Here is a 576,716-nt window from a genome sequence, read left to right as displayed (position 1 = left end):
ACTGCCTCAGATTCGATGAACCTAAGGTCAAGAGGTAGGCTGTTCCAGAGCTTGGCAGCTGTAACGGTAAAAGTTCTACCGCCACATCGGGTAAGCCTGAATCTGGGGACATTCAATAAACGAAGGCTGTTAGATGTCAGATGTCTTACCGAAGATGATATCTTGAGTCGTTTGCTCAGATAGGCCGGGCCAATTCCATGAATTGCCCGAAAAGCAAGGATCAAGGTTTTAAAATCAATGCGTCGGGCTATGGGAAGCCAGTGTAGCTCATCCCGATATGCTCTAACCGAATTGCGGGCAGGGATATTTCCAATGAGCCTTGCTGCAGCGTTCTGAATGATTTGCAAACGGTCTATAAGATATTGGGGGGCACCGGCATATAAGCTATTGGCATAATCAAGATGTGCCGTGACAAGTGCCTGGACAACCGTTTTGCGGGATGTTTGGGGGAGGTAGGGAAAAATCTTCCTAATCATACGCAGCTTATTAAAACAGGCCCCTGCCACTTTATTGACCTGGGTTTTACAGGACAAGATGTTGTCAAATATGAAGCCAAGGTTTCGGGCGGACTGCACTGGTATGGGTGGAGGGTTCAGGACAGTAGGCCACCATAGTGTTGCAGGGGGTGTCGATTTCTGGCTAAAAAAAAGAACCTCAGTTTTGTCGGTGTTTAGGGCAAGGTGATTGGCAGACATCCAAGCGCAAATATTGCCAAGGCAGTTTCTGAAGTTGGTAAAGAGGGAGTCAGAATGGTCTCTGAATGAAAAAACGAGCTGAGTATCATCAGCATATGAGACCACCCTGACCCCCCAAGACTCTACTACTTTGGCAAGCGGGGCCAAGTAAGTGTTAAACAATAATGGGCTTAAGGCGGAGCCCTGGGGCACACCGCACAAGAGGGGTTTATCCTCTGATTCAAATGGATGCATCAGAACCCTCTGAGACCGTCTGGACAGAAAAGATTTAGTCCATGCCAGGACTGTACCACCGATCCCCAGCTGTTGTAGACGGGCTGTAAGTATGTTGTGGGATACAGTGTCAAATGCAGCGGATAGGTCGAGGAGGACCAACATGGCCTCCTCGCCCCTATCCACTGATTCCCTGATAATCTCGGACACTTCCAATAGCGCCGTCTCGGTGCTGTAGCCGGTTCTAAAACCGGACTGAGAATCGTGCAGCAGCTGATTTGTTTCAAGATACTGAGCCAGTTGTTTCTGGACCACTTTCTCCAGTACCTTGGCAGGTTTAGGCAGGAGCGATATGGGTCGGTAATTGCAAAATTGTGAAGGGTCAGCGTCAGGTTTTTTCAGAATGGGAAGTAGCCTAGCCTGTTTCCACACTAGGGGAAATTGACCGCGGGTCAAGGAGGAGTTCCAGATGGAGAGGAGAGGTTTGATTAAAACAGGGGCGAGATTGCCCATTACTTTAGCAGGGACAGGGTCTATAGGTGAACCAGACTTGACTTTATACAACAGCGACAGCGCTAAGTCAGGGGTTAACTCACTAAAAGAGTTGAAAGAGCAGTGAGAGGAATATGGAACATCAGAATGGTGGTTAGGTGGGGCGCTATCAAAGGAGGAAGAAAGTTTAATGATTTTATTCTGAAAAAAGTCAGAAAGTCCGTTGCACAGGTCTTGAGTAGGAACGCATTGGGTTTTCATGGCAGGAGGATTCACAAAATCCTTCACAATGGTGAAAAGAGTTTTGGAGGAATTCTGCGCCTGTTGAATGAGATTTGAAAAATAAGCTCTCATCGAGGAACGTTTAAGTTTTTGGAATTTATTTAGGGCAGATTTATAGGCCAGTTTGGCCAAAGGGTCATAGTTTTGTCTCCATTTGCGCTCCATCTGTTTGCTCTTACTCTTTTCCTCACGAAGCAAGGGGGAAAACCAGGGAGCAGAGGGGCGAGATCTGGAGGAAGTCGGCGGGACAAGAGGGGCAATGGAATCCAGAGCGGAGGTAAGAGTCGAGTTATATCTTGCCGTTTCTTTGTCAAGATCTTCCAACTGATTAAATTGAAACTGAAGACGGGAATCTATGGACTCACAGGTGACTTTGGTCCATTTGCGACCACTGTCTCTATTGAGGGAAGAAAGGGGAGGAGGGGATGGAATAGTGATAGTAAAGGGAAGAAGGAAATGATCTGACCAGGTAAGGGGGAGGGGGGAAAGGGCAGAGATACCAGGATGATTAGAGAAAATAAGATCAAGTGTGTGGCCTGCTATGTGAGTGGGGCCTTTAACTAATTGGGACACGGTAAGTCCTTGTAAAGTATCCAGAAGAGAGGATGCTTGTGCACAAGACGGGTTATCAATATGGAGATTAAAGTCTCCCAGCACTGTAAAGTGGGAGTGCTTAAGTGAAAAGTCCGCAATAGAGTGCGTCAGGGCATTGAGAGAAGAAGCAGTGGCTGCAGGGGGATTGTAGACCAGAATACCGGAAAAAATGATACTTGCAGAGTCCATGATCGTAAAGTGCATGGCTTCAATAAGGCCGGGATTGGGAATTTTTGTGATGTTCAGTGTAAGGTGGGATTTCGCAATTACCGCGAGTCCCCCCCCCCCCGGGTTTGGAGTTTTCTCGATTAATGCCTAAAAGACGGTAGCCAGGGGGAGTGGCCAAGTTTATGTCCGGTTTGGACGAATCTTTGATCCAAGTTTCTGTGAGAAATAATAGGTCCCATTTGTGAGTGTCGAGCAATAGCCGGATATCAGAGGCGTGAGCAGGAAAAGATCTGCAATTAATTAAGGCTGCTTTTAGAGTGACCGGGGGCTGGCGGTGAGCACTCATGGGCTGATGAGACAGTTTGATAGCAACAGGGATAGTGAAGTTACATTGTGAGCAGGAATATGCAATAGTTTCCAGGCTATGTGGATTACAACAGGTTGCGGGGTTGCACGCGCCTTGACGTAGGTGTAAAAGTTGATCGGAGGTCCAGGAGATTGTTGGGGTGCAAGATGCAGGGGTTCTGGCGCTGGGCGCGGGCCCGGCGCAGACGGGCGCAGACGGGCTTGCCTTAGGCGCGCCATCGGCGCGCCCGTCCGCTGCGCGGGCGAGATGAGCCCTTCCTTTTATCCAGGTCCATCTAGCGGTGGGAGGAGGGTGGGAGGCGTCCAGGAGCTGGAGCGCTACCCTGCCTCCCCCCAAGATGGCGTTTCCGCGTTCTCCCGGCCGGCGAGAGCGCTGTGCTCGGCTGCGCCGGGGGAGAGAGAGCAAGGTCGGGACCCCTGGGACGAAGCAATCTCGTCCGAACAGGCAGAGAGGTCTGTTTCTGAATTAAAAATGCTCCGGTTAAAATATCTACAGTATTAAAAAGGCCGATCGTAGTAGCGTCTGTACGCTAGTTTTAAATCACCAAGCATACAGAAATGTAAACATCACATCACACTCACACTGCAATAGTTATCCGCTAAAATGCACAAAGAGAGAGGAGATGCCCCCGGCTTCCGCCTCAGGGGTGAAACAAGTAATCTGTAAAGAGGTTTATGTTGTTGAGTGTTGAAAGAACTTTCCTCTGCGGAATAAATTAAATGACCCTATGGGGATGACACAACATAGACGTCGTATCACGCTCGAAGCGTTTTAAAGTGCTTTGTGGGGAGGGGTTACACTAGAGGCACAAATCATAGTACTATCACGACAGAAGCTGGGGCAGATAACAGAAAGGAACTCTATTTCGCAGCAATGAAGCTCTTTATGCAGCGCTGTGGAGAGAGTTTAACCACATATGACATAGTAACATTCCTAAGTGATTCGGGCAGATAATAGAAAGGCACGTCATATCGCGGACATAGAGCGGTGTATGCAGCGCTGTGGAGAGAGTTTAACCACATAAGTCATAGTAACATCCCGACAGTGGCCCGAGGAGATAATAGAATGGCATTCCATAACATATCGCGAACATGAAGCGGTTTATACAGCTCTGTTGAGAGAGTTCACACCCACATAAATCATAGTACAATCCCGACAGAAGCTGGGGCAGATAACAGAAAGGAACTCAATATCGTGGCAATGAAGCACTTTATGCAGCGCTGTGGCGAGTTTAACCACATAAGAGTGCGAGGCAGCAACCATATGGAGAGGGAGGGGGTTGGGCTGCCTACTAATGCGCGTGGCAACAGAGAGAGAGTGGCGTGCGCTGGGAAAGCTCTTGGCATTGCTGTGGGGGGGGGGTGGGAGCGTATTGCTTTGAAGTCTGATGCGGGGGCGGGGAGCGACAGCTTTGAAGTGTGAAGGGAGGCGGGAGGCACAGACAAATGGTTGTTTGTGACGTGACTGGTTTGTGAACGCGCATAGGTCACATGAACTGTGCCAAATCCGCCGTTGGTAGACTGTTCGTTTGCCCAATTACTATAATCTCAGCCAGCAATGCGCAAGCACATTGGCAGACTGAGACCTAAAAAGGTCATTCAACAGGGAAACAAGAAGACTGCGTGGTAACGCTCCAATAATGAGCGAAGGTGCGAATGATCAAATCCATCAGTTATGGCGGAAATACAAACAGGAAGTATGGATTGCAAAGAAATCACATCAGACAAAAATGTGGCTAAAGCTGCTGCAGACAAGCAAATCAAATAAAAGCAAGAAGTTCTAAGCAGAAATAAATATAGCAAATGGCTCCTTCCGTCATCATAATTCAAACATCCTTGAGGCAGATTGGATAGCCCATCTGAGTCAAAACAACAAACATGCAGCTACGGAAACACATCAGTATGCCAAGCTCCAACCGAAAAATGATCATGCAGAAATCGAGGTCAAGGATATTAAGCATGGCGCCACGGATAAACATCAGCATGGCTCTGCACCACTTGAATAATGACCATATAGAAATAGTGTGGTAGGGCAATTGGATTCGAACCAACCAAGTTGAGACAGTCCTAAAAACAAGTATTTGCAATGCAATAGGTCTCGCATTTACGCAAGTTTAAACTATTGGCATTCTAAATGACAATGCCTTTTATTTAGGTTTTAAAAACTAAAACTAAAATAAAAAGGCAGGCTTGTCAAGGCGCTTCAAAGAATATGACCTTTGTTGCTATGTTTTGTGACACGTACTGACGGCTAAAGTGATAAACTGCCCCTCATACTGCCCCCCCCACCTGTACCCTAACCAGTGCCAGCCCGCCATTCTGTACCTACCTGTCCTCCCTCTCCCAGTGCCAAAGCTGAACTTGCTAAGCTGCCCCCGACCTGAGCCCACAGCCCCTCTCGGTGCCATAACCTCTTGAAAACCCCTGGCCATCTGCACCCCTTGGCAAAAAGGTAAGCTTTCCCATTGAAGTGATACGTTAGTGTCAGCGCAAAAGTGCCCACCTGGGAGTGTTTAGTAACTGAAATGACACTCCTGAAGTTGCCGGGCACCCTTCTCACGGTGTCTGCGCTATGGGGCCACAATACCTTAAAAAGACCCTAACGAATGTGCTCTAAAATTCGGATCTTTTTTGATGCGACAGAAGGTCATCCTCTGAAGAGCGTTTTTTCAGTCCCGCCTAGCAGAGATTGTTGACAGAGGCTGCGCCCAAGGTGCTTTGAAAACAACGGAACCGCAGTAACACCAAGCGAATGTCAGTGCTGAGGTTGGGGAATCACTTTCCAGCCTATATCTGCAAAACGTACTGTGCTTAGCTAAATTATGAGTGCTGTTCACCTTCCAGCCCTGCAGCAGCGAAGGAACCTTAGTATCAAGAGAGAGCGGGAAAAGAGAGACTATGAGAAAGAGCCGACTAGAGAGAGTGATAGAGAGAAACAGGGAGAAAGATAGAGATGAATAGAGAGGAAGAGAGACAGTGACTGAGAATGGGACATGGAGAAAGAGAGAATGACAGTTTAAGAAGACAACCAGGCGTGTAAAGTGACAGAAATGTAAGAGTCATAGATGTAAAGAGTAATACAGACAGATCGACAGGGCGAGAGAGTGTAAGGCCCGGGTAATTTCTAGCCTTCCCCTAGATCAAAAGTGACTATAATCTACTATTATTTCAGTCTTAGATAACTTTTCGTTTATTAATAAGGCTTAGCTATGAGCTTTGACAGGGTTTAGTGCCTTTTTACCGTTAGTTAGGCCTGTAGGCCTAAAACCAGAGAGCAGCCATTTTGGATGGCTGTCGCATCCATTTTAGATAGCTGCCTCGTCTGTGCGAGGCGCTTCCAGAGTAAGAATAATATTTAGATCTAACCGGTTATTCGCTAGCGGGAAAACCGGCCGGGACCGGCCCTTATCAGAAGAATGTATTTTGTTCACTGGTGGAAGACGCAACACGCAGGTGGCCACTGCCGACGGCGTGAGAAGCCAGAGACTGGTACAGGAATTTGGTGGGAGTCGGCCTACGGTTGGAAATTTCCATGGTGAATGACAGAGATATTAGCGAAGAGCAAGGCGTAGATAGTGAGAGAGCAACGTGCGGAGCAGACCGATGAAGTTGGTCCGAGAGCTGGTGATTAATTGCTAGCTTTTACTGAAGAGGAGAATCCTGTAATATCAACATGCAGGAGTGGTAGAAACAGAGCGAGTCCAGAAAAGGGTTCGAGTTTTGGAACCAAGGCAGCGTAGACGAGGCGTAGCGGTGCAGACGTGTATTCGTGAGCCATAGTGGGAGAGCAGAGTCCCGAGCGAGTGAAGACCCAAGACGGAGAGAGAGAGGGACCAGCCCCGCTGCTGAGATGGAAAGACGCACGTCTAAGGTGAGGCGTTCTAAGCTAGTGTAGATGACCCATAATTAATAATCCATCTTTCTTCCTTTGCTAGGTTGTAGATGATGGCTAATTGCAACTATAATTATCTTGCTATTGATGTGTCTAATTGTATAAATAAATGATGTTATATCCGATCCATATTTGAGTGTTTCCATGACAGGACTAACCTTTCTTTTTAACCAGATACTGGCAGGGTAGATGGTGAGTAGACCCTTCTAGCAGGTAACTGAGAAATGAGAGATTGTGTAGCCTATGGCTGGAAGGAACTTCCAAATGTTCTAACGAGATAGCTCTTCTAAATTGAGACTCGTAAATATCGTCGGTGCACCTTAGGAGTACCGCCGACCCCTATAGAACACCCCATTGGGGAATAACAGGTTCACCAGTGGGAAGTATAGATGCTATTGATCCTAAGGGTTAGGGAACCGTCTGGCGACGTTAAATCAAAAGTCTGGCGACGTTAAATCAAAAGTCTGGCGACTCTAAATCAAAAGTCTGGCGACTCTAAATCGAAAGTCTGGCGACTCTAAATCGAAAGTCTGGCGACTCTAAATCGAAAGTCTGGCGACTCTAAATCGAAAGTCTGGCGACTCTAAATCGAAAGTCTGGCGACTCTAAATCGAAAGTCTGGCGACTAAATCGAAAGTCTGGCGACTCTAAATCAAAATAAGCTGCCCTCCGACGCAAGAGGGGGTAGGTTGGTCCAGGTCAGCTTGCCGTGGGGCTAGAACATAAGAATCATAGGATATAAAACATGGAATTCCTTAGATGTTAGCTATAACTCTAATTGTATAGGCTTGTAAATAAGTCTCTTTTCACCTTCTCAGGTGAGTCTTCTAACTGTCTTGTAAATAGCGGCCTGAGAAGAGTGTGTTTGCGTGACGACTGGGTTAGCCACGGCTGGTGGCTGCCTATCCTAAAAATCCGGTCGTTACAGAGAGACAGGAGGAAAGAGAAAAAGAGAGAATGAGAGATATGGGTAGATAAACAGAGAAATAGAGACTGACTTATAGAATGACAGAGAACGAGGGAAACAAATAGAAGCGAACAAGCGAGAGGTGGGAGTGTGTGAGACAGAGAAGAGACGCCATGCATGTGCACATCGCCTGTCCGAGCGCTCTCATGGTTTGTCTCCCTTTGCGCACCAAACCGACAACAAAAGTCTCGCCAAGGCGAAGCAGCGCATGCGCTGCATTCGGTAGGCAAGACCTAAAAACTCAGATCTAGTGGAGCTCCGGTCCCAAATGGCTTGCTAAATTAGCTTTTTTAACAAGATTAATGTTTCTAGGCTGCGTTTCTCACACCGCTGTTCAATTACGCTTTCCAATGAAACAGCATATCAGCATCATGTAGAGGCAATTTTCTCCACCCGATTTTCAAAGCTGCCACTAGATCCGCCCCGGCGAATTATAAATGAATGGCGCTCATTGACGCAGAAGTCAAACTATATGCGTCAAATCTCCTTATAGATCTTGAAGAATGGGTCACCTCCAGCAAGATCCTTCCAATCTCACAAACAGGCTTCAGACCGGGTACAATATTGAACCTTTTGGCCCTGAATCTCCTTGTCGAAAAAGCGCAGCGAAAGTCCATCAAACTGTATACGTGCATTGTCGAACTGAATGCAGCGTTCAACGCGGTACCCTGAGAACTGCTATAGCAAAAGATGGCAAAATTGGGCATCCCACCACAGCCTTTAAGGGCCATAGTCAATCTGTACTCTGCCACTTGGGTCCAGAAAAAATTAGGAAACAGGGAAAGAACCACAGCAAGGACAAACACACGTAGACCTAAAACAAGGGTGTGTGCTAGCCCCCAGCCTTTTTAATATATTTACTGCAGATCTAGATAAAAGGCTCACAGAAGTCCAAAGTGACCCTCCAAAGCTATCTCACCGCAAAGTAATCATAAAATCTTTATTTCGGTTTATAATACCTTAAAAAATACAAACACATACATCCTTGTCAGTGGTATTCACAATTAAAAAAATAAGAATATTCCTTACATCAATCCCGGAGAGTCAAATAATTCATATTAAGATATATAAACATGAAAGGAGATTAACAGAAGACAAAATTTCAGTCAGTCAAAATACTTTATTTTGGCTGTACAGTCATAAAAGCACAATACAATTTACATTTATACAATAAATCAAAATATACACAAAAGAGGACAGTTAAAGATAGATGATCAAAAACTGCCAATCGGTAGTAGGCAGAGATGTATATTACATCAATACCACAGCCATAGCAAACAATAGAGGACTACCCGGCCCTCGTATTCATGGCGAGCAGGGTGTTGAAAAAAGCCCAGATCTCATAGTTAAAACGTTTTTAAACTTTTAAAAAACAATGTCAGTTCATATACAGAGTTAATTAAACCACTTGATAAAAAATTTAATTAAAAGGAATAAAGTTAAAAATATACATCCCTATACAAACAAGATGGAGGCAATTATCATCATCACATTCTCTGAACAATACTACATAGCAGCAAAGGGCTATGGAGAGATGATATAAAGGGCAACATCTACTGTTGCCCACCTCTTTCCCCTTTAAAATTCCTCTACGGATACACCACATTGCAAAGAGGAATTTCCAGGTAGCAGCTACAAATAATGGTAAGGTTTCATATTTAAGTAGCCTAAAAACCTCAATATGGTTTCGTAGCCCTAAATTTCTGCACAACTGGAGAACCCACTTCGATCTAGACCTATGGTATGCAGGGCAAAAAGCATTACATGGAGTTCTGTCTCTTCCGAGGCAGAACAACCGAGGCAAACTGATTTGGCTGTACCCTTCCATTTATTCGTAAATGCACCTAGCGGATGGGTTCAATGCCTAAATTGTATAAACAGTTTTTTTTGCCATAAGTGGTTGGATGCTATCCAATGTCTTTTCCAGTTTGTACTGCTGTTTGGCATCAAGAAACCTTGATGTCAAGGAGCATGAGGTCGTGCTTCGAGTTAATTGGGCAAGTTTAAATTCCTTCAAGGCTAAAAGTAGAGCTTTTTTAGAAGTACTGGAACAGGTCTCCTCTGGGTTTGACCACAGATTGCCATGACCCAGTGAAAGACACAAATTCCTAATATAGGACAGCCATGGTAGTTTTATGGCCCCCAGTTAACACATAACATCCCTCAGTTCCACCCTATAATTGATTAACTCTGGCGTGCTCCAAATACGACGCCAGAAAAGGAGAGGACGAGCGGCAATTAGATCTGATATGGGGCCAATACCCAGGTACATCCTAAGGGGAGATCGGGGCGTGCTTTTCGGGAGACCCAGCAATTGTCTAATGAATGTGTTCTCAGTCACCTGTAAAGGATGGGATGAACAGTGACCCAGAGTTCCGCACCATAGAGGGATGCTCCCCTTGCTTGTATTTTATAGATTTCAGCCGGGGGACCAATCACCTTTTGGGAACAGTTTTTATGCACTTTAAGAATTCCTCTCGATGACTGTGTGAGTTTCAAGTTAGCCTTCATTATTTGTGTCCGCCAATCCATTTTGTCATTCAGTGAGATGCCCAAATAATCGAAGATGGGCTCTCTCTCTAGGGGTCTACCATCCATTTGGGGATGTTGACAGTTAGTTGTTTTGGCATGGTAAACCATATATTTGTTTTTTTCAATATTTATCACCAAATTCCTTTTCCTACAGAATGAGCTAAACTCATCCAAAACACGCTGCATCCCCATAGATGATTTAGACAGGAGCAGCGTGTTGTCAGCAAATATTAAAGCTGGAATTTTCCTATTTGCTAGCCTTGGTGATTTTATGTCCTTCACGGCTAAGAGTTTATGTCCTTCACGGCCAAGAGTGTATCAATTAAGCCGTTCAGAAAGAGAAAAAAAAGAGTTGGGGCTAGCACGCATCCCTGCCTCACCCCTTTCTCCACAGGAAAAGGCGCAGTCAGTTCTCCATTCTTGCCAAACCTAACCCTTGCATAGGTGCCTTCATGAAGGCGCTTTAAAAGCTGGTAGAGGTAAACCGGCACCCCCAGATCGAACAAGAGGCCCCATAACTGCTCCCGATGGACCAAGTCAAAAGCGGACTTGAGGTCCACAAAAGTCAAATAGAGACCACCCCCTCCCAAGGTTACCGTCTTCCAATAGATTAGTTGTAATCTAAAGATTTGGTCTATGGTCGAAATTCTGGACCTAAATCCTGCTTGAAAGGGCAAGAAAGCACAACAAACAAGGTAGTGGTGTCCCTCATAAGAGGAATATCTGCACAATCACAAGCACATGTAAAGTTGACGGCAAAGTAGAGGACAATAAGTATTAGACTAGTATCAGAAAACTAGCGGAGTGCAACAACAACCCATGTCACTCACTACCAGGGGTGACCAATATATTGAGAAAGATTCTCAACATGTAAGTACCAAGAAAAAAGAACTGGGTAAAGTGTGCACCATCCTAAAAAACAATAATACAATTATGCAATCTGATAGTCACCATTAGGTAATGTATTAAATATCAATAAAAAATACAGGACAAAAGAATTAGTCACAATCCTTCATAGTTTGAGAGTCTTCTTTTTCTTTTATTCTTCAATTCATCAAACAGAAAACAGCCAACACGCGTTTCGTAAGTACTAAATAAGTACTAAAACTTTCTCAAGGCTGAAGAGAAGTATATAATTGGTGTGAAGAGAAACTGGCAAATGAGAAGCCGGAGTCGTATAATTCCAGAAAAGCTAAATAGAGGATTATTCACAACTCTTCACAACATTAGTCCCAAACCAACACCATATGTGGTTGCATAGAATGATAAATCTCTGATATAAATGCTCGATATTCATCGTATGGGACGCCGTTTCTTTGACATTGGCTTCAAGGTATTGGATAAGAATACCTGGAAGTTTATGGAGCCCCGCATTAATACCTTTAGTGGCCAGATACTTCGCCTATTTGCTTGGACTCCAAAAGACACGACAATAGTCATCAATTTGACTCTACAGATGACTTACTCATGAATATTTATTCTTCGATACCTTGATCTATTACACATCTCTGGACGAATTGTGGAAGAATTGTGAATATACACAATGTTTTGCTTGCATGTAACTGTCTGGACCTTTTGGATAATTACCATTCAGAGATTTATCATTCCATGCAACCACATATGGTGTTCGTTTGGGACTAATGTTGTGAAGAGTTGTGAATAATCATCTATTTAGCTTTTCTGGAATTATACGACTCCGGCTTCTCATTTGCCAGTTTCTCTTCACACCAATTATATACTTCTCTTCAGCCTTGAGAAAGTTTTAGTACTTATTTAGTACTTACGAAACACGTGTCGGCTGTTTTCTGTTTGATGAATTGAAGAATAAAAGAAAAAGAAGACTCTCAAACTATGAAGGATTGTGACTAATTCTTTTGTCCTGTATTTTTTATTGATATTCAATACATTACCTAATGGTGACTATCAGATTGCATAATTGTATTATTGTTTTTTAGGATGGTGCACACTTTACCCAGTTCTTTTTTCCTGCTTGAAAGGGGGTTAAAATGTCTGACTCGTCCATCCATGCTTGCAATCGCCCCAAAAGGTTGCGGGCAAAGCTCTTTTGGGTGACATCAATGAGGCTAATCGGCCGAAAGTTTGCCGGCTCTAATGGGGAACTTTTTATAAAGATTGGAATAATCTTCGCGCCAACCCAGGTCGCCGGGAACTCCATACCTTGAATAACAGAATTAAATAAAAACTGCAGGTAGGGAGTCCAAACAATCTGTTCAGTTCTGAACAAGTCACCAGGGATTCTGTCCAGGCCCGGAGCCTTGTTAGGGAGTATCCTGCCTAGTGCCAGAGTAACTTCCAACAGTGTGCAGGAAGGTGGTGCCATATTTAGTGGAATGTGCGAAACATCCACTAACCCTTGCTTTACAGTATCGTTCAGGGGCCTAGGATATAACATTTTAAAATGCGATCTCCAAGCTTCTTCAGCTAGATTTGGAGCAATGGTCATGTTGCCTTCGGTATGACCAGTCTTCACTAAATTCCAAAAGCAACGCATGTCTCTAGAGTTCAAAGCTTTCCTGATCGCTTCCCATTTTTCGTTCTCCCAGGCTGCTTTGACCTCAGCCAGGGTGCTTTTAAAATGAGACCTGGCTGGTCTGGTACCTAGGACATCCCTATTCTTAACTCCTTGTACCAGTGCAGTTTTAGATTCTCTGCATGCCTTATTAAACCATGGGTGTTTCGGTTTGGGGTCGGGCTTATTATTATTTTCATGTTTGTAAAAAAGGCTGCCAATTTTAAAAACACCTCATGATGGTTAGTTTTCATCATCATCACCACATATTTTTGGTCTTGATGGTTTTTGATCATAGAAAAGGCAAACTCTAAGAAAGGGAAAATCTCAATACACAAGGAGGCCATTTTCTCGTCTGATGCAGCTAATGTACCCCAGCGAACTCTTCTACCACCTTCTCTTACAATTAGGTTTGGAGGAGCTTGGGTGGGACGGCCTTTAGCTTTCCTAAGGTGAGGAATGCATAAATCAACTATTAATGGATTATGATCGCTTTCACATCTTGGTTGGACAGAAAAATCCCGAATTTTAGACCAATTCTCAAAATCAACCATGATATAATCAATTATGGAGGCCTGTCCTATTTTATTAAAAGTTGGGTTTCCCGGATTATCTGATGGGAATCGACCATTACAGGTCCTAAGCGAGTGAGTGAGTGTACGTGAGGTCAACTGGAGAACAAGGGGGGACCACCCCCTTGTTGGATAAGTATTACAGTGAGGGATTGACCAGACAATCTTCTCCACTTGTAATGCTGGGACGAATGTCATTGAGAGGTTCAAAATGGCAATTAAAATCCCCCCCACAACTAAATGGACAGACTCCGAAAGGGTCGAGAGAGAAGAAGACAAAGAGTCCATGGTCTGCGAGATTTTACCCAACTTCACTGGGCGAGAGTATACATTTATAATAGCCAATTTAAAATGATCATTAAGCGAGAGGAGAATACAGAGTATGTCCAAGGATCCAGTGTCGAGGACTTTAATAGAACAACCCAAGTGGGTAGCAATCCAGATACAAAGCCACCCGAGGGTCTCCCCCTTTGGCCCTGTGGGGCTGAAATTGAATAAGCAGCCAATCCTAACCTATGTTGTGGGGTGGCAGACCATGTCTCTTGAAAGAGACATATCTCATGCTTGTCAATATAGGCTCCCCAATCAGAATGATCCAACTTAGAGGCAAGACCGGCTATATTCCATGATTGGACCTTTATGTTACATAAATCTAATGAATTTTCAGTCAGGAGGTCAGGAAATTCTTCCTCCTGCTAAATTGTTGGACAGGTTGTCCCCTCATAATCTTGTGAAGTTCCAGATAAATCCCCTGGTATACTCAATGGTGCTCCCAATCTGTCCGGATCTTCTATAGCTTCAAGTAACTCCCCAGAGTAGCAAACCCCTTGCTCAGTCTTTTCACTTTTTTGTAACAATGGTGACTGGGTGGTTATACCTTTAACAGCTTCTACTGGGGGATCCAGTCAATCAACTAGATCTAGGCTGCTAAATCTGTTACTAACTCAGATATTAAAAGACGGGGTGTTTCGTGGCCCCATCTCATTCAGTGGGAGGTCAGTCTGCGCTCTCGTTTCCCATTGTTTTATATACGCCTCCCATTCTTTCTATCAAGGGGGTGGGAGGACAGAAATAGCCAAGGGGAAGGGTCCTTATACCACTGGTCTCCCTTGCATGATCCCAATTTAAGATATAGTGGACCGCCCTGGTGTCCCTAAAGTTAATTAATACACAATCCCCCAGTATATCTTTCTTCTTTTGTCCCAGCCAGCTAACCCTTCTAGCAAAAAGAATTTCACACTGGATTAAAGGGGGCAATGATCTATTTTTGTTTAGCCAGAAGATGACTATTTTTTAACGCAGGGTATAACTCTGCTCTGTCTGTTTCCAGCTCAGGTACTCCGGTTAGGATAACAGTATAAGGAGTTGAGGCAGGAGGCAGGTCTACACATGGCAGATTAGGTTTGGATGTAGGTCTATTGAAGTTATCATGGTTTCCATAATCTTCTCTATTTTTGCTGGGAGAATCACGTTCCACTAGCTTTTCCCTTGTTGTTACCATTGTCATCAGGGCTTGTCCTTCCACCCCCACCTTTGTTACCTTTGTAGCCCCAGGTCGAGACCCCACCCAAGACCATGGAAGGGTTAACTAGAGAGAGGGGCTCAACTACATTGTTAGGTTCTCTATTGGGAATACAGGGGTATATATGGTCACCTGGTTACTCTGTTGAATAGAGGCCTTTTCAGAAGTCTTCAAATAACCCAAGGTATTGGAGAGAGCATCAATTTTACTCCCCCATGAATCAACCATTGAGGTAAGCTTCTCTAGATGCTGTCTAAGAACTCCTATCTCACTATTAATATAGGTTTCCAAATGCTCTTTGATTTCTCTTGACATATTTAAAGCCCATGGCGGAGGCTCCAGTGCTAGTTGACTACTTCCACCAAGTGTGTTACTCGCAATCTGGATCTTTGGCGCTGCTCTCAGGGAGGAGTTTGCTTGCTTCCCTCCCTTATTTGCCTTTTTTATTCCTTGGGGCACCTTTCCTAGTAGCCCCCCCACGGCAGATTTGGCAGTAGTGACAGGAGGAGCCATTTCCAGAAGTGGCATTAAGTCAGAATTTAAGATAGGTCTACTATCTGAGATGAATCAGAGACTCCCTCTTCCAAGACCAAAAATGGGCATGGAATGATTGGCGTCAAAGAGAGCCTACATTCTGTGCGCTCTCTCATTTGAGAACGCTCCTATCGCCTGCCGTAACATTTTGTCTATAGCGGCAGGTTTGATAGTAGGGGTACGCGCAGAAGCTTTATGTCGCGTATTAGGCCTTGAGATTGGAGGCGGACTCTCCCCCATACTTAAGCGGTAACAAAAGTTTCTCAACAAAAAATGAGTAAAGATGGGGATTACAATAAGATAAATACACTCCCTATAGTACTTTTGGAGGCCGCTAACATTGCACTTACTAAACCCCTCGGCAGATTGTAATGAACAACAATTTAACAACACTCAGGCAGCCACAATAGGACTCACTTTACACAGCTTATCAGAGGGGTGACCCAGTACAGTCTCAGACGGGCTCGCCCTTTGCCCGGGCTTCGCCCAGCGCGCGGGCGTTCAATGGTGCAAGAGCCCTACTCCGCTTTATCAAGCGCCTCCTGGCGCTTGGTGATGGCGTAGATTGCAGGCGCCACACAAAGGATGCCGGTACTTGGAGTCCCTCGTCCGTCCCGCGCTGGTGGTGGCGAGGGAGCGGCAGGGAACCGGGGGTGAGAGTTATGTTGCAGTCACCCAGGACCAATAGGCAGGTGAGTGCGACAGCGTCCAGGCGTTAGAGATGCCCCAAAATTTCACTCAAATATGTTATAAAACTAAAGTGCAAGTGCATTATTAACTGGCAATTGTCGAGTTGATACAATATATATCCCTTCTACTATGAACCAGTCTTTTAAGAGCCCTTTGCTGCACTATACTATGAAATCAAAAAAATAAACACATTAAGAATACATTAAAACCAGATTTAGCAGTAATATTTAAAAAATGTAGGAGACTCTCAGTTCCTAGAACTCCCATTCATTTGGACTGTGCCACTCGATGATGCAGTCACAAGCCTACGCCTGGTTGCCCAGAACTGGCCGAGGAATTTAGCAACTGCACATACAAAGAGTGGTCTTGTGTCGGATTTAAGAATACGAAGAGCTTCGTTAAAACTGTAGGTCCCCAACTGTCTACATACGGGTGCCAGCCAAGAACTTCTTGGCTGGCACATGCAAAGAAAACATGGTCTATGGATTCATGCGCATATGAGCAAGCTGGGCAGCCCTTGGGCTGGATGTTATCAGCCATCCAGGAGTTAGTGTGAGCATTAATAGGTAGGCAGCCATATCTAAACAGAGTATACAGTTTCCTGTTTACCGGCTCCTTAATGATGTCAAAAAAACGCTCAAGCAGTTTTCCAGATTTAATATCCAGAAAAGCATCAGTTAGGCTACCTTGGCGTGTTTTCAGGTAAATATTCTGCTCGACCCATGACCAGTATAAAGATTTAATTTAATCCTTAGAGTATGAGGGCGGAGAACCCACAAACCCATTCGGGAGACCAATAGCTGCCCAGATATTGACGTATTTGATCCACCCAATTTTTTAATTTTTACCCAATGCTAAAACTTTGTTAAAAGCAGCGACATAAAGGGCCAATTCGGGAGTGGAGACCAGCCTGTACCAAAAAAGTAAAGGCCGCAGTCTCACTAGGTCATTAATTGATCTAATACCCAAGTCCAATTTCAAAGGGAGGAGGGGGGTACTTTGGGGAAGTGATACCAGACTCCTAAGGAACTTATTTTCCACTGTCAATAGCGAGCTGGCGTCCACTGATCCCCAGAGTTCTGCCCCATAAAGCAGACTACTCACTGCCTTAGAGCTATATAGGTTTAGGGCTGGGGCGATAAACTTGGTATATGAAAGACAAAGATCCCGCCGCAAAGCCCCAGTTAGCTGTGAGAATTTCAGGGACACATTGCCTAAAAGGTTCTTCCAAATAATTTTATCAGACAGTTTGATGCCCAAATACTCAAAAGAGCTGACCCTCTCTAACGGGACATCATATAGAACCAAATTTATTTTAAAAGACTTACAAGGGTTCGTCATCATCAATTTGGTTTTCGTAGTGTTAATGACCAAGCACCTCATGTCGCAAAAGGCCTTAAATTGGTTCAGGAGCTTTTGAAGGCCCATAGAGGTTTTAGATACCAGGATGGTATCATCGGCAAAGAACAATGTAGCTATTTTCTGGTTTGCCAGGGAGGGGGCATCAGCCTCAATAAAGCACAGGAGATCGGCAATTTGTTTTATATAAAGGGAGAATAGGGTGGGGGCCAAGACACACCTTTTTGTCCAGGGGTCCGAAACAGACCCTGGAATTGTACAATCTCGTAAGTGTGTTTTTAGTTTTGTGTCGTGAGATTGGCTTTTGCCTGCGTGTTTGTTTTTAAAATATCACGCAATAGGCCAAAGGCGAGCGCATTGCTCCGCCCATGGCCTATAAGTGTCTATTACGTGCATTGCTGCCATATGATTTCAATTATCGTGCCCAGACACAGGCGCAATAATTGAAACCATATGGCTCGCTATGGCGCGCGCACCACTCGCGGCTTTCTCTGTTTCCAAAAGCGGTTGCTTTCAGTTTCGCGATCGCTTTACTTGTACTTATACTACTGCATTACACAGAACTTGAAAAGCATGTGGAGGCCAAAATATGCAATAACCTCTCTTAAACGGCACCAAACAAGGTAAAACCACTTGCAGCACCCATCTGGCAGGAACTGCTTGGGATACATTTACATAAATTAAACGCAGTGATAATTGTCAGACAGTACTTTTGAGCGGTGTTTGCACATATTTATTGTTGTCAGCCTCAGGGATGTGAGTTGTACAGCCATGGACGAGTGGACATGCCTATGGGGCCTCCACGTACACATTAAAACACACACTCTGGAGCAGAAAATGGCACCAACACACTTCACTATTACATTTAACTACCACTATCAATATACGACAGTGCATTAGCCATCTAAACATGAAGTTCACTGATGGGTGACACACATGGTCCTTGTCACCTGACTCTCCTATCTTTGTTCACTAGCTGATATTGCTGAAAGTGGTACCTAGTCCTCAAAACCCGGATTAACTTTGGACTTCCAAGCTCTTAAAATTAAATTTTCTATCCACCACCATTGCACCATATAACTATTTTCATTGCAGAGAAGAGTGTCTCAAAGATCTAGGACTTAGACCAAAGACAATGGCTTGTTCAAGGTTACTCTGAAAGTCATGTGCAATGTCAAGAGAATATGTGCCCAGAAACCCTGAAAACAAACAGAGTTTGCACAGTCAGACTTGAAACCAGTAGGCTGTAAACAAAAAATCCAAAAAATTAAAATTGAGTATTCTTCGTGCTCAATTCAGACTGCCTTAAAGGTCATTGTAGTTTTTCTCCTCTTTGCAACTGGGATGTCAGCTTTATAATCTCCACCCCAAGATGGTAAGCGGGATGACTATGAAGGGAGGGCCAGGCGTAACAACGTCCGCATTCTTGGGGTGCCCGAGAAATCAGAAGCTCAAACACCGGACCTGTTCGTTGAGAACATTATTCTTTATCACCTTAAGCCTAAGGGACTAAGCAATTTCTTCACGATCGGCCGCGACAGAGATGCGATCCTACAGACGGCACGAGCGGGGCCCCCCCTGAAGTATGAAAACGCTACCCTCTCCTTCCCGGATTTTACTCAAGCGGTACAGAGACAACGTCTGAGCTTCTTGTCAGTGAAAAAGAAGATGAGACAAGGGGCTGAAATACGCCCGGATGTTTCTGGCCCAACTTGACTTGGGAAGACTTGGTTTTTTGACAATCCTGAGGTGGCGTTGGACTGTTTGGAGAGTGTGCACTCGACAGACGGAGAATCGAGGTCGGGAGGAAGCAGATGAACAATAGGAGAACTCATGACGACCGCAGTACCTAATTTGCAGTATGTTATGACCGAGGGTTGGGACAGGTCCGGAATAACTCTCAGGGTTAATTATCTTAGATTAGAAACTATACTGGGCCAGTCCAAGGTGGAGAGGTAATGGCGAGATTGGGTGAGGGAAGCGGGCGGGTCGTTTGGGCCTCCCCCCCATTTACTACTTTTAGTTAGTTGTAGACTAGTGTTGGGGCGACAGGCACACTGCTGGTTGGGGATGGCCGCAAGCTACATGCAGGGTGGAGGGTGGGGGGTCAAGAGTTGTGGGGGGGGGGGGGTTTGGAACTACAAATGTAATCAGTGCAATATTATTAGCAATATGTTTTTTTCTTTTGCATCAGGTGACAGTTTTGCAATTCAATGCTAGCGGTGTGGGGTAAATGTCTCGCACTAGTCAGGGATCGGGGATAAGAGTGTTGAGCTGGAATGTCAATGGTCTGGGTGACTAGATCAAGCGAGGGATGGTGAATCAACTAATTAGAAGACACTCCCCGGAAGTTGCACAATTGCAGGAGACTTATCTTGTTGGGAATCGGTCCATGGCCCTCCATAAAGGGGGATATAAACTAGTGGCTCATGCTGGGGTTACATCCGGGTCTAGGTATCCTCATTAAAAATTCCTTTCCGTTTGAACTGCAGGCTACATGGTCTGAACAGAGGGGCAGATACGTGGGTATCTCGGGGCAGTTGGGAGGTAGGACGGTGACCTTCTTGTCCATATATGTACCGCCAGGCCTTCAATCGGATTCTTTTAAAGATTTGAGTGCCTTCTTTCTAACCATGCCTCTGGGTCTCCTGGTGCTGGGGGGAGATTTCAAGGCGGTACTCGATGAGGGAGTAGATAAATTCCTGGCACGAATTCATACACCATCACAGAAGTGGCTCCCTGATTTCCTTGAATCGCTGGGGTTGGTTGATAGGTGGAGGGTGCGTAATTCGACTCAGACACTTCACTCATGCGTCCGCCGCAAATAATAGTATGTCCAGATTAGACTACAAATTGATAACGGCGGCTATGGCAGACAATAAGAGAAGCAAGATACCTGGGGAGGGGCATTTCGGATCACACCCCAATGTGATTACAGGTTGAGATCGGGCAGTCAGCGGTTGGCAGAGTAGCTCCGATTAATGCATGGCACTTTAAAGACCCTGCCACAAAAAAGGAGATACGCCAAATTTCGGACCACTATTTTCAGGAGAATGTGGGCACAGTCGACTCAGCACAATCTCTGTGGGAGGCATATAACAACCAGGCAGAGGTAACCAACATGGAGGCGGAGGTTGTGGGGTTGAAGAAACAGGTGGCTGAGACTGCTGCTCAGGGAGACCTGCATCTGTTGAAATTGAAGCAAGATGAATACAAGGGCCTCTCCCGGGAGAGGGCAGTCTCTCATAACAATGACATACAAAGTAGAGTATACGAACATGGGGATAAGGCCGGTAAGTTAATCGCCTGGTTAGAACGTGGAGATCGGGCCTCTCGTTTGGTGCCTGAGCTAGAAGAGTCGGAACCGGATAGAATTACAGATCCGCAGGCGGTGGCAGACGCCTTTTCCAAGTATTATAAAGAAGTATATACCTCGGCGAATGGTTTTACCGAGAATGGTGAAATGATCAGAGATATAGACAATAGGAAATATTTAGACTCCTCCATTACGCATGATGAAATTGCGCAAGCAATTAGAAGCTTAAAGTCTGGGAAGGCAACGGGTCCTAATGGAGTGCCTATAGAACTATATAAATTGAATGCCCATAAAATCGCTCTGCATATCCGTGCCATGTTTCTAGAAAATAGAGAGTTGGGATACCTTCCATAGGACTAGCGGGTGGCGAATATCGTGGTTATTCATAAGGCAGGCAAGACCAGGACATCCCCTTCCTCATATCAACCCATCTCGCTTCTCAATGCAGAGCCCAAGATATTGGCGAAATTACTCGCCACTAGGTTGGTCAAGGTCATTACAACCCTGATACACCCCGATCAGTCTGGCTTCATGCCGTGCCGTAACACAGCCCTGAACTTGCGGAGACTCCACGGGATTCTGGGTGGCTCCCGGAAAATACTGGAACCGGCGGTCTTGGTGTCCTTGGATGCCACTATGGCATTTGATAGGGTTGAATGGGCTTATTTATTTGCAGTTTTGACTAAGATGGGCTTTGGCTCGGAATTTATCGGGTGGGTTCACTTGCTGTATGCCGTGCCTTTGGCCAGAGTGATCTAGTAATTGTAAGTCAGCTGATTTTACCCTCGGGAGGGGCACGAGACAGGGATGTCCATTGTCCCCACTTCTCTTTGCACTGGCGTTGGAGCCTCTGGCGGCTTGGGTCTGGTGGGACCGGTCGATACGTGGCTTGCGGTGGACACCTGAGTTGGAGGATAAAATCTCGCTTTACGCAGACGATATCCTGCTAGATCTCACTAACCCCAGGGCATCCCTGAGTAATTTCTTGGATGTCCTGACTATATGTGGTAGATACTCCGGGTTTGCTATAAACTGGACAAAGTCAGTATTATTTGTTATATCGGGTGAGCCGCCTGTGGTCCCGCAGTCCTGCCCTATAAAGATCGAACTAGTGGGATTTAAATATCTTGGAATATACATAACACTAGACCCAAAGGCGAGATATGCTAATAATTTAGAACCACCCTTGAGTCGGTTCAAAAAGGATGTGTAACGTTGGAGGGCTATCCCCCTGTCATTGCTTGGGAGGGCGGTGCTGTTCAAGATAATGGCCTTGCCTCTGTTCCTATACATACTCCAAACCACAATGGATCCAGTGCCTGTTACTTATTTCAGGGAGATCGAGACACTTCAACGGCTGCTCCTCTGGGACGGCAGGCCCGCATACCTTTCGTCAAGCTGACTCTTCCGTGGTATGATGGGGGCATCGGTCTCCCGAACTTGAAGAAATACTACTGGGCCTCACATCTTGCGGCATTGAATCATAGGATTTATGGCGCCCCGGGGGACCCAGGCTATGCTATGGACCGTGGGCAGGCACCAGGTGGAGATATCATTAAAACCCTGTATGCCAAGCCCGGAAGATTTACGTTGGCAGGCCCGACGTCACTAGGTGTACATGTCTGGCACGCGGCTACCAGAAGTTTGGGATGGGAAGGAAACTGACAATGGCCACCCCCCTGTCAGATTAAAGATGTGTGGGGGAAGGGCTGTGTGCAGACTTTTGAATCTCTCCAAAAACAATACAGCCTGCATGGCAATGAACTTTCGGTATCGGCAGATTAGACATGCCCTTCTTGCCCGCGTACCTAGAGGCACGGACCTTCCGGAGGCTTCTCCCCTTTAAGACAGAGTGCTTGACGGTCACATCGCAGAAAAAACCATCTCCCTAATATATAGGAGGTTTGTAAATAATATGGAAGACCCACTGGGGAACATTAGAATAGCGTGGGGAACGGACGGATTGGAGTTGGATGATGAAGATTGGGTGGAGGCCGTCTCCTCCCACCAAGTGGTTGCGGTTCAGATGAGGCTTAGGTTGGTGCAACTTAAGATCCTACATAGATCATATATCACAGGGCCTAGACTAGTGCACATGGGGCGAGCGACGAGTGGCGACTGTAGGAGTGGTTGTGGAGAACTGGGCACTTTCATACACATCCTATGGCACTGTGAAGATATACAAAATTATTGGATGAAAGTACACGAGGTGATCAATGAAGTGCTGGGGGAGGAGATACAAACGGAAGCCCGGAGATGTATATTCAATATCTGGGAACCCACGGATTTGAATAGGTATCAGAAACAGTGGGTGACGTTGGCCTGTATGGTGGCGAAGCATAACATTGCTCAATTGTGGAGAGCCAGCCAGTCACCCCAGACTACCAAGTGGGCCCAGGATTTAGACTGGTGTAGGTTTAGGGAAAGGGCAGTGTATGTGGCATGAGGTTGTCCGGAAAAGTGGGGAAAGATCTGGGGGGCCTGGAATAGTCATGGCGGCGATTTGTGTACACCCCCGACGTGACAAAGAGATGTTGAAACACAGGAATCCCAGAGATCCCAAAGTTTATACATATTGTAATTTATGATTCTGTATGAATGACAATTAAAACCCTGCAATGATGTTATATGTTGTTCACCTAATGCTAATGTTTTGTTTGTTTCTTTTTCATAATAAAAAGAATATAAAAAAAAAAAAAAAATCTCCACCCCTCTCCTTATCTAACACTTACCCATTATAGGTTAAAACGAAAATAAATGAGCTATTAAAGCATTATTACTGATAAATCATTGTCCTAAAATGACGGAATAATTGAGGTGTCAAAAATATATGTATTACAGTTATTGCAGTCGTAATAAACAGTCACATAATAGTCAAGTCAAGTCATAGAATTTATATAGCGCACTACCTACCCAGAGGGTCTCAAGGCGCTTAGAAAGGGGAGGAGGATTATTTGTCAAATATCCACGTTTTAAGTTGCTTTCTGAATGCTAGGTGGTTCTGGGTGAGGCGAAGGTGAGCGGGGAGTGAGTTCCATGTTTTAGCAGCCAGGTATGAGAAGGATCTGCCTCCCATGGTGGTCTTGTTGATGCGAGGTACAGTGGCGAGGGCTTGGCTGGAAGAACGTAGTTGGCGGGAGGGGGTGTAGAAGGACAGTCGTGAGTTGAGGCATTCTGGTCCGATGTCGTAGAGTGATTTGTGTGCGTGGGTTAGCAGTCGGAAAGTGATTCTCTTATTGACGGGTAGCCAGTGGAGGTCTTTCAGGTGACCAGAGATGTGTTCGTTGCGCGGGATGTCTAATATGATCCTGGCTGATGCGTTTTGGATTCGTTGGAGTTTCTTCTGGAGTTTAGCGGTAGTACCTGCGTAGAGGGTGTTTCCGTAGTCCAGTCGGCTCGTGACTAGAGCATGGGTGACTGTTTTCCTTGTTTCGGTGGGAATCCAGCGAAATGTTTTTCTGAGCATGCGAAGAATGTTGAAGCAGGATGAGGATACGGCGTTGACTTGTCTGTTCATTGAGAGTGAAGAATCCAGGATGACGCCTAGGTTCCGTGCGTGGTCTGTCGGGATGGGTGCTTTTCCCAGGGCTTCCGGCCACCAAGAGTCGTCCCATGCAGAGGGGGATGTACCTAAGATGAGGACTTCTGTTTTGTCTGAGTTCAGTTTCAGACGGCTTTGTTTCATCCATTCGGCAACTTCTTTCATTCCTTCGTGTAGGTTAGTTTTGGCGGTGCTGGGGTCATTGGTGAGAGAAAGGATTAGTTGAGTGTCATCCGCGTAAGAGATGATGTTGAGGTTGTGTTGACGGGCGATGGCCGCGAGGGGGCTCATGTATACGTTGAAAAGGGTGGGGCTGAGTGAAGATCCTTGTGGTACGCCACAGATGACTTCAGTGGCCTCGGACTTGAATGGTGGGAGGCGGACTCTCTGGGTTCTTCCGGTGAGGAACGAGGTGATCCATTCAAGTGCTTTTCCTTGTATTCCGATGTTTTTGAGGCGTTGTAAGAGGGTGCTGTGGCAGACCGTGTCGAAGGCTGCAGAGAGGTCAAGGAGGATGAGGGCGACTGTGTCTCCATTGTCCAGTAGAGTTCGAATGTCGTCTGTTGCTGCGATGAGGGCGGTCTCAGTGCGGTGTTTAGCTCGGAAGCCAGATTGTGAGGAGTCGAGGGATTTGTTGGCTTCGAGGAAAGCGGCGAGTTGGTTGTTGACAGCTTTCTCGATGACTTTGGCCGGGAATGGAAGGAGCGAAATGGGGCGGTAATTTTTGAGTTCGGTGGGGTCCGCTGTGGGTTTTTTCAGAAGGGCGGTGAGTTCAGCGTGTTTCCAGCTTTCCGGGAAGGTGGCTGAGTTGAAGGAGCAGTTGATGACGTCTCGGAGGTGCGGTGCTATGATGGAGTCTGCTTTGTTGAAGATGTGGTGAGGACATGGGTCTGTGGGGGATCCTGAGTGGATGGAGTTCATCAGGCGGATGGTGTCCTCAGTGGAGATTGGGTTCCAGTCGTTAAGGATGTTCAAGGGGGGTGAAGGTCCTGCAGTAGGTTGGGTGGGTTGGTCTCCGGGTTGGTTGTCGAAGCTGTTGTGGATGTCTGCAATCTTGTTGTGGAAGAATGAGGCTAGGGAGTCGCAGAGGGCTTGAGAGGGGGTGATGTCGTTGGAGTTGGCCGAGGGGTTGGAAAATTCCTTGACGATGTTGAAGAGTTCTTTGCTGTTGTGGGCGTTGTTGTCAAGTCGATCCTTGAATGCTGTTTTCTTGGCCTTTCGGATTAGTTGGTGGTGAGTGCGGGAGGCGTTTTTGAAGGCGTCCTTGGTGCTAGTGGTTGGGTCTTTTTTCCAGGCCTTTTCAAAGGAGCGGCAGAGTTTCTTGGACTTCTTAAGATCATCGTTGAACCATGAGGCCTAATAATAGAAGTATTTCAAGATTTTGTTACCATATATTTAAATGAAAGTCATTTAAAGGTTCTGCTAGCATTCTCATCACAAATACCTCTGCTCTTTTTAATTCCAAGGTTCAACCATCTTTGTAATTTACTGTCTCACTATTGATTTATCTCCTTCAATCTTTCCTAGGAGGAGCCTCTAAATGGACGCTAAGGGCCTGATTACAAGTTAAGACATTATTTATCGCCCCTGACAAATGACGGCACCACAGGGTATGGTACTTATCGGGTGAAATAAGTAACACCTATTACGAGCTCATTGGAAATAACATGCAGGTTTTGGTTTTTAATTCGACAAAATCTGCGCGATATGTTAAATACGGTTTTTCTCTGTTATATTTCAGCAGGTTTGGCCTCCTGCCAAGACTATATTCTAAACCCAATACACAGACCTTCCTTGCATAACAATATTACATACAGTTGTACTAAATACTTTGCGATGCCAATAGAAAGTGTACGTATATGTATGCAAACGAATGCTTCATGCACATTCTACAACATTGGCATAACGCAAAATAATATGGTCCCCCTGCAGAATGTGAGGAGGGGCCCCCGTGACTCCCATATGTCACATATATTCATCAGCTTTGGGCTGAATTGGAGCCCCATGAAGGCATACCCCCATCAACCAAACACCCATTCCCCCCTCACACCCACCCCCCCCCCCAGCACCCCCCCCCGGGTCTATGTTACTCCCTTGGTCTAAAAAAGTGTCAAAAAAAGAATATAGCTGCCATCACTGCCATAATTCCGCAATCATGATTGAAAGCCATCACTGGTTTTGCTTCATTTGCAGCCCTTAAGACGAAAACCTCTGATACATTGTTATAGTGTGGACTTCACACAGTAACAAACTTTAGAAATGCACGAGTCTAGCCTCAAACTAGCGCTTTACGTAGCTTGTATTTGTGAACTTTGAAAACAGAATAAAAGCCTCCACAGCAGATAATGCCAACCAATCACGCGTTGAGAATCGCTGCAGAGGAGAGCTACAGACAAGAGATTACAGTTGTGCTTTTCTTTTTTGTTGTTCTCATAATTATGAAGCATACTTGCAGCTCTATAGTTTGTGTTTTCCAGTTCTGTTTAATTTTCTTATAAAGTGTCCACTTCCCATTTTTCATCTTCAAAGATAGGTCTCGCGTTATTAAAGTTTGAGCTATTGGTGTTGCATTATTTAGCAATGCCAATAGCTCAAACTTTAATAATGCAAGACCTATTGCATTGCAAATGCTTGTTTGAATATTGGTATCACCTCTGCCCCCTTCCAAGAATCCAGGATGCTTCCCCCTGCAGCAATATCATTGGCCAATTAAAAAAAAATAGGTTGTCCAGTTAGCCCTATCGGCACGAAACAGATCACCAGGGATTCCATCGGGGCCAGGTGCTTTAGCAGGAATAATGGCATCTAGAGAACTTGTGATCTCTTCCCTAGTGAATGTGATGATACTTGTTTGAACACCCAGGTCTGGGGGCATCTGGAATCCATAAGAGAAGTTACAGAAGGAGTATAACTCCCCAAAATGTTTATGCCATTCTATTCAGGGATGTTATTGGCCAGAGGAAGTGAGTGCACAGAGCTAGATTTTGACACAAGGGACCAAAATAGTCTAGTGTCCGGGTGTCCAATAGCCTCTCCTAAGGCTTCCCACCTCCTTTCATCCCATTCCTTATTCGCTTTGCCTTGGGCCTGGTTATATTCCTTTCTATTCTTACGTATACTGACGAGGTCCCAGCTCTTGATCACTTTCGTCAGCCTCCCTCTCGCAGCCCTACATTCTTTATAGAACCAAGAGTTATTTCCTAAAATCCTTCCCTGCAGGGGCCTGGTCTTGTTAGTAGAGACAAGAAAGAAACAAGCCAATCAATCAAAAAAATCCATGTGGAGAGTACTACAAATACTCTGTAAGGGCAAGTCCCGGTTTGTTGTTTCTAGCATCCTTAAGTTGATGGCGAGAGTTTCATTAATCTTTTGGATGTTAGATTCATCAGTCAGGACCGCAGGCCCTTTAAGTCGACACTTATCATTTGTAGGGATTAACTCCCTTGTGCTTAATGATGATATATTATCTACCCCAATTCTCCCCCAGAGATGACGAATTGTTAAATGTAGGGAATTATGATCACTATCGCAAAGCCGGAGCTATAGACATATCCCTTACTAGGGGCCACAGAGTCAGATCCACTAATATATAGTCAATCCTACCTGACCCGTTTGATCCCATGAAGGTCATCTCATCGCCTTTATCTGAACTGGTTCGGCCATTGATGGCCCTTAACCTGTATTCTTGGGATATCGCGTTCATTTGGAGAGCAGCTTGTGACCATTTTTTAATTGGAGATAATTCCAGAGGGGGCACCATCCAGGCTTTATCCTCCTCAGTCACGACAATAGACTATACCCAATCCAATGTCTCAAATGTAACGTTGAAATCACCACCGATAATTAATGGGTGGCTAACATTCCTACTTCCCAACAGGTTATCCAGGATAGAAAGGGTGGACGAACTGCCAACTCTAAAGCTCCTGGCATATACATTGTAGATGTCAACGGATTGGCCTTTATCGTCGGTAAGCCTAATCCCCAGAATATCTAGACAGTTAGTGGCCAGCTCCTTTACTTTGCAGTTTATGGTAAGATTTACTAAAGCGAGCAGTCCCCCTGAGGCCCGGCCTTGTTTAGACGGTATTGCCGGCTTAAAAAAGGTCTTGATCCCTGGTAGGCAAGTTGGTGTCTGGCACCAAGTTTCCTGGAACAAGCATATTTCTTGCCTAGTAAGAAGGTCCAAACAGTGTGGATAATCAAGCTTCCTACTTATACCCACCAGGTTCCAGGACAAAAGCTTTGTCATTTCCCCACTACCTTCTGGGGGCAGGACCTGGGGGGGAAGATGGTGCGTTCAATATAGGCACATCGCCACTGTCAATCATTGTGACTAATTCATTCACCTCGGGACCTGCACTCCGGGCCAATATAAAGTCAAGGTCTTGGGTCATCTCTGATGGGCAGGGCGTGGACTCTTGGTCAATCTGGTGAATATCATAGTGTAAGTGCAGGGAGTCAATTGGAATCATACAGTCTACACTAGATATACTCTTATGGTTGTTGGGTAGTACTGTGGACAGTCAATCATTCAGTGAAAGTGATGAGGTGGGGTGTCCACACATTCGAGGCTCAAGTTATTGTCTTGCCTAGGTGGGGGGGGGGGGGCGGTGGGGGAGGTACAGGCAATCTCAACCTAATTTTCGTAGAAGTAGGTATGGAAGATCTGGCTTCGAGGGCAATTAAATTATGCAGAAGGTGGTTTGTGGCTAGGGTCAGCTCGATTGCATCAACTAGACTCTGATCCTGGATACACCTTTTGGCATATATAATGTCCTCTCGCATTATTGATCTACACCCCCTGACATGTCTCAGCCAATGTATGGCTTTGTTTTTGAGGACTTCCCCATTCTCGTTTCTAAGGCAGGTGGAATCTATTTTAGGAACATTAGTCATGAAAATTGGTATTACTGATGGGGTGTTTGCCACATGATGTAATGCCTGTGGTAATATGTAATGTAGAAATACGCTATTGTAAGCGAGGGTGGCTGGCCTTGTCAGTAGGCCATTGCCTGCCCTATCCAGTGACAGACCCGCAAACTTCCTACCTTGTACACCCCATCGCCCATATTGGTCCAAAGGGGCCCCTAAAGGTTCCTCCTGTTCTGTATGGCTGTTGGTTATCTACTTCTAAGGGCAACGTATTTAGGTTAGTTTGTTTTTCATAGAAGGTTTCGGGCCTCTTTATTGAGCCAGCCTGGGTACGCACGGCAGTTGATGAAGGGGCTACTGGTGACTATGGACCTTTGCTCTCATCTAATTTTTGACAAAGTTTGGAGACTAGCATGGTTAGTGCCTCGATACTACACTTTAAAACTATTTCCTTCTTAAGATCAAGATTTGATGGTATGGTACCACTGCTGCCTTCCCCTACCCCATGTGTAGTTTTTAAGCTTAGATCGTTAGTCTCTAGCTGTGAATTTTCCAAATTAGTGTAAATTTTGGCTATAGATGGGTCATCACTGAGGGGGGCAAAACGATTGTTCAAAGAGATTTCTTCTAATATTCCCAACTTCCCCGGACTAAGAGGTACTTGATAAGTTTTGAATACTAGGGGGCAGCTTTATTAGTCTTCACTACGACTGGGGGTAGTTTGTTTTTCCTAACAGCTTGCTTAAATAATTCGGGAATATTCCCATACCCAGTATCTGTTAACCCGCTTAAACTCTTGGAGGTAGGAGGTTTGGTCTGGCTAGTGTTAATGAGCGAGTCATTGGGGCTTGAAGGAGGAATGTCAGCAGAACTTCACAATCAGTAACAATATTTTCTATGCGGGCTACAATTTCCTCTCCAGTCCCCCCCCTCGCCATATACACTCTCAGTCTCTTGTATGGTTGTCTGGGATCGTTTTTAGGGCTCGCCTTTACCATTCCGAAGGAATGGGAAATGGCGAGAATTCAAGTGCTCGAAATGATCGTGAAACCAGCGTTTTCTTCGAGTGCACGTACAGGCACGCGCTTTTGGCCCATACACTTTCATGGCCATCTGTTCCTCAATGTCCCTCCCACCCTTCGTTTGATCTTGCCGCGAGTTCAGACTAATGGCCCTCTCCCAGCACAGAGCGCGCATCGCGGCCGCACAGCACATCAAAGGGCTTCTCCCAGCGTGTGCTGTGCGGCTTATCCTCCCCTAATTATGTGGCCGGCCGTACTTGTGTTTCCCGGCCGCTCTTGTTGGCTTTGTGAGCTGATGGCATGTTTAGTTTACACACACAACGTTTCTCTCGATTTTCTAGTTGTCTGTATTAGGAATATATATATTTTTGGGCTTTTCTAACAAAACGCACCTAGCTGTTGGCATTTACTTTAGAATTCACGGATACACACGGAGCAGGTACAGCACAGGCAGCAGCAATGCAAGCGTCCCTCACACACAGAGCAGGTACAGCACAGGCAGCAGCAGTGCAAGCTTCCAACACACATAGAACAGGTAACAGCACAGGCAGCAACAGTGCAAGCTTCCCTCACACACAGAGCAGGTACAGCACAGGTGGCAGCAGTGCAAGCTTCCCTCACACACAGTGCAGGTACAGCACAGGGAACAGCAATGCAAGCTTCCCTCACACATAGAACACGTACAGCACAGGCAGCAGCAGTGCAAGCTTCCCTCATCACGGAGCAGGTACAGCACAGGGAGGAGCAGTGCAAGCTTCCCTCACACACAGAACAGGTACAGCACAGGCAGCAGCAGTGCAAGCTTCTCTCACACACGCAGCAGGTACAGCACAGGCAGCAGCAGTGCAAGCTTCCCTCGCTCATAGAACAGGTACAGCACAGGCAGCATCAGTGCAAGCTTCCCTCACACACATAACAGGTACAGCACAGGCAGCAGCAGTGCAAACTTCCCTCACACACGGAACAGGTACAGCACAGGGAGGAGCAGTTCAAGCTTCCCTCACACACAGAGCAGGTACAGCACAGGGAGGAGCAGTGCAAGCTTCCCTCACACACAGAGCAGGTACAGCACAGGGAGGAGCAGTGCAAGCTTCCCTCACACACAGAGCAGGTACAGCACAGGCAGCATCAGTGCAAGCTTCCCTCACACACATAACAGGTACAGCACAGGCAGCAGCAGTGCAAGCTTCCCTCACACACAGAACAGGTACAGCACCGGCAGCAGCAGTGCAAGCTTCCCTCACACACAGAGCAGGTACAGCACAGGGAGGAGCAGTGCAAGCTTCCCTCACACACAGAGCAGGTACAGCACACACAGGCGACAGCAGTGCAAGCTTCCCTCACACACAGAGCAGGTAGAGCACAGGCAGCAGCAGTGCAAGCTTCCCTCACACACAGAGCAGGTACAGCACAGGCGCCAGCAGTGCAAGCTTCCCTCACACACAGAGCAGGTAGAGCACAGGCAGCAGCAGTGCAAGCTTCCCTCACACACAGAGCAGGTACAGCACAGGCATCAGCAGTGCAAGCTTCCCTCACTACACGGAACATGTACAGCACAGGCAGGAGCAGTGCAAGCTTCCCTCACACACGCAGCAGGTACAGCACAGGCAGCAGCAGTGCAAGCTTCCCTCGCTCATAGAACAGGTACAGCACAGGCAGCATCAGTGCAAGCTTCCCTCACACACATAACAGGTACAGCACAGGCAGCAGCAGTGCAAACTTCCCTCACACACGGAACAGGTACAGCACAGGGAGGAGCAGTTCAAGCTTCCCTCACACACAGAGCAGGTACAGCACAGGGAGGAGCAGTGCAAGCTTCCCTCACACACAGAGCAGGTACAGCACAGGGAGGAGCAGTGCAAGCTTCCCTCACACACAGAGCAGGTACAGCACAGGCGGCAGCAGTGCAAGCTTCCCTCACACACGGAGCAGGTACAGCACAAGCAGCAGCAGTGCAAGCTTCCCTCACACATGGAACAGGTACAGCACAGGCAGCAGCAGTGCAAGCTTCCCTCACACATGGAACAGGTACAGCACAGGCAGCAGCAGTGCAAGCTTCCCTCACACATAAAACATGTAAAGCTCAGACAGAAGTTCTACTTGTTTCTTCTCTCTCACACTCACACTCACACACACACACACACACACACACACACACACACACAGATATAGCACAGGCAGCATCAGTGCAAGCATCCCTTGCATAACCGGTGCAGCACAGGCAGCAGCAGGGTGCGCGCGCACACACACACACACACACACTCCCCCCACCCCAACACCATCCCCTGCATAGAGAACAGTTACAACACAGGCAGCAGCTGTGCAAGCTTCCCTCACGTCTAATATTCCAGCACTGACAGCAGCACTGCTTGTTTCTCTCACACACCAGGATATAGCACAAACCGTAGCAGACAAGCTTCCATTAGTCTCAGTACAGGAAGAGCCTCCTTCATATTAATAATTATAATCATTATTAATGCAATTATTTTTAAATGAACATTCGTATAGCGTTAACAAACACTACCAAAACAAAATCTCTTGGTGCTATTAAGTCAACAAGGACTACAAGTAGAAAGGGCGTGTTTTATGCACCGCTTGCAGGTTGTCAAAACACATAAATTAAAGGCATTGTCATTTAGAATGCCAGTAGCTCTCAAAATCTCGCAAATACGAGACCTATTGCATTGCAAATACAAATGCAGGCAAAGACAGAGTTCAAAAGTCAGATGCTTTCCGAGAGCGCCTGTTCGTGCCCGAACCCCCTTCCTGCTTGCTGCTTCTTTTCTTCTTTCTCCCCTTCGTAATAAAGTGGCAAAGATGAAAGACTCCTCCATACATTTTTAACTGTTTTAATCCTTGTTCAAAGCGCTATTTGCTCTACACTGTAAAATGTTTTGTACTTAAAGGCGCAACACGCATCTCAAGTCTGTCAATTCAAATATTCAATTGTTTTTTTTAAGGAAATGCATTTCGCAGTCAACCATGAAACTGAAGCCTTATGCCAACAACATCCTACTAACTCACTTATCGCCCTGCATGTCAATTTCAAATTTATCACAAGTGGTTATAGAATTCAAGGTTCTCATGATATACAATAAACTGGCCAAAGTGCAACTCAATGTCCATGTCTAAATATAGGACTGCACACTCTATAGAAGACTACATGTCAAGTGGATTACAAAGAAATTGAATTATCAAGGCATTTTAACCAGCAGGAATATACATGAGATGATTACAAATAACCTTAAACCATTGCAGAAATAACTATTCTAGTGAAATAGTAAAAATTGCAACTCTCCCTATGGAGTAGGATTGAAAGCATTACAATGACAGTCTTACCATGGTCCAACTATGCCTTCGATATACTACCCTTAGGAGTACCTTGAACCACAACAAATTGTATAAATTGTATAAGGTTGCCAATTATCAACAAGCATTGGTATAGCCAATAGGTCTCACTTTTGGGAACTTATAAATATTTAGTTATGCAGCACAAAATCCTTGGTGCAACAACATCAACTGTTGCATGGCTAAACACTTATAAGGTCCAAAACGGCGAGACCTATTGGCTATGCCAATGCTTGTTTTGATTGTTTCTTACTAGCGCCTCCCAGCCCTACTTCAATCCCTTTCCCCCATTGTGACTGCTGCTAGTCAACAGGGATGTTACCAAAAGTAGGGACAATACACAACAATAGCAGGGCACCATTACACAAGGAGGTGTTATAAAACGAGGTGTAAATCCAATTTGAAGTCCTGAGTGGTCCACAATTAGTCCCGCTGGATAAAAGCTAACAGTGACAGTAGCTTTGCCAAGTAAGGATAGCCAGTGCCTCTGAGCCTGCAAAAGTCAGGGGGGTGGCCCGGCCCGGCCTTCTACGGGCAAGGACTGGCCCAGGCTTCGCCCGCGCTGCGGTGTCAGTGGTGCGCTTAAATGCGCTGGCGGCTAATGCGCTCCTCCCTCCAGAGAGAGCGCGTGTTTCCTGGGACACGTAGTTTCCCTTCTCCGGTCCGGCAAAGGAGCAGCAGCAAGGTGACCTGCGCCGCGGGTGCAGTGGTGCGCTTAAATGCGCTGGCGGCTAATTTGCTTGTCCCTCCAGGGAGAGCGCATGTTTCCTGGGACATGTAGTTTCCCCTCTCCGGTCCGGCAAAGGAGCAGCAGCAAGGTGACCCGCGCTACGGGTGCAGTGGTGCGCTTAAAAGCGCTGGCGGCTAATGCGCCCCTCCCTCCAGGGAGAGCGCAGGTTTCCTGGGACACGTAGTTTCCCCTTTCCGGTCAGGCAAAGGAGCAGCAGCAAGGTGACCCGCCAAGTCAGAAGCCTGCAGTATGCAGATGACCTTGTCCTATATAGCCAGACCCCAGTAGGTTTACAGCACCTGATCACTAAGCTGTTGGAATACACAGAGGAGCTCGGTCTACAGCTAAATTAAAACAAAACCAAGGTCATCTGTTTTTCAGCGAATACCCATAGAATAAAACATAAGTAGCATGCAACAGGGAACAAGCATTTACAATGTAATAGTTTCGCCTTTGGAAAATTTAGAGCTATTGGCATTGTAAATGACAACATTTGTATTTATGTGTTGGTTTTGAAAATAAATAAATAAATGGCATTGTCATTTACATTGCCATTAGCTTAATCTCTCGCAAATGTGAGACCTATTGTACCCTACGGACGAGCTCAGCAGACAGCAATTACTACCACACACACACACACACCTAGAGCCACACACACACACCCAGAGCCACACACACACACCCAGAGCCACACACACACCCACCCAGAGCCACACACACACACACACACCCACCCAGAGCCCCACACACCCACCCAGAGCCACACACACCCACCCAGAGCCACACACCCACCCACCCACCCAGAGCCACCCACCCAGAGCCACACACCCACCCACCCAGAGCCACACACACACCCACCCAGAGCCACACACACACACACACACCCACCCAGAGCCACACACACACACCCACCCAGAGCCACACACACACACACACCCACACACACACACACACACACACACCCACCCAGAGCCCCACACACCCACCCAGAGCCACACACACCCACCCAGAGCCACACACACCCACCCACCCACCCACCCAGAGCCACCCACCCAGAGCCACACACCCACCCACCCAGAGCCACACACACACACACACACACACCCACCCAGAGCCACACACACACACACACACACCCACCCAGAGCCACACACACCCACACACACACAGAGCCCCACACACCCACCCAGAGCCCCACACACCCACCCAGAGCCCCACACACCCACCCAGAGCCACACACACCCACCCAGAGCCACACACACCCACCCAGAGCCACACACACCCACCCAGAGCCACACACCCACCCACCCACCCACCCACCCAGAGCCACCCACCCAGAGCCACCCACCCACCCACCCAGAGCCACCTACCCAGAGCCACCCACCCACCCACCCAGAGCCGCAAGCACAGCGAGGGGGCAGGGAAGCAAGCACAGCGAGGGGGCAGGGAAGCAAGCACAGCGAGGGGGCAGGGAAACAAGCACAGCGAGGGGGCAGGGAAGCAAGCACAGCGAGGGGGCAGGGAAGCAAGCACAGCGAGGGGGCAGGGAAGCAAGCACAGCCAGTGGGCAGGGAAGCAAGCACAGCCAGTGGGCAGGGAAGCAAGCACAGCCAGGGGGCAGGGAAGCAAGCACAGCCAGGGGGCAGGGAAGAAAGCACAGCCAGGGGGCAGGGAAGAAAGCACAGCCAGGGGGCAGGGAAGAAAGCACAGCCAGGGGGCAGGGAAGAAAGCACAGCCAGGGGGCAGGGAAGAAAGCACAGCCAGGGGGCAGGGAAGCAAGCACAGCCAGGGGGCAGGGAAGCAAGCACAGCCAGGGGGCAGGGAAGCAAGCACAGCCAGGGGGCAGGGAAGCAAGCACAGCCATGTTTCCAGTGCTTGGCTATTCTGAACAAACCACACGTGAGGGTGTTACCATCATAAATTGATTACTGCAAATATTCCTCTCATAAATGTATAGCTGCTCCAGTAATGTGGATGCATATAAATGTTGATATATTTTAAAAGGAAAAATGTATACAATTAATTTTTAGCTGTTTTGAATTATTCCTTGATCAATTCGTACTGTGATAACTACTTGTACTTTTATGCATTTACTAAATGCGAATAAAGTTATTTGACTGATTGATTGACCTTTGTACCAGTGTCAGAGAAACACTCGACATTACCTTTAATACGTAGCTCACACCTGTGACACACCTGGCACATTTCTTCCTTGCCTAGTTAAAATGCCCCCTAAACGCCCATAATGCGTCGCATGATGTCATGACGTGAAACTCAGGGCAACACCGGTGTCATGATGCCAGCCCCAGAGTCACCTTCATCACATACCAGCCGGTCCTGTGGCTATTCCAAGGGACACAATCTTAACACCAACCGCAAAGACCCCATCAGCACATGCCCCTTATGCCAGCCACGCAGACACATTCAGCCCATGCCAGCCTACTCTCATGTCAAACCCAGAAAACACTCTTCGTATGCCATTCCTCGTTAATGCCAACCTCAGAGTAACACTCAGCACGTGGCTTCCTACCTTATGGCAACTGGAAAGACACATTCAGCACGTAATGCCTACCTCAGAGGAATACCTAGCACATGCCATGGTGCCCTCATTCAAACCCATGCCTACTTTGGGCATGCCATCTTAACTTAATGACAAGTCATGAAAGACCTTGGTACATTCCATCCTCTAATTTAAACACCTCTGAACTCTGCCAGGGGGCCATGATGCCAAACCCAGGGTTACATTCTGCACATGATGCGAGCCTGTCTTAATGACAACCTCTGAGGGCACGATCACGACATGCCACTCTGCCCCCCTTACATCTTGCTCAGAGTCACCCACACCACATTGTACAGCCCGGATGCCACTGGAGAGGCAGTTCAGAGTCAGCAAACAAGCACCTCCTAACAGCAGTGCCCCGGGCCACCACCCGCCATCAGCTGCCCCCTTACCGGTCTGGGCGCGCAGCACAGGATCCCAAAGGTGAGCCAGAGCAGGGCTCGCTGCGGCGGTGGGTGCCAGGGTGCCATGGTGGCGCACCCTCCCGTGCTGGACAGGACGCAGCCTGTCGGTCGGAACTATCCTTGCTCTCCGGACTCCCCAGCCCATCCGTCTCTGAACAGAATATATGAGCTACTGTGGCTCTCATCTGAATCTGGAAAACCAGCAGCTAAAACGGATCCGTGGATTGATGCAAACATTCCCCATGTCTGTGTGTGCAAACTGAAGGTCAAAGGTTCGAATCCTAGTTGGTGCATTGGGTAAAAGTAGCATGTGCTATTTAGTGCTACGAGCTTCCAGTCCGTGACAGAAAGAGCTCTAAAAATAAATGATTGAAAGATCTAGAAGCTGAGTTTATAAAACACGTGAGCCCGTCAGCAATCGCAACTCTCCCCCAAAAATACAATTTTGAATAAAGGACGACAAAGGCACCCCCATTCCACATGCAGTCAGAAGCTTTGAATGGTCCAGGGGCACTTACGTTGAGCAGCTCGCGGTCCCTCTGCAGCTACCTTCTCTTTCACCAGCTCTCTTTTGCCGGCTGGAAATGTCCACTTTCCTGTCTTGTCCTGAGCTCGCGGACCGGCATGCTCTGAGGTGCTCCTGGTATGTACGACCAGTCTTGCAGAAATTCAGCCAGACTTTCTCCTGGCAGCTTTCACTAGCCTTTGAGGAAACGCCCCATCCCATCCCAGAGCACACCCCCTGCAGGCAGAGCCATTCCAGGCGGCGCTGCTGATATCACAGGCTTTTGTTGTAACCCGAGAGCCGGCATTCCTTCCCTCACACTGTCAACAGAGGCAGCGAGGGGGTCTGTCCGGGGGCTGCTGGAAAACGTACTTTTGGGGAGAGAAGTTTAAGTGTTTCTAAGCTTTATACAGTGCACTAGAGTCAGAAGATGCGCACGTATATTTGTGACTGTAGTGTATTATTTATTTAGCGATCCCCGTTGACGCAACATGAAGCTATAAAAGCAAGTTCCACTTCATGTATTAAACAAGCACCTACGGGCACACGGACAGCGGGAGGGGGGGCGGGAACACGAACAGCGGGAGGGGGGCAGGAACGGGCACAAGGACAGCGGGAAGGGGGGGGGACAGCGGGACATCGCGCAACCCACCCCTGCAAAGGACACTTCCGAAATGGCGAAAACAAAGCTGAATTTTTTTTATATATATATATATATATATATATATATATATATATATATATATATATATATATATATATATATATATATATATATATATATATATATATATATATATATATATATACACACACACACACACGCCCACAGCCACATGACATAGGAAAAGGGGTGGGATGAATAAAAATCATGGGAACGCCCACGAATCTGCTCCGGCAATGACGGACAGATGTCTGTTCCAATGGCTAGCCTCCATTTATGGAGCTAGCCAATAGAACAGAGGGGCGGGACTACACACAGCATACTCTAAACAAAAGTTGTTCGCGAAAGTCTGCTTGCGCAGCTTTCGGCGAGGCGAAACCTAAAAACGTAGAGCAGAGTGGCTCCTACAAATATCTGGGAGTGGTTGTGGATTCAAGATGCACACTTAAAGAACATCTAATTAAAAGAGGAGCACAGGCAAATAAATTACGCTTCTTACTAAACACCCTGAAACAGAAATTAAAGTGTCCATCAAACTCCCTCTTACTAAAAGTTATTGCTGCCAAGTTTCTTCCAATCCTTACCTACAGTTCCGAACTATTTAAGGGCCAAGATGTAAATATTCTGAATTCTAACAATCTGGCCTATTCAAACGAATTTTTCGGATTCCGCAATTTAAATCTCAGGCACAAGTTTGCTTAGAATTTGGGTTATTAAATCAATTCCCAGAAAGGGAAGCTGCATTATTATATTAAGCCGGAAACTAAGAGCCGCCCAAGAAGAACCCTTGCTGGGGCATTGCTGGACGGAACTGAAGAACTAGCCAAAAGGAAATAAAAGACTGGCAACAGCACTTGAACACGCGTTACTTACGCTTAACCTGCATGAAACCTGGGAAACAAACTATAGCTTCTTTGCATTTAAAAAAAATAGCAAATAATGCGGCAAAACAAAACGCCTGGCTATTGGACAAAGCCGCCCTGGCAAAAAAAAAAAACGGCTGGATGGTTTTATTTTTAGGTGATATCCAGTCACCAAAGCCATATCTTGTCCAACACAACTGCAACTGTTCAGCATTTTCTACTCTTGATTCGACTGGGAGCCTTTTGCTTAAAAGATCAGGTCCGAACATGGAAACAAACATGGCCGACCACCCAGTGCAGACTCTGCAAACAGGCGGAAGAGACACTCCTACACTTTGTGTGCATCTGCCCAGCTGTGAACAACTGGAGACGGCATTTTCTACTCCGTGCTTTCCGTACGCTTTAAGTGAGATCATGTAGACCGAACGTAATGGCATTATTAAACAGCCAGTTTTTACAGACTTCATGCAGGGCAGCTAAATTTCTGCAAAGGGTCAGCACATTACTACAAAAATCAAACAAATAGTGCTTACTTTATCTATTACATGACCGCCATATTAAATTCGCATATTTTGAACACAATTTATTAAAGAGGTGGTGTCTAAAAAGGGCTCTTTGCACACTGTTCCTCATGTCTTAATGCACTTAGTGCCAAGCTGTTTTAAGATAGTGCCATCTTCAAATTAATATGCACATTTGTATTTTGCACACAAAGTTAACTACGAAATTGAGGATGATCATTATCCGGTATTAACTTGCATAAAGTTCACTTTCTCTTGGGTTTTAGATGTATACCGCCAATTTTTCAGACTGTCGCAAAGACTTGAACAATTATTTGCTTCGACGGAGAGTTTCTACACAATCACTGGGGAGCAGCCAGCTGACTTTTTTTACAATCTGTAATAAATTGTGCTGATTTGGCATCTAATACACCAGGTTCAAGTTTTTATGTAACTAGATCAAATGAATTTTTTTCATCTTTTGAGACATTGAAAATGTAAATAGGAAAGTTTGTCACACTGATGATTGGAAGGTCTAATTGTAGTGGTTTTAATTAACTATACACAATACATTTTCACTAATGGCGTTTTTATAGACTCTACTTTCTTTTGCACAATTGTGTCTTGTGATTCTTTCTACACATTTGCAGAATCACCTTTCCCATAGTTCCTCAGAGAACCACGGTGCAGAAGGAGTAGCACAATAAAATATAAAGGACTTAAAGGGTGTTAAGCCAAGTTCAACCCAGTTACTGAAGTTAGAAGAGGTAGTCATAATATTCTCACTGATGTTCCAGGGTGAGTTGGTTAAAGCTCCCTACGGATTACAAGAGGCGACAGTGGACAGCACAAGGCAAGGCTGTTAAGAAAGCAATCTGTGTGATATTTGTTGGAACTGGCCAAAGAAAAGGAATCAGAGCATGATCTTTATTAATGCTCTGCAACGTCTTAGGAACAAGTTCATCTAGGGTCTTGGATGGGAGGTTACATACTCAAAAACGTCCCTAATCCAAAGCAGATAATCCTAGAATTTAATGTTATCAAATAAAATATATTGCAGTCTTATTTAAAAACTTTTCTTGAAAGAAACCCGTTCATATATACGTAGGTGTGAAAGTGTAACAACTGTGCAGAGTAGAGAGGAGTCATGGATTCATGAGAGAATGCTCGAGTACAAGCACATGATGCCCCTGCCCTTCCTCAAAAATAGTATTACCCTTCAAACATCACATACATCATTTTCATACAAACGTATTTCACCATAACCAGAGCACACGGAGTTCAATCAATAGTTAGGTAAAAGCACAATAAACGCATTATGGCACCATCCCAGTTGTTTTCTTCTGCAAAGTGATTTCAGAATGGATTCTGTAAGTTACTTAGTAGGCTTTTCTCAATTCAGTAAGGTGTACTGTAGAAGTCACATGAAATTAGACATCTGCACTGCAGTATTGACATTTATTAAGGTTCATTTATTTAGAGAATTCTTGTAAAAACTATGTTTTATTTGGTCACATTAATTTTCCCTCATGTGGCATGAATGCCATTATGTCTAGGACCACTGACAAACTGCAGAGTAACACAAAAGGCGCTTTTATTACACACAAAGGGTTATGTAAGCTCCACGGAGGACATTTCTAGGGGACAACATAGCATATTCCTTATTAATCAAAGCATACATCTAATTAGTATTTTTCACATACACCATACCCCTCTCCCCAGAGGCATTTCCATTGGGATATAGGCTCTGTCAGACGATTGAACGTTCAATTACGTCCTGTTTTGCAGTGTTACGAGCTAGAAAGGCTTTTTGAAACCAAGCTCAGCTTCTTCATATGGACAGTTTAAGGACAAGGAAATGAAGAAGGGGTACCCCTGTTTGTTACAGTTGTCACTTAAAATTATGGTGAAAGCCTCTTACAATTTTGTTCCTCGAGATTTCAATAATGTCAGGGGCATAACCTGTAAAATGCCTTCTACAGATCACATAAAAGTCTCTTGGCGCGCCATATATGTGAGGAACTTGATAATGTAAGAGTACATTCCTCAGAAATTTGTTTTCATTTAATTGTAATGGTGTGGTGTTTGCACAACCTACTACACCATAGCCCTAACAGCCATTTGATTGGCTCTATATATCCTAGCTGTGGCAAAATAAGTTTAGTTTCAAACCTAGCCGCAGAGATAAGCACTGAAAGTCAGTAGAGCTTGCTCTGGCTGCTGATCTTTTGGATTTGCCAATGCATGTTTTGCTAGGCAATGGTTTTGGTTTCCTTCTAAAACTTTGTAACAAAAACCATTTAACCTCATAAGAGCGTCGAACGTTCAGCGCCCAGTGCTGAACGTTTGAATAACGAATGCTGGCCCGTCGGCCAACGGTCGTGCGCAGCACTGGGGAGGTAGTGCACGCGACGACCGTTGGCCGGCGGCAGCGCTTAAGGGGTTAATACACAAGCAGACACATGCATGGGCTACCATCTTAAAATGTTTTTTGTGATAACGTGTCTAAAAACTGTTAACCTCTTAAGCACTATGGACGGGACCTCCACGTCCACAGTGATCTCAACCGGCGCACTGTGGATGTGGTGGTCACGCCCAAGTGCCATGGGAAAGGAATCCCTCTGGTGATAGCTCTAGAGGGATTCCCTTTTTCCCCCAGGTTGGGCCCCTGGGAAAGAGATTCCCCAGCAGCCTTTTGCCGATCAGCGCTTATTCGCGTTGATGTCATTGCTACAAAGAGTGAAAGTAAAACGAGTAGATCAGCTTGTTTTAGTTGCATCAATGCTTGGGGGTGTATCTCACCAGGGAAAATAATTTTTAAAAAATGGAAAAAGCACTGGGCTAGGCATCCAACCCAAAGTGAACTGTACAGTCTTTCTACCCCCTCCATCTCTCCTAGAAGGCAGTTTGCCCGGCTGCCCCAAATCTGTCCAACGGGAAGGTAGAAATCCCACTAGACAAAAGGGAATATTATATTGTAACTAGCCACATGGTGATGACCAGTAAGTCATAGATAGAATGGAAAGACTCACGAGATGGCCCCATGAATGGACATTGAAGCAGTAATCACATACCTGAAAGAGACAATTGCTGTTCATTATAGTTACAGTAAATAATGAAGACCATATGTTCTGTGTTTCTAAATAACCAATAAATGCATAAATGCATAGTGCGATAAATTAGGAAATCTCAATCAATCAACAAAATTTGTAAAGCGCGCTACTCACACGCTAGGGTCTCAAGGCGCTGGGGGGAGGAGGAGACGCTACTGCTCGAACAGCCAGGTCTTGAGTTGCTTCCTGAAGGAGAGATGGTCCTGGGTCAGCTGAAGGTGGGTGGGGAGGGAGTTCCATGTCTTGGCCGCCAGGTAGGAGAAGGATCTTCATCCGGTGGTGGTTCTGCGGATTCGTGGGACGGAGGCGAGGGCGAGGCTGGCGGATCGAAGCTGGCGGGTGGGTGTGTAGAATGTGAGGTGGCTGTTAAGGTATTTGGGGCCCGTGTCGTGGAGAGCCTTGTGTGCTTGGGTGAGGAGCCTGAACGTGATCCTCTTGCTGACGGGGAGCCAGTGCAGGTCTCTCAGATGGGCAGAGATGTGGTTGTGGCGGGGGAAGTCCAGGATGAGTCGTGCAGAAGCGTTCTGTATGCGCTGGAGTCTTTTCTCGAGTTTGGCTGTGGTTCCTGCGTAGAGTGTGTTCCCGTAGTCCAGTCGGCTGGTGACGAGGGCCTGGGTGACCGTCGTCCTGGTTTCGGTGGGGATCCACCGGAAGTTCTTACAGAGCATTCGCAGGGTGTTGAAACAGGATGACGAGACGGAGTTGACTTGTTTGGTCATTGTGAGCGAGGAGTCCAGGATGAAGCCCAGGTTGCGTGCATGGTCCGTTGGCTTGGGGGCGGAGCCCAGGGCGGGGGCCACCAGGGGTCGTCCCAGGCAGAGGGGGAAGGTCCCAGGATGAGGACTTCCGTCTTGTCTGAGTTCAGTTTCAGACGGATGAGCTTCATCCATTCCGCGACGTCTTTCATTCCTTCCTGGAGGCTGGTTCTTGCGGTGGTGGGGTCGTTGGTGAGGGAAAGTATCAGCTGGGTGTCGTCAGCGTAGGAGATGATGTTGAGGTTGTGTTGGCGTGAGATGGCTGCAAGGGGGCTCATGTAGACGTTGAAGAGGAAGATGACTTTGGTGGCTGCGGATCGGGGGGGGGGGGGGAGGCGGGCTCTCTAGGTTCTTCCGGCGAGGAACGAGATGATCCACTCCAAGGCCGTTCCCGGTGTTGCTGAGGCACTGTACTAGTGTGCGGTGGCAAACGGTGTCGAAGGCTGCAGAGAGGTCTAGGAGGATGAGGGCGGCTGTTTCCCCTTTGTCGAGCAGGGACCTGATGTCGTCGGTAGCTGCGATGAGGGCGGTCTCGGTGCTGTGGTTTGCTCGGAAGCCGGGCTGCGAGGGCTAGAGGGATCCGTTTGTCTCGAGGAAGGCGGAGAGTTGTTTGTTGACGGTCTTCTCGATGACTTTGGCAGGAAAAGGGAGGAGCGAGATGGGGCGGAAGTTCTTGTGGTCCGTGGGGTCCGCGGTGGGTTTCTTCAGGAGGGCGCTGAGCTCGCCATGTTTCCAGCTCTCCGGGAAGGTGGCGGATGCAAAGGAGCAGTTAATGATGTCCCGGAGATGAGGTGCGATGATGGGGTCTGCTTTGTTGAAGATGTGGTGTGGACATGGGTCGGTTGGAGAGCCGGAGTGGGTGGTGTTCATCATGCGGGTGTTGTCTTCGGTGCTGACCGGGGTCCAGGTGCAGAGGGTGGTGGTGGGGGGCGCTGGTTCGGTGGTTGGGTGCGTGGACTGTGCGCCGAAGCAGTTGTGTATGTCGGCAATCTTGCGGTGAAAGAACGAGGCAAGTGAGTCGCAGACGTCTTGCGAGGGTGTGATGTCGTTGTTCCCGGCGCTGGGTTGGAGAGCTCTTTAACAATGCTGAAGAGTTCCTTGCTGTAGTGGGTGTTGTTGTCCAATCGTTCTTTGAATGTTGTCCTCTTGGTGGTGCGGATCAGCTGGTGGTGTTTGCGGGTGGCGTCCTTGAGGGCTGACATGTTTTCTGTTGTCTGGTCTTGGCGCCATGCTTTCTCAAGGGTGTGGCAGGTTTTCTTGGAGTTTATAAGGTCGTTGGTGAACCACGAGGCCCTCTTGCTGCCGGGTCTGCTGGGAGGGTTCTTCAGCGATGCAAGGTCATCGGCGCAGTTGGTGAGCCACTGAGAGGTTGCGGGCTGCTTCGTTGGGGTCCTTCGTGTTGGTGGGAGGGTTCTGGCTGAGGGAGTTGGTGAGCTGGTCGGTGGTGATCTTGCTCCAGCTTCTGCGGGGAACCTGTTGCGGGTGGTGGTGGGTTGTGGTTCTTTCGAAGTTGAAGTGGACACAGCTGTGGTCTGTCCAGTGTAGTCCGGTGGCGTGGCTGAAGGAGATGTGCTTGCTGGAGGAGAAGATGGGGTCTAGCGTGTGGCCGGCGTAGTGGGTGGGGGTGTTCACCAGTTGCTTGAGTCCGAGGTTGGCGGGTTGTCCAGTAGGGCTGCGGTGTTGCGGTCATTGTTGTTCTCCAGGTGGAAGTTGAGGTCCCCTAGGAGGATGTAGTCTGAGGAGGTTAGGGCGTGCTGGATGATTAAGTCTGCGATGGCTTCGCTGAATTGGGTGCGTGGTCCCGGGGGTCTGTAGATGAGAGTACCCCTGAGGGTGGTCTTGGGGTCGGTGTGTATCTGGAAGTGAAGCTGCTCGGCGGTGGTGAGGGTGTCGTCGGAGTTGGTAGTGAAGCGGATGGCGTTTCTGTGGATGATGGCGATGCCTCCTCCGGTTTGGTTGATGCGGTCCCTCCGGGTGATCTTGTAGCCATCCGGGATGGCTATGGCGATGTCCGGGGCTGAGGAGGCGTTCATCCATGTTTCTGTGAGGAAGGCGACGTCTGGTGAGGTTGTGTCAAGGAGGTTCCAGAGTTCGACGGTGTGTCTGTGGACGGAGCGGGTGTTGAGCAGGATGCACTTGAGATGATTGTTGCTGGTGTCTGGCTTGGCGGGTGCGGTGCAGGTTCGGAGGCAGGTGAATTTGAAGGTTTGGCAGGTGAAGGGTCCGTGGGTGCGTTTCGGGATAGCTCGGTAGCAGACGGGGTTCCGGCCGGGGTGAAGTGCGTGGATGGTGGCAGCATCGTAGGTCGTCGGATGGGATGGCATCGTCGAGGGCCAGGGGTCCTGGCGCTGGGCGCGGTCTAGGCGCGGACGGGTGCAGACGGGCTTGCCTTTGCCGCGGTCGCTGCGGGGTCTCCATAATAGGGAGGGGGAGGAGGGGTCAGCTGGGAGGCGGGAGGGCAGGCGAGCCAATGGGCACGGGGGCGGGGCCGCAGGGGGGTCAACGGCGGGAAAAACGGGGGAGCAGCGGGGTGAGGGGTTACAGGGGCTACAGGCACACGGGGGGGTACATAAAGAAAAGACGGGGAGCAGGCACAGGCACACTGGCAGGCGGCAGGCAGGAGGATCGAGGTCGCAGGCAGGCAGAGGTCGGTGGCAGGCTGAGGAGGCGCTGCAGCGGTGGAGAAGCGACCTACCCGGAGGGTCAAGGGTCGCTCACAACCAAGGCGATTACATAGGATGTTCCCAGACTCCCCCCACAGATGTCCATGATGCGGGGAGGATGAAGCCGGATTCCTACACATGATCTGGTCGTGTGTGTGCGACTCCGAGAGTATTGGTTGGGAGTGTGCCGGACGGTAACGCACCTACCATTGCCGGAGGAAGCCTTGCCTTGCCTTGCCTGCTGGGGCTGCGCAAACGACCTAAGACGTCAAAAGCCCAATTGAAACTACTGGACTTAGCGCTCCTAATGGCACTTAGAGCCGGGAACGCACTTATGGCAGGCGGAGGTGCTTAAGTGGGGGAGGGCAGAAGGGGCGGCGCTCAGGAGAGAAGAAGCGAGGGGCCACCGAAAATTCCCAATTGCTCAAGACTGGGAGCTGATGCTCATTGAATTGGAAGACATTGATCTTGCCCCGGAGCCGGGACACGGATCCCAGAATTGAGGGGGTGGATTGAGGCTGTATTGAGGAAACAAAGGGATTCTAGCTTAACTAATCCCGAAGCAAGGACCCAGCACACATTGGTACCCATGGGAGCCAGGAGGGACACATGTAGTCATATGGAAATGTTAGCCTACCAGGAGACATGGGGTGGGGGGTGGGGACCACATGAGGGAGTGGGGTGGTAGGGAGGGGGGGTTACAGTTTGTTTGGTTATGTTTTTCTCTTTCACACAGCGAATGTTCACAATGTCATTTAAGAGAAACGAGGTACGTTACTCCTGTCGTTGCATGAAACAGCATACGTATGTGAAGGGACGATCTCATGAGGGGGTGGAAAAGATAAAATGCCAGCTGATGTATCGCGGGGACAATGATACTGTAATTCTGGTCAATGAAGCTGTGAATAAAGATTGTTAAAAAAAAAAAAAAAGGGTCGCTCACGAATCTCACAATTTTATTTGTGGTCAAACACATTGAACCATTAGACCACCCCAACTTCTAAACTCAAACAGTGTAGGGTAGAACTGCTCAAATGCATGAACACAGGTGTACAAAATGAGACATAAGTGCCTGGATCAGGCAAACCTGTACAACCCAACTGTGAAAACATGGAGACAAATATGTAGGTAGGTATCAGCTAGGAAACGTCAAAATACTGGACGAAATATGCACCCCTGAGTTGGAACTTATGATTTTCAATCTCCAATTCCCAAATAAAACTAGCAGGAAAGGAGCATTAATATACCGTCCCCCTGGCCCATGCATTAACACATCTGTAGTATTGATGGAAGCATTGGCCCCTCATATATATGACAACTCAGATTTTCTCCTACTAGGTGATTTTAACATTCATAGTGAGTTAGATAATAACTCTGAGACGAAGACTTTCATCGCAGACCTTAACTCACTGGGTTTAAGACAGGTCAATAACGGGCCCACCCACAAGGCAGGACATACGTTAGACCTAATTTTTACGAATTCTCTTCAAATTGAATGCTCTCTCCCCTACCAAGTAGAATGGACAGACCATTATGTTCTAGAATTTTTAACTTCCCCTACCTTGTATGGCCAAAAATATCCCGTCCTACCCAGTAAAAGAAGACCCTGGCATAAACTGACCCAAGAAAATTTTCGTAAAGCGTATATAACACCCAAATTGAGTGGGAGCGAGAATATTGACAAAGCCCTACATGACTATGAAGTGACGTTGCTTAACACAATAGATATCATCATTCCGCTAAAAATCTTTAAACCGAAACCCGCTCCTAAACAAGAGATCTGGTTTTCTGAAAATCTAAGACGATCTAAACAAGCTACACGGAAGCTTGAAAAGAAATGGAGGGCGTCACGTCTAGACAGCGACAAACAATTATATAAAGAATCTTTGAGAGTATATCATAAGGACATCCGCTTAGCACGGAAAAACCATATAGCTTCACAGCTACTGGAGGCCAGTAACAATTCCAAGACGCTATACCAGATTTTATTGACCTTCACTAAACCCATAGCCTGTGAGAGTCAAGAAGTGGCCTCACAACAATTATGTGATGACATCTCCCACTTCTTTACACAAAAAATTTATGCCATATATGATAACATTTTAGTCTCCAACTTCACATGTAGAAAGGACAATGAACCCAACATAAATTCTGATATACCACTCCCTCTAGAGAACTCCCTCTCTGCATTCCCCCCCATTCAGAATGAAGAAATACTGGCATTTACATCCCAAATAAAGAGTGGCTCCCCCACAGATACTATCCCTGCCCGGGTTATGCCTACTCTAGTTACGGAGCTGGGACCCACCATCCAGAGATTAATAAACAGCTCGTTAAGCACGGGGCATGTCCCACTTGGATGGAAAAAGGCATTGGTCAAACCGCTCCGGAAAAATACCACCATTTCCTGGAACGAGCTTAGTAATCTTAGACCAATATCTCTACTCCCCTTTTTGGTTAAAATTACTGAAAAACACGTAAATAAACACCTGTCGAGTTACATTGAATCCGCAGGAGTGTTGGACCTTTCACAATCCGGCTTCAGGCCCAAACATAGTACGGAGACCGCTCTAATGTCAGTCGCAGACGATCTGCGTATGTACCAGGATAGGGGCTTCTCCGTTATCCTGGTGCTACTAGATCTGTCTGCGGCGTTTGACACCGTATCCCACCCCATCCTCATGGCCAGGCTAAAGAACATCGGCCTGAAACATGAAGCTCTTGCATGGTTGCGCAGTTTTCTAACAAATCGAACCCAGCAAGTAACTATGGGGAGTTTTCGGTCAGAGGAAGTTGAGATCTCCAAAGGGGTGCCACAGGGCTCATGCTTGAGCCCAACTTTGTTCAACATATATGTGGCACCCCTGGCTAACATCTTGAGAGCATATGGATTTATCCCAATATCCTAAGCGGACGATACTCAACTCCTCTTTCCTTTTAAAACCTTGACTCCCGATGTTAAGAACTCCTTCTCCCTGGGGATGAAAGCAGTGGCTTGCTGGATGTCTTCCAACTTTTTACAATGTAATGTTGGAAAGACGGAAGTCATGTTTGGGGAGGTAAAACGACTCTGGACTCCGGACTGGTGGCCACAAGACCTTGGCCCAGTACCGGAGCCTAAACTTACTGTCAAGAATCTGGGGGTTCGTTTAGACCAGGAACTTAACCTCAAACAGCATGCCAACCAGGTGGTAGGATCCTGCTTCCACATAATTGGCATGCTACGCAAAATCTTCCCCCTCCTACCAGACAGTAGTAGAAGGATGCTAGTACAGGCCTTAGTCATGAGTCGTTTAGACTATTGTAACGGCCTGCTGCTATCTGCCAATGAGGAAGTCATGACCAGACTACAGGTGGTCCAGAACACGGCTGCCCGTTTGGTCTTGAATGTCCCTCCCCGCACACCCTCAAAGTCCCTCCTGACTAAACTTCATTGGCTGCCCATTAGACAGCGGGCAAAATTTAAGGTATGCTGTACCATACACAAGAGTCTGAATGGTATGGGACCTGCATATCCACAGTAAGCAATTCAAATACCCACTGCAGACTATTAGTACATATTTCTCTATCTTTTAAAACAAGCATTTACAATGCAACGGTTTCGCCTTTGGAGAAGTTAGAGCTATTGGCATTGTATATGACAAAATTTGTATTTATGTGTTGGTTTTGAAAACAGATAAATAAATGGCATTGTCATTTACATTGCCAATAGCTTAATTTCTCGCAAATGTGAGAACTATTGTACCCTACGGACGAGCTCAGCAGACAGCAATTACTACCACACACACACACACACACACCCAGAGCCACACACACACACACACACACACCCAGAGCCAGCCACACACACCCAGAGCCAGCCACACACACACAGAGCCAGACACACACACCCAGAGCCAGACACACACACCCAGAGCCAGACACACACACCCAGAGCCAGACACACACACCCAGAGCCAGACACACACACCCAGAGCCAGACACACACACCCAGAGCCAGACACACACACCCAGAGCCCCACACACACACACAACCAGAGCAGTCACATACACACACCCACTGGAGCAGTCACATACACACACTGGAGCAGTCACATACACACACCCACAAACACACTCTGGAGCAGTCACATACACACTCTGGAGCAGTCACATACACACACACACACACACTCTGGAGCAGTCACATACACACACACACACACTCTGGAGCAGTCACATGCACGCACACACTGGAGCAGTCACACACGCACACACTCTGGAGCAGTGCGCACGTACGCAGCTCTTAACCATATGTCAGACAGCAGGCGGCAGCTTGTCATGCACCCCCCTACCCCGCACAGCGCACCCCTCCAGTAACCCACCGAGCTAATGGAGGTCAGTGGAGTGACGTGACCGCCCCTCGTTACCACATTGTAAAGTTGTATCCGGCCTCATTGAAGCCGGGGCGTCTACAGTACAGTGTGAAAAACAATCTACTGACTGACACAGAAGACAAAGGATGTTAGGTGAGAAAATTCGGGATCACCGCAGATGGGGTTTCCCCTCCAACCCACAGGGTCAGCGGACAGAAGGGAACAAAGGACATTGGCACTGCAGCGGGCTAAATATGGTTCAGATAGAACAAAGAGGGAAAGCGTGACGGGTTGAGATGCTTAAGTTATTAACCTGCACAGGGTACGTAGCTTGGTCAGTAAGACCGAGGGGGTGTGAGCTTCAGGTTTTCCAACAATGGCACAGGCATATAATGATAAAATACATTCTAGAACAAGCAGGGCACATGAGAGGGGCTTAAGGGGTAGTGAAAAGGGAGAAGAATACAGCTTGATAGGGGTACTGAGTAAGGGAAAACACAATATTTTGTAAACTAGCCAAATTGTTTAAGACTTTCGAAACCGAGGGAGAGTGTGTGTTTTTTGTCTGTGTGCATGCGAAATCAGAGACACATCACCATACCTGCCCGAAAGCACCGGTACCTAACTATTTACTTGAAAATACATTTATTAGGGGGGTGAAACACACCAAACAACCCCCCCGAAGCTACGTCCCTGACATCAGACTGACTTGAGTACTCCATCGTTTTTTTTTAAATCTCTGTTACTATTAGGGTTAGGGGCCAACAATATGTAAGTCAATTTTGGCCCTTTGCACACACACACACACACACACACACACACAACACCCCACCCCACCCCACCCCAAGACCTCTGACTGGATCTTATTAGTTAGGTTGGCAGCCAGCTGGGGGCTCCTATGGCACTCCAGGGATGGGTAATTTGTATCGCCCGACGCCCGAGACATTAAGATTTATTGCAAGGGCAAGAAGTTTTAATTACGGTTTTGTCCGAAGGGCAAGTAGACTGTAAATTATGGACTGAGATCAAACTATCCTCGGACCTCTTCAAATTAGCAGTCCGTGTCTCGTCCTCAGTGTAATCACCTAACCCAGGCACACGAGTCATGACACAATTTATAGCAGGATGCAGAGGAGACTATTTTTGTTTATATAATTTTCCACATGGAGCTTTTGCAGCTGGAGAACACTTCCAGCAATGGCAGGTAGGAGACAAGCTTCTTTGCTCCTTACTTTTACCAGACTTTTTAAAAAACGTAATTAACTTTTCTGATGCTGCCCTTTCTTGGCTGCACCCTTGGGCCTCTGTGCTGAACCCAGGTCGCTCTCCTCCGCTCCCCTCCTCTCCTCTCCTCTCCTCTCCTCTCACCTCCTCTCCCCTCCCCTCCCCGCCTCTCTCCTCTCCTTGCATCCGAGGCTTTCATTAAGGTGCTTGGGATTATTTTGTCATGCGATTCTTGGGGCCCTCTCTGCGCACATTGCTTGCTGTCTGCGCTTGAAGTCTCAGCCTCTTTAGTGTCAACCAAATCTACATTAAAGCACCTTACTTTCCCTGTGGGGCTCTCGTGCAGCCCACAGGCCACCCCTGTTGCTTTCATTTTCACGAGCTCTAATTTGTAAACCAGTGTCTGCACTATGCTCTTTTCTTTCCCCTGTGGCTCTGCATTTTTTCCTTCACCAGCACACAGGAATTGGAGGCCAGAAAAAGAAAACAGAAGGGGCAAGGCAGAGTTTGCCAGAAGGCAGGTTTGCAGTGGTATGTTTTTACCACAAACTAAAAGCCCAAACCTTACTGTCTGTGATACGATGTCACCAAAATCTTGCACCTGAAGCTGAGAGGCTTTATATGCTGTTCTGTGCAGCGCCAAGCATGACTTTAAAGCAGCACTGGGGCGCTAGACTAGGGGTGATTTCTTTAAGTCAGAAGAAATGCCATCCATTAGCATCTGCTACATGATGCGACCTCAGGCCCTCACAATGACTATAGCCAGGGCCACTGGAATTGTGCTTGAACGTCTGCAGTATTTGCCACATAATCCATCATCTGCTGCAAAATTTGTTTCTAGCTCAAACGATAAACAAGTTACTAAAAATGCGACTGCGTTTTGCCACGCAGTGGAAGCCTCTTTGTAAAGCCGGACTGGTCACCTTTCTGTTGATTATTGCTGTATTTGGATGTTCACCTCATACTAACGAGTTGCAACCAATGCCCACAGGGTGTTACCAAGTTTGAAAATGATGAAATAATAAACGAATACGATTACAAAATGTGTCGAATTATGTCACATACTTTGCATTTTCTTGCTGCATAATATACTCAAGCCTGCCACATAATTTCGTCCTCTCTTGCTGCATAATTCCAGTGGCCCGGACTATAGCTCTGGTCTGACTGACAACAGGCGTTCCCGCATGCGTTCCAATATCCCACATTTTACCTAATTTACAACAATAACAGACAAAGCTCTTTTTGTCCCTACTACCCCTAGCAAACACTTTTAAAGTTAGGCTTAAAAACAGTGCTCCGTTGCTGTTTAGCAATTTACTGCAGTGTTGGGTAGCTCTTATTAAAATGAGTTAACCTTTATGTGAACACTGCTAATCTTGCAAGATTAGGAAATGGAGGGCCGGAAAAATAAAACACTTGCCGAGGATCACACAATGTAGCTAAGTGAGGGTGAGTCTAGGTTAGAGGCTCAGCACTCTCATTTGGAAGCTGATCAGTCACAAGAAGCTGGTGCACTGCACGCTAAGATAAGGCAGGTATGTGGAATGGTTGCCTCAAATGTACCGGGAGAGGTAAATGACCAAAGGAGCATGTATGGCTGGATAGTGTGTTTATGCAGTACATAGAAATGGACTTCTTAAAAGTGTACAGAGTAAAGCGGACATAGTAACGTAAATGTGTCCAAATAAATCCTGCTTAGAGTAGATAGGTTGGTGAGGCTCTCTGTTGCTTCACAACAGCAAGACTTGTGGCTTTCAGGCTGTAAATGCCTCTCTGGGCCTAGAAGTCTGTCCTTTGTGTTGTGCTGGCTTTCTCTAGCCTATGCCCTGAATTCTATATTACAGCTACATCTTTGCAAGGGAGCAGTGCTTGAAATGGCACTACAGAGGTACGGTCTGTACCCCAAGGCAGTGAGGAAGGATTGTTTTTTATGCTATTGGAAAGTAATCACATGCAAAGCAAGTGAATAGACTCCATGTAGAATGTCCCGTTAAAAGCTGCGAAACTCAGAAAGAGCTAACGTTACAAACCTCTCTGGAGATGCAGCAGAAGAAAGTGAAATTGTTCTTATGATGTGTGCTTTAGTTTATATCAGAAATCACAAAATGCCATCAACAGAACCTCCCCTACTTTACACACCAACCACATCAACTTGTGTTAATGACACTTCCTTTTCATATTTACTATCTCAGCACGCTGTCATTTTTCAAATTCCCTGTCCAACTTGTCTTTGTCTTGCTGTCTCAACCTTCTGCCATTGGTCTTGTGCCCAGTCTAAACCTCATGTTATATTTCTTTCCCCATCTAAGTCGCCTTCATTCTCTTCCTTTTGGATCTAAATCCTCACACATCTCTAGACCACGTTTACTCTTCTTTCTTTTGCTCCCAGTTGGATGCTCACCTCTGTCCCCTCTCAAACCCCTGATGTAAAACCACCATCCCCCCACTTCCCTTCCCTACTGCTCTCCATCCTGCAAGTAAAAACGATTCACAAACTATTGCGGGTGGTCACCTCTACGATGTCTGCACCCATACCCTCTCAAAATGCCCCCACAGTTTGATAGGTCAGTCTCTGGTCTACAGCTGAACAGGGGAATGTTTTGAAAACAAAACCGTTTTTACTTCTGGCTTTTTTTTAATAGACCCCTGGTTCTTTTTGCTAGGAGATTTGTCCTGCAAGATACGTTCCTCATGTTTTTCCTGGGTTTCCTCTTACACCACTGTATACTTTATTTAAAAAGCAAGTCACCTGACATGTTATTTTAGATCATGTGCAGTTCAGTATATGAACTGCCCTTGTATTGGTTCCATATAGCAGGCTGGGGCAGGGTAATTCACCCCTGACCTCAGCTGTTCGATTATGGTGTCCTTAAGGAGTGTCTGCCACTGTTTTATGACCCTGTATAACAAATTGAGTCTTGGGCTTGGTGGAAGATAATACTACCCAGCAAACCAGTATTGAAGTGGACTTTCGAGCTACTGCAGATTCTTTCTTTGGGAGGCTTAGATAGACGTCTCTGGTGCAGTAAAGATTCAAGCTTAGTGATTTATTTCACATGCAGCTGCAAAGGGCACTTCATTCCCTAATAATGCTTCTAGGACTGACTGTGTAATGTTGGTAAGACTTCTACAGCATAGGTCTAAGTGTGCCTCCCCACCCCCAACTTCCCGCTATGTATCACAATGTCAAAGATTGAGTCATCCAAATGAAAACCTTACACACTTTCAGAGATGATGTTTTGATCTAAGTGGGGCTGAAATCTGAAGACCCGTCCCTTTGGAAAAAAGGAATTGTCTCCTACCCTTCCCAGGACAGCTAGAAATGTCATGCTTTCCTGAGCAGGACACCCTAATCTAGACATAATCACAGATCACATTCATATCCACCCCTGACTATTGCATGAATCTTAAATGCATTGTGGGTATCGGTTTGGTTCTAGCCGATATGTGACTGTGTTTTATATTGTTTGTAAATACCTTAGGCAAAAATGTTATCCTGTAAATATGGAATACAGACTTACACATTACCATGGTGTACATTATACTGGGAATTTCTGATTCGAATATGCAACCTTTGTTGACACTGTTCTCCCAAATGGAAGATTCAATGTATTGAATGTCTAAAACGCACGGTCTACAACCTAATTTACACTTTTGCCTGTCTATCTTATTGATTCAGTAAAGAGGTAAGGCAAGTAGATTTTTTTGCAGGACAAGTAGATTTCTATACAATTTTGTCCCTTGGACAGGTAGATTTTTTAAACAATTCCACACCCCTGCACTCCCACGTAGGGAGACTGACTTAGACAGCAAACGTGATTGAAATGCTTTAATTAAGCTGGACCATGGACATTCCCCTGGCAGGTTCCATTGCAAAGAACTCAAGGCTCTTCCCGTGACTGTTATTGCTGGCCCAGGCTCCCACCCTCCTTCCTCAGTCTAGCATTGGTTAAAGCTCGAGTAACAGAGCTGCTAGAGTATTACAGACCTGTGGTGAGGGTCACTGGTGACATCATCTTAGGATAGCCAAGAGCTGTTATGCAGGTATAGTCCAGTATGTTTACAAGCCACAAGTGAAAAGCATGTTTTTCAGGGTGGTGAAGGACCAATGTGATTCATGCTAATCCTTATCTTATCCATCGCCGCTGCAGTAGGATTAAACATGCAGAGGCAGCATGGCCGCTGGAGAGGGAGGGAGGGATGGGGGCCCGGGGGAGCGGCAGAGCGTGACGGAGGAGGGCAGAGAGAAGGGGGGGGGAGGCCAGCGGAGCCGAGCAACTCCTGAAAGCAACCACGCACAACATAACACGGAGACCACAGGCACAAAAACGACAGCCACGCACGAAAACCGGAGCACAGGCACAAAGACGACAGCCACACATGATAACCGGAGCATACATACCGGGCAAAGACGGAAGACGGAGACGACAGCCACGAGCCAAGCACGACATAACACGGAGACCACAGGCAACCAAATGACAAAAACATGGCTTGAAAAAGAAAAAAAATAAACACCGCCCACCGCCGCATGACGTAGGGAAAGGGGTGGGATGAGTAAAAATCGCGGGAACGCCCACGAATCTGCGCCGGCAATGACGGGCGGATCTGTCTTCCAATGGCTAGCCTCCATTTATGGAGCTAGCCAATGGAAGACAGAGGCGGGAGAAAGCTCCATACTTCTAAACAAAAGTTTTTGCCTGCGCGATACTGCTTGCGCAGTGAACACCAGGCGAAACCTAAAAACAACTCATTGAAAGCCACCCAAAAACACTTCTAAATGCCAATTTCTTGAAATCACCTTGAGCTTGTTCTGATCCCTTGCAACATTCCCCTACCAGTCCCGAAAATGTACAACAAGCATTTACAATGCAACGGTTTCGCCTTTGGAGACGTTAGAGCTATTGGCATTGTATATGACCAAATTTGTATTTATGTGTTGGTTTTGAAAACAGATAAATAAATGGGATTGTCATTTACATTGCCAATAGCTTAATCTCTCGCAAATGTGAGAACTATTGTACCCTACGGACGAGCTCAGCAGACAGCAATTACTACCACACACACACACACACCCAGAGCCAGCCACACACACCCAGAGCCAGCCACACCCAGAGCCACACACACACACAACCAGAGCAGTCACATACACACACACACTGTAGCAGTCACATACACACACCCACTGGAGCAGTCACATACACACTGGAGCAGTCACACACACACACACTGGAGCAGTCACATACACACACACTGGAGCAGTCACATACACACACTAACACACTCTGGAGCAGTCACACACACACACACACACACACACACTCTGGAGCAGTCGCATACACACACACACACACACACACTCTGGAGCAGTCACATACACACACACCCTGGAACAGTCACACACACACCCACCCAGGAGCAGTCACACACACACACACACTCTGCAGCAGTCACATGCACGCACACACTGGAGCAGTCACACACGCACACACTCTGGAGCAGTGCGCACATGCGCGGCTCTTAACCATATGTCAGACAGCAGGTGGCAGCTTGTCATGCACCCTCCTACCCCGCACAGCGCGCCCCTCCAGTAACCCACCGAGCTAATGAAGGTCAGTGGAGTGACGCTGACCGCCCCTCGTTACCACATTGTAAAGTTGTATCCGGCCTCATTGAAGCCGGAGCGTCTACAGTACAGTGTGAAAAACAATCTACTGACTGACACAGAAGACAAAGGATGTTAGGTGAGAAAATTCGGGATCACTGCAGATGGGGTTTCCCCTCCAACCCACAGGGTCAGCGGACAGAAGGGAACAAAGGACATTGGCCCTGCAGCGGGCTAAATATGGTTCAGATAGAACAAAGAGGGAAAGCGTGACGGGTCGAGATGCTTAAGTTATTAACCTGAACAGGGTACGTAGCTTGGTCAGTAAGACCGAGGGGGTGTGAGCTTCAGGTTTTCCAACAATGGCACCGGCATATTATGATAAAATACATTCTAGAACAAGCAGGGCACATGAGAGGGACTTAAGGGGTAGTGAAAAGGGAGAGGAATACAGCTTGATAGGGGTACTGAGTAAGGGAAAACACAATATTTTGTAAACTAGCCAAATTGTTTAAGACTTTCGAAACCGAGGGAGAGTCTGTGTTTTTTGTCTGTGTGCATGCGAAATCCGAGACACATCACCATACCTGCCCGAAAGCACCGGTACCTAACTATTTACTTGAAAATACATTTATTAGGGGGGTGAAACACACCAAACACCCCCCCCCCGAAGCTACGTCCCTGACATAAGACTGACTTGAGTACTCCATCGTTTTTTTTTTTAATCTCTGTTACTATTAGGGTTAGGGGCCAACAATATGCAAGTCAATTTTGGCCCTTTACACACACACACACACACACACACACAACACCCACCCCACCCCAAGACCTCTGACTGGATCTTATTAGTTAGGTTGGCAGCCAGCTGGGGGCTCCTATGGCACTCCCACGTAGGGAGACTGACTTAGACAGCAATCGTGATTGAAATGCTTTAATTAAGCTGGACCATGGACATTCCCCTGGCAGGTTCCATTGCAAAGAACTCAAGGCTCTTCCCGTGACTGTTATTGCTGGCCCAGGCTCCCACCCTCCTTCCTCAGTCTAGCATTGGTTAAAGCTCGAGTAACAGAGCTGCTAGAGTATTACAGACCTGTGGTGAGGGTCACTGGTGACATCATCTTAGGATAGCCAAGAGCTGTTATGCAGGTATAGTCCAGTATGTTTACAAGCCACAAGTGAAAAGCATGTTTTTCAGGGTGGTGAAGGACCAATGTGATTCATGCTAATCCTTATCTTATTCATCCGCCGCTGCAGTAGGATTAAACAAGCAGAGGCAGCATGGCCGCTAGAGAGGGAGGGAGGGGTGGGGGCCCGGGGGAGCGGCAGAGCGTGACGGAGGAGGGCAGAGAGAAGGGGGGAGGCCAGCGGAGCCGAGCAGCTCCTGAAAGCAGCCACGCACAACATAACACGGAGACCACAGGCACAAAAACGACAGCCACGCACGAAAACCGGAGCACAGGCACAAAGACGACAGCCACACACGATAACCGGAGCATACATACCGGGCAAAGACGGAAGACGGAGACGACAGCCACGAGCCAAGCACGACATAACACGGAGACCACAGGCAACCAAATGACAAAAACATGGCTTGAAAAAACAAAAACACCGCCGCATGACGTAGGGAAAGGGGTGGGAGGAGTAAAAATCGCAGGAACGCCCACGAATCTGCTCCGGCAATGACGGGCAGATCTGTCTTCCAATGGCTAGCCTCCATTTATGGAGCTAGCCAATGGAAGACAGAGGCGGGAGAAAGCTCCATACTTCTAAACAAAAGTTTTCACCTGCGCAATACTGCTTGCGCAGTAAACGCCAGGCGAAACCTAAAAAGGGCCATGATGAAACTCAATAGAATGAACATTTTTGGGAAGTTTTGCGCAGATTCATAATACGGCTCCAAAGTTATTATGAAAACAAAAATGCTTTTAAATTAAAACTCTGATGTAACTATAATTACAACAATGTCTTCTGAATGACTCCTCCCACTACGCTAGTCACACTGCATGACGTGAGCTGGCCTGTCTTGGTTCCCGACCTACGACATGCCTGTTTTATTTTTGCTTTCTTCCTCGTTCTCACGATCCCATCTCCCAGGAGTCTGAGGTGTTGCAGCTACCCTTAAGGCGTTGGTCCACTATGGTAGTAAAGCTAGCTCTCTTGCCGCGACTGGCAATTTAGGGGCAATTAAAAAGGAGGAACCTGTGCAGAGACAGGGGCATGTGACTGAAGAGGCACCAGGACAGGAAGACAACATACGGCACAGCTTGTGACTTAGTTGGGAAGTCCAGTTAAGCCAAATGCTTTACGAGCCTGCAAAAGTGCATGGCTGGTAAGGCCCTGGAAAGTTCAGTAAGACAAAAATGCAAAAAATGTTTTCACTGATTTGAGTAATTTATGAAGTCTATTGTGAAAACTGTCAGAAATTAATAATTGTTTCTGTCATGATTGGTACGAGTTGATGCAAACTAGTGTGGATGTTTGCCTCCATTTTTGTTTGGAACTTTTTGCAATTTTGTTTTTAGTCTAATCTATTCCTGTCCAAATTCCTTAGTTACTGGGCCACTGATGAACGTGGGCTACGCGATGAAGTTTGAACTGTTGATTGGAAATGTAAGAAATGTGATGTCCTCCACCAGTGCTTTACTGGTTTTGCCTATTCTATTTCAGTACTACTATGGCACCTTTTAACCCCTGTAGATATGTGATTCCAGTGGGTCACTGGGACCATCCCCTTGGGAACACTCTTCTCTCCTCTGAGAATCAAAGGATTTCACACATTTTATTCAAGTTTATATTTTCATTTATTTGTAAATGTACTTCTTTTTTCTTTGAATATTATTAAATCATATTCAGTCTCTTGTGGTTGTTTTTACTGAGGCATCATTATTTTACATGGTGTCCAATGCATTTCGGGCTACATATAAGGCCCTTCATCAGGGAATAACACTGTGGATGAAAACAATCGACTGTCACTTGTTTGTCACCATCAAGAAATGTGAGGTAAAATATAAGGAGTACATGCAATCATCATAATCAATTCAAATGGTTAAATTGTCAAACGCTATAGTCAGTATATACATTTGGTCGACAAGGAAAATCATGAGTGTGTCATGTTAGTAATGGCGGGTGCGCAAAAAATGATTAAAATGATGACTTACATGCCTGTATTCACAGACCTTCGGGTTCTAGCGTTGAATGAAGCTAAAAGGGAAAAGTAAGCCGTGAGTGTATTGTTTCCTCGCCGTAGTAGGAAACAAAAATTAAGCGAGTGGTTGGGTTTCGGGTAAAACTAACCTGATGCTCGAAGAGCGAGGAATTGAAAAAATCATGGGCGCGGTATCCACCGCGTTCACTGTTCGTTACTGCAACAATGTTGCTATTAGTTTTGTATTTTTTTTTTAACTTGATCGTGGTCACGTGGTGGATAGAAACTGAAGCAATACTAGTGAAGCGATCGGCTGGCGGTGAATGCTTAGCTGTGATAGGTGCCGTGAGGTGGAGGTAATGGCGTTTCCTCTAGCTTCTTGAGCACAATAAAGTTTAGAAAAACACAAGTTAACTGAATTAATGGAAATCGGTCGTGGTCACGAGTATAAATAAAAATAAAAATAAAAGAAAGTGTATGGTCTCTCATAGCGACCGAGAACCGTGTAGGTGAAAGTGAAAGCATGTTAAGGTGATCGAATGTGGTGAGCTATGTGGTGACTCAGGCGAAATGGGTGTCAAAAGTATGATGGCTTGTACAGGAGTGCCAAGTCGAGGCACGGAAGCAATTATGCAGTTTAAACATTAGAAGTAACATGCAAATTCTATTCTTTCATTGAGTCCAAAAGGTTTCTGGGTACACAGTTTATAGATCCATGCGTTTTCTCTTTGAAGTAGGTATTTTGAGTTGTCCATTCCTTCTGTCTTTTTGATGTTTTCAAGGATCAAGAATTTTAATTGAGCAATGTTGTGTTTTAGTTCCAAAAAGTGCATTGCCACAGACGATTTCACATTCTTCAAGCGTATGTTCGATTTGTGTTCTGTGATTCTCACTTTGATTCGGTGCTCCGTTTTGCCTATGTATAGTTTGCCACATGGGCACTTTAGAGCGTATATGACATTGGATGAATCACAAGTGGCATTGACTCTTAGCTTGACTTCATGTCCTTTCATGGGATGGTTGATTTTGTTGCCTCTAATGATGTTATTACAGTGTCCACAGTTATGGCATGGTTTAGTTCCATTGTAGATTTCTATTATGGATCTTCGTGGTTGCATCATTTCCCCTATGTTTTTTGTTCTGGTGAATGCAAATAGCGGCGGATCCTTAAAGCAATTGTTGAAATCAGGTTCCAAAGTGAGCATCTGCCAGTGTTTGAGTATCGTTTTCTTGAATTTCAAACTTGATGTGGAGAATTTAGATATGGCGACTATCCTGGTTTGATCTTTTGATTGACTGGGTTGTAACAAAGATCTTCTGTCCCTATGTTCAAGTTTTTGTCTAGATTCCAGTATGATTTGATCCGGATATCCCCTGTTTCTGAATTTATTCTCCATCTCCGTGATCCTTTTTTGTAACATAGAAGGTTCAGATGTGATTCTTTTTATTCTTGCCATCTGTGAAAAAGGTAGAAATCTCTTTAGGTTGTGTTCGTGGAAACTGCTGTAATGGAGCATGTTATTCCTGTCAGTGTCTTTAATGTGTAGATCAGTTTCCAGTCCTCTGTCTGTGCGGTTTACTCTGACGTCCAAGAATGTGATAGTAGTGTCGGATATTTCCCAAGTTAATTGGATTCGTTCATCCACTTGATTAAACTCGGTCAGAGCTGTTTGTAATTCTTCTTTGGAACTGGTCCAGATGATGAAAATATCATCGATGTATCGGATGAAGAGTTTTAAATTCTTGTGCCATTGTGTTTTGGAAAGTATGTGTTGTTCCTCATAGAACTTCATGAAGAGATTCGCATATGCCGGTGCTGCCGAATTGCCCATGGCGGTGCCAATCAGTTGTAGGTACCATGTGTCATTGTGTTTAAAATAACTTTGGTATAGGGAGAAGAGCATTAGTTCCATTAGAAATATTTGAAAGCTCACATCCAAATCTGTGCTCATGAGGGCATTTTCTATTGCTTCTATACCCATAGAGTGGGGTATACTTGTATACAATGACTTTACATCCGCTGTGCATAGTATTATAGGCTCGTTGGTTTCAACTTGAATAGTTTCCAATTTGAGTATGAATTCGGTGGTATCCTTTATGTATGTCACCATGTTTCTGACTAAAGGTTGTAGGTATTTGTCTAATAGTTGGCCAATGGGTTCATGCATGCTGCCCCTGGTTGAAACTATTGGTCTTAGTGGTGGGTCCCATAAGTTTTTGTGAATTTTGGGGACCATGTTCAATTTAGGACTTCTAGGGTTATCTTTCAATAGAAATTTCTTTGTTTTGTCATTTATTACACCCATTTCGTGTGCTTTATCAACTATATTCTTCAGATTTCGAAAAAATTCCATGGTGGGGTTTTGTTCCAATCTCATATATACATTTGTGTCATTCACATGTTCCAATACTTTTAATTCATATTTCTCTCGATCCATTATCACGATTGCACCTCCTTTGTCTGCTTTGGTACAAATAATTTTCTCATTGTTTGATAATTTTTTGAGAGTATCCAAATCTTTCTGGGTTAGGTTTTTGTTTATGCGTTGATGATGTTTGATTTTGGTGAGATCTTGTTTGACCATCTTCTCGAAGATGTCAATGGTTTTGTGACTGATAGGTGCTTGGAAAGAGCTGGTAGGGCGCAGGCCTCGCAGTTGATCTGTGTCTTGTGATGTTGGTTTAGGTAGGATATTGTCAAAAAAATGATGTAGGCGTAGTTTGCGCATTAATTTGAAAAAACTGACCTCCAGTTCTAGGTCGTCGGTTACGTGTGTTGGTACAAACGATGTGCCTCTCTGTAGTAATTGATACTCTTGTTGGTTTAATGGATGTTTACTTATGTTGATTACTAGTTGGTCTTTAGTGTTTTCTTCTTCTCCTTGTTGGAGCCCGTGGCGCTCCTCGTGATTGGTGCTTCTTTGTCCTTCTCTTTGTCTTTTTCTTGATCTGGTATTCTGTCCCCTCCTGGGTCGCCTCTTTGTGATTGGCCCTGTTCTAAAAAATGGCTCTGCTGGCTTTGGACGAGAACTGTCGGTTGGATACTTAGTTCTGAGTTAGTGCTTGTAGATGGATGCAAATTGCTTGTTGTGGATTGTTCCGTAGGTTTTGTGGTTTGTCTCCTTCTTTGTGTAGTCGGTGAAGTGTACACTTGGGCAGAAATTTATTCAAAAAAACGAGCCAACAAACCATATACTTCACAAACTGAAACATCTTCCTCAGACAGTGACTCTACACAAAGAAGGAGACAAACCACAAAACCTACGGAACAATCCACAACAAGCAATTATGCATAGTATGTGGTTTTTATTGCAATATTTATTAATGTTGTCCTAATGAAATTTTTGATATTTGAAAATGTTGAATCAAGTTAATACTTTTGTCATATAATCCAGGTTTCTTTCCTGTTGTGTATAGGACTGTTTGTCTCCACGCAGTTCCCATGTTTCTTTGCTCCCTGGGGACTGGATTAACAGTTTCCTGTGTTTCTTTATCTCCGAGATATTGCAGATCTACTAAATAATTCAGGCAGTGGTATATTTTTTTTACTGTCCGCGGCATTTGACACACTCTCCCACAATACCCTCATCAACAGACTCTACAACATAAGCATACATCAAGACCCCCTCAAGTGGATCGCTCTCTTTCCTTGCAGGATGCACAAAGAGCATCCGATTGCCTCCCTTCACCGGTGCACTCAAAGACATCCTATGCAGCGTACCACATGGATCATCCTTTAGCCTCACTCTGTTCAACATCTACATGAACCCCCCCACACCTAAGAGGTCGTCAGATCCCATAGACTCAACATAATCTCCTACGCAGACGACACTCAACTGATCCTCTCTCTCACCGGGACCCCTCCAACGCCAAAACCAACTTCTGAGATGCCATGACCACCGTGGCCAAATGGAAGAGAAAGACTGCCTCCAACTAAACTCCGACAAAATTGAAGTACTGATCATCACTGCTTCCCTGGGCAACCAAGATCTTAGAGAAACACATCAACATCAGTGTAACTCAGTTCTTCGAACACAACCATCTGCTCGACACCTCCCAGACAGGCTTTCGCCCAAAACACGGCACGGAGACAGCTTTGCTGGCTGTGACAGAAGAGACAAGGCGGATACTCGATCAGGGAGGGTCAGAGTGGCAGTGATCCTCCTTGATTTGAGCGCCGCCTTTGATACGGTTAATCATAAAATTCTTTTAAACCGCCTCCTCGACATGGGAATTTCGGGAGAAGCCCTGGTGTGGTTCAGGTCTTTTCTATCTGACCGAACCTTCCAGGTCTTGGAAGGCACATCAGTCTCTTCGAGCAAGCCTCTGGGATGCGGGGTTCCGCAGGGCTACTCATTGAGCCCTACGCTCTTTAATGCCTACATGAGACCGCTGGCTGGAATTGTGCGTCCGCATGGTATTAACATCATTACCTATGCGGACGACACCCAGCTAGTGGTCTCTCTTGCACAAAAGAACAACCCACTACCGCAGTCCAACCTTACAACATGTCTGGAACAGGTCAAGAGTTGGATGACTAAATCATGTCTGAAGTTCAATGATGACAAAACTGAGCTAATGCTCCTAGGCCCTCCAACTCCTTACACCTTGGAGTTGTCATGGCCTCTGAGCATGGGCACAGCCCCCACCCCTAGAGACAACATCAAAAGCCTGGGGGAGTGGATGGACAAATCATTGACCTTCGACACGCAGGCAACCAAAGTCTCTGCGACCTGTTTTGGCCTCCTAAGGATGGTTTAAAAAAATCCTTCCACTTCTTCCCTTTGAGGCCAGACAGATAGTCATACAAGGCTTAATCCAATCTCTCCTTGATTTTAACAATGCTCTGTACCTTGGGGCGCCGGAGTACACTATACAAAAACTGCAGTGCACCCAAAATTGTGCAGCTCGCACATTGCTTGGCACCCCCCGCAGAACCTCAATACAACCCGGTCTAAGAGCATTGCACTGGCTCCCCATTAAAGAGAGAGTTACATTTAAATCTCTGTGCATTGCACATCAGGCCTATTGGAAATCAGGTCCAGAGATTAGCCACTCCTTGGTATCGCCATACAAACCTACCAAAGCCCTTCGATCTTCACATGCCTTCCTAGCCCAAGTCCCTAGGATTCACAGAGCAAGGGCCGGAGGCCGTTCCTTCGCTTACAAAGCCCCGAAAATATGGAACACCTTACCGCTCCATCTTAGAGAAGACTCTAACCTGCTGAGCTTTCGCAAGCAGCTTAAAACATTCCTTTTTAATCAATAGGATCCCCCCTTCTCCTTTCTTCTCAGAGTACTGATGGTAGTTTTTAGCGCCTGGACGCCTCAGGGAAGCTGTTAGCGCTTAATAAAAACGATTTTAATTTCATTGGTGTGAGAAAGTGGCTCTATATAGACTGGACTAGAAGGAAGTACAGTGTGTATAGAGTCCAACCCCAGAGGTATAACAGAGGTTAAAGTCAGAACTGACCTTACTCTCGAAAGTGGTAGCTTGGTCGAGCAGTAAGGCAGTACCAGAGGACATTGTAAAGCATTTGTTGTACACACTCAGTCAGCAAAAGGTTTCACACACTCAAGGACTGAACTCCAGGCCGATTGTTTGTATATCCAAAGATATAGTTTTATTTTTATAACCAACAGTTATAAAAATATACCTTTCTCGATATGAGTATTCTCATGTAATTACTTTGCAAGGAAGCAATAAAGGTTGTGCACACAATAGTTACAGTATGAGCAGTAAGCAACACAGTTCTGAAACACACTAGCATTGAGCTCAACGGGCTTTCATAGGCAAATACAGTTGATTACTTTATGGATTACTTTGGTAGTTCCTGGACTAGATCATAGATTCAGTCCGGGGGTCTAAGCTGAAAGCAGATTAGCAAAAACGTTTTAGTTACTGTGATGAATTTTCAGGAATATAAAGCGGTTTTAAAAGTTCACACATAGAAACTTTTCAAGGTAAATCTGACAATGTCATTCAATGGGAGGAAATTCAGGTTGCAGGTAAAGTACGATTGAGTTACTTTTGTAACCCAGCACTAGTCTCCTATGGCGAGCACTGGGGGCTTAGCTCAAAACAGGTAGGTAATTGCGTTTCAGTATTTCGTACAATTTTTAAAGAATATTTGCAGTTTTCAAAAGTAGACACTTAGAAGAAATTTCATAGAAAAGCAGACAATGGGTTCCTATGGAGAAAATACAGGTTACTAGTAAACCCGCAAGGGATTACTTTTGTGGTTCAGTACTGGGCTGAAAGGTACAGTACTGGCTTCTCCCCTGATCACAGGGGAGTACTTTCGAATTCGGACTTTGGCTGATTTTATAGTAATATTTTCAGTTTTCAAAACTTCACACTTAAAAAATTTTCGAGTCCAAATGGGTCAATGTTATACAATGGCAGGTAAGTAATTTACCGGCTTCCAGGTGAGTACTTGGTTGGTGACGGTAAGGTTCTAGGCACAGACTCAGGGGTCCCCCAGGGTCAGGTAGGTACGGTTAGTACACCCTCAGCGGCACAGGGGCGGCCGGGTGCAGAGGTAGTTAGGCCCAATGTTAGTCAATGAGAGGCAGGGGGCCTTCGGTTGGTGGCTGCTGGCTAGCAGGCCACGCAGCTGTGGGAGCTGGGCTCCTGGTCACTTGCTCAGGGCAAGGGGGGGGGGGGAGTAGATTAGGACAGATCACAGCCAGCGGCACTCGGGCAGCTGGGTGCAGGGTGCTTTTGAGCCATCGGGCGCTCAATGTTATCCAATGAGGATCTTGAAAAAGGCTGCAGGCTCGGGGACGGAGACTCTCCAGGGGCGATCATCACTTCGAGAGGTAAGTTGGGATCTTGGAGCACAGGTAGGTACCCCAAAGGGAGGCACAGGGGGCTGGAGGATGCCGGGTGCAGGGGTGACGGAAAAGCTTACCCATGGCTGGTCGCAGTTGGGGTGGCCCCTGGTTCTGAGTCTGCAGGCGTCGACTGGTTCGTCGAGGAGGATCTTTGGGCACTGGACTTTGGGTCCCAGTCGCCTGGGCAGAAGACCTTTGTCTGCTCTTACCAAGAGTCCATGGATAACTCCTGTGCAACCTTGCAAAATAGCTGCAACTCTGAATGCACGCTTCTTTCTTTGGGCCACCAAATCACAACACAACCTTTCACCTGACCCAAGATTACATCTTCCTCACTCGCACTCTTTGACTCCAATTCGGAATAAACTTTAAGCTCCACAACATGCACAGCCACAACCAAACATTCCTCTTTGTCTGCATCATGTCTGTCATAACAGCAACCTGGACAGTACATCTGTTGTGACTTTAGCTCTCCCTGGTATGAGCGCAACCTCAAAATCATATTGAATTAGTTTAGCTGTAAGTCGGGCAAAATGTGGTGTTGTATACCTAACCCTTTCACTATTCAGAATGCACATCAGTGGATGTGATCAGTCTGGAGAACAAGTCTCCATCCCCATACATAGCATCTGAATTTTCCTATGGCCCAATAACAGGCCAGAGCACTCTGCACGAATAGCCGACACACTGAGACAGAGATTCTAGGTCTCTCTTCACCGGCATCAAGGTGACCGCTTCACCCTCGCCAGCGCTTACTCTGAGTGCCGCTGATTCCTTTTCTATAAGCCAAGAGTGGCTCAGGCCGGGCCTACTGCAGTCACGGCCTCAGCACACCATCCTTCTTACATCCGAATCGCCCTGACGAAGTTCATTCCTTGAACGAAACGCGTTGGCTGATGCATTTTAATAACCACATGGATTATCAAAAATAAAGATTGATACAATGAAGACACTGATCGAGCTTCTTTATTGACTAAACACTTTCCTGAGAGTGCACAGCTCCACTTTCCTCACAGTTCTATTTTCCTGCTTGGCAGGTGGCATCCCACAACGGCGGGTGCAGAAGCTGATTGTGCACACCAACTACCATCTGATATTTGAAATACTCCCTGGGGGAACACACAGAGAAAGTGCGGCACTTGGAGTCCGTCGTTGCCTCTTTTAACAAGCCTTGGCATCATACTCGACTCCTAACTCACAGTGAACTGCCAAATCAACGCCATGTACTCTTCATACCTCAACACCCTTCCCATGCTCCGCAAATTCTTTAAATTGATTTCCCCCTCCGCGACTCCAGGAACACCATCACCTACGCACTCATCACCAGCAGTCTGAACTATGAAACACTCTCTACTCTGGAATCAACAAAACACTCCTTCGCAAACTCCAGACCGTTCAGAATGCCGCAGCCAGACTGGTCCTCGGCATCATCCCGCGGTTTGACTACATCACCCAGCACCTCCGCGACATCCACTGGCTCCCAGTTAAAAAGAGAGTAACATTCAAACTGCTCACAAACGCAGTGGCGTAGCGAGGTCAGGTGGTACACAGTGCGGACCATGACAAAATAGCAAAAATGTGTGTTTAAAACACATATTTTACAATTTCGTCACGCCCCCTTCAGTGATTACACCTGGGGTGGCCCGCATCCACCGCACCCCCCTTCGTACGCCACTGAAAACACGCCTACAAAGCCCTCCACAACACCGAACCCCAATACCTCAACGGAAGAATCTCCTACCGTCCCAAGATAAACATACGCTCTGCCGACCTAGTCCTTGCCGTCGTCCCCAAAAGGCAGAACAGGGGGCAGAACGGAAGGCAACCACATCCGGTAAGGCAGAACGGGGGCAGATTCTTCTCCTACATCGCGGCCAAGACCTGGAACGAACTCCCCCTCAGCATCAGACGATGCCCCACACTGCAAGCCTTCAGTAAGGACCTCAAGACCTGGCTCTTCGGTTGACCTCGGAGCAACCCAAATACCCCCACACCCCCCAGCGCCTGAGACCCTTAGGGGGGAGTGCGCACTATAAATCCCTGATTGATTGATTTTCTCCTTTCCTTATTCCCACCACATTAGCTTACGCTCGTGGTGGAAGGTTGACGGGGGTTTGGACGGTTGGGAAGCGGGGAGATTCATTGGGTGGTGAGGCGGTTATACAAAGAAGAATAAACCTGTGTCCTCCCGTAACTACAAGCACATCTGACAAACTCAAGAGCTCACAATACACAGCTAACCTGGCTGGTTCCGATTGTAAGCCAGCTCCTAGTTATGTGGCAGCCTTTCACTATCAATTCACAATTAAACTGCTTCCCATTGTAAACCTGCTCCTACTTATCTGGCAACCTTTCAGTATAATTTCACAAAGATCCCGTGCGATCAAGAATTATATTCATCATACACGCGGTGTTTTACTTTTGACCAGGGTTTAAACGGCACCGGTTGCGATAAAACTCGCCTCATCCCCACTTCCCCTCACGCGCACGCCTCCCGGTAACTGCCAGAGCGCTGAGGCAGAACCCCCTCGTGCCGGTGCCTGCAGCCGTTCCGTCAGCAGCGCGCGCACCGTCCCTCGCGCTGGGTTTCCGCCGCCGTTATTCCGAGCGGAGCCCTCCTCGCTATCCGAACTGTTGTCTTCGCTGCGCCCTACTCACATTCTGAGCCTCAGGTTTCTTCTGGTTCTGCGCCACGGAATTCACCACCATCAGTTTTTGCTTTAAGAACTCTACAGAAGTGGCGATCTCCTTAGACGACATCTTGCCTGCTGTCTCCGGTCAGGTCTTCCTCTCCCCTCCACAAACATAAAACACACATTTGTGGGAGGGTTGAGAACGAGGCTTGAAACGCAAAGACAGCCCCTTGTTTACTGGGCATGCGTACATACGGGAAGTCCTAGCGTCTCTTTCCTGCGAATGAGCAGTAACTATGGCGGCTGTGCTGTAAGAGCGATTGTGCCAGAAAGAGGACGCAGGTCTGAAGAAACCGGAGAACCAGAGAATGGGGTACACTGCAATGTTGAATTTCCGTAGAAACAAGCATTTTCAATGCAAAGGTCTCGCATTTACGCAAGTTTAAGCTGTTGGCATTGTAAATGACAATGTCTTTTATTTATGTTTTAAAAACAAAAATAAAACGCATTGTTATTTGCAATGTCAATAGCTCAAACTCGCGTAAGTGCGAGACCTATTGCATTGCAAATGCTTGTTTAAACTACGAACAAAGACATTGTTGTGGTGCCACCAGGGCTTTAAGTGGAGGCTTTTTCAATACCATATACAAGCCACAGTTGCTGCTTATTTATCCTATGCAACTTACAACCATTAACAAAGATAAAGAGTCCTGACTTGTAGGTATGATATTACTTGTTGATCATATATCTGGATACAATGACAGAAACAGCAAAATACAAGTCAGGCGGCACACTATGCTAAGCACAGATTTTTCGCTTACATGTTTTTAAGCCACGCCCTTAATTACATTGGCCATGCCCCTTTTCATCCTACTTAAAGCCTTCTTTAGTAGATGGGTCAAAGCAGCAAACCTGCAGCCCCATCACTTCGTATCTCTGTACAATGCATGCTGAGCGTTCGTGTATCATTACTATGAGCTACATCCAGTTCTCTCACTGCCGTACTGTCAGGGCTTCGAAGCTGCCTATTGGCAGTTTAGGAGCTATATATAATCAAACAGCAAAGTACACTAAACTTTTGGTTTTGTATAATCCATTGCTCTGTATGCGGACAAAAATATGTTTTTCCGATCAGATTAAACATTAGCTCTCAAACTGAAATCCAGGGTCCCGCTTGGGTCACGCTGCCACCGGCAGCGCCAGGAAGGCCGGTGCAGACTTCTTGGTGTTCACCATGAGTCTGGGTCGCTGGGAGAAGTGACAGCTAGAGAGCCAGGCACAGTGCGTCTAGATACGTTCCCCGGGCACAACTCTCTTCCATAAATGCACCAAAACTCCCATAGGATCAGAGCCCCTGCTCCAACCCACTAGTTACTCGCTGTCTCGTACCAGTATCAACTGGAGGGTGTGCCTGTGCGTGAGTGGGTATGTGCGTGGGTGTGTGTGTCGGTATGGATCGTGTGCGTGTAGTGAGTCATTTAGTGGGCATGCATGTAGGAATGCAGTGTGTTTGTGGGGGGGGGGACATGCAGTATGTGGTGGGGTGAGGCATGCAGTCTGACTGAGTGGGTGTGTGTATGTTGTTGGTTGATATGTAGTGTGCGCGGGGACGTGACCGTGGGGTGTGTGTGTGTGTGTGATGGCCGCTCTTGTCTGTGCGATCTGCTTCACAGGTGATGCCGGTGACAGACTTACAACTCATTTGGGAGCGGCTCATGTGAAATCTTTGAAACACGCAGTGTTCTCTGAAGAGCAGGTTACACCGGTAACCACTTTTACAGCAGTTACGTGAACGCTCTCTGGCTCACATGACTGTCATTTACAGCATGAGGTTGACACATCACACAAACCCCAAATGACACGAACGTCATCTTGTCACTTGTCTGGATGCAAGGAAATAAACAGGCAGCTGGGTTGAGCCGTGGGAGGTGTTTCCACGTTTTGGGGCCACCCCCATTACGGAGTTGGGAAGATGGTGGGCGGGTTCTTGGCGGGCAGACTTTGCACTCGGGGCGGGCATAAGCAGCGTGTTCTTGAGGACGGGCTGACGTGTCTCTCCGGGATTGGCCTCTGAGCATATACCCTGAGCAGGTCGCGGGCCTGCTTTCCAGCATGCTCAGCTTTTCCGAGCGGCAGTGGAGTCCGGCCGAAGTGAGTACAGACCCATGGGAAAATCAAGGGCTTAAGGTTTCCTCTCCGAAGGTCTTGGGTGGGGGGATAGCAGGACTCCTCGGAAAAGACTGACGGGAAAGGCTCTGATCTCCCCTCCGTTGGAGCACAAGTGTGGGGGGGATGTTTGTACAGAATTATTTATTGTTAACACAGGTTAGGGGTGGGTAAAGTAATGACAGTGAAAGCCCCTGACATCCGTGTCTGTGATCAGGGTGTCGTGGGAAGAAAGACTCTATATGTGTCTCCGAAAGATGTGTACGTGGAGCCGACGGGGGGAATGTAAAGTGAAACTGCATGCTGACTTGCCTGGGAAGCGGGACAGGAGATGTGCACACCGCGTGGCTGTACATGCGCGTCCACAGACCCCAATCGCCAGAAGCCCTGCGCGTGGCCATCTCTGTCCCACTGTGGAAAAGTAAATTTTGCCATGTTCTGTGTCCCTACGTGTCCCCCATCTTATGTTATGTGTGCATGATTAATATGCATATGTATTCCCCATGTTCGATTAAAGACGCAATTATAGTTGTGTCCATCCCTAGTATGCCAGTTTTCAGTTCTCGTGAACACTACGAATATCAGGCCTATGTAAAGTTACGTTGCCACGTTTCTCAGTGTGCACGTTATTTCATTGAAAAGTCCCCGTTTCTAGGCCTCAAAAGGGCCCGGACACCAGATTCAACTCCTGTCTCCTGAGCCCTCGCTGAGGAGCGATACAGCCCCCACCTGTGTTCCTGACCCTTCACTTACTTCCTGCCTCACAGTGCCCGGTTCAGCCTGGCTCTGCCCACGAGTCTGCCAAGAGTATGTTATGATTCTAGTTATCAGTCCAGCCCTCCTTCTCTGCATTCCTAAACTACTGAATCGCATCAATAGTTTCCGTCATCGTCTAGCCTTTACGTCTCCATGTAAGAGAAATACTGTATTTATGGTCATTTAATATTATTCATCACGCACTACATGTAGAATAATGCATGCACCAGTCTTAGAGTCTGTTAGCCTTTACCCCGATAACTTTTGGATTCTATCAACATGTTCTCTAAACATCAGATACTAGATAGTGTTTAGGTACATGTCACCCTGACTCTCCAGACTTCAGTCTCTGCTCCTAGTACAGAAGTCATAGCCCCCAGCTTCTCCTAGTAACACGTCATTGTCAGTTTGCGCACACCATTAGGTTAGAGGTCCCGGCTCCTTAGGTAGCCCCCTCCATGTTTCCGCCCCATTTATGACATATTCTGTTACGTTTACATCACATGTCTATGTATACGCCTCCTGTTACACCCACTTTCACCCTTATCTTTCGCGACTGCTATTGACCACACCCACTGCTCCGCCTATTGTATGTATTGTAATGCAACTGTTTTAGTATATATGCTTGTGTACTGTTATTAAAGTTAGCGCGCGCTCATCCCAGATCCAGCCCCGGCAGCTGCCGGGCTCTGCCATCCTATTCCTGTGCAGGTTGTCCTGTTCCTGTCCTTTATGCTGTATTAAACCTGCAAACTCCTACTACCTCGAATCTTGACTCTTATTTATTGAGCTATCTGTTATTGCTATGTCCAGTCAAACCTAGATCCGGTATTATTTATTTATATACCACATAATGGCGCCCGAACAGGTACTTGCCCTTTCCCCACGCGCCGGTGAAGCCACGTATGCCCCCTGACCCTCTGCAGCCGTGACGGAACCATACCGGCCACGTGCAGATATTTCTGCTTCAAGTATCCCTCAGGCCCACGGAGGAGACGGAGGTTGCGGTCCAGCATCCAGACGAGGCGGTGGAGGAACGCGGCGAGTCCCGACCAGAGCCCAAGCCGAGAGTCCAAGGTCCGAGGTATCCGGAGGCCCACCCGTAACAGAAGTCCGAAGTCCGTCTGTCCGGCGTCAAAGCAGTCCAGTCCAGTCCGAGGCCTTCCGTTCTTTGCTGCCCGGTGAGTACCGTTGCTGGGGTAGTATCTAGACAGGGTCAATCTAATTGTCCCTGGTCCGTGGGGTTTGGTGGTACACAGATCCCAAAACGAAGTGTCCACTTCGGTGGATACGGGTCCTGACGTGTCTCTTTATGAGACCGGTAAGTTTCGTACTGTTTCAGCAGTGCATCTAGTCTCTGTTCTAGCCAGTTCTGTTCTCGAGAAAATTCATGTATTCTGTTTTCCGTATTCCAGGTAGTATTCTGTTCAGACTGTTATTTTTAAATGTCATTCATGTATTTTAATGTCGTGGTATGAAAGTGGTGTAATTATCGTGTTCATTGTGTATTATATTGTGTCTAGATTACAGTTCCGTCATGCCGTTGTTCTCGAAACTACGTCAGTTAAAAACCAGAAAAGGTCTGTTAGAAGAAGCAGTTCCTGTCCCGCCTAGGGACAGTCCAGGTCATTTTATGTATCAGAAGCATGGCATAAGTGCCATATTATATCTAGATTTATGGGTAGAGTACACCAAAGAGTTAGAAGAAAAGTATAGATGGCCCGTATCGGGTACGTGGGATGCCGAGTGCATCATGCGAGTAGAAGAAGCATTATGGAAAAAGAAAGCCAGACAGTCACAGAAAGATGCCATCGAGTTATGGCGCAAAGAATCTCATAAAAGAACCGAAAAAGAAATCAGAAAGTCAGAATTAAGTAGAGAATCCTTAGAACGAGCCCAAGAAAGGGAATTAATCGAGATAGGTGAACGAGTTAAAACCGAACAGTCAGACAGACAGAGGAATGCCCTCATTAAGGGTATGTATCCTCTTCTTGCCGAGGGCTTGCCAAAAGCGACCCCGGAGGCATCCAGTAATTTTCCGCCACCATTAGTTCCGACCAAGCTACGTCACAAACCGACCGCAGCTGATATTTTCATCTCGTCCTACTTGGACGACACAGTCCCAGAATATGCAAATCCTGTTCCGTCAGTCCCTGTAAATCATGCAATTCCTGCTCCTCCAGACACCGGAGTACCTGCTACGGTACCCCCGGTCCAGCCTACATTGCAATTTCCCGCCGCGCCAGCACGAAGAGTATCAGTCGACGATTCCAGTTTAGGGGCCGCAGGAGGAGGTCCTCCTGGTACCCCGCCACCACACCAACGAGTAACGTTAGTCGAGTTACATGAATGTGCGTTACAGCGTACGCCCAAATATAAGTCCGTTGCAGATATCCGACGAGCTCTTACTGAATGCCGCTATGATCCAGTTGCAGGTGATGATAGTACGGTTATATATTCCATACGTGTAAGACGGGTGACCGGGTATTTGGACACCCTACCGAATATGAAAGAGGATCTAGACAGAATATATTGTTTCATCCGTACAGGGGATGATCCAGAAAGTATTGGCGAAGCCATGTCCCAAAGGAAAGCTGAGATCCAGCTCATGCTATTAAAGTTTCTGATTAATTGTTTAATAAGAGAACAAGATTACCCGTCCAAAGATCCGGCCGAAATGAGAATCCTGACAAGGTGGAGTGATAATATAGCCGAGGGTAAACACAGAACTATCAGCAGTATAGAGAGTATGTACAAGAGAATTCGTAAGGAAATAATAAAGTTACACGAACAACGTAAAGCAGCACAAGTAAGCGAGAAAGAGAATGACTCTTCTACTGAAGAGGTAGACGACGAGAATCCCGCCAGAATAGCGTATGTAGGAAAATCTAGATTTCCAGACCGCCATGTACGCCTAGAACACAAGTCAGTTTTTCATCACCCAGCACCAGAACAAGGTTCTCTAGAACAAGTATTTCAAGCTATCGATCATATTCTGAAATCACGAATCGGTTATAGTAAGTTAAGTACTATGCATGAACAAGAACTAGCCCGATCAGCAGTCCGATGGATTACTGATTCTACCACTTTTCCAGACGAAATAGTGGCACAAATGTTTCTGAAACTGCCCCCAGCCGAGCAACGACTGGTGGGTATGTATATGATCCAGCACCTCATTACTCTGTATGAGGGTCAACATTCTGATCCAGGTCCGTTACACGATGTCCTGAACGAGTTACTCCAGTATAAATGGAAAGGTGTAGGTACCGATTTAATTAGTGTCATTCTAGAACAGCGCCACAAATATAGAACGTTCCTGAACCCGCATTTTGTTCACGTCTCACCTCCAGAAAGTAAACCGTTTTACATAGATAGACAGAATCCGTTGCGAGAAGTACACCCAGTCAGGACAGCAGATGGTGAAATGCAAAGAGTATTTGTTTACACCCCGATTACAAAGATGGAACTCTTAGAGATGAAGAAATTAGTTCCCTGTCACGACAAAGATCCAGCAGGGTTCCACCGAGAATTAAAAGACATGCTCCGTATGGGAGAATACACGTATCCAGATATTATTAAAATGCTAAAGGTCCTGTTGCCCGCAGGGGTATACGAGAAACTCAAGGAAAAAGAATGGGAGGTGGGAGAGAAAAAGATCGATTGGGCAGTTCTAGAAGCTGAAGATAAGATACGAGTACCAGGTACCGGTCTTGGAGAGAAATGTAAAGAATTACCAGAACTGTTAATACAAGTTTTGCCCAGATTATTAGCCACTAAAAAGGAAGACTGGGATGCAATCTCAGCCTGTAAACAGAAGCAAGACGAAGACACTAGTGATTTTTATTCTAGATTTGAGAAATGCTTTATTATAAACAGTCAATAAACAACTAAGGGTTGGCTCTAATCAGTATGGCTGAGCCTTCATAGAACATAACAAAAGAGAAATTGCCAGTACTGATGATACCGCAGTAACATAAATTCAAAAACAGTACTTGAAAAAATATTCAAAACTGAGTGCTAGTTGATAGCTTTTATTCTTATTTATGATTTCATCAAAAGATACTTTTTCATTTTACAAAAACCAACATGTAAAAAACAATTTACTACCCACAATCAAAAATCGGAATGAACATTCATCATAACAATCATATCACAACCATACAGTCAACAATCAATCAAGGAGAGAAGGAAAGCACTAAATCAGAAAACTACGACAAGTAATAAAACATACAATATTTACAATATAATACAGTACAGTACTAACAAAAACAAGAGAAGCCAATGTCTGCAAAAGCACTTAGAAAATACTTTTTTCTGATATACAATCAATTTTGGCGTACATTCCTATAGTTAAGTATAAAGAATACTTCTCAGTTCTTTTGGGAAAAGGGGATAATGTACGAAAATAATAAGTGATAAGCAACAATTATCATAACATTCACGCTTATCACTGCAGCAGACAGTCGAGTGGCTTGGGCCTACGCGTTTCGAATCCCAATGACTTGCAGGGATTCTCTTCAGGGCCTTTTGAATTTTCTACACAATAGAAAGACAAAGAAAAAAGGGGGGAGAAAAAGGATTAAAACACAACTCAGACAGGTAAGGTTAATTGTAGTCACCAGATCAACATCAGTCGCCTGCACTCAGTGAGGACCCAGAATTTCTTAAACTAAGACTATGCACAAACTCCTGACCAATACAAGAAGTCTTAAAAGTACTGCAGGCAAAATAGACTTTACTCACATTTTTTATTTGGGAGCATTAATGGTCTCAAGGTGGAGATAGGTAGAAACCCTTGAAAGGAGGTAGACCTATAAACGAATTTAAGATTTGTTCAAAAGAAGGGCGAAATTATATGTTACATTAGAGGTGCTTGCCGTTTAAAAGAGATTCTCACCTAGTAAGATGGTGAAGGAGAATGCGTCTCAACAGGCTGTTCATTTATTGTCACTGGACGTGTCTTTTAGAAAAATAAAGAAATGTCACATTTAGTATATCCTAATGACATAGTCTGAAACCGTAGTGAACAGAACAACAGATGTCAATCATTTACCGAAAAACGTAGTTGTACGAAGTATTGAAGTAGCACTTGTTCGCGGAAACCGTCTAAACACGAGGAGGCTTTCAACGCGTAGCTCGTCTGAAAAACAGTGAGTCTCATTAGCCGCCAGCGTGCTTTCTCAGAGAGACAGTAAATTAAAACAAAGGCGGCCGCTTACCAGCACAACAAGTCAGCTACGAGTGGCCACGATAATTCGGCACACGGTTGTTCGGAGATCAAGACGCCTAAGGGCGGCACATTTTCGCGATCAGCGTTAATTTTTAAACTAGGAAAAATAATAAGTGAAAATGCCAGAGTGAAAACGTGAATTGAACTCTCCAAACAGAGCGTAATACCGCGAGTTACCAGCTTAAAGTACTTACTAGTTTTAAAATGAATCCGGTTTTCAAAAAAACGGCAACGTCCAAGACAGCACAAGCTCGCGTCTCCTCCGCAGTAGCAGACTCAGGTTAAACTGCTCTGCTTAAATACCTGGTTAAAGAGCCTAGGACCCGCCCATTCGATGGCCAGGGTTGCCTGAAAATACTGGGCTGGAACCAGGAAGGGGTTGGAGTTTCAAAATTTAAACGAAAAAACACCAGTGTTTACTTAGATACATATCATCACAGTACTTTGAGATGGATTATGGGCCCTTTACAATTTGAAGATTTCACTCAATTCATTGAGTCCAGATACTGCCGTATCGAACTTCACGATAAGGAAAGCTTCACGTTTTGATAATGTCAAATCTAAATCGCCACCTCTAGGATTTCGCTCTATCTTAGAGATTACTGTCCACTTGAGGTCACTCACAGAGTGCTGCAATCGCGTCCAATGGTGCACCAAGGGAGCATTTTCAACTTTCCTATTGATCCTTGATTTATGCTGCGAGATCCGTTGGCGGATCTCTTGGTTTGTTTTGCCAATATACAGCAGTTGACATGGGCATATGATGCCATACACCACATATTTGCTCTTACAATTACTCATCGTGTCATGTTTCCATGACACCCCATTATGCTGGAACAAAGAGCCTTCAAAGGTTGATTCACAGCATAAACAGTTTCCACATTTGTGGTGTCCAAGGATGGGTGGCATCCCCATCATTTGGCGCAACGTTTGTGGTTTGGGTATCGGCATGGCAGCGCGAACAATGTGGTTCGCAATGTTATTCTCTTTCTTGAAGGCAAATAATGGTTCATTGACCAGACTCGAGTCGAGATTCTTGACCAAGTGCCAGTTCTGTTTAATTACCCTTTTCAAGTGATTGGCATTAGGGCAGTAGGTCGTGACACAGACTTGCTTCTCCAGGGCAGGTTTAGATTTACGCTCCAAAAGTATTTCCCGTGGGGTCCATTGGGCCCTTTTCTTGCAATTTTTAACAAGTTTCTTGGGGTAGCCCCTCTCACATAACTTGGATGTGAGATTTTCTGAATGTTGTTCGAAATCTTCTTTAAAGGTACAGTTTCTGCGGACTCGCAGAAACTGCCCATACGGGAGATTTTCTCTTAGATTTCTGGGGTGATTGCTGGTAAACATAAGAGACTTGTTGCGGTCCGTAGGTTTAGTATACAGAGTGGTTGCTAGCTTGCCTTTGGAAGGGAAGACTTCAACGTCCAGGAATGCAATCCTGCTGGTGGATTCAGAAATGCTGAATTTTATGTCTGCTGTTCTATCATTCAGCCATTGGTAAAACTGATTTAGAGTGTCCCCATCACCTTTCCATGTCAAAAAAATGTCATCAATAAAACGGAACCAAGTTCCGATGTATTGAGAAAAAGGGTTGTTGTTATAAATGTATGTATTCTCATACATGGCCATAAACAGAACTGCTAATTCTGGAGCAAAGGGGCAGCCCATAGCCACCCCCTTGACTTGGTAATAGAAGTCACCATTAAAGCAGAAATAATTCCTTTTTAAGGCGAAAGTTGCCAGGTCCACTATGAACTTAGTGGGCACCCGCGCTGGTCTTGGCCTGGAGTCAAGATAATAAGTGAGTACTGCTATAGCCTCATCCTGAGGAATCTGAGTGTATAATGCAGTAACATCTAAGGTGACAAGCCTGTCACCGCCTTCATTGAAATCTATGTTTTCAAGTTTTTTAATAAAGTCAGTAGTATCCTGAAGGTAGGATCTGACCTCAACCATAAATTCCTTCAAAAAGCAATCCACATATTTTGCCGCTGGTTCTAATACCGAACCACACCCCGCCACAATGGGTCTACCTGGTGGATGGTCGGGATCTTTGTGTATTTTTGGCAACACATAAAACATAGGAACTTTAGGATGTTTATTTTTCAAGTATTCGGCTTCCTTAGGGCCAACAAAACCTGAGTCAAAACCCTCTTGCACAATGGCAAAGAGCTCATTTTGTAATTGCATAGTAGGATCTTTGTTTATCTTGCGGTAACAAGCAGGGTCTTGAAGTTGTTTCAATACTTCAGCGGTGTAGTCTTGGATATCCCACACCACGATTGCCCCGCCCTTATCTGCCTGCTTGATTATAACCGTGTTGTCAGTTTTAAGATTATTTAAAGCCGTCATTTCTTTTTTAGTGGTATTGAACTTGATGTATTTTTTCTCCCGTTCCATAGCCGATATGGCAGAGAGTACACTTTTCTCAAACGTTAAAAGGTTTTTCGGGACTTTATTAGCTGGGGGGCAGAAGGTAGACTTATTTCTGAGACCAGTCACCTCTACGGATTGGATAGTAGGGTTCTCACTAAAAAACACGGTCAAGCGTAGTTTTCTGCAAAACTCAATAAACTCAGACTTCATTTTAACGAAGTCGGTTCTTTTGGAGGGGACGAATGACAACCCTTTTGCCAAAACACTAACCTCGTCCGGTGTCAACACTTTTTTTGAAAGATTAAAGATAGGCGACGCGTTCAATTTTTGTAGTGTTGTCGTCGCGTTTTCATCTCCCATTGGACGTTGCTTCTCGCTCGGCCCCTCGGGAGTGTTTGGCCTCTCCCTAAAAAATTAGCCGACTGGTTCTGCTGTTGCTGCTGGTTACTGTTCCAGTTTTTATTTCTATTGGAACGATTATAAGAGCTTGCAGCGTCACTATCTGTTCCAGAGGAGGAGGTATCAGAAAAAGAAATAAATTGTCTTCGCGATCTACCCTGGTTTCCTTGAAGGAAACGTCTAGATTCCGCTTTGGAATAAAAATCAGCCTGTAAATAAGGATATATATTGTCTAAAGAAAAACCTTTTTTATCTTTTTCAAATTGGTTCGACTTTTGAGTAATCGTGTAGTCCTTAAACTCTTGTACTTCTTTCGCGACTTTTTCTAAAAGTGTCTTGGCATCTGCTATGGTGGGGTTACCACTAATTTCAGACTCTAGCTTGGCGATCTCAGCTAATTCTTCCTTAGATATTCTCACAGCTGTTTCAACCGTTAAGACCATAAGATCTCTACTGCATTTGGTCTCTATCATAGAGAATCCTTTTTTAAATATTGGATCTTCTGTAAAGATTACAGGTATATTCTTAATTTGTAGCCCAGCCGGAATGGTGCCTTCTCGGAGGTGCTGCAGCAAGAAGTGACCGTGGAGGTCTGTCCTGATCTGCTTCTTTTTAAGACGAATTAATTTGTCAGATTCGTTTGATGTGGTAGCTGTTTCACTTAAGGTGACTGAAGAAAAAATAGGTGGGTCACTGAGGAAGTTTCTGATGTGATCTTCTGAGTAAGCAAAAGTGTCCTTCTCTGCCATTACTCCTAGGGATGAACAGAAAAAGAAGGTGAGGATAAAGAAAAATAAATTGAAAACATATAATAAAACAATTAACGTGACACAGTACACACGAACGGTTCTAAAAGAACAGGGTGGAGGTAGGTACCTAGTTGGCCTCCGCACCCAGGTGAATGGGCTGGTAATGGGACCTCGCGAGCCTGCGCTCGCTACAATAATCAATAAACAACTAAGGGTTGGCTCTAATCAGTATGGCTGAGCCTTCATAGAACATAACAAAAGAGAAATTGCCAGTACTGATGATACCGCAGTAACATAAATTCAAAAACAGTACTTGAAAAAATATTCAAAACTGAGTGCTAGTTGATAGCTTTTATTCTTATTTATGATTTCATCAAAAGATACTTTTTCATTTTACAAAAACCAACATGTAAAAAACAATTTACTACCCACAATCAAAAATCGGAATGAACATTCATCATAACAATCATATCACAACCATACAGTCAACAATCAATCAAGGAGAGAAGGAAAGCACTAAATCAGAAAACTACGACAAGTAATAAAACATACAATATTTACAATATAATACAGTACAGTACTAACAAAAACAAGAGAAGCCAATGTCTGCAAAAGCACTTAGAAAATACTTTTTTCTGATATACAATCAATTTTGGCGTACATTCCTATAGTTAAGTATAAAGAATACTTCTCAGTTCTTTTGGGAAAAGGGGATAATGTACGAAAATAATAAGTGATAAGCAACAATTATCATAACATTCACGCTTATCACTGCAGCAGACAGTCGAGTGGCTTGGGCCTACGCGTTTCGAATCCCAATGACTTGCAGGGATTCTCTTCAGGGCCTTTTGAATTTTCTACACAATAGAAAGACAAAGAAAAAAGGGGGGAGAAAAAGGATTAAAACACAACTCAGACAGGTAAGGTTAATTGTAGTCACCAGATCAACATCAGTCGCCTGCACTCAGTGAGGACCCAGAATTTCTTAAACTAAGACTATGCACAAACTCCTGACCAATACAAGAAGTCTTAAAAGTACTGCAGGCAAAATAGACTTTACTCACATTTTTTATTTGGGAGCATTAATGGTCTCAAGGTGGAGATAGGTAGAAACCCTTGAAAGGAGGTAGACCTATAAACGAATTTAAGATTTGTTCAAAAGAAGGGCGAAATTATATGTTACATTAGAGGTGCTTGCCGTTTAAAAGAGATTCTCACCTAGTAAGATGGTGAAGGAGAATGCGTCTCAACAGGCTGTTCATTTATTGTCACTGGACGTGTCTTTTAGAAAAATAAAGAAATGTCACATTTAGTATATCCTAATGACATAGTCTGAAACCGTAGTGAACAGAACAACAGATGTCAATCATTTACCGAAAAACGTAGTTGTACGAAGTATTGAAGTAGCACTTGTTCGCGGAAACCGTCTAAACACGAGGAGGCTTTCAACGCGTAGCTCGTCTGAAAAACAGTGAGTCTCATTAGCCGCCAGCGTGCTTTCTCAGAGAGACAGTAAATTAAAACAAAGGCGGCCGCTTACCAGCACAACAAGTCAGCTACGAGTGGCCACGATAATTCGGCACACGGTTGTTCGGAGATCAAGACGCCTAAGGGCGGCACATTTTCGCGATCAGCGTTAATTTTTAAACTAGGAAAAATAATAAGTGAAAATGCCAGAGTGAAAACGTGAATTGAACTCTCCAAACAGAGCGTAATACCGCGAGTTACCAGCTTAAAGTACTTACTAGTTTTAAAATGAATCCGGTTTTCAAAAAAACGGCAACGTCCAAGACAGCACAAGCTCGCGTCTCCTCCGCAGTAGCAGACTCAGGTTAAACTGCTCTGCTTAAATACCTGGTTAAAGAGCCTAGGACCCGCCCATTCGATGGCCAGGGTTGCCTGAAAATACTGGGCTGGAACCAGGAAGGGGTTGGAGTTTCAAAATTTAAACGAAAAAACACCAGTGTTTACTTAGATACATATCATCACAGTACTTTGAGATGGATTATGGGCCCTTTACAATTTGAAGATTTCACTCAATTCATTGAGTCCAGATACTGCCGTATCGAACTTCACGATAAGGAAAGCTTCACGTTTTGATAATGTCAAATCTAAATCGCCACCTCTAGGATTTCGCTCTATCTTAGAGATTACTGTCCACTTGAGGTCACTCACAGAGTGCTGCAATCGCGTCCAATGGTGCACCAAGGGAGCATTTTCAACTTTCCTATTGATCCTTGATTTATGCTGCGAGATCCGTTGGCGGATCTCTTGGTTTGTTTTGCCAATATACAGCAGTTGACATGGGCATATGATGCCATACACCACATATTTGCTCTTACAATTACTCATCGTGTCATGTTTCCATGACACCCCATTATGCTGGAACAAAGAGCCTTCAAAGGTTGATTCACAGCATAAACAGTTTCCACATTTGTGGTGTCCAAGGATGGGTGGCATCCCCATCATTTGGCGCAACGTTTGTGGTTTGGGTATCGGCATGGCAGCGCGAACAATGTGGTTCGCAATGTTATTCTCTTTCTTGAAGGCAAATAATGGTTCATTGACCAGACTCGAGTCGAGATTCTTGACCAAGTGCCAGTTCTGTTTAATTACCCTTTTCAAGTGATTGGCATTAGGGCAGTAGGTCGTGACACAGACTTGCTTCTCCAGGGCAGGTTTAGATTTACGCTCCAAAAGTATTTCCCGTGGGGTCCATTGGGCCCTTTTCTTGCAATTTTTAACAAGTTTCTTGGGGTAGCCCCTCTCACATAACTTGGATGTGAGATTTTCTGAATGTTGTTCGAAATCTTCTTTAAAGGTACAGTTTCTGCGGACTCGCAGAAACTGCCCATACGGGAGATTTTCTCTTAGATTTCTGGGGTGATTGCTGGTAAACATAAGAGACTTGTTGCGGTCCGTAGGTTTAGTATACAGAGTGGTTGCTAGCTTGCCTTTGGAAGGGAAGACTTCAACGTCCAGGAATGCAATCCTGCTGGTGGATTCAGAAATGCTGAATTTTATGTCTGCTGTTCTATCATTCAGCCATTGGTAAAACTGATTTAGAGTGTCCCCATCACCTTTCCATGTCAAAAAAATGTCATCAATAAAACGGAACCAAGTTCCGATGTATTGAGAAAAAGGGTTGTTGTTATAAATGTATGTATTCTCATACATGGCCATAAACAGAACTGCTAATTCTGGAGCAAAGGGGCAGCCCATAGCCACGCCCTTGACTTGGTAATAGAAGTCACCATTAAAGCAGAAATAATTCCTTTTTAAGGCGAAAGTTGCCAGGTCCACTATGAACTTAGTGGGCACCCGCGCTGGTCTTGGCCTGGAGTCAAGATAATAAGTGAGTACTGCTATAGCCTCATCCTGAGGAATCTGAGTGTATAATGCAGTAACATCTAAGGTGACAAGCCTGTCACCGCCTTCATTGAAATCTATGTTTTCAAGTTTTTTAATAAAGTCAGTAGTATCCTGAAGGTAGGATCTGACCTCAACCATAAATTCCTTCAAAAAGCAATCCACATATTTTGCCGCTGGTTCTAATACCGAACCACACCCCGCCACAATGGGTCTACCTGGTGGATGGTCGGGATCTTTGTGTATTTTTGGCAACACATAAAACATAGGAACTTTAGGATGTTTATTTTTCAAGTATTCGGCTTCCTTAGGGCCAACAAAACCTGAGTCAAAACCCTCTTGCACAATGGCAAAGAGCTCATTTTGTAATTGCATAGTAGGATCTTTGTTTATCTTGCGGTAACAAGCAGGGTCTTGAAGTTGTTTCAATACTTCAGCGGTGTAGTCTTGGATATCCCACACCACGATTGCCCCGCCCTTATCTGCCTGCTTGATTATAACCGTGTTGTCAGTTTTAAGATTATTTAAAGCCGTCATTTCTTTTTTAGTGGTATTGAACTTGATGTATTTTTTCTCCCGTTCCATAGCCGATATGGCAGAGAGTACACTTTTCTCAAACGTTAAAAGGTTTTTCGGGACTTTATTAGCTTGGGGGCAGAAGGTAGACTTATTTCTGAGACCAGTCACCTCTACGGATTGGATAGTAGGGTTCTCACTAAAAAACACGGTCAAGCGTAGTTTTCTGCAAAACTCAATAAACTCAGACTTCATTTTAACGAAGTCGGTTCTTTTGGAGGGGACGAATGACAACCCTTTTGCCAAAACACTAACCTCGTCCGGTGTCAACACTTTTTTTGAAAGATTAAAGATAGGCGACGCGTTCAATTTTTGTAGTGTTGTCGTCGCGTTTTCATCTCCCATTGGACGTTGCTTCTCGCTCGGCCCCTCGGGAGTGTTTGGCCTCTCCCTAAAAAATTAGCCGACTGGTTCTGCTGTTGCTGCTGGTTACTGTTCCAGTTTTTATTTCTATTGGAACGATTATAAGAGCTTGCAGCGTCACTATCTGTTCCAGAGGAGGAGGTATCAGAAAAAGAAATAAATTGTCTTCGCGATCTACCCTGGTTTCCTTGAAGGAAACGTCTAGATTCCGCTTTGGAATAAAAATCAGCCTGTAAATAAGGATATATATTGTCTAAAGAAAAACCTTTTTTATCTTTTTCAAATTGGTTCGACTTTTGAGTAATCGTGTAGTCCTTAAACTCTTGTACTTCTTTCGCGACTTTTTCTAAAAGTGTCTTGGCATCTGCTATGGTGGGGTTACCACTAATTTCAGACTCTAGCTTGGCGATCTCAGCTAATTCTTCCTTAGATATTCTCACAGCTGTTTCAACCGTTAAGACCATAAGATCTCTACTGCATTTGGTCTCTATCATAGAGAATCCTTTTTTAAATATTGGATCTTCTGTAAAGATTACAGGTATATTCTTAATTTGTAGCCCAGCCGGAATGGTGCCTTCTCGGAGGTGCTGCAGCAAGAAGTGACCGTGGAGGTCTGTCCTGATCTGCTTCTTTTTAAGACGAATTAATTTGTCAGATTCGTTTGATGTGGTAGCTGTTTCACTTAAGGTGACTGAAGAAAAAATAGGTGGGTCACTGAGGAAGTTTCTGATGTGATCTTCTGAGTAAGCAAAAGTGTCCTTCTCTGCCATTACTCCTAGGGATGAACAGAAAAAGAAGGTGAGGATAAAGAAAAATAAATTGAAAACATATAATAAAACAATTAACGTGACACAGTACACACGAACGGTTCTAAAAGAACAGGGTGGAGGTAGGTACCTAGTTGGCCTCCGCACCCAGGTGAATGGGCTGGTAATGGGACCTCGCGAGCCTGCGCTCGCTACAATAATCAATAAACAACTAAGGGTTGGCTCTAATCAGTATGGCTGAGCCTTCATAGAACATAACAAAAGAGAAATTGCCAGTACTGATGATACCGCAGTAACATAAATTCAAAAACAGTACTTGAAAAAATATTCAAAACTGAGTGCTAGTTGATAGCTTTTATTCTTATTTATGATTTCATCAAAAGATACTTTTTCATTTTACAAAAACCAACATGTAAAAAACAATTTACTACCCACAATCAAAAATCGGAATGAACATTCATCATAACAATCATATCACAACCATACAGTCAACAATCAATCAAGGAGAGAAGGAAAGCACTAAATCAGAAAACTACGACAAGTAATAAAACATACAATATTTACAATATAATACAGTACAGTACTAACAAAAACAAGAGAAGCCAATGTCTGCAAAAGCACTTAGAAAATACTTTTTTCTGATATACAATCAATTTTGGCGTACATTCCTATAGTTAAGTATAAAGAATACTTCTCAGTTCTTTTGGGAAAAGGGGATAATGTACGAAAATAATAAGTGATAAGCAACAATTATCATAACATTCACGCTTATCACTGCAGCAGACAGTCGAGTGGCTTGGGCCTACGCGTTTCGAATCCCAATGACTTGCAGGGATTCTCTTCAGGGCCTTTTGAATTTTCTACACAATAGAAAGACAAAGAAAAAAGGGGGGAGAAAAAGGATTAAAACACAACTCAGACAGGTAAGGTTAATTGTAGTCACCAGATCAACATCAGTCGCCTGCACTCAGTGAGGACCCAGAATTTCTTAAACTAAGACTATGCACAAACTCCTGACCAATACAAGAAGTCTTAAAAGTACTGCAGGCAAAATAGACTTTACTCACATTTTTTATTTGGGAGCATTAATGGTCTCAAGGTGGAGATAGGTAGAAACCCTTGAAAGGAGGTAGACCTATAAACGAATTTAAGATTTGTTCAAAAGAAGGGCGAAATTATATGTTACATTAGAGGTGCTTGCCGTTTAAAAGAGATTCTCACCTAGTAAGATGGTGAAGGTATTTAAGCAGAGCAGTTTAACCTGAGTCTGCTACTGCGGAGGAGACGCGAGCTTGTGCTGTCTTGGACGTTGCCGTTTTTTTGAAAACCGGATTCATTTTAAAACTAGTAAGTACTTTAAGCTGGTAACTCGCGGTATTACGCTCTGTTTGGAGAGTTCAATTCACGTTTTCACTCTGGCATTTTCACTTATTATTTTTCCTAGTTTAAAAATTAACGCTGATCGCGAAAATGTGCCGCCCTTAGGCGTCTTGATCTCCGAACAACCGTGTGCCGAATTATCGTGGCCACTCGTAGCTGACTTGTTGTGCTGGTAAGCGGCCGCCTTTGTTTTAATTTACTGTCTCTCTGAGAAAGCACGCTGGCGGCTAATGAGACTCACTGTTTTTCAGACGAGCTACGCGTTGAAAGCCTCCTCGTGTTTAGACGGTTTCCGCGAACAAGTGCTACTTCAATACTTCGTACAACTACGTTTTTCGGTAAATGATTGACATCTGTTGTTCTGTTCACTACGGTTTCAGACTATGTCATTAGGATATACTAAATGTGACATTTCTTTATTTTTCTAAAAGACACGTCCAGTGACAATAAATGAACAGCCTGTTGAGACGCATTCTCCTTCACCATCTTACTAGGTGAGAATCTCTTTTAAACGGCAAGCACCTCTAATGTAACATATAATTTCGCCCTTCTTTTGAACAAATCTTAAATTCGTTTATAGGTCTACCTCCTTTCAAGGGTTTCTACCTATCTCCACCTTGAGACCATTAATGCTCCCAAATAAAAAATGTGAGTAAAGTCTATTTTGCCTGCAGTACTTTTAAGACTTCTTGTATTGGTCAGGAGTTTGTGCATAGTCTTAGTTTAAGAAATTCTGGGTCCTCACTGAGTGCAGGCGACTGATGTTGATCTGGTGACTACAATTAACCTTACCTGTCTGAGTTGTGTTTTAATCCTTTTTCTCCCCCCTTTTTTCTTTGTCTTTCTATTGTGTAGAAAATTCAAAAGGCCCTGAAGAGAATCCCTGCAAGTCATTGGGATTCGAAACGCGTAGGCCCAAGCCACTCGACTGTCTGCTGCAGTGATAAGCGTGAATGTTATGATAATTGTTGCTTATCACTTATTATTTTCGTACATTATCCCCTTTTCCCAAAAGAACTGAGAAGTATTCTTTATACTTAACTATAGGAATGTACGCCAAAATTGATTGTATATCAGAAAAAAGTATTTTCTAAGTGCTTTTGCAGACATTGGCTTCTCTTGTTTTTGTTAGTACTGTACTGTATTATATTGTAAATATTGTATGTTTTATTACTTGTCGTAGTTTTCTGATTTAGTGCTTTCCTTCTCTCCTTGATTGATTGTTGACTGTATGGTTGTGATATGATTGTTATGATGAATGTTCATTCCGATTTTTGATTGTGGGTAGTAAATTGTTTTTTACATGTTGGTTTTTGTAAAATGAAAAAGTATCTTTTGATGAAATCATAAATAAGAATAAAAGCTATCAACTAGCACTCAGTTTTGAATATTTTTTCAAGTACTGTTTTTGAATTTATGTTACTGCGGTATCATCAGTACTGGCAATTTCTCTTTTGTTATGTTTTATTATAAACAGTGGCTTGAAGACGAGTAGCGAGTCGTACCCTCATCTTTTTGTTACTAAATTAGTCGAGAATTCAAGTCCACAAGTTAAGAATCGAGTTTTGAAAGTCGAAAGTACATGGCAAGCTAGTACCCCGTCCCAGATGTTACAGATGCTCCAGTACCACCAGAATAGAATCAGAGAAGAGCAAGAACACGAGAGAAAACGTATGAAAGACACGAAAATGAAAGTACTAGTTGCACAATCTGTTCCTCAAGACAGTCAGAAGAGGGGTCCGAATCAAGCCAGTCATCCTGCAGCTCCCGTTAAAGGGACCTGCAATTATTGTAAACAGCCAGGTCATTTCATAAACGAGTGTGCAGTTCTGAAACACAATATAGCTACTGGTAAAACTAAAGAAAGACCACGTCCGCCTAGACAAGAACAAGTTTCACAGACTTCTCAGCCACAGAATGCACAACAGACAGTTCCAGCACCGCAGCCTATTGCTGCAACACAGCATGTTACACAGCAGATGTACCAGTATGCACAGTCTGAGTATCCAGAGTATCAGCAGTACTCATGAAACAGCCTAGAGAGGGAGGTAGGCTTGCCTCTCATCGAAATTCCTGTAGATCAAGAAGGTCCCTATGTTCATAGTCAAGTACTAGGGAAAGACAGAAAGTTTCTGATTGATACAGGGGCAAGTAGGACGACCATCAGTCACGCCGAAGTTCCAGGGGCTCCGCTCTCAGGCTCTAGAAATGTTTCCCTTGGATTTTCAGGAAAGCCTATTGTAAACGAGATATCTAAGCCAGTTACTCTAGAAGTAGGTCCATTGTCCCGCACTACTGATCTGTTACTTACGAAGTCATGTCCAGAAAATTTGTTAGGCATTAAGACACTGAAAGAATTAGGTGCAGTTATTTGCTGTTCCCCAGAGGGAATACGACTGTTTCTACGTGACTTCAAGGGTCACTATGTATTACGAGATTTTGATCCAAGATTGTCCAATGTTCCGCAGCATCTATGGGCGCAAGGTCCAACTGATGTCGGTTTCATGCAAATCACACCCCATCGTGTGACTCTCAAACCAGGTATAGTCCTGCCACGAATCAGACAGTACAGATTGCCACCTGAGGCTGTAACAGCCTTATCCAAAATTATTGACGAGCTCATGGCTCAAGGAGTAGTTGTAGAAACTGACTCCAATGTATGTAATTCTCCGATCATTCCAGTCATGAAACGTACTGATCCAAATGCACCCCCAGTATATCGATTAGTGATTGATCTTCGAGAACTTAATAAATGTATTATTCCCCAGTACCCAGTTGTCCCAGATATCTCTTCCCTATTGACAGCCATTGATTCCAAAGCCTCATTTTTTACAGTCATAGACCTCAAGAACGCGTTTTTCAGTGTCCCCATTCATCCAGACAGCCAGTTTCTTTTCGGATTTTGTTTAAATGGAAGGAGCTATATGTTCACACCAGCTCCTCAAGGTTTCACAGAAAGTCCTAGCATTTACAGTCAAGCGCTTAAGAGACAACTAGACAACATTCACATGCCAACAGACACTGCCCTGCTCCAGTATGTCGATGATCTACTGATCACAGCCCGTTCTGAACGTGCTTGCGAGCGAGCATCACTTACAGTCTTGTATTTCCTTGCCGAGATGGGGCACAAGGTGTCCCCTTCGAAGCTTCAATTCTGTGTCCAGCAAGTGATCTACTTAGGCCACTTACTGTCCAAGTGGGGTAGGCAGTTGACACCAGACCGTATCCAGTTAATAGCGAGTCTTCCTCAACCCAAGACACAGAAGGAGGTACGTGCTTTTATCGGCCTTACTTCTTACTGCAGACAATGGATTCCTCAGTATGCATTTCTAGCTAAACCACTGATACAGTTAACGACACAGGAGGCAGCCCTATCGACTGTCCTCCCTTGGACATCTGAACATACACTTAGTTTCAATGAGTTGAAGAAAGCTCTATGCCAAGCTCCAGTTTTAGCTACTCCGAACTACAGTAAGCCTTTTACACTTTTCGTCACTGAACGTGAAGGTACAGCATTATCTGTTCTCACACAAGATCAAGCAGGACAATACAAGCCCTGTGCTTATTTCTCTAGCACATTAGATCCAGTAGCCCAGGCTCTGCCTGCGTGCCTCAAGTCAGTTGCAGCCACAGCACTAGCTATCAGACAAAGTGATTCCATAGTATTAGGACATTCCTTGACAGTACAAGTTCCACACTCCGTGGAAGTTCTTTTAAATCGAACACAGACTCAGCACTTGACAATTGCACGTTTAACAGGTTATGAATTGACACTGTTCCAGCCACACATAGAAATCAGACGCTGCAACGTTCTAAATCCTGCTACACTGTTACCGTCAGTTAATTCGAACCCTGCCACACACGACTGTGTGGAAGTAGTTAATATTATGACTAAGCCAAGACAAGATCTGACAGATATTCCATTACCAGATCCCGACCTGACACTTTATGTGGATGGTTCATGTATGAGAACAAGTACAGGAGAACTAGTAGCCGCGTATGCAGTGACTACTGACACTGAAGTTATAGAAACACACCGTATTGACACCCTGTCTGCTCAAGCAGCAGAGCTAGTTGCTCTGACACAAGCCTGCATACACGCCAAGAACCTGAAAGTTAATGTTTATACAGATTCACGTTACGCATTTGGAGTCGTACACGACTTTGGAGTGCTCTGGCAGGAGAGAGGTTTCATGACTTCTCATGGAACCAAGATTCAGCATGGTCTCCTTATTCAAGCTCTGTTAGATGCCATACATTTACCGACATCTATTGCTATCATGAAGTGCAAAGCACATACGAAAGTTACTGACATTATTTCTCAAGGTAATGATCTAGCAGATCGCACAGCCAAGCTTACAGCACAGACTCCAGACATTTCAGTTAATCCGACACAGACACATACTCCAGCTCCGACTACCTGTATGACAGTTAAGGACCCTACTCAAGATGTCATAGATATCCAGTTACATGCTACTCCCGAGGAAATCAAGAAATGGTCCGAACAAGGAGGGGTCCAGACAGATCAGGGTTGGGTAACAAAGGGTAGAGCCACATGGTTTCTCCCCGACTCAATGGTTCAAGTCATTATCAATACCGCACATAGTCCAGCCCATTTAGGAGAAAAAGCTATGTTAGACAGTATCCAGAACATTTGGTTCAACAAGCATTTACGAGCTGCAGCCAAGCAGAAAGTCCGTACCTGTATGATATGTTGCCAGTTCAATCCAGGTAAAAGTGTCCCGGTGGAACAAGGTGGATTACAGCCCCCTGACCACCCTTTTGAAGTCCTCCAGATGGATTATATTCAGATGGAGCGATGTCGAGGTTTCAAGTATGTCCTTGTAGTTGTATGCGCTTTGTCCAGGTGGACAGAAGCATATCCAGTCCCAGATTACACAGCCGCGACCACTGCCAAGCAGTTGGTTCGTGAGTTCTTCCCCCGTTATGGACTCCCTAGAGTCGTATATTCTGATAACGGCCAGCCATTCTCATCTGAGCTCATGAAACATGTTTCCCTGTTGTTAGGGTACCAGTGGAAGTTCCATTGTGTACGCCATCCAGAAGCAGCCGGTCTCGTAGAGAGACATAACCAGACCCTGAAAATCCGCATTGCCAAAATATGTAAAGAGAAAGGTGTGGACTGGCTAGTAGCTCTGCCAGTCGCTTTGTTTTATATGCGCATGGTCGCACATTCCAGATCAGGTCTGTCCCCGTACGAGGTCGTATTCGGCCGCCCCCCTAATATGTGGGGTACACCTAGACCCCGAAGTATTACCGATGTTTCAAGTAATATGCTGACAGATTACCTAGCTTCCTTGATGTCTGCCCTACACTCTTGTCGTTCACAGGTTTCTGCCGCATTTCCAGACAATACCGAGGTGGCACCGCATGACATCGTTCCCGGAAGTTTGGTTCTTGTCAGGAACTTTGATCGTTCAAGTCCGCTGGAGCCTCGCTGGAAGGAGCCAAAACAGGTCCTCCTGGCCACCCGTACTGCCGTCAAGCTGGAAGGCAGGAAGGGCTGGGTCCACCTGTCACATGTGAAAAAGTTTTATGGATTAAAGACTGTTTCCAAGAACATTTCCCAGGATTTGAAAGACTGCCAAAGTACTATTCTTAAGGACTGTCCCGCAAAAGACAATGATACTAAACCCTCCCTGTTAGAGAAAACTCCGCAACAGGAGTATAAGCTAAAATTAAGGTCTAGTAAAATAAGTCAGCCAGTTTGATTGTCTAAGTCCTCCCCTAGGTGAAACGGTTAGACCGGTTTCTGACATGTATAAAATAGACCCCCATAGTGAGAGAGTTAGTCAAAACTCAATCCGATGTATCGTTTTTCTAAGTTTCATATTGTTTTTCAGCCTCATGATTACCTGCACAGGTTATGCATTTTATTTGTGTTTTCCAGTTTCTCATGTAAATAAGTCTTCTATTGCTACAGTAGAGCACACGTTTAGTGATCTGCCTCCTCATGAACTATCTTATCGTCTTGCTATGCGTAATAATTCCTTTATCCGCATGTTACATTATTCACACCAGACCAGCAATGCCACTAATTGTTGGGTGTGTGGTCGACTCCCGCCTTTCCAGACACCGAAGGGAGTTCTGCCACTCTTTCCTTATCCATTTTCGCATAATGGTTCGTGTGGAGCATGGTCCACGTTAACGTCATCCTCAACAGATATGTCTTTTCTTAACAGTACATGTTTTCCAGACAAGCAAGGTCTTCCCCACAGAACAGGGTTAGATCTAGAAAATGAAGTTTATAATTTAGGTAATTATTCTTCGAATTTCATGGTCCTGAATGTTCAGTCTGATATTACTCCAGTCTTACCTGCTATGTCAGTATTACCAGTCAAAGGCGAATTATGTGTCCGAAAGAATGGTTCCGTACATGTAGGCCATAGTGATTGTACGACTATTGTCAAGTATAGTGACAGTGGGAAATCTATTTTCAAAGCTTCACGTCATTCTTATTTTGTTTGTGGTCAGACCGCATATGTCCGTCTGCCCCTCGATTGGGAGGGAACCTGTTACATTGCCTTCCTACTGCCACCAGTTTTTCTAGCCCCACCTGACTATCATAGGAATTCCCACCTAGTACATATCAGACACAAGAGAGACCTCCCGATTGTCGATTATACTGAAACTGCTCTAGAACAATACATAGATATCAATAAAGGTGTCTTCCCTTATTTAGGTACTGTTGTGAATAGTAAACTGATACGTAGATTAACCAGAACACTCGAAGCAGTAGTGATTGAGACTACTTCTGCTCTAGGTAATTTAACCGAGGAGCAATCCTTTATGAGAATTGTCGTGCTCCAGAATCGTCTCGTCCTTGACGTCATACTGGCCGATAGGGGCGGGGCTTGTAGAGTCATCGGATCTAGTTGCTGCATTTTCATTCCAAATAACGCGCCGTCTGTTTATTTAGCTATAACCAGACTCCATAAAATAGCCCATATGTTACACCAAGATCCAGGCACCTGGACATGGTCCGGTTGGTTCTGGAATATAATTTCCGCCTGGGGATGGAAAGTATTGTCCTTTCTAGGTATTGCAGTAGCGATCATATTCAGTTGCTGCCTCTGTATACAATGTGGCCCTGCGATTTGTGGCATTTGTGTTACCTCTTGTATTCCTAGTCCCAAGTCCCGTTCTAAATCCCGTTCCAAGAAAATTCGAGACGAGCAAATGATACTGTATGAAATGATAGATGGTATCATGAGTATTGATGTTTCCTGATGGAAACGTAGTGACAAGGAGGGAATGTGGAAAAGTAAATTTTGCCATGTTCTGTGTCCCTACGTGTCCCCCATCTTATGTTATGTGTGCATGATTAATATGCATATGTATTCCCCATGTTCGATTAAAGACGCAATTATAGTTGTGTCCATCCCTAGTATGCCAGTTTTCAGTTCTCGTGAACACTACGAATATCAGGCCTATGTAAAGTTACGTTGCCACGTTTCTCAGTGTGCACGTTATTTCATTGAAAAGTCCCCGTTTCTAGGCCTCAAAAGGGCCCGGACACCAGATTCAACTCCTGTCTCCTGAGCCCTCGCTGAGGAGCGATACAGCCCCCACCTGTGTTCCTGACCCTTCACTTACTTCCTGCCTCACAGTGCCCGGTTCAGCCTGGCTCTGCCCACGAGTCTGCCAAGAGTATGTTATGATTCTAGTTATCAGTCCAGCCCTCCTTCTCTGCATTCCTAAACTACTGAATCACATCAATAGTTTCCGTCATCGTCTAGCCTTTACGTCTCCATGTAAGAGAAATACTGTATTTATGGTCATTTAATATTATTCATCACGCACTACATGTAGAATAATGCATGCACCAGTCTTAGAGTCTGTTAGCCTTTACCCAGATAACTTTTGGATTCTATCAACATGTTCTCTAAACATCAGATACTAGATAGTGTTTAGGTACATGTCGCCCTGACTCTCCAGACTTCAGTCTCTGCTCCTAGTACAGAAGTCATAGCCCCCAGCTTCTCCTAGTAACACGTCATTGTCAGTTTGCGCGCACCATTAGGTTAGAGGTCCCGGCTCCTTAGGTAGCCCCCTCCATGTTTCCGCCCCATTTATGACATATTCTGTTACGTTTACATCACATGTCTATGTATACGTCTCCTGTTACACCCACTTTCACCCTTATCTTTCGCGACTGCTATTGACCACACCCACTGCTCCGCCTATTGTATGTATTGTAATGCAACTGTTTTAGTATATATGCTTGTGTACTGTTATTAAAGTTAGCGCGCGCTCATCCCAGATCCAGCCCCGGCAGCTGCCGGGCTCTGCCATCCTATTCCTGTGCAGGTTGTCCTGTTCCTGTCCTTTATGCTGTATTAAACCTGCAAACTCCTACTACCTCGAATCTTGACTCTTATTTATTGAGCTATCTGTTATTGCTATGTCCAGTCAAACCTAGATCCGGTATTATTTATTTATATACCACACCACTTCCGAGGCAAGTCAGCAAAAATAGATCTCGCTGGCGACAGCGCTTCGCGCTGCGTTGCCAGGTGCGAGACCTAAAAAACAACAAGGCGGGTAGCCTTGATTCCATCTTCGCCTGACTATTTATCTCACACTTGCAGGTTCCTGCTTTCTCGTTTAATTTGTTCGTCTTTCTCTTATTCCTTTCCCTCGTGTGTTTCTCTCTCTGGCTCAGGAGCAAAGTCTCGAGGAAAAATAAGTGCCGTGGGCCCCACCTGTAACCCTTTTCTCAAATTAAGCTTTGGGGGCCAGAGCAGGAGTACATGGTGGCTCTAAGTGGGATGAAATAACTGGGGAGGGGGGGTTCTCTCAAAGGGGCGTGGCCAATGTAATTTAGGGTGTCGCTTAAAAACACCTAAACTAAATTTGTGCTTAGCAGAGTGTGCCGCCCCACTGGTATTTTTCTGCCTATGTCATTGCATCCAGTCCAGATGTATAATACAACAAGTAACAATACACCTACAACAAACCAGGGCTATTGGCATAGTCAATAGTTTATTTATTTATAACGTTTTATATAGCGTGAACATGATCCCGAAAGATATCAGAGTGCTTTACAATTGTGGGGAAAGGAAAGTAACAGTTGCAGTACATGTGTCAAATAGGAATACAGACAGAATCACATATCAAAAAAAAACTCACAGGAAAATAACGGTTACAAGTACACGGGGTCAGTACTATCTTTAAAATCAATATTGTTAGTTGTAGATAATAAATAAGCAACAACTATGGCTTTGTTGTATATAATATTGAAAATGCTTCAGCTCTGAAATGATGAGACTGTGAAAGAACTAAAACGAGTCTCTTTGAAGTTACATCAAAGTCTTTGAGCAGTGGTACTGCTGCAGAGTTAAGATTTTCTTTTCCAACCTGAGGGCGAGCGCAGAAACGGAGAGCCCGATAGGGACCCGTCTCAGCACCAGGTTTTTGGAACTGCCGGTGTTCAGCACCTGCAAGACCCGGCCCACTTAACGCCCTGTCAGGGACCATTGAGAGAGAAGGCCACAGGCCAGGCGTACTGTGCCCATTGGGCTAACAGGACTTCAGTCCCCCAATTCATCCAGTGATTCCCGTTGTAAATAATGTATGGGAACTGGGTGGGTAGAGGAGTTTCCGGGCAGGCGAACGAAGTGGATGAAAAGTAAAATTATTCTGCAACTATTTTGCAGGCCTTTCGCTGTCAGTTAAATACATATAAAATATAACACACTACTTCAAAAATAGAAGTCGAAGTACTTGGTTGAAAATGCACTGTTTGCGGGGTAGATGACCCTAAGGGGAGTAGGAAGGATAAATGTAATATTGTTTGCTTTGCACCACTTCTTCTTGTAACAGTTGTTGGATATAATCGATGGACTCTGACTGGAATGCACCTGCTGAGTTGTTTGTTGTTTTGTTCAAAAATAATAAAAATATTTTTAAAAAAGAGAATGCAGTTTATGAAAGCTCAGTTAGTTACTGCGATCATGGCAGATATCTATGTGTGTAACCAAAGTGTCACTGAACTGAATCCTAGTTGGTACACTGGGAAGTAGTGAGGTGTAGTTATAGTGATTCAAGCTCCCAGCCTGCAACTGAAAGCACTGTTGATATGCAAGTCATTATTTTAAAAGTGTATTACACTATGATAAGCTGCTACAAACTCTGCAGTCAGATTTAGGCTCTGATTACGACCTGCCTCAAGCCTCCAGCCGACGCCTGCAGCCTAAATTCAGAAGGTCCCCTCAACCTTGACCAGGAGCTGGTAAGAAGATCTGACCCTAAAAGGCACCCCTGCACCTGACGCCCAACGGCCTTGGGTGGCCCAACCGATGGTGCCTAACTAACCCCCAGCATCCCAATTACCTCTCCAAGTGGTGGTCGCACATAGAAGACCTTCGTCCCCAAGTCTGCTGTGTGTTTGCAAACCGGAGACTCTCTATTGAAAGCTACAGGGCGCCCAACGCCAAAACAGCATTCTGCACCCGGCCGTCCCAGGGCCGCTGAGGGTGCACCTTTTGTGCTGGCTTGAACCACCATTTGCTCTGAGCTTAAGTCCAAGAGCTTTGCTCCCACAACCCCGTGGGAAGCTCATAAGGAGCCACCAACCAAAAGCCCCATATCCCCCATTGGATAACACTGGGCCTCAGCACTCTGCCCCCTGGCCGCGTTAGTGCCGCTGAGGGTTTAACAAGAGTGCATCCTTGACCCCGGGGGACCCCTGAGTCTACCCCCAGAATACCAACTCCCACAATAGAATACTTACCTTTGAACCGATAACCCTATTTTTCTCCATAGGATAGCATTGACTGTTTTTCTGTGAAAAGTTTCTAAGTGTTGAGTTGGAAAATCTATTACATCCTTTTTAAATTGTAACTAAATAACCAACACACTTTTACTTACCTGTTTACAGGAAATGTCCCAGTGTAGTATCCAGGTATCCTACACTGTGTAAGAAAAGTAATCTGTAAAGTAATCTACTTGACATTCTACTAAAAAGCCAATACAAAGTATATGTACAAATATTTTAAAGCATTGCATTACTAGTAGTTCTACTGTAATCAAACCAAAGTATATATACAATTGCAATTCAACCTGTGTACATACTGTTTTATTACTGCAAAGTACTTTTCACTTACCTGTGCTAATCTTGCTTGGTTCCAGGAAATCAAATAACTGAAATAATATTTTTATACAAAACCAATTGGTCTGAAGTTCAGTCTTTGAGTGTGTGATATAATTTGCTGACTGAGTGTGTACAACAAATGCTTAACACTACCCTCTGGTAAAACCTTACTGCTCGACCACACTACCACAAATAGAGAGTAAGGTGCTATCTACTTTCATCTCTGCCCACCTTTGGGGTTCCACTGGACTCTGTGCACACGATACCTCTCTTTGGTATAGTATATACAGAGCCAGCTTCCTAGAGTAGCCACCAAAATCTGCAAGTTATTCCACAAAACTCATAATAGGTACTATTTATCACATCAGACAAATAACATACCCCAGGGTATCATTATTTATCTAGTGTAATAAAAAACACCCAGATTCTGACAAACTCTGAATCAGGGCTGCAGTGTTTGTGATAAAACAAGTGCATTCAACATATGTTTTTAAAAATACAAAACAGACTATAGCTATTGAAAATCTTTTTTATTATAAGTTTTCATTAGAAGGACACACTTCAGAACCCAGGTAATAACACCCTCTCATTACCTCTCAAAAAGAAAAAATCTTTGTCACCATGGAACCTTAAATGACAACATCAATTAAAGCTATAAACCTGATTCCAAGCAGCCTTTAGATTTACTGATTAACCAATTGCACACATTTACATTTTTTCAGGCAGTATATATCTGGCTCCAGTCTGGTTAGAGCAGTCGGAGATTTCTGACTGGAATTCTCTTCCATACTATTATAAGAGGTCAAGTGTTCATGCATCCAAATTTACTGGTTGGTAGTAATCCAGCAGTTAAAATCACTGTGGGAAAATGCTACATTGAAGCCTGGACTCCGTCTATGACCCCTGTCTGTACCTCAGTTAATGCTTGTGCTTGGGGGAGCAGTACCTGCTCCCCCTGCCAGACCACATTCTTCACTCCCTTCATCCTCCACAACACCTCCCCTCAGCCGTCTTACAACAGCCCCAGCACACTTTACCATCTGCGTAAAGCAGGTGGTAAATGTGTGTGTCAAGCCCCACAGAAAAGATATTACCAAATGGAATCCCAGTTGGTAAATCTGGTTTCTCAAGTATTTCCCATTCAGTTTGATTTAACTGGTAACTGCACAGTACTGATGGGTTGTTACGGCTCAGTCCCATCTAATTACTGGCGTGGAGATTGCACCCCTCCAGTACTGTCCTAACTTGTAACCAGGTCATGGTGGGCTACTTAAAGTGCCTTGAAATAGATCCACAGGATAGAAGGACAAGTTATCAGATCTCATTACATGTACAAATACATTCACCACACTTAAACTTCAACAAAAGCTCAGATATGGCAGATATGTTGCTCTGTTTTATATCTTTATTTCTTTGTAACACCAGTCACTATTTAAACAAACTGAATGAAAAAAATATATAATCTGTGATTAGGTTTGATCACTGATCCTGATTAATACCCCAGCCCTCCAAATCCTACCTGCTTTCCTGATCACAGGTGTTGCATTTAACAAAGTGTAGAGTGAGTGCTGTAGGCCCTGTAACAGTTGAGCAATGACCTATTTCCTTTAGGTTGTGTGCTCTTGTAGGAGCGAGGTGTGATCAAAGAAACAAATTCGCAATCCCAAAGAAAAGTCAGATTCTAAAGAAGATATTTAGCAATACGTTTATTTTTGCACTATAGGAAAGACAGAATCTCTCCATACTTCTACACATTCTGAGCTACACTTTTGTTAATCTGACTTGCCTTGAACAAGTTTTAATATCTTTCCACCACAAATTGCTAATTGCTTTTGGTCTGTTTAATTTTGCACTACAGATTCTGTTTTCTCAATTCATATCTGAAACCATTCTTTAAATATGAAAGTGCAAAATACCAAGACTTTAAGCAGTATGTGGGAAAGGCAGTATTGTTACCATGTATTATAAGTAGGGCTCCTGGTTTTATGGTATTTATTTTTTTGCCATTTCCGTCTGTATTTATCCATATTTCTTTTTTAGGCATTTTTTCTGTATTTCTCCCCATTTATTTTTGCCACAAGCAAAAGACGACGCTACAGCTAGTATTTTTCCACATTTATTTAAATTGACAATTTTATTCGGTTTCTAGTACAACATACTCTATATTATACTAGAAAACAAATAAAAGATTGGTAAAAAACAAGCATTTACAATGCAACGGTTTCGCCTTTGGAAAAGTTAGAGTTATTGGCATTGTAAATGACAAAATTTGTATTTATGTGTTGGTTTTGAAAACAGATAAATAAATGGCATAGTCATTTACATTGCCAATAGCTTAATCTCTCGCAAATGTGAGACCTATTGTACCCTACGGACGAGCTCAGCAGACAGCATTTACTACCACACACACACACCCGGAGCCCCACACACCCATCCAGAGCCACACACACCCACCCAGAGCCACACACACCCACCCAGAGCCACACACACACCCACCCAGAGCCACACACACACACTCAGGAGAGCAAGTACAGCGAGGGGGCAGGGAAGCAAGCACAGCGAGGAGGCAGGGAAGCAAGCACAGCGAGGGCAGGGAAGCAAGCACAGCGAGGGGGCAGGGAAGCAAGCACAGCGAGGGGGCAGGGAAGCAAGCACAACGAGGGGGCAGGGAAGCAAGCACAGCGAGGGGGCAGGGAAGCAAGCACAGCGAGGGGGCAGGGAAGCAAGCACAGCTAGGGGGCAGGGAAGCAAGCACAGCGAGGGGGCAGGGAAGCAAGCACAGCGAGGGGGCAGGGAAGCAAGCACAGCCAGGTGGCAGGGAAGCAAGCACAGCTCTTCATACAAGGCGGAACATCATGGTTCACCTAGCAAGTTTGTTTTATACGAATCAGTGGAAAAAGTGAAAACAAACACATAACCATGGACATTTGATTAATCTACTGTGGACATTTTTATTTATTTTTCATTTAATTGTTCATAGTCTATATAAGACAATTTTTAGCTACAGAGGCGCGGTTATGTCTGAGTACTGTGATTCATTACATCGATGTCAGATCATGTCACCAGAGGGATTATGGGAAAGGTAGTCGCTCTAAGAGTGTCAGTTCACTCAGGTGTGTATTGTGGGTGTAGCAAAGGGGCGGGTCTTAGCCACGAAGGCGGGAGTTTGGAACTTATAATGATGGAGTGTAACTGGGTGGGGAGAGCTTCCGTTTTCCACCGAGGACGGGAGGATGTTGGCAGTTAAGCAGGTATGGTTAATGTGTAGATTGAAGAGATCGGGACGAGGGTGGTTGAAAAGCGGGAGTGAACTAGAATTGATGGTAGATGGTGGGGAAATGGAAGGTGTTGTTGATAGATGATAGGAAGCCTGAGGGTGGAAGGGGGTATGGAGAATTAGTACGGAATGAAAGAAGAGAGGATATTATAAGACCCGCAGTGAGAGCGAACAAGCCCGTTTTTCCGTTTTGTAAACAACTAAAGGGAGTGATGTTAAGGAGACGGATTGAACAGAAATAGGGTAATTGAGAAAGTACAATATGTAGAACGCTTTTAAATAATACTTATGGCTAAACACGTGGTAGACAATGAGAATGTTGTTTTTTTCAAAAATACTAGAGTTCATGGTTTAAAGTGTGGGTTGCTAATAAATGCTTTATTGTTATTTACAGTATGTTCCCTGACGAAGGACCCAGAAAGGGTCCGAAATGCATTGGATAAATAAACTAACTGCTTGAATGGAACCATGCATCATTACGTGTTTTTGGTTGAGAGGTTCGGATGGCCCGCCATTACATGAGAAAACTTGGGAAATTGGCAGTCACCTTGTATGATGAGAAGTTTAAAAAAGATGACTAAAAGTAAAACGATCGCACCGCGTATAATATAAGGAATTAAGTATGAAATGAGAAAAAGGATTAACAGAAAATAATGGAAGCATTGGCATTTCTAAAAATGAGGTTGTCGCCGCTGCGGTGGGGTCAAAGTAATACCCCACCAATTTTTGTGTTTATGTTGTACACGTGCTGTGTGGGCTTGGCACGAATCAGCGAGCACGCCATTCACAAAAATAATGGTTGAAAAAGTTACAGTAAATAAGGTTTAAATAAACGGTGTGCAACCCGTTCTCCTACGTGACATTGTTGAAATTTAGCCCCAAGAGGGTTAGCACCCAGCGGATAAGAGTGCTTTATTCATAAGAACATGGAGAAAATATCCAGCTCTTCATACAAGGCGGAACATCATGGTTCACCTAGCAAGTTTGTTTTATACGAATCAGTGGAAAAAGTGAAAACAAACACATAACCATGGACATTTGATTAATCTACTGTGGACATTTTTTATTTATTTATGGAACCATGCATCATTACGTGTTTTTGGTTGAGAGGTTCGGATGGCCCGCCATTACATGAGAAAACTTGGGAAATTGGCAGTCACCTTGTATGATGAGGAGTTTAAAAAAGATTACTAAAAGTAAAACGATCGCACCGCGTATAATATAAGGAATTAAGTATGAAATGAGAAAAAGGATTAACAGAAAATAATGGAAGCATTGGCATTTCTAAAAATGAGGCTGTCGCCGCTGCGGTGGGGTCAAAGTAATACCCCACCAATTTTTGTGAGGGAAGCAAGCACAGCCAGGTGGCAGGGAAGCAAGCACATCCAGGTGGCGGGGAAGCAAGCACAGCCAGGTTGCAAGGGAGCAAGCACAGCCAGGGGAAGGGGAACCAGGGGGCGGGTTGTACAAACAACCTCAAAAACATGAATATACTTACTACAACGTACATGGTATATTCTACTGTATGTACTTAAAATCTAAGTAGTTCGCCTCATGTACGTTAATATACTATAAATTAATTGGCCAAAATATGACTCCCGTTTAACTGATATAGCTCTGCAATAACACAAACAAAACCATCAATAAGTAAAACCCTGCAACTGAAGGGGGGCGCCCGTCTCTAATAGGCCAAGGGCGGCTCCATACAGAGAGAGAAAAATGAAAAATAAATCAAGATTTACAGCAAATTAAGAGGGCTGGTGAGGAGCAGGTGTCAGACTGAGGCAGCCCTGAGTATTTCATCACCACCCGTCTACACATTAACCAGTACAGCACCTGAGCACCCCCGCACAACACATACATCGCTGCAGACCACCCCAGCCTCAATAAACCAGTGCTGCTGCTCCCCCACGCTCTCAAAGAAATCAGAAACGCAGCTGTACATGGTGTCAGTGGATCGTTCTATCGTGGTTCACACAGACGTGCTGCAGACCCCCTTAGCCGTGTATCAGCCCCCCGTATAAGACTGGATACCCCCGACCAAGCACATTTGTGCAGGACCACCCCTCAAACAGAAATACCTTGGCTGTAGCGGGCACCCCCCCGCCCCCCCCAAAAAAATCTGATCGCGAACTACGCTGGATCCACCAATAACCCCTTCCCCCCCCACTCCCACTCTCACCAGGGGGGTCCCACTCTCAGTGTGTGACCCCTCAAAAAGACCACACACGAACAGACTTGTAGCTGCACAGAAACCCTCAACTCAGAAAGGCAGCGATACAGGATCCAGGTAAAGAGGGTACCCCACCACTCGATCCGCAACCCCGTACACACATATACATCTACTTGTACGGGATCCCTCCCTCACATACGCGTCCAGGCCCCCCCTCCGGCACCCAAACATAAACTGTCCAACACTTACCCAGACCACACGTTAGGTGAAGCCTAGGTGTACACCCACTCCCATCTCAAAACGGGTCACCCCAATACAGTCACCCTACTTTTTAGGAGCTCTGACTATTTGAAAAACCAAGAACCCCCGGCTTCACTCTGCTGCTCAAGCCATCTACGGAGACCCAGATATTATAGAACACCCCCCAAAGGAGGGCCTTCTGCCCGCTGCTGCCGGGCACGCGCGCCAATCCCCCCAGAAACGGAGCCGCTTGGGACCCATGATGCACTCCGTTTCTCATGGATCGACCGACGACACAGTCCCCTTCACCCCAGTCCTCCATTACCCTAACAACCCAATCGGAAAAACACAATCAAAGGAAGCCAAACAGCAGAAAGCAAACGTCCCCGAGCACTCCCGCCCTCTGGCCACCCCAGGCCGAGCAAGGGCACCCCCACCCTCGCAGATGAAAAATATACGAGCGATAGCGCCCCCACACCTCCGCCACGGTGGTGAGCCACGCGCCCCACCTGGTTTAAACCCCCCCCCGTCCCAACCCCGGAACCTACCCTCATGGCGACGCACTCTCCCCCCGTCCGTCCCGAGGTCTGTGCAACTTACCCCCACCCCCACCCCCATCCACAGGTCACTTCCTGCACCTTCTCATTTCCTGCAACACCGTTTCCTCCTTTTCCCATAAATCTGTCTCTTATTTTCCCCCATTTGTTTGTTGCTTGTTTCCTGCGGCTCCCACTGACCTGCTGTCTGCAAATGGATCCCTTCTCCCTCCTTCTGCCCCCTCCCCCCACATCCCCTCCCCTACTCCCAGCCGTGACTGACTCCATTCACTACAAAAGCCCTTGTGCTCCTCTCTCTGGGAAGGAAGCCGAAGCCTTCCCCCGGCCAGCCCCCCACTTCACAACGAGGGTACACCCCCCCCCCGGCATACACACCAGGAAACGCAGAAAAAAGTTCTCTTTCCCCTTCCAGACCAAAACCCCGGCCCCGATCGCCCTGCACCTGCTCGCGAAAACTTCACAGACACACACATATAAATACACAAACCTGCTCTTCCTGTATCCCCGTTTTATTCACTGCCCACCACCCTAATGAAGGCGCAGCGAGGATGAGGAGGGCAGTAGTCACACTCGGGCCCCGATGAAGGCTGTTCTGCTCCCAGCTCTGCTCAGGGACAAGGAGCGGAGCTTCTGCTGCTGCTTTTTTTTGTTGCTTGAATTAAACACAATTTAAAACAAGAGTTGTTCCCTTCTGACAAACATGCTCGGTAATTATAAAGCTCAAAGTACATTAGCGGGGAATGACGTCACGTGGGTGTCCTGGGCCGGCAGATTCGGGGGCGTGTTTTTCGTGCTCTCCCCTTCCCATTGGCTGGAAGGTAAAATTCCAGCCAATGGGAAGAGGAGAGGGCGGGACTTAAAAAAAGACACGGAAATGCCCCCGAATCACGTTCCGACGGGGAAATAGTGACTGACAGCCAATCTCTTCCAATGGCTAGCCTCCATTTATGGAGCTAGCCAATGGAAGACAGAGGCGGGACGAAGCCCCATACTGTAGGACATAAGATTTCGCCCTGGGCGGAGCACTGCTTCGCAGTGCTACGGCCAGGCCGAAACCTAAAAAGGGAAGGAAGTGTAGGGTGGAGAGAGGAGCGCGAGGTGGAAGCATAACTATAGAGCCTTTGGTGTTTGGTACCCCGGGGGCTTCCAACAAAAACTCTGTTAATGAATCCTAGCTCTGTAGACAGGCCTCGAGACTGCCCTGCCTCCCCCTAGGCTCTACCTCCTTTGTTTCAGCCATTTTCTGTTGCATGGAGGCTGCTCAGGCTGGGTGTCAGCTGGTCGCCATGTTGTGTGCTGGTCCCTCAATTAGCCTTTTTTTATCAGTAATCACAGCCAGACCTGGTCTGCCTCATACATTTTCTTTCGACCTCCGCATACAGTCGGTATGCGCAGTCGTAAGGGCGGGAGTGCCTGGTTTTGGTGTGACAGGTGCCGTGCCGCCTCATTGATAGTGTTTCCTCTTTAAGGGGCTGGTTTTGTTTGTAACGGATAGACGGTCACACAGGATACAACACTTGTGCTTCTCCGGCCTTCGGCAGGGGTTCCTCCTAGGACATTATTCCTATCTGAAATGTTTCTAAAAATGAATCATGCAGCTGTTCTACAAATTGAAATTGTCTATCTTCCATCCAATAGCTGTCACTGAAAAATATGCCCCTTTGAAGAGAGACCGCTTTGTCTCACCTACAGATTTTGTTAAATGTAGAGCGTCCATGTTTGAGTCAAAAAACCCATGTCAGATCTCTGCAGTGGATTGGGGAGTTCTAGACCTGAAATGTACAGTTGCCATTGCAGGAACTCGCTAGTCCAACATAGGCTTCCATGATGTCATGTGCTCGCCTACAATACAGCATAGTAGATGATCTACTTTGTATAGTTTAGGACAAAAAATGATAGATCTTGGATGGCTAATTAGTGGGCTGTGCTGCTTTGCCGTTCTCGCTCTCCTTCCTGCTTGACTATGTATCCCTTACTCCTAAAGGCAATGCGACATCTCCAAAAGATTGTGCTTCAAATCAGATGGAGTTTCTTGCTGCGCGAGATAATCAAGCTGACAAGGTGCACCAGAGTACTTCACAGGTTTTTAAAAAGACCATTCACATGTTAACGAGGCTTTGTTGTGTATTTCACCTCTTCTTACCAAACCAGGGGCAGCGTCTACCCCCTGTGAGCTGCCTTTTACACGGGACACGGATGGGAGCTACATGCCCATATTTAAAAAGAATTTCAACAGAAACAGTTGCGGTGCTTTTAGCGAAAGAAAAGAAACACAGCCCTGAGATGTCTGGTCTGAAAGGAAACGGGATGGGGGCCATGAAGCCGGAGGACAGCAATCTATACAACAACCCTGGGCCGGGCGCCTGACACCTGTAGAAAATGTAAATAATAATAATAATTACATTTATAAAGCACCTGGTTACACTGAGGCCAGTGTGTCCCCGTGCTTCGGAGCAGAACAGCAGAAGTCACAGTCAACTAGCAGAAGAGATCAAGGTTAGGGAGCGGGGAACAGATGCGTTTTAAGTGTGGCAAATGGCTAATGATGAAATGGAAAGGCTGCGTGGAAGCCATTTAGGCTTTAATTGACAGAGTGACATGAATTTTCACAATGCATCGAGCGCAAGTGTGGGAAGCCTCTACTACATCAGGCATCCCAAGTCCATTAGCCACACTCTGCTTCCGCCTGTCTGTGTCCCTTTATTTCTACCCGGTGCCCTGCTCTCCAAAGCCCTCGTCAGCACGAGACACCATGACCCGCGAGTCACTGAACACAGGACACCCCCACTCCGCGCTGCCAGCACAGAAGCCGTCCTGTTTATCATTCATTCAACTCTCCCAGTCTCGCTCCGTGCGGGGTGCCTTCTTCATCCAGCACAGTCTGCCACGGGTACAAGCGCCTTATCTTCCATTCCAAGTGCCCCGTCGGTAGCAAAATACCCGACGGCAGCGTGGCAAAATTTACTAGTATTTTGCTATTTATAAATATAAATACAGACAAATGAAATATAGATTTCCGTCTGTATTTATATGTATAAATCCGTAAAAACGGAAAACCGGGAGCCCTAATTATAAGGAATGAAATACCCTCTGTCATATATTGTGAGGCTATTGCACGTCACCTAGGAGTTCTATGACCTTATGAAGGAATTTTGACTATGACCCTGATCCAATATATGTTGACCAAACTCCTTGGGGACTTGCAACATCCTTAAAACGTATAACAGTGGGTACTTTATGACATTTATCTTCCTGAAGCAGATACATAGTTGCATCTTTATAGGTGCGACTGTCGAGCCAATGGCTTTGTAGAAAAAAAATATGCTAGCATTCACGCTAAGAATTTGCAATTCTATTAAGGGCACAGAGGCGAGGATTATGCTTTCTCTTTCTTTACTGAAATTTACAGAAGCCAATGAAAAAAAACGTTTAAAGTACAACAGAAATTTGCCATAATGCTAAGTAGTAACACCAATGACCATAGAGACAGTCCCTCTATAAATCTATCTTCAACCTGAGCACTTTCTCTTTCTTTGCTTTGAATGAGCATTGTCTATGTAAACACATAACTTGACCAATGATGGCCTAACACTGTAGAAAAAACTGCAAAACACTTGGCACGGTCGACTCAACAGGAGCCCATATAGATGAAGGATGCGGAACATATCATCCACGATATCCAAAAAGCGACCGCTTATTCACCTTTCTGCTCAGCTCCTGAAACAGAAACATTAGATCGTAATAACCGTGACACCTGAGTGTATCAGGGTGGGTAAAATAACAGTCATGAACATGCAACATACCCTGGGGTGGATAATCCTCACCTCTGTGTCCTTAATAGAATTGAAAATTCTTGGTGCGAATAATAGCAATTTTCTTTATTCTAGGACCGGACTGGTGGCTTCAGATTATGCTAGTTTAACGCTTTACCAGAACAACAGAAGAAATATTGCCCACAGGTTTATATTAAAACTGTTTAAATGTAGAATACGATGACCAATCAGCTGCTCTCATTATGTCTTGCACACTGGAACATAGCATAAAGAACTTTGACGCCACAGCGCTTCTCACCGAATGAGCACCAAACATTTTAGTATTAATACCAGCTTCAGTCATGATATATATGAGCCATCTCACAATGGTGGCAGAGGAAACCGGTTTAAAGGGCCGTTGTAATGCATTAAAAGCCTTGAACAACCTTCCGGCCTGAGAGGTCGGGTACATTCCTCATAAACTTTTAGGCATTTGACCACACACAATTTCTCATTAGCAGAAAATGCATTATAATCAATAGACCGAGAAAAAGTTTTAGTCCTTGCAGAAATCACAAATGAAACTCCTCCAGGGGAGAAAACCCTACCTATCAGGCCCAGAACTCTGTTGTCAGAAACACGCCAACAGGCAGATAAACATAGAAGCATAGCCAATTTAGAAGATTATTGTTTTCTAGGTAAACCTGCATTATCTGGCCAACTGTCAAATAAATGGAATACCTTAGAAACATCCCATAAAACGGAATACGTAGCCTTAGGAAGATTCACCACTCGTATTCCTTTGAGAAGTTTGCAAACCATAGGATTTTTTTTTGTAAACAAATTTTATTGAGCATTTTCAAAACACATATCAATACAATATAGACCTTAGAATGAGCATATGAACTAGCATGGGTCTTTTGTTGATAAGTATGCAGCTCCTCGCTGCTGTATAGTCCGCATAGCCATTTAATAATCTTACAGGAGATTCATCCACGATGGAATTCGCATCCCACATATACAAGTACTACAATAATAGAACCGAACCCCCCGCCAAACGGCAATCCCTCTTATTCAATCCCCTCTCCCCTCCCCCCAGGCATGTCTTGGAATACCGTGCTCAGATAGCCTTCCCAAGTCCACTCTCTAGCCGTTTCCACCTCGTCACCATAAGAGCTGGGGCCTCCAGAGCACCACCCCCAAGGATACACCACAACGTCCTTTCTCTTCTCCCATGGAACCATTGAATGTCGCTTACAATACGTCTGCTTGTGGGGGCGTTCCTATTATTAACAAACTGTAGTATCCCGGTGCACTCAACAGAAACACATGTATTCTACTAGTACTCAAAAAGTTTATGGTAGGCGCCACATCCGACGCACGTAGTCAAGGCGTGCCTTCAATGAATCATCAACGTGGAGTGGGAAAAGAGTTTCTCACAAGGGTGTGCGCTCTGATTTACAGGAAACTAGAAAGTTTCTTAACAGTTCAAACTGAAGATATATTCAATAATTGATTATTGGTCAAAAAAAGGTTCTTTTCGCATTTATTCCAATGTTTTCAGTCACATTGCGTTGTGGTGGATTCCAAAATTTGATTGGTAAACATTCATTTTAGATACCCAATGCATTTCGGGTCTCAAACCAGGGACCATTCGTCAGGGGTCTATAGGAAAAGGAAAATACAGGACCAGGGTAAATATTCACTCAGCAAATACAATTTCAACCAAAATTACCGAAGTGACTAAAAGAATCCAACAAAAATACAAGCCAAGAGCATGGAAAAGTGATACTGTGTACGGTCAAGAAAAACGGCTAAATCACCAAACTAAACAAGACCCATATACCAACGTCTAAGAGTTTGAAGAACGTGCGAGTATAGTGAAAAACTCGAAAGAGCGGAACGGTGTAAGCTACACGGGGAGAACCAAGCGTGTAACGTATATAGCAGACGCTGAAAGAACGGAACCGCCACCAAAGTGTACCACGCTAAGCGAACACAAAACAAACAACTTACATGAGGACTGGACGCGGAGCGTCTCGGAGTCGATGTGTGACTAGATCCAACAGGTTAGGTGAAGAGAAAGTGAAGAAAGATTAGAATATTAGCGTGTGACGTACAACCACGTGATCGGGAGAGGGCAAGGAAGACAGACATAGAAAAAAGACTCAGAATGTAAACAAGGAAACGAACAGAAACCCATCACAAAGAGACTAAAGAAGCGTGAACTGCATGCAAAATGCTGAAAATAATCACAATAAGAAACTTTCTAGTTTCCTGTAAATCAGAGCGCACACCCTTGTGAGAAACTCTTTTCCCACTCCACGTTGATGGCGTCCCTATTATTCTCATCTGTGATGTCATTTAGCTGCTTTAGGTGCAGTGTCAGAGCGTCCCAGGCCCTGGTTGCTTCCAACATCTTCTCACTCCCATTCCGTCTAGCATCTCTAAGCCGAGCTGTACCCTCACAACCTGCCCATCGCTCAAACTCTCTCCTCCATCTGCCTATTATGGACCCACCCTTGCCTTCCAATGACTTGTGATATCCCACTTCGCTAAAATCAATCCCAGGTCCTGAAATTTACTAGTGACTTTGTTCTTGGCAGTTTGTGGGAACCTGTGGAGTACTAGTAGGCAATATCCTGGGTTCATGCGCACTTCCTTATCAGTGAGTTCAGCTAATAGTTCCGTCACCTCTCTCCAGAAATGTCCTATCGACGGGCAGCCCCAAAAACTATGAAGGAACTCTGCGCCTATTTCTCCACATCTGGGACAGGCCGCCGTTGTCATATTAAAATTCCTATTGAGGCGCCCTGGAGTGAGATACGCTCTGTGGAAAACATAAAAGTTAACCAACTGGAACCTAGCATTCCTGGTGATTCTACTAACCCTCTCCGTGAGCTCTTCCCATGCTTTGTCCTTCATGAGCTCCCCTAGATCCTCCTCCCATTTCTGTTGCAGCCCCTGAAGTGAAAGGAGCGTCGCCTTGCTCAACCTCGTATATAAACAGGTAACCGCTGTGAGTGTCCCTGTTGCCAACACCACATATTGACACCCTTCATCTAAAGGAGGCTCAGTCAGTCCACTCCCCCAATGCTTACAGATTGCGGCAGTTAGGGCAGCGTGAAGCAAGAAGTCACCCCCAGGTATCCCATTGTTTTCGCTAAATACATCAAACGGTTGTAGCGTATCACTCTCATATAACTGCCCCATGGTGTACACTCCAGCCTCCTCCCATGTCCTCCAATATGCCCGGTGCGGTAATGCCATGCAATACTTCAGAGGTATCTCCAGTGCATATGGGCACCTTCTTTGAGCCCTCTGCAAGCTACGGACCCAAAACGTATACACCACTCGGAGTTCTGCAGACATAACCCTGTCTGGTACAGGCAATCGCAACACTATTCTAGATCAAAAGTCTGGATCTGAACACCCATCACCCTGCTGTACCATTCCCCGGAGTTGACTAGCCACCCATCTTGTCAGCCGTTGCAGTTGGGCAGCAATATAATAATATTCAAAATCCGGTACCGCTAATCCCCCTTCCGCTTTGGGCCGCATCAAAGTCTTCAGAGCCACTCGTCTCCGGCCACTCCCCCACAAAAACTCCATCACCATTGTCTTGAGCTGCTGAAACCTCTTCGCTGGGATCCACACCGGCAAGACCCCAAACACATACAGAAGCCAAGGGAGAGTCACCATCTTTAACAGGGAGCTCCTACCCGCCAGCAACAAGGGAAGGGTACCCCAAAAGTCTAAACTAGCTTTCGTCCCCGTATGACCATTCCCACATTTCCCTATAAAAGATCTGTCCTGTCGTGATATATTGGCACTCCGAGATACTAGATACCTCGTCCCTCCCATTCAATTCCTTCCACCGGCTGCAGTTTCTCCCGCCCCTGCTTAATAGGAAACAGACATGACTTATTCCAATTTACCTTGAGACCTGCTACTCTCTCTAAGGCCAACAGCAGGTCTTTGGCTCCCTCCAGGTACGGTCCCAGGTAGCTTAGAAACAAAATCAGTTTCCATACCATAGGATGCATACTTGCCGGCGTACCATCGATCCGAGAATGCCCAGCCAAAATGGCTGATCAGAAGTTATTAACTGACCTGTAAGATAACCGCTTGGATGCTTTCTTGGAGAGAAAATTCAGCACTTGTGAGAGATCTGCTTCCACAGGATCTACATGCTTCTCCAAGCACCTACCCGACAATGCTCGCCACGCTGAGGAATATTGTTTCCTGGTAGAGGGAGCCCAGGCCTGCTGGATGAAACCTGAAGCTTCCTTCAAAATTCCTGGCAATGTCCACTGTTGCCTGAAAGCCTCCAGGCCATCAGGGACAATTTCCCCAAAAGGACTAGTGGATGCAGTCCCCCCTGAGGGCCCCGGAGCATTGTCTGAGAACATGGTAGGAGGAGAGGGAAGTCGCACGCTACCTCCAACAGAATTGGAAACCATGGGTGGGCTTTCCACACTGGAGTGACTAGAATGATCTCTGCCTGCTGGTGAACTATGTGGTTCGCTACCCTGGGAATGAGGATGAAGGAGGGAAACGTGCAATTCAGTGTCTTCGACCAGTTCTGAGTGAATGCTCCCGTTTCCTTTGCTAGAGGATCTTAGTCTTCAACTGTAAAAAGACTCCAGTTTGCGATTGAGCCTAGAGGCAAAAAGGTCAATCTCGCAGGGCCCCCATATTTAATGGATCATGTGAAATAGCGATGGAGTTGCCAGTCGCTGTAATCCCTCAAAAGCCGGGAATTCCAGTCTGCTATTAAGTTGTCCTGATCCGGAAGGTATTCCGCTATCACCGTCAGCTGGTGAGACAGTCACTAATGCCAAAAGTCCTTGGCAATCTCTGCCAACATCCGGGACCTGGTCCCTCCTAGCTTGTTGATGTATCTCACCGCTGATATGTTGTCCATCTTGAGAAGGATGTAACAAGATACCGTCTTGGGTGAGAGAGTTCGGATCGCAAAGGATCCTGCCAGGAGCTCCAAGCAATTGATATGTAGTGCCAACTCCTGGAGGGACCATCTGCCCCCTGCTGTCACTCCCCCGCATTGTGCCCCCAAGCCCCACCGATTGGCATCGGATTCTATCACTACTTCGGGGCGAGAGCCGATTATGGTTTGACCATTCCAAGCATCCGCATGGGCTAGCCACCACTTGACCTCCTTCCTGACCTCATTCGAGAGGAGAACTTGTTCTGAGTACGAAAGCCCCTTCTGAAGGTGTTGTATCTTCCAGCGTGAAGGGCCCGTTAGTGTAGAGGGCCCGGAAAAATTGCTTGTATTGATGACGCTAGAAGCCCTACCAGGCAAGCAATAGCTCTCAAAGACATGTCCTGCTTGGTCAATGTCGCCTTCAACTCATTCTTTAGATCTCTCAAGTTGGATTTAGGCAACAGAAGTTAGGCTGTCTGAGAATTGATGACAAAACCCAGGAACTCTGTCAACTGACTCGGGCATAGAATTGACTTGGACGTATTGATCACTGTTGGAAAGGCGATCCCCGGGGAGGCAGAAGATGTCTGACTGACCACCCCGAGATCCACCTCTCCTTCTGGAGTTGGCCGAGCGCCATCGAGAGGCCCCCTTGGCGAGGCTCCTCTCCTAGAATCGTAACAGTCGAGCAATACCACCACTACAAAGGGGACACCACACAAGAGGGTAGATTCTTAGCGTCTTTATCAGCAATAAAGGTAGGTTCTCTCAGCAATATGTACAAACGGATCGAGGGATCCTTAATGTCTTGGTACTGTGGGAAGGGGGTAGCGGGACAGTCTTAGTACCAGCCTGGCACGGGGATACCCGGCGCACAGCTCTCAATCCTCGAGCTGGGGGGTTCCGCAAGGTCGAGCCGCGACGTCGTCAGCAGGGCTCCGAAGATGGTTCAGCGAGGTCGGGCCGCGACAGCGTCAGCAGGGCTCCGAAGGTGGTTCAGCGAGGTCGGGCCGCGACAGCGTCAGCAGGGCTCCGAAGGTGGTTCAGCGAGGTCGGGCCGCGAGAGCGTCAGCAGGGCTCCGAAGGTGGTTCAGCGAGGTCGGGCCGTGACAGTGTCAGCAGGGCTCCGAAGGTGGTTCAGCGAGGTCGGGCCGCGACAGCGTCAGCAGGGCTCCGAAGGTGGTTCAGCGAGGTCGGGCCGCGACAGCGTCAGCAGGGCTCCGAAGGTGGTTCAGCGAGGTCGGGCCACGACAGCGTCAGCAGGGCTCCGAAGGTGGTTCAAAGTAGCGAGTTCTTCTCAGGGTCAGCCGCGATTCAATCAGCAGGGCTCTCGACTCCCGGATACAACTGTCGACCCATTCCAGAGCTGCCCCAGATATATGTCTGGAGTCCCTTGATGTCCGGACCCTCGCGCCTGGGGGTCAGAGGGGCCGGGATGAGAGCGTCCAGACACCCAGCAGGGGGGTGGAGCCAGCGCCCATAGAGGCCGGAGGGCGATCGAAACCAGGCGTCCGGGGGTGGCTGGAGGGCCATCGAAACTCCCCTCCTCCTTGATCCGTCAACTGGCCACTTTACCACCTGGTCGGATCTTGGTGCCTCGATGTCGGGGCTTCGCTGGGGCTGCGGCCAAGGTCGGGCCGAGGCCACGTGGCCCGGGGGTGGAGGGCCCAAGATGGAGTCGGGGCCTGAGATGGCGGCCCGGGGTAGGGGTCGAACCCGCAGAGTGGGGCGAGTAGGGGTCGCCGTGTTCCTGAGGGGGAGAGCCGGGGTCGCCCGGAGTGGCGGCTCTCGTTGAAGTCTGGAGAGGGTAGCTTCAGGGGGGAGGTCAGGGGTCGATGCCGTCCAGGGCCCGCCATGCGGGAGGAGTGGGACCACGCCACGAGGCCGGGTCCAACACACGTCCCCCCCAGCTGAAGGCAGGGAGAGTCACCCATCTTCTTGGGGATTCTCCTCGCCGAGGCGGAAGAAGCGGGACAGGCCGTCGGCGTTGGCGTGGTCGTTGCCGGGGCGATGTTCCACAGTGAAGTCCATCCCTTGGAGGGAGATGGACCAACGCAGCAACTTTGGGTTCTCTCCTCGCATCTGCATTAGCCACCGCAAGGGTCGGTGGTCAGTTTGCACCCGGAAGTGGGTGCCAAAGAGATAGGGTCGGAGTTTCTTGAGGGCCCACACCACGGCGAAGGCCTCTCGTTCAATGGTGCTCCAGCGTTGCTCTCGGGCCAGCAGACGCCGGCTGATGAAGGCCACCGGTTGATCAACTCCTTCGGGGTTGACTTGGGAAAGGACCGCCCCGACACCGTGCTCCGAGGTATCAGTTTGGACTACGAATTACCGGCTGTAGTCGGGGGCCTGGAGCACGGGGGCGGTACACATTGCTGTCTTCAGAGTCTCAAAGGCGGCCTGACACTCGGGTGTCCAGTGCACCTTCTGGGGCTGCTTCTTGGAAGTGAGTTCGGTGAGGGGGCCCACAATGCTCCCATAATTCTTCACGAAGCGCCGGTAATACCCAGTGAGCCCTAGGAAGGCTCGGACTGCTGTCTGGGTGACCGGGGGCTCCCAGGCCATGATGGCCTCGATCTTTGGTTGAAGGGGAGCCACATGGCCGCTCCCCACTTGGTGTCCCAGATAGGTTACGGACCCTTGGCCGATCTGGCACTTGCTTGCTTTTATGGTCAGTCCGGCCCATCTGAGGGCCGTCAGGACCTCCCAGAGGTGCTTGAGGTGCTCGGCCCAGTGGAGGCTGTACACCGCAATATCGTCCAGATAGTTGGCGCTGAACTCTTCTAGCCCTGCCAGTGCCTTATTCACCAGCCTCTGGAAGGTTGCGGGGCGTTCTTCATCCCAAAGGGCATCACCCTGAAGTGGTAGTGGCCATCGGGGGTTGAGAAGGCGGAGCGCTTTTGCGCGCCCGCGGTGAGTCCGATCTGCCAGTAGCCGGAGGTTAGGTCGAAGGTGCTCAGGTAGCGGGCCGCCCCCAGGCGGTCGATCAGTTCATCGGCCCGGGGAATGGGGTGGGCATCGTTCTGGGTGACGGCGTTCAGCCCCCGGTAGTCTACACAAAATCGCAGTTCAGGAGGGGCGCCAGGGGCGGCGGCTTTTGGGACCAGGACGACGGGCCTGGCCCAAGGACTGTCAGAGGGTTCGACCACCCCCAGGGCCAGCATCTTGGAGACCTCCGATTGAATGCAGGTCCGAACTCGGTCGGGAACTCGGTAGGCCCGGTGTCGCACAGGCGGGCTGTCCCCGGTGTCGACATCGTGGACGCACCACTGGGTGACTCCAAGGGTGAGAGAAAACAAGTCTGTGAATTGCCCCAACAGCTTTTGGCAGTCCTGGCGCTGTTCGGGGGTCAGGGCGGAGGAGAGGGTGACCCCCTCTACGGAGCCGTCTCTCTCGGAGGTGCTCAGGAGGTCCGGTAGGGGCTCGGAGTCGTCTTCGGCCCCGCCATCAGTAGCCATCAGCAGGCTAAGTTCTGTTCGGACAAAGTGAGGCTTGAGCCTGTTGGTGTGGAGGACCCTGAGGGGGTTCCTGAGGGACTCCATGTCCACCAGGTAGGTGACAGGGCTCTTGCGCTCCACCACTTTGAAGGGCCCCGTCCACTTGTCCTGGAGGCCACCGAACTCAAAAACTACCGCCCCATCTCGCTCCTTCCATTCCCGGCCAAAGTCATCGAGAAAGCTGTCAACAACCAGCTCGCCGCCTTCCTCGAAACCAACAAATCCCTCAACTCCTCACAATCTGGCTTCCGAGCCAAACACAGCACTGAGACCACACTCATCGCAGCAACAGACGACATTCGAACTCTACTGGACAATGGAGACACAGTCGCCCTCATCCTCCTCGACCTCTCCGCAGCCTTTGACACAGTTTGTCATAGCACCTTAATACAACGCCTCAAAAATATCGGAATCCAAGGAAAAGCACTGGAATGGACCACCTCGTTCCTTGCCGGAAGAACTCAGAGAGTCCGCCTTCCACCATTCAAGTCAGAGGCCACTGAAGTCATCTGCGGCGTGCCACAAGGGTCTTCACTCAGTCCCACCCTCTTCAACGTATACATGAGCCCCCTCGCGGCCATCGCACGCCAACACAACCTCAACATCATCTCCTACGCTGATGACACTCAACTGATCCTCTCACTCACCAAAGACCCTAACACCGCCAAAACAAACCTACATGAAGGGATGAAAGAAGTAGCCGATTGGATGAAGCACAGCCGTCTGAAACTGAATTCCGACAAAACAGAAGTCCTTATCTTAGGAACCTCCTCCTCTGCCTGGGACGACTCCTGGTGGCCAGAGTCCCTTGGAAAAGCACCCATCCCGACAGACCACGCACGGAACCTGGGCGTCATCCTGGACTCCTCACTCTCGATGACCAGACAAGTCAACGCCGTCTCATCATCGTGCTTCAACATTCTTCGCATGCTCAAAAAAACATTTCGCTGGATCCCCACCAAAACTAGAAAAATGGTCACCCACGCACTGGTTACAAGCCGCCTGGACTACGGAAACACCCTATACGCCGGCACCACCGCAAAACTCCAGAAAAAACTCCAACGCATCCAGAACGCATCAGCCAGACTCATACTAGACATCCCGCGTAACGACCACATTTCTGGTCACCTGAAAAACCTCAACTGGCTCCCCGTCAATAAGAGGATAACATTCCGCCTCCTAACCCACGCACACAAAGCACTTTACGAACTTGGACCCGAATGCCTCAACACACGACTTTCCTTCTAGACCCCCCCCCTCCAGCTACGCTCCTCCGACCAAGCGCTTGCTGCTATACCTCGCATCAACAAAACCACCATGGGAGGAAGATCCTTCTCCTACCTGGCGGCTAAAACCTGGAACTCACTTCCCACCCACCTTCGCCTCACTCAGAACCACCTAGCATTCAGAAAGCAACTTAAAACATGGATATTCGACAAGTAACTCCCCACCCTTCTCCAAGCGCCTTGAGACCCTCTGGGTATGTAGCGCGCTATACAAATTATCTGAATTGAATTGAATTGAATTGAGGGTTCGACCGGGGACATGACCCAGACCTGTTGGCCCGGTTCGAACTCAATGGAAGAGGCGTTCTGGTCATACCAGCGTTTCATCTCCTCTTGGCTGGCCTCGAGGTTGGCCTCGGCAAGTTCCCGGAACTTCCGAGTCTGGTTTCGGAGGGTCAGGAGGTACCGGTAGACGTCGGGGGGAGCATCTCGGACTGCACCCTCCCAGCCTTCTTTGACCAGGCTGAGGGGACCCCGGACGGGGTGTCCGTACAATAGTTCGAAGGGGCTGAACCCCAGGGACTTCTGAGGGACCTCCCAATAGGCGAAGAGGAGGCAGGGCAGCAACACGTCCCATCGGCGTCGCAAGGGCTCTTCCAGGCCCATGATCATCCCCTTGAGTGTTCGATTGAACCGTTCCACCAGTCCATTCCCTTGAGGGTGGTAAACTTGTACGTGAACCCGCACTGTTGCCACAGGGACTTCATGTATCGGGAGATGAAGTACGTACCTCGGTCACTGACGACCTCTCGGGGGAAGCCCACCCGGGAGAAGATCCCCATCAGCGCCCGGCCCACCACGGGGCCGTCACGGTCCGGAGAGGGATGGCTTCGGGATAGCGGGTGGCATGGTCCACCAGGACGAGAATAAAACGTTGACCTTGCGAGGTTCGGGGCTCCAGAGGCCCCACAATGTCGATCCCCACTCGCCAGAATGGGTTGTTGACAACTGGGAAGGGTTGGAGGGGGGCCTTGTGCTTCCCTCCGCTCTTCCCGCTGGCTTGGCAGGTTGGGCAAGCCCGGCAGTGATTGTTCACATCATTTCTCATCTTTGGCCAGTAGAAATGGGTCACCAGGCGGCTGTAAGTTTTGTCCTGCCCCAGGTGCCCGGCGAGGGGCACATCGTGTGCCAGGTTCAGGAGGAAGTCTCTGAATCGGAGGGGGACCACCAGCACCCGGCTGGCTCCTAGCTCGGCAATCTTCTGTTCGCTGTAGAGGAGATCGTTGTCCCAATAGACCCAGTGGGACCCCGAGGGGTCTCCGGCGGCTTGAGCGGCGGCTTGCTGTCGGGTTCCCTCGAGGGAGGGACACGCTTTCTGTTCTTGACGGAACTGCTCTCGTGTGGGGCCACCTTCTTGGCGCCATTGGGCTAGTTCCAGGAGGTCGCCGAGCTCTGCGATTTCTTCACGGGTGGGCCCCAGTGGGCCGGGCTCAGGGTCGGCGTCTTTGGGGACTGAGGGCGGCGGAGGAGCGGGCCACTCCGGTTCCTCGGTCGGGGTGGAGTCAGTCGGGGCGGTGTTCCGGGCGGCCATGGATCGGGTGGTCGCACCGACCCACTCGGGAAGGCCTAGCATCCCCAGATGCTCTCTCCGCTCGACGTGGGCCCAGGGGGAACTTTCCAGGTCGTTCCCGAGGAGGCAGTCCACGGGGGCATCGTCCCGGACGGTCACCTTCAGCATGCCCGACACCCCCCCCACTCGAAGGGGATGCGGGCCATCTGGCACAGGCTCTCGGAGTTGTCCGCCGACCGTACTGGGCACAGCACATTGGCCAGGATCTGGTCGGGGGCCACCAAGTGGCAACGGACGGCCGTCACGCTGGCTCCGGTGTCGCGGAGGGCTTCGCCCGGCGCCCATTAATGGTGACCCACTGGCGGTATTTCTGAGTGTTGCCCGGGATCGGGGCCCGGGGGATCATGTCTCTTTCGCCTAGACTTTCCGGTACATCTCGGGGGTGAGTCCATAGAGAGTAGGGCGTTTTTCATATGTTCGTAAGAGGTAATCTCGGCGTCTGGGAGCTCTAGCAGGGTGTCTCTCCCTTCGCTGACGAACTTCCCCCACAAGCCGGCACCCCAGTCTTTTTGGGGTATTGGATGGGAGGTCATGGCTACCTCGTAGGCCTTAAACCATTGTTGGATGTCATCGTTTTTATAGTATTCTTTGACGACATCTTTGGGGATGTGGACCTTCGGGTCCGCCGGAGGAGGTGGGCTTCTGTTCCCGGAGGCGCTGGCCTCACCATGAGTGGCCTTAATCTCAAGTTCTTTTAAGCCACGCTCGTGCTCGAACGTGAGCTTCTTCTCCTCTAAGTCCCTCTGCCTTTGTTTCTCCTCCAGGTCTCCTTGCAGCCGTAGTTGCTCAAGGGCTATTTTTTTCTCGGCCAACTGTAGTCCAACAATCACAAAACCTAGATTCTCCAAAAGATGAACTGCCATCTGAAGGTGATGAGATGCTAGGGAAAGGGTTGAGGCCATGATGAGTATATTGTATAGATAATTTATCAGACAAACACCCTGTTCACAGAGATGCATGGTCACTGGCTTCATCAACTTGGTGAAACACAAAGGAGCTGAAGAAAGACCAAAAGGCAGAACCAAATATTCCAGCCATCTGTCCTGCCACCAGACCTGCAAACAGCGCCAGTGGGGAGGAAAGATCGGCACAGTTAAGTAGGCATCCTTGAGGTCCAGACGGACCATCCAATCTCCTTGTCTCAGAATGTCCATCAATAAATGAATACCTTCCATTTTGAAGTGCCTGTATTGGACAAATTGGTTGAACCCTTTTAGATTTAAATCCAGCTTGTGTCCACCTCCTCTTTTCTGCACCAGGAAGACATTGCTACAGAAACCCACGGGGCTGCTGTCACAGTAAGCCGCCACGCATTTCTCCAGCAAGTCTGCTGTTTCTCGCGCTATAAAAATTCTGTCTTTTGGGGGGAAAAAAACAACTGCGGTGGAATTAACTCTTGTGCTGAGCTCTGGAAAAGCTCTATGTGAAAATCCTGGACCGATTGTAAGATCCATGCATCACGTGTATTCGCTGACCAATTGTGTAGAAACAATCGGATCCGACCCCCCAGAGGATATGATATTAGACTTAGCACGCTTACCTGAGGTAATTTGGGGCTGGAAGTTGGCCCGCTAGCCTCCTCTGTGATAGCAGCAACGGGAAAATCTTCTGGTAGGGTAGAAAGTACTGCCTCTGGTGCTATCATTCCAGTCCCCTCTACCGTGACCGTAACTGCCTCTGGGAGGGCCTCGATAATATTGGCGGCCTGACGAACGGCACCCGCCTCGCCCGACACTTCCAAAAAGGCCAGCCTGGAAGACACGCTTAATGTTCGCTTGTCCAACGACGTGAAGGTACCCATGTACCTCGTCACATCCTTTACAAATTGGTTCCCAAACAGAATACCTTCCGCCAAAGGCCCTGCCTCCGTGGAGGCCTGCTCAATCAGGTTGGTGTCCATCTGCAGCAGTAAAGATTTGCGTCGCTTTGTTGAGATGGCGCAATTTGCGTTACCCAAAAAACAAATGGCTCGCTGAGCCATCCAGCCAAAATATCGGGATCCACCGGGGCTCCAGTCTCCTTGGCCACCAACGCCATCTGCTTTGTCCTGGCAGCCCCGCCAGGCACCATCTATCCATTTTTTGGGATCTTTTGCAAATTGTTTTAAGAACACCAGCATACTGGTATCAATATCTGGTGTGTCAGCCACTTTATCCGGTTTGTCGGGGCGAGGACACTCGGATCGCAATCTGCTACGTACTTCCTTATCAAAATGTTTGGGGAGGTTCTTGTGGAAGTTCTCCGAGACCTCCGGAACCCAGTCCAAGGACCTCGGATGAACAATGTCCAGGGGGTAGAAATCAATAGGACTCACAGTTTGGAAGGAGGCGGGATTGAGGGGAATGTCATGCACCCTCTTGGCCTTTCTCTTCCTAGGAGGGGACTTGTGGGACGAGGAATCTGTGTCTGTACCTGCATCAGTATCCTAGGGTTTCATGGGCGCGACTGGTGCTGAAGTCACCACTGAATATTGATGATCCGCAATGGAGGCCCGGGGAAGGGTAGCCAAGGCCTGTGCATGCAGCCATGAAGAGGACTTGGCCTTGCCCATGCCTTCCAATGACTTTTGCGCAGGGCCTTATAGAAAACAACTGGTTCTGTTGGGCGATACAATTGCTGTGATAAATATATTCAATATAAGAGAAAAGGTGTTTCACACTTCCTTTTACACAATAAATGAAAAAGAGATTTCAATACATTTTACATTCAATAGAGAACACACCAAGAAAACACAGGGAGAGTTGATTTACTCTTATATTTTTCAAGAAGTATTGAATATTAAACGGCTGTCACAAATACAAGTAAATTGCGAAAATACAAAGGTGACTATTGTGAGAAGGTGACATGTGGAGACTGGTGAAGTGAACAGTACTCTATATACAAATGAATTGTTGAATTTCTTTCCTGTCTCGTTATTTAACACATGTAATGCAAGACCCAATACTGATTGAATATTGGGCAATAGAACTGTGTAGACATGTGTTTTAGGAAAGTGTTGACGTTTCGACCCTGGACACGGCGCAGAATGGTAAGCGTCACTGCGGGTCTTCCTCAGGACTATGAAGGGAAGGGTGGGCAGCCTATAAAATGAATTATAGAACGGTGGTGATCAGGTGTGTTCTACAAAGGCAGAGACTTCAATCAATGAACTTGCGCGAAAAGGTGATTTCTAAAATAAGGGAAACACGTCTTGAATACTCAAAGTTAAAGAAAAGCAAAGTGCTTGCAATGAACATATGGTGCGCAGCCTTACCAAAAAGTCAAGACGTAGTGGCGATCCACTATTGGTCTCCAAAATGCGAATTCAAAAAGTTTGGTTCTGTCGCAATGCATCATTAGTGCGAATTCTTCCTAATTGGAAAAGCTGAATTTCTCCACCATTAGTTTGGAGTCTGAAACAAAAATCAACGAGGAATGTGTTTGGGTCATATTATCGTTACTAAAAAAACATTCTATGGCACTATGTTGATAGAAGGGGAATAGAGTCTACCTTAAACATGGGCGATGCCACAGCAAGACACGACATCCACCCTCCGGTTGGAGTTCTGTGCTAGTAAAAGCAGCCAAGAATTAAAGTTGAGTGCTGCAGGGTAAAGACATATAAATCTCTTTTTCAATAAAAAATTACTGAAATAAAAAAAAGAAAAGGCTATTAACATTCAAAATCTCTAAATCTACGTGCGAGTCCGTTTTCATAGCTTTCACCTTCAGAACAACCTGCATCTGTTCTTCCTCTTGTGAGGCTGCGGTGAAAGCAGAAGGCTTTTCACTGCTGGCTGACGTCATAGATGGAATTCCAAACGTGCACGCTACAATGCAGCAGCGCATTCGAGCTGTCGGGAGACAGGGATCCTTATCAGTTGCTTTGGCCTGACCCGATCTTTTTAGTAATAAAAAGGGGATAGTTTTCAAGCAAGTGTCTTAGTAAGTAATTCGAAAACATTTGCAAGCGCATGTTATTTAAACCAGTACATCAATAAAGCATTGGTTGACATATAATATATAAATGTCATCTGTTTACAAATTATATTGTTAATGATCACACAGTGAACTGTGGGAAAACAAAAATTGATGAAGCATATAATATGCTTATTACACACGGCCGACTAGTAATTTAAAAGATGAGCAATATATTCCATTTATACAAGTAAACTGAGATAATCAAGAGATGAGAGCAACATATGCAGTCTGTACAAATAAGGATGGTTAGATCGAACACCACATTATTGATACAGCATAATGGTTATACTTGTGAAGTTCATATATTACTGTTAATAGTCTGAGACCCAATTGTATACAAACTTAACGGCATGAAACAATGGTGAAATTGATCCAGCGCTCTCACCAAAATATTGCACAAATGACACTATCTACTACTACAAAACTTACACTACAACACTAGGCCCATAACAACAATAGAGCGCTTGAATCATGAGGCGATAAGATCTAAATATAGTTGTTTAAACCATCTGCAATAATCAAGACCAGCTTGTCATTTTAGAAAGTTTATTTTAACACATCTGGAAAACTTAGGTTTTGGTATTTTATTAAACAAGCATTAGAAAAAGTCATAAAGAAAGATTTATTCAGTATTAATAAAAAGAGCATAAATCAAGAATTATTATTCATTAGCAGGAATAAGTAAAATTAAGCATTTTCCAAAATCCTAATTATATCTCTGTCTCTACCCTCATCTCTTAGTAATAAAGTAATTAATAAAAACTCCTGTCCTCACGTGTAAAGTCCATCAGCATAACATCGTCCTCCAGAATTCTCGAGCGTAAGCCAACTATGTGTTCTCTGAACCTATTCTTATACCCTAATTTTAGCTGAGCTAACTATTTTTCACATTTCAGCAGACGAATTCTAGTTCTCCATTGGCTGAGCCACCTCGTACCACAGTAAACTGTGACACCTCCTTCTTACATGCCCGGGCAAATTCACTAGTCCATTGTTCATTTAGAAGTCTTGGCAGTTCTTCCTTAGGCTGCTACATTTTGTAGCGACAGCTTCCTTTTTAACCTTGAGCCAGTCAGCTCTGAACTCCCGTGGCACGTTAGCAAACGTTAGCAAATTTCTCCAAAAAGTCATCTTTTTAGCAGTTCATTCCAAAACCTTTCAAAATAAAAGCTCAGAGGCCTTTTCCATCCTTCTTGGAATTATTTTCACTTGAGCCATTTTCATCATTAGGCCTCTTTCAGAAAGCGTCAATTTTCTGCGCCACTGTCCCTGCGTCACTTTTAAAAGGGTACTGATTTTCCTGCAGCCATCTCTAAGCTTCATTTGTAAAACTATTATATAAACAAACAAAAAGAATAATTAATGAAAGAAATACAGTTTGTTCTGTTGCCTCCCATCATTGCTAATTATTAACCCATTAGTCTAAATTACCTAGCAGTAAAGCACAAATAAAGCAGCATTTTATATCTACCTGTCTTCATTAATCCATAAAACCTTATGTGCACCTAGAATAGTAGAAATGACATCACATAGACAAGGGAAGCAAAATAAGCACATGCCATTATTTCAAAAACAGCTGCTATTAGTTATGACATGACAATAGACAAGATTAATTTATTATTTTCCACATACATAAGAATGCAACATAATGCACATTTATGAGCACACATATTAGTTTCCCACGTGTTCTGTAATGTAATGTAACTTTAAATTAGATTGAATTAACATACACATAACACAAATTGTTAGCATTATTAATTTATTTATGGAAGTGTGACTTCACGGGTTTAAACAGATTTCTGTTTTCTATCCCGCTCCATCAACTCCCTCATCTGGTGATTAACAAATCACCACACCACCACCCAATATTTTAGCAAAAATTTTATCTAAGATGAACATGATTCAATTTCACCTGTGTTAGTATTTCTAAAGACTTATCTCATCAGTTTATCTACAATTCTCATATTGAGTTTTAAGAAACCCCTCTAGTTCTATTTCATTCTCTTGTGTATCATACAACTGAGCTTCAGCAAAAGTTTTGCAAAAACTATAACTAATAAAATGTCAGTATCTTGCTTGTCATATTAACCTAAAACTTCTCCTTGTAAATTTCAAAAAGAACAATAACAACCTAAATTAACCAAAGCAGAATTATATTTTCATTAAGCTTGCAAAGAAAAATAAAACAAAAATTTTAAAAATGTTTACCTAAATTTTCTAAAAATTTCTAACACCCCCCTTTTTCAAAATTTTTTTATTTTTTTTTTTATTTTATTTTTTATACTCTTTAAACCTTCTAACAGTTTTTCTTCGACCTAATGTCACAAATTAATTTTTTAGCTAACAGAATTTCTTCGACCTTGTGTCACCTAACAAGATTTCTTCAGCCTTATGCCAAAAATAGAAAACCTAAAATTTTAACAGGTATGTACTTCAATCATTGTCACTTTTGTTTTCAATCTCTTTTTGACTGTGACTATTTACCTCCATTACAGGTATCACTTCTATTTTCTTTCCTGCCTCACTTTTCTTTTCAGAATCTTTTTGACTTGATTTTTCATCAATCTGTTTCTTTGATCTGTATCTTAATTTGAATTTTAGGCCTTCATTTTCTTCTTGCCAGTTATCACTTTTTCTTAGTAATTTCTTCTTTTGCTTGGTCACTTTACATTCTGTTCTCCAAGCTCCTTTTCTGAATTTTCTTATTTCAGAATCTTCATCATTCTCATCAGTTTCAGTGTCAGATATTTTCATTCTGGACTCAGGTACTTCTTTACTCAGCAGCTTCACTCCGTTAGGAACGTCATCTTTGTAGCTGGTACTTGGCAATTCATTTTCTTCTTCTTCAATTACCTTCAACTTCCCAGTTTCAGAATTCCTGTTCCTGCTTTCAGAGCTACTTTTCTGCTTTTCAATACTCTCCTGGTCTTGAATCACAATCTGATCACATTCTTCTTCTGCTTCTTTTTCTGGCAGATTTCCATCATTTTCTGAGTCTTCAGTCACAACTTTCAAGTCTTCTTCAATCAAGGCTTGTTTTCTTTTCGTGTTCTCCAGATGTCGACCAACTTGTCGATCTTCAAGATCTGGATTCTCTTCAGACTCTTCTTCAGAATCTGAATCAGCAGTTGTGACACTATCCTCATCAGGATTTTCAGGTGTAGTTACACGAAAAGTATGGCCAGTGTCAATCCACCTCTTCAGTCTTTTGCACTTCTCTGCATTTGTTGTGACAAGACTGATTAGCCTCCTTTTCTGCCACCTTGGCACTAGAGAATTTCTTTTTAGACGAACCTTTTTCCTGATCCTTTTACCTGGTAACTGATCAAATACTTGCTCTTTTTCTCTTGTTTGCACTTCAGTTTCATCTTCATCAAACACAGAAATCATTTCATCTGATAAATTCCTGCAGTACTCCAAATTGATGCTATTATTGATAGGCATCATTCTTTTCTCTAGTATGAAAGTTTGTCTCATGACCTTGTCCATCATAATCTCACGTGGACTTAAATCTGTCTTTTTATCAGTAGTGTTTCTCAGAAACATCAAAACAAGTGGAAGAATATCTGTCCACTTTGTACCTGCAGCTAGGCACATTTCTGCATCTCTGTCCTTTATAGTACGGTTCTCATGCTCCTCAACATCTGAAATTTCTGTTCTATCTGTACAATGGAGCAATCTGTTTTCAATATGTCTTTTGCCATCTAGTAAATTTGCAACAGTAATTTTATCATCATGTCGCATCTGAAATGTTTCAACCCATTTTGTAATCAAACAGTAAATCACAAAAATGTAGCACAGTTTGTAATGCAGTGACATCTCACAGAAATTCATTTGTAATCTGGTCAATGAACCACTCTCTTGTAATTCTGTTCCCAATCTCATAATTGTTCTCTTAATTGTGTTCACTTGCTGATATGTCAGACACCTCTGGTAAAGAAATTCTGCAATTTTATGGTATATTCTGTCCATATCAGTAATCATGTTATTTAGCAAAACTATTCTACCATCTTTGTGTGACAAAATCTCATTCTCATCTCTCTGTCTAAATTCTACACTCAACCATGTGTTTTTCTCCTCATGAGTTGCATCATCTTGAAAGTCTTTGATTACCTGCCATGTTTCAACTACAGATGTTAGTATTAGTGAACTCAAAGCATGTTCATCATTCATTTTGTATGCTGCACATATCACGACAGCAAACCTTTCTGCCAATTGAATATCATCAATCAATCTTTTAATTAAATTTGCATTTCTGAAATACGAACTTGTAGAAGTCAAACTTTTAATCTGTTGATTAATTGTGTCCTTTACTTTGATGTCTTCACTCAAAAGAACATCATTTTTATTCCAATATTCTGGAAGTGCATTTAATCCTTTTGGACTGTTTTCCTGTTCTTTATTTAATCCTGTATCTGTTTTGTCTGACTGTTCATTAATAAAATTTTGCAATGGCAATGAAGCCATCTCAATCTCTTGAGTCATTACCTGTCGCTGTATTTGTAACTGTTCATTCAGCTCATTTATCTCAATCTCCTTTTCATTTGACCATAATTTTGACTCATCAGGCTGTATCAATTTAATCAGGTCAATGTCAGATTTCTCACTTACCAGAACTGAAGTCATCTCTGTTCCTTGCTCTGTTGCAATCCCTACTAATTCAATCTCAAGTACAATACAATAAACCTTTTCAGTTAATGGGACTTTTAAAACTGCGGAATTAATTTCATCTTTTCTAAGTACAGGCACTATCTCTTTTTCCAAAATTTTCATGGACTCCTTTAAATCATTTGATGAATTTACATGATCAGGAATATTAATTTCAGAAGTACTAAGCATTTCATCATGCTTTTCTGTCGCATCAATTTTAGTAGAAGTCTGAGCTGGCACTTTATCAGTTTGATCTGACACTTTTGGCGTTACACTAACCTGTTCTGGGAGTCTTTGTGAATTTCTGTTCTGATCCATATTTACAACATTAATTTTATACTGCTCTATATTTTCTACTCTGACACCTTTATTATTTATTTTCACTAATTTTGGAATCTTTAATTTACTCTCACATTTAGCTACAACCCTTTTCATTTTCTTGTATAAGGAAGACATTTTCTTAAAATAATTTGGTGATTGTACTCTCTAAATTTGCCTTGCAGCGTTTGCTGATCAATTAATTAATTAATTTAACACTATCAGGTGTAGAAAACTTTATAATTTGGTCAATTTAATATTTCTCCTAATTTACCTGTATCACTAATTATAATTAACCTGTAAAGAAAAATATCAATTTGCAAAAACAGTAGTAACGCAAAATTTTATTTTATAACAGTAAATATCAACATATAATCACATGTGTTTTAAATGTACTTATTTTTCACTTACACACCTTCTGCAACATATACCTGTGAAAAAGAAAACCTAACTAGTTTTGCCTTAATTTTCTGTATCTTAATTTTAATAAACCTGAAAAATTTATGTATTTGCAAAACAGCAATATAAAATATTTATTTTTATAACAAGAAACACCTAAATGTGATAGGGTATGTTTAGTATGTATCTCTGCACTTACACACCTTACTGTAACAGTATCTGTAAAAAGAAAGCTTAATGTCTTTTTTTTTTATCTATTAATGTGACACTGCTGCAAAACTTCAAACCACTCCCTACAATCTCCAGTTTGAGAATCTGTCTTCCTCCACCTCACCACTACTGCACTTTGTTTAGCGCTCACCAGCATTCATTCCAATATCCACAGCCCTTTAAATGCCTCCACAGCCTTTCAATGCCCCCACAAACATCACCTCACACTAGCGCGATGACAGCGTTTTAATCTCCCCTTTAAAGTAACTACTCGGCAGGTAATTCAACAATACAATTTTTACCAACACTCATCAACAGCTCATCGGCCAATCACAACACAGTAGCTTTGCTATGAAGTATGCTACTGCTGCTCTCTCTCTTTTCGCGCTATGCTTTAAGAAATATTTTAATATAGCGCGCAGTCTCTGTCCCACATCAGCTGTGACACGCTTTTTCCTTCACAGTTTAAACAAGAAAAAGAATAAAACGGGGACATTCACACAATGCAAACATTTATTTTGGAAGTGGCAAATCTCCTCAGCCAATCACAACACTGTTGACAAGGCTTTAGCCAATCAGAGCACAGCTTCACTTCTATTCGCCAGACTGCCCAGCAAATCAAAACATTACTCTGCTCCGAAGCTCCTGAATACTTCAGTCAATTTCAAAGCGGCCCTACCATGACGCGCTAGACATTGGAACTAGAGCGCGGCTGCCTACACAGTAATTACGGCTCTCAGCTCCTCGCTGCCATTTTTAGCACCTTGCGCCTTGCCTCCCCCTTCTCAATCGCTGTTAGTTTATTTTATTTCATAGCATACATTCTCTCTCCCATATTAGCTACAACCCGCTTTTCCTCCTAAAACAACTAAGCAATTACAGCAAGTTAATTTAATATGGAAACCTATCTTTACATATCCCGAGGACACTTGAAAATTATACAGGCATTAGTATACGGCCTCTTGACCAATCAGGGAGCGGCCCTACTATGACGCTGCGCGTCAACAGCCAATGGGTGCGCGGCCTTTGTATGACGCTCCGGGGCTTCAACGAATCGAAGCGCGGCCCCTTCGTTATCCCTTCAAGCTCAAGGGAGGCCAGTACGCTAAGGAGACACAGCGTATCTAGACGCACAGGCCTCGCAAGAACCCCGCTCAAAGATAGTGCTACTCTCCTATTCGATCTACACTAGATGTCCATTTACCAAATAACACACGGAGCTCTGCCCAATCAGCGCGAGGCTCCGTGTATGACGCGTCGTCACCCCAGCCAATAGCAGTGCTGTTTTGGCTATGACGCGACGACGCCTCAACGAATGGGAGCGCGGCGGCCGACGCAAGCAGCCGCTGCAGCTCGTAGCTCTCCCACTCGGCTCCTCAATAGCCCTTTTACAATAGCGCTGCCAAATTAAAGAAAAAGACTACGTTGGGGACACTTACAGAATACAAAATACTACCAATGTGCTTAATCTAATTTTAGCACCACGCTCTAACTAATTAGCGCACTGTCCCTGTAAGCTCAGCCAATTACTACACGGCTGCAGCTAATTTTATCACTGTTGCTACTGTAGTCTCTCCTCGCGCTGCAAGCAACACAACGCTCACAACATGCTAAATGCAGCGTGATCGGAAAACATTCACAAAGGCTAGGAACCAATTTAAATTAATACTCGCTCCTCAGCCAATGAGAACGTTACTTTGCTCTGACAGTTCAGGGCACGACAACCAATCAGAGCGCGGCAAGCCCTGACGTAAGCAGCTGCTGCAGCTGCAGGCTCTCTCCTCACACGTTCTCACTCATAAAACCAGCCCCTCCCTTACAATTTTCGATCGGGGCACAATTAAAGGGTTTTAAACTACGGAGAACAATATAATACTATTTTTAAAGCGTGGAATGTTTATAAAATGAATACTAATCGCTTTTTACTTATTTTAACGAGTTTAATAACGTGGAATACCTTAATTATTGCCTAATTAACACAAAACATTCTAAAATGCTCCTGAATGTTTTAAATTAGCACAGTTTACCTTTTTATACTTTTCAACTATGCTGAATACTTTTCAATTGAATTTTATTAGCGTGCAGAGCTTTTAAATGTATTTAAACACTGCACAATACTTTTAGAAAGTCTTAGAATGGTATAGACTTTATCCTGAACTTTCCTAAGTACCTTAAAATTACTTTTGGTACATTTTAGTCAATATATAAAACGAAACACATCTGTCTGCTTCTCTAATTAGGATAGTTTACATACATTCAAGTATCCACACTTCGGAATAGTCGGCGCTATTCACACTAAGGATAATTTACATTTGCCAGTAGAGCAACTCTTACCCTACCCTTCTAACACGTAAGAATATGAACTCATTTTGCTCTGAACCCACCGCGAAGTGAAAGTTCTAAGAGTTCCACTTGAACATACCTTACAAAACAATCACGCACTTTCACACTGAAAATTCCCTAACTTCAGACACACATGAAATCCGTACAGGACTCTCACCTGTTTATAGAAATCATGCACCGTTAGCAAAATAACACCGTTATCCGTACAGGGCTCTCACCTGTTTATAGATATAAAACATGTACCCGTACAGGACTCTAACCTGTTTATAGATAATCATGCACCGACATTACCCTACCCTTCACTCAAGCTCGAATATAACTAATACTCTTATCACAGTGAGTTTTATGGAAGGCGCTTTGTCCCTATTCTCATGCTGCTCTAATTTCTTAGAAAACCCTCACTATTACAAGATTCACACCTAGCCCTAAAACTGTGTTGCACGGCGACAACACTGTATTGCACGGCGACAATACTTCTGGTACACGGCGATACCAACAGTGATACTCGGCGATATCACAGAAACAGATCAGATATTCTGCATGACTACTTTCTCATCACACAGTTTTTGTACCGGTACACACATAGCACAATATAAACAAACTCAACATGTGTTAAAACTTAATCCTATGAATTTACCTACATATAAGTATCATGCATGTAACATGTATGTCAAAAACAACATATATAAACCGTCCGATGGCTACCAGAAATTGATCCAGCGCTCTCACCAAAATATTGCACAAATGACACTATCTACTACTACAAAACTTACACTACAACACTAGGCCCATAACAACAATAGAGCGCTTGAATCATGAGGCGATAAGATCTAAATATAGTTGTTTAAACCATCTGCAATAATCAAGACCAGCTTGTCATTTTAGAAAGTTTATTTTAACACATCTGGAAAACTTAGGTTTTGGTATTTTATTAAACAAGCATTAGAAAAAGTCATAAAGAAAGATTTATTCAGTATTAATAAAAAGAGCATAAATCAAGAATTATTATTCATTAGCAGGAATAAGTAAAATTAAGCATTTTCCAAAATCCTAATTATATCTCTGTCTCTACCCTCATCTCTTAGTAATAAAGTAATTAATAAAAACTCCTGTCCTCACGTGTAAAGTCCATCAGCATAACATCGTCCTCCAGAATTCTCGAGCGTAAGCCAACTATGTGTTCTCTGAACCTATTCTTATACCCTAATTTTAGCTGAGCTAACTATTTTTCACATTTCAGCAGACGAATTCTAGTTCTCCATTGGCTGAGCCACCTCGTACCACAGTAAACTGTGACACCTCCTTCTTACATGCCCGGGCAAATTCACTAGTCCATTGTTCATTTAGAAGTCTTGGCAGTTCTTCCTTAGGCTGCTACATTTTGTAGCGACAGCTTCCTTTTTAACCTTGAGCCAGTCAGCTCTGAACTCCCGTGGCACGTTAGCAAACGTTAGCAAATTTCTCCAAAAAGTCATCTTTTTAGCAGTTCATTCCAAAACCTTTCAAAATAAAAGCTCAGAGGCCTTTTCCATCCTTCTTGGAATTATTTTCACTTGAGCCATTTTCATCATTAGGCCTCTTTCAGAAAGCGTCAATTTTCTGCGCCACTGTCCCTGCGTCACTTTTAAAAGGGTACTGATTTTCCTGCAGCCATCTCTAAGCTTCATTTGTAAAACTATTATATAAACAAACAAAAAGAATAATTAATGAAAGAAATACAGTTTGTTCTGTTGCCTCCCATCATTGCTAATTATTAACCCATTAGTCTAAATTACCTAGCAGTAAAGCACAAATAAAGCAGCATTTTATATCTACCTGTCTTCATTAATCCATAAAACCTTATGTGCACCTAGAATAGTAGAAATGACATCACATAGACAAGGGAAGCAAAATAAGCACATGCCATTATTTCAAAAACAGCTGCTATTAGTTATGACATGACAATAGACAAGATTAATTTATTATTTTCCACATACATAAGAATGCAACATAATGCACATTTATGAGCACACATATTAGTTTCCCACGTGTTCTGTAATGTAATGTAACTTTAAATTAGATTGAATTAACATACACATAACACAAATTGTTAGCATTATTAATTTATTTATGGAAGTGTGACTTCACGGGTTTAAACAGATTTCTGTTTTCTATCCCGCTCCATCAGAACTCAACATCACCTTGACCCAGCGCCCCTGAGGAAAAACTGTCTCACCAACGCTACCCAACACCACAATACTTACCATTAATCATAAATCTCACCGGCTTGGGCAGCCTGGGAGGCGGACCTAGGGGTGGAGCTGGAACCTGACCAACGGAAACGGATTGGGCTCTTGACCAGTAAAGTCTCCTGTAACGCACGTTTTAAGCTTATCCATTTTAACTTTGTCCATCGCACGTATATGACGCCTGTCTCCCTACATCGCATATCGGCGGATAGGTGTCACGAATGCCCTAGGTGTGGGACACGGAAGGCGGGTTTCCTGCATTTAGCGTGGGAATGCCCCCTGGTTCAGGACTTTTGGCGCAAGGTGGTAGCCCACATTACTCGAGCCACGCACATTAAGCTTCTCTTGGATCCACTCCACTGTCTGCTGGCACTGGTACCCAGGCCCAAAACAATGAAGTTTTCCTATAAATTCCTGCAACTCTTGTTAGTTCTGGCGAGGAGACGCGTAGCCATCACTTGGATGGGTCAAAGGGAACCCGAGATTCCCCCTTGGCTGCGAGATGCAAGGGAATGGGCCTTAGCTGAAGAGACACACATGCAGAACACTCGCAAAGATGAGAAACTACAGGATGATTTGCTCGCTTGGAGGGTGCTGTGCATGGAGGGGCTAGCGGAGAATGATTCGGACGCCACCAGCGCTGAGTTATTTACTCCCGCTGATTCAGAGTCTGACTATGATGGGGAGGGAGCTGATGTGATGTCTGGGTCCGGTGCGGGGGCCCCAAGTAGCCACGCCGATATTCCTTAATATGTATACCTGTATATAGCTGTGATTCCCATGGGCCAACGCCACACTATAATGACTGCGCTTTAGCTTGCCCTCACATAAATGTCCTACATTGATCGGATCTGTACTTAGTGATACCATTCATGGGGTAATTGGTTATTGTTAAACTGTTATGTAGTATGAGAGTGCACTATGAAAAAAAATGATGAAGGTACTGATAGTATAATATCCTTAGAGCACAAATGCAATTTTCCCTCCTTGTATACATGCCTTACTCCTACGCCGCCCAGCCTCCGGGATGTGGGCCTCACACGGCTGTGTATTGACCTCGGAGCAACATGTTATTACCAGTTGCATGTCGGTGGTATTGATGACTGTATGCTTTGTGCCCTTCTCTATATCTTCGCAATAAAAAATATATTTAAAAAAAAAATCATAAATCTCTCACAAGGCCCATAAACCAACGAGACAATTTTTTGGGCGACTGAATCATGTGACCTAATTAATCAAACTATTCATAAAACTATTTACAATTTTATATACAACTGCAGTTTATCATTTCTTACCATGGTTTTAAAGCATAAATCATTCAATTAAGTCACTAAGGTAAATGGATCAGCTGATGGTAACTAGACCATGAATAAACAAGACCAGCTTGTCGTTTCAAGAATCTAATTTTATTAAACTTTATTATTCAAGAAAAAGCATTTTATTAAGTATCTTTATTTATTAGCAATTAAAGCAGCATTTATTAAGGAAAATGATTTATTGAACTGACATCTTCAAAGCAAATCAGCATGAATGAGTTAAAGCAAAATAACGATTTTCATTCCCTAAGTCTATTTCCCTGTCTAAAACTCGCTCCACCTAAAAAGTAAAGTCATTAAAGCCTGTTATCCTTACGTGCGCCAAAAGTCCATCAGCACGACACGCCCTTCAGGAATCGAAAAGCGAGAAGACGCCCTCCTGCCCATGGGGCCAAGTTTTATACCTTTCTATCTAGCTAAACTTTCTACAAATTGTATAATTTATCAAAAATCCACGCCGCTCATTGGCTACGCCATGTCAGTCCATGATTAAATAGTTAGGTCATCTCCGTTTCCAAACCAAGTTCAGGCTTCTCTTAAGCCCTATTGTCCTTTTGCATACACGACTTTTGGCTTCCTTGAAAGAGAAACATTTCACGAGTCACAGGCCGTGACTTCCTTAGCTTGGCAAACTTTGCCGCTTCCTGTCCTTGAATCAGTCACTCTAAGAGGACGTCTATCACAGTTCATTCGGATTTGCAAAACTTGACAATGTGGTAAAAGTTTCCACTTCTGTGCAGCGCTCTTTCTGGACAGGTCTCGAAAACGCCATATTTTCAATGTACCCTTTAGGCCTCACTCGAAAACTATTATTTAAACAAACACAAGACATCAATTAATTAGAGAATTGAAACCCATTCTGTTACCCACCCCCATTGCTAATTATTAACCCATTAATTTATGTTACCTAGCTGTGCACACAAAGCTGCATTTCCTATCTACCTTCTTCTTTTAGGCCGCAGAATCCTCCACGAGCTTATGCCACAGAGAAGACGAAAATACATAACATAAGCACACATAATAAGCACATGCCATTAGTTAAACAGCCGCATTTAATACTGACAAAGACAATAGACAAGGTTAGTTTATTATTTTCAACGCACTTGCAATTGCAACATAGAGCACATAAGTTAGTCCCTCATGTTTTTCGTGTATATGCCTTTTAAAACTAATGTTGATTAATAATTCACCACACACTGATTAATACAATTATGGTTTTTATGGAAGTTTAACTTTGCGAGTCAGAACAAAATATTATTCTGAACCTCGCTCCATCAACTCCCTCATCTGGTGATTTCAAAATCACCAAACTACACCCAAAATTTTCGCAAAAATGTATAACCCTAGAACATGTTTTGGACATTCACTGTATTAGTATTTCTAAACCTTCGATTCAGCTGTCTGTTTGTAACTCTCATATTGGGACCTACGAAACTCTTCTAATTCTATTTCTTTTTCCTGTTCTTTTCTGAGCTTATAAATTCTCTTCTTCTCCCTTAGATACTTATTTCTCTTGTGTAACATGCAACTAACTTTTAACAAAAGTATCACAAAAACTATAACAAATAAAGGACACAGTATTTTGCCTAAAATTGAACTACCAATCTCTTGAAACCAATTTTTGATTGCTGCAAATCTTTTGCTCAAGTGTTCTGAAAAATCTTCATCTTCCAAAGGTACAATTTCTGAATGCAATTCTGTAATATTTTTGATATACATCTCAATGTTTTGACTCTTGTCTGAAATGTATGTACAGCAATGCTGGACATGTAATATTCCACAAACTCCTCCCTCTTTAGCTAACAGAATGTCAAGAGCAAGACGGTTCTGCATAACCATCGATCTCATGGCAATAAGTTCAGTATCCACTAGCTGGAAACCACTAGCAGTATCAGTAGTTAATCTGTCAACAATTGTAAACATTTTTCTGATTTTAACTGCATTCAGGGTTATACCCACCAAAGGTATTACTGCACCAAAAATATCTCCCACAATTTCTGAAAAACTTTCCCTATTGTATCTATTCAAATGATTGCTAATTTCAAATGAACCCTTTACATTTCTGTCTACATGAAAAATCTTTGGGAAAACTAAACCAATATAGCAAGTGCCATACCAGTGATCGGGAAGATTATAATAGGCCTTGTTCCTACAAACAAAATAAATTCCAGGAAAAATTGGATCTTTACCACATTTAAATCCCCATCCACCTAAGATTTGATAAGTATCTTCACATTGACTCGCACCAACAAAATAATTATCAAACAATGTGTTATCTCTTCTAATACAAAGCTTTCCACTAACAGGTTTATCTATGTGAATAGCAACATTTTCAGTTCTACCACTGAGCTTTTCATCCTCAATTTGCCAAAACTTAGATTTGGTTTGTTTCAGCATTTCATTTCTCTTATAAATTGCCCTTCTCTCTACGACTAAGTTTAAGAAAGATTTCTCTTCAGCTCTCAATTTACAAGTTACATTATTTCTAAAAGCATACTCATAAGTAAGTTCATTAGTTACAATGAAAAATTCCCTCATCTGTTTAGCATGTTTATGTTTATTCAAGCTTTTATCAACTTTTAAATTTGCAAAAATGTCATCAAAATTAGAATAATAGTACTCCAAGCGACCTGTTTGATAAAACAAACTAGCTATAACACTACAAGTGATGCCATAAGTAAGGGGAAGCATATTATAGGTCACCCCCTCCGAAACAGAAGCAGGTAGTTTCACACAAATGTAGCAATCTTTGACATCCATAACTTTAACATATTCAGATAAAAGTCTTGAAAAAGTATTACTAGAAAAATCACCAACAGATCTATCTTGGTGGATCTCTGGTTTGTGCTCAATAACTCTGTTAGACTTGCCAACTACATTATTGTTATCCTGTTTAGCCACAACTTTACTTGTCATGTTAGTCTTGTACTCTTCCTTGTCAATGCCAAAAGGAACAAGCATTTACAATGCAACAGTTTCGCCTTTGGAGAAGTTAGAGCTATTGGCATTGTAAATGACAAAATTTGTATTTATGTGTTGGTTTTGAAACCAGATAAATAAATGGCATTGTCATTTACATTGCCAATAGCTTAATCTCTCGCAAATGTGAGAACTATTGTACCCTACGGACGAGCTCAGCAGACAGCAATTACTACCACACACACACACACACCCAGAGCCACACACACACACCCAGAGTCAGCCACACACACCCAGAGCCAGCCACACACACCGAGAGCCAGCCACACCCAGAGCCACACACACACACCAAGAGTCCCCCCCCACACACACACACACAACCAGAGCAGTCACATACACACACCCACTGGAGCAGTCACACACACACACACTCTGGAGCAGTCACATACACACACACACACACTCTGGAGCAGTCACATACACACACACCCTGGAACAGTCACACACACACACACCCAGGAGCAGTCACACACACACACACACACTCTGGAGCAGTCACATGCACGCACACACTGGAGCAGTCACACACGCACACACTCTGGAGCAGTGCGCACATGCGCGGCTCTTAACCATATGTCAGACAGCAGGCGGCAGCTTGTCATGCACCCCCCTACCCCGCACAGCGTGCCCCTCCAGTAACCCACCGAGCTAATGAAGGTCAGTGGAGTGACGCTGACCGCCCCTCGTTACCACATTGTAAAGTTGTATCCGGCCTCATTGAAGCCGGGGCGTCTACAGTACAGTGTGAAAAACAATCTACTGACTGACACAGAAGACAAAGGATGTTAGGTGAGAAAATTCGGGATCACCGCAGATGGGGTTTCCCCTCCAACCCACAGGGTCAGCGGACAGAAGGGAACAAAGGACATTGGCACTGCAGCGGGCTAAATATGGATCAGATAGAACAAAGAGGGAAAGCGTCACGGGTTGAGATGCTTAAGTTATTAACCTGAACAGGGTACGTAGCTTGGTCAGTAAGACCGAGGGGGTGTGAGCTTCAGGTTTTCCAACAATGGCACAGGCATATAATGATAAAATACATTCTAGAACAAGCAGGGCACATGAGAGGGGCTTAAGGGGTAGTGAAAAGGGAGAAGAATACAGCTTGATAGGGGTACTGAGTAAGGGAAAACACAATATTTTGTAAACTAGCCAAATTGTTTAAGACTTTCGAAACCGAGGGAGAGTGTGTGTTTTTTGTCTGTGTGCATGCGAAATCCGAGCGACACATCACCATACCTGACCGAAAGCACCGGTACCTAACTATTTACTTGAAAATACATTTATTAGGGGGGTGATACACACCAAACACCCCCCCCCCCGAAGCTACGTCCCTGACATAAGACTGACTTGAGTACTCCATCGTTTTTTAAAAAATCTCTCTGTTACTATTAGGGTTAGGGGCCAACAATATGTAAGTCAATTTTGGCCCTTTACACACACACACACACACACACACACAACACCCACCCCACCCCAAGACCTCTGACTGGATCTTATTAGTTAGGTTGGCAGCCAGCTGGGGGCTCCTATGGCACTCCCACGTAGGGAGACTGACTTAGACAGCAAACATGATTGAAATGCTTTAATTAAGCTGGACCATGGACATTCCCCTGGCAGGTTCCATTGCAAAGAACTCAAGGCTCTTCCCGTGACTATTATTGCTGGCCCAGGCTCCCACCCTCCTTCCTCAGTCAAGCATTGGTTAAAGCTCGAGTAACAGAGCTGCTAGAGTATTACAGACCTGTGGTGAGGGTCACTGGTGACATCATCTTAGGATAGCCAAGAGCTGTTATGCAGGTATAGTCCAGAATGTTTACAAACCACAAGTGAAAAGCATGTTTTTCAGGGTGGTGAAGGACCAATGTGATTCATGCTAATCCTTATCTTATCCATCCGCAGCTGCAGTAGGATTAAACAAGCAGAGGCAGCATGGCCGCTGGAGAGGGAGGAAGGGGTGGGGGCCCGGGGGAGCGGCAGAGCGTGACGGAGGAGGGCAGAGAGAAGGGGGGGAGGCCAGCGGAGCCGAGCAGCTCCTGAAAGCAGCCACGCACAACATAACACGGAGATCACAGGCACAAAAACGACAGCCACGCACGAAAACCGGAGCACAGGCACAAAGACGACAGCCACGCACGATAACCGGAGCATACATACCGGGCAAAGACGGAAGACGGAGACGACAGCAACGAGCGAGCCAAGCACGACATAACACGGAGACCACAGGCAACCAAATGACAAAAACATGGCTCGAAAAAGAAAAAAAAAACACTGCCCACCGCCGCATGACGTAGGGAAAGGGGTGGGATGAGTAAAAATCGCGGGAACGCCCACGAATCTGCTCCGGCAATGACGGGCAGATCTGTCTTCCAATGGCTAGCCTCCATTTATGGAGCTAGCCAATGGAAGACAGAGGCGGGAGAAAGCTCCATACTTCTAAACAAAAGTTTTCACCTGCGCGATACTGCTTGCGCAGTAAACGCCAGGCGAAACCTAAAAATGACAGCTAAAATTAACGAAACCAAAACTATTAAAATCACACATATAGAAGACATTTTGCAACATCTTCTTAAAATATTACATCTTGAATTACTATTAGTAGAAGGCATCCTTACTCTAAAACAAGAGCCTTACAAAAAAAATCAAAAATTAAAAATTACTAACTATACCCCCCTATTTTACTTTTTTTTTTTTTTTTTTAAAGAAAACCCTACTTTCTAACAGCTTTTCTTCGACCTTGGGTCTTACATCAATGTGTTTTTCCAGCTAACACAATTTCTTCGACCTTGTGTCACCTAACACAATTTCTTCAGCCTTATGCCAAATGCAAATTTCAACTTTATATAAGAACAAAATCAGTCATTATCACTTGTGTCATCAATATCTTCTTGACTACTACTATTCACCTCCACCACTGGTGGGATGATGATATAAGTCCACTCAGGGGACTTGTACTTCTGATTAGGTCTAATCACCCTCTTCGCCCTGCTGCTAATTACTTCTATTTTCATTCTTGCTTGCTTTTCCTTATCTGAATCTCCTTTCTGACTTGAGACTTCATTAACCTGCTCCTTTGATCTGTTTACAAATTTGAATTTCAGACTTTCATTTTCAATTGGCCAGTTATCTCCTTTTTTCGATAATTTCTTCTTTGGTTCAGATTGATTACACTCTGCTCTCCAAGCTCTTTTTCTTGAACTTCTCCCTTTGGATTCATCATCACTTTCATCTGTATCGCTTTCTGAGATTTGAATTCTAGAATTAGGTACTTCTTTACTCTGCAGTTTCACTCTGTTAGGAACATCATCCTTATAGCTGGTACTCGGAATTTCGTCTTCTTCTTCTTCTTCTTCTTCTTCTTCTTCAATTACTTCCAACTTCCCAGATTCAGAACTTTTGTTCCTGCCTTCAGAGCTTCCAATCTGATTTTCAATACTCTCCTGATCTTGAATCACCACTTGATCAGACTCTTTTTCTGCTTCTTTTTCTAGCAGATCTTCATCATCTTCAGAGTCTTGTATCACAATTTCTTCAGTGTCTTCATTCAATGCCTCATTCACATTTGAATTTCCCAGATGTCGACCTTCTTGTCGATCTTCAGAATCTGGATCTTTTTCAGGTTCTTCTTCAGAATCTGAATCAGCTGTAGTATCACCTTCGTCAGGATTCTCAGGTGGTGGTACACGAATGGTGTGACTAGCATGAATCCATCTCTTCAAACCTCTGCACTTTACTGCATTAGTTGTAACAAGTATCACCTGTCTTGTCTTTTGCCACCTGGGTACTAGGCAGTTTCTTCTCCGGTGTACTTTTGTCCTCACCCAGTCTCCTGGTAACAGATCATGAGCTTGTTCCTTTTCTCTGGTTATCACTTAAGTTCCCACCTGATGAAACACAGAAGTCACGACGTCAGAAAGGCTCTTGCAGTACTCCAAAATGACGCTATCATTTATGCTCATAAGTTTACCAACTGGTACAAATGCTTGTCTCATGACTCTGCCCATGACAATTTCATGAGGGCTTAAACCTGTCTTTTTATCTGGAGTACTTCTCAAAGACATCAAAACAAGTGGAAGTGCGTCAGTCCACTTCATTCCTGTAGCTAAACACATTTTAGCTATTCTATTTTTGATTGTGCCATTCACTTGCTCAACAACACCTGATGCTTCTGGTCTATAGGCACAATGAAGCTTTTGCTTAATGTTCAGTGCTTCACAAATCAATTTTAGCAATCAGTTTCCAAAATGTGTTCCACGATCAGTCTCGACCATCACCGGAAATCCATACCTAGGTATGATTTATCTTAAAAGCAATTTTGCCACCGTAACTGAATCATTGTGACGTGTTGGGAATGCTTCCACCCATCTTGAAAACAGACAGATTATCACCAGGGCATATCTCAACTTGTTATGAGGTGGCATGTCAATGAAATCCATTTGCAATCTTGTAAAAGGACCACCCTCCCGTCCTATGGTTCCCATGCTCACAACTGTTTTTCTGTTTGGGTTGATCTGCTGGCAGATCAAGCATCTTTGACAAAAAGATTCTGCAATTAGTCTAAACTTTGGATTGTACCATGTTTGCCTAAACAACCTAATCATTGAGTCTCTTCCAATGTGTCCTGGACCATAATACATTCTAGGTACATATGGAGGGGTCAGTGTCTATTTCTTTCAAAAACAACAAATGTCAAATATATACACTGCGTATTACAGATATTCACCAGTCCAGTAATTCAATTTACATTTTATTTAGCATAGGAATAACCGGACACTTAGCATCAATCAATAAGTTCCGTGAATTATTAATTCCATTAAACTTGCAAAGAAAGACATGAAAATCCACCTATAACTTTTATCAATCAAAGTTATATCATAGTATTTACATAAATATATATCGGCGCACTCTCAGTGAGAAAGAGAAAGGTAGTTAAGTGGGATAGGTGTGATGGGATAGGTGTGGGGACTGGGTAAAGGTGTTGTGACAACAACACAATCACAGTACAACTCAATAGGACCTTTACAGTCTAATTTAGATCAACAGTTCCATATATCTCTTTTTACATAGGATAGGTTTCACTCCATTTATTTTCCTCCTATGTTAAGAGAAAGTAGTATGATCTGGTCTACGTTTCGACCCCGCGTAGTGTAAGGGTTAGTTGAAACCTCATTTTGGGGTCTTCATCAGGACATTGAAAGGACGAGAACGCCTAAAAGTGATAAAGTTAAAATGAATGTATCTATACATTAAAGATAGATGGAAAATCAGAATTATGCATGAACTGGCAGGTAGTCAATTACCTACTTTTCCTTCAGCCATCCAGTGAACGTTATGGTAGGACCTTCATTGGTTCCTATTGTGAGCGATTCAGCCTGCAATTAATTAAGAGAACTTCAATTTCAGGAGGGTACATGGATAGGATGTCCTATCTGGAGGTTTTTTAGGGAGGGGGACACTTACTGGGGCATTAAAAACATCCAGTCAAAGTATGTAGTCAGATTAGGTTTGTTTCCAAATTCTTGGGTGTGGCTTTGGGGGTGTACAGACCGTCACAGTCCCCCGGTGGTTCTGAAACAATGGGAAAGTAATGATTACACTAAGTAGCAGTCAGGATACGGCATTTATGGTACATGTCAGATCGTAAGCACGATGTTCTGTTGGGCTGAGTAAGCTACTGCGCTTGTGAGTCGCTGTCTATATTATCTCGGGCCAGAAGCTCCGAAGGCAGGCACCTCCTTACATTTGTTCCCACAAAATGAACTATCGCGCGTGATAGAGCGCATACACGCTCCTTTTCACCTAGGCAGAGCTGCCTGGAGAGTGTTAATTGAAAGGGCACGGTCGGGACCTCAAACCCAACGCTGATACTTAAACAAGTGTGGCATGTTACATTTAGATTTGTCCATTGCCTTCGTTCACACAACGTATAATTGCCTATGTGACAGGGCGCCAGCACGGAGGTCTGCCATAAAGCGCCACTGTCCAGAACGTGGATCACAAGTTCATTAAGGATACCACGTTAGGGACATAACCCCGGGTAAATAAACCGCTTGCGTGTTGCCCAGATTAGAGGCTCCACATGGCAGCGACTCCTTACCTAATTCTTCACACAGCTGCGTTCCAAGATAATTGTGCCGGTCGGCTCCGTATCTCTGTCTGCGCCGCCTCGAAGTGCAGCCGCTCTATGCTGCCTGGGGGCTCGCCGCTGCTCAACTAATAGGGAAGCCCTCTCCAGGGCGAGTCTAAGGGGCTAGAAAAAATTGCTTTGCTTCTTACGGAAATTCCTCACCCGGACTCGATATCTCGTGGCAAGTTTGGATTGTCACACTTCTGTGTGCAAGAGTCTAACCTGGTGCGGCTTTCTGGTTGTGTTTACGGTTATGTTTCTGCGCTCGAAGCGCACGTCATGTGGTCTCATTTCATATATACTGCAAGAGCCCTATCTTTGCACGTACCTTGCAATATGGTATGAATATAGTACCTGGGTACCGTAAGAAAGTCATGAAGCATATTGTGCATTCACAATTGGGCCAATTCAACATCATCTCCTACGCCGACGACACCCAGCTGATCCTCTCCCTCACCAACGAGCCAGCAACCGCCAGAACCAACCTACACGAAGGGATAAAGACGTAGCCGAGTGGATGATGAACAGCCGCCTGAAACTGAACTCAGACAAGACGGAAGTCCTCCTCCTGGGATCATCACCCTCTGCCTGGGACGACTCCTGGTGGCCCCCTGCCCTGGGCAGCGCACCCAAACCAACGGACCACGCATGCAACCTGGGCTTCATCCTGGACTCCTCCCTCTCGATGACCAGACAAGTCAACGCCGTCTCCTCGTCATGCTTCAACATCCTACGCATGCTACGGAAGATCTTCCGGTGGATCCCCACCGAAACCAGTAAGACGGTCACCCAGGCGCTCGTCACCAGCCGGCTGGACTACGGGAACTCCCTCTACGCCGGAACCACAGCCAAACTTCAGAAAAGACTCCAGCGCATTCAGAACGCCTCAGCACGACTCATCCTGGACATTCCCCAAAACAGCCACATCTCCGGACACCTGAGAGACCTGCACTGGCTCCCCGTCAGCAAGAGAATCACGTTCCGACTCCTCACCCACGCACACAAATCTCTCCACAACCAAGGCCCCAGATACCTCAACGACCGCCTGACCTTCTACACTCCAACCCGCCAGCTACGATCGACCAGCCACGCCCTCGCCGCCGTTCCCCGCATCCGAAGAGCCACAACGTGAGGAAGATCCTTCTCCTACCTGGCGGCCAAGATGTGGAACTCCCTCCCCATCCACCTCCGCCTGACCCAAGACCACCTCTCCTTCAGGAAGCAACTCAAGACCTGGCTGTTTGAGCAGTAGCGGACCCCCCCCCCCAAGCGCCTTGAGACCCTCCGGGTGATTAGCGCGCTATACAAATGCCTTGATTGATTGATTGACTTATCCATAACGTTTTCAGATACATTGTGTGCTGCCTAGTTACTCATAGTGTATTTGGATATTAACTGGTTTGCACCGTGATACATACAATACATTCAAATGCTTGCAGTTAAAAATATGCTATTCGGACGTTGTGTTCCAACCATCCACATATACATTACATATTGAAAAAGGCAAGAGTCTCCACTGCGTTATATAGACTATCTATATTGTACGTTCACATACTGGAAATGTAGCTACGTTGAACCAGGGGAGAAATTACCATCAGTACTCCGCACGGTTCGTGATACACAGTGTGTTGACTCTCTCTATAGTATTCCGGGCTATATTTTATTCAGGGTCTAGGGAAGCCATTTGGGCAAATGTGGCGTCCAGTTCATTCAGTCCATTTTGAACCGAGTCTAAAGACTGCATCCACTTACATTCCCTTGTGTTCATGATAGAGTTCACATCTCCCCCCCCGTGGTCCTAGGGTGATTTTCTCAATGACTACCCACTTAATGGACTCAGGTGTGTGGTTGTTTGCTAGGAAATGTTCTACCAAGGGCGCCCCTGCCGTGTGACACCTAATCCTACTGCAGTGTTGCAAAATGCGATTCTTGATTTTTTGCTTAGTTTGTCCAATGTAGATTAATCCACATGGACAGAAAATGGCATAGATGACCCCATTACTGTTGCAGTTTGTGAACGATTTAAGGGTAATCGTTAGATTGTTAGTGTTTTGGTTTCTAGGCACAGTGCACACGCTTTGCAGTTACTGCATTTATAATGTCCCAATGTTGCTGGTAGATTCCACATTGTTTGGATAGTAGGGACAGGAGGGCTGTCCAGCATAGAGCGCACTACATAGTCTCTGATACTTTTCGCTTTTTTAAAAGCATGCATCGGTGGTTTCGGTATTTCAATCACATCGGCCACGATGTTCCAATGCTTGTTTACTATCTTCCGTATATCATTGCTTTTAGTGCAGTGAGTTGTGACACAAATCATCCTGTCTTCTGGTGGTTTCCGCTCTTTAGGTGAAAGCAGAGTTTCTCTATCGCTGAACCAAGCCCTCTTGCATGCCCTCTTCACCAACCTCTCCGATGTGAGTGAAATACCGAAACCACCGATGCACGCTTTTAAAAAAGCGAAAAGTATCAGAGACTATGTAGTGCGCTCTATGCTGGACAGCCCGCCTGTCCCTACTATCCAAACAATGTGGAATCTACCAGCAACATTGGGGCATTATAAATGCAGTAACTGCAAAGCATGTGCACTGTGCCTAGAAACCAAAACACTAACGCACAACAATCTAACGATTACCCTTAAATAGCTCACAAACTGCAACAGTAATGGGGTAATCTATGCCATTTTCTGTCCATGTGGATTAATCTACATTGGACAAACTAAGCAAAAAATCAAGAATCGCATTTTGCAACACTGCAGTAGGATTAGGTGTCACACGGCAGGGGCGCCCTTGGTAGAACATTTCCTAGCAAACAACCACACACCTGAGTCCATTAAGTGGGTAGTCATTGAGAAAATCACACTAGGACCACGGGGGGAGATGTGAACTCTATCATGAACACAAGGGAATGTAAGTGGATGCAGTCTTTAGACTCGGTTCAAAATGGACTGAATGAACTGGACGCCACATTTGCCCAAATGGCTTCCCTAGACCCTGAATAAAATATAGCCCGGAATACTATAGAGAGAGTCAACACACTGTGTATCACGAACCGTGCGGAGTACTGATGGTAATTTCTCCCCTGGTTCAACGTAGCTACATTTGCCAGTATGTGAACGTACAATATAGATAGTCTATATAACGCAGTGGAGACTCTTGCCTTTTTCAATATGTAATGTATATGTGGATGGTTGGAACACAACGTCCGAATAGCATATTTTCAACTGCAAGCATTTGAATGTATTGTATGTATCACGGTGCAAACCAGTTACTATCCAAATACACTATGAGTAACTAGGCAGCACACAATGTATCTGAAAACGTTATGGATAAGTGAATTGGCCCAATTGTGAATGTACAATATGCTTCATGACTTTCTTACTGTACCCAGGTACTATATTCATACCAGATTGCAAGGTACATGCAAAGATAGGGCTCTTGCAGTGTATATGAAATGAGACCACATGACGTGCGCTTCGAGCGCAGAAACATAACCATAAACACAACCAGAAAGCCGCACCAGGTCAGACTCTTGCACACAGAAGTGTGACAATCCAAACTTGCCACGAGAAATCGAGTCCGGGTGAGGAATTTCCGTAAGAAGCAAAGCAATTTTTTCTAGCCCCTTAGACTCGCCCTGGAGCTGGCTTCCCTATTGGTTGAGCAGCGGCGAGCCCCCAGGCAGCATAGAGCGGCTGCACCTCGAGGCGGCGCAGACAGAGATACGGAGCTGACCGGCTGGCACAATTATCTTGGAACGCGGCTGTGTGAAGAATTAGGTAAGGAGTCGCTGCCATGTGGAGCCTCTAATCTGGGCAACACGCAAGCGGTTTATTTACCTGGGGTTATGTCCCTAACGTGGTATCCTTAATGAACTTGTGATCCACGTTCTGGACAGTGGCGCTTTATGGCAGACCTCCGTGCTGGCACCCTGTCACATAGGCAATTATACGTTGTGTGAACGAAGGCAATGGACGAATCTAAATGTAACGTGCCACACTTGCTTAAGTATCAGCGTCGGGTTTGAGGTCCCAACCGTGCCCTTTCAATGAACACTCTCCAGGCAGCTCTGCCTAGGTGAAAAGGAGTGTGTATGCGCTCTATCACGCGCGATAGTTAATGTTGTGGGAACAAATGTAAGGAGGTGCCTGCCTTCGGAGCTTCTGGCCCGAGATAATATAGACAGCGACTCACAACCGCAGTAGCTTACTCAGCCCAACAGAACATCGTGCTTACGCTCTGACATGTACCATAAATGCCGTATCCTGACTGCTACTTAGTGTAATCATTACTTTCCCATTGTTTCAGAACCACCGGGGGACTGTGACGGTCTGTACACCCCCAAAGCCACACCCAAGAATTTGGAAACAAACCTAATCTGACTACATACTTTGACTGGATGTTTTTAATACCCCAGTAAGTGTCCCCCTCCCTAAAAAAAACTCCAGATAGGACATCCTATCCATGTACCCTCATGAAATTGAAGTTCTCTTAATTAATTGCAGGTTGAATCGCTCACAATAGGAACCAATGAAGGTCCTACCATAACGGTCACTGGAGGGCCGAAGGAAAAGTAGGTAATTGACTACTTGCCAGTTCATGCATAATTCTGATTTTCCATCTATCTTTAATGTATAGATACATTCATTTTAACTTTATCCCTTTTAGGCGCTCTCGTCCTTTCAATGTCCTGATGAAGACCCCAGAATGAGGTTTCCACTAACCCTTACACTACGCGGGGTCGAAACGTAGACCAGACCATACTACTTTCTCTTAACATAGGAGGAAAATAAATGGAGTGAAACCTATCCTATGTAAAAAGAGATACATGGAACTGTTGATCTAAATTAGACTGTAAAGGTCCTATTGAGTTCTACTGTGATTGTGTTATTGTCACAACACCTTTACCCATTCCCCACACCTATCCCATCACACCTATCCCACTTAACTACCTTTCTCTTTCTCACTGAGAGTGCGCCGATATATATTTATGTAAATACTATGATATAACTTTGATTGATAAAAGTTATAGGTGGATTTTCATGCCTTTCTTTGCAAGTTTAATGGAATTAATAATTCACGGAACTTATTGATTGATGCTAAGTGTCCGGTTATTCCTATGCTAAATAAAATGTAAATTGAATTACTGGACTGGTGAATATCTGTAATACGCAGTGTATATATTTGACATGTGTTGTTTTTGAAAGAAATAGACACTGACCCCTCCATATGTACCTAATCGTTGACCCAGGTCAGATAGTTTTAGGGTATACCCCGTTGAAACTTGCTACATAATACATTCTAGCCATATCAGCAATCATGCTATCTGGCATAACTGGTCTGTCATCTTTGTAAACCCAAATCTCATCTTCCTCTCGCTGTCTGCAACCTGCTTTTAACCAAGTGTCTTTTTCCTCATCATTTGCCTCATCTTGTAAATCTTTTACTCCTTGCCATGTCTCAACTACAGATGTTAGCATAAGTGAGTTCAAAACATGTTCATTGTTTTTCTCCCGATTAATTGACATATTATTCTTCGCGCAAAACTTTGCGATTTCATCAGCATAAGCATTTCCCTTCGTTATATAGTCATCGCCCTTCCTGTGCGCTGTACATTTCACGACAGCAATTTTCTCTGGAAGCTGAATTCCATCTATTAACCTTTTTATCAAATCAGCGTGTCTTATTGGATTTCCCACAGAAGTTAAATAACCTTTTTGAGACCAGAGCTGGCCATAGTCATGGACTACGCCATATCCATACTGACTATCAGTCACTATGGTAACTTTTAATTCTTTTGCTCTTTCACATGCACGAATCAAAGCAATCAATTCTGCCACTTGAGCTGAACGAATTCCTTCGAGACAGGATGCTTCAACTACATCTGCAACGATGCAGACAGAATATGCTGCTCTTAGAACACCTTCATCCGTTCTTAAGCATGAACCATCAACAAAATAAACAAAATCTGATTCAGTTAACGGGACATCTTTAATATCCTGTCTGGGTTTGGTGCAATATTCCAAAACATCCAAGCACTCATGATCAATATCATTTTCATTTCTGATTTCTGTTACTGTACCATCAGGCAATAATGTGGAAGGATTTAAATTCACACATCTCGCAATCGAAACATTATCTGATCCTAGAATAACTTTTTCATATTTGGTCAACCTGTTACTTGTCAAATGCTGTGTTTTACTTCTAGTGAGGAGAATTTCAACTGAATGTGGTACATAAACTTTTACAGGGTATCCCATTATTATTCCCTCACTTTGCTCTAGGCTTACACTTGTTGCAGCTAATGCTTTTAAGCAGCCTGGTAATGCTTTTGCAACAGGATCAAGAACTGCTGAGAAATAAGCTATTGGCTTTCTCAGTTTTCCATGTCTTTGAATCAGAACTGACAAAGCACATCCTTCTCTTTCACTGCAATACAGCTCAAAATCCTTCTCGTAATCTGGCATACCCAATGCTGGTGCTTCACAAAAACTTTTCTTTAACTGCTCAAAAGCTTCTAACTCAGTATCTGTTAGGGTAATCAGGTCTTTTATGTCTGCTTTTGTCAGTCTCTGCAGTGGTTTTGCAATTACTGAAAATCCACTAATCCATTGACGACAATAACCGACCATTCCTAGAAACATTCTGACCTGTCTCTGTGTTTTTGGAGGTTGCATTCCCTGAATCATTTTAATTCTCTCAGTTGTCACTTGTCTGATTCCTTTTGCAATTCTGTGACCAAGGTATTTCACTTCTTGTTTGCAAAACTGTAATTCTGCAGGAGACACTTTATGTCCCTCATCTGCCAAATGATTTTAAAGAGTAATGGTATCTGTCACACAGTTATCTCGTGTTTTTGCAGCCACAAGGAGATCATCAATATACTGCACTAATGTTGACTTTCCAGGTAAATCTAGATTTTCCAAGGATTTCTTTAACAACTGATTAAAAATAGATGGACTCTCTGTATACCCTTGAGGGATACGACACCATGCTAGGATACGGTCTTGAAACCTGAACCCAAAAATGTGCTGGCTTTCTGGATGCAATGGAACAGTAAAGAATGCATTACAAAGGTCTATAACTGTATACCATTCTGCATCATGCGGAATCTGATAAAGAATTACCGCTGGGTTTGGTACAACTGGGCAACATGGAACAACTATTTGATTAACCTTTCTCAGGTCTTGAACAATCCTGAAAGTTCCGTTTGGCTTTTTAATTCCCATAAACGGTGAATTACATGGACTGCTTTCAATTTATTTCAAGACACCTTGTTTTATAAATTTGTCAATTACAGGTATAACACCTTCAATAGTTTCTGCATTCATTTTATACTGAGGAATGTTTGGGAAATCTACTCCTTGCTTTACTGTAATTTTAACTGGATCTACATTTTTCATCAAACTCATTTCATCTTCTGTCAAATCCCAAATTTTAGCATTGACTGTCTCTTTTAATTCTTCTGGCAGATTATTTTTATCAAATGCAGGAAATAATTTACTTTCCTCCATCTTCTTCTTGAGTTTGGAGCTTCATACCATCCGGTGAGCAATATATTTTGCAATTCATTTTACAAAGTATGTCCCTTCCTAATAGGTTTACTGGACTGCTGTTACAAACTACAAATCTATGCTTGTCTTTAAATTTACCAATTTCAACTTTAACTGGCTCTGTTAAATCTGTTTTAATTTGTTGATTAGCTACTCCAACTACTTGAATCTTTTCACCCGAGAGAGGCAGGTTTTCTATTTCCACTGATCTAACAGTAGAACGGGTAGCACCAGTGTCCACAAGAAAAGTGATTTCTACATCATTCACCTTCCCATTTACAAATGGACCAGCCTGATCTACCTCAAGAGTGGCTCCAAGTACACACTCTTCCCCCTCTCTCAGGCACCGTCATAAGTAATCATCAGAATCACTCCCTCCATTTTCATTCAACAAATACTGTTGAGGAACATTTCACACATTCACTCTTGGCGATCTGTTTACCTGTTCACCTCTGCAGAATCCCGTTTCTGTATTGTACCTCTGCACATTCACACAATTTGGAAGTGGGGGTTGTGGAATCTGACTCTGCTGATGCACTACCTGTCGCTGTAGCTGTTGCTGCAGATTTATCTCATTCTGCATCTGTGGATTTAATGATGCATTTTTTAAATTTCTGGGCGGATTTTTACATTCACGCTTCCAGTGTCCAATTTCGCCGCGGTTAAAACATGGGAGTTTCTGTTTTAACTCTTCAATATTTCCTATCAATTTTTGCTTATTAAAATTACCTTTAAATTTCCCTTGATTCTGATTAACATTTTTGTTTTCTAAAGTTGCTATTTGCTGTTCAGCTACTTTCACCTGTGCCCACATGGCTTTCTCTTTCAGCCTTTTCTGTTTAGCATCTATTTCATCACTACAGTATTTTGCTTTTCTCAAAATGTCATCAACCGAAAGTGATTGCCAACCAACTATTCCAGACCTAATCATTTCACCAATTTCAGGTCTTAAACCATAAACAAACCTGTAAATAAAGTGGCTCATATCTTTCTCACTCAATTTTTCATAACCACTGTATTGTTTAAATACCAGCAGTAATCTTTCATAAAATGAATGTACTGATTCTTTTGGCTCTTGATTTGTTCTATCTATTTTAACCCAATAAACTTCTTTTGGGGGAATCTTATTTTTCAACTACACAATTACTTTATCATACAGATCCATAACATCTGCTGAAGGAGCACCTGTTATTCTATCTCAAGCAGGTTCTTCTTTAGGCCAATCTGTAGAAATTTTACATTCTGTCCAAAGATCCAATGGGACAACAATGTCAAAGAATCCATCAAGATCAATCCACAGAACTTTTGAAACCTTAACAAATCTGTCTACCTGTCGATACCATTCCACAGGTTTTTCTCTCAGCCGAGGAAAATTATTTGTAAACAGTAAAATGTCCTGTCTTGTCCAGGGAACATGCACTTATTCACCACCTGCTATTTCTCTCATTGGAAACTGATTTGCTACTTCTCCTCTTTCTCTTCTTTCTTCCTCTCTTTTCTTAGTCCATTTTACTCTCTACTTACTTAATTCACCTAATCTTTTTAGAAACACAATTAATTCTTTTGTGTGAATAATTCTTCCATTGGTATTCATGCTCTCAATGTCTTTTTCAGAGAAATCCACTCTGTAACTCTTTCCCAAATTCTTCTGTCTACTCAAATCAATTTCCAATTCAGCAGCTAATTCCTCTAATTGATCATACTTTGTTTTCGTTTTCCATTGCATGCTTTTGCAAATAAACAATAATTCATCATCCTGATATTGCTTTAAATTGTCTGGTCCAATTGTTCCAATAATTAATTCCTCCAAATCTGCTTTTAGTTTTGTAACATCAAGTAATTTAAATTCTGAGCTTTTTGGGGTTTGCGTTAAATCTATTTTATTTATGCTTTTTTCCGGTGTTCCAGAATCAGAATCTGCACCAGATGGAGTTTTACTTGACAAACTTTGATTAAAAGTTAAGTCTAGCATCATTGTTTTCTCTCGGTGAATTTCAGATAAATCTGAATAAAATTTTTCAGCCACTTTCTGAATTTCTGCATTTAATGGAATAGTCAAAGCTGAATGTCTATTTTCTTTTTGATCAAACACTGGTTGAACAGGTCCAATCGTTACTGGTACTGTTACTGCTTCCATGCTTTTAGTTAACTGCTGTATTAATTCATCTTTTGTTCGGAAATATTCTGAAGTATTTGGCAATTCCTCATATCTTTCTGTTCTCATTACATTTCTTGGGGTATCATTTCTGTGAACTGGGGTTTCAGCATAATTTCTGTTTTCACCAGATATACAAGAATTAGTTCTTGTTGATACTCTTTCAGGAGTTTTTGCATTATTCGGATTTAATCTGGGTGATGTCTCATCAATAATTTCTCTAGGAGGAGCACTTGGAGAAGTTCCTGGAGGAACCATCGGGTAAGACCATGAACAAGCTGGTTGATAAGGAGGAGGTCGTTTCGGTTTTGTTGTATAAATTTCTTCTAAAACTACATCTTCTAGTTCAGTTTCTTCGGCATTATTATTTTTCTTTTTGGCATTATTTTGACTAGTTACCTCACCAATTCTTGCTGGATACAGACCCTCACACATGTCTGCACGTCTCCATCGACGCATTCTATCCTCATGAGTTTCCCTATTTATGTCTAATCTAGTACCTTTTTATTATGCCTCTATTCTCTCGTTCCAATTCAAACATCTCATCCTCCCATTCAGCTAAAGCCTCAAATTGTGTAGGTCTAGGCTTTGGTTCAAGAGTCATCATTTTTTCTCTTAAGTTTTTCAAAACCTTAATGTTAAATGACCCATCCTCCGGCCATGCTAATACACCATCATTTTGGTATAATCCATCCAATTCTCCATCTAAAGGCAAGTATGATAACCATATTCACCTAACATATAAGCTGCGGGTGTTTTGTACTTATGAAGTAACCTTCCACCTCGCGTTTCAATTTTCTTGTCAGGTTTCAATTTATTTTTCAATTTCTGAAACCAAGAAAGCTTCTTTTTCTCTTTCATATAATAATAATCCATGCTTTAATTAATTCCGCTTGCTTTAGAAAAGATCGTAAATGTTTCCTGATTGTTCCGCAAAACCAACCAATCCGTGCGCGAAACTCACCAACAAGCCAATCAGGTTAAGCTACGTCACTGCTTTGCTCAACCAATAGAATCACTGCTTTTCGGGATAAGCCAATCAACTGCAAGCTTGCCTAGTCACATGAGCCAATCAGTGCGTGAATACTGTGACGTATGCTAGCCAATCACAGCGCGACACTAGTGAGTTATACTGCCGTTGCAGCTTCGGACAGAGAAGCTCTGCTCCGAAAACTCACCCCTCCTTTACAAAATATTTTCACAGCGCCGTTTTTTAACAAAACTTTTCAATGGAATTCAGTTAGTAACTTTCACAAAAACAAACCATTTGTCTGTTTCGCTAAAATAAAGTGATAGCTTTTCAGTCATTCAGGTATTCTTTTTGCGTGGAATAGACAACGCTATTCTCACAGAATATTTAAATTCATTGATAAAGTAAGGCCACTCTACCCTTCTAGCAGGTAATAACGAACTCGTTTCCCTCTGAATGCACATATAGTAACAATTCAAAGTTTCACTCGATCGTATACTACAAAATCATTCACGCACAATCAAACGGAAAATCCCTATCCATGTATACATGAATCTTGGTAGGACTTTAACCCACACAAGGAATCCTCACTCTCCAGTAAGTTAGACAACGCTTCCTTACCCTTCACTCAAGCTTGGATACATTCTACTACTCTTTTCACAGTGAGTTTTAAAACAGGCTCCAAGTCCCTATACTCAAAAGCTATGATTTCATAGACAATCCTCACTATAAATTTTACCTTACACACCTAGAATCCCTAAACTTGTGCTGTACGACCACAACACTAGTGATATATGACAATACCACTATTTTGAAACAGAACAAATGCACTGTGCAACTTCACCTGTTACACTACTCTTGCCGGCACAACTAGGAATTTTCACACTGCTGGAAAAAACCCTTCAACTACATATAACAACCAAAGAAACTCAACAAACTTAACATATGTTAGACATCGTTCCTATGTAATTACCATGTAACATGTCAGTTACCATAGCAACCGAACTCTGCTACCAAAGAATTGATCCAGCGCCCCTGAGGAAAAACTGTCTCACCAACGCTACCCAACACCACAATACTTACCATTAATCATAAATCTCTCACAAGGCCCATAAACCAACGAGACAATTTTTTGGGCGACTGAATCATGTGACCTAATTAATCAAACTATTCATAAAACTATTTACAATTTTATATACAACTGCAGTTTATCATTTCTTACCATGGTTTTAAAGCATAAATCATTTAATTAAGTCACTAAGGTAAATGGATCAGCTGATGGTAACTAGACCATGAATAAACAAGACCAGCTTGTCGTTTCAAGAATCTAATTTTATTAAACTTTATTATTCAAGAAAAATCATTTTATTAAGTATCTTTATTTATTAGCAATTTAAGCAGCATTTATTAAGGAAAATGATTTATTGAACTGACATCTTCAAAGCAAATCAGCATGAATGAGTTAAAGCAAAATAACGATTTTCATTCCCTAAGTCTATTTCCCTGTCTAAAACTCGCTCCACCTAAAAAGTAAAGTCATTAAAGCCTGTTATCCTTACGTGCGCCAAAAATCCATCAGCACGACACGCCCTTCAGGAATCGGAAAGCGAGAAGACGCCCTCCTGCCCATGGGGCCAAGTTTTATACCTTTCTATCTAGCTAAACTTTCTACAAATTGTATAATTTCTCAAAAATCCACGCTGCTCATTGGCTACGCCATGTCAGTCCATGATTAAAACGTTAGGTCATCTCCGTTTCCAAACCAAGTTCAGGCTTCTCTTAAGCCCTATTGTCCTTTTGCATACACGACTTTTGGCTTCCTCAAAAGAGAAACATTTCACGAGTCACAGGCCGTGACTTCCTTAGCTTGGCAAACTTTGCCGCTTCCTGTCCTTGAATCAGTCACTCTAAGAGCACGTCTATCACAGTTCATTCGGATTTGCAAAACTTGACAATGTGGTAAAAGTTTCCACTTCTGTACAGCGCTCTTTCTGCACAGGTCTCGAAAACGCCATCTTTTCAATGTACCCTTTAGGCCTCACTCGAAAACTATTATTTAAACAAACACAAGACATCAATTAATTAGAGAATTGAAACCCATTCTGTTACCCACCCCCTTTGCTAATTATTAACCCATTAATTTATGTTACCTAGCTGTGCACACAAAGCTGCATTTCATATCTACCTTCTTCTTTTAGGCTGCAGAATCCTCCACGAGCTTATGCCACAGAGAAGACGAAAAGACATAAAATAAGCACACATAATAAGCACATGCCATTAGTTAAACAGCCGCATTTAATACTGACAAAGACAATAGACAAGGTTAGTTTATTATTTTCAACGCACTTGCAATTGCAACATAGAGCACATAAGTTAGTCCCTCATGTTTTTCGTGTATATGCATTTTAAAACTAATGTTGATTAATAATTCACCACACACTGATTAATACAATTATGGTTTTTATGGAAGTTTAACTTTGCGAGTCAGAACAAAATATTATTCTGAACCTCGCTCCATCAACCTTAATATGGGACCTTCGAGATTGGCACTATTGACCATCTAAGTAAACAGATTAATAAGGTACAGCATCTGAAACATATACAGAAATTGGAAGGAAAATAAATATCAGACAGAAAAACAATTAGAGCCTAGCCATCTGTCTGTTTTCTCCTCCTATTCATTCAAGCCCCGGTTTACTGAGTCTAAAGTGTGTATCCACCTACATTCTTTAAGTCTCAGGGCAGAAAGTATGTTGCCACCCCGGGGATGTAAGCACATCTTCTCTAATACCCACCCTTCTAGATCATCTGCTGTGTGGCCACTGATGGAGTAGTGATCCACTAGGGGGGCACCCTGTACCTTGCAGCGGATCCTTCTGCAATGTTGCAGGATCCTAGTTTTCACTTTTTGTGCGGTTTGGCCTACATACATTTTCCCACAAGGGCATCTTATGGTGTAAATTACGTTAGAGCTGTTGCAGTTACTGTGTTGTGTTAGGCAGTATGTTTGGCCATGGTGGTTGAAGGATAAACCTATCATGGAAAACTTGCAGGTTTTGCATTTGCTGCATTTAAAGTGGCCAATCAATGGTGGCAGGTTCAGTTGGTGGCAGGTTCAGTTGTTGTCTGGTAACGGGCGGCCTAGCGGTTTCTAAATAGGAACTAACAACATAGTCTTTGACATTTCTGGCTCGCTTGAAGGCAAAGAGAGGTTCTTCATTGATTTTGATTTCTGTACCTACTAAGTTCTACCTACTAAGTTTCTTTATCACCTTTTTGATCTCATGACTTCTTGTATTAAATGTGGTTACACAAACCAGTTTGTCCATTTTCTCAGCTTTCGGTTGTACTTCAAGGAGAGTCTCCTGTGGGCGGTACCAAGCCCTCTTTCTAGAACGGTGGAGTAAACCTTTTGGGTAGCCTCGCTTTCTCAATCTCGTAATGAGAATATCTGTTTCTCTGAAGAAATCAGTCCTTGAACAATTTCGTTGTAGCCTTAAAAATTGGCCATAGGGCAGGTTATCCCTGAGGTTACGCGGATGGTGGGAATGATATTTTAAGATGGTATTCCGATCCGTTGGTTGTCTGTACAGGGTTGTCAGGATTTTATCTTCTTCAACTTGTAGTGTGAGATCTAAAAAATAGAGGGTCTCATTGCTGTATAACATTGTGAATTGGCAGTCTATGAGATTTCGTTCTGTGCATGTCCACACCATAAGCACGTTATAAATGTATCGCTTCCAGGTGGCAATGTTGTCAAGGAAGGGATTAGATAAATCATATATATGGTTGTCTTCAGAGTGATCCATGAAGAGGTTCGCTAGGTTGGGAGCGAACCCGGCTCCGATCACCACACCCGTACATTGGTAATAGTAGGTGTCTTGGAAGATGAAATAGTTCTACGTCATGGCTATTTTAAGAAGCTCCAGTAGAAAATCCGTCGGGATCCAACATGGGGATGGTCGCTTTTACAACACCTTACGAATCACATCAATTGCCTGGTCTTGGGGTGTACTGGTATAAAAAGACAAGACATCCAAAATAACCAGAAATTGTGTCTGTTTGTCAAAAGGTTGGTTTTCTACCAGCTGAATTGTGTGCATTGTATCACTATGGCATGAGCGAGTGTTCAAGATGCAAGGATGCAGAAAACGGTCTATGAATTGATTTAATGGCTCCAGGATAGATCCACATCCGGAAACAATCTGTGGATGATCCATTTTTTTGTGAATCTTCGGGAGTGTATATATTGACGGTATTCTGGGGTCTGTCTTGTTCCGAAAGTTGTACTCACAGTCTGTTAAAAAGCCTTCAGTCAATCTTGGTCAGTCAGTGACCGAATGAGTTTAGATATGTCCTTGGTTGGATTTTTATTTTTTTTGTTGATATCTCTCTCTACAGCTCAGTTGTTGATTGATCTCAGTGATATAGTCCTTGGTGTTCTGAATAACCACTGCACCCCTTTGTCTGCTGCCTTTACCACAATAGACGGATTACTGCTTAATAAATGTAGAGCCTGTTTCTCATCCTTAGTGATGTTGTATTTGAGGAATTTTTTGTTGTTTAGAAGATCCATTACCTCTTCTAGTACGATGTTTTCATACACAAGTATCTTCTCACTCATCAAGTAGGAAGCTGAACCAAACTATTTGAATTCGCATTTTGGAGACCAATATTGGATCCCCACTACATCTTGACTTTTTGGTAAGGCCGCACACCATATGTTCATTGCGAGCATTTTGGTTTTCTTTAACTTTGGGTATTCAAGACGTTTTTCTCTTATCTTTTAAAAATCACCTTTTTGCGCAAGTTCATTGATTGAAGTCTCTGCCTTTGTAGAACACACCTGATCATTACCTTTCTATAATGAATTTTATAGGCTGTCCCCGCCTCCCTTCATAGACCTGAGGAAGACCTGCAGTGTCGCTTACCATTCTGCACAGTGTCCAGGGTCGAAACGCCAACACTTTCCCATCACACATGTCTACACAGTTGTCTTGACCAATAGTTAATCAGTATTGGATCTTGCATTACATGTGTTAAATAACGAGACAGGACAGAAATTCAACAATTCTTTTAATTTATGTCACATATGTATGTTTTATATTTAGAGTACTGTTCACTTCACCAGTCACCACATGTCACCTTCTCACAATAGTCACCTTTATATTTTCGCAATTTACTTGTATTTGTGACAGCCATTTAATATTCAATACTTCTTGAAAAATATAAGAGTGAATCAACTCTCCCTGTGTTTTCTTGGTGTGTTCTCTATTGAATGTAAAGCTTATTGAAATCGCTTTTTCATTTATTGTGTAAAAGGAAGTGTGAAACACCCTTTCTCTTGTATTGAATATATTTATCACAGCAATATTATCGCCCAACAGAACCAATTGTTTTATATATTCCCAATACCCATGTTCTGAGGGATACTGGGTCGTCCCATTATCCTTAATGTTTTACGCAGAGCTGGCAGTATCAGTAGCTTGGAACCTGTGCCATTTTGCAAATTTAACGCCTGGTTCACTGTGTGAGGGACTGTGGTTTCAATGGCCCGGTTCACAGACTGCTGCACTGATGCGTCCAGGGCATCTACCAATCTGTCCTCCAGAAGGGGACCCTGCTGCTCCTCATAGTAGGTGTATTCATCATCTTCAATAGCGGCCCAGTCATCCATAATGGAGTTTTTTAAAGAGGAAGCACAGCTAGATTGTGTAGAACACAGTTGTCCAAATAAAATACCAAAGGAATTGTAGAGTGGGAGCCACCCACCATGCACAGATTCAGACTCCTCAGCCCAGCTGTACTCAACTATTATTCCAGCCCAGTAGGGCGTAAGTGAGAGCCAAACTTAAAATATATAAGTGGATAACTGGCCTGGGACCTCCAACTATTACGGCCAAAGGATAGGTGTACAGACCAGACATAAAATGGCACTGACTGAACAGCTCTGCGGTTTAGCAAAGCTAATTGAATCTTCCGCTTTATTTTGGGTGTTGCGTAGCCAAAAACTAGCCCAAACGTAGCCCAATTGGGCTACGCGACGTCTGGCTCTCTTTGGTATGCGGGCCCGATGAGAGAAAGAACACCGCTTCAATTGAAAAAAGGAGGCGTACCTCCTGAGGGCAGAATACGTCTGGGAAGAGATCGATTGTGGCGGAGCCACTCCGGCCCATGCCGCAAACAGACTCCGTGCGAACCGTCGCAGGGAATCCCCGCGGGTACGTGGAATCTACCGCGATAGCGGATCCTGTGAGGAAAAGTGCACAAGGCAGCAAACAGTAAGCGAACAATACAATAAAAGCACATTTAATAATTCTGATAACAGAGAACGTAGTCAAAGAGCGTATGAAAACAATGAATGAACACATTAAGGTACTTAGGTAGTAAATGAAGAAATAAGTAAGGAGCACTTAACTCGGCTGCCAGCAGCAAAGAAAGAGGAAGTGCTCAGATTGAAGAGCGATTTATAGAGGGACAGTCTCTATGGTCATTGGTATTACTACTTAGCATTATGGGAAATGTAGTTTGTTGTACTTTAAACATTTTTTCATTGGCTCCTGTAAATTTCAGTAAAGAAAGAGAAAGCATAATCCGAAGCCTCTGGTCCTGTAATAGAATTTCTTTTGTTCCACCGCCATACCATTAGAGGTGCTAAGATAAGACTTGGGAGTTCTTCTCAATAGTTCTGTAGACTACAAGTCTTTTTCCCTCCTGTCGTCAGGCACCATGGACCCATTATTCCAGATAGAGGTAGTTGGAAAAACTGGGGTCAGCAAATGTTTGATGTGCTCTTCTTTTCTTAGCAGAGTATAGATACCAAGGATCACTATGAGGGGAATATATGGGTACCCCAAATTCATTATACCTCTTCTGAAACAAGTCTAGGAAGTCCAATGAGAAATATTTTGACCAGACAGTAGAATATATGGTAGATTTGAAAACTGCAATACTAATTCCACTAACCCACACAAGAAAGACATCTATGTTGACCAATACTTCACTTAAAAGATGGTTCAGATAATGGAGTGGTCAGTGTCCAGGTTTTACATTCTTTTCCAAATAAGGCCCCTATGGAAATCCTTTTTCAGCTTTCTTTGCATTATAGCAACGTTTCAGGAAATTAGCTTTATGATACAAGGTCTTCATTTTCAGTTTGAACTCCAGTTGTTACAAGTATGCCTGGAAGCTACCATGTGTCAACAGAAAAAGTGATTGAAATAATTTGCACTGCAACCCATCTAAACAGCCAGCCATTCTAGTAGTAACTTCCATTCCATAAGAAAGGACAGGAAAATAAATGGTGCTCTAACTGCAGTGCAATCAATTCTATTGGGAAGCTCATAAGGGTCAAAGATTACTTATAGGTAGGTTAGATGTTCATTAAATCCTCCCTTTTCATTTTTTCAAACTCTCTGGTAACCATATCTGACCATCCTGTCAACCATGAGCCTTTCCAGGAACCACATTTCTGTAGCCTTCCAAAGGCCACCAGATTGGTTTTGCACATGTTTGTCACCAAATCATTTTGTCTGTTTTAAAACCCGAGAGCAGTGATGGCTCTCTGTAGCCCAGTCTTGGTAGTATCTAATAATACTGTGTCATGTGCACACAGCATTTCTATTATACGAGTACCACTTCATTTGGGGGGGGAAACCCCAGGTGATCTGCACTTCTCTAGGGGAAATCAAAAACCTTGGTAAGACATTTTGCATTTTTCAGAACTGTACCCAATACATTAATAGTATTGTGACTTCTTTCACTAATCCAGTCCCTAGGGGACTTTAGAGTCATTGGGCAGGGTTTCTGGCTTTAAACCTTGAAGACTCCTTTGTGGGCTTAAATGAGTTCCACAAAAGACTTTCTTTCCCATGTGACTGATGTTGATTCACCCTCTAATTTTACCAGACCATTTTTAAGAGCCAATGAAACACAATTGGTGGTTGTGGTGCACTTTGGATTCTCATTGTCTGTGAGGAGCTTGAGAATGTTTTCTAAATTGGATTTGTCATGAACACATAAGGATAAACAAGTGATATCCAATAGCAGCCTCCATGTACGGTCAACATCTATATGGGCCTTGATTGCATTTAATTCACTGCCTTTGGGCAGCTCTTGCCTTTTACCTAAATTACACAATGACACCCTACCGCACACACAGTTGGCATCAGCCCTCCTGGGCAGGGCACAAGTCCTATAAAAAGAAGCGGGGGACTAACCAAGTTGCAGGCAGTATGCAAGTGACATCATGATGCGTGCCAACACAGCACATGACGTCACAACACGTGACATCTCACATGGTATCACAGGAAGTGACCTCACTGGAATAAAATAGCGCTATTTATATTATTTGTGTAAATACTGGGACAGACCATACCATCTGACATTCTTACAGTGCATGCACTTATATACAGGGACTAAAAAAAGTAAAAAGCATGCATCTCTTAAGTATCTGTGAAGAGATAACAAGCTGTGTGCTTTTGTTTCCTCTCCTGTGCATTTGCATTCAAGTGAGAGGTTCCAGGCCGCCTCCCGTCCGATAATGGATCAAAAAGAGGCCTGATGGCCCCTTAACTTCTGCCTTTATCTTTGGCACAGCTGAAGGTGTAAAAAAAGCCCCCTAACTACCTGCACGTTGCAGCTGAGAATGAGAAGCAGACACCGTGCAGGAGCTCCCGGTGTCTGAAAATGACACTGGGACAAGTTCAACATATTTCTGTAGGGCCCAACTTCTTGGCAGGGGGGATAGGGTCCACCCTGTGAAAATAGTGGGTGGATGCCTTGTACCCGCGTGTACCCCCGACTCGTGCTCTGCTTCAGGGTTCCCAGGTATATATGACTTCACACAGGTTTGGGTCAATATATTTTCCTTTCGCTTGACCAGTGACTCAGTACTGGGCTTTACCACCAGCTGAAATACATCCACCTGCTTCAATAGCATGCCATTTTCTCCTCAAGAAGAGAGGCCACAGCCAGTTTGTAAACTAGTCAGGTCATATTGGTCCAGGTCGCTTTTCACCTCTAGGCTAAAGGGAATTAGGGGCCAGATGTAGGTAATTCATATTTACCGACTCTTAAATACCGAATTTTACCGATTCGGTATTTAAGAGTCGGTAAATATGAAGGGGGGAGATGTAGGTATTTCCAGATGTGGAAATACCGATTCGTTAAAATTAGGTATTTACCGATTCTGTAATTACAGAATCGGTATTTCCCATTGATTCCTATGGGCTTTGAAGCCCATAGGAATCAATGGGAAATACCGATTCTGTAATTACAGAATCGGAAAATACCGATTTTAGCAAGGGTGCAGGGGGTAATACTTTGACACCCTCTGGCACCCCAAAAATTGACATGTGCGCCATGTGGCACACAGGCATGCCCTAAGGGCATGTCTGTCTGTCACATGGCATAGGTGTGCATGCACACATGTGCATGCACACCTGAATTCGGTATTTTACCACACAATAGGATTGTGTGGTAAAATACCGAATTTGTAGGGCCTTTGGGACTCTGAAGAGTCCCACCTACATCTGAGATTTCCCGATTCGGTAAAAATACCGATTCGGTATTTTACAGAATCGGTAAATTTACCGAATCGGTAAATTTACCGATTCTGTAAAAATATGCCCCTACATACCAATTCATACATACCGGTCGGTAACGGCCGAAAATACCGATTTTCGGCCGTTACCGACCGACCTACATCTGGCCCCTAGGTGCTTCCACTGTGTTTTTCTTACAGCTCCCTACCCAGATTTCCTATTTATGGGATTATATTCTCGTGCCAGGGAATTTATATTCCTTTCCTTAGGAACATTTAATTGATTTTCCACTCAGCCTTTACAACCTCAGCAGAGCTTAAATTAGTGATGGCTACTATATTTTCCCACAGAATATCTAGCTGGTTTAACCCACACGCCTGTTGAAATAGCCTTGCTCTATCACAGATTGAGCTTGAAGGTTCACCTTTACACAAAGATGCTCTGTTCGCCTAGTTTTTCCAGAAAAAAAGGAAATACACCTTTGAATAAAACTGAGCCTCGTGTCAGTGGTGTATTTTTATAGTGGGCATTCTTCACTGCTTTACAGAATGCATTGAGTGCTTCCTGTTCTCCTTGGCAAGGACATTTTTAAATGGGGAAAAGGATCAGAGTCCAGAAATGACCGTATGCGACAATACCAGCCTCCACTTCAATTTCCTTATTGCAGAGGCACGAGTTATCATCTGATGACTACAGTTTTTTTTAACCTATCACCTTTGTTAAGCGTGATCATCTCTTCGGGTTCAATATGAGTCCATGTAAACACCACTTGAGGAGCAGGGCCCACTGCAGTGCTCTTCAGGACTAGACTCATGCTTAGAAGCCGGCACAACCTGCTGAACCTCATTAACAATGCTTCTCAACCCAACGTTAGCTTCTCTAACACGTGTTCTGGGGACTGCAGTGGGTATCGGACCTCTCTCTCAAAGCGCTAAGAGACTTGATGGTGATTACGTGCTATAGAAGTAGCAGATAACAGTAACATCTAGTAAAGTACATAACTTGTCAAAACAGGGCCACAACTCCACGTGTGTCTAGTTCTTGTAGAGTCGCCTCCAGCGAGGAAAGCCAGTGGAGGTAACACAATTCGCTAATGTTTGCAGCAGATAAACCCAATATCAATTTTCCTCACATGTAGTTTAAAGCATTTGAGTTGTAGCACTGAGCTTTGTACAGAGATTCTCAGGTACTGTAACCACTGAGCCGCAGCCTTCTGGCTCATCCCCAGCTTTGAGTCTATGATCTCACTTGGTGCGAGTGGGATTCCACTGGGAGCTGCTTCTGCTAGGGGGGTGTCTGCTATTCTTAATCCAGTTGATAAAGAGATAGGGGAGCACATCAAGTGAGCCCTCTCTGCCGACACGGGCAGAATTTAGCGAGTTGTCCAGAGTTAAAACTAAAGAAGAAGGCCTGCGCATCTCATGGTTTTAATTCTCTTCCTGTATGTAGGCAATAGAAATAGAAGGGGCCTTCATCACAGATTATGGTGTGTGGACTTCAATGTTTTGTCATGTAACAGGCCAGAGGTATATATATATATAAAAAAAATACATAATGAAGACCTGGCATATGGTAGCAGAACTTTGCCCTCCTCTGTTCATTGGTCATTTGTTGGCATTCCATATATATATATATTCTTAAGCGGAATTAAATAAGCTGTTTCTTGACCACCATAATTAATATTGTAGAATGCCTGCTGGTCTGGCAGATCTTACAACAGGGGTAATGCAGATGGTAGTGTTTCCTCCTGGTCTTTTGGTCATGTAGTACAATGACAGTACACTATGTTAGGCTGCTCCCCTTCGCTTTTTAAAGGTGGCCCTGACCAGTCCTAGAGCGTCGTGATACAAAAGGGGGTGGTGATGGACAGAGCATCTGAACCAATCAAACACTCACACCCAGTCAACTGACCTGGGTTTAATCCATCAACATTCTTTAGCCCACTCTGCCACCCCAGTTCAGACATGGCCATATGCAAATCAGTCTGACCCTGTGCCTCATGGGAACAGTCCAGATCGAACTGCCAAGCCATGCCTTCCCTGGACCGGAAACAAGCTTCCGAGGACCGGTTTCTGGCATTCCAGCCATCTTCAGCCCGGCTTGCTTGAATCCAGTGGCAAAGTGAGCAAGGGACTCACGTCTGAGCATACCCTGCCAACTTATGGCGAACAAAGTGATACAAAAGGGGGTGGTGATGGACGGAGCATCTGAACCAATCAAACACTCACACCCAGTCAACAGATCTGGGTTAAATCCATCACCGTTCTTTAGCCCACTCTGACACCCCAGTTCAGACATGGCCATATACAAATCAGTCTGACCCTGTGCCTAATGGGAACAGTCCAGCCCGAACTGCCAAGCCACGCCTTCCCTGGACCGGTGCTGGAATGTTCCCATGAGGCACAGGGTCAAGACTGATTTGCATATGGCCATGTCTGAACTGGGGTGGCTTGGTGAGCAAAATAACAATGGATTAAACCTAGATCTGTGACTGGGGGTGAATGTTTTGCCTTTGTGCAACAATCCGTCCATCATCTTGTGTGTTTTGCTGCTCACCCTATGTGGGAAGGGTATGCCCATACCCGGGTCCCGTGCTCACTAAGCCACTGGGGTCAAGCTATCCTGGTTGAAGACGGCTGATAGCCAGAAACTGGTCCTAGGATGCTTGATTCCGGTCCAGAGAAGACATGGCTTGGCAGTTCGGGCTGGACTGTTCCCATGAGGCACAGGGTCAAGACTGATATGCATATGGCCATGTCTGAACTGGGGTGGTTTGGTGAGCAAAATAACAATGGATTAAACCGGGGGCGGAGCTACGTAGCGAAGCAAGATGGTCGCCTGAGTCCTCGGCTCCTCTGACCACCGTCCGTATATCCTGTCTCGCATCCTGATTTTTAGTCCGACTCCCGCACAGCTGATGGATTGCTGGGTCGATCGGTTTGATCCCGAGTCTTCCGGCGCTCCGATTCGCTGAGTTACGCCGTGTGTAAATCTCCGGCCTCCGACTGCTTACGAGCCGGGGTCTGGAGTACTGGCCCTGCCGGGGCGCAGAAGCACAACATCGGCCGTGACACCTGACCGGATGCCGGCCTCTTGCCACATAACTGACCTTCTCGTCCTGGAGTTTGTGGGGGGCGATTGACCAGATACACGCAAATAGCATTGCTGCCAGCACCGGACTGCCCCTCCGGGGGGTTTATGGCCCGGAGCCTGTGCTGCCGTCAGTGTGGGGCCACAGTTCAGCATTTGTGCTCTGCTACCCGAAGGTGCGTTTTTTTTCGTCAACGGACGACCCCGCTTCAGATATCCTGTTCGGTGCCATCGGCTGCCCACTGATGTGGTGTGCGGAGCGTGGGGCGGTAGCCCAGGGACGGAATGAGCCGTCTTTGATGGCCGTGATGGCCACCATTGCTGACCTACATTTCACTGTGGAGGCGAGGCTTCAGGAACTGGTCGCCGGTATCACTGGCGCCGAGCGGCCGCGCCTGGTGTCCGCTCCTATCGACGACCGACATGATCCGGACTGCCGGGGGGAGGACCGAGATCGCAGCTGTGCCACCGATTTGCCTCCACTGTCTCTGTCTCGAGGCGCTACCGACCCCACTCCAGGGGAAGGCAACTTGATTCCACTGCCGGGGGCCCTGATTGTTGGAGTCACGGTATGCTACAGCCCTCCCCCGGGGCTCGATGGAGATCGAGGGATGTATGTCCCCTTGGTGGTCCCGGTCTCTTGTGTAGGTCTGTTGACTGTCGTGCCCCGTGACATTGAATTGGTGATGGTGACCACAGTGGCTGAGGAGGACTGCGGGGCAAACTGTGGGTTCAGTGGACGCACGCCACGGATTCTTGACCTGCCCTACCGTTCTGACTTTTTAAAGGCTTCTGAGGCTCTACTGGACGGTGTTTGCTCGATGCTTCGGAGGGGTCAGGGATGAAACGGTTGGACGGAGATGGCAGCTGGGCCGCTGGGAGTTGAGAGGGACACTTATGCTCTGCTTTGTGGGCTTTTGGATGTTGTTTAACGTTTTCCCATTGTGGTCCTGTACTATTCGAATTTCTTGATTGTTGCTTCAGCTTTGGGTGGCGCGAGTCGACGGGCGGTGGGGGAGGTTCAGGGGCGATTATTCTGGTAGTTTCTCCTCCTCCCTATTTCTTTCCTTTCTTTTTCCTCTTTTTCACTCTACACTCTTCCTATATTTCGGGTTTTGTTACGGGGCGACAGGCACGCTGCTGGGGGGGTAGGCTGTAGCCATCCGCAGGGGTGCGGGGTGGGGGGCTGGGGGGATGGGGCTTTATTGTTTTCAATTATTATTTCTATGGCCTTTTTTCCCCTTTTGTTTTTCCGCTTTTCTTTCCCTTTTTCCTATGGGTTTGAAATCAGTACATTTGGTCACCTTTTGGAATCTCGAGATTTTACTGTAGTATGTGCCTCAATTCTCTTGTTCACTGTAGCATTGAGCGGGCGCATGATCGTTGCATATAGTGATTGTATGCCTGCTTATCCTACGTTCTTCTATTTGACATTGTTCAAGGTTTCGGATTCGTTCCTTTGGCCCGCTCATCCGATGATTATGTTCTAATTTGGCACCTGATTTCTCCTCCCTTTTCTCCCCCCCCTTTTTATCTATACTTTTATTGTATAGGGGAAAACCATACGTGTTATTTGAGTCCATCCTGATTCTAAACTTCAAATTGAACCTCATGTATCCTGTTATTATGGTCCGTGTGTGCCGCAAACTTTATATTTATGATGTGCTGCCGTACCCCCGGGATGTTCGGCTGAATAGCTGTGTACACTTTGGTGTGAATAAAGGTTTTCCAAAAAAAAAACAAAAAAAAAAAACCAATGGATTAAACCTAGATCTGTGACTGGGGGTGAATGTTTTGCCATTGTGCAACATTCCGGACATCATCTTGTGTGTTTTGCAGTCCTAGAGCATCAGCGCATTTTGGTTACCCTCCTCTGTATCTTTGAAAGACTTATTTGGGCCATGAAGATAGTTGACCGAGAGAGTAACTTCACCCATTGCTTTCTGTGGTGTTTTGTTTTGTCACTCTTATGTTCTTGCTTTCTATTCAATGGTTTTATTTGTCTTAGCCCGTCCTTCTAGTCTCTGTCTCGCCTGTGGAGCATAGCCTGTTCACCACCTCTTTATTTTGTCTCTTTTTATCCTTCCACAAGTGTCTGTTTTAAAAACAAAAACTTTTTGTAAAAGAACTCCTTGAGAGTGCATGCGTTTCCTGTTCTCCGTTTTTCCACTTCCCCAAGCACAGTTCTTTTCAACCCAATACCATTTTTTATTTTCTACAACCTTGTTCCTTGATCCAATCTTACATACGCTTTCACTTGTATACAGCTTCACCCTTCAAGCTGCTTTCTTGTGTGCTTTAACTCCACATTGCACTGTTTCTTGTTCTTGTACTCTAAGTCTTTGCCCACTGTGATCCCCCCCATCTGTGGGGCATCTCCCACAGGTGTTTTACCCCCCCGCCCAAAAAAAGAAAATAACACATGTCCTTTTGTAGCCTTGCACATGTGTGGTGCCCATGTCTACATAATGAAGTAGGTGGCTGTGTAGGCTTCTTCCCCTTTTATCAGCCATGCTGCACAGCATCAGGTATGTTGCGCAGCATGGTTAAAATCATTGGCAAAGTCAGTAGGTCCCAAAGGCGAGGCCTATTGACTTTTGCTAGCATGTCAGGGCTCTGGGCTCGTGCACTCTGTATCTACACTGCATGGTCACATCGGATTTCACAGTCGGAGTTTGGAATGGATCTCAGCGCCATGGACAAAGCAGGAGAAATTACTCTGTGCAGTGGAACTAAATTAGTGCAGCTAGCAGGGATATTTTTTTTTTTTATTAATGAATGCAAATATTGATTTACCATAAGATTGCTCTTAGGGTATCATTCTAGTACAGTTCTCATTCACTGAATATAAATGATGGTGTGTCATTTCAGCCTGCTTGACACACAAAGCACTGCATCAGAACACACCCACTGACCTGGCACATAAACTCGAGCAATCGGGTGGGAATAGAGCACTAAGAAGTTCGAACACTGCTGAAACCTCCAAAGTTGACAAGGAAGAGGACTTACAACCGCACCTTCTCCGGACTTGCTCCGAGAATATGGAACGCTCTCCCGCCAGAAATCAGAACAATCCCCTCGACCTCTTCTTTTAAAAAAGAAGTCAAAGTCTGCTCATGAATAGCTACATGAGACAATAGTACTGTAACCTCACAAACTATTTTAAATGACTTTACAATTTTGCCCTCTCCTATCTACGATGCAATCTGCTTATTCTTTACGGTGTAGATGTCGCTTTTCTTTTTGTCTTTAATCTGCTTCTACTGTTTATGCCTACTTATCTATTGTGTTTTCCTGCTTAACCTTAACCAGCAGTCGGCGTTCTACAGCGCTCTGATACCGTGCCGGGTCATGTTCATGCTTTATAAAACTTTTCAAATAAATAAATTTAGCGATTATATATCAAAAGGAGCGCGACACGGTGCACGTGTGTAGTTTTCTATCCAGAGATCTCAGAGATTTGTGATCATGTTCTGTTTTATTGACTGATCTGAATTGGGCGCTTTGATTGTGTGTACTGTATACAAACAGAATAAATACATTATATATTATTTCAGAGTTTAAAGGGAGTTCCCTTTCTCTTCCTGGAATGCCCTATCCCCAGTTTCCCACAGTGGAATGCCTTTGCACCAGATTTAATGGGGCCCCATGCATGAATTATTTCTGGAGCCCAGGCCCCTGGGACCAATCTAATCTGGCCCCTGTGAAGGAAACGAGAAAATTAGCAACAACAGATGAAAACCAAGGGCACGGGTAAGGGATTTTGGGGGCAGAGGTACATTTCTACCTATATTTACAATGAAAATTTGCTCTATCGCTGCTTTTGACCAGGCTTTGAGCAACCGCGAGGAAGCGCAAAAGAGAGCATCCTTCAGTGACTGGTGCCCTGTAGTAGAGGAGCATCTGACCCACCCAAAGTCCCTGCCTGATCACTTACCTGTCATGATAATCATCACTGGCTAGGGTAACATTAAATTCTTTATGGCATCAGTTGGGATGGAAAAGGCTGTGATGCCTCATAAAATGCATAGGCACAGGTCAACACCTCCACTATAACAAAGTAGATTGCAAGCTTTCACTGCAAGGTCCTGAAGACAGAAATAATATGAGATGAGTTGTGCCTACCAAAGAAAAGTAAATGAAAGTAAGCATACCATTAGAACATATACCTTAGTATTGAGCTGTTGTCATGTATTTCCTTCTTACTGTGAGGCCATTCTAAGCTTGCAGAATTATATGAAACACACATTGAAAGTGCCGCACATATGACAGAGAGTATCTCTCACGGAAAGTTTCGGTGTCGCATATGACCCTGGCTTGGGAACTTAACCAACAGTATCCCTATTTAGACAGATTGCCAAGCTTCCATTTGCGAATGGGGATAAACCCCTGCTATGGGAATAATGGAGTTAAAATTTTGATGCTGAATAATAATGGTACCTCAGTGCCTTATTTGAGCTTTGGAGATCAAGGCAGAAGCTTTTGGGGTTACGGTCCAGAGGTGAACCACGCACCCCCCACAGAGTAAAGACATTACTCCTCGCGTTTCCCGCTTTGCGGGAAACGCTCGCATCTTCTGGGACCCGGCGAGGAGGCAAGCGGACTACACCGGCCAGAAGGCAACGGGACAGAGTCACACCCTTCTGCAAGCGCCCAGCCCAGGTGCATAAAATCAGCACCAGAACGGCGTTTCGTGGGAGTCATTCAGTGCTTTATTTGAGCTTTGGAGATCGAGGCAGCAGCTTTTGGGGTTACGGTCCGGAGGTGAACCACGCACCCCCCACAGAGTAAAGACATTACTCCTCGTGTTTCCCGCTTCGCGGGAAACGCTCGCATCTTCTGGGACCCGGCGAGGAGGCAAGCGGACTACACCGGCCAGAAGGCAACGGACAGAGTCACACCCTTCTGCAAGCGCCCAGCCCAGCCCAGGTGCATAAAATCAGCACCAGAACGGTGTTTCGTGGGAGGCATTCAGTGCCTTATTTGAGCTTTGGAGATCGAGGCAGCAGCTTTTGGGGTTACGGTCCGGAGGTGAACCACGCACCCCCCACAGAGTAAAGACATTACTCCTCGCGTTTCCCGCTTTGCGGGAAACGCTCGCATCTTCTGGGACCCGGCGAGGAGGCAAGCGGACTACACCGGCCAGAAGGCAACGGGACAGAGTCACACCCTTCTGCAAGCACCCAGCCCAGCCCAGCCCAGCCCAGTTGCATAAAATCAGCACCAGAACGGCGTTTCGTGGGAGGCATTCAGTGCCTTATTTGAGCTTTGGAGATCGAGGCAGCAGCTTTTGGGGTTACGGTCCGGAGGTGAACCACGCACCCCCCACAGAGTAAAGACATTACTCCTCGCGTTTCCCGCTTTGCGGGAAACGCTCGCATCTTCTGGGACCCGTCGAGGAGGCAAGCGGACTACACCGGCCAGAAGGCAACGGGACAGAGTCACACCCTTCTGCAAGCGCCCAGCCCAGCCCAGCCCAGGTGCATAAAATCAGCACCAGAACCGCGTTCCGCGGGACGCGCGCGGGACTCGCCGGGCTAAGCCCGGGCAAAGGGCGGGCCCTCTGTGGCCCTCAGAGGCCTGAGGAGACTGGATTGGGCCAGGGACCTTACATCATTTTAACTGGCCCTTTATTGTGTATTAATTACGTGAGACTTTATTTCTTATTTTGTTATATTTCTTATGAGTAAGTAGTGGTTTTATCTGAGTGTATACCTTGTGTCACAATTGTTTAATATGTCTAAATCCAAAACCGATAAACCAGTAGTGGGTCCCGCCACCTTGGATAACTATTTGGTCAAGAAAGTAAACCAGATAAACAGTGAAAGACGTGCTTCTTTGGGGAAGGGCACTGTGATAGTGAATCTGTCAGAACTGTCTCCCACCAGAATTACTTTAGATGCTGAGGCCACGAATGGTGTTACCATAGTGGAACAACCAATGCCCATTACAGTGAGTATTGAGGTCCACTCAGATCAACATGTCCTGCCAAGTGAAGAAATAGGTGTGCTAAATGAGGCCAGCTTGATATCAGGCCGATGCGCACCTGTAGGACAGCTCATCAAAAAGGGGTAGGGAAGCATAATGCTAACACTAAAAAAAAGAACGGGAAAGTGCCGCATAGCCCTGCCATAACCCCTTTTGTATTTACAGGAAATAACGATACTGGTCTTAGTCCGAACTCTGATCAGTTTGCTTCTTTCATTAAAAATCTAGAAGCAATACTAACAATGAAGATAGAGGAGTTAATTAAACCTCTAACTAACAAGATTGAGACTCTGGTCACGGAAGTAGCCAGGTTGGGCGGCTTGTTATCTGCACACCTGAGTGCACCAACTAATGGTATCGTAAATTTGGGTGGTAAAGGACAGGATGCAGTGAAAGCTAAAGATCATCTAAATAAGGGGAATACCGTTGTAGCAGCTGCCAATGGGAATGAGGCTTTAAATACACTGGCCGCCCCAGCGGCAGCTGTTTCGCGGCTACAACCCAATATAGTCCCTCAAAGTGGTATAGCCCCTAGACCCCCCAGGTATAATCGATATCTAAATCTACCACCTGATTGTGCACCGTTTGTGGCAGTGTTGACCAATGTTCCACCTTGTGGCACCCATCCCGCCTCTCCTTATGATGAATCCCACGCCTCTTTGAAAAATAAGACAGTGGCGTGGCTTAATAAAAATTGTGGTTTTCCCATTTTCTACTCAGAACAGATAATGGCAGTTAGGCGGGTGAACTGGGTAGGTCCTTCCAAAAAGACGGGCAATGGGGATTGCATTGTCGTAAACTTTAAACATCCCCAGCATGTGGCAACTGTCCTTTTGAGAGCCTCCTCACTAGTCTACAACGAGAACAGTATTTGTGTGCGCCCACTGGGATATTTCTATGCACATTTGTGCAAACCTACACCCCAACAAAGACTAACTAGGCGGGTGTTTGAACCACAGACACCAGTCCAGGAAGCACAATTTACATACAACATCACTAATCCCTGTGGCTCAGGTGGTATGAATGAAATCTATAACAGGGTTAATAGTGTTGGTCGCTATCAGTATGGGTCTAACGTAAATACACAGAACAGGTACGAAGTACTGTCTGGACTTGAGCTGTGTGATTGACGGGAGGTACCTGCGGCTCAGGGCACTGTTGCTACAGGTGAACCTATACACATAGAGCATCCTCAGGTTAAAGCATCTGGATGTTATGTTGTTTCTTGGAATATTGCAGGCCTGGCTGCTAAAATGTCAGATGAAAACTGGGTTAACTATATAAAACAATTTATGATCATCTGTCTACAAGAAACGTGGGTGGTGGGTTGTGACTTCTTTTTGGAAGGGTACAAGGCCTTTTATGTGCCAGCCACACCATCGACAAGGGGTAGGCCTAAGGGGGGACTTGTAATTTGTGTTTCCATTTTAATATCATGTAAGGTACGAAGAATTGAATCACAGCATACAGGCATGATGGGCTTAGTTCTATTCGGAGATAAATGTCGGGTTGGCATGGTGAATTTTTACAACGCTACTCATGATAGCACAGGCATGAATCAAATTTCTATATTAAATTCTTTTGTTTCCAGCTCTTTGAAAGATCTGGGCCATAACCTCATGATTATGGGGGATTTTAACGTGCACCCTTGTGTTGATCCGTTGAAGAAATGTTTATCAGAGTTGCATTGTGAACGTATGGGTGGTCTCCATATGGAACACACTGAGGAGGGGGAATCATGCAATGATTTGTTGAACAACTTCGACCTTTCATTGGCTATGACACTCAGGGACCCGTTGAAATGTTTTGATATCCCTACTTTCAAAGGGCATGGAAGGGGCACCTTTATAGATCACATGCTAGTTTCCTTGACGATGCAGACTTTCCTAGATTCGTTCAACATTGTTTTAAGTGAATTTAGTGACCATAATCCTCTAACAATCTGTTTAAAAGGTTCCTGGGTAAAAAAGGCAAATCAGAATAACAGCATAGGTAGGCTGGGAACAACAGATGGGAGGAGGCGACTTAAATGGTCAATGGTCTCTCCGGATATTCTCTATAAAAATATCGCTGAAAGTTGTACGGAGGATATCAAAGAATGTACCCTTGAGGGTGGAGATCCCAGGCAGGTTCTAGCTGCCTATCAAAACATATCGGAGAAGGTGTCAGAATTACTATCTGTCCCGAATAAGAGCCAGGGGAAGGTGGGCCCGAGGTGGTTTTCCCATGACTGTACTAAAGCTGCAGGCAATCTTAGGTCTGCTTTGTCAGCTACCCCGAGGAATCGGGAGGATGTAAAATTGTGTAGAAAGGAATACAAGGTTGTCATTGCTTCCCGCAAAGAGTTCTTAAGAAGAGAGGCCTGGGATGAAATACTTGACCCCTCAACCCTGAATAGCAGCACCAAATTTTGGGCACTAGTTAAAAAACCTTTCCTGGTAGATGAATCAGGTGATGGACTTGATTGCTGCATAACCAAGGAGGAGTGGGAATGTCATTTTAAAAACCTGTATTATACAGTGGATCCTGTAACCATCGATGCTGCCTCCGTTGACAGGGGAGGCGATATTAAATTTGATAAAAGCGAGGTATTGGTTGCCATAGAGGGACTCACAGCAAACAAAGCTCCTGGACCAGATGGTATCCCACCGGATCTTTTTAAATCAGATCCAGACTTTTGGGCACCCATTCTGGTGGCAGTATTTAATGCTGCCACTATAGTGGGTTGTCCAACGTCTTGGGGATTGTCAACTATTGTCCCTGTCTTCAAGAAAGGAGACCGGGGCAGTGCTCTCTGTTATCGCCCAATATCACTTATAGATTCTATGGTCAAGATCATGGGGAGAATATTATTGCAGCGTCTAACAAGCTGGAATGCTGATAATAACATTATGTCAAATTCCCAATACGGCTTCTGTGAAGGCCGTTCAACTATAACACAGTGCCTTAACCTGTTTCTCATATTGAGTAAATATACTGTTGTACAGAAGGGAGCCGTTCACCTCGCCTTCATGGATCTGTCATCGGCCTTCGACTGTGTCAACAGGGGAAGGCTGTGGCAGACCATGAGGGAGAAAGGTGTTGACAGGGGGATTGTGGACTTCTTGATGAATCTGCACAGTGATACAAGAGCTAATGTTAGGTTTTCATCCAATGGTGAAACCACGGGAAATTTTAGTATTAAAAAGGGAGTGCGCCAGGGCTGTATCCTGGCCCCATTTCTTTTTAATTTTTACATTAATGATTTAGATGCCGTACTACAGGAGGTAAAATCAGATTGTCCAAGAGTTGGCAGGAGGGGTATTCCTGTACTTTTATACGCAGATGATGCGGTTTTAATCTCAAGAACAGAAAAGGGTCTCCAGGCACTTTTGAATGCTTTTAATGATTTTATGACTAATAGGGATCTCATGGTCAACAACTCGAAGTCTTATATAATGCATGTTGGCCGCCCATCAAAAAAGAAATTTATTTTTAAACTAGATGATGTCCTGATCCCCATCACTCATACATTTTCATATCTCGGTGTTTTATTTGATACAAAGCTCAGTTGGGCCCCACATGTGGCAAGAAAGAAGGGGGAAATGACAAGAGTAAATGCCTCTATTTTCAACTTTGCTACTAAATTGGGAAAAAAGCCAAACACTGCCATGATGAAACTATACAACGCTAAATCGATAGCTACTGCGGTCTATGGCAGTGAGATATGGGGCTATGTCAGCGGTGATCACTTACAGGTTACTGAAAATAATTTCTTAAAGCGTCTGCTCTGTGTCCCAGCCAGTACATCGAATCTGGCGGTGCATGAAGAGCTGGGAAGTCAGTATTTATCTGACATAGTTGGTTTAAGACCACTGACATGTTGGGTAAATTTATGGTTAAACCATGACATTACGTTAACCCATCTGATAGTGAAAGATCTTGTATCACATGATAACGCAATGTGTGTACCCTGGCTTAAATATTTGAAGTCTCAGTTCCTGAAGTTAGGACGCCTGAACCTGTTTGGAAATCCGAGTGAGATAGTAAAGGGTGATGTGGCAGCAATTAAGAGGGCTTTTTATATGGATAGAAGGGCCCAAAGAGAAGAAGTTGAGCTTTTGAAACCTAATGTTAGAAAATACGTCATGTTAAGAACTTGTGATAGTTTGGAATTATACCTAACATGCTCCTTTACTTCTCATGAAAAATTTTTGCTGACAAGGTTCAGGTTTAATATCTTTCATCATCTTTTAATTAGACCAAAGTTGGAAATTTTTAAGAAAATTGCAGCTCCCTGTGGCTGCGACGGAAAGTCTCCGCAGGATATGCTGCATTTTATATTTTTATGTAGATTTTATGAATACCCCCGAAAACGCTATCTTGTTAAGACCGCCGAATCGCCAAGGAGCTGTCTCATGCCCCCCACGACCCCTGGATCCCTGCAATTCAGCTCCCAGCACTCGGCCCAGCTCTTGACTTCCAGCACTGCCGGAGGTGCCTGAGGCGCTGTGCGGCGCTACACCCAGGGGGGGGGGGGCTCACGGCAAGCGGAGCGGTCGCCGAGCCGGTGCTGCATTGGGGCGGCGTTGCACCAGTGTGAGTTGGCACCTAACCCCTGGCGCTCCTTGTGCCCCTGTGCTGCCTGACTCCACTCCACATTGTGCCAGAGAGGAGAGACGAGAGGAGAGGAGAGACGAGAGGAGGAGCACAGAGTTTGCGAGCGGCTGTAGCAGGCAGTCAAGCAGGCAGTCAGGCAGGCACGTCGTGGAAGCCGCCGCAGAGCCGCCAACGCAACCACCAAAACGGGAGTAAAGGACAAGGTCTGAAATCCCCTCACCCCTCTCCCCAGCAATTTGGCCAGCCAGCCAGCCAGCCAGCCTTTGGAGGTGAGCCCATAACACATACATTGTACCACAGTACTACAGCATCACAGTGGATGGTTACTGGCCTCCAGGTCTCTCTGCCTCGAGGCTGTGCTACCTGCTGTTTGACCGGTCTCCCGCCCGGCTCCTGTCCCACTGCCTTGCAGTCCCTGAAGTTCTGACCTGTGTCTGACCTGGTTGTCGCCGCTCTTGCGTTGGAGGCGGACGCTTGTCAGGCTTCTACCGGCAGGGCTGGGCAGGCGGGGCGGGGAGGGAGGGGAACCGGCGAACAGTCAGTCAGAGGAGCTGGGTAGTTGGAGAGTTGGAGAAAGCTGGTAAACCTGCTTACAGGTGGCGCAAGAGGGGCTGTGAGCAGTGGTGCATGTTATATACTGGTTAAGGAAACTGGGAAACTGGGATTCACTGGCTTCACTGGCTCCTCACTGCGTATGTCATCACTGACCGGAAGGGAAGTTAAAGCATCAACTCCTTCTGCGGAGGCCCTATTTCTCCATTGCTGTGAAATAGGAGACAGCTACAAGGGGCTCTTAATTGTCTTACCCCAGCCACAGATCTACTTCCTGGGTTTTTTTTTTTTTTTTTTTTTTTGAGGGGCTTGTCTGCAGTGTCAGTTATATAGCTACACAGGGAGCAAAGCCGGAAATCTGCGACAACAGCACTAAAAGGCTACACTAAGGCTGATTGCCCACCTGGCTCTGCCTGACACCAGTTATTCTATCCCCTAACGTGCAGTCTAGGGGTGAAGGGATCAAAATGAGATCAGGGAGGGTCCGAGGTGGCCCCACGAGCAAAGGAGGAGCAAAAAAGCGCAAACAAACAACTAATTCACCTGAGGAAAACAAAGAGTCTCCGTCAGCCAAACTCAAGCCCATGACACAGAGCTCCTTAAGTGACATACCATTGGATAAGCCTGCTTTAAACAACTCAAAAGGCGACCATATGGCCAATACAGAAAGGAGCAAAAAAAATAAATCAATCTTCGTATCAGCCCAAAATTTATACAAAATTCTGTTTTCTAAAAAACGCAGGGGATACTCTATTTTCAAAGATCAATGAAGTACCAGGTTTACAATCGCCCCTGGAGCCATCTCAGCTACCCCGGCCCTATCAGTTCAGTGGCACACAGTCCCTACAGGACAAGGACAAGAGCAAAGGAACGAACAGCACAACGCCTATAACCTCACCCCAAACAACATCAACGCCCCAGCCTAATAACTGCCAGGCAGGGCGAAAGACTGCATCCGCGGGAGTTATTACAGGGAGGAAACTCACCATAGACTCCAACCTAATCCAAGTACACCGGCCAAATAATGTAAAGGTCAGAACACCATCAAGAACACCAGACGATCGCAGTTCCAGCATCAGCGACAATGCCGAGGGCAACAGCATGAGGAATAGAAATAGCCCAGAGGCCAAAAGCCGCATTAGGGAACTCAAAAACAAGGAGGAAATTGGAATTGATTGTGAGAAAGAGAAGGATTTATCCTTGATAGTCCTGGACACTCCTTATAATAAACAAGAGTTAGGAGATGAGAAGACGGAAGGGATTCAAAGCAAAGTAGAATGGCAAGTGAGCCCAGCGTCAGAGGTGATAGAAATTTCCTCTTATTTGGGGAAGGAGGAATGGGAAGAACTTATAGCTGCATATCCGCAAGACCACAATAGAAGCAGGACGGCTTCAGACATACGGTCCACGAGAACTGAAGGCACGTAGGAAAATCAAGTGGAAACAGGCACGCCAGAAGGAGTAGCAAACTGTAAGGGGCCACCTGGAAGCCAAGAAAAAATTCTAAAACATTCTGGGCAGGAAAGCGCTTGGCCTAGCCTCCTAAATACAGTACAGCTCTTGGTGGATGCTCTACACTACCAATCGGAGAAAATGGATGCCCAACTAACGTTACTAGACACTTTAGCCGTGTTTGTGGTTGCCATAGATGGGAAGCTGGGCACGCTAAACACGTTCCTCCAAAGCAAATTGGACCACTTACAAGACGCAAGCAGGAGCACCAGCAGTGGGTGCAGATGCGGCCCAATCATTGACAAGCTATCCGTCCTCCCTACACTATTGACAGACCTGTGCACACAGCTCAAAAGACCTGCACAGCATAACACCATGTTGGGCAGTGAGATACAGGGTCACCTAAAAACAATAGACTCCAAAAATGTTCTCTCCACACAAACAGAAGCGACTGAAAAAGGAAAAACTGGTGAAGACCCAGAAGCCGCAAGAAAGATTGAACTGATGAGCACAGGCGCACAAGTACAAGCTAAAACAAATGATCTAACCAAAAGCATAGCAGGCAACGACATGGGACTAATGAGCCCTTTACCAACGGACACCATAGATGCAGATAACATCGATCTAAAATCTAACGCAAAACAGAGGCGAGCCAAAAAACGTAAAGGCAGGAAACACAAACTCTGCTCAAAACGTGAAGGATTCACGCAACTCTTTGGCCGATCCATCATCACAGAGCAAAACAAATCACAATCTGGGGAAGAAAATACTTTAAATCATAATCCCAACGAAATGAGTCACACAATTGATAACTTGGAAAAATCAGTTAACACCAGACCAGCCGAACAAAAAGCCCACTCTCAACACGGCCACTTAGTACCTGCCTATTCACTTAGGAATAGCACAACGCCTACTGATTCTGGCCTGTCAACCGAGTTAAAAAATAACACAAAGACCAGCCCTAAACCTACGCAAAACATAAAACAAGGACTCACTCTGGATAGAATGGACAAAAGAGTAGAAAGTCAAGGCATAGGATTGACGGATAGCCAACTACACGCTATTAACCAAGTAATTGTGACATCACATATACGGGGGGACCGCACAACAACAGAACCGGCACCTGTAAATCTGATAGGCAAAGCGCACTGGCCATGCGGAGGGGGGAGACACAAAGAACCCGAAAGTCTTGCGCCTTACCAACGCGCCAATGACCAAGCCTCAGGCGGAGCAGCCAAAATCGACACCTACCTGGTAGAAGCAAGACCAACAGAAAGTGCGGTCCTGAAAACATCAATAAACATCTACAATGGAGGTCGATGCACAAACGACCAATGGAATACCCCAGACGCTATATGGTTCATCCCAGAATTCGTCTCCAAAGGAAGACATGATATTCTCAACAGAAGCAACATATTACGGCTACTATCCCACATCCCTTCACTGGCAAATGTGTCAAGTACAGACTTGTTGTTGATTGAATTTATAGACTTAGAAGGTACAGGAAGGGAAGCGATGAAGGCGACTTGGGCCTCGGGAGCAATATCGCAGAAAATTCTATCTGAATCTGAGGTATTCAAAAACTGGGGCATCACGATAAAACCACATACAAAGTCAAGATATCCGGACATACTATACCCAGGAGCAAAGCTGGAGTCCAGGGATAATGCAGGCAGCCTTAGAACCTCAGTTCTTAGAGGCGCGGCAGGTCCATGTGGAACAGGCAGCAATGAGCACATGGAAATTACTTGCTGGAAAGGAGCAGACAGGGTAGCTCCAACTGAGAAGAAAGATCAAAGATGGATTGTGAGAACCATAAAAAATAACAACTGACAAATTGGCCAGAACCCATGGGAGCATATGCAAAACAAACTGTGCATATGCTCCTGGAATATCAATGGCTTAGCCACCGAAATGCTGGACCCAGAATTCGTAGCTTATATAAGATCTTTTGACATAGTGGCTTTATAGGAAACATGGCTCGCCGAACCCCCACACCTCCAGGGGTATTTACGTTTTTTCACAGGTGCCAAAAGGACAGCTAAGTATGGGCACCTTAAAGGCGGCCTAGCAACATATGTAGCAATTACTAGTTTTGTCAAGATAGAAGAAACTGGGCCTTCTTCGGCAGCTACTCTTGCAATTAAGCTGGCCCTACCACCACCATGCTCTGGCAAAGCCAATACTGACTTCACTCTGATTAACGCTTACATCCATCCAAAAGGCAAAAAAAAAGCAGCAAAGGAATTATACATCTTCTTGGAGGAGTGCATCACGGGAAGATTAACAACCAACATTGTGCTTACAGGGGATTTCAACCTTAACCTCATGGGTACACCACAAGAAGAGGCAATTTTAGCTCAAAATACAACTTGGGACCTACCATTGCAAGAGAAACTACAAACAGCCAAACAAACAAAATTGGGAGCACAGACACTTGAAGAACTGGAACACTTCAATATCAGAGCCCTAAACGGTAGATTTGCGGGAGACAGCCCGCCAGCCCCAACTTATCATTCAACGAGAGCAAACAGTATATTAGATTATACCTTTATCTCACTACCTCTCTTTCACTACACAACCTCGTTCCGGATAGGGAAAAAAACTGACAGTGACCACTGCCCTCAGGAAATTGCCTTGGACATTGCGAGACCTATATTTGAGCGATCAAATGCCCCAAAAGAGACTATATATACCATCAACTTCAAAAAAATTAGGTACTCGGTAGCGATGGGCGAAACTTTAATAGGAAGGGCACAACAACACTTTATGGAGCGCACTGGATCAAATGAAATTATAAAATGGGAACAATTCACAACCATGATGTTGAATTATGCAACGAAGTCCAAAGCATATGCAAAGCTCAACAATATTAATAACCTATCTCGAGAGTACAGAGAAAAAATTAAGGAAACAAAAAACATGATTTACCGTTTAATGAGGGAAATACAGTTGGATCCCAATGAAAAAGTAAAGCAAAACCATCTTCGAACACTGAAATCCAAACTAAAAAAGCTGAAATGGGAGGCAACCAAAACAAGGGAGGACAACTTGTGGGCAAAACTCCATTCAGATATTAAACAGAATGATGGGGCAAGGTTTTGGAAAACCGTTAACTCCCTAACATGCCCAGCAAACTCGGGGGTTTCATCTAACATCACAGAGGAAACATGGGCACTCTATCTTGGTAAGCACTTCAACCAAGACTCAACCAACAACCAGGACTCATCTAACTCCGACATCAGAACAGACCACAAAGTCGACAATGCACAACAAATACAACTGTGCATAAACACTAAAGACAGATATGAATTAATTAATCCCTCAAAACTGCAACACAACATTAAATGCCAAATCAAAAAAGGCAGAAGGGAAGGAGCTCCGGGACCGAACGGGATCCCACCAATCCTGTTCAAACAAGATGCGGATTATTGGGCAGCAGCTCTTGAACCCCTTTTTTTGGAAATCAGATGCTCGAACATCTTGCCAAGCTCCTGGAAGGGCTCTATTATTACCCCAATATATAAAGCAGGGGATAGGTCTCTTCCTCAAAACTATCGACTAGTGGCCCTAATCGACAATGAGGCGAAGTACTTCGCAGGCCTACTGCTGGAAGAACTACAGGCATGGGCCACAAAGAAATCTCTGATACCGGTTTATCAGACAGGCTTTGTTAAATCAGTGGGAACGACAACCAATATACTAGCCATGGGCCTACTAATAGACAAGGCAGAGACAAAAAAACTGCCCCTACATCTCTGCTACATAGACTACAAAGCGGCTTTTGACAACATTAACCGGAATCTGTTATGGTCAAAATTAAAAGACTGGGGGATTGCAAAACCGTTGTTGGACCTATTAATAAATTTGCACACGGAGACTTGGATACAGATAAAGGTGGGGGACGGCTCACTGCTGTCGAGGCGCATACAGACCAACAATGGCCTCAAGCAGGGCTGTGTCTTGGCCCCAACACTGTTTAATCTGTTTCTGGGTGACCTGGCTCCAATTTTAATCAACTGCAATTCGCATGCTCCTAAATTAGGAGGGCTTAATCTACCATGCCTCTTATATGCGGATGATATTGTTTTAATAAGCCACACTAAAGTAGGGCTTCAAAACCTCCTGAACACCACACAGAGCTATTCCAAGGCAAACGACCTAACAGTGAACCTCGAGAAAACCCAAACTATGACTATCAGTAAAAGAAAAAGAAAAACCTTCTCGTGGTTTTGGAACAACTCTCGTATCAAAGACACGCCAATATATAAATATCTAGGCGTGAAGATTGACAACGGCGGTCGATTCAGTGTGCAAAGGTCTAGCATTAGAGGCAAAGGACTTGCTCTGGCAATTGCTTTAAAGACACTGAATAACAAGCTAACTGGTCCATCTCTAACACCTTTGGTACAAGTTATTCGAGCCAAAATACTGCCTACAATAACTTATGGAAGCGAGGTCCTACGAGGCAGAGATGCAACAATACTCGACAGCACAATCATAGCCGCATATAGAATCATTTTTAGCCTTCCTAAGCGAACCTCCCCATCACAGATCAGGCTGGAGTTTGGCATCCAACAACAGCTCCTGGCACGTCAGGGGGCCTATATCTGTGTATGGGACAAAGTGAGGAAATCTGCACAAGGAACACTGAACAAATATTTGTGGAGGGAGATAAAGCAATCTCCGACCTCGCCAGCAGCCAAATATTTAGCAAAAAGTCTTGTAAATACCGGGCTGGAACAGCTCTGGGCTTCCTCCTCAGATCACAAAACGTTTAATAAACTGGTAAAGAAGTCAATTAAACAACAGTCGTGGGTACAAGATAAAGCAGATTTCTCAAAAAGAAAGCACGCTTGGATGATTTTGAGTTCATACTCGGCAAAAATTCCCCAGAACTATTTTGACTTGGGATATGCCAAAAAAACTAAAATGTGCTATTTAAGGTACAGGCTAGGCCTGTTGCCCTGCATTCAGCATCTCCCACCCTGGCTAAAAAAGAAAGCAGGTACGCTATGCCGGCTATGTGGTAACACGCAAGAAGACATGCTTCATCTGCTATGCTCTTGTGAGAAAATGCAAGAGGAGCGGAAACTTCTGTTGAGACACCATTTTATTCGACACGGGACACGCACACGAAGGAGTGCAGTCCTTACCTGCTTTTCATCCCAGGACCCTCAACTGAGCTGCAGCCTTGTAAAATTCCTAAAGGCTGTGGAGAAAAAAATGCCAGGCCTTGATTCTTGAACCGATTGATCTTAATCTTTGTTATAATATAAACTATGTCTATTGTCTAAATACTTGCGTGACAAACGAGAGGCTAACATGATCTTTTTATAATTAGGATGAACAGAACAGCAATGTTCATACTATGATGGTTTTAAAATATACGTGATTTTATATTGTGTTTTACTCCAATTCATATTTTGTATTGTATTGCATTGGTTTTAATTAACTGTGCAAATAAAAAAATTACTTACTTGCTATCTTGTTACCCTTTTAAAGAAACTACATTTTAATCAAATAAGACCTGCACTCATGTATTTACAGCTTTTGCACAGTGATAGTGTTCTCCAGGTGATAGAATTTTTAAAATTGACTGTGAAAATAAGAAAGTGCTTAGATGAGTGATTATATAGCTCTGAAAGATGATGCACTAATGCACTTTATTGTATTTTGGTACTACCTGCACTTTTATTGTGATTTTGACTTTGCCTACTTACTCATCAAAGAAATCTGTATTAACCTTTTTTGGAATTATGTATCATTTGTTCTGATGTAACGGTAATTTTTACTATGAAATGTTTATTGAATTTGTGCTTTTATGGATTGAAATATATCCGAAATAAAGTCGCATTGAATTGAATTGAATTGGTACCTGTACTTGTGCGTTAGGTACTCATTGTGATGTTGTACATATTTTTTTAGACTGTATGATGTTTTTAGATCTACGAAAAGAGATTTTATGCCCGATATTTAAAAAAATACAGGATCAGAAATAGGATGCAAGCTGCTAGCCTTATAGTTGAAATGACGAATCTAGATATTGCTTGTGCTATGGGGAAATTTATGAGCAAAGTCAAGGCGTTCCTTAAGTGTACAGAGTAAATATCGTATCCTGCGCATTTGGGGCAGGATGAGGCTGTGCATGTAAAGGTTAACGATGTGGTATGGAACCTCTTGGAAAGGATTTGATGCTGATGGAAAATTACCTGACTTAATCACCCATAGGGGGACATTTGTATCTAGTATGAAGGAAAGTGCTATTCTACGTGATGTACATATGCCACGTTTTTAATATGATCTTGCTTATGTTTTTATAGAAATTTTATGTATAGGGTATACTTTTAAGGTTGTAATTAACCAAATAAAGTTTTCTTACTGACACATTGAAAGTGAGCAATAGAAATGTTGCATTGTGATACCAGATAAAAATAGAACAATCCATGGATCATTTTATATTATTCCTATAATCTTCATGATTATAAAGGCAGACATATGTGCTGGAACGGTGCCTTCTGCAAGGTTCAGTGTGTAACCTGTTTTAATGCAGGCCGTGGCAGGCCTTCCTTCTGGGATGATGCAATGGATACCAGTGAATCGACTAACAGGATTACTTGCCCATTACAGTGCTTTGAAGAGGCAAAACACGCTGTACGTACTAGCACTGCAAAAACAATAGTTATATATGTATTTAATTTGGGAAAACACAAGGTTTGAATCTAAATTATATTGGGTGTAAGCTACAAAATATTTGTTTTTAAAAAGAACTCGTTTCAAATCTACTGAACCTATCTGTGTTTTTTTTAAACGAAAATGCATGAAAGCACTACAGAAACCCATTACCTAATGAGAAATAGTGCAGCCTCAACAAGGAATATTGGTCATCATACACAATTAGTTAAGAATATTAGATATTTATTTCTAGCGGTGTTACACTATAGATACATAAAACAATGGTACATTAAGTAACAGACGTGCAGGTATCAAACACATTAGGACTCTGGGAATCTATGGAAAGCTGAGCTTGAAGAAGTGCATTTTGAGCGGTTTGAGGGAGGTAAGAAGGTTAAGGGTGGTTAGTATGTCAACTTGTATTTTGTTTCAGATTACATGTAGCAAGCAGAGTGCAGAGCTCCCAGCCTGAATACGTCTTCTATCCAATGGCCTTTTCACTAGATGTCTTGTACAGGCCCCGTTCCTGAAGGAATATGGCCTCTTTCATTGTCGGTTCAGTTTAATCCTGTAAAACTGTAAATGCTGAATGGTTACAGAAAGTATCTACACTCGTTTATGGTAAACTTACATAATTCCTCTAAATGTACATTCTCTGGTGCGATTGTACATTATTGGGTCCAGGTGCACACTTAATTCAAATGTACCTTTATTAGAACAAACATTCACTTGATGGTCTGCAAATATATTCATGATGAATTGTATATTTGGTTGCACTCAGTTTTATTTGCTTTAGTTGGTTCATGTAGTAGACTTTGTACCAGTTTTAGGAAGAAATGTCCATTTAATTTGGAACAGATATTAATCAGCCTCGCATTGTCAACAGCGCTGCGGAGAACGGCCCACGTCATGTTGATCAGATGCTCACTCAATATAAACGTGTGCTCCCTGGTGCATATCCATACTACACATCTGTGCCGAAAACAAAAATTGGGGAAGCTATGTTTACAGTGTATGAATGTAGATCTTTACCAACTAGATTATATGTGCACGCCAGGTTTTGTCAAATTTAATGCCAACACGTCCATGCTAGAATAATGTTCAAAAACTGACTCCTGGAATCCCATTTGAAGCTGTGAAATCCTTGAGTAATGTTCAGAAAATATGGGAACCATATGTGCAGCCCAGGTGATAATTCGAAATTTCGTGAACTTCAGTCTTATATTTCGAACATTTACCCAAAAGTGGATTTTGTATTCCCCGTGGAAAGCGTGACAACTTTAACTCTAGGCCCCTCCTTTGCCTCTATTATGTCTGTATGGAGACCCATACAGAGGAGAAATAAAGACAGCTATGTATTAGTGTTCTTCATAAGGGCCTGCAAAGATTCGCGCAACAGATATTTTCAATATAATTTGCTGGCTTTGGGAAATTGACAATGTTTGGAACAAATTATCCAAAAACAAGCATTGGCAAAGCCAGTAGGTCTTGCCTATGTGAGATTCATGGGCTTTTCTAATGTTTTTTTTAGCTATGTTGCAAATGGCATAAAGTAATATTAAAAAAGCTGTATGACACAGCCAGCGCTGTCCGTGTTATAGCGCATTTTCTTTTCAGTTATGCTGCACCGAAGCCAGTGCTGCTATATAATATGGCTAAAAGAACATTGATAAAGCCAATAGATTGCTTTGCCAAAGCTTGGTATGGAATGCCATATGGTAGGTTTTAAGTATTTATATAGTGTTTACAACACCTGAGAGTGCTAATGCTATAGAATGAAGAATGTCCTTTCCAAGGTGTTTGTGGGTCCAGATTCAGAAGCCTTTTAGGGCCATACAAAAACTGAGAAAATGTGCCATATAAATGTGCTGAATGTAACGTAAGTTGCAGGTAGACAGAAAAGTCCAATAAGTTACAGCTTTTATTACAGTGATGCTTTAGGCTATGTATTACTTTATGTGTAATGGTTACAAAAGAAACAAAAAAGCACTACTGGCTGCTTGTTTAGTAGGAAAATATAGCAATAATCGGTGTTAAGTGGCTTTCCTAGAGCTTTTGGCCCCTGTGCCACTGCACCTGCTACACCATGCAAATGATGACCCTGGTGCCTGCAAGGACAAATTAGGAAATCATTTATATCCAGTAGTATGTGTCCCGAAAAAGGCACAGTTGTAGATGGAATACATAATTATTGTGTAGCTAAACAAAAACTCAAAAGCTTTCCTAAAAAGTGCCTTTAAACTTCTCCAACTCTTCAAAAAGAGTTGCCACAGATGTCATAAATAAACCTGGTTTACATATCAAAGTGAAAACCAAGCATTGTTAAATTGTGCTGCAATGTGTCTGGCTCTTTCCTGTGAAACTATCTTATCCTGTGCTTGACAGTGAATGGGCCATAAACAGTGCAAATTGCCCAAGATCACCGTATGTTAGGCTGACGCTGAGACTAAAATGCGGTTTTGTACTTTGTTCCTAAAAAGGCAGTTTCACTAATTAAATGAACTCACCAAAGAGGAATTTTGCAAAAAAACGTGCAAATGTTTTGTGCAGCTGAAGAACAAGATACATTTTTAAAATGTAATGAACAAAGGGCACAAGCAAGCTCTTTTTTCCAATAAATGCTTTAACTTTGAAGCCAGATGAAAGCAAAATAAACACAAGGCTTCCTCATACAGCTTGACCTTGGTCTTTGATTGCCCAGCAAATGTGACAAGATAAGAACAAGATTTAAAGGCCTGTTTATTACAGAGAACGAGTTTGTAGAAGAATACTCGGACGGAGCAGACGGCTGCTCTTTCTACTATACAGATGTAACGGGGTGTATCGGAGATTGCAGGTATACGACTCGTCCCCACCGCCTACCCGTACCAGAATCCCTCGGGACGATCTGAAACCCGAGGAAGAGAACAACCATGTACTTTTACCACCCCCCTCCCCCCTGTTTCTCTTCCCTCACCACAGGACACTGAATCGAGTATTGCGGATCCGGCCGATGAGGAATGGCCCTTTAAGTCGTGGAAGGAGGCCGAGGGGGAGGAGCCGGCATACTACGCATTTCCGTCAAAAGGCGAACCCACGGAGTCACAGGTGTGCTTGTTCACCCGGAGGTCGGAGGAGAGGAGCGTTTGGAGTGCGGAGTTGCAGGAGGCGAAGACGGAGTCAGGAGGAGAGGAGATCGTGAAACGAGGGAGATCGGAGGGAAGAACCCGTGATACGGAGGGCGACGGAGAGCGGCAAGGAACATCAGAGGCCGGGGGAGTCAAGGAGGAGAAGCACCGGAAAGAAGCAGAGTCGGCGCCTGCTAAGGACGGAGGAACGCCAGGAGGCCACCGTTCTCACGAGCCGCCCAGCCACTCACCCAGGGGAGGTGCGTGGCTCACACAGGTGCGTGACCGATTGCGGGGCTGGGTAGGCAGTAGAGGTACAATAGGTACAACCCCACGGGAAACCTGACACCCGGTACCCTTTCCCTGTGCACTTTACCTTCCATTCACCTTAGTGCACTGTTGTTAAGTCGAGCACCGGTGAAAACCTCCCTCACTCCCTTTCCCTGTGTACTTTTGAGTGAACGGAACTCTCATACAGTCCTTGTTTTCTGTTTCCCTTCTTGGGGGAGCCTGAGCCAGCCGCGACGGACTCCGAAGAGGAAGAGCCCTCCCCTCGAATACCGGAAGTATTCCGTAAGAAGGAGAAGGTCCACCGTCGGGGACAGAGCCGTAGCAGATCACCACGGAGGCCCCCTTCAGTCCAAAAGAGTTGTACTGACCATTTGTTATCTGTAATAAAGCCTCCATTGACACGAGCACGGTTGTTGCCCTTATCTGCCGAGCCACTACCCGCACCAAGCGTAACAACAGATTTACTGCTTGCTAGCCCTTCCCACGGAGGCGCACCTAGCCGCTCTATACAAGTTTACTGATACTTTGACGCTATTCTACTTTATGCCCTGAAGAAGTTCATTGTATGAACGAAACGCGTTGGCTGGAAATTTCCTTTAATTTGGATTTGCTTTGCAATAAAAGACTGTCAAAAATAACCCAACAGAGACTACAAGACTGATTGTATATACAGTTTTTCATACATAAGGGTGGTGCACTACTCCACTTTCTGGGTTGTGGAAGAATACTGTGAACATGGATTTAGCATAGGGAGGTACAAGCTCAAACTGCATAGCTTAAAGCAAATAAAGCCAGCAAATTGAAAGGCAGAAAACGTGAGGTGCAAACTACAAAGTCAATAGCAAATCACAGGTGGAATGCATTCGTTGGACAACTTTCTGAAAGTCCCCCAGATGTCTTTAGCATAGCCAGACAGCTAAACTGTCTGGTAGGTGGCAGCCACATCTTACCATTCAAATGAGTTGCATACCTCCTCTTCTATGATGCTGGAAGACTCAGAGAAGGACTTCTAGCAGCTAAAAAGAAGTATGCAGCGTACTTGGGCTGCTAGCCCGACAGCTGCAGCTAGATATCCTGTGGAGCTCCCAGAATTGGATGTGAAACTACGCAGGCAGTTTATAATCTTCACATCACTCATTCTGTAATGCTAATGTGGAGATCAAATGTGCAAAACAGATCCATAATGTTTTATCTGTAATCTTTTTTATAGTTCATGCAAATAAAACACCAACTGCTATATGGTGTGCTAGGATACTCTCTAGCCTTTAAAATTGCTGAACTCAGTATCCACGGGTCTAATGTAATTTCTACAAATGATAGAAAAAAAAATGGTGACATCATTTCAGTGACACATGGGTTTTGAAACCCCTGCTGAATGTATTTAAGAATTAGGAGCCATGATTTAACAAGCATTTGCAATGCAATAGGTTTCGCATTTACGAGAGATTGAACTATTGGCATTGTAAATGATAGTGCCTTTTATTTATGTGTTCATTTTTATAAAATAAATAAAAGACATAGGGCCCGATGTAGGTTTTAGGAAGCGGCTAACCATATGCGTTATGGTTTTATCAGAAAGGTTAGAGCTTGTATGAAAAAACACCTTACATTGCTGTCCCTGGCAGTATTTCAAGATGCACTGTTATGCGTTGGCGGGCACTCTTAAATCACCTCGCAGAGGGAGAGCAGGCTGGCTGTGGAGGTGACCGGGGGGGGGGGGGCAAGGGGGCGGTGCCTTTGTTTGTATTGTCACACCCTGTCACGGGTTGTTTGAAACAACACTGCGTGGAGGACCGGAAGACAGAAAGAGCACACGCAGGGCAAGAGAAAATACAAAAACGTGATTAAGTTCGCATTCCAAGGTCACAGGCTACGAACTCTATCTGTCATGATGAAAATACTGAGTCGCTTTTACATTCCCACTCACACGGCATGTCTGCCTTCACACACGAGCCACTGCCTCCCCTAGTTAAAGGCATGGGTAATTATGTTAACGTGGCTCGTTATTTAAAAGGCGCCAGGGCCTTTAAGCGCGCTGCATTAGTCCAGCAGCAGGCATTATTCTGCTGTGACCTCCGCGACAGACCTGGCCGCCAGGAACGTGTCTCTGGCAGACGGAGCCGTGAATCACCGAACAAGGGCTGCCTGGGGCGGGCGGGTGACACGAAGCAGCTCTGGGGGCTCTTCCGCAGGGGGTGCGGGGGCACAGCAGGCATTACAGGTACTTAGTAGCCCCATCCTTTCACTCCGCGCGCATGTGCTTCCTGTCTCGGAGACACAGTGGAACATGTAAAACCATCGCCCACAGCGACAAACTCACTCTTAACAAGTAGGACAGCCCCAGCTTTCTTGCTGCAAGGTGCAGAGAGGCCGCTGTGTGGTCTGCACGGTCTTAAAGTGTCACGTGCGGTGCTACCAGGGCGTGCAGCCTGGACAACATGTTCATGTGTGTTCTACCACTGATGATCAGCACCTCTTCCAGCAGGTTTAGCTGCTGAGTTCACAGGAGCCTGAGAGGGAGCCCCACTGCGCAGATCTTCGGGGTGATCCCACGTGTGACTTGCCGCGGGCGCCCTGGGAGATCACACACCGGATTGCTCGGGTCAGGTGAGCGGAGCCACCACCCACAGACCTGGGAGGGGGTCAACCCTCCTGCACGGCTCCCTCGCCCCCGCGCCAGCACACACCGTGAAGGATCCCGGCTGATCCTCCGCGGAGAGGGAGCCACGCGCCTGCAGAGCCAATCCACAGACCCACCTGCCTGGGATCTGCGCCCGAGGAAGCCGCAGCACACCCTGTGACTCCCTGCGTGTGACCTTCCGCAGACCAGCAGCCCCCACGCCTGCACCCCTTGACTTGCCGCGGGGCTTCACGAGACGCACCTTGAAGGCACACAGGAGGGGCCCACAACTCATTTAAAAACACTTTCATACATTGAGCGGTGCGGAAAAACACAAAACACCCCCGTACACAAACTAAAACCACAGGTTCTCCTAGATAATGAATGCAGATATATAAATACTGTTTTTTTTGTTGTTTTGGGGGGGGGGGGGGGGCAGCCTACTATCTGCTTTACTTACAGCCATAGCGTGGTCGGAGCAGGGAGGCGCGCAGCTCCTCATGCTGCATCCTGTGTCTGCGCTGATGCTTCTGCCCAAACTTCAACAGCTGCTCCCGCAACCAGTGACCGAGCCGGGCTCTCCTCCGAGGTCCTCTCCGGGCCTCCGCCGAGCTCTGCCTCCGCCTGTTGCGCTCTGAGCCGCGCTGCTCCCGGAGCTCTGCTGAGCCTGCAGCGTGAGTGCGCGTGTGAGCCCGGAGCACCCTCCACCTCTCAGCCAGCGACACACGGGCACTTCCCACGGCGCCTCACTCACGGCCCCGTTATTCAGGTTAGCACAGCACAGCGACACCTGCTGGCAGTCGTGGGCACTGCAGCTTGAGGGTGGACGGCCGCGCCTCCGGTGGGTCTGCCCTTGGCTGCGGGACGGGCTATTTATTTTTTTAAATTTATTTTATGCGTTTTTATATACCCGAAGGTGTTAGAGCGCTTCACAATAGGAACCGAAATGATACATAAGGAGAAAATTACAAGTGAGCATGTTACAAAAGCAAACGTTACTTTACACGAGGCAATAGTGACAATTGTGCATGTATCAGAGGCAAACAAAATACAAGAGGTAGCAAACGATACATTGCACGTGGAAAAGTGACCCGGGGGTTCCCGTCCAATGTCTGGGACAGACTGACTGTAAGAACTTTGGGTAATTCTGTAAAACAGCTGCACTCTATCTGCAAAGATATGAAGCCTATAACCCAAGAATGTAGAAACTCCGAGATTGGGGACTCGCCTCGTTTTTGTGGGGAAATAATAAAAGAACTACTTGCAAGAGAAAAACAAGTCAGGTCCCGGGCCGTGCTGTGATTGGCTGACGTCACGGGGGTGTCCTGGGCCGGCAGCCAATCACAGCGCGGCCCGGGAAATGACGCTACGGGGGTGTCCCGGGCCTGCAGCCAATCACAGCGCGGCCCGGGACACACGGCAACAAGGGGCGGGGCTTAAAAAAAGACCCAGAAACGTCCCCAAATCGCGTTTTCTCTGGAAAACGTGATTGACGGCCAATCTCTTCCAATGGCTAGCCTCCATTTATGGAGCTAGCCAATGGAAGAAGGGGCGGTTTGAAGTCGCCACTATAGAGCTAACATTAGATTTCGCCCTCGGGCGGAGCAACTGCTACGCAGTTGCAACGCCAGGGCGAAACCTAAAAATCATACATTTTTAGGTCTTGCATAGGCAGCGCTTTCGGTGTCTCTTCAAGACATGCTGTATTCAGGATATGTTTGCAAATCAAGGGGAGTTAGGCCCACGGGACAGAGAGTAGGCAGGGCTGTCAATACATATACAACTGGGAAATGGGCCTAAATCTCTAGATTTTCAAAAGCTTAAATTATTTAAGCTTTTAAGACAAACGTATACAGCTTATGTTTATCCTGGTTCCTTTATTCAAACCTTTAGAACGTAATCTTTTGAGTCACTGCAATACCTTTCTCACTCGCGTTTTAGAGTGAGAAAGGTATTGCAGTGATGAAGGAAACAACCTCTTGAATGCAGAAACACGGGTTTCTACGGACGGCTGGAATCGATTTAAACAGCGTGCCACCTGGGAAGCCTGAGCGCTAAGTGACGAAGAATTATCAACGCGGTTTTTATGAAAAGCAAAGAGGCGTTGCTGCTTAATCACGATAACTCTAACTAGCAGCATTCGGCGAGCCTAAAAGACGCACAGACTTGTAGCCTGGACCTAAAAAACAGCAGTAAGCAAAGCTGCGAACAGAAGAAGCTCGGACCACTTTTGATCCGACATTTACATTAGTGTGAAGGTCCTGACCACACTACTCCAGATCAAAAAGAACAAGCATTTGCAATGCAATAGGTCTCGCATTAGGAAAGTTTGAGTTATTGGTATTGTAAATGACAAATTTTTTATTTATGTTTAGTTTTTGAAAATAGCGAAATTAATAGCTTTGTCATTTACAATGCCAATACTTATAACTTTCGCAAATGTGACACCTATAGCATTTGTAATGCAATATGTGTTGTATTTACGTGACTTACATGTATTGATATTACAAATAAGAATGGCTTTTAATTTTTTTCCAATAATTAATACTTAAATAAAAGTTATTGTAATTTATAATGGCAATAGCGTAACGTTTTGTAAATAACTTTTGTGAAGATTATGTTAAGTGTATTTTATTGTGACGAAAATCCAAGAACAGAAGTGAAATATTAACATCTTTTTCTTACATTTGTAATAAAGCTTGAAACATTGAGAGAACATATTTGAACCAGGTGTTGTTGAATGGTTGCACGGATTGATGATGTGGTGGCGCTGACTGATGTTGTGATGGCGAACGAGTGATGCTGTGGCGTTCATTGATGCTGTGGTAGCACATAGTGATGTTGTGGTGCCCCTGAGTGATGCTGTGGTGGTGCGGAGTGATGCTGTATGCTATGCTATGTTTTATTTTGCTATCCTATGTTTTGTTATGCTATGCTATGTTTTGCTATCCTATGCTTTGATTTGTTATGTTATGCTATGCTGTGTTTTGTTATGCTATGTTTTGTTATGCTGTTTTGTTTTGCTATGCTATGTTTTGTTTTGCTATGCTTTGTTTTATTATGCTATGCTTTGTTTTGCTATGCTATGTTTTGTTATGCTATGCTATGTTTTGTTGTGTTTGGTATGCTATGTTTTGCTATGCTATTATATGTTTTGTTATGCTGTTTTGTTAAGCTATGCTATGTTTTGTTGTGTTTTGCTATGTTTTGTTATGCTATGCGTTGTTGTGTTTTGTTATGCAATGTTTTGTTATGTTATGCTATGTTTTGTTATGCTATTCTTTGTTTTGCTATTCTATGCCTTGTTTTATGCGGTTTAGTTTTGTTATGCTATGTTTTGTTATGCTAAGTTTTGTTGTGTTTTGCTATGCTATGCTTTGTTATGCTATACTATTTTTATGCTATGCTGTTTTGTTGTGTTTTATTATGCTATGCTTTGTTTTGCTATGTTTTGTTATGGTATGCTATGTTTTACTATGCTTTGCAATGCTGTTTTGTTATGTATGCTATGTTTTGTTGTGTTTTGTTATGCTATGTTGTGTTTTGCTATGCTATGTTGTGTTTTGCTATGCTATGTTTTGTTATGCTATGCTTTGGTTTATGCTATGTTATGCTATGTTTTGTTATGCTATGCTATGTTTTGTTCTACTATGCTATGTTTTGTTTTGCTATGCTTTATGTTATGCTATGCTTTGTTTTGTTATGCTGTTTTGTTATGCTATGCTACGTTTTGTTGTTTTTTTATGCTATGCTATGTTGTGTTTTGCTATGCTATGTTTTGTTTTGTTATGCTATGTTTTGTTTTGTTATTCTATGCTTTGTTTTGTTATGCTATGCTATGCTTTGTTATGCTATGCTGGTGAGGGTGGGTGAGTGAGGGTGAGTGGGTGTGAGGGGGTGTGATGGGGTGTGAGGGTGTGTGAGGGTGAGGGTATGAGGGGGTGTGAGTGAGGCTGGGTGAGGGGGGTGAGGGTGAGGGGGTGTGAGGGTGGGTGGGGGTGTGAGTGAGGCTGGGTGAGAGGGTGTGGGGGTGAGGGTGTGTGAGGGGGTGTGGGGGTGTGAGGGGGAGTGGGGGTGTGAGGGGGAGTGGGGGTGTGAGGGGGAGTGGGGGTGTGAGGGGAGTGGGGGTGTGAGGGGAGTGGGGGTGTGAGGGTGGGTGAGGGGGTGTGAGGGTGTGTGGGATGTGTGAGGGGGCATGGGGGTGTGTGAGGGGGTGTGAGGTGAGGGGGTGTGAGGGTGAGGGGGTGTGAGGGTGAGGGGGTGCGAGGGTGAGGGGGTGCAAGGGTGAGGGGGTGTGTGAGGGTTGCGAGGGTATGAGGGTGAGGGGGTGTGAGGGGGAGGGTGTGGGGTTGTGAGGGTGAGGGAGGGTGAGTGAGGGAGGGTGAGGGAGGGTGATGGGGGTGAAGGTGAGGGGGTGTGAGGGTGAGGGGGTGTGAGGGTGAGGGGGTGTGAGGGTGGGTGGGGGTGTGAGTGAGGCTGGGTGAGAGGGTGTGGGGGTGAGAGGGTGTGGGGGTGAGAGGGTGTGAGGGTGAGGGTGTGTGAGGGTGAGGGGGTGTGGGGGTGTGAGGGGGAGTGGGGGTGTGAGGGGGAGTGGGGGTGTGAGGGGGAGTGGGGGTGTGAGGGGGAGTGGGGGTGTGAGGGGAGTGGGGGTGTGAGGGGAGTGGGGGTGTGAGGGTGGGTGAGGGGGTGTGAGGGTGTGTGGGATGTGTGAGGGGGCGTGGGGGTGTGTGAGGGGGTGTGAGGTGAGGGGGTGTGAGGGTGAGGGGGTGTGAGGGTGAGGGGGTGCGAGGGTGAGGGGGTGCAAGGGTGAGGGGGTGTGTGAGGGTTGCGAGGGTATGAGGGTGAGGGGGTGTGAGGGGGAGGGTGTGGGGTTGTGAGGGTGAGGGGGTGTGAGGGTGAGTGAGGGAGGGAGGGTGATGGGGGTGAAGGTGAGGGGGTGTGAGGGTGAGGGGGTGTGAGGGTGAGGGGGCATGAGGGTGAGAGGGGGTGTGAGGGTGAGAGGGTGTGTGAGAGGGTGTGTGAGGGTGTGTGAGAGGGTGTGTGAGGGTGAGGGTGTGTGAGGATGAAGGGGGTGAGGGGTTGTGAGGGTGATAGGGTGTGTGAGGGTGAGAGGGTGTGCGAGGGTGAGAGGTGGGTGTGTGAGGGTGTGGGGGTGTGATGGTGAGGGGGTGTGAGGGGGTGTGAGGGGGTATGAGGGTGAGAGGGTGAGGAGGTGTGAGGGTGTGAGGGGGTGTGGGTGTGAGGGGGTGTGAGGGTGAGGGGGTGTGAGGGTGAGGGGGTGTGAGGGTGAGGGGGTGTGAGAGTGAAGGGGGTGAGGGTGTGTGAGGGTGAGAGGGGGTGAGAGGGTGTGTGAGGGTGAGAGGGTGTTTGAGGGTGAGAAAGTGTGTGAGGGTGGGTGAGGGTGTGTGAGGGTGAGGGTGTGTGATGGTAAGGGGGTGTGAAGGGGTGTATGAGGGTGAGAGGGTGTGTGAGGGTGAGAGGGTGTGTGAGGGTGAGAGGGTGTGTGAGGGTGAGAGGGGGTGAGAGGGGGTGAGAGGGTGTGTGAGGGTGAGGGTGTGTGAGGGTTAGAGGGAGGGTGAGGGTGTGTGAGGGTGAGAGGTGGGTGAGTGAGGGGGTGTGGGGGTGTGATGGTGAGGGGGTGTGATGGTGAGGGGGTGTAAGGGTGAGAGGAGGTGTGAGGGTGTGAGAGTGAAGGGGGTGAGGGTGTGTGAGGGTGATGGTGGGTGAGGGTGTGTGAGGGTGAGGAGGTGTGAGGGGGTGTGGGAGTGAAGGGGGATGGGGGTGTGAGGGTGAGAGGGTGTGTGAGGGTGAGGGTGTGTGAGGGTGAGGGCGTGTGATGGTGACGGGGTGTGAGGGGGTGTATGAGGGTGAGAGGGTGTGTGAGGGTGAGAATTAAGGGGTGTGAGGGTGAGGAGGTGTGTGAGAGGGTGAGGGGGTGTGAGGGTGAGTGAGGGTGTGAGGGTGAGGGGGTGTGAGGGTGAGGGTGTGTGAGGGGGTGTGAGGGTGTGGGGGTGAGGGTGTGTGTGAGGGGGTGTGAGGGTGAGGGGGTGTGAGGGTGAGGGTGGGTGAGAGGGTGAGTGAGGGTGGGTGAGAGGGTGAGTGAGGGTGACAGGGTGTGAGGGGGGTGAGGGTGTGAGGGAGGATGAGGGGATGTGAGGGTTAGGGGATGTGAGGGTGAGGATGTGAGGGTGAGAGGGGGTGAGAGGGGATGAGAGGGTGTCAGAGGGTGAGTGAGGGTGTGTGAGGATGAGGTGGTGTGAGGGTGATGGGGTGTGAGAGAGAGGGGGTGTGAGGGTGAGGTGTTGTGTGAAGGTGAGGGGTGAGAATGAGGGTGTGAGGGAGTGTGGGGGTGTGAGGGGAGGGTGAGAGGTTTGTGAGGGTGAGGGGGGCGAGGGTGTGAGGGCGAGTGAGGTGTGGAAATAAAATCTATAATTATGCCCCTTCGCTGCCCTCTGCGCGATCTAATTATGCCCCTTTGCGCGATCCCCTTTGCGCGATTAATAATTGCCCACATTAAAAGCCGGCACCATTTTGTTTTTAATTCACCCTTTGGTGTCCCAAGACCCCGAGCACGAGCACGACACCCCTGCACCTGGCCTTCCTCATTTTCACCATCTGTCTCTGTGGTTTCTTCCAAGTCCGGGAAACCAGCACATGAGTTCCTGCTCCCCCGCAGAGATGGTTCATGTTTCTGACATGAAGCACGAGCACAAACCCCCAAATGAAGAAGCCTCCCCCTTCCAACTGTCAGACTATTTCACATCGCAAGTCCCCTCACGAAGCCTAAGACACGCCCCCATTTCTTCACACTATGCTCCTCTTGCTGATCTTTGTTCCTCTATCTGCCACGACCTGTTTGTTCCTCTATTTTGCCTCGTGACCAAGACTGTATAAATATTCTGCTGTTGAAAATAAAGACACCCCCACTTCAAGAGAGGGACTTGAGAGATTGCTCCTGTGCCCGCTTGGTGCTGGAAGCGCTCCCCTTAACTCGAGTTATTGGTCTTCTCCTCCTTCATTTGAGCACCATGGACTCCTCGCTTTGCATTGACAAGAAATTATGATTTATTAAGCATAGAAATTCAGAAATTAGGTAATAAGTAAATTTAATTTACCACATTATTTGGCACCCGGAACAGGGACATTCCCTTTCCCCCACGCGCCGGCGATATTGGACCCGGTACTGTCCCCTCCTGACCGTTGACGGACTTCAAAAGTGCACAACGCGGGGAATTCCCGCTAACTCCCTCGAGGCGAAGAGGGGGACCGACTGCGGCCCAGCATCCACACGAGGCGGTGAGGAAATAGCGGAACGTCCTGAACCAAAGCCCAACCTGCGAAGCAGACGAGTCCGAGGTTCTACAAATCCCACCTTGAAACTGCGCGCCGCGTTTTCCCAAAATCTTCAAGAGGCCTTCCAGTTATTTTTCGGTGAGTACTGCTGAAAAGTATAAAAACAAACCCACAGCTTTTGTGGGGGCGGTAAAGATACGCGTTTTGTTGGTTTCTCACCTATCTTTGGTGAGGACTACTAAAACTAGTATAAAAGACGGACTCACTACCTTGTGGGCACGGTAAAGATACATGTTTTTTGTGGGTTTCTCACTTATTTTGTGAGGACTACTAAACTAGTATAAAAGACGGACTCACCTCTTTTGTGGGTACGGTAAAGATATTTGTTCTGTTTGTGTTTTTCTCACTTCTAAAATCTTTAAAAGTCTTGCCATCATGCCTATTTTCTCGAAAATACGTAAGATGGCAACCAAAATGAGTATTCTTGAGAAGGAAATTCCCCTTCCTCCTCGGGATACTCCAGGACACTTCATGTATGCAAAACATGGTGTCGGTGCACTTATTTATTGTGATCTATGGGTAGAATATACTAAAGACCTAGAACTCAGATATAGATGGCCTGAAAATGGTAGTTTTGATACGGAGTGTATTATGAAATTAGAGGAACAGTTATGGAAGAAAAAGAGAGTCCGCCAGTCACAGAGTGACTCAGTAGAATTATGGAGAAAAGAAGCCCATAGGAGGCAACAGAAATAATTGCATAAAGTTAAAAAAGGGTAAGAGAATGTCAGAGCAGGCCAAGAAAGAACAGTTACAAGAAATAGGGAAAGAAGTAGTTAGTGAAAGGAATAAAAGGGAACAATCAGCCATTTCTACTGGTTTTTATCCTGTATTGCCATCTGTACCTGAAAACCTTAACATTGCATCAGCACAGCCTACAGCCCCACTACCAGAGGATACTTTTACTAATTTTCTCTTAGATACTCCACCACCCTATGAAGTTCCAGTCATTCAACACCCTCTGCCTCCGCCACCCCTTTCACAACATAACGCACCACCTCTCACTCCAGAAGGGGGTGCCGTAGGTCCAGACCCAGGTAAAACAATTCCCGACTGCCCCTATGACCCGACTCCGAGCAGCACAGGGGAGGCGGGCCGAATAAGTAAAATACTTCATGGCTCCTGGGAAGAAATAAGACATCTACCAGCAATTGACACGTTTCTTCAAGCGGCCTCCGAGTTTCTTCGTACTGGAGAGAACTCACGAGCCATTAACGCTATGACTACAAGAAGATCACACCCTGTAAAAATGCACATGTATAGGTTCCTCCTTTGCTGTTTCATAAAACACATACAAGCAGAGGAAAGAAATGTACCAGTTTCACTTTTTGACTTATTAGATTCCGCATCCGACCACACTAGTCTAGAACTTATAAATGATGCACTAGACAGGTTCACCCGTAATGTGACCCGTATTCTGCAAAACTTGCAAACAAATGAAGAGAATAAGAAACTTGAGGAGGAAATTACTGAACCTACTGAAAAAGTCCTACCCGTTCGTTCTTCCGCCCCTAATTCACGAACACCCCCGCCTACATTCCTCCAAGGTCAGTCTGAACGGTCATCTCCAGATGAGTTATTTGAAAATACATCCAATGCATTAGAATACTGGTTAGACCAGGAAGGATTAGTTACTTACCTGTAATCCTAGTTCTCTTCCAGGGGTATCCTCATCAAAGTCATAAGCATTAGAATATTCCCGCCCATGTGCGGGACCCCGGAAACACAATATTATATGTGCCCCACATATTATATACTCATATATATATAAATACATATATATATATAACATGCAATAGCAGCCAATAAAAACAGAGCTGAAATATGCTGTGTAGAATTTCCACCATACATGTATAATAATAAGCATTAGAAACATGAGAAACAACAAACAAGTTTGTTTAGAAATTGTTTTAATGCTCAGAAAGCAGTAGAAATTCTTATAACTCACTGGAAGCATAGAAAGCTCCCAGGCTGCATTGCAAACATACAGTCTAAAAAGACTGAAAAGCTAACCTGTAGCTGCATAGCAATAAACTGACACCGTGCCTTTAAGGCACTCATGACCCCCAGTATCCCATCATGCCTCAGGGGTGACAGTTAGGTCAGTTGTTCTTTTCGGAGACTGAAAATAAACCCAATAACAAATAGGTTAACAATATCTCCTTATTAAAGAATGTCCTTTGCCCGGGGAGGCGGGAGGGTTGCTTATGACTTTGATGAGGATACCCCTGGAAGAGAACTAGGATTACAGGTAAGTAACTAATCCTTCTCTTCCAGGGGATCCTCATCAATAGTCATAAGCATTAGAATAGAATAGCGAGCCTCACCTCATCTCCCTGCGGGCAAAGGAGTAACAATACAGTAATAAACCATATTAAGCCTAGTAAACACTAAGCTCGTATAGGCCGTAGGCTACCCAAATAGATTCCTCAAAGAGGCTTGTCCTACTTGAGTATCGGCCCTGGAATCAGACTCGAGACAGTAATGTCTCGTAAAGGTATGAACTGATTTCCAAGTCGCAGCCTTGCATATCTCCGACATCGGAATGTCGTGCAAGAAGGCTACTGTAGCAGCCTTCCCTCTAGTGGAATGCGCTTTGGGTGACTGCAACAAAGGCTTGCCTGCCAGCTGATAAGCCAATTTAATGCAAGAGACAATCCATCTCGCGATGGACCTCTTGGCCGCTGGAAAACCTGTTTGCATTGAACCATAGTTCACAAACAGTTGATCCGTTTTCCTAATCCCTTTGGTCATTTCCAAATAGAACTTGAGCACTCGTTTAAGATCTAAGGAGTGAAGTGACCGCTCGGCTGGGGTCGTAGGATTTGGAAAAAATGACGGGAGGGAAATGGACTGATTTATATGAAAATCAGAGATGACTTTAGGTAAGAAAGCTGGATGAGCCCTTAGGACTACCCTATTGTGATAAAAGATAGTGTATGGTTCTTTCGCACAGAGAGCTTGAATCTCGCTGACTCTGCGAGCAGAGGTAATCGCCACCAAAAAGGCCGCCTTCCAAGAGAGATGTTGCAAAGAGGCCTTGTGGATGGGCTCAAAAGGTGGTGACATTAACCTGGATAGCACCAGGTTTAATTCCCATGGAGGAGAAGGATTTCGCACAGGGGGATACACTTTCTTCAACCCCTGGAGGAAGTCCTTAACCACTGGAACCTGAAAGAAAGAAACCTGATCTGGTGATTTTCTGTATGCTACTATGGCTGACAAATGCACCCTAATAGAAGCGTACTTCAAACCAGCAGTAGCTAGGGAAAGGAGGTATGGCAAGATGACGTCCTCCTGTCCTTTAGTCGGGTCAAGGTGATGATCCCTACACCATAGGAAAAACCTCTTCCACTTAAACGCATAGGACGCTCTCGTGGAAGGTCTCTTGGCCTCCTTTAAAATGTTCATACACTCAGGAGGCAAGTTCAAATGTCCATATTGCAGGACCTCAGGAGCCATGCTGTTAGGTTCAATGATGGGAGGTTGGGATGCATTATCCTCCCGTTCATCTTGCTCAACAGGTCCGGCCTGCAAGGGAGTCGTCTGTGTGGAGACACAGACAGATGTAGAAGGTCCGGGTACCACCACTGCCGTGGCCAATCCGGAGCTATGAGGATCATGTCCATGTTCGACCTGCAGAGCTTTGAAACTACTCTCGGAATCAGAGCCAGGGGAGGAAACGCGTAAGCGAATGTCCCTGACCAATCCATCAGTAGAGCATTCCCCTGAGTCCCTGGCCGCGAAGGCGTGGCATTTGGAGTTTGTCGTCTGCAAACAAATCTATGGTTGGACGACCCCAGCAACGAAAAAGCTCTTCCACCACTTCGTCGTTTAGCACCCAGTCTGGCTGATCTTCGAAGTGCCTGCTGAGTGCGTCTGCTTTTACGTTCAACTCGCCTGGAAGGTGCAACGCCACTATCGTGAGGCCTCGAGAGAGGAGCCAATGCCAGATTGCCTGAGCCTCTCGAGACAGAGGGCGAGACCTTGTGCCTCCTTGTTTGTTCAGATAGAACATGGTGGTCGTGTTGTCCGTCTGAACTAGGACTGAGTTGGACTCTATCGCTGGTAAAAAAGCTTTGAGAGCCAGGAATACCGCTCTGAGTTCCAGCATATTGATGTGGTATGTCTGCTCCTGCGCAGACCACAGGCCTTGAATCTGAAGCGGACCCATATGTGCTCCCCAACCTTGCAGAGAGGCATCCGTCACTATCGACTGGTTTGGAAGAGGCTGGTGAAACCGAACCCCCACCAGCAGATTCTTTCTCCGTGTCCACCATTTGATGGCATCTTTCGTCGCTTGGGAGAGCTTGATGCGATCCTCCCAAAGACCTGTCGCCTGGTCCCATTGATCCTCCAGGGCCTGCTGTAGAGGCCGCATTCTCAGCCTGGCGTTTGGGATGAGAAAGATGCAGGATGCCATGGAACCCAGCAGGGATGCTACTTGTCGGGCTGTTGGAAGCAGAGATTCTAGCAGAATTCCACATTTCTGGTTCAGGGAAAAAAGTCTCTCCTCCGAAGGAAACGCTTTTCCCACTTTTGTGTCCAGAACGGAGCCTAGGTAGTGAATTGACTGTGTAGGCCACTGGACTGACTTCTCCAGATTCACATGGAGACCGAGCCTGTGCAATTGGAGAAGACACAGATGTAGATCGTGTTTCACCCGCACTGGAGATGGACCTTTTAGGAGCCAGTCGTCCAAGTATGGGTATAGGAAGAGTCCCTTCTTGTGCAGAAAAGCCGCCACCACTGCCATGCATTTGGTGAAGACTCGTGGTGCGGACTTGAGACCGAAGGGTAGCACTGCGTACTGATAGTGTTTGTTCCCTACGACAAACCTCAAGTACTTGCGATGTTGTTGAGCAATTGGGATGTGAAAGTACGCATCTTGCAGGTCCACCGAACACATCCAATCTCCGACTTGAAGATGTGGGCATATTTGGTGAAGAGCCAGCATGCGGAACTTTTCTCTGATGATGATCTTGTTTAGAAGTCGTAGATCGAGTATTGGTCTGAACTTGTCCTCCTGATCTTTTTTGGGGACAAGAAAGTACCTGGAGTAAACTCCCTTTCCTCTTTGAGCAAGAGGAACCTCCTCTATCGCTCGCTTTTGTAGTAAGACCTTTACCTCTCTTCGGAGCAAGCTTAGTTGGTGAGGGGAAGCGCTCTTTGGAGGTATGTTCTTTGGAGGAGCAAGGAAACGTAGTTTGTATCCATTGCGCAGTATATTCAGCACCCACTGATCCTTTGTGATGCTGACCCACTCTGCCAGGTGTTGTGAAGCACTTCCTCCCACTGGAGTGGGCAACGGCGCCAGAGGAAGCCACTGCTCAGGCTTTTCCTCCTCTGGTGGTGTTAGAGGATTGCTGATGACCTCCTCTACCTCTGCCAGGTTTACCTCGAAACTGGGGTTTCCCTTGGTTCTTATTTTGGGACCACTGAAGGGTTTGAACCCTCTGTTGAGCCCCTCTCCCCCTGTTGGTCTTGAAACGGCGCTTGAATTCTTTCTTTTTCTCCAAGCCCACCGCTTTCACTGTGTCCAGTTCCGTCTTCATTCGGGTCATTTCCTCGTCAGCATGTTCCCCGAAGAGAGCGGAACCCGAAAAGGGGAGATTAAGGATGCGATGTTGAGCATCCGGCTTCAGGCCTGTCAGGAGAAACCTTGCCGATCTCCTGGCACAAACCCCATGAGAATAGGAGTGCGCCGCCAGGACAGCACCATCCGCAGCCGTGCTTATCATCTGATTCACCACCAGACATCCTTCAGTCACGGTCTCTTCAAAATCCTGCTGGTCTTCTTTTGGCAGCTTGGCTTTGAACCTTTCCATAGAGTCCCATAAGGCTCTGTCGTATCGACCCAGAAGTGCAGCCGCACTAGAAACCTTAAGAGTCGACACAGCTGAGTTGCAAACTTTGCGACCCCAGGAGTCTTGAGTCTTGCTGTCCTTGTCTGGTGGGACTGAAGAAGAACCGGCAACTGCGTGTGTCTTCCTCGCCGCCGCCACAATAACCGAGTCTGCTGGAGGGTCAGATCTTACAAAAACCGGGTCAGAAGAGGCCGGTTTGTATTTCTTCTGGATGCGGGCTGGCACAGCCCTGATACCCGCCGGAGTTAGGAATACCTCCTTGACAGGATCCATAATCCCCGGGACTAATGGTAGTAGAGGACGGGTGATCGCCTTTTTGTGCAAAGTCTCAAAAATGACTGTTGTTGTAACCTGAGGGACAGACATTTCAATGCTCAGCTTCTGAGCTCCTCTTTGCAAGACATCCAGATACGTGCCAATGTCATCCACTGGGGAGGATCGGGACGTAGGACTGTCCGTCAAAGTAGGGGAGTAGTCCCTCTTGGAAGACCTGGTAGAAGAGGTAGATGAAGTAGACGGAGTTCGTCGACGTCTACGGTGAGCACTGTGCCTCCTCTCTTTTGATCGTTTCGAACGCTCTTCTTGTCTGGGAGAGCGAGACCTGACCCGCTCCTCTGGTTCTTTTCTGGGAGATCGGGTCCTTCTGGGAGATCTGGTAGGTGTTCTCACAGGAGATTTGCGCCTGGGAGGGCTATGCTTGTCCATCTCCTCCACCAGATCCTGAAGAGGAGACCTGTGCTGCGAGCTGGCATAGTCTTGCATACGCTTTGCAGCCCCAGAATCTCTCCAATGATCCAAAGACCTGTACCATCTAGGTGACAGTCTGACTTTATCCGCCCAAGGGTCCGTCCGACGCTCAGGTGATTTGCGTACCGGACTTCTGGACTTTGAAGATGCAGTTGAGGAGCCAGAGGACCTTGAGGTGGAATGACGGGAAGCTGACTCCGTTACCATCACCACATCTGAACATCTCGACGTCGAGCGATCTTCCCTCGTGGTCGAGTGCTTTCGGGGAGTCGGCGGATCAAACAACCTTGTTTTTGCATATCTATGCGAGGATGTGTGGTCTCTCGACGTCGAGCGGCGATGAGCAGCCGCCGACGGAGTTCCATGCCTCGACGTCGAACGGCGAGTACCGGCCGCCGACGGAGCCCTCTCTCTCGACGTCGAACAACACTGCCCAGTCGCCGACGGAAGTCTCGACGTCGAACGACGATGTCCTGTCGTCGACGAAGCGCCCTGCCTCGACGTCGAGTGACGATGTCCAATCGTCGACGGAGGTCTTTCTCTCGATGTCGACCGGTGATGATCAGCCGTCGACAGAGTTTTCTGCCTCGACGTCGAATGTCTGTGCGACGACGGTGGAGGGGTATTGGACACCCTCGACGCCGAGAGCTGACGAGACACCGACGGAGACTGCCTCCTCGACGCCGATCGACTCTTCCCTGTCGACGGCGGAGGGGTCTTGGTCCTCGACGCCGAACGTCGCTTCTTCGACGACGGCGGAGTCACACTTCTCGACGCCGGTCGACGTCTGGATGACGACGGCGGAGGGGTGACCTCCCTCGACGCCGGTCGTCGCCTGGTTGACGACGGCGGAGTTCCCTTCCTCGACGTCGGACGTCGCCCGGTTGACGCCGACGGAGGGGATTTCGACGATGGAACTGGATCCTTCGACGTCGTCGACGTACCTGGTCTTCTCTTCGACGGCGAGCCCGCCGTCGACGGTAGTTTAGACGATGAATGATCCACCGGTGGTTCTTTTCTCAGCGCCGAGCCCGACGCTGAGGGTGAGGGGTGTGAAGACTTCTTTCTGGAAGATGAATGAGTCTTCTTGGAGCCCTTCCTCACCGGAGATCTGCCTCTTGATGACCTATGAGCTAGGCCATAAATGCGAATCCTCTCCCTGTCTTTTAAAGTTCTTCCTGACAGGTGTTCACAATGAGGACAGGTGCCTGGATCATGTTCCTCAGGCAGACACAGGATACAGATGTCGTGGTTGTCTGACTTGGCCTTCTTGTTGCCACAAGAAGGGCATTTGTCAAAGAGTGAAGGCATTTTCAAGAGAAAAAGCTCACCAAAATGATTGAAAAAGACAGTATCTTACTTGACTAGAAGTTAAATGTCGAGTAAGAACAAAAAACTGTCAAAAGTGAAGAGTTTTTCTGTCAAAAAACAGGAAAATTAGTGGAGCTGTGTAACCAGGGTCCTTCCCTGAAAGAGCCGGAAAGAACAACTGACCTAACTGTCACCCCTGAGGCATGATGGGATACTGGGGGTCATGAGTGCCTTAAAGGCACGGTGTCAGTTTATTGCTATGCAGCTACAGGTTAGCTTTTCAGTCTTTTTAGACTGTATGTTTGCAATGCAGCCTGGGAGCTTTCTATGCTTCCAGTGAGTTATAAGAATTTCTACTGCTTTCTGAGCATTAAAACAATTTCTAAACAAACTTGTTTGTTGTTTCTCATGTTTCTAATGCTTATAATTATACATGTATGGTGGAAATTCTACACAGCATATTTCAGCTCTGTTTTTATTGGCTGCTATTGCATGTTATATATATATATGTATTTATATATATATATATATATATGAGTATATAATATGTGGGGCACATATAATATTGTGTTTCCGGGGTCCCGCACATGGGCGGGAATATTCTAATGCTTATGACTTTGATGAGGATCCCCTGGAAGAGAACCTCCGCTTACACCGGAGGAGGAGGAAATAGCCAGAACTGCGACCCTATGGGTCTCTCAATATAAGATATATGACAATGATCTCATAGCCCAACTTTTTCTAGCATTACCACGCTCACATCAAAGATTAGCAAGTCTCTACATGGTACAACATCTCATCACACTCAATGACACTCATTTCAAACATGATCCAAGACTCGAAGATTTTCTGTCTGACTGCGCTGATAACATGTTCCTCCACAATAGTTCAGTTTTTCTCAACACATTTATAGATTTTAGACAGAAATACCAGAAAGTGACTGGATATAGATCTCCCCATAATACGTGTGGATCAACTAATAGACTTCCTCAAACACGCCAGTTCCCCATGAGAGAGGTCCACCCCAGAGCTGACACAAATGGAGCGCTACAACGCGTCTTCATTTATGTACCCTTGACAAAACTTGAGTTACTAAGGATGAAAGAGATGGTTCCCTCCCACTCAAAGGATCCTGCTGGATTCTTTAAGGAATTAGGAGATGTATTAATGATGGGAACATATACTCTTTCTGATATCACAGCAATTCTGAAATTATTGTTGCCATCAGGTATATATGACAAACTAAGAAAAAGATTTAGAAGTAGCAGGTGAACACATTAGATGGACTGAACTTCAGAATGACGAAAATACTAGAGTAGCAGATCAAGGTATAGGAGACAGACTAAAAGCACTTCCTGGCACTATTTTAAAGGTGCTACCACAGTTACTAGCAGTGAAAAAGGAGGACTGGGATGCCATTTCCTCCTGCAAACAGAAACATGGTGAAGACATATGAGATTATTACACTAGACTTGAAAAGTGTTTTGCGGTAAATAGCGGCCTTACGCCGACAAGTGAAGCTTACCCGCATCTGTTTGTTTCCAAATTAGTAGATAACGCCTTGCCAGCCATTAAGGACAGAGTACTAAAAGTAGAAAGTACCTGGCAAGCACATACACCTCCACAGGTGTTACAAATGCTACAATATCACCAGAATCGCATTAGGGATGAAGAAGAAAATTATAAGAAACGCATGAAAGACACAAAGATGAAAGCATTAGTAGCCCAAACTGCACCCCAGCGTCAACAGACACCGAGTAGCCAGACAAATATAAAAAGCACTTGTAATTATTGCAAAAAGATGGGACACTTCGTTAAAGATTGCCCTGTCTTAAAGCACAATTTGGCTACTGGTAAGACCCAGCCACGCCCATATCAGCCAAAACAGAATGGTTCCCTAGACAGTTCAACACCTTCAGTTCCACTGACAACACTAATGGCCCAAATGAATATTATAGACAGCGCCTACACTGAATATTACCCAGATTTCTCATGATGTTGCCCAGAGAGAGAAGATGACAAACTGCCCCTAATCCCCATTCCAGTAGATCAGACAGGTCCATTTATAGAGGTCCGACTTCTTGGGGAGGATAGGAAGTTTCTACTAGACACTGGGGCCAGTAAAACAACAATAAGCCATCAAGAGGTCCCAGAGGCTCCTCTCTCGGGTTCAAAAAGTATTTCTCTGGGTTTCTCGGGACAACCTGTGACAAACGTCACGTCAAAGCCACTGCCCTTGCAGGTTGGTCCCCTCATGACAACTACAGATCTTATATTGACAAAATCATGTCCAGAAAACTTGCTTGGTATAAAAACATTGAAAGAATTAGGAGCTGTCATTGTTTGCTCACCTACAGATGTCAGACTATTTCTGCGAGATTTCAAGGGCCACTACACAAGTAGAGAATTAGATGAGCGTTTGAAAGATTTGCCACACACCCTGTGGGCCACTGATTCCACCACAGTAGGATGTATGGAAATAACACCTCACAAGGTTACACTGAAAGAGGGAGCCCAACTACCACGCATAAGGCAATACAAAATTCCACCTCAGGCTGAACAAGCATTAATGTTAATTATTCAGGACCTAATACAGTCAGGTGTGATTAAGGAAACAACTTCTAACATTTGCAATTCCCCTGTTTTACCAGTTCATAAAAAAGTGGAACCAGGAACACCACCTGTCTACAGACTAGTGGTGGATTTGAGAGAGCTCAATAAATGTGTCGTTCCACAACACCCTGTGGTTCCAGACATCTCCACCCTACTCACAGCCATAGATGCGGAAGCAACGCATTTTTCAGTGATTGACTTGAAAAACGCATTCTTTAGCATACCTATTCACCCAGACAGTCAATACCTTTTTGGCTTCTCCTTACAAGGACAAAGTTTCCAATTCACAAGAGCTCCTCAAGGTTTCACAGAGAGTCCAAGCGTATATAGCCAAGCATTAAAAAGACAACTAGATACTGTTCAAATGCCCACGGATACAGCCATACTACAATATGTTGATGATATCCTCATTACGGCCAGATCTGACGCAGCATGTGCTGAAGCATCACTACTAGTACTAGAATTCCTAGCTGCAAATGGCTATAAAGTTTCCGCTGGTAAGCTCCAATTTTGTTTACAGCAAGTGGCATACTTAGGGCACTTGCTGTCAAAGGAGGGTAGGCAGCTTACACAGGAACGCATCCAACTCATACAACAAATACCACAACCAACAACACAGAAACAAGTCCGAGCTTTTGTTGGTCTCACCTCATATTGTAGACAGTGGATCCCACAATTTGCACTCATTTCCAAACCATTAGTGCAGCTGACAACACTCAAAGCTTGCGCTACTCCACAATTACCCTGGACAGATGAACACACGCAAGCCTTTCAGTCTCTTAAAAAAGCTATGTGTCAAGCCCCAGTGCTGGCAACACCTAATTACACCAAAGATTTTACATTATTTGTAACAGAAAACTCAGGTACAGCACTATCAGTTCTGACCCAACTTCAAGCAGACAAACATAAACCATGTGGTTATTTTTCAAGCACATTAGATCCAGTAGCACAAGCATTGCTTGCATGTCTAAAATCAGTAGCAGCTACTGCACAAGCTATTAGACAAAGCAATTCTATTGTATTGGGACATCATCTGATAGTTCAGGTCCCACACGCTGTAGAACTTCTGTTAAACAGAACACAAACACAGCATCTGACCATAGCCAGACTCACCGGATATGAGATGACACTTTTTCAGCCACACATTGAGATTAGACGCTGCAACTTTTTAAACCCAGCAACACTGTTGCCACTGACCTCTCCTACTGAAGAAATTCACGATTGTATTGACATAATTGATTTAGGGACCAAACCAAGACCAGATTTACAAGATACTCCCCTTGCTAAGGCAGAAATGACACTCTTTGTTGATGGTTCATGTATGAGACTGCCCACAGGAGAATTAGCAGCAGCCTATGTCATCACAAATAGTACAGACACTTTAGAAGCACACAAGATAGAGATACTGTCGGCACAGGCAGCAGAACTCATAGCCCTAACACGAGCATGTCACTTAGCAAAAGGAAAGTCAGTTAACATCTACACTGATTCACAATATGCCTTTGGAGTTGTACACAACTTCGGTACATTATGGAAAGAAAGAGAGAGGATTTCTCACATCACATGGGTCCAGAATACAGCATGCTACACTCATCACTGCCCTCTTAGAGGCCAGTCAGTTACCAGAGAAAATCGCAGTGCTAAAATGTAAAGCGCACACAAAAGGAACAGATGAAATATCAAAAGGGAATGATTCTGCAGACAGTGCAGCCAAGTTAGCAGCACACACAGAATTAAGTATACCACATCGCCAATATACAATACGAGACCCCTTTTCTGACATCCAGGATGTCCAAAGTCACGCCACACCACAGGAACTGCTAGAATGGAAGGAAAAAGGAGGGGTCCTTACAGATCAAGGCTGGATGACACCTGAAAGAGCAGTATGGTTTCTACCGGATGCCATGGTACAGGTTATGGTAAACACCATACATGGACCAGCGCATCTGGGAGAAAAAGCAATGTTAGACAGCATACAGAATATATGGCACAACAAACATTTGAGAGCTGCAGCCAAACAAAAAGTTAAAACGTGCATGATTTGTAATCAGTTCAACCCAGGAAAAGGCACAAAGGTGGAACAGGGAGGATTCCAACCCCCTGACCATCCATTTGAAGTTCTCCAGATGGACTATATCCAGATGGAGAGATGTAGAGGTCACAAGTATGTGCTAGTTGTTGTGTGTGCTCTGACCAGATGGACAGAAGCCTATCCCGTCCCAGACTACACTGCAACGACAACTGCTAAACAATTAGTTAGAGAGTTTTCCCGAGGTATGGGTTGCCCCGTGTCATCTACTCAGATAACGGCCAACCTTTTTCCTCTGAACTCATGAAGCAAGTGTCTCTTCTGTTAGGGTACACTTGGAAGTTTCACTGTGTAAGACATCCTCAGGCAGCAGGTCTAGTAGAAAGGCACAACCAAACTTTGAAGACAAAATTGGCCAAGATATGCACTGACAAAGGCGTGGACTGGATGGTAGCCTTACCGGTTGCCCTCTTCTACATGCGTATGGTAGCCCATTCCAGAACTGGCTTATCTCCATATGAAGTGGTCTTTGGCAGACCACCAAATATGTGGGGTACGCCAAGGCCTAAAAGAATAACTGATGTTGACAGTACTATGCTGACTGACTACCTGGCTTCCTTGATGTCTGCACTCCAATCTTGTCATTCTCAGGTTGCTGCCACCTTCCCTGACAAAACCAACCCGGAAGAACACGCCATCCGACCCGGGGACTGGGTCCTCGTGAGGAACTTCGACCGGACCAGTCCCCTCCAGCCCAGGTGGAAGAAGCCAAGACTCGTACTACTAACAACACGGACAGCAGTGAAGGTCGAGGGCAGGAAGGGCTGGCTCCACGCAAGCCACTGCCGGAAACATTTTGGACAAAAAGACACTGTTGCTGATGGCCCTGCCAATCCCACTGACATTGTGACTGAACAATCTTTATTGCCTTTGGAACTAACCCCACAACAGGATTACAAATCAAAGTTAAGGTCTGCCATTCGGACTCTGGCTAATTAAGTCCATTGGGCGTCGGTCCAGTGGTGAAGCGGTTGGAGCATGGGAATGGATTTTAACACCTTGACTATGTGGGAGAAGAAAAAAAATGAACTCTAGAAAAAGACATAATGGTCCTATTATATGTTTGAGTGTATTATTTTTCCTCATGGCAGTTATGACGTGTCTTGGTTGAATTCTCCACACTGTTTTTCCTCCAACACAACACACCTCTCATACACCCAACAGCACTCAGGAACACACCGATCACGACCTACCCCCTCATGAACAAGCCCATAGACTAGCCTTGCGAAACAATACCTTCATACAGATGCTACACCACACTCAGCAGGCCAGTAATAGCACCAATTGTTGGATATGTGGCCGCATCCCACCTCATCAGAAAAAGGGAGGGATGCCTCTTTTTCCTTTCCCATTCTCTTATAATGGAACTTGTGAAGCCTGGTTCGCCCTAATAACAGCTGATGATACTACCCCCACCTCCTGCCCTGACGGAAATAATTCATGCAAGAATGGGTGGCCTTGGGGGGATTAAAACAAGGTACTCAATACTGCCTGTTACCCTAATAAGGAGGGATCCTCAGGCGACCGGTACAGTCCTAGAAAGTGAAGAATACAAGCAAGGGAACATGACCATGTCCTACAAGATGTTAAATACCAAACCTAAAAAGAATGCTGGTCCCCCTTCCATCTCGGTCTCACCAGTAAAAGGACACCTGTGCATCCAGAAAAATGGCTCTGTTCCATTAGGACACAGTGACTGTCATACCACTATAAGTTTTGAAGACAGAGGAAAGTCCTCATTTCTAGCATCTCGCCATACTTATTTCATCTGTGGCCAAACGGCCTATGTGCAGCTGCCCTTGAACTGGGGGGGAACTTGCTATATAGCATTCCTGTTACCCCCTGTCTTTGTGGCCCCATCCACTTACCACCGAGACCTCCTAGTGCCCCATGTCAGACATAAAAGAACGATCGATACCTCCTTGGTTGACCAAACGGAAACCTCATGGGAACAGTATACAGATTTTTAACAAAGGGTTCTTCTTCTTTGTTGGCCCTGTACAGAACAGCAAGCTTATACGCAGGTTGACAAGGACCTTAGAGGCTGTTGTAAACCAGACGGCGTCTGCCCTGGGGAGCTTAACCCAGGAGCAGTCTGCCATACGATTGGTTACTCTCCAAAATCGCCTTGTCCTTGACATCATCTTGGCTGACAGAGGCGGAGCCTGTAAAATTATAGGCTCTAGCTGCTGTATATTTATTCCTGATAATTCCCCATCTGTGTACACGGCCATAACAAAATTACACAAGATAGCCGTAAGTTTACATCAAGAACCTGGCACTTGGACGTGGTCTGACTGGTTCTGGAAGATAATATCGTCCTGGGGATGGCAACTGCTGTCAGCAGCAGGTATAATATTCCTGATAATAACTGGATGCTGCCTTTGCATCCAATGTGGTCCTGCCCTGTGCGGTCTATGCGCTGCAAAATGCATTCCTAAACGACTTGTCCAGCAGAGAGAAAGGGAAAGAATCATGTTACAAGAATGTATAAATGATCTCATGCAAATTGAGATATAATGTAGGTACACTCTGGGGCAAGGAGGGAATGTGGAAATAAAATCTATAATTATGCCCCTTCGCTGCCCTCTGCGCGATCTAATTATGCCCCTTTGCGCGATCCCCTTTGCGCGATTAATAATTGCCCACATTAAAAGCCGGCACCATTTTGTTTTTAATTCACCCTTTGGTGTCCCAAGACCACGAGCACGACACCCCTGCACCTGGCCTTCCTCATTTTCACCATCTGTCTCTGTGGTTTCTGCCAAGTCCGGGAAACCAGTACATGTGTTCCTGCTCCCCCGCAGAGATGGTTCATGTTTCTGACATGAAGCACAAGCACAAACCCCCAAATGAGGAAGCCTCCCCCTTCCAACTGTCAGACTATTTCACATCGCAAGTCCCCTCACGAAGCCTAAGACACGCCCCCATTTCTTCACACTCTGCTCCTCTTGCTGATCTTTGTTCCTCTATCTGCCACGACATGTTTGTTCCTCTATTTTGCCTCGTGACCAAGACTGTATAAATATTCTGCTGTTGAAAATAAAGACACCCCCACTTCAAGAGAGGGACTTGAGAGATTACTCCTGTGCCTGCTTGGTGCTGGAAGCGCTCCCCTTAACTCGAGTTAGTGGTCTTCTCCTCCTTCATTTGAGCACCACGGACTCCTCGCTTTGCATTGACAAGAAATTATGATTTATTAAGCATAGAAATTCAGAAATGAGGTAATAAGTAAATTTAATTTACCGGTGAGGAGGTGTGAGGGGACATAAGACAGAGAGAAGAGAGAAGAGACTGCGTGGTGACTGCGTTGGTCAAATTCAGAATCAGGAGGGGCAGAGTCAGCACAGTCTGCGAGGGATTAACGTGTCTTGAGGCAAAGCATAGCGGGGTAGCATTGCAGCTAGCAAGTCGAGTGTTTTCAAGCTAAGTGTCCCTAGAGAGATGGCAACACAGCAACTGCATTTGAGGAGCAAGGCTACTGTAAACAAGCACGGTAGGCTTTCACTTTTGTCCTGAAAAAAACCGAGAAAGGTGCAGAGAACGCCGAACAAAACACAGCTTCCCTGCGAAATGGATGCAAAAAAAACCCAAGCTCTCGGCATTGCTGTGGCGGGTGGTGGGGCGGGGGAGCGGGAGCACATTCCTTTGAAGTCTGATTCCAAGGCTCAGACAAATGGTGGTGTGCGATGTGCACGCGGGGGGCGAGGGGGGGCGGGGCAGCGGCAGCCTTTGAAGTCTGATGCCGAGGCACAGACAAATGGTGGTGTGTGATGTGGCTGGCTCTGTGCACGTGCAAAGCTCACATGTACTGTACGCGATCCGCAGCTAGGTAGACTTTTCTTTTCTGCTTACTATAATCTCGCCTATTTATCCCTGTGGGATATAATAGGGGAGACCTAAAAAAGCCCTTAAAGTTCTGTGAAGAACTTAACAGAATTCGAAACGCGTCGGCATATGGTTTACATCCACTCTATACTAAGGGATAAAACACCCTTTATGCCCATAATATAGTGTCCATTGTAGTTGCTAAATGAAAACACTCTGTGGACACTAAAGAATAGGGCAATATGATGTAAAGTAGTTGTTTTATTGTTTCATTGTAGTCTATTTGTCTTTCAAAAAGTGTTTGTTACAATATTGTCCATTCAAAATATTGTGTGAGGTTGTTTGTCAAAAACTTATTTTTTTTTTCATTCGTGTAAATATTGTTCTATTATAAATATTGTAGGATATGTTTTTGTAATAAGAAAACTGAAAGACATTCTTTGAAGGTTTGAATAAAGTAACCAGGATAAACATAAGCTGTATACGTTTGTCTTAAAAGCTTAACCGCATGCGTGCGGCCGTTTTTCCCGCGGTATGCGGCAATTTGCGAATTACCGTGTTACATGACGAGCTCAGCTCGTCATCAGCACACGGTAGGTAACGCTGATGGAAGGGGTTAAATAATTTAAGCTTTTGAAAATCTAGAGATTTAGGCACATTTCCCATATGTATTCAGGATATGGACATTAAGCTCCACCAATTTTCATGGTCTGCCCCCGTTACATGTGTTGTTACTCGTACAGTTTGTGAGCACTACATTCTACTTTAAGCTCAAGCACTCAAGACCAGTGCTCGTGCTGTACAGAGCTCTGTAATACACAGGGCTGTAAATGTTGCTCTTATCTTGCCACATTTGCTGTGCATTCTAAGACCGACGTCTGTTTCTCCCCCCCCCCCCTGTTTTGCAGCAGTTTAGACACCCTACGAGTCACCTCATTTATCTGGTCACCCTGGATAAATCATTATGGGTAGCCCCCTTCCTTCCTAGACAGTAGCGCTTCCAAGTCTTTATTTTGGCCTTCGTGGGCGCGCCAGGGTATCCGGCTGCCTATTCCTCGATCAGCTCTGCAAGGCATGCTGCTACGTGCAAATAACAAAACAAGAAAAAGCATTTGCAATGCAATAGGTCTTGCATTACTAAAAGACTGAGCTATTGGAATTGCAAACATGCATTGGCATAGCCAATAGGTCTCGTCTTTGGGACCTTATAAGTGTTTAGTTATCCAGCACAATATCCTTGGTGCAACAACATCAACTGTTACATGGCTAAACACTTATAAGGTCCCAAAGGCAATACCTATTGGCTATACCAATGCTTGTTTTGAGTGAGTGGCTCGTGCAGGTATGCCACTGTGAGGTAGAGATGCTGCGAGTGCCTTTACAGGAGCACCTGTGACATTGCACCTCCTCAAAATTTATCTTGGGTCTGGTGTAATACTACTAGCCCCTATTCCCGTCTTCTCGCACCCAATGCATCCTTAAATGTGCCATGTACAGCCGGGGTTGACACTCCTATTACACCTGCCCTCCAGTAACACTTTACCTGTCACAGGTGGTGGTGGACGTGATGGTGGAGGACGTGGTGGTGGAGGACGTGGTGGTGGAGGACGTGGTGGTGGAGGACGACGTGGTGGTGGAGGACGACGTGGTGGAGGACGACGTGGTGGAGGAGGACGTGGTGGAGGAGGACGTGGTGGGGGTGGTGGATCTGGTGATGGTGGATGTGGTTGTGGACGTGGTGGTGGTGGTGGTGGACGTGGTGGTGGACATGGTGGTGGTGATGGTGATGGTGGACATGGTGGTGGTGGACATGGTGGTGGTGGATGTGGTGGTGGTGGACGTGGTTGTAGTGGTGGACGTGGTTGTAGTGGTGGGCGTGGTTGTAGTGGTGGACATGGTTGTGGTTGTGGTGGTGGACGTGGTTGTGGTGGACGTGGTTGTGGTGGACGTGGTTGTGAACGTGGTGGTGTTGGTGGACATGGTGGCGGATGTGGTGGTGGACATGGTGGTGGATATGGTGGTGGACGTGGTGGTGGTGGACGTGGTGGTGGTGGACGTGGTGGACATGGTGGTGGTGGGCGTGGTTGTGGTGGGTGTGGTGGTGGAAGTGGTGCTGTTGGTGGACATGGTGGCGGATGTGGTGGTGGATGTGGTGGTGGACATGGTGGTGGACGTGGTGGTGTACTTGGTGGTGGTGGACGTGGTGGTGGACATGGTGGTGGTGGACATGGTGGTGGTGGACGTGGTGGTGGTGGACGTGGTGGTGGTGGACGTGGTGGTGGTGGACGTGGTGGACGTGGTGGTGGTGGACATGGTGGTGGTGGACATGGTGGTGGTGGTGGACATGGTGGTGGTGGTGGACATGGTGGTGGTGGTGGACATGGTGGTGGTGGTGGACATGGTGGTGATGGTGGACATGGTGGTGATGGTGGACATGGTGGTGATGGTGGACATGGTGGTGATGGTGGACATGGTGGTGATGGATGTGGTGGTGGTGGACAGTGTGTGGTGGTGGTGGACAGTGTGTGGTGGTGGTGGACAGTGTGTGGTGGTGGTGGACAGTGTGTGGTGGTGGACAGTGTGTGGTGGACATGGTGGTGGACATGGTGGTGGTGGACGTGTTGGTGGTGGACGCGGTGGTGGTGGACGCGGTGGTGGTGGACGCGGTGGTGATGGACGCGGTGGGGATGGACATGGTGGTGATGGATGTGGTGGACAGTGTGTTGTGAACATGGTGGTGGTGGACGTGGTGGTGGACGCGGTGGTGGTAGAGGCATTGGTGGTGGACGTGGAGGTGGTGGTGGACGTGATGGTGGATGTGGTGGACGACTATTGTGTAGGAGGGTGCTGGCAGAATGAGGAAGGAGAGGAGGATCTCAAAGGGAGCACATGGGAGAGCAGAAAGAGGCCGAATATTAGAAACAAAAAATAGCGAGTAGATGGAACACAAAACAGATTTAACGGGGTGGTCCCTTCTTATAGCGCATGTGAATGTACCTTAGCACCCCATTTTTAGTAAATGGGGGCCATGGGGAGATTAATTGATTAATCATGCAGGATGATCGCGTGCGGAAGCGGGTGTTGTTCGAGGCACCGCGTTGGCTTACCAATGTGTGATTCTAGGCAAATTAGTTAATCTGCTGTGCCTTCTAAAAGGCAATGTGTTCCTGTGTGAATGTGCTCTTGTGTAATGTAACTGAGTGTCATGTAAAGGTCTCTACTACCCTTGACTTCAGGTTGCACTGTATGAATTTGCTAAACAAACAGCCAGCAGACCTTGTAGAGCAAGAGCCTGTTTTATCCGTTAATGTAGCGCACGCACAGCAACAAGGGCTCTGTACAGCCCAGTACTGCACACTACACAACAAACAAATATCCTTTCATGTAGGGCACGCACAGCAATGAGGGCTCTGTAAAAAAATTGATACTTGTATAGCGCACTACTCACCCGCAATGGTCTCAAGGCGCTTGTACGAATACCGCTGTGGAACCCATCCTGGCTTTCCCTGTGAGGTGTCCACTCCTGGGCACCCCCAAGGTGGAGGCCAGGCATCCTTAGCGTTGTGGGGGCCGTTGTGGAGATTAAGCAAGCTATTGCCCAGAGTTGTAGAGTGGGACTCCATGATTGGAATAGGCACCGAGGAGAGAATTATCAGCTCCGTGGAATTTTGAGCCCAAGACCCGCCGAGGCGGGGAATTGAACCCTGGTCCCGGGCTAGACCTCTGCATCAGGGTCTGCCGCTCTAACCATTGAGCCACACTTCTCTGGGCTCTGTACAGCCCAGCACTGCATTTAAAATTTAAAGCACATTAAATAGCGATGCACAGTAAATAAAAATAAAAAAACACATCGTGCCTGCAGTGAGAGTGGCTCACAAAGAGAAGAAAAAAGTGCTTAGCGGCTAATTAAGAGACACTGTTTTCTGTCACAAGTACAAGATTCAGTCCCGGTGGGCGGGGCCAAAAGTGGACAGGGTGGTAACCAGGAGGGACTAAAAAGCCTCCTGGACAATCGTAACATCCGGTTTTGCATAATTGATGACGCAAAATGACACGCACCAATGCAAAACACAGGCGGAGCAGAAAGCGAGCTTCTGGAATCGTATCGCAAGGCGAGAGCAGCACATGCGTGCTGCTAACGCCAGGAGAGACCAAAAAATAATGCAACGCCAATAGCTCAAACTTTAAATAATGCGAGACCTATTGCATGGCAAATGCTTATAATTTTTGCCAGTGCGCCATGCCTTCACTTTCATAAAGGCGGTTACGTACATGGCTTTTGTGCACACCGCGTTCCAGCTTGTTAGCATTCAACACTCACTTCGCTCTCAGCTGTTTTTGAAACTTTCACTGGGCCTAAAATTGGAAGTCTCCAGCGTGAATCAGTGAGTTTAGTTAAAGAACTGTCGCTATTCCCTTCAGCTCCTGCCCAGCACTGCTTTCCAGAGTATCTATAGCAGATGTGCTGTCCAGTGGCGGCTGACAAAATTCACCTGCTGCTTTCTCATGTGTTCAGGGCAAGGCTGTGTGGGTACCACCAGCAAATCACGTTGTGTTGCTTGTACTGATCAATGCACCTCCTTCTGACTCATTCAGAAATGTAGACATGTACCGCACAGCTGCTGCATTGGGCACCCTTCAGGTCAGAAGTGCTGTGGGTGTGATACACCTCTGGGATGTTAATAAACAACACTGCAGGGAGTTGGGCCAGCTTCATGCTTCTTCCTCACCCAAAGTTCCTTCCTACCCCATTTGTTGGTGCTATGTTTTTAACATCCCTTCCCGTGTGTTCATGCGTACATTTTGTCAGCCTTACCTAATATAAGCGACCAACTATGTTTAGGATAATTTCCATTTCGTCTTTAAAGCAAGAAAAAAAATAGAAACCTCCCTTTGCAGCTTTGCTGGTCACGCCAAATTTTAATCAAAGCACTGGAGTCAATTGTTTTTGGTGCTGATGATGCAGTATCTATCGTGTGCTTCCAAAGGCAGATAACACTGTTTTTAGTTTACTCTGGTAGAGCCTGCCCATAGGGTGTTCACAGACTGGTATCGGAGAGGGGAACAGCACAAATAGAGAAAGAGGGGAACAGCACAAATAGAGAAAGAGGGGATCAGCACAGATGGAGAGAGGGGAGCAACACATATCAGAGAGAGGAGCAACACATATCAGAGAGAGGAGCAACACATCAGAGAGAGGAGCAACACATATCAGAGAGAGGAGCAACACATATCAGAGAGAGGAGCAACACATCAGAGAGAGGAGCAACACATCAGAGAGAGGAGCAACACATATCAGAGAGAGGAGCAACACATATCAGAGAGAGAGAGGAGCACAGGTATCAGAAAGAGAGGAGCACAGGTATCAGAGAGAGGAGCACAGGTATCAGAAAGAGAGGAGCACAGGTATCAAAGAGGCAGCACAGGTATAAGAGAGGTGAGCAGCACGGGTATTAGTAAGAGGGGTGCAGCACAGGTATCAGAGAGAGAGGGACACAGCACAGGTATCAGAGAGAGAGGGACACAGCACAGGTATCAGAGAGAGAGGGACACAGCACAGGTATCACAGAGAGAGGGACACAGCACAGGTGTCACAGAGAGAGGGACACAGCACAGGTATCAGAGAGAGAGGGACACAGCACAGGTATCAGAGAGAGAGGGACACAGCATAGGTATCACAGAGAGAGGGACACAGCACAGGTATCACAGAGAGGGGAGCACAGGTATCACAGAGAGGGGAGCACAGGTATCAGAGAGAGGGGAGCACAGGTATCAGAGAGAGGGGAGAACAGGTATCAGAGAGAGGGGAGCACAGGTATCAGGTATGTGAATAAGTGTGGCTCACCGATTAGAGCGGCAGACCCTGAGGCAGAGGTCTGGCCCGGGACCAGGGTTCAATTCCCGATGCGGCAGGGTCTTGGGCTCAATGTCCACGGACTCGATAATTCTCGCCTAGGTGCCTACTCTAATCATGGGTCCCACTCTGCAACTCTGGGCAATAGCTTGCTTAATCTCCACAACGGCCCCGAAAGCGCTAGGATGCCTGGCCTCACCTTGGAGGTGCCCAGTAAGGGGGCATCTCACAGGGAAAGCCAGGAAGGGTTCCACAGCGGTATACAGCGCCTAGATACCTTTCAGGTGATAGTGCGCTTTACAAGTATACACACATGAGAGAGGAGCACAGGTATCAGAGAGTGAGGGAGCACTGGTATAAAAGAGATGAAAGAAGATGGAACACAGGTATAAAAGAGAGGGAGCACAGGAAGTAGAGAGAGGAGCACAGGTATCAGAGGGAGGGGAGCTCGTGTATCAGAGGGAGAGCACAGGTATCCGAGAAGGAGCACAGGGATCAGAGAGAGAGGGGGCACAGGTATCAGAGAGAGGAACACAGGTAGAGAGAGAGAGGAGCACAGGTATCAGAGAGAGAGAGGGGGACAGCACAGGTATCAGAGAGAGGAGCACAGCACAGGTATCAGGGAGAGAGGGACACAGCACAGGTATCAGAGAGAGAGAGACACAGCACAGGTATCAGAGAGAGAGGGACACAGCACAGGTATCAGAGAGAGGGGGACAGCACAGGTATCAGAGAGAGAGGGGGACAGCACAGGTATCAGAGAGAGAGGGGGACAGCACAGGTATCAGAGAGAGAGGGGGGCAGCACAGGTATCAGAGAGAGAGGAGCACAGCACAGGTATCAGAGAGAGGGGGACAGCACATGTATCAGAGAGAGGGAGTCATAGCAGAGGAATCAGAGAGAGAGAGGGGGACATCACAGGTATCAAAGAGAGAGGAGCACAGCACAGGTATCAGAGAGAGAGGGGGACAGCACAGGTATCAGAGAGAGAGGAGCACAGCACAGGTATCAGAGAGAGAGGAGCACAGCACAGGTATCAGAGAGAGGGACACAGCACAGGTATCAGGGAGAGAGGGACACAGCACAGGTATCAAAGAGAGGGGAGCACAGGTATCAAAGAGAGGGGAGCACATGTATCAAAGAGAGGGGAGCACAGGTATCAGTGAGAGGGGAGCACAGGTATCAGAGAGAGAGGAGCACAGGTATCAGAGAGAGGAGCACAGGTATCAGAGAGAGAGAGGAGCACAGGTATCAGAGAGAGAGAGAGGAGCACAGGTATGAGAGAGAGAGAGGAGCACAGGTATCAGAGAGAGAGAGGAGCACAGGTATCAGAGAGAGAGAGGAGCACAGGTATCAGAGAGAGAGAGGGGGACAGCACAGGTATCAGAGAGAGAGAGGAGCACAGCACAGGTATCAGAGAGAGAGAGAGAGGGGAGCAGCACAGGTATCAAAGAGAGGGGAGCACAGGTTTCAGTGAGAGGGGAGCACAAGTATCAGTGAGAGGGGAGCACAGGTATCAGTGAGAGAGGAGCACAGGTATCAGAGAGAGAGAGAGGGGGACAGCACAGGTATCAGAGAGAGAGAGGAGCACAGCACAGGTATCAGGGAGAGAGGAGCACAGCACAGGTATCAGAGAGAGGGGAGCAGCACAGGTATCAGAGAGAGGGGAGCACAGGTTTCAGTGAGAGGGGAGCACAGGTATCAGTGAGAGGGGAGCACAGGTATCAGTGAGAGGGGAGCACAGGTATCAGAGAGAGAGGAGCACAGGTATCAGATAGAGAGAGGAGCACAGGTATCAGAGAGAGAGAGGAGCACAGGTATCAGAGAGAGAGAGGAGCACAGGTATCAGCGAGAGAGAGGAGCACAGGTATCAAAGAGAGAGGGAGCACAGGTATAATAGAGGGAGCACAGGTATAAAAGAGGGAGCACAGGCATCAGAAAGAGAGGGAGCACAGGTATGAGAGGGAGCATAGGTAGTAGAAAGAGGAGCACAGGTATCAGAGGGAGGGGAGCTCATGTATCAGAGGGAGGGGAGCTCATGTATCAGAGGGAGGGGAGCTCATGTATCAGAGGGAGAGCACAGGTATCCGAGAAGGAGCACAGGGATCAGAGAGGGGGCACAGGTATCAGAGAGAGGGGGGCACAGGTATCAGAGAGATGGGGGCACAGGTATCAGAGAGAGGGGGGCACAGGTATCAGAGAGAGGGGGGCACAGGTATCAGAGAGAGGGGGGCACAGGTATCAGAGAGAGGGGGCACAGGTATCAGAGAGAGGGGGCACAGGTATCAGAGGGAGGGGAGCTCATGTATCAGAGGGAGGGAGATCACAGGTATCAGAGGGAGAGCAAGGTAGAGAAGGAGCACAGGTGTCAGAGAGAGGGGGCACAGGTATCAGAGAGAGGGGCACAGGTATCAGAGAGAGGGGGGCACAGGTATCAGAGAGAGGGGGGCACAGGTATCAGAGAGAGGGGGGCACAGGTATCAGAGAGAGGGGGGCACAGGTATCAGAGAGAGGGGGCACAGGTATCAGAGAGAGGGGGCACAGGTATCAGAGAGAGGGGGCACAGGTATCAGAGAGAGGGGGGCACAGGTATCAGAGAGAGGGGGCACAGGTATCAGAGGGAGGGGAGCTCATGTATCAGAGGGAGGGAGATCACAGGTATCAGAGGGAGAGCAAGGTAGAGAAGGAGCACAGGTGTCAGAGAGAGGGGGCACAGGTATCAGAGAGAGGGGCACAGGTATCAGAGAGAGGGGGGCACAGGTATCAGAGAGAGGGGGGCACAGGTATCAGAGAGAGGGGGGCACAGGTATCAGAGAGAGGGGGGCACAGGTATCAGAGAGAGGGGGCACAGGTATCAGAGAGAGGGGGCACAGGTATCAGAGAGAGGGGGCACAGGTATCAGAGAGAGGGGGGCACAGGTATCAGAGAGAGGGGGGCACAGGTATCAGAGAGAGGGGGCACAGGTATCAGAGAGAGGGGGCACAGGTATCAGAGAGAGGGGTCACAGGTATCAGAGAGAGGGGGCACAGGTATCAGAGAGAGAGAGAGGAGCACAGGTATCAGTGAGAGGGGGCACAGGTATCAGAGAGAGGGGGCACAGGTATCAGAGAGAGGGGGCACAGGTATCAGAGAGAGGGAGGAGCACAGGTATCAGAGAGAGAGGAGCACATGTATCAGAGAGAGAGGAGCACAGGTATCAGAGAGAGAGAGGAGCATAGGTATCAGTGAGAGGGGGCACAGGTATCAGAGAGAGAGAGGGGGACAGCACAGGTATCAGAGAGAGAGAGGAGCACAGGTATCAGAGAGAGAGAGGAGCACAGGTGTCAGAGAGAGAGGAGCACAGGTATCAGAGAGAGAGAGGGGGCACAGGTATCAGAGAGAGGGGGCACAGGTATCAGAGGGAGGGGAGCTCATGTATCAGAGGGAGGGGAGCTCATGTATCAGAGGGAGGGGAGCTCATGTATCAGAGGGAGGGGAGCTCATGTATCAGAGGGAGGGGAGCTCATGTATCAGAGGGAGGGAAATCACAGGTATCAGAGGGAGAGCAAGGTAGAGAAGGAGCACAGGTGTCGGAGAGAGTGGGCACAGGTGTCGGAGAGAGGGGGCACAGGTATCAGAGAGAGGAACACAGGTATCAGAGAGAGGAGCACAGTTAGAGAGAGAGGGGGCACAATTATCAGCGAGAGGGGGGAACAGATATCAGAGAGAGAGGGGGCACAGGTATCAGAAAGAGGGGCACAGGTATCAGAAAGAGGGGGCACAGGTATCAGGGTGGGGGGGACATGTATCAGAGAGAGGAGCACAATTAGAGAGAGTAGCACAGTTATCAGTGAGAGAGAGAGAGGAGCACAGGTATCAGAACGAGAGAGGAGCACATGTTTCAGAGAGAGGGGAGCCCAGGTATCAGAGAGTGGAGCACAGGTATCAGAGAGTGGAGCACAGGTATCACAAGTATTAGGGATAGGGTGCACAGGTATTTGGTAGAAAGATGGGAGAACAGGTATTAGAGAGAGGGGGACACAGATATCAGCGATAGAGAAGCCTGTGTAACAGAAAGTGGGGACAACAGGTATCAGAGAAGGGGGACACAAGTATCAGAGAGAACCACTGGTATCAGAGAGAGAGAGATGCACAGGTATTAGAGAGAGAAGGAAACCGGTATCGGAGCGGGATAGAGGAACACATGTATCAGAGAGAAAGAGGAGAGCACATGTATTAGAGAGAAAGATGGGAGCACATGTATCAGAGAAAGAGGGAAACAGGCATATGAGACGGGTAAAGGGGGGCAGAGGTATACGAGACAGAAGCATGGGTATCAGAGAGAGGGAAGCAGACGTATCACACAGAGAGCGACGGTCATCATGGACCAGAAGAGTTACCAAGATGAATGCTATAGACAACTAAATGATAACAGATACTACTAAAGACTACGAGTAGACCCTACACCCAGATTACTTGCCACCATTAAAACCATTGTGGAGAAAGGAAGGACACAGGTTGGATCATGAAAGGTGAACGGATTTTTTGGTGCAAAATTATCCCAAGACCCCCTATTTTTATATTCTACCACAAATCCTCCACCAAGAAGACCTATTGTCTCGGGAATAGGATCATTACTTGAACCACTCTCCCAATCTGTAGATTGGTTCCTACGTCCTATGGTAGCTGAGATGCCATCCTACCTCCAAGATACCAAACACATACTGAATGTACTTGCAGACATTTCTTTTGATCCCGAGATACACCTGATGGCCTCCTTCAATAAGGAATCTCCATACACCAAACTTACACAGGACAACTCTTTACTAACTGTGAGAGAGCTTCTGAGTCGCAGAACACTAGACGACATGACCCCTACCTCATTCATGATGGACCGTGCTGTCATCACTATGAAAGTAAAATTCTTCCAGTTCCAAGAACATCTGTACTGGCAAGTTACTGGTACTTCAATGGGCAGTACCTTTGCCCAGAGTATGGCGAAACTATACATGTACAGTTTTGAGTCTAAATACATCTACTCAACGGAAGGATGCCTTAAGACCTTCTCCTGCTCAACACAAGGAACTCCCATTTAAGATTCACTTGCAAATTCAGCAAGACATCCCCCCCTTCCTTGACCTCCGTTTGTACCCCAAGGATGGAGCAATCTGCTCAAAATTGTACAGAAAACCTATGGCACGTAACTCGCTGCTGTGTTACACTAGGAAGAAACTGCACTGAGATAACGAAGTTCAAGGAGCATGCAAATACACCTTACACACATATAGTCACTTAACGAACACCATCAAAAGGTCAATACACAAGAACTGTCCTATCCTCAACATGGGGGACAACCGGTTACTACCCCCTTTTTGCACTTAAATGCAGCAGGACCATTGGGGATATCTTGATACAAGACCACAACCCCCGCTCCCCCACTTCTCGCAAGACACAGCAGAATACTTTATGGTCACTCTCACCTGTTAAAGGCCACTAACCCTGTGGGTCTAGCTCAGTTTGCCCCTACAAGAATCCTAGTGCTCAGGTAGATTTAGGTCTCACAACCCCATAGGACCTTCGGACCCTAACCAACTGCAATGCAGGAGGGGTCATATCTTCTAAGATGCCCCTGCAACATGATCTATGTGGGGATGACCACCAGCAAGATCAGAATGAGGTTAGTGGAATACCACAGCTCAATAAGATGTAAAAAATACAACACTAAGCTGACAAGACACTGTCTAGATACTGGCCATACAGAAGGTGAAATCAAATGGGTAGTGTAGATAAACCTCACTACCTCCTGATGATGGGTACCCAGGAGTCAGTCCTGTTCCGCAGGGAACAGTGGTGGATCTTCAGGCTCCGCTGTGACAAACGGGCTGAACGATGAGATCCACTGGACTAGTTTTGGACAGTAGAGATACACCTGACGAAAGTACCCCCACAATGACATGTAAATATATATACTTGGACGATGACCTTATCCGGTAGACCACATGATCCAAGGGACACTCCGTCATCTACAACCTGATCTTTCCCGATCCCAACCCATCCGAGATGCCCAGCAATAGGGCCTTCCTTTCTTGAACTGTACACATTCCCAATCTGGAACTGTGATTACTCACCTTGTCAACTTGAGACAATCCCTTCTCCCTCTCTACACAGGACAATATATTGCATGTTCTGTAACATCGCAAAAAACACAGGCATATCACTAGCCCTAATTACACAGCCCTCGGATCACAGATTACATTTCTCATGATTCCGAGCGCTTTGACGCTGTGGACAGAGCCTCGCCAGGAGAGTTTACTACTACTTCTTATATCCGGTCCCGGCAGATGCCTCGCACACTCACAGGACACCCTAATCCCCACAGACACGGACTCTAAAGAGGTAAGCCCATATGTTTACTATCTCTACCCAGCCGGCCGCCGAAGGTGCGGGCTCACACATGAGCCGCCGCCTCTGAGAGACGGGCTTTTCTCTTCCATGCAACGACTCTCGAGCACCTAATCTTACTCACCCAATATTTACATATGGCCTATCCATGACAGGTTCTTGTCACACTAACCACTGATTCTCCCATGAGAGCGTGTTAGCACCCCTCCTTCATGAGACTGTCCGGTTTCCTCCCCAATCCCAATTAGATATAGACGTGGGAGCTACGTGCCCCTTTAGTCTCCATCCAGCTGGCAGCACAGCGGCCTTCCTGAAACAAAAAACAAAGTTGTCCACATAAGGGAATAGTTTCATATACTGTTTTTAGCAATCTTTATTTCATTTGACATTATATTTACCTAGTCCCTGATTTCAAGAACTGAAAGAGTGCCATGTGACATTAATCTTGGGACAGCCTTCTAATCATATGGGTTTGTAGATAATGGTCAGTGTTACACAATTGTGATTAGTGGTGGTGTTGTCTCTTTTTGCTTCGCTCACCCTCAGCTGTGCGACAAGTGGTGTCACCTGTATGGCTGGGGAGTTGAATCTTTACAACACCAAATAAGTAAGGTGACGTCATAGATTCATGAAGCAAGTGACATTGCAAGCCTCTTCTTCATTGATAATTTTGTTTGATATGAAGTTCTTTCTGTATACTCAGCAGGACAGAACCACTTAAGTTATGTTTAATGTTTTTTTTCTTTGTTTGTTTTAGATAGACGGTAGACCCACAAAAACACAGGCCATCCCCATATTTGACAGGCTACTGAATATTGGGGGCCAGTATAGGCTACTGAATATTGGTGGCCAGTATATTGATATGTTATTTTCTCATATTTTGTTCCTTTCTGTGTAAAGTGGCTATTTACTTGGTCCTGAAGAATGCCCCTGAACTCCAAGAGGGGTCATCTAAGGGCAGAACCAAGATGCCCTACTATAAAGGTATATTTGCTGATCACCCTTAGTCCTCTCTTCTTTTAACCTTATCCCAGGAGACCACTGAATAAAGGTCATTTATCCTTCTGTAGACAGTTTTATTCTGCAATCCGTCCTTAATTGCACTCTGCCCCTCCTCATCCCCTCTTTCTACCTCTTCAAATGAGTTCCTTAAAAACACCCCAGCTCCTCTTCAATTCTGAAGCGTTGTAGCCCACACCAATGACTTTGCGGCCTTGATGTGAGGAGGGAACCCAATGATGAAGCATGTCACCTCCAGGTGAGTGAGGGATCTTGTCCTCAAAAAGGTTCTTTCCTGGATAATACTTGGAACACTCTGTCCGACATCCAGACTGCAACAAGATTGTGGGCAGTCATCCTTTACTCTCACTTTCTCTAGGTGTACTTTTTGTGAGATTCATCCATCACAGAGAGGGAGAACAGGTATCAGAGAAAGAGATGGGAGAACCGGATTCAGAAAGATAGAGAAGCAGAGAAGCACATGCACCAGAGGTTGAATAGGACAGCATATCTATCTGTCATGTTTAAATCCATAACACAGGCACATCGTACACAGAGCACAAACACTTTGCATCTGATCCCGTTATTCAGTTTTGTGCCTATACAATCCACCTGTGGTTTTTCCCTGTGCACCACTGGAAGAAATGCTTTAATTGAAAAAAACATTGCCTTCTGCTATGATAAATTTGCGTGGAATATTTGACTTTTCCCACAAGGCACTGCTAAAGAGTTTACCTCAATGGAGATGAGATAGGCAGAAGGGGCATTCCATCAAAACTGGTGCATTGTTTCCCTCCTCTGCCAGATGCACAGCTTAATTCGTAAATTTTCAGAAAGATGCCAGAGAATTGTCCATTTTTAACAGTTTTTATTCCACTTACTTCAAAGTTCTTTTTCTTTCATTACTTTATCCATTCACATGTAGTTTCACTGAACACAAAAAGCTGTTTTGGACAATATCGAAGCCAAATTCAGCATTTTTCATTTTTTGAACATCTGCATGGGGGTAAACTAGTTTAAATCGTAGAGCTTGAAAATGAGGCAGAGCCCCTGCCCGTTTTCCTTATACAAAAGAAGTGGGGATAGCAACCGTTCCAAGTTTCCTGGAGCAGGATAGGTTTAATGCAGGTAAAAAAAAAAGACTCCGCCTCTTGTAGAAGCTCTTAGAATGCAAAGTGCTACAGAGAGGACTCGGATAAGGGAGTCTGTTTAAATTGTGCTGGATTGTTATTCTTCACCACTTAAATGGCTCATGCACCAGTGGTGATCTGTACCCAGTGATGGCAGTAGAAAGAGAAAGCATTCCCACCAACTGGATGGAGTGGCCTCCTGGGACACAAGCTAATCCCTGCAGAATTCTTTGTGACTTGACATAAGCTGAGATCATGGGGCGGGTTGCTTTTCTGGGACACACCTTGCCTTGATGTGGTGATTCTCTAAGGAAAAGGGGGCTCTCGCCCAAGGTTTGCAGCGAAGCACCGGGCCTTGGAAAAACTGGCACACCTTCACCACCTGTTGAGAGATCAAATACGTTATTTCCATTGACTTTGGGTGGGTGAGGATGGAGGGGTGGGGGCGCAGGGGTAAGCGACTTTTTCTATGTCCTATAGGCACAACATCTAGCCCATTGATGAGGTCCCTTCCTCAATTTTTGTTTTGCAGCTTTCTTCCTCAGGGTAAGACAACCTGGGCACTGTCTGAGAGCATGCTAGTGTATCTATTAAAACTATTCAGCAGACTCAGTTCACAGCTGCTATGATTGCATTAGTGGGTCTCCGACTACTGTACAGATAGATTTTTATTTCCATATGACTCTTTGGGCATGTAGGAAGAGAATATCTTGTTCTTTAGGGAAGCCACCATCAAAGCTGCACTCCAAGCTGTGGGGATCCCCAAAACTAAGACTGAACTTGTCTTTAGGGGTCCAACAATTGATGTATGCAAGCTGGGAAAAGAGTTTCTGCTAGATCTCCTGAGCCTACTGGTCATTGAGGACTACAGTAGAGTTGCTGCTGCCACCACAGCATCAATGTACTCATTTTCTGGCAAAGGCCTCAAAGTGTAGGAGCCAATCACTACAACTTGGAGTGAAAAGTCTTGATGGATGGATCCATGGCAGCACTGCCCGTCTGTGAATGCCTAGCCAGCGTGGTCAAAAGCAGTCTCAGGACCACAGTGGATCGGGGGCAGTCTAGACCAGGAAACTAATGCCTGGCATAGGTCAGTGTGATGGTCGATACACTAAGGCAAGTGTGTTGAGGTGTTCTCTCTTGCTTTCACATATGCATAAAAATAAGGAAGCTTGGGATGGAGGAATACATTGAGCCAAAACTTTCACTCTCTTATAACTGGAGCTGGTTGGGGTTCAGCAACTTCTGTTCTAGCTGATCAGATAAGTTTACTGTGACTCACTTGACTATCTCATCTAAGGGAAAGTGGACTCCTTGGAGGAGTCCTAAAAAGATGGAGTCTTGTCAAAATGGACTGCTATTACCAAAGGAGCAAGAAACTTTTCGCTGCACAAAGAGACCTGAGGCACTTCTAATCCTCCATGATCTAGATCAGCAGAGGGCATGGTGTGGTCACATACTCCTGAATTCAAAGTTCCTCTGGTGTTGGGATCTTTTACCAACTAAAGTGTTGCAGTTATAGGTCCTAAGATGCTATCTCATTGTTGGTGGCGCCGCCTGAGTTTTTGGTAGATAGATGGTGTATGCAAAGGCAAGGGGAGGAGGACCCTTTTTCTTTCAGTGTGGACCATCATTCACAAACAAGGTGGTGCTGTCTCTTAACTTACTTAACACGAAGGAGGGGAGAGGACCGTTCCTGTTTAAACTCCAATACCCCAGGTCCCCAAACCGAGTCAAATGATCACACTAAAGGGGTATAAAGAGTACACGATAGACATAACCAAGAAAAATTTCTCAGTTTAGAAAAACTGCCCTCACTCACATACCGAAGTATGTGACATGCTTCATCATAGGGCCTGCTACAAACGCCCTGGTGTAGCCACATCCAGGGCGGAGCATTAGGGAGGGGGAAAATAATAATAAATTCCACACTACAGGACGTACAACCACATAATAACACCACATACGAGTAACACAAATGAGGTGAAGAGCATGTGCAAAACACCCGGTGCCTGGAACTGTTAGTGCGACAAATAAGTGCAGTATAGGAAAGTGATTAAAACTGGTTAGGGGTGCCAATGAAAAGAATTCCTTTTATTAAACACAATTAGGTACCCATACCAGGATTAAAAGTAAAAAAAGGATGGGAAATGTCTTGTTGAGAAAATGAAGTTCCTCAAGACTTCCCTCCTACCACTGCTGAGGTCACCATGTTTCGACCGCTGGAATTGCGCCTCTAAAGGTCACTTCGGTCTTCGTCAGGACTGTCGCCATCAGTACCACTTGGACCTTTCCGTAGTCCGGTAAAAGGCCCATCGGAGGAGAGTAGGTTAGTCGTATCCGTACTCTTCCAAGTCTATCTCATTCAAAAGTGAAGGCTGATCCCAATAGTGCGGGAAAGACTTTTACGAGTTCATGAATTTCACTAGCCCGACCAGGTGTCCGCCAGGAGGGTCTCCCTAAGAACACAATCGTTCTCTGGGCCAGCCCTGTCCCCTGAGCATGTGTGTAACGGAACACCGCCATGTGCACAGAACGGGAGATGTGCTGACCCACCTTGGCAGAGAAAGAGGAGAACACTAGCAGAAGGGGCTTGGCTCGACACTCTGGTGCCAGTCTCTAGAGTCAAAGTAGCAAACAGACTTAGTCCTGGCACACACAAAGAAAGGGAGACTTGTACACCCTCTTGCCACAATGAGCCTGCAACACCATAGTCTGCAGTGGAGATTGTCTCGACCATACAATGCAAAGGCAGCATGGACCTCCGCATACAGAAGAGAATCTGGGAACAATTTGACGTTGTAAATGAGTCTTCAAACAAGGGACTTGTTTTGGTTCTCAGAAGGCCCTCTGGACAACAGCATCCAATTGAAATACCTTGTCTGGTACGAAGGGGGTATGTTTTGCCACCAGGTACTGCCACCTTGCCTGGAGTTACTTTGACCAAATACATAAGGCCAGTGAGTGTGATCTTTAGGCAGTAGGAGGATGGCATCTGGGCTGCTAACCTGGCTACAGCAAACCTTAAAGGGTGCTCATGACCAAACCAGGAGGAGAACCTGCTCCTGACTAATTAAACCGCCAGTTTGCACAAACCTACTCTGCATACAATCTATGTGGTACACAGCATAAAGAGGTGCACTAGAGGACTGTTCCCCAAGCAACTAAAGAAAAGGGTATGAAGGTTCAGCTGCTACAAACAGCTGGTGGCCCAATATGCATGGCTAAGAGCTAAAGTGTTGCAGCCAGGAGAAGAAAGAAGAGGATGGAAGAAAACAAACAAAAAACAAGACCCAAGTGTTCTGAAGTCACCAAGTCCAAGCGAAGCAGGTTGAAATTTTTAGCAGTTGAAGGAATATTGGACGTTGGCAAGGCTGCACATACACAAAGGAAAGTGGTTGGGATGTATACAACGCATGCCTGTGTCCGTACTACTGGCCAACAAATCTCTGAGGTAACAAATATTGAAGCAGGTGCTGGTCCTGCCACAGTGTAGCAATTGTTTACAAACTGAAAATGGGAAAGTGTCCCAGAGCAAAAAATAATAATATAATTAGAACACAAAATGCACTCCGGCCTGCACTACTAGTGCCTGTTCAGGCAGGCGGCCCTAGTGAAATTCTGCCGGAGAACGGGGGCAGTTGAAGCGAATTTGCTGGTACATCAGTGCTGGCTGGAAATAGAAAGGCAGGCCCACAATAAGAAGTCTGTGCTCCCAGCACTCAACTGCAGCTCTGCAATTAGAAGACACCTGGCTCACCCCCAAGGAATATGCAGTGTTTAAATGACTCACTAACAAAGCAGCCAAGCTTTCATCATTTGTCATTGACACGGCCACCTCAGGGAGCAAATGGCACACGTGGGAGGTCATGCCATAATATGCAGCGTGGGGTCCCCAGCCATATCTGCCTTCTTCACCGAGTCCATGAAACACAATCTAATGCTATTACGTCCCGGCATGTTCTCATTGAAAGACCTCACGCCCTCCTGGAAGCAGCTCTTGTCCACCGCAGAGTGCAGGCTCTGTGGACAAATCAACGAAACGCTGCTTCATCCACTGTGCATTGGCCCAGCCTTGTTAACTCACAGAAAAAAACTGTTCCACCCACCCTTAAGAGCTGTGCAAATAAGAACATGCCAACCAGCTGTAATCACATTACTGGGAGGGGCATCTGTTCAACAAGCATGTAAGAACGTGAGATTTTTGAACATTGCTGCCAAGGAGCTGGAAAAATCAATCCATGACCCGATTCTCCATTCCAGGCTCCCTGTCGAAAGCTGAACAATGGTTATCCTTAAGATGTAGCAGGCACATAGTACTTTTAACTCCGGCACGTACCATCAATGTTGCCCGTTTATACTGCTACCCGTCCAGGTGGGTGACTATTACAAAACACAAACATTATATCATCTCATTCCCCTAGATTTTTCGGTAAAGTAAACCGCTCCTTACTCATTATACTAAAATAGCAGCAAAAAAGCACCTTAAAGGAAGAGGTTTGTACAGCACGTTTAGCACTTTTACTTGACCAAGATCTTAGGTCACTTAGGACACTTAGTCTCAGGGGATCCATTTTTGAAGCAAGCTTTGGCCGATTTTTAACATTCAGAGGCTAAAATTTTGACTGATTTTATTAAGCTTCAATCTTGTTTGATCTGTTGGTTCAAAAGCCTAACTTGATTATAGGCACAGTTTTTTAAAGGTGTTTTAACGGACACATTCCATCATCATTGCAGTTTAAAAAAATGTGTTTTAAATGTATATGTTATGGTTTTAATTAACTATGCATGATAATAAACGTAAACAATCCGGCCTTGCAAATATGAATTGAACAACATTTTTTAAATGAACATAATCAAGGGTTGGTTAGGGCCATCACAAGCAGCAAACAGAAATAGGAATCTTCCTCAGGAGAATATGGAAACCATGTAACATGCTGGTCAGCTCCTTCTGAATTGTTTCCGATACATTTTTAAAACTTTCTAATGGGAGAAGTAGTTTATCAATGAAGTACTATGTACTAGTTGGCCAGCGATAAACATCAGTTATCTTTCAGTAGTGCCAAGAGGCTCCTTTCGGGGTGAACAACGCCCTTTAGTTCATTATTAATGTGCCACAATTCTCTGTAAAGGAAGTAGACAGGTTAGGAACCACCTATCCTGCAACTGAATTGTTACGCATCTTTGCACACACCGTCATGTACAATCTCCATCAGATAACACACAGCTTTTTCCGAGTGTATTGGGACAGAACGAGAAATCTGAAGAAAACTCTTGCGTTGAAGGCAGGACAGCTGGATAGATCCACATACTAGCGCCCTACAAGAGTCCTTGGAACCAGAACATCAGAAGTAGTACTGACAGCCCATTGCTTTACTGCTAAGTCTGGTTTTCAGTGACCAGATATAAAGATCTATGTACTTCTCCGAGTTAAGGAGCACTTAAGCCTGGTGCCCTTTAGACAAACTTATAAGATGAGACAAGCTCGTAGCACCAGTAACTTCCTGCGAAGCTTCATTTCAACTCCTGGGGCTCTGATCCCCTCACCTAGTTTCCATCCTCGAGCCTCACCGAAGCATGTAAGGAATGCCTGATGTGGCTCCTAGAATGTTCTCACGTCACTTAAGAACTTCTATAGAATTTATCAGGACTTGATGAGTCTACACCAATGCCAGTAATGTTTCCTGCCACTATAATCTCAAGGTTGCATCAGTACTCCTAGAGGTGAATAGTCAAATATAGTGCAAGTAATGAAAGTTAGCAGTCCCTAAAATCTATTTGACACTCGGCACATTGGATTTAAGAATAACTTTTGCTATTTATGGCAACCAAAAATCTAGGAAATCTCTAGCAGTCATACAAAAGTGAAACCCAGCAATTAAAATACATAACTTTGTGGGCAATTCTTTTGCATTATACCACATAAAAATAAAGTATTTACAAATCATATAGTCATATATTCAAAAATGTTTTCCTGAAGTCTTTATTTGTTGCGGTAGTGAGATATGTATTCACGAAAGATCTGCGTAACTAGGTGCAGCAGATTTCAGTGCTGTAACCAAGCGTGTTTCTTTAGAAGCATCTAATGCCGCACTCTCTCTGAGGGCAGGTTAGACTTCTGTGTAAAGCACTGGGGTGGAATGCTTCAGGAAACAGCTTCACCTTCCAAACCATCTTAGTAGGACCATGTGGTCCCACTTGGCATCCAATAAGTTTATCAAAATGCAGTAAAATCATACAGCTTGGCATTTCTGTTGTGCCTGAAATGTATCAGTTTCAGTCTTGTGACATCTTTATCCTTTGTACAACATAATGTACTTTGCAGGGAAGTGATACGTATGGACAGTACAAAAATAAGTCTGTTTGTACAAAGCTGTTGATCCTCTGAGAATGTGACGTGGGTTTAAGTACAGCCTGGTGCAAATCCTGGAAGACCATCAGCCCATACGGATACACCTCTTCGAAGCCTGGAACATCTGCACATTGGACAAACCTTCCCAAGAGCACAAAGACGTTCACTCCATTTGGTTGGTGTCCAGCTCATCCAGGAATCTCCGACACTTGCCCATCAGGACCTTGATGGCTTCACACACAAGAACATCAGGAGGCAGCACACCCGTGGACTCCACAGAGACTGAGAATAGAAACAAGCACTTCTGTAATTACAGACATGCAATTAGAGCAAATAATCAACTATTGCTGCATCATGGCACACTGAAAGGCAAATACCACAAGGAGGCAGATATTAATTTCAGGTTCTGTTAAAGGAGATATCCCTCCAAAGCCAAAAAACTTAGTTCATTACTGCTGTTACGTGTTGCTCCCACATATTAACTCCAGTATGGAACTGTGCCACCTGTGACCATGATGAGATAAGGGAATAAAGAATTTGTGGTGTTCTATAAATCGCCAAGATTAATCTCGCTTCCTCTCCATGCCAGGTAATGGGCACCCACAACTCTGCAGAGCAATCTTGCTTCATCAAAGGTAACACTGAGAAAGGGGTTTAAAGGAAACTACTTGATGTCAAGAATGGGGTACTTCAGGGATTTACAGAAAGTATGTGAATGCAATACCAATTTTCTTTTGAAATGGTGTGTGAAGGGTTAACCAGAAGATCTGGCTATTATTAATTTGTAATAAAGACAACAAAATCCTTGGGTCCAAGTTATCTGAACAAAAATACACTAACAATATTACACAGACCTAGCTGTGGGATAATCCCCTTTAGGACGAAATCCCTCACCCACCAAAGGTGGCATGCTTCATCATTTGGGAACACTAGTCACACCAAATGGAGTGTCTTCCACAAGTCGGAAAATGTCTTTGGTGTCTTTGAGATAAGTAGGCATCTTTAACACTAGTGGCCGAAGGAAATGATCCACAAATGTAGACAAAGGTTCTAAAAGGGATCCCGACTCGGAGATGATGGGGCGCCTGGGTGGCAGTCTCTGTTCTTTATGTACTTTGGACAAAGCATAATAGTAAGGAATCACTGGATGGGGCTTGATTAGCTTATGCTTATCAACGCCAAAGACATTCTCTGACTTGTGGAAGACACTCCATTAGATGCGACCAGTGATTACCTGGTATCCTTTGATGTGGAGTCCCTATACACCTGTATTCCTCAAGATGAGACACTAGCGGCCATACAGACACTGTTGGAAAATCGAGACTCAGATACCATCACCCCTGTTCAATTCATCATACGCTGTGCCCGCCTGGCCATGAGAGAAAATTTCTTTCAATTTGAAGACCAGCTATTTTCACAAATATTGGGAACTTTAATGGGCAGCGTTTTTGTCCCTAGCCTGGCTAATCTTTACGTGCACCTGTTCGAACAGGATCATGTATTTGGCGAAGAAAATCCATATAAAGATTACATACTTTTATGGAAACGCTATATTGACGACGTTTTGGTTGTCTGGAGAGGCACTTCAATCACCATTACTGAGTTTACGGTGTGGTTAAAGAGCCGGAACGATTTTCTAAGATTTACTTGCGAGTACAGCAACATCAGCTTACCTTTTTTGGATATCCGCATTTTTCCCACAGATGGGGGTCTGGGCACTGAATTGTACAGGAAACCATGGCCAGGAACTCCCTTTTGTCGTGCCAAAGCTACCACCCTAAAGCCGTTTCCAACAATTTGCCGTTTGGGCAATTTCTACGGATTAAGAGGAATTGTTCCTCAACCTCCAAGAGCATGCCCAAGACTTGGCTTGGCAACTAGATGCGAGGAATTGCCCAAAGAAACTGATCAAGAGGTCAATGAAACGTGTAAACAACAACAACGAGGAAGCACTAATTGAGCAAAGCGGACCAAAAGAAGGCAGTCCCAGACTCACGTGTCAACATTTTCTGCAGTTTTTCCAACAGAATTAAAAATAGTATTCTTTCCAATTGGAAGATATTGAACATTGGGAACACCTCTTTATCTCCACCACTGTTTGCGTTCAAACGCAGCATGAACATTAAGGATCAGCTGGTGCACACACGTCCACGCACTAACAAATCAAGTAACCAGAACACTCTGTGGCATTTACCTGCTGTCAAAGGCCATTTCCCTTGCAGCATGTCCACTAGCAGAACACATAGTCCATTGACATTGGAACCACACAACCGTGGACTTTGTCTCAGCACACAAATTGCAATAGTGACAGGCTCATCTACCTAATCACCTGTCCATGCTCTTTGCGGTACGTGGGCATGACCACCGGGAAGGTGAAAACTAGTATTTTAGAACATAAGAGCACCATCCGATGTAGAAAGATTGCCACCAAACTCACCAGCCACTTCCTAGAAACCAACCATTCCCCGGAAGACCGTAAATGGACAGTTTTAGAGAAACCATATATTCCTGCTCATATCACAGACATCTTGACATACTTGTTCAGGTGTGAACAACGGTGGGTGCATAGGCTCAACAGTGCTAATGTGGATCTAAATGATGAAATCCCATGGGTTTCCCGGAAGGCTTCGTGACTTGCTTCGATGCCTCAAGTTTAATTTCTTTGTCACTAATCGCCAACATGACATATAACAGGAGATTGGGTGTGCATTAGACTTCATTTATCGTTTTATTTTCTTGGCACATTTAATGCACTGTTATGATAACCCTGAGATTACAGTACGCACTCTGCTCTGCCCTATACAGAGAAATGTGACTCATCGTTTGTAACGTACTTTTCTTTTGTAAGCATGATTATGTTACTCTTTGTTTACAGGCGTGTGCTACCCGGCCTGTTATGCCTACTCAATTTTTGAAAAAGTATGTATTTTGTGAGGGCACTGCTCTTCCATATGACTGGGACCAATACTGGTGTTATTGTCCTACGTTTGTGTTGATGCCTCGTCACACTTTCACGGTCAACTACATTTCCCGATTGACATTAAGCACAGCACGCAGGCATAGAAGATTAGCGTTTCCTTGTGCTGCACATGCACGTTAGAGTCTAAATCCAGTGGGACGCCACACCTGGTTTGAATTCGCTCAATTACAGTCCGTATTTAATGAGCGTCCGACACCATGTCTCTTACCTCCGGTCGCAGACTCTACCAGCCTGTGGTACGGACGGAGAGGTAAGTGACTCGTCAGTTTTATGCCTTTTCCGGTGTATCGTTAGAGACTCCTCTTGGATATATTACCGAGTCTGACAGCACCTTGCTCTGTCTTGCCATTGCTACTAGAGAATGTGTACTCTTTGGGTTAGAGGTTAAAATACCCTATGCAATTATTTTCCCGGGCAGCGTCACTTACATGCTTTGGATATTACATATGAGTTTCACTGCAGTTCAGAGCCATTGGATTAACCAATATGCCATACTATGAAAAAATAAAACTGTTCTATCAGAATACTTGATGATAATTGGCTATAGGGTTCCTGTCTTTTCTGTCATGATCCCAGGCTTCTTATTCCCTGCCAACTGGCCAGAATGTTTTCATCCAGTACAGCCTGTTAATCGGGGTTACCAGCATTTTGGTCGATTGATTCAAGGTTTTTAACAAACCATGGGTTGACTTGTTGTACTAGTTCACTCTGATGGTGGTGTTTGCCGAATCTGTAAAAAGATTTCATTTTTAACATACCCTGGGTTTCTATTTTTGAATAGATTCTTCTTCCCTTTGCGATTCCTGCCTGCCTGCCTGTTCACGATTGGTATGTGGTTTTGAGACCTTGTGAATATAATGTCAATTGACACAAGCACCCTCGATACATTTTTCATAGAGCTGTGCCCGTTCCCTGAGCTGTTGCCAGGTTGAGGTGAAGCAACATACCCAGTCGTTATGGGTAAGCATGAAGTATTGTACTTTTTGTGTTTGTACATATGAGGTGTAGTCTGTAGGGGCAGCTATCTGTTGATCCCACCTACAGTGTTGTCTGATGTTTCTGTCTGTATAGTTAAGGTCACTGACATTATCTCATGTATCTGTCCCTACTAGGTACAGTCACCTTCCGCAGAATAGGAACTGCAAGTACCATTGGTTCCGTATTTTTCTAATCCGTTTTATATTTTTCCTGTAACACTTTTCACTTAGCAGCAGCATCTTTGAGGTCCTGAAGAAAGCCTTGCCCGAGAAAGGGGTATTTTGGCTGAAACATGTTGACCATAATCTCTCACCTCACACATGCAGTTTAAATCTATACCGTAGGTGCACTGTTTTTTAATTCTGGCAGCGAGAGTATCCAAATAAAGCATGTACTGTGTTCTCTCTAGCTAGTTTTATCATCACTTCACCCACGTTACTTTATCCTTTGCGCTGCGTCCTCACGCACACTATATGTCTCATTTGGTGGATTTATAATTTCCGTATAGAGTAGACATCACAACATCCCTGTGCTCCTCCCTCTCAGAGAGGGGGTTGTAGCCCTCAGAGGAACTAGGTCTTGCCTCCGAGAGGAGAATCCCAAATGATGACGCATGCCACCTTTGGTGGGTGAGGGATTTCGACCTAAAGGGAATTATCCCCCAGCTAGGTCTGTGTGATACTGTTAGTGTCTTTTTGTTCAGATAACTTAGACCCAAGGATTTTGTAGTGTTTATTGTATTGTAGCTTTAGGGATGTAATCCTTTGCAGGTCTTTAAAACTTTCCCTAGGACCCTCCCTTCAAATCTCCTTGTTGTAGTATTATTTATACCCTATTCTCTCTCCTTTGCCTGCCCTACCACCAATATATAGACCAATTCTGAAATGAACTCTTTGGGTTTTCCTTCTTCTTACTCCCAAGTCCTTACGGAAAACAAAAGAGAGAATACTGTAGATTACAAATTGAGAGTGTAATGAACAACTCATGAAACTCACAGATGTAATGGTCGCGAACCCGTGCCAGGCGAACCAAGTTTTTAAACTCCTCATGGCGAAAACTTTCACGACTGCCGGTGTCCATTCTGGAATTTGCAACTTTTGCCACTTTCTTCCCTGTGTGCGGATAAAATAGTTTTGAGATGATAGATGACTGAACAGAAAACAACTTGTCAACAAGCATAGTACTCTACAGTGCATACTCCATTAGCTACAATTCATCATAGTAAATTAACAAAATATTTCATATTTCACCACTTAGTAACATGTTCCAAGGATCAAACAGGGCAACTCCTTCTAACGGAGGGGACTGAGAACACGCAGGTTTGTACTTTTTCTAATTCTTGCTTACGCTGCTTGATGTAATTAAAAAATATGTAGCTAATGAAAGGCTGACGCACTAGAAAAATGATGGACGCCCCAATGGTAAACTTGTCTGAAGCCCACATTTTAGTTTAGTCACTTTGATGTTTGGCATTTCAATATAGACAATGCTGAATGTGCGTTTATATAGATGCGCCCAGCCCGTGGCAGGCAAGTTCACAAAATTAAGAAACAGGAACAAAACAAACAATCCACTGACGCAGTAGTTTGAAATGAGAGCTCATTGTGAATCATAAGACAAGTTCAGCAGAGGGCCAACGTTCTAAGATATAACTTCCAAAGGGTGAGGTGAAGCGTCCTAACTGACTCCTTCCACTTTGAGTAGTATTGCTAGATATAGTGTGAATTTTAGATGGCAGGGCCCAGAAGCCCTGCCAGAACCAAAGACCTAATCACTGTAACGCAAACATGCGCTGCATACCATTGACCATCTGAATCTCGATGACCCCAGGAGAGAAACAGTGTTTGAGCTTCTCTGCCAGCTCACCCTCCACCGGCGCCAGCAGTGTGATCTCAGGTAGAAGACGGTAACTGGCAGTGGCCACTGGAGAGAACTTGGCATGGTCCTTACCTAGGAAGGTAGAAGACAGAGAACAGAGTTAAAAAGCAGGATGTGAAGGGGGAGAGAAACCCATGAAAAGTTGAGTAGTGGCAATCATGGTTTTATATCAATGTCTAGATAACAAGCCAGAAGGCACCAACAAAGGAACGTACCCTTTATCAAGGATCGTAACAAACAGGTGTATCTTCACACTTCTGAGAGTACTGTTCATGCACAGATTGGACTATTTCACCTCCAAGTGATTTTAAGTAACCACAAAGATCATGTAGCGCTACATAAACATACACTCTAAATAAATGTGTAAGCATCCTTGAAGGCCCACAACAAGCAACATTGTGAAGTTGCTGACAGGTTCTGGAATCAATACCTTAACTTTCTCAGCTGCACTTGAGGTTAAGCTAACACCTCAGATTAATTTGTTAAACTAGCAGCTACAAAGTTTGAACTCTTTGCCCTCGCCTTTATTCATTCTGCAAATTGTACATCGACTTATACTTGAATCTTTTTTTTCTCAGGTTTCCTCCACCGGTGCCGACTGGCTGCTGCCCGCCTTTTCCGTCGTTCCCACTCCTCCCGGCGCTGCGCGCCCCTGCCCCCCTGCTTTCCCATTGGCCACCCCGCTCCCGCCTCCCAGCTGCTCCTCCCTCTCCCCCTCTTATGGAAGCCGCGCAGTGGTGAAGGAGCGACCTCTGACCCTGCTCGCAGGCAGGTCCTTCCCCACACCACCACACGGCTGCCAGCTGCTTTGTGCCGGATACTTGTGCTGTTCACTTCTGCTCCCGCTGCCTGGTTCCCTACATCCTAACTGTGTCACTGCTATCTCTTTTTTCTCAGGTTTTCTCCGCCGGAAACCACCGGCTGCTGCCTGCCTTTTCCCGCCAGTCCCACTCCTCCCGCCACTGCGTCCCTGCCCCCCTGCTTTTCCATTGGCCACCCCGCTACCGCCTCCCAGATGCTCCTCCCTCCCTCTCCCCCAATTATGGAGGCCGCGCAGTGGTGAAGGAGCGACCTCTGACCCTGCTCGCAGGCAGGTCGCTCCCCACACCACCACACGGCTGCCAGCTGCTTCGTGCCTGATACTTGTGCTGTTCACTTCTGCTCCCGCTGCCTGGTTCCCTACATCCTAACTGTGTCACTGCTATTTCTTTATTTCTCAGGTTTCCTCCGCCGGTGCCCACGGGCTGCTGCCCGCCTTTTCCTCCGCGTTCCCACTCCTCCCGCCGCTGCGTCCCTGTGGCCCTGCCCCCCTGCTTTCTCATTAGCCACCCGCTCCCGAATCCCAGCTGCTCCTTCCTCCCTCTCCCCCTCTTATGGAGGCCACGCAGCGGGCGCGCCAAAGGCAAACCCGCCTGCGCCTGTCCGCGCCTGGACCACACCCAGCGCCAGAACCCCTGGACCCCGCGAACGCCACAACACCAGACTCCGCTACGACGCCAGCACCCTCTACGCACTCAACGCCGGCCGAAACCACACCTGCTTCCAGGCTGCCGTGAAACGGACCCACGGACCTTTCTCCTGCCACACCTGCAGCTTCACCTGCGTCAGAGCCACCAAACCTCTAAGGACTGGATCCAACCACCTCCGCTGCATACTCCTCAACACCCGCTCCGCACGCAAACACGCCGTCGAGCTCTGAGATCTGCTCGACACCTCAGCCCCAGACGTGGCCTCCCTGACCGAGACCTGGTGGAACGACTAATCGGCACCCGACATCGCCATAGCCATCCCGGACGGCTACAAGATCACCCACAGGGATCGCGCCAACGTAAACGGAGGAGGAATAGCCATTGCCCACAAGTCTACCCTCCAGGGCCACACCCACGCAGACGACACCCTCAACACCACCGAACACCTGCACTTCCGGATCCACACCGACCCCAACACCACCCTCAGAGGAACACTCATTTACAGACCCCCCCGGACCACGAGCTCAGTTCAGCGACTCCATCGCCGACCTCGCCAGCACCCACACACTCGCCTCCACGGACTACATCCTCATAGGGGACCTGAACTTCCACCTCGAGAACAACAACGATGCCAACTCCGCCACCCTGATTGACAACCTCGGCCTCAGACAACTCGTCACCGCACCCACCCACGCCGCCGGCCACACGCTGGACCCTGTCTTCTCCACAGGCACCCATGCCGCCTTCGACCACAGCATTGTTTCAGGTGCTGACTGAATTTATTGATCACGATATTTCAGATAGATGGTTAATTAGTGCCTCATGCAGAGCCCAGCATTTCCAGCCACACCTGGAATGATTAGTACAAAGTTAGTCAAGTGATGGTGTCTCATATTCAGATTTATACCTAACTATGTTGCTGCATAAATATAAACTGGGCATGTGCGAGCTCTTAAAGAGATTATCAAAAAATTGAAGACCTCAACCTATTGAAAGACATTATGTAAACTTCATCTGTAGCCCAATAACAGATCTCCAGTTTTACTCAGAAGGAACATGTGAGAATGTGGATTAATAACTAGTGGGATGTTATGAACACAGGGACAGTTTGCGTTTAAGCCTCTTATTTTTATGTCTTTTTCCAAAGTGTGAAGATTTTAGACACATGCAAAATGTTGGCATCTTGTCTGCTTACTATCTAGACTTTCTGTTTCCAGTAATGGGCACTGCCATAACATCACGAATGCTCAGTATATTAGCTGAAATGTTTTTAATTGTCGGAGCATATTATCAATATGTAAAACGAGACACAGCTTTTATCTCCATGTTGGTTTAGTCTTTTTGATGCTATAGTGTCTGCAAGTGCAATCTTGCAATATAAAGATAAGATCAGTGATAAGAAACTACAAAAACTCTGGTTTCGGACCATGAAGTAGAGGGGACTTAGCACTAGGACTATCAAGCCAGAGATCTCGCTGGTTTGCAGAGCCAACCAGCCTCAGTCAGAGGAGACACAAGAAGCAGAGAAGTGTCCTTTAGCCAAGCACTGTTCGTCACTCATGGGCAAAGCTGTGGTAGAGAACAGCTAGGTAGCTATTTCTTAATGAAAATAGGTATGCTGTGTGATCCATCTAAAGAAACTCAAAAAACAGACTAGCTATTTACTGCTTCCCCTAAAATATAGCGTAGCGCAAAGAAATAGCTTTTGTGTGTTTGGAACTTGTTAACCATAGTAGAAATGATCTTACTTATTGATGAAAGAGGGTTTGGTGTTCCACTGAGTTCCAGAACTAATCTTGTGGGACTGATCATTACCAGATCTACTTTCCGCACAATGTTGCTCAACGGGTCCTATACGGTTTGCAGTCCAATTGGATTTCTAATTTGCATTGACTGGGCTCTTGCTCAGGGTGTCAGAACTCCTACCACCTGCAGATTCTGGGGAAGGGGAGCCCAGATCGTATCATTTTGGGCACAACCTGGGTAAGAGGAGCACTCCCACAAAGTAGTCTAGTTCTTAAGTAGAAAAGAACAAATTTCGATGAGAAATTCTAGACAAACTCCTACTAGGTATGGCGTAAGAAAAGACCTCGCTCTGAAATATACAAATAAGCAACATAAGCAGCACCAAAAGAAAGCTAAAGTGAAGAGCTCAACAGTAAAATTCACAAACATAAAAGAACACATTGTGACTAAAGCAATGCCTGAATGGTAAACATTTGTCAAGAGAATCCGGGCTAATGAATTGTTGAAGTAAAGGTCAAAAAGGCCCTACAAGAAACAATGGGAAGAAAAACAAGCATTTACAATGCAATGGTTTTGCCTTTGTTAAAGTTAGAGCTATTGGCATTGCTCTTGACATTATTTTTATTTATGTTTTTTTTTAACATAAATAAATGGCATTGTCAGGCCCTTGTCAATACATTGAGTTGCTCCCCCATCATTTAAAGCTGCCCTAGAAAGGGTGCTTGTTCTGGCGGAGCCCCAAACTCTGAATCCAAAGTGTAATGCGAGGGGGCACCCAGTTAGTTGCTTGTTTTTTTTTTTTTTTTTAAACCTTTATTGTACAGAAGGCGCTCACAGATACGGGCCTACAACCCACCGGGCCGGCCACCACAATAAAGAGACATACGAGGCAATACAGGAGTGACAACAGGATATCTAAATAGCGCATATGAAGGCAAAGGTAACAAGTCTTCGAGCCGCCATCGCGGACAGGATAAGAGTAGGTTACTTTTATAATGAAAGAAAGGGGTTCGCAGGATAAAAACAATCTGTAAAGTCCAGAGGGCCGCGGTGGGCCGTGAGCAAGCCGAAGTTTCGAATACAGGAAAAGACCAAAAGAACCGTCACATTTTGGCAAAGGCAGAAGGTGAGTCCCACATCAATAACAATCACAATCGCTGCTCAACGCCCTCCCACCACTACCATGGCACATAATAGTAAAACAGCGAAAAGTACGCTTACACAACTAAAAGCCCTCCGTTACAACAACCCAGAAAAGGAAAGGAAAAATGGGGGGGGGGGTTGGGGGGGGGGGGGGGGGAAAGGGAAAATAGGGGAGGAAAAGGACATCGGAAAAAGGAGGGAGAAAAAGAGAGGGCGCAGCGTCAGTGCACGCCCCCCACGGCTAACAAAGCACCCAATACTAATTCGGCACAAGGAACTAGTGGCAACAGGAGAAATGAATACGTAGTAAGTCGTGACAGCAGACGTACCAAAAGGGCCATGCCAGCACAAACACCCCGGGGGGCGACGTGCCGACACCGCGCCACGAAATAAGGGAATACATAAGAGCCATAGAACCAAAAAAAGGAACAAGGGAAATACAAGAAAACAGACCCCTCCCCCACCCCGCACAGCCCACCCTGCACCCCTGCAGAAGGCTATGGCCTACCCCCCAGCAGCGTGCCTGTCGCCCTAATTAGAACCCGAAATATAGAAGAAATATGGAAGAAAGAATCACTTAGATAAAAAAAGGGGGGGGAAGGGAAAACAAGGAAAAACAGCGGGAGAGGAGCCACACAATCAAAACCCTTTCAGCTCCCACCCTCCCGCCCGAAAATACTCAGAGCCCACGGGAAGATAGTAAAACACGGATAAGCTCCAGGAACGTAAAGAAGTATCAAATATAATCATACAATTATAAACGGATCGCCCAACCATACCACAAAATAACAGTCCACAGAGGCAAGATCAGCTCAACCCTGTCCTCGTTTTTCGCAAACTGTAGTAGTCCAACGAACCAGGAACCAGATCACATGGAGCCGGAGTCGAATCAAAAATACACTCAAATCAAAGTGATCGCGATCCGGATGATACAGATAGAACAGGAACCACCTCAGGCAAAGCAGGCACAGGTCCGATGAGAACTCGGGGAAAGCCGGTCCAGCGGCACAGTCACAGGATTTTCGTTTGGCCATGTGAGGCAAAAGAGGAAAAGGAGACCCATCGAGGTCGGTCCAGATGGGATCCGGCTGGCAAACCTCCGGAGCAGAAGGAGGCACAGGATGAAGAAGGGCAGCGGACTTCCGTACATCCACACCAACAGCAGCCTCCAGGTTCACGACCCCAAGGAAAGTTCCAGCAGCACACAACAGAGATGAAGCCGCCCAAACCAGGGGGGGTCCGGCAGGTCCAACCAAGGGACCTCTCTCCAGGATAGCGACAGGTGCGGTCATGTGTGCCCCCCAGGAGCGCAGGGCGGCGAGGATGTCGCCAAGTGTAGGCTCACCTTTGCAGTATTCAGAAAACGTGCCGTGCGGCGGATCCGCATCGCCAGTCCCAGCAAGGCCGAGAGTCATGGGGCCGGCCGCCATCTTAGAAGCTCAGCGGGGCTGCTGCCAACACAGATCCCCGCCCGGATACCAGCGGGGCAAAACAGGACACCGGCAGCCGCCAGCGGAGGTGCCACCAGGGCAGAAAGGGGGGTCACCAGAAGAAGGCGATGCGCCGGCACCCCACACGCCGCCGGCACCGTTCTCCGAGCCCGGGCGGAGGAACTCAAAATGGCCGGGCCGGAGAACAAAGGGGGGACGAGCCAGATGTACGGTGAACCCCGTCCACGGAAGGCAGTGCCCCAACACCAGGCCGCAGGATCGCCGGACCAGGCCCGGGGGGCCGCAAGCGGTCTATTGGCACATCGGCCTCTCCGACCGACTCCACACCACCACCAAGGGCCGGCAACCGCGCCCTGTCCAGCCCGGGCGCCGCCAAGGAGCGCCAGGCCCGGCCGCTCCGGAGGCCCCGAAGCAGACAGGGGCGCAACTCAGGATCTGCAACACCCAGGAGCCACCGGAGTAAACGGTAAGTGTCCGTGAGGTATCGTCGTTCCACAGCACATCGTAGAATACTTCCCGGGGCAGGATAAAGTACAGGATAGTCGTTGTAGACAGGAGAGTGAACGGAGCCGAGCTAAAACGCGGCCATCTCGGACGCGAGCTTGGCTCCTCCCCAGTTCGTTGCTTGTTAATCGCTACTAACATGAAGACGGATCTGTCTGCATGTTACCTGTTCTTTGCAGCAGGCATCTTAACCCTCAGTGCTGCATACCACAAATAGAAACTTCCAGAGTCAAAGTCTTTATTAGACAAGCCTCTGCTCTAGACAGGCGTAATGTTAATCACTGTTCCCTGAACATTGTTCCCCACACATTTCTGGATATGGAAGTGGCAGCAGGGCCTTTTGTTCCCATATATAGTGGCAGAACAGGCACCCCCATGACAGATCAGTACCCGGTGCGGTCGGTCCCCCCCAGAGCCGGCCCTGAGCTGAGCAGCAGCATGCGTGAAGCCAGGGCGTGTTCGGTCTCAACTGATAGGAATGTCACTTTCGTTATTTACTAGGCCTCAAGATTCCGTAGCGCTTTACATGAGCCCCGGTTGTGTTACATGCTGGGGGCCTTCTACGTTACGCACTGGGGATAGTGATTTGACCATAGTTTTTCTTTAGGGTGTCGGTGGCATCTGTGCATTTTTTCCCTTTGTCTGCGCTCTATAGTGGGAAACGGGTACTAACAACTGCCTCCTCATCTGCTTCCGAATCGCACATCTTTCACGCTATAGCGGTTTTTAAAATTCTGCCTTCTGTCCTCGTGCCCCTCCTATTCCCGCTTAAGCTATAGGAACTCCCAAACTGTCATTCAAGGCACAAACATTCACAAAGTATCATCATAGAAGTAATACAATAGAAACCAACGAACGGAAATGCGTTAATTTCCGTCTCTGAGCATGCTCTATTTAGGTCAGATGAAAGGCTTATTTATATCAGGCAGCGCACTAAAACCACCTTTTTTCCACAGGGCACTTTAATCTTTTGTAGGCAGGGAGAGATTGCGATGCACTCAGAATCACCGGATGTTGCGCCGACTCTGCCCCTGGAGCCTAGAGTCGAGCATTGGCCTTGCGTTTCTAAAGCTCGGAGCGCTGCACGCAAGGCTATAACTTCTACCCCTTGGTCACCTTTCATCACGTGTAGAAACAATCTATTTCTACCTTTCATCACGTGCACTCCCTGACGACCAAAACCAAGCTAGTTGATTCTTTGCATGCTCTGTTGTCGTTTATGGCTTTGCAAGGTGCCGTTTCAGTGAATGCCTAAGCACACATTCTTCCGCCTTAGCCACCTGCACTGCAGTGGGGTTCTTAGGCATGCGAGGCTGTGAATAGTTTATTCAGAGGGAACAACTGTGGTGCAGTGCAACACTTGCTGCTTGCACAACTACGGGAAAGAGGCCAAGAGAGAAACCAACCTCATCTGGCCTTTGCGAGGGACGAAAGGGACAATGAAGGATATTTGCATGCAATGACATGAGTGGGGCAGTTGGAATCTGCGCACAAGACCGCTGTGTGACACAGTTACCATTAACTTCGCTTTTCTTGTTCCCGACAGGAATTTAATGGCCTCAATGAGAAGGGGAAAAATTAAAGAATTTTCTTTGTTAAATGTTTAACTGCCTGGCTTGGTCCCTCTTTTGATGTTTACTTGAATGCCAGGTCAGCTGCCTAGAGGAAGATGTTGTCACACAGATTTGATAACGCCGAGGCACTCGTTTACAATTCAAGCACTTCTTGAAAATTTGCCTCACATAACCACCTTATGCGCTCACTAAAGTAAGTCTGTGAGATATCTCGCAACTAGAACAGGAAATCTGAGTCACCGTAAGAGAAATAAGCGACACTTAAATGAAAGAGCACGAGCTTCCGAGAAATTAAATCTCCGTGTTTTATACACCAGTGTCGCGAATTAACAGAACATATTTACAAGCATTATTCTATTTCATGCTTTCCTAGTCCGTTATCTGTTGCATTCAGTAGCGTCAGAGTGACACGATCCCGGAAAATAAGACATTCTTAAAACACCAGGGATATTCTGTCCTGCACCAGGGAAGCAATTAAATTAAAACTTCAAGCTGGCTATCAATATTTGCAAACGCTGGAGCCCTGCCAAGAACATAAAGGCAGATCATTGGAGGCTGGGGGGAGGAGTGCCGTGGCGGGCCCGGTGAACTCGGCTGCTTACAGACACGCTTAGGATCAAATCTCATCACAGATCTTCCTGGCCACAATAATTCCGAATTGCCTCGAACCTACTTGCGTACAGAGGCCTTTCAGGGGTCCTCTTAGAATACTAATGGCGGCAGCGACATTTAAGTAGCCTCTAGCTATTAGGAATAGCTGTAACTATTTCCGCACCATAACCTCACTCTCCCACACAGTACTAGGAGAAAGTGGCATGCCACGCCGCCCCATCTCGCTCTTGGAGACCGTACCTTATCGCTGCGTTCGGCGCCGGCTGCCGGTGGCCTTCTCCTTCACATGCTGGCTGGGGAGCTGGGGGTCATGCCTGCCTCTCTCAACCTCGGCCTCCGTCCGACATGTTCCGACTTTCCCTGCCCCGGCAGGGGCCGGCTTTCCTCCGCTGGGCACTCTTCGATGGCGGCAAGACGGTAGATGGGGTAATTAAAACGGCATTCTTACACGGTTTTAGGGCAAAACCTCTTCCTCGGCCGGCGGTCGGCCGCCAAATGGCATAAACAAACCTCGACGAGCCCAAAAAAAAGCCCCGCCCACCGCCGCATGACGTGGCCAAAAGGGAAAAATTCTCTGGAACGCCCCCGAATCTGGTCCGGCCTTGACGGACAGATCCGGCTCCCAATGGCTAGCCTCCATTTATGGAGCTAGCCAATGGGAGCAGGGGGCGAGTCCCTGTTCCCCACTGTAAGACATAAGATTTTGCTAGCGCATGCGTACTTCGTACGCATTGCCAAGCAAAACCTAACAAGCATTTACAATGCAATGGTTTCGCCTTTGGAAAAGTTACAGCTATTGGCATTGTAAATGACAAAATTTGTATTTATGAGTTAGTTTAGAAAACAGATAAATAAATGTCATTTACATTGCCATTAGCTACATCTCTCGCAAATGTGAGACCTATTGCATTTGCACCCACACATAGCCACACACACACAAAGGAACACACACAGAGCCAGCCGCACACACAGAGCCAGCCGCACACACACACACACACCCACACACACACACACAGAGCCAGCCACACACACACAGATCCATCCGCACACGCACACACACACACACAGAGCCAGCCAAGGCTGCAAAGAAGATAAAAAGTAACTGGGTAATATAAAGGAGGTACAGGAATATGAGTAGTAGAGATTGAAATGGTGTGTGGCACATGAAGAGGTCTGGCAACAGGTTATGAGGTAAAAACGCTGAGTGGGTTTTAAGGAATGAGTGGGATCTGCAGAGTGGGAATGAAAGTTGTCATGGGTGGAAGCAAGGAGCCCAGGCTGGGGTTCAGGATGAAGGGAAGAATAGCAAGCGACACAGAAGGCAAGGAGCAGCATTAGCACTCCATGTGACCTCACACTGGACAACCGGACAGAAACCGCAAGTATTTCCAGCCCACAGATTTACATATTCTGCGCACTAACGCACCCATCACTGGAGAGACTAAATTGCATGCATCCTAGCATCATAGCGCAGACAGCAATGGGGAGGGGCAAATGGAGCAAAGAGGCGGGAGATATTACCTGTAGCAATGGAGGAGGGGGCACAACTGGGTGCCCTGGGCCATTACCTAGAGCAAAATGCGAGCGGGGTGCATCGCCTGCAGCAACGGGGGAAGTGGTGACGTAGCAGGGGCAGACGGAACTGTAGTAAAAGGAGGCAATGTTTGGGGGCGTGGAGTCACTGAACCTGCTGCACTATCGGGTGCTATGCACCTGACCTGATGACGTATTCCGATACTTCAGATTGTGGTCGAGTGCTAAGTGCCTGTTTCTTGGCAGAAACACGTTGTGGGTGTTGGGCACTCAGCAGCTGTATGCTGCCCTCACCGTGCACTGCTGGCGTGGTATGGGCGGGGCCTTCTTCCTACGCACCCCTCTCCAGGAGGGTGACACTTTTCCAACGAGAGGGTTGATAGATGGCTGACATCAGTCTATGAGGGGTGCTGATTAGCAGGCATCTACAGAAAATGTTGTGTGTTTTGTTGAGATGTTCCGTGGCTTATGCAACAAAATGAACAGTTACAAGAAAGGAAAGTAAGGGTGCATTGGGACAGACCCCCAAAGTAAGCACTGCGGGTGGCAAGGGGTGGGGGGGGGCGAGGGGTATCACAGGTGGAGAGGAGAACACACAAGCAGGCGGAGGCATCTAGGGGGAAAGAGCAAATGCCCACCAACTAACCGTGACGTAAAGGGGGAAACCTTCATAAGTGGGGTTCCAGGTGGGCGTACACAACAGCCCTTTAGCAGAAAAGTTTGGGGTGGGTTCCAGTACCCTAAAAAGAGGAGAGTGTGAATACTTGCACGACTTAAGAGAGCACTATTCGGCGAGGGGGGGGCTCTCACAGAGGGGCGTCGAGCGGATACACTTGTGCCAATGAAACTGCATTGTACGGCAGGGGGTGTAGGCAATAGGGCCTGCGTGACCCCACTGCCATAATAACATTACAGGAATCCATCACCACCTCAAATTGGAGACATCCTGTTACACATAAAAACGCACGCGGTTTTTCTGCGGCACTGCCCCCCAAAGGGTCCCTCGGATCAGTGCGCCCGGAAGGTCCCTGCAGACCAGAGGTGATTGCAGTCAACAGAAGGGAGCAGGGGAGGAAAGTGCACCACACGGGAGCAAAAATCTGCCATACAGTGCAGAAAAGCAGAGAATGGGGCCTGTGAGCACTTACACCACCGATGGGAGTGGAACTGTCAAAAATCAAGGGCCGAGCAAAAAACTATTTCCAAGCTTCTGCCCCCCCACCCCCCACCCCACCCCCACACACATACACACAGACACACATTCACTCAAAGGAATGCAAAGGGTCCCTCGGATCAGTGCGCCCGGAAGGTCCCTGCAGACCAGAGGTGATTGCAGTCAACAGAAGGGAGCAGGGGAGGAAAGTGCACCACACGGGAGCAAAAATCTGCCATACAGTGCAGAATAGCAGAGAATGGGGCCTGTGAGCACTTACACCACCGATGGGAGTGGAACTGTCAAAAATCAAGGGCCGAGCAAAAAACTATTTCCAAGCTTCTGCCCCCCCCCCCCACCCCACCCCACCCCCACACACATACACACAGACACACATTCACTCAAAGGAATGCGACGCCGCCCCAAGGAAACATCACACCCTCCAGCTAGGTAGCACCCACACATGCTCACGTAAAGAGGTCCCTCGACAGCACGCCCTATGCACCCAAAAGTAAAGAAGAGCAGTTTTGCAGCATAGACGTCTTCTATATTCACCAGGTGCTCTATGGGGCGGGTACGACAGGTGGAGGGAGGTGTTGGTGGGGGAGATGCAGAAGAGTGGGGGGCCGTGTCCGGGAAGAGGTGCAATGCAGGGGATATGTGCAGCCGCGAGGGACCTCCGATGGTGCCACTCAGCAGGGAAAGACTCGGAAGCTGCTGCACCCATCCTCTAGAGAGGGGGGCTTGGGGGGGACATGATATTACAGAAGGACGAAAAACCGGGTGTCGTCACAGTTCAATCTGTCTCTCTGCCGATGACGTCACAAATGAGGCTTGATTACTGCAGCAAGATATCTGCCTGCGGATTACACCACAGCGGGCAACGTCTCCATTATTTTAATTTAGTTTAAAATGCTTATTTTATTTTAGGGATGTAGAACGCAAACGTCACGATATCACTGTCTAGCAGCCGTTCTGCGAATAGTCTCTGTCTTCCAGTCTCTGCCGTGCTGCTTTGGGAGAGGCAGGCTGCATGCCGGGAGTGCCTCCCGAAGTGCCCGGGTGGAGAGAGGCTGTGCCGAAGGCGGTATACACGGCAGAGGCTCGGACCCATATGCCTGCGCCCAGGTACGGTGGCTGTCACCCGCGGGTGAGTCCCTGCCTCCTTCATGCACTGTGCAGCCGCAGGGGTGTTACCGGGTACCACGCCGAGCTCTCGTCAGCTTCCCAGCAATCTCAGCCACACAGCTGGTGGTCGTCGGGTGAGTAGCTACAAGCCGCAAGTGTCAAACCTGCAGCAAGCGGCGTGCGGGTGTACAAAGCGCCTTTAACAAAAACACCTGGAAGTGAACCGATGCGGTAACCAGCTCAAAGCGTCCGAATATCTCTTCGGAAATGTCATGCTGCTTGCATCATGCTCTTCGCGTAATATGCATAGAGCCTGCGTTCCTGGAAAGCCACTCGTGGGTGTCTTATTTTCTTCAATTAGCCGGACTCCGAACTCGTTACCGTGCTGGATGGCCCACTGGTCGGCCTAGAATGACCAAAACACCTAAAAGAAAAAAAAAGAAAAAAAACCCGCCCACCGCCGAGATGACGCGCACAGAGGGGAGGAGAGGGAAATTTAACAACAAGCACCTACGAGGACACAGGGGGCGGGAGGGGACACGGACGGCAGGAGGAGGGCGGGAGAGGACACGGACGGCGGGAGGAGGGCGGGAGAGGACACGAACGGCGGGAGAGGACACGGACGGCGGGAGGGGGGCGGGAGAGGACACGGACGGCGGGAGGGGGGCGGGAGAGGACACGAACGGCGGAAGAGGACACGGACGGCGGGAGGGGGGCGGGAGAGGACACGGACGGCGGGAGGGGGGCGGGAGAGGACACGAACGGCGGAAGAGGACACGGACGGCGGGAGAGGACACGGACGGCGGAAGGGGACACGGACGGCGGGAGGGAGGCGGGAAACGTGCACAGGACAGCGAGGGGGGGGGCGGGGAGGCACACGGAGGGGGCGGGAATGGACAGCGCATCTGAAATCACTTTCAGTGAAAGGGGAGGGAACGGGAAAAAACGTAACTCCGCCCAGGGAAAAAATCTCGGGAACGCCCCCGAATCTGGTCCGGCCTTGACGGACAGATCCGGCACCCAATGGCTAGCCTCATTTATGGAGCTAGCCAATGAGAGCCGGGGGACGTTCCCGAAGTCCTTATTGTAAACAAAGGATTTCACCTGCGCCGAAAAGCTGCGCAGAGCGCAGCCTTCGGCAGGCGAAACCCAAAAAGTGTCAATAAGGCATAAGTGACGGGGGGTCCAAAGCCTTTCAGGGGCCGTATTACAGATAGTGCCCCTGGGGCACAATAGGTGTGTGCAGCCTCGCCCACCCCCGGGGAGCTATGATATTACAGGGTGCAGCTGACGCTTGTGTGCCCCATCTGTAATACTGATTACACTGGTGCCAGTGCCCTCTTCAGAGGGTGTTCCGTCATTTGCAGGCGGGAGCGTGGCCCCATGCAAAGGAGGGAATCATTTTGACTCTGTGCCTGTGCCATGCGACACATGTGGGCGCAGAGGCAAACACGGCCTTAGTAGGGGAACTGACAGTGCACACACTGAAGGCAGCCCTCTGGAAGGGAGAAAGAGGGTCCCCTGGACCCCCGGACATTCCCCTGCAGTCACCTGCTGCACCCATCTCCTTTCTTCAAGGTGCAGGCAGGTTGTCGCCTGCAGTGGGAAACACTGAGCAGCTTTGCAGCGCTGTTCCTCATTTCACTGAATGTGCTGCCCCTAGAGCAGCAAGAGTGCATTTATTTTAACAGGGCGCAATGACCTTGTTTGCATCTGGTCCATTTGTTTAAAGGTGCGCCTTGGCACAAAGAATGCGCCCTTTCACTAATACGGGCCCAGGGTGGCCATGATGTAGAGCAGGTTGGGTGGAGCCTAGTGTTCACCATGATAAACAGTTTTACCTTCGGATTTAATCACTCAGGTGAGGTCACTCAGTGGAACAACAGACACAATAAGATGCTGTGGTCAGTGACCGCTCCACAAGTCCAGATCCAGTGAATTCAGTGTCATGTTTCACCGGCCGTTTCTGCACCAAAAAGCTCTTAGTGAGACCAGACTGTAATCTATAGCAGCAGAGGTGGTTTTTCTCCTGAGATCACTTGACCGCCTTTTCCCATAGCTACTGTGCATGTTCGCACTTGAGCTTTTTTTCCTGGAACTTAAAGACAAGGACAGCCAGGAGGTGGCGGCCTGCGCAGACTAGTTTTAGGTACAAGTCTCCTCCTGGGGTGAAAAGAGCCAATGTGGCTATCAAAAAGTCAACAACAATGGCAGGCTCGTGTCACAGCCCTGATATAATATGAACATGCTGCTATCAGTGTTCCTGCCTGGCCTTTTTGTGGTCATCTAATGTAACTCTTTCCTGCCCCCCACCTTCCTGAAATAAATGGGGGTGGATTAACCTCCCTCTGTCGTCCGGCTGTGGATATTCCAGCAGGCGACTGCCTCAAAAAGCCTTCGGTTCTGTACACCGTCCTTGATGGGTGCCTTTCACACTTCATCTGGAGACTGGGAAAAACGAATTATACTGTTGGGGACAGGTGGTAAGCGGTAACCTGACAAATCCAGTTTGGAGACTTTTCTGCCCAGGCAGAGATGGCAAATGTACATAAATCTCATGTTTGAAGTATTTTTGCTAAAACGTTAAACGCTTACCAATATATTTGTTTTTGTAAATAAATAATCAATTCTGAAGAGCTTGATTTTCCAGCCCTTAAAAAAGACAGGTAATGGCATTGTACATTTTATACTTAAAGCGGGCCTTTATACAATTGGAACAGCCGTTCCAGCCGATGCAGTAAAAGCAGGTTTGAGTCCAGTTACTTCAGAGACACAGTTGTCCCATGTCTGGTATGCCTAACATCTACACATGTAATACCTGGATATTGTGTGCCTCTAGGGATTACTAACTTAGCTAAGATTAGAAGAAGCTTTTAAACATGCCAAAAGGGTTTGTTTTGACATATGCTTGCTGCAGTCTGGCTTTCAGCCTCTCAGGGTTGATGTTATATTTTACAGTTACACACGTGGACCATCTAAACCCACACATGACATTTGGCATGTGTCACTTATGCAATTCTGCAAAACTGTTCTTTACCTTGAACTAAGAATCATATATGTCAATTGGGATTTGCCGATTATTTACCATGTTTAGGAGTCAAGACATTTGCACTGGGTGGTGTTTAGCAGCATCCTACATCCTGTCTAGCCAACTCTATAGTCTCTGTTTCTTTCTTCACGTTAAAAATGATCAAAAAATTGCAACCTTATCTCCCCGTGAACACCATTAACACCTTCATTTCCACTCTTATAATGTCCCGAGTTGATTATTGCAATGCTCTCCTGCTTAATGCTCAAGAACAGGTGTTAAATAAACTCTAGCTGGTTCAGAATGCAGCCGCCAGACTTGTCACTGGAACACCTAAGTTTAAACCTATCTCAAACACTATTCGTAAACTTCACTGGCTACCTGTGAGGCAAAGAATCAAATTCAAGGCTCTTTGCATAGCCTTTAAAACCATCCATGAAAAAGGCCCACTCTACCTAAAACACTCCCTTTGTCCTTACAGACCACTTAGCACTCTTCGATCCGCCAAAGCAAACCTTGAGATAGCCAAAACAAGAAAAGCGACATGGGGAGACAGATCCTTTGTAATAGCCACAGCTAAACTATGGAACACCCTCCCCATTCAACTAAAGAGCATTTCCACACTCATTTTGTTCAGGAAACAATTAAAAACTTGGTTATTTAACCAGTAGACACTGCTAATCGCATACAATCCTAGCCTTACTCGATTTTCTGTTTTTGCGACAAGACACCCTTGGGTATTCGCGCGCTTAATAAATTGTATAAAAATAAAATACAAGATGGGGATAACAATTTTCTATAACAGCCATTCACCTAGCTCAAAGAACAAAAAGCTCTTGTAGTTATCACACTGCCAAGCTAAAGAGGACAAATACAGTGGGTGCCTGGAAGGGGCAACCACATCCAGAGAGGAGGTAGATCCAGTACAATCACAGCTGCGGCTAATAATGAACTTATTTTTTAAATCTATTTGTTTGTTCAAAAAAACATGTGGAAAAAAGGCAAACCCAAACCATACAGAGCGTAATGCACTATGCAAGCCATGAGAGGGTAGGAACAGTCTACAATTGTAAATGCACAAGTCATAGTACATCAAAGATCCCTATAGCATCACCTATCTTGCATTTTTCAGACATTAGCAGAGGATGCAATAAACCGCCAAACGCGATGAGAGCCAGCAAATTATTTGTTTGAAAAATTGTCAAGGAATAAGTCAGTTTATAGAATCACAATATCTGACAGGCAGAAAAGATTCAGAGGATATGCCTTATAGTCAGACCCTCAACCTGTCTTCAGGCCTACTTTTTAGATGTTAGTGGATTCGGCTTTGGCAAGAAGAGGAAAAGGCGAGTGAACTGGTTGGAGTTTGCTGGAACAGATAAAGTTGTCTGTAGTTAGGAGGCCTATGTGAATTGATGGGTTAAAGTTGGAAAACTCGCTTTGTATGATATTTGTCATGTGTACTTCCAATAAAAACTGATTTAATTCTAAAGTTGGAAAACTGAGAGAATACCGACCTCAGACGAGGGAGAAGAGAGACCAGGCGTGGAGTACTGTCGCAACTAGCCTAGGAGACCTCAGACAAGGGAGAAGGGAGTCCAGAATTGGAGTACTATTGTTCCAGCCCAGGAGGCAGAAGTAGAGACAGATTTCAAAAGCTAACAAGCCACTGACCAAGTGTGTTCTGGCGAGCCAACTGCACAGAGATGGAGGATTTGCTAAATGTTCTCAGGAATCAAACTTGTCCTTACCTATACATATTTTAATGTGGGCAATAAAACTTACAATAGTCCTATTAGATCTGACAAGTGAGATCTTACCTATCCCCTTTACACAATGCATGACGATGTCAAGCTCCTGCCCTGGGCGGAGCTGCGCAATCAGGATGTCGTCGTGGACAGGGCACAGGTCAGCCTTTGGAAACAAGTCAACCTGATTTCCAATCGGGACCCACTTCATGTGCTTTGTATAAACTGGAGAAAAAGTAAAAAGTACAACATCTGTTAAGGATTGTTTCTGGTGAAATATCAAGCAAGCATGGGGAAAAATACACAGGGGAGGACCTACCTTAATAAAACGACTACTAGGACTATCTGCAAAAGAGAATGCTGCTCCTCCCAAAGACCTAGTGCAAATAGGTTAAGACCCACCCCGCCCAAAAGGTCTTGCACATAGAACTGCACAATACTTTTTTTCAAATATTCATTGGGCTGCTTTGTTGCTCGTTCCACCTGTTCTCTATGAAGGAAGTCAGCCCATGTACTAGTAATACATGAAACCGAAAGCTAAAATCCATAGTAGTCTATTTGTAAAATATAAGCACATTTCTTAGGTTTTCTCTTTGGCAAGACTAAAAGTGTGGAGATGGGCAAAGAGGTTTATGCAACAGGTTCTTCAAATTTCCGGTTTGGACTTCTACCCGCAGCAGGCTTGGAAAGTCATAATTCCAAGTTAAATATTCAGGCATTTAACAAGGGAATTTGCCATCAGAGGTTCTTTCTGAATTCATGGGAGAGGGAGAGGAGAGAGAGAGAGAGGGGAGAGAGAGGGAGGAGAGAGAGGGGGAGAGAGAGGGGGGAAGTGAGAGGGGGAGTGAGAGAAAGTGAGAGGGGGGGGGGGGAGAGACTAGAACAGAATTTTAAATATAAAAAAGTGCCCACAGAGTTAGTTGTTTTTAGGGCACATAAACCAATCAGCCATGAATTTGACTGAAAAATCCACGCTAAAATCATTTTAAAGCTGAAGGAAAAAATGGTGCTCATACAAGAGTGAAAACCACCTCTGGCAATTGCACACTGCCCCTGCCCCATAATGCCCTGCGGAATAAGGCAGTTACCTTTTACTCTCTCACAAAGCTAGAATTCCCAAACTTTTTCAGACGCTACTTTAAAGTTTATTTTTAGGTTTCAATATTTTCATGGAGAAACATAAATGGCCTGACAGTCAAATTCCAAATCAGCCACCGTAACCAAGGGGAAAAACAATCCGTGGCAATTCACCCATTGGGTGCTATGGTGCTGGCTTGCTAATGCTTTGCCTGCCTCCCTCTCTAATTAGACTGCTTGACATTACAGGTTTTAAAGGCAAACAAATGTCAAGGATAGTTTATTTATTGCAGGAACAGAGGGCTCAACCTGCTGGCTTCCCTGGCGCTGCACGGGTAAGAGAATGATTGCTTACAGCCCCACCTCACACATTCTAAATACATAGCTGATACGCTGCACACTTACATTAAGATGGTGGTAAAGGCCTGCTTCATGGACTCTCAGACTCCACAATGGCACTTCTGAAAGTCCTCCAACACACTGCAGTACATCTCATCCAGGACCTAAAGTAATATGATCTAATCACCCCCACCCTGATGGAACTCCTTTAGCTACCCTTGACAGACTGCACCATCTTCAAAACCAACTGCATCATTTACACAGCCATCACCTTATATTGTAGACAAATCTTAGCATCTCATGTGGTGCTCGGCATACCCACAGCCATAACACAATCAGACTAAAGACTAAGAAGTGTAAAACAGCAAAAACAAGGAGCAGGCCATTTCCACCGATGGAACTCTGATCTGGAGCAACATTTCTACATCCATGAGGGCTGCCCCAAAGCTGCTTAGGAAAGAGTTCAAGACTCGCCTCTATAAAACCATCACAGTGCATTAACCAGCTATAACCCAGCTTTCTGTTCAATTACTATAGAAACACTGTATGCATACACACATATGAGGCAGTCTCAGACCTCCTAGTTGCATTTGCTAAACGTAAATCACTCTCACAATTAGACACCATTCCAATGCTTCTGCTGCCTCTTTATGGCCAGACACAGCTACCTCAACGCAGCCTTGTATTGAATAGCTCGCTCAGCTGAAGGAATAGTATCTAGTAAGTTAAAAGAAGAGGTGGATTGATTAAGAAACCGAGATTAGAGGCTACTTCTTTGTTCACAAAAGGGCCTATTATCCCTCTCCCTTGTGCTGCCATGGTTTCAGGAAAATGAAGTGGCTATATCTCTTACTGACCATATATTTTTACAATATTTGTTTTTTAATATAAACATTTTATTGGCATTTCAGATTATGTGAAGACAAAAAGTCATTTCTGGGCTACAACTGATGGTATAGTAAGAATACATCAAAAACAACAACATCCTTTGGTACCATGTCTGAATCAATAATGTGTACTTGTTAGATGCCATGAAGAACCAGCTCTTTCCTCTAACATCATAAACGTCAGTGACATAGAAAGGCAGATCAGAATTCTAGTAGTCAAGTAAAAGCAGTCTTGCTAGGGGCCTGTGCTTCTGCAGGCTGCCCCGGGCATCACATACAAGCTTCGAGAAACATGCATCCGTTTATATACTTGAGCCACCCGTTTAAAGAAGGGTGTGCAGCTCTAAAGCACAAGGCTGCACCGCACCAAACCAGCACGAGACCAGGGTGTACCAGGACAGTTGGCTTCCAAGTCTTATAGTATGAGCAGCAACAGACCTTAGGAATGAGCAAGACAGATGAAGTTGTATATATTGTGTACCATTCTGGTGGGAGAGCAGTTAGGCTGTTTTAAAGCTAATTACAGGTAGACAGATTCGAAAGGATGAAGTTACCTTTGTGGTTGAGGTACAGTTCATTTGGATCTGATGATTCTTTAGAGGCATGTGGGTTACGAGTGCATTTGATTTTCAGCTGGAACTGTAGGGTGTCTATCTCCGTTCCTTCCTCGTCCCCTATAGAAGAGAGGCAATGTAAACAGAAATGGATCAATAAAAGCATATTAGCACATGTAGTGTGGCTGAGTGAAGACTGTTGGAGGGAAAGTAAACTCCATGATAGTTACACAGTTTAGATGTAAAGTTTCAAAGGTACATTTTCCCAACTAAGCCTAAAGCCTTTAATTGAACAGTTTACTATTAGCTTTTTAAAGGAAGCCTCTCCTGCTTACTGCATTCTGTTTTGCATCTTGCATGTGAACATAACCTGCAAGACGTCAGTCATCACAAATGTTATCTAAGTTTTATATCTAATAGAAAAGATCAAGATCCCAATCCGGATTCCTTCTCAGGTAGATAAACTGATAATTTGCTTCAAAGGAGAATGATCACACAAAAAGTAAGAGATCAAAATCCTTATCTAATGATCCAAACTTTTTCCACTCCAAAAAGCCCGAGGCATCAATTTGTTTAACCTTGGAGGTACCAGGGAAGAGTGCATACCTTCCTATCGGTCATAAGAAATTGAAGCTCCATCACTAAGTAGCATTATGATTTAATGTGAAAAAACACAGATGTCCTTTGCTGAAGATGTAGTGAGGACGGGGATCTAAGGGTGTTCCGAAGTGTATGGACTGCATGGTCACTGCGATTCCTTGAGTGGTGATGGGTAGGCAGGTGGTTAGGGTGGATCTCTGGGTGTTATTAGAGATGGGCAGGAAGGTTGTAATGATCCAGTAGGGGTTCAACGTTTTCATAGATGCTAGTGATTTTGTTGCTGAAGAATATGGACAGCTGGATTCAGAGATCCTGGAAAGTGGTTACGCTGGTGGAGCTTGCTGTCAGAGAGGTGAAGACTTTCACTATGACAAAAGTTTCCTTGATGCTGTTGGTGCTGCTTTCGATGTGGTCGGTGAGCTTGGAGCATTGGGTGGCTCTGATTTGCTGATGATATTGTCTGACGACGGATTTGTAGGTGTTCTTGTCAGTGTCAATCTGACTTTGTCTCCATCTGTGTTCATGTTATTTGCAATGGCATTTGATAACCCTGAGCTATAACCACGCACCAGCTACCTTGCTCTTGAACTTTGAGAGGAGCGTAGGTATCTGCAATCGGTAATCCAGGCGTTGAAATTTGAGATGGAATCAAGGAGGTTGTATAGTATAAAGAGACAACAGTGTTAAAACCAATATCAACAAGCATTTACAATGCAATAAGCCTTGCAGCATTAAAGTTTAAGTTATTGGCATTGTGTACGACAATGCCAATAGTTATAACTTTTGCAAATGTGACACCTATAGCATTTGTAATGCAATGTGTTGTATTTACGGGACTTAGATGTAGTGATATTACAAATAACAATGGCTTTTATTTTATTTTTAATAATTAATACTTAAATAAAAGTTATTGTAATTGAGTCGGTGGAAGGGTGAAGTGGGTGGGCCAGCAAGTTGAAGTGGAGAGAAAGGAGGGTGAAGTTGGGAGAGAGGAAGGTGAGACAGAGAAAAAAGGGTGAGGTGTGGTGAGTAGAAAAGAAAGCCCATAGGAACCAGGCCTGGGTACAGGGAGGTGCATCCTACATGAGGGACTTTGAGAGAGTGACTGGCTTTTGAACAGAAACATCTCCGCATCTCCCTGGAATCACCTAATCCAGCCACTACTTTGATAGGGAGATAGTGCTCCTAAACTTACCTGAAAGACCACTGGGCCATCGGTTTCTGCACCAGTCCAGGTTAGGGGTGTGGGGGTTGGGGAGAGAGGGGGTTCAGCATAGACATACAGTGGTCCAGGGTTGCAGGCCGCTCCTCCTACCATTCAGTGTGTTCCCCATGCCATGCAATCCGACATGTTCGGTGTTCTTCACCTCAAACGACTGCAGTCAGTAACAGAGCAGTCGCTCACAAGTCAGGTAGGAGTTTTTCTCTTTGTCGGCAGGCGTCACAACATCTAGAACACAGGTGAGACCTCAGAGATCGGCGCGCCAGCTCCTACCTTGACTGCCTGCTGCGCTGGCCACTCTTCCAGAGCTCCGCTGCAGTTCTTTAAGCAGCCAGTGTCCTGACCCTGATGAGCGCCGGGGCTGGCCGTCTCCTCACAGCCCGAGGTCATCTAGCCACTCGGGCTGCCTCTGCTTGCGGCGGTGATTTCTCCCCTGGGGCTTCGGCATCTCAGAGCAAAGTCCGCTGCAGGCCAGCAGCCTGGCTGTACCTCCTTCTGCCGCACAGCCACACCATACCTCGATTCCTCAGGCCACCAAGTGGCCGGCGCTCTGATGCATTTGTGTTTTCTTATCAGCTGCCAGTATGTACACAACCCGGGTCCGGTTAGTGACCTGGTTTCACTCTAGGCCCCCATGCCGCATAAGCCCAATCACACGGCCACGTCCCCTCCTCTGGGGCTCCAACAACCTCCCTCTTCAGGTAGCTGCTCAGCCACACAGCACCTCACTTCTTCCGGGAGAGACTTTTTTAATATGGCCTTGTGCCAGATAGGACTAGTAACCTCCTTTAAGATCAGGATGGAGCAGGATGGCAGCGTGGTGTGAGGGCGCTGTTCTCTAGCACATCTGCTCCGCCATCTTGCATAGTCACGCCCCCTTCAAATAAACCCTATGATGTTTGAGATGGTAGGGCATGGGCAAGGAGGAAATTCTTTTTTGCATTAATTGTTCGAAAAGAAAAATTAAATAGAACGGTCAATGTAACTTTTTATGAGGAGGGATTTTGATTTTAAGCGGTTGCCACAAAATGCTTCTTTTTACCCTCCTCTTAAGATAATTTATGAAACCAACCTAACAGAATGAGCAATCCACATAAAGGCACAACTCACAGGCCGAGCTGCTGTCAGAATTAAACAAGACGTCAGCGCTTCACCGTGTAATGGATCCCAAAAAAACCAAGTGAAAGTAAAAGGCACGCCGTGAGCGTGCACATCGGCGTGCCCTGTGGTTCGTGCCCAGTGGCGGCGCGTGCAGGGTTCGCCACAGTGCTGGAGAAGTGCTGCGCGGCTCGCGAGGCCGTGGGAGGGGGCCGCCAAAGGAACAAAAAAGCAGCCCCTGCACACCATGCTGCCCAAGAAGCCTGCCTGCCTGAGAAGAGCTACCGGGAGGCGTCCAAGGCGGGTGAGTGACGGCACTGCAGTGCGAGCGCCGCGCCTCACCAGCCTGGGATTGCTTTTTACCCACATTGGGAGCTTAACTGTAATGTACAATTGCGTGTGGCTTGCAGTTATTTCCTTTCCTGAAAGTAGAGGCCGGGCCACCACTTCATAGGGGGCTTTTAAATACAATGGCTATTCCGTTTGCCACTGACTCACCCCGCATTAAGGGAGACAGGAGGATGAATAGCGAGAGCAATGGAGTGCGTGTTCACGTGCGCGACCTGATTCTATTCCGGCACGCTGCGCGTGCCCATCTCATGTCTCCCTTTTAGGGCCCTTGTAAGCAGAGTCGACAACAATAGGTCTCGCAGGCGACAGCGCTTTCGCTGGTTTGATTTTTTCCAGAAAGGCATGAATCTTATCTAATAGCAATGACTAAATATAGAGTAAAAATACGCAAAGGGGTTTGCACATGCAACAGAATGGTTTTAGTTTAGAATTACATAACAATGTGTACAAATTACCTATCGTTTTATAGGAAAACAGTGCTTGATAGTGTAAATCACACACTGCATAATGAGGCAAACAAAAAACGTAGAAAGCTGGCAAGAGAATGATTATATTTAAAATATGTCGAAACACAAAAATGTTAATGCCTAATTTCATTTCTATTTGCGGGGGAGCATGCTTGATTATTGTAAAAATGGAAAAGTTCAACACTCCTTAAAGGCCATTTAGTTTTGGAAAGTCTTTATATCACAAGATGCCAACGTTTCGACTGTAAATGTTTTGGAGGGTCATCATCAGGAAAAAAAGAACGGTTGCAAGCATAATGTTGTTTCTTAAACTGTAAATTAATGTGAAGTATGTTTTAAAATAAGTGCAAAATGTTGCTATTACAATATGTATCCTAAAGAATTATTTATACAATTACCCAATATATGAAACAGTGAAGAAGCCTGTAAAGAAGGGATAAGTGAAAGTAGGATAGAAAAAGAAGACCAAGGAAGGCATCTATGTGTGTGCAGTCGCCTGGTGCTAATTGTGATAACTTTCATGTACGTGAAGTCACATGTAGAGCACCTGTGTGTGGATGAGGCCCAGCATAGAGTAAGATATCAATGTCTTAGGAAAAATCAAGGTCATAATAATTCCGCGGCCAATTGCCCCATGCAACAAGAATAGGCAAGTAAAAAAAACATTAAATGTCAGATGACGTACTGGAATTGCTTATGGAAACTTTGGAGCAGTATGAACCAGCGATCATGAGGGAAAGTAGCAGGCCTCAGTAGTATGCGCGTAAAGGGAATTATGGCCTGTAGCTGTCCCGCCACAATCTTCGGTCTGAGTTACTTGGATTGGGGTAAGCATGGCAATTGCTCGCGGCCCCCACCCATTTTTCTAAAAATTGCATCAACAAATGGTTTGCTGTGCTAAAGCCACCATCTTTCGGCTTTTAATAACAGACAGAGCTGAACAAAAATCCCTTTATCTCATTTTTAGCATTTTTCAAAGAGGTAGCCTATTTTTTCTTATTTGTTGTGCTCTCAACCTACTTAGTTTGTGGTTGTAACTTGTGTGAAACCCATGGGCGTTCCAGAAAAGCTATATATTTCTGAAAAGTAGACAATATTCTGAATTCAGCAAGGGGTCAAATGTGCAGATACCTCAAGATTTTCCCAAGCAAGTAACTGTTGAAATAAAGTAATACTGAAAATAAGTTTGGAAAAAAAACCAGCCATTTGTGACAAAGTTTTCATCTGTAAATTTTTGTCATAATGGCCAATTTACAAAAGCAATATGCCATTACGTATGCTAGGCCTTTCTGGCTGCGGGGCTATAGAATGTTTGTAGTTTTTCCAAGAACCCAGGGTACCCACAGCCAACAACTGAGCAGTACTGTACAATGGTTTTTCACGGAGTATAGACCAATTCAGATAATGAAATACACAGGGTGAAAAATGGGTATCAAGGAAACCAACATATTTCTGAAATGGGTACCGGAGATGGAGTTTAGGAACAGTGGTTATTTGTACATCTCTGAATTTGTGGATACCCGTAGTAGCATATGATTTAAAGAGTATTTTTCAAAATGTCTTCTTTCTTACACACAGATTTACCTTTGGAAGGCAAAACCAAAGGGGATGATGGACGGAATGTTGAACATTGCAAGCACTCACCCCCAGTCAACTGATCTGGGTTTAATCCATCATCATTCTTTAGCTCACTCCGCCACCCCAGTTCAGACATGGCCAAATACAAATCAGTCTGACCCTATGCCTCATGGGAACAGTCCAGCCCGAACTGCAAAGCCATGTCTTCCCTGGACCGGAAACAAGCATCCTGGGACCAGTTTTGGGTTCATAACCCTCATCAGCCAGGCTAGCTTGACTCCAGTGGCAAAATGAGCAAGGGGCCCACGTCTGGGTATACCCTGCCAACTTAGGGCGAACAAAGCAAAACCAAAGGGGATGATGGACAGAGTGTTGAACATTGCAAACACTCCCCTTCAGTCAACTTATCTGGGTGTCATCCATCATCATTTTTAAGCTCACTCCACCACCCCAGTTCAACCCAGATCAGTTGACTGGGGGTGAGTGCTTGCAATGTTCACCACTCCATCCATCATCCACTTTGGTTTTGCTTTGTTCGCCCTAAGTTGGCAGGGTATACCTAGACGTGGGTTCCTTGCTCTCTTTGCCACTGGATTCAAGCTAGCCTGGCTGATGACGGCTGATTAGCCAGAAACCGTTCCCAGTATGCTGGTTTCCGGTCCAGGGAAGAAATGGCTTGGCAGTTTGGGCTGGACTGTTCCAATGGGGCACAGGGTCAGACTGATTTGCATATGACCATGTCTGAACTGGGGTGGCGGAGTGAGCTAAAGAATGATGATGGACTAAACCCAGATCAGTGGACTGGGGGTGAGTGCTTGCAATGTTCAACACTCCGTCCATCATTCCCTTTGGGTTTACCTTTGGAAGGCACACATGCCAAGAGATCCAATTGGAAATAACAAATACCCTACTATTCTATGCTCCCACATGTTTTCTGATAAAAACTGAACCTCACTTGTGCAGTTAGGCCTAGTCCCTGCGACAGAAAACAGACCACACTACAACATGGATACATCACATTTTTCCACTCAAAACTACCAGTTTTTTGCAAAGTGCGTAGCTGTGGATTTTTGGCCCTAGCTCAGCCGGCACCTAGGGAAACCTAGCAAACCTGTACATTTTCTAGAACTGGGCACCTAGGAAAATCCAGGATGGGGTGATTTGTGTGGCTCTCAGCAGGTTATTTTACCCGGAATCCCTTGCAAACTTCAAATTTTGACAGACAAAATGCACATTTCCCTCACATTTCTGTGATGGAAAGTTCTGGAATCTGAAGGAAGCCACAAACTTCCTTCCACCCAGCATTGTAGTTAAAGAAAGGAATTAACTAGGTTGTCCTGCACCACTTAATTTTAGGAACGCCTTCACTTTTTTTTTAAAACATCTTGCAGCAAAAGTGTGAAATTATGATAAAGTATTTTCAAAATTCCAAAAGTATAAAGTCTCTTCAAAATTAAAAAATGTATTTCATGAACATGCAGAACTGTTTTACCTTAGTACATGAAATTATATCAGTGAATTGAGAAGAATTAGTAGTTATGTGCACTCTTGGGGTGGCCTGGTTTCCTATTACACATGAACAACATTATAGTTGAACAAATCAAACACAGGAGAAGGTTTTGTACAGCGCACGTCCTGAAGTCATGTATTTTGAGGTTTTCTTATAAGTGATAACGAAAGAAAAAGCAGAGAAAGTGAAATAAAACAATTACCTAGGATCACACAATTTGGCAACATCAGGAAGCCTGGTTTAATCCAAGTTTTTTCAGGTTTCACATAGTGCAATTCAGCCACTAGATGTACATGTTTCACTTATCCCACATCCACCTTACTGCCAAATACTCCCACTCAAATATCACTTTCCCGGGGGAGGAGCCAAGCTGGCGACCGAGATGGCTGCATAGTCGCTCGGCTCCGTGAGCCTTCTCACCCCGCGCATGCATCCTGGCCACTATCCTGAGCCGTAACGGCATATTTAAGTAGGCAAAAGACAACTTTCACTGACCGTTTGCTCCTGAGGCTTTTCCGTGCGGCGGTCCCGTTGAAATGTCCCCGACTGTTTTGCGGCCTTCACGGAGCTGGGACCGGGGTGTCGAGTGAGGAGAGTGGCCGGCCGAGACTGCAACAACAGCGGCCTCCGGTGAGGGTGAGGAGTCGGCCGGAGGACACCGGACATCTGAAGGGCCGATGGCGACAGTGCCGACCCAGTCCATCTGGTGGAGTGCCTTGTGGGATGTGCGGTGAAGCAGGGTCGAGGGGAGTGCACGATATTTGGCCTCCTTTCCGGTGTTGTGTCCGGGCACGACTCATGACCTCTCCCGGACTTGGTGGGCAACTCCCAGGGGGCGGCGGAGATTTTGTTTAGCCTTTCGGTGGCCCTTCGCTGGGAAGCCTGCCTTGACTTTCCGGGTCCCCGTGGTGACTCCTGTTGCACCCTGGTTTGGGGCCCGGTCCCGAGGTCAGATGGAGAAGGACGAGGCCGGATCAGCTAAGATGGCAGACGGCACCCTCTTACGCAGACCGCATCCAGGCAGCGAAGCTGCTGTGCGAGAGAGTCCTGGTGTCTGGAAACACGAGATAGAGCCCACGTTCAGAGATATCCTGGCTGCGTTAACAACCCTGCATACGTCCCTGCTCCGGGACGCCCGGGATCTGGGAGGCAGGATGGCCGCCATTGTTGTCCCACCGTTCCACGCGGGCAAAGTTCGATCTCAAGGAGGCGCGGATGTGTCCGCCTCTGCGTCAGTGATGAGTGCTCCGGCTACGCCTATGTTCGTGGAGACTCTGGAAGACCCGGTCCATGATAAAGCTTTGGCCGGATCTGTTGTACATGTGAGTGACTCGTCTGGGCACTTATCTACTCGGCGGCTGGGGACACGACGTCGATCTATGGCTTGGGCCGCACCGGCGGCGCACCGGCGCTTACCGGATGGTGTGACTCTCTCTCCCTGGTTGGTGAGACTGTGTCCGGACTGAAGGGTGTTTTCGGGGTCGATACTGACACAGACGGATTTCCGCCATATCTGCTCGGCTGGGTTTTGGTGGCTGAAGTCCCATGGAATAACAACACTGCCCGGATCCCTTGGACCCTCCATGCTGCTCTGTGTGCCGATTGATCAGTGGGCGTGTGTTGGTACTACTGATAGGACAGGCCAGGGGTGAGACCGTCTGGGACATAGTGGAACTTATTGTTGGCTGACTGTGTTTAGGGGGACACTCAGCGGGGATGTTGATTGTGCTATCGGTGATTGATGTCTTCCATGGCTATTCTGATCTTGCTTTTAGAATGTTTACTGTGCGCGGTGGTGGGGGGGGGGGCCGGGCGGCCAAATCGAGGGCCCTTCCCCACATTTTTCCTCTTTTTCGTCCTTTTCTCTTCTTCTATATTTTGGGTCTCTTATTTAGGGCGACAGGCACGCTGCTGGTGGGGGGATAGGCCGTAGCCTTCTGCAGGGGTGCAGGGTAGGGGGATGGGGTTTGTTAATTTGTCCCCTTTTTGTTTCTATGGCCCTTTGTCTTCCTTCCCTTTTTGGTGTCGTCGTTTCTCAGGTCTCCTACAGTATGCTTCATCTTGATGGGTGGGTTGCAGCTTGCTACGTAACGTGTTTGTTTTTGCATTTATCCTGACTCGTGTGCCTTACCCCCGATGCTTCCAATGTATTTGCACTATTTGCGGATTTCCTGCTTTGTACTTGCTATCGTAGGACCATGTATGACCGTATGGCATTGATTCTTAGTTTTCTTTATTGAAAAATGAACCTTCTCAAATCCTGAATCGTGCACAGTACGTTTGACTACAAGTTATATCCTGGACACTTATTCTGCCCTGACTTTCGGGCTGCTGTATTTTCTGCATTGCTTTGCTGTATGTATGTCTTGACTAGCGGCCGGCCGGAGTGGTTGTAGGCCCGTACTTGTATTTACCTGATGTGACAATAAAGGTTCTCAAAAAAAAAAATATTAATAAATATCACTTTCCCCCATCCCCAAATGCCACCCTGCCGGCATCAATGTGGCCCTCGGTCACATCACAGACCAAACATTTTGACCCCTGGGAAAATGTTTGCGAGTACCCATGCTCAATACCAAGGTTTTGGTGGACAGGGTAGCCAACACCTTTATTCTGGTCTACTAGAGTAAACGTTGCGATTCCATGGAACAAAATACCAGTTTTCAGGCTTTACCACAGTATAATACCAACCCACCCTTACAGGCCTATTAATTTTAACATGCGTTTTTCACAATAAATAAGTCAGACCCGCTGCCTTTGTTATAAGTTTTCATAACAGATCAGACCTATGGTATCTAGCAAATGGCATCATTGGCTTCTCACCATAACCCGTTCACTCCTCCTGTATTCAGAATAAGCTTCCTATCAAGGCATAACACACTTTTTTTAATGTAAAAATCACACACTCTGTTGCTCAATTAAATGCTGTAGTTGAGACATTCAACATGTGGTCAGAGCTAAAGCCTGTTTCCAGTAGTGCTCCTTAAGCTAATTTTCTATAAATCACATAAGGTTTAGCAACTGCTGCGCTATAAAGCCACACCTAAAAATTATGCGTTGAATACTTGAATGAATATCAACCACTGATATTTATGTGGGAAGAATATCCGTTCATCATTTGCCCACTATGACAATCCAGAAAGACCGTCCATATATAAATTAAGCCTTTGGCAGATCTGTGTACTTCCCTTAGCAGACACTGCACGAAAGGCCCCAAAAATTAAGCCAATTGCACGCTTTGGTATGCAAAATACGTATCTAGCATTTCGCACCTTTTTTTTGTGTAAAATGCACCGTGTGAACCCATTTCTCGTTTAATAATAATAATAATAATAATAAAAACAGAAAATCACACGAAATGCGAAAATAAGACCTTGCATTTCATGTAACAATCTTTTTTTTCTTTTTGGCAGCATATCTCCACGTGCTAACAAGGACAATAGCATTAAGATGCGGGTGGGGCAGCAAGTCCAGCAATTAAGAAATGTCAAGATCAAGTAACAACCTTAAGGCAAAATGCCAGAAAAGACGCCAGCTTGTGCTGGTGCACGGCCTTTCGACGCACCGACGTTGCTGTTCTCCAAAAGAAACCAGAGCAGCCCGAACGTCCACGGCTAGGCCCCTGCGGCCTGCAGACAAGACAAGCCCCCTCCGGTAACGGCCTCCTTGGGCTCCACCAGTAAACTCCAGCTCGAGTCATAGGACGCAGCGAACAGCGGGGCCGCCGGGCATCCCTTTGGAGGAGCTCGAATAAGAGACTGGCAAGGGATTAGTAAAGTGTTCATTATGTTACCAGGGTACCAGCACGGGGGCTGAAGCTCCCTTAATTGGATCTGGGACGTTCCAGAAGTGTCCATAGAGTGGGTGCAGGTGTGCGGCCTCAGAGCAGGAGTTGCCACCTCCGAGGCTGCAGAGCCCCATTACAGTGGGTGCGGCGGGGGCTGCGCGCGCGCGCGCGCCGTCAGATAAACGAGGGAGGAAGAGCCACGCGGGAGTAAGAGCGCCAGAGGCAAGGCGCGAGCCTCACGCGGTTTCCCCCACAGACGCCTTGGTCTCCGCCCCGCACCTGGCGGCTCAGGTGCAGCGGTGATGACTGGTCTCTCTGGGAAGCTGCAGATCCCTGCTCGGGGTATTGTTGGTGCCTGGGTTGGACTTGGTGGGGACAGCAATGCTCCGCCTCCAGCAGCATCCTCCTCTCCATGGAAGCAGCCATGAGGGTAGCATTCACAGCACTGGGCCTTGCAGTTCTTGAGCGGATGCAGGCAGGTTCCGATCCATCCACTCCTCCTCCAGCAGCATCCACTCCTCCTCCAGCAGCCATGAGGGTAGTATTCACAGCACTGGGCCTTACAGTTTTTGAGCGGATGCAGGCAGGTTCCAATCCATCCACTCCTCCTCCAGCAGCATCCTCTCCACGGAAGCAGCCATGAGGGTAGTATTCACAGCACTGGGCCTTGCGATTCTTGAGCAGATGCAGGCAGGTTCCAATCCATCCACTCCTCCTCCAGCAGCATCCACTCCTCCTCCAGCAGCCATGAGGGTAGTATTCACAGCACTGGGCCTTGCAGTTCTTGAGCGGATGCAGGCAGGTTCCAATCCATCCACTCCTCCTCCAGCAGCATCCACTCCTCCTCCAGCAGCCATGAGGGTAGTATTCACAGCACTGGGCCTTACAGTTTTTGAGCGGATGCAGGCAGGTTCCAATCCATCCACTCCTCCTCCAGCAGCCATGAGGGTAGTATTCACAGCACTGGGCCTTGCAGTTCTTGAGCGGATGCAGGCAGGTTCCAATCCATCCACTCCTCCTCCAGCAGCATCCACTCCTCCTCCAGCAGCCATGAGGGTAGTATTCACAGCACTGGGCCTTGCAGTTCTTGAGCGGATGCAGGCAGGTTCCAATCCATCCACTCCTCCTCCAGCAGCATCCACTCCTCCTCCAGCAGCCATGAGGGTAGTATTCACAGCACTGGGCCTTACAGTTTTTGAGCGGATGCAGGCAGGTTCCAATCCATGCACTCCTCCTCCAGCAGCATCCACTCCACGGAAGCAGCCATGAGGGTAGCATTCACAGCACTGGGCCTTGCAGTTCTTGAGCGGATGTAGGCAGGTTCCAATCCATGCACTCCTCCTCCAGCAGCATCCACTCCACGGAAGCAGCCATGAGGGCAGTATTCACAGCACTGGGCCTTGCGATTCTTGAGTGGATGCAGGCAGGTTCCAATCCATGCACTCCTCCTCCAGCAGCATCCACTCCACGGAAGCAGCCATGAGGGTAGCATTCACAGCACTGGGCCTTGCAGTTCTTGAGCGGATGCAGGCAGGTTCCAATCCATCCACTCCTCCTCCAGCATCCTATCCACGGAAGCAGCCATGAGGGTAGTATTCACAGCACTGGGCCTTACAGTTCTTGAGCGGATGCAGGCAGGTTCCAATCCATCCACTCCTCCTCCAGCAGCATCCACTCCACGGAAGCAGCCATGAGGGTAGTATTCACAGCACCGGGCCTTGCAGTTCTTGAGCGCATGCAGGCAGGTTCCAATCCATCCACTCCTCCTCCAGCATCCTATCCACGGAAGCAGCCATGAGGGTAGTATTCACAGCACTGGGCCTTACAGTTCTTGAGCGGATGCAGGCAGGTTCCAATCCATGCACTCCTCCTCCAGCAGCATCCACTCCACGGAAGCAGCCATGAGGGTAGCATTCACAGCACTGGGCCTTGCAGTTCTTGAGCGGATGTAGGCAGGTTCCAATCCATGCACTCCTCCTCCAGCATCCACTCCACGGAAGCAGCCATGAGGGTAGTATTCACAGCACTGGGCCTTGCGATTCTTGAGCGGATGCAGGCAGGTTCCAATCCATGCACTCCTCCTCCAGCAGCATCCACTCCACGGAAGCAGCCATGAGGGTAGCATTCACAGCACTGGGCCTTGCAGTTCTTGAGCGGATGTAGGCAGGTTCCAATCCATGCACTCCTCCTCCAGCATCCACTCCACGGAAGCAGCCATGAGGGTAGTATTCACAGCACCGGGCCTTGCAGTTCTTGAGCGGATGCAGGCAGGTTCCGATCCATCCACTCCTCCTCCAGCAGCATCCACTCCTCCTCCAGCAGCCATGAGGGTAGTATTCACAGCACTGGGCCTTACAGTTTTTGAGCGGATGCAGGCAGGTTCCAATCCATGCACTCCTCCTCCAGCAGCATCCACTCCTCCTCCAGCAGCCATGAGGGTAGTATTCACAGCACCGGGCCTTGCAGTTCTTGAGCGCATGCAGGCAGGTTCCAATCCATCCACTCCTCCTCCAGCATCCTATCCACGGAAGCAGCCATGAGGGTAGTATTCACAGCACTGGGCCTTACAGTTCTTGAGCGGATGCAGGCAGGTTCCAATCCATGCACTCCTCCTCCAGCAGCATCCACTCCACGGAAGCAGCCATGAGGGCAGTATTCACAGCACTGGGCCTTGCGATTCTTGAGCGGATGCAGGCAGGTTCCAATCCATGCACTCCTCCTCCAGCAGCATCCACTCCACGGAAGCAGCCATGAGGGTAGTATTCACAGCACTAGGCCTTGCAGTTTTTGAGCGGATGGAGGCAGGTTCCAATCCATCCACTCCTCCTCCAGCAGCATCCACTCCACGGAAGAAGCCATGAGGGTAGTATTCACAGCACTGGGCCTTGCGATTCTTGAGCGGATGCAGGCAGGTTCCAATCCATGCACTACTCCTCCAGCATCCTCTCCACGGAAGCAGCCATGAGGGTAGTATTCACAGCACTGGGCCTTACAGTTCTTGAGCGGATGCAGGCAGGTTCCAATCCATGCACTCCTCCTCCAGCAGCATCCACTCCACGGAAGCAGCCATGAGGGTAGTATTCACAGCACTGGGCCTTGCGATTCTTGAGCGGATGCCGGCAGGTTCCAATCCATGCACTCCTCCTCCAGCAGAATCCACTCCACGGAAGCAGCCATGAGGGTAGTATTCACAGCACTGGGCCTTGCGATTCTTGAGCGGATGGAGGCAGGTTCCAATCCATGCACTCCTCCTCCAGCAGCATCCACTCCTCCTCCAGCAGCCATGAGGGTAGTATTCACAGCACCGGGCCTTGCGATTCTTGAGCGGATGCAGGCAGGTTCCAATCCATGCACTCCTCCTCCAGCATCCTCTCCACGGAAGCAGCCATGAGGGTAGTATTCACAGCACTGGGCCTTACAGTTCTTGAGCGGATGCAGGCAGGTTCCAATCCATCCACTCCTGCTCCAGCAGCATCCACTCCACGGAAGCAGCCATGAGGGTAGTGTTCACAGCACTGGGCCTTGCGATTCTTGAGCGGATGCCGGCAGGTTCCAATCCATGCACTCCTCCTCCAGCAGCATCCACTCCACGGAAGCAGCCATGAGGGTAGTATTCACAGCACTGGGCCTTGCGATTCTTGAGCGGATGGAGGCAGGTTCCAATCCATGCACTCCTCCTCCAGCAGCATCCACTCCACGGAAGCAGCCGTGAGGGTAGCATTCACAGCACTGGGCCTTGCAGTTCTTGAGCGGATGCAGGCAGGTTCCTTCCCATCCACTCCTCCTCCTCCAGCATCCTCTCCACGGAAGCAGCCATGAGGGTAGCATTCACAGCACTGGGCCTTGCGATTCTTGAGCGGATGCAGGCAGGTTCCAATCCATGCACTCCTCCTCCAGCAGCATCCACTCCACGGAAGCAGCCATGAGGGTAGTATTCACAGCACTGGGCCTTGCGATTCTTGAGCGGATGGAGGCAGGTTCCAATCCATGCACTCCTCCTCCAGCAGCATCCACTCCACGGAAGCAGCCATGAGGGTAGTATTCACAGCACTGGGCCTTGCAGTTCTTGAGCGGATGTAGGCAGGTTCCAATCCATGCACTCCTCCTCCAGCAGCATCCACTCCACGGAAGCAGCCATGAGGGTAGTATTCACAGCACTGGGCCTTGCGATTCTTGAGCGGATGCAGGCAGGTTCCTTCCCATCCACTCCTCCTCCAGCATCCACTCCACGGAAGCAGCCATGAGGGTAGTATTCACAGCACTGGGCCTTGCGATTCTTGAGCGGATGCAGGCAGGTTCCAATTCATGCACTCCTCCTCCAGCAGCATCCACTCCACGGAAGCAGCCATGAGGGTAGTATTCACAGCACTGGGCCTTGCGATTCTTGAGCGGATGGAGGCAGGTTCCAATCCATGCACTCCTCCTCCAGCAGCATCCACTCCACGGAAGCAGCCATGAGGGTAGCATTCACAGCACTGGGCCTTGCGATTCTTGAGCGGATGCAGGCAGGCTCCCATCCACTCCTCCTCCAGCAGCATCCTCTCAATGGAAGCAGCCATGAGGGTAGTATTCACAGCACCGGGCCTTGCAGTTCTTGAGCGCATGCAGGCAGGTTCCAATCCATGCACTCCTCCTCCAGCATCCACTCCACGGAAGCAGCCATGAGGGTAGTATTCACAGCACCGGGCCTTGCGATTCTTGAGCGGATGCAGGCAGGTTCCAATCCATGCACTCCTCCTCCAGCATCCACTCCACGGAAGCAGCCATGAGGGTAGCATTCACAGCACTAGGCCTTGCAGTTCTTGAGCGGATGTAGGCAGGTTCCAATCCATACACTCCTCCTCCAGCAGCATCCACTCCACGGAAGCAGCCATGAGGGTAGTATTCACAGCACTGGGCCTTGCGATTCTTGAGCGGATGCAGGCAGGTTCCTTCCCATCCACTCCTCCTCCAGCATCCACTCCACGGAAGCAGCCATTAGGGTAGCATTCACAGCACTAGGCCTTGCAGTTCTTGAGCGGATGCAGGCAGGTTCCTTCCCATCCACTCCTCCTCCAGCAGCATCCTCTCCACGGAAGCAGCCATGAGGGTAGTATTCACAGCACTGGGCCTTGCAGTTTTTGAGCAGATGCAGGCAGGTTCCAATCCATCCACTCCTCCTCCAGCAGCATCCACTCCACGGAAGCAGCCATGAGGGTAGTATTCACAGCACCGGGCCTTGCAGTTCTTGAGCGGATGCAGCCATGAGGGTAGTATTCACAGCACTGGGCCTTGCGGTTCTTGAGCAGATGCAGGCAGGTTCCCATCCACTCCTCCTCCAGCAGCATCCACTCCACGGAAGCAGCCATGAGGGTAGTATTCACAGCACTGGGCCTTGCAGTTCTTGTGCGGATGCAGGCAGGTTCCAATCCATGCACTCCTCCTCCAGCAGCATCCTCTCCACAGAAGCAGCCATGAGGGTAGTATTCACAGCACCGGGCCTTGCAGTTCTTGAGCGCATGCAGGCAGGTTCCAATCCATCCACTCCTCCTCCAGCATCCTATCCACGGAAGCAGCCATGAGGGTAGTATTCACAGCACCGGGCCTTGCAGTTCTTGAGCGGATGCAGGCAGGTTCCCACCCACTCCTCCTCCAGCAGCATCCTCTCCACGGAAGCAGCCATGAGGGTAGTATTCACAGCACCGGGCCTTCCAGTTCTTGAGCGGATGCAGGCAGGTTCCAATCCATGCACTCCTCCTCCAGCATCCTCTCCATGGAAGCAGCCATGAGGGTAGTATTCACAGCACTGGGCCTTGCAGTTCTTGAGCGGATGCAGGCAGGTTCCAATCCATGCACTCCTCCTCCAGCAGCATCCTCTCCACGGAAGCAGCCATGAGGGTAGTATTCACAGCACTGGGCCTTGCAGTTCTTGAGCGGATGCAGGCAGGTTCCAATCCATGCACTCCTCCTCCAGCAGCATCCTCTCCACGGAAGCAGCCATGAGGGTAGCATTCACAGCACCGGGCCTTGCAGTTCTTGAGCGGATGCAGGCAGGTTCCAATCCATGCACTCCTCCTCCAGCAGCATCCACTCCTCCTCCAGCAGCCATGAGGGTAGTATTCACAGCACTGGGCCTTGCAGTTCTTGAGCGGATGCAGGCAGGTTCCAATCCATCCACTCCTCCTCCAGCAGCCATGAGGGTAGCATTCACAGCACCGGGCCTTACAGTTCTTGAGCGGATGCAGGCAGGTTCCCATCCACTCCTCCTCCTCCAGCATCCACTCCACGGAAGCAGCCATGAGGGTAGTATTCACAGCACTGGGCCTTGCGGTTCTTGAGCGGATGCAGGCAGGTTCCTTCCCATCCACTCCTCCTCCAGCATCCACTCCACGGAAGCAGCCATGAGGGTAGCATTCACAGCACTAGGCCTTGCAGTTCTTGAGCGGATGCAGGCAGGTTCCTTCCCATCCACTCCTCCTCCAGCAGCATCCTCTCCACGGAAGCAGCCATGAGGGTAGCATTCACAGCACCGGGCCTTGCAGTTCTTGAGCGGATGCAGGCAGGTTCCAATCCATCCACTCCTCCAGCAGCATCCACTCCTCCTCCAGCAGCCATGAGGGTAGTATTCACAGCACCGGGCCTTGCAGTTCTTGAGCGGATGCAGGCAGGTTCCAATCCATGCACTCCTTCTCCAGCAGCATCCTCTCCATGGAAGCAGCCATGAGGGCAGTATTCACAGCACCGGGCCTTCCAGTTCTTGAGCGGATGCAGGCAGGCTCCCATCCACTCCTCCTCCAGCAGCATCCTCTCCATGGAAGCAGCCATGAGGGCAGTATTCACAGCACTGGGCCTTGCAGTTCTTGAGCGGATGCAGGCAGGTTCCAATCCATCCACTCCTCCTCCAGCATCCACTCCACGGAAGCAGCCATGAGGGCAGTATTCACAGCACTGGGCCTTGCAGTTCTTGAGCGGATGCAGGCAGGTTCCAATCCATCCACTCCTCCTCCAGCATCCACTCCACGGAAGCAGCCATGAGGGCAGTATTCACAGCACCGGGCCTTGCAGTTTTTGAGCGGATACAGGCAGGTTCCAATCCATCCACTCCTCCTCCAGCATCCTCTCCACGGAAGCAACCATGAGGGTAGTATTCACAGCACTGGGCCTTGCAGTTCTTGAGCGGATGCAGGCAGGTTCCAATCCATGCACTCCTCATCCAGCAGCATCCTCTCCACGGAAGCAGCCATGAGGGTAGCATTCACAGCACTGGGCCTTGCAGTTCTTGAGCGGATGCAGGCAGGTTCCAATCCATCCACTCCTCCTCCAGCAGCATCCACTCCTCCTCCAGCAGCCATGAGGGTAGTATTCACAGCACTGGGCCCTACAGTTTTTGAGCGGATGCAGGCAGGTTCCAATCCATCCACTCCTCCTCCAGCATCCTCTCCACGGAAGCAGCCATGAGGGTAGTATTCACAGCACTGGGCCTTACAGTTCTTGAGCGGATGCAGGCAGGTTCCAATCCATCCACTCCTCCTCCAGCATCCTCTCCACGGAAGCAGCCATGAGGGTAGTATTCACAGCACTGGGCCTTGCAGTTCTTGAGCGGATGCAGGCAGGTTCCCATCCACTCCTCCTCCAGCAGCATCCTCTCCACGGAAGCAGCCATGAGTGTAGCATTCACAGCACTGGGCCTTGCAGTTCTTGAGCGGATGCAGGCAGGTTCCCATCCACTCCTCCTCCAGCAGCATCCACTCCACGGAAGCAGCCATGAGGGTAGTATTCACAGCACTAGGCCTTCCAGTTCTTGAGCGAATGCAGGCAGGTTCCAATCACACAGAGTTATCCACTCCTCCAGCATCCTCCTCTCCATGGAGGCTGTCATCAGGGCAGCATTCACAGCACTGGGCCTTGCAGTTCTTGAGCGGATGCAGGCAGGTTCCCATCCACTCCTCCTCCTCCAGCATCCACTCCACGGAAGCAGCCATGAGGGTAGTATTCACAGCACTGGGCCTTACAGTTCTTGAGCGGATGCAGGCAGGTTCCAATCCATCCACTCCTCCTCCAGCATCCTCTCCATGGAAGCAGCCATGAGTGTAGCATTCACAGCACCGGGCCTTGCAGTTCTTGAGCGGATGCAGGCAGGTTCCAATCCATCCACTCCTCCTCCAGCAGCATCCACTCCTCCTCCAGCAGCCATGAGTGTAGCATTCACAGCACCGGGCCTTGCAGTTCTTGAGCGGATGCAGGCAGGTTCCAATCCATCCACTCCTCCTCCAGCAGCATCCACTCCTACTCCAGCAGCCATGAGGGTAGTATTCACAGCACTAGGCCTTGCAGTTCTTGAGCGGATGCAGGCAGGTTCCAATCCATGCACTCCTCCTCCAGCATCCTCTCCATGGAAGCAGCCATGAGGGTAGTATTCACAGCACTGGGCCTTGCGGTTCTTGAGCGGATGCAGGCAGGTTCCTTCCCATCCACTCCTCCTCCAGCAGCATCCACTCCACGGAAGCAGTCATGAGGGTAGTATTCACAGCACCGGGCCTTGCAGTTCTTGAGCGGATGCAGGCAGGTTCCAATCCATGCACTCCTCCTCCAGCAGCATCCTCTCCACGGAAGCAGCCATGAGGGCAGTATTCACAGCACCGGGCCTTGCAGTTCTTGAGCGGATGCAGGCAGGCTCCCATCCACTCCTCCTCCAGCAGCATCCTCTCCACGGTAGCAGTCATCAGGGCAGTATTCACAGCACCGGGCCTTGCAGTTCTTGAGCGGATGCAGGCAGGTTCCAATCCATCCACTCCTGCTCCAGCAGCATCCTCTCCATGGAAGCAGCCATGAGGGCAGTATTCACAGCACCGGGCCTTCCAGTTCTTGAGCGGATGCAGGCAGGTTCCAATCCATGCACTCCTCCTCCAGCAGCATCCTCTCCATGGAAGCAGCCATGAGGGTAGTATTCACAGCACTGGGGCTTGCAGTTCTTGAGCGCATGCAGGCAGGTTCCTTCCCATCCACTCCTCCTCCAGCATCCTCTCCATGGAAGCAGCCATGAGGGTAGTATTCACAGCACTGGGCCTTGCAGTTCTTGAGCGCATGCAGGCAGGTTCCAATCCATGCACTTCTCCTCCGGCAGCATCCTCTCCACGGAAGCAGCCATGAGGGTAGCATTCACAGCACCGGGCCTTGCAGTTCTTGAGCGGATGCAGGCAGGTTCCAATCCATCCACTCCTCCAGCAGCATCCACTCCTCCTCCAGCAGCCATGAGGGTAGTATTCACAGCACCGGGCCTTGCAGTTCTTGAGCGGATGCAGGCAGGTTCCAATCCATGCACTCCTTCTCCAGCAGCATCCTCTCCATGGAAGCAGCCATGAGGGCAGTATTCACAGCACCGGGCCTTCCAGTTCTTGAGCGGATGCAGGCAGGCTCCCATCCACTCCTCCTCCAGCAGCATCCTCTCCATGGAAGCAGCCATGAGGGCAGTATTCACAGCACTGGGCCTTGCAGTTCTTGAGCGGATGCAGGCAGGTTCCAATCCATCCACTCCTCCTCCAGCATCCACTCCACGGAAGCAGCCATGAGGGCAGTATTCACAGCACTGGGCCTTGCAGTTCTTGAGCGGATGCAGGCAGGTTCCAATCCATCCACTCCTCCTCCAGCATCCACTCCACGGAAGCAGCCATGAGGGCAGTATTCACAGCACCGGGCCTTGCAGTTTTTGAGCGGATGCAGGCAGGTTCCAATCCATCCACTCCTCCTCCAGCAGCATCCACTCCTCCTCCAGCAGCCATGAGGGTAGTATTCACAGCACTGGGCCTTACAGTTTTTGAGCGGATGCAGGCAGGTTCCAATCCATCCACTCCTCCTCCAGCATCCTCTCCACGGAAGCAGCCATGAGGGTAGTATTCACAGCACTGGGCCTTACAGTTCTTGAGCGGATGCAGGCAGGTTCCAATCCATCCACTCCTCCTCCAGCATCCTCTCCACGGAAGCAGCCATGAGGGTAGTATTCACAGCACTGGGCCTTGCAGTTCTTGAGCGGATGCAGGCAGGTTCCCATCCACTCCTCCTCCAGCAGCATCCTCTCCACGGAAGCAGCCATGAGTGTAGCATTCACAGCACTGGGCCTTGCAGTTCTTGAGCGGATGCAGGCAGGTTCCCATCCACTCCTCCTCCAGCAGCATCCACTCCACGGAAGCAGCCATGAGGGTAGTATTCACAGCACTAGGCCTTCCAGTTCTTGAGCGAATGCAGGCAGGTTCCAATCACACAGAGTTATCCACTCCTCCAGCATCCTCCTCTCCATGGAGGCTGTCATCAGGGCAGCATTCACAGCACTGGGCCTTGCAGTTCTTGAGCGGATGCAGGCAGGTTCCCATCCACTCCTCCTCCAGCAGCATCCTCTCCACGGAAGCAGCCATGAGGGTAGTATTCACAGCACCGGGCCTTGCGATTCTTGAGCAGATGCAGGCAGGTTCCGATCCATCCACTCCTCCTCCAGCATCCTCTCCACGGAAGCAGCCATGAGGGTAGTATTCACAGCACTGGGCCTTGCGATTCTTGAGCGGATGCAGGCAGGTTCCAATCCATCCACTCCTCCTCCAGCATCCTCTCCACGGAAGCAGCCATGAGGGTAGTATTCACAGCACTGGGCCTTACAGTTCTTGAGCGGATGCAGGCAGGTTCCAATCCACTCCTCCTCCAGCAGCATCCTCTCCATGGAAGCAGCCATGAGGGTAGTATTCACAGCACTGGGCCTTGCGATTCTTGAGCGGATGCAAACAGGTTCCAATCCATCCACTCCTCCTCCAGCATCCTCTCCACGGAAGCAGCCATGAGGGTAGTATTCACAGCACCGGGCCTTGCAGTTCTTGAGCGGGTGCAGGTAGGTTCCCATCCACTCCTCCTCCAGCAGCATCCTCTCCACGGAAGCAGCCATGAGGGAAGTATTCACAGTACCGGGCCTTGCAGTGCTTGAGCGGATGCAGGCAGGTTCCAATCCATCCACTCCTCCTCCAGCATCCTCTCCACGGAAGCAGCCATGAGGGTAGTATTCACAGCACTGGGCCTTGCGGTTCTTGAGCGGATGCAGGCAGGTTCCTTCCCATCCACTCCTCCTCCAGCATCCTCTCCATGGAAGCAGCCATGAGGGTAGCATTCACAGCACCGGGCCTTGCAGTTCTTGAGCGGATGCAGGCAGGTTCCAATCCATCCACTCCTCCTCCAGCAGCATCCACTCCTCCTCCAGCAGCCATGAGGGTAGTATTCACAGCACCGGGCCTTGCGATTCTTGAGCGGATGCAGGCAGGTTCCAATCCATGCACTCCTTCTCCAGCAGCATCCACTCCTCCTCCAGCAGCCATGAGGGTAGCATTCACAGCACTGGGCCTTGCAGTTCTTGAGCGGATGCAGGCAGGTTCCAATCCATCCACTCCTACTACAGCATCCTCTCCACGGAAGCAGCCATGAGGGTAGTATTCACAGCACCGGGCCTTGCAGTTCTTGAGCGGATGCAGGCAGGTTCCAATCCATCCACTCCTCCTCCAGCATCCTCTCCACGGAAGCAGCCATGAGGGTAGTATTCACAGCACTAGGCCTTGCAGTTCTTGAGCGGATGCAGGCAGGTTCCAATCCATCCACTTCTCCTCCAGCAGCATCCACTCCTCCTCCAGCAGCCATGAGGGTAGTATTCACAGCACTGGGCCTTGCAGTTCTTGAGCGGATGCAGGCAGGTTCCAATCCATCCACTCCTCCTCCAGCAGCATCCACTCCTCCTCCAGCAGCCATGAGGGTAGTATTCACAGCACTGGGCCTTGCAGTTCTTGAGCGGATGCAGGCAGGTTCCCATCCACTCCTCCTCCAGCAGCATCCTCTCCAGGGAAGCAGCCATGAGGGTAGTATTCACAGCACCGGGCCTTGCGATTCTTGAGCAGATGCAGGCAGGTTCCGATCCATCCACTCCTCCTCCAGCATCCTCTCCACGGAAGCAGCTATGAGGGTAGTATTCACAGCACTGGGCCTTGCGATTCTTGAGCGGATGCAGGCAGGTTCCAATCCATCCACTCCTCCTCCAGCATCCTCTCCACGGAAGCAGCCATGAGGGTAGTATTCACAGCACTGGGCCTTACAGTTCTTGATCGGATGCAGGCAAGTTCCAATCCACTCCTCCTCCAGCAGCATCCTCTCCATGGAAGCAGCCATGAGGGTAGTATTCACAGCACTGGGCCTTGCGATTCTTGAGCGGATGCAGGCAGGTTCCAATCCATCCACTCCTCCTCCAGCATCCGCTCCACGGAAGCAGCCATGAGGGTAGTATTCACAGCACCGGGCCTTGCAGTCCTTGAGCGGGTGCAGGCAGGTTCCCATCCACTCCTCCTCCAGCAGCATCCTCTCCACGGAAGCAGCCATGAGGGTAGTATTCACAGCACCGGGCCTTGCAGTTCTTGAGCGGATGCAGGCAGGTTCCAATCCGTCCACTCCTCCTCCAGCATCCTCTCCACGGAAGCAGCCATGAGGGTAGTATTCACAGCACTGGGCCTTGCGGTTCTTGAGCGGATGCAGGCAGGTTCCTTCCCATCCACTCCTCCTCCAGCATCCTCTCCATGGAAGCAGCCATGAGGGTAGCATTCACAGCACCGGGCCTTGCAGTTCTTGAGCGGATGCAGGCAGGTTCCAATCCATCCACTCCTCCTCCAGCAGCATCCACTCCTCCTCCAGCAGCCATGAGGGTAGTATTCACAGCACCGGGCCTTGCGATTCTTGAGCGGATGCAGGCAGGTTCCAATCCATGCACTCCTTCTCCAGCAGCATCCACTCCTCCTCCAGCAGCCATGAGGGTAGCATTCACAGCACTGGGCCTTGCAGTTCTTGAGCGGATGCAGGCAGGTTCCAATCCGTCCACTCCTCCTCCAGCATCCTCTCCACGGAAGCAGCCATGAGGGTAGTATTCACAGCACTGGGCCTTGCGGTTCTTGAGCGGATGCAGGCAGGTTCCTTCCCATCCACTCCTCCTCCAGCATCCTCTCCATGGAAGCAGCCATGAGGGTAGCATTCACAGCACCGGGCCTTGCAGTTCTTGAGCGGATGCAGGCAGGTTCCAATCCATCCACTCCTCCTCCAGCAGCATCCACTCCTCCTCCAGCAGCCATGAGGGTAGTATTCACAGCACCGGGCCTTGCGATTCTTGAGCGGATGCAGGCAGGTTCCAATCCATGCACTCCTTCTCCAGCAGCATCCACTCCTCCTCCAGCAGCCATGAGGGTAGCATTCACAGCACTGGGCCTTGCAGTTCTTGAGCGGATGCAGGCAGGTTCCAATCCATCCACTCCTCCTCCAGCATCCTCTCCACGGAAGCAGCCATGAGGGTAGTATTCACAGCACCGGGCCTTGCAGTTCTTGAGCGGATGCAGGCAGGTTCCAATCCATCCACTCCTCCTCCAGCATCCTCTCCACGGAAGCAGCCATGAGGGTAGTATTCACAGCACCGGGCCTTGCGATTCTTGAGCGGATGCAGGCAGGTTCCAATCCATGCACTCCTTCTCCAGCAGCATCCACTCCTCCTCCAGCAGCCATGAGGGTAGCATTCACAGCACTGGGCCTTGCAGTTCTTGAGCGGATGCAGGCAGGTTCCAATCCATCCACTCCTCCTCCAGCATCCTCTCCACGGAAGCAGCCATGAGGGTAGTATTCACAGCACCGGGCCTTGCAGTTCTTGAGCGGATGCAGGCAGGTTCCAATCCATCCACTCCTCCTCCAGCATCCTCTCCACGGAAGCAGCCATGAGGGTAGTATTGTGATGTATTCCTATAGGTTCTGTATCGATCCCCCTATTCCTGACCCTATTCTGGTTAACGAGTTAACTAGCAGCCATCCCATGATGCAGAAACCGTTATCTGATTACGCCAGACCACGGCACAGGAGCGCGTTATCTGATTAGGTCATAACGCTTGCCATCTAATTAGGCAAAGCAATATTCCTCCAGCCCCTGATAAGGCATACGGAGTTCTCAAAACAAATCAAACCTATGACAACCTGGGAAAAACCCTGCGGCCATTGTTTTGATTTCACCGAGAACTTCAGTATAAGAATGCGCTAACGACCAGCTCGTATGACATCCTTATTGACGTATCTATGTCCATCCTTACGTCAATCTCGGCACCTTACAGGTATAAATATTACCGATATTGCCTTAAGCAAACACACGCGGTGGTGACGAGATCGGAGCAGCGAGACTTCCCGAAGCCCAGCAGAGAGCGAAGCCCACTAGCTGCCCTGCCTTCCTGACGCGCTGAGAACGAGACGCTGCCTTTCTCCTGCCGAGAAATCCAGCTCCGGCGCTTCCGAGCAGCCCTTGCAGGCAGCCTGGAATATCGAGACCAAAGATGAGAGATACCATCCCTCAATCATCCTAGATTCAAGGTACGGAACTGAATAATCCCTTGCAGAGAATTCTTGAATCAGTCACTTGGCAAAACAAACTTAACTTAAACTACTACTTTCTATCCCCGCCCACGTATTAGGCTTAGGTCAGGTACACCGGGGTAGGCGTAGTTAGTAGCACCAGTTGAGTACGATTAGTCAAATGTTTATATGTATGTATCTATTCTGTCCATTTTAAATAACGTATGGCTTAGAAACCATATCAATGTTTTTACAGTATTATTTTATACTTCTGCTTTCATTGTATGCACTTTACTTAACCATAAGTATTACAATAATATTGATTCATTTCTCTTGTACGAGAAAAGAGACTGATCAATAAATAACATCTTTTATTGAACACGCCCGTCTCTTCCTTTTCTCTACAATCTGGTGAAACTAAGAATGCACGTACTGACTGAGTAAAATAAGTTGTCTTTTGTTTTCACACGACTCTAGAGATACACTCTTGATTAGGGGAGAGCAAAGTTGTCATGTTCTATGGTTGTCAGAAACTAAATCCCTTCTTGTCTATCCAGGGAGGTTCAACTCCTCCTTGTCTATTCGAGAAAGTTTCTAGTGAACTCTGAGCTAGCTGGCAAACCCAAAACTTTAAGTCTAATATCGACAGTAGAAGACCTAGTTAACGTCTGGTCTAGGTCTATACTATTGGAGGTATTATTCCAATGCGCAGAGCCTATTGGGATAATAGGAACTACACTACATGGCGCCCAACGTGTTTGGATAGGCGATAAAACTAACGCAAGACTTTAGAGTAACTCAGTCGTGCTTTTTCACTCAGACCCCTTTTTCCCATAATACTCCAAAGACGTCTGGAGTGGGTGAGAGGTAAAATCCGCCAAACCTCGCAGGAGGGAACTCCTATGTATGGTTCTTGGTTCAATCAACGTTGAAGGATACACTGTTCCAAAATATTGTGCATCTCATCTTTGTTTCCACAAGAAACCTGATCTGCAAACAAACAGAATAACCATCCTGACAGTAAAATGCCAGACAGTGATGATGAAAGAGAGAGAGCTAGAGTAGCAGCTGAAGTAATAGCAGCTGATAATACTATGCAAGAAGCAGACCCGGATATAATACTCATCCCAGTCAACATAAGAAGATCTATAACGTTAAAACTTATAGAAAATGGACTGACACCAAGAGGTGGTACAGTCATATTCGTAATTGAGGCACACGAATATCGGCAGACAGAGGTATTCTATTCATGGATAAACTTTCCAGCAGCAAATGCTGTAACAAAGGAGTTCCACTGTTATAAAATAGAGGAACCTCCGGATACCTACACTCCTTTCGAGGAAGTGGAAGTACCACTCAAATTCCAAGAGCATCTGCTCTTGTTTAATGGCGCCCTAAAACATAATAATCACATCACCAGGCTCGGTCCACTAGGTAGACCAGGAGCAACGTGGCCGGTCTTAGCCGGATACACACCACATCCAGACATCGAAAGAATGTCTGCAGCAGATGTTTTAGTACAACTAAAACAATTAATTAAAATATATAGACAACTAGTCCAATATGTAATGCGGACTTCAACCATCCAACCTGTAGTTAAAATCCCACAGCTGACCCCTCATCAGGGGAACACAAATAAAATTACACCACAGAACATACAGTCCTGCCTAGGTAAAGTACCAGCTAAACGGGAACAAATACCATTCTGGTTAGCACAAAAAATCACCCAAATAGAGGCGGTGTTTCCAGACACCACCCCTGTGGATAAACACAGGTTTCTGACTATCTGTCTTCCAATGGGAATCGCACCACACGTGGAGGACTGTGACACTTGGGGTACAGTCTTTGCTTCCATTTACACAAAAACACATGGAGTTCCATCCATGTCAGTAATACCAGATGTGCTAAAACAAATTCAAGACGAATACAGTCCAGAACCCGCTTTAACTCTTGGTATAAAATTACTAAAAGACTTCAAGCAGGTCTCGGCAATATTACTAGCCAACATAAAAGGAGAAGCAGCGAATGTGGCGATCCGCCAGAGGTTAAAAGAGACAGATATAGCAGACCAATCAGCTGAAATTGCCAGAATTATAGAAAAATCCTATGAAGAACTAGGTAGAGATAGTTTGGGTGGGATACCAGTAAAGCCCCAACTAATTGAAAGTCCTGAAAAAATATTTATTAAAAATAATCTAAACAGTCAAAAGAAGAACTGGGATGGAAACAAACAATCCAATCCAAAAGAAAAGAGATTCCAGTCCAGAGGAAGGTCTCCTCGGCGGAGAGAAAGATCTCCGGACCAAGGACCCAAGTCTCCCCAAAGGGAGCCCTCTGTGAAAAAATACAACCTTAGAAGTAGGGATAACATAAAGAAACCTGATAGATATCAAGATTTTGATACACGTCCCTCTCAATCTTTTCAGACTTCCTCGCAGAAATCGGAAAGAAGAGGACGATCGGAACCCAGGGAAGGGCACGTCAAGTCCAAAGACAAGGAACCTGCTCATCCAAATAAAAAATTACAGTTTCCAAAAAAGAAGGTAGCCAGTATTAAAATATTCAACAATGCCGAGAATACTGAGGAGACAGCTGAAAAACGGAGAGTGGGCTCAGACAATGCTAGACAGCGCAGCAGAAGTGAGCATAGCACGCAAAGTCCTTATGAATCATCTGGAGACAGTGGACACGAATGAATACATTCAGGTGGAAACTGCAGACACCAGAGTTAGCAAACCTCACAAAATATATGAAATAACTTTACGTATAGAAGGGGATAAGACTAGAAAAATAAGGGGCCATTTTTGGGATAATCTCTCCCAGGGCTATGACATCCTTCTAGCTGAAAAAGATTGGCCACCAGAGTTCGTCAGGGAGTGCCCACATGGCGAAGAAATAATTATGCCTGCCTTCTCAAATCATATTCCAATTCATAAAAAATATACACTTGCAAGAAAGTGGGCAGTAGCTCAAGCTCCTGCTTTATATAAAAATCATGTAGGATGGGATGAGGTCTCTCCTCCTCACAAAATCCAGTTAAAATCACAACCTACTGCACAAAGGCAGTATCCAATCAAGCAAGAAGCTAAAAAACAGGTAAAAGAAATTCTAGATCAACTAGAATACCAGGGGGTGATCGAAACTTGCACCTCACAAATGAACAACCCTTTGTTTCCTGTCTCCAAACAAGACAATTCATATCGTCTAGTTTTGGATTACAGACACCTTAACTCGTGTTGCAAAACTTTTGCAGTACAAAACTCGCATAGTGCTGCACTAATGAATAACATAGTGCGCAAAAAATATAAAACAACATTAGACATCTCTAATGGATTCTTTTGTCAAAATATAGCACCAGAGAGCAGATACTTATCAGCGTTCTCAATAAATGGCGCTCAAAAAGAATTCTGTCGGTTACCCCAGTCGTACAAGAACAGCCCAGGATCATTCTCAGCGAGAGTAACAGAGTTACTACAAACATATGATGACGAAGCATTATCTTATGTCGATGACATATACCTAACAGATGATGACTTGGATACTCACTTGAAGAGAGTGAACACCATAATACTTGGGTTCGCAGCAGAGGGTTACAAATTCAACTTTAAAAAATCTAGAATTGCCCATCTAACAGTCCTGTTCTTAGGATATGAATTATCAAGTGAAGGCAAAAGCCTGGCTGACAATTTCCTAGAGAAATGTGCCGTACTCCAAGCACCTAGAACACTAAAAAACCTACAGTCAATTCTAGGCTTCCTAAATTTCGGAAGAACATACATTGCAAATTACGCAGAAAGGGTCAAACCCCTTTATGATCTAATAAAACCAGATTTAAAGAAAAACAATTGGACTCAAAAACACACAGAAATTCTGAGATCCTTACAAACAGATATGTTAATTAAAACAAAATTAGAAACACGTGATAACACACGCAACCTTGTGATTCGAGTCATCCCAGGAAGATGCGGATTCACATACCTGACCTCGAATGAGGGAGAAAAGGTACCAATTGCATTCAAATCACACTTGTACACAGAAGCTGAAAAGAAATTCAGCATTAAAGAAAACATTGATCAAGCAGTTCAAACCGCAATAGCTAGAGAAAAAGATAAAGCTGACGGTAGACACATCACAGTCAGAACAGCAGAATCAGCCTTTGAGGCATTAACAACACCGTGTAATTTACCAACAACTGCATTGAATCCGGAATGGATACAATGGGTGAATTCCATTACAATGGACAAAGTAAAATACTACTTTGATCCAGAACTAGAGGAACTAAAATATCTAGAATATGAAAGAATATTCCCTCTGCCAATCGACATTCTGCCATTACGACAGTACGCTTGTGTAATCTATACAGACGGACATGCACAACGATCCGTTTGGGGGGAACATGCATACAACGCCACATGTGAGATTACAAAAGAAGTGTGGCGCGGAGGTATACTAAGACCTCTATTAACAAAAACACACTCAGTAGAAACTAATTCAGAACAACAGACTGAAATAATAGCATTGAAAATGGCGCTAGATAATGCAGATCGCGAATTCCCGACACTCATAGTGTCCGATTCATATTACTGCGTCAAATCATATAACAGCAATTTACAGAAATGGATTCAAAACGGTTACAAAGATGACACAGGTGCAACAATAAAACAAAAACTGCTTTGGGAACAAATAGTTCTGTTAAAAAAAGAACTACCAAAGACTCACGTGATACACTCACTGAGTCATCAGCGTGATGGCGTTCACGTTGCAGGGAATTCATTGGCTGAGAAAGCCACAGCGGTAGCAACTGAATCGGCTTCCGTAGCTAGAAAAAAGCGTGCAGTAAAATACATTGACGGTGAAACAATGCTGGCGGTGAAAACGTCATCAAAAGGCGACTGCTCAGCGTTACCGATCAGTTACCCACTCAAATATACATACATAATCGATGCAAACTCCGTTCCTTTTGCTCGAATCCCTGGAGTGGGGGATAGAGTAATTCCAAACAAGGACAGGAGAACTTTGTTAATAGCAGACGCACATATGGGCGAGGGTCTCAGACACCTCAAACTAAAAGATTCTCTGGAAGAACTACAATCAGTGTACTGGTGGCCAGGCATGAGCCTGCATCATCACATCTTTGTAAAAAAATGCCCGGGCTGCAACAGAGATCGCAGCGGCGAGAGGAACGGGGTAATACCATGGCGTTTCACTCAATAAGGGCTAAACAATCAGTGAAACAAGTGTAAATAATGCGTCCCATTAACAAATAAAGACTAGTTTCCACTTATAAATGTAGACCCCAGCACTCGGCTGACGTCGGGACTGTTATACAAGATTTGCGAGTCTAAATGGCATATACGCTAGGAGCATGCTACGTTTGACCAATGTTTTCACTTTAGCCCTCAAGCTTGTGGGAAAGCACGGCCAAATGAGCATAGCGAAGCGGGATTCTTCTCACTTCCTTCCTGAGGGATACGGGACGGTGTAAAGAAAAAACCAAGACATAAAGCAATCTATAACAGCAAAGGTATTAGGTTCGGGAGCTGGGTGGGTCAAACATCTAATAAGTGTCCAACATAGTCTAAACAACTTGCCAAGAAATTATCTGAGGGGATTCAGTCCGTACGAATTACTGTTTGGAACTAGGATGCTAGTCTTAGATCTTGACAGTCAGACTTCAGTGGTAAAAGGAAAAAGCTTTGATATCAAAGATGGTTTGGCTATTTTACAGGACTTAAACGAAACAAGAAAAGACCTGAGCAACATAAAGTTGAAACAGCAGCCAACAACCACTGAAGAACCACCACCTGTCCCAGCAAGACCTGTCTGGATTCCAAAAGTCGGGGATCTAGTCAGAGAAAAGATCGCGGTAAAGAAGGAATTTGGGCCTTCTTACAGAAAAGCAGTTCCTGTCTTGTCCATCAACGGGACGAGATCAGTTGTACTACCGCCGCTTGCTGGTAAAAAGGAGAACAGAGTTGTATCCATCGACCTGGTAAAACCACAATCATGTGGCCGATAACAAACAGTAGGCCAAGTGGACTCCCGATAAGTAGTAGAACACCGAGGTTTGCTACAAGTACAGAGGTGCTAACTAAAAGGCTAATCACATTCGAAACGCCTACAGAACAACAACAAGGACTATGCAACAATGCAATGGAACTCACACCTCTGAAAACCCAAATAAAAACATTTAGTAGAGACACACCAACCTACAATGAAGTAACAAATGAATATGCTGAAGCTGCAAGAAACAGTAATCCTGAAGCAATTGGAACAATAGACAGAACGGCATCCGGCTACTTCATCAACTTTGAAGATTCTTCTGAAGATCTAAGTGAATCAAAGACACAGCCATCAACAAAAACTTTTAAAGATAAAGCTAAGTAAATATGGAAACAGCTGAAAGAAACCTATCTGATTTCTCCATGGATTGAATTTTGGGTGTCCTTTGGTGTATTTATCCTGATACTTTGGCTCATCATGATACTATGTTTGGGACGCTTCATTGAGGGAAAATATGCTAAAATGGACACAGCAAGCCAGAAAATCAACTTGATCCTCAAGCCACACACGTCTTCACATGTCAAGAAAAGAGAACTTTCTTCAGTCAATTTCACAGCCAATCCTATACCGGGTGGGGTAGCATGGGACAATACTGACTATGAAATTTATGGTCCGGTTGAGATCCTCAAATATCCACACCAAATCAAGATCTCGTTGAGTGACTTTGTAAAACCAAACTCATTTGCTGATGATTGGGACTTTGAAAGTATCAATGACATAATGTCTGATCTAGTGATGTCTGCTAAATTTACCAAACATGATTATTTGCAGGGTTTGTCTAATTATGATAGTATGTACTGCTACAACCACTATGGTAACCATTTTTTACATAAATCAGCACAACCTAGAAATGTTTTAAATTATAATCAATGGGAACATTGTGCAACCCCTCCAAAAGGAAGCTCAAGAACCTTTTATGACAAATATTCATACTTTTCAGGGTTCAACACAAGTAATGCAGAAACATTGTATTTCAAATTATCAAATAAGACAGGAACAAAAACCATGCTTACAAACACAAAATTGATATATTCGGACTCATTTTTTGAACAAATGAATACATTTGGTTTTGATTATTGGGACAAAAATGTTGAAGTGAAAAGTGTTTGGGGTACAAAAGAATGGCAAGTACAAGGTATAGAATCATTGTTTAGAGCCTGCATGATCCCAGAACAAATTATATTCTTGAATGAAACTATTCAACAAACTACCTGTCTTGGATTAGCCAAAATCAAAGACTTAAATAAACCGTCTATTCCAAAACCAACAATGAACAGCAATAACTCTGCAGATGAAGAGATAGACGTAAACTATGTATTAAACCAAAACAGAACAAATCCTGATTGGAAACAATGGTTGATCTGGCCCACAGATACTAATAACTGTCAAGACAGATTCCTGAACAAAACACAGGGGTTCAAATTGACCAGGCCAGACCCAAGATATTCCCAAAGACAACACCCAGGGATAATCAACACCTACAGTGTGGGCAAACTCTGCCTTCAATGGCTAAAAACTTCCACACTGACAGAAATTAAGCAACACCTAACTTTACTTACTGATGGTGCTGACTTGCGTGATTTCATTATGGGACCACGCAAACAGCGTCAAAAACGCTTCATAGCAGCCTCTATATATGCAGCTTACAACGAGGCCTGGAAGATAACTCAAATTGAGACAGCAGAAAGTATACGGGAAATTGACCGTATTAATTTGGAAAAATCGCTTTCTGTAGTGGACAATGGGTTAATGACTCTGTCCTACAGAATCTTTTCATTGGACAGCATTGTGTCATCAGCAATCGACATAATATCGCAAGACTTACTGTTGTTACAACACGGTCAGTCTCAATTGCGTTCTATTGTACAGCTTGGCTGGACGTTACAAAATCTGCGTTCAGGCTATGTGCCTTGGCGTTTAATCAACACAACGTCACTATTCACTATCTTTAACCTTACTGATAAACAGATCAGTATGGCACAGAAGGGTGCTGATTATACAATCCTGAGCATTGAGAAACTCGAGAGATTACCATTGACAATGTCAGAACGACCTGTCATTGAATGGATAATACATGGGGTAATTAATATTCCGATATCTACTTTCAGGTTTCAATACTGCCAAAAATATATACAGGCTGGCATGTACGAAAAATCGGGTAAAGGGTACATTAAGACAACATGGAACTTGCCCTATTCACATGCATGTGTCAGTAATAAAGGACAGAAAGTGTTTCTTAGTGGCAATAATTGTGCGATGTCACTAAGCGGTACACTTCTGTGTAATGGAATTAGTTTGCATGGAGCCTGTGAAGGGAACTCAAATAACCTTTCATGTCACCAGCTAGGCACACCTGCAACAGAGATAGAACCATTCTTTAAAAGACTCTAACGGGAGTTACATTCTAATTGTGGATCGCAGATGTTGTAGTCTACAGCCCGGGGTTCATTATCTCATCAGTACGACTGCGAAGGTCATGTGCTGTGGACGCTTATTGTTCCCCAGCTCCTTTCCAGACAGGGAGGCAAGGGCATGGCCTAACTTGAAAATTACTTCTATTCGAGTTGATACTTTAAGCAGAATGAAAACAGTGCTTCTTCAGACGCCGACCAGGCTCACGTCATCAAAAGAAACGTATGATCTCCTAGTCGCAAGGACGACTGCAGAGAATCACTCATTGTTATCAACTAATTCCCCCATACATTTCGCAGAAATCCTGAATGAAATCTTAAATATTTCTGATACCAGTGGAGTCTCAAATGTATTTAAGACAGTATTTTCGATGGCATTAACACCATTCAAAGCCATACTGGGTATTTTTCCAGACTTCGTCCATTCGATTTTTGGAGGAGTTCCCCTCATTTTGGGACTAATTGCAGGAATCCTATTCTTAGTCCTTATATTTCGTTATGGCAAACCATGTCACAGACAAAACACCTGCGACAAGGGAAGAAACAATCCGAGCCATTGGATACCGGGACCGGATATCAAAAATCCTGGGACTAACCCGGCTTAGAGACCTGAACATGACTTGGTTTCTTTCATTTCGGCCGATATGGCAAAGATGTGTTTTACCTGTATTAAGGTGCATGCTGTGCGGAGAAGAATGCGTGTTGGACACCTGTCTGACGCTACAATCGGATGCGCCAATGGATGCAGAAACATTGTTGGGTCCGGTAAAGGCTCATGCATTGTGCTGCCCTCAACGGCTGCCAATCGTGATGACGGCATTCGTGGAAACTTCACCACTACGATTAAGGGGTAGTGAAGATCAAGTTGAAAGCAGCATCGATCAGGTACAACTTTCTGTCAGCAATACTAATCAAAACGTCAATGGAGACAATCATGCACATGAATGCATGGTTACATCCTTTTCCGAGTTAGTGGAACTCTCACAGGAAGCTGTTGACAGCTTTTTCAGCAGTCTCAACGATATGATGTTCTCACCAGAGCAGAAATAATGACTCTTGAACAAGCTAGCACACGGCGTTCCCGACACCTTGAATTTGGCCTTCAACTTTAATAATAAAGTAGCAAGATCGACTTTTTCTACAGTTCACGGACAGCAATTTTTTAGCAGCCCCAAAATATTTTTTTTGGTTACATTTTACGGGACACTTTTCTTCTGCTTAAAGTAAGAACTATTCTTAGAGAACTAATTTCTATTTTTAGAAACTTCATAGACATTAGCTGCCCGCTGGTATGTTTATAAATATTTTTGAACTGTGATGAAGTGGTCTCGAACTTTTCTTCTGTATTAAGAGCCATTTCATGTGTAATTCTAATATTCAATTACAAATAATGTATACATATGCGAGATTATTTTAGCATTATTCTACTGCTTGAGTGCATATAGTACATATGACTATTTTTTTCCCGTATGTTACATAATTTCAAAATGCATTATGTGTATTTTGGGGTGGTAAGGTATACACGATACTCTACAGTATGTTTTACTATGCCTAGATTCGTAAATATGGCCATAGTTAGCGTGGAGTGGGTGTGATGTATTCCTATAGGTTCTGTATCGATCCCCCTATTCCTGACCCTATTCTGGTTAACGAGTTAACTAGCAGCCATCCCATGATGCAGAAACCGTTATCTGATTACGCCAGACCACGGCACAGGAGCGCGTTATCTGATTAGGTCATAACGCTTGCCATCTAATTAGGCAAAGCAATATTCCTCCAGCCCCTGATAAGGCATACGGAGTTCTCAAAACAAATCAAACCTATGACAACCTGGGAAAAACCCTGCGGCCATTGTTTTGATTTCACCGAGAACTTCAGTAAAAGAATGCGCTAACGACCAGCTCGTATGACATCCTTATTGACGTATCTATGTCCATCCTTACGTCAATCTCGGCACCTTACAGGTATAAATATTACCGATATTGCCTTAAGCAAACACACGCGGTGGTGACGAGATCGGAGCAGCGAGAGAGCGAAGCCCACTAGCTGCCCCGCCTTCCTGACGCGCTGAGAACGAGACGCTGCCTTTCTCCTGCCGAGAAATCCAGCTCCGGCGCTTCCGAGCAGCCCTTGCAGGCAGCCTGGAATATCGAGACCAAAGATGAGAGATACCATCCCTCAATCATCCTAGATTCAAGGTACGGAACTGAATAATCCCTTGCAGAGAATTCTTGAATCAGTCACTTGGCAAAACAAACTTAACTTAAACTACTACTTTCTATCCCCGCCCACGTATTAGGCTTAGGTCAGGTACACCGGGGTAGGCGTAGTTAGAAGCACCAGTTGAGTACGATTAGTCAAATGTTTATATGTATGTATCTATTCTGTCCATTTTAAATAACGTATGGCTTAGAAACCATATCAATGTTTTTACAGTATTATTTTATACTTCTGCTTTCATTGTATGCACTTTACTTAACCATAAGTATTACAATAATATCGATTCATTTCTCTTGTACGAGAAAAGAGACTGATCAATAAATAACATCTTTTATTGAACACGCCCGTCTCTTCCTTTTCTCTACAATCTGGTGAAACTAAGAATGCACGTACTGACTGAGTAAAATAAGTTGTCTTTTGTTTTCACACGACTCTAGAGATACACTCTTGATTAGGGGAGAGCAAAGTTGTCATGTTCTATGGTTGTCAGAAACTAAATCCCTTCTTGTCTATCCAGGGAGGTTCAACTCCTCCTTGTCTATTCGAGAAAGTTTCTAGTGAACTCTGAGCTAGCTGGCAAACCCAAAACTTTAAGTCTAATATCGACAGTAGAAGACCTAGTTAACGTCCGGTCTAGGTCTATACTATTGGAGGTATTATTCCAATGCGCAGAGCCTATTAGGATAATAGGAACTACACTACAGTATTCACAGCACTAGGCCTTGCAGTTCTTGAGCGGATGCAGGCAGGTTCCAATCCATCCACTTCTCCTCCAGCAGCATCCACTCCTCCTCCAGCAGCCATGAGGGTAGTATTCACAGCACTGGGCCTTGCAGTTCTTGAGCGGATGCAGGCAGGTTCCAATCCATCCACTCCTCCTCCAGCAGCATCCACTCCTCCTCCAGCAGCCATGAGGGTAGTATTCACAGCACTGGGCCTTGCAGTTCTTGAGCGGATGCAGGCAGGTTCCAATCCATGCACTCCTCCTCCAGCAGCATCCTCTCCACGGAAGCAGTCATGAGGGCAGTATTCACAGCACCGGGCCTTGCGGTTCTTGAGCGGATGCAGGCAGGTTCCAATCCATCCACTCCTCCTCCAGCAGCATCCACTCCACGGAAGCAGCCATGAGGGTAGTATTCACAGCACTAGGCCTTGCAGTTCTTGAGCGGATGCAGGCAGGTTCCAATCCATGCACTCCTCCTCCAGCAGCATCCTCTCCATGGAAGCAGTCATGAGGGCAGTATTCACAGCACTGGGCCTTGCAGTTCTTGAGCGGATGCAGGCAGGTTCCAATCCATCCACTCCTCCAGCATCCTCTCCACGGAAGCAGCCATGAGGGTAGTATTCACAGCACCGGGCCTTCCAGTTCTTGAGCGGATGCAGGCAGGCTCCCATCCACTCCTCCTCCAGCAGCATCCTCTCCACGGAAGCAGTCATGAGGGTAGTATTCACAGCACTGGGCCTTGCAGTTCTTGAGCGGATGCAGGCAGGTTCCAATCCATGCACTCCTCCTCCAGCAGCATCCTCTCCACGGAAGCAGTCATGAGGGTAGTATTCACAGCACTGGGCCTTACAGTTCTTGAGCGGATGCAGGCAGGTTCCAATCCATCCACTCCTCCTCCAGCATCCACTCCACGGAAGCAGCCATGAGGGCAGTATTCACAGCACTGGGCCTTGCAGTTCTTGAGCGGATGCAGGCAGGTTCCCATCCACTCCTCCTCCAGCAGCATCCTCTCCACGGAAGCAGCCATGAGGGTAGTATTCACAGCACCGGGCCTTGCAGTTCTTGAGCGGATGCAGGCAGGTTTCAATCCATCCACTCCTCCTCCAGCAGCATCCTCTCCACGGAAGCAGCCATGAGGGTAGCATTCACAGCACCGGGCCTTGCAGTTCTTGAGCGGATGCAGGCAGGTTCCAATCCATGCACTCCTCCTCCAGCATCCTCTCCATGGAAGCAGCCATGAGGGTAGTATTCACAGCACTGGGCCTTGCGATTCTTGAGCGGATGCAGGCAGGTTCCAATCCATGCACTCCTCCTCCAGCAGCATCCTCTCCATGGAGGCAGCCATGAGGGTAGTATTCACAGCACCAGGCCTTGCAGTTCTTGAGCGGATGCAGGCAGGTTCCAATCCATCCACTCCTCCTCCAGCATCCACTCCACGGAAGCAGCCATGAGGGTAGTATTCACAGCACTGGGCCTTGCAGTTCTTGAGCGGATGCAGGCAGGTTCCTTCCCATCCACTCCTCCTCCAGCAGCATCCTCTCCATGGAAGCAGCCATGAGGGTAGTATTCACAGCACCGGGCCTTGCAGTTCTTGAGCGCATGCAGGCAGGTTCCAATCCATCCACTCCTCCTCCAGCAGCCATGAGGGTAGTATTCACAGCACTGGGCCTTGCAGTTCTTGAGCGGATGCAGGCAGTTTCCAATCCATCCACTCCTCCTCCAGCATCCACTCCACGGAAGCAGCCATGAGGGTAGTATTCACAGCACTGGGCCTTGCAGTTCTTGAGTGGATGCAGGCAGGTTCCAATCCATCCACTCCTCCTCCAGCATCCACTCCACGGAAGCAGCCATGAGGGTAGTATTCACAGCACTGGGCCTTGCAGTTCTTGAGCGGATGCAGGCAGGTTCCATTCCATCCACTCCTCCTCCAGCATCCACTCCACGGAAGCAGCCATGAGGGTAGTATTCACAGCACTGGCACTTGCTGTTCTTGAGCGGATGCAGGCAGGTTCCTTCCCTTCCACTCCTGCTCCAGCAGCATCCTCTCCATGGAAGCAGCCATGAGGGTAGCATTCACAGCACTGGGCCTTCCAGTTCTTGAGCGGATGCAGGCAGGTTCCAATCCATGCACTCCTCCTCCAGCAGCATCCTCTCCACGGAAGCAGCCATGAGGGTAGCATTCACAGCACTGGGCCTTGCAGTTCTTGAGCGGATGCAGGCAGGTTCCAATCCATCCACTCCTCCTCCAGCAGCATCCACTCCTCCTCCAGCAGCCATGAGGGTAGTATTCACAGCACTGGGCCTTACAGTTTTTGAGCGGATGCAGGCAGGTTCCAATCCATCCACTCCTCCTCCAGCATCCTCTCCACGGAAGCAGCCATGAGGGTAGTATTCACAGCACTGGGCCTTACAGTTCTTGAGCGGATGCAGGCAGGTTCCGATCCATCCACTCCTCCTCCAGCAGCATCCTCTCCACGGAAGCAGCCATGAGGGTAGTATTCACAGCACCGGGCCTTGCGATTCTTGAGCAGATGCAGGCAGGTTCCGATCCATCCACTCCTCCTCCAGCATCCTCTCCACGGAAGCAGCCATGAGGGTAGTATTCACAGCACTGGGCCTTGCGATTCTTGAGCGGATGCAGGCAGGTTCCAATCCATCCACTCCTCCTCCAGCATCCTCTCCACGGAAGCAGCCATGAGGGTAGTATTCACAGCACTGGGCCTTACAGTTCTTGAGCGGGTGCAGGCAGGTTCCCATCCACTCCTCCTCCAGCAGCATCCTCTCCACGGAAGCAACCATGAGGGTAGTATTCACAGCACCGGGCCTTGCAGTTCTTGAGCGGATGCAGGCAGGTTCCAATCGATCCACTCCTCCTCCAGCATCCTCTCCACGGAAGCAGCCATGAGGGTAGTATTCACAGCACTGGGCCTTGCGGTTCTTGAGCGGATGCAGGCAGGTTCCTTCCCATCCACTCCTCCTCCAGCATCCTCTCCATGGAAGCAGCCATGAGGGTAGTATTCCCAGCACTAGGCTTTGCAGTTCTTGAGCGGATGCAGGCAGGTTCCAATCCATCCACTTCTCCAGCAGCATCCACTCCTCCTCCAGCAGCCATGAGGGTAGTATTCACAGCACTGGGCCTTGCAGTTCTTGAGCGGATGCAGGCAGGTTCCAATCCATCCACTCTTCCTCCAGCAGCATCCACTCCTCCTCCAGCAGCCATGAGGGTAGTATTCACAGCACTGGGCCTTGCAGTTCTTGAGCGGATGCAGGCAGGTTCCAATCCATGCACTCCTCCTCCAGCAGCATCCTCTCCACGGAAGCAGTCATGAGGGCAGTAGTCACAGCACCGGGCCTTGCGGTTCTTGAGCAGATGCAGGCAGGTTCCTTACGTTACCTTACGTTCTCATCAAGGACTCCTAATGGTTAATGGCTGTCGAATGTTACCAAAAAAGACCAAAGCTGAGTACCTTACGTTCTCATCAAGGACTCTTTGATGAGAACGTAAGGTACTTAGCTTTGGTCTTTTTTGGTAACATTCGACAGCCATTAGATCCCTAGTTTGGATTTTGATAAGACCCCATTGTTCATTTTTTATAGGATTGGAAATAATCCGTTTTACGTGGGATTTACCACCACCTTTACTCCTTTGAGGGTAAGCAATTTAGATACACTTGGGCATTTCTCTTAGACACATATATGTCTGGCAACAGCTTAAATACTTATTCATCTCCTTTATAGGGTCATCTATAATCCCTTGGTTGCCCCAGTTCTATTGTCCTGATGAAGACTCGCATGGCCCAGGCATAAATGACCGTATGGCCCTAAGACGAGTCGAAACGTCGACGCTCTGTGTACAAAAACCCTGGACCCCTTTGGTTTCTATATTGTTGTGCAAATATTCATGATATATATTTATCTTGAAAACTGATGAGAAAGTTTGCCTAAGTAACTTAGCGGCCAGGTTGTATAGGACGGATGAATGTGGATCCGTTACTGTTTTGTTAACTAATTTGAATATTTTATGTCACCATCTTTTGAATTCTTTTTCCTTCTAATCACTATACACATCCTTTTGCACCCCGTTGCTATGTTGCACGCTCCATTTGGGGCAACCACTATAATCTACAATGTTTTGTAGTTAGACATTATGGTACTTGTTTGACCAAGAGACAATGGATTAAATATATTGCTCTTGCTGATGCTGTTGCTTTGTATGCCTTTTTCATTTTTTATGAATATATGCATACATTGGATAGAGCTGATTAATGTGTATATGCTCCTAAATTCATTTAATTTATGACTGTTCACTGATTAACTCAGTTCTTAAATTATAGAGGTCTTGGACCGCTGTTTTCTAATATCGCATTGATACCCAGGTCCGGCACCTTTTGGGTTACCCCATTACCTTAATGGTTGCACAGTGCACCAAACAGGCCCAATAAGTCCTGCAACTATCACCTCATCATCCATGTTCTACAGCCTACCTTGGCTCCTGTACTCAAAGAGTCTGGGATCCGCCTTAATCGGGATGAGCCCGAGCCGGTGTGCCAGGATCTCGTCTTGGATAATGGAGGTGTTGTTGTAAATGAAGACCTTCTCCACTGCCATTGTAGGTACCTGGGTATCAGAAAACAGAGGAATCAAGACAGAAGCACAAATCCAGAACCCATAGACACCTTTTGACTCTCCACCAGATAAAACAAGCAACACCACCTTCCCCCCCAAAACATAGAAAAACATTAACAAATCACAGTCCCTGCAAGGGTGGAGATTACCATGTGGATGAAACTGTGGCTAGGACTGGAGATGGGATGGAATAGATTCAGTGAACGAAAGGCAGAGCAGGTGGAATTAAAAATAGCATTCAGTACGAAAACTTTTTTCTCCCTAAGGAAATATATCCAGTGCTTGCCATGGGGCCCGCACTGCGGCAATATTTATTGACATTGCTTCGAAAGCAGTCATTGGTGCTAATTTGATCACAGAGACAGAAGGATGAAAAGGTGAAGCTGCATTCTTAGCAGGGTGTTGCAATTCATCTTTGCATAAGATACGAGGATGAGGAGACGGGGGAGGGAACCCGTGGGCAAGACCATGTTCATCTATGTGTTATCTGGGAGTGGTGGGAATGGAAATGAGGGAGTAGTGGGGAGGGGATAGTGGTATTGCACATAAAGTCAAAGAACAGGGCAAATGGGAGACTTAACATAAGAGAAACAGATGGACCAAAAAATTTCTTGGGGCCAAACAGAGCAGACTTCCATGCTGAAGAAATGTAAATCACAACAGATTGCCATTCTTGTAGGTTAATTACAAGAGAATAACAGGCAGCAACTCTTCAAAGAATGATGCATTTAATTCGACATGCAATCTTTCCATATCATCTTTAACTCTAAAATGCAGCTCTTTTCAGGGAGCAAGAGCCTCTCCGCTGATTAGGAGTCTATGGAATCTGATAGACCATTGACCAGGGGAATTAAAGGATTACTGTAAAGACTTTCAAACCATCAATTGTGTAGGGCAGCAGCTGCAGGTCAAAGGCCAGGTATTCCACATGTTTATGTAATGTCCTAATTGGGTCACAATTCGAAGATCAAATCCCCATATCGTCTCTCTAAGCCGTGAGAATGTAGTGTAGTTCCTATTATCCCAATAGGCTCTGCGCATTGGAATAATACCTTCAGTAGTATAGACCCAGGACGGAGGTTAACTAGGTCTTCTACTGACGATATTAGACTTAAAGTTTTGGGTTTGCCAGCTAGCTCAGAGTTCACTAGAAACTTTCTCGAATAGGCAAGGAGGAGTTTAACCTCCCTGGATAGACAAGAAGGGATTTAGTTTCTGACAACCATAGAACATGACAACTTTGCTCTCCCCTAATCAAGAGTGTATCTCTAGAGTCGTGTGAAAACAAAAGACAACTTATTTTACTCAGTCAGTACGTGCATTCTTAGTTTCACCAGATTGTAGAGAAAAGGAAGAGACGGGCGTGTTCAATAAAAGATGGTATTTATTGATCAGTCTCTTTTCTCGTACAAGAGAAATGAATCGATATTATTGCGATACTTATGGTTAAGTAAAGTGCATACAATAAAAGCAGGAGTATAAAATAATACTGCAGAAGCATTGATATGGTTTCTAAGCCATATGATATTTAAAATCGATAACATAGATATATACATATATACATTGACTAATCGTACTCAACTGGTGCTTCTAACCACGCCTACCCCAGTGTACCTGACCTAAGCCTAATACGTGGGCGGGAGTAGATAAGTAGCAGTTTAAGTTAAGTTAGTTTTGCCAAGTGACTGACTCAAGAATTCTCTGTAAGGGGTTGTTCAGTTCTGTACCTGAGATCTAGAATGGTTGAGGGCTGGTATCTCTCGTCTCGATATTCCAGCTGCCTGCGAGGGCCGCTTGGAAGCGCCAGAGCTGGATTTCTCGGCAGGAGAAAAACAGTGTCTCGTTCTCAGCGCGTCAGGAAGGCGGGGCAGCGCGTGTGGGCTTCGCTCTCTGCTGGGCTCCTCAGCACGTCTCGCTGCTCCGATCTCGTCACCACCGCGTGTCTTTGCTTAAGGCAATGTCGGTAATATTTATACCTGTAAGGTGTCGAGATTGACGTAAGGATGGACATAGATACGTCAATAAGGATGTCATACGGACTGGTCGTTAGCACATTCTTTACTGAAGTTCTCGGTGAAATCAAAACAATGGCCGCGTGGATTTTCCCAGGTTGTCATAGGTTTGATTTGTTTTGAGAGCTCCGTATGCCTTATCAGGGGCTGGAGGAATAGTGCTTGCCTAATTAGATGGCAAGCGTTATGACCTAATCAGATAACGCGTTCCTGTGCCGTGGTGTGGCTTAATTAGATAACGGTTTTTTGCACCGTGGGATGGCTGCTAGTTAATTATTAACCAGAACAGGGTCAGGAATAGGGGGATCGATACAGAACCTATAGGAATACATCACACCCACTCCACGCTGACTATGTCCATATTTACAAATCTAGGCATAGTAAATATACAGTAGTGTATGTGTATACCGTACCACCCCAAAATACATCCATATGCAGTTTGAAATTATGTAATATACGAGAAAAAAATAATCATAAGCATTATATGCACTCAAGCAGTAGAAAAATGCTAAATTAATCACGCATATTCATACATCATTAGTAAAAAAATATTGAAAATAACACATGAAATGGCTCTTAATACATAAGAAAAAGTGCGAGACCATTTCATCACAAAATAAAATATTTATGAACAGGCCAGAGGGCAGCTAATGACTCTAAAGGTCCTAAAATAGAAATATAGTTCTCTAAGAATAGTTTCTACTTTAAGCAGAAGTGTCCCGAAAAATTGCAAAATATTTTGGGGCCGCTGAAAAATTATGTTCCGCTGTCCGTAAACTGGAGAAAAATTTGTTCATTATACTGTATTATCAAAATTGAAGGCCAAATTCAGGGTGTTGGGAACGCCTTGTGCTAGCTTGCTCAAAAGTCATTATTTCTGCTCTGGTGAGAACATCATATCATTTAGACTCTCGAAAAAGCTGTCAACAGCTTCCTGTGAAAGTTCCATTAACTCGGAAAAAGATGTTACCATGCATTCATGAGCATGATTGCCTCCATTGATGTTTTGATCAGCACAGCTAACAGAAGGTCGTACCTGATCGATGCTGCTTTCATCTTGAACCTCACTACCCCTCAATCGTAGTGGTGAAGTCTCCACGAATGCCGTCATCAGGATTGGTAGCCGCTGGGGACAGCACAATGCATGAGCCGTGACCGGACCCAACAAAGTTTCTGCATCCATTGGCGCATCCGATCGTAGCGTCAGACATGTGTCCAACACGCATTCTTCTCCGCATAGCAAGCATCTTAATACAGGTAAAACACAGCTTTGCCACATAGGTCTAAATGAAAGAAACCAAGTCATGTTCAGGTCTCTAAGTCGGGACAGTCCAAGGATTTTAGATATCCGGTCCCGGTATCCAATGGCTAGGATTGTTTCTTCCCTTGTCGCAGGTGTTTTGTCTGTGACACGGTTTGCCATAGCGGAATAACAGAATCAAAAATAGGATTCCTGCCACTAGTCCCAAAAGGAGAGGAAGTCCACCAAAGATGGAATGGACAAAGTCTGGAAAAATACCCAGAATGGCTTTAAATGGTGTTAAAGCCCCTGAAAACACTGTCTTAAATACATTTGAGACTCTACTGGTATCAGAAATATTTAAGATTTCGTTCAGGATTTCTGCGAAATGTATGGGGGAATTAGTTGATAACAATGAATGAATCTCTGCCGTTGTCCTTGCAACTTGGAGATCATACGTTTCTTTTGATGACGTGAGCCTGGTCGGCGTCTGAAGGAGCACAGTTTTCATTCTGCTTAAAGTATCAACTCTAATGGAAGAAATTTTCAAATTCGGCCATAACCTTGCCTCCCTGTCTGGCATTGCGCTGGGGAACAATACTCGTTCACAGCACATGACCTTCGCAGTCGTAGTTATGAGATAAGCTATTCCGGGCACTAAGCTACAACATCTGCGGTCTACAATTATAATGTAACTCCCGTTCGATAGTCTCCTAAAGAATGGTTCTATTTGTGTCGCAGGTGTGCCTAGCTGGTGACATGAAAGGTTATTTGAGGACCCTTCACAGGCTCCGTGTAAACTAATACCATTACACAGAAGTGTACCGCTTAGTGACATGGCACAATTATTGCCACTAAGAAACATTTTCCGGCCTTTATTACTGACACATGCATGTGAATAGGGCAAGTTCCATGTTGACTTAATGTACCCTTTACCCAATTTTTTGTACATGCCAGCCTGTATATATTTTTGGCAGTATTGAAACCTGAAAGTAGATATTGGAATATTAATTATTCCATGTATTATCCATTCACTGACAGGTCGTTCTGACATTGTCAATGGTAATCTCTCGAGTTTCTCAATGCTCAGGATTGTATAATCAGCACCCTTCTGTGCCATACTGATTTGTTTATCAGTGAGGTTAAAGATATTGAATAGTGACGTTGTGTTGATTAAACGCCAAGGCACATAGCCTGAACGCAGATTTTGTAACGTCCAGCCAAGTTGTACAATAGAACGCAATTGGGACTGACCGTGTTGTAATAACAGAAAGTCTTGCGATATTATGTCGATTGCTGAAGACACAATGCTGTCCAAAGAGTATATTCTGGAGGACAGAGTCATTAACCCATTGTCCACTACAGAAAGTGATTTTTCCAAATGAATACGGTCAATTTCCCGTATTCTCTCTGATGTTTCAATTTGAGTTATTTTCCAGGCTTCGTTATAAGCTGCATATACAGAGGCTGCTATGAAGCGTTTTTGACGCTGTTTGCGCGGTCCCATAATGAAATCACGCAAGTCAGCACCATCAGTAAGTAAAGTTAGGTGTTGTTTAATTTCTGACAGTGTGGATGTTTGTAGCCATTGAAGGCAGAGCTTGCCCACACTGTACGTGGTAATTATCCCTGGGTGTTGTCTTTGGGAATAACTAGGGTCTGGCCTGGTCAATTTGAACCCCTGGATTTTGTTCAGGAATCTGTCTTGACAGTTATTAGTATCTGTGGGCCAGATCAACCACTTTTTCCAATCTGGATGTGTTCTGTTTTGGCTTAATATATGGTTTACGTCTATCTCCTCATCTGTAGAGCTATTACTGTTCATTGTTGGCTTTGGAATAGACGGTTTGTTTAACTCTTCGATTTTGGCTAGGCCAAGACAGGTAGTTTGTTGAATAGTGTCATTCAAAAATATAATTTGTTCTGGGATCATGCAGGCTCTAAACAATGATTCTATACCTTGTACTTGCCATTCCTTTGTACCCCAAACACTTTTTACTTCAACATTTTTGTCCCAGTAATCGAAACCAAATGTACTCATTTGTTCAAAAAACGAGTCTGAATATATCAATTTAGTGTTTGTAAGCATGGTCTTTGTACCTGTCTTATTTGATAATTTGAAATAAAATGTTTCTGCATTACTTGTGTTGAACCCTGAAAAATATGAATATTTGTCATAAAAAGTTCTTGAGCTACCTTTTGGAGGGGTTGCACAGTGTTCCCATTGATTATAATTTTAAACATTTCTAGGTTGTGCTGATTTATGCAGATAATGATTACTATAGTGATTATAGCAGAACATTTTATCATAATTAGATGAACCCTGCAAATAATCATGTTTTGTAAATTTAGCAGACATCACTAGATCAGACATCATATTATTAATGCTTTCAACGTCCCAATCATCAGCAACTGAGCTCGGTTTTACAAAGTCACTCAATGAGATCTTGATTTGATGTGGATACTTCAGGATTTCAACCGGACCATAGATTTCATAATCAGTATTGTCCCATGCTACCCCACCGGGTATAGGATTGGCTGTGAAATTGACTGAAGAAAGTTCTCTTTTCTCGACGTGCGAGGACGTGTGTGGTTTGAGGATCAAGTTGATTTTCTGGCTTGCTGTGTCCATTTTAGCATATTTTCCCTCAATGAAGTGTCCCAAACATAGTACCATGATGAGCCAAAATATGAGGATAAGTGCACCTAAGGCCACCCAGAATTCAATCCATGGAGAAATCAGATAGGTTTCTTTCAGATGTTGAAAAAGTTCCTTAGCTTTATTTTTAAAGGTTTTTGTTGATGTTTGTTCCTTTGATTCACTCAGGTTTTCAGATGAATCACTGAAGTTGATGAAGTAACCGGATGCCGTTCTGTCTATTGTTCCTATTGCTTCACGATTGCTACTTGCTTTATCACTTTTTTTTGTTGCAGCCGAATAGTCATTTGTTACTTCATTGTAGATTGGTGTGTCTCTGCTAAATGTTTTTTTTTGGGTTTTTAGAGGTTTAAGTTCCATAGCATTGTTGCATAGTCCTTGTTGTTGTTTTTTGGCATTTCAAATGTGAGTAGCCTCTTAGATTGAACCTCTGTGTTTGTAGCAAACCTTGGTGTTCTACTACTCATCGGGAGTCCACTTGGCCTACTGTTTGTTATCGGCCACATGATTGTGGTTTTATCAGGTCGATTGATACAACCCTGTTCTCCTTTTTACCAGCAAGGGGCGGTAGTACTACTGATCTTGTCCCGTTGATAGACAAGACAGGAACTGCTTTTCTGTAAGAAGGCCCAAATTCCTTCTTTACCGCGATCTTTTCTCTGACTAGATCCCCGACTTTTGGAATCCAGACAGGTCTTGCTGGGACAGGTGGTTTTTCTTCAGTGGTCGTTGGATGTTGTTTCTACTTTATGTTGCTCAGGTCTTTCCTTGTTTCGTTTAAGTCCTGTAAAATAGCCAAACGATCTTTGATATCAAAGCTTTTTTCTTTAACCACTGAAGTCTGACTGTCAAGATCTAAGACCATCATTCTAGTTCCAAACAATAATTCGTACGGACTGAATCCCCTCAGAGAATTTCTTGGCAGGTTATTTAGACTACGTTGGACACTTATTAGATGTTTGACCCACCCAGCTCCCGAACCCAATACCTTTGCTGTTATAGATTGCTTTATGCCTTTGGTTTTTTCTTTACACCATCCCGTATCCCTCAGGAAGGAAGTGAGAAGAGTCCCGCTATGCTATGCTCATCTGGCCGTGCTTCCCCATAAGCTTGAAGGCTAAAAGGGAATACATTAGTCAAAACGTAGCATGCTCCTAGCGTATATGCCATTATAGACTCGCAAATCTTTTTATAACAGTCCAGACGTCAGCCGAGCGCTGGGGTCCTACATCATGAGTGTAAATTAGTCTTTATGTGTTAATATAACGCTTTTTTTGTGATGGGTACTTTTTATTCTTGTTGTGTTTCTGGAGCGAAGTGCCATGGTAATAGTCCTCCTCGCTCGCCACTGCGATCTCTTTTGCAGTCTGGGCAGTTTTTTACAAAAATCTGATGATGCAGGTTCATGCCTGGCCACCAGTACACTGATTGTAATTCTTCCAGAGAATCTTTTTGTTTAAGGTGTCTGAGACCCTCACCCATATGTGCGTCAGCTATTAACAAGCCTCTCCTGTCCGTGTTTGGAATCACTCTATCCCCCACTCCAGGGATTCGAGCAAAAGGAACGGAGTTTGCATCGATTATGTATGTATAGTTGAGTGGATAATTGATCGGTAGCGCCGAACAGTCGCCTTTTGATGACGTTTTTACTGCCAGCACTGTTTCACCGTCAATGTATTTTACTGCACGCTTTTTCTTGACTACGGAAGCCGATTCAGTTGCTGCCGTTGTGGCTTTCTCAGCCAATGAATTCCCTGCAACGTGAACGCCATCACGCTGATGACTCACTGAATGTATCACGTGAGTTTTTGGTAGTTCTTTCTGTAAAAGAGCTACTTGTTCCCAAAGCACTTTTTGCTTTATTGTTGCACCTGTGTCATCTTTGTAACCGTTTTGTATCCATTTCTGTAAATCGTTATTGTATGATTTGACGCAGTAATACGAATCGCACACAATAAGTGTCGGGAATTCGCGATCGGCATTATCTAGAGCCATTTTTAACGCTATTATTTCAGTTTGTTGTTCTGAATTATTTTCTACAGAGTGTGTTTTTGTAAGTAGAGGTCTTAATTTACCTCCGCGCCACACTTCTTTTACGATTTCGCATGTGGCCTTGTAAGCCAGCTCTCCCCAAACTGAGGGTTGAGCATGCCCGTCTGTATGTATTACACAGGCGTACTGTCGTAAAGGCAGAATGTCGATTGGCAGAGGGTATGTCATTTCATATTCTAGATATTTTAATTCCTTTAATTCTGGATCAAAGTAGTATTTTACTCTGTCCGTTGTAATTGAATTCACCCATTGTATCCATTCTGGATTCAACGCTGTTGTTGGTAAATTACATGGGGTTGTTAATGCCTCAAAGGCTGACTCCGCTGTTCTGACTGTGATACGTCTACCGTCAGCGTTGTCTTTTTCTCTTGCTATAGCCGTTTGAACTGCATGAACAATGTTTTCTTTAATACTGAACTTCTTTTCAGCTTCTGTGTACAAGTGTGATTTGTATGCAATTGGTACCTTTTCTCCCTCATTAGAGGTCAGGTATGTGAATCCGCATCTTCCTGGGATGACTCGAATCACAAGATTACGTGTGTTATCACGTGTTTCTAATTTTGTTTTAATTAGCATGTCTGTTTGTAAAGATCTCAAAATTTCTGTGTGTTTTTGAGTCCAATTGATTCTTTTAAAATCTGGTTTTATTAGATCATAAAGGGGTTTTACCCTTTCTGCGTAATTTGCAATGTATGTTCTTCCGAAATTTAGGAAGCCTAGAATTGATTGTAAGTTTTTTAGTGTTCTAGGAGCTTGGAGTACAGCACATTTCTCTAGGAAATTGTCAGCCAGGCTTTTGCCTTCACTTGATAATTCATATCCTAAAAACAGGACTGTTAGATGGGCAATTCTTGATTTTTTAAAGTTGAATTTGTAACCCTCTGCTGCGAACCCAAGTATTATGGTGTTCACTCTCTTCAAGTGAGTATCCAAGTCATCATCTGTTAGGTAAATGTCGTCGACATATGATAATGCCTCGTCATCGTATGTTTGTAGTAATTCTGTTACTCTCTTTGAGAATAATCCTGGGCTATTCTTGTGCCCCTGGGGTAAACGGCAGAAACTTTTTTGCGAGCCATTTACCGAGAATGCAGTCAAATATCTGCTCTCTGGTGCTATATTTTGACAAAAGAATCCATTAGAGATGTCTAATGTTGTTTTGTATTTTTTGCGCACTATGTTATTCATTAGTGCAGCACTATGAGTTTTGTACTGCAAAGGTTTTGCAACATGAGTTAAGGTGTCTGTAGTCCAAAACTAGACGATATGAGTTGTCTGGTTTGGAGACAGGAAACAAAGGATTGTCCATTTGTGAGGTGCAAGTTTCAGTCACCCCCTGGTATTCAAGTTGATCTAGGATCTCTTTTACCTGTTTTTTAGCTTCTTGCTTAATTGGGTACTGCCTCTGTGCAGTAGGTGGTGATTTTAACTGGATTTCGCGAGGAGGAGAGTCCTCATCCCATCCTACATGATTTTTATATAAAGCAGGAGCTTGAGCTACTGCCCACTTTCTAGCAAGTGTATATTTTTTATGAATTGGAATATGATTTGAGAAGGCAGGCATAATTATTTCTTCGCCATGAGGGCACTCCCTGACAAACTCGGGTGGCCAGTCTCGTTCAGCTAGAAGGATGTCATAGCCCTGGGAGAGATTATCCCAAAAGAGACCCCTTATTTTTCTAGTCTTATCCCCCTCTATACGTAATGTTATTTCATATATTTTGTGAGGTTTGCTAACTCTGGTGTCTGCAGTTTCCACTTGAATATATTCATTCGTGTCCACTGTCTCCAGATGATTCATAAGGACTTTGCGAGCTATGGTCACTTCTGCTGCGCTGTCTAGCATTGTCTGAGCCCATTCTCCGTTTTTCAGCTGTGTCCTCAGTATTCTCGGCATCTTTGACTACTTTAATACTGGCTACCTTCTTTTTTGGAAATTGTAACTTTTTATTTGGATGAGCAGGTTCCTTGTCTTTGGACTTGACGTGCTCTTCCCTGTGTTCTGATCGTCCTCTTCTTTCCGATTTGTGCGAGGAAGTCTGAAAAGATTGAGAGGGACGTGTATCATTATCATGATATCTATCAGGTTTCTTTATATTATCCCTATTTCTAAGGTTGTATTTTTTCCCAGAGGGCTCACTTTGGGGAGACCTGCGTCCTTGGTTCGGAGATCTTTCTCTCCGCCGAGGAGACCTTCCTCTGGACTGGAATCTTTTTTCTTTAGGATTGGATTGTTTGTTTCCATCCCAGCTCTTTTTTTGAGTGTTTAAATTATTTTTAATAAATATCTTTTCAGGACTTTCAATCAGTTGAGGTTTTACCGGTATTCCACCCAGACTATCTCTTCCTAGTTCTTCATAGGATTTCTCTATGATTCTGGCAATTTCAGTTGGTTGGTCTGCTATATCTGTCTCTTTTAACCTTTGGCGGATCGCCACGTTTGCTGCTTCTCCCTTTATGTTGGCTAATAATATAGCCGAGACCTGCTTGAAGTCTTTCAGTAATTTCATACCAAGAGTTAAAGCGGGTTCTGGACCATATTCATCTTGAATTTGTTTTAGCACATCTGGTATTACTGACATGGATGGTACACCATGTGTTTTTGTGTATATGGAAGCAAAGACTGTACCCCAAGTGTCACAGTCCTCCACGTGTGGTGCGATTCCCATTGGAAGACAGATAGTCAGAATCCTGTGTTTATCTACAGGGGTGGTGTCTGGAAACACCGCCTCTATTTGAGTGATTTTTTGTGCTAGCCAGAAAGGTATTTGTTCCCGTTTTGCGGGTACTTTACCTAGACAGGACTGTATGTTCTGTGGTGTAATTTTATTTGTGTTACCCTGATGAGGGGTCAGCTGTGGAATTTTACTTGCTGGTTGGATTGTTGAAGTCCGCATTACATATTGGACTAATTGTCTATGTATTTTGATTAGTTGTTTTAGCTGTATTAAAAGCTCTGCTGCAGACATTTCTTCAATGTCTGGATGTGGTGTATATCCGGCTAGGACCGGCCACGTTGCTCCTGGTCTACCTAGTGGACCGAGCCTGGTGATGTGATTATTATGTTTTAGGGCACCATTAAACAAGAGCAGGTGCTCTTGGAATTTGAGTGGTACTTCCACCTCCTCGAAAGGTGTGTAGGTATCCGGTGGTTCCTCTATTTTATAATAGTGGAACTCTTTTGTTGCAGCGTTTGCTGCTGGAAAGTTCATCCATGAATAGAATACCTCTGTCTGCCGATATTCGTGTGCCTCAATTACGAATATGACTGTACCACCTCTCGATGTCAGTCCATTTTCTATAAGTTTTAAAGTTATAGATTTTCTTATGTTGACCGGGATGAGTTTTATATCCGGGTCATTTTGTAGCAGAGTATTATCAGCTGCTAGGAGTTCAGCTGCTAGTCTAACTGTCTCCCTTTTATCATCACTGTCTACCATTTTGCCGACAGGAAGGTTATTCTGTTTGTTTGCAGATCAGGTTTCTATGGAAACAAAGATTAGATGCACAATATTTTGGAACAGTGTATCCTTCAACGTTGACTAAACCAAGAACCATTCATAGGAGTCTCCTCCTGCGAGGTTTGGCGGATATGACCTTTCACCCACTCCAGACGTCTTTGGAGTATTATGGGAAAAAAGGGGGTTCTGTGTGAAAAAGCACGACTGAGTTACTCTAATGTCTTGCGTTAGTTTTATCGCCTATCCAAACGTTTGGGCGCCATGTAGTTATGTTATGTTATGTTATTTTATCTTTTGTATAGCGCACGGCTACTCAAAAAGAGTGTCCCGGCGCTTTTAATAAGGAAGGCTGCATCATAGTAACATAACACTGTTAAAAGGAAGAAAGGACAGAAGACCGAGCGGGCGTACAAGAAGTGGGCTACTGGGTAAACAGCCAAGTTTTAAGGCCTTTTCTAAAGGCAAGTAGGCTGGTGGCTCCTCGCAAGGTGAGCGGCAGAGAGTTCCACAACTGTGGCGCCAGTAGTCCAAAAGAGCGTCCTCCCAAGCGAGCTCTCTTCACTCGCGGGACAACCGCCAGGAGCAGGAATTCCGACCTCAAAGCGTGAGTCGGATGATAAAAGGCCAGTCTCTTTTGGAGATACTTTGCTCCCACCGCATGGAGGGCCTTATAGGCCAGAGTCAAAGCCTTGAAGGCAATCCGTTTCCGGATTGGAAGCCAGTGCAAGGTCTTCAACAGACCCGCTGCACTGGCCCGTCTATTTAGACCAAAAATAGCTCTCGCGGCAGCGTTCTGCACCACTTGGAGCCGCTGCAGCCGATACTCTGGCAGGCCCAGGTAAAGAATGTTCGAATAATCTAGCCTGGACCCGATTAGGGCCTGCACCGTCAGCTTCCTGTGCTCCTCAGACAACAGGGGAAGGAACCTCCGCAACATCCTTAGGAGGCCAAAGCAGGTGCCCGACACCCCTAGGATCTGGGATTTCAGAGTTAGCCCATTATCCATCTTGACCCCCAAGTTCTTAGCAATTTTGGAGGAACAAGACGGAGGAAACATATCAATGGGCCACCAGGCCTGCCAGTCTGGCTCTGTGTCACACCCAAAGAAGAGTAGCTCGGACTTATCGGAATTGCACTTGAGGCTGTTCAGTTGGAACCATTGGAAAACAGCCCCAAGGCAATCCCGGATACTCTCCCCGTCAAAATCTCCTCCTCTCTTACACGAGAAGAGGAGCTGGGTGTCGTCAGCGTAGGATACGATCTGGGCCCCATACGACTCCGCCAACGCCGCCAAAGGAGTCATGAAGATGTTAAATAGGGTCGGGCTCAAAATAGAGCCCTGTGGGACCCCGACTCCCAGAGGCGGCATCGCGGCGGAATCTGGCGAGGCACAGACCGTTTGCCGGCGGCCAGCTAGAAAAGAGGAAAACCAGCCGAGCACCGTCCCCCGCAGACCTATCTCAAAGTCTAACGAGAAGGCCGTCATGGGGGACGGTGTCGAAAGCCGCCGACAAGTCCAACATCACCAGCATGGCTTTGCCCCCCGAGTCCAGAACTCCTTTAATGGTTTCTGAGACCTCAAGGAGCGCAGTTTCTGTGCTGAGATGGGGACGAAAACCCGACTGGGTGGCGTGCAGGATCTCATTGGTCTCAAGAAAATTGGAGAGCACCACCTGAACGTGCTTTTCCACAGTCTTCGTGAGAGCCGGCAACAAAGAAATAGGCCTGTAGTTAACAGGGGCCTTCGGGTCTAGGCCGGGCTTCTTGAGCAGCGGAAACACCATCGCCTGCTTCCAGGCCTGTGGGACCACTCCCTGGCTCATGTAGTGTAGTTCCTATTATCCCAATAGGCTCTGCGCATTGGAATAATACCTTCAGTAGTATAGACCCAGGACGGAGGTTAACTAGGTCTTCTACTGACGATATTAGACTTAAAGTTTTGGGTTTGCCAGCTAGCTCAGAGTTCACTAGAAACTTTCTCGAATAGGCAAGGAGGAGTTTAACCTCCCTGGATAGACAAGAAGGGATTTAGTTTCTGACAAACATAGAACATGACAACTTTGCTCTCCCCTAATCAAGAGTGTATCTCTAGAGTCGTGTGAAAACAAAAGACAACTTATTTTACTCAGTCAGTACGTGCATTCTTAGTTTCACCAGATTGTAGAGAAAAGGAAGAGACGGGCGTGTTCAATAAAAGATGGTATTTATTGATCAGTCTCTTTTCTCGTACAAGAGAAATGAATCGATATTATTGCGATACTTATGGTTAAGTAAAGTGCATACAATAAAAGCAGGAGTATAAAATAATACTGCAGAAGCATTGATATGGTTTCTAAGCCATATGATATTTAAAATCGATAACATAGATATATACATATATACATTGACTAATCGTACTCAACTGGTGCTTCTAACCACGCCTACCCCAGTGTACCTGACCTAAGCCTAATACGTGGGCGGGAGTAGATAAGTAGCAGTTTAAGTTAAGTTAGTTTTGCCAAGTGACTGACTCAAGAATTCTCTGTAAGGGGTTGTTCAGTTCTGTACCTGAGATCTAGAATGGTTGAGGGCTGGTATCTCTCGTCTCTGGTCTTGATATTCCAGCTGCCTGCGAGGGCCGCTTGGAAGCGCCGGAGCTGGATTTCTCGGCAGGAGAAAAACAGTGTCTCGTTCTCAGCGCGTCAGGAAGGCGGGGCAGCGCGTGTGGGCTTCGCTCTCTGCTGGGCTCCTCAGCACGTCTCGCTGCTCCGATCTCGTCACCACCGCGTGTCTTTGCTTAAGGCAATGTCGGTAATATTTATACCTGTAAGGTGTCGAGATTGACGTAAGGATGGACATAGATACGTCAATAAGGATGTCATACGGACTGGTCGTTAGCACATTCTTTACTGAAGTTCTCGGTGAAATCAAAACAATGGCCGCAGGGATTTTCCCAGGTTGTCATAGGTTTGATTTGTTTTGAGAGCTCCGTATGCCTTATCAGGGGCTGGAGGAATAGTGCTTGCCTAATTAGATGGCAAGCGTTATGACCTAATCAGATAACGCGTTCCTGTGCCGTGGTGTGGCTTAATTAGATAACGGTTTTTTGCACCGTGGGATGGCTGCTAGTTAATTATTAACCAGAACAGGGTCAGGAATAGGGGGATCGATACAGAACCTATAGGAATACATCACAAGAACAGGCCAGAAAGCGCACCTAACAGAGCCGGACACTTGAGTAGACAAATTACTGCCACTACCTGCATGTAAAGTCTGCAGATGACAGGATAATAAAGCCGCAAAACAACAGATCATCTCTGGGAACCTGTGTGAAACCAGAAACTTTGGCAGGGCATAATCTAAAATCTATTTAACAAATGTCTCAGATGCAAGACACTTTTCATATCATAGCTAAAAAGTAGTCATCACGATCCTAGATTGTTTCCTGATGTTTGTTGCATATCCCTGTTTCTGTCAAATAATTCACAAGTGAGTCCCAACGCCAAAGGTTTGTAGGTCTCAGCTGGAACCTGAGATGGAAGGTTAGTCACTTTACCTACTTGTGCACAACACAACACCCCTACAGCTGCCACCATTGGATTTCCCTCCTCCCCTTCCGGGCTTGAACACCGCAGACTGACGTGACCAGCTCAAGGTGTTATCATACCTTCTGGCAAGTTGAAGTTGTCCATCTTAAAGCCTTGGTTTCTATGAGTTCATATGGTTTGACTGCCATGAACCACAAGTGTTTATGTGAAATTCTGCACTGATTATTCAACACAAAGAAGCACCCAGGAAGTTGTCACCCCACAATTGCTCCCCACCAAGTGATAGATATGGACACAGGACAGTACCTCAGCAAGAAGGACGCGTCGGAAGGCGTTGGCAATCGCAGCATCAATCCCCACCATGTCAAACTCCAACGTACTGTCCTCCATCTTGACCACATCTATGTGGAAGTTCTAAAATATAATTGAGGGTGGTAAGGTTCTGCAAGTAAGAGGATGCAAGTTGTAACGCGACAGGCGAGGTCTGTCCAATGTCTGTCACAAAGTACCCAGTGACACCAAAAGAAGGCAATACCCAAGGAAGAGTGAGCTTTGTGACAGAACTTCACCATAAAACGTCTCTTCCAGAAATGTTCAGGTTAGTTTTAAAGACCTTATCCAACTCCTACAGTTTCAGGAATGGGACATTTTATGAACAACTCAATCTAAGAAAAACAAATGTGTCTCTAAACCAGGCTTATCCGGGGAGTAGCTTGAAAGTTAGTCGAAGCTCCCCAGCTACCTATAAGTAGTGTGCAGTTCAGCCTACTAAGAAGCTTTTGCTTGGCTGAATTTGAATATATGTAAATTAAAAAGTAAAAGTGTGCATTTTCCTAACTCATTAGCTAATGTTTGCAGAAAAATGGTTGACGTTCAAAACTATATTTAAAGCTGATAATGCAGGGATAAATCATTGGGGAGACTTGTTCCTATTAATATTACCTTGGTACCAGAGGCACTGCACCTATGGCTGTTATGCATTACCAATCTAGGGGCATCTTACATTGACAAAACCATTTTTATATTACTGCTGGCAACCGTGCAAGATGAGCTGAGGTGATCTCTGCTGGTAATCTTGCATATGGTGGCTAGTAATGTAATCTGATCTGTTACACTCACTATTACAATGCTAATATTAGTAGCTTGCAATGAGGTTCATTGAACATAAATAGCTCTTACTACAGAAAAGGGTGTAAACCCCTGCCGATTACTTTGAAGATGTTGATATTTAATTAAATACGAGAAAAGGCAGCTGGGTAAAAGAGGATTGCACTGCCAGGACTAGTCACAAAGATAACAAAATATTGCCCACCTCAAATGGTCAGCTGCCACATGACCACAAAGTTCAACATAAATTCAAAAGGGTATGAGAGGCATTATATATACAAGTACAGAGAACAAAAGAAGGAATTCCACGTAGCTGTTTTGTGATCTTAAGGTTTTTTTATTAAAGATGCACTTGATTTTCGTTCGTAGACAGCCAACGCGTTTCGCCCAGACATGGGCTTCTTCAGGGCGATAGTATAAAGTAGTCAGTTCGCCAGGTAAGTAAGACCAGGTCTAAATTCTAATCAAGTCTGCGTCGGGACAATTGAAGTAAGAGGAATTAACCTTTCAAGTTAGAAGCAAAAGTAGTCCAATAGTTTGAGAGGACTCAGGTATTCACCTTTGCTGAGCTGATCCGCTGTCTCGTCCCGGCAGGGAAAAGTGGTTTTCCCTGCCGGGACGAGACGGCACTGGACACGGCTTGTATACAGAGCTCTTCTTGCAAATACTCTTTGCCTCTACTAAGGATCAGCTCAACAAAGGCGAATAATTGACTACTTTATACTATGGCCCTGAAGAAGCCCATGTCTGGGCGAAACACGTTGGCTGTCTACGTATGAAAATCGAGTGCATCTTTAATAAAAGACACCTTAAGATCATAAAACAACAATGTGGAATTCCTTCTTTTGCTCTCTGTACATACTTATGATTTACCTTGTGTATATATATTGCCTCTCGTACCCTTTTGAATTTAGGTTGATATATTAAACAATATTGAAGCAATTTATGGCATAAAGACGCTCTCACAGCAACTGAAACACAACTGCGGCATGGTTTCTTGGCAGTCATTTATACTTTGTTAAACTCTGGTATCGTTCTACGAGTAGGAGTACGTAAAAGCACGGAGACAAGGTTGGGGTCAGCATATTCTTTGCACAGAACACTGTGATCCAAGTATCTACTGAACATTACCATCACAGACCTCAATACAGATCACCAAGGAGTACTTCACGCATCTTTGTGCAAACGGGAAGCACAGGTTTGTATGGAAGGAAGTCTAAAAAACCTAGAGCTGGACAGGATAAGCCCCATAACTTACATATTTGCAACCTCACTGTGAAAGAAAATGTAAATGAGTAACAGATGAATACTGGGCAGTCATCAGTGTGCACAAAACCAAACCCCTACCACCATCCCCAAATATTTCCACAAAACTGAAAGGGAAATACAACAACCAAAAGTATCTTATGTGAAAGCTGTAAATTTATGAGTAACAAAACAAAAACTGAAAATGTGTACCCATCAATCGAAGAACCACCATTGCCAAATATGAACTATGCCTGCCCAGCACAGCAGTAAACCAAACCAAACAAAAGCTCCTTACCTTTTCAAACTTCGCCTGGTTCCAGCTGTCATCGTATCCATGGTAATTCCCAGGGAAATCAGTTGTGTGTACCTAGAGTAAAATCAGAACAGGAAAAGATGAAACAAGTGTCAGCCTAGACTGACCTGATAGTGTCTTCTAGGTCACCACACTCGTGCCTTTTTGAGGATCCTCGTGTTGCATGTGACAGTCAAATTCTTAACTGTCCCAACAATCGCATCACAATTTCAGAATGAATCAATTATTTTTTCATGTCACTTTCCTGAACCACGAAGGTTCACTGGAATCTTGTGTGAGGAAAGTTGGGGAACGTTTTCATGTGCAGGTAGGAATGAGTTTGTGCTGGTTGCTTCAACTTTACAAACTGAACATGAAAATCATCCAATATGCTGTTCAAATGGCTAGTTTCGGAACACACTGAACACAGTATGACATAACATACCCCACTGATGTTCCATAAAATAAGGTATAAAAAGCTCTCTTTACCATTATCATGGCTGTCCGAAATAATGATTAATTATCAAAATTCTCTAGCTCTTTACAGATGAGCTACCATACGAGATTGTAAAACTTTAACATTTTAACCACACATTGTTATTGTGCCTGTTTCTTTTTCTTTTTCACAACTTAATTTTATTGTTGAGTGCCGGGACAGATTTCAATCAATCAATCATTTCATTTGTAAAGCGCGCTACATACCCGTGAGGGTCTCAAGGCGCTGGGGGGTGGGCTGCTACTGATCGAAAAGCCAGGTCTTGAGAAGTCTTCTGAAGGCCAGCAGGTCCTGGGTCTGTCGTAGGCTGGTAGGGAGAGTGTTTCAGGTCTTGGTGGCGAGGTAGGAGAAGGATCTGCCGCCGGCAGTGGTTTTCCGGATGCGTGGAACTGTGGCGTGGGAGTCGGTCGTTGAGGTATGCTGGTCCGGCATTGTGTAGGGCTTTGTGTGCGTAGATGAGGAGTTTGAAGGTGATCCTGTTGTTGACGGGGAGCCAATGCAGGCCTCTCAGGTGGGGTGTGATGTGGCTGTGTCGGGGGACGTCGAGGATCAGTCGTGCTGAGGCGTTCTGGATGCGTTGCAGCCGTCTCAGGAGCTTGGTTGTTGTTCCTGCGTAGAGGGCGTTCCCGTAGTCCAGTCTGCTAGTGACGAGGGCCTAGGTGACGGTTGTTCTCGTGTCGGAGGGAATCCATTTGAAGATCCTGCGGAGCATTCGGAGGGAGTTGAAGCAGGAAGCGGAGACGGCGTTGACCTGCTTGGTCATGGAGAGGGCGGAGTCGAGGATGACCCCCAGGTTGCGTGCGTGGTCGGTGGGTTCTGGGGCTGTTCCTAGCGATGTTGGCCACCAGGAGTCGTCCCAGGCTGAGGGGGTGGGACCGAGGATGAGGACCTCCGTCTTGTCTGAATTCAGCTTCAGCCTGCTGTCCTTCATCCATTCGGCGACGGCCTTCATCCACAGCCAACGTCCACAGAGGTGTTGACGTTGCCTTTGGCAGTGTGGGGGTCTTCGGTGAGGGATATAATCAGCTCGGTGTCGTCGGCGTAGGAGAGGATGTTGAGGCTATGTTGTCGTGCGACGTGGGCGAGTGGTGCCATGTAGATATTGAACAGCGTTGGGCTGAGGGATGATCCCTGTGGAATGTCGCAGATGATCTTGGTGGTCTTGGAGCAGAAGGGTGGGAGGCGGACGCTCTGGGTTCTGCCGGAGAGGAAGGATGTGGTCCAGGCCAGGACCTTCTCTAGGATTCCGGCGTCATGGAGGCGTGCTGTTAGGGTGCGGTGGCAGACCGTGTCGAAGGCTGCTGAAAGGTCCAGAGGATGAGGGCGGCTGTTTCTCCTTTGTCCATAAGGATCCTGATGTCATCAGTGGCGGCGATGAGGGCGGTCTCGGTGCTGTGGTTGCTGCGGAAGCCGGACTGGGACGGGTTCAGGATGTTGTTGTCTTCGAGGTAGCGGGTCAGCTGTCTGTTGACGATCTTCTCCGTGACTTTCGCCGGGAAAGGGCACAGGGAGATGGGCTGGAAGTTTTTGAGGTCGTGGGTGTCCGCCTTGGGTTTCTTCAGTAAGGTGTTGATTTCGGCGTGCTTCCAGCTCTCTGGGAAGGTTGCGGTCTCGAAGGAGATGTTGATTGTTTTCCGGAGATGGGGTGCGATGGCTGTGCTGGCTTTGTTGAAAACGTTGTGAGGGCATGGGTCAGATGGGGATCCGGAGTGGATGGAGTTCATGGTCTTGATGGTGTCTTTGTCGCTGACGTTGGACCAGGCGGTCAGGCGACTGGTGCGGGTGGTGGTCGCAGGGGTGGTGGTCTCGGCGGTGGATGTGGGAGTGGCGGTGTTGAAGCGGTCGTGGATGTCGGTGATCTTGTGGTGAAAGAAGGTGGCTAGTGAGTTGCACAGGTAATGTGATGGTGGAATGTCATTGGTGTTGGAGCTGGGGTTGGAGAGTTCTTTCACAATGTTGAAGAGCTCTTTGCTGTTGTGTGCGTTGCTGTCTAGGCGGTCCTCTTTGCAGTTCTGATGAGTTGGTGGTGTCTGCGGGTGTCGTTCTTGTGGGCTGTGTAGCTGTCTGGTGTTTGGTCGCGGCGCCGGCTCTTCTCCAGCTTCCGACAGGTGTGCTTGGACGTCCGGAGGTCTTCGGTTAACCATGCGGCTTTCTTGTTGGTGTGATTGGTGGCGGAGGTCTTGAGTGGGGCGAGGGTGTCGGCGCAGTCGTTGATCCACTGTTTGAGGTTGATGGTGTCGGGGTCGGTGGGGTTCGGCGGGGGATCCCAGGGCGAGGGTGGTGGTCAGTTGGTCCTCAGTGACCTTGCCCCAGCAGCGGCGTGGCATCTGTTGGGTGCGGTGGTGGGTTTCCTGAAGGTGAAGTGGACGCATCTGTGGTCTGTCCAGTGGGGTTCGGTGGTGTGGTTGAAAGAGACTTGGGGACTTGCGGAGAAGATGGGGTCCAGTGTGTGTCCAGCAGCGTGGGTGGGTGTCGTCACGAGCTGTTTGAGTCCGAGGTTGGCGACGTTGTCGATCAGGGCGGCGGAGTTGGCGTCGTTGTTGTTCTCGAGGTGGAAGTTCAGGTCCCCGAGGAGGATGTAGTCCGTGGAGGCGAGGGCGTGGGTGCTGATGAGGTCGGCAATGGAGTCACTGAATTGTGGTCGGGGTCCGGGTGGTCTGTAGACGAGTGTTCCTCTGAAGGTGGTGTTGGGGTCGCGTGGATCTGTTAGTGCATGTGCTCGTCGGTGGTGAGGGTGTCGTCGGTGTTGGTCGAGACTCTGAGGGTGTCCTTGTGGATGATGGCGATTCCCCCTCCCACTCAGTTGGTGCGGTCTCTGCGGGAGATCTTGTAGCCTTCTGGGATGGCTATGGCGATGTCTGGTGCCGAGGTGGTGTTCAGCCAGGTCTCCGTCAGGAAGGCGACGTCGGGGGTGGTTGAGTCTAGGAGGTCCCAGAGTTCGATGGCGTGCTTGTGAGCGGAGCGGGTGTTGAGGAGGATGATTCGGAGGCGGTTGGGTTCTCTGGTTGATGGTTTGGCGGCCTGGATGCTAGTGAAGCTGCAGATCCGGCAGGTGAAGGGCCCTTGGGTGCGCTTCGGGGTGGCCCGGTAGCAGGAGTGATCTCGTACGGGGTTGAGTGTGTGGAGGGTGCTGGAGTCATAGTGCAGTCTGGTGTAGTGGCGGCTTCGGGGTCCAGGAGTTCTGGCGCTGGGCACGGTCCAGGCGCAGACGGGCTTGCCTTTGCAAAGGCGCGCCGCCGCGCAGCGGCCGCATTAAGAAGGGGAGGTGATAGGGAGGATCAGCTGGGAGGGGGGAGGGAGCCAATGGGGGCGGGGCCACAGGACGCAGAGGCGGGAATGGGCAGGAAGGAAAAAACAAGCCTAAGGCAACAGGGAAACAGTTGAAAACCGAGGCAATACGGTCACAAATGCAAGCGGTCACAGTACAACTGGGGCACAACTACAAGCGGTCACAAAAGGATACTGGGGGAACAAAACAAGTGGCAACAACAAACCTAAGGTCCACTGGCCACCAGGGATGAGGCGCAGGTGGTAGCCTGCGGGTGGAGGCGGGCCTCGAACACCCACAGAATGACTCCGCAGCGGGAGCACAGGATCACAGGCGCAGTCAGGTGGAGCTGCGCGGCGTAGGGAGCGACCTGCCTGAAGACAGGGTCAAAGGTCGCTCCCCACGCCGCGCAAAGAGCACCAGCAGTATACAGTAAATTACAGCGATGTTGAGCTCAACATTTTCAGTAATATCATATCTGCGTTCATATAATAAACACGTTTGCAAATTACTCTTAACAACAAACAATAGTACCATGCAAGTATCACAGAAAGCACCCATAGGTCTAGGGCATGTAGTTCTGAACCATTCAGTGTAAAAGCAGTTATAGTCTACATCTATATCACAACACAACAGTCATCTCAATACCTCCTAGACAGCAGAAACAGAAGGGGGAGGTTCCAGGTCCAATTCCCTGTAGTCCACCCACCTCTTTTATATTTTATAGTGTTTCTGAGGACACCCTCTCGCCGTAAAAACAAAGATCTCTATACCCATGCAGAAGTCAAGGCCCTTCTTCCATATTACAACAGAGGGCGGAGATTCATGCCTGTTTTTAGTGATATAATAATTTTATGCCTTTTTATTTAACTGAATCATGGTTATGGAAGAAAGGTTGCAATGCACCATTTGTCTGTGGAGTGGAATGTGAAGGTTTCAATTATTACATGTTTGAACCATAAATAGAAAACGTATAGCACCAAATATTTTAGAAAGATAATTTTTTTTATCTTGAAAGTAATAAAAATGGCCCAGGCACACAAGGACTTGGCTAATATTAGCAGCAAGGGTGGCGAAGCGAAATGTTGCCAGATCTTGGGGTGGGGTGGACCCCTCGCTATCTGCAACTGGGAGAAAGATTTAGATTGATGTCAACATGCAAATCGAGTGATATACCAGGGTAGAGGGTGCCCCAAGAAACACAACACAAGAAAATATGTGGCAAATGGGGCACATACAGACTCACGTGGGTAAGATTACAGGTATTGATCGGAAAGGGGGTGGGGGTAGGGGGGTATGGGAATTACAGAGCACTTGGCATCGTTAGGGCTACAAGAGCTTTCATTCACACCCATTCATTAATGAACTGTTTACTAACGTGTGTAATTGCTGTTATGCATACCTCTATGTCAGAAAAAGCAAAATTGTCATTGGCAATCATGTTTGGAGTGTACTGAGCATCAGTTTAATAAAAAGATGTAAAACATGTTTTCAAAGGAAAGAAAAATATGTTCTCACCTTCAATGGTAACGAGGCTGAGAAGGAATGATTTCACTGGACTCACAAACTCGTTAACTTGTTAATTATGTGGTCACTTTAAATGCAGGCACGAGAGTAATATTAAGATTCGTCTTTCTGGGTCCGTTCTGGACAATTTTGAATCAAATATTTAGATAATGCTTTGATGATATTTTGGACCACTCAGAAAAAATGTTAATGGAAAACTCATGATTTCAAAAATTATCATTTGAAGGCTATTGGTAATCATTACGGCCTCAAAGTGGATTGGCGTGTTTTCTTATATAATACTTGAGAAGCTATTATATACATTTATAAAAGATGAGCAACAATCATATAGCATATAATAAGTTTTAGGTTTCGCCTAGACACCGCATGCACTGTTTCTGCAAGACTTTTTACATACAGCCTGCCCATAGCTTACCCATTTTTAGCTTCAAAGTCGCTCTTATTTCCTTCTGGACTGTTTGTCACAACATTAGGGCATCATGCCCCCTTCTTGTGTTTGGCCCTCCCCTCGAGCATGAACCAAGTACTTGTGTCTCTTACTGTTCTTGTTTTGGAGCTAGTATTTTCTTTGTGTTTAAGCACTTCATATGAGTGCCTGTGATTTTCACTACATCTCCCATATCTCCATTCATGTAGATTCTATTTGTGCACACCTGTATTCCTTCCATGTTGCTTCGTTTCCCTCCCAGCCCCACTCTGTACTCTACGCCACACCACTACAACACTACTCTTCATCTCCACTCTACACTGCACTTTATGACACTGCACTCTACTCTGCACCACTTAACTCTACTTTGCGTCACTCTCGATCACAGCACTCCACACCACTGCACTGTGCTCCACTCTACCCAATTCCACACCACTCTACTCCAGTCTATTGCACTCTAGTCTACTCCACTCTACGCCAGCTCTCTCCACTCAATGCACCTCCACTACACTCTATGCCAATCCTCTCTGCACAGCATTACTCTATGCTACTGCACTTTATGTCACTGCACAATACAGCACTCTACTCTGCACCACTGCACTCTACGCCACTGCACGGAACTCCACATTATGCCACACGGTGCCACTAACTCACTCAACACAATGCCACTACCTCACTCACAACTACCCCATTCCATGCCACTCTACGCTGCTTCACTATTTGCCACTCCACTCTTCCCTACGCCAGTCTAATCCATTCTACTCTATGCCACTTCACACCAGGCCACTCTACTCCACTCTGCGCTGCTGTACGACATGGCTAAAAGACACTGGCAAAGCCAATAGCTCTTGTGTAGGCAAAACCTATTGGTTTTGCCAATGCTTGTTTAAATTATATATAGGATACTTACACCTTAAAAGAGGTTTATCTTCCATGAATGGCCTGTGCCACCGTTTTTTTCTCTTTCTTTTCTCCTGTGTGTTTACATCCGTGTGTCTCTCAATCACTTCAAGTAAAGAATGTTGATAGAATTCCACACATTGATAGAAGTCTTGTAAAAATATTACAATACTTTAGGTATATGTTTAATATTTTAACAAGGTGCTCCTTTAAATGCATAGCACCTGTATGGAGTTGAGATTCGTTTTTTGAAAAAATATCAAATGTTTAAAAAGGTTAAGAAATGTTCCTAAGTAAATGCAAGAAGCTCCATGTAGGAGGCTGGCTCAGTATATGGTGTACACCTATTGGGAGGCACCATGCACTAGGTCCAGGAAACCCTTAGTGATAGTAGAAGTGGTCCCTGATAACCAAAGCTCTCAAGGGGTAGCTGTTGAAGAGAGTCTAGGGCTTATTTAGGAGGGTGTAAAGCGGGTACATTACCACACAGTCAGTCCATGGAGCTTACACGCAAGAAAAAAACCACGACAGTGTTAGAAACATAGCTTGTATTTATTATACACCAACACTAAAACTACTCTGGTAGATCTCCTACACGGAGATATTAATACACAATAAAACATACTTCAAAACAGGTAAGTAAGGCACATAAAACACATGGGCCCCTATGAGGGGGAGCCAAACCATATACTAAGTAAATGGCATGTGATGCAATTACCAAACTAAGGCTAACACTCAAGGAACTAGGGACCAGCAGGAGCACTGAACCACCACAGGAATGTAACTAAGAGTTACTACACACCCGTGTGCAGAGGTGATACCAGACGTCAGTGTCCATAGGATAACGTCCAGGAGGAGCAGGAGCACAATGCAAGCCCCGTTTGATAAAGCTACAGATTGATCCCACCCCACTTCACTGAGTTGTGATAACACTGTTCCTATTCCTATCTCAGAGGCCTTTGTCTGAACAATAAATTGTTTGAAGTAGTCAGGAGTTTGCTGAATGGGAGCCAAGTACATTGCCTTCAGGGCATCAAATGCCTCTTGACAGCCAACCGTCCAATTTACCTTCTTAGGCATCTCCTTAGAGGTGAGATCGTTGAGGGTGTCACAATGGAACCATACCCCTTAACAAATGTTCTGTAATACCCAGTCAGGCACAGAAAAAAAAGCTCTGATCCGAGTCTGGGTAGTGTAGCAACCCAATCCAAAAGGGTTTGGATTTTGCTCTCCAAATGTTGAACTTAGCCTCCACCTACCAGGTGGCCCGAGTACACATCTTTGGTTTGTCTTCGCTGGCACTTGCTGGCCTTGATCGTGAGGCATGCCTTCTGCAGGGCCTCAAGTACACTCCTGAGGTGGACCAGGTGATTCTGCCAGGTGGAGCTAAAGATAGCAATATCATCTAGAAATGTTGCACTAAAGTCTTACAGACGTGTCAGAACTTGATTCACCAACCCATGGAATGTGGCCTGTGCATTTTTCAAACCAAAGGGCATTACTGTGAACTGGTAGTACCCACAATTGGTTGAAAATTCAGTTTTGGGTTTGGCAACATCTGTGAGCCTGATCTGCCAATAGCCTGCAGCCAGGTCAAAGGTGCTGAGATACTTGGCAGAAGCCACTGTATCCAAGTTCATCTGCCCTGGGGATAGGATGGGCATCAGTCTTGGTGACTGCATTGAGGCCTCTGTAGTCTACACAAAACCTCACTCCTCTCTTTCCGCCCTGGGAATGATAATTTTGGGCACAAGGACTACTGGAATTGCCCAAGGGCTGTCTGAAGGCTCAATGATCCCTAACTGTAGCATGTTCTGGACCTCTGTCCTGACACAATCTCTAAAATGGTCAGGTTGCCTGTAGATTTTACTCTGTGTCCACCTGATGGGCATACCAGGCAGTTTGACTGGGTGTCAGAGAAAAGAGTTCTGGGAACTGACTGAGAACCTCTATACAATCAGTTTGTTGTTGCTCAGTGAGGCTGTCTGCCAAGACTCCTCCCATCCACTGAACCATTAACAGGGTTGTGTGTGAGGAGATCAGGGAGAAGGTCACTCTCTTCCTCCTGTCCCCCATCAGTTGCCATGAGCAAGCTCATGTTATCTCTGTCAAAGTAAGGCTTCAGGCGGTTCACATGAAGCACCCTATGGGGGTTCTGGAATTGCCTATGTCCACCATGTAGATGACCTCAACTTTCTTCTCCAAAACTGTATGGGGGGCGCTCCACTTGCATTGGAGTGCTCTTGGTGCCACAGACTCCAAGACCCACACCTTCTGTCCTGGCTGGTAAACAGTCAGAACAATCTTTTGGTCATGCCATAACTTCTAAAGTTCTTGGCTGGCCTCTAGGTTTTTAACTGGCATTCTTCATGTACTCAGCCATATGTGAAAGCAGGCCTAGCACATTGTCTACAATGTCTTGCTTGGGAGGTTTTAGAGGCTGCGCCTAGCCGTTTTTCACTAGACAAAGTGGACCCCTAACTAGATGTCTAATTAGAAGCTCAAATGGACTGCAACCCACTCCCTTCTGTGGAACCTCTCTAAAGGTGAAAAGAAGGCAAGGTTATATCTCCTCCCGAGCTTGTCAGATAGTCCTGTGATCATACCTTTGAGGGTTTTGTTGAATCTTTCAATTAACTCATTGCACTGGATGGTAAGTTGTGGTAAATATATAATTTACTCCACACTCTTTCCAGATTGCTTTCAGGTTGCCAAACAAGAAGTTTGCACTCGGTCTAACACCACCACCGTAGGAAAACCCACTCTGGAAAAAGATTACCAAGAGGGCTTTGGCCACTGCAGGAGCTGTAGTGGCCCGGAGGGGAATAGCATCTGGGTATCTGGTGCCATGATACACCAGCATATAACTTTCTAGAGGATGTTGGAGGGTCTAGGGCAGAGGTCTTCAAACTTTTGTCGACTGAGCCCCCCATCTAAACCTTTTTACACGTCGAGCCCCCCCCCCCCCACCACTACCACCTAACAAAACGTTCTGGAAACTGGTACTCTGCATCATTGATGGCCATTCCCTCTAGCAGAGCCCACGTCATATAGGGCAAAACATATTACATAAAGTAAGAGTGTTTAGTAAACTGAAGTTTTTGTAGTGCTTGTGCTTATTATAAAGTTCAATTGAAAATTCTCCAAGAAAACATTAGGTCCAAAAAATTATATTGGTGCTTTATTTTTCACATAAAACAACATTTAGGATAGATTAGTAAAAACACTCCCAAAAAACAGTGAGGGGTGTGCTTGTTTTTCTCCACAGAGACAGTCAATGTGTGGGTGGATTCTTGCCATCCTTAGGTTGTGCTCCACTTCCAGTCTTGAGCAGTACCCGGAAACAGGAGTGCTCACAAAATTTTGTAATATTTTCTTGCTGTTTTATATAGCGCGAACATGACCCAAAGGTATTGGAGCGCCTTATAGGAGCATCTTTTACATTACACAAGCACACATTCATTTTTTGTAAGCACAGGGAGATTAAGTCATTTGCCCAGAATCACAGGATGTTGAGCACACACCAAGAATTGAACCTGGTTCCCCAGCTCTACAGCCTTCTGCTCTGGCTGTTGCGCCACATCCTTGCCCCTATACAAGATATCAGAAAAAGGGGTTCCACAAAACATGCTTTCTGACACAATTAAAAAATCTGTGATTATGTGGAGTATGGCCAGATGTTGCCGTGAAAGTAGGAGGCCAGCCACAGTTTTCCAAAAAGGCCTAGGGGACATTTACATCATACACATGTGATACAAGTGATTCAAGAGGATATATACATCTTTATGCTCTAGCATGCATCAAGAGTCAATTTGTTAGAGAAGGGCGAGAATGAGGAGTGAGTTGTCTGAATGCAGGTTGCATTCCCCGACACAGCTAAACATGTAGCCCTGCCCCTTTACCTGCGACATCAAAACAGTAGTAAAGGCCAAACAAAAGCCTGAACAAAAAAAAACACTACATAAAAAGAAAAAAAGTTACTTTATTTTCGGTTTTCTCTAAAGGGATTCTGTTATGCCTACAATCATGCCTTTTATGACCGGAGCGTAGCAAGTTATGAATCCCATTCAAATGTAACAGGAAAGTTTCAATGGTTCGTTATCAATATGTCAGTTTTCGGTTCAGACTTGCCCCAAGCATATTTAAAATAACCTGAACAGTTTAGCACCCATTAACCATTCTGAAATTCCCTACCAAGGCAGCATAAAACAGGTCGCACTCGGGATGTGCATTTTGTGCTCCTTTCTTTTTCCCTTTTGCTATTTTCTGCTTTGTTGTGCCCTTTTGTGTTATTTGTACCCTTCTTTGAGCTTTTTCTACTAGTTTGTGCTCGCTGAGAGCTCTTGTTTGGCTCTTTGTGCTCCGTTCCCAAGATATGCATGTGTTGCACATGGTCTTTAAAGACCTGTGAAAAGCTCGAGGGTGCCGGAGATAACTCTCCAGACACTGCCCAGACGAGTCCCCAGCAGCCCACGCTGCAGCAGCTGCTCGGACTGGGACACTCTAAGCCTAATGGGCCTGGAAGGAACAATAGAAGGTTAAGTGGTGGGGTGGAGTGCGCGCCCCCCCCCAGGGGGGCACGCCCCACATTTCGAAGATGTATGGTCTAGGGGAACAACTATGCCAATCCATATCCTTTCAAAGGGAACACCAACCACTGGAAGTGGAATTAAGAGGCCCTTTGTAGTGCTACCCAACTTGGCAGGTGACACAGGAGCGATAAAAACTCCTTGGTGTCTTCAGACATGTGGGGCCAGTGAATGTGTGGAACAAGCATGTTCCAAGTTTTGCTTTGCCCAAAATGCCCAGCAAGGGGTATGTTATGTGCTAGGGTTAAGAGGAATTCCCTAAATTTCTGATCATCAGGCATGGGGTCCCTAGCCTCAGAATAAAGGAGTCCATCTTCCCAGTAGACCTTATGGGTCCCACTGACATCCTCTGCAGCAGCTTGCTGTTTGAGGCTCTCAAGAGAGGGGCAGGATTTCTGTTCCAGACTCAGTTCCTCCCTGGAAGGTCACCCTGCTCCCAGAGCTCTGCTGTGTCAGGCCCAAGCTCATCTGGAGAGGTTTCCTCACAAGGGGCAAGATCCTTTCCCTCAGGTGTTTGATTCTCACTTGAACTCTGGGGGGAGGATACTTTCTTACCCTCCTACCTCTTTTCTTGGTAGCAGCCTGGGCCATTATTTCAGGTTCCACTGCTTCAAGATGTCCCTCTTTCTTGACCTATGCCCTAGTTGCCACAAAACACTTTCTGAGATACCAAGAATGACTGCATCAGTCCTTACCTCCACTCCAGACCACGCTGAAGTCTCCAAATCAATTCCCATTAGACACTCTACATGAATGTTTGAGGACACCACAGCCTTTTTAGGGCCTGTAACCCCACCCCCAGCTAATGTTAACCACTGACATGGGGTGGCACTTTGTGAAATTATCAGCGTTGGTTACTTGGTAAGTGTGCCTGAGTAATATCTGCTCAGGTGGCACCAGTTGTTAAGCCACTATGGTGCCTGTGTCCCTATAAGCTTCTGCTTCAACACCATTAATGAGGGGCTGTGGCCTGTATTTACTCCTATTAGGAGGCCAGGCAGCTAAAGTGGCAAGGTCAATGCCACCCTCTGATATCAGGACAGCCTCAGTGACTTATCTGACTAGGCCAGAGCTGACTGCAGTTCCCGAGGAGAACCCAGCTACACCCTTGGAGGTAACACTGCTGTTAGTTCTACTGCTAGGGGCACTAGGGAAAGTAGTAGGAGTATTGGTGCCTTCCTTTGGACATATATCAGATGACGTATGTCCCTTAGTTTTATAAGCAAAGCACCAAGATTGTTTCTTCTTATTAATACTATTAGAGGAAGAGGAGGATTTGGACCCACCCCCAGAAGTTGTTTGCAGGCATAAAGGACTCTTTCTGGTTGTCTGTATCTTTAGGTTTCTCCCCATCCTGCTCTTGGGACTTGGAATTATTCTTTTTCTTCTGGTCACCCCTACTATGACTTACTGCTCATCCTGGTGTAAACCCACTTGTCTGCCTTCTTTCCCAATTCTTGGAGAGAGGTCAGATCAGAGTCCACCAGGTATTGGTACAGTTTTGCAGACACACAGTTATTAAGGATGTGCTCTCTCATGATCGAATACTACAGCTCATCATAGTCATGTACATTACTACCATGTAACTAGCCTTTCAGAGCCTTAACTGCACAATCTGTAAATTCAACCCAGTCTTGTGAAGTGGCTTTCTGAGTATCTCTGAACTTAATTCTGTATTCTTCACAGGTTAAGCCCTAACCCTTTAATGAGGAGTGTCTCTTTCAAGATCTGGTGGTTGTCTGCATCCTCTTCTCAAACTCTCAAAAATGTATCTCTGCCTTTGTTTACAAAGGAAAGCCACGGGTTAGATGCCCACTGCCTCTGGGGACCTTTTGTACTTCATATGCCCTCTCCAGTGCAGTAACCCACTTGTGGAGGTCATCCCAGTTTTGTAAAGAGGGACTATCTTGCTAAGATTCCTAGTGTCAAAGTGTTCCTCTTTGACTATGGAGTCTCTAGTTCTGCCACCAGGGGAGATCTAACCCCAAATTCGTCCCCTCCCTCTCCACCGCCAAGGATTCCCTATCAAGAGCCAACTGCGTCCTTGCCTCATCAATCTGAACGTTGCCTTCCCCAATGTGAGCATGCTGTACCCTCCAACTAAAGCTTCCTCCTCTATGTTAGAGTGAATGGACCCAACATGAGATGCTGAGGAGAGTGAGGATGAGGAGGACTTGTTCCATTTAGAAATCCTCTGTACCAACCCAGGAGGAGAGAAAATGGGCCTACTACTGTGACCCCTGCTGTACCATACGTACCTCCCTCTACAGGTGTAGGATTGTCCATAGGAGTCTCTTCTGACTCCTCATGGCCATGTCTAGAAATAGAGCCAGCAGTACTAAGTACCTCTTGCCCTGTAGGGTCATCCCCTCCACTACGGTCTGCCTGATCTAAGTGTCTCCCAGGATTCCGGAGGTCATCCTGACAGAGTATCTCGAATAGATAAGCCCTAGTAGGATTACGACCGGTCTTGAGTTTTCTAGTCTTACACAGGCCCCTAAGTTCCTGGAACCCAAGGGCACTCTACCCAGACACCCGAGTCTGGCTAGATTCCCCAACAGTAGACCTGGTACTAGTGCAGTGTATGTGTGTAGGAAAGTAGGATCGTAGGATCTGCTTTCATGTTTACCCCCCATTTTTAGGTCTCGCTGAGCCAGCTCATGCTCTGCTCTGCGAGACATTTAGTAGGTGGGGTTTTCAAAGTTTAACAAAGGAAGGGAGGTACCCTACTAATTACAATAGAGACTGGGTAAGGTCAAAAGCAACAACAAAATGTCCCAGGGTTCTACGTACGATTATGTAAGCACAATTTAGCAAAAAACATATACATGGACAAAAGCATTCTATATCATCAAAAAAATAACTTAAAACTTCATTGTGTCAGCCAACACTTGAATAATACACGTGAATCCAAAAGTTGATATATCAAAAATACATTTGTGTTGTTTATTTACACAAACAATTTTAAAAACAAGTTATCGTTAAAAGCATAAAAATCATAAGCAATTAATACACATTTTATTACAGAAAACAAAAGTCGACGCAGCGTTTCGGTGATATTCGAATGTTTCACCTTCTTCAGGACAGTTTTCTCACTGTTTACGTTGGAATTCTACAGTGTCTGTGGAGTACTCCTTTACAATGGTGGAATCACTCGCAATGAATATCAATTATAATGTTTTCAATTCCTAAGGACCTTGGAGGGAGCCACCGTGTCTTTGTAGTTAAAAATGCACTGGGCATATGCTAAACAAGCATTTGCAATGCAATAGGTCTCGCATTAGGAAAGTTTGAGCTATTGGTCTTGTAAATGACAATTTTTTTATTTGTGTGTTTGTTTTGAAAATAGCTAAATTAATAGCTTTGTCATTTACAATGCCAATAGTTATAACTTTCGCAAATGTGACACCTATAGCATTTGTAATCCAACCTTCCCGGATACTACTTAATAGGATTCAACCCTTAGCATTGCAAAACACAACCAAAACAATATTAAAAAGCCACTCTGGCGATGCTTCATATACAGTAAAGCATTGGCTATATTAACGTAAAGGGTGTGAATGGATGAATAAAAATACAAAAACAAAATCTTAAAATGCAAGGTGCAATGTGTAGTAGGTGACAGGGACTACCTATTATTTAACATACAAATTTAAAAGCAAACACAGAGTGTGGAACCTGCAAACTTTAGGAAAGTGGCTGGCACCAGCGTGGTGAGAGTTACATAGGGGTTTATTTTTCAGTATATATATATGTGCAAATGCACCAGGACATGGTGTCCCCTATGTTTTACTTTACCATTTTAAGATGGTTAGACACCCATCTTGGAGAGCGGCGAGGTAGGACCTGTCTTAGCTGTGTGTAAAATAAATAAATAAATAACACATAGGAGGGGCACAGGATGCAATAAACTTTGGGGAGTCACGGTGCCACATGTAGAGGGTAGGGGGTAGATGTGAAGTGTGAGTAGCAGACAGGGGAGAGAGTAAGAAGAAACATGCACTAAAGGGTGTTGGATTTAAAATACATTAAAAATCCGGGGTTGAGGAGGAGCTTAGCGCGCACCCAAGATGGTCGCGTGAGCTTAGGGCTCCCGGACCTTCGCCACCTCCACCGACTATCCTGAACTCTATCCTGACTTGGACGACGGGCTATTACTGGCACGGCCCTGCTGATCGTTTATCCGTTTTCGGACTTTGATTTGGACATCGGGAGCTGAAGATATGGCCTTTTGAACTTTCTCGGCCTGCTCCATGGTGCTGCCCCGGGCTTGTCTCTCTGCCAGCCGGGCAGTAATTGAACAACAACGGATCACGCGAGCCTCCTTTGCCCGGCTGTCTCCTTTCAGTTTCGTTTCAGGCACCTAGTCCTACTTGACTTTGTTACCATCGCCCTGGCCTGTTGCTTTTCACCTCACCGCTGTTCACCGACCTGGTGCCTCGGCCCACTGTCACTTATCACTTGGTGACTGGTTTGCTTCTTCATTACTATATTGGTGCGGGCGTATCGATTTTAGTCATTTTTACGAGGTCTAGGACTACCCTTCGGGGCGCAAGAACTAAGATGGCCGCCAAGCCTGAGGGGGAGAAACGCAAGACCAGACCGGCAACGAGAGGGGGCTCCGTGCAATCGAATGTTATGGACAGATACACCCTCGTCAAGGGCTCTCCGGGTGGACCAGCTAAATCCCCGGCCACGGTGGGGGAAGACTCCCCGCTGGATGAAGAGCTGTCGTTGAGGGACGTCATGGGCGCCATTGCCGGGATGAAGGCCACACTGGGTCAACAGTATGAGGCCCTGGCCCACAAGTTGGATACGGTTGCGGTCAATGTTACCTTGATCAGGGCCGACCTTGCGAAAACTAATGAGAAGGTCAAATCCCTAGATCTAAAGACATCAAGTCTTGTTACTGACGTCTCCGACTTACAGGCAGAGGTCGGTAACTTGCGAGCCGCCCGTGACTATCTCACTCGCCGCCTGGACGACTTTGAGGGCCGTGCACGACGAAACAACGTCCGTCTGGTTGGTGTCCCGGAAACTTCGGAGGCTTCCTCGGTGGACCTGCTGGTGGAGGATCTGGTCCTGAACCATCTTGCACCCAAGGGCCTCAGCAAGTTTTTTGCTGTTGAACGTGCCCACAGGATCCCGGGTGGTCCGCCTAAGCTGGGCGCCGCTCCGCGTCCCATCATTGCTCGGATTTTTTATTTTCGGGACAGGGACGCGATCCTGCAAGCGTCGCGCCTATCAGGTCCTACGGCTTATGAGAACACTGCAGTCAGCTTCTACCCGGACTTTACCCAGCAGGTTCAGAAACAGCGACTAGGATTCCAGGGGGTGAAAAAGAGACTGAGGACTAGAGACATGAAATACGCCATGCTTTTCCCGGCCCGGTTACGTGTGGTGTACAACGAGTGAACTTTTTTCTTTGATCATCCAGGGGCGGAAAGTGACTGGCTGGACTCATTGCCCCCTGGCCCGGAGCGTTCTGAACACTCTGGACACTCCGGTGGTGCGGAGGGAGGCCCGGTGGAGCAGGAATAAGGGGCTGAATCGGCTCCCGGTCCATCGTCTTGACTTTTGGCTGTGGTTTGGTGCTATGCCACTATTGCTTGCTATCATGCTGCCTTTTTGGGGTGTGGGCGGGGGGATGGGCGAGTCTCCCTCCTCTGGGGTTCTTTTTGTAGATTAGTTGTATGTTAGGGCGACAGGCACACTGCAAGTTGGGGTGGCTTTTGAGTCTTACGCAGGGGTGCGGGGTGGGGGTATGATGTATGGGGTTGTTTGGGGGGTTGCAGTTTTTGTTTCATTCTTTTCTTCAAGGCATATTATTGATGATCTCCTGTCGTATAGTGTCGTACACGGTGTGGGGTGGGGACAAGGTTGACCTTTGGGATGGGGTTAGGGGACTTGAGGTACTGTGTTGGAACGTGAACGGGTTGGGAGATAGGATTAAACGGGGCGTGGTGTTGCAGCTCTTGAGACGGTTGTCCCCTGATGTGGTCCTGCTTCAGGAGACGCATTTGCTTGGCAATACGTGCCCCGCAATGAATAGGCGTGGCTATCGTCTCGTTGCGCACTCGGGTTTCACTTCTGGCTCCAGGGGGGTGGGCATTCTGGTTCGGAACTCCCTCCCTCTTGCTGTTGATGACGTCATCCTTGATGACAGGGGATGCTACGCTGCCATTGTGGGGCGCTGGGAGGGACGGGTTGTAACTTTGATCTCTGTCTATGTGCCCCCGGGTCTCCAGACTGCCACTTATGCTGATCTGGGACGAGTGATTTTGGGATTCCCTGAGGGTCTGCTTGTAGTGGGTGTGGATTTTAACTCTGTAGTGTCGGGTATGTGTGATCGCTACCCCCCTCCCCCCCCCCGAGACATTGCGAAGTCACACTCCTGGTTAGGGGATTTCCTGGAGGCTTTGGGGCTCACCGACTGCTGGCGCCTGCTCCATCCTGGGCAATTGCAGTATACCTTTCACTCTGGTGCCCATGGCAGTCTTTCGAGATTAGATTATGTACTTATGCCCTCCTCCCAGGCCTCCTCCATACGGGAGGTGAAACATCTTGCTAGGGGTATCTCGGATCATTCCCCGCTGTGGTTGGTCGTGGACGCTCATTTGGGGTCGGAGGGTAGGGTGGCCCGATCCACTCCTGGTATCTCCGGGACCCCAAGGTTCGGGCGGAACTAATTAAAGCGATTGACCACTACTTCGCCGAAAATGTGGGTTCTGTGTTCTCCTCTGTCACGTTGTGGGAAGCGTACAAAACTGTTATTCGGGGCCAGGCTCTCTCCATGATTGGCAATGTCAAGAGAAGTAGGCGGGAGGAGGTTGTGCGTGTTGAAAAGGACATCACCGTTCTTGAGGGGGAGTTGGAAACCGAAGTCACCCCGGAGAGGCTGCACCTTTTGGGTCTGAAACAACTTGAGTATAGAGCGCTGGTGACTGATGCTGCAAGGGATAAGAGCAGGGAGCAACAGGGACGACTATATGATGTGGGGGATAAGGCGGGGAAATTGCTTGCCTGGCTGGATAAGAGGGAACGTGCGAGTCGGGTTGTCCCTGTGATTGTTGATGTGAATGACGTGAGTATCACCGACCCTGCTGATATTGTTGCATGTTTCGCTGACCACTTTCGGGAAGTGTATTCCCCCGTTTCTGATAGGCCGGAACAGGACTCCCACTTGCTCCTGCGGGATATTTTGCTGCCACGTTTGTCTGACCCTGACAGGGACCTCCTAGAGGCTCTGCCTACAGTTGATGAGGTTGCTACGGCTACTCGCTCGGTTCGCTCGGGGAAGGCTTCGGGTCCTAATGGGCTCCCGGTGGAGCTCTACAAGCTCCGTCCGGATGTGATAGCACCATATTTGCGATCGATGTTCTTGGAATCATTGGAGGCAGGCTCCCTCCCTCCCGACCAAAGACTGGCTTCCATAGTGGTGATCCACAAGGACGGCAAGCCACGTGACCGCTGCGCCTCCTTTAGGCCCATATCATTGATTAATGCCGAACCGAAGATTCTGGCCAAAGTACTTGCCACTCGCTTGGTCGCGGTTATAGGCGATCTGGTTCATCCAGATCAGTCCGGATTCATACCCCATCGTAACACAGCACTTAATCTTCGGCGCCTGCATGGAGTCCTTGCGCGAGCGGCGACTCTGCGTGAACCTGCCATCTTGGCGTCATTGGACGCCACCATGGCGTTCGATACGTTGGAATGGCCTTATTTATGGGAGGTTCTCTCTAAATTTGGCTTCGGCCCCTCCTTTATTGCCTGGGTGCAACTGCTTTACACCGACCCCTTAGCCCAGGTGGTGGTCAACGGTCGTGTCTCGGCCTCCTTTGCTCTTGGTAGGGGAACGCGCCAGGGCTGTCCTTTGTCCCCTCTCTTGTTTGCCCTTGCTTTGGAGCCGTTGGCAGCATGGCTGAGATGGGAACCGTCCTTGAGGGGCATTAGATGGACTCCGGAGTTTGAGGACCGAATCTCCTTATATGCAGACGATCTACTCCTATATCTGACGTCGCCTCAGAAATCGTTGATAGTTCTCTTTGACGTTTTAACTTCTTTCCGTAGAAACTCTGGTTTGGTCATCAACTGGTCGAAGTCTTGCATCTATGTTTTATGCGGCGAGGCCCCCCTCCTGCCTCGGGGTTGTCCTATTTCGGTGGTGCGGGAGGGATTCAGGTACTTGGGGATTTTTATCACCTTGGACCCTGTGCTCCGTTATGAACGCAATTTGTTGCCCCCTCTCCAGCGCCTCCGTGCCGATGTGACCGCGTGGGGCAGGCTCCCTCTCTCTCCTTTGGGACGGGCGGCGTTATTTAAGATGATGTCGCTCCGTCGGTTCCTTTATGCGTTGCAGAATACACTTGATGTAGTGCCCGCCCGGTACTTCCGGGAGATTGAAAGTCTACAGAGGCAATTGGTGTGGGGGGGCGTTCTCGTATTGCTCTTGCGAAGCGGACGCTCCCGTGGTACGACGGGGGTATCGCGCTCCCGGACGTCCGCCGTTACTATTGGGCCTCCCAGCTGGGGCCATCAACCATTGCACTTACGGTCCTTTACCGAGCCCGGCGTTTGAGATGGATAGATGGCTGTTGCCTGGTGGCAACTACAACAGGGCTCTGTATGCGAAATCTGTTGGCGGATCTCTCACGGGCCCCACTAGGACAGCGGTGCAGGTGTGGCATCGCGCTACAGCGGCCCTGGGCTGGGCTGATAAGCCGACCCGTGCTACCCCGCTTTATGCATCGGAAAAACTTGGCTCCCTCTGGAAGTCGAAGGGTTTCGATAAGTGGGATGTGATCGGTATCAGCAGGGTGGATGATGTGTGGATCAAGGGTAGAGTCAAGACGTTTGAGGAGCTGAAAGTTGAGTATGACTTGAATGATAGAGAATCCTTTCGATACGTGCAAATCCGGCACGCGGTTTTGTCTGTTTCCCCTGGGCTCGGATATTCCGGAGGCGTCCCCGCTTGAAGATCGGGAGCTTGACGGGCATGTCCCCGACAGCACGATCTCACTCATATACAAGAAGTTGATCAATGCCAGATCCGACTTATTGAGTAACCTTCGGGAGGTGTGGACAAGTGACGGTCTGGAACTCGACTATGAGGATTGGCAGGCGGCGATTTCCTCCCCGAAGGAGGTGGCTATCCCGGCGCGCCTCCGGTTTGTCCAGCTCAAAATTCTTCATAGGGTCTACGTGACTGGTCCTCGTCTGGTGCGAATGGGGTTCTCTGTGGATGGGCTGTGCAGGCGTGGTTGTGGTCTGGTGGGTACGTTTTTCCATATTATTTGGGAACGCCCTGCGGTTATGAGCTATTGGACTCGTGTGCATGAAGTGATGAGTGAGGTCACGGGTGTGCAATCAATGCCAGAGGCGAGGCGGTGTTTGTTGAATGTCTGGGAGCCGAATGATTATGGCCTGGCGCAGCTTCGATGGGTGACCTTGGGTAATATGATTGCTAAGAGAGACATTGCTCAGTTGTGGGGTGCCCAGAGGCCACCGACAGCTCTGGTGTGGCAGCAGAACATGGACTGGTGCATGTTTAGGGAAAAGACTGTGTATGTTTCCCGTGGCACACCCCGCAAATGGGGGAAAATTTGGAATCAATGGAACGAATGGTATATGTACTCCCCCCCCCCCCCCCCCCCCCCCCCCTCGGGAATGGATACTGACCTATCATCCCCCCAACCTGCAGTTTCCTCCACGGGCATTTAGCTACCTTGCTTGCTCCTGTATTCTTCCCCCTTCCCCAGTCTCATCACCTACTTCTGGCATTTGATTTGAATATGTATCCCCCCCCCCAGCACCGACGTAACGTACTTGTACCATATTGCCTTGTTTTCTGTTTTTTCTTTTATGTGTCTTTGTTGTTTGCATTTAATAAAAAGATTTTTTTTTAAAAATCCGGGGTTTACTAGGACATCGCCTCAAAAAAAGTTTGTCAAGTACTGTGTTTTTCCCTAATTTGCAGAGGTTTGCAAAGAAACCTTTTGTGCTGACTTTGCTAACATTCCCGATGAGAATGCCCACTTAGTCCAGATTCTCTCCTTTATAGCCCCCAAATACCTGTGTATCTGTTAAATAGGGGGATGCAATATTTAAGAATTATTGCTCACGCTAGACGAAGGAACTGCTATAAAAACAAGACCTATATTTGAGGTTATGAAACAGTTTGCAGCACAGATTGCTAAGAATTCATGCAGTCTAAAATCATATGCAATATTTTAGAAGTTAGTGGAACACGCATATCCTTTGCTACCACTCTCCATGACCATACTCTGTTTAGCTGTATGGTGGTCCTGCACACATGTTACTTGCCAATGGAATATTTTTGTCAATTTGTATATCATTTGGGCCTATCATTTCACATGTGAATGTGCCCTACTTAGCAGGCTGCAGCAACTCGAGAGGTTCCAACATGAGAAGTCCACAGCAACAAAAAAAAAGGCATGGGGAGACAGATCGCTGAAATAATAGACAGGTGGAAAGAGAGGGATGTGCAAATATGGAGAAGAGATGGGGACAGACAGACAGACAGGAGAAGCAAGAGGTGTAAAAGAGCAGCACAGCGAGAGACAGACAGATAGAAAGAGAGGCGAGTGCTGCAGATATAAAGTGACAGGCAGAACGATAGAGGCTGGATACATGGGGTGGCAGGCAGATAGAGACTGGGAAAGGTAAGCGACGGAGACATAAAAAGAAATACAGACAGAGAAAGACCGTTAAAGCGAGAGTAACAGAGCGATGGGCGCGCTCACAGAGACACAGATACAGGCAGGGGTCTTGTCTGTCCACACCCTCCAGCAGGGCAGTGGCATACGCCAGCCGTGCACTTCTCAGGCTGTAGCCCGTCCGGGGGGCGCTTCCACATACCACCCGGCAGTGGGTAGCACACGTGCTCCTTCCGTGGAGCTTCCCGCCCCTCGTCCGTTCTGAGTGTCCCTGCTTCTCTCGACCATGGTTCCCAACTCAGTGGTACTCATTATATCGGCCACGGAAATGTACAAAAACGGAAGAGGATGTCAAAATATTAGACCTGTAGGTTTCAATGTCATACATTGGTTAATGTCAAAATGTATGAGATAGCAGTATTATACAACCATATACAATAGAATATTACATAGGGCAGTGACAAGTGACTCTGGAAAAAGCAAGATATTACATAGTGGGAAATCAACGTTTTATAAACCACAGCATTGTGTAGTCCGTACAAAGCATGACAACGGGGACATACCCAAATGTTGCTAAAGAGGAAGCCAAAATACTAATAACATCACTTAGATGTCAAATATGACTGAAGGGGCTGCAAGATCATTAACCGGAGCTCTGCAAAAAATATTACATCAGCATGCCAACGTGAAAACCACCAAACGAATTTAGCAGTCGAGGAAAGCCAAGGATAACAACGTATGTAAAACGTATGTAATATCGGTGTGGTGCGAGTAAACACGAGCTTCATCTGACACGGGCTGGTAGTGGACCGGGCACAGAGGGGCGCAGTCCCCGATCTGCTTGGTGGCGTTGGCACTTTTGGGGGGCAGGGAGCAGGTGATGTGGGGTGGATGCTGTGTGGCCTGGACACTGCACAAAAGGCAAATGCATTGGTCATTAATAGTGAGCGCGGCTCTGCAGACCGTGTGGTGTCTTTACACAGGCACAAAGTAAGTAAAAGCATAATGCGGGGAGCCCTTGACGTGCAGGTATGGAATGTGGGGTGACAGAGACAGGTCAGCTTTCTGTGCCTCGGCCTGTGCTGGCAGTGTGTGGTAACAGACCTGGGCCGGCAAATTCCATCCGGCCATCTCATGCAGGTAGGGTAGGGAGTGTGGGTCGCTGTGCTACCTCCCACTGTCCCGTGCAGGCACTGTGTGGTGGCAGAGCTGTGCCGGCTGCCACAGCCCCCATCTCTCCGTGATTCCGGACCTGCAGGTAGTGTGTGGTGGGGGAGCTGGGCCGCTCTCACCATGCCGCCGGCCGTGCAGGGCTCTTGACCTCCGTCCAGCTCCCAAACGAGAACCATATGATGTCTTTAAAGGGGACTCCTTATCTCCTAACCCGCTCTGCAGAATACAGCCCACCCGCACCAAACTAAATATATCACCTGCAGCTAAAACAGGGGATGCATGTTGCAAACTTGTAGCGAGTTGGTCGTTTTGGGTTTCAGAGTCAGGGATCCGATGAAAAAAAAAAGTGGAGTGACAAATAAATAAATACGTGAGTGCGGTGTCCCTAAAGAGGGCGCAGCGCTCATTAAAGTAAAGTAAAAAACTTTACACAAAGCAGCATACTTTTAAAGACATGACCGAGTACAAACCTTTAAATTCAACAAACATTAAAAGTATACCTTATTTAATAAATCGTGTGAATGATGCTCCCAAAATTACCGGTTCAAAAATATCAAGCCTGCTACTCTGCCGCTTACTTCTTGCTGAGCTTGTCTGCGTCCCCGGGATGTGCTTCCACTGCGTCCGCCATGCCTGCCACTGAGACAAGGAGCAAAATGTAATACATCCGGGTACCGGAGGCGGGGAGGCGGATGAAGCGTTTCCGGGTCAGCAGAGGCGGCTGCTACAGGCAAGGGGTGCGCTGGGGACGCGGCGTCCGCTTCCAGCGCATGGCTGTTGGGTGCAGTTTTAATTATGCAACCAAGCCCAGGCGATGCGGCGGAGATACGGGGAGTCACGACAAAAGAGCCAGGTGAGTGGGGGGTGGCTGCGTGCATGTGTGTGTGCGTATATATATATAGTGTGTGTGTGTGTGCGCATGCGTGAGTGAGGCTGTGAATCTGAGGCAGAGGATGTGAACGGCGCCGTGCGCGCCCTCGAGGAGGAATCTGAGACAGCGAGGCTCGTGCCTGAACGCTGTCTCACATTCCCCCGAACACGCCGGCAATAGGTCCTTCGCTACGCGCGACCTAAAAATGCAACTATTCAAGGAGCCTGATGGGGTCTGCTTGTCAGTTGCAATTAGATATCACCAATACTCGGGGTGCCTCAAGGATATTTAAGCCCCAGCTTGGTTCTCTGGTCGTTCTATTTGGCCAGCCACGTTATGCAGGTATGTATTTCTTCTTCTTTGTTCCTTTTTATTTCTTTTGTTAAATAGGCTTTAAAAAGAATTTACGGCCTCCCTGCATCCATCCAAAGTCCCGTTTTCATCTACGGAGTGCAAGGTTAAGGTTTTTCAAAGTGCAACCCCACACTTTGGCTGGCCTAACGCTTGCGTTCACGTGAGCGTGCACGCGCGCAGCCGCCATCTGTCTTTAATGGGCCTCTCTCCGTCTTTTTTTAATTTACTTTTTGCGCGCACGCACACAAATCCCGGTCGCGGCCGAACTTCTTTCGCGCGCACCATTTGCTTGTTTTCTGAGGACGCCATCAAAACGGATATTCGCCCTCACTCTCCCCTCAATCTGCTCACCTCTGAACAGCCCCTCTAACTCCGGAAAGCCCTGCGCGCTCAAATAGGCGCACAACTCCTCGGTGTCCCAGTGCCGTGGTTCAGGCACAGACGCCTTGTTCCCGCCGACTGCGCGGCTCTTCTCGGGCGTCCGATATAGACCACATTCGTATTGCGGATCAAGCGGGCTTCTCGATCTTTTCATGGCGGGCTTTGGTTCTCACTAAACTTCCTACTCCGGTCTTGTCGTGCAGAACTGTCCACGCTTTAAAGACTTCCACAAACCTACATACGCCGACTATTAGCTCTTCTGGATTTCGAAGTACTATAACTCCCAGTCCCTGCACCCCTGGTATACGGTTGTGCTCCGCCTGCGTCTCCCACGATCCATCCGTAACATCATAACTCTATCCGTTATTGATATTTTGATGGTTGTATTGTCCGTGGTGCAAGACAGCAAAGATCTAAACTAGGCTGCAAATCTGGATGCGCGCTCTGCGAGTGGAACTTGTACTATAGAAGGTAACATTGGGACTGGAGAAATGACCAGACCTCAGCCAAACCTTGTGAGCTACACAGAATTCTGAAATTGCCATTGGCAGTGGTCCACACGTGTCTATGATGTTTAGAGAACACTGTTCTTTCCCAGATCCTTGGATTGTCGCAGTCAGTCGTTCACCACCGGTTCTTATTTGCAGTTTTATATAGGGCGATCTCCTCCCAGGGGCATTGGAGTGCTTTACACAAGGTCAGATACTCAAATTAATTGTATCTTTAAGACTGGGGGGATTAAAGGATTTGTCCACTCAAGCCTGATCCCAAAGTTTCAAAGTCAACAGCTGCGGTGGTAACGTCACAGCTCTCCGAATGTGTAACATTTACTACCTTTGCACCAAGTTGGAAACCGTCTCATTTTATTTAATTTTATTTGGGACATTTATATGGGGAAGTAACAAGTTTGTAAGTAGCGGAGCACCGTAAGAGAGACCGATATAGCAGGTAATGATGTTGCGTCATGGCCAGAGCGGACGATGTCAGTATGGGTAAAAAAGTTTTAGTCCCGGCGCCAGCTCAGCATCTTGTAATTCTGGGCAAATAACTTAATCTCCCCGTGCCTAAAAACATGATCTTGTGGAATGTAACCGATTCACACGTAAAGCGCCCCAAAGCCCTTGGGCGAGTTCGCGCTATATGAAACTGCAAAAGAAAAATCAGAAATACTGCCTCGTCTGCACAAAGTTCAGCACCACGACCTCCGGTGCCAGGGCAACAGCATAAACAAAGGTTGCCGCTGGCCTGGGCCCTGGTGAGGTTCTGCCTCCCCCACACAGCATGCAAAGGCCACTCCTCAGAGGCGCAGCTATGGGGGCATGAGCAATGTGTATTTCAGATACCACCTATGCTACACTGAAGATAAGATACGCCAGCGAACCATACTCCTTTCTCTTTGTATTACATGCAAAAATTGTGAGTGATTGATGAGTCCATATTAAGAGTATGCAGTGCCACAAAACACCAAACTGTATTAGGAGCCTATATTATTAAAAGTTTTTATTCAAAAATATACATTTTCATGTATTTACAATAATGAAACATAGCAACAACTTGCTTAAAAATGTTTTTTTTTTAAATGACACAATATGCCAGTGCAGAATTATGCCATTAGTGTTCTACATATACTATGGTTGATGCTTATGTTAACAAGCATTGGCATAGCCAATAGGTCTCGCTTTTGGGACCTTATAAGAATTTAGTTATGCAGCACAATACCCTTGGTGCAACAACATTAACTTTTGCATGGTTAAACACTTATAGGTCCCAAAGGCAAGACCTACTGGCTATGCCAATGCTTGTTTGCTGGTGTCATTGTGTTTTTCTGAATAGTCTGACTGGGATCCTGCTAATCAGGACCCCAATCTCTGTACTTCCTCCCTAAATCGGACCATGGTGAGTACTTGGGTACCCCCCAGATTGGCTACTGGTGTACTCTTGCAAGTCCCTAATATATGGTACTAAGTTACCCAGGGCTTAGGTACACCTGGGGACCCCATGGGCTAAAGCATGTATTATGCCACCCATGGGAGACCACTCAAATCAAACTACATGCCTTCCATTGTAGCCTGTGTAATTTGGTGCTAGCACCTCTTACAAGAGATATAGGTTTTATTATATCTAAGGTCACTACACTTAAAACCTATAAGTCTCCCCTAAGGCAGGCCTTTCAATCCTGAAGGCAGGGTGCTCGGTTAGTAGTGTGAGGGGGCCCCTGCACGAGCAGGACACCCCTACAATTCCCGGAGTCCATTCTCTAGGCGTTGTAAGTGCATCAGCCATTATGATAAATAGAGTGACCATGCATCATTACGAGATGGCTAACTCTAAACTGGCTGTAACAAACCTTGGCATGTTTAGTATCAAACCCGTTGGAACCACGGTGTCGGAGGTATGATTCCATGCACTGTGGGGCTCGTCTGGGAAGCCCTCCGTGCTCCCAGTACCTGTCTGCCAGAGCCCGACAGCAAGCTATGGCTGCTGCCGACCACAGACATGTTTCTGCCCTCCTGCTCCTGAGCCAAGCTCAAGCAGGGGAAGGTAGGACAATAGGTTTCCTGTCACAGGAAGTTTGTGACCACCTCCTGACAGTACTTAGTGTATTGGGCCAGGATGGGGGCACTTGCCAGTGCCACTAGACGGTATGAAGGGCACATTTGGTGCCCTCCTACCATATCTAGCTGCAACCAGTTCAGGGAGCCGTCAGCTCCCGCTCTGGCACGAAACTGGACAAAGGACATGGGAGTATCCCCCCCGCCTCCCATCCAGTCCCTCCTGTGGGAGGTACCCCTGAATCGTCCCAACCCTTTCCTTAGGGTACTTAAGGGCTTACCTGTGGGTAGGTCTTTAGACTCGTCATGGTACAAGATTCAGTTCCAAAACCACTTCATATTCAACCGTCTGGGCACTTTAAACTTCGTTGGACTTCGCTTTGGGAACTGAGACTACACCGGTAAGACTCCTGCTGCTCCTGGTCTTCTCGTCGTGCCAGTCTTCTGCGGCATCTGTGCCTGTGAGTGATCCATACAGGTTTTTCTCCAGGCCTGTGGACATCCCAGACACCCAAAGGAATCTCCCTTGGAGTGAAGGAATCACTCCCCTGCATCTGCAGGCATAGCGACATAGCTGACCTGTCTGCTGTTCCCTAGCTCCCATGGACTCTGAAAGGTTTAGCAACACAGCTGGTGGTTCTGCAACTCCCTCGAGGCCTGCCCGGTCTTCAAAGCAAGTTTGAAGCCAGTATCCCTCATTAGAACCACTGTGCACCATGTCGACTTGCTGTTGCCAAGGCTTGTTAACTTCACCAGAGATCTTCATGTTCAAAGAAGCTCCAGCATCTCTTGCTACCAAGATCTTTATCCTCACTGCATCCTCTGCACCGTGGGCCTGCATTATTGGTGAGCTGCTTGAAGTACTCTTGCAACTCCTGTGCCTTCGGCCTGTGGGTCCTCATGAAGGTCTTCTTTGGCTCCAGTGGGCTCCCCTACTCTGACTTAACTGTTCGTGGTGAGTCCCTTGGACTTTGTTGGTCCTGACACAGTACCTTTTTCGTCTGGCACGTTTGTTGCAGCTGCCAAGGCTTGTTGGTGCTCCCGCCTTACACCGACCCCGTGGCTCTTGACATCCGACGTGGGACAGCTCATGAACGGCTTCGGATCTTCCACAGCGTTGCCTGGTCCGCACAGCTACAGTGCCATGGTCACTGGCAACTCCCCTGCATCTTCTGACATCCGTGGGCATTCATCTTCTGTGCCTCCAGCTCACTCTCGAGAGGCATGGACTCGGTCCCCTCTGCTTCCAGGTACTTCTGTTCCTGAATCCACCCTTGGGTTCCACTGGACTCTTTCACCTTCTTCGCCAGCAGCATCTTTACTGAAGTTCTTTAATGTGGTCTACGCCAGTTTCCGACATCACTTTGCAGCTATGCACCCGGCTTCCCTGGTGTAGGTATCCTGGTTCCCGGGGCATCCACAGGTGGGGTGACTCTCCAACCTTCCATCTTCCAATGGGTTTCTTCAGGATCTTCTGGGAAAGGTCCTTCTTCCTGAAAACTGCATACGCGATTTTCTTGTATTGAAGACGTGGCCGTGTTCCCACTCTGCAGGCGGCCTCCATGGGGTTCCTGGGTACTTACCTTGGGTGGTTCTTTGGGTCCCCAGCTCTTCTAGGTCTTCTGAGTCCAGTCTCGACTTAGGTCAGGGTTCGCATTACACTTTATTAGTATATGGTTTGGTCTCCCCCCTGGAGACCACTGTGTATTTGTGCTACTTATGTGTTCTATTGTTGAAGTATTGTGTGCATTGTGATTATATCTCCGGGTAGGAGATATTGCAATGTGTTAGTGAGTGTTTTATAATAAACACATGTTTTTATAACTACACTGTGGGATTATTTTTCACTTCACCTACACCCAATGATTAATACTGGTAAAACAAGCTGCTTTACACTCCTTCTGGACTAAGCCTGAAGGCTGCTCTCCACAGCTACCACTTAGAGAGCTTTCGATGGTTGTCTAAGACCACTAACATCATCATACAGGTTGTCTGGATTAGTGCAGGGTGCTTCACTTGAATAAGTGTGCACCATATACTAAGCCAGCCTCCTACAATGTGTATCTACCCTGCCTAGTATTCTAAACTTCTAATGGGTTGAAGAAAGGGGTATGCTAGACCCCTGGCGCCCAACCCAAAGGTTTAGCAAAATACACTACCTATCCAGTATAGTGTAGTCCCAAGTTAGTAGTGGTTTCTTGTGGAAACCTCACGGATGGCAAAGTGGTAAAGCAATGCAAGTCTTTATCCCAACCACTGCACCACCAATGTAGGAGGACGGCTCAGTATATGGAGTACACCTATTGGTAAAGCATCGTGCATGGAGTCCAGGCAACCGTTGGTGATAGTGGAAGTGGTCCCTGATAGCCAAAGCTCTCAAGGTGTAGCTGTGGAGAGCAGCTAAGGCTTATTCAGCATGGTGTGAAGCGGGTACATTATGAGTGGCGCTTACACACAAGAAAGAACCACCCATATTCGAAAAATATCTTGTATTTATTATACACCAACATTAAAAATACTTTGTTATATTTCCTACCTAGAGATATCAATACACAATAAAATATACTTCAAAACAGTTAAGTAAAGCACATAAAACACATAGGCCTCTATGGGGGGGGGGGTCAAACCATATGCCAAGTAAATTGAATGCGTGGTGAGTACCGAACCAAGACTAACACCCAAGGAACTAGGGACAAAGGGGAGCACGGAACTACCACAGGTAAGAGTTGCTAGGCGCCCGTGTAAAGAGGTGACAGCCCGTGTCAGTGTCCATATGATAATGTGGGTAATTTGCAGTTGAAGTTTTACCGTTTCAGCACCCTTTACAGAGGACCCAGAGGAAACCTGCTGGAACCAGGGAGGTTGGAGGACACCTCCTCCCGTGGATACCCAAAGAACCAGGATACCTACACCAGGAAGCTTGAGTGCATAGGTGCGAAGTTGTGTTGGAACCGCCCGTTAATGTCAATTTAGAACCTCGGATGTCCAGCTGCTCTAGAGTGTCGATGGAACATAGACGTGGAGAACATGCAAAAAGATGGGACAGAGTCCTAACCAACCGGAGGCGTCAAGGAGGAGCAAAATGCCAGCCCTTGTAGGGGGTACTTTTTTGTAGTACGAAGGTCTTGAAGCTGCATCTGTGGTGCCCAGGCGATGTCCACGAGCTGTCCCACGTCGGCTAACGAGATGCAGGTAGGGCAGTGGCCGGCAGGACCACCACCAAGCCATGGCAAATACAACAAAAGTGTTGCACGATGAAATGCTTAGTTGTAGACCAGCAAGGTGAGGGACTCGCCCAGCAGGGATAAGTCTGGGCTGACCCCGGGCAAACAGTAGAGCCAGCAGGAATTGATGGAGACCCCAGGAAGACCCCCTGGCAGCAGGCACAGGGAGTCAGAGAGAGGCCTTAGAACACACAAAAGATGGAGGACCACGTCCCAGGAGATGCATTGGGGACATCACTCTTGGAGCTGTGTGATGATTGAGGCTGGGGCTTGTTAGATCTTTGAGGCCCATGGTCAGGGGAGACAACAAGCCTTGGCAACAGCAAACAGATTCGGTGCACAGGATGCAGTTCTGGTAGGCTGGAGATGGATTGCAGTCTACCAAGTTGCAGAGAAGATAGGTCAAGCCTTGGGAGAGCCACCAAACCACCACCTACGGTGTAGAGCCTTGAGGTGTCCCACGGGACAGCAGGTTCGGTCGTCGATGTGCCTGCGGATGCAGGGGAGTGACTCCTGCACTCCAAGGCAGAGTACTTCTTGCTATCTTGATACATGCAGAGTCCTTAGCGACTCAGGAGATGCACAGCCAGAGAGGCTGCAGCACTTGGAGGAGCATGGAGATGAAGTTGCAGTAGGAGTTTACTATAAGAGGCAGTCTTGTCTTGGTTCCTGGCTCAGTGCAGTAGCAGAGTTCAGTTTCCAACAGCAGAAGAGTCTTTAGATAAATCTTCACATGAAGCTAGTTGGTTATTGAAGACAAAGTCTGTACGCATCTAAGGACCCACCCTCAGGGGAGCCATTGAGTAACCCAGAAAATGGGGTAGGACTACTTTCGTGTGGGGTGGGAAGGGGAATCAGGGACGCTACTCAAGTAGACTGACCAGTCAGATGCTCCCAGAAGTCTCTGCACATCTAAGACTCAAGAAGGCACATTCAACCTAGCAGAGCTCAGGGCACCTACCAGCGGATGAGCAGCATAGGGGGTGGTCACACCCCTGTCCTTTGTGTAGTTCTACACCACAGCCGGAGCCTAGGGCTCCTGGACTGGGGCTAACTAGTTTATGCAAGGAGGGCACAAAATGTGTCCTTCAAAGCATTCTGGAAGCGCTTGGAAGAACCCAAACCCTAGCCTAAGACATCTATTTCTAAATGAGAGGTGCTCACAGCTATCCTCTACAGGAAATCCTTTGTTCTGACTTCCCCTGCCAGAGTTAAGCTCAGCAGCAGGAGGGCAGAACTGTGCCTGGGGTCAAAAGCAGCACTGGTTTGCATGCAGACCCTGTGAAGCTACACAGGTAGATATGGGGGGTGTCCTCTAAGGAGCCCCCAAGTACATGGGATCATGCAACTAGCACCGGAATCGGTGTAGTGGCATGATTCCAAAATGTTTGATACCAACCATGACCGGGTTTGGTGAAGTCATTATGTAACTGGACATCTCAACTTTGACAGTGTCAACTACATACCTTAAAATTGCTTCCCCGCACTTACAGAGCCAGAGAATTGACTCTGGGGTTTGGAGGGGTGTCTCTGCTTGTGGAGGGATACCCTCACACTTAGAACCATGCTGTGAGGTGAAAGGCCTACTTTAGGGGGTGACTTAAAGGTTTTAAGAGCAGTGACCGGAATCAAAGGAAAACCTTATATCTGAAGTGAAAGGTGCATGCCCTATTTCACCCAGGCTGCAATGGGAGACCCAGGCTGCAATGGGAGACCTGCAGACACAGTTTGCATGGGCTCCCATTGGTGGCTCAATATGTGCTGCAGCCCATAGGAGACCCCTGGTGTATCAATGCCCTAGGTACCTTAGTACCATATACTAATTGAGAAAAGAGCACAGACACTGGGGTCTGATTAGCAGTATCCCAGTGTACTACAGTCAAAACACACTGACACCAGACAAAAAGTGTGGGCAACTAGGCCAGAAAGATCCTACTTTCCTACAATCCACTTTTCATACTGGAGCACGCATCCATTATTCTTAGAGAATGAACAAGTTCATCTTAAACGATTCTTTCCACATTTTGACTTTGGATCAACGGTTAAAGGGTATGCAGAATGGGGACTAGGTGGTCTTGGTTGAGCTCCAAGGCACTTACTTTTATATTCCAAACAGGGAACAATCTTTTTAGCACTTCCAATTTACCATCTAGCAGTGCTAAACCTTCCCTTTGAGTTAATCTCTGCTCCCCAAGTGTTAAGTATTTTAGTGGTGGTGGTCCACCTCACCTTTCTCCCTCTTTAGATAATGGTTGAAAGGACTGTTAAAAAGGCTGGCCTGACAAACATGTCTAGTTTGCAACACTGCACTCCAAGGACTTGCCCATTCATAAAAGAAAATCCTAACTTGTTACAACAAAGAGGGTTCAGTTTTGAGATGCAGTACTAGATTTGCCTGAAGGCATACCAACCCCAATTCTGGAGACTGTCTTAACTATGGGCCAATCGATTTAACATGTTGGTATCCAACCCTTAACTTCAGTGTGGAAGTTCCAGAGATGCAAGGGACTGATGACCTATTGTAAGCATGTGCTTCTTTTCCCAAGGTTGTCCAGAAGGACTTGTCAACAACATCGGACTCTCAACTGGGATAAGTATTGAGAGTCGCAAGGATAACAAGTGTGAATCATAATCTGTAGTCCCTGCTTCAATAGCCTCCTGAAGAAAATCATTTGAATGCTTCTCCTTTTCAGCCTCTAGCCCTCAAGATTTGAGGGGCTTCAGATTACTCGCAATACAGATGGGAGCACATTACAAAGACTTTCAGCCTCAGGGCAGAATCAAAAGGAGAACAGCAGATGAATCATTTGGAGCTCAAGGTCATCAAATTGTTTCTTCACCTCATCAGAGAGAAAGTTGCTCAAGTCCTAATAGACAACAGTGCTAAAATGGATTGTTGAGTTGAGCAGGGAATAAAGTGTGCCTTCTCTTTGCCATCTGGCTACTCAGCTTTTTGGGGGCCTTATAAATGCTCTTCTAACTGCACTCTATTTAGAAGGAATGAATGTAGCAGAAGATACATTGTACAGACTCCATACACAATACAAGTGGAAAATAAATCACAAATTGTTACTAGGAATCCTCAGAAGCTGAGTTTGGTTGAACTGTCCTCTTCACAATGGTCAAATCCTTGGGTTCTGAATCAGCCTCTTAGTGGACCAAAAAAAAATAATTTTCAACTAGTCAGGGAACTTTATTTGTGCCTTTTCTAGAAGCCATTTTATGCTGGAACTTCTGTCTTCCAAATGCAAAATATTTTTCATTGTTCAACGGTGATCATGCAAAATCTGATTTCCCGAATATCAACTTCTCTGAAAGAACAGTCTTGTGCTTGTCAAGTTCCAGACCTCTGAGATAAGCAGAAAGGATTGATTCTTCACCCCTCTTTAACAGTGCTGAACATGAGAGCCTGATTACTGTTATATGTACATTTGAATGACTTTCAAGATATGTGTGCTGCTAGAAAGAACGGATGGGACAATATAAGAGTAAATGGTTTATTTTTGGTTACTACTGCTTGAAAAAACCTCTGTAGTGTAGTTCCTATATTCCCAATAGGCTCTGCGCATTGGAATAACAAACGATAGTTTAGACGTAGGACTGAGGTCGACTAGGTCTCTATTGAATATGTTAGACGTAATTATGAATGCCAGCTAGCTCAGAGGTCACTAGAAACTTTCTCGAGTAAACAAGAAGGTGTTAACTTTCCTGAATAGACAAGAAGGGATTAGTTTCTGACAACCGTATAAACATGACAACTTTGCTCCCTCCAGAATAAGGAGTATATCTCCAGAGTCGCGGAAAAAATAGATAGCTATTTCACTCAGTCAATCGTGCATGCTTAGTTTCACCAGAAGTGCAGAGAAACAGAGAGACGGGCGTTTTCATTAAAAGAGGTTATTTATTGAACAGTCTTCTTTCTCATGCAAGAGAAATGAGTTGCCACAATTGCAATACTTATCATGAAGTAAAGTGCGTACAGTAAAAGGAGTATTACAAAGTAATACTGTAAAAGCATGATATGTTTCTGAGCCATACGATGTTTAAAATGGTTTAAAATACATACAATGATAAAATCATAACTAAACGTACTCAACTGGTGCTTCTAAGATACGCCTACCCCGGTGTACCTAACCTAAGCCTAGTACATGGGAAGGAGTAAGCGAGCTAAAGTTTGAGTTAAGATAGTTTTCCAAGAATCTGAATCAAGAATTCTTCAAGGGTCTAATCAGCTCCATACCTTGTTTATAGAATGAAGGAGGTCTTGTATCTCGTTCTCAGGACTCGATCTCCCAGCAACCCGCAAGGGTGACTGGAAACACTGGAGCTGGATTTCTCGGCAGGAGAAAAGACAGCGTCTCTCTCAGTGCGTCAATGGGAGGGTCGGCTTCCTTCGGCACTTGCCACAGCAGGGCGTCGGGCAAGTAGATAGCTGATCTGCTCCAAACCACCGTGTGTTTTGCTAGGGCAGATGCTGGTATATTTATACCTGGAAGGTGCCGAGTTTGACGTAAGGGTGGACATAGATGTAACTAAGAACTCGCAGTTCTTTGCAGGACACAAGGAGTTCTAGGACAAATCAATACAGAAGCAGGGGGAATTCCCGGGCTGCTGGAGGCTTGGTTTGTTTAAGAACACGTTGTGCTTTCTAGGAGTCTATGGGAGTAGCCTTGCCGTATTTGGACTGCATTGGCTATGACTAAATATGGATATGATTCTTATGCCTTTATAAGGATATGATTTGTTATAACCACATAAGGTCATAAATCGGGAATATTTAAATAGGGTCCTAGATACGTTTACAACACATCAATATGTTCAACGTTTTAGGAGATCATAATCTCATTTTAGCTTCTCTAATGTCCTTGTCATTTAAAGCAACTGATGCATGTCACGGGAATTTAGCGAGCTGGAAGTCTGCTTTGTCAGCAATAATCCTTGACTGGACAACCAATAAGATTAGGGTCCTTTTCTTGAAAGAACCATACATTTTTTAATGTTTCAAGACAAGATATTCATTGGGCAGTACATTCCTTTATTCCAAAAGTTCTTACTGAATTCCAGGTAATTCTTGTTTTACACCACTGTGCTAAAGCTGCTGCAGTAGAGGAGACATTACACACTTTAGACAAGTGCAAATCTCTGGAATTATACCTGGAAAGGACAGGTCTTTCAGAAGGACTCTAACAAAACATCTGCTAGAGCTGCCATTAACAGAAGGGTAGTCCCCTATAGCTTAAGTTCATGTGGGATAAGAGGAAGTCAAGCTCTTTACAGACTTTATGCAACACGAAATGTGATTGGCGGTAACATGGGCTACTCCCCATGCTTTTTAGAAGCATTACTCAGTGGATGCTTCTTCTAAGACAGATAAAGGTTTTTGCGAGGCAAGACTGCACAACTGGACTGCCTGAATCTTGGTCGGATATATCCTATTTTTTCCCCTCAAGTGTTATGGGTTGTGGAACCCGATTCTCAACCACCTGGGAACACGTGAGAAGAACACAGTATTAAAAAATTATCTTCAAGATTATTTTGGTACTTCTAGTCCTTGTTTTCATTGCTTTGCAGTGCACACTTAGCCATGATACAATCTTGTATGCTGGACAGAGTGTGTTTCAGTTGGCGATACATGGGTTGAGACTCCTGAAAGTAGAGTGACACTCAAACATGCAACGTTCCAATGATTCTTATAACGAGACTGTGTATGTGAGTCAACTTCCAATTGGCTACAAAGGAACGGGAGCAAGTTTAAAGACTACTGAAATGATCATCAAGTGAATTCTTCATATTTTACTGACAGCATTTAACTTGATCAGACCAAGGGACTAAGAATTCACAGGGCTGAAAAGCACTAGAGCATATCTCTGAACATCATTTGAGCAAATCTGTAAAATGTCATCTCATAAATTTTCAAAGAAACTTTTTTCTAATAAATATTTCAATGAAAATGTCAGTAACGTCTATACCTTGCACTGACATTGAAATTTAAATGAAAGCCATCTTGTTGAAGCTTTTTTTTTTTTTTTAAACAAAAAAAGAATACTATTTCCACTGATGAATGAATGAACATTTATAGTGTGTGAACCGCTGCCTGTAAGGATGTCCCGGTGCTAGGAGAAGTAGCAATTGGAAAATTATAAATTAGTAGTCATCTGGTGGAATAACGACGTTTGAGTCCCTTACATCTTAAGATGGTCAGTTTTAGATTACAGACAGGTCAGAAAAGAATTCCAAACTAAGGTGCAAGAAAAGAGAAAGCTCTACCTTCTACTGGGATATGTTCAATTTAAGGAACATAGAGACGTAGTTCACTGGAACAAACAACACTCTGTGTGGAAGCTTATAACAATTCTTGATTGAATAATTCTCAGACCTGTTTTACAGAAGGCTTTATGACAAATATATGAAGTTTTGAAATATAGAAATCATCGTACTGGGAGCCAATGCAGAGTCCTCAGATGGTAAGAGATAGGGCATGGATGGCTAAGTTTAATAGAACTCTGGTTGTCCAATTCTGAGTCAGATGACGATGTGTTATGTTAGGTTAAAAACAATTGTACAGCACAACATATACCAGAGGGTGTCTTGGTGGTGAACTTAGCAGAGGACAGTGTCTAGTTGCTCCAGAGAGGAAACTCCTACCACCCCATTTGATTTTCTTGAACCTAGAGGTCGTGACTTTATGGTTTCTCAAAGTTCTGAGGTTCCTTCTAACAACATACAGAAATTCAGGACCTGTGTCATGCAAGGCCTTGAAAGTAAGGCAGAGGGCTTTAAATTTGATCTGATTCGTGACAGTAAGCCAGTGGAGATCCTTGATGGCTTGGGAGACTGAATGTTGTTTAGGAAGATTAAGGAGTAACCTAGCGGCAGAGTTTTGGAGGACCTGTAGTATAATAATGTATTGTTTCTGCAAATTGATGTATAGGCCATTACAGCAGTCAATTTTAGATCGAATGAGGGAGGATGTGACTGTTTTCCAAGAATTAATAGGTATGTATTGGAGAATCTTTTTTATGGTTCTTAAAGTATTACAGGAGGAAGATATGATGGCGTTGACTTACTTACTGAGGTTTCGTTTGTCATGAAGAATCACTCCCAGACTCTTGACTTTGGAAGTCTGCAATGGGTGTGGGCCCATTTCTGATGGCCAGCTAGCAGGAGTCCAAAAGTGGGGATTGTTTCCGAAGAGGATAAACTGGGTCTTATCAGAGTTTAACTTAAGGCAGTGCTTGTCCATCGAGGTGTCGATTTCTCTCATGCAGTTAAGAAGCTGAGAGCTAGTTTACTTAACCTAATTAGAAGCAGATAACACAACGTGAGTGTCATTTGCGTAAGAGGTGAGTGAAAAACCAAAGGATCGAATCAGCGAGGCGAGTTCTGATACATGTATGTTAAAAAGGGTAGGGCTAACTGAGGAACCCTGTGGTACCCCACAAGACATAATATGGATTTCTAAGGAAGAACCTGAAAGAACTTTGCAGTAATCAATGATACAAAAATCTATGCATAAAACACTGAGCAGCAGGAACCAGTTAGGAAAAACCAGAGTACTTTGTTGAACTGGATTTCCCAGCATCTATGTCCACAGGAAGTGATGTCACTCCTCTCCTCTCCCAGGACCTCCTTAATGGATGCAACATGGTGGACACACATCAGACGTGCCAAAGGAAAGCCTGTTGGCACCTGTTCATGCCTGGATTGCACCCAGGGCCAGGAAACCTGGTCCATCACCCTCCTGTCACTACCACGCTGCAACCATCCATGCCCTCAACCCTGGTCGTCGCTCCATGTGCTGCTGCCTCGCTGCACCAAACACCAAGAAAGCATTCTCCTGTGCTTCACTTACCCACACTGCGCCAACAGCGCTCAACACCCTACTCTCTCACACACCTGCAACCACCCACACAACACTCTACACTTGCATAGATGCTCCTCAATACCCGCTAATTCACCAAACATGCCACAGAGATCTGTGAGCTAGGGCACAACAATGCCCCTGACCTACACTTCCTCAAAGAAACCTGGCTGAACCCTGCATCGGCACCTGACATTAATATACAGCCATCCCCTCTGGCTACAAGGTTGCCAGGCAAGACAGACTCCACAAGCCCAGAGGAGGAATCACCATAATCTACAAGAATACCATCAACACACCCATTAACACGTCAGCCTCCAACATGGAACACCTGTTGCACAAGTTACAAATCACAGCCAACTTCACCCCTAGTGACACTTATCTACAGACCACAGGGACCCATGCACCGACTTCACCAACATCACGGACTTCATTGCATCACTCACCCTCGGTACTAGCAATTAAATCCTACTCCGAGACCTGCACTTCGACCTGGATTACCATGCCGACCCGAACTTAAAAATCACTCATTGAAGACCTTGGAAGCATGTGCCTCTCAACAAGTGAAGGGACCTACCCAAGTCACCAGACACCTCCTGGACCCTATTTTCACCAACTTCGACAACAAACATGTCAACGAGCCCATACCAATTCCCTAGACAGACCTCATCAAATTCAGCATCCCTGTATGGGTTCAAAATAAACGCACCATAGCCAGATAAGCCTGCCAAAATTGGTACAGCATGACTAATAAGGACTGAAGCACTGCTCGCAGCAACCATCGACCCGAACTCAGCAAAAGCCTTCCCAAAGACATCAAGAATTTGAACAACTGGATCACCTCCTATGCCAATTCCTTGGACCCCTCAAGCGCAGCAAAACAAGACCAGACCCCAGGCTAGTTTGGTACATGGGGAAACTCTGCAATTTCAAACAACTGGAGAGCAAACGGAGAATAAGCCAGGACAATGCAGACAGGAGCACATTCAAATCTGCCTTAACCCCTTCGCTGGTAGGCCTTCCCTCCTCCCCGTGCTAAGCCTATGTTTGGCAATTTGGGGTAGTTCGTGCTTGGGCCCCTGTAACTTAACACAAGGTATCCACAACAAATTTGCATCCTTTTCCTCCAACGTTGTGGGGATTTTAAAGGTACCCAGGGTTTGTGGATTTCCCTGGAGGGGACCCAGAAATTGGCCCAAATACAGCATAAGTTTGTTTTTTGGGGAGGGAGAAATGGGGGAAAAGTGTTGCAGAAGAAATAATCTGTTTTTTCCCTGCAAACGGTATCAACAAACGGTTTGTGGTTATGAAATAACCATCTTACCAGCTTTCAGGGACTAACAGACTTTTGTCAGAAACAAAAACATTTTATACAGTTTAGGCATTTTACTGGGACATAGACTATTTTTGCTACTTTTTGTGCTTTCAACCTCCTTCCAGTTAGTGGTAGAAATGGCTGTGAAAGCAATGATGGATCCTGGAAAAGCTAAACATTTCTGACAAGTAGACAATTCTGAATTCAGCAAGGGGTCATTTGTGTAGATACTTCAAGGTTTTCTTTATAGAAACTAACCATTGAAAATTGGAAAAATTGAAAAAGAGTTGGAAAAAAAATAACAGCCATTTGTGCCAAAGCCAACGTTTTCACCTGTAACTTCTTCTAAGTATGACAGATTTGTTAAAGCAATATATCGTTACATCCGTTGGACCCTTCTGGTTGTGGAGATATTTAGGTCTTGTAGGTTCGGCAAGAACCTGAGGAACCCAGAGCCAATAACTGAGCTGCGTCTTGCAATGGTTTTTCATTGTGTGCCGGGTATAAAGCAATTCATTTGGTAAAATATAAAGAGTAAAAAATAAATATCAAGGACACCTATGTATTTCTGAAATTGGAACAAAATGTAGAGTTTAGAAACAGTAGCTATTTGCACATCTCCGAAATTGTGGGTACCCATATGAGCATGTGAATTCGAGGACATTTTTCAAAGTGACTTCTTTTTTACACATTGTCTTACATTTGGAAGGCAGAAATGCATAGAAAGTCAATTGGTAATAACAGTTGCTCTACAATTCTGTGTTGCCCTAAGTTTCCCGATAAAATGGTACCTCACTTGTGTGAGTAGGCCTAGAGCCCGCGAACATAGCAAACTTATACATTTTTTTAAACTAGACACCCAGGGGAATCCAGGAGGTGGTGACTTGTGTGGCTCTGGCCAGATTCTGTTACCCAGAATACCTTGCAAACCTTAAACTTGGAAGCAAAAACCTAATTTTCCTCACATTTCTGTGTTGTAATTTTTTATTAGCATTTCATATTTAAAGACAATTTCATATATAAATATAACAATATCTCAATCTATTCATGAAATAAATGGAAAGTTTTGGAATCTGCGTAGATCCACAAAATTCCACCCACCACGCATTCCCCAAAGTCTTCCGATAAAAATGGTACCTCACTTATGTGGGTAGGCCTAGTGCCCCCAAAGGAAACCGGTCAAAACTTAACGTGGACACAACACATTTACAGTGAAAACTGACTTCTTATTTTTCTTCAAAGGGCCTAGTTGTGGATTTTGAACCCTAGCTCTGCCGGCACCTAGGTACACCTACCAAACCCAGACATCTTTGAAAACTAGACACCCGGGGGAGTTCAGGGAGGTATGGCTTGTGTGGACCCCCCAACGTTTTCCTACCCAGAATACCCTGCAAATCTTACATTTAGCTGAAAAAAATCAAATTTTTCTTAAATTTCTGTGTGGGAAAGTTGTGGGATCACCGGGCTGACACAAATTTCCTACCACCCAGTGTTCCCCCAGGTCTCCCGATAAAAATGGTACCTCACTCGTGTGGGTGGGCCAAGTACCCGCGACAGGCAAGGGCCCAAAATGTGTTGTCGAGACATCGACATTACCTATGACAAAACGACCTGGTTTTGCAAAGGGGGCGGGGGTGGGGTTCACCTGAGTTTTTGGCCCCGAGCTTGGGGGGCCATCTAGGGAACCCTACCAGACCCACACATTTCTGAAAACTAGAGACCCGGGGGTGTCCCAGGAGGTATGGCTTGCGTGGATCCCCCAACATTTTCCTACCCAGAATCCCCTGCAAGCCTCAAATTCGGCTGGAAAAAAAATAATTTGTCTCACATTTCTTTGTGGGAAAGTTGTGGGATCACCAGGCTGACACAAATTTCCTATAACTCAGCATCCCCCAGGTCTGCCAATTACAAATGGTACCTCACTTGTGTGGGTGGGCAAGTACTTGTGACAGGCAAGGGCCCAGAATGTATTGTGGAAACATCAAAATTACCTATCACAAACAACCTAGTTTTGCATGCGGCACCTGGGTTTTGGGCCCCGGTGTCTATCTAAGTAAACCTACCAAATCCACACATTTCTGAAACTAGGCACCCTGGGGAGTCCAGGGAGGTATGGCTTGCGTTGACCCCCCAACGTCTCCCTACCCAGAATCCCCTGCAAACATGGAATTTAGCTGGGAAAAAAAATCGCTTTTTCCACACATTTTGTGTGGGATCACTGTGCCAGCACCACCCAGCATTCCCCTTGTTCTCCCGAGTAAAATGATCCCTCACTTGTGTGGGTTGGCCAAGGGCCTATGACTGGGAAAGGCCAAAAACAGAGGGATTAAGGGTATAGCACAGCGAATTCTAAGTGCTACATTTAAAAATAATATGTTTTTAGCCGATTCTGCATTGGACAGTCACACAACTGAGGTATCATTTTACTCGTGAGACCAAGGGGAACGCTGGGTGGTAGGACACTTGTGACAGCATGGTTATCCCTCACAAACATGTGTTGGAAAAGTGCTTTTTTTTAAGCTAAATTTGAGGTTTGTGGGGGATCCTGGATAGGAAAACGTTGGGGAATCCACACAAGCCATACCTTCCTGGACTCCCCAAGGGGTCTAGTTTTCAGGAATGTGTGGATTTGGTAGGTTTCCCTAGATGCCGCCGAGCCCTGGGTCACAAACCCAGGTGCTCCCCTATGCAAAATCAAGTCGTTTTGTGATAGGTAATTTTGATGTCTCCACAACACATTTTGGGCCCTTGCCTGTCGCGGGCACTTGGCCCACCCACACGAGTGAGGTACTATTTTTATCAGGAGAACTGGGGGAACGCTGGGTGGTAGGTAATTTGTGTCCGCTCGGTGATCCCACAACTTTCCCACACAAAAATTTGAGAACATTTGATTTTTTCAGCTAAATGTGAGGTTTACAGGGGATTCTGGGTAGGAAAACATTGGGTCATCCACAAAAGTCATACCTCCCTGAACTCTCCCGGGGTGTTTAGTTTTCAAAGATGTCTGGGTTTGGTAGGTTTCCCTACATGGCCGCCGAGGACAAAAACCCAGGTGAGCCCCTTTTGCAAAACCAGAAAGACTGGTTATGGCAAAATAAAATTAGACGAGAAAAGGTCCTGGCCCAAGGGGCCACTCCCCCCTCCATGGTGATCGCCCTCCTTGGGCGATCCACAAGCAGGGATCCACTAGAGAAGGATACCATTGGAAAGGGGAGATTCTCCCCTTTCCAACAATACCTCTCTCTAGCGTTTGGGTGCTCGGGGCTGAGATAGCCAATGAGCACCAAAACAATTAAACTAAGTTTCAGTTTCATTTTTCAATGTAATGACATCTACACAACATGCGGGCGATCGTCATTACATTGAAAATAAAAAACAGGCCTCGGATGGTTGGGGAAGCTCTTCCCCACCTCCTGAGGCCCACGCAAAAAAAGGAAACCCCTCTGTTTGCATCAAGAGGGATTTAGCTTGTCTGTGCATATGATGGAATGGTTCTGTCATGAGCACAGGAGCCCTTTTGCTCATGATGGAACCATTTCGTCATGAGCACCGAAAGGGTTAAGACTACCACCAAATGAGCCGACAACCAAACACTGTCAGATCGCATTGACGGCAACACCAACAGAAGAAATTACTTTGCCGAAGCATTTTGGCGATGCTGTGCAGCAGCAGCAAAGAAAAGGCAAGCCTCGAAAAATCATTATATTACTAGACCTGCAGGTTTAGTAACTTGAATAATCTATTTGACTTAACAGTAATGTAGTTGAACCGTCAACTGGTCTCATTATGTCACCCTAGGAAAATATTTTATTTTGCAGACACCTTTTTGGTCATTATCACATATGAGCGCACCTTCCAATATGAGAGTTTGGCATTCCTGCTGTACAAAAAAACGATTTAGTTTGATAGAATAGACTAAAAATTTGCTTCCTGCATAATACGAATTTAGCCCACATATAGGGTACACGTGAACCCTGACTTGCCTCATACTTCACTAATAGCTTCTTTCTCCGATTGCACATTGTAACACACAAGCTGACGTTTGACCTATGTCTCTGAACGCAAAGCAAATGTGACGAGATAAAAACAGAAGTTAAAGGCACCTTTATAGCTCATACTTTCTGAGAGAACAAAACACCTCTTCTTTATCTGATCACCAGAATGAGCCAGTAAGCTCTAAAAATAGCTTGTCCTGATAAAATCTGACTCGCCATACCAAGTGAGCGAGCAGACTTCCCGAGGCCTGAAAATGTCACCAAGAAGTATGCACAAATAGCATGACAACTACATTACAAACCATATGGCAACCTTAATATCCATTGGCTACGAACTGTCATCAATGCTGTGAAGCATCCTATATAACTAAGTACATAGAAAGCTAATGCCCATATACGGAATCTGCGCAATTAGTTTGTATAAGAATAAAGAATACTACAAATGCACGACAGTGCATGTAAACTCTGTGACAAACAATAATCATGATCTCTAAGCAAATCACTAATGCTGGGTTGATGGAATAGTTAGCTATCAGTCCGCAAAGCACCTCAAAGCCTTGTCTAGGGTGGTAAGCTTTATGTAAATACTGGATATAAAGTGTGTTGCACTCAGTTAGTTATTACTTGGTCCCATGTTTTTTCAACATTGGACACTGCAAGATGTTTTACTGATAGCACCTTGCTGAGACTTTTAAGTCCACATGCTAAAGGGAAACACAGCAGTACAATGTCCTTGTATATATATATTTCAGAATAGTTGGCTAAAATCAGAGTCACTGTAATTATGCGATTCGACAGCGGTCATTTTTTTGCATAATTACATATTTACCACATAATCCATCATCTGCTGCATAACCTGTAGACTTAATAATAAAAAGTTTGTTTCTAGCTGAAGCAGATCAAAAATACTAAAGACGTAGCAATGTGGTTTTCGCAGTGGAAGGCCATTTGCAAAGGTAATTTTTTTTTCTGTGTTCGGCTGGTTAAGTGGTACGAATTAGGTTAATGGGTGTGGTAAGTGCTGAAGTACCACTCTGGAGTAGTTCTTAAGGTAAGAAGTGTATTTATTAAGTTAGGACTTCACCCACAGCATGGAGCAGGTCTCTGGCATGAAGGTCGATCCGTAACTGACATTGCCCATCGAACCTACTGCCAGGGCACACTCCATGAACGGGCCGCCATTGTTTAAGCAATAACATTCTGACGAACTATTCGACATTCCAATACAAACCCACTACATCATCTCCCCCCCTCATCACAAAACAAAAACAAGCCACCAGAATAAACAAAATGCTAATTAATATCTAACGAAATCCTTGAACCTAGCCGGAGCCCTCCTTACCCGGCCACTCGGCTCAGCGCTTGACGAGTTTAAAGTCGAAGAACTCCCTACAGGCCCACTAATTACGGGTCCTGCTCTCTCCACTGCTGGTCTGACCCCCCCACTCCAGCTTTTTTCTGCAGCCAATGAGTCCACCCATGATCCTGTTCATTCAAAGCATCATTCCTACGTCTAATGATCTTAGTTTGATCTGGGGTCACCTTCACCAACAGTCTTTTGTTCCACCATCCTTTACCATCCAAGAAAGCTGCCCCCTTGCTTACCTTGCTATCTTGCACAGGGTTTGAAAACACAGTCCCCCTTCCTTACCTTGATGGGTTTTTTGATCATTACCCAATCACCAACCAATATTTCCTTGCCAAAATTTTCTTTCATTCATTCGCAACTGCTTTACATTAACCTTGTCTGCAACCCCACCTGCAGTAAAACGTTCCTCTTCTTTCTTTGACCTCTTTCCCCCATGCCATGAAGGAAATATGGTTGTGTGAGCCTTTCTGCCCCATAGTAGCTCGAAAGGAGTAGCTTCAGTGGTACAGTGCGGTGACGTGTTACGATTCCACACTTTCTCCTCTAGAAACTTTCCAACATCTAAGCCAGATGCGATTACTGAATTAATCCCTTCCTTCATTACCTTATTACCCCGCTTCACAAGCCCATGAAGCAGGTGAATGCAATGCCACCTTGATGTACTTTATATCCTGCATATCCCAAAACGTGCACATTTTTTCAGACACAAAATGTGTCCCATTGTCGGTAACTAAAGCTCTAGGAGCCCCTTCCAACAAAAATACCTTTTGCAAAAATCCAATAGTATTATCAGTATCTGGAGATTCCACAAATGTATAATACATCCACTTTAAATAATAGTCTATAGGCAAAACTAGATACCTCATTTCATTTGGCAACACATTATGAGGCCCCAAGAAGTCCAAACCAACTTTTTCCCAAGCAGCCCCGGGAAACTGAGTTGGATGCAATGGTGTGCGAGCGGTCTTCAAATGTTTGTCCGACAACAAACGCTCCTTGCAACTATCCACCAAGTTCCTTACTTGGGAGTCTATGGCGGGGCACTAATAGTATTGCTTTACTCTCTCTCTTTTTTTTTTTTAATATGTTTTATTGATTTTCACCCAACAATCAACTTACAATCACCCAACACAACAGTTCAGTGGTACACTTCTTGATTTCTTAAATTCACATTTTGGCTATGGCACACAGACCAAACTCAATTCCATTGTCCGTCAATTTCCCTGCATAGTTATCCCCTCGTGATACGCATTGCCTAATGTACAGCTTTCGTCAGGTACGCTCTCTTTGCGTGTCCATGTGCCATCAGTTTGATCATTCAAGGCCCCCATCCAGTAGCAAAACATACCCTCACCTTTGACCCTCCCTAACCCTCTCCACCGGTGTGTCCGATGTTACCGTCCTTCCAAAGTCATGCAGTATGTAAATTGGCCCAGGGCATATAGCTCCCTCTCTCATTGGGTTGACTATCCTAGCCGGCGTCTTTCTTGATTCCGCTACAGCGTCTCCTGGAATGATGAGGTACCCTTATATGGTCTTCCTATTCATGGCGTCCCCGCCGGCGTATCTAATGACTCCCCATCCGACTCTGACTCAGGTATCTGCAACAGAGCCACCAAAGCTTCCCATGCTTGGGCAGCTTCTAATACCTTCTCACAATTAGATCTCCTAGCTAGCTGGAACCGTATCCTGCTCTCGCTTGCTGCCCACCTGGTTAACTCTACCTTCCAGTGCTCAACGCTGGGTCCCTGCCTGGATTTCCAATTCTTCGTTAGTTCCCTTTTAGCTAGGATCAACCCTAAGTCCAGGAACTAATTTGTGACTTTTGTCTTGTTCGTGTGGGGAAACCAATGTAGCATGCATGCGCCTATGTTTGGGTCTAACTGTCTATCCGTCACCCCACATAAGATATCAACCACTTCCTCCCAATATGTTCCTAATTGCAGGAAACTCCACATCATGTGAATAAATTCTGCTTCTTCCGAGTTGCATCGTGGGCATCTGGCTGTGTCTACATTAAAATATTTATTAATTAGCGCCGGAGTCAAGTACACCCTGTGCAATATATAAAATTGAATGAGCTGAAACCTAGCATTGCGCGTACTCTTCCACGCCCTCTTCACTATTCTGGACCACGCCATGTCAGGAATTTCTTTACCCAGGTCTGCTTCCCACTTCCATTGCAATTGGCTCAACGGCTGCCTCCCTTCCTCTCCCATCCTTCTGTATAAACACGGTATTGCCTTAACGGTCCCTGCCGCCATTACTATATACTGGCACTATATGCGGCTCGCCCCCCCCCCCCCCCCCGACGTTGGATTGCCGTTGTGAAGGGGAATGCAGCAAGAAATCACCCCTGGGTAGGTCGTAGCAGTCTAGCAATGTCTGGTAAGGCAGAAGTACACCCTCTTCATACAGGTCCCCTATCATTTGCACTCCCTGTTCTTCCCATGCAGCTAGTGCTGACCAATTCCCCCCATGTGGAAGCGCTGTGCACATGCCCAGTGGAATCTCTGGCGTGTTTGGCCATAGAACCCCACTTCTCTTTTGACTACGGTTCCAACACAATCTCAGCGTCCGCTCTTCATGCGTTAACGTGTCGAGCCGCAATCGCTGACCAAGTATAACAAATGATAAGACGTGACGAGGTATACGCCGGCCTTCTGGCCTGTCTGGGCCCCTGAATTCCCTTGCCACTGCCTGGGTAAATCACTGCAGCTGAGCTGCCAAATAGTATTGTTCAAAGTCCGGGACCGCCCTTACCCCCCTCCGCTCTGGGTCGCATCATCGTGGTCAAGGCCAATCGACGTCTGCCTCTCCCACATATAAACTCCCCCACTAAGGATCGGAGCCTTTTGAATATCGAGCCTGGTATCCAAATCGGTAGCGTCCTGAAGTAGTACAACCACCGAGGCAAGGCCACCATCTTCAGAAGTGCCACTCAGCCCGCTACCGAGATTGGCAGCATACTCCAAAATGTTACACTCCCTTTAATCCATCCAAGTGCTCTCCGGATGTATGACGGTACAACGCGTACCGTTACAACGCGTCCCTTTACGATGCAGTTTTAACAACGCAAGCCGTTACAACGACTTGCGTGGGGGGGGGGGGGGCGCTGATAGTGAATAGTTTAATTTACTATTCCAACACCAGTCCCCGTGGATAGTAGGGAAGGTGTTGGATAGTAAATTAAACTATCGCCTATCCTAGAGCGCCCTCCAGCAAAAGTCGTTGTAACGACTTTCGTTATTAAAGCTGCATTGTAACGGTACCGCGTTGTACCAGTTACGTTTTAAAGGATGTTTCCCGTGCTCTCCCTATATTACTCTCCAGCAGATCCTCCTGCTTATGGTACATGTGGGTCTCCAGATAAGGTAAACAGCGTGGTTCCCATCTTATACCTCCCACTTGGTGAGGGTTCTCCCTTGTCTGCCTTACAGGGAACAGGCAAGTCTTCGCCCAGTTCACCTGAAGCCCTGATGCCCCACCAAACCCTCGCAGCATCGTCGTCGCCCCCGTCAAGGATTCTGCTGTGTTAGCCAGATACATGAGTAAATCATCTGCATAAAGCGAGATATACAGAATGTCTCCTCTCCAGTCTAAGCCAATATAATATTACCCCGTTCTGGCACGCACCGCTAGTGGCTCGATCGCTAATGCGAACAGCAACGGAGATAAAGAATCCAAGTCCACTTCACAAAACCCTCTCCTAGGCCCATTACTCACATTACCGGAAATAAAAACGGCCACTCCAAGCCATCAAAAGCCTTTTTGATATCTACTGAGAGGACCTCAGTGGTCGAGCTGTGGTTCCTCTCCAAGATACGGACCAGTCGCCTCACATTTACAGCCGTATTTCGCGTAGGGATGAAGCCCGCTTGGTCCGTATGGATCAGTTGCGTCATGTATAGGAGGAGTCTGGCCGCGAGTATTCTACTCAGATTTTGTAATCAGTGGTCAGCATTGATAGTGGGCGATATGCCGACAAATCAGTCGGTTCTCTCCCGGGCTTCAATATTGGATGATAATAGCCTTACGCATGGTTGCTGTTAGCCTTCCTTCTTTCCATGCTTCCTGATACATCGCTAATAGTCTTGGCGCTAAGCAATCGACATACGCTGAATAAAATTCTTTTGTTACGCGCCATGTTCTTAATCGCACCCCTAATTTTGCTGAGCGTGATTGCCTGCCCCCGCATGTCTTCCTGCTCCTGCTTCAATCTAGGTAATATTAATTCAGATAGAAACTCTTCCACAGCTTCTCCCTCCTGTCGCAGCTTGCTACGGTAAAGTGCAGTATAATAATCTAAAAATAGGCTATTTATCCCTTGCTGCGTATACACCAGATTCCCAGTCGGTGCCGTTAATCCCAATATAGGTGTGCCCCGGGCATGTGGACTAACTAACCACGCTAGCAGCACGCCAGACTTATCTCCCTCTGCATGCACCTTTGCCTGGTACGACTTTTAGTCAAAGGAGCGTAGCCTTTCCACTTGAGCAGCTACCGCTTCTCTAGCCTCCATCACCTCTCTTTGCATGCTCTTATCCTCAGGACAGGCCCTCTCACCTTCGCGCAACTTACGCTCTGCCATCTCTATATCTTCCAATAGCGTTTTCCGCACTCCCACCGTCTTGACAATACATCAACCCCTAATTACTGCCTTAAAGGTGTCCCACTCAACCGCCACCGATGTCGCTGTGCCCTCATTCTCAGCAAAATATTGGGCTATACCCGTTCCTAGATCTGCGCTAAAAACTGGACCATCTAGAGCTTCCGGTCTCAATCGCCAGGTCGGTATTACTGCCCTCTCTTGGACCCATCGAATCTGCACTAGTAGCAGATTATGGTCCGATATTGTCCTAGCTAAATATTCACTATGACTGACTTTGGCATGTACATCCGGTGTGCACAATACCGTATCAAGCCGCACGTGCAAATCATGGATGCTGGAGTAGTAAGAGTAATCTTGCTCCTCCAAATGATGCTCCCACCAGTAAGTAAGTAATGTTTTATTTGTATATGATTAATTAAAATCTTTACAAAAATATAAAACGCCATATGACAGTACAAATGATTTAAAATACAGCAGTTACTATTGTCAATTCAAGGTTGTTATTAAGTTCCGATGAGTCTTTCAGGTGTGCTTGAGTCTTTCCTTCATTAAATCAAAGAACTTCACAACCTGACAGTTCAGTTTAATGTCACTGGATAAAAAACACAGTTTGACTGCCTGCCTGCAAGTCCGAACGGCATGTGATCTAAAAAAAGGTAGCAACAGCTTGTGCCTCAAGTCCATTAGTCTCGGGCAGATGCATATCACGTGGACGATGTCCTCCTTGCCAGATTTACACAGGCGACATAGAGCCGAGGCATGAGTTCTCTCCCATGGCGGCAGGTGTGGTAATATCGGGATAGCTCCAAGGCGTAGTTTCAGGAACTTTTGATTTGTATTTTCATCCCGATATTAAGATATGCCTGTGGCTGTATTTTGCCGTAGTCTCCCACCGTTATCCATCCATGCGCCCTGTTGGCTAGATCTTTCTCATCTTCTATTGCAGAAATTATTCGGGCAGATTTTTTTGCCAACTTTTTGAAGGACTGGTGATCTATGGCGGATTCCCAAATATCGGATAAGCCTAGCACGTCAAGAGATCCAAATAGGTAGTCCCTCGGCAGTGAAGTGCGACATCTGAGTAGCTCTTCCCAAACGCTGGCATTTAAGGAGTCAGGATCTGCATCGCGAATCTTGCGCCAGTTAGTTACATATGCACTCCGTCTTTCTAGTGTTTGTTTGACCACCCCAAATTCTAAACGAATTTGGGCCGGAGACGCGTATTTGGGAAGATTGAAGATGGCCCTGTAACAATTGGCTATAACTGTGTCTAGCAATGCAGCGTCCTTCCCATGCAACGATTCACTCCCATAGGTGAGCGTTGCTTGAAGTTTCGCTCGGAGGATTTCAAGGAAGGGTTTAAGGGTGAGGTCAGGGAGTTTAGTCTTTAGAGATTTCAATGCAAGGTGGGTCATTGTTGCCTTCCCTCGAATAGACTGGAGCTGAGGCCTAGACGTATTCTTAGAATCCAACATGACGCCAAGGTACTTGTATGTGGCTACCCGTTCAAGCTTTACTCCATTCAGGTACCAACAAGGGATCCTTTTCTTCCTGTAGTTCACTGTCATGACCTTAGATTTGTTGAGGTTTATTGCTAGGGCATTCTTTACCGAGAAGGCATGGGTACAATTCAAAAGATGCTGAAGGCCTATTGGCGACCGGCTTATCAGCACTAAATCGTCCGCATATACCAGGCTAGGGAGGGTGACTTTTCCTAGCTTGGGCGCATGATTGCGGCATTTGTCAAGTTCTTCCGGTAAGTCCGAAATAAACAGATTGAAAAGAATTGGCGCTAATAAGCACCCCTGCTTTAGTCCTTTAGTTGTCCTTATCTGCTTCGAGAGGTGCTGGCCAGTTCAAAGTTTAATTTTAACCCAGGTGTTAGAGTGGAGCAGTATTAGGGCATCTAGGAGATGTTTCGGAATGCCCCAATTAAATAGTTTTTCCCAAAGTTTATTCCGGTCCACATGGTCGAAGGCCGCAGTGTAATCAATAAATGAGAGAAATAGCTGTAGCTTGGTGGTTTTTGCTTCGCCCATCAGTAAGGACAGGGCCATGATGTTGGTTGTTGTCCCTTGGCCTTTACGGAAACCTGTTTGATTGGGAGGGATAATGGCTTTTTCGGACGCCCATGCCGATAGTTCTTCCAGAATGAGACCGCTGAAATATTTTGCTTCTATATCAAGCAAAGCAATGAGACGGTAGCTGTTCGGATTACTCTTGCTCCCATGTTTGTATATTGGACTAATGATGGACCCATGCCAAGAGTCCGTAAGGGATAAAGTAAGTCTGGCCTCGTTAAAGACCAGACCCAAGGATGCACTCCAAAAGGCTACGTCAGATTTGTACAACATGGGGGGGATTCCGTTCGGTCCCGGGGCCCCATTTGGTCGTCCCTTGGTGATTCGCCGCCCGATGTCTGCTGGAGTGTATTCCGTGAGCCCTGTCTCCATGATCCTTATAGGTCTGCCTTCCCCTTCTAGGAGTTCTAGTTGTGGTAAGGTCATACCCTTAAACTCCCCCAATCCACACATGCTTGTCCCGCTTTGATTGCTGGAGTTACCATCATGACCAAGCTTTGTGATTTCCATGCAGGGGGACTTTGTTGTCGTATCTCCTATGTTGTAATTATTAAAGTGTGACAATAAGTATTTAGTCCATACTTCCTCTGCTATGTGCGAATTTTGGCCCAAATGGTCAGGGTTCTGGATTCTTTTCACCATTTGCCAGAATCTAGAACTGTTTTTTTGCTTTCCTTGGTGAACAAGTTTCCCCCAAAGTTCTTCATTCCTTTGTTTTTGACTTAACCATTTCAGCCGTTTGAGTTTCTTTTTTCCTTCCCTCAGCACTACTTGCAAACTAGGGTTTCCTTGATCCTTTCGTATCCGCCTCAGAGTTTGATTAATCAGGCGTCTTTGTGTTTTCATGTTCAACCACATCTGTCTTGTGCTTGAGGGTCCCCTCACAAGGCGAGAATTGGAGGGCCTGGTACTACCCAGTTGTTCCCCGATGGTGATGATGAAGTCATGCCAGACATTCCCCAACTTGGATGAGCAGTGAATTTGGTGGAAGAGGGTTTTCGCAATTGAACCAATAAGGTCGATGTTATCAAGACTACACCGTATCCGTTTTAAATTTGCACTGACTTCTGTTTCTGGGCCAATGTAGCGTTCTTTTTTTCTCTACCGAACTGGATTTTATCTCAGCCACTAAGGGCAGGTGGTAGCTGAAATCACTCACATCTATTTTAAATGAAGTTATCCAGCTGAACATGTCTAAGGACATGAACATGTAATCCAAATGCGAGGATTGTGTGCTAGAGTGGAAAGTGACTGCCGGTGGATCGTCTTCAGCATAACGTCCGTTTAGGGCCCTTAAGTTATGGGTGTTCAATTGCCGAAGAAGGTTTGAGTGTTTCGTTAGATTGTTATTTTTTGTTCGACCTTGCGGCGGCACGCCCCATGCTGTGTCTAACTCATAAGAGAGGTCAGTGCCTTGCTCATTGCTGATGAGAAGCATGTTAAAGTCACCAGCCAGGATGAAGGTGTCTGACTCCCCAGAGTCCCTTATTTTTTGTAGAACGTGCCCCAGCTCTTCCACCGATTTTTGTTTCCATTTGGGGTGAATGTATGTGTTTATAATAATAACTTCCTGGTGCTGCTTTGTTAGAGGGAGTGAAAGCTTTACCACCTGTATGACACTTGGGGGGGGTTATATGGAAGTCCAGAGCCCTAATTTCGCCTATTGTCGTTATCGAGGCGAATACCATCAATCCTCCTGAACTGCGGCCGAAGGTTGAAGTTTTGGTTGCTGGCGTACAGTGACGTGAATCCCTGTAGATCAAATACTTTATCTTCCCAAGTTTCTTGTATTAAAAGGAGATCGAATGAGGTTAAGTATTGTATGAGCTCCGGGTCGTGCTTTTTTATTAACTAAGCCATTGATGTTCCATGAACAGATTCTTGTGACCCTCCGTACCACCATGAAGTTAGCGGGCACTTGCCCATTCTGTCAAACGTCAGCAGTCGTTGTCGCGATAGTACGCTAAATACATCTCCAATTGGGGTCTGTCAATAACGACAAGTTTGTGTCTTGATTGCGATATTGAACCCGTTGGGGACTTATAGTGTGTCGGTCACGTTGCCCCGGTGAGCAGCTCCTAGCTCCCTTTAATATTGAAGTGGAGTTTTTTTGAAGCGGAGGTTGAATGGAGGGTAAAAGCGGAGTTGGATAGCGGGGTTGCCTTTCCAGCTTCAAGGCGATTCCCCATTGCTGGAACATTGGCTCTTCCAAGATTTTGTTAGCTATCTCCTGCGAAATCCAGGTAGTTTTGGTAATATCAGGCTGATGGATCGAGGTGTTGGATTCGAACCCTACTAATAAAAGGTCTTTCGTGCTGATGTTTGCTAGATTTGTTGAAGAGTGCAGGAGTCTTAGGATGTTCCCCCTATTCAATGTGTCTTCCTTCCTTCTGGATATATATTCTGGGATAAACAGAATTGAGGTTGGAATGCTCTGACATAGCGATTTTGTTGGAACCATAGGTGGGCTCTTGATGGCCTGAGAAGGTTGCTCAAGGGCGTGGCTAGAGGATGATACACCGAGTGAGCCTCCGCCTTGGTCATTATCTAGCTTCATGGCCCAGAGGGCACTGTGTGTTTTCGGCTGGGGGTCAGGACAAATTTCCGAGGTCATAAATGTGGTACTGGTTGTTTTCGGCTTAGACTCCGAACATGTCTCCGAGGTCGTGACTGGAGGGGTCGCGTTCCGCCTGTTTTTTGTGGCTTCTTCACCCGATTTAATTTTACTGTTGTCCGGAGTCTGGCCTGGCTGGATTATTTTAAATTGTAAAAGTTCTGTTTGGTGCATTTTTTTGATGTCATCTTCTTTATGAGATTATGTGTTGATTTTAAGCACTGTGATGGAGACTCTGTTGGCGCAGTGTCTTGGGCTTCGGACGAGGGAGACCGATGGACACTAGGTGACGGGCTCCGGGCATCAGTGTCTGAAACCGCGGTGGAAGGTGATAATCCTTCTGTATTAAGCCTTGCCCCTATTAGGGTGCGGTTCCTACCTTTCCTTTTTCTTCTTTCTGCGGGACTTTGCGTTAGTTTGAGTCGGAGGTTCAGCTGTAGATAGTGATCGCTTCCTCTATTTCCGGTAATTTAGTGGATGGAGCTTGGGGCGGCAAGGTAGTGGCTAGGCTCGGGTCACTTGGCAACTTGATCTCTTGCCTTGAGGCAGTTACCAAAGGAACTGCAGGGGGGGTCGGCGGTGTGTTGCTTTAATGGTTGGAGGGCTGATGCTTTTAAGTCGCTTATCAGGTCCCCTAGCATAGATGGTAAAGATGATAGTTTATCTAAAAGGGGATCATAAGGGGGGGGGGTCGGGTGGTAACCTAGTGATCTGCGAGAACTGCGTCTTGGCCCCTCCTTATGAGTCCATTTAGTTCCGAGATTTTCCAGTCAATCCCTGAAATTGACTCGGCCATTGACTGCAAGACGGCAAGACCAGGTGTCCACTAATCCCCAATCGTTCTGCCACCCACGTCCAGTGTTAGAAAGTCTATGGATCGGGGCATCCGGGGGTGAGACCTGTCCATCTCTACGTCCGCAATGGAATTAAAGTCTCCCCCCCGTCAATGTCGAACCAGTCAAATATGGTGCTAACTTCCCTCATAAACGTCCAAAAAAAGAAGCCTGATCCACATTAGGGGCATAAACACTTCCCAGGGTCACATCAGTACCATTAAGGCGGCCGGACACTACCACAAACCTCCCCTCTGGGTCGATCAATTGTTGGGTTGGTTGGAACGGAACTCCCGCCCTATCCCATATTAGCACCCCCCTAGCAAATGCCGAATAAGTTGTGTAAAATAATTGCCCCCTCCATCTACGTTTCAGTGCTAACCCTTCAGATGTATTAATGTGCGTCTCTTGTAGAAAGGCTATGTGGGTTCCCCGTCGTATCAGATAAGCATGTACTTTGTGGCATCTAAGCATCGTATGGAGCCCCTGTACATTCCAGGTAACACATTTCAAGTCATATAGCAAACCCATGCAGAAACCAACATTCCAACATTGTCCCATACAGTTGAAACACACCGGTGGATTTACCTACCCCAACCAACCCCCAACAACCCTCCCCCAGGACAGCTGTTACAACATTAGTACCGATCCAAACTACCACTCAAACTGTTCCTGTAGTAAAAATCCCAAGAAACTCACTCACACAAATTCAGGGGGGGAAAACTCAGAGTCGACTTCCTATACCTACAGCAACCTGCGCTGCGTCCCCGTGAAAACTAGTCAGCCCCATCTGGGGCAGCAGTTTGGCGGGATTACATAGTATTGCTTTACTCTCATGCTCTTTTTAATAACTCCCATGTGACCCTTGTGAGCTACCCTTATTATGGAATACCGCAAGCCAGCTGGAGGAATGAACTTGTCCCCTCTCATCACTATGTTATCCTTCACTGATAGCTCATCCGCCACCTGAGAGAAAATCCTCAAGTCCCCAGTCAACCTTTTCACCTCGGCCCATTTTTGTGAGGAATATTCCAGCACCTTGGATAAGATAGCATCATTCATAGCCGCATCCTTCCATTCACTTTCTGAAATGACCAAACTCCATTCTTCAATCTGGAGTCAGGTAAGAAGACTATTTATTAATTTAGGACTTCACCCTCAGCACGGACCTTGTCTCTGGCATGAAGGTCGATCCGCAACTGTCATTGCCCATTGAACCAACTGCCAACTCACAATCCATGCACGGGCCACCATTGTTTAAGCAATACTATTATGACAAACTATTCGACATTCCAAAACAAACCCACTACAATGGGATTCAGTAATATTTGACCAGACAGTATTACCATATGTAAAAGTTACAAAATATTGAAGCCATACTATCAAAACAAAATGTGCCCCATTATGCTGCTGTCTAGTGATAGACATGGACATTGTCCTTTGTTTATGACCATGTACTGGACTGTGTTCTCATTGTGTGTCCTTTGCCTCGATCTGTGTTTATACTTGTGAATGGCTCTCATGCGCAGTATTCCTTCTCCATGGCATCCAACTACAACCTTGCCAGTTGCAGCTTGGACTTCGAGGAGACAGGACATTGGCTCCTTTATCTTCATATTAAACTAACACCCAAACCACGTAAAAGCCGGCTTTTGTTACCGGTTCTTCCCCATCACAACCGCCGCAAAATTATTTTTTTCTTGTCGCATAATTTAGTCAATCACCCCATAATTTGGTGCTCCCTGCCACATAAATTCAGTGAGCCAGTGTAAAATAAACACATGCCAGGGCTGACCGAAAGCGACACTCGTAATTACAGCCCCTAGACGACTACAGAGCAAGACTTATGGCAGTCCATAATCACTCTAAGACGCCGGTCAGCTATGTAGGTCAGAAAGTGCTACTCTCGGTGTGTGGAAACACTCACGTTGCGAACCCCGAACTCCCCGAGCACCACGCGACTCCGCATCTCCTCCACGCTGCCGGGCGCCGCCATATTTGCCGTCAAACTACCAAAACACAATATCCTTCTTCACTGTCTACACCAACGCCTTCCAACGGGAGGCGACTGCGCACGAGACGGCCTCACACAGCGTAGCAACAGTAGCATTAGCATCCGCGACCCAGCTGTGTGAACACGGCTGCCATTTTGAAACGACGTGGCTCTTCATCAGTGGTATTATCACGCAGAGATATATTTAGGCAATACATATTTTTAGCGTCTTATCCTTTTTAGTGCGTTTCATATATTATCTTCCACTCATATTTCTGGTGTGATGTATGCAAATAAGTGTCTATTTCATAGATAGCAAATATCCTCTTGGACTTCGCTAAGCACCTGCCAGGCGCTAGGATAGATGCAATTCCGCATGTTGTGGATGCTTGCAGGTATTTGGGCAGCTATTTTCGAAAGCAATTATAATTGTTTACCAATTTAAAAAAACATGTAATTTCTCTCTGTCGCCTTCAACATGGCGTCGTTTTACGCAGTATGAACATAGTCGCACCTAGGACGAGAGCAAGGGTAGCGGCCACGTTACAAGGGAGCATTTACGATACCCAAGAAAGGTCCAAGACTCTCGGCGCCCAGGTTTTTGTTGATAGTTATTTTGTCTTTACTTCTGCTTTACGTAAATGTTACGAGCGAAACATTAAACACATCATCTAATTCCAAATATGTTTTTGGAGCTCAAAAAAATCTGTCTTATCGTAATATTTATGAAGCTATCTTTTTTAGGTACTACTACGCCTGTACGCATTTTTCCTCTCGAACACGGACGCTTTCTTGATGTCCCATAGGCCTCCCGGTTGTTAGGTGTCTAAATAATCTCGCGAGACAGCCTCCCACACCCCGGCCCGTCACCACGTCCTCATTTGTGTTGCTGCGGGTGTCAGAAGAGGTTGTTTACTTCCGGGTCTGGGAATGAGCTGTGGGCTCTCACGTCCCAACCTCATCACTCCTTTCCCGTAGAGGGTGAATAGGGGCGACAGGGCTCCTGGACCCTGAGGTTGGACTTTCGCAACACCCCACCTGTCGGGGGTTGACATCTAGGGTGCAGCATGACTACCCCTGCAGCACCCGGAGGAGGCAGGACCATGACAGCAGCAGAATGGGGCGGATTCGAAGACAACCTCCAGGTAAAGGAGACAGTGTAGCATCTAAAGGTGTCACCAACGTCCCATCTTCTTATCTCTACCATGAGAGGATGCACTAAATCCATCGCACCCCGAGCTTTAGCTGACCTAGAAGTCCCTCACCGACACCTCCTCTGATTGCCCACACTCTAAACACTCTGCCACCACTTACTAAGGAGACTCTGGCAGTCCTGATCGGGCAAGTGAAATCCGGGTCACCAACGGACCTCTGCTCACCTAGGGTCTTTAAGTGGCCCTGCCATTAATAGAGGACGACATACTCTCCCTTCTCAATAGTTATTTTTTTTTTGGTAGAGTTTTATATAGCGCGAACTAGACCCGAACTGAATCAGGTATCAGAGCGCTTTACATAGCACAAGTTACGTTTTTACATGAGAACACACACTTTCATTTATAGGCACGGGGAGATTAAGTGATTTGCCCAGAATCACAGGAGGTTCTGTCACAGGAGGTTTTGGCGTCGTTACCGAGTCCCTGGAAACAGGACGGGTTCCCACCGCTTTCAAGGCGGCTCGACTGATCCCGCTCCTAAAGAAGCCTGGTGCTGATACCAAGATCTTGATAAAACTTTAGACCTATCTCACAGCTGCCTTTCTTAGCTAAGATAATTGAACAGCACGTCCTCCCACACCTTTCCCGCCATCTTGAAAACAATCATCTTTTAGAACCGAATCAGGCCGGCTTCAGGGCCCATCACAGCACGGAATTGATCATGCTCTCCGTGCTGGATGATCTGAGACTCAGGGCAGACAAAAAACTCTGTGTGCCCTGGTGCTGTTAGACCTCTCCGCGGCATTTGATACGTTCAACCATGACCAATTACTGTCGCAGTTGGGGGACCTCGGCATTCAGGGCACTGCTCATGCCTGGCTAACTTCATTTCTTAAAAACCGTTCCCAGAGGGTCCAACTGGCAAATTTGGTTTCCAACCCAGCAGATCTCTCATGCGGAGTTCCCCAATGCACAGCACTTTCACCTCTCCTTTTCAACGCCTATTTGCAGCCTTTGATCCCTGCACTAAACCAGATGGAGTGCCGGCTCTACAATTATGCAGATGACACTCAAATTATTATTCAAATTGACAATTCACCCACGGCATATGTAAGATTGTAAAACATACCAACATTTACGGTCAATTGGATGTCAGTCAATTTGTTAAAGATAAATTCGGATAAAACACAGGTGCTGGCGATCACCACAGTGTCCAGCCCCTGGAACGACCTCCTTTGGCTAAAAGAACTGGGGCCCTCTCCGGAACCGGCGGCGGCTGTGAAAAGCCTGGCCATTCATATAGATGCCAAACTTTGTATGGCACAAAAAGTCTTGTCAGTTGTCGGTAATTGCGTGGGCCTACTAAGACAACTGCGGAAACTATCACCACTCCTAACCTCGGCTCAGACGGGCGGTTTCAGCTATGATCCTGTCGCGTCTGGATTACGGCAATTCTTTGTACGCTGGCCTTCCCCAACAACTGTTGGCCAGACTACAAACAGTCATGAACGACGCAGCAAGAGTAATCTTTAAAAAACCAAGACGGACACACGCTACACCACTGCTATGTGAGCTTCATTGGCTCCGAATTAGGCAGAGAATCAAGTTCAAGGGCCTCTGCACCACACATAAAGCCCTGTACGGACAAGCCCCAAGGTACATCAAGGAACGCTTAGTCCCCTATGTTCCCAGTAGGACTCTCCGATCAGCAGATGCCACCCTTCTGGTTTGCCCCCGCTTTAAACTATCCTCTATGGGAGGGAGAGCATTCTCCAACGCAATTCCCGTGACCTGGAACAACTTGCCAGTGAGCCTGCGCAAGGAAATTAACCTCTTACCCTTCAGGAAGAAGCTTAAAACCGTGCTCTCCCTGGAGGCATGGGGTACGTCCTAGCAGCCCCCCTCTGCTCCCCCATCTAGTCCGTGTGCACCCTCTGACAAGCGCTTAGAGACCCCTGGGTGATAAGGTGCATTACAAATCTAAATAAATAAATGCTTTAAAAGTGTAACACTTTACCCTCCTGTCCTTCAAGCGATGAATGGTGAACACATTGCACATCTTTTTTGTCCCTAACCTGTACATTAAAGGGCAAAAAAGCCCTATATCATTTTTATGAATTAATAATATAGTATCTTTACCTGAGTGTTATCAAGAGTTTCTGTTCATAGGGAGAAGCTGTGCAAATGCTGAAGGCTCCATAACGTCACTCTGTAGTTTGCTCCCCTTCCCGAAAGTAGGCTCGTGGCTACATGCTTGCAAGTTTATACCTCGAAATAGAAATAATGCTTTGTTCTTGGTATATATTTTAATGTCCTTACTGGCCGTAAATTAGAGTTGGCATACTGTTGCTATAGCTACTTGATGTGTAAATGCAAAGGTTTTTTACCAGTGAAAACATCGATTATTACTACACCAGCCCTAAAAACTTTTATAAGTGGTGTAAAATGTCCATTAAAAGTTGATGCGAGTACTGTTGGAGTTGCAGCAGTGATGAATAAGTAATAATCTTTATTGCTTGATTATTAAAACAGACACATGTACCGTCACCGTTGACCTTAAAAAAAAATCACTTATATTGAGTAATGTTTCATGGAAAGATTTAAAAGGGACTCACTTACTACCCTGTAGATTGAGGTGAGACGGACCCAAGCCTGTTAATGCCAGGTGTCTCGACTGGGGGAGTGTATATAATTAAGCCGCACCAGTAGAGTGTAGCTGGTTTTCTAAGCATGCTCCCCCTGTCCCAATGCAATACAGGGTTGCGTGACTCAATTATTGTCAAAAGAAATGTGAAAGTACAGGTGCGACGGATAAAGTGCAATGTGCCTAGAATAGGATTAAAACTGCACCAGAACGAAGTATGAGTAAGGCGCTTAAGCGGTTATCGATAAAAAGTGCGTATGCAAGGGTGTAGGCGTCTAAAGACTTTAGCTGACTGGTGGACCTTATGTGATGCAGCAGTGTTGTGTCATAGTGTGAACAACAGAGAGCACACAGTGGCCTTCATATGACTTGCTTTACGAAGTGCTGAGAACATAATAGCACTACAGTGTGAGGAAAGCTTTAGCCTGTGTGTGAGCTGTTGAGAAGTTTAACATTTACCTTCGGGGGTGTAGTTATGATGTGTTCTCAGACCACAAGCCGCTATTTTTGGTGGTGGGAAAAGCGTCAGCAAGATTGGTGTGTCTTATCTCAAAGTTATGAGTATTGACTTTACTATGAAGTATGTATCCCGGGGGAGTAGTATTAGAGCAGACTGTCTTACAAGATTACCAGCATGAACTTGTGTTGATGGCGAGGCAGGTAATAATTTTCAAGAATGTGTCTTGACTGCTTTAGCTGTAGTGGTTGAGTAATTGCGGTTGCAATCCAGGACATCCAGTTATCATAGCTACACAGAAACTCTTATGTAAGGCGTATTGGGGCCAGGTATAGATACCCGAGTAGAAAGGCACACAAGTGTTTGCAAACTTGGCTTATCTTCCGATAAACACAGGAAAATTAGAGATAAGCCTTTACAAAGTGGTCCATTACAGAAAATAAGTGGAGAAAAAATCTTATAGATTTTTTAGGTCCATTTACCATACTGCCTTCTGACATGAAATTTGTTATTGTCATGCTAAGTTATTTCTTAAGTGGATTTATCTTGTGTTTTTGTCGGCCGCCACTATGAAATATCTGTAGATTTTCTTTTTTAAAGAATGTTTTTGTTTTGTAAGGCTTTCCTAAGTACTTGTTGTCGGACAATGGGGCACATTGTGTGTGTGACAAAAAGAAAAGATTATTGGATTTTCATGGCTTAAAACCTTTAAACTTGGCATTTTATACTTCATTTTTGAATGGCTTGTTTGAAAGAACAAGTGGATTTGTAAAAGCGGCTATGCAGACAGCCTTAGCTATAGGTTTGGACGTGAGAACACATTTCATGGCTCACTTTATCATGGCATTTACTACAATAGGTGTTACATCATTTTTGTTGTTAAGAGATACAATGCTAGAATCAAGCTAATACCATATTTTCAATCGGGTAATGTTTTTTTTTCTGTTCCTGTGGAAGTTGTGAAAGGAGGTGTTGTGGAAGATGTTTTTGATAAATAACGACAGTCCAGGCAACACTATGATAAAGTTAGGAGGACTAAGTGCATTCAAGTTAAAGAAGAGGGTATAGTCCTCATCAACAAACCATGTAAAGTTGTAAAAGGTCTTTCTAATATCAGTGGCCATGTAAAAATCTTGAAATATCTCATTAATTTGTTTTGTTGCAAGGAACATAATGGTGAACCTGGGGTCACTCCTTTTGGGTAATTCGGAGGTCACTAAGCAGATTGACAGCATGCCCAGTTCTTCCTCTTTAAATCATTTTCATGAAGAAGGGTGTTATGTAGCCCAAAGTGCAAATGTACCTGTAAATAAGTATCCTCTTCCTGTTTTTCTGATATTTAAGAAAAGGGCCTCCTATTATCTCTGGGGTTACGGTTTTCCAAGATGTCCCCCCCTTCTAGTGCTAATTTATCAAGGGCCTCCTATGATTGTGATTCTACTGTGAACATCCCCCCCCCCCCCCGGCGGTACAATAGGGCAAAATGCCAGAAGGGGAAAAATAAATGAATCCAACACATCATGAAATGTCAGACTAAAAAACTCAGGTTTTCAAATGTTCTAGAATAGTCCGGTTCTATTATTCAGTTTCAAAAACTAGAAGGGGCAGTGAATGCTGTCTCTCATTTAGGTTGGGAGCTTGTCCCCAGAACCAATTAGTACGCCCGCCCCTCCTCACATATTAGACGTACCAATCCTACATTGCCATCGGCTGGGGATGGGGCCAAAGTATATAGGAATAGCTGTCAATAATTATTGGGGTGGAGCGAATGGATGTATAGTGAAGAATGATGCTGGGGATGGGTCTGTTGAATTAGTGAGAACTGATGAAGAAGGTCGTGGAGGAAACCACCCAGGAGGAGCATACCGCAGTTTACGTGGAGATTCCCCCATACTCCCTGCTAGACCTGTTATTTCGAGAGGAGATAGCTGAAGCCATCTACACCTTCTTCGACACCAATGTAGGCTCAGTGGACGGTTTCCTGACGATTTGGGAAACTTTCAACGTATACATTAGGGGCATAGCTATCTCTAAACATTCAGGAGTACTATGGGCGATTAGGGGAGCCGGGCTGAGATTGAGGGGGAAACTGCAGAAACTGGAAAAGGACAGGGTAGGTGAGAGAGTAGAAGACGAAATAAAGGTGCTTCTGAAGGAGTACCAGGAAACGGCGGATCGTGAAGTGAAACACCTATGCAAGTATGCTACGGCGCGTGCATACGGGGAGGGGGAGAGGCCAGGATCACCTTGCTCGGCTGATGAAGGCTAGGCGTGGCAAGACGCAAGTGTCAGAGATTAAGTCGGACAATGGCGACCTCCTGACAGAAGAGGGAGATGTGGCTGAACGCTTTAGGCAGTACTATGCAGATCTCTATAAAACCAGATCAGTGGGGATGGATGACCAAATTAGGGAGTACTTGGAGTATATACAGCTGCCATTTCTCCCGGATGCCCACAGGGAGTTGCTGAGACACCCGATAGAGAAGGACGAAATGATGGAGGCGCTAAGCAGCATGAGAGCGGGGAGTGCCCCGGGGTCGGACGGCCTGACGGTCGCCTTTTATAAGGCATTCTCGGAATAGTTGCTTCCGCATCTTGCGGCCCTGTTTGAAGATATGTTAGAAACAGGCACAATGCCACCGTCAATGAGGGAAGCAATCCTAGTCGCTATTCCGAAGCCAGGCAAGACACCGAATGAATGCAGTTCGTATCGCCCGTTGTCCCTTCTTAATGTTGACGCAAAATTGTTTGCGAAAATCTTGGCCACTAGACTGGCATTGATGTCTCATATCCTGGTGGCACCTGAGCACGCAGGCTTCGTGCCATCTAGAAACTTAACGTATAATATACGGACTGTGTTCGGAACCATGCAATATGTCCGCCAGGAGAATAGAGCGGTGGCTGTATTCCTCGACATGGAAAAGGCTTTCGATTCGGTGGAATGGGGGTTCTTACGACAAGTGTTGACGGGAATGGGACTTGGGGGGCCATTCCTGCACATGCTGGGTATTCTGTATCACGAACCAACGGCCCGAGTGCGTATCTGAGATTTGGTCACAGCCCCGTTCAATATCACTAGGGGCACCAGACAGGGCTGTCCCCTCTCCCCGCTCCTATACGCCCTAGTGGCGGAACCACTAGCCTGTGCTTTAAGGGAATATCATGGGAATGAAAGTATCAGGTTCCCCACCTATAGAATTGTAGTGTCTACATATGCAGACAACACACTTCTTTATGTTAGAGAACCTGCAGAGAACTTGACGGCAGTTATTAGGGAAGTTGTTAGATTTGCCGCTCTGTCCGGTCTTAAAGTTAATTGGGAGAAGTCTTTGGTCTTTCCGCTCACGCCTGCTACCGTAGAATTCGAGATGGACTACACCCTCTGCTGGACGGTAGACTCAGTGAGGTATCTGGGCATTCATCTGCATACGGAGACAGATATCGTATTTCGGGAAAATTACGGCACAGCCATCTCTAAGCTAGAGGATGATGTGGAACTATGGATCCGGCTCCCGTTGTCACTAATGGGACGTATATCACTTATGAAGATGGTAGTCTTGCCCCGACTCCTTTTTCTCTTCACTAATATTCCCTTGGTTTTGCCGCGCACCTTCTTCCATAGATTGAGATAATTAATGCTCAAGTTAGCCTGGGCCGGCAAGCAAGCCCGGGTGCAGTGGGGCGGGGTGGGGGGGGGTACTCACGCTACCATACTATCTGGGAGGCATGGGTGCACCAGATTTTGAATTATATCACAGGGTGTTGCAGGGAACGCACCTGCATGCCTGGATCCATGGTGGAGAGGGGGTACCCTACCTTCGAATGGAGTGCCTATTTTCAGCCCCAGTAGCCCTGCCGGCGGTGATCATGGAGCAGGTATACAGAAGGACAGGTATAATGGACTCATTAAACGCTACGAGACATGCTTGGCATTGGCTGCTGCAGAACCAAGCGGGCGCAATACTCTATTCGCCGGTCATGCCGATCGAATGGATGAGATGGTTGGGTCCGTGTACAGAGAAGGGAGTGATACTAGCGTTGCGGTCTATGAAAATAGAAGTTGCGGGGGACTTGTTTCATGAGGGGACCGTGCGCACAGTGGAGCAGCTTCAGGGGGCGCCGGAGAGCGACAAGCCACTGAGTAGGGTTCACTTCCACAGAGTCAGAGTGGCCCTGCGGGCCTTGCTGGGGGAGGACATGGCTGAGCCTCCTGAGGTGCGTGAACTAACACATGTTATTAAAGCTGACTCTCCTCGCAAGATGGTCACCGCTCGTTATAAGATTGCAATGTCGCACAGAGCGCACAAATATACGGCGGCCAGGCTTGCATGACAGCGCGACTTAGATGTCCAACTAGATGACTCTATGTGGTCTTATTATTGTCTCAATACTAGAAAAATATCCCTGCATGGTAGCCACAGACTGGTGCATTTTAAGTATCTCAACAGGATGAACTATATCCCGGAAAGGCTCTCTAGATATGGTTTGAGAGAGAACGCAGAGTGTGAGAGATGCAAGGTGGCGGTGGCAGACTTCATGCATTTGGCATGGATGTGCCCGGGGGTGCATGCGTTTTGGGAGACTGTATTTGGAGAGCTTGGCAGAATAGTTGAGGTTACATTGGATTTGGACCCACTCATGGCCCTCTTGGGATATACTAAAAAGCTACCAAAGGAGATCCGTAGATTAGTGGACATGGGGCTACTTATGGCCAAGAGGAGAGTTGCTATGTGCTGGCTGAGGGGGCCGGTCCCGACGCTACATCAGTGGTCTAGAGATATGCTATACTGTTCTACGCAGTCGGAACTTTACAGTGAACTGCTTACTCCTAGAAGCAGACCTAAGAACATTTCGGGACTTTACGCTACATATACACAGAGTGCGCAGAACGACAGTGGGGCGGAGGCAAGGACTGTTGGAGACACGGGTGACGCGAATGGCACTGACCCGGAGGGGATCGGCTGAGATGTTGTGCGAGGAAGTATTGTTTCGGTATAGTAGGATGCAGGTATGGGTAGGGGTGGCTGGGTGGAGGTGGGTGGGACAGCATCTGTGAGTGGAGTAATCAAAAGGATGGGAGTGGACGTTGTGAGCGTGGGTTGCAGTGGTGAGGGGAGTGCTAACAGGGGGCGTATTCACATTGGAATTGGGACCTGAGCTATAAATGCTGAGACTGCTGCATAATGCTGGGAGGTATGTAGGTCCTCGCCGCCTGCCCGTTCAGGGATATTGGGAAAACGGCTGTGTTAGTGACTATGCAATTGTGATATGTGTCATTTCCGATACAGTGTTATCTTGCTACGCCTTGCAATGCCTTTAACTGCAGTTGTAATACTGTTTAATATTTAATAAAACTTTTAAATAAATAAAAAAGAAGGTTGTGGAGTCTCTAAGAGGCCGAGTGGCCCCGTAAAAGACCTTCTATAGCTCCCTCTTGTGGAGAATCTCTCCTTTAAGTTCTGCGCCCAAATTCGTGAGGACTCTTAATGGAGAGGCTTCTCATTTTATTCCATTAGCACAGCCGCTTAATCAAGGGGCATGGTCAAGGTATAACAATAATCTCGGTAAAGGACTTGGGGGCACATGCATCAAGATAAGGAATTGCGATTCCTTAATAACGATTTTTAAGGAATCGCTATTTAGGAGTCGCCATTCCTTATGCATGTAGGAATTGCAAAAAAAATAGCGATACCTACACATTCCTAATAGCGAATCGCAAATTGCGGTTCGCTATTAGAGAATGCATTCCCATTCATTCCTATGGGCCTACAGGCCCATAGGAATGAATGGAAAAGTATTAGTAATTTGCGATTATCAAATAGGTAATCACGAATGCAATTTCAAGGGTGCTAGGGGGGCAAAGCCCCCTGATGCACCCCCAAAACAGGTAAGTGTGCACATGTGGCGCACACACATGCCCTAAGGGCATGTGTGTGCACCATATGGCACTTTGAAAAATGCAATTTTATGCATTTTTCTAAGGATTTGCAAGTTACCATCAACTTGAAGTTGATGGTATCTACGATTCGGCCCCTTTGCGACCGGTAAAAAGCTTGATGCATGTGCCCCAAGGTTTTAGCCATTTTTCTTATATCTTGAATTTTGTTTCCTTGTTTGATAGTGGATTGTGCCCTCTAAATAAGTCTCATTCTGCAGCTCCTACTAGAGATTGAGGCCATGTGTCTGGTGTCAAGCAGGGATATTGATTGGGTGTATGTGGATCTCCTTGCTCCACTTCCAAGTTCTAGGGACACATTTAGTTCTAGAATTGTTGTAATGTTAATCCTGGCTAATGTGGACCAGTTCTGGAGAAAATGTATTGCTGTGTTCCCATTCGAAGTAACCTTAGATCCTAAGCGTGATAATCCTTAATTGGGCACCCAGGAGCTCTCCCTAGATTCATGTAGTAGCAGTGGTAGCTGGTGACATTTGAAAGGTGTGTGGCTTAAAAGATTGTTATGATTTTTATGTAGTGAGCGATGCGGGCAAGCTTAATGGACAAACGTGGGGTCCAGGCTGGATCCTCCTCTGGAAGAAGAATTGAAGAAAAGACCTGCACATATTCAAACCCTTCTTTCCTCTTGAGCACCCTCTTTTCACTCTTTCCTCAATACACTTCCTTGCATACCCCTTCACTTCACCACGTCTAAACATACTCACTCACATTTAAGCAATTTATTTACTTATACTTTGGCCCTGTAAATATTTTGCTATCTGTACATCCCATTCATACACGTTTTCACAAAATTGCAATTACAACTGGAATACATGACCATTGTTCTGTGTGCTGTGCAGAGAAGCCAACCCACTGACATGCACTTTGGTTTGGCTTCAGCGTCCGAGTTCTCAATCAGAGCCCCTCATAAACACCTGCATAGCTCAAAGTATGCACAGAGAAAAATACAGAAAGAAACACAACATGATTAAATAGCTCACTCTCGAGGGAGGCAAGATTAAGTAAAACTTGAAATAAGAGAGGAACTAAATTGCTGACATGCATTGCTTTAACATTTTTAACACTCATTGTTTATAAATTGATCCATGTTTTTGGCATTAATGTTGCTAAGGGCATGAAGATCGGGCCAGTTTTAATTTCATACAGCAGGTTACTATTTATTGTAAGCAGATATCTCGTCTTTGCTCTTGACTCAGATATTTGTATCAACTTCACAAGGGAACAAGACCACTGGCCTGCTTGTCTTTTGCACCCATTTCAAGGAAGAACAAATGCTGCAGCTCCACTTCTAACGGAACCAGCGTCATGCAGCCAGGGCGTCGCAGTGGGGGGGCGGGGGGGTGGGGGGGAGTAGTGTGGCGAGGGGCCTCAGAACAAAATACATAATAGAAGATTAGCATTCTAACACTTACCATTACCGAGACGAAGGAACCAAAACACATGTGCACAGTGCTTGCATCCACTCTTACGTGTGAGGAATGGTAAAGGGTGGGATCTATGCCTGTGAATGATAGTCAGCTGCTCTCACGCAGGGACGGAGACACCAACGACCCAAACCATGATGCTGACAATGTCACTGCCCTATAGAGAATACTGCCATAGACTTCAATGGCAACGATCAATTATGAGGGGCTTTAGAGCAGTAAGCCCTGCGTCGTGCACCACAATTCAGAAAGTTGATTTACTGCCTGGCTTCCCTCTCCTGATTCAGAGCGAAGTTGGACAGGCAGCTTGTGACAGGCAGACCAGGCTTAAATACATTGATTTGTTTAGAGATATTTATAAATAAATCGATCGATTTAATATTTGTACAGGAATGTAAAGGAAATAGTTTCAAGGGGGCACAGCCCCAGAGCCCTACTAGAGAATCAAGCCTTGTGTAGTAGTAGGTGAGTTTTAAACCTGAAGGATATCACACGCTCAATTGGTAAAGCTGCAGGGAGGAGAGTGATCAACATTGTGGGATATGAGGACCAGGAAATTTGGGAAAGGAGACCAGGTAGCCCCATGGAGTTGGGTAGCTGGCACACTGAATGCTTAAAAAAAGATAAAACTTCCAATATTGCAGAGGTAGTCCCTTAGGTAAAATCCTTTCCAGGCCATTGTAGGCCTGGGACAGTCGAAGTCCAAGCAAAACTTTTTAATGAGATTTTGTCCATTGATAAGTTGCTTACAGGAAGCTTGGATGCGCTTTAAAATTAAATCTGAGAATTATTTTGCGTATTCATTTTTTTTTTAAACTTCTTTTTATTTAATAAGGTATAACGGTGCATAGCAATACAACGCGGGTCAATGTGATTCCCCTCGCTCCATCCCCCCCCCCCCATGCACAGCCTCTGGCCCATGGTGAGAACTAGACTGACAGTGTCTGAACTGATGATGGAGGAGGACCAGTAATGGATCAAGTTGAGAGAAGTCGCTTTTTCTGGTGACCTGGGTAAATACTGGTCATTAATAGCTGAATACTTTGATTCTGGAACCAAGGCTGAGGCCATTCATATATCTGATGCAGAATGGACCCAATACCTCTTGCAGACATATATGACATCAATTCCAGTTGTGGGATGTTGTTCGAGTCGAATGATGAGCCTCCCTCTTTGAACATATGAACCCCGATGTCCTTTGAGGAGACAAAGAGTTTTATTAAGGACTCACGGTTCTCCGGGGCGATGGGCTCGGCTGAACTTCCAGCATTGGTTATCAAACAAGAGGTTTCTGCATGGGCTTTATTTTTGTGCCTGTTGTTCTAATATTGTTATCTGCATGGGGTTATACCATCCTCTTGGAAAGGTAGTGTTGTTATGCCTCTATATAATTAGTGTATTAGAACTTCTCCTGGTAGTTTCAGGAAGATTGCACTGTTGGACGTGATTAACGAAACTGTTTGCCAATAGCATTCTCCATCACCTCAAGGATTGGGCAATTTGGTAATAACCTTGTTCCTGTGGAGTAAGTTGTCTTTCTTAAGAACTGTGGAACCTTGGATAATATCACGGGCCTCTAAACATTGATAGAGTAGTATACGATGGGTAAGGGAATGCCTTATATGCTGCCTTTATAGATTTCTCTGCAGCGTTCGATAGTGTTGACTGTGGGATCCCTGTGCATTTGGTCAGGTTTATTGTTGCTTTGCGTTCTTCAACTTGGACACAGGTTCTGATGGGAGGGAATCTGGGTCTTTCCAGCAAAGTAGAGACGTATAATGAACCGAAACAGGGGTGCTTACTTGCACCCCTTCTTTTCTCCCTTTACATACATTATCTATCTTGCAGAGTTGGACAGCCTAAATTAGGAGCAATGAGTATTGGGAAATTACGCTGATGAGTACTTTCTAAAAATAAATATCCTTAAGAGTAAAGTTATTCAATTCAATCAAGCTTTATTTCGACAATACATGTCATAAAAGCATATAAATAGTAAAACTCATAAAAATAACATTAAAAACATTATACTAAAAATCCATAGCACAACATGCAAGGGGTATAAGTTCATATCTTGGCCCTGTTGGCTAATGTAAGTCCTTCGGGCTTGTTTTTGCATCATTCAAGCATAGCCACTGGTTACAACTTGGATCGTATAGCCCACATCCATCCTAGGAACTTGGCAACAGACGTTGCATATTGCGCTGAAGAATTTGTACGCAATATTCTCAGTGCAGTATTGCTACTTCTGGTGCCCATATTTTTGCAAGTTGGCTTCAGTAATTTTTTCCGAGGGCCCTCATATGCAGGGCAAAGAAAGCTATTCCTCCAGCTATTTTTAGCTGCCTCTTAAGCTACACCACCGGCCAGCTTTTAACCATTGGTATCTCCTCTGGTGTCCGTGAGCGAGTTCACACAGACCGCTCGTCCCACATAGCACCCTGGCACTTGATAGCCCGGCGAGGCGGGGCGACTGCTGGACCCATACATCACCGGGTCTTGATCCCTGACCACAATCTCCTGTGCTGACCCTAAGCTGAAATGCTTTCTCTCCCCCTTTTTCTCCCTTAGGGCTATTTCCCTAGCGCAGTCCCCACAGGAACTAGCCGCGCAGACTGCTTATTGGCTCCCAATGGTATGTTAAAAACAGGATACCACAACCATCCCTCAGTGTGCCTGTCCCCCTCCATGTGGCTGAGTGGCGTTCTAAGTCAAAATGTTATGAATATTGCTTCATATTTCCAGTGGCTGTATTGTTAAAACACATAACTGACCACCTTTACTACGAGTAGTACTCACACACGCCCTGACTACACGCGGGGCGATGTAAGGATACGTGTAATAATGGTCTCTCTCCCCTCACTACGTTGCACTCCAATTATCCCTTTATAGTCACCTAGCATAATATGTATACTTGGGTGCTTCATTGACTTTTGGGGTGAAGTCACAGCCTAGACTGACAACAGTGTAATCAATGATGACAATGTAGCAATTGATGTGTTTACTGTATCCCTAGGTCTGACGGTGACGCAGTGGCCCTCGCCAGCCTTAGACCTAGACCTGTCAGGTTGTATTACCAATAGCCTGTAGCTCACCTTTTGGGCACATTAGGTTTATATGAGCACTTTTTTCGGTCCTGAAGAATTGCCCTGCTGGGCATGAAACATGTTGACCAAGTGGAGGGTCGTTACGAGGCCACACCAATAGTTACGTTGGTCCTCAGTACCCCTCCTTTCACTTTTTAATAAAGTGGCTAGCCACCTGAATAAAGTCTTCCCTGTGGACTATCCAACTTTTTTTAAATTTTCCACTTCTTGCTCACTACCCCACTTTTTTAAGCCTCACAAGTTTCTACTTATCACGGCAAGTAACAAAAGACCTCCGCAAAAGAGTGACACTCGTTGTTACCCGTCGGGCATTGCAGCGCCGGCCCGACGCAGGAGCAGGAAGCCGATGATATAAACAACATCTCAAGTAGGCTGAATGAGACATGTCATCCAGCTCATCAGTTGTGTGAGGCTTCCTTAGTTCCGCTAAGGAACTTGTTGAGTATCTGGCATTCCACATCCTCTAGCTGACTGTCAGCTCACTAGGAGAGAGACCTGATTACTTGTTTTACCCCAGGGGAACTGTGTACAACCTTGCTTGCTTGCGCGCGGGCAAAGAAAGAGAACATGAGAATATGTTTCTGTTTAGACTGCACATATTTGAAATTTATCATCAGCGTTGGAGGACCACTTGCTCGTACAAGATTTTAAAAGAAAGGGTGCCAGTTCGAAATTGGAAATATAGGGCCAGATGTAGGTGGCCAAATAGCGAGCGCTAACACTGAAATGTAGGTGAGTTTAAACCTACTAGCAAAATAAGGAATCGCAAAATTGCAATTCCTTATTTTGCTCTAGGATTTAAGGAATCGCAAATTGCAATTCCTTAAATGCAATGTAAGTAGCACAAAATAAAGTGCACTTTAGCCTTAAGGACTCGCTAATTACCACCAACTTCAAGTTGATGGTAATTATCGATTTCCTTTAAAAAAACACTTTTTTGCTTTTTTTAAAGTGCCATGTGGCACACATTCATTCCCTTAGAGCATGTATGTGTGCCACATGTGCACACATGCACATTTCAGGGGTGCAACAGGGTGTCCTTTTGACACCCTGACACCCTTGAAATAGCCTAATACACAGCTCCCTCCGCTTGGAGGAAGACTCCCAGGTGCTCTGCACTCAAATGACAAAAGTCTAATAGTTAATGCAAGTTAATGAAAAGAGTTAAATCCACGAATTAAAAAGGTTTCTCCAGTTTTTTAATCCATACTCATTAGTTCCATGCGTAGTTAAAGATTGCTTGAAAAGTGGGTTCAATGAACATAATCCATAACAGGTATCATCCAACGTTAACAATCCAAATCCCAATGCATTTCGGGCTGATACATAGCCCTTCTTCAGGGGAATGCTCTACAAACATAAAGGAAAACATAATGCTGTCAATGATTGGTTCATACACATCAATCGGTTACTAAACACTCACTGAAAGTATACCATGTTGTGCACTAATGTGAATAGATATGAAATGGTGTGAAGTCATGCTACTCAAAAACCTTATCCCATGCAGACAACGAAAAAGTGATATCGATAACAAGAGAGTAAAGGTAAATCTGTAGGACTAAGCTAAAACTGAATGCGCTATAACACGGAAACGATAAAACCAACACTCACTGGAGCCCATGTGTTCGAAGGAATGTGAAAGGCAATGCGCTGCGAAAAGTGAATAAAAGAGCCCAAACAAACAATCAACGGAGAGCCTTAGCGTACAACACCCACGGAGATGATTACATCGGAGTGCCAGGGTCATCCAACCTGTAAGAACATGAAACCGTGTAAGAGACCCACTCGGTCACCATGTATAAACGCGGCGCGTTTACAAAGGTCCTCGGTAGAGGTACTTACATAGTGTGGTACATGGATTCCCTCAATCTGCGCCCTGTACGAAGCCTCTAACCACGGAGGTTTGAAGGTATTAGGTGAACGCGCGGCGTGTGATGTAGAAATAGACAAAGGACTGAAAAATGTGAAAGAAGCTAGCGCCATATTGAAAGGGTGAAATAAGAACCGAACGTGATAAACAAACTAACAATAAGAGAAGCCAAAGCTCCCATGTCAATCACCAATTTTAAACAGTATGAACAATCACAAGCAAAACGGAAGGTCATTGCAAGTATCAGGCGTCACAATTAAATAAAAAATGTGTTTGCATGCACAAGATATTGCTATTCACATGGTTACAGTCAAAAATGATGCGTAATGGGAGTTACACAAAAAGTAAATGCCCAATGCTGTAAAGTCTATAAGTAGCACACGAATTCCATCCTATCATTTAATCTGTGTGGCTGCATCGTCGCCAAGAAGCGGATCCAAAAGTTCTCTCTCTTCAATGACGTGTTTTTGTTGTTATGTGTGGGTGTCACTTGCTCCAATATGAGCGAACATTTGTTGAGGATGGCGAACCATCGCTCAACAAACTTCACGTTATTCTTGCATAGTAATGGTTTGAGGGGTACCCGTAGGCCCCTGGGGATCCGCTGGGCTCGGTGATACGGCACGAGTGTGCAAGCATGGAGTTTTTGGTTGGATTCCTTCTTAAGTAGGTAGAGCAGTTGTTTGATGTTACTCTCAGCGCTGCGGGTGTTAGCGGCAGCAGCTACTTCCTCCTGGATCATTCCATACATTTTATCTGCGTCACCCGCCGTGAAGGCGAAAGTGTCAGCCTTGAGTTCAGTCATGTTGGATACCAAAATCATAATTCATTTTCCTCAAAGATGCGTGCTAAGTCCTAGGGACAGAAAATAGTGTACTAACAAAGAATTGAAGAAGGACTTGCACAGCGTGGTTAATCCAAAAATTAATCCCTTGTTAATGATCTGTGGCGAGCTACCAGAGATGACGCTGTCTGTGCCAATCAGCGTAACGGTAAAAGACCAATACACAGCTCCCTCCACTTGGAGGAAGACTCCCAGGTGCTCTGCACTCAAATGACAAAAGTCTAATAGTTAATGCAAGTTCATGAAAAGAGTTAAATCCACGAATTAAAAAGGTTGCTCCAGTTTTTTAATCCATACTCATTAGTTCCATGAGTAGTTAAAGATTGCTTGAAAAGTGGGTTCAATGAACATAATCCATAACAGGTATCATCCAACGTTAACAATCCAAATCCCAATGCATTTCGGGCTGATACATAGCCCTTCTTCAGGGGAATGCTCTACAAACATAAAGGAAAACATAATGCTGTCAATGATTGGTTCATACACATCAATCGCTTACTAAACACTCACTGAAAGTATACCATGTTGTGCACTAATGTGAATAGATATGAAATGGTGTGAAGTCATGCTACTCAAAAACCTTAACCCATGCAGACAACGAAAAAGTGATCTCGATAACAAGAGAGTAAAGGTAAATCTGTAGAACTAAGCTAAAACTGAATGCGCTATAACACGGAAACGATAAAACCAACACTCACTGGAGCCCATGTGTTCGAAGGAATGTGAAAAGCAATGCGCTGCGAAAAGTGAATAAAAGAGCCCAAACAAACAATGAACGGAGAGCCTTAGCGTACAACACTCACGGAGATGACTACATTGGAGTGCCAGGGTCATCCAACCTGTAAGAACATGAAACCGTGTAAGAGACCCGCTCGGTCACCATGTATAAACGCGGCGCCGCGTTTATACATGGTGACCGAGCGGGTCTCTTACACGGTTTCATGTTCTTACAGGTTGGATGACCCTGGCACTCCGATGTAGTCATCTACGTGAGTGTTGTACGCTAAGGCTCTCCGTTCATTGTTTGTTTGGGTTCTTTTATTCACTTTTCGCAGCGCATTGCTTTTCACATTCCTTCGAACACATGGGCTCCAGTGAGTGTTGTTTTTATCGTTTCCGTGTTATAGCGCATTCAGTTTTAGCTTAGTCCTACAGATTTACCTTTACTCTCTTGTTATCGAGATCACTTTTTCGTTGTCTGCATGGGTTAAGGTTTTTGAGTAGCATGACTTCTCACCATTTCATATCTATTCACATTAGTGCACAACATGGTATACTTTCAGTGAGTGTTTAGTAACCGATTGATGTGTATGAACCAATCATTGACAGCATTATGTTTTTCTTTATGTTTGTAGAGCATTCCCCTGAAGAAGGGCTATGTATCAGCCCGAAATGCATTGGGATTTGGATTGTTAACGTTGGCTGATACCTGTTATGGATTATGTTCATTGAACCCACTTTTCAAGCAATCTTTAACTACTCATGGAACTAATGAGTATGGATTAAAAAACTGGAGCAACCTTTTTAATTCGTGGATTTAACTCTTTTCATGAACTTGCATTAACTATTAGACTTTTGTCATTTGAGTGCAGAGCACCTGGGAGTCTTCCTCCAAGTGGAGGGAGCTGTGTATTAGTCTTTTACCGTTACCCTGATTGGCACAGACAGCGTCATCTCTGGTAGCTCGCCACAGATCATTAACAAGGGATTAATTTTTGGATTAACCACGCTGTGCAAGTCCTTCTTCAATTCTTTGTTAGTACACTATTTTCTGTCCCTAGGACTTAGCACGCATCTTTGATGAAAATGAATTATGATTTGGTATCCAATATGACTGAACTCAAGGCTGACACTTTCGCCTTCACGGCGGGTGACGCAGATAAAATTTATGGAATGATCCAGGAGGAAGTAGCTGCCGCCGCTAACACCCGCAGCGCTGAGAGTAACATCAAACAACTGCTCTACCTACTTAAGAAGGAATCCAACCAAAAACTCCATGCTTGCACACTCGTGCGGTATTACCGAGCCCAGCGGATCCCCAGGGAATTAATAGGTAGGTATTCCTTATTAGCACATTCTCAATTTGCGATTCGCTATTAAGGAATATTAAGGATTCGCTAATATTTTAGCGATTCCTACCTACATTCAATTTTGCGAGTCCTTAATAGCGAATCAGTAAAATTCGCTATTAAGGATTTGCAAATTTGATTTTGCCTACATCTGGCCCATAGTCTCCTATCAGAAGGCTTCGCTATAATACACCAATGAGGTTCATACCAAGGGGTGGGCTTGAATTCTAAGAACCTTCCAGTCAGAGAGGTACTTTTGATAGCTCTTAAGTTGTTTGTCATGATCATAGACCAGTACTGTTTTGAAGGGATCTGTACACCCGTTGGGTTCTCCCATAAGTGTCTCATACCCATCATTGCGATCAACATACACTTGATTTTTTGGAGCCAGCCTGTCTTGTGTTTGTTCTCCACCTCCATAACCTCCTTAACTGTAACAGCGTAATTTGCCAGCTCAGGAGTGGTCCACATTCTACGCCAGTATGCAATTGGGAGATATCTTGCTACATCTCCCAGGGATTACTTGTGGGAGGTTTGTGATGTTTCAAAGGAACTTATTCTCTGCTAAGACAAGTGGTGCCAGATTTGCAAAGCCCCAAAGTTCGGAGCCATATAAAACTGAACCCACAACTTTTGTGTCAATGATCTGTAGGACAGGACTGGTCAGCTTTGTGAATGAGATTGTGTGTACATTTGCTAACGCGCCTGCCAGTTTGCGGTGTTTGAGGGCAATAGTTTAAGTCTTGGTTCCCCAGCTCAATTTCTTGGCCAGCGTAACTCCTAGATAGTTTTTTGTTTTTTTAACTTATTTTTTTATTAAGCACTGCATCAAGGATATCTGTAACAGTTGTCATGCACATACATTTACATCTCAATAATTGTGTTGTTGCAATAAATTAATGACATGACTTCAATTGTTCCTTCGCCCTCACTACCCGTGAGCCAAATGTCTTTGAGGAACTCCTAGATAGTTAAAAACATCTGTGTGTTCTAGGGGATCGCAATTTAGTCTTACATTTCCCTTGAATAGCCAGTGCTGGTTAAAAACCATAAGTTTGGTTTTCATTGTATTAATTACTAATCCTCTCGTTCTACAAAAATCTTCGAATCTGGATAGTGCATGTTGCAATCCACTCGGGGTTTTGTAGATTATGAGCGTATCATCTGCGAACATTAAAATGGGAAATTTTGACCCTCCGAGAAACGAAGCATCTGTTGGATGAGTAGCAAAGAATTGTGACACTCCCTTCAAGAACAGGGAGAATAGTGCTGGAGCCATGACACACGCTTGACGAACCCCCTTTGTTACTGGAAATCAATCTGTTATATTGCCTGAGCACCCTAGCGGACATGGGCAAAGTTGTCCTCATGAAGCCGAACCAGTAGGGAGAGCAGGTCTATGGGGATTCCCAGGTTCAGAAGGACCGTCCAGCGTTTTTCCCGCAAAACTAAGTCAAAGGCTGATTTAAGAGCTACAAAGGCAGCGTAAAGGCTGCCATTTGCAATCACAACAGTACGCCAGTATATTAGTATAAAACTAAATACCTGATCAATAGAACTAACGTGAGCTCGAAAGCCTACCTGTAAAGGCGCAAGGATGTCATTTGTAGCTGTCTATTTCAGTATTTTAGTAAGAGTAAAGTTATGTTTGTTAGGTCCCTGGGGTGCAAAGTTAGGATTCCTGGGGAATGACAAGTTGGAAATTGTGTCGTTGAATTCATATCTAGGTAGAATTTTCGCTAGTAATTGCTCAAATAAGAATCACATCTGTCAGTGTAGAAGTAAGGCTATATCCCAAGCCTCGGCCATTTGAAGACCCTATAATGTTTGTGGGCAAAGGCATTTTGGCCATGTATTGGCAGTTTTTACAATTAAGAATCATTCTTCCCTGAGCTATGCCTGTGAGGTAATGGAAGAGTGGCACTGGTCCTTATTTGAGAAGGTTGAATGGCGAAGCTGGCACCAAATTTCTAATTTGAATTTTTTGGCCGTACCATTGACTCTTCGGCTTGAATTTGGGCTTGAATTTGGGCTTCTCTCTACCAATGTGTTTGCTATGGCTGCCGTTTTAAGGTGGGGGATAACTTATTTAATTGTGAACCTGGTTCCTTTTGAGCTGCATTGAAACATGACATATTTTACTGTTTGAACAGAAGAAGTGCCCCGTTCTCAAACCTATGTAAAAGCTCTGGATATGTTTGAAAGTGTTCAGATTGAGATTGGCACCCTTTCCGAAGCACACCTTAAAATTGTGATTTAAAAATAAATTTATGAAGCGAGCTGGAAAAGGGACATTATGCTTTGTGCTTAGCATGCCCGGAATTAAATAATATTGGAAGTAGCATTAGTGAGAAAAAAAAGTGTGTATTATGAAACCTCCCACATGGTGTTCAGGTTGATTCTGCTTCCAATAAGAATTATTACTTGATCCTGGGAGGGACTGACAAGGGAGAAGAGGTTTTGTGACTCTGTGGGCGCTGGGTTCAAGATTTAAATTGTCCTTTTTGTATGCCCTTATCTTCATTCGTTATGGCGTCAATAAACATATCCTCTACCGGCCCACAGGGTCCTACCCTCTGGAGAGAAATGTCTCCTTACCATTCCTCGCTTCAAGAAATAACGTACTGGAGGTAAAACTTTTTCCTATATGGCCCCCCTGTTATGGAATCAACTACCCCTTACACTTTGATGATGTGCTGATCTTTCGATTTTTAGGAAACTCCTTAAAACTGTACTTTTAGCTGTTTAACTCTCTGCTGGCTTTGCTCTTGTACTGCTCTAGCACTGAGATATCCCTTCAGGGGTGATTCAGGAGCTCTAGAAGTTTTAAAAAACAAAGATAGAATAATAATTGCTAAGACAATCGTTTTTAAAGAACAACATAACTACGTTAGCGGAGGACCAGACATTTCTTTTTGCACTACCATCAGAAATAGTTAGTGCAAAAATGTTAACATTTTTTAAACGATTTAAAATTATTTTTTTGAATTGTTAAACTATTGTAATTTCATAGTAATTGTATTTGATCTTGAATTTGAGGAATACAGCATTTTAGGTCTCAAATTTTTTGCACAGTATAAAATAGAATTATTGTTTTAATTTTCACTTGTAATGCTGAATGTAGTTTTTGCACAACTTGTTTGTTGTATTTATTAGGCCTGTTTAGTATTGCGTTATAATGTTTAACTGAATCGAATGTGCATCTGCACGTGTTACTGTTCGTGGGGCTTATTTCATCTAAAGTAGAGTATAGTTGTACGCCGACTGGTTTCCTTTCGTATTGCGGAATTTCAAATATTTAAAATTGCACAAATTGCCTTTTAAGAATTTTTTTATTGTAATTTATGTGGACCTCTTTGAGTTTCAAACCATAATAAAAATAATCTTTGACTATGAAGCTTTTATTTTTGGTAGCAATCGTTGCGGGGAGAAGAACTTGTGAGCTGAAAAACTCCTAAAATGGTTCGAGAAGCTTACAGGAATCAGGTGTTTATTCCACTAGTATTTCTCATTCCCCCTTAGTCTCAGGGAAAGATTTTTCTAGCGGTAAAAAATAGCTCCTTAGATCTATTAGGAAGAAATATATAATTTAGGAAGTCTGATAATCTTTTCGTTACCTTTGCGTGTCCAGGTCAAGGGGGAAAGGCTTGTAAGGTTTCTATCCGTAGATGGATTAGTTTCACAATTGCTTAGCTGACACTCCTCTTAGTGAAGGTATTCGTGGTATATCAACTTGAGGATTTGCTGCCTCATGGGCTGAAGTTCAAGGTGTTTCATTATCAGATATTTGTCAAGCTGCTACTGGGGCTTCATCCCACACATTTGCAAGCCACTTCAAGATTGTGTAATTGGGAGCAGAGGAATATTATTTGCTGAGGGACTTTAAAAAAAAACAACAACATTTTTTTTAACTTTATTGACCATTTTTCATGTTAAGTTTACAGCCATATGTAGAAATGTCTCAATGTAGCAGTGCAGAAACATAATCTGCGAGTAAAAAGCACAAAATAAAATTTGCCAAGGGCAACATGTTTATGGAACATCTTGATGCTAACAACATTCACATTCTTGCAAGTTTACATTCCCATTCCATCAATATGTGACATATATCAATACATTGCGTGGAAAGTGTGGGTCAACCCACCCCGGTGGGAACTATCCCAGCAGGGAGCTGCGATGATGGGTCCGACTCACCCTTCAGCAAATAGCTCTTCAAAGGGCTCCAGATGTCCTTGGGTCTTGATGTCGCTGGTAAGGTCGTTGAGAACAGCTCACAATTTGTGTTGCAATAAATAAGGCATTAAGCCAGGCTTTTGTTGTAGGGGTGACATTTGTTGCCCCAGTGTAGCGCTATCTCCTGTTTGGCTAGTAATAAAGCAATGGAAACAAATCTGCGCAATTGCTTAGGGAAGTTGCGCACATCTCCCAGCAGAGCTACCTCAGGCATAGGGTTAATATCTAGGTGTATCATACATGAGATAATTGCGTAAACAGCTCTCCAGTAACCCCTAATCTTCACACAATTCCAGGTCATGTGAGCGAAGTCTGCTCATTGTGCTCCACACTTAGGGCAAGTGTGTGGCCGCGAGCAATCTATGGAGTTACGTTTTGCTGGGGAAATGTATGCCCTCCATAGGAATTTGAAGTGAATTAGTTTATGTCTACTGTTCAGGGAGACTTTTTTGGTCTGGGTACAGCAAAAGGCCCAGTGGGTGTATTCTATAGAGTGTCCCAGGTCTCATTCCCAGGTCTCTCGTATCTTGGTGTCTCTGCTAGGGATTACTGCCATGCAAGCTCTGTATAATTTAGAGATGAGGTGACCCCCCACCCCCCTTTGTTTGTGATCAGCAAGGCCTGGGGTGTAAAAGACTCAGGTTCCAGGGGTAACTCAGTGATCCGAGCTCTCCGTGCACTGCAGATCCTACTAAAAATGAAATGTTCCATAAAGGATCCCTCACTAAATCTCGCTTCCTCAGAACTAGAAAAAACATGTCCTCCTGAGAATAGATCCCCAATCGAGTTTAATGAGTATGTACTAAGTGTACGTTGTACTAGCTTTTCTTCTGTAATGGGCAGCCATGGGTTATTTACTACTGGTATGGCCAAGAAGTATACTGTAAGACCTCCGTCACACGTGCCAGTTTCTTCCAGGCCCAAATGTTGGTGGACATAGTCTGGATCCCTGGGAAATCCCTTCTGTAAAATCGTTGTATGTGGGGCAGGAAGCACTAGGTCTGCCTCAGGTTTAGAATAAAGTATTTGTGCGTCAGGGTGATACCAGGAATGCTGCAATGTGCAACTAAATAATACATCTGGAAATTGGGGACCCCAAGACCTCCCCTCTCATATGGCATGGTAACGTGTCCCAGCTAACCCTGGCTCTGCCGCCACCCCAAACCAGTCTGATCAGATGGGAACGAAGCGTTCGAAAAAATCTGTTGGGCAGCGGAATGGAGATATTTTGAAACAAATATAAGAATTTGGGGAGCACAACCATTTTGATGATCGCTGCTCAGTGAGAGGGGGAGTTTTATCCAGCGTTCGACCTGTTGCTCCAGCGTATGCAGTGCTGGACCATAGTTCAGTAAGATAATCTGCTCGACCTCCTTATGGATTTGCATTCCCAAATATCTGGTGGATTCAACCAACCACTTCAAGGGGAATTCACATTCCCACCTAGTAGTGCAAGGTGTCACCGGGAAGATTTCATATTTAGCCCAATTACTGCCCAGCCCTGAGAATCCAGCAAATCAGGGGACCTCTCTACTGAGTGGATCAAAATTCTCTTGAGGATGGCGCACATACAGTACGATATCGTCTGCATAAAGTGAGATCAGTAGACGGCCCGTGTTAAATTGGAGACCCCTATGTAAGTGCTGTTCCTGTAGTTGCCTGACCAGGGGGTCTAGCGCTATGATAAAAAGTAACTGTGACAGCGGACAGCCCTGCCTGGTGCTGCGAGTAAGTTTAAATTGGGAAGATAATGTGGCATTAGTCTGAGTCTAGCTGTGGGTGTGGTGTAGAGCAATGCAGTGAGGTCAGTGAACCCCTTCGGCATACCCATCTCTGCATGACTGCTAGGAAAAAGGGCCTCTCCTAGGAGTCGAAGTAGCACGGCTGCCGCCGGAACTTCCGGGGCTAGCCTATGAATAACAGCAAAAAGCGTGCGAAGGTTCAGGGCCGTTGACCTGTGTGGAACGAAGCCCGACTGAACAGACAAAATAATCCTATTTAGCAGCAGAGCCAGTCTCAGCGCTATCATTTTTCCCAGAATCTTGTAATCAAGATTTAATAAGGACAGTGACCCATATGACCCTCAAAGGAGCGGGTCTTTTCCGGGCTTGTGGAGCAAAATGATCACAGCCTCCTGCAGCGTGGGGGGTATTTCTTGCCGTTCAAAAGCTTCGTTGTAAACCTCAAGAAGGTATGAAGCTAGCAGTGTTTTGTAGGCCTTATAGGAATGTCCAGTATAGGCGTCAAGACCTGGGGCAGTTGAGCCGTTCATGACATCAATGGCGCTGATGATTTCCTCGGTGGAGAAGGACTCCGCTAAAAATTGCTGCATAACTTTATCAAGCCAAACTAGTGCAATTTCTTATAGGTATGCAGTGCGGTCATCATCGCTATGTGTCACTCGTGTTGAGTACAGATTAGAATAGTAACCTAAGAATTTGTCTCGTATATCAGGGGTGCCAGTCAAAGTCTGCCCCTGTGTGGAGCGGCGACAGGCAATGTATGACCGTACTGCAGAGGGCTTCAGGAGACACGCCAATGTGCGGCCAGGCCACTCTCCCTCTCCATACCGCTGTGCAATAGCATATTTGCTTATAAAGTGTGCCTCACGTTCCGCAGCCTCCTTAAATTTAGTTAAAAGCACCAGGTGGCGACTATATTGGGTCTATACGGGTTGTCCGACCTGTTCCTGGTCAAGTAAGCCTAGCTGCTGCTCAATGCTTGTTAGTATGCATCTCGGGTCCCTCAACACCCCGGCATGCTTGGAAATACAGACCCCCCGCAAATACACCTTAAATGCCTCCCAAAGTGTGGCCCAGGATTGTACCGATCCTTTATTTAGCTCAAAGTATTCAATAATGGCTTCATGTATCTCAGAACAGAAGACCTCCTCTAGCAAGGCCTGGCTGGGAAACCTCTATTGCCTTTCGCTTCCCTCCTGGTCGTGGGATTCTAAGTGTCAATGGAACTGGGGAATGATCCGAGAGCATTCTGGTGAAATGCTGGGATGCCCCATACCAAGCAGCCAAGTTGGAGGATACAAGCCAGAAGTCCAACCATGTTCAAGTGTCGTGCTGTACGCAATGTCGCCACACATCCAAAATTCTGAGTGTACCGCACTGGTCTAATAGAGAGCGGCGTGCGTGCGGTTTTGTGTCAGGGGAGTCAGGTGGACTATCCTGTGTAGGTTCTAACAGGAGGTTAAAGTCCCCGCCCGTGCAGACATAGTCTGCGTCCAACTGCAGAATCTGTGCATGCAGATCATGAAAGAATTCCGGGTCATCTACGTTAGGCGCATACAAATGCTATCAGCAGGCCCATGAGATGCCCCACCACCTTTGTGTACCGGCTCTCACTGTCGGAGCGAACTCTGGAGAGTTGAAAAGGCAAACGCTTATGTAGCAGTATGGCCGTTCCTCTAGCATACGTACTGTAATTTGCAAAATATCTGTGGGGGCCCCATGCCGTAGCAAAATGAGTCGCTGTTGTTTTTGGCAGGTGTGTTTCTTGAAGAAACGCAACATCTACCTGGTGTCTCTGTAAGGAATTCAAAACCTGTTTCCCCTTTCTGGCATTATTTAAGCCCCTAACGTTCCAGGTGATCAGTGTTGGGTCTGAGAAGGTGGACAATTTACACCAGGGAGTCATTAACTTGGCTTAGGAATAAGACTGCTTGTGCATCATTGAAACCTTTATACTGCTGCATTGAGTGAAGGAAATTAAAGTAATGGTAGACAATATAAACAAACAATCCCCCCTCCACTCCCACCCATCCCTGCACCCCCAAACGCAGGGAAAGCCCCAGTTACCTAATACACAGAATGCACCATGAAATCCCCCATACGTAATGAGGAATTGGAGAGAACATCATACATTCTAGATAGTATAGTCCAATCTAATGTGATACACTTGCCACCTTACCCAACTTTGAAAGCATTGGTTAAAAATGTAACTGATACAGACAAACATTTGCCCTCAAAAACAAACAAGATTAGGACCTCAGAGCAGACAATGTGTTCTTGGGGACAGCAGTTCTGTTCATTCCAAGGAGAATAGCTCCACACTGGCCACCAATCCGCTGTGTGGGGGGGGAGACTCTAGAAGGATCTTTTCCCTGGGTGTCATCAGTCCCCCTGTAGTTCCGACAAAACTCCTGGACTTCTGAAGGGGTATCAAATACTCAAGACCTCCCCGCAACGTCCACTCGTAGACGGGCTGGATAAATCATGCCGTACTTAAGGCCTAGATTATGGAGCGTAGCCTTCTCACCAGTGTATTTTCTCCTCACCTCCTGGACCATGGCCGTGAAGTCTGGAAACAGCGTGATCGTGGATCCCTGCCAGGACAGAGTGCCATTTTCCTGTGCCAGACACAGTGCTGTATCTCTTTCACGAAAGTTCAGCTGGCTGACCAAAATTGGTGTTGGTGGGGTACCCGGATTGGGGCGAGGCCCGAGTGTGCGGTGCGCCCGCTCTACTGGAAGGTGGAGTGAAAGGCTCCCTGCCAAATAAATCAGTGAGCAGGGTTTCAACAAATGTGTCCATGCGACCAGTATTTGTGGACTCCGGGACCCCAAGAATGCACACATTGTTTTGCCTACTTCTTGCTTCCAAGTCTTTGTTTCTCATGGCAACATTCTTCAAGATTTTCTCCACACGTTCCAGGCGCTGCCCAGTCCTCCAGATCGACACCCTGCCTTCCACTGCGTCCAAGCGACTCTCGTGCACATCTAATTTAGCCCCCATGGTTTCCAGACGGTTCTCCAGGGAATCAAAGCGGTCATCCAGGCCCTTGAAGCCTGCCCACAATTCCAACATCAGGGCGTCTGGGCCATTAGGAGCGTTCTCCGGCCGGGTTACTTCTACGCCCCCTCTTCCATGTCTGTACCAGGCTCTGCTTGTGCCCCACTTGGTTTAGTGAATTGCAGTTCCCGTTGCTTAGGGTCTTTCCGCACCATGACTTGGTCCGCCCCCCCAGCAGCGTTAAATGCCGGCCGCAGGTGATGCAGCACTGTGCCGGGTGGAGAGGTGCAGTTAGCGAGCAGCCAGGTTCCACCACCAGCCCGGGAAGTTTGTGTAGACCAAATCGCAGAACATATGTTTGTCAAAGGGCCCCAGTCTCACCCAAACCAGCTTAAGCGGTCATATGGTGATCACAGGGCACTCCAGGCAAAATCTCCCGAAACGGACGAGTGATGTGGCACAATCATTGGAGGCATAGGTAAGTGTCTGCCCGAGCTAGAGCGCCACTTGAGCCCAGGGATCGTTAATGTGCAGCACGCCCCAGGGCGATAGTTCCATCTATGCAGTGTCATGGAGCGCAAGTAGTCCGAGAGACCCACGTAACCTCGCTAGGGTCCGCAATCTTCCAGACACTCAGCCTCCACATACCGGCCCTGCCTGCCGGGTGACTGGCTCCCAGGCTCACTCACAGCCCTCTCGCCGCGCAGCCTCAGGGAGCTATGCGGGCTGGCTTACCTGTGGGCCTGGGAGCCAGCAGCAATATGCGGAAGCTCCTTTCCGGGCCGCTAATGATCGTCGCACCTCAGCCCTCCGAGCCACACCCTTCCAGTGGGCCGCGAGGCAGGTCTTCATTGAGTCGGCCTCCAACATGAGATCACGTCGAATGGGCCTCCGGCCGCTCCGCGCCAAGTGCCTCTCGTTCTATCTCAGGCTCTGCGGCCTCCAGAGATGTCTGAGTGCCTTAGTTCTTGAGGGGGCACTTTGCAGCGTCTGAATCCGTCGTCCTTGGGAAGGATGGCTTGATATTTTACACGGATGGGGCAAGGATGTCCGGTCGGATGGCGGAGCTACAGCGCTTCGCGGCCATCTTGGTCGGTAGTCTGGCCACGCCCCTCCTGGTGAGCGTCTTTTTCGCGCTCTTTTCCTTCATTTCAATTCCTTAATGACTTGTGAAGTACATCTCTTTCAAATCCACTTATTGACTAAGCTAGGGGTTAATCAGGAATGTCTATCACTGTCAAATTGTAACCTCAACTAATTAAGTTAAATTAGATGATCTGGTGGGTGTTCATATGGACCTGATGAAAAAATAACATGCACAAGGCTTACAAAATTTAGTTAAGAGGGAGTTTCTGAGATTGCACCAATGTATAGGTTGCTTGTTGGCTCTAGATTGCAGATGTGTGTTTTATATCTACTTAAAAATGGTGAATACTATCCTATTCAAGAAAATTAAAGACAATATTTAAAGAGATGTTTATCAAATTAGTGTGTACTCAGAAGTGAAATCGCCACTAAAACCATTTTGGTCTAAAAGAAGTCCATAGAGATGAATAATTTCAAAGTATGTTAATTATCAAAACGTAATTTTCTTTCCATTACTGAACAATTGCTCATCCACAGCAGACACATTTTGCCCTAAAAGGGACTTTATCAAGGCATTGTGCATTTGGCTTCTTATACAGAAACTACAATAAGATAATCACTGTCAATTAATTTGTCCATGTAGTCATTACTCGAGTACAGAATGTCAGCTACTCGATCTCACGTATATGATCTAAGGTATAGCAATGAAGTTTCGTCCATTATTGAATGCAAACAGAATATAATCCATACTCTTAGCCCCAATTCAAAAGTGAATTAGCTTTTAAAGATAAGGCCTTATCTATAAAGGCCTAATTTTCCAATAATGGACTTCATTGCTATATCATTGATCATATACACAAGGTCGAATTACTGACATTCTGTGCACAAGTAATGACTATATGGACAAATCAACTGACTTTACTTTCCTTACTGGAGTTTATTTATAAGAAGCCAAAGACACATTGCCTTGAAAAAGTACTTTTTAGGACTAAACGTGTCTGCTTTGGATGTACAATTTTTCAGAAATGAAAAGAAAAGTTAAGTCTTGGAATTGAACTTCAAGATGGTTGCGATTTTTCATCTCTACAACCATTTTTAGACCAAAATAGACCTAGCTGCGATTTAATAAATGCGTGCCCATCAATTTGGTGAATATTCTCTATATCCCTAGCATGTAGACCGGATTTGGTCCTTTGGTAGCTTGGCCCATGGTGTTTTGCCCCAGTTCAATACCTTGGAGTACGAATATCCAGTGTGTGTTCATATATGAGGACTAGCTACTATTGTAAATTGTTTGTTTGTCTAACTTTGAAAAAGACGGTTGCTGTTGTTGATTACAGTTCACGCCTTTTATCAGCACATTATCTTGATGTGGTTGGTTGGTTAGAAAGATCAACACTTCTCTTCCACTGAGGGTCTAGCTTTTTTCATTTTACATGATATTGCTTATTTGATACTTTTTTTAAACATATATTCTACTAATGGTTTTCCACAATATTAAAGAACGCTTGTATTTTCTCTTCTCTCATTATTTTTGGTGTTCCTTCTTTATATCCAAACCGGGTTTATCTTTTTTTTAAATGCTTTTCTTTTTCCTCCGAACTGCAGCACTTGTACTTTGTTTAGGTTATTCACTAATTCAATAATTGTGATTCACCAAAGTATTCACTTAACTTTATTTCCTCTCCTGTTCATTAAGTGCAAGTGAATAGTTTTCAAGTGTTTACTGCGTAAACTTTTTTTATGCTGCAATCTAATTGTCGATCTTTTAAACCAATAGTTCTTAACCTTTGACTGCTTTGGTCCCCACTGAATCATTACTGAATTCCACGGCCCCCCAATGAATCATTATTGGAATCTAAGACACCCACTTAGGGGCTGATTATGATGTCGGACAGATCGGAGTCCGTCCGACATCATTTGGGAACTGGAACCGAACGACCTCCTGTCGTCGGTTCCAGCCCAGCAAGTGGGATGTGACCGAAACCCTGTTTGGTCGCAATACTATTCCTAACAATGGGAGCATGCATTCCAACGGAATGCAGGCTCTCTTTGTTAAGAGCAGAGGCGCAGTTCATCCCTGCACCCCGTGAGTGCAGGGATCAACCGGGGGACACCATTGGTGCACCCTAGGCCGCCAACCAGCAATCTTGCACCCATGGGGACCCTGCTGGGGCACCATAGTGGGATTCCCACAGCCTTTCTGTGTCAGAAAGGCTGGCACAGAAAGGCTGTGGGAATCTTCCATCGTAATCCCTCGGCCGTAAAGAGCCGCCTGAGAGATTGATGGAGGATTTCCAAATGCAGCCGGGCTCTCATAATGTTTTAAAATGTTATATTTTACAGTTTGCTTTATTTATATGGACATTAATAATCTATTAATATTATTTAATTTTCGAAGCAGTCACAGAACCTCTGAGTAGGCATCGTGGACCCCCAGGGGTCCTCAGACCGCAGGTTAAGAACCACTGTTCTCCAGGTGGATGGGGAGAACATATTGGGTTTTTACCTTCCAAGAGGCTGACATTCTCCCTTTCAGTGCAGTAGGCTGTACCCATGTTATTCTCTAATTACAACATGTTTTATATTTTTAATCATTTCCAAAGGCCGAAGCGGAGGAACCTGCCCCACGGCAGAGTGGACACGTAAGGACTGATGCGCCCACACATCCTGGCACCAAGTGGGCGCCAGGAACCTATTCTGTAAGCATATGAGCCTCGTATTCCTGGTTGTTACCAGCATGGTTTTGGGGCTTTCTCCTCTGACATTCAGATTGGCCGTCTCTAGTTTCCGCTTTGCATTTCTTTGGTCTTTTCTTTAGTGGTGTATAGAAAGTAAAATTTGTTGGAGTGAAATTGTAGAAACCTGAAAAAGAGGACTTTCTGCAAGCGTTCTGGCAGCCAAAGAGGCACCTAACTGCAAATTGAGTAGTTAAAAGACAATAACAATTGACTTAGTTGGCCACTTGCAAAACTTCTGTGTTCTTCAGGAGCTGTGAAAAGGTTCATCTATTCCAAACAAATCCCCACCCTGTCATGAAAACAGAATTCTCTTTCATAACAGTCTGGATCTGTCCAGAAGTAGCAACTTTGAAATGCTAGAGTATTCAGCTAGAAATGGGGCTACAAGCAACTTGCCGTTGTTTCCGACACACAAATAATAATAATGTAATTTCTAGAGCGCATAGCTACCTCATTTCAGGTGTCCCAGCGCTAGGTACGGTGTCCACACACCTTCATAAAGTCATCAAACCCCTACATCCTGAACTAAAAAAAAAACTGGTTTTAATTTTTTTATTTGAACAGTTCTTCTGACTGAGCCTGAAGAATTGCTAATAGCAGAGCCATCCACAATGTGGGTGCTATGTAGCCAAATGACTTCCCACCCATATGTACTTTATAACAAAAACATAAAGCTTTAAAAGCAGATCTATGTTTACTGGGAGCCAATGAAGCTGCTTGAGCACCACCTCCATGAGCGCACGTTTTTGCAGATTCAAAATAAGCCTGGCAACCACATTCTGTACTCTCTGTAATCTATTGACCCTGCCCTGTGTCACTCCAAGGTATAAAACATTGCAGTAGTCCAGCCTTGACACTATCGAGGTCCTGAACCACTGTCTTCCTGAATGCGTCAGGCAAGAGGCACATTATTTTTTTTAGCATTTTAAGGAGTCCGTAACATTTTCCAGCCACTGCCGGAATTTGGTTGTCAAAAGGTATCTTTCGTTCACCCAGCTGCCGAGATTCTTGACCTTGGGTTTGGCTTCTGGTTAGGCCACCAAGTAGTTGACCAGATGATCAACTGGTTACCCAGGGTCAGAACCCCCGTTTTTCCTGCGTTAAGCTTAAGGCGATTTGAATCCATCCATTTAGCTACCTCAGCAAGGCAGAGTCATAAAGAGACTGCTCTCTGGGGAGCTTTTTTTGACAGCCTAACGAAGAGCTGTGTGTCATCAGCATATGACATGATCGAGAACGCAAAGTTCTTAATGATGTTTGCCAAAGAACACGCGTATACATTAAACAAGGTAGGACTCAAAGAAGAGCCCTGCTGCACCCCTGGCTTCAGCGGGGGCACCCTAGACTGATGTCGCTTCTGTGCCACCTGAAGGTGCGTCCTCACAAAAAAGAGGCAACCCATTGCAAAGCCTAACGTCTTACCCCACATTTCCAGCCTCTCTCGAACAAGATGTTATGGCACACATTGAGCCTCACCTGAAAAGTGAAGCGCTACCTGTGGCTAGATTTAATTGTGGTCATATACACTCCAGTCCTGGTAAGAGCAATCCTAAGTCCTTGAAACCAAGGCAGCTGATGGTCTTAAAAAAACATGTAAAATGAAAAAACATGTTTTTTTTTAAGACCATCAGCTGCCTTGTTTTCAAAGACTTAGGCATGTGTGGATATTGTCATTGAACATTACATTACATCAGAGGCAGTGACAGTCGCTGCTGCACTGTTTGGCGCTGGTCTCAGTTGCTTGGCTAGTGGTGACAGGGCTCTGGGTACTTCCTGCTTTGGAATCTATATTGAGGGATTGACTGTGTGCTTGCTGTTGCTTATACCCCCTGTTTTTGGCAGGTATTTGGTGAAAATAAAATACCTCTGCTATGTGTGGGAATGTACATTTTATAGGGTGTAGGTTACTCCATTTAACTGCAGTTGATCTCATAGGACCTGACAAAAATGTTATCCTTTTTAAAAGTTTGCTATTGATACGTTGTACGTTTCCTCCTCTGACATTCGCGACATTTGTAGAGTTCCAAGCATGTGCCTCCCCCCTACTTACTCCTGAGCACTGCTTCCAGGGTGTACAGGCTGCAGTGTGGCAGAAAAAGTGCATATGCATTTAACTTTTTCCCCTCCCTGAAGAAAATATTTCCCTTCCCCTATATTACAGTGGAATATTGCACAGTGGAGTTGGTAGCCTCTGTAAACCAGGAAACTCACCTCGGCCTGCCTTTTTCACTGTAGATGGCGTGTTCTGCTGGTGGGAATGGCCTTATGGTTGTGAATACACCTAGAATTCCACCTTTTGTTGTTGGGCTTGAAGCATTTTTCATGTTTTACCACCACAGTCCGACCCCAATCACCTTCCCCCTTTTCCTTCCACAACCCTAATACTTAGTTGAAACGTTGCCATATTCTACTAACAATGATAGTGTGATTTGTGGCTGGCAGATACCGCTTCTGTGAGTCGGGCTCTCTCAGTGCCTCTGGGAGAAGGAATCTCCACTGAGAGTACCTTATAGGATAGTGGAAGGGTGAGCTGCTCATGGTGGAGGAGTACACACAAGTAAAGTAATACAAACACTGTGTCCATGACAACTGAAATATATGGATAAAACAAACAGTATCTAGATGAAAGGCCCATAAATCTGTTCCTCCTTAAGAAGTTGTGATTAACTGTACAAAAGTTAGCAGGACTGTGGCTGGCCAGTAAAACAGAAAAGCAAACAATGGCCGACCAAGGTTGAGCACTTCAATTCCACTTGTTTCGTATATTACAAAAAGGTGCAGCTACTCCCAGCATCCGCCGTTGATGAATTTTGTAAGAAAGTTTATGAGAAAGGAAGGTGCACTCTGGTAGAAGTCAGTAAAAAGACACAAGTGTAGTCCATCAGTCTTCTTTTTATTTAAATTTTTTTTTTTAAAACTGGCACACAGCCAACACGTTTCGTTCTCTAGTGCCACGGGAACTTTGTCATGGCTTACACGTAAAGTGAGAGTATCATATATGACAAACAATGACAGAAATAGTCTTCTCAGGGTATATGTCACGAGGGTATTTGTGAATTCCAAATATAAGGGTTCCAAGTAATTCTGAAATATTTATGAAAGGTTCCAAGGTAAATCACAATAGTCCCAAGATTGGCTCCCACATATAGATAAGACCGGTATATATAAATCCTGCTACAATTTTCTTCACAACGGCAAAAGTATAGAAGACAGCATGATAACCGGCTGGCCAGTAGTTGAAGACTAAGGTTGGCACTAGGTTCAGCAAGGGGGTAGCAGTCCCTGCTGAGAAATACAGAACACAGATGAAACAATAACTTGGTTGAACATAGATGGTAGGAACCCAGGCACGAAAGACCCAAATAGACGTGAATCGGTTAAATCACGCTGTGAAAATAACCCCAGCTGCTAATGAACACACACACCTTGTGTAAATGTCCCAAAACGGCCTCTGGAAGGGGTTTTCAACGTACATCTAGATCCATGCAATGTTGCCAGGAGAACCAGCCGCTGTGTACATTTTATATTTGCTGTATTTCAATTTATTTTAATATCTCAAAAACCTGGCAGTCATGCAGTACTGGACCTCCATTGTTGTCCGCTTTATCCCAACCTGACCATGTAGCTGCAGTTATATGATGAAGTTGTTTCTTTTATCTTCATTTCATCTCAGTGCAGTGAGCTTGTACACTAAATCCTGTGCCAGATGAGATTGAATGTGTCTCACCTACTATGCAAAGCAGTATAGAAGTGCTGTGCCAGGAATGAAAAACAGTGTACCTTTCTCTCCGATCCTTTGATCTCAGGCCACACGATATTATCTATGTTGAACAGCCCATCCTCACAACTACTGCCTGCTTTCTTTTCTTATGGACAGCTCGACTCTGTTCCGGGAAGTCATGATGACCGCTGGCAGAATATTATGTTAGTGTTTATTCAGCTTAGCTTTACAGACTGATTAAAAAATGAACAAAATGGTCACAACTTCGGACCTCTGAGAGGAAGAGTTAAATCTCTCTCTACTACCAGAGCAGTCTAATAATCCAGACTCTAAGCTTCAAAATGCAGTTCTCAGTTGGCAGGAATCTCCTAACACTGGGTAGTGCCCGTTATGCTAAAAAATGACCTTACAACTGGCTCTTCTGTTGAGTGAGCTGATGTACTTAAAAACACTTGTGCTCCCACCAAGCCATTGAGGGAAGGACTATCTGTGACCTTTGCAGCACCCTGTCGGCAGGCCTGTAAGTCCCTACCCATTGTGGAGCAAGTCTTTATTGGTCCATGTCACTCCGTGACACTCAGATGACCTGGGCTTTCTGTATACGATCCAGCACGTTAGCCAAGAATGCTGGTAGTTTTGTCAGTTCTCGAAGAATCCCTGTGACTTCAGTAAGAACACATCGTGTTTTACTGGTAGGATTGGGACCAAGTTGTTTGCCTCCCAGTACCAACATTTACAAAGAGCTAGGGTGTGCGACACTCTGTGCCAGACACCTCTCTACACTGCACTTGTCATATAGGAGAAAAGCATCCTGCAGCACCCACTAATTCATAATGAGTTTATGGAACACATATTTATATAGACTTTGGTCCTACTTCGTATAGGCAGGGTCGTGGACCAGGGTCAGCGGACTCGATTATTCTCGCCTCGGTGCCTACTTTAACCAGGGATCACACTCGGCAACTCTGGGCATTAGCTTGCCTCATCTCTACAATGGCCCCCCACATTCGCCGGGGAGGCCTGGTTTCACCTTGGAGATACCCAGTAGGGACCATCTCACAGGGATAGCCAGGACGGGTTCCCCAGCGTTATCAGCGCCACGACGCCTCAGTGCAGCAGTGCGCTTTACAAGACACATACATTTACATTTATAGTCTCCGCGTTCATCTTTTACCTTGGACTAAAGGCCCGAATATGCACGTCAGTGGTTTCACAAGGCACACATCTGGAACTTGTAAAAATAACACCTGTGAGTAAACATAGCAACAAATGCCCCTTCCTATTGTAGTCGTTCGTTAGAATGAGCAAATCATTGATTTGTTCTGTATTTCGTACGTTCTACATGGCATGTGTCTTTAAAATCCTTTCTAAACAGCGGTGGAGCAAGTGGGTGGTTTAAGGCATGTGCATCTCCTCCCGGTATTAGCAATGTGCCACATGTCCCCCCAGCCTCCATGGCTTCTTATAAGCTGTGTGTGCAAATTCTCACTGTGGAATGATGGTAGAGCTAAAATGAAAATTACGTTTTTTATTGTTGTTGTTTTTAGGTCTAAGGAACTTTTTAATATTCATAAAGTGCAGTTACTGTAGATATTTTTGCCATTTATGGCAACTGCTAAATCAATGTAGTCCTTGACATTTCAGTAGTATACTTTTAAGGTTGCTCACAGAGCCTCAATATTGCTTTGCATTTACATCAGCAATAAATCTAAAATACGAATAATGCTTCTTAAAAGCCATAGCTAAAGCTTAAGAGTGTTTGTAGAGCTACAGTAGTTACAGCACCATGTACCACGGAAGTAAAAGGCAGGGAATATGAACATATTCTTCATAAAAATCTAGGTCTGAATCTGCTGGGCTCTAGTGTTGTGTGTGTAAGCGCTTATGAGTTCCTGATGTGGTGATTAAGTGCTCGGAAGGAACAGGCTGTATAGTAATTGATACAGGCCTGTCGTCAGATGCTTATCTTAGCTCTTTGAAGCAAGCATTGCACGTCTTTGCTGTCATAGTAAATATCACATCAGATGGATGTCATGGCATTGTGAATGTAATGCCATTGTAATGCTACATGCTGCAGGGAGCAGGTTCAGCCGTGATCGACATGGAGAACATGGACGACACGTCTGGCTCCAGCTTCGAAGACATGGGCGAAATCCACCAGCGTTTGAAGGAAGAGGTAGATGATGAGGAGGTGGATACAGAAGCTGCAGGAGGCGAGGAGGAGGACGGAGAGTTCCTTGGGATGAAAGGCATCAAAGGACAGCTGGGCCGACAAGTGGCAGATGAGGTGAGTTTGACCAGCGCGAAGACTTCCTGGGACATATTTGGCGCTCCGTGTGCTGAGCAGGGCCCAGTAGGCAGAGCTGTGGCAAACCAGCCACTATGTACTTCGTTCTTTGGGGAAAAATTCTGTTTTAGTCTACAGAAGTTTTGTATTACACGGATTTGAACTTTTTACATTTTTTAAATACAACTTTGGGTGATAAAATACTTAACACATATTGAAAAGGAGTGCAAACCAAGTGCTTTTCATCCAAGGATGGCTGCAAATAATGAATGATGTCATCTAATAGATGGCTGCATAGTATGACAACTTATTGTTTGTGTCGTAAGTTGTTTTAGTCATTGTCTGTTTAATGGAGGACTGGGTTAGGCTATAGTTGGTTGGTTCCAATCAGGACTCACTCCCTCGTATTAAGGCACATCATGATCATAACTGCTTTAAAATTATGCCAGTCAAATAAACCTTACTAAGAGCATCTTGGGAAAAGTGTCCCTTGAATATCAGCCATGTCAATCTCGAAAGTTGTGCTTCATTGTGCTAAGTGCTCTCAGACGTGCACCATATGCAAAAGGAATAAAGAGAAGTCCATACCGATTCTCACTCTTATATTATTTCAATTGTGTTTTAGATGTGGCAGGCTGGGAAGAGGCAAGCTTCCAAGGCTTTCAATCTCTATGCTAACATTGATATCCTCCGGCCCTACTTCGACGTGGAGCCAATCCAGGTTCGCAACAGGTAAGAGGGCTCCAATAGACCAGGGTTAGTGGAGGTAAGAGCAGTATAATGCTTGGGTAAAGGAGTTGGTAATGGCAGAGCCCTCATCATGGAATTTGGTGATTGCCCACATACTTTATTTGTTGTCTGAGTAAGTTCCTTACTTTTGAAATAGGCATTAACTAAACCTCCTTCCTTTTGAAATAGGCATAGTTCGTGTTTTGTTGTCCAATAGCCCGAGGCTCAACAAGATAAAGTTGCTCTAGTTATTGGCTCCTCCCACCCATCCATGTTTATGAATCTTTATTAAAGCTGAGCAAGCAGTTTGGAAGACTTTTGTTCTCTGACAACAACTATTACTCTTGTAGACATAGGACAGACAAAAATACATGGGAGTGGTAGTAGAGACTAGAGTTTGCCATAGTAGCAAATGGATTGGTGAAATGGAGGGAGTATTAATGAAACTGTGCAGACACTACTGTTGATTCCTGGTTAGATCTCCACTTATGTAGATTTCTGCTGAGAAGCAGCACTCCTTGTTGCTACACCTTTGTTCTGGCCTAGATTTCATAAGGGATTCAGAAGCTGTTTCAGACCATATGATAATACTACAGTCAGCTTCTAACGCAATGGAAATTAAAATTAAAATGAAGTATTGCTTGTATACAGTTATTTTTCAATTCCCATTAATGTTTTGAACATGTATGGATCACTCTTTCTGAAAAACTGAAGCCTACTTCTTAACCACCCCCCCTGCACTTACTGTGCTCAGTGCACTCTCCACCACTCGGCCGGGAAACAATACCAGTTTGGATGGTAGAGGGTGTAAAGAAATGCCTTTTTATTGGCTGTGGTTTCAGACACTAGTTGCTCACATAGACCTCATAGATGCACACCGCAGTTCTTAGCTTTGATGGGGACCTCAAAGATGACACATTTTTTTAAGCTAATTATCCGGACATACACTGGAGAGATGTCACTTGTGCGCTCATGGATTGTTCGTAAGCCTGTTTGCTAGAAACGTGGCTAGTTTTCATGCAGTCATTGAAGGCCAGTGGTGATTGTAGAAGTGTAACACCTTGAACACACCTAATACCTATTGATCCAAAATAAAAAAACCTATTACTGCTGCATGGATTGTGATTTTAGCACTTAACGAGACCTTTATAGAGTACAATATATTTTCCACTTATTATTAGTTCCTCACCAGCTCTTTGATGGTGTTGTGCAGCCACTCCATCGGACAATTCAGGGTTTTGAGTTGCGTGGTTGGGGAGGGGAGGGTGGGGGGGGTGGTGTTGTGTATGTGATTTCTTTTCTTCATACCATGCCCTCCCTATGACCCACTTACCATTTTTGTTTCCATGCAGGCTGGTGGAGTCCATGATACCAGTTAGAGTGATCAATTTTCCTCAGGTAAGTACATTTGATTCACTTCTTTATCAATAATGTATTGTATTCATACTTTTTTCAATAGTTGCTTGGCCTATGTTAATGTTAATGTTAAAAAGACTTTTAAAGCGCACAAATACCTTACGGTGTCTTGGCGCTGAACTAAAGTAAGGCCTATTAACGTAAAGAAGGGGGAATTATCACACAAACAGCCAGGTCTTCAGTTTTTTTCTAAAAGCAAGGAGTGAATTAGCCTCTCTTGTGTCAGCAGGGAGAGTATTCCATAGTTTAGCAGCACAATGAGAGGTGCTGCGACCTCCCCAGCACACAGTTCGAATTCTAGGGATTGACATGAGTTTGGTATTTGTAGACCTTAATTGTGTGCCTGGGTGATACCATGAAAAAAATTGTTTCAATGGTATCTGTCCTGCCCCATTCAAAGTTTAATAGGCAAGACAGAGTACATTAAATTTAACACGTTGCACCACAGGCAGCCAATGAAGCTTACGAATTCCTTCTGTAACAGATTGATGCCTAGGAATATTCAATAGAAGCCTTGCTGCTGCATTCTGCACCATCTGCAGTTTCTTTAGGTGTTGCTTCTGTAAACCGATATATAAGCTGTTATAGTAATCAAGTTTGGGCAGCACCAAGGCAGTCACAATTGTTTTCCTAAGATCATCTGGGATGTATGGTAAGACCTTTTTAAGTTTCTTCAATAAGAAGGACGAGGCTGAGACTGTAGCATTAGTTTGTTGCGCATAGTTAAGTTTATTGTCTATCAGCACTCCAAGGTTTTTGGCCTTTTTTACTGGTTCAGGCGTCTGTCCTAATTCAGTGGGCCACCACAATCTATCCCAGTTAGGTTGGAGATTACCGAAGATTATCACTTCGGTTTTATCCGAGTTAAGCTTTAGACAGTGTCTTCACTTTACCACAGGCTAATTTCCCTCATACAGTGCTGAAATTGTAGTACTGGGGCTTGCATATTTTTATATGCTCCAACGACGATCTGAGTGTCGTCGGCATAAGATGTCAAATTAAAACCAAACTGCTGTATCAATTTCGCAAGATCAGATTCATATGCATTGAACAGTAAAGGACTAAGCGATGAGCCCCGGGGAACCCCACAAGGCAGTACATAAGGAGCAGCATGGTTCTAGTCAAGGACCACAGTCTGTTTCCTATTCATCAGGAAAGATGCTAATAAAGTAAGGGCCTGGCCCTTGATCCCCATGTCTTCAAGACGCATAAGCAATGTACCATGGTGCACAGTATCAAAGGCCGCAGATAAATCGAGGAGAATCAGAGCAGCGGCACCGCCCTTATCCATAACTGCTCTGACCTCCTCGGTTGCCTTGATAAGGGCTGTCTCGGTACTGTACCCTGCGCGGAATCCGAATTGGCTGGGATCAAGTAGCTCATTATCCTGCATAAACTGAGTAAGTTAGTTATTCATTATTTTCTCTACCATTTTGGCAGGGAAAGGAAGCCTGGCAATAGGACGATAGTTGCTACTAATAGAGTTGTCCAAATTGGCTTTTTTTTTTAACAACTGGAGAATAATTGCATCTTTCCAGATATTGGGTAATGTCCCTGTCAGAAACATTTCATTGAAGATATTGGTCAGAATGGGACTTATCTCCCCTGCAATGTCTTTAATAACCGCAGGGGGACAAGGATCCAAGGGTGAACCAGATTTAGTGTCCAGAACAAGCTTTTTAACCAGCTCGCTAGACACTTGTGAAAGTCTTCTGTGGCTTCAGATCCTTCAACACTTTCTCTTCCACAAGCTGTTTTAACCTAGCTTTGCGGTTATTTTATTCATATGTAAAGAAGCTTTTTAAAACTCTGGCATGACTCCTTTTTGCTGCTTCAGAGCGCACTGAGGCCTTGCAGTTGAAGAGAAATATAGTACAGTGATAGTGGAATAATTTCAAGCTGTGTTAACCATAGTTTGGCATTAGGCTAGTACCCTTTGTGTGCTAAAGTGTATCTTACGATTGGTGGCTGGCTTCCCTCATAGTCAACACTGGTCAGGGACTGCTGTGGCGTCCCTATTGCCACCTTTCCATGGGTTAAATCTCTATAGAAATGGATAGTCTGTAACAGCCCGAGAGACGTTGTAAATGTTAATTACAATGAAGATTTAGTGTTTCATTATAGCACTGTGGTTTAGAGAAGCATGTTCTTCGATGGTTTGGCTGGCTTCATTAACCTTTGTGTAAATTGTAATTGTTGTCTGGCGGAATAAATATTTTTGATTCTTTCACATCTCCCTGTTGTTGAGCTTGTGTTAACAGTTATCAGAGTATCATTAGCTTTAAATTGATTTTTCCTGAGTTGTCAAGGCTGTGCATTTGGCTAACTGTGTTATCAATAATCCGTTATGCCAGAGTTGAGGACCCTGTCCAGCACATGGCAGGTCAGTACAGCACAGCTGTAGATGATGATTCCATTCAACTATGGCAAACATTGAGGCACAAGTCTATAATATGGTATTCTTTGATCTTACATGCACAAACGTTCTCAAACAGGACAGCCAATGTGTTAAACAGATTAATAATGCTGTTTCCCTTGTGTTTACAATTTATTGTGTGCAGTTATTGGTGCCTTTGACATCAGCACAAACATTATACACTTTTGGGTTTATAGGGCTTCCTTGTCCCATGTATGAATTATTTAAAGTGGTATCGCACACAATCGGACCCATGCACCGGGAGAATGCACACACCTCCTTCAGTCCTTTTCTTTATTTCCATTGATGCTGACCCTCCTTGCTTTGGTAGAGCTTTAACCTTGCCTCCTGGGATGTTAATGCTGGAATGCTTCTATAGAATGCTTATTCATGGCCTGGCAGAATGGCAGACCCATTCAATTTTCTTATATTTTACAGGATAGACACTGGTCTCCAAAAGTTGGAGGACTGGGTTGAATTTTCTAGAAAAAACGTGTTTTGCGATACAGCTGATTGGTAGCACTATTTATAATTTAGTAATGTAGGATTCTTTTGCTTTCTTGTAAGACTAGCTGTAAGTCTCTCTGAAAAAGTGAGGTTTCTTTTTAAAACCTAGTTCCTCCAAATAAGAATATCCTGCCATTTAAATGAGCAAACTAAAGTTTATTTTAATGATACTCCATACTTTTAATTCAGTTAAATTGTTGCCCTTCTGCAAAGCTGAATGTTGGATTATCGTTTTAAAAGTTGGATTATACACTTTAACCTTGCCTTATGTTTGCTGTTTGGTAGAAGAAAGCAATGCTTAATCACAAATGAGGTTACAGGTTATGTTTTCTTTATAACTGTTGTGAAGTTTGCTGTTCCAAAGAAGACTCAAAATACCTGCATCTTCTACTGCGTTTTGAAAGAAGTAGGTGCAGTAAGCTTTTTTTCGAAGTTGCCAAAGGACAAACACAGTTTCCTGCGTTCAGAATGGCTGCTAAGCAGTAAGGATGTATTCATGTGGAATAATGACACAAATTGTTTTTAGAGTTGACGATGTAGCTTTCCTGATACTGTGATAAAGTAGTATCTTTTTGATTGGCAGGAGTTCCAGTTGTGGGTGTTCTAAACGGTATAAAGGCTAACCAAGTGCACTTATTTCGGGTTCCGAAATTGGAACTTTTAAGTTGACTAATAAAATTTTTGTAGCTACTCCACTGCAATTTAAAAGTTAAGAATGCATGATTGTTCCTTCCCGTTTGCCTTTCAGGTTTAAGAGAGGCTGAGTACCAATGTTGGAAGGGTAGTCCAGTAGGCGCTTTGTTAGCAGTTGTCCTTGATCTAATGTTTTATTTATTTAGGAGCAACTGTAACTTTTTGATGAGAAACTGTTCGCTAAAGTAGCAAAGAATGCTTTATAGAACATGTTAGGTTGGTTAACATTAATCCAACAAGTACTTTTGAAAATAGGTTGATTACACCAATTTGCATGACTATCACAGGCAACAACAAACCAGTTCTACAACAAAGTCTCTGTGTCGCCAGTAGGTAGTTATAGGCAGGACCATGCTTCCAAAGGAAAAGCATTTTTTTGACTTGCCTATATCTTTGGCACAGTTTGACGAATCTTCACAAAATATCCCCCCAAAAAGTGTGCCATAATTCTAGTTGAGCATGGAATATTTCAAGGCAATCTGTCAAGCGTGGGCCGAGAAAAAGGGAGGGTGAAAATAATGTATTTCTCATGTTAATTCCCATGGACTACAGCCCGATCCGCTGCATGGAATTACACAAAATTTGCCAGAAAGGTAGCTTTGGGTTCAGAAAGCACCCTCTTTGTGAATTGGTGTAAATCTGTTCAGTCGTTTTGGAGTTATGAAAGAAAATCCAAATAGTGACACGGATCCAACAGTCACCGTGCTGAAATCTGATTGGCTGGCAGCACTTCAACCAGGAAGTGTTGGCAGCCATAATGGGACTCTGCTCCAGCCGAGCCCCCCAAAAATTTTAAGAAAAGAAAAGAGGGCAGGGTAGGAGTACCCTGACTTCCTCACTGTGGTTCTTTAGGGTCCCTCTAAGTCCGCACCAGAGCAAAAAGGCAATTAAAAAAAAAGTTTGCTGCAAAATTGTGCAGAAGTTGCGAATCCACTGCAAAAAGGCACAAAAACAAAGCACGGCACGGGCCTCCCCGCACTTGTTTAGGCTATAGCCCCTGGGTGGGCCTGGTCCCGGGGGCTGCACATACATAAAAGAAAGGAGGGGAGCACACTGGGCCCCTCTCCTGAGCCCTGGGGACTACTACCTCCCCAGGGTTTATTTAATCATTTAAAGGGAGGGGTTGTGCCGACCCCTCAGACCCCCCCCCCCCCCCATACCCCCGTTTGTCGCCTCCTCCCCCATGGACTCATTTGAGAACCGGGACCACCACCTCCTCGGGGTTTGATTTTTTTTATAAGGAGTCAGGATGCGCAGACCCTCCTCCTGGGGCTGTTTGATGCCCCTGGGATTACCACCTCCCCAGGGCTAAAATTAAACATTTAAAAGGGGGGGGCTTGGCAGGTCCCCTGGCGCCCCAGGCACCACCACCTCCCCAGGGCCACAAACACATTTCATGGCCCCCTCCTGGGCCCTATACGACCCCGGGAACCCCCACTTCCCGGGTGCCGACACGTGCAAAGGAGAGGGGCTGTGCACCCCCACCGTCATGGAGCGTTATGGCCCTGGGGATCGCCACCACCCTAATTCCCGGGGAGCCAAAACCCAGGACATAGCTGTTTGATTTTGCTTGGCAGAAGCTGTGACAACTCCCACCAAGTCAGCGCAAACAAGCGGAAGCTGTCATCTGTTTCTCGGGACCCTTTCTTGAGGGCTGGGAACCAGATGAAACAATTGTTCCTGCATGCAGGGTGCTGCATATTTAGCAGCTCTCTGCATGCAGGAGCAATGCCAGGGAACGCGGGGGCATTGAGGCTTCCCCACGGTTCCCAACAGTTCTCGCAAAGGCCCTGAGTAGGCTACAGGCGGGCTCCAAGGCACCCAACGGAGCACAAAGAGGCAAAATAAATGTCAGAAACGAGCTGAAAGAGGACCAATAAAGCTCAGAAACAAGCAGAAAGAGTCAGAATAAAAGTCAGAAACTAGCAAAAAGAAGCAAAGTAAATGTCAAACAGCACAAAGAGGCAAAATAGAAGGCAGAAATGAGCAGCAAGAGGCAGAATAAAGGTCAGAATTGAGCAGAAAGAGGTAAAATTAATGTCAGAAACGAGCAGAAAGAGGCGAAATAGAGGTCAGAAATGAGCAGCAAGCAGAATAAAGATCTAAAATGTGCAGCAAAAAGTTAAATAGAAAGCAGGAGCAAGAAGAAAGAGGCAAAAGAACGAGCAGATAGAGGCAAAAAAGATGGCAGGAGCGAGCAAAGGAGAGGCAGCAAAAACAAGCCGGAAACGAACAGAGGACACACAAAACTGAAGACAGCAGAGGGTAGCAGACTACAGGCAAGCTGGACACTAGGACCCACACAGGGGGAGCTGGCACGAGGATCTGCTCCCGTGTGCCCCCTCATTTTTAGGTCTCGCCTAGCGACGTAGTGCATGCTTTGCTCGTCTTGGCGAGATCTATTGTTATCTATTTCTTTGCCGAAGGGCGACAGGACATGTGCACGTGTACGGCAGACAGGAGATGTGCTTGCATACGGCTGACGGCGTTAGCACAAGACACAGCAGATGTGCGCATACGGAGGACAGGAGATTTGCACGCGTACGGCTCGGGGCGTTAGCACAATTCCTGCTTGCACGCTGCCTCTCTCCCTCGCTGTCTGTGCGTACGGAGGACAGGAGGAGTGCACGCGTACGGGTCGGGAAGCGCCATGCCTGCCTGCATGCGGTGGACGCAAGAACTCCTGCCTCATATAAGTTCATTTGCAGCGTTCTGATACAAAGAGCCCGCAGCTAAGTGCTCCAGTCGCCATTAATACGAGCATTAGTTCCTTTCGTCTTATTATCTGCCTTTGTGAGGAGGGAGTCGGCGTAGTTCGTTCTTTTTAAGTGGACTCCGTGAATAAACTACGCCGCGGAAATAGATTGCCGCAGCACTACACGTGCGCTAGGCATGGACCCTTAAGAGCAAAACGGATTTCACTTAGATGCTGCATTTGATTCCATTGCAGCACATACTCTTATTTTTATTTTGGAGCCTAAATAATACTCCGTTTGTGCCTTTGCGACCCATGGTGCTCGACAGCAATAACCGTAGAAGCCTCGCTCTCCGCTTCTAAACCAGGGAAAAAACTGCGGTAAATGATTCTTTCTGCGGTCTCTAATAAGGATATTGCACGTCACAGAAGATTTATGTGTTGAGGGCTACCAGAGGACGCACCAGGAAGCCTTGTTTCATGCGCAGGGATTTATCTAATAGAGCAGTCAGGAGATTGGTTGCCTTTCTACAGCTCCTTGACCCAACTGTGCTCTTGCTCACAGCATCATTTTTTAGCACAGCGCAAGGCTGGATAAGTCAGGCTCCTGTGACCGGGACTCCTCTGAACGGATATATACAAGTCGAGTTTTATTTTTCTGCGGTGTCGTCACAGTGATTTATTTGTAATACAGAAATAGGTGTTGAGGCCCAACTTTTATCCTCCACTGCTGGCACCGCCCACACCACCACTGGTACCAGACACCTGCTAGTGCCTTCGCTGCTGGGCTGCTAATCTCAGACATTTTTGGGGGGGAGCTTACAGATCCACCAGCGCCCAGTGGCAGCAGCTTTATCTTTCAACCCTCTGTGTTGCCTTAAAGACACGTCTGTGCCGTAGAGGAGCTGGACACTCATTGGAATCAGTTTTTTAGTCCAAGGAACACTCCAGTGAGCGTGTCCTTGCTGTGAGCCTGTGCCCCAGCAAGGAGTCATGTGCGGTTTGCATTTTTAAGTAGACAAAGAAAAAGTCCATACTGCACCTGTTTGCTTACTGGAGCATGGAACTGTTTTTATGTCCCTTCAAGGAGCCAGCATGGAACTATTTTCTATGCCCCTGCAAAGAAACAGCATGGAACTGTTTTACTATTCCCCTGCAAAGAACCAGCACGGAACTGTATTCTATTCCCCTGCAAAGAACCAGCACGGAACTGTATTTCTATGCCCCTGCAAAGAAACAGCACGGAACTGTATTTCTATGCCCCTGCAAAGAAACAGCACGGAACTGTATTTCTATGCCCCTGCAAAGAAACAGCATGGAACTGTTTTTCTATGCCCCTGCAAAGAACCAGCACGGAACTGTATTTCTATTCAGCTACAAAGAACCAGCATGGAACTGTATTTCTATTCCCCTACAAAGAACCAGCATGGAACTGTATTTCTATTCCCCTACAAAGAACCAGCATGGAACTGTATTTCTATTCCCCTACAAAGAACCAGCATGGAACTGCGAGTGTGTAGAGGCGGAGCTGATGACTAGCCCGTCCTCTACATAAACCTGATGCCCTCTTTGATGCGCAGCGAATACGCGCTGCGACCGCGCCAAAGACCAGCCTAAGACCAGCCCGTCTGGGCCCGTCCGGGTCAGGCCGGAGCAAGGGGCATGGAACTATACCCCACCGGCCCTACGAAACCCAGGTATGAGCTCCGAACAATTAAGTCATCACTCCACTACATACAAAAACACAAATAAAAACATTGCAATTTTTAACAGCAACAGCTCTAGCTTTCACAAATGCGAGACATGTTGCATTACAAATGCTTGTTTTTTAACCATGCACCCAATGGCAGACCCTCTTAGATATTCACACTCACAGGCCCACTGGGACACTCACGCAGCCATTCAGACACATATGCCCCACTAAGAGACTTGCGCAGACACCCACGCAGCGACTCATGCAACCATGCTCAGACTCACCCACTCACTCATGCACTCACAGACCTACACAGATACTCGTACTCACAGACCCACTTGTGACTCACGCACCCGCTTACAGACCCACTCAGACACTCACTTCCATGCTGACTCGCACACTCATGGAAAAAAGAAGAGGGATCTAAAAATGCTAAATCTCCATTCGTTTTCCATAGATTTCTTTAAACAAGGCTACAGCAAAAACTGCTTAACGAAATTACACTAAATTCAGCAGGAAGCTATATCTTGGTCTGCAGATTGTGCTTTTTGTGATTTGGTGTAAATCTGTTTAGTCGTTTTTTTGAGAAATTTAAGGTAAAATATAATTGTATATTGAAGCAGTTGGGTAAGCAAGAGTCTCAAGACTCTTATGAGAGTGCTAATTAAAAAAATAGAGTGTTCTGATTGGCCCAGGGAGATTTTATTTCACTAGGGCCATCTCGCTACCGCGGAGTAAGTGCTCTGATTGGCTGCCAGCAACATGGGAAAAATGTTGCTGGCAGCCATTTTAGGACTCGGGGACTATGTATTATAACAAAATTCAAATATATGAGCGCAGGGTAGGGATTCCCTGTTCCCCTCGCAAAAAATGCTGCAAGACTGCAAGACTTTTGCGGGATCGAAAAACATACACAAAATGAAGGGTGGGCCGCATTCCTTAGTTATAGGTCCTGGGGAGATCCCTCCCAACCCCCCTTCCCCCTGCCCCCGGGCCAAAATCATTAGAAAAGGGGAAGGGGGCACACGGTCTCCCTTCCTGAGCCTCTAGAGGCTCCTGGATCCTCATTTCCCCCCCCCATTAAAGCCCCGGGGAGCCCACGCTTGGGGTCGAAAGGTTGCAACCCCTCCTCCCGAGCCTCAAATGGCCAAGGCAAACCCTATCCCCGGGGCCCGCTAAGCTTCAGTAAATGGGGAGAGGGGCTGTGTGGCACCTCTCCCTGAGCCAATAATGGCTCCGGGACCCTATCCCCTGGTGCCAGCTCAGATGCTATGTCCTGGGTGAGCCCACTCCCAGAACATATTGGTTTTCCTGCGCGCAGCAGCACAGGCAAGGAAAAGTGTGTTTGCTCTCGCTTGGCGAGAGCATTTTCAAATCTTCCGACAAGTGACATCCAACACCAAGGCTGCTCTCAGGGGCGGAAGCTTAAAAAATGCTCCCACCTGCTGGGAGCTGACTTTTGATCTGTTACCCTACCTGCATTACTCATCAAAATATTGCTCCATCCCGCGAGGAACCGCATTAGGAGCTGCTCCCTGTGGGTGGGAGCTATGTCAGCTTCCGCTGTATGCAGAGGCGGCCTTGGGGTTCCTCCTATGGCCCCCAGTGAGAGTATGATGGGTATCCTGGGTAAGCACTAGGGCACCCACCTTCTGTTGTACAGGACCCTGGGGGATGGGGTCTCCGGGGACGATATCGGCCCAGGGAAGGGGGCCATGTGCCCCCATCTCCCTGAAAATGTCACTGGGGTATGGGGTCCCCAGGGCCAAAATCGTCCTGGGGGGGGCGTAGCACGCGGCCTGTCTCTTTATTTTAAAAGGTGGCCCTGGGGGATGGGGTCCCCAGAGCCTAACAAGGCTCGCGAGGGAGGGTCATGTAGCCCCCTCACTTTAATTTAAATAAGTGACCCGGGGAGGTGAGGTACACAGGGTCGATAACAGCTCAGGGAGGGGGGCTGCAAGGCCCCTTTCATTGAAAAGCAAATGGCCCTAGGGGATGAGGTCCCCAGGGCCAGGCCCTATGGGTGTGCATGGCATGGGGTTTTATATACTTTGGTAATTAAGTATTACTTTGTTAAAAAAAAACTTAGAAATTCACTGAAAAAAACAAAGGGTGAAGTAACGTTATAGTTAGATGAATTTGTCAATGACACCATTAATGTTTTGAACACCCCTGCCCCCCTCACATCTACCACAGAACCGCAGCCGCCATCGCACCCGAACTACAACGCACCATCAACACCTCCTTTAAAACCGGCACCTTCCCAGACGACCAGAAGCGCGCAGAAGTCAGACCTCTGATTAAGAAGCCCACAGCTGACCCCACCGACCTCAAGAACTATCGGCCTATCTCACTCCTCCCCTTCGCAGCCAAAGTAGCAGTGAAAACAGTCATCAGGAAACTGACACGATTCATTGAAGAGAAAGCCGTCCTCGACCCGTACCAATCTGGATTCCGAAGCAACCACAGCACAGAGGCCGCCCTACTCACCGCCACAGACGATATCCGCACCCTCCTGGACCAAGGCCACCCCCAGCCCTCATCCTACTCGACCTATCCGCAGCCTTTGACACCGTCTCTCACCACACACTAGTCGCCAGACTACACGACGCAGTCATACAAGGAACAGGCCTGGACTGAATCCGATCATTCCTCCCCAGAAGAAGCCAAAGGATCAGACTCCCACCCTTCCTCTCCGACCCCACGAAAATCACCTGCGGAGTCCCACAGGGTTCATCCCTGAGCCCTCAACATCTACATGGCCCCCCTCGCAGCCATCGTCCAACAACACGGCCTCAACATCGTATCCTATGCTGACGACACCCCGCTCATCCTCTCCCTCACCAAAGACCCCACCACTGCCAAACACAACTTCCAGAAAGGAATGCAGGACGTCACAGTCTGGATGACCAACAGCAGCCCGAAGCTCAGCGCCGAGAAGACAGAAGTCTCCGTCACCACCCCTTCTGCATGGGACAGCACCTGGTGGCCGACCGCCTTCGGAAGCCCACCTACCCCTTCAGACCACGCCAAGAACCTCGACATCGTACTCGACTCATCACTCACCATGAACCGACAGGTCAACGCCTTCACCTCCAGCTGCTTCAACACCCTCCACAAGACCTTCAAGTGGATCCCCCCTGAGTCAAGGAAGACAGTCACCCACACACTCATCACCAGCAGACTGGACTATGGAAACGCATGTATCAACAAGTCCCTACCCCGCAAACTCCAGACAATACAGAAAACCGCCACCAGACTCGTCCTCTGCATCCCCCGACACGAACACATCAGTCAACACCTACGAAGTCTCCACTGGCTCCCAGTGGAGAAAAGAGTCACTTTCAAAATAAATCCTCACTCACGTCTACAAATGCCTACAAAACAACGGACCCAGATACCTCAACGACCGAATCAACTTCCACGTACCCAAAAGAAACCTCCGATCTTCCAACCTCGCAATGGCCGAAACCCCGCGCATCCTCAGAGCCAAAGCAGCCGGAAGATCCTTCTCTCACATTACAGCCAATACTTGGAATGAGCTACCGGCAGACATCAGATAACCCCCCTCCCTGAACACCTTCAGGAAGACCCTCAAGACCTGTCTCTTCAGCTAAACAGATCTGCGGACACACCCCGCCCCCCCTCCTCAGCGCCTTGAGACCCTCACAGGTGAGTAGCGTGCTTACAATTCCCTGATTGATTGATTGAACAAAAAAAATACAGATGTATACCAATTATAGTTAGCAGCCCTAACTATAACTTGTGCCCTGCCATGCACTGCTTATGACCTCACATATGACATCACTCATGACATTCTATGACATCATTTATGACTTCAGTGATGACATAAACAGAGCTTCGTTTTCCCGCTTATTGCTCTATAAATTACTATGGCATTAGATGCCTGACAGTGAATACAAACTAGTTCAGGAGAACATCACCCATCATTACTACCATCATAGATACAACTATCTTAGGCGTAGAAAGTATGCATTATGTGTAACGCTAACCCTATACCATTCATTTTACAGCTAGCATAGTTTGCATTAACAATTCACCCCAGATATGTAGGAAACCCTCCTTGAGTGAGGTGTTCAATCCATATACAACCGTTCAGAGAAAGCCAAGTTCCTAAAACTATTGAATGTACATGCCAAAACAATTGACCTACTACAGACAGCTTTTATCTGTATCAAACCCCTGAAACTCACCGAACCAGCACTGAGAAATGAAGTTTCTACCAGTAGAGAACTGGGTACTGTAAACAGTGCTTACACCGTGGAGAGAGTTTTACTCTATACCACACTGCTTGTAAACATTGAAACGTTTGAGAAATACTCCACATAGTATTAAAAAGTATCTACTAAGAACAGTGTACTCTCTACGCAACAGTTGTCCAAAAATACACTATTTGCTCAAAATAACCAACACCTGAAGGTGCTAAACATTATACTACCTGCACCCTTCATACTGTGGTGAATACTTTGCATATAGCCACTCTTCACAAGGAAAACAAGCACATGTACATAGATTAGTACCTGGTGCACACAGTCTTCTGTGTTTTGTTGAAATTTTCATGCTGACACGATTCCGTCTTATAACTCAAAGCAATTTGTAAAGTATTGATGCTGTACTTAAAAAGTGATAAACTGAAAACACAACACAAGAAAAAGTCCACACCAACTTCAAATTTTTTTATTAAATGTAATAAATTATTTGCCACCAAAATGACAAAAATCAAATCAGTAGGACCAGACATATGCAGTTTCAAGGATTTAAGCTAAGTATAGCGTCTAAAAGCACAAGGTGCCACTCACAGGTATTCGGTTATGCAAGAGCTGGTGAAAGTCACAAGTTCAGGCCAACCAAGGTACAGAGCTTTAGGGATATAGGGTCAGGGTTAGTCCTACTAAAAAAGTTACCTTCTCAAAGTCTGGCGCGAAGAGTCTAGTTCGTGGTGCAAGAGGCCCAGAGGAGCAGAGAGCATTACACTTTGTCGTTGATGTAGCATGAAGACCTTGTTGGGCGCCATGGATCGATGCTTAAGCTTTGTGTTGGAAGTCACCTGTTGATGCTGTAGCGCGAAGTGCGGATCTTGTGTTGCCAATCGTTGGTCTAGTACGAAGAGTTGGGTTCACCAGAGCTTTGTGCTGGCGGACAATGTAATCTTGGCTCAAACTGGCCCATTTCCATTCACAGTCATAAAGAACCGAAAACGTCGTGATTTTTCCTTTTCTTCTAGGAGGAGCTCAAGGATCAGCACCTCACTCCAGCAGAGGCCAGCTGGGCTCGGGCAGGTCAGCTGGGCAGTTCAGTTCAACACCCCCCACCCCTCCCCCCTGGATTATGGAATGACCTTCCCTGTTCTTTCTTGCCTCAGGATGTCTAGGGTCACAAAAGGCTAGTGTGAAGTTCCTCGTGTGTATCCTGAGGCAGCTCCTTTGAAGTGCAAGTGTGGTGGGTGACGGCTCCTCCCCTTCATCTGGTCAGGATGGCAAATCCTGCCACACCCAGTCTCTCTCTCTGATACTGTCTGGGAGGCATTTCATTTCATTTCATAAGGCAAGAAAACAAGTCCATAAAAGCACAGCATAAAAAGACAACAGTATAAAACAACAGTCAAAAGCAGGAGATACATCAATTTAAAAAGGTTAAAAAAGCATACTTTTCCTTGCATTAATTGATTTAAGGAGAAAGGTAGCCGTATAAAAACAAACGTCAGGGTGATGTAAGTTAAAAAGCAGCCTCATGCAGTCTCGTATTGTCCTGACTCCAAACTTAGCAAACAAGGGTTTCAAATAAGCAATCCGCAGGTATTTGTACAACTGACAGAGCAAAAGAAAGTGCACAGTGCTTTGAGGGGTGGTATTGTCACACGGACAAGGGCCAGTGGGATGCGAATGCTGAGAGGGGAAAGCAACAAGGTTGTGGACTACTCCGGTTCTCAGTCTAGTCAACACAAACCGATGTGCCTTCCAGGTCACTTGTGACAAATACGGTTGGAAACCCACAAATTCATTTAAATCATGATAAAGAACACAGGATGAGAGTTCAGAGCTATTTTGATGCCTCCTGGTGGAAAGCTGTTGTAAAAAACAGTACTTAAGTTCGATTTTGGACAGCTCAGTAGCCCCACATCGATCTGCAATGATGTTAATATTAAAGATCTCACGAAAATTATCCACAATATACTTTAACCATGGGATCTTTAAATGATGGTCCAAAGAGAGACAATCAGAAATAATGGCTCTGCACAATGAAGTCTCTCCTTTTATCCAAATGGAACGCCATAGCATCAGTGGCCTAAGGAGGATCAAGTCGGCAAGATGGTGAATACCCAGTTCATTGTGCACTAAAGCATTAGAAACAGAGCTTGGCAGGCACAAAAGTCTCTTCAAGAATACATTCTCCTCAACCTGAAGAGACCCTGCCGGGGCGTAGCCCCAAATGCCCGCTCCGTACAAGGCAATCGAGACACAACGGGACTGAAAAATTTTAAGCATGTCATGGACCCGCCTGTCTCCCAGTTTCGTAGCCATTGTGAATATTCCATGAGCACTCCTCGCCATCTTAGCCCGGACATTCTTATGTTCATTAGCCCAAATGTTATTATTTGAGAAGGTGACCCCCAAGTACGAAAAATTGTCAACAGCCTGGACCTTCTGTCCCTCTATAAAAAATGAAAACTGTTTCTTTCTGTTCCTTCGCCCGCATTCCATAACATAGGTTTTAGATTTATTTAACACTAACTTTCTGCTTTTAATAAATTGCGAAAAGCCGTCCATCAGCCGTTGAAGGCCGATGGGGGTGCGTGAGATTAGGACCGCGTCATCCGCGTAAAGTAACACAGGGACGTTGTCCTCATTGATTTTGGGAGCATCCACTCCCAGAGATTTGAGAAAAGAATCAATCTCATTGATGAAAAGGGTAAAAAGCAGTGGGGCCAACACACATCCCTGTCTGATTCCACGCCCGATTTTAAACTTAGTAGTACATTCCCCGTTAGAACCGTAACGGACACAAGCACGTAGTTTGGCTTAAAGACGTGCTAGGAAGAACACAATGCCCTCGGGTGCCCCAATTTCAATTAGCTTAGCCCAGAGAATGCCATGGTCCACCAGGTCGAAGGCACTACTCAAATCTGCAAAGCAGAGATAAATAGTGCCGGTCTTTGCCAAGGTATATTTACCGATGTGCAGGTCTAAATTTAGACACTGCTCAATCGTACCACGACCCTTCCTGAACCCAAACTGGCTCTCTGCTAGAATGCCATTATCCTCCACCCATTCTTCCAACCTTACTAGAAGCACTCTGCTCATTACTTTTACGGAAGAATCCAACAAGGAGATTGGACGATAGTTCTTAACGTCCCCTCGGTTTCCTTTCTTAAATATTGGGATTAGGATGGATTCTTCCCAGGTAGGGGGCACCTCATTACGGACTGCTGCGTTGAAGATATTAGTTAACAGAGGCCACCCATACTTCAGGGACCAATTTATAAACATCGATTGGTACCCCGTCTGGACCCTGTGCTGTTCCTCCTTTGCTGACCCTTATACTATCTAAAACCTCTTGGACAGTGATATTGAGTGGCATATGCGGCCACCTATCCCCTATATCCCTGGATGCACTGTCCGAATCAAAGATTTTAGAAAAATGAGAAACCCACTCTTCCTTCATAACGTTGGGAGTTAATTCAGGGATCTTATCATCTTTGAGGAATGGGGAATTAACTGTTTTCCAGAACAGGGTATAATTATTCAATTCAGCAGCCAGGGTCAAGTTGTCCCATGCCTCCTGTTGGAGTTCCAATTTCCTCCGTTTTAGGGTTTCTTTGTATCTGGCTCTAAGATCTACAACCAAACCCTTATCTCTAGGCATAACTGATAAAGCTGACTTTAGTTCCTTTAGGGCCAGGGTACAAGCTGAATTGAACCACCCCCGCAGGCGTTTCTCCTTGTGCTTGAGTGTACTAGTAAGCTTAGAGTCGATGACCGCATTAATACCAATAAAATACTCAATAGAGCCGGTGGTACCTTGATTGTCTTCTAAAATCCCTGTAATTCCTGCCAGGCAACTAGTAATGATTGAATCAGACATGATTTCAGCCTTATCCCCCTTCCATCTGAGTCTAGTGCCATTAGGTCGCACGGCCTCAATGTTGTTAATAATACACCCCGGAATGGGGGTCCCTTTGTTTTCCCATAGCATGGCCTCTACTATCAGGCAATTGTGGTCACTAAGCTGGATGTCTATAACGTTAGGTGCCATAGTCCAGGCCTCAAGGCTCGAGGAGATACAAATAAAATCAATAACAGAATTCGCTCCCCGGCCTGTGAAAGTGGGGCAAATCTCCTCCTGTTCATTTGTCTCGTTAACCATAATATACATATTATGTGAGTCAAGGAGACTGTTTAAGGCATCTCCATAATAGTTATGTTGAAAATGGGGGACTCCATCTCCATGACAGTCCACCGCCCCACATACATTGACATCTGAGAGTGGGCAGGTAGTGGCGTTAAAGTCCCCTGCCATGAACAGATCAAAAACTACATTGGAATCCTTGAGGATGTCATCCAATGCACTAGATAGTGCTCTAACCACCTGATCCCTAGTATCATCAAAAACGTTGTTATAAAAATTTATGAAGAGAATTCCTACCTCCAGTTTTGTGCAGCCATAAAATCTGTGGGTGAACCCCAACTTGTACGTATTTTTTGACCAGCAGAGGAGTTTGGACAGAAATCAAAATCAAAAGGCCCCCCTTAGCTCTACCTGATAGGGAACCGGTAGCAGGTAACTGGTAAGAGACAAAACCATTATATCCTTTAAAGTCCCTACACCAGGTTTCCTGTAAACAGATAATATCAAAGAGAGCTAAAAATTCAGTCCAACCCAGACAATCTGATTTGGACCTGATACCCGCAATATTCCAACTGGCAATATAACAGCTGGAAAAACCGGAGACACCTGACCCCAAAAGAGAACAGTTACTACCCTGCTGGAAAATAGCGATGTTAGTAGTATCCAGTAATAACTCCGGGCAACCTACTGGATCACCCTCCTTGCCCATAGGCGTACAATCTACAGTTGTCCCAGAAATGTTAACCATAGGCCCTGATATACAAACACTTTGTCCCATACCAGACGAGACCTGTCTCTCCAAAATTTCTGGGGGTACCGTACACAGCTCCAGTAATGACTCCGGGCAACCTACTGGATCACCCTCCTTGCCCATAGGCGTACAATCTACAGTTGTCCCAGAAATGTTAACCATAGGCCCTGATATACAAACACTTTGTCCCATACCAGACAGAGCCTGTCTCTCCAAGGTTTCTGGGGGTACCGTACACAACTCCAGTCAATCGTTTTGATCCAGCCCACTAAAGCATTGGAAACAATTAACGGTGTTCACCTGGAAACTATTTGGAAAGCTATGCGAAGCTTCTCCCCTTGTTCTCTCCCCCCCGTGGTTACTAGGACGATGGCTAGTGTGTTGTCTATAGAAAAAGCCCAAAGGACGGAGTGAAATGCCCTGCTCGTTACAGGGACGGGAAGTGGCTCGAATCAGAGCTGTTGTGGCAAGGTGTGGGTTACTGAAATTAATAATAACTCAATCCCCAGAGATGTTCTTCGGGAACGTGCCAATCCAGTTGGCTCTGGTGGTGGTCAAGATTTGGTCCGCCAGAGCCACTGGAAAGCCACACTCCCGATTGAGCATGCCACAGTTTTGTATTTGAGGGAGTCATGTGATTCCATAGAGCGGTGAAGCCCATCCTCCCTGATTGGTGTAACGTTTGTCAGGACTGCTACGTAGGGTGCGCAGTCCAGTGGGAGGTTCGGTTGAGGGAGGCCACAATTGTTAGACTTCCCCCTTTCGGTAATCTTCAACTGATTCCCCGGGGCACGGGTAGTGGGGGGGTTCAAAGGGACATCGTTAGAGCATATAGGTGTTACTACAGTGACGTTAATAGTGTCCCCTGTAGACGGTAGTTTTAGTTTGCCAGTTACGCCCTGCTGCTCGATAACTGTTAAGGGACTACTGTTTGGCTGTGCAGGAATGCTAGAACCTGCACAGGCCACTCCAACACTGGATGGGCCTTTGTTGGAATGCACGGGCTTGCTAGTCCTGCCCCCAGCCACAGCAGCCATAGCAGCTGGTTGCGGACTGTTATTTTGCTTCAAGCCGGATTGCACCAACACACCCAATCTAATCACTTCCCTAGAGACGGCCTCGAGTTTATCCAAGAGTGGAAGAACAATTTTGTCTAACTTGGCATCAATCATACCAATAAGCAGCTCAAGCTGATCTGGAGCTAGTTTCAGGTGGGTGGAATTAACGTCATTATAAAGACAGTTTAGCTCAATGGGGCCCCCATTTGATACAGAGACAGTGTTCTTTTTACTTTTACGACCCCCCCCCCCCTTTTTAGACAGTACAGGTCTATTTAGATGTCTCCCTGACCTCAACACTCTATGAGTTTTGGGAGCCACGGAACCCGGGGCGTGAGAGTCATTATGGGACTCGTTTGCATCGGATTCCTTGTGAGAGTCCTCAACGTCAAGGATATCCTGTGATGGCTCTATTTCGTTGGTACCCTCCCTAGTTGGACAATCCGGAGAGCCCGTTACACAACTGTCGTCAGTGGTGGGGATCAACAAGGGGGTAGGCAAAGGGACAGGGATCTCAGCAGAGACCAATGGGATCGTGGGGTCTGGGACACTTCCTAAATTCAGGGACAGTCTTCGTTCCTTATTAATCTTGTCTACTACTTTAACTAAGTAGTTGTCAAGTGTGGAGACAATGGGGCGGGAATTCCCGCCGACTGACTTGGGCATATTGCCTTGGAGAAAGGTACAAAATAACCAGCACAGATATTACCGAATGGAAATAAGATGGGTGATAAATCCGAATAGCACTTAATATGAAATGACATAAAAACACAATTATAAAATAAACGGTAAAACCAATATCTGACCCCTAGATTGGGAACTAGGTTTAAAGATGTTGTTTATTACCGGGAGTAGACCAATATTCAGGCAAACGGCAGAGTCCTAGATGCTGGGGGCGAAGGGACAGGGGTTGGGGCCCAGCCCAGCCTCGTCCAGTCGTGGACTGTCGTAGACTGTCCCGCCCTTGACCCGGCGAGCTCCCGCGCAGCGGGCAGAAAATCCAAATTTATAGAACGTGTGACGGGCAGGGGCGTGGCTAGCAGGGTGCGCAGGCCGGGTCAGACAGGCCTCGCAGGGATTCCTGGACTAGCGAGTCCATGCGGCGCTCCACCCCTGCTGCACTTGCTGAGTTTGTTTTTCCGCCCCAAACGCCACCAGGGATGTCCCGGTCCCACGAAGCGGCACCCGCGAAGCGGGTGCTGCAAGGCGCTGGCGGGACAGGACCGGACAAGCTCCAAAGGACAGGGCTTCAGGGGCAAGTCCGCCCGCAGGAGTCCACTCGTAATCAGCTCCTCGCTCCCGATGAAATGCAGGTGAGGTGATGTTTTCTGCAGGTTTTCCAGGCAGGGGCGTGGCTAGCAGGGTGCGCCGGCCGGGTCAGACAGGCCTCGCAGGGACTCCTGGACTCCTGGACTAGCGAGTCCCTGCGGCGCTCCACCCCTGCTGCACTTGCTGAGTTTGTTTTTCCGCCCCAAACGCCACCAGGGATGTCCCGGTCCCACGAAGCGGCACCCGCGAAGCGGGTGCTGCAAGGCGCTAGCGGGACAGGACAGGACAAGCTCCAAAGGACAGGGCTTCAGGGGCAAGTCCGCCCGCAGGAGTCCGCTCGTGATCCACTCCTCGCTCCCCTGGGAGGCAATAAGATAACCCAATGTTCTCCTATGGGAGAGGTAGGCCTTACACAAGTGAAAACGAATTTGAGTTTTTTTTACTGCAAGGACATCTAGACTTAAAAGTACATGTCCAACTTTGTAAGTACACTGCACCCTGCTGTATGGGCCAGAGATAGATAGATAGATAGATAGATAGATAGATATATATATATCAAAAAGAGGCATTTTTCATCTTGTTATGCGATACTCGGGCCCCTAATGGACTTAATGCTTTTGATGAATTACACCACTTTCTATGAGCTATGTATATTCTTTTATCTGACCTTACATTGAACATGCAAATTTTCTCTTTTTGGTAGTTTGCCATGAGTTGTAAAGAATTTGTTTGATTGTGTTTTTCTCATGTTAATATTTGTAGTTTTCATATTAGCCTTTCCGCAGCCAGTACTATGTATTTCATTGTATCACGCAATGAATTTTAAGCATTTGCACTTTAGCACATAGGCACTTCTTATCATCACTCAATTGACATGGTATTTATAACAAGGGATTGTCATCAATTTGGTCCAGTAAGAAGATAATCAACACCTTTGTGACTAAGGATAAATAGAATGTTATGAATGCACTTGCAATTAATTGTTCCAACATACTGATCTTCTGTCATCCCTGAGGTTTCAGTTGTGGTATACACTTTCTGTTTTTCTTTATTGTTCAAGTCCTTAGGTAGACGAGCTGAAATCACAATTGGTTTTGATTCTGTTTGATCATTTGCTATACTGATTTGCACCAATTTTTTGACATGATTTTTTGAGCACTATGCTTTTATTTTGTATTCCCATGTTTCCATTTATGTAAACATATTTTGAATGATATGATTACTTTAATGATGAATTGTATGCCTATCTGCTTTTTGGATACCCTTGCGTCCTGTTTTTTTAGGTGCTTGGGCTTTTAATTTCAATTTAATGCACGTCCTACTCCTGACGCGTCATGTGATCAAGCTCCGTTCGCGGAGCGAAACGCGTCAGGGAGGGCACTTGCTCTTGCACTTTAATTGCAATTAAATGGATTGCTGGCATTGACTCTTGTAATGTGGCTTTTGTTCGTGTTTACGATCTAACTAAACACTTTTTGGATTGACAACGAGGTCCGCGCCTGTTGTTTCCGTCACGTTTGGCGGTCAGGATTCAGCGTTGAATATATATATATATATATATATATATATATATATATATATATATATATATATATATATATATATATATATATATATATATATATATATATATATATATATATATATATATATATATATATATATATATATATATATATATATATATATATATATATATATATATATATATATATATATATATATATATATATATATATATATATATATATATATATATATATATATATATATATATATATATATATATATATATATATATATATATATATATATATATATATATATATATATATATATATATATATATATATATATATATATATATATATATATATATATATATATATATATATAGCCTTGGAAAAGGTTTATTTTGCTAGGGTGAAATGGCAGTTTAAACCCCCACCCAGACTGCAAAAGCAGGCCTAAGTCATTTTTGCAAGGGCTATCTATACAAGTGTGTGGCACAATAAAGGCTGCAAGCCCACTTGTAGCATTTAATTTACAGGCCATGGATACATGTAGTACCACATAACTAGGGACATACAAGTATGTTAAATGTACCAATTGAGTGTAAGCCAACTTCACCAAGTTCAGGGGAGTGAGTACAAATACTCTAGCACTGGTAGCAATGTTAAAGTGCATAGAGTCCCAAAGGCAGCAGTAACAAATTCCAGTAAAAACAGGAGGAATGAGACAAAAAGATTGGGAAAGACCATCCTAAGGCTGACAGTCTAGCAGTTTACTTTTTCTGGATGGTTTATTTCAGTACTGTTTCATGCCACAGATTACCCTTATTTAGTGGATATTGGGAACTGAGTGGCCTCAAAGTAAAGGGTCAGTCGATCATGGGGTGCAAAATTTCAAGCTTTACTTCATCTTGTATTCCCCAAAATATTTTGCTTTATATGGATGGTGTGTTTTAGAACTGTTCATGTAACAAATGTTCTTTGTTTAGTGGATTCTGTGGACCGAGTTGCTTCCAGGTAGTCATGTTGTGGGTGGATGTAAAATTTCACGCTTTACTTCATCCTTGTGTTCCTAAAAGTGTTTGATTTTTCAAGATTGTGTTTCAGCACTGTTTCTTGCCACATTTGTCCCTTGCGTTTATCCCACTTGTACCTTACATGGTGGATACTGTGAAGTTGTTGCCTCCATGTGTTCCTGACGTGGCACAAATTGAGAGCTCTAGAGATGATGTTGAAACTAGTGTGAGTTTCTTACGTTGTCTGTCAATGTGTCTTAAATGTCTAATGACTTAAAGGGTGGTTGGTTGAAGGGAACTGGCACTCCAGAGAATTACACATATTATTTATTGTCCTGTAATAAAGTGTGGTGCTATTGAGGTAGGGAGAAACACCCCACTCCCCAACATGTTACTGAACAGTCAACAATACAGTAAACCTTTATCCTCCGGCACACACAAAATGCAACCAGTTCATTGGTATTCGTTTTGAGATTTTCAGATTTCTTTATTCTTTCTATCTTTTTGTTCACAAAGCCAACACATGTTTCATCGCATAAGGAGAATAAACCTGCGACTTCCTCAGGGCTGCTCGCTTGGCAAAAAGTTCCTATCTTGTAGTCGGTTGTATTTCTGTCCCGATTTGGACATATTAGTTCTGTGGGTATTTTCCCCGTTCTTACGATTCAAGTTTTTTCTTGATTGGAGTGGAAAACCGTTCACCTTGTGACTAAAACTTTTGTATTCCTCTTACCCTTAACCGGAGAGGTCTGGCGCAGATGCCAGGGCGGCTGACTTTGGAATGTGGGGCTCAGGGTTCGATTCCCAGCGCCAGAGGCAGATCAGCTCAGCATCGTGTGATGCTCACTTAATCTTCCCGACGGCCCCCAGTGCCTTGAGACCCTTACGGGTGATTAGTTTGTGTTTTACAAATAACGGGTTATAACCGATACAGCACCAAATATTTACGTAACAAATACTTGCAAACTGGTTTCATTCTGATGTCAGCGTGTGCTGAAGGATAAAAGTTTAGTGTCTAAATGTTGTTGGACTGCATGCTTATCCAATTATTTGCCTCTCCGAAGAACACACTGAACAAATGTCACATTTGTGCCTATTGTATTACCATTTTATGTGAAAGAACTTGAAGGTATGCATAGCTTTTGAAATAGTGACAAAGCAGCATATCTGAAATGTTTCGAATTTTGCTCAAGTTTCAAGTACTGTGCTAACTCTGTGTATGTGCTCCTCACTTAGTTATAGTTAGGAACATGTATTCTCCCTGTACAAACCAAGTTTAAACTACACGCATTAAAAATATTCTGAAGTTATAGTTATGACTTTCATTAACCACCACTTTCAAATCATTATAAGTAGCAGACCTCTTTTCAGGTCACTAACCAGACAACACTAACTGTAACTTGCCACTCTACCATACACTGTGTTGTGACAAATAATGTAATTTGGAAAGTTATACATGTTATGAATGCTATGATATTACATGCTATAAATGATGTAGTGTGCAAGGGTATAAATAGTGCATGTAAAGGCATTAGTTATAGTTAATGTAATTTGACAAGTGAGGTGACAAGACTGAGGTGTTATAATTATAACTTTACAATGTTAATGTTTGTGTATTTTAAGTTAGGTTTGAATAGAAAGATTGCATTAGGCATTTCGAACTATAAACTATCCTTAACCTTTGGTTTTTTCATTGTATGTTATTGGTTTTTATTTTTTAATAAAAATGCATTTCAATCGCAGTGTGGAGTGTTATTGATTGGAGTGTCGTAAAGTCGAGTGTATTGCAGTGAAGGAGAGTGTCATGGAGTGGATTGTTGTAGAGTGGAGTAGAGTGGAGTGACGTAGCGTACAGTGTAGTGGAGTGGCGAGGTGTGTTGTGGAGTATCGCAGAGTGGAGCGGCATGTTGTTCAGTACAGTGGAGTGTCGTCAAATGGAGTGTCATGAAATGGCGTGTAGAGTGTCATCAAGTAGAGTGTAGTGGCGTAGAGTGGAGTTCAGTGGAGTAGAGTGTCGTATAGAACACTGTCGTCGAGTAGTGTTGTGCAGTAGAGTGGCAGAGAGTCTTGTACAGTGTAGTGTTGTACAGTGGAGTATCATTCTTTGTGAGAACACAGTGCACGGTAGCGTGGCAAGTTTTAAATATGATGCACCCTGCCCATAGGGCTATCTAGGGCCTACCTTAGGGGTACCTTAGATGTAATTAAAGGAAAGGTTTGGGCATGGCAAGTGGGTGAACTTGCCAGGTCGAAATGGCAGTTTACAACTACACACACAGGCCCTGCATTGGCAGGCCTGAGACAGGTTTGAAGGGCTACTCATTAGAGTGGCACAATAAGTGCTGCAGACCCACAAGTAGCATTTGATTTACAGGCCTTGGGGTCACACGGTGCACTATACTAGGGACTCACTTGCAATTCAAATATACCAATCATGGAGAAACCAAAAACCATTACATTTTAGACAAACCGCACATGCACTTTAGCACTGGCCTACATTGGTAAAGTGTCCAGAGTCCTAAAACCAGCGAAAACAAAATTCAGCACACAGTCAAAAACAAGAGGTCAGAAGCAAAATGACAGGGGAAACCATACCGAAAGATGCCCCGTCTAACAGGACCCTTTGTGAATGTTACAGAATATATATTTTTAGGTCTCGTCCTTTACCATTCCGAAGGAATGGGAAATGGCGAGAATTCAAGTGCTCGAACTGATTGTCAAACCACCGCATTTTTTCGTGGCGTTTTCTTCGAGTGCACGTGGCCACAGGCACGCGCTTTTGGCCCATACACTTTCATGGCCATCTGTTCCTCAATGTCCCTCCCACCCTTCGTTTGATCTTGCCGCGAGTTCAGGCTAATGGCCCTCCCCCCTCCCCCAGCACAGAGCGCGCATCGCGGCCGCACAGCACATCAAAGGGCTTCTCCCAGCGTGTGCTGTGCGGCTTCTCCTCCCCTAATTATGTGGCCGGCCGTACTTGTGTTTCCCGGCCGCTTCCCGGCCGCTCTAGTATTTAATTAGCAGCAGCAGCATTTCTCCTGCGCCAGGCCACATCAAAGGCTCTGTGCCACTTTCACCCACACAGCAACACTTACAGACACGCAACGCCACTCACACCCACGCAAGCCCACTATCATCCACGCAACACCACACTCACCCACGCAACGCCACTCACCCAAGCAACACCACTCACACACGCAACGCAACTCATCCACGCAACCCCACTCATCCACGCAACCCCACTCATCCACGCAACGCCACTCACACCACACGCAACGCCACTCACACACGCAACACAACTCACACACGCAACACAACTCACACACGCAACGCCACTCACACACGCAACGCCACTCACACACGCAACGCCACTCACACACGCAACGCCACTCACACACGCAACGCCACTCACACACGCAACGCCACTCACACAGCAACACTTACAGACACGCAACGCCACTCACACCCACGCAAGCCCACTATCATCCACGCAACACCACACTCACCCACGCAACGCCACTCACCCAAGCAACACCACTCACACACGCAACGCAACTCATCCACGCAACCCCACTCATCCACGCAACCCCACTCATCCACGCAACCCCACTCATCCACGCAACGCCACTCACACACGCAACGCCACTCACACACGCAACACAACTCACCCACGCAACACAACTCACCCACGCAACGCCCGCCACTCACCCACGCAACGCCCGCCACTCACCCACGCAACGCCCGCCACTCACCCACGCAATGCCACTCACACACGCAACGCCACTCACACACGCAACGCCACTCACACACGCAACGCCACTCCCACACGCAACGCCACTCCCACACGCAACGCCACTCCCACACGCAACGCCACTCCCACACGCAACGCCACTCCCACACGCAACGCCACTCCCACACGCAACGCCACTCCCACACGCAACGCCACTCACTCGCGCAACGCCACTCACTCGCGCAACGCCACTCACTCGCGCAACGCCACTCACTCGCGCAACGCCACTCACTCACGCAACGCCACTCACTCACGCAACGCCACTCACTCACGCAACGCCACTCACACACGCAACGCCACTCACACATCATAAATAACAATCATTTGCAATGCTATAGGTCTCCCATTTACTTAAATTGAACGTAATGGCATTGTAAATGACAATAACTTTCAAAAATTTTTACTTTTACAATAAATTGAAAAGGCATTGTCATTTACTATGCCAACAGCTTAAAGTTGCCTAAATGCAAGACTTATTGCATTGCAAATAGCCAATAGGGCTTGCTTTTGGGACCATCTAAGTGTTTATGCATGCGACATTTTATGTTGTTGCAACAAGGAAATTATGCTGCATAACTACTTATAAGGGCCCAAAAGCGAGACCTATTGGCAATGCCAATGCTTGTTAAGAGTAGCCAGTAGTCTTATAAACCACTGGCTACTCTTAAACAAGCATTTGCAATGCAATAGGTCTCGCATTAGGAAAGTTTGAGCTATTGGTATTGTAAACGACAATTTTTTTATTTATGTTTTGTTTTTGAAAATAGCGAAATTAATAGCTTTGTCATTTACAATGCCTATAGTTATAACTAATGCAAATGTGACACCTATAGCATTTGTAATGCAATATGTGTTGTATTTACGTGACTTACATGAATTGATATTACAAATAACAATGGCTTTTAATTTTTTTTCAATAATTAATACTTAAATGAAAGTTATTGTAATTTATAATGGCACTAGCTTAAAGTTTTGTAAATAAATTTTGTGATTATGTTCAGTGTATTTTATTGTGACGAAAATCCAAGAACAAAAGTGAAATATTAACATCTTTTTGTTACATTTGTAATAAAGCTTGAAACATTGAGAGAACATATGTGAACCTGGTGTTCTTGAATGGTTGCACAGATTGATGCTGTGGTGGCGCTGAGTGATGTGATGGCGAACGAGTGATGCTGTGGTAGCGCATAGTGATGTTGTGGTGCCCCTGAGTGATGCTTTGGTGGTGCGGAGTGATGCTGTATGCTATGCTATGTTTTGTTTTGCTATGCTATGCTATGTTTTGTTATGCTATGCTATGCTATGTTTTGCTATGCTATGTTATGCTCTGCTATGTTTTGTTATGCTATGTTTTGCTATGCTATGTTATGCTATGCTATGTTTTGTTATGTTATGCTATGCTACGTTTTATTATGCTATGCTTTGTTTTGCTATGCTATGTTATGCTATGTTTTGTTGTGTTTGGTATGCTATGTTTTGCTGTGCTGTTATATGTTTTGTTTTCCTATGCTATGTTTTGTTGTGTTTTGTTAAGCTATGCTATGTTTTGCTATGGTTTGCTATGCGTTGTTGTGTTTTGTTATGCTATGGTTTGTTATGTTATGCTACATTTTGTTATGCTATGTTTTGTTTTGCTATCCTATGCTTTGCTTTGTTATGCTATGCTATGTTTAGTTTTGCTATCCTATGCTTTGTTTTGTTATGTTATGCTGTTTTGTTGTGTTTTGTTATGCTATGCTATGTTTTGTTGTGTCTTGTTATGCTATGCTATGTTTTGTTGTGTCTTGTTATGCTATGTTTTGTTGTGTTTTGCTATGCTATGCTATGTTTTGTTATGCTATGTGTTGTTGTGTTTTTATTATGCTATGCTTTGTTTTGCTATGCTATGTTTTGTTATGCTATGCTTTGTTATGCTATGTTTTGTTATGCTAAGCTTTGTTTTATTATGCTATGCTATGTTGCGTTTTGTTATGCTATGTTTTGCTATGCTTTGCAATGCTATGTTTTGTTATGTATGCTATGTTTTGTTGTGTTTTGTTATGCTATGTTTTGTTATGCTATGCTTTGTTATGCTATGTTTTGTTATGCTATGTTGTTATGCTATGTTGTTATGCTATGTTTTGTTATGTTTTGTTATGCTATGTTTTGTTATGCTATGTTTTGTTATGCTATGTTTTGTTATGCTATGTTTTGTTATGCTATGTTTTGTTACGCTATGTTTTGTTATGCTATGTTTTGTTACGCTATGTTTTGTTACGCTATGTTTTGTTACGCTATGTTTTGTTACGCTATGTTTTGTTATGCTATGTTTTGTTACGCTATGTTTTGTTACGCTATGTTTTGTTATGCTATGCTTTGTTTTATGTTATGCTATATTTTGTTATGTTTTGTTGTGTTTTGTTAGGCTATGTTTTGTTACACTATGCTATGTTTTGTTTTGCTATGCTATGTTTTGTTATGCTATGCTTTGTTATGCTATGTTTTGTTATGCTATGTTGTTATGCTATGTTTTGTTATGTTTTGTTATGCTATGTTTTGTTATGCTATGTTTTGTTATGTTATGTTTTGTTATGCTATGTTTTGTTATGCTATGTTTTGTTATGCTATGTTTTGTTATGCTATGTTTTGTTATGCTATGTTTTGTTATGCTATGTTTTGTTACGCTATGTTTTGTTACGCTATGTTTTGTTATGCTATGTTTTGTTACGCTATGTTTTGTTACGCTATGTTTTGTTACGCTATGTTTTGTTACGCTATGTTTTGTTACGCTATGTTTTGTTACGCTATGTTTTGTTATGCTATGCTTTGTTTTATGTTATGCTATATTTTGTTATGTTTTGTTGTGTTTTGTTAGGCTATGTTTTGTTACACTATGCTATGTTTTGTTTTGCTATGCTATGTTTTGTTATGCTATGCTTTGTTATGCTATGTTTTGTTATGCTATGCTATGTTTTGTTGTGTTTTTTTATGCTATGCCTTGTTTTGCTATGCTATGTTTTGCTTTGTTATGCTATGTTTTGCTTTGCTATCCTATGCTTTGTTTTGTTATACTATGCTATGTTTTGTTTTGCTATGCTATGTTTTGTTTTGCTATGCTTTGTAATGGTATGCTATGCTTTGTTATGCTATGTTTTGTTATGCTATGCTATGTTTTGTTGTGTTTTTTTATGCTATGCCTTGTTTTGCTATGCTATGTTTTGCTTTGTTATGCTATGTTTTCTTTTGCTATCCTATGCTTTTTTTGTTATGGTGTGATATGCTGTGTTTTGTTATGCTATGCTATGTTTTGTTTTGTTATGCTATGCTGGTGAGGGTGTGTGAGAGGGTGAAGGTGTGTGAGGGTGAAGGTGTGTGAGGGTGAGGGTGCGAGGGTGTGAGTGAGGGGGTGTGAGGTTGAGAGGGTGAGGGGGTGTGAGGGTGGGGGTGTGAGGGTGTGTGGGAGGGTGAGTGGGTTGTGAAGGTGAGGGGGGTGAGAGTGGGTGAGGGTGGGTGAGGGTGAGTGAGGGTTGGTGAGGGTGTGTGAGGGTGTGGGGGTGTGTGAGGGTGAGGGGGTGTGAGGGTGTGTGCGAGGGTGGGGGTGTGAGAGTGTGGGGGTGTGAGAGTGTGTGGGGGTGTGAGAGTGTGTGGGAGGGTGAGGGTGAGTGGGTTGTGAAGGTGAGGGGGGTGAGGGTGTGAGGGTGAGTGAGAGGGTGAGTGAGGGGGTGGGTGAGGGTGGGTGAAGGTGAGTGAGGGAGGGTGTGAGGGAGGGTGTGAGGGAGGGTGTGAGTGAGGGTGGGTGAGGGTGAGTGAGGGTGGGTGAGGGTGAGTGAGGGTGGGTGAGGGTGTGTGAGGGTGGTGAGGGTGTGAGGGGTGAGGGTGAGTGAGGGTGAGGGGGTGAGTGAGGGTGGGTGAGGGTGTCAGGGTGGGTGAGGGTGTGTGAGGGTGAGTGAGGGTGGTGAGGGTGGTGAGGATGAGGGGGTGAGGTTGGTGAGGGTGAGGGGGTGTGCATGGCTCAGGGCGTAGGTGCATCCTTACGCTGGCTATGAGCAGCCCTTCCACAGCGCAATTTCAAGATGCGACGTCTTAATTGTACAATAGATCCCTTAAGCTACCTCTGGGTAACATTCTTGGAAAACAGAAACAGACCTGCAGATGTATTCGCCTGATGCAAGGGTGAGACGACCCAGCCCCCAGTGCCGTGTCACGCATACAGGTGTGAGATGCGCAGCCTTTAATTCCCTGGTCATAAACCTCAAAGCACGCTCATCTGGCCTTTACTATGCATTAGCGTAAGGGTAATGGGGCAGTGAGATAGGGGAAGCAAAGCCCCCGCTCCCATCACAAGACTTGCAGTTGCGAAGTGAAGGGTTGATGACTTTTCCAGAGTCCCCTCTTCCTCCCAGAACCTTACTTTAGCGCGAAGCTATGATAAACGGGACGGGCTGCAGTAAAGCCATGTGGTGTAATGACGGGGGCAGGGCGGGGGTCGGGATTGGCAGCTGTGGACTCTGAACCAACAGGACTTTCTGCTGCAGGGGGGTGCGAATTGAAAATTGGTGGAGGTGAGATGGGTGTATATATAGAAAGTATTAAGTTGGCTGTCACTATAAATCTCTGCTGAGCCGAAATCCAGTTCCCTTCAGAATTATTCCTGTATCTTGTGTTACTCTGATAATGTGGTACTATTTTGAATAAAAGGTGCGACGCTTTTAATCCCAGTTCTGCACTAGCCTTTCGCGCTCCCAGGAGGTGTTAAAGCCGTAGATGCACCAGGGCACGACTGGTGTAAAATGGGAAGGGGCGTGAGGGAGTCCTTTACCTACTGAACGCGCCGGACGAAAACCGGAAGTTCGGTAACTTCAAACCTTGTGGGGCGGGACTTCCGCCAGAAGCCCGCGCCCACGGAGTGGCTGTCCCAGAGGAGCAGTGGTGACGCGGCTCTCCCCTGAGGGAGAGCCCCACGTGTGCTAGGTGATGTGACGGAGCCTGTAGCAGCGCAGCGAGGAAAGAGCCCGGTGAGTGGGGTTGGGTGATGGGGGGGGGGGAGGGGGGTGTGTGTGTGTGTCTGTGTGTCTGTGTGTCTGTGTGATTGATTGCAGGAGGCTGACCTGCTCTGGAAGTGGGGCAGGAGATGTGCACGGTGCGGGGCTGTACGTGCGCACACACATGCTGAAATCACCCACTGCCCTGTGCTTGCCCATCCCCTGTCCCACATTCCAAGCAAGTGGATAACAATAGAGGCTTCGCGCTGCTTACACCAGCTCGACCTAAAAATGAAAGTTACACTTTTAATTTTTTTAATAAATCTTGTTTTTCTTTTTGGCAAAACGGGCTGCATTAAAAAAAGTGCTTTATTTAAAAAGTAGTCACAGGCCTGGTGGTCTGCTGACCTTGCACGCCAGCATCCCTGTGGTAGCTGTCATTCTTAATGGGTCGCAGATTACGACCTACCTCATTAATATTCATGGGGTAGGTTGATTGAAACCCACTTCGAATTGCTAAATAAAAAATACATCTGTCATAAATTTAGAATAGCAATTACCAGGTAGTGTTCAGAAAAAATCGTTATCCTAAAGGTACCTACATCTGGCACAAAGAGAGGCCTTGTTGCAAGCAGTGTCGTACGAATAATTACAAACGTATTGCTCCTTGGTTACTACCCAGCACCCTATTTCCCGACTCAAATGCATTTGCAGCACAGATCAGCAGAAAGGCTGGGTGGCATATACTTGTGAACAAATCCTCATTATGCGTTAATGATAGGTGTAGCTTGATGCTTCTGAGTTGTGTTGTCCTAGTGTAGCTTGATGCTTCTGAGTTGTGTTGTCCTAGTGTAGCTTGATGTTTCTGAGTTGTGTTGTCCTTTGTAATTGTGGTTATCTTTTTGCCCTCTAGACATTAAAAAAAGTATTACCGGGGTAAGCATAAACTACTCAGTTGCAGGAGTAGATCTTATCTAACCAGTTACTCCATTCTGTACAAACCAGAATGGCTTGGGCATCGAGCTTGTGATTCCTTTCATAACATACTATTTACGAATGGCAACAGTCCAAGGCAGAGCCAGAGTTCTGTTTATTATGTACCTTTGCTCCTCATTTAATACCATATATCCTCATTTTATTTTTCAGTGTCTGACCAACTGCATGTTTGGAGGGCATGTTTTGATGTGGACTGGGAGCTTTCCATTCTTCCTCTAAATTTATGCTGTGAAGTGCTTCTTGTGTATCTAGAATCCCCCTGTTAGACCTGACACCTTTGGCGTGGTTCTTCCCCCATCTTTTTGCCTCTGACTCATGTGTTTTTGATGCTGTGCTGGATTTCGTTTTTGCTGGTTTAGATGCTTTGGACACTCTGCCACTGCTGATCAGTGTCAGAGTGTAAGTGCTCCCTCTGTAAATTGCCATATTAATTGAATATACCTGATTGGCATATTTGTATCACCATGGAGTCCCTAGTAAAGTGCACTGTGTGTGCCAGGGCTGGTGATGACAGATGCTACTAGTGGGCCTGCAGCGCAGATTGCGCCACCCACATGAGTAGCCCTAAAATCAATCAATCCAATCAATCAAGGACATTTATAGAGCGCACTACTTACCCGGAGGGTCTCAAGGCGCTTGGGGGGGGGGGGGGGTGCCGCTACTGCTCGAACAGCCAGGTCTTGAGTTTCTTCCTGAAGGAGAGGTGGTCTTGGGTCAGGCGCAGGTCGGGAGGGAGGGAGTTCCAGGTCTTGGCGGCCAGGTGGGAGAAGGACCTTCCTCCTGTTTTCGTTCTTCGGATGCGGGGGACGGCGGCGAGGGCGTGACTGGCTGATCGGAGGTGGCGTTTGGGAGCGTAGAAGTTGATGCGGTTGTTGAGGTAGCTCGGGCCTTGATCGTGTAGGGCTTTGTGTGTGTGGGTGAGGAGACGGAAGGTGATTCTCTTGTTGACGGGGAGCCAGTGCAGGTCTCTCAGATGTCCGGAGATGTGGCTGCGTTGGGGGATGTCGAGGATGAGTCTGGCTGAGGCGTTCTGGATCCGCTGGAGTCTCTTCTGGAGCTTGGCGGTGGTTCCGGCGTAGAGGGCGTTGCCGTAGTCCAGTCGGCTGGTGACGAGGGCCTGGGTTACCGTCTTCCTGGTCTCGGTGGGGATCCACCGGAAGATCTTCCGTAGCATGCGCAGGATGTTGAAGCATGACGAGGAGACGGCGTTGACTTGTCTGGTCATGGAGAGGGAGGAGTCCAGGATGAAGCCCAGGTTGCGTGCGTGGTCTGTCGGTGTGGGTGCGGTGCCCAGGGCGGGGGGCCACCAGGAGTCGTCCCAGGCGGAGGGCGAGGAGCCCAGGATGAGGACTTCCGTCTTGTCTGAGTTCAGTTTCAGGCGGCTGGTCGTCATCCACTCGGCTACATCTTTCATCCCTTCGTGAAGGTTGGCTCTGGAAGCGGCGGGGTCGTTGGTCAGGGAGAGGATCAGCTGGGTGTCCTCGGCGTAGGAGATGATGTTCAGGTTGTGTTGGCGTGCGATGGGCGCGAGGGGGCTCATGTAGACGTTGAAGAGGGTGGGGCTCAGCGAGGATCCTTGAGGGACGCCGCAGATGACTTCGGTGGCCTCTGACTTGTACGGTGGTAGACGGACTCTCTGTGTTCTTCCGTCGAGGAAGGAGACGATCCATTCCAGTGCCTTCTCCTGAATTCCGACGTTGCTGAGGCGCTGCACTAGGGTGCGGTGGCAGACAGTGTCGAATGCCGCGGAGAGGTCTAGGAGGATGAGGGCCGCTGTTTCTCCGTTGTCCATCAGGGCTCGGATGTCATCGGTGGCAGCGATGAGGGCGGTCTCGGTGCTGTGGTTGGCTCGGAAGCCAGACTGTGAGGGGTCGAGGGATCCATTCGTCTCGAGGAAGGCGGCCAGCTGTTTGTTGACGGTCTTCTCGATGACTTTGGCTGGAAACGGGAGGAGCGAGATGGGGCGGTAGTTCTTGAGTTCGGTGGGGTCCGCTGTTGGTTTCTTTAGTAGAGCGCTGAGTTCGGCGTGCTTCCAGCTCTCCGGGAAGGTGGCGGTGTCGAAGGAGGTGTTGATGATGTCCCGGATGTGGGGTGCGATGACTGCGTCGGCCTTGTTGAAGACGTGGTGAGGGCAGGGGTCGGTCGGAGATCCGGAGTGGATGGAGTTCATCATGCGGACGGTGTCATCGGTGCTGATCGGAGTCCAGGCGCGGAGGGTGGTGGTGGGCGGCGTTGCTGCGGTCGTTGTGTGCGATGGTTGAATGCTGAAGCTGTTGTGTATGTCCGCGATCTTGTTGTGGAAGTAGGAGGCGAGGGAGTTGCAGAGGTCTTGCGATGGGGTGATGTCGTTGTTTCCGGCGTTGGGGTTGGAGAGCTCTTTCACGATGTTGAAGAGTTCCTTGCAGTTGTGTGCGTTGTTGTCCAATCGGTCCTTGAATGCAGTTTTCTTGGTGGCGCGGATCAGTTGGTGGTGCTTCCGGGTGGCAAGCTTGAGGGTGGTCATGTTGTCGGGTGTTGGTTCCCTTCTCCAGACTTTCTCGAGGGCTCGGCAGTTCTTCTTGGAGCTCTTGAGTTCGTCGGTGAACCATAGGGCTTTCTTGCTGCCGGGTCTGCTGGGCGGGGTCCTCAGAGGGGCGAGTTCGTCCGCGCAGTTGCTGATCCACTTCGTGAGGTTGTCGGCGGCCTGGCTGGGGTTTGCTGAGCTGGCGGGAGGGTGCTGACTCAGGGAAGCGGCGAGCTGGTCGGCTGTGATCTTGTTCCAGCTTCTTCGGGCCACCTGTTGCTGGTGGTGGTGGGTCGTCGTTCTTCTGAAGGTGAAGTGGACGCAGCTGTGGTCCGTCCAGTGGAGTCCTGTGGCGTGGCTGAAGGCGATGTCTTTGCTGGATGAGAGGACGGCGTCGAGTGTGTGTCCGGCGTAGTGGGTGGGGGTGGTCACCAGCTGCTTGAGACCGAGGTTGGCGAGGTTGTCCAGCAGGGTGGTGGTGTTGCGGTCGTCGTTGTTCTCCAGGTGGAAGTTGAGGTCCCCGAGGAGGATGTAGTCGGCTGAGGGGAGGGCGAGCGGGCTGATGAAGTCGGCGATGTCCTCGCTGAATTGTGTGCGTGGCCCCGGGGGTCTGTAGATGAGGGTGCCTCTGAGGGTGGTCTTGGGGTTGACGTGGATCTGGAAGTGCAGGTGTTCGGCGGGTGCGATGGTGTCGTCGGTGTTGGTCGTGATGCGGATGGTGTTCCTGTGAATGATGGCGATGCCTCCTCCTGTCTGGTTGACGCGGTCTCTCCGGATGATCTTGTAAGCCGTCCGGGATGGCGATGTCGGGCGCTGAGGAGGCGTTCATCCAGGTTTCCGTGAGGAAGGCGACGTCTGGGGCTGTGGTGTCGAGCAGGTTCCAGAGCTCGACGGCGTGTCTGTGGACGGAGCGGGTGTTGAGCAGGATGCACTTCAGGTGGGTGATGCTGGAGTTCGTCTTGGTGGGTGCTGGTGCAGAGCAGGTCCGGGTGCAGGAGAACTTGCAGGACTGGCAGATGAAGGGTCCGTGGATGCGTCTCGGGGTGGCCGGGTAGCATCCAGGGGTTCGGCCGGCGTTGAGTGCGTTGAGGGTGGCGGCGTCGTACGTCCGGCGGGTGGGCTGGGGTCTGCGGGGGCCAGGGGTCCTGGCGCTGGGCGCGGTCCAGGCGCGGACGGGCGTAGACGGGCTTACCTTTGGCGCACCTTCGGCGCTCATTCGGTGCTCCCGCTGCGCGCGTCCGCTGCGCGGTCGCTCTGGGGACGTCATAAGAAGGGAGCCGGTCGGGAGGGTCGGGAGGGTCTGCGGGGAGGCGGGAGCGCGAGCCAATCAGCTGTCGGGGGGCGGGGCCACGGGCTGGGGCGGCGGGAAAAGCTGGTGTGGGCTCGGCGGCCCTCGGGAGGCTGGGGCGGCGGGAAAAGCTGGTGTGGGCTCGGCGGCCCTCGGGAGGCTGGGGCGGCGGTAAAAGCTGGTGTGGGCTCGGCGGCCCTCGGGAGGCTGGGGCTGCGGCAGCGGCAGCAGGCACAGGAGCGTGGGGGTGACCAGGCCGAAGGCGCAGTGGTCACTCCCTGGATCTTGCTCTGGCTCCCCTTAAGAAGGGAGCCGGTCGGGAGGGTCTGCGGGGAGGCGGGAGCTTGAGCCAATCGGCCGTCGGGGGGGCGGGGCCACGGGCTGGGGCGGCGGGAAAAGCTGGTGTGGGCTCGGCGGCCCTCGGGAGGCTGGGGCGGCGGTAAAAGCTGGTGTGGGCTCGGCGGCCCTCGGGAGGCTGGGGCGGCGGTAAAAGCTGGTGTGGGCTCGGCGGCCCTCGGGAAGCTGGGGCTGCGGCAGCGGCAGCAGGCACAGGAGCGTGGGGGTGACCAGGCCGAAGGCGCAGTGGTCACTCCCTGGATCTTGCTCTGGCTCCCCTAAAAAGGACTCAGGCCTGCCAGCGCAGGGCCTGTGTGCAGTCAGTGGACTGCCCTGTCCCCCTGGCCAGTGTCTCCACTGGCTGGGCCTAACCCTTCCCTGTCTGTGCACATCAGTCACCCCTATGGGAGGCTCAAGGTACCCCCCTGGGCAGGGTGCAGTGTATAGATAAGGTAGAGCATGTACTAGTGCAGGTCACATGCTCTGGTAGTGGGCAGCAGCCATTTTATGTGCTCACTGCTGTAAGGCTCTCCTGCTCCATAGAGTAACATGGAGGAGGCTGGGCCCATGTGATGCCAGCTTATCTCCCCATAGGAACAAGATGGGACATAAGTGAAAGATATCCCTGAACTCAGAATTTAACGACACATCTTTTAGTGAAGGGTGTTTTTAAATCCTTTGTTGGAGAATAGCACTTTTAGAAAGTGGCTGTTCTCTTGTCTAAACCTTTCTGTGTGCCTGGGTTTGTGGAATGCCTGTCTGGTCTGGATGTGACAGGGGGGCTGCAGAGCCCCCGGAGGAGAGGGTCGGAGCCAGCCCGGGGATGAAAGGGCACATCTGCTGCCAGGGAGGTGGGGGGAAGAAACGCCTGATAGTGCTGGGCTGTGCCTGCCTGCCCCTCCATGCTAGCTCCCTCCTGCCGGCCAACTGACACCTCTGACCCTGGAGCTGACAGGAAGAAGAAAACCAGAAACACCTCAGTGCTTCAGCAACCCCCAGAACTGGTTTAGACTGGAGTCAGGGCCGCTTGCACAAAGACTTCAAAGGACTTCAAAGACTTTGAGGGGTATAAGGAAAGGACCCCTGACTACGGTAGATTAGATTCTGAAATTCTACAATCAAGGAGGAACCTCTGCTGGAAGAAGGACTGCTGGGGAACTAAAGGAAGATTGCCTTGCTGTGTGCTCTAAGGGCTGACCTGTTCTGCTGTCTAACTGGAAGCTGAGGAGGAGAAAGGGACTTTGCTGTGTGCTGTGACCCTGCCTGCTTGCAACTGCCAAGACTTTGCTGTGTGCTGTGTCTGCAACTTGAATCTCCAAGGGCCTGAGAAGAGCTGGCCCCCTGTCTGCAACCCAGGGACATAAAGGTTGCCCAAGGACCCTGCTGTGCCCTCTGAAGCTGCTGTGTGGCGAGGAGATCGTGAAACCCTGTGGTTGGCCTGCTTAGCGCACGGGCTGCTCTCTAATCTGCTTGAGAGCGCCGCGCTGACCCAGCCTGCTGCGTGGCCAAGATCGACGTGTTCATCGACACGTGTGTGGGGCAGGCCGGAGACTTGTGGGCCTTCCCAGTGCGAGGCGCACTGAAAACAACTGTGAGCTGTGTCACCGCCGCTGCCCGGGGGCCAGGAATACCCCCCGAAGATTGCCGATCGTTGGGGAGCTGAAGCGGCGAAGAACGAAGCCGCCGCGCTCCCATTGGACGAGGGAGCCAAGCCCCCTCACTAACGCCGCGACAGGATTGGTCCGTGCGGCGCCGCGTCATCACCGTAGCTGAGTGGTGATTGGCGGCCTGAAGCATGTCACCTCTCGTCTGCCCCGGGAGCCGCTCTGCCGTTGGCTGACTCCCGGGCGTGTGTGGAGGCTCGCCCTCAGAGCCGCGACCTGATTGGCCCATCGGAGGAGCTGCTGCGGAGACTTCGGAATTGCCATGCGATACCCGGCGGGACCGGGAAAGACGGACCCGACCTCGCCGAGGGATTGTTGGAAGTGCTCCAGCCCCCGGCCTGCCGTCTCTGCCCCCCGCCGCTCCCGAAGGACTGAGAGCGGGCGGAGAGCTTGCGGAGACCGGCCGGGCCTGAGCGCGAGTGAGCGCTGACAGGCGAGGTGCGCTTGAGGCCCTGAGCCAGTGCCGGTGGAGGAGAAAAGAGTCCCAGCATTCCGGTGAGGCGCATTGGCAGCGCTAGGGTTCCTGGCTTTGTTGGCTGGTGGTAGGATACTTTACCTACTGGCACTGCATAGTTTGCTCGTTTTGGGAGCTACATGAAGATAAAGAGATCGGATTACTTTGTGACATCGATTTAGAAGTGACTTGAGACTGTTTTGTTTTTAAGAACGTCCTACTTACAAGTACCATCATAAAGATTAAGGGCAACCATTTAGATTAAGCGCAACATATTCTTAACAAAGTGATTATCGTGCAAATGCTTGATTTACTTGCTGAAACTAGATAAAGATATATATTTTTATAAAAATACTTACCTGTGTGGTCTCAATTTGTGGTAGATTGGGGATTATTGTTGTGTTAAGTGCAAATGTTATCCACATTGCCTCTGTTTAGCCTAGACCGCTCGCGCCATGCTACCTAGAGGGTGAGCAGGGGTTATCTCAGAGGGTTATTCCTTCACCCTGACTAGAAGCAAGGGTCCCTACTTGGTCAAAGGTACTTACCTCTGCCAACTAGAGACCCCCGGTTCTAACACCCCCCCTCTTAATTTAACCTACTTGCGTGTTCAAGCTTATATGCTAAGGACATTTAACATGACCATCTATCTGGTTGCAAACAGTACTTGGCTTTTAGATTAGTTATTCTAAGCTTCCTCGGGTTTCTCCCAGTCACTGAGGTTGCTCGAGCCTGAATAGTAGCTGTAGGAGAGTAGGGTCTGCAATCCTATGATCACCCAGATTTTTGCTTTTTGCTGCACTGGTTTACGACTTTCCCTGGCTGTGGGCCTGCTAATCAGACCCACAGCCTAGCTGTTCTCTCTATCCAAATTGTACTCAGGTACTGAATTGGCACTGGGCCCTCTCCAAGTCCCTGTACCCAGGGCTGAGGTGCACCCAGAAGTCTCCCAGGGGCTGAAGCATGTATTGTGCCACCCCTGGGCTGACTAACTAAACTTACACAACTGGCTGCACGACAGCTGGGGCAAGGTGGTGTACTCACCCTTTGCTTTAGATATAGTATACCTATATCTAACCCTAAAATGGACACACAGATCTCCTATCAGTCACTCCTATGGCAGGCCTTAACAATCCTGAAGGCAGAGTGCTTGGAATCGTGTGAGATGGTGCTCTGGCATGAGCTGAGCCTGTCTGCGGCTTTCGGGATCCATCCCTTAGCCGTTTCCATGATATCGCATACCATATACTCTTAAGTGCATTATAATCCTCGCGGTTATATGCCAACTCTGGTATCGCTTTATCAAAACATGTCGAGTAAGGTGTCATACGAATTGGAATACTAACCCCTCGCCAATTCTGGCGACGGGGTTAGCATTCCACCCTTCTAGAGGGACACGACATGTATGTAACCCCTAACCCCTAAGTCAAACAGAGCCTCAGCTCCACAAAATGGATGCTGCCACCGAGACACAAGTCTGCCCTCCTGCTGCTGGGAGTCCTCCCAGAGCAGGAGATAAGGACAAAGGGTTTCCTGCCAGGGGCGGTGCCAGCACCGTCCCAGACAGGATTTTGTGTATCCTAGGTAGGCAGGGCTTCAGAGGAAGGTGACTGCCAGTGGCACCCCGGTGCTCACTATGCATAGGCCGGCTTGAACCAGTTCCAGGGACACTCCAGACCCTGAGCTGGGGAAAAGCCCGCCAAGGAAGTGGGTGTAACCACCCCCCTCCTGGTCTTACCCATAGGGCAGGACTTAGTCGCGTGCCAGCCCCCTTTTCCCAGATAAAGGTAGGAGCAGGCCCCCTTCCAAATTAGATCATCTTTGGAATCAAGACACGACTTTCTGCGAAAGGACTTCAAGATTTCCTTCTTCAAGATTCTCCCTTGTGACTAAGGAGTAGTCACCCTGCATCCGCAGGCACCAACGCAAGAACACTGCGGTCTGCTGCAAGTCCTTCCTCCGGAATCCGACTGCCCAGCTCGACAAGACCCGGCTTCCCTGGCACCTCCGACCTCTACTCACCTCTACAGCCAAGCTGAGAACCGTGAGTGCGACGAGACCTCAAGGGACCGACTATTGCCAAGACTGCACGACTTCTGCACAGCAAGCCCGCCGAGTGAATTCCTGGTGAGTGCTTTGGGGTCCGAGAAGCCCCGACCCTGAGCAGCTCCAGCACCGAAGATGAGCCCCCCAGCATCTCCACGATCGGCGTGGGGCCCTTCTGCTTTTTGCTGCTCACCGCGTTGTTTGGCTACTAGCCCGCTGGCTTGTGGCCTTCTGAACGACGCCCGACGACATCACTGCTGCTGGTCTGGTTGCTCCAGACTGGCTCTTGCTCCCTTCCAGAAGAGGAGCACCCCGGACCCTCCTGGTCCACCCAAGACGCCATTTTGAGTCCACCGCGTGGGCTTGAATTAGCCAAGGCTTTGTTGCCCAATCCTGGGTTCTTCGACGCCGACAGCTTCATCCATCGTGGGACAGCTCGCCTCTCCATCCTGGTCGCCGACAACGCCTCCTGGTCCGTGAGATCTGCAGAGCACAGCGTCGCCCACTCACCTAGTCGAGGTGACTACCATCCGGTGCCCTCCTGGTGCCCACTGACTACTGGCTAGTAGTCACGAACTTGGTCCCCTCTGCTTTCAGGTGTCATCCATCTTCCAGATCCAGGCTTGGATCAACTCGAACTCTCTTCACTGGTCGCCTGCCAGCATCTTTCTTCCAGGCTCCTGGTCCGGCAACGAGGATTCCCGACGTCTTTTGAGACATATGCAGCTGCAGCCCCTGGGCTAGGTAACTTCGGCATTTCGGTGCCCCAGCATAGCCTCACTATCCAAGGGTCAGGATCCACTGTCGTTTTCTCCCTACCAGGTCGGGTTCGCCCGTGAACACTAACTTTAGCGTTACTAGCTTCCATAGACTTTGTCCCGCATCCCGCGTGAGAGTGCACACTCTGCACCCGAGTCCCCTGGGCCTCCTAGAAGTAATCTAACGATTCCATAGTCAAGTCCTAGCGATTCCAAAGCCTATTAGTACTGTACTTACCTGCTAGTAATTTCGCATTCCACTTTTAGAGTATATGGTTTTTCGTGCCCCTCGGGCATTTGTGTATACCGTGCTAACTTAAGTATTCTCGTAAGAGTTTTGTTGTGTGCCTAGCACCCTGTCCTCATAAAGAGTACAGGGCTGTTGTGATTCTAATAAATACACTGTTTATTTTCATAACACTTGTGTGGTGTCCTTTCACTGGGTGTTCAAGGGGTAATGTGATGGTAAAACAGCTGGCTTAACACGCCCTCTAGAGTCTTAGCCTTAGACTGCTCGTATCCATGCTACTAGGATAGCTGGTCTATAAGGTTGACTTACAACCAATCATCAATAAGGGTTGTTTGGACTGATATATAGTGATCACTAGAATAGTGAGCACTGCACATCAGGCCAACTTCTCACATTGGTGAGCAGCGGTTGGGATTTGAGCTTGCTGTTGTTTTACCACACATATCCTAAGAATATCTTGTGAAAGATCACATAAGTACTAAAGGTACATATAACTTAGCTTAGAATACTCTGAGTTCTACTGAACCAGCTGTTGTAGCTCCTAGGGCCTAGCACACCCTAAACTACAACTCTAGCAAGGGATCAGTAGGCAAACACATAGTGTAGGTAAGTGCACCACTTACACCTCACTAGAAAAGCATGTCTACCCAGGGAGAATCTACTGAGACTCCCCTGGTCAGTGTTGACCCTCCACAGGTCACTTCAAGATATGCAGCTCTCAGTTTCCAGGAGATGAGACAAGTCTGTACCTCCAGGAAACTGAAGCAGGGGTCTAACCCCACCATTCCCTTTCTGATAGGTCTCTTAGAGACATATGATGCCAGAAAGATTTCTCAGTTACATGAGAACATGCCAGCCTTAGAGGGAACCTCTGGGGATCCAGACCTCCCCAACACTGCTACTGCAGTTGGGGAGGAGGAGGATCAGGAGGAACTCTCTGGGGATGAGGTAGACAAAGGTCTTGAGGTAGTCAGAAGGCTAACCAGGGCCAACTTAGACTTACTTGGGCTAGGATCTGGGGGACCCCCAGTACTGACCCGAAGTGGGCCTAACCTTGGAGTTAGGAGAGATAGATCTCTTTCTAGGGACTCCAATAGATCTCTGCACTCTAATGCCTCTTCCCAGAGGAGGAGGAGGAACTCTCCACAGGGGAGAGTGACTTCCCCTCAGAGAATAGAGCATGAAGCTAGGATGAGACAGGCTGCTCTGAGGATTGAAAGGGAAGAACTTGCCCTGGCCAAAGAAAAGCTTGCCTTTGCTAGAGAGCAGCAGATGAGTGGGCTAGCTCCCACTGGTGGCAGCAATCTCCCAAGAGATAGAGAGAAGGGTTTAGATACTAAACACCTGACTAAAATAGTGCCCCCCTTTAAGCAAGGGGATGATATCCAGAAATGGATGGCTGCTTTGGAGAGGGCCTGCACTGTGCAGTGCATTCCCCGAAGTCAGTGGGCAGCTATACTGTGGCTCTCCTTTGATGGTAAAGGTAGAGATAAGCTCCTCACTACAAGAGTGGAGGATGCTAATGATTACCAGGTCCTGAAAAATGCACTGATTGATGGGTTTGGTTTAACCACTGAGCAGTACAGGTTGCTGTTCAGAGACACCCAGAAAACTCAGTCTCAGGACTGGTCTGACTTTGTGGATAGTGCCACTAAGGCTTTGGAGGGCTGGTTGCTGGGTAGCAAGGTTACAGATTACACAGGATTGTATAATCTTATGATGAGAGAACAAATTTTAAACAATTGTCAGAACCAGTTGTTGCACCAGCACCTTGTTGATTCAGATCTGACCTCTCCCCAAGAATTGGGAAAGAAGGCAGACAAATGGGTCAGGACAAGGATCAAGCAGAACCAGAACCAGAACCAGGGTGGTCAGAAGAAAGCAGACCAGAAGGGTAGTGTTAAGAGTGAACAAAATGACCAGAAGTCTTCACCAGGTCCCCAACAAACCAAAGAGGGTGGGGGTCAGGCTTCCCAGAAGAAGAAGACTCAAGAAGGCCAGTCAAAGAGGTGGTGCCAGTACTGCAAAAGTAAGTCTCACTGGTTTAGTGAGTGCACCAAAAGAGGAGGACAAACTACTGCCACTACAGCCCCTAAGGCAACTGCACCCCCTAGTACAGTCAGTAGTGGTAGTGTACCTCCCAAGGCATTAGTTGGGTTAACCTTAGCCCTCTAGAGTCTTAGCCTTAGACTGCTCGTATCCATGCTACTAGATAGCTGGTCTATAAGGTTGACTTACAACCAATCATCAATAAGGGTTGTTTGGACTGATATATAGTGATCACTAGAATAGTGAGCACTGCACATCAGGCCAACTTCTCACAGTAGCTGATTTCTTAAAATGTAAGTTTGCTAAATCAGATATCATACCTATTCATAGTAATCTCTGGAAATGGGACAGTGCCATATGGCCAATTTCTTTGGGTCCTACACTTACGCCACTCCAACTGGCAAACAATCTTGCTACCTCGATGGATTCTCAGCTGTCTTTGAGGCATCCGATTTCAGCTGTAATTACATTTTGTTTGTACATCTGAAAAGAGGGTTTTCATTTTTGTATCCCTTTGTCAGGAGCTCTTAGTTGCAAATGGCTAGTTTCAAACACACTGGACTCTGGCAACTCTGTGCATTTGGACCTTCCTGATAAAAACCTATCCCATCTTCAGAAAATTAATAACTCTGTTTTGCATACTTTTTATTCCTAAGAAATGTAATCATGTGTTGCATTGTCTTAATGAATTTCTTTACCTTCATGAATCCAAAATCATACAGTTTTATTTGCTTCCATTCTCCAAAAACATTCTACAGTAAGTTCCCAAAGTTCTTTTTGCCAAATTTGTTAAATAAAGATTCATATTTTTACGGGTACAAGATTCCACCCTGTGGTGCTTCTCTCCCTCTTTACCTCGGTACCCAAGTTACTTAAATTCAGGAAAAGCCATAAAACCTTTCATTTCTTTTCAGTAATGACTAGTAACCTGTTTTGTCAACCCTCCTTTTTAGGTCTCAGACCGAAGGCTACGCTTGCGCAGTCTCCGGTCGGAGATTTAATGATTTGGAGTATGGGGGCTTGAACCCGCCTCTCTACTCCATTCTCCTCCATTGGCTGGCTTCCTAAACGGAGGCCAGCCATTGGAGGAGAAGGGAGTCACTCCAATAAAGCCCCGTCTCTTTCGTATTCGGGGGCGTGTTTTTGGCGTTCTTTCGCCCTGTGACGTCACTCAGAACGCCAAAACACGTCCCCGAATCCGAAATCTTCGGACGTTTGCGGCCGCCATTTTGTTTTTGTGAGCGCGAGCTTGGGGCGTCTGTTCCCACTGCTTGTTTTATATATTAACTGGCTTCAATTGTTAAACCTACTCGGATACCATTGCCTGAATCGGTCTACTATGCCACGTCTAAACTTTATTGCTGTATGCTCCTTGTTCATACTAGTTTTCGATCTAGTTCTTTTCATTCTCCTTTCGCCGTCTGCTTGTTTGGCCCTCTCTGCTGGAATCAGAGGCGCGCCGCGTTCCCAAAAGCGCCTCTGCTGTGACCCCGCTGCCTGTGTCTTTGTGTGACATTTATTGCGCTGGAAGCCTCCCGCCCTCGGCGGCGGTAATTGGCCGCCTCCTGCAGGGTGCTCTCCGGGCTCCTGACAGCCCAGCATCCAAAGGCAGGCCTGTGTGCACTGCGCCGCCCCCGAGAGCCCCGGGTGGTGGCTCTGGTTACCGTGCGCCGCCGCCAAGGGCACTCCGTGCTGCAGTCGCCGCCATGGCAGGACGGGCTCCGAGGAGGGCCGTGCACACCCTACGTAGCTCTGCCTTCTATTTATCCTGGGTTGGAGAGGGGCAGACAGGGTGGTGCCCATCCTTTGGACAGGTGTTTTACAGCCACAGCTTTATAGCGCTTCTTTAATACAACCTCTTGAGCGCTGATGACAGCGTGCTCTCTGCGCTGTGTGCACCACACCAGGTCCATGCATTTGGCTGTTTGCCTTCACGCTGTCACGCAGCCCTGTGGATGTGCGATCTGCAACTTCTTGCCGGGTCTTTGAACCCACACTTTAATTTCTATTCATTTTTCTGCAGAGTGCGACTCTGGTGGGTGTTGACAACGCAGGTTGAGGTGTGTTTGTGTGTTTTGTATCGCATCTTCGGCTGCTAGCAGGGGTTGACAATTGCGCAACAAAGTGGCTGCCGGTGGCAGGACAGGGCAGTGAGATCCGCCCTGATGAGACAATCGTTAAAGCCGATTTGGCGCTCAAAAGGTAATCTGATGTCAAGGCTCCGTGATCTGCTTCCGGATTAGTTGTAGGTCCTTAGAGACTTCTGCAGCCTGTAACCGCTGCATGTGTAATGGGGTCTGATGTGTTGAAACTGCAGGGTTCTTATCCCTCCTGAGACTCAGTTAGTTAGATGACAGGTACGGTTGAGGAGGTTGGGAAGGCCACAGAGTGCCCGACATTTTGTGTCCCCCGAGAGTGGCAAGGCGGCGTCTCTCTGCACGGCCGAGTGAACTGCGGCGCTGCTGTCACCGGAGGGCTGTGGGCACCAAGACAAAACGTTGTGGTGGTGGAAGCACGGGGCCATCTGGATCGGCCCGGCAGCTAGAGAAGTCCTGTGGCGCCATGCCCGGTGAAATTGCCGCCTCGCTGGAGCGGTAGAGGTGAGGAGTAGCGGGCCGTGCGCTGCTGGCCGTGGTTGTCTCGGTCCACGTATCGGCGGACGGCGGGACTCTGCTTGCGGGAGGGAGGTGGGGGCTGTCTGCTCCTGCGAGTCTCACCCCCCTTTTGGACCTAGCGTACAGGTGCCTGCTGCGGCTGGAAGCGTGAGGCGGGAACGGAAACTGCAGAATAGAGCTCAGCCTCTGGCCCTCTCAGGTGCTTGCCAATCCAGTGCCTCGATCCTGTGCCGAAAGAACCATGTTCCAGACCCCTCCGTCTTGCAGCAGCCTCTACCACTAAACGATGCAGCTCTTTCCAACCTCGGTCCCAAGCCCAAGTCCCTCTCCTGCAGCAGAATGTCACCTTTCTCCTCACATGTCATAATGCAAGTACTATCTGTACTGTCTCAAGCCCGGAGCTCCACTCCTTTAGTCCATCCACCACCCAGCCCCGCCCTTGATTCCCGCAGCATCCCTGCAGCATTTCTCCACCTCCCACGCAGCTCGGTGCTCTCCTGCAGCATCCCCAACCCTCCTGCCCCTCATCTGCAGCCAGTCCTTCCATTCTGCCGACTGTCCATCCTTGCAGCGTCTCCACCCTGGGCGTCTACCGCCTGCACTGCGCTTCCCTCTGCAGCAGCCCTCAATGAAGCCTGCCCCTTTACTCTTACAGCATCTACCTGCCCTCCCGAGTGTAGCCACCCCTCCCCCTCGTGATCCATTTTCCATTCCACCCTCCGAGAAACACCTCCCTCGTCTCACCGCAAGCGTCCCTTCCTTTACACCACCTCACCCTGGCACTCCCACAGATCCACGACCGGGGCACGTGATCCCGCTGGAACGAACATGGCAGCCTTGGCGGAGCCCCTGGGTCTGGAGAGGGGTGAGCGTCGCATGGTGTGGGTGTACGTCTGGGAGGAGGGAGAGGGGTGCGGCAGAGCGAATGGGTGAATGAATGGATGATGACGTGTGCAGGAATTGCTCTTGTCACGACCCTTCTTCCTGGAGGTGCCTCTACCCAGGGCTTGGAGGTTATGAAAGATGCAAGGGACAGGTGGGTGAATGGCGTCATTCACAGATCACTCCCATCTGTCCGTTTCAGGGCCTATGAGGGGGTACCGTCTGTGAGTAGTGTTTTATCAGGGGTGCCCCTCAAGTTGGAATGTTCCATACTGTGGTTGGAGGAGGCGAAGGTGTTGCAAAAGCAGCTACCGTCCAGCATCTAGAAAGTTACTCTGTCTCTCTCTGTCTGTCTCGCTCCCTTTGTCACCCTCCTCCCTCTGTCTCACTCCCTCTGTCTGTCTCCCTCCCTCTGTCTGTTGCCCTCTCTCCCGCTCTCTGTCTCCCGCTCTTTGTCTCCCTATCTCTGTCTCCCTCTGTTTCTATCCCTCTGTCTCCCTATCTCTGTCTCCGTTCCTCTGTTTCCCTCCCTCTGTCTCCCTCCCTCTGTTTCTCTCCCTCCCTCCCTCCCTCCCTCTGTCTCCCTCCCTCTGTCTCCCTCCCTCTGTCTCCCTCCCTCTGTCTCCCTCCCTCTGTCTCCCTCCCTCTGTCTCCCTCCCTCCCTCTGTCTCCCTCCCTCCGTCTCCCTCCCTCCCTCCGTCTCCCTCCCTCCCTCCGTCTCCCTCCCTCCCTCCGTCTCCCTCCCTCCCTCTGTCTGTTGCCCTCTCTCCCGCTCTCTGTCTCCCGCTCTTTGTCTCCCTATCTCTGTCTCCCTCTGTTTCTATCCCTCTGTCTCCCTATCTCTGTCTCCGTTCCTCTGTTTCCCTCCCTCTGTCTCCCTCCCTCTGTTTCTCTCCCTCCCTCCCTCCCTCTGTCTCCCTCCCTCTGTCTCCCTCCCTCTGTCTCCCTCCCTCTGTCTCCCTCCCTCTGTCTCCCTCCCTCTGTCTCCCTCCCTCTGTCTCCCTCCCTCTGTCTCCCTCCCTCTGTCTCCCTCCCTCCCTCTGTCTCCCTCCCTCCGTCTCCCTCCCTCCCTCCGTCTCCCTCCCTCCCTCCGTCTCCCTCCCTCCCTCTGTCTCCCTCCCTCTGTCTCCCTCCCTCTGTCTCCCTCTCTCTCTGTCTCCCTCTCTCTCTGTCTCCCTCTCTCTCTGTCTCCCTACCTCGGTCGGTCTCCCTCTCCTTCCCTCTGTCTCCCCACACATCCATCCATCGGTTCTCACGTTCACCCTTTATTCATCCACATTTGCATGCTTCCTTCATTGTCCATCTACTCGTCGGCATATGCATGCATCCATTTATTAGGTTTTGCCTGGCGAAAAGATGCGCTCTGCGCATCTTTTTCGCGCAGGCGAAAACCTGATGAGAACTGTAGTGTGGCTTTGGGTCGGCCCTCGTCATTCATTGGCTGGCTCCATAAATGGAGCCTAGCCATTGGACGAGGGGCCTGTCCGTCAATGCCGGACCAGATTCGGGGGCGTTCCCGAGATTCTTTGGCTTTTGCCGACGTCACGCGACGTCAGCCGAAAGCCGGGAACGCCCCCGAATCTGGGAACGAAGTCCAGGTGAGTGCTTTGTTTGTTTACCCTCCGTGCTCAAAATAAGACACAAAATAGGGCATACTCAGTTAACGCAGTACTGTTAAAGAGTGGGAGTGATCACCATCCGGGCAGGGTTGGAATGGTACAGAAAATAGGCCCTGGAAATAAAAGTGGCCCAGTAACGCATTGGAAATTGGGCCGTTTTGAACTTGTAAAAACATTCTATATAGATTTTTGCAAAGCAGGAGAGAACTCGTATTTGTGGGTTGCTATAGGCAATGTTTCTGGTAATATCAGTAAAAACAACAGTATACCCCCCCCCCCCCCCCCCCACACCCCTGCCGAAATGTGCCGCTATTGCGCCTCTGGCCCAGCAGACCATAAACCGAGCCCAAGAGCAGCCAATAAAGACGCTATAGGGCCAGCCCTCCGGGCACTGCCAGACGGCACAGTGAGCCAGCCTGGCCCCGCAGCTGGGGGAGGCAGTCCGAGAGGGATATTGGGAAGCAGTGTCAGCCAGTACATTTTCAGCGCTTGCCTCCTGCATGACGACACAGTGTGCATACCCTGCATACCGTGCAGAGGGCAAGGCAGGCAGTGCTTGTTAGGGAAGCAGCTCTGTACAGTATTCTACCGTGTGCCTCGTTGGTGTCAACGCAGTGCTTCAAAGCACACGGCATGCTATAACCCATGTTCGATGTATTTTCTTTTTTTGGTGGCACTGTGTGCGAATTATTTCCATGGCATATTATCCACAAGGCATGTCTCGGCGCAGCTCCTGGGTGGCATTTAATGAGAAGGTAGCCCCGTATATTTATAGCACGGTAGGTGGCCACCGAATGCCCTGATACCGGATGCGCGTTTCAGAGCAGTTCCTGTACATTTTCCCGACTGGCTATCCTTTCTTCTCGAGAAATAGCTGGCTCCGGGCACAGCGCTCTCACCACGAGCATAACACTGCCTGTAAAATGTATGCATGTGGGAAAATATTCCTCTACTGCCTCGCTGCTGGCGGGCGCGCGCTGTGGAGCGGGGCTGCTCGCCGCGCGCCATTCCTGGCGCCTGCTCTTTGTATTACGTGCTGCTCTGCCCGGGTGGGGGCATCGTTTCTCACCATTTGATATGGCCTGGGGCTTCGTTGCCTAGCCCGGCATTGCACGCCTCCTCTGCCTCGCGCAAATGATCGAAGCATCATAGACAACTCCGGGCGGCCACGTACTAGAGATGCAGCGTCAATAGAGGGAAAAAACACACACAGAAACAGCGACACCCCTCCCCTCTTCCCCCTTAAAAATGTGAACCCTCGCTGTCCTTTCCGAAGCCTTCTGCTCTGACAGGATTCAGACCTGCTAGCTCACATGGTGGGGTGACCCAATGACCAGGGCCGCTTTGCTGGTGGCGCCCAGTGCCACAATGTTTGTTGGCGCCCCCACCAATGACCACCTCTGCCACGGATTACCTCAACACCACAATTTAACAGTGCCCCTCAAGTCTCCAGATTTTTTAGTTCCATAGCGCCACACATACCATTGTAGAGTATCAGAGCACTTTACCTCACACACATTACCCACAGACAATCAATCATACATGTGTAAATAACGTTACATAGGACTACAAGGTGTTGGAGTCATGTGTCATCCATACTAGTAGACAGTATAGTTCAAGAGTGCTTGGTCTGGAGAAGCACAAACTCAGAATTGAAAATGGAACACCATGGTTGGGGGTTCACTTTAATAAGAAGAATTGATTTCTACCCAAATAAACACATTTTACAGCATTAGGATAAGGAAAGACTTGGGAAAAAGCATAATGCTCAGCCTATACCTTGCAGTTTTCATGCAGCTCTTTCATAACAGTTAATCACCAGTTATTCTGACATTTTTATAGTTGGCTGAAAATTTCTGCAGGCAAAGAACGCAGCAGCTGGTGCTTTTAAAACCATATTGCTAGGCGCCCCCACCAGAAGTCAGCACCCGGTACGGTGGGACCGGTCGCACCACCCTAGAGCCAGCCCTGCCCTTTGTATCAGTTCTTATCGCATGGTTACCCGGCGAGGCGTCGATATCACACCCAGGCATGGAAAAAGAGCTGAAATCCACTGTAAATAGTGGAATTCCATCTCGTTTTTCGAGGCGTCCATTAAGGGGTGTGAAAACATCCCATGCCATAGGCACCAGCCTCGGCAAGCTTTGGTGGCAGAGTGGGAGCAAAAGTGCCTCTGAGGTACTTCTCGGCACAATGCCCTGCTCCCTCCAAGGCCCCGCCCCTTCTCACACTGTGAGACTTTTGTTCAAGTTGGCAGGTTTGAGGACTACCTATCCTTCCCACTCTGTCAATGCCGCCCCCCTCCCGCTGCCCGTGTGTGCCCCGTTCCCGCCCCTCCCCCCCCCGTGTTTCCGGCCGTAAATGCTTCCGCTGCCCGTGGCCAGGTCCCGCTGTATGCACTCGTCACTCCTCTATCCGTCAGGAGTTTTTTTTTTTTGTTGTCAGGGCGTGCCCGTTCCCGCCCCCCCTCCCCTTTCACTCTCCGTTGTCTTTCTTGAAACCACAGGTCGGAGCGGTGCACGGGTGTCCCGGAGCTGCGCCTCTCCCATGCCATGGAGTTGGAGGGGCAATGGTGGAAGGGGCTGCTGGCTCCCACGAGGCAATCAGGTAAGTTTATGTATTTTGTCCGCCGCCCCCCCCCCCCCTGTCCGTGTGTCCGATCCGCCCCCCTCCCGTGTGCCCGTTCCCGCCCCCCCTCCCACTTTTAATTTTAGGACGGGGTACATCCATCAGCATGTGATTAGAGAGGGGCAGCAGTGCCTTGAAACGCTACTTGTGTGTTGAGGTGCTGTGTTTACGGTATGTGTTGGTTTATGGGACTTTTGCTGCTGCATAAGAGATGTCATGTGCATTTCGACTCGTAGGATTAGCCAACGCTTTTTTATAATTATTTTTTTGTCATCATATATAATTAAATATGCTTTAAATTCAATGCCAATGCTTGTAGTTTGTAAATTGTGCTGTTGGGGGTTCTGCGTGTAGGATCGCATGCTGGCTGCAAAGGCAAAACCGTTGCATTGTAAATGCTTGTCTTTTTAGCCATTGATCCAGTCACTAGCCCATCACCAATCCTCAATTCACTCTGCTACTCATCGTTCCATTGCTCCATCCATCACTCCAATTGGTTCATTCTAAAGTCCATCCATCCTTCCACCCTTCACCATTTCTTCCTTCTTAGTTTCGAAGTTTCCTTCCTTCTTTCACTCTTCCTTTCCCCTTCCATTCTTGTCTTTCTTTCTGCCCATCTTACTTTTTCCTCCTGTGTAGATAGCTTTTTTTGTAGGTTGGGTCTATGTGTAGGTGGCTCTGTGTGTGTGTGTGTGTGTGTGTGTGTGTGTGTGTGTGTGTGTGTGTGTGTGTGTGTGTGTGTGTGTGTGTGTGTGTGTGTGTGTGTGTGTGTGTGTGTGTGTGTGTGTGTGTGTGTGTGTGTGTGTGTGTGTGTGTGTGTGTGTGTGTGTGTGTGTGTGTGTGTGTGTGTGTGTGTGTGTGTGTGTGTGTGTGTGTGTGTGTGTCTGTGTGTCTGTGTGTCTGTGTGTCTGTGTGTGTCTGTGTGTCTGTCTGTCTGTGTGTCTGTGTGTCTGTCTGTCTGTCTGTCTGTCTGTCTGTCTGTCTGTCTGTCTGTCTGTGATTAAGCTATTGGCATTGTAAATGACAATGCCATTTATTTAACGATTAAGCTATTGGCAATGTAAATGACAATGCCATTTATTTATGATTAAAAAAAAAAAATGTCATAAGCAATGCCAATAGCTCTACCTTTAATAATGCCGAGACCATTGCATTGTAAATGCTTGTTTGTCTTTTGCTGTTGGTGTGGATGTTTCTTTTGCATGAATAATCACTAAAAATGCCAGCAGTCTTTAATTATGAGTTGCAGAGTGCTGTACCAAGCATTCTCAAATAAATAGATAATCATGGATCCAAGCTGGAGCCTGCCAGCTGTGTGTCTATACTTCAAGTTGTCTGAATCGTTTACTACGAGAACAGTCTCTCTGTACACCATGCACATACTCGATGGAACAGAATCCTAACCTCCTTCCGTCTAATCATTGTAGAAACTTTATTGTTTGATTAATAAAAATCATTACAATGGCGAACGAGCGAGCAATATAAAACGTGTATCATGAATAGTTATTAAAATATTTACATTTGGACCATCATAATGAAAATGAAGGATAAAATTTCATCAGAGAAACAATTTAAAATCCTAAAAACCTTAAAAGTAGTTGTAAACCTTAGTTCTCCATTCCAGTTTTTCCATCTTATCGAACCACATGCAGATGTTTGCTATTAAGAATTAACAATTAATAACTTTGATAATGTAGTTCAAAGTTTGTGGTGATGATCCTGGGGTTGCAGTCCATTTATGTAGTAAGCCCCTTGCATACAACGTTCCAGTGGATTCCAGAGAAGAACAGGTCAACTCTACGCCGGGGCCATTGTCAGCTATTCTTGTGTAATACAGGGGACTATGCAAATCGGAAAGAATACACATGAGTAACCGATGGTGGATTATAGGGTCTCGCAGTTTGTACATTTTCTAGCTGTTCCTGTAATAAACTTGGTGAACCTGATGTTAAGCTGTGGATTGTCCGGGTTCATTGATGCAAGAATAGCTTGCGGGCGTGTACGAATACCAAGTTTGTTCCATTCGTTCTTTAACAATTTCCTACGGTCGTCATGAGCTGCAGGACAAAGGCATACCACGTGCTCGATTGTTTCTGTACTGCTCCCGCATCCTCTGCCCGTTACATTTGGATTTGTGCTTCGCCATCTCGGCAAGTGATACAGGAATGGCCATTCACCCATTCTGAGGGCCAAAAATCTTTTTTTCCACAGCACTGAGTAGGTACATGACAGGTGTGGACCCATGATCCCTGTCTTAAATCCTGATACAACTGTCCAGGCGTGCTTACGTTAGACCAATTGTGCTCTGTCCGAGTGGAAGGACCAGAGACAGAAATTTCTTTTGATTTAAGTACCTGCTGTGAAGGATTAGAAGCCCAGATTTCTTCTATATCGAGTAGTTGTAAAGAGTCCTGCAAGTAACGCCGGTGTGAGCTGCCGATTTGGCCAGCTGAAATTTCCAACCACAGGAGGGCCTCCAGGCTTCCTTCTCTGGAGCTGTGCAGCTTGTTGCACAGCCTGATGTAAGCTCCACGCCCTATTGCTTGGTGGTCTTGAAGACCAAATTCAAGACGTACTTGAGCGGGGAGGAGGATTTAGGTAGGTCCAAGACCTGTTTGAATATTCTTATTATTTTGTTCACGTGACTGTTGTCTTTCCCTTGCATGATCTCCTGGCTGTAGGTGAGGGAATTAATGATTTTTGCCTTCATTACAGTTATAAGTGGGGTTAGACTGGGACCTGTCAGATGTTTTGAAAGAGTCTTAAATGCCACCTGAATTGTCAGGGCTTTAGCTTCTGCCTCGTCTCTGTGTTTAGAGAATGTTACCCTTCCGTCCAGGTGAACCCCCAAGTACTTATAAGAAAGGGCTCTGTCAACGTTTTTGCCATTGTATTGCCATACGCCACCTTGGTATTTCCTTTGGCCAAAGGTGATTGCCCTTGTCTTGGTTAGGTTCAGTTCCAGATCGTTTTCGATGGTGAATAAGGACAGCTCATCATTGTCAAAGATACATCTCATCAGATACTCCTTGTTTCTAAAGCTGAATAGTTCTACTATTATGTCATGAAGTGCTTTCTTCCCATATGCCCTGTTGTCATTGTTGGCCTTCCTCTGATTACCAACTTGTTCACTCTTTCATGTTCTTAAATGCTGGTTCTGAGCTACTCTTTATATTTATTGTCTGATCCTTCGTGCCTCCCATCCTGGAGACCCTACTTCAAAGTCTTTGCAATCTTGACACAATTCCTCTATATGTAGGTATGCTTGGGTCTCTTTCATTGTCCACCAAAAGAGATCTAAGAGGAGAGATTTGAGGATCAGCAGAGCTGTTGACAAGAGCTTTTCTTTCTGAGGCACATGGAAGCAAGTTTCCATAGACTTGTGTGAAGTCTTAGACCGGGATGCTCTGGTCTTTATTACTTTCAAATCACCATGGGGAATGTTATGTATATGAAGAAAGTTTAAATGATCTCCTTTGGGGCTTTCTTTCTCTCTGTAAGACAGAATTCTCTTTTTAGTGTCCTGTGTGGCTTAGAATAAATGAAAAATATGAGGGGCCTCAGTGAAGGCTAGTAGAAAGATAGAGCTGCATGTTATCAAGGCTGTCTAGAAGTGGCTGAAGGAGCTTGTAGAGTCTGCTCTATTGTGTAACACCATTGTGGTGAAGACCCGTAAGCAATGTTTTGGAAGAAAAGTTCTATCACTACTTATTCTAGAACTGTGTGCCCCACTCGCAAGTGCCTGATTGTCTAGGGACCTCTAGAGCCTAAGCTAAATGATGATCCTAAGCAAGGATTTAAGTTTCAGTAGGTGTCTTTAATCTTTTTATTGATAGGTCTTTATTAAGTTTGTAAATTCGTATGGATAGATTTCAATTGTCTTACTTTTGTGGGACAGTGAAATAGTGGCAACAAATATTGTATCCTGAGTGTGCTTCATTAGAAAAGAGCTCTCCCTCTCTCTCTCTCCCTCTCCCCATCTCCCTCTCCCTCTCCCCATCTCCCTCTCCCCTCTCCAAGATTGAGAATTACACCTAGCTTCTTAGCCTTTACTTGTGGGTCATGAGGGGCTAAGCTAAAATAACAGGCCTTTGTGGTATTGTTGGTTTTACTTGTGCTTAATGTCTATTCTTAAATCGCACCATGGAGATAGACCCTGATGAAAGGGAATGTTAGTATCCTGAAGTAGTTACCTCCACTGAGCCTTGTTGGATGGATGGGCCTTTTATACTTGCATTAAACATACATTTTTACCTTAATCAGGATTCTTTATTACTTGGATTCAACTATTTTACAGCCTTCTCTATATCCACAGCAGCCTAGTCTGCATCGAATGGTGATGGGGGATGAGTGGGAACATATGTGCTAATCTTAACATTCTTGATTGAATGCTAATATTCATTGGACGCCATGTGCGCCCAGTAGTGTTTTTCCACAACTTCCATGCAGGTTCAAGAACCGAATCTCAATAGCAGTTGGTAGGTGTGCTAATGATGTATGTCTTGTGTTTAGCAAAGGAGTGATTATATTTGACTTGGGTATATTCTGATCCTCGATTGACTTGGCAACAGGGTTTGTTATGAGAATTTCTTGCTCTCTCATCCATGATGCTGATCTGTGGTCCTAATGCAAGATAAGTGCATCTCCCATCCATCACAAAGAGAAATTGTCCACCTACCCTTCCAGGGACGACTTAAAGTCAGCACCTAATCTTACCAGGCGTACCAGTTTGTTTTGTAGTAAGATATCTCCTATTGCACAGAGCTGATCAACTTGTGTGTTAACAAGCCTCACCCCGCATGTGGCCGAGGAACACAATGTGCAGTACAAACGGTGACGCTGTCCATTCCTAAAGCAGGTAATGCCGGATTTTGAAGCTATTCTCAGGTCGATTCCTGAAAAACTAAGGGCCAGATGTAAGTAGCACGGGTCACAAAATACTGTTTGCAATTGTGCCTAGTATTTTTGTGAACAGACGTCCGTACTAACAGATCGGTTTGCAAATTCCTGAGTCCTAATAGGTCGCAATTTGACCTACCTCATGAATATTAATAAGGTAGATCACAAATTGCAACCCACTAGGAATCAGACCACCATGTCTGTGATTGTTTTCTAATAAAGGAATTTATTTTGTTTGAATGCAACCAGTTTTTCTTAAAGGAAAACAAAATGTGTGTTTTTTTTGTTTTTTTAAAACATCTAAATAAAATTTTTAGGTCTCGCCTGAGCCAGCACATGCGCTGCTCTGGCGAGACATTTAGTAAATGGTTTTCAAAGTGCTATCCAAAGGCTTTTGCCTGCCTTCAGCGTGCGGTTACGCGCGCGTGGACGTGCACAGGCCATCTGCCTTTCTGTAATGGCTCATTAAGCCTTACAGCGCGTGGCTCCGCGGTCGCCCCTTCCCACCCTCCTCCACCCCCTCCCTGTTCCCACTCATAGGGTGACAAGACGTCCCGGTTTTCCCCGGACGGTCCCCGTTTTTAGAGAAGTGTCCCGACACTTTTTTCCAAGTTAAGGAAATGTCCAGGTTTTTAAATAGTGTCCGGGTGAAACATAGAAATGTCCCGGTTTTTCATTGTTCATTGGTGTTTTGGTTCAGCGTGCGCGTGCATGCTCTCTTTGTTTGCACTCATTAAGGCATGGCGTTAGGTGAGCGTTGTAGGGGAAGGGAAATCCTTTGAAGAGAGACACTTTCTCTCGGGATTTCCCTTCTCTTTGTACAACGCAGCGCCACCCACATCATCGTCCCAGCCACCGGCACTGGTGGTCTGATTCTTCAGTTGCTGCTAGCGGTTATGTCAGAGGTCTTCATACGCAGATAGTGCGCGCCGCTAGGACCACTTTGCTTTGGTATTAAACTTAAGTGGCAGCGCCCCGCATGAGAGGAAAAATGTGAAGATCGAAAACAGCTAGAGAGTGGAATGGGAATACAAATTCCCTGCACCTGATGTACTATTCATTTGAAGACTATTGCAGCCTGGATTGGCCTTGGACTTATATGGCGCCTTGTGAAACTCTCCTGAACATGGACAGTCTCATGGAAATGTGAGTGTGTGTCCATTTGAAAAATATGCCTCTCATGCCGGTGCAACCCTGAAACTGAATGAAAAATCAGAGAGCAGGGTCTGGAAACTCTTTGTGGGACTTCAATAACAGCGCATTCCGAAGTGCTAAAAGTAAGTGACTGGGATTGTTTTGAAACGCCATAATTTTCGTAGCACATGCAATTACTAATTTTCCAATCAAGGCTACAACAAACGAAATGATGGATGTGAAAACAACTAAATGTGAAAGAGGTGCATACACATTGAACTATTCAAAATATTAGCAGTTGGCAAGTTGGATTTATGTGTGCACTCGCTTTATGTAAGAATTACAAATGCAACAGTTCTGTTGCCTCAAGAAATGAAAAAGAAAAGAAAATAAAGTGAAATACTTATTTTCGTATTACTAATTGCAACACAGTGAAATAACAATATATTCTATAAAACACGAGCCCCAGAATGCCCCTGAGAGTATAAAAGACAGTAGCACACACTTCTAATTGAAAACAGACTACCGTGAACAAGGCCGCAATGGCTAAAAGGCATTGGTGATGTTTGTGCAATGCTGTTTGCTCAATAAAGAACATGATAATATGAGGTTCAGGGAGTGCAGCATCCTTCTTTTTGTTTGAAAATACTCTGGGATACTGGTCATATCTCAACGCTTGCACCAGCAAATAGTGCGTGCCGCTATGACCACTTTGTTTTGGGAATATATATATACATATGTATGTGTGTGTATATATATATATATATATATATATATATATATATATAAATATAAAAACTCAATAGCGGTGCACTTGTTCCCTTCCTCGTGGAGAAAACAAGAGCGCAGCGATATATATACTTAATTGATAAGAAAACATACTTAGAATTTCAAGGCAAGGGCAATCACCAACTATAGCAAATGCTGAGGCAAAGTCTGTTTAAATGGAATTAATGGTTACTGCCAATAAAAGACCTCTGATTTGTCGTCTGTAATGCTTCATCTCGGTCTGTGGGGGCAGCTGTCATTGTAGTCCTTTTTCTATGTCTATGACAGCTGTCAAATAGTCCTACTTTTATGTCGATGGTTACTGGAAACCATAGTCCTACTTCTATGTCTATGTCCTGTCCCCGTTTTTTGTTTTGAGAATGTGGTCACCCTACACTCATCCCACGTTCTTTTGCCGTCTCAGCTCCTCCACCTCCTCGTCGCTTGCCCACTCTTTCTCCCGCGCTCTCTTCCATCCCTCTCTTCCCTTTCTCTGTCTCCCTTCCTTGCATCTCCCTCGGCGTCCCTCCTTTCTCTCGCCAGGTGATGCATCTCATGTGTTTACATTGCCAGTGGCAACTGGATGCTGCGCTCTGTTCAGCTGGAGCTGGGCTTGACTAATCCCCCCTCCCCACCCCCAACACAAACAGTAATACATAAATACCTGGCAAAGCCTCAGCTGGCTCATTACAATGGAGTCACATAACAGCCTTAACACCACTGTACATGCCTCCGTTAATAAAAGCTTGGCAAAGCCTTTGCAGGGCTAAAAACAAAATGCATTCCTCTCATAACTGCACATATCGTCTTTCAGCTCTTGCTGTTTTCTCTCGGGTAGTCTTGCAGCTGGAGGCATTGAATGCAGCCTCTACTCTACTTCAAAACATGCATCAGTGCCCCATTTGAAAGAATTGATGACCCTCTGCAGTGCAAAACAAGCAACCACCGTTTTGGAATATAAAAGGAGGTTGAGATGTGGAGCGTATGAGTGGTACAGCAATCTACATCCAATCAGTTCAACCAAGCTGCATTACTGCAGACAATGAAAGCATGGCAAGATATACTCTAAAATTAGTGTTACTAGAACAATTTTCAGAGTGGGCGTGCTCCCATCATAACATAGCATACATTTGTATTGATCATTGTCAGTACTTTATCCAGTGTCTCATAAAGCGTGCTTATTGTTGGGCTGCTGGCCTCCATATGTCTGTAAATTATTAAGATATGCAGATTATGTGACTGGCCTGTGTTTGTTTTCGTATTGTCTTACATGTGTAACTGTTTAAGATGTGCTGATTGTGGAGCTCATTGGCGTTTATTTTTTATTAGGTTCTCTTGTAATCCCCTTAAGATACGCATTTGTAGTCTATTGCTTTAGAACCTCTTACTCTTGAGTGATGTGTGTGTTACGTACCTTGTGCAGGACCACTCTGTAGTTCTCTGTATCACTGTAACTTTAGTATAGGCACACATTTAGCATCACGCTGCAAATGACTGCTGGACTGAACAAAGCCATCATTTCGACGTCTGTGGCACACATCCTCATGCTCATAGCCAATAGATCTCGCCTTTGGGATCTTACAAGTGTTTGGCCATGCAACAGTTAATGTTGTTGCAGTAAGGATATTGTGCTGCATAACTAAATACTTAGAAGGTCCCAAAAGCGGGACCTATTGGCTATGCCAATGCTTGTTTAAGAGTAGCCAGTGGTCCATGTGACCACTGCCTACTTTTAACAATTGTTTTTGTCAACTTTCACAAAGAGGAAGGGGGTCCCTTGGGGAATTCTTTCCATTTGCCAATGAGTTACCTCTACATGTTTGAAGTCAGCAAAGTCTTAATGTTCTGTGACCGGATTTCAGTGGCAAAACGATGCACATTCAGATTCGGTATTTGGAAGGGACGCTCAAAACATGCCCCTTCTAATCACCAAATCGTTGTATGGTCGCAAACATAAATTGCGATTCATTAACGTGTTGCCAAATCTCAATTAGGGTTTTGTATATACCTTAAATACTTTTTTGCTGTTTCTGTAAATAAGGGCATTTGCAATTGCACAAATGCTTGATAATCTGGTCATAATTACTCAAAAATGCAGATGAAACTAAACATTTATTTAATTAAAAAGTGAAGAAGTAATGTCTAAAAGTCATGAATTTGATGTAGAAAAAAAGAACAGAGGGCAATAATAGGGGTTCACAAGGTGCTCACCTCAAAACATGTCATCAGTAAATTGGTCGGTGAAGAATATAATTGTTAACAAGATGTGGCTGCTTAATCATAGTCTTGGTACATGCACACATGACAAAACTTCTTTAGTCTCTCTGGTCCACAGAGAATATGTAGTTACATCTGATTGATGGATACAGGACCATAGAGACTTTTTTCTTTCCCCCCCCCCCATTTTTCTGGGCAACCTCTGGTAACATAGACCGATTTCTCCCTAAACATACACCAATCCATGAATGAGGACCATAGAGACTTGTGTAGAGTTATGGTTGTTTGTTGGTGATATTGGGAACAAAGCGCAGAGGGAAAGGGGGAGAATGTGCTGTAAGTGGGGTGGGGTTTGCAAAAAACACAGTTGATGGACAGAATGTAGAACAATGTCATACATTCACCCCAGTACAAGGATCTGGGCCTAAATCCATCGTTTTTTTGCACTCCACACCACCCTGGGTTAGACACTGGCTATATGCAAATCAGCTCTGACCCTGTGCCTCATGGGAACAGTCCAGTCCGAACTACCAAGCCATGTCTTTCCCAGACCGGAATCAAGCATCCAAGGACCGGTTTCTGGCTATCAGCCTTCATTCAGCCTGGAAAGCTTGACTCCAGTGGTGTGGAGAGCCTGGGACTCACGTCTGAGCATACCCAGCCCACTCGGGGTGAAATTTGCAAAAAACACAGTTGATGGACAGAATGTAGAACAATGTCATACATTCACCCCAGTACAAGGATTCTGTCCATCAACTGTGTTTTTTGCAATTTTCACCCCGAGTGGGCTGGGTATGCTCAGACATGAGTCCCATGCTCTCCGCACCACTGGAGTCAAGCTATCCAGACTGATGAAGGCTGATAGCCAAAAACCGGTCCTTGGATGCTTGATTCCGGTCCAGGAAAGACATGGCTTGGTAGTTCGGACTGGACTGTTCCCATGAGGCACAGGGTCGGAGCTGATTTGCATATAGCCAGTGTCTAACCCAGGGTGGTGTGGAGTGCAAAAAAACCGATGGATTTAGGCCCAGATCCTTGTACTGGGGTGAATGTATGACATTGTTCTACATTCTGTCCATCAACTGTGTTTTTTGCAATTTTCACCCCGTGGGTGGGGTGCACAGCAGAATAGCCTGTCTGGGGGAGGAGTGAAATATGGGAAAACTGTCTATTTTCAAACTGAGAGGGTGGGAACCACTGTGGGAAATAGAGTAGAATGAGCATTGCTGTGCCCTTCCTTCTTTATAAATGCATATGTTATCAGAGCCTTGCATCAAAAATAACTTCAGCTCAAAAAAGCCATTCAAAATGTGAATTTTGCAGAATGAAATTTGGTCGAATATAAAAACGCACAATGTGCCTTTCTTAGCTATGCAGCTCTTTTCCATTGGCCTATTAGATTTCTCAGGTATTGAACACATGCCTCCAAAGAAAGTTCACTAAGATATCAAGAACTGTTGTCTGTCACTTTGTTTCTTCCTCTCAGGTGCGATGGTCTTTGCCTTCTTACCTGTTTCTGGAAGGCTCTTAGTTTTTTCCCGTTTTTTTTGTCTCTCAGAAAATTGCTGGTGAGCTGTACGGTCCCCTGATGCTGGTCTTCACCATGGTGGCGATTCTTCTTCATGGCATGAAGACATCCGGCACTGTCATTGTAAGTCTACCTCCTCTAGTCTGCTGGTCCTTAGCCAGCTCTGAAAAATAAGGTGACAGTAAGGTGAACAAATTCTTGAAGGGGTGCTCACAGTGACATCTGGTATCAACTTTAATGCAGTAATGTGCTTAAATCCATCCAAATCCAGATCACAACACCCTGCACTGCCAGTACACACCAAGTGCTCCAGTTCTACTCTTTCACGTACCAACACTGTAGAGCAGTATATTTAGCAAAATGTCAATCTCCAGTGGCGCGATCTACAGCATTAACATTTCAGCATCGACAAGATCAATTGAACATGATGTAAGATGAAGTAATGATGGCAATGTAGCAGATAGCTAAACTTTATTGCTTTAACCACATCTCAACTACCAGCACCGCAGTAAAGCCAAATCAACTAGGCAACATACCATCATACAACCAATAAAACATTGTGAATGTGTTGCTTTCTTATAACACTTAGCACAGTCATTGTGTCTCTGCTTCTGTGGGCTTGATGCTGAACACTAGGTGGACACAGGAGCTAATGAAATGGACAGGCTGCATGTGGTGCTTTGGTACAGACCAACACCTCTCAGACCATCTCTTCCATATGCTGTCTCAATTTAGCCACATTCACCACACTACCGTTTGGCCAGTCTACTAACATGTTGCCCTGAACAGAACACTGGCAGTACCATTTTGCCATCCCTGCACTACCACTACCTGACGCCAGTGCAGCTCCCAACAGCGCACATGCTCTACTCTTTGCCGTAGACCTGTCCGCATGTGGAACTTTGTGTCCACTTGGAAGAGCATGTTCTCTGTGACCCTTCATGCACGTATGCAGCAGCACGTGCATTAAGCAGGCTAGCCCACTTTTTAGGGTTGTGCGGCAGCAAGATAAGTGCTGTAACACAAACTTCAAATTGAGTTGAATGAGTGTGGCTGAGGATCATCTCATCAGCATGGAGGTCACACCTGTGCCATGTGCACTTTAAAAATAAATACTACAAGCATAATATGACAACTGATGGTGTTCCTTCACTGTTCAAAACACAAAAATAAAAGAAGTAGAAGAGTAGCTCTCATTTAGTGCACGTTGGGAGCTGAAACAACGGTAAGTGCTTGGGTTTTAGTACTGTGAAAAGTGGGGCTTGCCAGGGCTTGGAGGATAAAATACTTGGTGGCACTGCAGGGTCCCACAACATGCCTTTCTAAAATCCTGCTGCTATGCAAGAGTGATAGGGGCTATGTTACAAGTTTGGCACAGATCGAACAGTAGAAGCTATCCTCCTCTCTTACCAGTCCTCAAAATGCCAGAATGCCCACAAACACCCGGTTATGTCTGTGCCATGGTTCTTGTTCTGTATTTAAAAGCTATGTTCTTACATGCTGAAGTTGCTGCTTATAATGCTTCCTGTACCCCATGGGTTTGTTATAAATAGCATCCTTTCTACCCAGCTTCCGCTCATGCAAGTACCAAAGGGTGTTTTCCTGGGAAAATGCTGTCAAGGAACGGATTTACGCATGCATTATTCTTACTTTCATAGAGAAGTAGGTGGATGTAGGAAGGGGACAAGGAGGTCACTGCTTACATTTGGAAACCGCTATTAATAATTGCCTTATTTGTATTTTGATACCTCCTTAAAAATGATTCTTAAATGTAAAAATTTTTTTAACTTGTGCTGTCATTTCAAATGCATCATATGTATACTTTTTATTTGTTTTCATATTTTTGTTAAATTAAGGTAGGTGTACTTTAAAGAGTAAATGAATGAGTAATTGTCTGTTCGTTGTTTGGAGCTTGGACATGTGTAAAGATGTATGCCTGAAAGAGCAGAATAGGTAACTTCAGTGCTTTCTTTCTTGAAGAATGCTGCAGCATGTGTAGTTTATGCAGGTGTTTAAGTTCTTCATTTTTGTCTTTTCATTTCTCTAACACAGAGGGAAGGTACCCTGATGGGCACTGCCATTGGCACATGCTTTGGTTATTGGGTCGGCGTCTCCTCTTTCATTTATTTCCTGGCTTATCTGTGTAATGCCCAGATCACCATGCTTCAGATGCTGTCTCTGTTGGTGAGTATATGAATACTTGCGAGTAAATGCATCTGTGTGGTAGTCGGCAGGCTTTTAATCATCCACAGTGGGCTTCCACTATTTGGCCTTTCTCTATTTGCAAATAATCATGAGCCATAGGTTCTGTTGAAGCGTGTCTACAAAATGCGTGTTATGCGCTTATGAAGACAAAAGGAAAAGGGCGATACATGCTAAGTTAGAAATGCCCTGGAGAGAGTGTGAGCAGGTGGATGAGTTGTTTCAATTTCATGTAGCCAAAACAGGTGAGTGCAATGGAGATGTGGAAGGTGTGTATCAGTGAGCGGGAACCTTAGTGTTTCATGTGGACTCAACTGCTTGTTGCCGCTGGTCAACATAACATTCCTCTTTTGGGCCACAAATTCAGATCATTGCCTTTCTCTTCTCATGTCGCAGCTCTAGGTTAGATTATAGAAGTGTTCATTGGTGAAGTGTGCAGTGTCATAGGTTGCTATAATCCATGCGAGGGTTTATTGTACTACAAGCTACTCACTACCTGGAATACACAATACTATTGGTCAATGAAGCTGTAAATAATGTGAGAATTTGTAGCCTATATTGATGTAAGGAAGTAGTTTTAGTTTGCACATTAAACTACTTAACCATGTTATTGAAGTTTCCATAAAAATTGCTTATTATTTCAAATGTCGGTGCCCCAACATCAGTGTCCGCCAGACTTAGGAAGGATATTTTTCCTTGAGGATGGCTTAATTTCGAGTTTTATTATTTTGGTGCAGGAACAGACAAAGTGGATGAATCTAGCAGCTCTGTGTAAAGAAAGCCCTTGGGTATGAGGTGGTTTCTGAGGTGTACGTTGTAAGGCAAGGGTCTCCAACCTTTTCTGTAGAGCTACTTCTGATCAATGAAAATCATTCAGAGCTCCTGAAGGCCAAGCCACTCGCCCAGTGTTACCCGACACCGCACACCCTGTTTCATTGATTAAGCCTAATGTCCATAGAGCCAAAGACTACGGTTTGAACAAAATACTTTGACTAAGCGCACTCTGACAGGGCTGCCATGTGTGTCAGTGAGAACGTGGTCTTTGGATGTATGAACATGTGTACATATGAATGGGATATATGTGTATGGGTTGTTTAAATGGAGGAATTGTATATGAAGAAAGATGATTCATAAAATACAGAGGGCCTCATTATGATGGCGGTCAGATGTCTGACTGCCATCATATCGGAGATGGGATCGCCCGACTTGTTGTCGGCGGTCCCTCCAATGACATTATAATGTGACTGCCTTCAAGGTGGTTACAAAGTGTATCTTTTGTATTGCGCCGTCTGCTGTGGGCTGCAGAACACGCAGCAGTACAAAAATTACACGGTGCCTGCCACATGGTGGAAGGATATGCAGGGGGCACTATAGGTGCCCCACAAAACTGAGGGCCAAGTGGTGTGGGGGGCTCGCTACCGGCCCCCAATGTCCCTTTCGGCCAGTCTTTTCATGGCGGGATAAACCGCCACTAAATGGCCGGCGGGGAGGGACATCATAATCCCTACGGCAGTGCCTGCCAGGCACCGCCACCATTGTAGGGATTGCAGCTCCCTCCGACGCACCGGCAAGCTCAAGAAGCCCATCGGATGCGTGGTGGTCAGTCTTTCCGACCGCCAACCATCCGCCCGCCATTGTACTATGGCGGGCGGTAAACATGGTTACGATGGCAGTGGGACCACGACTGACGGGCTGCCATTGGCGGTCCCACCGTCATCGTAATCAGGCCCGAAGATGTCATTGGCTTTATTGAAAGTGGAGAAAAACATTGACTCAGTATTTCATAGAAATATTTGTATCCACTTTAAATTTCTCCCATTTGAAAAAATGACAGTTTTGTTCAGTTATAAATATGGGATGTCTACTGGCCACTGGAGGCAAGAAGCCTGCTGTTTGTAAATTCAACACTTAGAAATTGGATTAAATTAAAATTAAGAGTTAACTGTATCTTTAAGTTAACTCTCCATTTTAATTTCCTCCCATTTAAAAGCATTCAGAAGCATAATGTTGTTCTCGTGCTCGTGTTCTTGCGAGTTGGCAAGGACTTTTATCTAAGATTTAAATACCTCCGTGATTCTGTTCTTCACCTCTGTGCCATGGGTCATAAATCTGACGACTGATCACTGCTTGTTATCAGGCCCTGCTCTCTGCAGCTTGAAGATAATAATGTAAACTAAACACAGACTTTCCTTAACCCCTTGGGCGCGGCCGCGAATCTGCGCCTGTGCAGCACATTCCGATCGTGGTGCGGTCATGACGGCCGGGAGCCGTCATCAGCACACGAGCACTGTGTGCCATGACTGCTCCCGGCCATCATCAGCATAGAAGGGGTTAACTTTAAGAGAAAAACGTTACCCTGTGCGGATTGAAAAATAAACTCAAGGCTGGGAGCTACTCTGAAGGTGTCTGTGAGCTACTGGTAGCTCCCAATTGACTGGTTGCAGACACCTGTTGGAAGTTGAGAGTAAGTTCGGTCACAGAAAGGCTCTCTCAAGCCTCCCTTCCAGCCATATTCCTGTTCTCTACCAGTGAAGCTCCAAGCTGGGAGCCTCAGTACTTTGTCCAGGAATAGACCTGGCTCCTCCTGAGTAGGCTCGTGCAACAGCTTGTGGAACTGCTAGTGGTTCGCGGGTAGCATTGGAAAAGCATGACAGTGATGCTAGAAAACAGAGGTGTAACTGCACAGCAGTAGAGAAGCCCACTCAGAGTGTAAAAGGCATATTGTAGGGAAGAGTAGAAATAACATTTGTTAGTCTGGACTCCAGAGCACCCACACGTCAGGATAAGGGCACTGAGCGACCATGAAGACTGTGCTGTGCGTTGAAAAACACGAAGAAAGTATGACTTGGAGGGTCTGCTTTGGATTCTGAGAACCATAGATTTTGTTGGTGCAGGACAGGCTGTATGGAACACAACTTAAAGATGTGCAAACCAACAGAGTATGGTCCGAGTAAAAAAAATAAACATTGAGAGTAAATCTTATGGCTATGGATATAAGCTTGGAGACCATGAACTGGGCTTCTTGCCATTTTAAGGTCTTAGAAAATGGTTATTTCAAATGAATCAAGTGATTGGCTAATGAGTCAAAGACTAAAGACTTTCTGTGTGTTCCCAAGCCAACCGTCTGGAAGCACAGTGTACAAAAAGAACACCTCATTCTATTTCTTATAGGTGTTACCAGGGTGATTGACAAAGCGTCCCTTGGCTTACAGAGATATGCAAGGTACATACATAGATCGTGACGTTCAAAAATAGAAATATATTTTTTCCAAAGTGTAAGTCGAGCGAGAGCTGCCTTGCACTTCTAAGGAGATCAGTGCAATAGAACAACCAAATAGTTCAGTTATGTTAACAGAAAGGTAGAAACTCAGTGTTTGAAGGGATTTATTGTGGATGAATACAGTAACCTTAGGGAGGGGAAAATCAGCTAGCTGTGAAAGGGAAATGGAATTTACACTTTGAGTAAAGCGCAGAATTTCCTCTTCCATTCTTTGTTCATGCACACTTTCCTGGTTGTATAGTGAATAGAAGGAAAACATTTAAAGACTTTCTTTGATTATATTGGAGATACTGTTTAAAATACTGCCAATATATGTGCTATATATATAGAGCTTGTTTTAGTTTGTACTTTAATGTATTTTGTGAAATGCTGATATCAAGTTTTTATTCATTTCACAAGTTTTTATAAAAGATTTTGGTGCAAAATAGCAGTTGGCAAAAATACGTGAGTTAAATGCATTGCAAACAGTACGGTTGTAAGGCATTTACACGTGGGTAATGTAAAGACTGATAAACATGTACCTGAGATCACGCTTAAGTATCAATATCTACATTGCTCAATGTCAAGTTTAAAAGCACAAAACATCAGACTGAGTTGAAAGGCTCACCAAGTAGCAAAAGTGTTTGACATTTTTAAAAATGTAGTTCAAATACTTTTTTGAATGAAAAACGTGTAATATAGAGACGTATCCAGACAGTGATTGCTATAGAAAATTGAAATTTGACAATATTAAAACATTTTTTTTTTGTTTGAATATATTTTATTGTTTTCACAAAAACATTAACCTTGCATCTTTCATTGATTTATGCCATAACAGTACATGGTGTCTCTACGAGTCTATTCATAACATACATTGCTACATCATATTCAGGACATCATCAGAGTCATACCTCATGTAAGCTGGGTGTAATGGTACATGAGTGGTCACAGTGCTCTTGTAGTGTGCGAAGCTCCGTGGTCCCTGCTCACAGTAACTGCCGCTAGATGGCACCGACCGGGGGGACCCATCCTGTGGTGTGTGACTCGACCCTGGCGCCGTGGCATTGTGTGTCAGCGCAGCAGGAGCTGCGGGGCCAGGCGGCGGGACTGGTGTGCCGTCCTCGTGTCTCGGGGTGGGTAGGGAGGCCGTCGCCGCCTTGTCCTGGCATCATACCCAGTTGCCCAGTGTGCCCAATGTCATGTCAGATGTGTTGGCGTGTATCTCCCCCACTCAGGTGATCTAATGTGTGCACATCTTTGTGCGGTCACGGCCGAGCGAGACAGTCGCGATGTAGGTACGTGTGCTGAAACCTGATTATCAGGCTGACGCGCCTATTGCCGTGCCAGCGGGTCCGTCTCAGCTCTCGGGACCCAAAGCAAGCTGTTTGGTCAAGAAGTCAGCGGGGAAATAAGAGGGAAATTCGTGACCGTAGTAGGAGAAAAGGAGGAGGTGTAAGGATAAAAAAAAAGAATAATTAAGAATAAAAATTGGAGAAAAGTAAAACGAGAGGGGGGAGGAAGAAAGAGGGGGAGCAGTCAACTTGGAGATGTGTGGTGTGTGATATGGCGGGAACAGATCAGTGCTATGGGAGCTGAGAATGGCCACCTCATGCTGCCCATATCTGCGTGTCTGTCCATGGGCGGTCAGTGTTGCGGTCGGTGTACGGGTCGTGGTGTGGGCGGGGGGGCGTTGTCGTGCGGGTTAGACATGTGTGAAGCAGTTAGGTCAAGTGTGCCTTAACCCGGTTATTCATGTCCGCTTCCAAAGGTGCTTACGTGTCTATGGCGTTCGGCATCTGTATTGTATGTTGAGTCGCGTTCGTGTCAGGAGGGGCATTATTCGAGGGAAGTACCCGGTCTTGGCATTCCCGGTGGAAGGAGCTCAGCATTTCGTCCCAAAGGGTCACTATTGGGAATTTCCGGAGTCCTGCCGTCTCCTCGTTGTGGAGAGCGATGCTCTCGGCCCTTGCCCAGTTGTCCAGGGAGGTGCGCCAATGCTCAGTGAGTGGTGGCTCTTTACGTTTCCAGTGTTTAGTGAGGAGTCTCTTAGCTGTGAGTAGGCCTAGGTCCCAGAAGCGGGAGGGGACTTTGTTATGTTTTGTCCTCTTGTAGAGGCCTAGTAGACATGCCTCCCATGTGTGTGGTATTCGCATGGCCGTGCTCTTCTCGAGTAACGGCAGTACCGCCTGCCAGTATGTCTGAATCCTCGGGCAAAGCCACAACATGTGTAGGAGGTCCGCTCCCATTAGCATGCATCTCGGACATCCCGCCGAGGTACCCGGGAAATATTGATTGGTTTTGTCTGGCGAGAGGTATGCCCTGTGTAGTATGTAAAACTGTATCAGTTTGAAGCGTGCATTACGGGGGATGTTTCTGGGACTTGCAATCACCATCGCCCATTCTTTATCTGTCCATTCCCTCCCTCTATCCATCGCCCATTTATCGCGCAGTGGCTGTAGGGTATGTTGAGTGTGTGATAGTAGTGCCTGCGTTAACCAATGGACCACGTGCGTGCCATTTCCCATGACGTGTAGGTATTGTATTAGCTGGTGCGTAGGTGGTTCCTCCGCAACGTTTCCCCATCGTTGTGTGTATGCCCTTACTATGGAGGCATATTGTAAGAATTGCCCGGCCGGTAGTCCCGTGTCTTCAGCAAGTGTCGCAAATGGGATCAGGGCGCCATCGGCATATAGGTCTGCCATGGTGTCCACCCCCGATCGCATCCATTGCTCCATCGCTGCCTCGGTCACCACGCCTGCAGCCCTGGGAGTGCCTAAGAGCGGAAGTGCCGGGGCATACGGTTTCAGTGTTTTTGTAAGTCGAAGACTCCAGGAATAGCATTTAGTGGCTACCGCTACATGTAGCTGTGTCTGGCGTGGTATCTTTGTTAGAGGGTGGAACATCGTGTGGGCTTGTAGAGGGGACATCATGTCTACGTCAGTGGCTGTGTCGTCTAAATTCCTGCCAGGCCGTTACCCACTGCAGCTGAGCTGCCAGGTAATAGAGCTCCAGGTTGGGCACTGCGAGGCCTCCGGTGTCGGCAGGGGCATATAGTTTCCTCAGTGCCACTCTGGGTCTCCCAGCGTTCCAGATGAGATCTCTGACCATGGTTTCCAGCTCCCTGAACACACGGGTCGGGACATAGATTGGGACATTGGCAAAGTAATATAGCAGCCTAGGCAGCACAATCATCTTCACCAGTGTCACTCTGCTCGGCACGTTGAGCGGGAGGGTCTTCCAAAAGGAGATCTGCGATCGTACGGACGAGATGGCTCGTGTCAGGTTGCCATCCAATATGTCCGGAGAGGTTCTATATATGTGCACTCCCAAATATTTAAATGTGGTGGGGTACCAGGTTAGTCGTTCGCCATTTATCCTAATCTCGGGCTCCGGAGTGTCAGAGTTGAACGAATACACCCCTGACTTGGCCCAATTCACCGTAAGGCCTGACATCGTCTCGAAAGTGCGGAAGATGTCCGACAGCCCCGGCGGCAGGAGGGTTAGGTCTCTGATGTATAGGAGCAAGTCATCCGCGTACAGCGAGATCGTGTGAGTACCATCCGCTAATGGGATTCCCCAGGCCGCACCTCCACCTCGCAGTAGTTCGGCAAGGGGCTCCATCGCCAACGAGAAAAGCAAAGGGGACAACGGGCACCCTTGTCTGGTGCCACGTCTGACTTTAATGGCAGCGGACAGCAACCTGCCCGTGCGGACTCGCACTTCGGGGCTTCTGTACAGCAGACCGACCATCTCAATATAGTCATCGCCCAGGTTGAATTTACGCAATACCGCCAGTAAATAGGGCCACTCAACCGAGTCGAATGCTTTCTCCAGGTCTAAAACCAAGCATCCTGACCGCGGCCATTGTCGCATTGCGTATTCCTGCACTCTGAACAACCTCCTTATGTTTTGGGAGGTGCACCTGGTGGGCACTAAGCCATTTTGGTCTCTGTGTACTAATTTAGGCACCAAGGGCGCTAATCGCCGGGCTAGGGTTGATGCCAATATCTTGTAGTCTGTGTTTAAGAGTGCTAGGGGCCGGTACGAGCCGAGGTGTGTGCTGTCTCTGCCTGGTTTAAGGAGAGACACCAAGGTCGCCTCGTTCATCGACAGGGGCAAAGACAAGTCCTCCAGTGCCGCGGCATATGTCCGAATGAGTTTGGGGATCAGCACATCAGAGCAGGCTTTGTAGTACTTGGCTGGCAGTCCGTCCGAGCCAGGAGCCTTGCCATTCGAGAGGGCGAAGACGGCTTCCCGTATCTCGTCCGGCGTGAGTGGTAGCCCGAAGTCTTCATGCTGGTCGTCAGTCAATTCAGGTAGTGTGACATTGTGAAGGTAGGTGGCAATGTCTGGCTGGAGTACCTGGGCTCGCGACGCATAAAGTGCGCGGTAGTGCGTCACAAAGGCCTCTTGTATCTTTTCCTGTGTATATATCATTGGGCCGCCGGGGGAGCGTACCGCCGTTACAGGGGATGTGCGATCCTCGCGGCTGATCAACCAGGCCAGTAATTTGCCAGGCTTATCTCCTTTGTGGTGTGTGTGGGCCGAGTGGGCTACGTAGTTGATGTGTCGCAGTCTGTCTAGCAATTTTTCATGCTCAGTTCGTGCTGCCAGCAGTTCAGCAGTCGTACCCTCGGTCGCTTCCTGTTCCACCTGTAGCAGGCTAGATTCTAAACGTGTCAGGGTGTTTTCTATCTGACGCCGGGAGCTAACCTGTGTGCCCATGCAGTGCCCCCTAATGACCACTTTGAAAGCATCCCATTCAAGCTGTCGGGTGGACGCTGTGTCCGTATTGTCTTCGAAGTATTGCGCTGTTTGTGTGCATATGGAGTGTCTGAAAGGACCATCCAGGAGCAGGTCCGGTTGTAGTATCCAGGTAGGCACCGGGGGGTGTGGTTGCTCCCATGACAGGACCATGATGTGTGGGTTGTGGTCCGAGTGCGTGCGACCCATGTAATAGACGTCCGTGACATGTGGAAGGATCTCGCTGCTGACTATGTACTCGTCTAGGCGTACGTGTAGCTTGTGTGCTCCCGAAAAGTATGAATATGCCTTAGTGTGGGGGTTACGGCTGCGCCATGCGTCTCGCAAATCCCACTGCGTGGACCAAGCTTGCAAGGTTTTTGTGGCGTTCTGTGTCAGTGAGCCTGGCGGCGGGGCATGTGACTGGTCCAGTGTGAGATCGAGGACACAGTTGTAGTCTCCACCCAACACCCACGGGATTCCGTGCCAGGGCGCTAGTGTGGCTGACAGCTGCACAAAGAAGTCCGCCTGGTCAGTGTTAGGCGCATATAACGAGGCCAAGACTATTGTCCTCCCATCTAGTCTGCCCGTTACCACAACGAACCTCCCACCGGGGTCTATGTGGGTGTCAGTTACTGTGAAAGGGGTGCCCGGACGTACCCACACCAAGGTCCCTCTAGCGTAGGAGGAGTAATGCGTGGCATATAGTTGCCCACGCCACGACAATATTAAAACATTATAGGTTATAGGCCAGTTCTCTGTGCATCGCAAAGTCCTTCTGAGTTTATTTAACCTCCGTCTTGCCTTAGGGTGCTGGGGAAGAGGCGATAATGGGAACCCACTATAATAATTTCTCAAAAATCATTATTCATTTAAGTCAGTTTCCGTTCACCTGGTATGGTGCAATGAAAATGTGAACATTTCATTTGAAAAATGTTAGGGATCATTAATGCGCTTGATGTAAAGAATGGGGGGGAAAAAAATCTAATTTAGAATGCACAGTTTAACTGATTTTTTTCTCACTCAGACTTGTGCAGTGACGAAAATGACATGAGAAGAAGTGTGGTGTTTGAGAAACACTAAAAAGTGTTTTCATTACATATTATGCTGTATGTTTGGCAGTACTTCTTTATAACAATATTTAATTGTTTAAATCGCATTTACTACCCCTGACGAGGCTTTGAAGCAAGCACTGTAAAGCGAGTAGAACGCTACCCGGAAGCCCAGAGTTAGTGGTCTGGCCATTCGGTATTTGGGTTAGTTCTGCATGATCATTCCATTCATTCACTCTAGTTTCTTTGTGGTATATTATTGACATAGATGTGATCATTTGAGGGGGCTATGTGAGAAGCAAATGCTTCTTGGAATAAACGGATCTTGTTATGGTTTCTAAAAAGAGCTTAAGACGAATAGGAAGGAGATTTAGAGTAATTCTATACAGGAGAGGCATGAAGGAGGTGGAAGGAAAGCAGAGGTGCATTTAAAAAATGGGGCTGGACTTAAGCAAAAGTTTAATTAAAGGTACATTTTTCATGTAGGATTTTAAGGAATATACCAAGTTATGACTTTTTGCATGCAATTTGTGGATGTAAACCTGTTAAAAGAAAGAGTTTCACATTCTCCTCCTAAGGATGGTATCTTACACAATCTTTCTAGAGGCACTTAAGAGGTGACACAGATACTTCCCACATTGAAAAGGGAAGTCCAGTGCTTGTTGAGACCCCTTTCCAAGTGACAGCCGAGCAGTGCGGCAAATAAGAGAGACCCATTTTATAAAGCTACTACAGCAGTATATATATTTAATACTAGGAAATATTGTTACAGTTTATGCAAATCATATGCACCACACAAACTATAAAAATGGAACATATGTCATGTAAACACCCACCAACTTAAAAATATAACAGCAATTGATAAACACTTTGCAGCAATCAATAGTATATTCAGTGCATGTTAATGACCTATTCAATACCTGGTTTGTAATGTGCTGTCCCCTGAAGAGCACCAGGCTCCACAGAACAGACACAATGTCCATTAGAATGGAAGTGTCTGAGGTCTCCTCCCAGCATCTACTTTGCCTCATAGTATATATATGTATGTATATATATAGATATTTATCCTTAATGTATGTGAAATACTTATAGGATGAACAGATAGCCAAAATAAGTATAGTCTGAACAGTCCTTCAGAGTTCCCCTTTTCATACATTTGGAATACTGATTATGATTTTCTATTTAATCGTCGAAAGTTGCCGGTTTCGTGAAGAAACAGGTGTTTTTAAGTTTTAACTAGTTATGACATTGATTCTACTGTAATCGTCAAACTGGGTGATAAAAGTGGACTTCTTAATAGTAGGGAGATTTTTATAAGATGAGGAGAAGTGGAACATAAGCTTGGCTTTTATGTAGAAAAACGCTTAAGGACTTTATAGTATAACAGGAGAGAGGGGAAAAGGAAAGGAGATGCCATGCGATGGTGGCGGGGTGGGGAGTTTTGACTACAATATGGTCATAAATAATAGTTAACTGAATGTGACTATCTGGTTGGAGAGAATATACGTCACTGATTTGCAGCTCAGTAGGAATCTGTTTATTGGGGTCTATCTCTTCTCAATATAGATTTCCATCTTTTCCCACAATCTCCTTACATTTATATTTTTACGAAATGTCATTCTGAGCATCAAGTTATGTCAGCTATGGGAATTTTATATCCAGGCCTTCAATGTATGAATTGATAATTTTATAGATGATTTCCATAAAATTATTTTGGAGGGCATGGCTGCCTCAGTTTTAAAGCTGGTCTAGCAATAAAAAAAATGACGAGCACAAACTCATTTTCTTAACGAATAGGTTGTATCTGGAAATATTTTGTCCTGATATTACTGCTGACCAGAAATATATTGCTTTTCTCCTATACTTTAAACTGCTTGAGGCTGGTTCTGTTGAACTCATCAGTCAATTACCAGCTCTGTAGGCTAGAGAAGCCTTTCCCAACCTAAAGCGACATCATAGTTTGGGCACACTTCCAGAAGGTGTTTGAGGCACCCATCAGCACAGCATAATTTGCATACTCGCTACACCTTCTCATTCACGTTTGAGTTGTATACTATTTTTCGCTTCTGCTTCAGGAGATCACTAAATGATTTGTGGAATATTTGTCTAAAAACTTAAACAGTAATGCAGAATTTGGCTGTGCTTTGTTTTACTTGCCATCCATAGAGAAATGTGATAATCAGTACTGTATCCTCTCAGATTCAAAACCTTAGAATAATTCCCAACCACAAGGTTGGACCTCAGAAGACCCTACATTTTAATTTCCATAACAACTTCTTACCTCCAAAAAAAGATGGAAATGTTGTTTTAAGCAAAAAAACACCCTGTTAAGATCCACTGGTGTTCCAAAGTCCTACTCCAACAGGTCAGAAAAAAGAACTGAGGTAAAAAGGTTCCCTCTGAGGCTGAGTTTTCTGAACCCAAATAGGCCCCACATACCCTAGAAAGAAAATGTAAAGCGGCAACCACCTATATCTGCGAATGCTGCAGTTTAAAGATTTTTTAGCTTTAGTTTCTAATTTTGAAAAAGGATTTCTTATAAAGGCTAATATTTAGAACTGTTTTAGACATTCAGATTATTCACTCTAATCATTTACGAGTATGAGTATTTTTCCATAATTAAATACAACTAGAAGAGCAGTCTTTGCATATTTTAGATGCTAAGGGAGTTATTCAGTAATAAGTCAAAGGGAAGGCAGTGAGTGGGCAGGTACCTCCAGATGGGCATTTCCACACAAGTTCCCTCAACATGAAGTCAGACTGCCACGTCTGTGTTCATGGGTATGATTCTATGGGCGGGAGGAGATTTCCAAGTCTATAATGCAGGATTGTCACAGGAGTTTACAAATAATGATGTTGTACAATAAAAAGAGCAGAAAGTGTGTTAGTGTGTGAAATTCATGTTGTCGGATGAAGTTGAAAGTAGATCAAATATTTCTTTTGGGGAAGAATAATATAAATAGTTCAAGCCCAGTTGAGGGCTCCCAAAGTATCACATAACTTTATCTCCTTCTCATCTCATCTTCTTTCCAGGGCTATGGGCTCTTCGGACACTGCATCGTGCTTTTCATCACCTACAACATCCACTTCCACTCGCTGTTTTACCTCTTCTGGCTAGTCATCGGAGGGCTGTCCACGCTGCGCATGGTAAGATAAAGACCTTTGGCTGATGGAAGTCCTCTAGGATAAAGTGCCCTCATGTACAAAGCCCTTTGGGATTGCAAAACCCTGAACTTTTCAAAATTGCAGGGTTTGCTGCAAAAAAGTGTTTTTCTTATTGTACAGAAGTCTTGTTATTGGAAAATGTGTTCAGACTCATAAAAGAGCTTTTACGATCGTGTTTGAATTGCAAATAGGACAGTGTGTGAAAGGGGAGTTCTTCCTCTATTTACGAATCGGAGAGGAATGTACCAATGACTTGTTATCGCAATTGCAAACCATTCATCAGTCCATTCATAAATCAGAATTTATTCTCAAAGTTGGTCTGCAATTTGCAGCCCTTTTATTAAATCACTTCTTAGTACATAAAGCCCGTGAACTTGATGGTAAAAGCCAGTCTTGTGTGTACAGGGAACTGCTTTTAGGGTTGTTTTGAGAATATCTCTGTTACTGGAGACACCCGTAATTTAGAAAGAAAAAAAAAAGAGCAACCGTCCCCACTAGTGTTTTTTGAAGGATTGGGATGGTGGACTAGCCATGACCAACAGTTTTTAGAAAGGACGTTAGTGGAGGGGTGCTTATCTTTCCCAGTTGTTAATCCTACTCCTGAATACAAAAAGAGCAGATACTTTGGGGAGAATTGCACAAAAACTGCAGAAGAGCTCATCGGGGAATCTGTGCATGGTTAAAACCAGGACGGCTAGTCTCTTAATCTGCAACACACCTGCTCTTGTTGCATTAAGTGAGTTGCTGCACAGAACTTTAAGGACATCACCGAGGCTCATGTTTTACTCCCTCCAGCTTAACCACCTTACTCCTTACTACTGATCACTGCAATAAGCTAGCCAGAACTAATGGCCACTTGTGTGTGTTCGTTGATTCATTCAGCACACCGCCCACCATAGATTTCACCTAATCTGCAACAGCTAGTAGCTTATTTCATTGGACAATGTTTAAGGCTACACCTTAACTTCTCATTTGCCTCGCAAATGCCAGTAACTTATTTCCACTAAAATAGTCTACAAGTCCACAAACACTAAGAATCGGACCACCTGCTGTCTACAGATCTTCACTGGTCTTCTTCCCTAATTTACTAGGCCTTAACAGCAGGCCTGATTTTAGGAGACTTCAGTTTGTGCCTCTGATCCACAAAGCACAATCACTTAGTTCTGCAGTATGTTTTAACGTTTTGCACCTCCCAGGATGACAACATCACAGGCTGTTAACTAGACATTGAAAGGGTTGTCAACCTTGACTTGATGAGTTGTTTTCTATTCCATGGATTTACATCAAGCAGCATTCCTCAGATCAACGCCATTAAAATACCTATCTGAACTACTGCTTACCTGCCCACATAAATATTAACCTCTTTATCTATATCTATCCAGAAACATAATGCATGGCCGCTGGGATTCATATTTGCTTGGTCAAGTCCTGGCACTGTAGTGGTTTGAACCCTGACCCATGTTTCAACAAACAAGAACATTTTCACATGGCATCTCAGTGGAGAAAATCTCGATTGGACCAAGAGAAAAGGTGCTGGGTAATCATGGCGGCATCGCCAGTAGTCATAAAAAAGGTATGTCAGTAAATGGATACTCAAAGCTCATTAAGCCCCACCCCAAAAAGGCTGAATCCAAAGAAGAAAGGCAAAGAACCTTGCATCCCTACAGCTTTTTATGTATTCTAATTATTGAATGAACTTGTGTTGCTTTCCTGCACCAATTACTTGTTCGGCACATTACAAAAACTCAGGCTGTATAGTTAGTCAAATAAGATGCACAACAAAATAATCTTACACAGAACTGTATAGAATACAGATCGTAAAAGGGAAGGACAATGGAGTAGAAATAATCAGCAGTCTATGCAGGGTTATTTTGTAGGAGATAAGGGTTACTTTAGGAAAAGGCAGAATAAGTTTGTTCTTAGGTGCTTTCTGAAGGCAAACAGATCTCAAATGTTGTGCTGCCAGGTAAGGCATCCCATTAGGTGGTTGTGACATCAGTAAATTACTGCTTCTTGGTAGGACATGCTCAGCCACTTCAAGTTGATATGAGTTTCTGCTCCTGAGAACAGAAAATCTTGCAGAAGTGGTTTTGACTAAAACTAAACTCATCACTTCATTCTTGTGTTCCATAACTATTCAGGAAGTCTGCCTTTCTCCTTTGCAGAGGACTTCACTTACTTTGACTGGTGTGGGCAGTTCACTTTTAAAAGGTGGCCCTTTTTACCTGTCCAGAGCTTTGAAAAGATAATCCCCAGCCAATAAATAATAGTGAAAGTACACCTTATCCTTGCCAGTATGTTACAATCCCATCGCTTACAGACTATGTAGAACCCCAGGATGAAGGTAAGAGTTTACTCCATTAGAACAGTAGTACAGGAACCACCAGCCATTCAGCAGCTCATTCTACCAGTAGCTGTCAAAACAGGCACATTGATAATGACCGATATTAGTTAACCTTAAACCTGGAGACCACTTCAGATTGGTCTAGATTCTTCACAACCGCTGAGACATCCCCTGGTTCATCAGCGAATGCAGAACCTTTCCGCAAAAAAAATACTATGAGCTCCTGTTCTACAAAAGTAATCCCCCTAAAGTCTCTGCAAGACCCGATTTATATTGCTAGTAGTTCTGCCACGAGAGCAAATGGTAGAGGGGGAGTTTGCTTTCCTGCCTGCTGTCCCTAAAAGAGAGAAAGTGGGCACCTCTGGTCATTCACTCTTCTTAACGTAGTGAGGGACGTATACTGCCGGGATTTAGGTCTTCATACTTCTGCCCAAATGCAGATTGTTCAGGATCACCTTTAGGAAATACCAGCTAACGCGATCGGATGCCTTTTCGGCATTAAGGGACAGCAGGAGTGATGGGATGTTCTTTTTACTGACTTGTTCCATTCACTGTCCCAATCACCTGATGGTATTTGTACCCTGTCTCTGCTTAACATTAAAACCCAATTGGATTGGGTTCTATCAAGTGCATCATGAGTACTTCAAGGCAGTTTGGTCAAGATCTTGGTGAACATTTTTTGTGTGTTTTCAGCAGTGCAATTGGCCTGTCGCCATATGTGTTTTTTCTAACCTTATTAATTTGATATCCACCTCACACATGGTCGGGAAAAGGCCCTAACTATTCGTAAATGTATTGAATAGAAATGCCAATGTTTTGCTTAGTTGTGCAAAAAAAAAATGTTTTGTAGTAGGAGACCAGGAATCTTTCAGTTTCTCGGGTCTTCCCTGGCGGCATGGTTTCAGGTCCTCCTGAATCTTTAATATTTCTATAGGGACCTCAAGGGAGTTCCCTCTGACCTCCCCTCATCCGCCTACAACTCTGCCCACGGTGCTGCCTATTATAATGATCTGAAATATCCTTCCATACCACTCCTCTCAGAGAGCTTGAAAGTATTCTCTGAAGATTTCCTGCTTGTCGCACTCCCAAATTGTCCATGTGCCTTCCCATATCTTTGTCCTTGTAATGTTGGTCTTTCTCTTTGCTAATGTAGTATCTTGGATGGTAGGGTCTGCGTTTTATCACTCTTATTATAAAAGACCTGGCCTATATTTAGTAGTGAACTTTCAGTTTGGTTAATCCTATGGGCGCCTCTGAGCATTTCCAGTTAGTGCTGGGTCTTTTTAGATGGTTTCTGCTATCTAGCTACTCCGATGTCCTACTTCCATACTGACTGCTGCCATGCAGGGGTTGCCTTAACTGCTGTCCATATTATCCTGCTGAGTGACATGTATACTAAGGCATTGTTATCAAAACCGTCCCTATAGCTTTTGGCATTGTCACCATGTGTACAAAATCCCTGAGCAATCCCACCTGCATCCCCCAGCATGATGTTCTGTGGACGTATAACCCCAGGGAGGCGGAACTTCCAGGCACCCTTCAAGCCCAGGTCTGTTATCTCTCTTTTAACTACCCCAGACATGGCCGCTGTCGCTTTGTATGACTAAGGATAGTACAGGAATCGCTAAGTAGAGTAAGCTGGATTTTAATGAAGCAACCTTCCCTGCCACACTTAACTACTTTGACTTCTCCTGCTCCTATGTGTGTTTTGCAGAGGATTTCCATGCCTGCAGTCTTTGTTGGGAGACAGAGGCCCAGTATTGATTGGGGTAGTGTTTGTTAATGTAGCTCCAGACTTGTTGATGCTTATTCGTGCAGTTAGTCCCTTCACAGTGAGGGAAAGTAAACTGTATGTGGGATGTTACACAGAGTCTGCCTTCCACCCCCATGCAGGACTCTCCTTTCCCGGGCCTCTTGCATTGTTATGCTCCTCTGATGTTTTACTTTCTGTTCTTCCAGAGATGTTCTCCTGTTCTAGAGTTGTGTGTGTTCGTTAGAGTTTTCATCCATTACTCCATCTAGATAGTTTATTCTCCTCCCCTGCTCGGTCATCTCACTCCGCAGTTCATGGATCCATGTTTTCATGTGGGTCTTCAATGACCCTGCGTATCTCATTTAGGAAATGTTCTAGATAGTCCTGTATGACAGCTGGGTTTATGGCCAGTTTTTCTTGGCTTTACAGCTTTTGACCCATGGTCCTAGAGAGCTCCAATCCTGACGAAACTCAGCTAAACTGCAGAACAACAACATTTTTTGATATAGTGGCCACAAGATTGAACGAAAAATCCAGAGGGTCTTGTCAAGCAGAAGAAAAACAACAATAGAGCAAACACCCCTGGCTACCAAGGTCTTTGAATTCTGAAAAGTAACAAGGCCACGAAAACCCCACTGATTCTTATGTAACCAAAGCTGAGACTTTTATACTTTTAACACTTGAGCTATTGCACCTTACTGGTTTTAAGAAAATATTGACCTTTTAAAATTTGTATTTTTCAAACATTGTGAGTTTTTATTAACTGTACAATAAAATAAACTAAAACTAGAGAGCTCCAATCAGTCCACTGCTGCCTAACTGAATGACGAACAAGGCAAGACAGCCTTGCACATGGGACACTCCAGTCTTCTGAGAGGGCTTCTTCCTTGAGCTTTGTCAAATGATTTCTGGTAAATCAAACCGCGTCCTCAGGAGATTCCATCAGTCCGGGCACGTTTCCCAAGAGATCTTTTCCTCCCCCAATACCACATAGCGCTTTGTGGACATCTTGGCTGGCAACACTCTGCTACCTACCTGTCAATGTCCTCCACTTTTCCCGCCAGGGGCACGTATTCCAAGTCTCTGTCGCCACAGAGGTGAGGCATGTCGCATTGGTTGTGGTCCGCTTTTTGCTTCTCTGGAGTTGACTCTCCCAGTGATACACCCCTGCCCCCTTCTTTGCAAGCACCTGTCCTCGGACCTGTGGTCAGGCCAACTCGAAGTCCACATCTGCAGCTACGGCCCACGTGCCCCACTTCAGTTCAAACTGGGAGCCTGCTTCTCTTCATTCGCTCAGTTGTGCTTCAATATCAAACACAGACCAGGGGCGGGTGTTCAGAGCGCGCGCCCCGGGAATTCTGTTGCCTCACAAATTGGCTTCCTACTTCATGCTAGGCTTGACCATTCCTCCCCAAAGATTTAACTTTTGATGCCAGGGAGCTGCTTATCTTAGAATAGATGGTCAGAGGCAGTTTTCTCAGCATGCTGTGTCATGACCTACCACCAACATTTCTGCTTCTCTCATGGCCTACCATTGAAATGTCTGCTTTGTTTGCCTGAGAACATTGTGTGATATCCATGCCTGCACTCCATGTAAGCATTCTCTCCGATTAGCTGCTGATTTGGTGCTTCATGAATAAGACGAACAAAACTGAGTGTTGTCTGCCACGGCACAGCCAAGCAGCGTTAAGATCCAGTTAGCTGAGTCGATTGTGTTGTGTTAGGTCTCCTCGTGTCAAAGCAAGGATTGACAGAAGACTGAAATTGGAGGCTGTGTTATTTGCTACATTACTCATACCACTTGTCCAGCTTCATGATTCTGCGGTTAGGACATCCATAAATCCTCCAGTGAAACAGTTTGTTTCATTTTTCGGTCTCCTGCAGGCAGCGTGCATGCGCTGTCGCTATGGTAACAATCTATTGTATCTGGAAGGAAAATACTCTACACAAAGGAATTTCTAGCCCGCCCATCACTTACTATTAGTTAGCACCATTATCACTCTTGTTTGCTGCCTTCTAATTCAGCAGCCCGTGGGATGCCATCACTTCCTTGTCTCCGTGTAGAGCATCCCCCAAGTACAGATTAATTTGGCTTAATCAGTCTCCTTCAGGCAGCACTTTGTTGTGGAGGGAGCGCACCGGGTGCCGCCTCGCCCGCCCCTGGCAGGATCCGGCCCCCGACCGATGCTCATCCGTATCCTGAATTACCGCGACCGTGACACCATCTTGCGAGAAACCAGGAAGCTACAGGAGATCCAGGTTGAAAATGCCAAGATCATGTTTTTCCCTGATTACACGAATCAGGTACAGCGCCAAAGGCACTCCTTCTTAGCGGTTAAACAGCGGCTTCGTCAGCTCGATTTGAAATATTCCCTCCTCTTCCCGGTGCGCCTAAGAGTGGTGGCCCGGGACAAAACACACTTCTTTGACACCTCTGAGGAGGTCGAGGCATGGCTGGAAGCCGGAATGGCTGTGGACCCCCGGGCGTCGTCGACGGCGTCGCTTTTGCCACGCTTCCGAGGACCCCGATGCCACTGCAGACGACGGTCATCGCCGATGCGAAAGACGCGCACGGTGACAGAGGTTGGCCCTCCAGCTGAACTTATTCAAAGTGAACAACAAGAGGCCCGTCGGATGGTGGCGGAACTTAGTGGCTACCTGGACACGGACGCTGCCCTGGAAGCCAGTCCACGCGAGCTGCCTAGTGACAACGAAAACATATACGGGCTGCCGGACTCGCAAATGTCAATGGAACCTCCAGATGTCACTCCGCAAACCGCTGAACCTGTTCCACTGATGGCGAAACTGACCGCCTGGAGAGCCTTGCTTGTCTCTGGAGGCCTCTAACAACTTGCTGGTCCTGTATTCTTCTAGGCGTTTGGTGGGCGCAGTAGGCCTGAATTTGGCCACAGACAGAGCCTTATCCTCGATCTGAGTTGCGCAGTGAGTACTGTCCTGGTTGCAGAGGCGGCTTGAAACCTCTAGATCTGTTCAGTTGTTGGGCGGGACTGGTGCTGGTGACGGCACCGACTTCAGGAGCGATGGGGCGCAGCATGACCTGCCTCCCGGTGATATCTGGCCGCAGAGTACTGCACTTAGGGGGCCTTGGAACCCCTGATCGGAAGTACAACTGTCTCAATTATGAAGACTACCACGAAAAGCCTGTGTAGAGGGATGTCTCCTCTGTTTGCTTTACAGACGCACCTGTGATAGTCCAGCTGAGTGCTCAGCAACCCCCCTGAACTTAAGAGTTTATTGTCTCATTAGAGTATTTGGACGACGACATGTTCTGCTGTCGCCCTTTTGGCATTGTTCCATTGTTTTTTATGTTCCAAGTGCTGGTTGTTTTATTTTTCAGTTTCTCTAATCCCATGCAAACCCAGGGAATACGTGCTAATCTCTTCATTGTGATTCTAGGAGTGTGGCTCGGAGGGGCACTGCACTAGTTGTCTGTGGTGGGCGGGTGGGGATGTGGGGAGTGCCTGGATACATCATGTTGACGGTTAAAATATGCACATGGAACGTGCGCGGCATGCATACACCATCACGCCGCTACCAAATTTACTCATACCTTAAACGCCATCATGTCCACATAGCCCTCTTGCAGGAAACTCATCTGACTGGCCCGGAAACGCAGAAACTACACCGTAGGTGGCGGGGGCAGTTGTATGCTACTGGATATTCGGCCTATGCACGAGGGGTGTTAATTTGGGTACGGCCCGGGACTCCATTTGCACTCTCCCACTTTAAGGTAAACATGGAGGGCAGATACGTAGTCATCCACTGCAAGCTAGACGGCCAATTAATGGTCCTCGTATCCCTGTATGCTCCAAACACTGAGCAGGGAGACTTCTTTGCACGGTTGTCCGCGGTGCTGGCACCTTGGCACGGTGTCCCTTTGGTGTTGGGAGGTGACTAAAACTGTGTTCTGGACGTAGCCCTTGATCGCTCCTTCCCGCCCCTTGCTAATGCACCGGTGCATGGGGTCATGAGGGCGCTGAAGAACTGGGCGTTACAATGGGATCTACACGATGCTTGGCGGAGCCGCAACCCAAACCCTAAGGTATACTCTTACTGCTCGGGGGCACACACACTCCATGTTCGGCTGGACAGATACATGCTAACGAGTGACTTTCTCCCTCATGTCACTGACACCTACTATATGGGTCGCACCCACTCCGACCATAACCCGCACATCCTAGAGCTGGCATGTGAGCGCCCGCACCCGCCGATACCCACCTGGAGGCTCCAACCTGATCTGTTATTAGATGCCCTGTTCCGGGACGCGCTCTCGGTGCGTCTTATACAATATTTTGAAGAGAACAGTCACACTGCATCCACCCCACAGCTCGAATGGGACGCCTTTAAGGTTGTCATTAGGGGGCCACTGCCTAGGCACACAAGCAGGCATGCAGGAACAGATAGATAAGGATTTGACACACATTGAGTCTGATTTGCTGGAGGGGGAACGGGAGGCGGTGGAAGGTGACGAGGAGCCGTTATTAGCAGCGAGAGAGACGCACACACGATTACTAGACAGATTAAGACACTTGAACTATACAGCTCATTCAGCACGCACCCATCAACTCGGGGATAAACCGGGTAAACTGCTGGCGTGGTTGATCAAACAAGACCCCAGACCACCCCTGTGACATCAGTATGCACTAAACAGGGTACCACTGTATACACGCAGTGAGCCATTCATGACGCCTTTTCTGACCATTATGCGGCCTTTATCGGTCCAGACTGCAAGCTTCTATCACCGACATAATGGAATATCTTACTGCTATACCCTTGCCTGGGTTAGATGACGCACAGCGTGATGAACTTGGTGCCCTGTTGACGCCTGAAGATATACGCACAGCCATTTTTTCCCTCTCTAATGGTAAATCTCCGGGTCCCGACGGGCTACCCGCCGAATTTTATAAAGCTTTTTCTATTATCCTAACTCCGGAACTATTGCGGGTGTACGAGGTGACCTTCGCCGACTCTGCCTTCCCGCCTACGTTGAACGAGGCCAACTTGATCTCCCTTCCGAAGCCTGGCAGGGAACGGTGCCCAATTGGGTTCATACCGCCCATTGGCCCTCCTCAACACACATTACAAAATTCTGGCTTCCACGCTGGCCCAATGTTTAGCTCCCTTGGTGCCTAGCCTTGTCCACACCGACCACAATGGTTTTGTACCAGCTCGTAGCACCACGCGCAACATCCGGCGTTTGTTCAGGGTACAGAGATTTGCCACGACTCGGTGGCCCCACTCTGGATGCTTGGTGCTCGATCTTGAAAAGGCTTTTGATTCTGTGGAGTAGCCTTACCTACTGGCGGTGTTGCAGAAATATGACTTAGGTGATGTCTATATCCAAATGGTGGAGCTGTTATATCAAAGGCCCACAGTGAGGGTTCGTACGGGCGAGCTGCTGTCGGACACTATTCGCGTGCGCAGAGGGACCCGGCAGGGATGCCCTCTGTCCCCTTTAATCTTTTCATTAGTGATGGAGCCCCTTTCAGCGCAGTTGAGAATCTCTGGCGAGGAATGGGGCATTCCCCTAGCGGATGGCTTACACACAGTATCACTGTATGCTGATGATTTATTGCTCTATGTCAGGGACTTGACTTGCTTTCCGTTGGCTCTCACCGCCATTTTCCGTGCCTTCGCAACCATGTCGGGACTTAAAGTCAATTGGGCCAAGTCTGGCGTGTATTCCTTTGATGCTGCCAGGCCGGAATGTGCAATCACTATCCATGGAGAAAGGCTCAATTGGTACCCCACCACGTTCCGTTATCTTGGAGTGTATATTTATAGGAGCCTTACGGATGTGTTGGAGGGCAATCTAATACGGACGATCTCCTCCCTGCAGGCGCAGATGGCTTTCTGGAAGACTCTCCCCCTGAATGTGCCTAGCAGAGTCACCTTGACGAAGAACGATAGCGCTGCCCAGATTATTGTATTACTATGCTAACCTCCCGGTATATGTCCCCACGTGCATATTTCGAGAGCTAGAAACCTCGGTTCATGTCCCCACGCGCATATTTCGAGAGCTAGAAACCTCGGTTCGGAATCTTATCTGGAACGCGGGACGGCCTCGATTAGCTTTGAGGACGCTATATGCCTCCACGGATGCAGGGGGCCTGGCGGTTCCCAACCAGGAACTTTATTATTTAGCGGCACAGCTGCAGTGGGTGGCCGGCTGGCTGAGTGGAAAAAACCTGGGAGATACCGCCACGGACACCACTGTCATGACGCTCACGCAGATCCACGCACTGTTCCACCCTTTGGCCAAAACCCGTTGTCCAACACAGTTGCATTTAGCAGTAGCGCGTAGGTGCTACATGAGAAGCTTGAAACTCACTAGCTCCATGAGGCCGTATGCTCCATCGTACCCCTGCTGGGGACACCCAAAGAGAGAGGCATGGTCACAGAGGCGATGTTGTGCAGCTGGGCGCAAGCCGGGGTGGACACTTTAGGGGACTTATATGCGGAGGGGCAGTTGGTCCCTTTCGGGACGCTAGCCACTGACACAGGCCTCCTTATAGGTCAGTTTCTGCTGCATGCAACACTCATACACACGCTAACACGGGCCTAGGGTGACCTTTCTGAAGAACTACCGACACATTTGCTAATACAATATTTGCACGTCATGGGGAACAGGTCCCACGTGGTACACTGGCTCGCGCAGGCCCTCCACAGTCACGCACAATTTTCTTCCCAGCGCCTCCGAGACAAGTGGGCGGTAGACAGGGGACGGGAGTGGACAGTCAAGGAATGGGCAGTGGTATTGGCTGGCGCGAAGAACATTCCGCGCAACTCCCGTATTAAACTTATTCAATTCTACATCATACACCGAGCATATTTGTCTCCAGACAAGATCAACCGCTACTTCAGGCTCACAACGTCTGCGTGCCCAAGATGTGCACTTGTTGCTGCAGATCTTTTGCACATGCTTTGGTCCTGCCCCTCGCTGCACGCCTATTGGCGCGCTGTGACAGCCTCCTTAGCTGGCAGTGTTGGTGGGGAATTGCAACATACATGGGAAACATGTCTCCTAGGCCTCTACATACGGACTAAGCAGACAAGAGTCCCCGCTAGATTCTGGGACCTTGGTTTAATCACAGCGAAACGGCTAATCACTAAATGCTGGAAAAACAACGAGCCCCCACAGGCAGCACATTGGCGCAGCTCTTTTGACAATTGGGCAAGAGCGGAAAGCATAGCACTGCATAGGGAAGAAACGGCGGGTTTACGAGCATATCCTATAGCACAGGCCTGGGATGACACCTTGGCTGCCTTTCGCCGGGCGTGCCTTCAATTGGGAATTTCAAAGACCCACTCTCTTTGGCCCAGTCTTCGAACGAGGTACTATCACAAGGGGAGGCCCAATGCGATTGCTTTGTGTCTAGCTGCTACCTGGGAAACAACTTATTTGCGGAGCAGCGTAGACATGCCCGCATACTAGATCCCGATGGCCCGGTCTCTAACTTGCCGAAACCCTGTTGCCGATGCTGAGACCATTATTGACCCTTTGCACCTCCCCGCTGGGCCCCCCCCCTCCTCACCCCCTCAGGACCGCGTCGCCTGCATGTCACCCCTGTTTTCCAGATGAGTCACACCACACATCAGACGCCTTATATAAGTGGTAGCACAACATTGACAACCAGCTTCCTTTTCTTTCTTTCTTTCTGAATTTTTACATTTTATGTTCTTATTCTTTATTATGTTATTGTTGAAGATAGCCTCAATGTTTTGAATATTGAATTGTACAAGTACCCCTTTGGGCTCTTCCTAATGATTATATTAGCGGATTCCGTCACACTGGTCCTGCAATTGTATGGTGCTGCACATTATTAGAGGTATATAGCTGGGAACACACCTTTGGACCAGAACCATCGGCCGCTAGGTGCGAACGGCTAGACAGATCACGATGTCATGCACACTCCGCATTTCTTTTGTTTCATGTATCCTCGGCACCTTTTCCTACCTTAGACACTGTGGCGCTAATTTATTTTGAATTGCATTTTCCTTCCCTCTTTTATGTGAGCCCACCACTTCTTGGAAGAATGATTCCTTGGTAAATGTGCCTTGGGCTACATACTTGACGTGCGCTATAGGGAGTGTGAGCAATACCATCGTAGCACACTGTTGTCTCTACTGTATATTTTTTATGTGATTAAGATTTGTTGTGATACATTTTCACTGAAGGTATTTTGGAATGTAATGCAACCCAAATAAGAAATGCAATAAAAAATATTCAAACAAAAAAATCAGTCTCCTTCAGCCCATCTCGCTGAGATTGAGGTACTATTTCTTTTTTATTTTTTTGCTTGCATTTTTAAATTGCCAAATTGACCAGCCAGAAGTTATGTGACACTTTACTTGAGCACCAGTTACATTACACAAGTTAACGTTCATTTTTTATTTTAAGTGCAGGGGAGATGAAGTGATTTTACCAGAATCACAGGATGCTGAGGTGATGCAGAGAATCAAACCTGGTTCCTCGGTTCCAAAGTCTGCATCCCGTATGCCTAAACTGCCCATAGCACCGCTTCCTTCCTAGTGGTGTCGGTGCTTGCTATCCAGAGAATCACGTTAGACGTAGACCTTTGAATGACACCGTGCCCCCAGCGAACGTGCATTTGCTGCAACATTTCTGATACAAGAGCTTTTTTTTTTTATAGTTCCTCTCTGTGTAGCCTTTTTATCTCAAAGTACAATTTAGCAGTTCTTTGATTTTTGTACGTTCCACGTACGTCATCAGGAAATCCAAAATAGATTAGAAATTAGAAAAACAACCAAATCTGACACACCATATGATAACTGTATACGGTATACCATGCAGGTCACTAGGCGTGTGTATCGAAGCCCACCGAAACGCGCGTCGACCTGGCGTGGAATTACACATAAATATCTGTGTTACCTTAACCACAGAAGAAACGAGACTGTTCTGGAGGAATATGGATGTGTGTTTAGATATATACATGAATAGTATGCGAGCTTGGTTAAGTGTGTAGGTGTGCATGTTACTGGATATCGTTTGTGTTTTTTATGTAAAATTTGTGTAATATACAAGTGATGAAGTGTTATTTACCACCAAAAATGTACTGACTAATGAATTCTTAATGGAATATATTTATCTCAAAAAAAGTGAAAAAAGTTTTAAATACAAAAAAATGAATAAATTACTGTAAACATATTTGAAGTAAGTCTCTGTCATACTTTGAAGGACTTTTGTGAAAAATGAGAACTATGTCATAAAATGTAAAGTATTTAGGCCATGAGGGAATTCTGTTTCGCTGGATTAACTGTAACTAACCATTAGTTCACAGTTCACAACTGGGTGGTTTTGCGAAATACCCAAAGGGCAGATAATAGAGGAAGTCCCTGATTTTCTCCTCCCATCCACCGTCGTTCCAGTTGCTTATCCCCCATCCACCCTTTACCTCTTTCTTCTACCCCCGCACCAACCCAGTCTCTGTTTCACCTAACCCCCACCCGCACCATCACTGTTTCTTCTCCTTCTCCTTCCCATACCCACCTCTTCCATTTATTCTCCCCTCTCCCAACAAACAAAAGAGAGTGCCACAATGCAGCCAGCGCTCACTGCTTTATAGCGCTATTTTTTTTAATTAATCTTTTTTTACCAACCTGCTCTCCACCAATTTACCCGTCTTCACTTTCACCATTCCCACTGGACTGACAAAGCGAAAAGCCTGCCAATGCTTGTTTTTTCTTGTATAGATTTTACCAGGAGGAGAATGCTAGTTGTGTACCTATTATAAGCTCTGTGACGTTTTCAGAGATTATTACTGCTTGAGCTGTCTTGCTTCCCTTCCTTCTTTCAATAACTTCTTCCTTCCTCTTCCTGTAGATTGCGGTTCTGCTTTCCCGGACAGTTGGACACACCCAGCGGCTCATCCTCTGCGGCACCCTGACTGCCCTGCACATGCTTTTCCTTCTGTACCTGCACTTTGCCTACCACAAGGTTGTGGAAGGTAAGCTGGATCTTCTAGCAGGAAGGGTGGAGAAGTGATAATGAGTTTGTGTTATTTAGAGTCAGTTGTTGTTCTTGTAAAATGTATCAGAGGGTTTGACTTTTATGAGTAGACACTGCTGAAGCGGAGAGGATCGCCATTGAAAGACTATCTGTGTCGGTTTTCTCCAAGTTAAAAGGAGAGAAATGTTTGTTGTCCTTCAAAATAAGGCAGCAGCATAGTTTGCTAATAAAATATAAAAATAGAACGGTGCGTGTTACGACAAAGGGGCAGAGGGAGATTATTTATTCCAAAAGTTGGCGATGAACTTGACTTCATTCTCTTTATGTCGACCTTGGTTCTTAGCCAGTCTAATCAGTTCTGTATTGTAACACCTTGTAGGAGAGTAGGGTCTGCTATCCTATGGTCACCCCAAATTTTTGCTTTTTGCTTCACTGGTTTTCGACTACTGAGGCTGTGGGCCTGCTGATCAGACCCCCAGCCTGCTGTTCTCTCACTAAATTAATGACACATGTGCTATAGGCACATACCAATTGGAAATGGACTCCTTGTCAGCCCCTGTAGAATGCACTATAGGTGCACAGGGCATAGGGGCCACCAAGGCCTACCAGGGGCTGCAGCATATCTTTTGCCACCCCTGGCTGGTTCTTAAATTGACACAACTGGCTGATCACTCAGCTGGGGTAAGGTGGTGTAAACACCCCTTGCTTAGGTATAGTATATCTATATCTAAACCTATATCTGGACACATGTAAACCTGTGAGCCACTCCTATAGTAGGCCTCATCAATCCTGGAGGCTGAGTGCGTGGTTTTATGTGAGATGGAGCTCTAGCATGAGCTGAGCCTGTCTGCAGCTGTCGGGAACAAATCCCTAAGCTGTTTCAGGATAATGCCATACCATATACTATTAAGTGCCTTATAATCCTCGCGGTTATTTAGCAACTTTGGTTTGGCTTTATCAAAACATGTCGTGTAAGGTGTCATACGATTTGGAATACCATCCCCTCGCCAGTTCTGGCGACGGGGATGGCATTCCACCCCTCTAGAGGGGTAAGACATGTTACTTTACTTTAATGCGGTTAATTTCTCCAAAGACCTTAAGATCCACAAAATGGATGCCTCTGCCACAGACAAATGTCTGGACCCCTGCAGTTGACCGAAACTCAGCAGATGGGGCCTGGACAAAGGGTTTCCTGTCACAGGAGGGTGTCACCACCCTCCAGACAGGAGATAGTGTATTGTAGCAGGGAGGTTTGAAAGAAACCAGACACTGCCTGGGGCGCACAAGGCTGCCCCTTGCATAATCCGGCCAAACCGGTTCTGGGGCACTCCAGCCCTCGTGCCAGGGCGGCCTGGATCAAAGGAAGGGGGTGTATCCACCCACTTCCTGGGTCCCACCCATAGGAGGGGACCTAGCAGGTAATCACGCCCCCCAGATTGGAATAAGAGTGGGAGCAGTGCCAATGCACATCAGATTTCCTGGAAGAAACATTTGAAACGCAATTCTGGACCCTTCGCCCTCCATCTCATCGTGGAAGCCCGAAGAATCTCCCTTGTGGTCAAGGAGTGACCACCCTGCAGCAGCAGGCACCATCCAGCCCTCGACGTCTACTTAGTTGCAGTTCCCGCCGGAACTCGAGCGACTGAGATCGACGAGATCAAGCTTGCCTGCCTTCCAACAGCCCGATCCACAGTCCCTGCAGAGCTGAGACCCGTGGAGGCGACCGGAAGCGTGGGGCACGCCATCTTGAATTGACCACGAGACGCTGACCGTGCAGCCCACGAGTGACCCTCGAAGCTGTGCACCGGGGTTTGAGAAGCCCCCACCCTGAGCTGCTCCTGAGCCGAAGTTCAGCCCTCCACACTCGACGAGTGCTGCGTGGGGCCCTTTGGCACTATTTGGCTCAACGCGTTGGCCCGGTCACTTGCCAGCTGGCTAGTGGTCCCTGTGCCAACGAACTACCTAAGAAGACTCGTGAATCTGGTTGCTCCAGATCCACACCAGCTCCCCTGAAAAGGAGCCCCGACTCTGACCTTCCTGGTCCGAGTGAGAAGCAATCTTCCGATCCCGCGTGGATTGCTCTTACCAAGGCTTGTTTGCTCCAAACTTGAAGCCGACTGCACCGACGGTGAGAGCCTGCGTGGGACAGATCGTGACCTGCTCCTGGACGTCGCAGATGCCCCAGAGCCCACGTGACAGCGGAGAGAAGCTCCTCGACGACCACCTGATTGCGCCCGACATTGCCTGGTTCCGTCCTGGTTCCACCCTGGTCACTGCTGAGTGACCCAGACTCTGTCCCCTCTGCTTTCAGGTACTCTACAACTTGAGTCCACCCTTGGACTCCACCGGACACTTCATCTTTAACCCGCCTGCAGCCCTTTCAGCTTCAAGCACCAAGAGCCTGCGTGTCAAAACCCGACGCCACTTCGACCCTGTGCACCCACTTCCTGTGGGTGAGGTAACTTTGCTCCGCCGGTGTTCCCACACTGGTGCACACCTCTAGGGTCTGTGTGTTAAGTTTTGTTCCTCTAGGTTCAGCGGAAGTGTCCTTAAACTTTAACTCTATGACTTTTACGCACCATTGGTTAACATTGGTGCATGCGTGCGCTTTCCGCACATCTCCCGAATCCCGAGGGCCATTCCCGACTTCAGCATTGCTTGTCCTGACTGCTCCCAGCGATTCCCTAGGCCCTAGGCCTAACCACTGTTCGAGTGGCCTCTCTTATACCACTTGTTTAGTATATGGTTTGAGTGGCCACCCGCCCTCATCCATAATTGTGCAACTTGTATGTTTAAACAGTGCTTTTTGATTTAACGCTTGTGCCCCTTTATTCATAAAGAATACTGGGGATTGTTTTTAGTAATAAACACATATATTTTTATAATATATACTTGTGTGGTGTCCTTTCATTTGGTATTACAGGATTGTATGTGGTAAAACAGCTCGCTTAACACGACCTCTTAAGTTAAGCCTTTAGGCTGCTTAGTCCATGCTACCCCTAGGATAGCTTGTCTAATAAGGTTGACTTACAACCAGACACCATAAGGGATTGTTTGGTCAGGTAGTAGGTGGTTCCAGAATTGGAAACATCCCCTACCAGGCCAACTTCTCACATTGGTGAGCAGCGGTGCGGATTTGAGCTTGCTGTTGTTTTACCATTGCAATCTTTATATCAAATTGAAAGATCACATCAAGTACCTCTAGGTACATATAAATCAAAAGCTTAGCATATTAAGTTCTACTGAACTTAGTAGTTGTAGGTTGAAGGGATTAGCACACCCTGACTACAACTAACTAGCAAGGTACAGTAGGAAAACACTTAGTGTAGGTAAGTGCACCACTTACACCTCACTAGTAACCATGTCTGACACAGGAAAAGCCTCAGGGTCTGCTCCTGTGACAGTTGACCCTACCCAGGCAACTTTTGGATATGACAAACTAACCCGCAGAGACTTGATTGCCTTGTGCAAAGCAAGAGGGTTAAAAAGGGGCAGAAGCCCCACCTGCCTAATCCTGGTAGAAATCCTAGAACAGGATGACTTAGATAAGGCAAAGGCAGCTTCCCTAGACACAGGAAGTGGAGGGAACCCCCCTGAAACTGATCCCCCTCAGGAGGAGGAGGATGATGATGACTTAGATGAGGACTCAGATGTTGAGGACTTAGGAGTTCAGGATCAGGGTAGCCAGGTTCCAGTTGCCAGGCTTAGCCAGGCCAACTTGGACCTACTGGGGAATGGAGAGGGCCAGCACCTCCCCAGAACCCAACATGTTATTCTCCCAGGCAACAGAAGAGTGAGATCTCCCTCAGGGGACTCTCATGTTTCTAGTGCCTCCAGAGAATCACAGAGAGGCATGAATGCTTCTCAAAAGTTAGAGCATAGGGCCAGAATGAGGGCTGTCAAACTCCAGATAGAGAGGGAGGAGGTAGCCTTGGCTCAAGCTAGACTTGCCTTGGCAAGAGAGCAGAAATTAAGTGGCTTAGATGTCACTGGTGGCAGCAATTTTCCAAGAGAAAAAGACAGGGCCTATGATAATAGAAACCTGACCAAAATTGTGCCCCCCTTTAAAGAAGGGGATGACATCCACAAATGGATGACTGCTCTTGAGAGAGCCTGCATGGTACAGCAGGTTCCTGAGAATCAGTGGGCTGCAATTTTGTGGTACTCCTTTTCTGAGAAAGGGAGAGACAGGCTCCTCACAGTTAGACCTGAGGATGCCAAAAACTACTCTGTTTTGAAGAGTGCTCTTATTGAAGGGTATGGCCTAACCACTGAGCAATACAGGTTGTTGTTCAGAGACACCCAAAAAGCACAGACTCAAGACTGGACTGATTTTGTGGAGTGTGCCACTAAGGCTTTGGAGGGTTGGTTGCAGGGAAGTAAAGTTTCAGACTATACAGGATTGTACAATCTTATGATGAGAGAACAGATCCTTAATAACTGTACAAACCAGCTGTTGCATCAATACCTTATTGACTCTGATCTGACCTCTCCCCAAGAATTGGGAAAGAAGGCAGACAAATGGGTCAGAACAAGGATTAAGCAGAAACCCCAGAACCAAGGTGGTGACCAGAAGAAAACAGACCAGAAGGGTGGTAACCAGAATCAGAAAGATAAAGAAAAAGACCAGAAGTCTTCAGGCCCCCAAACTAATAGTAAGGAGGGTGGTTCCCAAAATGGTAACAAGAAGAAGAAGAACAAAGGTCCAAAGACACCTTGGTGCAATACCTGCAAATCAGTTTCACACTGGGGCAGTGAGTGCACCAAGGCAAATCCAGTTCCCACCACTACAGCTCCTAAAGCAACTGCAACCCCAAGTACAGTAAGCAGTGGTGGAACACAGTCCAAGGGGGTAGCTGGGTTGACCCTGGGTATTGAAGTAGGATCTGGCCTAGTCAGAATCCCTACACAGGCAGTTCTCCTGTATGATGTGGACATTGAGTTGCCCACTGCAGTAAGCCCCACTAACCTGGGCAAATACAGGCAGACTCCCTTAATTAATGAGAAACTGGCTCAAGCATACAGGGACACATGTGCCAGTGTCACCATGGTGACACCTGACTTTGTGGACCCTGGACAGATTGTACTAGGAGAGAGCTACCTAGTAACCAACGCCAGCAACTCCACTACCTCCCATAGTGTGGCAGTTGTGAACTTCTCCTGGGGAGGGGTTGATGGCCTAAAGAAAGTTGTGGTGAGTGCAGACCTACCAGTAGACTGTCTGTTAGGCAATGACCTTGAAAGCTCAGCATGGTCAGAAGTGGAGTACAGGACTCATGCAGAAATGCTAGGGATTTCAGAGCATGTCCTTGCCATGACAAGGGCTCAGGCTAAGAAGTGCCTTCCTGAACCAGTGGTGGATCTTGAAACAATAGACCAGCCACAACCCAAGAGAAGGAGCAAGAGAGGAAAGGCCCAGCCTTCCACCTTGCCCCAGGTTGAGGATCAAGTTTCAGAGGAAACTGATTCTGCAGTCCAAGAGGAGACTGTCTCTGAGGAGCTTGAACCTGACCAGGTTGAGTTTCTGGGGACAGGGGGACCCTCAAGGGCAGACCTGAGGCAGGCTCAATTAGATTGCCCTTCCCTTGAACCCCTCAGACAGCAGGCTGCTGCTGAGGCTGCTGGGGATGCCAAAGGTACCCATACTGTGTACTGGGATGATGGACTCCTTTACTCAGAGGCTAGAGACCCAAAGCCTGGCATGACCAGGAGGTTGGTCATACCTCTGCAGTTTAGGGGGTTCCTTCTTACCTTGGCCCATGATATTCCCCTTGCAGGACACTTAGGCCAGAACAAGACGTGGGACAGGCTTGTTCCACACTTTCACTGGCCTCACATGTCAGAGGATGTCAAGGAGTTTTGTCGCTCCTGTGTCACTTGCCAAGCCAGTGGTAAGTCAGGTGGCACAACAAAGGCCCCCCTAATACCACTACCTGTGGTGGGGGTCCCCTTTGAAAGAGTTGGAATTGATATTGTGGGTCCAATGGACCCCCAAACAGCATCTGGGAACAGATTCATACTGGTGGTAGTGGATCATGCCACCAGGTATCCAGAGGCTATTCCCCTGAGGACCACCACAGCACCTGTGGTGGCAAAAGCCCTCATTGCAGTTTTCTCAAGAGTGGGCTTTCCAAAGGAGGTGTTATCAGATAGGGGCACCAATTTTATGTCCAGCTATCTGAAAGCAATGTGGAAGGAATGTGGAGTAAACTATAAGTTTACCACCCCATATCATCCACAATGCAATGGGCTTGTGGAGAGATTTAACAAGACCCTTAAAGGCATGATAAAAGGATTACCAGAGAAGCTCAGGCAGAAATGGGACATTCTTTTACCCTGCCTGCTCTTTGCTTACAGAGAGGTCCCACAGAAGGGGGTTGGCTACAGCCCTTTTGAACTTTTGTTTGGCCACCCTGTGAGAGGTCCATTGTGTTTGGTGAAGGAAGGATGGGAGTTACCTCTCAAAAAGCCCAAACTAGACATAGTGGACTATGTACTTGGTCTCCGCTCCAGGATGGCTGAGTACATGGAAAGAGCATCCAAAAACCTGGAGGCCAGCCAAGAATTACAGAAAGCTTGGCATGACCAAAAGGCTGTGCTGGTAGAGTTCCAACCAGGACAGAAGGTATGGGTACTGGAGCCAGTGGCTCCAGCAGCACTCCAAGACAAATGGAGTGGACCCTATCCTATTATTGAGAAGAAGGGGGAAGTCACCTACTTGGTAGACTTTGGAACACCCAGGAGCCCTCACAGGGTAATCCATGTGAATCGCTTGAAAGCATTTGTGGACAGGGAGGACATGAGCTTGCTCATGGCCACAGATGGGGAACAGGAGGAAGAGAGTGACCCTCTCCCAGACCTGCTTTCTCAGAACCCTGATGATGGTTCAGTTGATGGAGTAGCCTTGGCAGGCAGCCTCACTGACCAGCAACAGATGGACTACAGACAAGTTTTGCAGGCTCACAGGCAAATGTTTTCACTCACACCCAGCCAGACTGACTGGTGTATTCATGTTGTGGACACTGGTGACAGCCTGCCTGTCAAGAATAAGATCTACAGGCAACCTGATCATGTCAGGGATTGCATCAAGGCTGAGGTGCAAAAGATGTTGGAGCTTGGAGTGATTGAGCCATCAGAGAGCCCATGGGCCAGCCCAGTAGTCCTGGTGCCAAAACCTCATACCCAAGATGGAAAGAGAGAAATGAGGTTTTGCGTGGATTACAGGGGTCTCAATGCTGTCACTAGGACAGATGCTCACCCCATTCCAAGAGCAGATGAGCTCATTGACAGATTGGCTTCTGCCAAGTTTCTGAGCACATTTTATCTGACAGCTGGCTACTGGCAAATCAGACTAGCTGAGGAGTCAAAAGCCAAAACAGCATTCTCTACCCCTAGTGGACATTATCAGTTTGTGGTAATGCCCTTTGGTTTGAAGAATGCACCTGCCACTTTCCAAAGGTTGGTGAACCAAGTCCTTACTGGGTTGGATGACTTTTGTGCAGCTTATCTAGATGATATTGCTGTCTTTAGCTCCACCTGGGAGGATCACCTGATCCACCTGAAGAAAGTTTTGGAGGCCCTGCAAAAGGCAGGCCTAACTATCAAGGCCACAAAGTGCCAGATAGGGCAGAGTAAGGTTGTATACCTGGGCCACCTAGTAGGTGGAGGCCAGGTTCAGCCACTGGAAAGCAAAATCCAGGCCATACAGGACTGGGCTCCTCCAGTTACCCAGACACAAGTCAGAGCCTTCTTGGGCCTGACTGGGTATTACAGGAAGTTTGTGAAGAACTATGGGTCTATAGTGACACCATTAAATGACTTGACATCCAAGAAGATGCCAAAAAAGGTTCAGTGGACAGTTAGCTGTCAGAAGGCATTTGAAGACCTGAAGAAGGCCATGTGCTCTGCACCTATCCTAAAGAGTCCTGACTACTCCAAACAGTTCATTGTTCAGACAGATGCTTCTGAGTTGGGGGTGGGAGCTGTGCTCTCACAACTTAATCAAGATGGTCAAGACCAGCCTATTGCTTTCATTAGCAGGAGGCTGACTCCCAGAGAGAAACGTTGGTCAGCCATTGAGAGGGAGGCCTTTGCTGTGGTTTGGGCATTAAAGAAGTTGAGGTCCTACTTGTTTGGAACTCACTTCCTGGTGCAGACAGACCATAAGCCCCTCTTATGGCTTAATCAGATGAAGGGTGAAAATCCCAAACTGCTCAGGTGGTCCATTTCCCTACAGGGGATGGACTTTACAGTGGAGCACCGCCCAGGGACTGACCATGGTAATGCAGATGGTCTCTCCAGGTACTTCCACTTAGAACATGAAGACTTATCTGGTCAAGGTTAGTTTAATGTCCCTGCGTTTGGGGGGGGGGGTTGTGTAGGAGAGTAGGGTCTGCTATCCTATGGTCACCCCAAATTTTTGCTTTTTGCTTCACTGGTTTTCGACTACTGAGGCTGTGGGCCTGCTGATCAGACCCCCAGCCTGCTGTTCTCTCACTAAATTAATGACACATGTGCTATAGGCACATACCAATTGGAAATGGACTCCTTGTCAGCCCCTGTAGAATGCACTATAGGTGCACAGGGCATAGGGGCCACCAAGGCCTACCAGGGGCTGCAGCATATCTTTTGCCACCCCTGGCTGGTTCTTAAATTGACACAACTGGCTGATCACTCAGCTGGGGTAAGGTGGTGTAAACACCCCTTGCTTAGGTATAGTATATCTATATCTAAACCTATATCTGGACACATGTAAACCTGTGAGCCACTCCTATAGTAGGCCTCATCAATCCTGGAGGCTGAGTGCGTGGTTTTATGTGAGATGGAGCTCTAGCATGAGCTGAGCCTGTCTGCAGCTGTCGGGAACAAATCCCTAAGCTGTTTCAGGATAATGCCATACCATATACTATTAAGTGCCTTATAATCCTCGCGGTTATTTAGCAACTTTGGTTTGGCTTTATCAAAACATGTCGTGTAAGGTGTCATACGATTTGGAATACCATCCCCTCGCCAGTTCTGGCGACGGGGATGGCATTCCACCCCTCTAGAGGGGTAAGACATGTTACTTTACTTTAATGCGGTTAATTTCTCCAAAGACCTTAAGATCCACAAAATGGATGCCTCTGCCACAGACAAATGTCTGGACCCCTGCAGTTGACCGAAACTCAGCAGATGGGGCCTGGACAAAGGGTTTCCTGTCACAGGAGGGTGTCACCACCCTCCAGACAGGAGATAGTGTATTGTAGCAGGGAGGTTTGAAAGAAACCAGACACTGCCTGGGGCGCACAAGGCTGCCCCTTGCATAATCCGGCCAAACCGGTTCTGGGGCACTCCAGCCCTCGTGCCAGGGCGGCCTGGATCAAAGGAAGGGGGTGTATCCACCCACTTCCTGGGTCCCACCCATAGGAGGGGACCTAGCAGGTAATCACGCCCCCCAGATTGGAATAAGAGTGGGAGCAGTGCCAATGCACATCAGATTTCCTGGAAGAAACATTTGAAACGCAATTCTGGACCCTTCGCCCTCCATCTCATCGTGGAAGCCCGAAGAATCTCCCTTGTGGTCAAGGAGTGACCACCCTGCAGCAGCAGGCACCATCCAGCCCTCGACGTCTACTTAGTTGCAGTTCCCGCCGGAACTCGAGCGACTGAGATCGACGAGATCAAGCTTGCCTGCCTTCCAACAGCCCGATCCACAGTCCCTGCAGAGCTGAGACCCGTGGAGGCGACCGGAAGCGTGGGGCACGCCATCTTGAATTGACCACGAGACGCTGACCGTGCAGCCCACGAGTGACCCTCGAAGCTGTGCACCGGGGTTTGAGAAGCCCCCACCCTGAGCTGCTCCTGAGCCGAAGTTCAGCCCTCCACACTCGACGAGTGCTGCGTGGGGCCCTTTGGCACTATTTGGCTCAACGCGTTGGCCCGGTCACTTGCCAGCTGGCTAGTGGTCCCTGTGCCGACGAACTACCTAAGAAGACTCGTGAATCTGGTTGCTCCAGATCCACACCAGCTCCCCTGAAAAGGAGCCCCGACTCTGACCTTCCTGGTCCGAGTGAGAAGCAATCTTCCGATCCCGCGTGGATTGCTCTTACCAAGGCTTGTTTGCTCCAAACTTGAAGCCGACTGCACCGACGGTGAGAGCCTGCGTGGGACAGATCGTGACCTGCTCCTGGACGTCGCAGATGCCCCAGAGCCCACGTGACAGCGGAGAGAAGCTCCTCGACGACCACCTGATTGCGCCCGACATTGCCTGGTTCCGTCCTGGTTCCACCCTGGTCACTGCTGAGTGACCCAGACTCTGTCCCCTCTGCTTTCAGGTACTCTACAACTTGAGTCCACCCTTGGACTCCACCGGACACTTCATCTTTAACCCGCCTGCAGCCCTTTCAGCTTCAAGCACCAAGAGCCTGCGTGTCAAAACCCGACGCCTCTTCGACCCTGTGCACCCACTTCCTGTGGGTGAGGTAACTTTGCTCCGCCGGTGTTCCCACACTGGTGCACACCTCTAGGGTCTGTGTGTTAAGTTTTGTTCCTCTAGGTTCAGCGGAAGTGTCCTTAAACTTTAACTCTATGACTTTTACGCACCATTGGTTAACATTGGTGCATGCGTGCGCTTTCCGCACATCTCCCGAATCCCGAGGGACATTCCTGACTTCAGCATTGCTTGTCCTGACTGCTCCCAGCGATTCCCTAGGCCCTAGGCCTAACCACTGTTCGAGTGGCCTCTCTTATACCACTTGTTTAGTATATGGTTTGAGTGGCCACCCGCCCTCATCCATAATTGTGCAACTTGTATGTTTAAACAGTGCTTTTTGATTTAACGCTTGTGCCCCTTTATTCATAAAAAATACTGGGGATTGTAGTAATAAACACATATATTTTTATAATATATACTTGTGTGGTGTCCTTTCATTTGGTATTACAGGATTGTATGTGGTAAAACAGCTCGCTTAACACGACCTCTTAAGTTAAGCCTTTAGGCTGCTTAGTCCATGCTACCCCTAGGATAGCTTGTCTAATAAGGTTGACTTACAACCAGACACCATAAGGGATTGTTTGGTCAGGTAGTAGGTGGTTCCAGAATTGGAAACATCCCCTACCAGGCCAACTTCTCACATACCTAATTAGGATATTGAAGGAAATTAAGTTTTATTGGCTATTTATGACATTTCCAAGTAATCGCACCACTAAATGTACCAGAGCTGGACCTTTAAAGCGATTCCGAGCACGAAAGGCATGGTCTCCTTAAGCAAAATCATGGACAACCCCATGTGTTGAATGATTGGTTTTACTGAGGGAAAGACAGTAGTTCTCTCCAGTTTTGTGATCGTTGAAAGACAAATTTCAGGCTGAAGCCTCTGCAATATGGGCCAACTAGAATTTCATCCCTACATTCGTCCTAAACTAACCATATGCTCACTTTATTGATAGTTTGACGACTTTCCTAATTTCAGTCTTATCCTTTATTACCACAGTAATACATTTAAAAAAATACAAGGCTGTCAATTCTTACCTCTACTGGGAAGCCAAAGGCCCTGATGTTTGATACCCTTTTTTCTGTTTTCTAGTTACACCTCTTGTGCTCAAACAGTAGATCCTTTTGGATGAACAACAGTGGTATCCTGTGAACTCTTATATACAATCTTTTTTCAGTACCTCCTCTTGTAACACATACTAAGGGTGCTCCATCCTGATGATAGTCATTTAATAACCATAAACCATGTTTCACTCCCCCTGAGAGACAAGAGACTCCTTACCTAAGCCTCTTTCTGTGTTGTTCCTGGCCACTAGTACAGATAATTGGGTGTGTACTCTCCAACCCTCTGTGTTTTTATATGTCCTTTTGTGCTTAGCTCCCCAGGCTGTTTATGTCTCAAAGGCTATACTATTGTGCAGAAATCCTAGGTGTCCTCATTTCAGTTGGTTAGCCAAAACCTAGACATCTCAGGGTAATGATATTTGTCAGAAGCTCTACCAGTGACATTTCATGTAGCTTCCAGGAAGCTCTTCTAAACTGAATCCAGGAACTGCAATCTTTTCATACCAGCCTTATTTTTTCCTTTCTTGCTCTCAATCCTCTAAAGAAGTCATGGCCAGTCACTGATTTGAAGGGTGTCATGTTTGGATGGATGGATTATAAAAAAGCCCAGTTTCAGCTGCTGGAAAGGTTTTCCAACCTCATAACACCGTAAAGCCTCAAACCCGCTTGCAGTCTCTAGTAATTATATTATCTGCTCCAACTTGACTGTGGCTCCAGGTTTAGGGGGACATGGCTGCATCAGTATTTGTATTCCTTTGGGCGAGATTTCACGTGACATCCCTTTTCCGTCATATGCTGCTCCATTAGAGTTTTGTGTCTCTGGATCTAGATTTCTTGATACCCCTTCCAAAGACCCTCCCCCACTCCTATGGAGGTGTTTGCCAGTTGACCATCTGTCCAAGGGAATAGCCTTTGCTCCTCCAACACCCAGTTGTTATAACCATGGTTCCAGTCTGGAGGGTTAGGGAGCTATCCTGGATCAGATTTCATGACGGGGTCTGTTGACGATAGAGTTTATCCGCTGCTCGATTTGGCAGGAACTGATAGCAGCTTTGTCTGAGAAATCATTACAGCACCATGTGAATAGACTGGGGAAGATCTGTCCTGACTGCAGCCAACAGGCAAGAAGAAAAGTATTACACGTGTCATCAGGTGGGAGTTCGATCACTTTCACTAGCTGTTGTTGCTCATCATCAAATTATTCAGGCATAATCCCATTTCCATTCTGTTTCTTCCAGTTACATTCCGTGAGTAGAGCATGTGAAAGCAGACGCCCTGAGCAGTATATTCCGATCCTCAACTGAGTTCCTTCCAGCAGCAGAGATTTTCAAAAAGATCTGCCTCAGCTTCTGGGTTACAGCTGTGGATCTTTTTGCAGCTACACTGAACACTCCACTCCCATGATTCTTTTCCAGAGTGAGAGATCTCAAAGCAGTAGGGTTAGATGTGCTAACTTCCCCTTGCTGGGGTGTCTTCTCTTTGTGCTCACGCCCTTTCTTTTACTCCACAGGCTCCTAATAAAAATTCAAAGTTAGAGAGTGCTCCTAGATTACACAACCTGGCCCAGGACATCATGGCTTCCAATGCTACAGTAAATAATAGGTTTGAGGCATGTGGGCTGCTGAATTTATATCTATGCATAGATCGCCGCCTAGTGTTGGGTCCGGATGATTGCACATTGTTGTCCTGGAAGAGTCTTCGAAGTATCACGAGATAGGTGGCTCCTCCCCTGGACTACAATGCGCATGGGCATCCTCTCCATGCTCAGATTGTTTTTTTCCACCATTGGGTTCGGATGTACTTTCTTAACTCAAGTTCGGAATATATACAAATACTCTTTCTCAAGGCCAAAAGGCCTTCGGGGCGTCGGTATTGTCTTTCGTTCGGTGCCTTATACTTGTTTCCAGTTCTTGGAACACAACGTCGAAGACAGATTGCCTTTCGACACCAAAGGCCCCATCGATGATCGACGATGGAACGGAGTCCGTTCAAGCGCTTCCCCGTTTGCAACTCGAAATACCCTCACATCGATGTGCACCCGGTGTGCAATAAATGTCTCTCACCGGAACACGACGAGGCCAGCTGCATGGCCTGTTCAAAATTCAGATCGAAGAAAACTCTTCGTCTTTGGCGCGCTACACGACAGTCGGCGCGGGAGTTGGCACCCGATCCAGAAAACATCTTCGGGGGTGACGGCGAGGAAGGGGTACGAGAGGAGGATCCTGCTCAGCACTCAGATCCCGCATCGGAGCAAGACTCCCACTACAATGAGGATGAAGAAGAACTCTACGTCCATGATGAAGACATCGTCGAGGTAGGAGACGACGCACAACCTCTCGGAGCCGTCGACGACGACTCAAGCGAGGAGCTAGGCCCAACCGCAGTAGCGGGGCCCCATACAGGCTCTTCCATGGCTCAGGTCGAGGCATCGCCGGAAGGCCTTAGCCAAGATCTTCATCCACGTTCTCTAGTCCCGCTTCGAGGCCCGACTAAGAACATTTTTAATGAGCCTTCGGTCGAACGGCCATAATCAGTGGAGCAACCGAAAGCGAAACATACAGACACTAAATCGAAACCGAAAGTGGTAAAAACTACCATCGGCTCGACGACTTCAGAACCTACCAAGTCAAAACGTGTGCTCGACCCCTCGGGGTCGACAGGGGGCGTCGACCCGAAGATCGGAGCGACGAAGCCCGTGTCTACAGTTAAACACGTCACGCTCACGTCGACGTCCGGCTCCAAAGATGGCGACTCTTCCAAGGGACTCAAGGCACAAAAAGCCATCGATCCGAAGATTCAGAAGCCGCAGTTAGTCAAAGCCTTCGAGCCGAAATCCAATCTCGGCCCAAAGGAACAGACCTCGTCGAAGCACACAAGCGTACCTGCTGCGCAGCAACGGCTCGAGTCAACAAAGAGCCACAAGCACATGGACCTGTTGGAGTCGGTCGGATCGAAGACGAAGTCTTCAAAGCAAGCAGGTCCATCACCGATGCTAACGGCGCCGATAAAATATGGCCTGCCCCCCACGGCACGGCCTAAAACTGTCCAACTCCCAAAGGTTACCGACTCATCCAAGTCACCGACTGTAGCTGCTCCCACTCAGACAAGACTTTCTGTTCCACTCACCATCCCATGACGAACAGACGAAATTATACATCGACTCCGAATCAGGTCGACTCACCGTTTATAAACGAAAAATCAGGCCTGAAACTCCGATGGAGTCTTACAGGATACCACTAAAGAAAAAGAGGGACTCTTCTGCCTCTCCTACACTTTTTGAACCCATACAGCCATATGGGCAAGACTATAACTACTCTCCCACACCTGTCACTGAGGATGTGGAGGAAGGGGACAATGAGGACCAGTTTAACTATCCCATTGACACACATCAGGATGAGTCCCAGCCATGGGCTGACACTGTTGACCCTGATGAACCACACACCACCCCTGACACTCAGTCATATGCCGTCAAAACTTCACCTACTGAAGATACTGCTGCGTTTAACGCACTAATTGAAAGGGCAGCCCTTAACCATGATGTCGACATGCACGCTGACCCTGTGGAGGAAGACTTTCTCTTTGATACGTTCTCAACATCAGAAAGATCTGTAAAAACTCTGCCTATGCTCAAGGGTGTGCTCAAACATGCTAGCGACATTTTTAAAGAGCCCACTAAAGCGAGGGTGGTGAACCCTAGAATTGAAAGGAAGTACCGGCCTGCGCCAGTGGACCCTACGTACATCAAGGGCCAACTCCCCTTGGACTCCTTAGTGGTGGCTAATGCTCGTAAAAGAGCAAACTCTCAAACGACTGGTGATGCTCCTCCTCCGGATAAAGAATCCAAGATCTTAGAAGCTTCTGGGAAGCGTGTAGCAGCTCAAGCAGCTAATATTTGGAGGATCTCCAATACACAAGCCCTATTAGCAAGATATGACAGGGCCCACTATGACACGTTAGAGCAGCTACTGCAACACCTGCCAGATGCTTATAAGGAGGGAGCAGAAATGCTTATACAGGAAGGGAAGTTGATCTCCAACGCGTCCATTAAGTGTGCGTTGGATGCAGCTGACACAGCGGCTAGGGCCATAAACACTAGCGTAATGCTCAGACTCCATGCCTGGCTCCGCATCTCTGGTTTCAAGTCGGAAATCCAAACTACTCTACTTAATCAGCCAGTTAACCCTGACTTCCTGTTTGGTCCTGAGGTAGACACCACTCTAGAAAAGATTAAGAAAGACACTGAAACTGCAAAATCCATGGGAGCTCTGCAGTCTCAACAGTTCAGGGGCAGTTCCTTTCGTCGCTCCGGTAACAGGGGAGCTTCTAGAGGTCAAGCGTCGCAACAAGCCCAATACACCAAGGGAGGCACACAATCCACCTATAACAAGAACAATAGGGGTGGATACCGTGGAAACAGCACCAAAGGCAGAGGACGTGGAAATAATAATGCCAGATCCTCCGCCACTAACAAACAGTGACGTCTTGTCACTGCCCCCCGACCATACCACACCGGTCGGGGGAAGGCTTCAGCAGTTCCTGCCAGTCTGGGAAAGAATTACCACGGACAGGTGGGTGAGACAACTTATACATCACGGCTATTGTCTGGAATTAACCTCCACTCCACCCAACATACCCCCAAGGCACCGTTCTATGTCCGCAGAGCACATGCACTTATTGCAGCAAGAAGTCATCTCCATGCTGCAAAAAGGGGCCATAGAACTCGTGCCTTTAGAACAACAGGGTACAGGGGTGTATTCACTGTACTTCTTAATCCCAAAAAAAGACGGGTCTCTCAGGCCTATTCTAGACCTCAGACCCCTAAACCAATACATCCTATCAGAACACTTTCACATGCTCACTTTACAGCAAGTTCTGCCCCTGCTCAGTCAGGGAGATTTCCTAGCAACCCTAGATCTGAAGGATGCCTATTTCCACATTCCCATTCACCCCAGTCACAGGAAATATCTCCGGTTCACCATCAACAACCAACATTACCAGTTCAAGGTACTGCCTTTCGGGGTCACTACTGCCCCCAGGGTGTTTACCAAATCCTTGGCGACAGTGGCCGCGCATCTTCGGAGACAACACATCCATGTCTATCCGTATCTAGACGACTGGCTTGTCCAAGCAAAATCGGCCCAGCAGTGTGCCAGCCACATGTCCCGCACAATTCACCTCCTACACAGTCTTGGATTTTCACTCAATTACCCAAAGTCTCATCTTCAACCCACCCCTGTACAACAGTACCTAGGCGCAGAAATAAACACTCTCACTGCCACAGCGCAACCAAACTCAGCGAGAGTCAACAGCATGCAGGTGCTGATTCGAAAATTCAGGCCACAACACTCACTCCCAGCGCAAGTGTTCATCCAACTAATAGGCATGATGGCCTCCTGCATCTTTCTAGTCCCTCACGCGAGGCTACACATGCGTCCGCTTCAGGAATGCTTAGCACGCCAGTGGAACCAGGCTCACGGACAGCTGAAAGACCTAGTGTTGGTAACCGGTCGTGCATACAACTCTCTGCATTGGTGGAACACACAAAACCTTTGCAGGGGACGGCCATTCCAGGAGCCTGTACCACAGGTGGTGCTGACAGCGGACGCATCTCTCCAGGGCTGGGGAGCTCATGTCCTCCATTATACTGTGCAGGGACTGTGGACCACACAGCAGAAACGGATGCACATCAACCTCCTGGAATTGATGGCAATCTTCATGGCGATGAAGGCATTCAAGTTACATCTCTGCAACAAAGTCGTGCTTATCCGGACGGACAACATGACTGCAATGTATTACATTCAAAAGCAGGGAGGGACACACTCTCCACAATTGTCACACCTAGCACAGTGCATGTGGAAGTGGGCCATTCAGAGGAACATGTTCCTCATGGCGGAACACCTCCCAGGCAAGGACAACCAGATGGCGGACCTGCTCAGCAGACACAGCCATCAGATGCACGAGTGGGAGATACATCCCTCAGTGCTCCAACCATATTTCCAGCAGTGGGGTCATCCAGAGATAGACCTATTCGCCACACAAGAAAACGCAAAATGCCGCACTTTCGCCGCCAGGTTCCCACACCCGCAGTCTCAGGGCAATGCGATATGGATGAACTGGTCAAACAGATTTGCGTACGCTTTTCCTCCGGCAGCACTCATACCGCTGGTGGCGCGCAAACTGAGGCAGCACTCCATGACACTCATCCTAGTTGCTCCAACGTGGGCGAGGCAAGCCTGGTACACCACGTTCCTAGAACTTTCAGTGGTGCCCCACCAGCTACTAAAACTCACACCCAGTCTCCTCACTCAGAGCCATGGAGACATTCAGCACCCACATCCGCAACAGTTAAGCTTTGCAATCTGGCTCCTGAGGTCATAGAGTTTGGCTACCTAAACCTGCCCCCTGACTGTATGGACATCATCAAGGAGGCTAGACGACCTACCACCAGGGCATGCTATGCGGCGAAATGGAAGCGTTTTGTCATCTATTGTTTCAATAATGACATTAATCCACTGGATGCTTCCACGCAAAACATCATATGTTACTTGCTGCACCTATACAGATGCAATCTAGTGTATAGCTCCATCAGGATACATTTAGCTGCAATGGCCGCTTATCTTCAAAATAGACAGCACCTCTCCCTTTTCAGAGTGCCGGCCATTAAAGCTTTTATGGAGGGACTCAAAAGGGTCATTCCTCCAAGACACCCGCCTTCGCCTGTCTGGAACCTCAACATAGTCCTCACCAGGCTCATGGGTCCACCATTTGAACCTCCTCACTCTTGTGAGATACAATTTCTCACATGGAAAGTGGCTTTTCTGGTGGCAATCACGTCACTCAGGCGGGTTAGTGAGCTGCAAGCCCTCACTATTCAAGAGCCTTTCATTCAAATTCATGCTAATAGGGTAGTGCTGCGTACCAATCCTAAATTGATGCCCAAGGTAGTGTCACAGTTCCACATTAACCAAACTATTGAACTACCAGTATTCTTCCCAAATCCTAATTCAGTAGCGGACAGAGCACTACACACACTAGATGTTAAAAGGGCTCTCCTGTATTACATAGACAGGACTAAAGATTTCAGGAAAACTAAACAACTGTTTGTTGCCTTCTCTCCACAGCACAAGGGCAACCCAATTTCAAAATCAGGTATAGCCAGATGGATTAAGTGCATACAGATCTGTTATCAAAAGGCTAAACGCACATTAACAGTTCCCCCAAGAGCGCATTCCACACTCAAATTAGGGGCATCCATGGCTTTCCTAGGTAACATTCCTTTAGTGGATATATGTAGAGCAGCCACATGGACCACCATACACACATTCACCAAACACTACTGCGTGGATGTACACTCAAAACAGCAAGCTGCTGTAGGTCAAGCTGTTCTCAGAACTCTTTTTCAGACTGCTGCAGCTGGCACGGGCAACCGCCGCTAGGGAGGGTACTACTATTTATTCTATGCATAGATATAAATTCAACAGCCCACATGCCTCGAACGGAATATGCTACTTACCAGTATGCATCTGTTCTTGGCATGTAGGGCTGCTGACATTTATATCGCCCACCCTCCTCCCCGGTGCCTGTCGCAGCTGTAGCACTCACAATTATTCTCAAGCATGGTCATCACTTACTGTATCATACTCCATCTCTGCCACAATGGCGAAAAACAATCTGAGCATGGAGAGGATGCCCATGCGCACTGTAGTCCAGGGGAGGAGCCACCTATCTCGTGATACTTCGAAGACTCTTCCAGGACAACAATGTGCAATCATCCGGACCCAACACTAGGCGGCGATCTATGCATAGATATAAATGTCAGCAGCCCTACATGCCAAGAACAGATGCATACTGGTAAGTAGCATATTCCTTTCTAGCCCCTCTCCACTGGCCAGTCCTCCTCCCATGCTTCCTTTTTAGGTCTCGGCTGTCGATAGCGCGCTGCTCTCGGTATCTGAGAGCTTCTTAAAAGCAATACAGTTGAGGAAGGAGTCTTGAAGCTCCGCCCCCTCTTCCCATTGGCTCGCATCATAGCTTAGGCTAAACGCAGAATTATCATTGTAAAGGAGGCTTCTTAGTCCCTCCTTGTTGCCGCCTCGTCTCCTTTTGGCCCGCCCAATAGAATTGGATTGTGTACTCTCGGAGTTACATGCTCCCCTTTATAAATCCGGACACACTCTTTGTCATTTTGAGCGTGGGCACAAAGAAAGTTACAAGTGTAAATAGAGCGGGGCTATGGGCCCGGGGCATCGTGATACCGATGGACCCATCCCTCAAGTAGTTTTGTTTTTATTCTGCTCGCGCTACCAGGTGTCCAGCTCCCATTTTCTGTGGTGCCTCAGTTTGTGTGATTTTTATCGCAGACGCTGCAGAGGTTTTACAGCAACAAAGAGTGGGCTATTGACTTAAGCGGAGCCAATCACTGCATGAAGCAACCAAGAGCCATATACTAGGGGTGTAGCACTTCCCAACACTTTAGCACTTTGTGAGGCCTATTTGCTGTTTTCAGATATATAAAGTGCTTTATGGAATAGTGCAGGCCTTGGTTTTGAAAGCAGTTACCATGCACGTTACTTGCAATGAATATGCGTGCATGGAGGGAAGATAAAAGAACAGGGCAAGGAGCTAGGATTGCGTCTCTTTAAAGGTAGAGTTTTGTCTCTTCCCCCATCGCTCCACAACGAGATGGTTCAGAGCGCTATATGCTTGTGTCCCCTTGTGCGCAGCAGCGGAGGGGAAGAAGTGAAGCTGAGTGACAGTTTTAGTGCTGGGTTGGATCTCGCGTGAAGTGAGGGAGCCGGGGAGCACGTTAGCAGCATTAAGTGCCCTTCTTGGAGGATGCCTTTTGAATGAATGCAGTTGTTTCTTGCGTCTTCCAAGTTCTTTAAATTTGTATGACTGACCGTGGATCCGGTTTGTATATAGGGGGTACAGGAAACAGGTCATATTTGTTTAACACCTCTCAATCTGTGCATTCAGAAAAGCGCCTGGGTGTCCACTTGAACTGCCTTGAGCCAGTATCGTTTTATAAGATGTTTAATGAACAGCAAAGCCAAAGGGCTAAATCGATTGACAGATAACGATAGTGCATCTGTCAGTTCCCTTTAAAACCCAAGGCACCTCCTGCCCTCTCCCCTCCTTCCCACTGCGTCGTCAATAAAACGATAAACCGTATTGACGCAAGGGCGAGCATATCGCTCTCGGTCTCATTGGAGGAAAGGGTGAAAGTGCCACCAGGCAGCCGTTGTGTTGACACCCACCGCTTCTTTTCGTAGATATGTTTTTAGGTCTCGGCAAAATGAAATCTAATTTTGACCAAAGAGAGGGACCACACGCTTTGAGTACCGACATCGTGACCCTAGAACACGTGCAAAATGCCCTTTTGTACACTTATTGAATTTTCTCAGGAAGCAAGCCAGCACCCTTAGAACTGAGATTCTCTTTTCGGTGATCACGCGCTCTGCAAATCCTTTCGCCGTCCTCATTATTAACAGCGGTGCTTGCCACTGGGATGCAAATCATTTGACTATATTTGAAGCTAGACCCATACCTCCGGGTTCTTTTCACCTCCATCAGAACTACCCTTTAGATACATTATTGTCTAAACAACCATACCTGTAACAGCTTTTGGTAGGACAAATCAATATGCATTTTGGGAATTGTGGTCCCAGTTTATGGATGTGACAGGCAGATCTGTCTGCCCGTGAAAATTGCTTTAAATATGGGTCTCGAGAGACAGGGTAGTTTGATTCTCGCTGTAGTCCTCTGCTGTAGATGTTTTATCTGCTTGTCATCGTTTTTTTCTTGCCTCTGTTCCCTGGGGCGTTACTGGGCAGAGATGGGCGTGTGGCTGACCTAGACTGACGGATGTCTGTGGGTGTGTGGCTCTGTGTGCGTGTGGGGCTCTGTCTGTGTGTGTGGGGCTCTGTCTGTGTGTGTTGGGCTCTGTCTGTGTGTGTTGGGCTCTGTCTGTGTGTGTTGGGCTCTGTCTGTGTGTGTTGGGCTCTGTCTGTGTGTGTTGGGCTCTGTCTGTGTGTGTTGGGCTCTGTCTGTGTGTGTTGGGCTCTGTCTGTGTGTGTGTGGGGCTCTGTCTGTGTGTGTGGGGCTCTGTCTGTGTGTGTGGGGCTCTGTCTGTGTGTGTGGGGCTCTGTCTGTGTGTGTGGGGCTCTGTGTGTGTGGGGCTCTGTCTGTGTGTGTGGGGTTCTGTCTGTGTGTGACTGTGGGGCTCTGTGTGTGTGGGGCTCTGTGTGTGTGGATCTGTCTGTGTGTGTGTGTGTGTGGCTCTGTGTTTGTGTGTGGGGCTCTGTGTGTGTGTGTGTGTGTGTGTGTCTGTCTGTGTGTCTGTGTCTGTCTGTGTGTGTCTGTGTCTGTGTATACTCTCTACTACTCTAATGCTCACCTATTGCCATTGTAAATTACAATACCATTTGTTTACGTTTTAAAATGAAAAAAATGCCATTTGCAATGCCAATAGCTCTCACTTTAACAAAGCCGAGACCATTGCATTGGAAATGCTTGTTTCTTCTTGGGATCTCTCTCAAGGCCTCAGAGCTCTTCAGTTTCCTCTCTTTGAAAACTTGAAAGACCTACTTTCTATGACATTTTAGCTATCGAATATACCTCTACCTCCTTCAGTGTAAGGAAGTTCCATGAGCGTCCTAGCTGGTCCCTGGGTAGTTACTCAGATTGGTTTTATTGTTGATTGCACTGCAGCCATTTGGGATTCACTGAATACTTTCTTTAATCAATATAGACTTTATGTGGTAGAATCTTAAAATATTTTTGAGTCTGCTGTATAAGAAGCAGTTGCTATGTAAACGACAGCAATTGTTAAATTTCATTTATGGGTAAAGTATTGTTTGGTTGTGTTTTTACATCAATGTGTTTTATTCTTTTATAAATCTTTGTGTTGGGAATGAGACAAGGAGAAGCACTGATGAGTAATGTTTGCATTATTTACAATAATCTTCATTATGCTTAATCTTGTTTTCCTCAGCTCATCCCTGCTTCTTTCCTTGTCTACCCAGAGTGAAAGTCACATTTTTAAATAATTTAATCTAATTATCGCTTTTTTACCTCGTGGTTATGCCCTTAATGAGTTCATGATCTTGCGGAAAGGCCTCAGTTTCCTTGCTTTTACTGGTGATGTCCTTTTTAGGTTTCGCCCTGGCACTGCGAAGCAGTGCTCCGCCCAGGCGAAATTTTATGATCCTACAGTATGGGGCTTTGTCCCGCCTCTGTCTTCCATTGGCTAGCTCCATAAATGGAGGCTAGCCATTGGAAGAGATTCGCTGTCAATCAATATTTCCCCGTCGGAACGCGATTCGGGGGCGTTTCCATGTCTTTTTTTAAGTCCCGCCCTCTCCTCTTCCCATTGGCTGGAATTTTACCTTCCAGCCAATGGGAAGGGGAGAGCACGAAAAACACGCCCCCGAATCTGCCGGCCCGGGACACCCCCGTGACGTCATTCCCCGGGCCGCGCTGTGATTGGCTGCCGGCCCGGGACCTGACTTGTTTTTAATTCTTTGGGTGAAAACAAATTGTATACACAATAGAAACTGGCTCTATTGGTAAACAGAACACGTCATGCCTTATCCAATTTTCTTTCACCAAAAATAACTCTTGCGTTCCATATTTAAAATGACTGCTGTCATCAGCCTGACTGGCATGTCCTCATAAAACTATTTTTACACTCGGTGCCTTTTTTGTAGACGATAAAAGCATGTGTAACTGTTCAAGGCATCCCGGAAATCCATTCTTTCCCGTGATCAGGTGGCATCTGTCTCTCGTTATGGCCTAAATGGTCCCTCGTTTCAAACGTTTGACTGTTGTATAATGTTACAAGGTAACCACTGCACAGAATTAGACTTAAAGGTGTTAAAGCTAATAATAAAGGTTCTCCAAACATATTGGGGAAGTGCGTTGTATTTGCAACCACAAAGGCGTAGTTACCAATACAGCAAGTGAAAACGTCCACGCGCCCAGCAGGCCAGGTACATCATCTGTGATCATTCGTAGAGAAGGCAGGACACGAGGAAAACTTTCCCTCTGATGCCTGCTGTGCCCTCTTCCGAGCAAGTGCTGTGTTACGTTCGAGCCTATCCCTGCGCTCACACACCGGACCAGGAGCTGGGAAACCGAGCTCCCTGCAGCCTGCAAACCGAGGGAGCCTACGCCCGGGGACCTGTGCACGTAAGTGACCCCAGCTGGATCAAAAGCGCACCATCTCTGTCACCCTCAGTCACTTCGCCTCAATATCACCCTCGCGCCCCCGCCGGCGTGACTGCTCTGGGAATAACAAACCGCTAGTTTCCGGTGAAGCACGCGCTGCCCTGTTTTTGCACTGCAGTTTAATTTAGACCTGTTACCGGGGAGGGGCGAGCCAAGTGTCAGCTATTTTCTCAAAGCCCAGTCTAACCTGGGAACGTTGTATTTTGTCAATGCTTAAATCATTTAGTGATTTGAGGAAAATTAAACTTGTATTCTGTCAGGTTTGCAGGAAAGAGAGTAATCGGGAAGCGGCTGTGAAGAGCTTGTTACGAACCAGGTGTTACCCAGGTTACTTGTTAAAAAGTAATCTGTTTGGGAGAAACTGCCAACCACGGCGGGACTATTGACACCGACACGAGATGCAACGAAAAAAGTACATGAGCGATGAAGAAACAAACCCATTTCAGCTTCTGGTGACAATATTGTGTCACTATATTACAAGAAGCAGCTAGTTTCGATACTTTAATTGCTATTTTGGTGTGCTTCCTTCATTGTGGTGACATTTTTTCCTCCAATATTGTGTGATTTTGCTTTCTCGAGAATTATCTATCCATCTAATGCTTGTTAATGGAAAACAAGACATTTCCTGATGCTCCTGCCAGACCTCCGCGATTACATTTCTGAATGTTGGCGAGTGTGTTGTTTCAAGCAATCCAGTGCCTGAGGGCAGGGCCGGACTGGCTACCGGGCAGTTGTGTGGGCTGCCTAGCTAGAGGGTAATTTCTCTGTGGTGGGGGCTTATTTCGTTGATGGGGACCTGCGTGCGATTTGAAATAAAAAAAGCAAAACGAATTTCGTTTTGCACACGCAGGTCCCCATCAACGAAATTAGCCCCCAGCACGGCAGCACACACAACTGCTCGGTAGCCAGTCCGGCCCTGAGGGGTTTTGTTGTTGAGCGGTCGATAACATGCTCTTTGTTCTTTCTTTATGGCAGTCACTGTCAGCGAGATCGTTGGCGATAGATGTATGTTTTGATTTAATATTGCACCTTAATGACAGATTATCAGGGCAGGGCATAGGCAAGCGGTGTTTTGTTTATGCAGCCGCCTACTTCTAAACAAACTGTCACCATAACGTCATCATGGTCATTATGTCATGAGACTACAAATCAGGCGAAACCGTTGCATTGTAAATGCTTGTTGTGTTGGTTAGCACAAGCTACAGACTAGAGTCTCACCCCATAAATACAAAATTAAGGGAATAAGATTATCCTCAAAATTCCCAAAAACAAATTGCTGCAAAGGTTTGGTAAATTATATATATCATTTAAATACAAAATTAAGGGAAATAAATATATATATATATATATATATATATATATATATATATATATATATATATATATATATATATATATATATATAATATATATATATAATTTACCAAACCTTTGCAGCAATTTGTTTATGGGAATCTTGAGGATAATCTTGTAATTACCTTAATTGTGTATTTAAATTATATATTATTTTCATTTTTTTTTAAGTTAATCACTCCAAGATAAATCAGTTGGAACCCTTTTACTGTCTGGTTGCATCTTCTTGTTTCCTTTGTTACCTTCTCACACTCTGAAGTTTACCATCCACTAGATGGGCTTGTTCAGGAGCCCTGTAACCTCCACTTTTCGATCAATCCAATAACCTATACATGTTAATTGGCAATGTGTGGTTTAGAATTTACTGAACTGAGTGGGGCAGACGAATCTGTTACAAAGGACGTGTGCACGTTTTTTCAAGAACATAAAAGTTTCTTCACTTCTTTATACGAATTTCAATATACTCCAAAACACTTCATCATGTTTTTCTTAAATGATATTTATTGATCCATTGATCTCTTGTTTAAATCGCAGATAATCAATTGTATATTTCATCCCAAACGGTTGAAACCAAAAACAATTATTCAATTGCCCAATGCATTTCGAGTCCAATGTTGACCCTTCATTGGGGGTAAGTTTAAAACGCTGCAGCGCTTCGTTCTGAATCCAGAAAGGACCAGCAGTTGACGTCGTGCTTCTGTGTTTAGAATTTACCACACATAATGCTCAGTCTGTTTAACAGCATCAATCTTCTGCCCTGCACATGTCAATATTGTTTCAGGCAGTACAGACAACTTTCAGCCTTCATCCCTTTGGTGTGATCGGAGGCCCTTCTCTGTCCAACTACTTAGCAGCCTTCCAAAATCCTGCACAACCTGGACGGGCAGCTCTTCTTTCGAGGTGCTTACTTACCACCTCCCATGCCCTTTGTAGCACCTCCCCAATCTCTGTAGCAACACTTCAGCATAGATGGTCACAACGCTTGCCATCTTTGGTCGTCTTTTGCATGTGGGTGAGGCATACATCTCAGGAGCTTTGTCTCATAGGTCCCTCAACTTTCATAATCAGAAATTAGCTTGTGGGTTATATTGCTGCAGCCTCAGCTGTCTCAATTGATTTTGAAGGTAAGTTAGCAGCCGTGATCCCACAAATATGTGTGTTGCCTTTGTTTCCTCCTTTCCAAGCACAGTTAAAGAACATTTAAACACCCTAGATAGTTTTCCCTGTAGGACGTCTATGCCCGAAAGAGTAAAAATACCATTTTGAAGTGATTGACAGGGTAGAATTTGTTTGTGTCTGTTGGTGCAGACAATTGAGCAAGAGCAGTGAGGATGCGTACACGAGCTTGCGCGTTTTTTCATTGGAAATGTTCTGCTGATGAGTGTTATAGTTGCATGTGCTCAGTCGCAAAACTGGCATTTAGGCCCTCCTTCACTCCTAAAACACTACTTTTATTATAATCTATATATTTTATGATAAAAATGTTAGCAATAATATGCTTCTTCTACTCACTGTTTGTTACCAAATGATCATTCTGTAACGCCTCTTATTGTAAACGGGGGTGTAGGGTGTAGCGGGAAGGTATTGCAATGTCCTAGACGTCTCTGCTGTACATGATACCATGGGAGATTAACACTGTAAGGGTGCAGCCCAACCTTACCTTTGTCACTACAGTTTAGCTGTGATGCTGTGGCTGTGCTGCTGTATGAGCTGTGTAGGAGAGTAGGGTCTGCTTCCTATGGTCACCCCCACTTTTTGCTTTTGCTTTACTGGTTTTCGACTTAGATGTGGCTGTGGGCCTGCTGATCAGACCCACAGCCCAGATGCACTCTCTCTAAATCTACACCATGTACTCTAGGTACTCTAGGTACATACACAATTGGGAATTGGTTCACCTTATCAACCCCTGTACAAGTGTACCATAGGTGCCCAGGGCATAGGTGTAACCAAGGCCTACCAGGGGCTGCAGCATGTATTATGCCACCCCTGGCTGGCCACTCAAATAGACACAACTGGCTGATCACTCAGCTGGGGCAAGGTCGTGTAATCACCCCTTGCTTAGGTATAGTATTCCTATATCTACCCTTATATATAGACACACAGTAACCTATAAGTCACTCCTATAGCAGGCCTTAACAATCCTGGAGGCAGAGTGCTTGGTTATGTGTGAGATGGTGCTCTAGCATGAGCTGAGCCTGTCTGCAGCTTTCGGAACCATGTCCTTATAGCTGTTCTATGATATTGCCATACCATATACTCTTAAGTGCATTATGAACCTCGCATTTAAATGCTAACTTTGGTTTGGCTTTATCCAAACATGTTGTGTAAGGTGTCATACGCTTTGGAATACTACCCCCTCGCCAATTCTGGTGACGGGGGTAGCATTCCACCCTTCAAGAGGGAGAAGACATGTTGTTGCTGACTATCCCGGCTAAAGTTAACCAGAGCCCCAGCGTCACAAAATGGACGCTGGTGCCACCGACACAAGTCTGACCTCCTGCTGCTGGGAGTCCTTCCAGTCACGGAGGTTTGGACAATAGGTTTCCTGCCTGGAGAGGTGCGAGCACCACCCCAGACAGGACTTTGTGTATGGGGACAGAGAGGGCTGAATAGATTGAGACACTGCCTGGGGCACACTAGGTGCTCCATGCATACCCCAGTTCAAACCGGTTGCCGGGGCACTCCAGCTCCAGCTCTGGCGTGAAACTGGACAAAGGAAAGGGGGTGTAACCACCCCCCTTCCTGGTCCCACCCATAGGAGGGACCTAGAAAGTAATCCAGCCCCTTTTAGTTGTATAAAGGTAGGAGCGGAGTCCTGAGACTTTAGATTAATCCTGAACCGAAACTTGACACGAAACTCTGGACCTTCGACATTCTGCTGAAGCTGAAGACTGAAGAATCTCCCTTGTGGCCAAGGAGTGACCACCCTGGGCAACCAGGCACCATCCAGCAAATCAACGGCTTGCTTTGTCGACGTTCCCGCCGGAACCCGAGCACAGAGCCTGACAAGACCCAGACTTCCAGACCTCTCTGACCCTCTCTTCACGACTGCAGCATAGCTGAGATCCATGGAGGCAACGAGACACGTGGGACCGGACATCTTGGAAAGCCTGCAACTTGCTAACTGTGCAGCTCCTGAGGCATCCTCGAAGCTGTGCACTGGGGACTGAGAAACCCTGAACCCGAGCTCCACCTGCACCGAAGATCAGCCCTCCACACTCCACGAGTTCTGCGTGGGGTCCTTCTGCTTGTGTTCTGCTCGACGCGTTGTCCTGTTGCTGGCCCGTTGGCTAGTAGCCTCTGTGACGACAATCCTTTTGAATCACATCGCTGGTCTGGTTGCTCCAGACTGGCCCTTGCCTCCCTGCAAAGGTGAGGCACCTCAGACCTTGCTGGTCTGCACCAGAAGCCCTCTTTGAATCCTGCGTGGGTTGCCTTTGCCAAGGCTCGTTGACTCCAATCCGGAAGTCGACCCCTCCATCTGCGAGAACCTTCGTGGGACAGCTCCTCTCCAGCACCTGGTCGTCGTCGACGCCTCCTGGTCCGCGTGGCTGAAAAGACAAGCTTCAAGACAGCACCTGATTGCTCCTCGACGTCGTCTGGTTCCTTCCTGGTTCCACCCGGTCACTGGCTAGTGACCCAGACTCTGTCCCCTCTGCTTTCAGGTACTCTTCATCCTCGATCCACCTTTGGATCCATCCGGACATCTTCCTCCTGGTCGCCTGCAGCATCTTTCTTCAAAGGCTCCATAGGACTCAACGGCGAAACCCGACACATCTTCACACCTATGCACCCGCCGTCTGTGGGTGAGGTAACGTGAGTACTTCGGTGCTCCCAAGGGTATTGACTATACAAGTGTCTAGGTTTTTCATTGTTTCCTCCTAGCTAAACCGGAAGTGTCCTAAATCTAACTTCTAAGTTCCCATTGACTTTGCATTGACTCATGCGTGTGTGTAAAGACACTGCACGCGCCGCCTGTGGGCCTCCTACTTCTAAACTAAGGTTCAGATAGTGTAGCCCCAGCGATTCCCTAGGCCCTAGGCCTTTCCTTTTCTCGTGACGTGGTACTTATACCACTTTCTTAATATATGGTTTGCTTCGCCCCTACGGCCTAACCGTAAATTGTGCAACTTAACGTATTCTGACTAAGTATCTTGTATGTGCTTTTGCCTCTGATCTCATAAAGAGTTCAGAGGAGTTAATAAATACATATATATTTTATATATATCCTGTGTGGTGTCCTTTTATTTGATATTCAAGGGGTTACATATGGTAAAACAGCTGGCTTTACACGCCCTCAAGAGTCTTTTAGCCTAAGACTGTTCTGTCCACGCTACCACTAGGATAGCTGGTCTATAAGGTTGACTTACAACCATCACCATAAGGGTTGTTTGGACTGGTGCAAGGTGTTCACTAGAATAGTGAACATCATATACCAGGCCAACTTCTCACAAGTTGCTCATAAATACTTATCCTAGAGTACCCAAGTATTTGCTAAAAGGAACATAGCATGACCTCCCTGTCCTTGGCTTTACCAAAGGCATCACACATGAACCGGCCTACCTTCATCGAAAAAACACACATTTAGATTTTTGTTTTTTTAGAAGTGCTCCATCACCATTGAATGGCTCAGCAATGTGGTCTTTATAACTGCCTGATTAGGCTAGGGCTGAGAGATGACACAAATTGTTAACTTCTGGATGCTTCTGTTGGGGAACCGCTTCAACCTGGTGACTAAGGAGCAGCAGTGTGGAGTCAGGAACACCCTCTCCTCACCCAGGCTCTCTCTGCCATCAGAGCAGGAAGGCTGGGTGAAGCTGTAAGTTCCAGGGCCATTTCACATCAGCTCTTCAGTGAGGCCAAGATCTCTAGATTCCACTGTTACATAGCTGTAAATATAGGCTGCACTTTTATGTGCTTAAATTCATTTTTGATGCTGTTGTGCCTTTAATTTCTTTTCTTTCTTTCCATCTTTAATCCTATTACATTCAGTCGACCCTTCTTCTTTTTAGGTCTCGACCTGCCAATGCGCTTACGCATTGCAGCTGTCGAGACATATAGAGGTGCAACAGGAAAGCTTACTAAGAGGGCTTTGGCAGGCGGATGACGCACAGTGCATGTGCTCCGTGCGCGCGCTTGCCATTTGCTCTCCGAGCCTCGGCATCACACTTCAAAGGAATCCCTTCCGCTCCCCCGCCCCTGCTAGGTGTCCCTATCTCCTCAGACACTCACTTAGCGTCTACGCGTGTCTCCCCAGCTCCTCACAGTGCCTTATGTGGCAATACTCGGCCTCACCTCTCACTCACACCCCATATGCTCGTTCCCTCCCACTTGCTCGCTCCCCCACCCCATCAGACTTCAAAGGAATGCCTCCCCCGCCCCTGCCATAGCAATGCCAAGAGCTTCTTAACAGTAGGAGGTAGACCTCCGAATCCGGTTCGAACACCTTGCCTCTCCATGCATGTCCGTTCATGCAGAACCTCCCACAACCTCATCACTAATGCAAAACGCGTTTCTTTCTCAGCACAAATGGTCTTCAGAGCAATTGTTTGAAGTGTCATTTTTGCACAAATTGCTTTTATGCGCTTGATGATGAACAGAAGCAATGGCCACCTACGAAAGCGCGAGGGCAAAGTATAATATTGAAATTCATTGCCACGTGCATAACGCACTTGAATAAACCATGGCGTCCGCTAAGGCTGGGCATCTGGACCCACTCCTTAGGTGTTATGAACTCCATGCAGTCGATTTATCTGATTCGTCGTTAGTTTCTAGGCCAGGTTTTAAGGGGTTTAAGCACGGGGCGCTGGTGGCAATAACCACCATACAACGCTCCTCAATCACATACTGCGTGGTATGCATTTTATTCACGTTTCACATGTTTGGGGGACACGCGGTCTTGACATCCCTGCAGCAATCCAAGGGACATTTTTCCAGTTCATTTTGACTTCAGTGCAGGGGGGTTTCTGGTAGCAGGCACGCTGTTTGTTTGCTTAGACATTGAGTTTGTGTTTCTAACAGTTTGTGATTGCTGTTTGAGGTTGACTAACACGTCTGCATTCACCCGGATGGAGCTTCCGTCGTGCACTTGGCGCCATCAAAGGGCTCTCCAGGTGCCACGAGCGTGTGTGACTTTTTTGCTTCTCACCCCTGAGCAGCAACATTGTCCTGATGTTATTTGCCGTCTTTTAGCTTTCGTGCTTTCAAGGCACAGTGCGCACATTGCACTGAAAAGTACACTAATGTCAACGCCTATTATGTCAACGCAGAGCAGGGCGGATAATGTGGTTTAGGACGGAAAAACAGAATGCTATTGGACGCAAAGTCAGGAAGATGGATGTTGAGAAAATGGATATTTGAAATTCTAGACGGGAAATTAACTGCAAATATCATGAAAGAGAATACTTCTGCGTCTGCAAAAGGTCTAAGCAGACAGTTGTGATGGTGCCTGGGTGGAATGGTGTCTCTCCTGTAGTTTGAATGGCATTGTCCATGTTTTCACCAGTATTTCCGTGAGGTTGCATTTCCGCAGCTGTTTAAATAAATACGCGCACAAATGAACTGAGCTGGACCCCTTTGTTGTCGTGATCTGGTACAGCATGCAGTCTTGTGTAACTAGTGATGATGTAAGGTTTTGTCTCGGAGTCCTGTCCTGGCATTATTCTGCTTGTCTCAGTTTTCTGAGCGTTACCTGCCTCTAATCACATATGCATCTCAAACCCTGTTGCTCTATTCTTGTCACTCATGTAGTGCTGTGTTGTTCTTATAATCTTTCTTGTTTGCGTCTGTGAATTATTTTCAAAACTTGCCTGATGCTTATTTGACTGATGAGGTATTAGGTATAAGCTATCTGTCACCCTTGTTACCAGAGAGTACTTCTCGCTGCATGCCTTTGCCTGGATGGTATGTTATTCTGACTCCTGTGGTAGTATATGACGCCCTGTTTTACATCTAAGAAGTTCACTCGTCATTGCACAGTTTTTGCTACTTTGCACTTATTTATCTTCTGCAGGCAATGTCACCACCAGTATCAGTTCCTCCATCACAAATAACATGCACTCACCACCATCATGCTGCAACTAATACTACCAACGCCAATAAATAGCACAACCACACCAACAACAACTGCAATACTACACAACCACATTCAATGCTAGCACCACCAATACCACGAGCCCAATTAGTGCCATCAGCAGCCGCACCACCAACACTACTAATGCCACGTCACCACCTACCTATTGAAAGTGTAAATACTTCACTAATTTTGTGACAAACTACAATACACATTTTGCAGTCTTATTGATATTAATGCACATTTACAAATGTTTTAGCGTCTTAATGCATTTGGGTTATCATTTAAATATCGTGGCTTCCAGTACCAGAACTACGTTTTTAGTAGCCTGCTCTTCGAATATTTTAGGCCTACCCATCGCCATGTCTATTTCACACGTGCATTTGTATTCTCAGCATCAGATGAGTTTGTTCCGAGGGATTGTGCCATGAAATACATAAAGCACTGGGTACATTTCAGCATATTTTATTCGTTCTTTTTGGGTTGCTCTTTTTAAAAAGTTAATGAGAATAGTATATAATCTACAGCAAAACAAAATGTGCATTAGAGATGCAACACAAACCGAGCATTGTGCGTCCACCTGCATTGACCCTAATATTTTTACGTGTGTGTTGCTTTTGTTGACGTTGGGTGGATATTCAGAGGTCCGCATACAGGAATTCCAGAAGAATTCTTACCTGTGATCTTTCAGCGAATCCTTCCTTATTAGAAGGTAGTGGTGATGTTTGAAACAGCTTGCAGTAAGAGTATTTGTGTTGTCACTTGGCTAAAATATTTAAGGCAAGTTCTAATATTCCACTTACAATGCCCTCTGCAGAGTGAGCATACGCTGTCTTTCATGTTATCACTACATGACAGATGTGCCCACCCACCATATTGTGTATATGTAGAACCGTATACTTGCATTAGCGCACTGACGTGTCCAGTGTACTACAAGTCTCCCCACCGTGAACACTCTTAAAGTGGCATGGAAGGTTTCTGAAGCACTGACACAAGACAAATAACTGATAGCAATATGTGCACAATACACCACCAGGTATTTTTCTGTCAGGCGCGATCCACTGGATAGACTTGTAACAAGTGGGGCGATATGAGGTTTGTTATCCTCCATTACACGACCAGATATTTTTTACTTGAGAGCGATCCTGTGGGTAGAATTCAATGTAGTGGAGGATGGAAAAAGGCAGATATTTCATAACACGACACCAGGGATTTTTCCTGCCAAAGCAATTCTGTGGTTAGGATCAGATTGTGTGTCTAATCATGCCTACCCCAGTGTTTGTTTTATCATCTGTGTTTTAGCCATGCGTTTTTACATTTTGTATTATTCTATTTATTGTTGTTGTTGTAGTGAAGTGTGGCTCAATGGTTAGAGCAGGCAGACCTCGATGCAGAGCTCTGGCCAGGGACCAGGGTTCGATTCCTGCCTCGGCGGGTCTCGGGCTCATTAATTCCCCTGACCGGATATTCTCGCCTCAGTGCCTATTCTGATCATGGGTCCCGCGCTGCAACTCTGGGCAATAGCTTGCTTAGTCTCCACAACGGCCCCCACAACGCGAGGGATGCCTGGTCTGCACCATGGGGGTGCCCAGGAGTGGACACTTCCCAGGGAAAGCCAGGAAGGGTTCCCTTGCGGTATTCGTACAAGCGCCGGGAAACCCACTGCGGGTAGCTGTGCGCTATACAAGTACAAAAACATTTACATTTACATTTGATGTATTTATTCTGATTGTGTAATGGATTGCTATATGTAATTACTTTTTTACCTCAATACCTTTAAACATCTCAATAAAAAAAAAAAAGGATCAGATTGTGTGGTGAGGAATAAGAGCTCAGGTATATGATAATATAACACCCGGCATTTTTCACTGCAGAGTGATCCTGTGTTTATATTTGAACCAAGTGATGACAATCAGAAAGTTGAGTATCCTACAATACAGCACCAGGTATTTAGGTCTCGACCTGCCAATGCGCATGCGCATTGCTGTCGAGACATATAGAGGGCCACACGCGAATCCTACCAAGTGGTTTTGCTGAACTTAATCTTCACAAAAGTTATTTACACAAGTTTAAGCTATTGCCATTATAAATTACAATAACTTTTTTTTAAGTATTAATTATTAAAAAAAGTAAAAGCCATTGTTATTTGTAATAGCAATACATCTAAGTCACGTAAATACGACACATATTGCATTACAAGTGCTATAAGTGTTACATTTGCGAAAGTTGTAACTATTGGCATTGTAAATGACAAAGCTATTAATTTTGCTATTTTCAAAACCAACACACAAATAAAAAATGTGTCATTTACAATACCAATAGCTCAAACTTTCTTAATGTGAGACCTATTGCATTGCAAATGCTTGTTTTATTATAAGTTCTTATTTCCCAGTCTATCTTTTGTTGCCTTTATTTCTTTGATCATAATGTTCTACAGCTTACTTTATTCTCTCTCACCTCTAGGCATCCTGGACACATTGGAAGGTCCGAATGTGCCCCCTTTCCAGAGAGTGGCCAGAGATATCCCCATCATCTCCTCGCCAATACTGAATGCAACCATGAAAGCCCTGGTTATGACAAAACAGACTTACTGACTTCCTGCTGCGCACACTGAGGACAGAGACTATGAGGGCAGACTCTGGCTGTAGACTCCGCTTCCTTCAAAGGATCGGATGATGGTCATACAATGAAACTGCTGGTCACTGGGTCAAACTTAAGTAGAGTGAATATATTGGCCTCACAACTTCTTTTCCTATGTTTTAGGCTACTTTTATTTTAGATTGTATTTTAGAGGTGGTAGTATGGAGGGAACGCTCTGTAGCACCCTCTTTCTCTCTTTCGTGCCTGACCCTGGCCTTCCACACATCCCTTGGATAAGTAATCTTCAGAGACGATTGTGTGTACTTTCGCAGTGTTTTACCAACTGTGTTTTCTCTCCACCACTCGGAGCTTGATATTGTTATGCGGCAAGGCATGAACTCCCACGCTTCATTAAAAGGATGTTGATGTGATCACTGCACCTTTTTTACACCACAGTTTCCGCCTATTGCCGACATCACTTGCCAGCCATGTTTTACTCTCTGTAAATGTAAGATGTACTCCGTGAAGAGTAAGATGTACTCCGTGAAGAGTAAGATGTGCTTAATAGAATGTATGCTGCAATCAGTAAGATTTACTGGTAGCCCTTCTTGGAGTGCAAAGGATCACATACATGTGGTTGTAAAAGGCTCTTCCCCGATGTATGAACAAGTACTAGTGAAGGGTGAGCAAGAACATTCTACTTCAATTGCATGGTACCAACTATGTTACATCTCAAAAAGAAAACCATATGGGGCTAATTAGGGTGTAATGATTGTGGATTGTAGAGCAGATAGGTCTGCATGTAGGTTCAAACTAGGTACAAAACACAGGGGCCAATCTTTTGTTCCACCCCTGCACCAGAGATCCAATTTCCCTGCCTTCAGTACTTGCATTGATTCCACCTCAAGAAGGCTCAATTTGAAAGTGCTCTTCATATTACAAAGAGTATTTTGTGGCATCAGCTTCCAGAAACTAGGGGCATCATTATTATACAGGAGGGACCGCCACCGACGGCCTGTACCACTGCGAGGCAGCCGCATTACGATGAAGGCAGTAGGATCCTCGACTGTTTAGGGACAGACTGCCGCCTCTGACAGGATTTACGATCCCGTCGGGCAGTGGGCGGACAGTAATCCCTACAATGGAGACCGTGCCTGTGCAGGTACCGCCGTAGGGATTACGATGTCCCTTTTCGACAGACTTTTCATGGCGGTCCCACTACCATGGAAAGGTTGTCAGAAAGGGACTTTGGGGGCCCCAAGCAGGGCCCCCATGGGCCACTGGAATGTGGCCCTGGGGGCACATGTAGTACTCCCACACACATTCATGCACTGTGTGCCAGGCATCACATGATGCCTGGCCCATGAATGCATGAATGTGCACAAAGTGCGCAATAACACTGCGGCTTGTGCAGCGGTCCTTTTCCAAGGGTGCAGCATAAGCCGCAGTGTTACTGAACGCTTTTCCGACCGCCTTGTTGGTGGTCCCATTGTAATTCAGCGGGTGGGACCTCCGACTCCTTGTCAGGCAGTCCTATTCCTGCTGTGATGAGGGGGGAGGGGGGATCAGTTGTCCGACCGACCACCATCATAATAGGCCCCTAGGTTAGGTGTGCTATACGTCACATATATTCAGGATGAGCAGTGTGTAAAATCTTGTGCCCCTACACTGACAAGTGAAGTGAGGTATAATCAGGCAGTCCTGATTCACAGAGCATTTTTTTTAAACTGCAGTGTATTTTTGTGTCCCCCCCCCTCTCCCCCTTGAAATCTTGAATGAGGTCAAAAGTGTGCTCAGCGGATAATTCGCAGGAAATGTAATGTTACCATGGCTGATATTGGGAGCCAATGCAGACACAGTTAATGGAATCTGTCCCCATTGACCTGGACAGCACCATCCCATCTTGTGTTCTCCAAAGTGGTATTGGCTGAGATCATCCTAGAAGGTGCCAGATGATGAATCATGCACAAGAGCTGCAATAGAAAGCGGAACCTCTAGAATCCTAGATTGGAGTCAAGCTTGAATCCCAAGTTCTTCACCACCCTTGTCAGAGAAGAAGTCTCCCAGCTTGGGATACTGAAACTGAAGCTCCCATGGATCCACCCTGCCACCAGCGACAAAAACCTCTGACTTTTTGTTAGTCCTCGTGAGCCAATTGTTTATCTGTTCATTCTCACTCCACTACCATTTATTTCTGAAATGTTGATTCTGTGACACCAACTTTCACATCCGGGTGGAGGCCATGGATGTCATCAACATATGTGCAGAAGCAGGTAACCAGGGGGACCACGTAAACTGAGCAAACATTTCAACCTGCACTTTTGGTGATATAAGCAACCTTGAAGTACTCCACAGGCTAGCAGCCTGCTTCCAGCAGTGAAGGAAGGAATGCTGATTGCCTGGTGGTGATCTGATTAAATAAACAGTTGGGACAATGTAATTCAGTATCATGGAAGCAAAGCTAACCTGCAAGTTGGTATCAGCCACCATGTCATCCGCAGCTGACAGTGAAGACGAATTGGTGTGCGATTCTACTGCAACTAATTGTCCAACTCCAGTCAAAAACAAATGTTTTTGTTTCCCATAAACAGTGTTAAGATTCCAATTCTTAGGCTGAATGGCATAGTGATCGTCAGAAGACTTGCGCTCTATTAGCAGGAGAGATATTGGGTGTAAACCGAGAATGGTCAAGGATGCAGAGATTATGCTTTGAGAAGCGGAGTGACTAAAGCAGCCCTGAATTAACTGAGGACTAACCCTGAAGTCAGGCAGTACTTAAGTACAGTAGTGAGGGGCAAGAGAAGCAAAGGATTATGTGGAGCAGGGGTAACTAGGAGAAGCAAGCTCTAAGCTATGTAGCAAGAAGAAACTGAGATTGCTCTAGAAGGGTCATGATTCCAGAAAGGACATTGTGGGAAACGTGTGTGCACATGGTGTAGATTGAGTCTTTAATGTTAAACACTTGAAATTAGTTTTACTCAAAGTTTCTGGTGTCCGCAGATGGTCTTGCCCTAAATCCGCCAGTGGCGTATTTTTGCCTCCAGTGGCTTTAAATGGCTGCCAGATAAACTGGGAAACAGGTCATTAGGATCCGTCCCAATGGACGGAAGGGGAGGTAATCTTGCAGAAAACAAAGAAACTGGCAAAGGAAATAATTTTTTAAAAAGAGTGCAAGCCTCAAGTTGAAAAGTAATACCTGGCAAACTGAAAAGGTGGGAGTCAAGAAAATCCCAAAGTGAATGGATTTACAGGGTCAAGTTCACCTTTTGACAATGTCTGTTACTTGTAAATCAAGTCATTTGCAGGGATAAATTGTGTCTACATACTCGCGTGGCTTTATGGATCAGTTCCAGAGTTTACCACCTCTTCGCACAAATGTCTCCTAACACAGAAGGAAGGTTTGTCAATCGAGCATTAAATGTGTGTACCTGGAGTAGAGGTCATGTCAGAACGTGTATGCCCTCAGCTTCTTTCTCCCCACGCTTGGGACAGCACTTCACTGTTTGCTGATTTTTGTCATTTTTTTCGGTGTATATTACGCCTGTGTATCGTAAATAAAAGATTTTTCCTGAGTGGTGCTTAACTAATATCATACCACAAAGTAGACTTTGATACTTGTTTATTTTTCTACGCACACACTCACCTTTCCTTGAGCTCTTCCATTCATGCATCTGTTCATTGATATTCGTGTTCACATGTGTGCATTTTCATCCTTCTTTCCTCCTTCCCGTCGATTATGTATTTGTTTATCTCTACTTAAGTAGAAGTGACGTGATTAGTGTTTATTCCAGTGGCAACATCATGCTCCAAGCCAACCACAGAAATCTAAGCTCATTTGATGTTATCTTTCATACACTGCTTAAGATCAAAGCTACCACCATAGTGACCTGCATATGACCCACCTCCTGTGAATGTAATAAAGGGTTTGCAGCAAATGCTGGTGCAGATCCCATGCTGTGCACACTCTTACCATCTAGTGTTGGTCTCAGACATTCCAGATTGGTTCGAGGTGAGTTTTGATACCCTCTGTGAAACCCACAATTCATCAGGACACAAACCACCACAAAGTGTTTTTGTGCCATCTGTTTCAGATGTGATTGTATGGCTCTGCAACTGCTGTGCATCGAAAATTAGATAACTCGGCACAGGGTAACCAGAGCACCTGCAGCCAAGTAGTCGACGAGAAAAGATGAAGAAGGCACAGATACGTTGAACACTTTGAAGCCAGCTCCTTTGACAAGCCTTGGGCTACATGTTATAAGAGTGACTCTTCTTGGGTTTAGATATGGAGAGCACACCATTTAAATGTTATGTCTCCTATGTAATAGCAAAGTCGGACCAGCATTGGGTTTGTAACCTCAGTCTACTGAGGGACCACAATGAGGCAGCCTATTCAGAATTTACCGCCTTGAGCTCCAAGAAAACTGTTTGGCAACAAAGGGACCGATGTTGGGCACATTATTCCACTATGCAACACCAAGACTCTACTGAGCTGCCTTCTGCTGTGGCCACCCAGTACATCAAAGGATTAGGTTCACATGATGAAAGGGAGGGTCTCTCCTATAGTCCAGAAGAGCAACTGGGACAGAGTCTGATGTTTGTTTCCTCTCAACACTCCCAGCTCCAGATACACCATAAAAGAGCATCTTGCCAGCTGCCAGGACAGGTCAAAGACCTCACTTCAGGGGCACTTAGGACCGAACAGTACACCCTCAGCCTCGAAAGGACACACGAGGATTATCCCCCGTCGGGATTGACCTGCAAAGGAGTCTCAATTCCATGCCAAGGAATGACCCAGAGTGTACCATGTCTTGCTTTCTGTACAGTACCCACAAATGAAGATGGCACAAGTCTAGACGCTGGTACTGTAGTAGGCAAAGTGCAGTTTTGAAAGCCCCATTCGAGTCCCAAGAAAAGTCGAAGCTGAGAAACCAAGCCTCGAAGCCAAGATGACACCAAGACATCAACGGAATCGATGTCTATCGAAACAAGACTCAACACCTGGCACGGAGGTCAGAAATCAACCAGAACACAGGCAGCATATCTTATACACTGAACCTATAACAGGACACACTGTAGCAAGACCTACTTCATCCACCAAACCACAGCATAAAAAGATCAGATTTACTTCTGAGGAGACATCGGATCCTATACAATCCCAATAAAAAAATATGTAGACACATCACCCGCACCAAGAATAGAGGAGGCTACACCACATACACAGCCTCCAGGCATGTCCTGGCTCCAGGGAACTGTCCAGTTCAGACCTTGGGTATAGCGGTACACTGCTGGTGGCTACGTTTTACTCCATGTGGAAAAGTTGTTAACCACCCACGTGAGTTGCTGGTAGGAGTCCACATGGCAACTACTTGATCCTTTTAGAAGCATCAGTGAGGTGGAGATGCGTCCCGAGCCCTGACCAAATTGCCATAAAATGTGCGAGGCAATGAAACATGTCGGCCGTTCCAATTAAAATGGTCCAAACATGCCCTTCTTTTTAATCGCAGTCTGGACACTGTAGGAAAAAAAAGTTTGTATGAAATAAGTGGGCCACAACTTCTTTCAGCTTTGACAATTATTTTCTCTTTACGGGGTCCAGATGGCTGATGGATTATACGATCATCTACATGTTATTTGTCTTCACCTTTTTTCACACAATTTTAAAACTTGGGCCAAATTCTCTCTTTCCGCTTTCTTTTCTTGTCATGAAAGTTACCGATGACAACGTGAGCAAACTGGTGAGTAACAACCAGTAGCTCTATGGATGGTGCTTACGTGAGGTACTTTCTGACTTCCCTCACCTTTTTTATTTAATTGATGTGAGCTTGGCCGTGGTTGGTTGACAAACTTAAACCTTTTAGAAAAGAACACTTGGAGGTGGGCCTGACTGATAAGTAAGCGTGGCCTAACATAGGAGTATACAAATATCCTTTTTTGATGTAAAATTTCAAAAATGCAGTGTTCTATGTAACCAGGTCACTGGTGTTTGGATGTCTCTGGCTACCTCAAGTGGTTCAGATCTCGACACAAGTGCGTAACCGTTTTGGATATGAGGCAGCTCAAGTATTATTGAGAAACCGGATGATGCCTGTCATGGCAATTAAGAAGAACCCAACGACGGATCTTCCAATCTGCACCTCACCCTAGTTTCGTTTTATTAAGAGTCCTGCACAAAGGCACTCCAGCACCGCCGTTGTGTGGTGCCCTTATGTTCCAGATCTTTAATCCATTAAGCAAAAGGAGGTGCGCCAGGTGATGAAGTCAAATCAGTCTTGTTATTTCAAAAATCTTTATTCATATTTTTTCTTCCATCGAATACAATTCCTCATAAATACAAACAGCCAGATCTATCCTTCTGATTGCTCGCTGCCCAGCCAGATCTATCTTTGAGCTCTGTCTGCGCTCAGACAGATCAATCCCTGTGCTCTCTTGCTACTCAGTCAGAGCTATCCTTGTGCTTCATCCCGCCGCTCAGCCAGATCTATCCTTGTGCTTCATCTCGCCGCTCAGCCAGATCTATCCTTGTGCTCTCTCTCGCTGCTCAGCCAGGTCTGTCCTTGTGCTCTCTCTCACTGCTCAGCCAAGTCTATCCTTGTGCTCTCTCTCGCTGCTCAGCCAGGTCTATCCTTGTGCTCTCTCTCGCTGCTCAGCCAGGTGTATCCTTGTGCTCTCTCTCACTGCTCAGCCAGGTCTTTCTTTGTGCTTCAACTCGCTGCTGGTGCTCTCTCGCCACTCAGCCAGGTCTGTCCTTTTGCTCTCTCTTGCTGTTCAGCCAGGTCTGTCCTTGTGCTCCATTTCGCTGCTCAGCCAGATCTATCCTTGTTCTCTATCTCTGCTTAGCCAGGTCTTTCCTTGTGTTTCATCTCGCTGCTCAGCCAGGTCTATCCTTGTGCTCTTTCTCGCTGCTCAGCCAGGTCTATCCTTGTGCTCCATTTCGCTGCAAAGCCAGATCTATCCTTGTTCTCTATCTCTGCTTAGCCAGATTTTTCCTTGTGCTTCGTCTTGCTGCTCAGCCAGATCTATCCTTGTGCTCTATTTTGATGTGAAGCCAGGTCTATTCTTTTGCTCACTCTCACTGCTCAGCCAGATCTATCCTTGTGCTCTCTCACTGCTCAGCCAGGTCTATCCTTGTGCTTCATCTGTTTCTTCACAACATCAAGTCGTATCGTCCTTAGATCTGTCTGCAGCTTTGGACACGGTTGCACACCCAATCCTACTGGACAGGCTCAAATAACTGGGCGTGCGGGGATAGTACTTTCTTGGATCCAGTCCTACCTCAAAGACCGCTCTCAAAGGGTCCTTCTCCAAACCCACAAATCGGAACCTAAGGCACTGTGGTGCGGGGTGCAGCAGCGCTCGCCCTTGAGTCCATTGCTCTTCAACACCTATCTGGTGCCACTTTTCTTCCTCGTTGCTTCTTGGAAAGTGAATGCAGTATCCTATGCGGATGACATCCAGCTGGTGTTCTCGTTTAAGGATCAATTTGCTGATTCTTTGATGAGATTTAAGGAGTGTCTGATGCCTAAAACGTAATGCAGAAAAGATGGAGGTCTTGTTTTTCGGCCAGGCATCTCCTGCCCCTTGGGACTATGGTGGCCTTTAGAAATGGGACCGTCACCGGCAAACGCAGTGACCTCGATGTCAAATGGGACACAGACCTCTCTTTCTTAGCCCAAGTCCGTCATATATCAGCCTTATGCTTTGGGAAGCTGAGAAGTACAGAATGCAGCTGCAAGATTAATTTGTCGAGTCCCGTTCCGTCACCACATCTCTCCGCACACTAGACCACTTCACTGGCTACCTGTAGCCAAAAGGATAGAGCTCAAAGTCCCTGACTCTGGCCTTTTGGGCGATGCACGATAGCTGTCCAGGATATCTAAAATGTAGGCTTTGCCTGTATCAACAAAAACGCACATTGAGATCTAACTCCCAGATTCTGCTTCGCGTACCTCAATTTGCTAAGTCCCATATGGGAGGCAGGTCTTTCACCGTGGGGACGGCAGACTGTGGAACTCCCTGCCTTCCCCTATGCATCTGACCAAGTCAGATTGCGAGTTCAGAAAGACCTTGAAGACTTGTCTTTTCAGCCAATACTAACATCTCGGTTGGACCTCCCTCACACGCAGTGACCGCGTAGAGCCGGGACACCTCTGCTGAGGTAGCTGTTGCACTCTACAATGCTATTATTATTATTGTCAGTGTGCTGATTGTCCCATCCATCCAAAGAAGACAGTAATTGATTCCAGCAATAAGGAGCGCGTATAGTCTTCTGTGTCCCCTTTTTAGGTCTTGCCTAGGCAGCGCTTGCGCTGTCTCTTCGAGACAGGCTGTATTCAGGATATGGGCATAAAGCTCCGCCCACTTTCTGCCCACCTTTTTAGGTCTCGGGCCTGGCGTACACTGCGCATGCAGTGACGCGCAGCGAGAGTCCTTTTGCAAGGGTTTAGAAAATATACCTGGAAATTCCATGCAGCTCGTGCGTGTTATTTCCTAGGTCCATTTTCATTGGCCTTCGCGTGCGTGTGTTTTTAAAACTGAACACGCAATAGGCCATGGGCGGTCGCGTAGCTCCGCCCCCGGCCTATTGGTGTCTGTTACGCGCACCAGAGGCCATATATCTTCAATTATCGCGGCCGTCAAGGCCACGGTAATTGAAGACAAATGCTCGCAGTGGCGCGCACCCACCACTCGCGTCCACCCACCCTCCCGTCGTCCATGCTGCCTCGCAAGTCCATGCTGCCTCGCACCCTCCCACTGTTCGTCAGTGCTGCCTCGCATCCACCCACACTGCCTTCGTCTGTGCTGCCTCGACCCCAACTACCCTCCCTCCCTTTGTCCGTGCTGCCTCACAACCAGTCATCCGTGTTGCCTCGCACCCAAACACCCACCCTCCCATCGTCTGTGCTGCCTCGCATCGCACCCTCCCTCCCTCCTGTCGTCCATGCTGCCTCGCACCCACCCTCCCTCCTGTCGTCCATGCTGCCTCTACCCCACTATCCTCCCTCCCTTTGTCCGTGCTGCCTCACAACCAGTCATCCGTGTCGCCTCGCACCCAAACACCCACCCTCCCATCATCCTTGCTGCCTTGCATCGCACCCACCCGCCCATGCTGTCTCTTGCCCACCCGCCCTCCCGTCTATGCTGCCACGTGCCCACCCACCCTCCCGTCCATGCTGCCTCGCGCCCACCCACCCGTCCATGCTGCCTCGCGCCCACCCACCCGTCCATGCTGCCTCGCAAGTCCACCCACCCTCCCGTCCATGCTGCCTCGCAAGTCCACCCACCCTCCTGTCCATGCTGCCTCGCAAGTCCACCCACCCACTCTCCCGTCCATGCTGCCTCGCAAGTCCAAATCCATGCTGCCTCGCAAGTCCACCTACCTTCCCGTCCATGCTGCCTTGCAAGTCCACCCACCCTCCCTTCCATGCTGCCTCGCGCCCACCCTCACGTCCATGCTGCCTCGCGCCCACCCACCCACCCACCCGTCCTTGATGTCTCGTCCCACCCACCCTCCCGTTCATGCTGCCTCGCGCCAACCGTCCGTGCTGCCTCGACCCCAACTACCCTCCCTCCCTTTGTCCGTGCTGCCTCGCACCAAAGTCATCCGTGTTGGCTCGCACCCAAACACCCACCCTCCTATCGTCAGTGCTGCCTCGTATCGCACCCTCCCCTCCCTCCCGTCGTCCATGCTGCCTCGCACCCATCCTCCCTCCCGTCGTCCATGCTGCCTCGACCCCACTACCCACCCTCCCTTTGTCCGTGCTGCCTCACAACCAGTCATCCGTGTCGCCTCGCACCCAAACACCCACCCTCCCATCATCCGTGCTGCCTTGCATCGCACCCACCCGCCCATGCTGCCTCTTGCCCACCCGCCCTCCCGTCTATGCTGCCACGTGCCCACCCACCCGTCCATGCTGCCTCGCGCCCACCCACCCGTCCATGCTGCCTCGCAAGTCCACCCACCCTTCTGTCCATGCTGCCTCGCAAGTCCAATCACCACACTCTCCCGTCCATGCAGCCTCGCAAGTCCAAATCCATGCTGCCTCGCAAGTCCACCTACCTTCCCGTCCATGCTGCCTTGCAAGTCCACCCACCCTCCCTTCCATGCTGCCTCGCGCCCACCCTCACGTCCATGCTGCCTCGCGCCCACCCACCCACCCGTCCTTGATGTCTCGTCCCACCCACCCTCCCGTTCATGCTGCCTCGCGCCAACCGTCCGTGCTGCCTCGACCCCAACTACCCTCCCTCCCTTTGTCCGTGCTGCCTCGCACCAAAGTCATCCGTGTTGGCTCGCACCCAAACACCCACCCTCCTATCGTCTGTGCTGCCTCGTATCGCACCCTCCCCTCCCTCCCGTCGTCCATGCTGCCTCGCACCCATCCTCCCTCCCGGCGTCCATGCTGCCTCGACCCCACTACCCACCCTCCCTTTGTCCGTGCTGCCTCACAACCAGTCATCCGTGTCGCCTCGCACCCAAACACCCACCCTCCCATCATCCGTGCTGCCTTGCATCGCACCCACCCGCCCATGCTGCCTCTTGCCCACCCGCCCTCCCGTCTATGCTGCCACGTGCCCACCCACCCTCCCGTCCATGCTGCCTCGCGCCCACCCACCCGTCCATGCTGCCTCGCGCCCACCCACCCGTCCATGCTGCCTCGCAAGTCCACCCACCCTCCCTTCCATGCTGCCTTGGGCCCACCCTCCTGTCCATGCTGCCTCGCGCCCACCCACCCTCCTGTCCATCCACCTGGCCATGCTGCCGTGCGCCCACCCCCCCCTCCCGTCCATGCTGCCTCGCGCCAACTTACCCACCCTCCCGTCCATGCTGCCTCGCGCCCACCCACCCGTCCATGCTGCCTCGTGCCCACCCACCCGTCCATGCTGCCTCGTGCCCACCCACCCGTCCATGCTGCCTCGTGCCCACCCGTCCATGCTGCCTCGTGCCCACCCGTCCATGCTGCCTCGTGCCCACCCGTCCATGCTGCCTCGTGCCCACCCGTCCATGCTGCCTCGCGCCCACCCGTCCATGCTGCCTCGCGCCCACCCGTCCATGCTGCCTCACGCCCACCCGTCCATGCTGCCTCGCGCCCACCCCCGTCCATGCTGCCTCGCAAGTCCACCCAGCAACCCTCCTGTCCATGCTGCCTCGCAAGTCCACCCACCCACCCATCCATGCTGCCTCGCAAGTCCACCCACCCACCCTCCCGTCCATGCTGCCTCGCAAGTCCACCCACCCTCCCGTCCATGCTGTCTCGCAAGTCCACCCACCCTCCCGTCCATGCTGTCTCACAAGTCCACCCACCCTCCCGTCCATGCTGCCTCGCAAGTTCACCCACCCACCCACCCTCCCATCCATGCTGCCTCGCAAGTTCACCCACCCACCCTCCCGTCCATGCTGCCTCGCAAGTCCACCCACCCACCCGTCCATGCTGCCTCGCAAGTCCACCCACCCACCCTCCCGTCCATGCTGCCTCACAAGTCCACCCACCCTCCCGTCCATGCTGCCTCGCAAGTCCACCCACCCATCCATGCTGCCTCGCAAGTCCAACCACCAGCCCTCACGTCCATGCTGCCTCGCAAGTCCACCCACCCTCCCGTCCATGCTGCCTCGCAAGTCCTCCCGTCCATGCTGCCTCGCAAGTCCACCCACCCACTCTCCTGTCCATGCTGCCTTGCAAGTCCACCCACCCACCCTCCTGTCCATGCTGCCTCGCAAGTCCACCTACCTTCCCGTCCATGCTGCCTTGCAAGTCCACCCACCCTCCCTTCCATGCTGCCTCGCGCCCACCCTCACGTCCATGCTGCCTCGCGCCCACCCACCCGTCCTTGATGTCTCGTGCCCACCCACCCTCCCGTTCATGCTGCCTCGCGCCCACCCACCCTCCCGTTCATGCTGCCTCGCGCCATCCGTCGGTGCTGCCTCGACCCCAACTACCCTCCCTCCCTTTGTCCGTGCTGCCTCGCACCAAAGTCATCCGTGTTGGCTCGCACCCAAACACCCACCCTCCTATCGTCTGTGCTGCCTCGTATCGCACCCTCCCCTCCCTCCCGCCGTCCATGCTGCCTCGCACCCATCCTCCCTCCCGTCGTCCATGCTGCCTCGACCCCACTACCCTCCCTCCCTTTGTCCGTGCTGCCTCACAACCAGTCATCTGTGCTGCCTCGCATCGCACCCACCCTCCGATTGTCTGTGCTGCCTCGCATCCACCCACCCTCCCATCGTCTGTGCTGCCTCGCATCGCACCCACCCTCCCATCGTCTGTGCTGCCTCGCATCGCACCCACTCGCCCATCGTCTGTGATGCCTCGCATCGCACCCACCCTTCCATTGTCACTGCTGCCTCGCATCGCATCGCACCCACCCTCCCATCGTCCGTGCTGCTGCGCATCGCACCAACCCTCCGGTCATCCGTGCTGCCTCGCATCGCACCCACCCTCCCGTCGTCCGTGCTGCATCGCACCCACCCTCCTGTCGTCCGTACTGCCTCGCACCCAACCACCCACCCTCCCGTTGTCTGTGCTGCCTCACATTTGTTCGTGCTGCCTAACCCCCACCCACCCTCCTTTCATCCACGCTGCCTGACCCGCCCTCCATTTGTCCGTGCTGCCTCACCCCCACCCACCCTCCCTTTGTCCGTGCTGCCTCTCCCCCACCCACCCTCCCTTTGTCCGTGCTGCCTCTCCACATCCCCACAGTGCCAGCCTTACTACTGCAGTTGTCATTTACGATTCCAACCTTGCCAATTACCAACCATCCTGCAACTCACCAGTATACACAGGAAGCACTTGTGGCTAGGCCCTGGCCTCTAGGGTTATTAATTCATTCGTTCTCAGTGTCTAAGAGGTGAGACTTTTTCTTGGAATCACTCGTATTTCCTACCAATGCCTGCCAACCACCATAGTAGCCAACAATACTTCCCATGATATAATATTTGCCAACCACAACGAAAAATAAAAACAAAACAACGGTTCCTTTGCAATCATTCAATACAATACTTCCATCTTGCAAGGGAAATTCATTAATATATTCCCAAAAGGAAGCCTATTCAAAAGAACATATTGGAACTCACAGTCATGTGTTCGAATGCCATTACTGAAGAAAATGACATCTAAGTCATGGAAAGATGCTCCAAAATGTGAAACAGTGCACTGAACATGAGTTGCGAAAAGAGTGATTGGAAGTGAAATAGAGCAACCCTCAATGAAACAGTTATTGTCTGGGGTATTCGATTTTAGTCAGGGCCAATTTCTCAGGGTTAAACATCTTACACTCTAACATAAGTATTTTAATCCACACCAAAAACTGAGATTCATCTATGTTTCAACCCCACAAAATTTTACAAAGGTCTTCATCGGAACATTGTGGACGAACAATAAAAAGTGCAGGAAAAAAATTGAGGTCACTAATATGTAGGTATGTTTCATATGACTTGTTTTCATATTGTGTATGTTGGCGTCTGTGGAAAGTGGAGTGACGTGGTAAGAGGCCGCACCATCCGTAGCCAACTACATTAATATATGGTGGTAAATAAAGCGGGCTCGGTGACTTCCGAGTCAAATAATAATTTTGCACACGCTGTAATCGAACAGTCTTGTAGTTTATGGTCACACCGTCAAATGCATCTTCAGGAGTTTGTGGACTATGGTTCTGTGAGTGGATTCATTTCTTAAATGTGTGATGTCCTCACTTCCCATGCTTGTTTGTTTTGCCAAGTTAAGCACCCTTGTATTTCATGTATGCTGTTTTAAGGAGCATCTTGTTTTTCAAGATAGCTATTTATGTAAAGAAAGTACACACAACCACACACACAACCACACCGTCAGTGCACGCTTTAACCAGGCACAAACACCACCACCCGTAAGTGCACGCTTTTACGAGGCCCAAACACCACCAGCCATCAGTCCATGCTTCCACCAGGCACACACCACCTGACGTCAGTGCATGCTTTCACCAGGCACACACACACCACCAGCTGTCAGTGGATGCATTCACCAGGCATACACACCACCAGCTGGCAGTGCACACTTCTACCAGGCACACACACCACCAGCGCAAAATTTCTACAGGCACACACACCACCAGCCATCAGTGCACATATCAATTGTTAACGCATCCACAATTAACTATTGTAGCAATCGCAGTATGGCACATTTTACTTTTAAACATATTCATCTAAAGCGCAGCATGCCACCATTGCTACAAAAAGAAATACACATTTTTTTGGACTACAATTTAGAGACGTTTGTTGCAGTTGGTGTTGCAATATTTAGCAATGCCAAAAGCTCAAACGTAATTAACCCAAGATCTATTGCATTGTAAATGCTTGTTTAACTGGCTCCTGTCCCTGTCCTTTGTAAATGGTTGCTTTTTATTGGTCAATACGCTTAGTAGTTCCTCCTTAGTACTGCCTTGTCTCTTCTTTTAACCTCCCATGAGGATACCCCCTGTTACATGTGTTGTTACTCCATAGGTTTTAATTACAACTTTAAGGCACTACTTTCTTAAAAGGATTCAGGCAGGACACACACTTGGTCCTAAGCTCAGCTGGCAGTGGTTACCTCACTCACTAGGACATTTCACATTTATATGAGACCGCCTATAAATTACCCTTCATCAGCTCCACACAGAGTACAACCTAATCCGAAATTAATTTAATAATTCTTTTGTCACGTTTCAAAGCTACTAATTGTATATATGGACATAGCTATTTGAATGTACTTGTAGTACTGTCTTGCATGCAATGCATTATGGGTAAGGTGAATTTACCATATCTTGTGCAGGGTGCAGTACCGTATGTGACCAAAAGAGGTCCCCTTTTGTCCACATATGGTACTGAACACTGCAACATGGCTAGGTAAAAAACATTGCCATTTATAATACCAATTACTCTGACTTTGTTGACATGGAGTGCTGGTGCCTTGCTCACTAAGGACCTCAAGGAGCAGCTTGAGGTACTGCACTCAGAGATGCAGTGCTGGTGCCTTGCTCACTAGGGACCTCTAGAAGCAGCTTGCGGTACTGCATCGAGACATGCAGTGCTCGTGCCTTGCCCACTGGGGACCTCTAGGAGCAGCTAGCGGTACTGCACCGAGAAATGCAGTGCTTGTGCGTTGCTCACTGGGAAGCTCTAGGAGCAGTTGGCGGTACTGCACGGAGTCATGCAGTGCTGGTGCCTTGCTCACTAGGGACCTCCAGGAGCAGCTTGTGGTACTGCACCGAGACATGCAGGGCTGGTGCCTTACTCTCTAGGGACCTCTAGGAGCAGCTTGCGGTACTTCACCTAGAAATGCAGTGCTGGTGCCTTGCTCACTAGGGACCTCTAGGAGCAGCTTGCTGTACTGCACTGAGACATACAATGCTGGTTCCTGGCTCACCACGCAAGCATGTGCAATGCACTAGGTCTTGTATTACTGAAAGTAGTAGCTATTGGCGTTGCATTATTATTTGCAACACCAATACCTCAAACTATAAGTAATGCGAGACATATTGCATTGCAAATGCTTGTTCCGGCTTGCCCTTGGGCAGCTCTTTGAACCTCAAACTGTATTTTCCTTTGCTTGTTGTCTCCCTTCCCCATGTTGTGGCACCACTAGCTAGGATTTTCTATACCTGCAGAAAGAGCACCAGTTGGGAAGCACCTTCAATTCCTATTAAGAAACAGGATAAGTGAAGTAAGTGCCAATATCGGCAAGAAATAGGTCTTTCCTTGATTTACAGTAGGTCAGGCTATTAAAGCCGGCCAACCACCACAACAACCTAATGGAGAGGTGCTCGGTTTACCACACGGTGCCACACGTTTACGCTACTCTAAATCTGTGCTCTCTTTACCTGTTTGTGTGCGCAGACCACTAACTCAAGCAGGTGTGCGCCCTCAAGGATCCAGCATGTGAGAAGTGAAAGTATTAACGCATGCAGGTGTCACTCTGTCTTTTTCTCCTGTTCTGAGATGAGCCGGCCCATAACCTCACAATTCCCCCCAATATACGCAGGACTCGGGGATCTGTGGAGTCTTACCGCAACCTATGAATTTACCATTCCATTCAGTGGAATGCTTTGATGTATTCAAATTGGCCTACACACCTCCAGGGCATCAGAGCAGAAGCAGCCACGCACTTACATCAGCAACTCCATCATCCTGACTTGATTCCACGCAGAGGAGCTTGGCTCGGGTAACATGGTGATTCGAGTATGGACACGGCGTCATGCTCACAGGTGGTCCCTGTCACGGCCCAGCCTCTGAGGCCATGCAGTGCCTACTACCACCAGGAGCACCCCTCCTATCATGCATTGCTTACTGCTCCTTCTCCTCGAACTGCCAACCGCCACAAGGTCTATACGCACCTTGGGACCTCACATCTACAGATCTTGCCCAAGCGCCTGGATATCCTCTCGGGTGATCAGTGCGCTATACGAATCAATATAACATAACATCCACCATTCTGGTGTTGAGGTAGGCTAGAAATTGGATCATTGTATCATTTGCAGTTTGGATGGTGTGTTGAGCTTAGTGAGATTTGGACTTTTTGTGTTGGCTTCACTGAGGCCAAGATCCTTAATATCTGTGAATTCATCAATAGTAACAAAGCACAAACCTTTGACTTACAACCTGTTCCTCGGTTATCCTCTTTCAAACCAGTGTTGAAAGAACTACAGTTGGCCAAGAGATCCTACGCTCTCTGCCTCCCGGTGGGCACGCTCAGCTTCATTCATGAAGAAAGTCTTTTCGTCAAAACTGATGTTTGAAGAGTAATGAATGTTTATCTTCTGAGTGGTATAGCTCCTTACTCCTTGAAAGACAATCATGCACCACTCTTCTTAGAAGCCAATGGCAGACCCTCGTGTGTTCTCCAACTACCGCCCCATAACAAACTTTACTTGACCAAGCAAAACCTTGGATCAAAAAGCACAAGACGATCGCAAGAGCATGTGGATAAAAACTTCATTCCGACTCATTCATGCATTCATTCCCCCTCCCACCTCACTCGTGCATCAAACTTCCAGTAGTGTTGTCATGATACGCAGGGCACAAGTCCTAAAAAAAAAGAAGTGGGCTGACTAACCAGTTTAGGCAGATTGCAAGTGAAATCATGTTGTGAGCCATCACAGCGCATCATGTCACAACGTGTGACATTGCACGTGACATCACAGGAAGTTACCTCACTGGAAGTGACATCACAAGGAGTGACGTCAGATATTAAGACCTCACACATATATGTTTATCAGGTATAAAGAGTACATTAAAGTGCATTATGAGATTTAACAATTGAGATTTGGTGTTGAGGTTGTGCCAAATAAGTGGCGCAATAGTGATGCAAAATTTGGGCCTCAACTAATACATTTATTTTTTTAAACCCTGCCACAAAGAAATTGGCAACAAGGAGAAGCATGGTAGTAGATCTGTTATGCTTAATTGGTTGCAAAGTCTACATTTTAAAATATTTTATTGGGTTAAGGCATCTGCTGTGGAGGGGCCCAGTAAATCTCAGGGAATAATAATAATAGTGAGATAATCTGGAGGTTAATGCACCTGCTGGAGAGATCTATGTTTTGTGAAGTCTCAGATTTTAATCACAGTAGTAGAGAAGGTAAATGTGTCTCCGGCAAAGCACATCATGTAACAAGCAGATGACAGATTTTTAATTGATGTAGATAGTAAAGTGGGTTACTGCTTTTAACACAGAGATCCTTTTTTTACCTGCAGTTCATGAATTGTAATCATTCTAAAAGACCACAGTTAGGTATGAAGGACACGTGACTCCTACACCTTGTAACCCTCACTGTCTCATGTAACTCATTTTGTACATTGATTTGCACATGTACATGATTTTTTGTCACTTTATAATGTGTATGTTATTTTATAGAGCTCTGACACCCTGCATTGGGTTGCGTAGCACTATAAATGAAATCAAAATGGTGCTATTGAAATTTGTATTTATGTAAATACTAGGACAGACCAACACACCTGACATTCTTACAGTGCATGCATCTCTTATAGACAGGGACTGAATAAAGGCAAACGCTGCCTCTCAAGTAGTTGTGAAGAGATAACAAGCTGTGTGCCTTTGCTTCCCCTCCGTGGCATTTACATTTAAGAGTGAGGTTCCAGGCCGCCTCCAGTCATGATATTCAAATAAAAGGAGGCCTGATGGCCCCTTAACTTCGGCCCAGCTGGAGGTGAAAAAAAGCTCCCTAGCTGCCTGCAAGTTGCTGCAGGGAATGGAAAGCAAACAACTTGCAGGAGCTGCTGAATGTGTCCCGGTGTTGGAAACATTTCAAGTTCAGCATATTTCTGTGGGGCCCAACTTCTTGGCAGGGGGGACGACATCCACCCTGCAAAAAGAGTGGGTGGACATGTGTACGCCTTATTTGTGCCCTGCCAACGCCCTCCTTTGATCTACGAGCTTACCAGGTTCTGTGGGAGGGCTACCCCTCTTGCTCCCCGGGACGGCATGTGGGGGGAGGGGGCTCACCCCTGCCTCCCAGGAGTAACATACACCGCGGTGCACACCTATCACTGCTGGAAGCAGGAGGCCAGAGACGGCCCAGGTCCGGGGCGGAGAGAAATGTGGTGCCATGGCTGATGGTAGTGAATTAAAGGAGGCGGTGAGTACCTGGACCAGCAGGGACTGGCACCTGAACACAAACATCCCTGGACCTCCCCCAGCTCACCTAAACAACCCATAGCCCAGTGCCTCACTATGTGTGCCAGCAGGGGTCAGAGGGTGAAAGGGGTGTTGAAAGCGTCACCCACTGTATGATAATGAAGGACTAAACGCACTTTAAACTTGCAAATCAGAGAGAAACGAACAGGCAGGGACCAGGCATGGTGGGCAATTACCCAGGGTCTCCACTTCCCACGGGGGGGGGGGGGGGGGGGGCTGTGGTAACAGGGTCTTTCGCGCACTTTAGCTTGCCTTAGTCAGACCCTTTGTAGCTCTTCTTTTGACTCTCTATATATAGATACAATCTGACATTGGTACAGGCTTGAATTATCAGAAAATGGGCAATAAATTCAAAGTTGCTTCGAGCAGGGGGCCCCAAAAATCCTTCAGATGAAACCAGTCATGTGGATGCTGAGCAGGACGGGCAGAGGCGCAGGACTGACGCCTGATCTAACCAATACCGAGCGAGTAGAGGGAGGACGGGGCGGAAGGAGTGACGCCTGATCTAACCAATACCGAGCGCGCAAAGGGAGGGCGGACGGCAGGAGTGACACCTGATCTAACCAATACCGAGCGCGCAAAGGGCGGGCGGACGGCAGGAGTGACACCTGATCTAACCAATACCGAGCGAGTAGAGGGAGGACGGGGCGGAAGGAGTGACACCTGATCTAACCAATACCGAGCGCGCAAAGGGAGGGCGGACGGCAGGAGTGACACCTGATCTAACCAATACCGAGCGCGCAGAGGGAGGGCGGACGGCAGGAGTGACACCTGATCTAACCAATACCGAGCGAGTAGAGGGAGGACGGGGCGGCAGTTCCGTCCGGACTGACGCTGACGCTGCCATAGCAACAAGGCCTTCAAACTTCGGGGCAGATTTATGATGGGAATGCGCCACGTTTGCGTCACGCAACTGCGGCGTAAACGTGGCGCATCCCTACGACCCATTTACAACGTGACGCATCTAGGCAGATGCGTCACGTTGTAAAGCCCTGCGCCAGTTGTGGGCGTTCCGGCGCAGGGTGGGCGTTCCGGAGCAGGTGCGCCTCGCAAAAGTGGCTGAGTGAAATCTATAAGATTTCACTCAGTCACTTTCAGGCCAATTCTGCGTCAAAACCCTGCGCCTGCTTGAAGCAGGCGTAGGTGTTGACGCAGCATTGTATAGATGGGGCACCCCCGAGCCTTGCTGGAGCTGCGTCGCGCTTGCGACGCAACTCCAGTAATGCGCCACCTTTACGGTACAGATGCGTCACGCATCTGTGCCGTTTTTGCCCCATGGTGCGCCGCATTATAAATGCGGCGCACCATGGGTGGCGGAGCAGCGGCGCAAAATAACTGGCGCATCCCTGGGGATGCGCCAGTTATCATAAATCTGCCCCAGAGTGCGCGAGATGAGGGGGAGGCAGGCTGCAGACTCATGCAGCCACAGCGAGCTGCTTAACAGGGTCTGGGCCTATTTCAGTCTGCAGCATAGATGGGGGGTTCAGTTTTTTATAGCGCGAACTCCACCTGAAGTTATTGGAGCGCTTTACATGCGCACCAGTTACGTTACAAATGAAAACATTCATTTTTGATAGGCACGGGGAGATTAAGTGATTTGCCCAGAATCACAAGATGCTGAGCCAACGCCGAGACTGGAACTTGGTTCTCCAGTTTCCATATGGCAGCTTTGGCCCTTACTCCACATCCTCTCCCCCATGTACTGCACTACAAACCCTCTGTACTGCATCCTGCAGTAGACACCCCAAGCTTCAGTACGGACCCTGTATACTGCAGCCTGCAGCACAGACCCTGTGTACTGCAGCCTGCAGCACAGACCCTGTGTACTGCAGATAGCACAGACCATGTGTACTGCATAATGCAGCAGACACCACGTGCTGCAGTACAGACCCTTTGTACTGCAGCATGCAGAAGACACCACCTGCTGCAGCAAACACTCTGTGTGCTGCAGGAGACACCTCATGCTGCAATACAGAACCTGTGTACTGCATCCTGCAACAGATGCTATGTGCTGCAGTGCAGACCCTGTGTACTGCAGCCTGCAGTAGACGCCACATGCTGCAGGACAGACACCACATACGGCAGCCTGCAGTACAGACCCTTTGTACTGCAGCCTGCAATAGACACCAGGCGCTGCAGCACAGACCATGTGTACTGCAGCCTGCAGCACAGACCCTCTGTACTGAATCCTGCAGTAGACATCACATGCTGCAGCACAGACTCTGTATATTGCATCCTGCCGCAGACGCCACGTGCTGCAGTACAGACTCTGTGTACTACATCCTGCAGCAGAAGCCATGTGGGGCAGCACAGACCATGTGTACTGCATCCTGCAGTAGACACCACGTGCTGCACCACAGACCCTGTGCACTGCATCCTGCAGCAGATGCCACGTGCTGCAGCACAGACCCTATGTACTGTAGCCTGCAGTAGACACCACCTGCTGCAGTTCAGACCCTGTAGCGTGCAGCCTGCAGCACAGACCCTGTGTACTGCATCCTGCAGCAGACGTCACATGCTGCAGTATGGACCCTGTGTACTGCAGCTTGCGTCACAGATCTTCCATACTGCATCCTGCAGCATTCGCCACATGCTGCAGCACAGACCCTGTGTACTGCATCTTGCAGTACACACCACAAGCTTCAGTACGGACCCTGCATACTGCAGCCTGCAGCACAGACCCTGTATACTGCAGCATGCAGTAGAGGCTACGTGCTGCAGTACAGATCCTGTGTACTGCAGCACAGACCCTGTGTACTGCAGCCTGCGGTAGACGCCACATACTGCAGTACGGACCCGGTAGAATGCAGCCTGCAGCACAGATCCTGTGTACTTCAGCCTGCAGCAGACACCACGTATTGCCGTACAGACCCTGTGTACTGCTGCCTGCTGGACACACTCCAAGTACTAAAGCAAGAAGGACTCTATGTACTGGAGCCTGAAGAACAGGCCTCAAATGCTGTAACAAATATGAGTGTTCTGTCTGGTGTTGAGCTTAAGTGTCACTAACAGTGAAAGGCGTTGATTCTTTTTCCACTTTCTTTTTAGGTCGAAGCCCAGACAGCACAGCTGTCTGTTTTGCTAAAGACTGTAGGAAAGTAGGATCTGCTTCTTATGATTACCCCCACTTTTTAGGTTTCGGCTGGAGGGCGGAGCTCTTAGCTCCGCCTCCAGAGAAATCTCTTGATTTCCAGTAAGGAGAATGGAATACGCCCCCCTGTCCCATTGGCTAGCTCCATAAATGGAGGCTAGCCATTGGAACAGAGATCTGTCCGTCAAGGCCGGACCAGATTCGGGGGCGTTCCCGAGATTTTTTCCCAGGGCGGAGTTACGTTTTTGCCCGTTCCCTCCCCTTTCACTGATGCGCTGTCCATTCCCGCCCCCTCCGTGTGCCTTTCCGCCCCCCCCTCGCTGTCCTGTGCACGTTTCCCGCCGTCCGTGTCCTCTCCCGCCCCCTCCCGCCGTCCGTGTCCTCTCCCGCCCCCTCCCGCCGTCCGTGATTCAGATTTGCTGTCCATTCCCGCCTCCTCCCGCCCCCTCCCGCCGTCCGTGTCCTCTCCCGCCCCCTCCCGCCGTCCGTGATTCACATTTGCTGTCCATTCCCGCCTCCTCCCGCCCCCCCCGTGTCCTCTCCCGCCCCCTCCCGCCGTCCGTGATTCACATTTGCTGTCCATTCCCGCCTCCTCCCGCCCCCTCCCGCCCCCTCCCGCCGTCCGTGATTCACATTTGCTGTCCATTCCCGCCTCCTCCCGCCCCCTCCCGCCGTCCGTGTCCTCTCCCGCCCCCTCCCGCCGTCCGTGATCCATATTTGCTGTCCATTCCCGCCTCCTCCCGCCCCCTCCCGCCGTGTAAACAGGGTACTCAAAGTCCACTAAAGTCTATTTACTTCTCCCACTGACAGCGTCAGAGAGCTATTTCTATCCACGCGAGCCAGGCCTAAAACATCAGGAAGGGTCTGTGTCTAAGCAAGCAACACGGATCTTTACATCAACAGCACAAATACTGACAGATGTGGAAATGGTGATAGTGACTGCCAGTCTCAACTCGTACTGCTGCACGGCGCTGGCTCACACCATTTCATTTGACCGCGATAAAAGGTTGCTGAATTCGCATGGGTAGCATCGCGAGAAAAGATTAGTTAACACGGGGCACGTTTTATCTGTATTTTTATGGCACGACAGCTTCGTTCAAAGGCTCTCAGATTAAATTCAGCACAGTTCCAAAAATAGATTGGTACAAGGAAAGCTAGTGACGTCAATGCCGGAGACAGAATTAGCCTCCTTTGCTGAACTCGAACGCGCGTTTTTGGGGGGGCTGAACGAGTTTGGAGATAAAGACTGCCTCGCGCCCTGTAATTCAGCTCGCGCACGGCGGATTGGGATCGGCACTTCAGCCTTCACAATTTCACACACACGGCGCTCTAAAAATAGCAGCAGCGAAATAAATGACTGTTGCTGGCAGGGAGCCTGATGCAATCGAAAATAAAAACTCCTCGCCTGGGTTTAAGACACATGCGAAGGCTCACGTTATTTCCCCGTGGCCGTTCAGTAAACGTAGTATTTTGGTTGATGCTTCCTTCTGCTTGGGGTGTCTGCAGATGGCGGCTTCTCGGCTAGGACTTTACGTGCGTCAAACGCAGTGAGACGCTGTTTGGGCCCACCTCGCGTCGCTATATATAAAACATCGAACGCGTGCACGCACGTTGTACAATGTACATCATTTAATTGGAGTGCAATTTCGACTTCCATCAACGCTACTTTGCTTGCTTCAGCAATACAAGTCTGTAACGGATGGCTTTTTTTATCCTGCCAAAACATAAAAGCAATTTATTCAAATTGGAAACTAAGAAACATATGTTGTTTTTAAGCTTTTTTCTCCCAGGCACATTAGTTGCTGTGATCGAACAAAAAAAACTATGCTGCGTACTAATGGCAGCTACTGCAGCCATTCTGGAGCCCTGGTGTAAACTGCAGGGAAAGTTTAACATATCCATCCCCTGCTCTCTCCAGCAGCACTCGTGTGAGTCAGGCGATCTGATCATCGAAGAGGGACATTCTATTGGTTCCACTAATGCAGCCTGCATATATAGCTCCAAATGTATTTGTATTAGGAATTTTTAAAACGCACTATACCCGAGAATGTGAAAGCGCTAGCAATGATGGAAGAGGCAGTCACGTGAGAAAGACAACAACCAACCATCACGGAAGGGAGGAAAGACAGGTGTTGAGTTTCTTTTGAAGTATTCACCCTCATATTAGAGGACGATCTCAAACATCTGTTGGGAATATGCCATTGGAAAGTCATTCTCAAGGCAAGTGGGCCCTGCAAATGCAGGGCAGTGTGAACCAAACACAGAGCTTTGAAGGTCACACGTTTCCTGATCGGCAACCAATGAAGGGACCGAATGCCATCCCTAACATATAATCGGTTAGGGACATCTAGAATCAAATCAGCAGCTGCATTGTGGACATTCTGAAGTTTATTGAGAGTAGATTAATTGATATTTTATTACAGAGAATTGCATTAGCCCAACCGAGACGTTATAAGGCCAATGACCACTACCACTCTGAGCTCAGCAGGAATGAAAGGGAAACTCTTTTTTAGGATCCTGATGATGAGAAAGCAGGTGCTCACTATTCTCTTGGTCTCAGAATCAAAAGAGAGGTTACAGTCAAAAATTACACCTACATATTTAGCTTCAGTGACAGGACGCAGTAAGGGGCCACAGACCTCTGGCTATCACAATTCAGACCACATCAAAATGTGCTCACCAAACAGGAATATCTCTTTCAGTTTTAACCAAGTCTCTTTCATCTAGGTACTTATTTCTGTCATGCAACATTTGAACCCATCAGCTACCTCACGAAAGTCATCTGAAATAGAGACAATAATTTGGGTGTCAACCGCATATGACACTTCATCAGTTTTGCTTAAGGGCAACTTACAGATTAAACAAAGCTGGGCTAAGACAAGAGGCCTGCGGAACCCCACAAAGGCAGCTGGGAAGATTCTGACTTGAAATACCCACAACTCACCACGTGGGTCCTATTCATGAGAGAGGAATTCAACAGGGCCAAAGTGGAGTCCCTCAGACCTGCCTGGTGCAGCCTATGGACCAGATGGGAAGGGGACACCATATCAAATGCAGCTGAGAGAACCAACAATACCAATGCGGCAGACCCTCATTGATCCACCAAGCAGCATATAGCACCAGTAGCCACCAGCAGGGCGAATTGAGTGCAGTGGCCCTCTGCAAATCATTCTGTGAAGGATCCAGAAGATCTTTAGTGGCAAGGATCTCCGTCAGTTCCTGATTAATATATTTTTCAAGGATCTTCGCATTCGAAAGAGAAATAGGACACACATTTCTTAGGTTCTCAAGGTCTCCTTTGGGTTTCTTTTTGACTCCTGCCTCCTTCCAAGATGGGGGAAACATCCCAGTTGTAAGAATATGGTTAAAAGCTCTTTCAAGAAAGGAGACAACCTAATCCAGGGCCAAGTGTAGAATTCTAGGAAGGCACAGGTCATCTGGAGAGCTGGATTTTAAATGCAGGAGAAGCTCTTTAATTTTTAAAAAGAAATGGCGGAAAGGCAGCTAGAGTGGGAGACAAGGCAGGGTTAATTACCTCCTCAGTTCTATCTAAGGGGGAATCATCTTCCTTAGAAATGAAACAGGATACACTCTTCATGATTTTGTTCCTGTTTTGAGCTGCCACACTATTGCAAAAGCTTTGTGAGCTTTACACAATTTGCAGGGCCGGCGGGGTGGAAAGACTGTTGATCACTTAAAAAAGTTCCTTGGGAGTATTAATACCCAATCTCATTTTTGCAGAAACATAGGAAGACTTAGCTGCCACGATGGCACACTTATACCTACGCACCAATTCTTTAGACTTATCTTTTTCTTCCGTTGAGGACATACGCCGCCATCTCTGCTCTTGCCTTCTGCACTCAAGTCTAAGATTTATTAAGTCCTGTGAGAACTAGGGAGGAGATATTCTGGTTTATGTCCTGATCTTAAAGGTGCATTCCAGTGGTCTATAAATCCTTACTAGGGATTCACTTAAAGCAACTTCTAAGTTTTCAGAAGTGATAATATTCCCTCTCCCAAAAGTAGAGATATTGCTCTGCCGCTGACCTTTGTCATTCTGTAAAGTAATTTTAAAAGGTACCAGAAAGTTGTCAGTCCAGTACAGCGGGAGAAGATCCCCCCCCCCCCCCTCCAGAGCATTGTGATTAACAAAGATACCATCTAAAGCGTGTCCTACCATATGAGTAGGTAATTCCACTACTTGGGTGAAACCAAAGTCCTTCATTAGTTCCAGCAGCCTAGTGGAGTCACTATAGTCTGTGTCCTCCGGAAGGGAATTAAAGTCCCCCAAAATAGTGTATACGGTGACAAGTGCTGTAAGTTTGCAATACGAATCTCCATTCCTCGATAATCTTTAACCAGTGACCCAGAGGGGGTAGACCAAAAGCCCTGAAAATGTGGAGTTATAATTAACTTTGATTCTAAAACGGGCCATCTCGTATGTTTCGGATGGCCCAAGGCATAAGGGTTCTAGTGAGCAGTTTAGCGAGTTTTTGAAAATCAAGGCCAGTCCTCCCCCTCTACAGAGGGGTTTGTGTAGCGTAGCAATCAAGTATTCAGGAGGTAAAGCAGCTTACTAGTTCAGGTCCAGAGTCTTCTCTCGTCCATGTCTCAGAAATGAATATACAGTCTAAACCTTTTGAGAGAATCAGGTCATTTGATTTCAGTACAGTGCTTGACCATGGCTCAATAAAAGTACACAACCTCTAATGTAACATGTGCCAACACTGATGAAAGCCAAATGAAACAAACAAACGTGACAATTAATAATAAACGTATTGGACAATATCGAATGACAACTGAGCACATTTAAAAACAAGCCAGTAGGTCTGGCCTTGACAAAATTGGTGCAATGGTTACATTTTGTTAAATTGAAATCATAAGGCACAAACATAACAAGCATTTACAATGCAACGGTTTCGCCTTTGGAAAAGTTAGACCTATTGGCAATGTAAATGACAATGCCATTTATTTATCTGTTTTCAAAACCAACACATAAATACAAATTTTGTCATTTACAATGCCAATAGCTCTAATTTTTCCAAAGTCGAAACCGTTGCATTGTAAATGCTTGTTTTTTACCTGGTGTTACACTGTTTTGACTAGGGAAGACTGGGAAAAGGTGCGGCGCCACGGCCAGGGTGAATAATACTGGAATGTGGGGCCGACGGTTCAATCCCCGGCAGCAGCGGCAGGTCAGCCCAGCACCATGTGAGTCTGGGCAATAGCTTGCTTAATCTTCCCAACGGGCCCCAGCGCCGGGATGCCTCCGGGTAACTGTTCGCGCTTTACAAATACTGGATTTACATTTACATTTTTACAAGTCTTACTGGGATCGTCTATCTGCTTTCTTCTTAAAACATTATGCCATGTACTGTGGTACACTCCAGATTGGATACTGGGATACCCTTATAAGTCCATAGTACATAGTAAACATGTACCCAGGGCATAGGCACCCGTCCTCCGTGGTGTCCCTTTCTACTCACCTTCGGTGGTTCCTTGGGGTATCAGCGATTGATACATGTTCTAGACACTGTCTCAACTCCAGTCGTGGTTCTTATACCACTATTTTAGTATATGGTTTGGTCTCCCCCTCTAGCCCACTGTGTATTGTGCTACTTACAACTGTTTCTTTCCTAAAGTATAGTGTGCTTTGTGTTGTATCCTCGTGTAGAGGATACTAGACAGTGTTATATAAATAAATACATATTTTCATAACTACTGTGTGGTTCTCCTTTCATTTAGTTAATACTAAAGGTGAAATTCTGGTGAAACAATCTGCTTTACATTCCTTCAAGATTAAGCCCGAAGGCTGCTCTCCATAGCTACCACTAGGATAGCTTTCTAAAGTTTATCTTTGACCTCATACATCATAAGGTTCGTTTGGACTGGTGACAGGCGCCCACTTTAATTAGTGGACCGCATACACCAGGCCAACTTCTCACATGGATGTGCAGCGGTTGGGATTCAAGCTTGCAATTGTTTTACCAGATAAATCTTTGTATTGATTAACTGAAAACCACTAAGGTACTAGGTAGATATAATACCAGCTTTGAATTAGTAACTTCTACTGAACTTGGGGTTGGGTAGTCAAGGGTCTAGCACACCCTTTCCCCAACTCAAGAGAGTTTAGTTCCCACCAGGTTAGGTAGGTGCACACACCACACCACACTTAGTATGTCTTCTAAAGGAGAACCCACCAGTGGCTCTCTGCCTCTAGGTACAATGAGTTTACATTCCAGGAAGTGAAAGCCATGTGTGTCTCTAGAAAGCTGAAGACGGGGAGAAATGCCAACCCTCAACGCCTCATTGAGGTGTTACTGTTAGATGACCTTAGGAAGGCTCCTGGGTCAGATTATCAGGATAGAGTGGGTAGGGCAGGGAAAGAATACAGATCAGGGGGTGACACCTTTTATGACCTAGATTCAAACCTTGGCCAGGATGATCAAGATGATTCCCCCCTGGACAACTCAGATCGTCAGGGAGATGGTGGAGAAGGCCAAGATGGCCCCCTCTTAACCCCACTTGGAAGAGTGTAGAATTTACCAAGGAGATCTAGATCTCCCTCTGCAGAGTCACATCACTCAGGGCAGTCTATAGAGACCTCTGTACCTAGCAAGAGGGACCATTCTTCAGACAGGGAATATCAACTTCTTGAATGTGAGAAAGCTCGGCTTAGGCTCAGGAAAGAGCAGTTGATCCTAGACAAGGAATCCCTAGAAGTCCAGAGAGCTAGAAAGAAATTGGGACTAGAGTTCCATGGTGGCAGCAACAATGTCCCTAGAATTAAGGAACATTCTTTTGACAATAGGAACCTGAGCAAGATTGTCCCTCCCTACCATATTGGGGATGACATCCACTGATAACTGCTTTGGAGAGGGCCTGTGAAGTTCAGAGGGTCCCTCAAGAGCAGTGGGCAGCTATCTCGTGGCTCTCCTTTGCTGACAAAGGTATAGATAAGTTCCTCACTGTTAGAGGATTCTGACAATTACTCAGTCCTGAAGAGTGCTCTCATTGATGGGTTTGGCTTAACCACTGAACAGTATAGGATTAAGTTCAGAGACACCCAGAAGACAAAGACTCAAAATTGGGTAGACTTTGTAGATTGTGCTATTAAAGCTCTGGAAGGCTGGTTACATGGCAGCAAAGTGAACGATTTCAAGGGATTGTACAATTTGATTATGAGGAGCAGATCCTTAATAATTGCCAAAATCAGTTGTTGCATCAGTACCTGGTTGACTCTGATCTGACTTCTTCCCAAGAATTGGGAAAGGAGGCTGAAAAGTGCGTAAGAACCAGGATGAATCAGACAAACCAGAACTCTGGTGGTGACCAGAAGAAGCAAGACTCCAAAACTCAAGATAAGGGTGGAAACAAGGGTAAAGATCAACAGTCTTCATCAGGGCCCCAAACACCTGCATCTGGGGGGGGGGGAGTCTCAATCTTATAAAGGAAAAGGCAAAAGGAAACCTTGGTGTTACTTATGTAAAGAAAAGACCCATTGCGCTAAAGATGCCAGTTGTCCAAAGGCCAAGGATTCAGCTCCAACCACCACTGCCCCTAAGGCAACTGCCCCCCCTAGTACAGTTTCAAGTGATGGTACAGGGAAGAAGGGATTAGTAGGGTTAACCCTGAAGAAGCTGAGGACATACTTCTTTGGCACTCACTTTATTGTCCAGACAGACAATAAGCCCCTCTTATGGCTAAAACAGATGAAGGCTGAAAATCCCAAACTTTTGAGGTGGTCCATTTCTCTACAGGGGATGGACTATACAGTGGAACGTAGACCTAGGAGTAACCATGCTAATGCAGATGGACTCTCCAGATATTTCCACTTAGAAAATGAAGACTCAACTGGGCAAGGTTAGTCTCGTCTTCTTACGTTTGGGGGTGTGGGGGGTTGTGTAGGAAAGTATGATCTGCTTCTTATGGTTACCCCCACTTTTTGCCTGGTGTTACGCTGTTTGGACTAGTCTGACTGGGATCCTGCTAATCAGGACCCCAGTCTATCTGCTTTCTCCTTAAAACATTCTGCCATGTACTGTGGTACATTCTAGATTGGATACTGGGGTACCCTTATAAGTCCCTAGTATATGGCACACATGTACCCAGGGCATAGGTACCCCAGAGGTCTCCCAGGGGCTGAAGCATGTATTATGCCACCCATAAGAGGCCTTGCAAAATGGAACTACAGGCCTGCCATTGCAGCCTGTGTAAGTTGGTGCTAAAGATATAGATTCACTACACTTAAAACTTATGAGTCACCCCTATAGCAGGCCATAACAATCCTGAAGGCAGGGTGCTGGGTTTGACGTGAGAGGATGCCCCTGCATGAGCAGAGCCCCTCTGCAGCCTTTGGAGACCATTCTCCTGGGTTGTCTGTGATTCAGCCAGACATATAGGTAGAGGTGCATTATAGCCTCGCGGTAAATGCTATCTCGAAAATGGCTGAAATAAAACATGTTGTGTTTGGTATCAAATAACTTAGAATCATACCTCTACACCGGTAACCGGTGTGGGAGGTATGATTCCACCCTTCTGAAGCGAGCTTCGTCGGGTCTTTGATCTTTCCGGTACCAGCTTTCTCGACCCGCTCAGCACAAAATGGATGCTGCGCACCAGAGACACATTTCTGCCCTACTGCTACTGAGCCAAGCTCGAGCAGTGGAAGGCAGCACAATAGGCATCCCATCACAGGGAGGTGTGACCACCTCCTAGACAGGATTTAGTGTATTGGGGCTGGGTGGGTGCACTTCCAAAGTGCCTGAAAGTCTGCACCTAGTTGCACATTTGGTGTCTCTGTGCATAGTCCAGCTCAAACCAATTCTGGGAGCCGTTGGCTCCTGCTCTGGCACAAAACTGTTCAAAGGACATGGGAGTAACCTCCCCTCTATCCTGACTCTCTCCTACGAGGGTTCCCTGAATCAGTCCAACCCTCACCCATGGGCACATAAGGACTTACCTGACTGTAAGACTTTAGATTTTACGTGGATAAGATTCTGCAACAAGAAACCACTGACCTTCGACCGTCTGGACACTCTGGACTTCGACTGGGCCCAACTTCGTCTCCCTCTCTGTCCAAAGCGTTGTCTGTGCCCTTGTACCATACAGGCTCCTTGCAGGACCTGTGGAGCACTAAGGACAACTGAAGAATCTCCCTTGGGGTGAAGGAGTCACTCCCTTGCATTCACAAGCACCGTAACGCAACTGACCGGTCTGCTGATCCTGAGCTCCTGCGAACTCCAAAGGCTCCAGCAACACAGGAGGTGGGTTCCAAAGTTCCTTGAGGTTGATCTGCCCTCTCCCAAGTTTGAGACCAGTATCCCTCATGGGGCCCGCAGTACCCGAACCCCTGTGCACTGCATACTTTTGCAAGTGCATATGCTTGTTGGCAATTCCTGAGCTTGTGCATTGGACTCCGTGTAGTCCTGACCCCGAGCAGTATTTTCACCAAAGAAATCTGACCTCCTCGCACCGAGTGCTCCGTGGGTTGGTGCTTTGTGATCTTGTTCGAGGTCCCCTCGTGACTCCTAATCATTTGACCTGCGGGTCCTCCTGTGGGTCATCTTGATTTCTATTGGGCTTTCCTGGTTGCTCCAGACGTGCCAAGACTCTACATTTCTTGGTGGGTCCCCTGGACCTTGCTGGTCCCCACCATTGCCTACTTGACCTTCCTTCGTGGGTTGCTGTTGGCAAGGCTTGCTAGTGCTCCAGCCGGACACTGACCTCTCAGCACTCGACATCCTTCATGGGACAGCTCGCATATGGCTCCTGGTCATCCTCAATGTTTCCTGGAACTCGTGGCTGCAGAGTCAAGCATCCCTTCTTCGCACCTGAAGCACCGACATCGGTGGGCATTCATCTACTGAACCCCTGGTCACCCTGAAGTGACCTAGACTCTTTTCCCTCTGCTTTCAGGTTCCTTCCATCACAAATCCACCCTTGGATTCCTACGGACACTTTCTTCCTTCCTGGCAGCAGCTCTTCTGAGCAGCCCTCCATTGAGAATGACTGCGCTTTCCGACACCACTTTAGGCCTATGCACCCGACTCCTCAAGGATAGGCAACT

At 46.4% G+C, this 576,716-nt stretch overlaps 3 protein-coding genes across 6 annotated transcripts in view; 1 reads left to right on the top strand and 2 right to left on the bottom strand.

Annotated features, from left to right (window-relative positions):
- The window catches only part of LOC144762300 (exportin-5-like), a 2,334,361-nt gene extending 2,264,099 nt beyond the window's left edge, over positions 1-70,262 (bottom strand). The window contains exon 1 of one of the 2 annotated variants that reach the window (XM_078647447.1): positions 70,086-70,262. In XM_078647447.1, the coding sequence (XP_078503573.1) occupies positions 70,086-70,187 (102 nt within the window). In that variant the 5' untranslated portion in view covers positions 70,188-70,262. The remainder of the gene's footprint in view (positions 1-70,085) is intronic. The other variant, XM_078647448.1, reaches the window with a different exon arrangement.
- Positions 70,263-236,522: 166,260 nt separating this feature from the next.
- Positions 236,523-379,860, bottom strand: POLR1C (RNA polymerase I and III subunit C). 2 transcript variants are annotated; one of them, XM_078647445.1, is made up of 9 exons: positions 379,713-379,860; positions 322,668-322,739; positions 320,324-320,431; positions 304,925-305,057; positions 264,043-264,162; positions 261,258-261,410; positions 244,019-244,168; positions 243,214-243,330; positions 236,523-238,542 (listed from the first exon to the last, which is right to left on the bottom strand). In XM_078647445.1, exons 1-9 carry the CDS (start codon positions 379,779-379,781, stop codon positions 238,424-238,426), a joined length of 1,041 nt encoding a protein of 346 aa, XP_078503571.1. In that variant the 5' UTR covers positions 379,782-379,860; the 3' UTR covers positions 236,523-238,423. The 2 variants fall into 2 exon arrangements, with proteins under 2 accessions (XP_078503571.1, XP_078503572.1); XM_078647446.1 differs by lacking the exon at positions 320,324-320,431.
- Positions 379,861-380,657: 797 nt separating this feature from the next.
- On the top strand, positions 380,658-548,466 carry YIPF3 (Yip1 domain family member 3). 2 transcript variants are annotated; one of them, XM_078647443.1, is made up of 10 exons: positions 380,711-380,923; positions 411,968-412,063; positions 417,901-418,110; positions 418,736-418,842; positions 420,192-420,237; positions 481,647-481,739; positions 483,669-483,800; positions 495,906-496,019; positions 510,000-510,123; positions 544,778-548,466. In XM_078647443.1, exons 1-10 carry the CDS (start codon positions 380,846-380,848, stop codon positions 544,906-544,908), a joined length of 1,131 nt encoding a protein of 376 aa, XP_078503569.1. In that variant the 5' UTR covers positions 380,711-380,845; the 3' UTR covers positions 544,909-548,466. The 2 variants fall into 2 exon arrangements, with proteins under 2 accessions (XP_078503570.1, XP_078503569.1); XM_078647444.1 differs by lacking the exon at positions 411,968-412,063 and having other exon boundaries at positions 380,658-380,923.
- The last annotated feature ends 28,250 nt before the right edge of the window (positions 548,467-576,716 follow it).

This window comes from Lissotriton helveticus, chromosome 6, assembly GCF_964261635.1.
Source record: "Lissotriton helveticus chromosome 6, aLisHel1.1, whole genome shotgun sequence".
Classification (NCBI taxonomy): Eukaryota; Metazoa; Chordata; class Amphibia; order Caudata; family Salamandridae; genus Lissotriton; species Lissotriton helveticus.
The sequence above is the reverse complement of the archived record's forward strand: the minus strand, read 5'-3'. Positions and strand labels throughout refer to the sequence as shown.

What these genes read in the sequence shown, in the direction of transcription:
- POLR1C (XM_078647445.1), bottom strand. Translation starts at nt 379,781, where the DNA reads ATGGCGGCGCCCGGCAGCGTGGAGGAGATGCGGAGTCGCGTGGTGCTC. An exon ending in GACGCGTCCTTCTTGCTGAG is followed by an intron (nt 305,058 to 320,323) that starts GTACTGTCCTGT and finishes TCTGATACCCAG; the next exon opens with GTACCTACAATGGCAGTGGA. An exon ending in ACTGTACCTCAACCACAAAG is followed by an intron (nt 261,411 to 264,042) that starts GTAACTTCATCC and finishes CTTTTTCTCCAG; the next exon opens with TTTATACAAAGCACATGAAG.
- YIPF3 (XM_078647443.1), top strand. Translation starts at nt 380,846, where the DNA reads ATGACTACCCCTGCAGCACCCGGAGGAGGCAGGACCATGACAGCAGCA. An exon ending in GGGCGCCAGGAACCTATTCT is followed by an intron (nt 412,064 to 417,900) that starts GTAAGCATATGA and finishes TACATGCTGCAG; the next exon opens with GGAGCAGGTTCAGCCGTGAT. An exon ending in GCCGACAAGTGGCAGATGAG is followed by an intron (nt 418,111 to 418,735) that starts GTGAGTTTGACC and finishes ATTGTGTTTTAG; the next exon opens with ATGTGGCAGGCTGGGAAGAG.